The following is a 576,716-nucleotide window of genomic DNA, read 5'->3' as shown; positions in this document are numbered from 1 at the left end:
GACGCAGGTAAGGGAGAGGAGGGAGGGGGCCTTACCTGGCGCCACTCCACTCCACTGCAGAGCTCCGATTAGGAGCCGGAGCTCCGCTGCGAAGAGGAGCGGACTATGGGCGGAGGGGCGCACAGCGGAGCAAGCCGATCCAAAATTTTCGGATCGGCCCGCGGGGCGGATCGGGGGGGTCCATGCACACCCCTAGCTATTTGTATATATGCAGAACCTGATGAAATTCCACCTTCATCACAACAGTTAAAGGTGCAGGAGCCCTGTCCTCCTTTTCATATGGTTACCCTACATAACACCCAGCATTCCCCAACCTGAGACTGCTGAGAGTTGTAGGTCTTTTTTTCTGTCTAAACATGCATAGGATTGCACCCTTAAGCTTATATAGCAAAAACAATTTTCCTGGGCCATACTGATTATTAGACCGACTCCTAAAAAAAGTAAGTCAACTGAATTTAAAAGCCTTTGTCTCTTAAAGAATGAAACTCACTATTAAGGTATCATAAACCAGATCCCACTAAAACTTAGCTAATAAGTGATATATGTGATATTATTACATTACTGATACTTCTGTTTAAAATTTGCAATGTGGACTTCGCATCAAATATGTCATGGACTGTCAAAGCAGCCCCTTGAGAACGGGGCCATGTCTACATTCCCTGAGGCGTCTACGCATCGGACATGCATTCAAGCCCCATTGTCACAATGGCGACAATGTGCAAGCTGTTCCCCATGGTGTAAACCACATTGCTGTGGCATGATGCATATAAGGACCAAAACCACGTGGGTGAGGCCAGTCGTGTGATCATAAGAACATAAGAAGAGCCATGCTGGATCAGGCCAGAGGTTCATCAAGTCCAGCATTCTGTTGACACAGTGGCCAACCAGCTGTCCACCAGGGACCAACAAAGCAGGACACAGGTGCAACAGCACCCTGCCACCCATGTTCCCCAGCAACTGGGGTACCTACTGCCTCTGATACTGGAGGCTGCACTTAGCTAGTCACTTGATCATTTTAGTTGACCTTTTCTGAACTTTTTCCAGCTCTACAGTATGTGTGTGTGTGTGTGTGTACACAGTATTATAAGCGTATTTGCACCATAGATTTGTATAAAGGCAGTATGCTACTGACAATTTTATTCTCATGTGGGTTTTTCCCATTGAGCTCTCATGTAGGATGGGGAGCAATCAGGCAGGAAAAGGGGGCCACATAATTGATCCTGTCCACGTGATTCCAGAAGGCCACCACTTTGGCGATCTTTAAAGACGGACTGGACAAATTTCTGGAGAATGCTTATTAGTCCTGACAGCTATGTGCTACCTCCAGTATCAGAGGCAGTAAGCCTATATACACCAGTTGCTGGGGAACATGGGTGGGAGGGTGCTGTTTGCACTCATGTCTTGCTTATGGGTTTCCCATGGGCTGCTGACTGGCCACTGTGTGAACAGAATGCTGGGGGGGATCTACACTATTGCTTTTAAAGTGCTTTAAAGCACTTTGGAAACGTTTTGAAAACTGTATATGCAGTGTCCTGGGCTCAAACAGTTGTCAAAACTGTTATAAAGCGCTTTAAAGCTGTAGTGTAGATCTCCCCCTGGACTGGATGGACCCTTCGTCTGATCCAACAGAGCTCTTCTTGTGTTCCTATGTTCACGGCAGCATTAGGGTTCAATGCAGAAGTGGTTCACATCCCCCTCTGGGTGAGTGTGAGGGCAAAGGGTTTGTTGATGCATAGTCAAACCCAGCACCAGGTCCTGCTAAGCCAGAAACACTTGTGGATATAGCATCTTTATTTGCATAGTCAAATAACCAGACAAAGGGGGATGGGAGGTCTGCCCCTGTCCTGGTTAAAAAAAAAAATAGCACCCATATTACCACCCTTCCTCCTCCTGAATTTGGCCCATCAGAACCAAGAGAATGGACATGGGTCATCTCATTCCATCGTGCCAGAGAAACATGAATATCATTGCTCTGGGTTTTTTTTTCCTCCCCATATTCTTAAACTAGGGAAAGGAGGACAGAAAAGGGAATTTCAGCAGGTGTCATTTGTATGCATGCAGCACCTGATGAAATTCCCTCTTTATCACAACGGTTACAGCTGCAGGAGCCCTGCCCTCTTTTGTATCTAGTCACTCTAGCATAGCTCCAGCAGCTTTCACTGTTGTGATGAAGAGGGGATTTTACCAGGTGCTGCATGCCTACAAATGACACCTGCTGAAATTCCCTTTTCTATGCAACTGTTAAAAACACAGGAGCCCTGTCCTCCTTTTCTTAAACCAAGCCATTTCTCTTCCTGCATGAGATCATGTTGCTTTACCACCACCTCCCTCCCTCCCCACCCTCTCTCTCTCTCTCTCTCTCTCTCTCTCTCTCTCACACACACACACACACACACACACACACACACACACACACACGATAACCAGGTATCAGATTCCAGTGACCTCTGTTACACTCTAAGTTCAAAAACAACTGCTGTATATCCCTGTATACACTCTCCTAGCTACCAAGGACAGGTAAGGTGGCCATGTGTCCTACTTTACCGAGGACAGTCCTCTATTTAAAGGGCTGTATTTATTTATTTTATTTAATTAATTACATTTATATACCATCCCCACAGCCGAAGCTCTCTGGGCGGTTCACAAAGGCTAAAAACAGTAAACATTAAAAGTATACAAAAATTTAAAAATCATCAGAGCCATAAAAAACAGTATAAAAACAGCAGAATATGATGTAGGGAGTATGATGACCATATGAAAAGGAGGATAGGGCTTCTATATCTTTGACAGTTATATTGAAAAAGGAATTTCGTCAGGAATCATTTGTAGGCATGCAGCACCTGGTGAAATTCCCTCTTCATCACAACAGTTAAAGCTGCGGGAATAGTGCCAAGAGTGACCAGATACAAAAGAGGGTAGGACTCCTGTAACTTTAACTGTTGTGATGAAGGAGGGAATTTCACCAGGTGCTGCATGTCTACAAATGATACCTGCTGAAATTCCCTTTTCAATACAACAAGGATACAGGATCCATGTCCTCCTTTCCATAGGGTCACCCTAGTAGAGACTATGCGGAAAAGAAGAGGCTGGCTCTGGTGCTATAAGATATGAAAGGAGGGTTTCTTTATTTTCCTTATCCAAAATGAAAAAAAAATCCAAAATCTTTCAACTTAACTTGTACAAATGCTCAACGTTTCGGATCTGGAGATCCTTTGTCAGGAGCTGTACAACAAAATGAATTCCTCTTTGAAGCAATTATCAATTTAAAACCTTTTAGGTATTTTTTGAGGACCATATTTGTATTCGTTCTTCCTCCATTGGCAGTCAAGCAGCTTTTGGATATATATATATATATATATATATATATATATATATATATATATCATTTTTGTTAAGGAAAATAAAGAAAACTTCCTTTCATATCTTGTAGCACCGGAGCCAGCCTCTTCATTTCCTCTTAGCCTTTTCGTGGTGCTTTTTCCCTCTTCTTCCACACCCTAGAAAACCATACTCTTTTTGAAAGTGGCTTCTCTGTTTGAAGGACTGTGTGGTCCAAATCTATTTTAAAGATAAAAACACTGCAGGTAGCACATAGCCATCTGGACTAGCAGCCATTCATATCCTTCTCCTCTAGGAATTTACCCAACCCACTTTTAAAGCCATCAAAGATGGTGGCCATCACTACATCTCATGGTTGCAAATTCTATTGATTAACTCTGCGTTGTGTGAAGAAATGCGTGCCTTGAATCTCTCACCATTTAGCTTCATCACCCTGGATTCTAATAATATGAGAGTGGAAGAAAAACCTTCACCTCCTTAAAATTAATTTCATTTTTTGTTGAAGTTTACATAAGTGCTGCATGCTCAAGAACCATTCCTTTCCAGAAGAGAGGCAGTGTGGCCTAGTAGAGTGGTAAACCAAGAATGGGGAAATCTGTATTCAATATTCAGCCATGAAGCTCACTGGGTGAATGTGCACTCGTCGCTCAGCCTAACCTACCTCATAGGGTTGTTGTGAATATAAAATAAACAATGTCTTCCATTTTGAGCTGCTTTATTGATACAAACATACATCAGGGCCTTGGCATGCATTGGTCAGAACCCTGGCAGATATGGGGCAGGTGAGCAGTTGGGTCTGCTACACACACTATGCACATGTTCCATATTTAATACTGAAGCACCACTGAGTAGAACAGGGTTCGGATGTTTTGGACTACAGTTCTCACAATCCCCAATGGCTGAGATTGATGGGGATTGTAGTCCAAAGCCTGCGGAAGGCACAAGTTTGCCTTTTATAGTGCTTTTTATATTGTATTTTGTATTTGTATTTTTAACTTGTTGGTTGTTTTATGATGGTTTTAATTTTTGTGAACCGCCCAGAGAGCTTCGGCTATTGGGCGGTATAAAAATGTAATAAATAAATAAATAAATAAATAACCCTACAGTCGAAGCAATTCAGTGGTGGTAGTAGTCTAGGGCCATAGCTAGATGGGGCGAAATCCCTGGGATCATCCTTTGCCCCAGGATCTCACCCTCCCCTTTAGGCCCGTTTTTTCCATGGTCTTGGGCTGGTCCCAAGACCACAGAACGTGTGGCCGGGCGCCACAGTTTGTCCCAGCTCCTCGCGTGGGACCTGCACACAGGGTGCAGAGCTCCTCTAGAGCACTGCGCCCATCAGGGGTGGGGTGGGGTGGGGAACGGGGAAAGTAATTATTTTTTAAAAAAAAATCAGTTACCTTTTGCACACGAGCATTCGTGCCCTGCTGGTCCTTTAACCAGGGGGCGGGAAATGGCAGGCGCAACACCTCTCCGTCTGAGGTGGTCGCACGCCATGTGTGAACTGAGGGGGAGATCTCACAATGAAAAAATTACAAAATCTTCATCCCGCTAGACCGCGAGGTCTAGCTAAGGCCTTTGCCACAGGCCTATGCCACTGCCCCCCTCGAGCTGTACCTTTAAGCAGCCCCGTGCACAGGCATTAGCAGCTAATAAACATCTGACCTCCATGCTTGGAGGGAGGGGAGAACCCTTTGCCTGCTGATTTCTGCACACTGAGCTACTGGGAAAGGTGAAGGAGCATTGCCAGGCTGGTAGGGCTTCTTTGTTTTTTCCCCAACCACTGGCAAGGCAAACCAGCTTGCAAAGTTAAAAGGCACCCTTTATTTGTCCAGGGCAGTAAGAGGCTCCTGTGTGGATGTGGAACTGGAATTGGCAGTTCTGCGTTCGCCTGATTAAACCACACCTCAGCCGCCGATGCCCTCCAGGCAACCTGCGGTAGGGCAAGGACGGGGCCATTGATGTGAACCGTTTCTTCGCTCCACTTCGCCTGAGCTGTCACTGCATGCAAGTCAAAGCAGAACGCCTGTGCGTGCATTTCTAGGCATACTGCTTGGCAGACAAGGACTTGCCGAGCAATTCTTGAGCTGGCGGGGCTTTTTCTGAGCAAGAGCTCAGCGTTACGGCTCAGCCGCGGGTCTCGTTTTACATGCCGAGACCCAGCCCTGGAGACAGTGTGAAGGGGTTCCTTTAGATTAAGGGGAAATCCCATTGTCTTACCAGGGCTTTGCTTTCTGCTTCTCTTGCGCAACTGTAATGGGCTACATTACACAAGCGGAGAGGGGTGACCACGTGGTCTATAATTGAACATTTCCCCTCCTCTCGGTGCTCATAGCCTTGAATAGGGTAGCACCCTCTAGTAGGTGCTTTGTAGTGCAACTTCAGCTGCACACAGTAAAAAAATCCTGTGATATTTCAGAAGAATCTGGATATTATCCATGTTGTTGTTTCTAGAATGGGATAACAGGTGGAAGGTGTTGGAAACACACAGAAGATTGCTCTGGTCCCCATTGATTGGGGTCAACTTTTCCTAAACCAAACTCTTGTCCCCTTGACCTATGTGAGTCCCTTGGCTGTAGCATGCACAGTGTTGTGGGTTTTGAGTGCCCCCTGCTCCCTCGCCCATGCTGGATGGGATTGATGGGAGTTGTAGTCCAAAACACCTGGAGGACACCAAATTGCCACGGTTGTCCCTACTCTAGATATTTTTCTAAATTCTAATTGCATAGTGTCTCTCCGCTGAATAATCGTAACCAGCCTTAGCTCAGCCTGGGCTAAGACGAAATGGTTCCAGGCCAGAGGGCAATAGTTTCCAAACAGTTTGTATCCTGGTTCCTCCCATCTTTCAAATTAGATTCAGACAATTTTGAAGCGACCTAGAAAAGAAGCACAACCTACTCGGGCAGAATGCAGTATTTCTTCCATATTTGCTACAGCTTTTGTTTCTAGATTTCTAATATGGATCTTCTGCTCCATCTCTGAGACCCCTCCATTAGTGGTTAACCAGATGTCCGGCCTGCTCCCAGACTCTCATCCTTTCTCAGCCTCTGCTCTATGTCCCCTTCTCAGGAAGCGCAATATCATCTTTCTAGGTCACAGACCTGGAGACTGAAGAGTAAGAATAATGGAATCTCTAGACAAGCCTTCCCCAACCAAGTGCCTTTCCAGATATTTTGGACCACAACAACCAGCATTCCTGACCATTCACTGTGCTGGCTGGGGCTGATGGGAGTTGGAGTCCAAAACATGTGGTGGCCCCTAGACCCTGGAGTCCTAATACTGTTTTCCTGGCTAGATGGCAGCCCTGTCCACAGCTTGTATACTTGTATGGTGCCTTATTTACATCTCCACTGATCTTTCATCTGAAAGGAAACTTGAAGGGGAATCCTATGCAGTTTTTAATAATAATAATAATAATAATAATAATAATAATAATAATAATAATAATAATTTGATTAGATTTTCTCTTTTATACAATACAAATAGAATAGAGGGAGGGATTGGGACTAAGTCGGAACATCTTCAAAGACATATCTAAATCCCTGTGTAGGTTTACTCAGTCCCACTCAGTCCCATTGCATTCAAAGGGGCTTACTCTGGAATACAGGCATGAGGGACCTCTAGCCTGCAGGGGCATCTTCTTCCCCAGATCTGACCACTTCTGCCATGGATGGGAAAGCTCCAATCAGCAGCTGATCAGAGATAAGTGCTTTCCCTTGCTTAGAACTGAAAAAGGCTCCCTTTCTTATTGCTCAGCAGGGGAAAGCACATCTCTGATCTTTGGAGATAAGAGCTTAGCAGGGGTGCACATCTCTGATCTTTGGAGATAAGAGCTTAGCAGGGGCGCACATCTCTGATCTTTGGAGATAAGAGCTTAGCAGGGGGCGCACATCTCTGATCTTTGGAGATAAGAGCTTTCCCCCTGTGGGCCAAGGTCAGGAAGCTGCTGAAGGATTCAGTCCTCCTTCCTTCTGAGTAGGCATGCAAAGGCTTGTGCTGCTTATTTGTGAGTAGACATGCTGAACATGCTTACTTCTGAGTATATATGCTTCCTACTATAAAGGCACAATCCTATGCATGTTTAGATAGAAAAAAGTCCTACAAGACTGTGTTTCAGTGGTGGCTGGGGCATGCTGCAAGTTGTAGGACTTTTTCCCCTGTCTAAACGTGCATGGGATTGCATCTCAAATTGGTAACTAGAATTTTTTTTGGGGGGGTTGAATGATTTCTCAGCCCCATCCACTGCTGAAATATGACTCCTGTGAACTTCTCCAGAATGGGATGTTGCTATTGGGTTGCACCTTAAGCCTAGAACTCCACTTGGCTCAGGTAACTGGAGAACATATAATATCAATCTAAAGGAATATAGGGAAGAAATATGCTAGCAACGCAACCCATCCTGTCTATTCAGAAGTAAATCCTATTGAGTTCAATGGGGCTTACTCCCAGGTAAGTGGGTATAGGATTTCAGCTTAAGAAAATTTCAACAAGATCATTAATCTGCTTTGGGGGCTTTCTCTAGATCATATATAGTGGAATGATCGACCCAGCTCAGTCTAGATGGTGATGAAAAACCTAGTAGCCAGAATCCTGCAGCCACAGACTGGTTTATGACTGACTCAGAGTTGAAATGATACATCTGCCAGCATCCCAGTGTTCCTGGGAGCAGCCCAAGGCTGTCCTGACTTGACCCTAAGTGCACATGTGAGATCTGAAAGGACTGGCAAAGAGCAAGGAAGGAAGTCATAGGGGCAGAGAGCTGAAGCGTGAGAAGCAGTTTTGTAGTGTCTTGGAAATGCACTCTTCCATCAAGGATCCTCGGCTTTCAGCATGGAGGCACTTCATAAATAACCCATCTGAGGTTTTATTCATTTCAGCTGATCTCCACGGGCTGTGCAGGAAAGGGTGGCAGAACCCACAAAAGTGGTCCATGTCTCTCACTCAGGCTCAGCTATAATTAGAGCTGAAATGAGCTGACCTCATTGCAGTGACAGACAGAGCTTGGCTATATGGGTGCTTTGCTAAAACTCCAAAGATGCTTGACCAAGGTAATCATTCCAGAAATAGGTCCTTCAAAGATTGAGAGTTTGGCCATTCCACACACCCTTCAGCCCCTTCGCTCTCCATAACATCATAACCACTGGCATTTTGGAAAACGGGAGCATGGACGAATGATCCACCAACTCCCAACATTTCAAAAGGAGTGACTGAATATCCTAAACTTGCCCATAAAATCATAAAAGTGTTGTTTTATACTGTTGTTTTTTTATATTTTTGATGGTTTTAAATTTTGTATACTTTTTAATGTTCACTGTTTTTAACTTTTGTAAACCGCCCAGAGAGCTTCGGCTATGGGACGGTATATGAATTTAATAAATAAATAAATAAATAAATAAATAAATAAATCTGCTATCAGCCTTCCTCAACCTGGGGCGCTCCAGATGTATTGGACTACAACTCCCAGAATGCACCAGCCAGCTGGCTGGGGCATTCTGGAAGATGCAGTCCAACACATCTGGAGCGCCCCAGGTTGAGGAAGGCTGTGCTAGATTATTATGAAGGAGCCTTGCAATCACTGACCACCCCATGCAGATGGTGGTCCAAAGCTAGCAAAATGCTCATCAATATGAAAGTGTGTGTGTGTGAGCATGGAAGGCTTTTGTAAGGTGAGTGGACGGAAGGCAAATTGGGAGTTACTGTTAGACCGCTAGATAATTTGCAGAAGGTCAACAAGGTTTCTGACTCTGAACTGTTTAAGCATAGTGACAAACGGGTCCCATCCACACACACTTCTAAGGTAGGCTGTTAGTGATTACTGGTGTTGTGGAGCAGAATTGCAGCCCAATTTTGATTAATAGGGACACCGATGTCAACTACCACAACCACACCTCAGAATTCCCTAGTTCCTCCGAGCGTAATTGCAATCCTCACAGCATCAGGGGGGAAATGAATTTTCCCAACAACATTATATTGTTTCTTTTATAATGCAAAGTATTTTCCCACCGTGCACTACAAAGCTGCTCAGCCGGGAATAACCACATAATTTATTTTTAAGCCTGCGTTCCTGCACAGCTGCGAAGCTGCACAGGCAGTTATGAGACTTAAAGCAACTTGAAACGGCTGAATGATTTCCCATTTCTCCCATAATTGCAGGAGCATAGTGTGACTTGTGTCATGTGCTCATGCTACAAACATCAATAATAAAATGCATGTGATCTTTCAAACTCCTCCTACCTCTCCTGCAATTCCAGTGTGATACATTGAGGTGAGGCATTTGATTATGATATAAACGGTGTGGATACTGTGCTATATTCTAGGGGTGTGCACGGACCCCCCGCTCCGCTTCACTTGCAGATCCGCCATTTTCCGGAGCGGGTCGCTCCGCTCCGCCCCCGCTCCGCCCACTTCCGCTCCGCTCCGCTCGGAGCTCCGGATCCGGAGCTCCGTTTTTCCCCCCCCATAGGGTTGCATTGAAAGCTAAAAAAGTAAACAACTTTTTTTCCGTTGAAGTTAGAAACCTCATGTTTGGCACCATGACACCTCATGGGCGTATACACACACACGCCAAGTTTCAAGGCAATCCCATCATCCCCTGATTTTTGGCGAATTTTTGAAAATCGGGCACCCCATTCACACCCCTTGGGATAGCTCCGTCAATTTGCATGTTAGAAACCTCAAACTCGGCACCAGGGCAGCTTATCCATGTGTCCACATGCACGCCAAGTTGCAAGCAAATCCCATCATCCCCTGATTTTTGGCGCGGCTCTACCCTCTAACGCACCACCCATAACCCTAATTCACACCCCTTTAGATAGCTCCATCAATTTGCACGTTAGAAACCTCAAACTCAGCACCATGATAGCTTATCCACGTGTCCACATGCACGCCAAGTTTCAAGGCAATCCCATCATCCCCTGATTTTTGGCGAATTTTTGAAAATCGGGCACCCCATTCACACCCCTTGGGATAGCTCCGTCAATTTGCATGTTAGAAACCTCAAACTCGGCACCAGGGCAGCTTATCCATGTGTCCTCATGCACGCCAAGTTGCAAGCAAATCCCATCATCCCCTGATTTTTGGCATGGCTTAACTCACCCCAAATTGTCCCATTCTACAACTACGTCAATTTGCACGTTAGAAACCTCAAAGTCGGCACCATGATAGCTTATCCACGTGTCCACATGGACGCCAAGTTTCAAGGCAATCCCATCATCCCCTGATTTTTGGGGAATTTATGAAAATCGGGCACCCCATTCACACCCTTTGGGATAGCTCCGTCAATTTGCATGTTAGAAACCTCAAACTCGGCACCATGATAGCTTATCCATGTGTCCACATGCACGCCCAGACTCAAGGCAATCCCATCATCCCCTGATTTTTGGCGCGGCTTAAACTTTTTAACTCACCCCAAATCAAGTCCCATTCTACAACTACGTCAATTTGCACGTTAGAAACCTATCCTTTGGTCCCATGACAGCTTACCCATGTGTCCCCATGGACACCAAGTTTCAAGGCAATCCCATCATCCCCTGATGTTAGGGGAACTTTTGAAATTTGAACACTCCAGTATGTCAGGGATTTAAAGTTGCAATTGCAGACAGCTCAATGGGGCCAGTTCCAAGGCAATCCCAACATGCCACGAGATAACCCTAAATCTTCTGGCACATTTGAAAAAGGGATTATTGAACTTGATAAAGTCTAAGTGAGCGCAGGAAGGACTTCTCCCCTTAGTCAAAGCAAGACACATACACCATCGCTGCAAGGCGGGAAGGGGAGAAGGGAGGGAAAGCAGGCAGGCAGCATGCATTGTAGTGCCGCAAGGATGGCTTGAGCACTAACGCATAGCAAACCAACCCATAAGTGGGCGCAAAGTGAGGCAAAGATGGCTCGTTGTTTCTTTCTAAGCCAGCAGTTACGCCTTGAGGGGCACAGAGGAGGACGACTGGGAGCAAGCGTGCCGGAGGGTGCTGGGCACGAACCGCAAAGCCCATCTCCCAGGCACCAGGCGGGCAGAGCAGGCGAGGAGTCAGTCCTGGCAGATGCCCCACCACAGCAGCACCCCGGGGGAGGCGGGCAGACAGGCAGGCAGGCATGGGTTGGCGGGCCCAGAAAAGCTGGTACCTTGCACAAGTAAGCCATAGATCTGCGGGGGAGTCAGTCCCAGCAGATCCAGCTACCTCACAAGGACAGCTCCCAGGCAGGCGGGCAGGCGCCTCCACTGTAGTGGCTGTGCTCAACTCGGCGGGCGCACTACAAGACGAGTTGAAGTGAGAGCTCACTTCTCAGGAAACGTAGTGGCTGTGCTACGGGAGATCGGTGGACTGCTGGAGCTTAGCTTTTTCTCTGAGGGGAAGTCCATGAGTTGAAGTGACAGCTTGCTTCTCAAAGACAGGGTTACAGCGGAAGAGGGGTGGGACGAGACCGGGGAGAGAAGCTGGACCAGCTTCTGCTACTAATCCTCACCCACATCCTGGAGGACCACAGCATCCCACACAAAGTGGCTGTGGTGAAGTCAATGGCTGTCATGAGTTGAAGTGAGTGCTCACTTCTCAGAAAAATTAAACTGTCCGTACACACTAAGTGGCCGTGCTATGGGCGATCGGTGGACGCCTGGAGTACCACCCGCACATAGGGGAAGTCCATGAGTTGAAGTGACAGCTTGCTTCTCAAAGACAGGGTTACAGCAGAAGAGGGGTGGGACGAGACCGGGGAGAGAAGCTCGACCAGTGACTGCTACTAATCCCCACATCCTGGAGGACCACAGCATCCCACACAAAGTGGCTGTGGTGAAGTCAATGGCTGTCATGAGTTGAAGTGAGTGCTCACTTCTCAGGAGGAAACGTAAACTGTCCCTATGCAGACAGTGGTTGGGGAGAGAGGCACGGCCAGCTGCGCCTCGACCGTAGGGGCTGTGCTCAAGTGTCTGAACTTGGAGTCGAAGCGAGAGCTCACTTCTCAGATAACTTTAATTGCGAGACTGGGGAGAGACGCTCGACCAGCTGCTGCAACTAATCCTCCTCACCCACATCCTGGTGGAACAAAGCATCCACCAAGAAGTGGCTGTGGTGAAGTCAATGGCTGTCATGAGTCGAAGTGAAAGCTCACTTCTCAGGAGGAAACTTAAACTGTCCCTATGCAGTCAGTGGCTGTGCTATGGGCGATCGGTGGACTGTTGGAGTACCTCCCACACATAGGGGAAGTCCATGAGTTGAAGTGACAGCTTGCTTCTCAAAGACAGGGTTACAGCGGAAGAGGGGTGGGACAAGACCGGGGAGAGAAGCTCGACCAGTGACTGCTACTAATCCCCACATCCTGGAGGACCACAGCATCCCACACAAAGTGGCTGTGGTGAAGTCAATGGCTGTCATGAGTTGAAGTGAGTGCTCACTTCTCAGGAGGAAACGTAAACTGTCCCTATGCAGTCAGTGGCTGTGCTATGGGCGATCGGTCGACTGCTGGAGTACCTCCCACACATAGGGGAAGTCCATGAGTTGAAGTGACAGCTTGCTTCTCAAAATCAGCACACAGATCAAGTACTCCATTTGATCCCCGAGCTAACTAAAGGGCGACCCGTGGACTGCTGGAGTTTTCCTCCGGTTCCCGGTGGCTGGGATGGGTCTCGGCTTCTCAAAGCCATGGCACTGCTGCATATGCAGTGCAGCTTCTCGTAAGAGAGCTGTCCCACGGAAAAACGGTGCATTACTGGAGCTTAGCTTTTTCTCAAAGGGGAAGTCAATGAGTTGAAGTGAAAGGTTGCTTCGGAAGTCTATGGCTTTCATGAGTTTCAGTGACAGCTTGCTTCTCAAAGAGTGCGTTACAGCGGAAGAGGGGTGGGACGAGACCAGGGAGAGGAGCTGGACCAGCTTCTGCGACTAATCCTCACCCACATCCTGGAGGACCACAGCATCCGCAGTAGTGGCTGTGGTGAAGTCAATGGCTGTCATGAGTCGAAGTGAGTGCTCACTTCTCAGGAGGAAACGTAAACTGTCCCTATGCAGACAGTGGTTGGGGAGAGAGGCACGGCCAGCTGTGCCTCCACCGTAGGGGCTGTGCTCAAGTGTCTGAACTTGAAGTTGAAGGGAGAGCTCAAAATGTCTCCATATGAGACTGGGGAGAGAAGCTCGACCAGCAACTGCTACTAATCCCCACATCCTGGAGGACCACAGCATCCCACACAAAGTGGCTGGTAAAGTCAACAGCTGTCATGAGTCGAAGTGAGTGCTCACTTCTCAGGAGGAAACGTAAACTGTCCCTATGCAGACAGTGGTTGGGGAGAGAGGCACGGCCAGCTGCGCCTCGACCGTAGGGGCTGTGCTCAAGTGTCTGAACTTGGAGTCGAAGCGAGAGCTCACTTCTCAGATAACTTTAATTGCGAGACTGGGGAGAGACGCTCGACCAGCTGCTGCAACTAATCCTCCTCACCCACATCCTGGTGGAACAAAGCATCCACCGGAGTGGCTGTGCTCAACTCGGCGCACTACAAAACGAGAAGTGGCTGTGGTGAAGTCAATGGCTGTCATGAGTCGAAGTGAAAGCTCACTTCTCAGGAAACTTAAACTGTCCGTACGCACTAAGTGGCTGTGCTATGGGAGATCGGTGGACTACTGGAGTACCTCCCTCAATTGGGGAAGTCAATGGCTGTCATGAGTCGAAGTGAGAGCTCACTTCTCAGGAAACTTAAACTGTCCCTATGCAGTAAGTGGCTGTGCTATGGAAGTTCGGTGGATTGTTGGAGTACCAGCCGCAATTGGGGAAGTCCATGAGTTGAAGTGACAGCTTGCTTCTCCAAAAATCACCAGACTGGATCACGAATAGTGCATCTGATCCCTGAGCTTTCCAAAGGGCGACCCGTGGACTGCTGGAGTGTAACCTCCCTCACCCTCAATTGGGGAACTGAATGAGTTTAAGTGAAAGGTTGCTTCTCAAAGAGGGCGTTACAGCGGAAGAGGGGTGGGACGAGACCGGGGAGAGAAGCTGGACCAGCTTCTGCTACTAATCCTCACCCACATCCTGGAGGACCACAGCATCCCACACAAAGTGGCTGTGGTGAAGTCAATGGCTGTCATGAGTTGAAGTGAGTGCTCACTTCTCAGGAGGAAACTTAAACTGTCCCTATGCACTAAGTGGCTGTGCTATGGGAGTTCGGTGGACTGTTGGAGTACCAGCCGCAATTGGGGAAGTGAATGAGTTTCAGTGAAAGGTTGCTTCTCAAAATCAGCACACTGATCGGGTCACCCAGAGGACCACAGCCTGTACGTAGTGGCTGTGCTGAAGTCAATGACTTCCATGAGTTTAAGTGAAAGGTTGCTTCTCAAAGGCGAGGACTTGCCTGTTTCATTTTCGCAGCGAGACAGGCAGCTGCAGTAACAGTCAGAACCACACACACAATGACAGCTTTTGCACAGAGGCTCATGAGTTCAAGTGACAGCTTACTTCTCAAAACCATACTTCTGGATCAGGGAGTACGTCTTCCACTCCCAGGGCACTCCAAAGGGCGACCCGTGGACTGCTGGACTTTACCTCCCTCAGTTGGGGAAGTGAATGATGAGTTTAAGTGAAAGCTTGCTTCTCAAAGACGGGTTACAGCAGAAGGGGAAGAGGAAGAGGATGAGACTGAGGAGAGAGAGAGAAGAGAGCATCCACTGTAGTGGCTTTGCTAGTGGCTGTGCTACGGGCGATCGGTGGACTGCTGGAGTACCTCCCGCACATAGGGGAAGTGAATGAGTTTCAGTGAAAGGTTGCTTCTCAAAATCAGCACACAGATCAAGGACTCCATTTGATCCCCGAGCTTTCTAAAGGGCGATCCGTGGACTGCTGGAGTTTAACCTCCCTCACCCTCAATTGGGGAAGTGAATGAGTTTCAGTGAAAGGTTGCTTCTCAAAATCAGCACACTGATCGAGTCACTCAGATCCTGGAGGACCACAGCCTCTATGTAGTGGCTGTGCTGAAGTCAATGACTTCCATGAGTTCAAGTGAAAGGTTGCTTCTCAAAGGCGAGGACTCGCCTGTTTCATTTTCGCAGCGAGACAGGCAGCTGCAGTAACACTCACAACCACACACACAAGGACAGCTTTTGCACAGAGGCTCATGAGTTCAAGTGACAGCTTGCTTCTCAAAAAACCATACTTCTGGATCAGGGAGTACGTCTTCCACTCCCAGGGCACTCCAAAGGGCGACCCGTGGACTGCTGGAGAGAGGCAGCCTGGCTAGTGGTGGTGGTGCCAGGCATTGCCTTGCCCCCTGCTTGCACCTCACCTAAACACGTGCAGTCAATCATGGAGTCTTTTGGAACTGGGTGGAAAACTATCCGGATGAGTTGACTAAGCTGTACCGGACGCCACAGAAATGAAATGAACTCAAGTGCGGTGCTTTGCCCTCACAGTCAGTCACACACACGCACGGTGACAAACTCTGCCTAGTGCCTACAGAGACGAATGTAATGATTCAGAGTTGATGTTGTGAACTGTAACACAGCCACTAAATAATAAGAATAAGAATAAGAATAAGAATAAGAATAAGAAAAATATAATTAAAATAATAATAAAAAGAAAAAACCAGCCTGCCTGAACTGTAGTGTGCCTGCCAACCCAAGGAGGGGTGGAATTAAAGGGAGCCTGCCTGTCACTCCCACGAGGGCTTGAGGGTGGGGTATCCCAGCAGGGGGAGATTGCCCTTCAGAAAGACCAGCTGCTCCACCAAGTCCGGCTCCAAGCGAGAGCGGTGAGGGGTCACTATGTCGCCCGCCATAGAGAACACCCTCTCGCTTGGAACACTGGTGGGTGGGCAGCTGAGTCGATCCATGGCCACCCGCGCCAGGTCCGGCCAAATCTGAAAACGGGATGACCAGTAGGCCAGGGGGTCCATGGAGGAGTCCTCGATGGGCTCTGACAGGTAACGCTGCACGGTGGTTGCAGCGTCATCCTGGCTGGTGGCTGGGGAGGGTCTCTGCCCAAACACGGTGTGCAGAGCCTCTTCCCAATACCCCTCGCCTGTGCTGCTGCTGGGAGGGATGCACGTGAGGCTGCTGCTGGTGCTGCTGGTGCTGCTGCGGGGAGGGGTGGCCTGCTCCTCTGCCTCACTCTGCCCCACCCTCTTGGCCCATGCCGCCCGCACTTCGCCCACCAGCGTTTCCACCCAGTGCTGCCTGCTATTTGGCCCACAAAGCCCATCCTTCACACGAGGGTCGCACATGGCTGCCAACATGTGGACCCTGTCGGTTTGGATGGGCTCCAGCCTCCGCGTCACGCCGTCCCTCAGCCTAGTCACCGCTTCGCGGACCTCGGGCTCGAAGCGCCAGCCGGTGACGGGATCCCTGTACTCCAGAAAGTCGCCCATCTGTTTCTGGAGATGCCTGCATACAGGGATCACCTGGCTGAGGAGGGCAGAGCTTTTGCTCAGGGTCTCGGTGGCGTTCAGGAACGGCTTGAGGACCGCCACCAGCTGGGACATGGCGTCCCACTGCTGCTTGCCCAGGTGGTGGACGCCCATGTCCCTGACCCTGAACAAGTCGTGGATGGCACGCTGTTGCTCCACCATCCGCTCCAGCATCAGGTAGGTGGAGTTCCAGCGTGTCACCACATCCTGCACTATCCTGTGCTGCGGGAGATTCAACTCCTCCTGCTTCTCCCACAGCAAGCGACTGCCCTTGACGCTGTGGTGGAAATGGCCTGCCACCTTTCTGCAGCTCTCCAGGAGGTTACGGATCCCGGACAGGGGACCGAGGTTGGGCTTGCTGCTGCCCATCCCAAGGCCATCCCTCACCACCAGGTTCAAGACGTGCGCGATGCAGCGGACGCCCTCGAATCCGCCGTCGCGCACCGCCTTCACCATGTTGGCTCCCCCGTCCGTGACCATGTAATCGCGGGTGACCTTCTGCCCAGCTAGCCACCCATCCACCATGCGGTTCAAGGCCTCCGTAATCTCCGCTGCCGTGTGGGACTGGTCCATCACTTGCGTGTGGAGGAGGGCCCAGCAGTAGCCCTCCTTGCCAATCCCTGTAGTGCTGGATCCTTCCTGCCCCACGGCTGCCCACCAGTGTGCCGTCAGGGACAGGTAAGCGTGCACTCCGCCCTCGCTGGACCAAATGTCCGAGGTGAAGTGCACCATCCGTGCCTCTGCCTGGCACAGACGACCCAGCACTAACTCCCTGCAGGAACGGTACAGGGAAGGCACCACCCGCCTGCTCAGGGTGGTGCGACACGGCAGCTTATAGTATGGCACCACAAGCGCCATCAGCCTCTTGAAGCCTGCGTTGTCGACGAGGCTGAATGGCTGGTCGTCCAACGCCACCATCTCACCGATTGACGTGGTGATCTGGGAGGGCGTTGGAAAACGCCATCTTGTGGTTCCATACTTCCCCCACCCCATTTCCGGCAGGGTTGCCTGCCTAACCCTTGTGGGGATGGGAGATGGAGAGCTGAGACTGGAAGTGCCAGCAGCAGCAGCAGCAGCAGCAGCAGCAGCCTTCGGCTTTCCCCTGGAACCAGTCGCCTTGCCCGCCTCTTTCCCCAGCAAGACCGACTGGTGCTGCCTCTTAAGATGCATCTTCATGCTGCTGGTTCCATAATGCCCTGTCGATGAACCCCTGCTTAGGCTGAATTTGCAGTGGCGACAGACAGCAAAGCGGGGATCCGCTCCCAACTCAAAGTGGTCCCACACGATGCTTGTCTTTCGTTTCCGTGGTGACACCACCAATTGCCCGCCTGAGCTCTCTGGTGTTGCCACAGAAACAGGGGTGTGGGATGAGACTGGGGAGAGAGCCTCGGCCTGCTGCTGCTCCTCCTCAGCCCCCACATCCTGGAGGCCCACCGCCTCCTCCTCCTCCCCCCCCTCCACTGTGCTGAGGACCTCGTCTAGGTCCATCAGCGGGCTCGTGGGCTGAAAGGAGAATGAAGGAGTTGGGGATACTCCTCCTCCTCTAATGGCACTGCTGCCACGTGCCTCTTGCAAACGGGCACTTTTCCCATTCCCACCCTCAAAAAGAGAACGCCGGGCACAAGTTGCAGAAGAGAGTGGCTCTGCCTGCTGCTTGTCCTGCTTCTGTTTTGGAGCAGTCAGCCAAGGAGTTGCCCGTTTGAGTTTCACAGGAGGAGAGGCAGCCTGCTTACTGCTGGCAGCCTGAGCCTTGCTGCTTTCAGCACGCCTGCTTCCTCTTTTCATGATGACTAATAAAATATTAATACTACTAATACTATGTATAAGGTACTACTAAGAATATGTATAAGAAGAATATAATATGTTTAAATGTAGGGAAATGGGACAATAACAATAAAATATACTACTACTAATATGTATGAGAATATACTAATATATATATATACTACTAAGAATATCTAAAAGAATATAATAATATGTTTAAGAATATTACTAATAAATGTAGGGAAATGGGACAAGAAATGGGACAACCACTACTATAAGAAGAACAAAATATGAATACTACTAATAATATGTATGAGAATATATACTAATAGACTACTAAGACTATGTAAAAGAATATAATAACAATATGTTTAAGAATAGGGAAATGGTGTGCGTATGCTTTCCCCAAAATGCTCAATCTGTGGCTGCACAAAAGCAGCCCACTCCGTCCAAGTTACACAGAGAAGAAAAAGAGAATCAATTTTTTTTGGTATATTTTGGTATATAGAAGATAGAAGGAAACACAATCAGGATTTAAGAGAGGGGAGGGGGGAAAAGAACCAACCACTACTATAAGAAGAACAAAATATGAATACTACTAATAATATGTATGAGAATGTATACTAATAGACTACTAAGACTATGTAAAAGAATATAATAATAATAATATGTTTAAGAATAGGGAAATGGTGTGTGTATGCTTTCCCCAAAATGCTCAATCTGTGGCTGCACAAAAGCAGCCCACTCTGTCCAAGTTACACAGAGAAGAAAAAGAGAATCAATTTTTTTTGGTATATTTTGGTATATAGAAGATAGAAGGAAACACAATCAGGATTTAAGAGAGGGGAGGGGGGAAAAGAACCAACCACTACTATAAGAAGAACAAAATATGAATACTACTAATAATATGTATGAGAATGTATACTAATAGACTACTAAGACTATGTAAAAGAATATAATAATAATAATATGTTTAAGAATAGGGAAATGGTGTGCGTATGCTTTCCCCAAAATGCTCAATCTGTGGCTGCACAAAAGCAGCCCACTCCGTCCAAGTTACACAGAGAAGAAAAAGAGAATCAATTTTTTTTGGTATATTTTGGTATATAGAAGATAGAAGGAAACACAATCAGGATTTAAGAGAGGGGAGGGGGGAAAAGAACCAACCACTACTATAAGAAGAACAAAATATGAATACTACTAATATAATATGTATGAGAATATATACTAATAGACTGTGTAAAAGAATATAATAAAATATGTTTAAGAATATAAATGTAGGGAAATGGGACAAAAAGTGTGTGTATGCTTTCAAAAGAAAGCTTTCACAAAAGCAGAACAGTCAGGCTTTAATACAAGGAAGGGGGGGGCAACCAACCCAACCAACCCAAACACACACTCCAAAATTAAAAAATAAAGTTTATATTAAATCAAAGTAAGGGGAAAACACAGGGCAAACTAAGCTATAAGTCAGAAAGAAGCAAACAAACACACACACGCGCCAAACTAAACCTATATTAATCTATCTCCAAAGCAGGAGCACTAGCTAAGTAAGTGTTCCCTCCACGAACGCCAACCCACAAAGAGACACAAAACAGAAAGTTCTCAGGGTGGGTCTGCCTTAGTCCCCCCTCCAACGCTGGGATTGGAGGAGGATGCTTTCTGAGGAGATCAATTCTCATCAGGATTGGGAGTTGAATGTGCCTGTCATCGCTTCCAAAAAAATAAAAAAATAAATAAAAAAAAACCCCAAACCCCGATTTTTAACAAAATATTGCACGTGAACCACAGCACGCAGAAAGTTGAGAGTAGTCTCAAAATGACCCCCATCCACGACTCTCTGTGCACAAGAATTTTCAGAACGATAGCTTAACCCCCCCCCCCAGTTATCCCCGATTCTTTTCCGCAATGCAATCCTATGGGCGAAAAGCCGAAACGCCGTTTGAGCCGCGCGGTTGACCCGATTTTCAAAAAAATATAGCACGCGACACGGACAACGCAGAGAGGTGAGAGTGGTCTCAAAATGACCCCCATCCACGACTCTCTGAGCACAAGAATTTCCAGAACGATAGCTTCAAAAACAACCTAGTTATGCGCGATTATTTGCCGCAATGCAATCCTATGGCGAAATGTTTTCAAGATGGCGACCGGAGCGCTCCGCCTGAACTCGGAGCTCCGAAAAATGGTCGCTTCTCTTCGCCTTGCTTCTAGGGGTCCACGGTCCGCTCCTACTCCGCCTCTGGGTAAGGCGGAGCAGGCCAATCCGCTACTGCTTCTACGCTCCTAATCGGAGCGGAGCACATCCCTACTATATTCATTAACGTGTACCCACAGAGCAGTTTGGAAAACAATATTGTGCCAGCGTAGAAAAAAGGGGCTCCAATGCAGATCCTACTCTGATGTGAAGCTGCTTCCTATGTATCCTTAATGTGGCGGAACAGAGTTACCCTCTCTTACCATTGTGGGTTTGTTTGAGTCTTAAATTACTAAGACGGGGCAGTTAATATTATTTTTCATTCTTTAAAAGAGCACACAGAGAGAGAGAGAGAGGCTGGATCTACACTACTGCTTTAAAGCGCTTTATAACAGCTTTAAAGCACTTTAACTGCTTTAAAGTGCTATAAAACTGTTATAAAGTGCTTTAAAGCAATAGTGTAGATCCGGCCAGAGTCTCTGAATTAGCTCATTTCAAAAGTTACCAACATCATTACTTACAAGAGTGTCCTGCAACGAAATGTTGCAGTGCTAATGTTTCAGTAAGGCAGACAGTGGAGGCTGGTGGCTCCACTGTCAGTGGGGCCGTGAATCAGATCTAAGTTTCATTCAGAACGTGTCAGAACTCTAAAGGAGCTCTCCAAGGTGAGAAGCACCTTCGATAGCTCCTTTAGAATTCTGACTGGTTCTCACTGAAACCCGGAGTCAATTCACTGGCCCACTTGACAACAGAGTCGCCAGCCTCCACTGCTGGTAGCCATGCTGTCCTCCATGGTCCTCCATTCTATCTCCCATCTGCTTTCCACACACATACACACACACACATCAGTGAGCATTCCATACCCACCATTGGAGACTGGCAGTTCCAATTTCAGTGGGAGTGTAAATCCGAAATAGGTGCTGAACCTATTTTGAAGGTGGGGTTCAACACCTTGGATAGCTCTTTAGAGTTCTGGCTGGTTCTCACTGAAGTCCAGCATGGATTCACAGCCCCACCAAAATCAGAGCCACTCACCTCCACTAGTACCCACAGAGTATACCGAATCCACTTTGATCAATTTTGGGGGATTCCTCCCCACCCTTACATTTTTTTCCATACCTCTGCCAACCTTGAGGCTGTTTCAAGACTACTGCTACCACCTGGATAGTGCAAATCCATTTGGGCTACATAACTCTCCACAATCAACTCCGGAGGTGAGAAATAGAGGGAATGAAAATATTTTAAAATGATGATGATGATGAGTTCAGTTCTAAGAAAATATCTACATAGCCCAATCCCTTCATCTGCATAACTTCATGCTAGTTTCCTTTTCTACATCTGACTTGAGTGTGACAAAATGCTGGGACCCGGCATTGATCCTGTATCGAAAACAGCTACCACAATACTTTATTTTTATTTATTTATTTATTTCATTTCATTTCATTTCATTTCATTTCTATACCGCCCAATAGTCAAAGCTCTCTGCTGGTTCATAAAAATTAAAAGCACAAGGTACAACATACAATATAAACTATGGAAGCTTAAAACCACAATATAAAAATGCAACCAGAATAAAACCAAGCAGCAACACAGAGATTTAAAATACAGATTTAAAACTGCAGAGGTAAAAGGCTAGGATTCTAAAATGCAAAAATACTGGAGAAATTAAAAGGTCTTCATTGGGAAGGAGAATGTATGTGCCTGGCGAACCTCTCTAGGGAACTCACTCCGCAAGCAGGGTGCCACAGCAGAAAAGGCCCTCTTCCTGGTAGCCACCCGCCTCACTTCCTTTGGCAAGGGCTCACGGAGAAGGACCCCTGAAGATGATCTTAGGTTCCAGGCAGGTACATATGGGAGGAGGCGTTCCTTCAGATAAGCCATTTAGGGCTCTGGATGCTAATACCAGCACTTTAAAATTTGGCTCTTCTCATGGACTAGCAGCTTGTGCAGCAGGAAATATACTGGCATAAATATGGATTCAATGGCCAGTCCCTGTTAACAATCTTGCTGCCCTGTTTTGGACCAGCTGAAGTTTCTGATCTGTTTTGCTTTGCTTTGTTTCCTTGTAGGTACATGGGGTTGGTGCTGCATTTCTTTTAGAAAAGGTTTATTCTTTTATATTCTTGATTTGGAAAAGTCCCTTTAGGCTTAGATGACCAGGGAGAAAAAAGAACCTGCCTTTGTTTTTCTGAAGTAACGCATTGCACCCATCTGACACCTTTCTTATAAATAATGCTTAAGACAAAGGCCAACTCAATTAAGGACCTCATTATTTGCCTCGTACCCAGAACTCATAAATAAATTCTCTTTATTTGCATGATCATTATATAAAATGGAGGAGCATTGACCCATCATCAGTCAAGAAGGGTTGCAAGCATACGGTGATATCATCACTGAAATGCATTTCCAGAGATAATTTGTTTCGCGTCTGTTAAAATGGCCCGGTTACCCTGATTATTTTGCATTTGGCCAACTAGAACGGATGAATAGGATGAATAAAGGGAGCAGGCATTTTGGGATTTCTTGGTATCCCTAAATGAAACACTTCTCTGCCAGTTTGCCAACGTGCCCAAAAGCAGGAATCTGTCTCCACGCTCTTCTCCTGGCCCCAAGGAAGAGGATGGATTTAAACCAGGAAGTCACACCAATAGTCCATCTGCTTCACCATTGTCTACAACTGCTTTCCCCAACGTGGTGCCGTCCAGGTGTTTTGGACTACAATTCCCAGAACTCCAAACCATTGGCCATAGTGGAGGCTGGTGGCTTCAGTGCCAGTGGGGTGGTGAATCCATTCTGGGTTTCAGTCAGAACTCTCAAGGACTATCCAAGGGTAGCTCCTTCAGATTTCTGACTGAAACCTAGAGCGGATTCATTGCCCCACTGGCATCGGAGCCACCAACCTCCACTGATTGGCCATGCTGGTTGGGTCTAATGGAAATGGAAGTCCAAAACATCTGGAGGGCATCCAGCTAGGGATGGCTGCTCTACACTTCCTGACAGATGGTCTTCAACGTTTCAGTTGGAGGACTTTACCATTGCCTGTTAGCTGATCCTTTTAACTAGAGAAGCCAGCTTTAACTATAAACTAAAATACAATACATATCACTGGGGGGGGGGGGGGACGGTGTCCAATTGGACCTCCTGTGTGCTTTGCTCAGTCTACTGTCCAGATGCTGACTGTTGATGGGGAATTGCAAGGCCCATCTTCTTCCTTCGCGGGGCTCTTTATCTTTCAAATTAGTCTTGAGTTAGACAGCCCATCAGACAAGGGCGTCCAATAGAGGACTGTCCTCTATAAAGTAAGACAGATGGGCACCTTACTTCCGGTGTATGTGAAATGGTTGGCATGCTTGGAGATGGACCCACCTCTCATATCTTAGGGTGACCATAGGGAAAGGAGGAGGGGCTTCTCTATCTTTAACAGTTGCATAGAAAAGGGAATTTCAGCACGTGTCCTTTGTATGCATGCAGCATCTGGAGAAATACCCCTCTTCGTCACAACAGTTAATGCTGCAGGAGCCCTGCCCTCTTTTGTATCTGGTCACAAGGCAGGGCTCCTGCAGTTTTAACTGTTGCGATGAAGAGGGAATTTCACCAGGTGCTGCATGCATAGAAATGACACCTGCTGAAATTCCCTTTTCAATACAACTGTTAAAGATACAGGAGCCCTGTCCTCCTTTCCATATGGTCACCCTATCTTAAGGGGCCATTTGATAGAATTGGGTTCAAGGAGCCCCCAAAACCCATCACTGTCCAGTTCTCGTTCTCTCTCTCTCTCTCTCTCTCTCTCTCTCTCTCAAAACCACCTTGTTGGCTTAGCCCTCATATCCCACTGAAACCAAGGCTGCATTCACATAACCGCCTTGGTGTACATTCTTCCCTTATTCCCCTTGCTTCAACCTTTCCCTTACACACACACACACACACACATTCCCTCCTGGTGTCAACATATGGGTCTAAATCTAACCTTACATAACTGCTCACAAAATGGTGCTTTCCCTTCCTCTCCCCCCCCCCCGCACTCCCCCCCCCCGCACACACACCCAAAGCTGATCAAGAGGGGCACACCGGGAGCTGCAGGGGAAAGAGAAAAATTGATCTGGGGGCACTGTCTGTTCTGCTGGTGGAAGGATCCCATTGGATCGACTGTAATCTCCTCAGGGCATGGACCTGCCCATTAGTTTATGTTAAAACAAAAATAATGAGTACATGTAGCGTGCTAAGTGCGTTGATGCTACTATATAAACAATATTAATATCAAAGTTGGCTTCTCATAATATCTACAGTCTAGGTACATCATGCGTGTGGAGACAAAGCGAGGACAGAAAAGTCCGTGCCTCCACAGCTCAGCTCGTTCGTTGTCACTTTTTTCCCCTTTTTCTTCCTCTCTCTTTCTTTTCGCAAGAACGCTTCTCAGTTGACGAGAGAAAGTCGTTGTTCCTGTTTATCAACCAGGTATCAAATGACTTCTCTGTGTAATATTACACAGCAGTTTCATTGAGAAGTTCAAGGAACTCCGCTACAGCAGATCAGGAAAGATTTGACTAAAAGGTGGCAGGGAAATCGCAATCCCTTCGAGGTGTTGAACGCTGCTCTCGGTTTTGACAATTTCAGGTGCTTTGAAAATGTGAAAGGGTTTGAAAACAAAAATAACCAAACCGGAGATATGTTCTGAACCTACAGATGCACAGGGTGCCTTTAGAGAGCCAGAGGGTGTCGTGAGGGTGGAGTTCTAGCCACAGGTATTAATGCAATCTGAGCTTCCTGGAAAGATTTGCCCTCATGAAAGCCTTTCCCATCGAAGCCTGCCCTGAGTCTGAATGGAACTGGCAAGGTCTCAAATTAATGACACCTTTGTAATATCAGCCGGGAAATAAAACACCACTTAATAGTCATGATTAAGGCAGGTGTCTAAAGGACATCTGTGCAAACGTGGTAATTGCCCAGGACAAGTGAGTAGTTGAGAACATAATCCCTCTTCCTCTACTGGCCCCAGACATTCCATTTAGTTTGAGCTACCAAAGACCACTTTCCTGTTCGCCTATGGTGAATAAAAAACTTTCTCTAGGGAATCAGGCAATACATCCATCCTTCCTTCCTTTCTTTCTTTCTTTCTTTCTTTCTTTCTTTCTTTCCCCCCCCCTTTTTTTTTTTTGCAAGCTGGACACCAGTGGGTTGAATTTTTCCTGGCTTTCCTCTGCAGATGACTTTTAATTTTATCTACCGCTCTTGCCTGTTTTTAAATTGTTCAGCAGTGTATTAGATTAGATTTATTTCTTCGTTTTAAAACGTTTCTGTTGCTTTTTAATCTGGTTCTTAGCCACCTTGATTTTGTTAAAATATAAAGGTGGGATATAAATGCTCCTATAACTTAAGTTAGGGAACTGCGGCAGCTTAGCCGCTCATTCACCAAACACAATTAGGAATGCCTACATTGATTCTAGGCTGCCCCCTCCACCATGTCAAGAAGTATCCAATGCCAGTTCAGCTATTTTGGTACCTGAGGCCAAAAATTCCCCCAATGTCTTCTCCTCCTTGGCAAGAAAAATACAGAAGTGAAGCCAGTGTGGTGTAGTGGCTAGAGTGTTGGACTGGGAGTCAGGAGATCTGGGTTCTAGTCCCCACTTGGCCATGGAAACCCACTGGGTGACTTTGGGCCAGTCACAGACTCTCAGCCCAACCTACCTCACAGGACTGTTGTTGCGAGGATAAAATGGAGAGGAGGAGGATTATGTATGCCGCCTTGGGTTCCTTGGAGGAAAAAAGGCAGGATCTAAATGCAATAAATAAATAATAAATAAATAAAATAACTGACCATGTGTTGCCCTTTTGCGGCTGCCTGAGGTGGTTGCCTCAACTCTATCTAATGACAGGGCCGGCCCTCCATCCACCATATCAGCCAGTACCCAGCAGCACACGAACACAGAGAAAGGTTTTGCTGTTTGCTGGGTTACACACTGGCTGGACTGATGCATCTATAATTCTTTGGTTTTAGACTACAGACTGAACAAAGAGAAAACTGATCTGGGAAGCAACTGATTTCATTCGCTGGCCCACAGACTTGGACACACCCATGTGACAACACACAGAACATGGCTGCGGAAACGTTTGCTGAATTCTTGAACAAACTCAAGGAAGTACACGAGAAAGAAGTCCAAGGTGAGATTAAATTTCAAGAGCCGTGATTAAAAACCGGACTGCAGTATTTCATTATTATATGTTTAGATGAATAGACTTTTTCCCAGAGGAAGTGGACGTTTTCCCGGTGGTAATGGCCATTCTGAGACTGCCCAAGCTATCGAGGAAGGATATGCACATCCCAAAAGGCCACCAAATATTTGAAGGATGTGACTCTAAAGAAGTGGTGGGGTTGGTAGGTGTGCTCAGGTCAAGCAGTGGCGCTAGACACTGGGGTGATGGCAAAAAAAAGAGTGCTGAGTTGCTCCTGAGCATGCGCAAAAGGGCTGAGAGCAATGATGAGCTCAAGGCTCTGGACAATTGAGCGCATTCAGGTTAACAAAGCCCCGAAAATGCACTAGCAAACCTACAGAGCTCATGGTTGCATCAACCTCTATATGAGTTTTCCCTGACACACTGAGATGATTCTCACAGAGAAGGAACAGATTGTATCTAAGCCAGAAGAGGAAGTTGCTCAAAAGACTCTCAGCCCAACCTACCTCACAGGGTTGTTGTTGTGAGGATAAAATGGAGCGGAGGAAGAGGTTTATGTACACCGCCTTGGGTTCCTTGGAGGAAAAAAGGTGGGATATAAATGCAATAAATAAATAAATGAAACTAAAGAAGTAGAAACTGATGGCACAGGAATAAACATGCATTTGGTTCGCAAATCAACCAAAAATTTCAATTTGGAAGACTTAAAAAATAAGGACTAAAAGGACTGAGGCTTAATCCAGAAAGATTTATTTATTTTTATTATTTATTAAGACATTTGTATCCTGCCCTATATCACTAGGATCTCAGGGTGGCGTACAGATAAAATAATACAATATAAAACAATAAATATACACAGCTAAAACCAGTATAGAATTTAAAAGCCATAAAAACAATTAAAACAGTTAAAACAATGTGCGAGCTTGGTGAATTTAACCATGAAAGGCTTGGTTAAAAAGGCATGTTTTTACTTGGCGCTGGAATAAAGTCAGTGTCGGCACCAATTGGGTCTCCAAGGAGAGGGCATTCCACAGCCAGGTTGCCACCACAGAGAAAGCCCTCTGCCATGTCCTACCATAAGCGTATGTCTTATGTTGGTGGGTTGCAGAGGAGGGCTTCTGCAACAGATCTCAAGTATCGGGCAGGCATATGTAGGGAGAGGTGCTCCCTCAAGTATCGAGGTCCCAAGCCACTTAGGGCTTTAAACATCATTACTAACACCTTGAAATCCGACCGAAGCGAATAGGGTTGTAGATTGTTGTAGATTGTAGATTGTTGTAGATTGCAAGCTGAATATGAGCCAACAGTGTGATATGGCTGCAAGAAAGGCAAATGCTATTTTGGGCTGCATTAATAGAAGTATAGCTTCCAAATCACGTGAGGTCCTGGTTCCTCTCTCTTCGGCCCTGGTTAGGCCTCATCTAGAGTATTGCGTCCAGTTCTGGGCTCCACAATTCAAGAAGGACGCAGACAAGCTGGAGCGTGTCCAGAGGAGGGCAACCAGGATGATCAGGGGTCTGGAAACAAAGCCCTATGAAGAGAGACTGAAAGAACTGGGCATGTTTAGCCTGGAGAAGAGAAGATGGAGGGGAGACATGAGAGCACTCTTCAAATACTTAAAAGGCTGTCACACAGAGGAGGGCCAGCATCGCTTCTCGATCCTCCCAGAGTGCAGGACACGGAATAATGGACTCAAGTTAAAGGAAGCCAGATTCCAGCTGGACATCAGGAAAAACTTCCTGACTGTTAGAGCAGTGCGACAATGGAATCAGTTGCCTGGTGAGGTTGTGGGCTCTCCCACACTAGAGGCCTTCAAGAGGCAGCTGGACATGCATCTGTCGGGGATGCTTTAGGGTGGATTCCTGCATTGAGCAGGGGGTTGGACTCGATGGCCTTGTAGGCCCCTTCCAACTCTGCTATTCTATGATTCTATGATTCTAGGCAGTCAGATAGGCACATTCCTGGTCAAGGGAGCTCCAGATCAGGCAGCTCTGGAGTGAATCCGCTCTGGATTTCAGTAAGAACTCTAAAATTCTTGCATAGCTGCTTTAGACTTCCAACTTGTTCTGACTGAAACACAGAGCAGCCCCATTGACATCGGAGCCGCAAGCCTTAAGCACAAACAAGCCCCTGCTAGATCACACAGGCTACTTTTTCTGCTGCCAACTGCAACGTGGACCGTGACCACAGATGGCGTTTCTGGGTGTGACCATAGTTTGGCAAAAGGAGTTGCTTTAATAAGTCGTTTTGTTCCTGACGTGTACAAACGTGGATGCCATCTAGCCACACCAAGGTGCCCTCCATCTCGCAAATTTTTTTTTAATTGACAGATTTTCTTACGGTCAGCTGGAATTGCGGTGAAAGAGGGTTCTGTTGGTGCTGAAAACTGTGGTTTCAAAAGAGTTGTTTAGTGTGCAGGGGTCCAGACTCCCCCAACCTCTGCTTTATTCTTTGCCACACACCTCCCACGGCAGCCATTTTGTGGAGGTACCCAGGACAGTTTTTCCAATTACCAAATGTGCCTACGGCTGAGAAAAGGCTTGCCTCCCTCTGCTTTAGATGTGTCATTTATCATGTCGCGTGAGGTGAATTACAGATCTTGGATCCTATCTCTATTTTCTTTTACTCTTTCAGGCCTGCAAACAAAATTAAATGAGCTGACCAATGAGAGATGCCGGTGAGTGAAGTAGATCAGGGTTGTGTTTTGTATCCTAGAGTGGCTGGGGCTTACATTGTTTGAGAAAAGGGATGTTGAAGTCTTTGAGCCTGAGAGACGAATTCAGTTTCAGAGAAGCTCTTGGGAGGAAGCTGTCCAGTGGTGGGTGGAGCTAAAGGCAAAATGGGCGTGGCCAAAAATACCAGCATATGTTAGCTTAAAGCTCTTAGGGTCAGTATCTAAGCCTTAGGAGAAGCATTTCAACCTTTTCGACTGGGAAAGAAAAGATGCAAAAGCTACACAACAAAGTCGATGGTTGGGGGGGAATGGGGTGGAGCCAGTGGAAGGGGTGTGGCTATCAGGTGATTGGGACACCTGGAGGACCAGATTTGGCCCATATGCCTGAGGTTCAACACCCCTGATACAGAAAATTCAGGAGTGGTTCACACAAAAAGCCCTCAATACAATTGCCATAGGAGCATAGTGGTTGCCACCTAATTCACAGTCCTTTTTATTATTGTTGTTGTTGTTATTGTGAATTTAATAAAACAGAACAGAAAACAAATCATGGGGGCGGGGTAGTGGAGAACAAATATTACATGCATAGGATACACCATTCATTAAAAAAAGGGAGAGAATTATGCATAGGTTTCAAGAAAAGCAGACCAACTATCCTTGTATTTATCCACTCGCAAGTGGCGTCTATATACCACCCGTGCAAATGTTGATAACGTTGTGACGTCCTCAGTCCATTGCATTATGGGAGGTGAACATTTAACCTTCCAACGTAATAATATCAGTCTTTCAGCTGTCATGAGGGCTCGGAAAATCCTTTTGTGCTGCCTTTGCGTTAACTTCCAAGAAATCCAGTAGGTAGTTTCGGAGGATATGCATTGCACATCCTTCCGTATTAAAGACTGTTTTTCACAGTCCTGATGGAGTTCATGCGAAAGGGAAAGGATTCACTGCTGCCCTGTCTCCTTTGACAGTGGGACACACTTTTTCAGTGCCTACTTCCTCAGCATTTTCTCCAGCACGGATGTCCTGTAAGCCTTCACTTCTCTTAGTTGCCCGTGCACTTAATTGTTTATATGGCAAGCATGGGAAGTGGTGTGTGTGTGTGTGTGTGTGTGTGTGTGTGTGTGTGTGTGTGTGAAAATCCAACAGTCTTCTCATTTTGCTCCTTGTCGTCACCCTGAATTAGAGACGCCCAGCGAATCGAAGAGCTGTTTGCTAAAAACCACCAGCTGCGAGAACAGCAGAAAGTCTTGAAAGAAAACGTGAAAGTGCTGGAAAACAGGTAAACACATTCATGTCTGCTGCAAATTAGTCCCCATCAAGCCTTTTCGGGTTCCCTTCAGTGACCCTGAGTGGAAATGGACTGTTTCATCCATCCCTTATTTATTTATTTATTTATTTATTTATTTATTTATTTATTATATTTTTATTCCACCTTTTTACCTTCAAGGAACCCACGGTGGTGTAGATAATCCTCCTCCTCTCTATTTTATCCTCACAACAACAACCCTGTGAGGTAGGCTGGGCTAAGAGGCTGTGACTGGCCCAAAGTCACCCAGTGAGCTTCCATAGTTGCGTGGGGACTAGAACCCAGATCTTCTGACTCCCAGTCCAAAACTCATAGAACCGTAGAATCATAGGGCCTTCCTAGACGAGGCCTTAGCGCGCCTTCTGTCCCGGCTTCCCTGCTGTGCGTCCAGATGACGCACAGGGGAATCCGGAGAAAGGCCGCGCTGAGGCCTCCTCCAACGCGCCATAAGCGAATTCGCTTATGGCGCGCCTTTTCCCAAGCTCCGGCCTCAGGCTGGAGCTGGGGAACGTCTAGGGACTTCCGCAGCTTTTCGCGGCTCCTCGCTTAGTAGCGCTGTGCCCATCGGCGGGGGGGGGGGCGAAGGCTGGGAGGGTGGGTTCCAGGGTGGGTGGCACGGGGGGAGGGCGGGTGCGAGGCCCATAGAATAGCAGAGTTGGAAGGGGCCTGCAAGGCCATCGAGTCCAACCCCCTGCTCAATGCAGGAATCCACCCTAAAGCATCCCTGGCAGATGGTTGTCCAGCTGCCTCTTGAAGGCCTCTAGTGTGGGAGAGCCCACAACCTCCCTAGGTAACTGATTCCATTGTCGTACTGCTATACCACACTGGCCCATCATAGTTTTCCCATCAGGCTTCCCACCCTTACTCACAATGCAGCCCTCACCCGCGACGTAGGGGCCAGCTTATTCCTGACTTTACAACTGGATTGACAGCCATGCGTCAAAGACTGCAGTGACGGCCGTGCGACAAAGACGAGCTTAGCCATCAGTCTTGACTCTCCAGCCCCATCCCAGGCAGGCCACGAATACAGCCAGGATCAAGGGTAGGCATGGTTGAGCTGTTGCCAAGGGTCCTCACCTCAGCAGAAGCCCACTGAGAAAAGTTCCCTGGAGTCGATCCTCCTCTTCACTGTTTTAACCTGTTTGTTCGTCTGCCTCTCGCTCTGGCTCAGACGACAGTGTTGGGGAGAAGGAGGAGCAGTAGGTGCCATTGCATATTTACTCACTGGCTCTTTGGCTCTCAAGCAAGCAAGTAGTAGCAATCAGGAGGAGGAGGAGGAGGAGGAGGAGGAGGAGGAGGAGAAGCTGGTAACAATAGTGATGAAAAGGTAGACTCACCGGGGAGGGGGCCCATTGAGAGTGTTGCCCACGGGCCCTCAAAAACCTGAAGCCATGATGAGTCCCATAGGTGTGCACAAGGGGATCTCCTTGGTGAGATCATGGAAGGCAAACCAATCGGAACCCTGTGCAGGCAGCTTCCGCTTCAAACATGCAGAACCTGTTTCTTACCATTGAGTTAAAAAGCAGTGCCTGCAACAAAATGGTGCAGCGCAGAGAGTCGCTGTTCAGGATTCCAGTCACTCCATTCCGTTTCCCTTCCCCTCTCCTGTTTTCCCATTTCTCATTTCTTTCCCTAGCAGTCTGTAAGTATTCCTCAGACACTGAGCACCCTCAGTATTCAGTGGGCTGTGTTGGGGGTGGGGGGAGGTTTGGGAGGGTTTTTTGCCCTAAAGATGTTTTTGTACTCATATAAACTCAGGGTTCCCCCAAAATTGCCAGTACTTCCCTGTCATTTGTAGATTTTGCTGTTTTGGCTACATAAGCAAAGGCACTCACAACTTGGACACTACGTTCATCATCTAAGGTCCTTCTCTGGGTGCCTACTCCGAGGTAAGCTCGGAGGACGGCAACAAGGGAGAGGGCCTTTTCTGTGGTGGCCCCCCAATTCTGGAATGATCTCTACAACGAGCCCGCCTGGCGCCAACGTTGCTATCTTTTTGGTGCCATGTTAAAACTTTTCTCTTTTCCCAGGCATTTAGCAATATGTGATGAGCTTTACTGATCCTAGATGTGTTTTTAAAGCTGAGTTGTTTTAAAAGTATGTTTCTGTGTATGCTATGTTTTTCTAGTTTTATATTTTTTTATATTGTTTTTAAGTGATTTAATTTTACGTAAACAGCCCAGAGAGCTTCGGCTATGGGGCGGTATACAAATGTAAATAATAATAATAATAATAATAATAATAATAATAATAATAATAATAATAACAACAACAACAACAACAATAGTAATAAGAACAATAAATAAATAGAGGGAGTGATGCAGTGAAGGTGTGTCCAAGTGGCCTCCCTGTTCTAAGAATATCCCATCTCCCTTTATTACTCCTAAGATTGCGAGCCGGTCTCTGTGACAGATGCCAAGTCACCCAAGAACTGGCAAAGAAGAAGCAACAAGAGTTTGGAAAGGCCCATTTCCAGAGTCTTCAGCACATCTTCATTCTCAGTAAGTAAATGCAGCAGGAAAGTGGAGTCCTCTCAAGTTTGCTGTGCTCAGAGGATGGTGAGTGAGAGGACAGTAGTGGACACAGCCAGAAGAGACAGACTGGTTTCACACAACCCGCCAACCCACACTCAGTGGTTGACTGTGGGCTATTGTTGAAGCATGGGTTGTTTGTTGAACCATGGGTTCAACATGTTCTCTGATCCTACAACATTTTCTACAGGGTGATTTGTTTGCACAGCATAATTAACAAGCCATACAGGCTGGGGCAGGCTGGGAGATGCATTTTTCCCTGTCTAAACAGGCGTAGGATTGTGCCCTGAATTGTTTAAAATTTTGTATGTTAGAGATTTTTTATTATGTTTTTGTGCAGAGTGGGTTTCCTCCTCCCTGAAATTTGGAGCAGCGCTCCAATGAGGTGATTCCCCACCCTGATTTTCGAGGCGGCTCTGTCTCCACGCACCATCAGATTACCTGGTGGAAAACCACTCCATTTTTGGAGAGCCGCTCTATTAATGTCAATAGGAATTAACAAAAATGCATACATCTCCATCAGTTTTAAAGATAAAGAGATGAAACTTAGCACCCTGGTAGCTCTTAAGTAGGGCTTTAGCAATGCCAAGTTTAAAGCAGATCCCTTCATCCCTTAATTTTTAGGATTATTTTTTTAAAAAAATCCCCCGTCACCTCCCCCCTAAATACATACTTTGCTGACGCATGGTTGTGCATCTTCAGTTTATAAAAATAGAGATCTGCTTCAGTTTATAAAAATGGAGATCTCTTCCCTTACCATTTGCTCTAATGGGGTGAAATGGGGGGTGCTCTCCCTATGAGAGGTCAGACAAGAACAAACATAAATATAATACCTTCATTTTTAATATATTTTTCAAAGCATATAAACTTGATTCCTGCCTTCAAAACAGGAGATATACTAGTATTAGCAAACTTTTCTCTCATTACCCCTTCGTCTCTTGACTTTACGCCCAGCCAAGTTGTGTCCATACGTGCAGTGCACAGATCAGCCTTTGGCACAAGATCCTTTTCCGTATCCTAATATTGGCTTCTATGGATCTACACTGCCTGCCAGTCATCATCACTTCCTGGGACAACTCATTTACATGGAATGGTTTTCATTATTTTCATGATGTGAGCTATTTTTCCTCAATCCTTCCTTTCAGCCAACATCAATAGTATATATGGGCAGTGGAACTTGGACTCTTTCTTGTTCCATGAGCTAGCAAATGAATGAGTTCCAGGGCAGGGGAAATTGGGTTATATCATTTGCAATCCCTCCCTCTAAGCACTGTGATTGGATGGGGGGGACAGGGAGGAGACTGTGACTATTGGTTAGCCACAGATGTCAATCTCAAAAATCCCCTCCTTCACCCCTGAGCATCTTCCTAATATGGAAGTTCAATTAGCCATCCATCAACATGAAACATGCCCTCACGACACCTAAAAAACCTTTGGACCTACGGATCCATTCGGGGCTCCGAACAATCTTCTAACTGCACCATGGGTTTCCGACAGTTTTAAAACCACCCCCTAACCTCACCGCGAGTTTGGAGATTTGTCGGAGGTTCAGAAGATCCCCAGATTTTCGGTGCAAAGCGCACACAACCCATAGTATCTTGCATTACGATGGGTATTTTTGTGAAGCACCCACAGCGCTTTGGCTTTTGGGTGGAAATGAAATGAAACGACTAAATAAACCACATAAAATTGTGTGGGGACGTGGTCTTGAATGGCTTGCTGATTTATTTATTTATTTATTTGTTACATTTTTATACCGCCCAATAGCCGAAGCTCTCTGGGCGGTTCACAAAAATTAAAACCATGAAGAACATGATAAAACAAACAACCATTTAAAAACACGAACACAAAATACAATATAAAAAGCACAACCAGGATTAAAACCACACAGCAAAAATTGATGTAGGTTGCAATATGGAATTAAAACAGTGAAGTTTAAATTTAAGTTAAATTAAGTGTTAAAACACTGCGAAAATAAAAAGGTCTTTAGCAAAGTGAATTAAGACCATTTGCTTTGCTAAAGACCTTCTCCTGGTGGAGTTCACAATGGATAGAACTGGTTTGTTGAAGTGGCTGCATGCAGTTTTTTGGACTCTCCTTGAGGGTGTGGCTGATGGAGAGTGTCATGATGAGCACCTGCACCTGAAAACTGACCACTCCACCCCTTGGCAATGGCCTGGGCAAACGGATGCCATGGTGCACAGGCCTATAGGCTCATCTAGCAGCTGTGCTTGCAGGTGCAACGGTTTCTTCTTCATGCAGGGATGCTACTGTAACCAGGTATGCTGATGCCTCAGCATCACTAGAGGGCGCTAGACTAATGTTCTCCTTCTGTGCAGATAACGTTACGCAGGAAACGTGAACGTTTTCTGCACTGCTTAAGCGGAGCAGTTGGAAGATTATTTCAGGGGGCGGCTGTAGCAAGACCAGCTAAAATAGTGGGGGCTGGTGGTTCCGATGTCAATGGGGTGGCGATTCCTCTCCGGGTCTCAGTCAGAACCAGTCAGAACTCTTAAAAGAGCTAGATAGATGGTTTAAGAGTTCTCAATGGTTCTGGATGAAACCCAGAGTGGATCAGCCGCCCCACTGACATCGGAGCCACCAGCCTCCACTGAGCTGAAAGAGCAAGGGACTGGCTAGGACTCTTATAAGGGCAAGAAGGAGAAATGGTGAGAGAATCAGGAGCAAATATGAAAATATGTGAGCAGGTTATAATAATACTTGATGATGACGATGACAGTAAAGAAGAAGCACTTTTATAACACCACAGAACATCCTTCCCCAACCTGGTGCCCTTCAGACGTACTGGACTTTTAAGTCCCATCATTTCCAGCATGACCAACACGAAGCACCAGTTTGGGAGGAAACTGCCGAAGTGCTGTGCAGATTTTATCTCCGCGATCCTGGTAAACGATGCTTCCAGAAGCTCAGAGTCGCAAGCGTGGGGTGGGCCTTATTTTAGCTTCACAGCAACTCTCTGACGTACATTAGGCTGAGTCAAAAGGATTGTCTCTGTTGTTGTTGTTACATTTCTATACTGCCCCATAGCTGAAGCTCTCTGGGCAGTTTACAAGATTAAGGTCACCCAGTAAGGATAAAATGGAGAGGAGGAGGAGGATCATGTAAGCCACCTTTGATCCTTGCAAGAGGGGGGAAAGGCATGATATAAATGTAATAAATAAAAGTAGTTCTATGGCTGAATAGGAACGTTAAGCCAGCTGTCCCTGGTCCAGATCCTCCACCTTATCTCAGCCTTTCCCAACCTCCCCACCCCAATATTCTTGGACTAGAACTCCCATAAACCCTAGCCAGCATGGCCAATGGTCAGGGATGTGGGTTGTAGTCCAACAACATCTGCCGACCCAAGATTAGCAAAGGCTGCACTACAGCCTGGATCTCTGCCACAGATCCATTTTATGTCCTTGGGCTTATTGCTGCCTCTCAGCTTTCTTTCCCCTCAGTCAAACAGGAGCAGAAGTGACCCACCCTGCAGGGGTGTTGTGAAGGGGCGCAGTGCTGGGCCAGTTTAAAAAGATGCAATGTAAATTGCTGTGAGGAATATCCAGATGTGCCAGCTGGAACTCTTTTGAACTTGCTTTCCTCGAGGGATTGCCGGGTTCTGCTCTGGTTTGTGAAACATCCGATTCCTCTTATTGGTATCAGCCCCACCTAACCCAGAATTCTTTTTCGTATCTCCATTACAGCTAATGAAATGAATAAACTGAGGGAAGAGAACAAGAGCTTGAAAGAAGACCTGAAGAGGCTTTCGAGCACAGAGTAAGTTCTCCTCACTTTTGTTGATCGCTTGGCGTTTTGGATTCCCAGTGGTCAAATCCAATATGAAAACAGCCGGTTGGCCAGCATGGAGCACCTTCACCTGGGGGCTGTAGTGCTTCTCATGAGAAGCACAGGAAATCCCTCATCATAAGGCAGCTGATGCCCTTCAGAATCACCATATCATAGAATAGCAGGGTTGGAAGGGGCCTACAAGGCCTTCCAGTCCAACCCCCTGCTCAATGCAGGAATCCACCCTAAAGCATCCCTGACAGATGCTTGTCCAGCTGCCTCTTGAATGACTCTAGTGTGGGAGAGCCCACAACTTCCCTAGGTAACTGATTCCACCGTCGCACTGCTCTAACAGTCAGGAAGTTTTTCCTGATGTCCAGCTGGAATCCGACTTCCTTTAACTTGAGCCCGTTATTCCGTGTCCTGCACTCTGGGAGGATCGAGAAGAGATCCTGGCCCTCCTCTGTGTGACAACCTTTTAAGTATTTGAAGAGTGCTATCATGTCTCCCCTCAATCTTCTCTTCTCCAGGTTAAACATGCCCAGTTCTTTCAGTCTCTTTTCATAGGGCTTTGTTTCCAGACCCCTGATCATCCTGGTTGCCCTCCTCTGAACACGCTCCAGCTTGTCTTCATCCTTCTTGAATTGTGGAGCCCAGAACTGGACGCAATACTCTAGATGAGGCCTAACCAGGGCCGAATAGAGAGGAACCAGTACCTCATGTGATTTGGAAGCTATTGGACTGCAACTCCTATAATTTCCAGATAGCATAGCTTCTTTATACAGAATCATATCTAGAGACAACAGCCCCCCCCCCCTCAAATAACTACACTTCGGCATGGCCTTTATTAGGACCACCTGGAACTGCACAGAAAGGTGCAAGCTTTTGAGTCCTGCAGAACTCTTCATCAGGCTAGGAGGTCCAAAAAGCAGGGGATGGAGAAGAAACAGCCAAAATCTGCTCAGGTGTTGTAGCCATGGGTTCTACTGTACAGACAGGCCAGTCTCAAAATGGAGATTCATTTATTTATAGTATTTACAATATTTATATACCGCTCCCTGTTGAAGAATTTCGGAGTGGTGGACAAACAGAATAAAAGAATAAAACCAGAATAAAAATACATTAAAAGTACATTTTTAAAAGAAACCTACCACAGTTTAATTCATTCCCATGTGCAGCGGGAGTGAATTAGGCAGTGGTAAGTATTGAATGAACCAGGGAGTTCACAGCAAGATCAGTTGAGAGTTTTTGATTCTTCAGGATCGTATCTTGGCCTGTCTTGCGGATGTTTCTGCCTGGATGCTGCGACGCCGACTGAAACTTAACATGGCAAAAACAGAATTGCTAGTTTGTCCTCCTAAATCTCTTCCTTCTCCTTCATTCTCTATCACCATTAATAACGTTACGCTCCATCCTAGGATCATAGAATAGCAGAGTTGGAAGGGGCCTACATGGCCATCGAGTCCAACCCCCTGCTCAATGCAGGAATCCACCCTAAAGCATCCCTGATAAATGGTTGTCCAGCTGCCTCTTGAAGGCCTCTAGTGTGGGAGAGCCTTCCTGTTGAGGAAGCTCGTAGCCTTGGTTTTATTTTTAATTCTTCACTTTCCTTTTCGTCACATATCGAGGCTGTAGCTAAGTCTTGCCGTTTTTTTCTTGTACAACATCACTAGAATTCAACCGTTCTTATCAGTCTCTTCCGCCAAGACCCTTGTTCATGCTTTGGTTATTTGTAGCCTGGATTATTGTAATCTTTTGTTGACCGGTCTTCCTTCTTCTCATTTGTCTCCACTGGTCTGCATTCACCATTCGGCGGCTAGGATTATTTTCTTGGCTCGTCGTTTTGATCATGTCACCCCGCTTTTAAAATCCCTCCACTGGCTTCCTATCTCTTATAGAATCCATCACAAGCTTCTTCTTCTTACTTTTAAAGCCTGTCATGCTCTGGCTCCTCCCTACCTTTCGTGCCTTCTTTCACTTCATCGCCCTGCTCGTGCCCTCCGCTCCAATAACACCGTGTCTCTTACCTGCCCAAGAGTTTCCACATCTCTCGCTCGTCTTCGCCTGTTCTCGCTCGCTGCCCCCTATGCCTGGAATTCTCTTCCAGTGCATTTGCGGACCACGACGTCAATTTCTGTTTTTAAATCTCACTTGAAAACATTTCTTTTCTCGAAAGCTTTTTAACCGTAGCGTGGTCATACTAGTCTATATTTAGTTTTAATGTCCCCTACCCCTATTGGTTTTTCCCCTCCCTCCCCTGTCTGTTACGGTGATTTTAGATTGTAAGCCATATGGCAGATTGTCTTGTTTTGTTTTATTCTATACAGCGCCATGAAAACTGACGGCGCTTTATAAATAAATATTAATAATAATCATATTAATAACTTTCTGCACACATCATTTCAAGAGAAAGGCATTTCTGGCTCCCCTGAAAGAAATCGAGTTCTCAGGAAGGTAGCAAAGCCTATGACGGAGATGTACCACTTCATACTGATGATAGGAGCTCACATAACTGAGTGCTCCTACTTTAAAAAAAGGGGGGGAGAAAGAAATGACCGCCCATAGAAAACTAGCAGGTCAGGGAGTTTTCCATTGGAGGGATTTATTTATTTTTACTGTGGGTTTAATGTGAGCAAATGCAATTGCATGTACTTGGGTTGGAGATGAGGATCAAGGTGTTGTCCTACAGAACCATTAACTTACCACCAGGCAGTCTTCACAAAAGACTTCCGTCAAGTGCATTAGAGTTAATTGAGCAGCACTAAGGAGCACTGAAGTGCATTTTGTGGGGGATATCTACTGCTGACAGTAACTTTACTGCTAGTGGGTGGAGCTGTCACTTTACTTAAATGCATTAGAATAGCAACCCTAGGGGTGAGGAGACGAGTTGGCCAATGGCCCATGCTTGCTCTGTGGTTGATCTGATCACAGTCCTCTCTCAGGCCCATATGATGCTAGCGGAGAAGAAAATTGCCACTGTGGGGACTTTGGGCTGGTCCAGCACAACTCTTCTTATGTTTGTCACATGCCCATATATTAAGATCTTTAAGATCTTCCACTAAGGTCCTTCTCCGGGTGTCCCCACCATTGCGGAGAAATGGGCATCTACTAGAGATGGGGCCTCTTCAGTGATGGCACCCCAATTGTGGAAGACTCTTCTGGTGTCTTCATTACTCCCAAATAAATCAGGGCTGCAGAACTACTTTCAGCCCGAAGGCCAAATTCTATTTGGGAGAAACTCTCAGACGGCTGCATTCCAGACAGCTTGATGGGGACTCCTGGACAGCCAGATTTGACCCCAGGTCTGAGGTCCTAAACTAAACACTAGTTTACTTACCTGTAATTTGAGCAGCGTTTACTTTTCAGTGGTCTTCGTTCATGATTTACCTGCTGTTTTACTAACTGCTATTTCTGGTTTATTGTTGTTTTGCTGTAATTGAGAGGGTAGTTTTGTTTCTTTGTTTTAAATTATCTGTTGCAAGCTGCCGGTGAGGGGACAGGACGGGATGACAAGATGAATGGAAAAGTAGAATATACTTCCTAAATGGTAATAGGATTTCAGCCTTTGCAGCTCACTCAAAGGAGCATTCAAGGCTTCTCTAAATGAGTGATTTATTGCATGCTCATGATTGGCTACTTGCGGAAGTTTGAGGGTCCATTACACAACTGTCAACGTCCAGGACATCTCCCCGATAATCTCGCTTTTAAAAAGATAGGCGATAATGTAGTACTTAAAATTATCGCTGGGATATGGTGGGATCTCCCCGGTGTATAAAATCAGCACTCGTTACAATTCCACCACTAGAAGGCGATGTTTCATTAAAGCCAATGGAGCCTTGCCGAGACGGGAAGTTTTCAATTCAGAATTATGCAGTCGCGTGTAAAGCAGTGCATCGTAAACGTGGAAAGACTGTAGAAGACAAAAGACCCCAGTAAGGCTGGGGGATTTTTCCTACATGTAGAGAAGCTCTTTGGCAGTTGTTTACATTTTCTTCCCCCACCCCCCACCCCTAATTTCTTCCTTCCGTTCATTCATTTCCTTTGTGTTGCAACAGGGAAAGGCCAAAGTCTCTAAAAGGACTGCCTAGAGAAGGGAGCTCTACCCCTAACTCACCGCTGCCCTTGCTGTCCACGCGGAGCAGGAAACCCAGCACCGAGAAGCAGAAGCAGGAAGCAGAAGACGAGTATCGGGAATCTCTCGGTCGGTCGTTGGGAGGAGGCGAGTTCTTCTAGGGCTGAGCCCAGTTTGCTCTACAGTCATTTCGATATCAGGAGGACAATTCAGCCCATCAGAACCTCCATGCAGTGGAGGCTGGTGGGTCCCGTTGCCAGTGGGGCGGTGAATCCGTTCTGGGTTTCAGTCAGATCCAGTCAGGATTCCGAAGGAACTATCCAAGGTTGGATAGCTCCTTTGAAGTTCTGAGTGGTCCTGACTGAAACCCGGAACGGATTCACCGCCCCACAGGCATCAGAACCCACCAGCCTCCACTACCTCCATGTCCATGGGAAGACTCCCCCTTACCTATAACTCATGATGGCAGAGAAGTCAATTTGGTTTCTTTTTTTAATAAGAACTTACCCAGATTTTGCCAAGTTCTTTTTAAACAGGACAACTGTAATTAACTGAATGTGGGAAAAGCCGTTAACTGGTTTGTCCATCCAGGCCCAGGCTTTTGAGTCTGGCTTTGAATCCCTGTGTTTGTTCATGAGGCTGAATTTGGGTTGCCAGCTTTTTTTTCCTGGCCGGCTTCTCGTTTTTAACAGCGACATAGCAGGCAAGTACATCACGATCCTCTCCACGCCTATCAATTTTGGCTGGTGCCAATGGGTGCGAATTTAATTTTGGTTCGTTTTTATTTTGATACGAAGATATCAACATTCACAAATTTGTTCATAAAGGGCACGGAAATAATGTGAGATTTTTAAAAAATTGAATGTGGGAGACAACCAAATAAGTTTCTATCCCTTTCTATCCCTGTCTAATTCGAAATCCTCTTTAAGGTGTTTTCCACTAGGATCAATATGGGCTTCACCATGACAACTATTTCTTGAAGGGACCTAAGCAGGGTGGTCATGTGACCTACTCTGCAGAGGACAGTCCTCTATTTAAAGGATTGTCCAGAACACAATTTTGCTTTAAAACAAGGCTTTAACTAGAAAATCTGGGGAAAGGGGGGGGGGGGGTTGCCACCCCTACCCTGCCAAATGTTGACAGCAAATTCAGCAGAGATGGAAAAGTTGTAAAAAGAAGGCTGGGGGGTGGGGCTGTCTGTAGTCCACCCATGCCTTGGAGCATGACATTTAAAATATCTAAACATGCTTAACCTTTAGTAAGTGACAGGGGTGTCTATCTCTCCTTCTTCTAGATCAGTCTCCAGGACAGAGTAGTTCTCCGGGTACCAGGTTCTCCCCTACCATTATTTTCCAGAATGAACATGCTCTTGAGATGGTAAGCATTTCCATGGCTAGTCGATCCTGATCTACCCTTCCTCATCAAATCTGATGCTTAACCTTACGCTGAGAGCTCTTCTGATATATGCAATTACACTTAGGCCTTTTCTACACCAGCCCAAAAATCCGGGCTGGTCACAGCTGAGCCCCTGTGCTTTCAGATGACGCACAGGGACTCCCGGGTGAAAGGAGGGACTAGGGCCAGATCTACACTAGTCTTATAATGTTGCTAGTGTCCATTTCTAACATGGTTCTCTGTAGCGGTTCTCTGTATCACGGGGCACACTAGCGTTACTTACGTTTAGCTGCAACGGTACTTCAGGGCACACTGTTAAATCCTTTCCATTCTTCCTCTTTTCTGAAAGTAAGCAGAGCTGCTTGGTTTGCTCCGCCCACTTCCTGCCTCGTTCCTAGCCAGCAGTCCAGGGCAATAGTCATAAGCACACACAAATTTCCTCCCAAAACTTCTTAATATAAGTCCCAGGGAATAGCCTGAATGCATGGAAGCTAGCCATTTTGCTGAAGTTAACAAGGTCTGGGTCTGGTCAGGGTTTGGATGGGTGACCACGTTGAAAAGTTTTAGCAGCACAGAAGGGGAGGCCTGTTTTTGGCAGCCCCAGCTGTTGAGATTATTTCAAATACACCATTTAAGCCCCGCTGGTTAGAGTTTGGGACTGGGAGCAGAGACCCATGTTAATTTTCCTGCACGGAGCTACAGCGATCCTTTGCTTACCAGGAAGTGATTTGAGAGCTCCTCAGCTCCTTTGCAGAGGGGGGAAATGTTTAAAAAAAATCATAAAAAAATCAACGGATGACCCAATTCAATTCAAATTTGGTATGCTTAAAGCTCTCCCTAATATCTATTACTGTGCCGATTTTGGTGTCTTTATCTTTAAAGCTTACGCAGATGTAAGCATTTGTTTTAAATCCTGCTCCTGCGCCCACAGCAGCGGCTCGGAATTAGGGCGAATCTTTTGCAAAAGGAGCACAATTAAGGCAGGATGCATGGGAGTACTTCACAATAAAAGCAGATCCTAAGGTGGAAAACTTCTGAGTCCTTTGCATGCAATTGTCAGTGATTGCACAGTATAACGCTGGTGTGATAAAGCTCCAACTGCTGTAGCAGATAAGATAGCAAACGGGGCGAAGGAAGGAGAACAGGAAGTGGGCAGAGCAAACCCAGCAGCTCTGCTACTCTCAGAGAAGAGGAAGAGGAAAATTACCGGTAGAACGAGGCACATGCATCAGTAGCAGCGCTACAACTAAGCAACAAGCAAGGGGACAACGAAATAGAACCAGTAAGTACAACTCATTTACAACGTTAGAGATACAGGGTCATGTGACGCTGTGCGTCACAGTAACCCATTTAAAATGTTAGAATAACAACAGTGTAGATTCCCACTAGGACGGGTTTTCTCAGGGATAAGTATTCTAAGTGCCTGCTCAAAGAATTGGGGTGTAAGTGTGCAACAATAAGTAGGAGTGTACAACAATAAGTAGGAGTGTAATCCTGGACACAGTCCCTTGGGAAGTTGGAGCAACCTTCACCACTTCCCTCAGGCTGCTCTTTATTTTGTCCGCCCAGACAATGTAAACATGAAATAACCAAGCACTCCCCTCTTCCGGTCTCTCTTCTGTGGTTAGAGTTCTCAGAGGATAGCAAACCAGTTGCATGGAACAATCGCCTTAATGAGGCCTGGCTCAAGATCCTGCTCTCAGGAAAGAGAGGGCCCAGGAAATGCCACCCCACCCCCTGCAAGCAAAACTCCGCCATCCCCTCTGCCTGAGCGAAGCCCCGGCTTTGAAGCGTAAGTAAAAATTCAAAGACAGCCTTGCTGGCTTGCGCAATAGGCGCATCTGGAATTAGTCAAATGTAGGGTTCCATATTTTGGAAACCAAAAAGGAGGACAACATGGTCGCCCCCAAGGGGGCGTGTCCAGTACCAAGGGGGCGTGCCCACCTGAACATAGCCTTGGTCACATGTCTGATTTTACAGCACACATTTAAGACAAATCTGTTCTACATAACATCCTAATGTTAAAATCACTGAAATAAAGAACAAGTGAGAGATTCAATGTATCTGAAATTAACTTCACTCACTCCTACTTTTGTAGGTTTTGCTGTACTTTGAAGCTTTTGCTATACTCTGTGTGTTACATTCTCCCCTTCCCTCAAATATCTTTTCTGACTGTATCTTCACTCATTGCAAGCTGCTATTGTTGTTAACAGGGTTTGCTACTGGCCCCAGATCTGTTTCAAATTTGGTGTGGCTAAAGCGCTACCTAAATCCTATCATGGTACAAAGTTTCATCACTTTATCTTTAAAAATGATGATTTTAAAAATAATAATTTTAAAACCTCAATTTTTAAAAAAATCCTAAAAAATCAATGGATGAACAGATTTGTTTCAAATTTGGTGTGGCTAAAGCTCTACCTAAATCCTTTCATGGTGCAAAGTTTCATCTCTTTACCTTTAAAAATGACGATTTAAAAAATAATAATTTTAAAACCTCAATTTTTAAAAAATTCCAAAAAAATCAATGGATGAACGGATCTGTTTCAAATTTGGTATGACTAAAGCCCTTCCTAAGAGCTACCATTGTACCAAGTTTCATGTCTTTATCTTAAAAAATGACGGAGTTATAAGCATTTTTGTTAATTCCCATTAGAGCTGCTCTTTGAAAAAAATCCGGATTTCCCCTCCTCCACCCAGATTTGCCATCAAAACCCCGGACAAATCCAGACAAATCCTGTCATATGGTCACCCTAGTCAAATGAGACCGGTGGGAGGCTCATCTGACTGAACAGATGGAGAGGGTGGGCTGCAAAGGCCTGTCCCTCTAAGCATACTCCAGACCATCTCTAGGGATGTCACGAGCACTCGACTGTAGGGTGACCATATGGAAAGGAGGACAGGGTTCTTGTATCTTTAACAGAACAGGGGAAAGAGGTAAAACTGCAGGAGCCCTGCCCTCTTGAACAGATACAAAAGAGGGCAGGGCTCCTGCAGCTTGAACTGTTGTGATGAACGGGGAATTTCACCAGGTGGTGCATGCATACAAAGGACACCTGCTGAAATTCCCTTTTCTGTACGACTGTTAAAGATACAGGAGCCCTGTCCTCCTTTTCATAGGGTCACCCTACCCGACTGGGTCTGGGAGTCCAGACCCCAGTCACTGAACTGCAGAGCACTTGTGGACCTGCTCAACTGAGAAGCAGGTCTGGCAGTCATCTGTCCCCACAGTGAGCCGCTATGCTCCATTTATGCCTGTAACGTTGGGTAAATGGCTTCTTTATGGCTGCCATTTGCACAACATTATTTTTATGTAACTCCTTGAGCCTCCATTTCTACGCAAATGGCAGCTCACTGTGGGGCTGGGTGGCTGCTCGATGAGGGTGTCTAGGGGGAGGCAAGCAACAGTGGAGGTTTGGCGAGCGCTCGCACGGACCTGATGGAGCTCATCCATCTCTAGGCCTCTTCTCTGAATGTTCAGCTTTCATTTAAAAGGGAAGGGGCAAGTTTCTATCCCCTATGGTTATGGTGATACATAGAAAAAATGGAACCCCTATTCTCTGCCCAATTGCTCAGAAAATAAGCCATTACAGAGCACAGCATTGGAACAATTAACAAATACTTGGTACCTGAATGTTTAATTACATTTAAACTGAAAATGTAATAGATTCAGGAGGACTGATTATATGAACCAGCCTTTCATTGGTCCTAGATTTGAGTTTAGTATTTCACCACACATAGCTTTAGTAGTATGCTTATGTTCTGTTGAACTAGTGAATGCAGGCTCCACACAGGTGTGTGTAACTTTATTAACAGAAGCTATATACAGCTCTCTAGCAGGGCTCCTAAAATGGGCTTACAGTAGGATTTCTCCTACTCCCAGTGCAGTGAGTTCACTGTGTCTGAACACAACATGGTATGGAGGATTGGGATTGGACACTCTGGTGGAGAACTCAGGTAATAGCTTCTCCACGTCAGTAAACTGTTAGCCTGGATGGAAAGTAGGCACTCAAAATGGAACATGCCCTGAGCCATTTGAAACTGTGCTTCTTGGTCAATATTGGAGCAGTGTTGACAGTGATGTTTGTTTTAGTTTTTTAAGAGCCAGCAAATCGGATTGCCACGAATTTGCTTCATCTTACGAGACACTGAAGTTTGCCACCCGAAAGGAGCAACTCTGCCTCCTCAACCAACATTTTGCCCTGCGCCATCTTGGACTCCAGAGTAACTCCAGCAGCAGGGAGGGTGGCTTCCCTCACCACTTACAAATGGCCAAAGAGGCGGGAGACAGAACGAGGTCACAAGATGAGTGGGAAGACCCGGCGGCCATCTTGGAACTGCCTGGCACCATGGTGTACCTGAAGGACCATCAGTCGGAGAACAGGCTCCAGTTTCTTAATCACCAAGAGAAGCTCCACGATTTATTGAGGCAACATCAGCAAGGGTGTCGAGCCAGAATGGCGGACAGCTTAGATCGCAATGAATGTCGATCACCCCCATTGGCAAGGGCTACCAAAGAGTGCAAAAAAGAGAGGACCTGTTTAGAAAATTCTGCTGATGGAACTCTAGGGAAATTGCTCTTGATCCATAGGGAAGACCTGGAGCAAGGAGAGAAGGCCGAGGCCATGAGGGAGTACCTCACAGACGCACCTCTGGACCTATCGGATTATGGAAGAGGAAGAGAAAACTTGAAGCCGGACTGCTGGCAACAGCCCTCCACAGAGCACAAGCCTGGAAGTCCAGGTAGAGAAAAGAATGACGACACGGCTCTTCAGAAAGCTTGTTTGTCCAGCTGGCTCCATGTGGCTAAACATCTCCATGGGAGCAACGAGTCAGAGCAACTCGCCATCAGAGCCAAGGAGAACGTAGCAGCAGCATTTCCGGTAAAAAAGAGATGTTTTTGTCTTAGGTTGAGAATGTAAGAACACAAGAAGTGCCATGCTGGATCAGACAGAGGGTCCATCAAGTCCAGCACTCTGTTCACACAGTGGCCAACCAGCTTTCGACCAGGGACTTACAAAGGAGGACATGACACAACAGCACCCTCCCACCCATGTTCCCCAGCCGTGGTGCCCACAGGCTTACTGCCTCGGATACTGGAGGTAGCACAGTATCCCTGCACCTTCCCTGTATGAGCAGTTATTTCTCATTTACATTTTTACTCTGCTTAAATGTGTTTGCCCTCCTAGCAACCCTGTGAGGTAGGTCACAATGAAGTTAGGTCCATTTCACAGTTTACACAGCCACCATGGTTTGCCATTGAGAATACACTTGCCAGCCAATCCCGGCTCCTGTGTTTTGCATGGGCTGTATCAATGCTTGCACAAAAGGAAAGTGAGCTTGCACAACCAGTCTTCCCTTCCCCTCCCCCCCTCCCACAGCCCCTTGTACCCCTCCAAAAGTTTCTCCAGAGGGACGGGGACGACGACCCCTTGAACATTACGGCTGTGTTGTACGGAACTACAGTGGGAGAGCAGAATTGCCCGAAATCAAGCAGAGGGATCTTAGTCCAACGGTTAGAACGTTTGTTAGAGGCTTAATACAGTTGATATTTCCCACATTAAACAGATAGTGTAGATTACTTATTCACATCTTTAAACACCCGTGGACACCATAGTGCCATTTTGAATGCCATGTTTCTTGGTAGAAAGGCTGAGTACAAATCAAATCAGTACATTCATTTTTTATTTTATATATGTAGCATTTTTATCCCGCCTTCTTTCCTCCAAGGAACCCAAGGCGGCGTACATAATCTTCCTCCTCTCCATGTTATCCTCACAACAACAACCCTGTGAGATAGGTTGGGCAGAGAGTCTGTGACTGGTCCAAAGTCACCCAGTGAGTTTCCATGGCCGAGTGGGGACTAGAACCCAGATCTCCTGACTCCCAGTCCAACACTTTAACCACTACATCACATCAATCAGAACCAATCAAACTGGGAATCCACAATATGCTACCCCACCATGGGTTATTGTGTTGTCTGAACACAATGTGTTTTCCGCAGGTTGGCTTGTTAAGCATGCAGTGTGGTTTATTTTTTCTTGAACAAGCCACCTTGAGAACCCGTGGCTTGTTGTTGTGTTGTTCAGGGTGGCTAACAAGCCATACTACGTGGTTAATGAGCAACCCCATTGAAAACGTGCTGCGTTCAGATAACGCAATAACCCACCCTGCAGAAAAACAGCTGCATTCCGGCAACACACCCTGCAGAAAAAGTGTTGCGTTCAGACTATACAATAATCCACGATGCAACAACTCATACTGGGTGGACCCAGCCTTAGAGTCCCTAAATACGGATATGGGTGTTCAAAGATGTAGGTACACCTTCTACACTTCTGCAGGAAATGTCTGTCTGCTGCATTAATCATGTCACCTTTGATTGCATGGGGTCATTATCATCATCATCATCATCATCATTATTATTATTATTATTATTTGCATTTGTGTAACACCCTATAGCTGAAGCTCTATGGGCGGTTTACATTCAGCCCGTGAGGGTCTGTGGTGCTCAGTTACTGAATCTAGTAGGATTCTCCCCTGCATTGATGCTTGTGCTTTTGTTGACTTTCCATCCGCCTTCTTTTCCGCTCCTGTGTAGAGACCCATCTCAGCCCCTAGAGGTAGGACTTGAACCCAGGACTCATGAACACATGCAACTGTCTTATATTGGGTCAGACCATTGATCCTTTGATGAAATCTCTTCATTGGCTTCCGATCCCATATAGAATTCAGTATAAGCTTCTTCTGCTGACATTCAAAGCGTGTCATGGTCTTGCAACTTCTGATCTTTCTTCTCTCATTTCACTCTACCATCCCCCTCGTACCCTCCGTTCTTCAAATGTTATGTTGCTGTCCCGCCCAAGAGTTTCTATCTCTCTTGCCCGGCTTCGCCCATTCTCTCTGGCTGCCCCGTTTGCTTGGAATGCTCTTCCAGAGCAACTACGTACCACGAGTTCTATTGTAGATTTTAAAACGCGTTTGAAAACTCATTTGTTTTCAATAGCTTTTGGTATTTTAGCTTGATCTACTGTTCTTATTACTATGATTATTCTCTTATTTCGGCGTTGTGAACCCCTTCCCCCCCCCTTCATATGTTTTAATGTGATTTTAGATTGTAAGCCTCTAGGCAGGGTATCGCTGTTTTATTTGTATATTTTGTACAGCACTAAGTACATTGTTGGTGCTATATAAAATAATAATAATAATAATAATAATAATAATAATAATAATAATAATCATCATCATCATCATCATCATCATCTGGCTAGCCCAGGAATGTCTATTGTAGTTGGCTGTAGCTTTCCAACGATTCGGAGAGGGGTCTTTCCAGCACCACCACCTGAGATTCTTTTAAGTGGAAGCAGTGAAGGCTGGTGTCTGTGACATCAGTGGAACAGTGAATCTGCTCCGGGTTTCACTCTGAACCAGTCCGAACTCTAAAGGAGCTCTCCAACCTTGGATAGCTCCTTTAGAGTTCGGACTGGTTCGGACTGAAACCTGGAGCGGATTCACCGTTCCACTGACGTCAGAGCCACCACTGAGTAAAAGACGAACCCAGGAGTTGCTACATGCACAGCATGTGCTCCACCGCATAGCTAGGGCCCTTCCCCATCTCACAGGATGTCAAACAGGAATGGACTGGTAGTGCAAGATGTCCCACCAAGGCTGAGCATTACTGGGGCCTGTAGGCTGGGTGGCAACCTGCAGCCTCTCTGGCCTCAACCTCCGCTTGTGATCTCTGCAGATCTCTTTCCTGCAAGAACTTCCCGTTTCCAAGCCAGCCTCGGGTGACGACAATGCTGAATCAGACACAAAGATGTCTTTGGCAACAGAGAAGCAAGAAACGGACCAACCGGGTAAGCTGGAGTAATAACTTGAGCTTTCAGAACGACAGGCCGAAGGAGCAGCATTTAGCTTTGTGAGTTGTAGGGTTGCTTTAGGACACGGGAAATGAATGCTATTTTGGAGAAGTTTTCAGGGGTCACATCCCAGTAATGAGTGGGGAAAAGGCAAAGGGGGCAGGCCAAAAATATACCCAAAACAGGCATTTTAGCCTTTTAGAATGGGGAAGCAAACTGTGTAAACGCTGGGAACCCACCAATCAGCTTTTGGGGGAAAGGGGGCAGGGCTTGGGGAAAGAGGCGGGGCCATCTTGGGAATTCCAAGCGGTGGATTTGGACCCCAAGTGGACTGGATTTGGCACACAGGCCTGAAGATCAACGCCCCCTGCCTAAGGACAGCAATTCCCAGATGGGTAGATGGGGTTAAACCTTGCAGAAAAGGAATTGAGAATACAACTGCCAGTATCATACTGCCTTTATACAAATCCATGATGCGACCACACTTGGAATACTGTGTACAGTTTTGGTCACCACACCTGAAAGACAATATTGTAGGGCTGGAAAAAGGGCAGAAAAGGCCAGCTAAAATAATTAAGGGGCTGGAGCATCTGCCCTATGAGGGAAGGTTCAACAGCTGGGATTGTTATCTAGGAACAAAGGAGACTAAGGAGAGACATGATAGAGGTGTACAAAATTACACATGGTGTGGAAAAGGTGGATGGGGGGGGGTTCTCCATCTCCCATAATATTAGAACCCAATGAAGCTGATTGGTGGGAGGTTCCGGACAAATAAAGGGAAGGACTTCTTCACACAGCGTGTACTTAAACTATGGAATTAGCTACCACAAGATGTAGTGGTGGCCACCAATTTGGATGGCTTCAAAAGGGACTTAGATAAATTCCTGAGGAGAAGGCTATCAATGGCTGCTAGTCCTGATGGCTATCTGTTACCTCCAGTATCAGAGGCAGTAAGCCCATATACATGGATGAGGAACGTGGGTGGGAGGGTGCTGTTGCACCCATGTCTTGCTTGTGGGTTCCTGGTTGACAGCTGTTGGCCTGTGTGTGAATGCTGGACTAGGTGGACCCTTGATCTGATTCAGCAGGGCCCTTCTGTTCTTCTTGTGTTCTTAGGTCCCACATTAAGCATTTCAGCATTACAGATTAGGGCCAGACTAGATGTGATGCAAGAGATCTATGATATAGGCCTTTTGCGGGGTTTAAAACTATTAACACAGCTGCAGGGCAGGGGCTGGATCAGGCCGCCGCTCTGAGGGAGGGGAGTTTAATCCTTTCTGATCATCCATTGTTTTGCAATTAAATTGTGCTGTTCCCCTCAAAGCCGTCCTTTGCCTTGTGGGGAGAACCGTACTGGTATGTTACCCGTCCTTGTAAGTTTTCCTTTGCATTTGGTCAATGGGCGACATGTTGCTCACCCCTGCATAATCCTTTTGAACAAACTGGGGGGCTGTTTTCACGGTAGCGGTTTGGCACTGCCTCCCTCTTCAACCTTGCACTTTTGCTCTCCTGGCGCCGCGTTGGGTAATCCCGGAGCCGAAGAGAAAGCGTGGGGTTTCTGGGCAGCCATCCGGGTCCTGGAGCCGCCCCCGCTGGCTTCCTGGTGGAAAGCAACCAATCGCTGGTCGCCTTCCACCAGGCTCCGCTCCCAGTTTTGCTCCGGATTGGCATTACACATTGGAAGTGCCGTGCTGACGTCACTCCCTTTGAAACAGTTGGGGTAAATCCCAGACTTTTTCAAAACACAGCATCACGGGGAAGCCCTGTGATGGCTGCAAACCTACGCCTGCGTTGTCTACCTGACAAGGCGCAGGTCTACAGCCACCGCAGGGCTTTCCCCACATGGAGACAGCCCCTGGGTCTCCTTTTTAAACTCTGATTGTAGCAGACAGTAGGCCTTTGATGCTCAACCGAAACCACCAGCCTCCTGTGTCTTTCCACCAGCAAAATTAGGAATATTTGGCATTAGCCTGCTGCCAGACTGCCCTGAACAAGCCTCACCCTGCCAAACTATTTGATCATCCATTCAGCCTGGTATTGTTTACTTTGAGTGGCAGTAGCCCTCTGAGGTCTTCCGCATCACCTGCCACCTGATTCTTTAACAGATGATGCCAGAGATTTAACCTGGGACTTTCAAAGCTGATGCTCTACCAATAGAAAGAGTTGTGAATGATCCCAGAACCCTGACAACTTGAAAACCACCCGCTTCTCCAATTTCTATGCCTTTAAGAGAAAATCCTTCTGTGTTTTCAAATTTTCACTACTTCAATGATGACTGGAAACATTGGCCATGGCTAGACGAGGGAGGTAGTAAAGCGACGGTCTCGCAATTTTATGATTGCACAATCATCGCTGTGGTTTACATGCAGCGTGCAACATCGCAGCTGCCATTTTTGTTTTTTAAGGAGAAGGAGCGCCCTCCCCCCACCCCACCCCTGATGGGCACAGAGCTCCTCAGGAGCTCCGTGCCCGGCTCCTGGTGGTTACACACGAGGAGCCGGGACAACTCGCGATGCCTGCCCACAAGTTCCGCGGTCTCAGGATCAGCCTGAGACTGTGGAAAAAGTGGTCTAGAAGGCCATAGCTAGATGGGGCAATATCCCGGAGAACACTCCGGGATCGCCCCTGTGCATTCACAGGACGCACAGGGCATCCTGGGAGCAGGGAAGGATGATTCTTCCCTTGGCCCGGGGGATCACCCTACTCATTTTTCCCAGTTTTTCTGCGGTCTTGGGATGATCCCGAGACCACAGAACATGTAGCCCACCATCACTGGTATGTCCCAGCTCCTCGCGAGTAACACAAGGAGCTGGGAACCGGGCACAGAGCTCCCAGAACTCCCATCGGGGGTGACGGGAGCACAAGGGTTTTTTTAAAAAAAAACTTACAATTTCGGTGGAGCGCTCGTGCACTCTTTAAGAAAAATAACTCCAAAATGGCGGCCGCAATGTCACGCGCCATGTGTAAATGAGGGCGACGATCTCACGATCATAAATTCGCGAGATCGTCACCCTCTGACCCTCTTGTCTAGCCATGGCCAAAGTGTAGGGCGAGATCCTGGGGAAAGGGAGGGATCATCCCTCCCTGCTCCCGGGATCCCCTGTGCATCATGTGAACACACAGGGATGATCCCGGGGCGACCCCAGGGATATCGCCTTGTCTAGCTATGGCCGTTGTCTTTTTTCCTCCTTCTGAGTGTTTCAGCAAAATGTCTTCTGTTATGAGAAAAATATACCTTTTCTCCATAAACAGAAAAGCCACTTCAATACACCAGCTGTACTGGCTGAGCTGGAAGGTAGAGCTGGCCCAGTTGGCCTGGTTTTTGTAAATGTCAGAGTGTTTTGGGAACACCGAGTCTAGACCAGAGTATCAGGATATTTCACTAGTAGGAAAGATTATTATTTTTAAAAGTACCTATGTGTTGATTTACATATAAGGAGATTTAATCAACGCAGAAAGATCTCTCAGATGATAGAATTCTGGGTGTGGGAAAAACACAAAGGTTTTATCGGGTTGCCGGTTGCATATTGACACAAAGCTCCAAAAGCAGCTTCGTGTTTCCTGGTGTACCTTTGGCACTTCTTCTAGAAGATTCCATGTGTGGAAACCGGAAGGCCTGTAATGCAGGATAGACCCAGGTATACACGGCCCATATTGGCCCCTGCATCTGTAGTCGCAATGTTGTTGAGTGATGATGTGTTATGGGCAGAAGTAAGCCCAAAATCTTAGTCACACAGCCGTTTTCAGGCCTTCCCCTTACATAGGGTGACCATATTTTGGAAACCAAAAAGGAGGACAACATGGCCGCCCCCCAAGGGGGCGTGTCCAGTACCAAGAGGGCATGCCCACCCGAACATAGCCTTGGTCACATGTCTGATTTTACAGCACACATTTAAGACAAATCTGTTCTACATAACATCTTAATGTTAAAATCACTGAAATAAAGAACAAGTGAGAGATTCAATGTATCTGAAATTAACTTCACTCACTCCTACTTTTGTAGGTTTTGCTGTACTTTGAAGCTTTTGCTATACTCTGTGTGTTACATTCTCCCCTTCCCTCAAATATCCTTTCTGACTGTATCTTCACTTATTGCAAGCTGTTGTTGTTGTTAACAGGGTTTGCTACAGGCCCCAGATCTGTTTCAAATTTGGTATGGCTAAAGCTCTACCTAAAAGCTATCATGGTGCCAACTTTCAGCTCTTTATCTTTAAAAATGACAGTTTAAAAATAATATTTTTAAAACCTCAATTTTTAAAAATTTCCTTAAAAATCAATGGATGAACGGTTTCTGTTTCAAATTTGGTATGACAAAAGCCCTTCCTAAGAGCTACCATTATGCCAAGTTTCATGTCTTTATCTTAAAAAATGATGGAGTTATAAGCATTTTTGTTAATTCCCATTAGAGCTGCTCTTCGGAAAAAAAATCCGGATTTCCCCTCCCCCTCCCGGATTTGCCATCAAAAAACCAGACAGATCCGGGCAAATCCAGTCATATGGTCACCCTACCTTACAGAAAGTCCTATGCTGGAGGAACTGGTCTCAGCCTTTGCCTCGAGCTAGACAGGTCCCTCCCCAGTGCTAAGAAGTTCCAGGATCTGTGCCATTTCTTTTGCCAGTTCTCTTAGCTGAGGCCTGTCTTCAGCTTTGCTTCTGTCTTCCTGGATTAGCTCAAGTTCACCTTTTGTTCTCCGGTAAACATCTGCATGCGAATCTATTCTTTTTCTTCTTCTTTTTAATAATAGTCCACCTGGCTCAAACCAATTAGCCCTTTTGTGATGTAAGTTTACGGTCATTACAAAGGTGGGTCCAATCACCCCAGATCAAAGGCATTCAAGAGGCAGCTGGACAACCCTCTGTCAGGGATGCTTTAGGGTGGATTCCTGCATTGAGCAGGGGGTTGGACTCAGTGGCCTTGTAGGCCCCTTCCAACTCTACTATTCTATGATTCTATGATTCTATGAACTCTTTTTTAATATTTTGGCTGTATTATTTTAAAAAGGAATTTCTCACTAAACTTTCTCCACATGAAGGACTCCACAGCTGCGAAGCTACTGCTTGTGTTCTTAGGATTTTCACAAGTTTGTTTGTTTGTGAAGTTCTGTGTCTTCTTGCCTTGGGCAAGAAAATACAAGTCACCTTTTGTTTTTATTTTGTCCTAGAGCTGGACTAAAGTGAGCAGTCCTTGGCAGAAGGGCTTAGAACTCTCCAGCTGGACAGACTACCTAGGGTGTGTCAAGAAGTTCGTCCTAGCTGGTGGCAGCCCAAGAAATTTCTTGGGGTAGAACACTTGTAGAGAAGGGCTCCACCATTAGGGGAGCCATCCCTCCTTCCAAATCTGTAGCAGAGGCCTTCTGCTCAGTGCCACCATGGCCTCATCTACACCAAGCACTATGAAAGAGGTCTGAAAGGGGTATCTAAAAGGCAGGAGCCACGCTACTGCTTTTGGGCGGTATTGAAGTGCACTGACAACTGTTGGGGCCCACTGACACATACCATATACCGCTTTCATAGTGCTAAATCCGGCTTGGTGTAGAGTAGGCCCAAATGTCTGGAATGTACTCTAAGACATGGACCTTCTAAGATAACTGACGTTTCATTTGTTAAAGTGTTTGGCTTTGGTTTATGCACGGTCATTGACTGCTTGGTTCTCAAAGACAGTTCCTGCGATACTGACTAATGTTTCATTTAGATCTGATCATTCACCTACCTTTGTGTCCTTTAGATGATGGAGATTCCGATTCAGAGAAAGAAGAGTCTGATGAGCCCGGTTCATCCGACAGCGAGGTCTGCTTCCTTTTTCGTATCCATTCTTCGGCCCATCCTTGCACCCCCTACTTAACTTTTACCCCCTACTCCATCCTCCCAATAGTCAAAGCTCTCTGGGTGGTTCCCAACAGCTAAAACCCTAAAATGCAAGACCATCAAATACAGATGATAAAATACAATATATAAAAAAATTAAACTACAATACAAAAAGAAAAAAAATGACCAAACAGAAGCTAGCAGCAGTGCAAAATTTAAAATACAATACCAAATTTAAAACAGAAACTGAAAAACTAAAATGCCTGGGAAAATGAAAAGGATTTCTTCATCTAGTGCTGAAATGAACACAATGTAGATACCAGGCAAGTCTCTCCTGGAAGCTCATTCCACACCTGGGGTGCCACAGCAGGAAAGGCCCTGTTCTTAGTAGCCACCCATCTCACTTCCTTTGGCGGAGGCCCCGGGAGAAGGGCTGCTGAAGCTGGTTTTAGGAAGCAGATCTTTAGAATACCGTCCCCAAGTGCTTCTCCAAAATAGAATCCACCCCTCAGACTGAAAACAGTTCTGCACTACTGTTTCGAAACCAATAGGACTGGACTTTAACCCCAAATAAGCTATGACTTACTTGGGGTTAGGTTCGAAAGAAGCTTCTGTTTGGTGTTTGGGAAATACACAAAGAGGAAAATGAAGTTTTCTGATTATTTATTTATTTATTACATTTTTATACCGCCCAATAGCCGAAGCTCTCTGGGCGGTTCACAAAAATTAAAACCACAGTAAAACACCCAACAGGTTAAAACACAATTACGAAATACAGTATAAAAAGCGCAACCAGGATAAAACCACACAGCAAAGTTGATATAAGATTAAAATACAGAGTTAAAACAGTAAAATTTAAATTTAAGTTAAAATTAAGTGTTAAAATACTGAGTGAATAAAAAGGTCTTCAGCTGGCGACGAAAGCAGTACAGTGTAGGTGCCAGGCGGACCTCTCTGGGGAGCTCGTTCCACAACCGGGGTGCCACAGCAGAGAAGGCCCTCCTCCTGGTAAATGATTAGGCCTGATTTGCCCGGGTTTCTGCGTTTAAACCTGATGATTGTTTTTTACCGAAGATGGAGAGGGAATAATGTCACACCCAAACCTTAGGGACATTTATCTTGCATGCATCAAAAGCTTGCCTGAACCATTTCCCCCTCCTAATTTGCATAGATGGTCGGGGTTTGTGACAATGAAAACCTCCAGGAAGTTTCCATGAAAGAAACGTACTGCTGCATAACAGAGAACATCGGGAGATCACAAATGAAGAGGAAAAGAGGACAGGATTCACGGACGAAAGGTACACACAGGAGGCTCAGAAATCTACATGGCAAGTCACCCTGTCACCCTCCAAATTTTATCCCCAAAATAACCGATATGCAGGCGATGCGATGCACGTAGCCTGAAATAAATTAGGTAACTTTGCACCCGTTTACGTAATCTGGATTCCTGCAAGCCTTGATAAAACAACACAAAATAACTGCGCTTTTTTTTTAAAAAAAACACCTGAATATTTATGTAGGAGGTCTGTAGCACTCACTATGACTGTAGTTTAGGCCATGAGCTTCATCAAACCAGCGTTACACTGTGCATTCACTGCGAATTACATGCAAAGGATTCTGATGTTTTCTCCTTTATAATCTGCTTTTATTGTGAAGTACTCCGATGCATCCTGCTGTGATGGCGCTGCTTCCCTAAAAGAAGCGCCGAAAATAGAATGGCGGAAAGAGCGACTCTTCTTACTCCCCCACAATCTGAAGGCTAATTTTAACATACTTCCTTGTCCTTCTCCGAGCGGCCACAGGGGGTGCAGGAGGAGGATTTTTAAACTTCAAATTAAACAAATGCTTACATCTGTGTAAGTTTTAAAGATAAAGATATCAAAATAGGCACAGTGTTAGATATTAAGGAGGGCTTTCAGTATACCAAATTTGAATCAGATTGGTTCATCCATTGATTTTTAATGATTTTTTTTTACATCCCCCCCACCCTCCCCAAACCCTCTTCCTGGTATGCAAAGGATCTTAGGAGCGCTGCCTAGCTAACAACAATGACAGCTTTACGCTATGGGGATAATTCGAGGGAAATGGGTACGTGGGATGAAGCTCCATGTAACAGTTATTGCCTCATTCTTGCAGCCTCATAACAAACCCATCATGTTAAAAACAGAGGGGGGATGCAACTAAATGTCCGGCAGAAACCTCTGTCTTTGAGTCTCTGCCAAACATCTAAAAACAGCAGCGGGAGGGTGCAATTTGAAGGGGAGAAGCAGCAACAGGGGGAGATGGGTGCTTAACCCACCCACCCAGCGGCCCCATATGCCACTTCTGCTACTCCAATGGTTTTTCTCTGGCCAGTGTTCTAAGGACACAGCTGGGGGGAAATAACTGGGAGGGAGGAGCGAGAAGGAGGAGAATGGGCTAGTGAGAAGGACAATGCAATTATCCCCATTACTCTTTAGATGTTCAACAAAGCCGGTCTCCGCCAGACGTCTCATTTGGCCTTGTGACAGACAGGATTTCACATCCTGTCCGTCAGAGATGCTATGTATTCTTTCAGACGGACTTCCCCAACCTGGAACCTTTCAGATGTGTTGGACTATAACTCTCATCAGCCCTAGTCAGCACGGCCAGTGGTAAAGGGTGATGGGATTTGTAGTCAAAAACATCAGGAGGGCACCAGATTGTGGGTGGCTGATTTCACATGTTTTCTGTCCCACCTTTCAGTGGCTTACAAAGGTTTTAAGACCAACAATAAACATGTAGGAAGCTGCCTTATATCACTGGCCCAGCTGGTATTGTCTACTGCAGCTTTCCCCGAACGTGGTACCCTCCAGACGAGTTGGATTGCAATTCTCATCAATCCCAGCCAGCAGGCCCGTCTGTATATCTGGGGGTGGGGAATATTCAGTGGAGGCTGGTGGCTCCAAAGTTAGTGGGGTGGTGAATCCACTCCGGGTTCCAGTCAGAACCAGTCGCAATGCTAAAGGAGCTACACCTTGGGCAGCTCCTTTAGAGTTCTGACTGGTTCTAGCTGAAACCCGGAATGGATTCTCTGCCCCCACTGAAACCAGAGGCACAAGTCTTCACTGGATAGGATGACCATATAAAAAGAAGGACAGGGCTCCTGTATCTTTAACAGTTGTATTGAAAAGGGGATTTCAGCAGGTGTCATTTGTATGCCTGCAGCATCTGGTAAAATTCCTTCTTCATCACAACAGTGAAAGTTGCAAGAGCCCTGATCCTCCTTGGCATCTGGTAATGCTAGGCAGGGCTCCTGCAGCTTGAACTTTTGTGATGAAGAGGGAATTTCACCAGGTCCTGCAGGCATACAAATGACACCTGCTAGAATTCCCTTTTCTATGCAACTGTTAAAGATACAGGAGCCCTGTCCTCCTTTCCATATGGTCACCCTAGCGGAAATCTTTTACCTTGCTAAGCCTAACAATAGGCACAACTCCTGCCTGTGTGAATTCAGGTCACCCCAGGAGGCTGCCTTGCCTTTCTAGATGTCCCTTTGGCCAAGTGATCAGAAGCAATAGCTTTCAGTGCCTTTCCCCTTTGTATACCCTGTTTCCTGTCTGCTGAAGTTTGACAAATTGCTGGTGCATTGGTCCATTTGAAAAAGAAAGGATGAGTGAAGTTAGGCCTGTTTTCCACACCCAGATCAGACATCCTCGCTTCTGCTGACTGAATACCACGCTGCGTAAATGTTTGTCCAAAGTCATACAGTTGGGTCGCGATAAGACACGCAGCAAGGAGTCCTGGGTCTTGGGGCCCAGCAGGGCCGGCTGCAAATAGTTAGCCAAAGCCGAGCTGGGGATGGAGTGGGAGGGGGCAGCCTTCACAGCACTTAACGTGAATAGGTGTAGTAGGTACACAGATCGTTATTTGCTTAGCCTTTCCTAAGAAATGTTGATTGACAAAGTCGATCAAATACTCCCTGCTTCGAGCTGTTGACCTGCAGGGAGAGCGACTTTCACATAAGCGGTGTTTATTTTTAAGCCGGGCCCCGGAGAGGTGGCAATCCGCTAACAATGGAATGTGTTGTACTGGTATTTCCTACAGGTGTGACCAAGCAGGAAATTGATAAGGTTGGGCATGAAAGCACCCTTGCCTGTTAGCAGTTTAAACACTTCTCCCGCCCCGAACGCCACTACCCCTGGCTCTGTTTGTACAGTAAAAAAAAGTGGGGGGAGGCCACTGTTGACCAAGAGAGAGGGGGGGAGAGAGAGAGAGAGAGAGACTGTTGTCGCCAAGGCTTAAAAAAGAGGCCTTGTTTGACAAGTTTCTGTTCCTGTCCCCATGCCTTTCTGACATGCCTGATGAACCTGGACATAAAATGCTAAAAGCTCCTTTTTCTAGCTGTACCCAACAGCCTCAGCCTTCCCATTACAAGGTGTTAAATTGCCGGCACAAAGGAATTGATCGTGGCAGCCATTGGTAGACATAGATCTTTTGCATTGGCCTGAGCCAGGGTGGCCAGTTATCAAGGCCGGCACTACCATTAGGCCAACTAGGCAGCCGCCTAGGGCGCAGACCTCAGAGGGGCGCAGTACTGCCCTTTAAGGGTCACAGTTTTATACAAATTAGCCGTTTTAAGCAAAACCATAATACATTTAGCAGTTTCAAGTTTTGTGCTTTTTATTTTTTCTACAAAACATCTGTTCTTAAAAAGCGAAGTTGGCCATTTTTGGAGTGTGAGTGTGTGTGTGTGTGTGTGTGTGTGTGTGTGCAAGTAGCTCGCCTTGCTTAGGGCGCAAAATAGTCTGGCACTGGTCCTGCCAGTTATACATCTCCCCACCCCACCCCAAAAAGAGGACAAAAGAGGACAGTGATTTGCACAACACCTGCACATGGTAATGCAAAAGCATAGATGAAAAATTAGAAATAATCACTGTGGGTATACAGGAAGCTGTCTTATACTGAATCAGACCACTAGTCCATCCAGCCCAGCATTGTCAACACTGACTGGCAGCCATGGCTCTCCAGGGTTTCAGGCAGGATTCTTCCCTAGCCCTTCCTGGAGATGCCCTACCTGTGACCCATCCCTGTGAGCAGTGATCCCTTTCTATAGATTATATTGTCATGCAATACGTCTCACTCTAGTGGTGAAGACTGGGATCAAATGATCTGTGCGTTGCCTTTTCCACCTGCAGTCCATGGCCAGGTGCTACTGCCATGACACAGGCTCTGAACACCAGACCCGGCCGCGGCTACTCCCTGCTCAAGCCAAGCACCACCGCTTGATACGCCTGAGGCAAGGGATAAAAACCACCTTCCTCCAAACTATGTGGAGAAAGGGGTTAAAATGGAGAAGGGATTTTAATATATATAATAATGCGCTGTGAGTTATATCTGCTGAGGTGAATGATTGTCAGAGTGGGTGCTAAATGTGTAAACTTAAGATGATAAATGCCAAACAGACACGTGGGATTTTGGTGGTAATTTAAAAACAAAACAATCAAAAATTATTTTTAAAAGTTCACAAGCTTTGTTTCAACTAACAACATTTAAAAACCTTTTTGAAACCTTTCATCCAATCCTTTCACTCATTCACATTCGCGCTTTCCTTTTTCTCACGCAATCACTCTTGAACTTTCTTTATTATCAGTATTGATTGATATACATCCACTACGTGCACACCACACCCTAAAGACACCACTCACTACACTGACTCTCAAATTTCCCAGACCTTTACCATAAACACAGAGAGCACTACAGACTCTAAGAGTACCTAACAAAGTCTCCCCGAAAAGTTTTCTCAATCCCCTCAGTCATTCCCTTATATATCACTCCTCCCCCCTCCCAAGACATTCTAACTCCGCCCACTCAGGCCAACATTCTAAAATCCACAGACTTACAAACTGCAGACATACATTTGGAATTGACTTGTGGGGTGTAACGCCACAGCTACCTGTGGATGAGTAACTTCAACAGCCTTGCTGCTCTCACCTTCTTACATTTTCTTCGGATGCTTTATCTTTAAACGGACTTGCACTGGACAGCCCTTCCAATAGAGGACGTGTTCAAATCAAGGACTGCCCTCTGTAAAGTAGGACATGTGGCCACCCTAGCCTAGACCAAAGTGTTCGCTTGGAGCAATGAGCAATTTTAAGCCTGTCCTGTCAGTGGTCAACTGCACCTGGTCCTTCCTCCTGATGCCGCTGGACATAGGAAGCAGCCTTATACGGAGTCAGACCTTTGGTCCATTTAACTCAGTATTGTCAACAGATCTCTTCTTGATCATTTCCTCTTCATCACAACACCCTAGTATAGCTAGAGTGACCAGATACCGAAGAAGACAGGGCTTTAACTGTTGTGATGGAGAGGGAATTTCACCAGGTTCCCCATATATACAAATGACACCTGCTGAAATTCCCTTTTCTATACAGCTATTGAAGATTCAGGAGCCCTGTCCTCCTTTCCATATGGTCACCCTTTTCCAGTCTGCATTTAGTCTTTAAAAATCATTAGCTGCTGATTGTGTCTGTGTCTGTGTTTAATTGTAATAATACACAAAGTAAATTACATTATGCATTGTAATTACACATGAACATTACAGTTTTAATAGTGTAAAAGGAGAGTTTTCCATTCAGCTCTGTATGGGCTATTCAGTTGACAGGGTTGGTGAGCTTTTGATAAGAAACTACCTCATTCCAAAATCAGTGCACACTTACGCAGTTTCTGTGAAGAGATTACCTCATAGCTAATATTATCCACTGCCTCTTATATTAGGGCTCACCATCTTAATTATCTCATTGCTACTCGATATTCGTAATATTATTATTATTATTATTATTATTATTATTTTAAAAAAGGCTGAAACGTACACTTTTCAGGCTAAAACTAATTAATTTGGAATCATACCTTTGAGAAGACAACTCCTTAGTCAAAATTCACTCACTAAGTTTCACTCACTCAAAATTCACTTAGTTTGCTTTTTTTAAAATCTATTTTAAAGTGTTTTATTCCATTTTTATTTTATTTTATCTGGTACACCACTCTGAATTTTTCAATGGGGAGCGGTATATCAATATTGTAAATAAATAAGTTGACGTGAATATTTTTTCTAGGCATCTATATATTGAGTCTTTTGAAGCTGACATCTCATACAATGTTTCTTGCTCGTTAAATGATAAGCAAAAATGTGAAGTACGCTTTTGAACCCAAATTACTCTTTGATCCAAGCACTCTTCAAATACTTGAAAGGTTGTCACACAGAGGAGGGCCGGGATCTCTTCTCGATCCTCCCAGAGTGCAGGACACGGAATAACAGGCTCAAGTTAAAGGAAGCCAGATTCCAGCTGGACATCAGGAAAAACTGATGTCCAGCCGGAATCTGACTTCCTGTAACTTCAGCCCGTTATTCCGTGTCCTGCACTCTGGGGTGATCAAGAACAGATCCTGGCCCTCCTCTGTGTGCCAACCTTTTAAGTATTTGAAGACTAGATACAGAAGAGGGCAGGGCTCCTGCAGCTTTCACTTTTGATAAAGAGGGAATTTCACCAGTTGCTGCATGCATACAAAGGACACCTGCTGAAATTCCCTTTTTTATATACAGTTAAAGATACAGGAGCCCTGTCCTCCTTTTCATAGGGTCACCCTATTTTATTGTGCTGCATCTATTAACTTATATCAAAGGCAGTGAATGAGATTCGAGACTGAAATGGGACACACAGAGTGGTTTCCCAGAATGCACTGCTGTCTGGCTAATGCCTAGGTTTATTTTCCTCTTCACAGCCCATAAGAAGACATCACGAGGTAGACAGAATGGCAAAGCAACCCAGGTCCCAGCTGACTTACAAGAAGCTACAAATGAAAACACAAATCACAGCTCTGCTCACAGGGACAATGACAACGAGGAGACATAGCTCAGGTGTGCTTTCTCGCCCGGACAAATCCTACAGCTGGAACCGCTGTCAGATGTTTCTGCGTTTCATAAGAAGATCTGGCCACAAAATAACTCTAGTTAGTTCTCATTGATCTTAACAAGGATACACAACCGTCTGTATCCCCACATGACAGATGGGGACATCTCTGAAGCATCACTGAGGAATAAGAGCTCCTAGTTGCATGCCCAACGGAGGCTTTTCTTAGGCCGTGGCCACCCTGTAAGAGTCCCAGGGCCAGAAACAGCCCAGCGATCTCCTTGGCAACTTTTCCATCTTCCTCCCTGTGATTCGACAGTGGGAGTTTTCCTTGGCTGTGCTAGATGGGGGCAAGAACATTAGAACACTCCTATAGGTGGTGGGACCTGCTTATAGAGTAGCAATCGTTGGTTCCTTCCCAGACATACTTCGGGTCCTACCACCCACCCCACCTGGAGGGTAACAAAGGGAAAGGCATTAAAAACAGAATTCTGGGTTTCGGTAAGCTAAAAATGCTGTGGAACAAAGAACATCTATATATTGTTATATACTCAGTTTTATTGTACAGAAATGCTGCATTGATTAAATCTCTGCATAGTTTAATTGTGAATCGTTGAGAGAACTCTTTTTTTAAAAAAAAAAATCTTAAGAATTCAGTGCCCGGGAAGGGAGGTTAGAGCTGATCCACATATATCTTCCGTGTAGGACTAACACAAAGCCTGCCTTTAGATCAAGGATGCTGAGACAGAATTGAGGGGGGTGGAAAAGACCTGTCATCTCTTCACTGGCCCAACTGTCAGGTGGATCTTTTACCAGTGCTTGGGCCAGGAACCAAACTTCGCAGTACATGGGCTTTCCTGGTCAGGAAAGCCCAGCACAGGGAAATCCCTGTGGTTATCTGTGGTTGGAGAGAATAGTGGGGATCCCTTTCCAACGACAGGTAGTGGCGGGGCTTGCAACACAGAGGGGGTGGATTAAGCCCACAAGTGAGAGGTTTTGCACCTCTGTCCCAGATCTTGATGTGTAGGGCAACCAGGATGATCAGGGGGTCTGGAAACAAAGCCCTATGAGGAGAGACTAAAGGAACTGGGCATGTTTAGCCTGGAGAAGAGAAGGTTGAGGGGAGACATGATAGCACTCTTCAAATACTTAAAAGGTTGTCACACAGAGGAGGGCCAGGATCTCTTCTCAATCCTCCCAGAGTGCAGGACACGGAATAATGGGCTCAAGTTAAAGGAAGCCAGATTCCAGCTGGACATCAGGAAAAACTTCCTGTTAGAGCAGTATGACAATGGAATCTGTTACCTAGGGAGGTTGTGGCCTCTCCCACACTAGAGGCCTTCAAGAGGCAGCTGGACAACCATCTGTCAGGGATGCTTTAGGGTGGACTCCTGCATTGAGCAGGAGGTTGGACTCGATGGCCTTGTAGGCCCCTTCCGGATCTACTATTCTATGTGTAGCAATTGCCTACCCAGGTTTGTCAATCCATGGATGTGGATTTGGTCACCATGGATGACTATGAGCATCTCAGTTTAGCTGCCGTCTTCTGGACAGGAATTTTGTAACAAATGAAGCCCTCCTTAAATGGCAAGGCAGAGGAAGAGGGGGCAGTATTCGAGGAAAGGCATATTCTCCGGCAAGCTCTAGCCTACAGCAAGCAGTTCACACTAGCCTGGGGTGGGCCAAACCAGGCCTCCAACTTGATTGGTGAGGACACATTATCCTTTGGGACTGAGTGGGTTGAATTTTCCTTCTCAGTCTATCTACACTGTTAGGAGAACAGTTCAATGGTTCTGAGCCCTCCTTCCTCCTAGCACAGAAGGACGACAATATTTGGGTCCCATCTGTCTCTTGGGTCCGTTCCCTGAATACCTTAAGAGGGCTACAAACACAGTTATGGAGGGGACATTTGTACTGAGCAATCACTGGTGCATTTAGGTCCTTTCAGACTCAGGGTCAGGGACAGCCCTACACGAAGCAGGAGGGTGCGGGCACAGCAGGAGGCGGAATTTGGGAAGAGTGGCATTTTTCCCCTCCAATAGCTTTGTTGCTTTTTGGTCCTGCCAGCTGCCTGCATGGCTGGCCATGCAGGCAGCCAGAAGGACCAAGTATCAGCCACTTGCTCGCCCACGTGCCTCCCACCCGTTTCTTGGTGCATGTACACTTGCCTGCCTCACCAACGCAACGCCTGTAAAGTATTTCCACCTTCAGGAGCTGCACGGGAGGTCCTGGAACGTCCTGTCCTCACGGAGGCACCATGCATCTCCTGAAGATGGAAACACTTTATGGGCAGCTTACTGGCGAGGCAGGCACGTGTACACATACCAAAGATACTAAACTGGCAGGCGAGCAGATCGGGCAGGAGGGGCGGTAGGTCTGCTCAGGATGTAATGGTCTTAGTGTGGTTGCTTTTTAGAAGGTAATGCGAGTTACACCTCTTCCTTCAAAGTTTGGTTAGCATCTAGAGAAGCACAGATTTTGTGAAATCTGTTCTGTCTGTGTTTTGCAGATTGTCAAGTGTCTTTTATTCTGTTGTCCGCTCATTGTCAGAGTCCGATTTTTCTCCATTAACCAAACTTACATTTGCATTGGAAAGTGCACATCTGCCCAAATTTACACTTGCACAAATCCCCCGCAAAATGTGCAGATCCACACACACCCCAAAATGCATATTTCCACACTTTAACATGGGGGGTGCATTTTCAGACAGTCTTTTTAAAGAGGGTTCTTATTTTTTGTTCAACTACATTTGGGGGCAGTTCTAAAAAGCAATTTAAAAAATCATTCTGTAAGTCTTCACGACTCAGAAAATGCCAGTCTGCTGTGGAATCTGTGAGCTGGAATCACGGAAACCCAATCGTATTTGAATCTGTTGTGGATTTCTCCTGCATTCCTAAAGCCAACCTGGCTGCATTTGGCAGTGGGGACAGGACTCCTGCTCATTCTGCGGAAATGTTAATAGAGAGGCAAAATGGTTCCCTCTTTTGGTCTGTGGCTGCCACCTAGTGGACATACAGAAGCACTTCTAAGCCTTCTTTGCGCACTTGCATGGCCAGCAATAATTTTTAGCAGTCAAAACCATCTGAAAAAAATGTAGCAGTGGGATGACTACCATTAGCAGGTTTCTAAACGGCATTGGGAATGGATCCTCCTTCCTCTGGAGCATCAGAGATGGGGGAAAGTGGATATGGGGTGCCCAATGGGGTTGACTGAAATCAAAGCTACCAGCCCAATACAGAGGAAGCAAAGAAACCATCTGGGCACAGCCTTCCATCACTGCACTGGCTTTGGTCACCACCATAACTATTACATTACCACAACTATCTGCCCCATGCAAGTAATAATAGCAACCAAGCCAAAGATTCTTGATTCAGTATAACACTTACCTTGGAAGGAATCACATGCAACCCTTTATTTACAACAGGAAAGGGAGGGGGGAATAAAAGGCATACAAGAACCATAGTACATTTGGAAACAATACTGCCATAAGTAGGGTGACCATATGGAAAGGAGGACAGAGCTCCTGTATCTTTCACAGTAGTACAGAAAAGGGAATTTCAGCAGGTGTCCTTTGTATGCGTGCAGCACCTGGTGAAATTCCCTCTTCATCACAACAGTTAGAGCTGCAGGAGCCCTGCCTTCTTTTGTATCTGGTCAAGAGGGCAGGGCTCCTGTAGCTTGAACTGTTGTGATGAAGAGGGAATTTCACCAGGTGTTGCATACATACAAAGGACACCTGCTGAAATTCCCTCTTCTATACAACCGTTAAAGATACAGGAGCCCTGTGCTCCTTTCCCTATGGTCACCCTAGCCATCAGGAAATACCAAAAGCTACCTAGGCATGGGCCTTCCCATAGTTTAGGACAGAGTACTTGGAGTCCAAAGCAAAGTTTGAAGGTGAAAATGAAGACAAAGAGCTGCCATTTTATGCTCACAGCTCTGGCAACTCCAAGGAGATCCCAGTCAGCCAATCTCAGGCTAACTAAGACAGATTTCCCAGGCCCAGGAGGGGAGTGAGAGTTCCCGTAGAAAAGCCTATGGCCATACCACCCTGAACATACCTGATCTTGTCTGATCTCAGAAGCTAACCAGGGTCAGTCCTGGTTAGTACTTGGATGGAAGACCACCTGGTAAAACTGGGTGCTGTTCTGGGAGGGGGCACGGCTCAGTGATAGAGTATATGTGCTTTGCATGCATAAGGCCCCAAGTTCGAGCTCCGGCATCACCAACTAGGGCAGGAAAACCTTCCTGCCTCAGTCCTACCTTAGGGCATTTCTAGGTAACCCACACGCAGGTGGTGCGTCATTACACGTTACCAAATTAAAATGGAAACTGACATACTACTGAGACACAGAAAGAACGTGGAGTCCTTGACAACCCCTCTGAATGAGTGGGTGAGTGAATCAGTCAGTCCAAAGCAACTTTATAGATATCTGATATTGATTCACCCACACCAACAGTATCCCCGACACCCAGGGATTCATTTGACTCTGGGTGAAGCTGTGTAAAGTAATAAAGACAAGAGTGTCTCTGAGCATGTGCTACCTCAAAACTATGGGGGAAATAATTTGCAAGATCATAGATTAGAAACGAGATTTTTCTATTGTGACTGTTAGAAAAATGGAAATATTGAGTCACATATCCAGACTTCCCAGCTGAATCACATCGCAGAGGAGGAATTATGACTGAACCAGCCGGCTGCTACACACGCATTTACTTGCTTTTAAAAAGATTCCTGCACAATCTTTATAGCTTTGTTTCAAGGGAATCCAGACATCTTCACCTACTAATGATTGGGAACATAAAAATAAAAATGGCACACCACGTTTATTGGCCTCTGGACCCAGTGCCCAAAATCTGTGCGCATGCATGTATGTGTGTGTAAAAGCCCAAATTTGTGGCTAGTTCCTTGTATTATTTCAGTAAAACAGGATTTTTACAAATATAAAAATAAAAGAGTACTGTTTCCCCTTTGTGTGCATGATAATAATAATAATAATAATAATAATAATAATAATAATAATAATAATAAATTTATTTCTTATCCGCGTCTCCATTTTGATCGAGGCAGGGAACAACGGTATGTATAAAATACTGATTAAAAACATAGTATACATTGTTAAAACATCCTAAAAAAAATCCTAAAAGCATCCTAAAATTCCACTGGATAGGCCTGCAGGAAGAGATCAGTCTTTATACCTTGAATGATATACAGTGACTAAGGAGTCAATTTTTCAAAGCTCAGTTCTGAAACTTGCTCACTCACAACATTGTTATTCCCTGGCTATGTGGGGACGATATTGTGGAGCTTGTGTGAAGCATTGCTTAACAGGAATTGATCGGTTGTCTGGAAAAGTCTATAAGCCTTTCTACATGAGGCTTTTATTGTGCGCTCATGATTTGTCACTCACAGTACTTTGCAGGTTCCTTACATGATGTCATCGTCCTCCAGGGCCTCTCCCTTGCTTTGCAACCATTATCATGGGCGTGCGTGTGTGTCTTTTCCTAACAAGGAAAGTGTGATATTTTTCTCTAAATGGCCTCTACAATGCTATAGAAATCTCATTGCACAATTCTGCTATACCACAGCGCCACCTAGTGATTTTATAATGGAAAATAAAGAAAGGTGGAGCAAGAAACTCCATAGGGTGTGTGGGGTGTTGCAAATTTTAAACCTGCAAAGAATCTGGAAGCAGAAGCCTTGGTAAAGGTGTGGATTGAAAGCTTCACGTAGAAAATTCCAGAGACCTAGCAGAGGGGTTTTGAATGCAGATGGCCCCAGGTAGGCTGAGCATAAGGAAAGGAGGACAGGGCTCCTGTATCTTTAACAGCTGTATAGAAAAGGGAATTTCAGCAGGTGTCCTTTGTATGCGTGCAGCACCTGGTGACATTCCCTCTTCATCAAGAGGTCAAGAGGGCAGGGCTCCTGCAGCTTTAACTGTTGTGATGAAGAAGGAATTTCACCAGGTACTGCACACACACAAATGACACCTGCTGAAATCCCCTTTTCTATTCAACTGTTAAAGATACAGGAGCCCAGTCTTCCTTGCCATATGGTCACTCTAGCCCCAGGTTCACGTCCTGGCATCTCCCATTAAAAGAATCAGGTAGCCAGTGATTGGGAAAACACTTCTCTGCCTGCGATCTTGGAGCTGATACTAGTCAAGAGTGGGCCATGCTGGACTCCATGGACCTTGTGTAAGACAAATTCCTATGTTCCTCCATGCAAGGGTCCAGAACTGCAAGCCACTGGGCAAATCCAGCTGTTCTGGGATTACCATCTGGCCTCTGAGTTTTCCTAGGGGGCCTGGCCCACCCCCATTTCCCTGGCCCCTTTACTCTGACCAATCATCATTCGAGATCTTTGTGCAGTCCCACCACCCCATTCTAAAAAAACACCTGAATTGCCACTCTTTCGGCATAGTTACTGGCAGTAAGAACTTTAAGGTAAAATAAAAGAGCAGTGTGACAATGGAATCAGCTACCTAGGGAGGTTGTGGGCTCTCCCACACTTGAGGCCTTCAAGAGGCAGCTGGACAGCCATCTGTCAGGGATGCTTTAGGGTGGATTCCTGCATTGAGCAGGGGGTTGGACTCGATGGCCTTGTAGGCCCCTTCCAACTCTGCTATTATTATTATTATTATTATTATTATTATTATTATTATTATTTATTTATTTATTTATTTATTTATTTATTTATTTATATAGCACCATCAATGTACATGGTGCTGTACAGAGTAAAACAGTAAATAGCAAGACTCTGCCGCATAGGCTTACAATCTAATAAAATGCTATTCTATGGTTCTATGATTCTATATGCTGGGGCTTTGGACCCTTCTTCTTTTGCCCTCAGCACCACCCACCGCGGGAATGCGGCCCCTGAGAGCTTCTCTGAAAATCTGGGCTGACAGAGGCTCAACACTCCTGCTCTAAGGAAAGCAGCTTAGTAGAAGCTAGCAGAGGACGTCTCTAGCTCTGGTGAGACAACAAGGGCCTTTTCTGCAGTGGCACCATGGCTGCGGAATGAGCTCCCTAGAGAGGTTCGCCCAGCACCTACATTATACTCTTTTAGATGCCAGGTGAAGACCTTTTTATTTTCCCAGTTTATCATCTTAGTTTTTTTAACTTTGCTGTTTTAATTCTGTGTTTTAAACTGTATTAATTCCTGCGTTGCTGTTCGGTTTTATCCTGGAGGGAATCTACACATCGTACTGAAGGCGCTCGCGTGCGCCTCCAGTGCGCCCTCAAAATGATGGTGTAGACGGAGAAAGAAGAGATGGAGGAAGAGGCGGAGGAGGAGGCGGCTAGGGAACCGGCCGCGTCCTTGCCCCCACCGCCGCAGCCGCCTCCCCGCCGGCCTCCTGCTGCCGGGGTAAGAGCCACCCAGGTCGGAGAGCTCGGCCGCCGAGCTCTCCGACCTGGGTGGCTCTTACCCCGGTAGCAGGAGGCCGGCGGGGAGGCAGCGGCGGCGGCAAGGACACGGCCGGTTCCCCAGCTGCCGCCTCCTCCGCCTCTTCCTCTGTCTCTTCTTTCTCCGTCTACACCATCGTTTTGAGGGCGCACTGGAGGCACACGCGAGTGCCTTCAGTACGACGTGTAGATTCCCTCCAGGTTGTGCCTTTATAGTGTATTTTATACTATGTTTTTATTCTGTTGTTTGTTTTATATTTGGAATGGTTTTCGTGGTTTTAATTTTTCGTGAACCGCCCAGAGAGCTATTGGGCGATATAAAAATGCAATAAATAAATAAATATAATAAAACAACAACAACAACCCATAAATTAACAATCCAGCCCTCTCTCCCAAGGGAGAATCAAATTCTGTAAATCAGGGCATCAGCTGGCCGGCTGCCAACTTGGGAAAACAGATGCTGCTTTTTCATAGCCTGGAAACACCCAAGGATCATACGATTCCTGTATGGTTTCCCTCCGCAAAGGCAAATTGCAATGAGTCGGGGAGGGATGAATTTCAATTAGGAAAAATTGTGCAGGGGAAAAGTTTCATAAGTCAATTGTGATCCAGTTCAGTCCCCCTTCCTGCACCCTCTGCCCCTGCAGCTATTCACATTTTTAAAACCTGTAAGAGCTTCTAATCAGAGATCTCTGGCAGTGACTGGATCGGGGAACCACTAGGAGGTGCTCTATGTAAACTGTTCTAGGCTGGGTGATTGGCAGGGGATCCTTAAGGAGAGACAGCATGGTGTAGTGGTTAGAGTGTTGGACTGGGAGATCTGAGTTCTAATCCCCACTCAACCATGGAAGCTCACTGTGTGACTTTGGGCCAGTCACAGACTCTCAGTCCAACCTACCTCTCAGGGTTGTTGTTGTGAGGATAAAATGGAGAGGAGGAGGATTATGGTTCCTTGAAGGAAAAAAGGTGGGACATAAATGCAATAAATAAATAAATTTCTGACTCTCAATAAAAGCAATAAAATGACACACACACACACACACACACCCATACATACAAACACAACACACACAATTATACTTCTAAGTGCCAAAACAGCTATTACTTTAAATCCATAATTAGAAACTATATCCTTTTTCATGTTTACAGTAGGCAGGATCTTAAAAGCCCTCCACCCCATGCCTGGATCCTGACCAAGGTTCTAGAGTAAAAACCGAAGTGTTTAAGGGGAAAATGTAAAAAATCATTAAAAAATCAATGGATGACCCAATTCAATTCAAATTTGGTATTCTTAATGCTCTCCCTAACATCTATTACTGTGCCGATTTTGGTGTCTTTATCTTTAAAGCTTATGCTGATGTAAGCATTTCTTTAAAATCCTGCTCCTGCACCCCAGTGGCGGCTCAGAAGATACGCTCAAAAAGTAGGGGCTAAATACAGCGAATCGTTTTGCTTTATTGCACAATTAAGGCAGGATGCATGGGAGTACTTCACAATCAAAGCAGATTATAAGGTGGGAAACTTCTGAGTCCTTTGCATGCAATTCACAGTGATTACACAGTATAATGCTGGTGTGATTAAGCTCTTATATTCTTATCATTTTAGTTGCCCTTTCCTGCAGTTTCCCCACATTTCTACATTGCATTTCTAAATGTGGATTGCTATGCTTATTCGGAAGATTACTTTTCTAAGCCCCCTCTTTCTCCCCTATCTTCTACCCCTGCAAAACCCCTATGAAACAGCAACCCCACAGCTCCCTTGGTGATGAGTCACGTATAACAGCTTCTGCAGCATGTGGAGAAGGGAAATGTTTTCCGTTCACTCATTCATATAAGTGCCGCGTGACTGTTTCATTAAGAGGACGCATCGCCTTCCGCAGACTGGAGCGGCATGATTAAATCAATCCGCTCAGGCTTTCTTAAACACTTAATGTCATAATAAAAACTCTGAGTCATTTCCCAAGACATATAAGCTATCGGTACTACGCATGCTGCAGTGCACACTGGCAGTTTCCTTCTCCAAAGGTAGGTACGATGCCACCTGCTAGGATTTTAAAAGAAGACTTACTCTTTGCATTCATTGAGGGAGTTTCTTTTGTCTAGAGTTAGGAGGTGGAGATTAGGACAAGTCTAGGGGCATGTCTAGACCAGGCGATATCCCGGGAACATCCCTGTGTATCCACGTGATGCACAGGGGATCTCGGGAGCAGGGAGATATGATCCCTCCCTTTCCCCGGGATAGCAGGGACAGTTTTAATCCCAACTTTTCCCGCGGTCTTGGGATTGTGCCGGCTCCTCGCAAATAAACGCAAGGAAACCAGGCACCATCGGGGGTGGAGGGAAGAGCGGGATATTTTATTTATTTAATTTTTTAAAAAAACTTATGTTAGTGATGGAGCGCTCATGCAGTCATTTTCGATAAAAAACAACACCAAAATGGCGGGCATGACATCCTCTTCTTCCCGGAACGTTGCACACCACGTATAGACTGAGGGGGAGGATCTCACGATCACCATATCACGAGATCCTCCCCCTCCCCTCCCTACATCTAGACATGCCCTATCAATGACTATTTATTTATTTAATTAATTAATATCCCACCTTCTTTTCTCCAAGGAACCCAAGGTGGCGAACATAATCCTCCTCCTCTCCAATTTATCCTCACACCAACAAGCCCTATATGGCTCAGGTCCAGGTAATCTGAAAGACCGTATTCTCCCTTATTTATGAGCCTGCCCGTGCTTTGAGATCTTCTGGAGAAGCCCTTCTTTCAGTCTCACCATCTTCACAGGCGCGCTTGGTGGGAACATGGGAAAGGGCCTTCTCGGTGAACTCTCTTCCCAAGGAAGCTAGACTGGCTCCCTCTTTGATGGGCTTTCAGAGGCAGGCTAAAACTTGTTTGTTCCAACAGGCCTTTGGAGAATAATCTGGTCCTCCATCTATGTTAAAGACTTGTAAAATTGTCGTGTGTTTTAAACGTTTATTGTTTTAATATTGTAATTTTTAATTTTTTTGTACATTTCTTTTCCTAGGTTTAAAATGCATATGTTTTAAATTTTGTAAGGCTGACTTGAGGCCCAGTATTGGGCAAAAGGCAGGATACAAATTATTATTATTATTATTCTAATAACAACCCTGTGAGGTAGATTGGGCTGAGAGTCTGTGACTGGCCCAAAGTCACTGTTTCCATGGCCGAGTGGGGACTAGAACTTGGATCTCCCGACTCCCAGTCCAACACTGTAGCCACTACACCACACGGGCTCTCTATGTCACACTTAGAATCCAGGGGATGTTATTTGTCAGTCCCAGAATTGTCAGAGTGTATGTGAGTCTGTTCAGACATCATGCTAAGCCATGATAGTCAAGCATTTTGGGCTAACTATAGCAGCTTCGCATGTTGTGTGTGGGGGGGAGGTGGAATGTGACAACAGCGGTTACTGAACCACCCCAGGTAACCATCCCCCTGCAGCAGGGTAAAGGGCCCCAGAGTGGCTTACTGTTACATGTGATGGGCTCCCTGGACCCTCCTCTTCACAGCTTTAAGAATTCCTTCATTGAGCAGGGGGTTGGACTCGATGGCCTTATAGGCCCCTTCCAACTCTACTATTCTATGACTCTATGACAGCCAGTACGGAGGAAGCCACACGTGCCTCTCCGAGTTTGCAAAAGCAACCTTGGAGAGAGGGGAAGGGGGCGTTTTTTTAGGTGGGCAGGAAGGAGACTAGGGAGGTCAGCTTATGAAGAATCCTCCAGCCTTCCTAACCTCCTTTCCTTCCCCTCTGCAGAGCCTTGGCTAGACGGGCAAAAATGCCCATCTAGCAAAAGTGCAAAGTGGGAGAAGTTCAGAGATGAAGAAGATTGCCTCCATGCTCCTCCTACTCTGATTAGGATGCCCATCAGTCTCCAAGTTCAGAAGCTGGTGGGCATCTGGATAGGATTGTGCCATAAAACACCTAAAAACAGTTAACAATAAAATACCAAGACCTTATAACATAACGGAATTAAGAAGCCCGTCAAATGCTGACAAATGCCCTGGAGTAGGCATTTTAGGGATTTTCGTTAAGCTTTCTTTGTACTTCTGTGAATCCCAAGGTTGCCCCGAGCATGTTTCTCCCTGTTTCTCAGCAGCCTTGTGTTTATTGCAATCATGGGCACCCACCAGCTGAGCTCACCAGGGGTGGCCCAAGATCTTTTGCTGCCTGACATGTCTAACCCTACTGCTCCTGTTTTGGGAGAAGAAGTTTCAGGTAATCGATCAGAATCAGATTCAGAACTAGAAGATGCAGCGCAAGACACCAGCCAGCCTGTACCAGTGGGGCAGGAAGCTCTCACGGGCGATTCCCCAGCTGGGAGTCAGCCCACTCCAGAGCTTATCTCCTCAAGGCCAAATCCTACACACTCGGTGGGAAGTCAGCTTTCTTCCGGAGGAGAGCGCCCCAACAAGCTAGCTGATGTTAGGGTCCGCTGGAAGCTCAAACGCACGGAGCAGAAGGAAGGCGTGAGAAAGTCAGTTCGATTATGCCAGAACCTGCCTCCGCACCAGGCTATCTGAAATTACGTGAACTGGCTTCCTATTCTTCTTGAGTGGACAATTGTCTTGCTTAGTTTGCATAGTTTTGCCTAGGGGGACGTTTCCAAGAGGTTAGACTCTCTTCAGGTAGAAGAGACGTCTGTTGCTTAATAAAAGCTTTGTGGATTACTTAGCAAGCCTCGTCATTTGCCTCCCATCGAAAGCAGGAGTTTTCTGAGAAACACGACACTGCCTGAGATGAAAGACAAGATAGCGCTCCCCCCCCCCTGCCATTCCATGTATAAAAGCCAACTGAACTGGCGTATGGATCTGTCTTCAACACTGATAATGGGACAGTATCCGCCACTGTCCCTGAAGGCTGCAGGGTAACTTATAGCGTGAACAGCAGGCTGCATGGCCCACAGTTCTCTCCTCCAACATATTGCTGCCGCCTCCCAGCATCTGCTGACTGAGGTGACTGCTTCACTCTGGTTAATGGAAGGGCCGACCCTGGAGCTCACTATCTTGCGGGAGGGAGCTCCATTCAAATATTTATCTTGACCAGACTTCCTTAACTTTAGAGATAGTATTACAAGTGCTTTAGTTAATCATAACCCTTTTCTTGAGCCCAACAGCATTCTTGTTAATCAATCTGACAAAGGTTGCACTTTTAAAAAAATAAAATAAAATACACAAACATTATTATTAGATTCTAATGGACCTAAATGAAAGGTTATCAACAATTGTTTATCATGCACTCTAGAACATGCACACCAAGATAGAAATAAGCCAGACCACTTTGGCGCTGTCCTATCAATAGCAAGCAGAATATGTTGACATGGGGCAACTTGTCTTGTGTTTGTGTCAGCAACACTTCATGCTCAGTGGTACCAAATATCAGTGAAAGATCTAACAGGACTACGAGGGTACATTGACCCCTCACAAGACACGCTGCAACTGTCCGCCGAAACGTATTTTTATTTTATTAGAAACACCTATGCCTGAAGAAGAATTCTGTGAAATTCAAAGGCTTGTTTCCAGCAGGCCATTGAATGTAATAAAAGACATCATTTCACTGGCTTCATTAACGTTAAACAAGGAAGTTGTTTTTCCTTAAAGGCTAACAGGTTTAGGATGCAATCCTATGCATGTTTAGATTGGGGGGGGGGGAATCTTAAAACTCCCAGCATTCCTCAGCTGGGGAAGGCTGGAAGTTATAGGACTTTTATCTGATGGCTGGGAATGCTGGGAGTTGTAGGACTTTTTCTGCCTAAACATGCATAGGATTACACCCTGATAATGTCCCACATTTCTGTGGACTAGAACCCATTTCATCTGATGTGTCACCTCCAAACAAATGTGCAAGTTGTGAAGCCAAAGAGATATTTATTTATTATTGCATTTATATCTCGCCTTTTTCCTGCAAGGAACCCAAGGTGGCGTACATAATCCTCCTCCTCCTTATTATTATTATTATTATTATTATTTATTTATTTATTTATTTATTTATATAGCACCATCAATGTACATGGTGCTGTACAGATAACACAGTAAATAGCAAGACCCTGCCGCATAGGCTTACAATCTAATAAGTTGTAGTAAACCATAAAGAGGGAAGGAGAATGCAAACAGGCACAGGGAAGTGTAAACAGGCACCGGGTAGGGTGAAGCTAACTGTATAGAGTCAGAACAAACTCAATATTTGAAGGCTATAGGGAAAAGAAAAGTTTTTAGCTGAGTTTTAAAAGCAGTGATTGAGTTTGTAGTTCTCAAGTGTTCTGGAAGAGCGTTCCAGGCGTAAGGGGCAGCAGAAGAAAAAGGACGAAGCCGAGTAAGGGAAGTGGAGGTCCTTGGGCAGGCGAGAAGCTCTCCACTTTATCCTCACAACAACAACCCTGTGAGGTGGGTTGGGCTGAAAGTCTGTGACTGGCCCAAAGTCACCCAGTGGGCTTCCATGGCTGAGTGGGGACTAGAACCCGGATCTCCCGACTCCCAGTCTGACACTCTAGCCACTACACCACACTGGTGTAGTCACTCCCACTGCCATGAAGAAAAGCATGTGATACCCGTGGGCCACTGATATCTCTGTGCAGAGCCCAAACATATATAAGATCGGAACAGTGAACCATTTACAACAGATGGCACTATGATGATATTGTCGTCCTGGTTATTTATTTTATGCTAATTTAACATCCATAGTTGGGGTGCAGGGAGACAGAATCCTAATTCAGTCCATGGGTTGCCATTCTCTAGGACTGATGAAGTTACACAAACTCTGAGAAAGTTAACCAGCTGAGGGTTGAAGATAACACAGAGACAAAACTACACTTGGTTCAGTGGAGCGCTAAATGCGTCATGAATATAATACTCAGCCAAATGGAAGAGAATTTAATATTTGCAGTATAAGAACCATCTCTAATCTTCATTCAAGCCATAAGAAAAGAGAATGAAATGTTTGTCAATACATTCTTGCTGTACAGACTTTGGCTGTTAATTACTTTTAGAAGCTTTTTTTTCTGTATAGACTAAGGGCTCCATCACACCAGCGATTTATTACACACTCACCATGCCTGGCATGGCATGCGGTTTTGCAGCCCGGTACTCATATGGTGTCGTCCACATCCTGCGTTCATTTCGCCTCTTCCCCTCCATGTTTCATTTCTTTTTGGAGCGGGGAAAGTCTGGATTATTTTCCCTCCATGCAAAATAAATGCGCTCCTCCCTCCCATGTATTGGTGTCATTGCGTTCTATCAGATCATGCTTACCTTTGAGTAAATCCCATTGAATAGAGAGAGACTTACTTCTGAGTAAACACATATAGAACTGACTTTTAATAGTGTGGTCATTCAACTTTTTTAAAAAAGCAGCAAACTGGAAAGAAGTGCTCTGCAACCCTATGCTTACTTCTGTTTACTCAGAAGTAAGTCTCTCTCTGTTCACTGGGGTTTACTCAAAGGTAGGCATGCATGGGATTTTAGTATGACTTGGATGTAAATGCAGTTGAAATCAATGCAATTTACTCTTGAGTAAGGGAACGAGCAGATCTCTATTTTATGAACTTGGAGATGCACAGCTTCACATGATCAAAGGAAAGGAAAATTGATCCTTCGTACTGGTGGACTATCAGGAAAAGAGTTTAAGGGGGGAATTTTTTAAAAAAATCCTAAAAAATCAAGGGGACCGATCTGATTCAAATTTGGCATGGCTAAAGCCCTCCTTAAGAGGTATCACTGTGCCAAGTTTGATCTCTTTATCTTTAAAAATTATGCAGATGTAAGCATTTTTGTTAATTTCCATTAAAAAAATCCTAAAAATCAAGGGATGAACCGATCTGATTCAAATTTGGCATGGCTAAAGCTTTCCTTGAAGAAGCCTTGTGTGGCGCAGAGCAGTAAAGCAGCAGTTTCTACAGCTGAAACTCTCCCCACGGCCTGAGTTCGATCCCAGCGGAAGCTGGTTTCAGGCAGCTGGCTTGGGTCGACTCAGCCTTCCATCCTCCCGAGGTTGGTAAAATGAGTACCCAGTTAGCTGGGGGAAAGGTAATAATGGCCGGGGAAGGCAACGGCAAACCACCCCGCTATAAGACCTGCCAAGAAAACGTCAGCAAAAGCTGGCGTCCCTCCAAGAGTCAGTAATGACTCAGTGCTTGCACGAGAAGTTCCTTTCCTTTCCTTCCTAAAGCCCTCCTTAAGAGATATCACTGTGAGAAGTTTGATCTCTTTATCTTTAAAACATAAACAGATGTAAGCATTTTGGTTACCTTGGAGCAAAGGAGGGGACCTGACCACCTTTACAAAAGAAATTAGTTAAATGATTGTTCATCTGCCCACCCTTTGAAACTAGCAAAACAAACCTTTGCTCCTCTTCCCTGTAAACCTTTTCCAAGGGGTGGGGCGGGAGATCTCACCGGCATAGTAGCACCCCAAGAGAAAAAATACATGAGCTGAAAGAGCGCAAGAACGCAGAGACATGAAAGCGCCCAGCGCTCGGCTCACTAAGGAAATGGAGGGGAAAACCCCAGATGAAAACTGGATAAAAAAAGTAGGTGTGATGGAGCTAATGCTATTATTATTATTATTATTATTATTATTATTATTATTATTATTATTATTATTCACCTTTTTCCCAGTACTGGAACTCAAGGCGGTTTACAAGATTAAAACATGTACAATTAAAACATATAAATATAAATTACAAAAGTTAAAATAGAATTAAACCTACAGTAAAATTAAAAACACGTTAAAAAATCTTTAAAAACTGTAACAGGTTAAAAGGGAGGATCCAATACATTAACACAGGTCCAGTATAGTTCCAAAGGGCTGCTGGAAAAAAAACAGTTTTTGCCTGCCTCCGAAACTGTAGCACAGAGGGAGCCAGCTTAGCCTCCCTGAGAAGGGAGTTCCAGAGCCTTGGAGCAGCCACCGAGAAGGCCCTCTCCTGCATACCCATCAGGCGTGCCTGGGATGTTGGTGGGACTGAGAGAAAGGCCTCCGCAGAAGATCTCAAAGCACGGGCAGGCTCATATGGAAGAATACGGTCTTTCAGAAGGTTTTTTAAATTGAAGTGTTTCAATACACAGTATTCCCCACTGTACTGCTGAAATGGAACAACAGCTAAAATATCACATTTGGATTTACAATTCCAAAGAAGCCTTCAATTTTTAAGAATTCTTCAATGTTTCCCAGAGGGGGTTCCTGCTTAAAATGCCATGTAACCTAAGATTGCAATCCTATATATGCCTTCTTGGGAATAAGTTCAAAAGAGCTCAGTCTAGGAATTACTTCCTGATAAGTGTATTTTGGATTGCAGCCTTGATCTGGGGCTTGTCTTGACGAAGGCTTTGCCCCAGGGTGGATTCGGAGTGGCGGCAGGTCATCTGCATGACCCCGATTGGTCGCCATCAGCTGGGCTGGACAGGGAAGGAGGCTCACTGGGAGCTCCAAGTCTGGCACCGCATGTCCCTGTAAATAAATAAATAAATTTTAAAAATGCGGAGTGGGGAGGAGAGGAAAGGGGTAGTTGCGGGGGGGGGGGGCTGCCGCCAGGCCAAGCACAGAGGACGGGGTAGGAACAGGGCAACCAGCTTTCCTCCCTCTGACCTCCCTCTGGCTGCCCCATTGCTTCCCCCCTCCCAAGCTTTCCATTACAGCAGTATAATTTAGACTGAAAGGGGAGTTAAACAACTGAGAGTCAGCTTGTCAATGTACTGCAAATGACCCAGATATCTACCAGTAAGTAGATCCACGGCAGGATCTACACTACTGCTTTAAAACGGTTTATAACAGTTTTGACAACTGTTGGGGCTCAGGACACACTCCAGATGCATTTTTCAAAATGTTTTGGGAGTGTTTTATCCTGCTTGGTGTAGATCTGGCCCAGATGTACCTTCTGCCCATCCCTTCCTTACAGCTTTGTCCTGTGCACATTAACTTGGATGTAAGCAGTGCCAGCTCCAGGTGTTTTTGTAGGCCCTGGGCCAAGAAACCCTCAACGGGGGCCCTCCCACCGTGACTCTCGCTTCGCACCAGCTTTGTCAGAGTGGGGCTATTGCTTCTCCTCTTTCTCACCATCGCTCCCACTTGCTTACTTGACAGGCGGAGAGCCAGGGAGCAAGTAGGCCGGGGTATCTCCTGCTCCTCCTTCTCACCACCAGTGTTATTGGGACCAGAGAAGCTGAGCAAGCACGTTGCCATGGTGAAGAGGAGCACATCTAGAGAGATCCTGTCAGTGGTCCCCTGCTGGAGGGTGGGCCCTCAGCAGTTGCCCGACTATGCCTACCTCTGCCACCGGCTTTGGCCGCAAATCTCACAGAGTCCAGTGGAGCTGACTCCCGAGTAAGTGTGAACAAGAAGAGCCCTGCTGGATCAGACTAAAGCTCTATTTGGTCAAGCTTCCTTTGGCCAACAAGATGGGTCTGGGAAGCCCTCAAATAGGACTTGTCTTTTTTACTGTGGCAGGGCTCCTGTAATAGCTTTAATAGCTGCATGAGAGGCAGAAATTCAACATCAAATGTTGCTTTCCCCTAAGGCTGCACGTTGTCGCTTTCTTCAAAGGCAACAAGCCAGAAAATGGTGGCTCTCCAATGTGCTTCAGAGTGGAAATTCTAACGGATGTTCGTGATTGTGCATCTCTGAATGGGAGTTATACTGGATGTCTTAATGCAGCCTCAGGTGCTTCCAGATGAGGCTTTTATAGTGTCATCACCAGGCCTCATTTACAAAAAAAATTGTGTGTATGTCTTCAACTCATAATCCTCCTGTTTTCCCACCACTTCTCCCGTCTTTTTTTCCTACTCAAAAGAATGCATCCGAGCATGTACAGAATGTGTTTCCTTTACCGCTGAGTAACCACAGCCCACCCGTTTACATCTCAGATTATTATTATTCTATTTATTTGTATCCCGCCTTTTGCCCAATACTGGGCCTCAAGGCGGCCTTACAAAATTTAAAACCTTTGAAAAGAAATATACAAAAGTATATATATATTACAATATTAAAACATTAAACATTTATTTATTTATTAAATGTATATACTAGAATCATAGAATCATAGAATAGCAGAGTTGGAAGGGGCCTACAAGGCCATCCAGTCCAACCCCCTGCTCAATGCAGGAATCCACCCTAAAGCATCCCTGACAGATGGTTGTCCAGCTGCCTCTTGAATGCCTCTAGTGTGGAAGAGCCCACAACCTCCCTAGGTAACTGATTCCATTGTCACACTGCTCTAACAGTCAGGAAGTTTTGCCTGATGTCCAGCCGGAATCTGGCTTCCTTTAACTTGAGTCCATTATTCCATGTCCTGCACTCTGGGAGGATCGAGAAGAGATCCTGGCCCTCCTCTGTGTGACAACCTTTTAAGTATTTGAAGACTGCTATCATGTCTCCCCTCAATCTTCTCTTCTCCAGGCTAAACAGGCCCAGTTGTTTCAGTCTCTCTTCACAGGGCTTTGTTTCCAGACCCCTGATCATCCTGGTTGCCCTCTGAACACGCTCCAGCTTGTCTGCGTCCTCTTGAATTGTGTAGCCTAGAACTGGACGCAATACTCTAGATGAGGCCTAACCAGGGCCGAATAGAGAGGAACCAGGATCTCACATGATTTGGTACTGCCCAGTAGCTGAAGCTCTCTGGGCGGTTTACAAAATAAAATACAGGACAATTTTACAAGTCTTTAACATAGACCGAGGCCCGGATTATTCTCCAAAGGCCTGCCGGAACAAAAAAGTTTTTGCCTGCTTCTGAAAGCATATCAAGGAGGGAACCAGTCTAGCTTCCCAGGGAAGAGAGTTCCAGAGCACTGGAGCAGCCACCGAGAAGGCCCTCTCCCATGTTCCCACCAGGGACGCCTGTGAAGAAGATGGGACTGAAAGAAGGGCTTCCCCGGAAGATCTCAAAGCACGGGCAGGCTCATAAGGGAGAATACAGTCTTTCAGATAACCTGGACCTGAGCCATATAGACTAGCACCCAGACCTCTTAAAGTCAGAGGGTGTAGCCCCGGCATCTTTCTTTTCTTCTTCTTCTTTTTTAAAAAAACCTAACCTATGATCTTCCTGCAAAGGATTTTTTGTTTTAAGACTACTTATTTATTTATTTATTTATTTATTACACTTATATACCGCTCCCATAGCCAGGGCTCTCTGGGTGGTTTACAGAAATTCTAAAATTAAGATAAAAACGAGTATACAAAATTTAAAATTCTAAAACACAGAACATGCACACATAAAGCATTAAAAACCGTTAAAAAACTAAACATGTGGGTAAATTTTAAAAAAACGAAAGCCCATGATAAGGACCAGCCTCTCGTCTCCTCGCACTAAACCCAGTTTCCTTTGTGCGCCCGGAGACCTGAACCCGCGGCCTTTAGGACCCGGTTTTGCAATGTTAGAGAGAAAGAAAGAAAGAAAGAAAAAGGCCCTATTAAATGCAAACGCGCGGAGGTGGGAGGGGGGGAAGGAGAGAGAGTTGGAGGAGGAGTCAACAGGACGGCACTGACAATGGAAGCGGACGCGAGCCAATGAGAGCCGCCGCAGGGCGTTCTATATTTACATACCGCCGCGCCGCGCCCAATGGCTGGCGAGGCACTGCCTGAGCGTCCTCTCGCTCGCTGGGCCGAGGGAGGAAAAAAGTCAGCTCCACCCGGCCGAGCTGGTGGGCTGGACGGGCGGCCGTCCGTCCCATGGCTGCCCTGCCGCTGCGAGCAGTGGCGGCGGCCCATTGAGAGAATGGCTGCGGCTGCCTGCGGCTCCCCCACGAGCCGGCCGCCCAAGGAGCAGCCGGAGCTGGACGCGCCGCCGGGACCGGTGCAGCCGCCGGCTCCCGCCGCCAGGAAGCGGGGAGGCGACTCGCGGCGCCGGCAGGCCGCCCTTTTCTTCCTCAACAACATCTCCCTGGACGGGCGGCCGCCCTGCCTGGCCCCGGGCAAGCTGCAGCAATTGCACCAGCAGCCGCCTCCGCCTCGGCCGCCTTCCGCCTCTTCGTCGGCTCCGGGCGAGCAGCAGCTGCTGCGGCGGCAGGAGGAAGATGCCGCCGCCGAACCCGTCCCGCCGCCGCCGGCAGCGGCGGAGCCCGCCTCGCGCTTCCCGCTGCCCCCCAACGGGCCGCCGGCGCCTGGGCTGCTCCTGCCCCCCGTGGCCGCCGCCGTGGCCGCCGCCGCCGACTTGGACCCTTCCCGGGGGTTGGGCGCTGCCGCCGCCGCCGCCCTCCTGCCCCAGCTGCTGCTGGGCAGCCCGCTATGCCCGGTGCCCGCCGCGCCCGCCCTGGCAGGGATGTTGGTGGGAGCCGCCAAACCTGGCATCGCCCCGCAAGGGCTGCTCAGCCCCACCCAGAGCATCGCTGCCGGAGGAGGGCTCCCCTTGGAAGTCCAGAGGCAAAGGTGAGGGCCGGACGGGATGCCCGGACTCCTGGGTCCCTTTTTTAAGAAAGAGGCGGGGGAGGGGGGGCCTGACCTACTACTGCCAGTCGCTAGTATTCTTTGTTTACTGGAATAACAAGATAATCTATTCCTCTTCCACCTTATGATCACTCTTCCTCTTTCACACCCACTGCCCGTGCGTTTTATGGGATTACCGGACTAACAATCCAATCCTACCTTGCCTTCTCAAAATCTTTTTCTGTGTGTGTGTCTGTTTACTTTGGATTATTATTATTATTATTATTTTATTTTATTTTAAACTGTATGCCCTGCTTTATAAACAAATGCCCTCAAAAGTGGCTGTGGCATACAGGAGATGTGACAATGTAAACGCGCTCACACTAAAGAGTTAAAGTCCACCTCTGTGTTTGTATAGTCAACATTACGTAGCAGAAGCCTGTTTAAGACTGCAGTCCTGGGCTTGCTTACCTGGCTGGGAGTAAGCCCCATTGAATACAGTGGCATGTACTTCTGCGTCAACATCCATAGGGGTTGCACTGTAAAAGGGGCTTGCTACCCCATAAGTGTGCATAGGATTGCAGCCTTACTCCATCAATGGCAACCTTATTTATCTTTACTCCAGAAGGGATATAAAGGAGGAAGTCTCCATGGGAAGGTTGAGAGGCACCTAATGAGATGTTTCAACCATATAAACTTCCACTCTTGCTTGTATTTTAATCTGTTTCGGAGGCTCTTTCTGGAAAACCCCTTTCATTGCTGGGGGTTAAATTTAGGGTTTGGGGAAACCTGACACAGGTTACACAGCAACCCTGACAGCTTTGCATCTATGTATTTCTTGATGAAGGATGAGTTGCTTCCTTTTCGTTCTCTTCTTTCTCTGATGGGCCTCATTTCACCCCCGCCGCCTCCTTATTTTCCTTTTCAAATATTGTAAGAGGGACTCTCTCACTTCTACCCGTCTCGAGGGTCTTTAACTTAGCAGTGCTGTGAGGATGCTCCCAAAAATTCCATTAGTGGAAGAAATTCTGTGTTGTCGTATTGGTGCTTAACAGAAGCCGGCATGGGATGTGTTTTTTCCATTGCAGCTGGGCTACTGGTTAAGTTATTTAATTTGTTGTTGGCTTCTTGAAAGTCCCTAATATATATATATATATATATATATATATATATATATATTGTGTGTTAGGAGCAAAGCAGACTTTGCCAAAGGGCAAGATGTGTGTGTGTGTGCGCGTTCGCACACATACATGCATGTGGAAGGAATGGTTTGCCGTGGGGTCTTAACTGTTCTGTTGTGCACAGATTTAAGCTTTACCTATTTATTTATTCATTGAGGCCGTGTCATTTTTTTTCTGGACCTCTCTCCCACCTCAGACTTTCTCTACGTATCTTAACCTACAGGTGGCTGTTCATAGCTGCCTACAGTAGTCTCTGAAGAGGCTCAGGCAGCAGTGAATAAAGCTAGTAACAAGACGAAACACAAAGCGAGTGAATCAAGGAGATACACCCAGCGTGTAGGATCTGCGTTTCGTTTATAGCAGAAGCCGTTTATTTTTAGTATTTTTGCAAGGGAGGGGTGTACCTAACTTTGCATGCATGCAGCTAGTTGGCTGCCCTTAGGTTGTGCCTTACAGGGTTGTTGAGATAACCTTGTGTGCATTTCTGTAGGCCCTTGGAAGCAGAGCAGGATGGAGCAAATCAAACGGACATTTCTTTCCTCCTCCCAGACTTGCTCACGCTGTTGCTCTGTAGACCTGCAGGCCTATCCTGTCCTTCCGTACTTTATTGCTTGTGGTCCACCTGTCTCCTTCTGCTACCCAAACACCAGAGAATCAACTTGTGTTAAGCGGCTGTCTATTATGTGTTCATGGCTAAATACTGGCAGGTATTCCAGTGTGAAGAAAACATATATGTATTTTTTTTAAGTATTATGAGGTCATCTGATAACAATGTCACAAGAGCCCTTTGCTGAACACACCTCCCCTTCCCAAGCAGCCAAGCCCTGTAACTCTCAGCTGGGTGCCCCCTTCCCAATTTACATCTCATGGCCTTGTCTCTCTTAATGGCCAACTGGCCCATCCATGAACAGGGGCCCAGGTTTAGGAAGGAAGCGCAGAGCGAAAGGGTACAAGTGGCCAGCACTCAGGTCCTCCGGTTAGAGAGCATACAAGAGTTGGGCCTTAATTCTCCGTGAGCCCCTGCCAAAGGAAGTGAGGCAGGTGGCTACCAGGAGGAGGGCCTTCTCTGCTGTGGCACCCCGGCTGTGGAATGAGCTCCCTAAGGAGGTTCGCTTGGCACCTACATAAACGCCCTTTTTATTCTCCCAACATTTTAACAATCTATAAATTTTAAATAACATGGTTTTAAATTTGTAATTTTGCATTGCCGCTGTTTTTATCTGGTTGAGCTTTTATATTGTATTTTATATTATGGTTTTATACTGTTGTTTTATACTTGAATGGTTTTAATTTTTGTGAACCGCCCAGAGAGCTCCGGCTATTGGGCGGTATAGAAATGTAATAAATAAATAAAAGTCCAGTACATTTGCTGACTGGAAGAGGGACCTTCATGAGGTCTGGCGTGGTGTTTCATAGAACTGGATGAGGCTGTACTCTCAAGTCATTTAGAAGATAATCACTGTTATAATTAGCATGATTCTCTCTGGGTTCATTGTTTTTAATGAATTAGTGCTTTGACTACTTGACCAGGTGTGTGTGTACACGCGCGTGCTTTAATCTGCCAAATGCCAACTCTAGGAGAGAAGATACCCTCTTTTTTTGTATTTGGGCAGAAAGCCTTGCCAAGCAGGTATCGATAGCACTGTAACTTAACCTGTCCAGACAAAAACTACTTCCTTTGTATGTTTATTTATTTATTGCATTTTTGTTACTTGTCCTGTTTTGTTTTTCGCCCTGGCTCTTCAAGGGCCCTGGTATTAATAGGCTTCTTGCATGCAGTAGGACTTTGGTAGCTAAACCCCATAGAAAAGGAACATGATCTTTTTCAGGGAAGAAATAACAATTGCTGTTTTTAATAGAAGCCGGGCTGCTGTCTTCAGAAATTAGGAGCCTCAGATGTGAAAACACAATTATTCCTATTCTGCTTGCCGAAATGCTGTTACTGACGACTTTCTCCAGTGGCACCTTGATTGATTTTTTAAAATCATTTCATGCTGGTGCAAATGCCTTTAGTGCAGACATGAATTAATTAAGAGAGCTGTAGTTTCATGGACAGAGGGTATATTTTGATGGGTGAGGCTGGTAGATCGCGAAAATCAAAACGGTAGGGGGGGAACCCTCATTGCCTGTGATTATAGCTCTCTTCCCACAGTCCAGTCTAGGTTTTAAATCAATGCATGGAGAAGGGGTCGGATCACTTCTCTTGGGCCTAACCCTGATTTATGTACCACCTGTGGGCACCCATTCACCCCAACCGGACCTCTGTAACGTAAGAACAGTGTTTGTATATGCCTGGGGTCTCCGAAGTGGTACCCATGGACATCTCTCTTGGAGGCTGCCCGGCTCCTCACTCCACCAGATTTTTATTTTATTTTTTAGGACTTCAAAAAAATGTAATTCTGCTTTTAATTGGGAGGGTTTATTTTAGTCTCACCGGTTTACCTTCTGGAGAAGTGGGTGTGTTGTGACCAGCCATACGCATCACGGCAGAAAAGGCAAAAGTGGTGGTCGTTTTGTGAGAGTGTTTATGACATTCTACCAAAACTATCCAAATGTGCCCACTGACCTGAAAAGGTTGGAGATCCTGGGTCTATACCGCTGGGTGGTTGCTCTTGCTGGTGGACTCTATGGTTACCGCCATTTTTGTTCGCCTGAACAAGCAAAAATACCCACAGAGTTCCTGTCAGATGACATGGGAACCGCTGTGGATGCCCGCTAACCTCTTGCAGAGGGTGGGTAGCGAGTATAGGTACCTGACCCATTGTGTGTGTGGGCGGGGGGGGGGGGAGACACTTGCCACACAACATGCTAACCCACTATAGATTGTGTTTTTGAGTGGCCCACAGTGGGTCACTGTGTCTCATGAACAGGGCCATGGAGATCGCAGCTGCAGTCATGCTCCCCTCCACTTCTCTGAACCGTGTGGACTGAAGTGTGAGAAGGGGGGTTCCTGAGGAGCTGGCACTGAGAGGGTTGCGTGTGGTGGCAGCAGCGTAGATACTCCATATTGTTCTGAATTGTAGCAAGTTGCATCGCAGCTTTTAAAGCTCAGCTAAAAACTTTTCTTTTTCCTAAAGCTTTTAAAACTTGATTTTGTTCTGACTTTTATACTGTTAGTTTTACTCTACCCTGTGCCTGTTTGGTGCATTCTCTTCCCCTCCTTATTGTTTTATTATGATTTTATTAGAATGTAAGCCTATGCGGCAGGGTCTTGCTATTTTATTGTTTTACTCTGTACAGCACCATGTACATTGATGGCGCTATATAAATAAATAAATTAATAATAATAATAATAATAATAATAATAATAATGTTATGCGCTGCAATTCCATGGGAGCACTGAAAGCAGAAAATGTAGCATTGGGCGCAGAATTTGGCGGCTTCATTTTAAAAAGAGCAGTCTTCTCGTTCTTCTGGCTGCAATGACACACTTGAACGTATGTGGGCAGTAACTTTGGAAATCTCAGAGGCCAAAGAGATGGCTGAATAATTTTTTTAGGAGTTGAGAGTGGGTGTTTAGCACCCTGCATAGATTTCTACCCTTCCTCATGATGAGTAGAATAAATTAGGAAAACTAAAAAACTGCAAATGAATCAAAGTTGGGGAGGGGGTTGTAAGCCATCTAGACTCCTGCTCAGAACAGGAAATCCAGAACTTAGAGCATCTTCAACAGATAGTTCTCCAACCCCTGCTTAAAGACCTCCAGTAACAGAGAACCCCTCTTAGGTACTCAGTGGGCCTGTTCAGACAACACGCTAAGCTATGGTTAGGGTCACTAACCCTTTTGCAGCAAGTGGTTAGTGAGCATGGTTAAACCATAGTTATGTAGACACTGTGGTTAGGTAGCTACCATGGTTAAGAAAAACGCCATTCACACAACATGCTACGCCATCATGGTTAGCTCAAAATCCTTAACCATCATGGCTGAATGTGTTGTCTGAACAGGGCCATTGTCAAACTGCCCTTACCATTAAGGAGTTTGTCTTAATGTCTGACTGAAATCTACCTTCCTGTAACTTAAGCCCGTTAGATCTAGTGCAGCTGTGTTTGGCTTTTTGATGCATCTCCCATTTTTCTTTCTCAGTGGAATAGTTTGTGATCATGTCTTTTAACTCCTTTTTTCAAAACTCCTCTCTATCTCAGGCACTTTTCACCATTCGCGTACCTAGCTGTGGAACCCTACAAAGGAGAGGGCTTTCTCTGTTGTGGCACCCCGACTGTGGAATGCCCTCCCCTTGGAGGCCCGATTGGTGCCAACATTGATTTATTTTGACGCTAAGTCAAAACATGGCTTTTTAACAAAGCCTTTGATGGTTAAACTCACTGGCACATTGTTTTAACTGCTTTTATTGCCTTTAAATTATATATTGTTTTAACTTGGATCATGGTTTAATTTGTTTTTAACTGTGTATATTTATTGTTTTTTACTGTATGTTTTTATCTGTACGCCGCTCTGAGAATTTAATGATATAGGGCGGGATATAAATGTTTTAAATAAATAAGTATTTCTGGTAAATGGTTCAGCTTGCATAACGAATACAGAACTTTGGCCTGCCTGGGTACAAAACTTCAGTTTGTTTTCACACAGAGCGCTAAAGGCCTGAGTGTGTACGATGGAGATGTCATCTTGCACGTTGTGGCATTGCACCACTGGTGCACTTCATGTGTCGGTGCAGGTTTGTCACCTGTTTCCCTGTAGCTTTTGTTGTATGACCTCTATCCGCAATCGCCCTGCAATGTCCTGTCAGCATTGGCATAAACAGGATTAAAGTTCCTACCTTCCCATAACCACCATGTTTCAGTCCTCTCTGATTGCAAATGAGTGCAACTTCCTGGAGAAGAACCCTCAGCCCAGTTCACGTAAGCAAGCCAGACCCTTTGGTGACCTTTCTCTCTTTTTTGGAGGTCTAGAACAACCTCTTCCTTAACAGTACAGACTGTAACGCATACGCACTGTGCCTGCAACTTGTCAGTTACAATTAAACCCGCCTCCTCCTCCTTGTGCCAAGCCTCATTCAGAAGGAGCTGTCACAATAGAGTTGTGATGCAATCTCCTCCTTGTGACCTCCTCGACGGGCACACATCTTTGCTTGCCAAGTCTTTCCTCCTTGCAAGATGCAATTAACTGGTGCGCATGTTGAACTAGGTGCTTGTCAGGTAATGCAAGCACTTGTCTTCTGCTGGGTTGTGCCATGTGCTTCTCTGATGATGCTTAAGCAGCAAGATGGGAGGGTTAAACTGGAACACAGCTGCCTTGAGTGCCATTTTTCTTGGTAAAAGGGCTGGGTACAAATCAAATAAATAACTAAACAAACATGGGGAGCTGCTTTACACCAGGTCTGCTTGCCTTCTGTGATTGGCAGTGGGTCTCCGGCAGAACCTGTTACCTCATCCTTTTAGCTGGAGATGCTTTGGATTGAACCCGGGGTCTTCTGCGTTCAAGGCATGGACTTTACTGCTAAGCTGTGGTCCCATTCTACAATGTTGTCATTCACTGACCTATCCGTATTCCTACTCAGTTGAAATATGCTGTAATTAGGATTGGTCAACTTCAACTTCCCCACACCACTCCGGCCTCTTGCTTTTCTAAGGTCTGAGGCCTGTCTACTGTTCTGAACAAATGTATGCCTTGGTGGTAAATGGCTTTCCCCCCCGCCCCAGCCTAACTATTGTACCATAAACTTCGATATACCTAACCACTCTGAACTGTGGCCTTCTATAAAGAAGGGGAAAAGTGGAGCCCCACCACAAAATGGCTCCCATGGAGGATTTGGCTAGTCATATCATGTCTGCTGTGGAGGGCCGACTAGTCAAAAGTGAGTTTAAGAGATAGGGGGATGAAATAGTGAGGCTCAAGGCCAGGAGGGAGGGAGAAACAGGAAGGTGAAGAGGTAGAAGGGAGACAATGAGCAAAGTTAGAGGCTGGGAAGAGGAAAACTACTAGTAGTCCTGATGGCTCAGTGCAACCTCCAGTATCAGAGGCAGTAAGCCTGTAAACACACTAGTTGCTGGGGAACATGGCTGTTGCACCATGTCCTGCGTGTGGGTCCCTAGTCGACAGCTGGTTAGCCGCTGTCTGAACAGAGTGCTGGACTAGATAGACCCTTGGTCGGATCCAGCATGGCTCTCCTTATGTTCTCATGAGAAGCAGCATGGTAAAGAGTTGAGGAGAGAAATAGTGTGACTGGGAAAGGGGAAGAAATAAGGCAAAGGGATAGAGGGGAGAAAACGAGCAAAGACAGTAAGGGGAGAATCAGCAAGGTGAAGAGGTAGGGAGAGAAATCGCCATGCTGGAGGCTGGGAGGGAACGGGAAGCTGGAAGGCAAACAGGTAGAGAGATTGCAGAGCCAGAGGCAATGAGTGGGTGGTGGGTGGGGAGGGAACAGTGAGCTAAAAAGATGGGAGGATAGAAATAGCAAGGCTAGAAAGGGAGAGGAAGAAGACTGCCCTAGCATTTTCCAAGGCTCTTATTTTTAAAACAATATGGAAGGGGGCAAGAAGTGAAGAGCTTCATGGGCACCCTTGGAGGCCTTTGTGGGCACCATGTTGCCCTGCCCTCCTGCCGCTGTAAGCTTCTTTCCTACATGTTGTAACTATCACGGGATGGAAAATGAGCCTGGAAAGGAATCATAGGGGTGTACAGCACATTTCATTAGGATGATCATTTACTGAATACTCAAGTCATAAAGGAGATTATTTTTATTCATTTGTTTATTAAACACTGTAGACACTGATGCCCGACTCCGCATTTGGTTTGCCTGACTGTGGGAGGGCCGTTGCAGGTGACGGGGGGACACTCCTCAAGCCCCAGCATTGGTGGGGTTTTGTGGTGACGCTGGCCTTTTCATTCCTGCTGTCAAGAGCAATGAGGCTCTCTTGGAGGCAGTAGTTCTTCAGCACAGTGGCGAAGAAGCCGGAGGGCTCTCCCACTGTGTCTGGATACCCCTCTGGATCCCTACTTAATGCGCTCTTCAATTTGGCACTTATTGCTTGAAACGTTAGGGTGTGCCTGGACACACCTGGCACACCCCTTGCGCACACCTATAGAATGAATAAGAAATGTGGACGAAGGGGGAAGCCTGCCAGCTGCACTGTCTATGCTTGATCTGACCCTTGAAGCCTAGTTGCTGACTGCTTCCTTAAACTCCACTGTACAGGAAGCAAAAATTGTCCCCCACTCTGCCTAAAAAATAATCCATCTCGCTGATCCAGGTCAGAATTAGAGTGTAGATCTCTGGACTTCAGTGAGATGGATGGGAGGATGGTGGAGGTTAATGTGTACCTCATCAATGAGATGCTAATAGCAAGGATACTGGCAGCGATTACCCCCAAGCGATGCAATTTTTGGGACAGCTGAAGCTATGATGTAGCTTTGCCCCTCAAGGGCAAACCAGCTGAATTTAGATTGTAAACTCTGTGGGGCAGGTGATACCTTAACAGCAGCCTTCCACAGCCTGGTGTTGAACTGCAACTCTCATCCCAGCTGGGAAGGATGGGAATTGTAGTCCAACACTGCGGAGGGCACCAGGTTGAGGGAGGCTGTTCTTGACAGTGTTGTTGCTGACTTTGTGATGCTGATGAGTGTCCTTAGAATTGTAGGATGCCAGTAAAATGCATGATGGGAAAGGACTTCAAAAAGAGTGCATCATTTATATCTGAGACCCTTTGGGAGAGATGAGCACTAGCAGATATCCTTTGCTCAGCATCAAAAAAAGAATAGAAAAGGGAAAGCGCATTAAAATCTTGTCCCTGCAGGGTCTGGAATTAATGACTTGTAGGGTTGATGTGCTATTGACTCTGGCTGCTGTTACGTAAGAGGTCAGGAGAGCTTTATTTAGCATGTGCCGTTTGGGTTTGTTTTTTGTGTATGTGTGGTCTTTTGAGAGCAAATATTCAGGACCCAAATGGCATGTTGACATTTTTAAGAGAATCAATTACGCAATTGTAAAAAGGGCACAGCAGAGCCGTGGTTTGGGATTGCACTTCTGCAACAAATGATAAAAGCAGTTCTGCAAAGTTGAACAAATGATGGACTTCAAGAAACGGCTGTTGAGAAAGCATAGCAGAAACCAAAAAGAAGATGGAAGTAATTTTAGCCTTCTTGAGAGATGGAATACTTTTATCTGGCTAGAAAAGTTGAGCTCCTATATATTGGCAAACGAGGACAGAAGGAACAGGAAGTGAACAGATTGTAACTAGGATTGGGCGTCTGTCCTAAATGCTCAACTTGGAGAAACTTGCCTCGCACTTTTATTTAACATGTCTGAATCTATACTGTAAGCTTCTTGGGATGGGGATCCCAGGTCCTTTGTTGCTCTGTAGCAGGCGTAGGCAATCCAGTGCCCTCCAGATATTTTGGACTGCAATTCCCATCAGTCCCAGCCAACATAGCCTATGATCAAGGATTAGTGGAGCTATTCAAACATTTGGAGGTCCCCAGTTTGCTTACACCTACTCTGTAGGACACCATATACATCAGAGGTGGGGAACCTCAGGCCCCAGGGCCAAATTTGCTTTCCCAGGGTTCCCCCAAATAGCCACGCCCACTTCCACTGGCCCCACCCACATTTATTTATTGCATTTCTATACTGCCCAATAGCTAAAGCTCACTGGTTCACAAAAATTAAAACCATGAAGACAATTAAAACTATAAAACAAACAACAGTATAAAAGTGCAATATAAAAGTGCAACCAGGATAAACCCAAGCAGTAATGCAGAGATTAATACAGTTTTAAAATACAGATTTAAAACAGCAAAGTTTTTTTTAAAAAAACTTAAGATGATAACCTGTTAAAATACTGGGAAAATAAAAAAGGTGTTCACCTGGCGTTGAAAAGAGTATAAAGTAAGTGCCAAGGCGAACCTCTTTAGGGAGCTCATTCCACAGCCGGGGTGACACAGCAGAGAAGGCCCTCCTCCTAGTAACCACCTGCCTCACTTCCTTTGGCATGGGCTCACAGAGAAGGACCCCTGAGGATGATCTTTGGGTCTGGGCAGGTACTATGGGAAGAGGTGTTCCAAGCCATTTAGGCCAGGTTTCTCCAACCATTGATCATTTGGTGGCTTCCCAGCTTCTGTGTCATTTTCTCTCCATTCTAGAAACGTTGAAATGCCTTTCCTAAGTTACTGGCAGTAAAAGCTTTAAGCTCCAATTTGGTGTGGGTGGGTGAACTGTATTTTGTTTCCACTCTATTTACCTTTCGCCTGCCCATCCCTGAATTGAATTCAGCCCTTGGACTGAAATAGGTTCCCATGCCTCATGTACATTAACAGTGCTCTGTAAATGCTTTCCATATAGACCTTTAGGTATGTAAATTGTGGCTGGCTGGGGAATTATTTATTTATTTATTAAATTTATATACAGCCCCATAGCCGAAGCTCTCTGGGTGGTTTACAAAAGTTAAAAACAGTGAGCATTAAAAAATATACAAAATTTAAAACCATCAAAAACATAAAAACAACAGTATAAAAGAGTATCCATTTTAAACAACAACAGTTCTGGGAGTTATAGGACTTTTCGAAACATGCATTAGGGCGCAATCCTAAGCATATTATCCTGGAGGGACTGTGCAAGTCTGCCAAAGATCCAGAAGGTCATCTGCCTTCAGAAAGACACGTGTGGTCTAGGTCACCTTTCCTCAACCGCGTGTCCTCCAGATGTGTCAGACTACAACTCCCATTATCCTTGGCCAACATGTTGTAGGCATTGTTTGTCTTGAGCAGTAAGTGCAGGTCCATAAGTGCCCTTGTTTGTGTCTGAAAGCAATGATGGAGACAGCCTTTAGCCCCTGCGGTCATGAAGGCTAGAAGCTATGGTGGTGGATATTGGACTCTGCAAAGGTGTGTGGAGGCTCTTAAGATTGACTCTAGGTGATCCTGCCTTCAGAGGCTAGTGTGGTGGCAACCAGGTAGAGGGCCTTTTCAGTGATGGCTCCTTGATTATGGACAGATTCAGTTGTTGCCAACTCTTCTATCATTTAGAAGACTTTTTTTAATTTTGTCAAGGCTTTTAATGAGTTACTGCGTACTCACTACTTTTACTAGTCTGCTTTCTCTTTTTTAGATTGCTTCCTACTGTGGCTGTGTTAATTCTTTTAGAGTAAGAGAATATGTCTAGTTGTTCTAAAGTTGTAACTGGATGATATTAGCTGAAAGGAAAATTCTACCCCATTTCTATCAGGGTTTTTTTCCCATATAAATTTTACGTAACAATTGTTTAGATCCATAAAACTTTACAGCACAATCCCATACGAGCCAATTCAGAAGTAAGTCCCATTGGGTCCAATGGTGCTTACTCCCAGGTAAGAGGGTATAAGATGGCAACCTTAATCACACTTTGATCTCTTTGCAGTCAAAGGGATTTTTGTTAGTCGTGATTAAGTTGTCTTATTAATTTCACAACGGGACTATACTAGAGTGACCAGATACAAAAGAGGGCAGGGCTCCTGCAGCTTTAACTGTTGCAATAAAGAGGGAATCTCACCAGGTGCTGTATGCATACAAATGACACCTGCTGAAATTCTCTTTTCAATACAACTGTTAAAGATACAGGAGCCCTGTCTTCCCTGTCCCTCAGCTTAATTTTAGGTGGTCCTTAACTGAATTTCAAAAGCCTGCTTCAGGCAATAGGTTAGACTTCCGGGCATAGTGATCTGTTTCTCCTCCAGCAGCCCCTAGAAGGGACAGAAAACAAGAGTCCTGCCATCATGTGGCTCTGGCCATGCCTTCAACTGCCCCCAAGGGAACGCAGCCTGTACCAAAAAACGTTCCTACCCCTAAATTTCAATAAACAAACTTAAGTGCAAAAATGCAATATATCCATTGCGATCAACAAACTCTGTTTAGCCAAAATATCCTCCTCTCAACTTGGCTTGCTGCAAAATCTTAACCCTTTATACTCCTCATTTTGTTCAGTCAGTTTTCAGCCTGCAGCCCCTTCCACATTCCCCTGACCCCTTTTAATTGCCACCTCACCCCAGGCTGTAATAATTAGAGTCCTGGTTATCACGTGGGATTACTTTGTCAGTTTATCTCAGCAGAAATCCGGAAGGTGTTATGGGAGAGAGAAAAAATGGCGTGAAAAAATACCATTCGCAGCGTTCGCCTCCGTCCCCAGAATTTGCTCATTCATTCTGGCCTCTTAAATTCTTTGCGTAGGCTCTAATCTTGTGAACGCTGCCGGAAGTGTACAGGTGGTTTGAGATGCTTCTGCCAATAGGAGCATGGGATTTGCTTTTTGTGTATGGAATGGGAGCATGCGGGGTAGGTTTGAGCAAAACACGACTTTGGCACAGTTCAAGAGCTGAGGCCCTTCAGAATCAGATAATCCAAAACTGCCCTTGCACGGATTTTGTCACAGAGCCCTCTGCCTCTGTTCTTCTGTTCCTGTCTCATCCTTTTGTTCTCTCAAAGAGTAAGGCTAACGAAAGGAAAGGTGTGAAGGGATGGAGTGCCATTGCCAGGTTTTAATGAATTTCTGCACCTGGGCCAGAAATCGCACTGCAGGAATCACGGTGGCATCTCAAATAGCTGAAGGCTTTGAACAGTGGCGGGTTATGAAAGCATGAAAAATGTGAGGAAGGCAAAGGCGCCTGCCTGACTATGCAGCCCTGGATTCGTGTTCTTGTGAAGTCCCAGTACAGCACTCTCACAAGGGGAGAGGCCAGGCGAGGGACGTATATCTGTACAGTGTAAATATGCGGTCATTGGCAGATCAGATCCTCTTGTGAAAATGACCCTTATTTCAGTGGAGGGCATCCTGTTTGAAAAACATTGCCAGTTCTTCAGTATCCTCAAAATGGCTGGATTGCTTTTGGGTCTCTGCTGCCTGAGGTGGGATGTGGCGGGATGTGGGGGGACGGACTGTTCCTGATGGTAGGAGGGGACGAGGTGGGCTGAAGACAAATCAGGCTGTACACCGAACGTAGATTTGTGGGTGGATTGCAATAGATCTGCAAGGGTTTCCAGCTCCTAGTGGTTTAACAATAGCGATAACAAAAAGGGTTCTTCTCCCTCTAATTTACGGTGCTGAAATGATGTTTGTCTGAAAGGACTGTGAGCTCATTTCTGGTACTGAAAACAAAACGCATTCCAGGGGCTGAGTATGTGCTCAAAGGCACTATATTCTTCAGCCACTGTTTTGCGCCAGGCTGTGGTTGGTGGAGCGTGGCAGTTCCAGTAAAAAAGAAAAATAGATCTCACAACCCTGCCGTCAGCCTACCCCTGCTAGGGCATCCATCAAAATTGCATGCAAGGCCAGATTAAGACACTGCTGCCAGAGGTGTGCATCAAACTGACATTTCTCTTTTCTTCCTGAGGCACCTTCTTCCTCTTTTCTTCTCCTGAGGCAGTTAGCTCATCTGGACGCCCAGTGGCGTGAAGAAAATCCTGTGATAGTTGCTGCTGTGCCTCTCATTTTTCTGGTTTATGTGCAAGAAGTACTGGAGGATCCCTGAGTATCTAGGAAGGAGGCAATTTGCTGCCTGAGGCAAAGGTCTTGATGGTGCCTGCGACGTAACAAACCCTTATACTAGGCCCATCGCACAAACCTTTCTCAGGCCAAGCACCACCACTTGAAAACCTGAGGGAGGGTTAATTAAAACCTTTCCCCTAGTTGTGAGGGAAACAGGTTTTATACAGGATCTGCTCTAAATATACTACTGTGCGTATAATCTGGGGTGGGTGTTTAATAACTGTAAGGCAGGTAAATAATGCCAAGCAGACACGTGGTATTTGGTAGCTAACAAAATAATAAAAAGTTTATTGTTGTTTAAAAACTTTTAATAAAAATATAATACTTTCAATCCTGCCTAATCGAAACTCTCCACACACCAACCACCTCTCTCTCTTTACACCAATCCTAAAACCCTAGAATCTAAACTCTTCTTTCTTTACAAATAAAACACACACAAGAAAAACAAAACTGAAAAACACACACACAAACTCCAAACACACTCCTTATATACTCTTTATATACTCCTCTTCCCCACACACACCTATTACATCATAAACCACATCCACTCAGTTCTAACATTATTTACCAATCTAGACATATACAATCTAATCAATTGTGAGGTAACACCACAGTGCCCCCTTCCCATTCTATGCAGAAAAGCTGACCAGAACAGTCGCTGAATTGTACTTCCAACACTGACAATGGGGTGGTGGCTTTCACCGCACCTAAGGGCAGCAAACGAACTTAGAGGGTGCAGGGTAGGCTGTGTGGCGTGCACAGCTCACTGCAGCTCCTTGCCTCCCAGTATCTGCCGCCTGAGGCAGCCGCTTTGCTTTGCCTATTGATAAGGATAAATAGCAAAGTCTGAAAAGCTGTAGAGTAAGATATGCAACATTGTGCAAAATGTTCAGTTTGCAATGGGGCTGTTCAGAAGACACCTTAAACCATGGCTTTAACCATGGTGGTTAAGCCAGAAAGCCGGGTTGTGTTCACAAGATACCTTAACCATGGCTTTAACCACAGTGAAGAAGACTTTTTTGCTTTATTCACTGTGGTTAAAGCCATGGTTTAAGGTGTCTTCTGAACACAGCCTGGCTTTCTGGCTTAATCACTATGGTTAAAGCCATGGTTTAAGGTGTCTTCTGAACATAGCCTGGCTTTCTGGCTTAACCACCATGGTTAAAGCCATGGTTTAAGGTGTCTTCTGAATTGGGCCATTGTTAGGCAGGTTGCTGAGATCGGCTTTGCTCAGACAGCCGTCCTTTCTCTGTACCACCATCACCAGTTAATTAGTTAATGTTAATTGTTATATTGACTGTGTCATCTGTGTGCAAGTTTGAACAGTGAGGGTGTAAAGGGGCATTCTCTGTAGCTGCCTTCCTCTAAAGCAACCTTCCCCAATCTGTTGGCTAACACATCTGGAGAACACAAGGTTGGGGAAAGGTTGCATTGAGCAGGGGTTGGACTCAATGGCCTTATAGGCCCCTTCCAGCTCTACTATTCTATGATTCTGCTCTACAGGTCCGGCAGAATAATATTTTTAAAAACCTCACTGCCAGTGAACCAAGTAAATAATGCAGCCTCAGTTATTGTGCGCATTTTGTGTTTTTGTGATCTGCTCTTGAATCCTGGGAAAGGAGTGGTATAGAAATGCAATAAACAAATAAATAAAATGTCTCAGTGGAGTCTAGTGGCACTGATGTCAGTGGGGTGGTCAGTCTACCCCGGCTTTTATTCAGAACTCTAAAGTAGCTTGTGAAGCTTCTTTAAAGTTCTGGCTGAAACCTGGACCGGATTCACCACCCCACTGACATCAGAGCCACCAGCCTCCACTGAAATGTCTACGCCTACTTTGTTCTCAGTTAATCTTTTGATTGCTGCTCAACTGTTTGCTATGTGTCTTCTGTAAAAGGCCCAGTGATGGTTGGAACGTGAAGCTGATTACATATTTATTTATTTATTTATTACATTTTTATACCGCCCAATAGCTGAAGCTCTCTGGGCGGTTCACAAAAATTAAAACCATAATAAAACAACCAACAGGTTAAAAGCACAAATACAAAATACAGTATAAAAAGCACAACCAGGATAAAACCACGCAGCAAAATTGATATAAGATTAAAATACAGAGTTAGAACAGTAAAATTTAAATTTAAGTTAAAATTAAGTGTTAAAATACTGAGTGAATAAAAAGGTCTTCAGCTGGCGACAAAAGGAGTACAGTGTAGGCGCCAGGCGGACCTCTCTGGGGAGCTCATTCCACAACCGGGGTGCCACAGCGGAGAAAGCCCTCCTCCTAGTAGCCACCTGCCTCACTTCCTTTGGCAGGGGCTCACGGAGAAGGGCCCCTGTAGATGATCTTAAGGTCCGGGCAGGTACATATGGGAGGAGGCGTTCCTTCAAATACATTGCAGAGTTGCCTGTAATGTACAAATACAGTTGTTTCCCTTCTAAATTACTGTGGTACTTGGTTTGGTTGCTTCGCAGTGGTACACCGCATGTGGAAAACTCAGTCTTTTGTACTGATAATATGGTTTCCAAAATCACCACAATTGGAGCATGTGTGTCTTTGTGCTCTTAAATCAGGGGTAAAGTAACATTAATGCTTTATAGGCCATCCATATATTTTTGTTGCCTGTGGTCCACAAATCCCCTCTTTGCTTCTCTGAAGTGACCGGGAGTTGGATAAAGGATGGCTTTGAATGTGATTTTATTTCTCAGGCTAGAGGTGGCTAAAAATCCATCTCCTGGGGTTTTTTTTTGGGGGGGGGGCAGCCTGCTTATTAGAACACTGAGAAATACCACTTCCTTGATGTTTGCAATAAAATATAGCTGCTCCGCTTGTAAAGAAACACCTTAAAAACACAACAGCAATATTTGTTCAAACTAGAATAAAAAGAAACTCAATGTTTACTTTTTAAAGATCTTTTAGAATTAGTTTAAGCCAGCTCACAATTTTGGAGGGGCTGGTTTATGTAGTTTCCAGCTTTCTTACTCCTAATAGTTCCAGGGTAAGAGTGGAGGGTTGTTGTTTTTTTACAAAAATAGGTATATAGGTTGTAGTCTTGCCTTTTCACCAGCTCTCGCTAAATAGATGAGCTGCAAATAAGGAAGACCCTTCCAATTTTACCTGGTAAGGGACCATAGTGGTAGAGCAGTGGTAGAGCAACTGCTTGCATGCCAAAAGTCCTAGGTTCAATCCTTGGCATCTCCCATTGAAAAAAAAATCAGGTAGCACATTATGTAAAATGGGATGAGCAACTTACGACTCTCCAGATGTTTTCACCTACAACTGCCATCCTTGCCAATATAGCCCATGGTGAGGTTTGATGGGAGTTGTAGGCCAAAACATTTGAAGCTGCACAAGTCGCCCACCCCTAGACTACAACAGGGGTAGGCAGAAGGTAGATCTCCACATGTTTTGGACTTCAACTCTCAGGAAGCCCCTGGCAGCATGGCCGACAGTCAGGAATAACAGGAGCAGAACTCCCAAACTGGAGATCTTACTTTCTGCCCAGCCCTGGTATAAAAGACCCCCTGGGAAAGATGCTGTGGACCTGCTGCAACGGGTCGGCAGCTTGTGGCGCTCCAGGTATTTTGGACTACAACTCCCATCATCCTTGTGCATTGGCCTTGTTGGGTCTGATGGGATTCGTAGTCCATGGAGTAGGCAGTACTGGGCTAGAGGGGCCTATAGTTTGACCTGGCATAAGGCAGGCTCCTCTGCCATAAACTCACCAGTTGGCCTTACGTAAATCTCTCCCTTGGCCTCCAGTCCCTACTTGCTCTGTGATCATAGCCTAGTAGCCTAATTCACAGGGTTGTTGGAAATCCTTAACAAGAAGATCATGTGTGTGAAGCTCTCTGTACATTCTAAAGCATGATATAAATTATTATTATTATTATTATTATTATTAGAGTCAGGTGTTCAATTATAGTTATCATTCTCAGATCCAGGTATTAGTATTCTTGGGGCCAGGAGTTGGGAAGAGAGAAAACCAGCATTGCACTGCACTGGTCCAAGTGCCTTCGTGAGTCTCGGCAGCTCTTTGGATCCTCGCCAAGATCGCCAGCCTTAAATCATAGCGCTACAACCTTATGGTTGAATGCGGGGAGGAAATCTGCCAGTAATCTGTATAATAGGGCAGAACTGAGATAAAAATAACTTCTGTTTAATTGGGTGGTGTCATTGGTACGGTGACTCAGCTATCAAGGAAGTTTTGAGAAGAGAAACTACAATCAGCTGCAGCTACGTCAGTTGATCAGATCAAAAGCAGAAATGTTTAAAGCTCTCCAGTGATGTGAGCTGCTGATTGGTTCAAACTAGTTCACATCGTAGTTGTAGAAACCTATTATTTTTGTCTCTTGCTTATAAGATCTTGCAGGTGTGTTCCTGTGAGACTAGAGCCTGCCATCTTATACAGTATGCAGCATTTAAAAGGGGGTTGGATAAATTCCTGGAAGAGAAGGCTATCAATGGCTACTAGCCCTGATGGTTGTGTGCTACCTCCAGTATCCGAGGCAGTAAGCCTGTGTGCACCAGTTGCTGGGGAACATGGGTGGGAGGATGCTGTTGCAGCCATGTCCTGCTTGTGGTTCCCTGGTCGACAGCTGGTCAGCTACTGTGTGAACAGAGTACTGGAATAGTTGAACCCTTGATCTGATCCAGCACGGCTCTTCTTATATATGTACCATATAGCAAAGTTTTTATAGCAGGAGTAGGTGGAATTGGGTAGATCATGGTGGACAACTAGCTAACTTCTGATGGACCACACCTAGTACCTGCTGGGATCCTTGCAAAGAATGCTGAACTAGGTAGACCAAGGTCTGATCCTGCAAGACATTTTTCACACTCTTATTTATTTATTACATGTATCTATTACTTATTACATTTATATACCACCCCATAGCCAAAGCTCTCTGGGCGGTTTTCAAAGATTAAAAAGATTGGTTTAAAAAGACTGAACGTTAAAAATCAATATACAAAATTTAAAAACATTAAAAAAAAGTTAACATTTAAAACAAATTTTTAAAACACTCAAGCCAGGCCAAAGCTACTGGAGTCAGTTAAAACTCAGCATATCCTGTTGAATGCCTGGGAGAAAAGGAAAGTCTTAGCCTGGTGCCGAAAAGATAAGTGGGCTCCATTGGGGAGATCGTTTCATAATTGGAGGGCCACCACAGAAAAGGCCCTCTCCCTTGTTGCTATCCTTCGAGCTTCCCTCGAAGTAGGCACCCGGAGGAGTACCTTAGCTGTTAAGCAAGAGTGCATACTCTGTACCGCTCAACTGGAGGATTAGTTAAACTAAACTAAACAATCCCCCACTGCTAAGTTGAGCATATATTTCTGTTAAAACACATTGGTGGACTATAAGCCATGCAAGATTGACGTTCTCATTGCTTTATAGCAGGGATAGACAACGTTTTGCCCTCCAGATGTTTTGGCTTACAATTCCCATGACCCCTCACCATTAGCTATGCTTGCTAGTTCTAATGGAAGTTGTAGTCCTAAAGTTCTGGAGGGCCACAAGTTGCTCACCCCTGCTTTATTGCATAATTCTTCTGTAAAGTGTCAACAACCTTCATTTGATTTGATTAGTGTCTACCAGTTGCAGAGAGCAAGAAGAAATAAAATACTTGGTAGTAACAGTGCCTGCAAGAGAAGGTTTAATTCTTCAGCTGGAACAATCTGTTTAGCAAGGGTGGAGGATTGCCGAGACGAAAGGGTTTATGGCCTTGGGAAAAAACTGCCCGTTCCACTCTCTGAAGTCATACCCTTGTGTGCGATGTTGTCCTTATGGCCTCTTCTTCCTCCAGCAATCTAGCCAGAATGTTCCCATGACCCTGGGAAGGCCAGACTGTGGCAGTTTTAGTCCTCTGGATGAAATATTGAAAATGCTTGTTCTGAATATGGGCATGTGTGTATATTCATAGTCCTTTCCCACCCATCTCCCCTGGTTTTCTTGACTTGTCATCTAATCAGCACCCTGTATCCTGATGGGGTTTTGCCTTTAGGGCCAATCCAGATCAAGGGATTCATTTCTGCATATATCTCCCTGCCAGCCCATCTCAGCTTGGTAAAATCTAGTAAGGCAGAGGTGCACAACCTTTACAGCCCCAAGGGATGTGTGTGATGCTGGCTAGATAATCAGGGACAGTGTGTGCACAAAAGTCACATGCACAAGCATACACGGATCCCCCAGCAATCCTGATACAGATCTCTCTGCTGCTGCTTGCAATGAGGACAAAGGGATCTGAATCAGGATTGTTAGAGGTGGGCAGAGTGCCCTTGGGGCTGCAATTACAAGGTGAGCACCACTGTAGTAAAGGAAGACCCATCTGTCAGATATGCTTTAAGGTAGATTCCTGCAATGAGCAGGGGGTTGGACTCAGTGGACTTGTAGGCCCCTTCCGACTCTACAATTCTATGATACTATGACGCATTAAGTACTTGGAGTTTCCTGCCCCACTGCTAGTGGCAGCCAAGGAAATGGAGCAGCAAAAACCCGGAGTGCAATGATATCACATCAGGTATCTTCCATTGCTATATAGGTCAAACCTTCCCCACCCTGGTGCCTTCCAGATGTGCTGCACTACACTTCCCATCATCCCAGGCCATGTGGCCATCTGGAAGGCACCAGGTTGGGAAGGCTGATACAGGCCTTCAGCTGGAGGGGCAGGTCCCACTACTGGGTTGCAACCTGACCTAAAGTAGGTTGAAATAGCAGCAGCCCTACCACCATACAAATGTATGGCAAACAACACACACCAAAGTGGATCCCTGAGTGCAGGTTTGGTCTGAAGGTAGATCCCAGGTTTGGAAAGTCTGAAGATTACTTCTTTACCAGGTGTTACTGGGGAAACACAGCAGTGTAAGGAAATTTTGTTCTCTGCAGCTGTTGCATGGGCTCTCATTATGTCTAAGCACCTTCTTAAAGAAGCCTAATCTTTCTGTGATCAGTGAAGAGCAGTAATAGCCAAAGTCTGCCCCTAGCTACATGAGTAGCATCTGGTGCATGCTGCAGCATGTATGCAGTCCCCTTCACCCCCGCTTATTTGGGTTTTGCCTGTGGCCTCCTTAACTGAAGAACAACAAACAACATGGCACGAGCAAGACAGGCAAGCAGGCAGGGTTTGTTCATCATCCGTGTTCCTACTCTGAGTTCTCCTCCACCCCTTCTTAAAGTGAAACGTGTGGGCAGGGCCTCCTGCGTGGTAGCCTCCCCTTTGTGGAATGCCCTTCCCAGAAATGCTCATTTCGCACTTTCTCTGTTGTTGCATAAGTGCCAATTCTAATGGAACTCCCTCATTTTTACGGCTGGTGGTCATTGCACTCTGTATGTCCCTTAGCTTCATTTTTAATAGGATTTTATTGCAGGTCTCTCTTGCAAGCTGCATTGTGGCAGAAAGGTGGTGATATAAAGGTTTATCTGTCATTCAGCAGTGACGAGTGTGAGGAAGTGAGAGCCAAAAGCAGGGTGGATAAAAATCAATGTGTGTTTATTTCATTAAAAATTTTTAAAATTAATTAAATCGGATTTTTTTTAATAAAAAATCTATCTAAAGATAGTTTTCTATTTAAGATACATTATATTCCAAAGGTTATTCATCATGAAAGGTTGTCACACAGAGGAGGGCCAGGATCTCTTCTCGATCATCTCAGAGTGCAGGACACGGAATAACGGACTCAAGTTACAGGAAGCCAGATTCCGGCTGGATATCAGGAAAAACTTCCTGATTGTTAGAGCAGTACGACAATGGAATCAGTTACCTAGGGAGGTTGTGGGCTCTCCCACACTAGAGGCCTTCAAGAGGCTGCTGGACAAGCATCTGTCAGGGATGCTTTAAGGTGGATTCCTGCATTGAGCAGGGGGTTGGACTCAGTGGCCTTAGAGGCCCCTTCCAACTCTACTATTCTATGATTCTATGATTCTAAATAAGGATTAGTTTTTTAATTATGTAGCATGAGGCTGTGTATTCATGCAATGTTTAAATTTTTTGGTAAATGAATTCCATTAATCCATTCACAATGTCATGCTCTTCCAGAGGTTTCTGTAAGATTATTGGGCAATTTTTCTATCTAGAAGATATCACAGATGCTTGGTTTTACAGTTCTCAAAACTGTGAATTTGTGCCTGCAAAGATCACAATCCCATTGTTCCTTTGCACATCTATGTACACAGAATCAACCCCTTACCTCTTAAGTGCTAAGTTTCAAAAAATTCAATGAATAGAGTCCACTTTTTGAGGGGGGGAAGTCACATGATTAAATCGAGTCTTTCTGAATAGTGATTTAAATCGTGATTTAAATCAAATTTATTTAAATCAAATCCACCCTGGCCAAGAGTCCTTGGTTACATTGAAGAAAACTAACCTCTCTACAGCTGCTGGAGGTCTGACAGAGCAGGAGTCAAGGAACTGTGTGTTTCACCCTCAGACTACTAACCCTCATGGCAACATGGGCTTTACCCTGAGAGCTTGTGAACCGCCCAGAGAGCTTCGGCTATTGGGCGGTATAAAAATGTAATAAATAAATAAATAAATAAATAAATAGAAGAAAAAGAATAGTATACAATGGCTTGGATCCAGACTTCATCATATTTAGAGCATTTCAGGATCTCTTCTCCATCACCCCAGAGTGCAGGACACGGAATAACGGTCTCAAGTTACAGGAAGCTAGATTCCAGCTGGACATCAGGAAAAACTGTTAGAGCAGTACGACAGTGGAACCAGTTACCTAGGGAGGTTGTGGCCTCTCCCACACTAGAGGCCTTCAAGAGGCAGCTGGACAACCATCTGTCAGGGATGCTTTAGGGTGGATTCCTGCATTGAGCAAAGGGTTGGACTACGATGGCCTTATAGGCGCCTTCCAACTCTACTATTCCATGATTCTATGAAATCAATGGCACTTAAGTTCATCATGACTAAATTCCATTGTTTCTAATTGGTCTACTCTAATTGGTTGGGGGAGAACTATGCACATGCTGTCCTACACAGTTAAACCCAAGTTATATTTTGACCGTCAAAATTAAAGGTCACAGCCTCTTCCTAAAACCTCATGTGTTGTCAACCAACTTTTAAGTTTTTATTGTGTCTGCGAGCTTTGACACTTTAGCTATATAACTTTACTGCTGGGACTCTTGTGACACTCCAGTCTTCTGCCACCACTATTTTTTCCGCAGTTCATAAATTTGGACTAATAGACAGCATTCATCTTTTACCCTACCTGTTAACAGTTCCAACAATATAACCAAGGGCTTGAGCATAGATGACAGATCTTATTAAAAAGAAAGAAAAGCGCTGGAGCTGTCCTCTTTGATTATATAGGAGCTCGTATCCCAGCAAGCTCCTGCTGATATTCATCTGCTCCTAAAGTCTTATTCTTCATGAAGTCTGACATTTACATCTAATGTACAATATGCTGTTAAACTTGATGAGCAAAGGCTTCATTTACAGATATGGCTTTCCATGTCTTGAAATAAAAATCCCTGTTGCCTTTAATCCTTCACTCCCCAGAACTGCAGAGCTATAACCATGATATATTGGTACCGTTGCCTGGTATTTAATTAATCTCTCGCTCTCTCACTTTCTGTCCTTTCTTTTCTCTTCCCGCCCAAGCCCTCTTGTGTGCACTTGTAAAGACTATATAGGCTGTGTTATTGCTGTAAAAATACACTAGGTTTTCTTTCCTCTTGCAAATGGACTTGTCTGGTCCTTGCAAATGGCATCTTTTAGGATTACAGAATGTACCTTTTTGGAGAGTGGGAAGTTGTTTTTGCAGTATGTCTTAATTTCTGTGGAAAATAAAGACATTTCCATTTTCCTGAATACCACAGCTTCTAAACATTGGTTCTTTTTGAAAATGCCACTCACGGCCTTTTCCATTTCCTCTCTTCATTAGAGCTGAAACCATGAGCCAGTACGTCATTAATCACAGGAGTGTGTGGGATCTGCATCACAGTTGCCTGTGGTGCTCTAAATTACTGGTGTTTCAGCTTCTATGCTCAAGGAGCTCTTTTCACATCACTTTAGAATCATCGGAAGCCACCTTGTATTTATAGGGGCGGTTCAGACAACACGCTAAGCCATGGTTCAGCCACTAACCCTTTTGCAACAAATGGTTAGTGAGCGTGGTTATGTAGCCACCATGATTAGGAGTGGTTCCCATGACATGCTAAGCCATAATGTTTAGCTCAAAATGCTTAACCCACCATGGCTTAGTGTGTTGTCTGAACAGGGTCACTGACTCAGGCCTTAGCTAGACCTAAGGATTATCCCAGGCAAATGGAGGGGTCATCCCTGCCTGTTCCCAGTATCCCTGTGTGTCATTTGGATGTACAGGGAGGATCCCGGGAGGATCCCAGAATATAGGCCTGGTCTAGCCATGGCCTCAGACCCTTAGTCCATCTATCTCAGTATTATCTCCATTGACTGGCAACAATGGGTTTCCAGGGTTTCAGGCTGGATCCTTTCCTAGACCTACCTGAAGCTGCCAGGGATTGAACCTGGGACCTTCTGCATGCAAAGCCCGTGCTCTACCCCTGAGCTATGGCCGCTGAGCTACAACCCCTTCCTAGTCTATCTGCTGAGGATTCCTGTGTCCCTGCCATGGAACTCCCAAGGGTATCCTGTCCATTCACATGGGTCTCACAGACACTTGCTCCTGGGCTCATAGGCTTCACTTTGCTTCTAACATATGTGAACGAGGTAGACAGGCGAAATGTGAGGTTGCCTCGTGTGAGGATGGGGACAATGGCTTGTCTCGATCATCATGTTGAGCTTTGAAGGTGCTTAGAGTGCCTCCAAAGTACAGTATGCAAGTCAGGGCGAATTTCCCTTTCAAAATTAGGGGGAGAGGCCTATTTGACATCAATGAGGGTGACTCTCTTCCCCCAACCAGCTCCAAGCTCAGGAGAAGGCTACATGAGGGTGAATTTCCAGACTCCTGACTGGAAGGAGCATGCTGTCATGTTTAGCCCTGCTCCCAATGGGTTGGAAGAAGGTGTTTCAGGTGATCAATCAGAATCAGACTCTGAAGTAGAGGAATCGGTGCAGAAACAGGCCAGCCTGTACCAGTGGGGGAGAAAGCTCTTATGGGCTCTTCACCAGAGCTTATCTCATCAAGGGCAAATAATACAGTCAGTGGGAAGCCAACATTCTTCCAAGGGAGAGAGCACGAAGAGGTTAGCCGATCCTAAAGCATGCCGCAGACTAAAATGGGTGGAGCTAAAGGAAGGCGAGAGAAAGTCAGCCCAGCTCACATCCCGTCATAAGCCGCCTCAGAACTAGTCTCTCTGAAGTTAACGCGTCTTGGGAAAAGGTTTTCCATTCTTCTTGAAAGTACAATTGTCTCACTTAGTTTGCATAGTTTTGCCTAGGGGAAAGTTCCTAGAGATTAGACTCTCTTCAGGTGGGAAGAGATGTTTATTGCTTGAATAAAGCTTTGTGGAATACTTAGCAGGCCTTGTTATTGTCTCCCAAGAAGTTAGGAGGTTTTAAGAAACACGACACATGCCCTGCACATTACAGTGGAAGACAGGTGATGATGGCCAAGGTGCCTTCCAGGAGATCTTTGCCATTACCTAGATTACCAAAGAAGTCCAGAGTTCCTCAGAGTTCCACAGCTTGAATTCCACAATTCTGAATCATCAGTCTTCTTCAGCTGATGCAGCAGGGCAACTGAATCACACCCCCATCTGAGAGCAGCAGCAGCACAACTCTTACAAAAACATTTTGAGGGAAAGAGAGGAGAAAGATACAAGCCTGGTGAAGGGCCCATCCCTGCTGACCCCTAAGACCCTCCACTCGCTGGTTTCACCCGTCCTTTGGAGAGCTGCGTCAGCAGGAGAAAATGGCAGACATGGCTTTCTTACTTTTAGTCAGCCACACCCAAATCCCTGGCACTGATCTTCCCTCAGAGGCAGGCATTGTGCAGACTGGAGAAGTATCCCAGGAGACTGCTGATGCTGTGGGCAATTTCCTGGGGCACCTGTCCTCAGGAGCCGCCCCCTGTCCTCTAGAACAGCAGCCTGTCCTCTGTGTAAACATACCTAACAGAGGACAGGCAGCTGCTCCAGAGGAGAGGTATCCCGGGAGATCACCTGTGGCCCAGGTGATCTCCTGTAACATCTCTCTGGTCTCCTAAATGCCTGGCTCTGAGGAAAGACCTCATCAGAGCCAGGCATTTGGTCATGGATGCAACAGCAGCAAGTGGGGGGGGGCAGCAAAAGGGAGGAGGAGTTGGGCTTTGACAGGACCGCTCTCAAAGGTCCCCTGAAGTCTGGTGCTGACCCTGGAAAGATGTTTACAGAAGAAGGTTCCATGTTGGGTCATAATCTAAGACTTACAGTGCATGGTTAAACTATGGAATTCTCTACCGCACGATGTAGTGATGGCCACCAATTCGGATGGCTTTAAAAAGGGGTTGGATAAATTCCTGGAGGAGAAGGCGATCAAGGGCTACTAGCCCTGACGGCTATGTGCTACCTCCAGTATCCGAGGCAGTAAGCCTATATACACCAGTAGCTGGGGAACATGGATGGGAGGTTGTTGTTGCACCATGTCCTGCTTGTGGGTTCGTGGTTGACAGCTGGTTGGCCACTGTGTGAACTTGATGGACCCTTGGTCTGGTCCAGCATAGCCCTTCTTATGTATTATTCTGAATGATGATCACTTCAGAACACGTAAAATTTCAATGCTGTGTTTGTCAATAAAGCTCCACCTGCATTCTGTTTTTAAATAACTGGCATTAGTTACAAATGCACAATGTGGGAAGAAGCACAAAGCAAACCTTGCCACCCAGTGAGCTTCCATGGCTGTGTGGGGACTAGAATCAGGATCCCAGTCTAACACTCTAACCGCTACACCACACTGGCTCTCAATCCCTTTTTCATTCCCTATAACTGGCCATCCAGGCTCGTACTTATCGATGTTGACGTTCCAACCATCTGGAGGGCACCAGGTTGGGGAAGGTTGCTCTAGGTTCTCAGCATAAGCCCTGGCTTTCTTGTAAGGCTTCTAGCTATTGCTAGATCCTTGCCTTTCCTAGCTCAAGGCTCACTATGTGATCCATGTCTCCTTTTTGCCCCGGCTGCCTTGCTCCAATTCCTGCCAGATTTTTGATTATTTTGTTCAGAAGTCACCTTAAACCATAATAATAATAATAATAATTTTATTTCTTGCCCGCCTCTCCATTTTGAGCCAGGTGGGAACAACAATAAACAATAAAATACATAATACTCATTTAAAACATAATATACATGGTTAAAAACATCCTAAAAAACATCTTAAAATATATTTTTGCTTTGTTCACCATGGTTAAAGCTGTGGTTTAAGGTGTCTTCTGAACACAGCCTGGCTTTCTGGCTTAACCACCATGATTAAAGCCGTGGTTTAAGCTGTCTTCTGAATGGGGCCTTTGTCTTATGACCGATTCCCAGATTTGACTGCCCATATCTCAGACTGGCCTCTGAAGTCCCTTATTCAATAGCAACCTTGCCCCCAGATAAACCATGAGCACGCAGGAATCTCATGGCATCCCTGTGGCTGTTTCTGAAGTGTTGATCTTGGTACATTCCTGTATAATAAAGTTGGGTACTTGGCATAGCTCTAGAATAAGCAGCCACTTCTATAAAAGAAATGATTCACTCCTTGCTTTGTTTGCCTTTTTAAAATCTGTCAAGCAGGTAGCACTTAGGCTGATGTTTTTCTGCTTTTTGTCTTGTGTACTTCCAAAGACCGCTGGAACCTAATTTTAGCCACTTGTAGGCACTGGGGTCCGTGTGGGCGTGAATACAGTGGCATCCAACCCCCGTAGCCATAAGCGAGCAACGAAATGTCCCCTATGGATGCCAGTCAGTATCTTTTGATCCATCTGCCTGGAGGGGATTGATTGGCAGCTGGGCAGAATTCTGGGCTCTGAATGATCTCACTGCTGTTGCGTAGCAAAGGAATCAAGTTCCCACAAGCTTGTATCTACCTCCGGCAAGGCTGCCAGGACCAGCCACCTTTTAACTCTTGGTTTGCTTTGACCCTGCCTATTGGTGTGGCATTCAGAGCTGTGTGTATTACATGCAGAAGTTGGCAGCAGGTGAAAACATCTCGGCTTCCGTCTATAATACTAAAAAGACATTATTATTATTATTATATTTATTTGTATCCCGCCTTTTGCCCAATACTGACAATACGTGGGCAATAACACAGTTGGGTTGCTGAGCTATTTTGACCACAGCCTTCTATTTTCTCTAATATGTGGGCAATGCCTGGTGATGGGGAGTAACCCCACAAGTCAGTTCCCAAATGTATGTCTGCAGTTTGTAAGTGAGTTTAGAATGTTGGCCTGAGTGGGTGGAATTAGAATGTCTGGGGAGAGGGAGGAGTGATATATAAGGGAAGGACTGAGGGGATTGAAGGAGACTTTGGGGTACTCTTAGAGTCTTTAGTGCTCTCTGTGTTTAGGGTACTTAAGTTCTGGGAAATTTGAGGGTCAGTGTAAAGAGTGGTGTCTTTGGAGTGTGGTGTGCACGTAGTTGACGTATATTAATACTGATAATAAAGAAAGTTCAAGATTGATTGTGTGAGAAAAAGGAAAGTGTGTATGTGAATGAGTGAAAGGATTGGATGAAAGGTTTCGAAAAGGTTTTTTAATGTTTTATTTGAAACTAAGCTTGTGAACTTTTAAAAATAAATTTCAATTATTTTGTTTTTAGCTACCACAAAAACCCCACGTGTCTGTTTGGCATTTATCATTTGAAGTTTACACATTTAGCACCCACTCTGACAATCATTCACCTCAGCACATATAACTCACAGTGTTTTATTTTATATATTGAAATCCTTCTCCATTTAACCCCTTTCTCCACATAGTTTGGAGGGAGGTGGTTTTTGTCCCTTGCCTCAGGCGTATCAAGCGGTGGTGCTTGGCTTGAGCAGGGAGTAGCCGCGGCCGGGTCTGGTGTTCAGAGCCTGTGTCGTGGCAGACTGAGCCAGAGATCCGGCAGTTGTGAGGAGCAGCGCCCTGCAGTTTGTAGAAAAAGCGGTGCTGGGGGAGGCTGCATGAATAATTTGCATATCTGCAAATGATACAGGTCACAGATCAACATTTCTTGATGCAGAGCTCTCCTTTTTTCTTTTTTCAGTGCAGGGTATACCTACTCCTTGTATACTTTCTGGAACTGTTTGGTTTAGTAAAAAAATCAAGTAAGAGGAGACTTGGTTTTAAATTATGCATGGTGTGGAGGAAGTAGATAGGGAGATGTTTTTCTCCGTCTCCCATAATTCTAGAACCCAGTGGGGGTCATCCCATGAAGCTGATTGGTGGGACATTCAGGACAGATAAAAGGACCTCTTCACACAGCGCAGAATTAAACTATGAAATTCGCTACAAGATGTAGTGAAGGCCACCTATTTGGATGGCTTTAAAAGAAGGCTGGATACATTTCTGGAGGAGAAGGCTATCAAGGGCTGCTAGTCCTGATGGCTATGTGCTACGTCCAGTATCAGAGACAGTATGTACATCAGTTGCTGGGGAACATGGGTGGGAGGATGCTATTGTACTCATATCCTCCTTGTGGGTTTCCCACAGATGGCTGGTTAGCCACTGTGGCAGCTAAACTAGATGAACCCTTGGGTGATGCATCATGGCTGCTCTGATGTTTTCAGGAGACTTCTTTTTCTCCAACACAATTTCTTCTGTGCTGATGCTGAACAGAGAAGGAGTTTTAAGGCCTGCAGCAGGTTCACATTTGCACCTGGACGGCAGGTTTTGTTTTGTGGGGATAGTGGGGAGGTGGATCAGCTGAGCACATGCTAAGGCCTGCTGTTCCCATGCCCATGTGCACAATAGATGGTACCAGGCCTGGGCGTGTATGATGGGAGTCCTGCCATGCTTGCATACAAAAAGAGTACATGCTGTCTTCTGAAGGTACTATTTTTTCCTGCCAGTTTAATATGCTGCAGCCAACTAAGAGCAAAGGAAGCTGTGGCAGGATTATTCCAGAAGCATTCAGAATGGAAAATTACCACCATCTAGGAGTAATATACTGATCTCTTGCATTACAGGCAATGTTGGGAGAGACCCCGGTGTGTATATGTGTGTCATGATAGCACTGTTGCATAGCAGGGATGTTGAACCTCTTTCAGCCCAAGTAACAAATTCAGTTTCAGAGAACCTTCGGGGACCTCATTCCAGTGGTAGGCAAGCCAAAACCAAAGGGGGTGGGGCTAAAATACCTAAAATACCAGCATATTTTAGCTTAAAGCTCTTACTGCCTGTAGGTAAACTGTGGGGGAGGCATGTTGAACTTTTAGAATGGGTTGGGGCGGGGGGCAAACGTGAAAAAGCCAGAAAACCACCAAAATATCAGTGGTTGGGGAAAGGGGGTGCAGCCAGGGGAAGGTGATGATGCAGCTTTCAGAGGGCCAGTTTTGGCCCATAGGCTTGAGGGTTCTGCACCCCTACTGTATGGGCTGGTGAACTTGAAAGCTTGTCACACAGAGGAGGGCCAGGATCTCTTCTCGATCCTCCCAGAGTGCAGGACACGGAATAACGGGCTCAAGTTACAGGAAGCCAGATTCCGGCTGGACATCAGGAAAAACTTCCTGACTGTAAGAGCAGTACGACAATGGAACCAATGACCTAAGGAGGTTGTGGACTCCCCCACACTAGAGGCCTTCAAGAGGCAGCTGGACAACCATCTGTCAGAGATGCTTTAGGGTGGATTCCTGCATTGAGCAGGGCGTTGGACTCAATGGCCTCATAGGCCCCTTCCAACTCTACTATTCGATGATTCTATGAGCATTCCTCCCACTAGGAAAGCAATAGTAGTATTGGTACACATCTAAATTGAATAGCACTGGAATGAATTTCCAACATCCGTGTTCCAGCCTTGTTCAGATTTCCCGATAGGCCTCAGGTCTCCTCGTGCTACTGTTTGAGTGGATACAGTGATCAGAGGCTGAGCTTATATCCTCTTTGGTATTTGCTCTGCAACTTTTCATAGATTGATAACAATCGACAGAAATAAGCCGACCTGGTCTAATGAACTGTAAACCAGAAGCTAATCTGACACCACTGACCCAGTGTGACCTATTCCTGGGATAATTCCATTACTCCATAAAGTGAGGATTATGATTGCTACTCAGGGAAATAGGGTGATGGCGGATGAAACTGTGTTTTGCCGTCTAAGTAGAGATGTGAGAATCAGCAAAACCATGTTCCCCGAAGATCTCGAAATTCTACCTCGAAACTTGTACGGACTCCCATCAATATCAGATTGCAAGCTTTGGTTTTATTTACCTAAAAATGTGCGCATCTTCATGCATATTTTCCCAATTGTGTACACATCAGTTGTGCACATCTTTGAAAAGCACGCATATTTCTCCCGTTGATTAAAGTGTGCTTGTGCGCATTTTGTATATAATAGAATTCTGCAAACGGTACACTGCTGTTTAACTTCCTTCAAGATGTAAAGAAGAGAGATTCTGTTCTCTGGTAGTTGGTTATTTTCAGCTGGTCGCAAATAAAGTTTTAGAACACAGATGGGCACCTTCTGCCCCTCCAGATGATGTTGGACTACAATTCCCATCGTCCCTCATTGTTGGCTATTATTATTATTATTATTATTATTATTATTATTATTATTATTTATTTATTTATATAGCACCATCAATGTACATGGTGCTGTACAGAGTAAAACAGTAAATAGCAAGACCCTGCCGCATAGGCTTACATTCTAATATGTACATTCTAATGGCTATGCTGGCTAGAGCTAATGGGAGTTGCAGTCCAACAGCTGCAGTCCCATTTTAGGAGGTGTAGCTCATTTATTTGCAGTCTGTGGTAATTTGTTCTTTTTCAGAAATCTGGTTCATATAGTAGGGCGACAAGCCTTAGAACAAGGGTGCACAACCTTTTTGGCTCCAAGGACACGCATACAAGTAGCCTTGCCTGAAGTGGCTGCATTGGCATCCCCCATTTGGGGTTATCCTTTCAGCCACATCCCATCCTGCATCCCCTCAGATGCATGAAGCAGTCTGGCAGGACAGGGACCGCTCACTTCCTGGTCAATTCTCACCTTCCTAAGGAAAACTCCAGTGCTGATTGTCCTTTGGACATCTCCTGCCTACTGGACCTGGTGCTCATTGACCAATTTCGGTGGCTACTGTGAGAGCTGTGGGAAGCTTGCTTGCTTCAGTTTGGGTTAACGAGGAGCAGTGCTAGCTGAGAAGAGACTGAGCCAGAGACGGATGCCACTCGCCCAGGGAGCTACCCTGGAGGGGTGGCGTAGCTGATGGTCATTTGTGACAACCATTTTCAAAACTGCATTTTAAATCTCAACCTCCATAAGAGGCTATGCAAATCCACTATCTAGCATCAAAACTCCACGTTAGCTGAAGCGCTAACTTCTAATGGGCCAATTTCAGTTTGCATAAAAGTGTGCAAGCTTCTCCGTTTCACAGAACTCCGGAAGGCAGAATGAAAACCTAAGAAACTTCCCAGAAAGAACCAAGCTGTTCATATAATATTTATTACGGTCGCAGACCAGCAAAAAATAAATGGAAAATGTAATGATCTTGATTCTCAATAGGCTGCTCTGGATCTGTGGCTTTCAAACTGTGCTCTAGGGCACTCAGGAATGACTTGGAATTCCTCAGTGAGAAGGAATAGTGGTGGACAAGCGCCCCTGAAAGATGGCTTGCCATCTGTTACCAATCTTTCCCCACAGGAAAGTGATGAGTGCTATTGGGGTGCAGTCTTAGTTCTCATGAAGTCCAGCATTCCTGCCCAAAGCCCCAGATGAACTACTGGCACTCTACAAAGTTTCCCACAACACTTTACAGTGCACAAGACATCCATAACTGGCGCTTAGAATTCCTCAGCAGAGGCACGGCGCTGTGGAAGGTGTGTTCCTTGAACATAGAAAGTTCTAGAAGGCTTGTGGGAAGGACAAAACAGAAGCATAGAGGGGGGCTGTTGTGCTGACAGCTTGCTCAGTTTTGGAGGCCATGAACTAATATTGTCCGCTCTTCGTGGTGTTGTGCATTTTTGCAGAAGGCGTTTTATCTCCCAGCGCTGCTCTCTAGAGTTTTTAGAAGACATAGTGGAATGTGCCAGTGTCCGAAGGTACTTGTTCAAAAGCAGCATTAACCTTCTCCTGTTGCATGCTCTGCAAGTCCTTTCCCCCTTGCACCCTTTTCTGAGCTGAATACCTAAGGTCCTGCATGCGTGCTCGTTCTGATGTTAACGTCGGCATCCTTTTTAAATTATTATTATTATCCTTCGTTCTTTTGGTTTTCGCCCAGATCTCTGACTTGAATTCCCCTCCCTCCTTAAATTGTAGAACCAAGCACATATCTGGATCTCCAAGACACAAGGGCTTGAAGAAGATACACTTCATCAAGAACATGAGACAGTATGACACAAGGAACAGCAGGTAGCCTTTTTGTTAACTCCGCGACTAACTCCCTAGTAGCTTTTCAGTTAGTTAATGGCCTTATACTAGCAATGGTCTCAGTGTCCACCACTGAATATTTTTGGTGCAAAACCTATTGTGGAAAGGCCGAAAATGGTCCAAGGAGGGTGGGAAGGAAACTCTTGTCTATCTCCTCTGGCGCCATTTTCTTTACAGCTGCTGTACTCTCTTGCTGGCTCTCATAACCAAGCCAACTGGGAATCAGATAGCCAGTGTGATGACATCGTAGCCAGATTTGGCTAGGTGGTGACATCACTGAGGGCAAAAGAAGCACCCTAATGGCCCTTGCTCAGAATGGGGTTGGGGAGAAGGAGCATGCTTTTTTTCATTCACTGATTTATTTTTCTCCCTCTCTCCAAATACAAGAACTCAGTAGGGTCATCCCATGAAGCGGTGGGAGATTCAGGACAGATAAAAGGAAGGACTTCTTCACACAGCTCATAGTTAAACTATGGAATTCACTACCCCAAGATGTGGTGATGGCCATCAAATGGGATGGCTTTAGAAGGGGGTTGGATATATTCCTGGAGGAGAAGGCTATCAATGGCTACTAGTCCCAATGGCTACATGCCACCTCCAATATCAGAGGCAATAAGGCTATATTCACCAGTTGCTGGGGAACATGGATGGGAGGGTGCTGTTGCGCTCATATCCTGCTTATGGGTCCCTGGCTGACAGCTCGTTCGCCACTGTGTGAACAGAGTACTGGACTAGATGGACCCTTAGTCTGTTCCAACATGGCTCTTCTTATGTCCTTAGTCTTTAAAGGAGAGGTGCAGAATCTCCTGGGGTCCCAATCCATCCATCTGCCTTTCCCTGGATGGCCATGCCCCCTTTCCTCCAACCACCCATGGTTTGGTGGCTTGCTGTGAACAGAGTGCTGGACTAGATGGACCCTTGGTCTGATCCAGCATGGGTCTTCCTATGTTCTTAATAGTGAAGTGCTCCTCTTTCTTTTCCAATCCCTGCATGATAGGTGACTGGTTTTGTGCCCTATTGACGTAGATTCTCAACAGATGGATGAACAGTTGGGGAAAATATTACCTATGGCTCACTAGAAAGTTTGGCCATCACCACAACTCTCAGGATAGCTTCCCAGATTATTTTATTCATACACAGCAATCATCTCCATGTAGGGGCGGAATCCAATGTCCCTTCTGAGGGGGTTGTTTTGACACAACTATGCTGGCAACAAAAAACCTTGAAGGCGACGTTTCTAAAATAAGTCAGTAGTAGTCAACAGCAATTGAGGCTTCCAGGTTACTTGGAGTGGTTGTCAAGGCATATGAAACTATGGTGATTAAGGGTGCTATCCTATGCATGTTTAGACAGAAGAAGTCTTACAACTTAGCATTCCCAGTACTGGCTGGGAATTCTGGGAGTTGTAGGACATCTTCTGTCTAAACATGCATAGGATTGTGCTTTAAGTCAGAACGTTGGCCCATCTATCCTAGTATTGTCAACTTCAGAGAGTGCGAACCTTTTTTTCTGTCAGGGGCCACATTGCTTCAGCTGTCATCTACCGAGGTCCACATTCTGGTGGCACTGGGTGGCTATTCCTAGCATTCTTGACCATTGGCCATGCTGACTAGGGCTGCTGGATGTTGACGTCCAAAACATCTGAAGATGGGGAAAGCGGGTCTGATCCTAAACATCCAAAGCAAACACAAAATGGTTGAGTTCCTTCAAATTAAAAAGCTAAGGTTCCCCACTACCCACAGAAAGTCTTCCTGTGAGGGTCAAAACTACATGATACGTTAAGTACGTGGTGTGTGGCTCTAAGCATGCAGGGCCCTGATCCACCACTATGCGCAGGTAGGGGAAGGTTTAAGCATCCCCTGCTGCTGCTCTTGTTTTCCAAAATCCCCCACACGCAAGGGATGAAAAAGAGAGAGAAAGCGTCCTTTTTTTTTTTTAGCTTCTGCACGGGTGCAGGGTGGGGGGCATGCAAATTTCAGAAAACAATCAACTGTGGGAGAGTGGTTTAAACCTTCCCTAGTTATGCACGGTGGTCCTGATCCAGAATGCTTACTTTTGAGTAAAAAAAACAACAGCTGCATGCTACATATTTTACACATCGTCTGACTTCGGTTTTATAAAATGGTTACCAGGGAGGCTGGATGTAAACACATAATACTACTGATGATTCATAACATATTCTTTCTGTATCTCCTTTCAGGATAGTATTAATTTGCGCAAAGCGAACTTTATGTGTGGCTTTTTCTATCCTGCCGTACGGGGAGAGCTTACGGATCAGGTGAGTCGTTCCCATTTTTGTTAGACCGATAAATCCATTTAAACCTGTTCCAGCACTTGCACTCACAAAGCGGGACACCTTTCTGAGGGGAACAAATTGCAGGACTGACTCTGATCACTTGAGCACAGCTTGCATTTTTCCTGCTTTGAATTTAAGTTTCTAGTCCTGCTGATTGCACGGGAAAGCTTAGAAACCTGAGGGCAGTGTGTGAATAACGAACCAGTTAAAAGCTTGGCAAGGCTTCCAGTGGTCAGTGAGATTGGACTCTAAAGCCCTGTTGTACATATGTGTGTGCTTACATCTCATTCATAGAATCATAGAAGAGTAGAGTTGGAAGGGGCCTATAAGGCCATCGAGTCCAACCCCCTGCTTAATGTAGGAATCCACCTTAAAGCATCCCTGACGGATGGCTGTCCAGCTGTCTCTAGTGTGGGAGAGCCCACTACCTCCCTAGGAAACTGTTTACATTGTTGTACTGCTCTAACAGTCAGGACTCGAATTCCTGTGCATTGTGCACTGAAGAAGGCAATGGATATTTTCATACCAGAAACCCACATACAGATGTGCCTTCTATAAATAGACTATGGGAAAGTTCTTTCTAGCATGCTGGGAAAACTGCAGAGTCACTCAAATGACTTTGCTGAAAACTAAATGTAAAGGTGTACAAAATTAGGCACGGTGTGGAGAATGTGGATAGGGAGACATTTTTCTCCCTCTCTCAAAATACTAGAACCCGGGGTCATCCCATGAAGCTGATTGGTGGGAGATTCAGGACAGATCAAAGGAAGGACTTCTTCACACAGCGCATAGTTAAATTATGGAATTCACTGCCACAAGGTGTAGTGATGGCCACCAATTTGGATGGCTTTAAAACGGGGGTTGGATAAATTCCTGGAAGAGAAGGCTATCAATGGCTACTAGCCCTGATGGTTGTGTGCTATCTCCAGTATTCGAGGCAATAAGCCTATGTGCACCAGTTGCTGGGGAACATGGGTGGGAGGGTGCTGTTGCACCATGTCCTGCTTTGTTGGTCCCTGGTCCAACAGCCACTGTTTGAACAGAGTGCTGGACTAGATGGACCCTCGATCTGATCCAGTATGGCTCTACTTATGTTCTTATGAGAGAGAGAGAGTGTTGAGGGAGGCAGATTTCAACCAGGAGAGTTACTGCATGGTGCTGATATGAACAGTGACCTCTACTAGAATCCCAGGTGACTGTGTAAACATGTGTTCAGATCAACTTCTGGTTAACAATTGTGTGGGTAATGCATTTTTCTGCATATGTCATGTCTGCCTAATAAAACTTAGACACAGCCAAAGACTGTGTGTATTAAGATGCAAGCAATATTACTTTGTCATCCCTTCACATTTTGGGCTCACAACTTTGGATGGATCTTTCGGTCCTGAAATTGGCATCACTGGGATTTAGGCGTGGAACTAATGTTGCACAGCTGGGCTTCTCTGCAGCCCCTTGTGGGTTCCCTAGGTCTGCTCCAGAGGATCACTCAACCCTCCAGAGCAGATTTGTGGAGCGCGCAGGGTGGAGGGGACCCATTCCACCAGTGGTTTTCCTCCCGCTGGCGGAATAACACCATTAAAGACATCCCTTAATTCTAAAACATGTAACGTCTTCAACCCATACTGCTCTTAACAAACGTATAAGGATTGACAAGCACAAGAAAACCTCTTACTTTTGACCAGATGTATTTTTTAAAGGATCCAAGGACAGAGTACACAGATGTTGTTTCTTGCAAATGGATTCCCATAGCTGGATCCACATCTGTGTGTGTATTCTGTGGCGTTGGAGTTCACGGTCTTTTCCTTGAGAATCCCACATACCCCTAAATTGCAGTTCAGAGGTTGCATCCTACACAAACAGTGAACTCAGAAGTTGTTTCCTACTTTGGGAATTGCTTGCGGAATTGTGCCCTGCCTAACAAATACAAATGTATGAATTATCCGCAAGTTACATTATTTTTAAAATAGCAAGAACTCTGGCTGTTGCTAATGTCCTCATTGCCGGTTTAATCGGCTCCTTTTATTTCTTGAGCCTTTAAAAAAACACAAATGTTTTTTAACTGGGAGCAGAGGAGACGTGGGAATTGTCCTTGTAATCTCTCCATGGGGGTGGGTGGGTGTGTTTGTTTTGGTTTTGGCTAGGATGAGAAGAAAGAGCTTTAATTCTTGCCAATTCTGCCCTTCACAGTGAACTGAGAATAGAGGGGCAGAAACAGAGGCATCCTTCTGGCGGGATTTCAGTCTCTTCGGAGATGGTCCTAGGCATGGAAGGAGTCGAGCTTGGAGCGGACGGCAAGGTAAGGAGTCCGTAGATGAACTGCAGTTCTGTGTTTATATTTGCTAGTTGTGGGGCCCTGGTCAACTTCAATGTCCATCAGGAGGGCGTCTGGTTATTTAACTGCAGCAGTTGCATTGGTAGTGGACGGTTTATCCTGCCGTAGCTCAGTTCCCTTTGGGGTTCTAATAAGAGTTCGATCGATCGGTTAACCTCACTTTGTGCTCTCTGCCTCGGAGTGATGGGAAGCCTTTTACAGCATCAGTTTCCTTATGAGGATCAAACACAATATGCGCCTTAGGCACTGAGTGGCAGAGCGGGGACGGCAGGCTCCCCCTCCCATCATACTAGGACCCAATGGGGTCATCCCATGAAGCTGATTGGTGGGAGATTCAGGACAGATCAAAGGAAGGACTTCTTCACACAGCGCATAGTTAAACTATGGGATTTGCTACCACAAGATGTGGTGATGGCCACCAATTTGGATGGCTTTAAAAGGGGGTTGGATACCTTCCTGGAGGAGAAGGCTGTGAATGGCTACTAGCCCTGATGGCTATGTGCTACCTTCAGTATTAGAGGTAGTAAGCCTGTGTGCACTAGTTGCTGGGGAACCTGGGTGGGAGGGTGTTGTTTTACCATCTCCTGCCTGTGGGGTCCCTGTTTGACAGCTGGTTGGCCACTGTGTGAACAGAGTGCTGGACTAGATGGACTCTTGGTCTGGTCCAACATGGCGCTCCTTATGTTCTTAGTCTTTAAAGGAGAGGTGCAGAATTTCTTGGGATCTCAATCCATCCAGTTTGTGGAGTCCAGTTCTGGGCTCCACAATTCAAGAAGGATGCAGACAAGCTGGAGCGTGTTCAGAGGAGGGCAACCAGGATGATCAGGGGTCTAGAAACAAAGCCCTATGAAGAGAGACTGAAAGAACTGGACATGTTTAGCCTGGAGAAGAGAAGATTGAGGGGAGACATGATAGCAGTCTTCAAATACTTGAAAGGTGGTCACACAGAGGAGGGCCAGGATCTCTTCTCGATCCTCCCAGAGTGCAGGACACGGAATAACGGGCTCAAGTTAAAGGAAGCCAGATTCTGGCTGGACATCAGGAAAAACTTCCTGACTGTTAGAGCAGTACAACAATGGAATCAGTTACCTAGGGAGGTTGTGGGCTCTCCCACACTAGAGGCATTCAAGAGGCAGCTGGACAACCATCTGTCAGGGATGTTTTAGGGTGGATTCCTGCATTGAGCAGGGGGTTGGACTCGATGACCTTGTAGGCCCCTTCCAACTCTGCTATTCTATGATCCTATGATCCGTCTGAGCTCCCCCAGATGTACAGCTTCTAAGCTAAGATACGTTCGTATCTTTGGTATTTTGGCCCCTCCCCCTCTTGCTTTCAGCCCCGCCCACCACTGGAATGCGGCCTCCGAAAGCTTATCCAAAATGGAATCTGGCCCTCAAACTGAGGAGGTTCTGCACCCTTACTTGAAAGCAACGTCAGTTTCCCCCAAAGCAAACAGCATGCAGTTTGAACCACACAAGGCTTTTCCTTGCTATAAAATTCATACTCCTTCACTGGCTGTGTACAAAATGCCAAACTGTTTCTTGCTGCAGACTCTGTCCAAGGAGGTGTGTTGTGTTCATTAGCTAGCAGAGAGCACTTGTTAAATACTCATTTAACCAAACATCTTGTTGCCATCAGAAGCCATTGATGAAGCATCTCTGGCCACTGGTTAAACACGACTCAAAAGACGGTGTAACCTCCCTTGACCACCAGAGGAGTTTGCTCTTATAAAGTGAGGCTAATTTCTGCAACGTTTGTTCAGTGGAGGAATACTTCCTTGCATCAAGTTCTGAGAACCCTGTTTGAAGAGCAGTTTGAAACTCAGGGCTGTAAGGTGTTAAAACATCCCTTTAGATCATCCTAATATTCTGAAATAAACTGTGGAAGGGAGAACTGGAAAGGTTAAATTAATGCAATCCCTTTTTGTTTCTCCTCCCTTTTTTAAATTCTATACTAGAACCATAAAATTCTTTGCAGCAAATTCAGTTTCTCACAATGCATCTGATTTACCCTAGCTGTAAGCACAGGAGGTGATAAACCAACACTACCGCAACATCATTAGCCTAGTGAAAGGGAAAAAGTTTCATTTTGACACATAATTTTGATGGCAAACTCCTGCACCGAAATTCTGCGACAAATCACAGCTTTTCCCTTTTGCCTAGCAAGCGCTAATGACATTGCACTGGTGTTGGCTTGCATTAGTGCCACCCCTGTGACGGTGTTGGATACTACCTAGGAGTTGGGATACAGCTGGTGTCTAAGGAAATGGCAGCAGTAGAACTATTTCTTTGGGGAATAGCTCTTTGGTTCTCCTAAAACTACCAGCTGTGTGTTAAGGCAAGCAGTAAACCTGAGAAGTGGATTCTGTGTGTCTGCAGAATTGTTGCTAGTGACTTCCTGTTGCAAGAAAAGTTGGTTTGAACGTAGAGGCTAGAGCTTAGAAAATCCGTGGAGAAGTCGGCTTGGTTCTGACGGCATATTAGGCAACAGAGGGGTGGGGAGAATAGCACACTCACCATGCGTTATTTTGCTGGTACTCACCGCATGACATGTTGCCCCTCCCCTCATCATGTGGCTGAAAGTCCCAGCGTCCTTCTGGATGGCTCATGCTCCTCCCTCCCTCCTCCCAGCCCTATCCCATCAGCCATTGCGAGTTCTGCCAGCTGTAAAGGAGCAGGCAGGGTGTTTTTGGCCGCTCCTGCCAGAGAACTCTATCATCTATGGAATAGTGCACTCAACGGGGGGAGGGAGCCCTACCACACGACATTTTAATCAGTTATTTGATAAGCGACGGAGCAGCCCGTTGTTTTCCTGCATTGTTTAAATGAACAAAATAATGTACTGACAGTTGTGTGTCCGTTGTGTGTGTCTCCCACCACGACACAATAATCAACTCAACGGACAGTGGCCTTTTCCCCCACCCCCAATGATTATCGTGTCATCCAAACCAGGCCGCCATCTTGCTAATGTTATTATGACTGTCTTGCAGGTTGTGTCTTATGCAAAGTTCTTGTATCCAACCAATGCTCTCGTTGGCCGCAAAAATGACGCCTATGGTCCTGTCCCTGTGTGTCGAGCCACCATCCCACGGAGTGGTGGTGGAGCAAGATACAAGCCTGCCACAGCCAAATCGATATCTTCCGCAGCAGATATTGGTAAGCGCCATCTAACTGCATTCTGCCCTCGTATTGTCCTCCTGTGTTAACATTATTTTTAAATGGGCAAAAGGAAATGTTGTTGGGATGACATCTCAGCAAGGGAGATAATTGGAGTATTGTCAGCAGCAAAGTTTGCTGAAGAAGAGCTGGATTAAGGAGCAGGATTTACTCTCCATCTCTAGTATGAGGGGGATCTAAGTTGTTGAAAGGTTCAAGGGCTTTATATCATTAGTAGTATTTGCATTAGTAATAATGAAATAAAAACAGCATTCCTGGAACATGATGTACATGATGTGTTACAGAATAACAAGACAAAAAGGCAGGTCCCTGCCCCTAGGAATATACAGTCTAACCCTACACAGATAGAATCTCCCAGTGTGTGGCGCAATACATAAAATTAGTTAAAAGAGATATAAAACCAATACAATATTAAAATAATCACAGCATTTTAAAATTCTTAGGTTTAATATTCATCTGGGTAGATCTGCCGGAAGAGACTAGTCTTTAGGGCTGTCTTAAACTCAGTGACAGCATTACGCTGACCATTCCACAGTCTGGGGGCGGCAGAAGAAAAGGTCCTCTGGGTAACAGTTGTCGGCCTAGTTATGGCTGACTGGAGTAAACCCTTCCCAGAGGACCCGAGTGTGCGGGGCGCATTGTACTGGAGAAGGCGATCCCGCAGGTAACCTGGACCCAAACCATGTGGGGCTTTAAAGGTAATAACCAACACTTTATACTTCGCTCGGAAACTAAATGGCATGCTTTAAGCTGGTTGTGTGTAGCTGTAAGGAAAGACAGACAGCTGCAGTTTTGCTCCTTGACCAAAGGAACTTAAGTTCGTCTACATTTGGTAACGTATATGCAAATGAAACACATCTTCGTATACATGCTCTGTGCCATTTGTTCCACGTCCTTGGTTTCTGGTTTTGGAATTTGGGAAGTTGGCCAAGGCCTAGGGGAAAGGAAGAAAAGAAAGATAGTAAAACTGGAAATCTATGTATTTAGATTCTCATATCCTGCCTTTCAGGCCTTGGAGGTAGCTCTCAGCATCAGTTAAAGCCATATATAGACAGGCTCTAATGCAGCCTTCCCAAGCTGGCTGGAGGATTCTGGGAATCGTAGTCTAACACCTCTGGAGGGCTACACCAGTGTAGTTTCTGCCCGTCCCATCACAATTAAAGGCACAGGAACCCTCCTAAACAAGAGGTCAGGAGCCTTAATTGTGAAGCGCAAAGGAAGTTCTGCCCCTGTGCATAGCCATCCGACAAGATACGAGTCTTTGCTGAGGGATGGGAATTGTTGTCCAACAGAATTGAAGGGCACCAGGCTGGGGAAGGCTGTTCTGATTGAAAGAGCTGCACCAGTTTAGTTTCCACCTGTCCCACCACAAGTAAAGGCACAGGAACCCTCCTAAACAAGAGGTCCGGAGCCTTAATTGTGAAGAACAAAGTTGCCAGCACACTGAAACACCAATGCAGAGGGAAGCAATCGGGGCTCCTAGGACCCCATCCTGTGTCCCAGCTGTTGGCTCTCCTATGGCCATGGAACAAGAAGCAGGGCCTCTGATGAAGGCTATGGTGGGTGGACAGACTCATATGGGAGAAGGCAAATATCCTGATCTCAAACTCTTTAAGGCTTTATAGGCATTAACCAGCACTTTGAATTGTGCTTAGGAATGAACTGGAACCCAATGAAGGTTGAACAATATCAGGGTTATATACCCTGAAAATCAGGGTCCAGGCACAAACCTAGCTGCTGGATTTTGCTAGATAAATTGGGTGCCTGGGGTAGTAGCCATAGTGAAGTGACAGAGGGGTTGCAGTGCATTAATGCCAGACACCCATGGCCCTTCTTAAAACCCTCTTTGAGCCCCCTCTTCCGGCTTCTCAGACTTCTACCAAGAACTAGACACATGTCATATTATTCATTTAATACGTTGATATCCCACACGTTCAATTTCAAAGAGTTTCCAAGGCAGCAAGCTTTTTTTAAAGGACTAGAAACATGCTGTTTTATCATTAAAAGGAGAATATCTCGGGAGACAGAATTCTGCTCAGCTGCCATAAATCTCCACTAAAACTGCAGGCATGCAGAAGATGCAGGAACCGGTCTGAAATACTACCAGTGGAAGATTCCGTCCTATACAGTGCGTCAATACAGCCGTTGTGCACTGAAAGATTGGGACTGTCTAAATATAGAAAAGAATGCTTTTTGTGGGGGGCCTCATAACCATAATGAGGCAAAGGATAGAGGCAAGACATTTTCTGAAAATCTGAGCAAAGCCTTAAACAGCAACAATCTAAAGAACTTCTTATAAGTATCTGGGAAAAGTACCAAAACATTAAAGTCATGACACTGAGCTGTTTACTACTGATGTGTAATAAATAGCCTACCCAGCCAAAGTTTGGTTTTTGCAAACACTGCTCAACATCCCTTTTGAATCTTAACCCACCCACCCCTTTAAGATGTAAAGACAACCATGTAAAAACAAATGAGAACTGCAACAAAATGTTGTAGACTCTTTTCCTGTGTACTATATTGTATCCCACCTGGTTCTCCATTTTTTCCTCTTTGAATAGTCACCCAGTATTCCATGCTCAGTACTCATAGAGTTGTTTTCGGAGCCCCCACCCTGCTTTTAAGGGGTTTTTTCTCCCCTGGAGTTTTTTTTTTTTTTTACTTCTGCAAAGCTTGGAGTTCCCCTGAGCCTGCTGATACCTCTTTCTTTTGCATGGGTTGCGTCAGGATCCACACTTGGAGAATGAGTTTGCTATTAGTTAATAGGACAATAATATCAGATGGCGATGCACTTAACAGACCAGCTAGCATTACAAAACCAACAGCTGTTTCCTGGCGTTGCATTTTCTTAAAACTCTTGTTCAGTACACCAATGGATGACAACAAGGGAGAGGGCCTTTTCAGTGGTGGCCCCCCGACTGTGGAATGATCTCCCCGATGAGGCTCGCCTGGCACCAACATTGTTATCTTTCAGGCCCCAGGTCAAGACTTTTCTCTTCTCCCAGGCATTTAACGGCATTGAACAACGCTAAGTTTGTTTTTTAATGGACCCCAGAACTGTTGTTTTAAATGGATGCTGCGGTTTTTATACTGTTGCTTTTATGTCTCTGATGGCTTTTAACTTTTGTATACTTTTAATGTTTTCTGTTTTTAGCTTTTGTGAACCGCCCAGAGAGCTTCAGCTGTGGGGCGGTATATAAATGTAATAAATAAATAAATAAATAAAATAAACTAACACATCTAACTGCTGCTTCTTTTTTTAATTATTATTTCCAGGGAATGAAGTGGGTGAGTTAGTAGAGTACAATCCAAATCTCCTTGATGACCCTCAGTGGCCGTGCGGGAAGCACAAGCGTGTCCTCATCTTTGCATCGTACATGGTAAGACGTTGACATCGTGGGAATCCTTAGCCAATGCGGGACTGCAGCACTTGTGCGGTACAAATCATCCGTTTGGTTCTCTTTTCCTACCAACCCTTGCAATGGAATCGCAAGTGATAAGTAAGAGTAAGAAGAGGTGGCTACTGTGCCATTTACTAAAACAAGAGCGAGCGACTTCTACAAGTCCGGGGAGGGGGGGCAGTCCCACCCACCTACATGACACAAAAATATTGGCAGCACAGCAGCAAAATGGCAATTTTCTTTTAAGACAAGGTGCTTCCTGGAGTGTGGTTCTGCTTCCCAGATAGGCGTGGTTCACTTGCTTTGAAAGGAAAACCCGCAACTTTTTTTGCGGTCACTGCTGTAGCAAATTCAAGAGGTGCAAAAATGCCCAGGACAGCCAAGTACAACCCGTGGGCCACAGCCTTGTACTAAACATTCTTTTAGAAGCGCCATGCAGCTTCCAGGCCTTAACATCCCTCCCCAATAGCAGTTGTGGGAAGCGGTCTTTGTATTCCAGTTTTACATTTCAGGGACCTAAGGCTGTGCATTCTCTTATTAGCCTGGAGAAGAGGAGATTGAGGGGAGATATGATAGCACTCTTCAAATACTTGAAAGGTTGTCGCACAGAGGAGGGCCAGGGTCTCTTCACGATCCTCCCAGAGTGCAGGACACGGAATAACGGACTCACAGGAAGCCAGATTCCAGCTGGACATCAGGAAAAACTTCCTGACTGTTAGAGCAGTACGACAATGGAGCCAGTTACCTAGGGAGGTTGTGGGCTCTCCCACCCTAGAGGCCTTCAAGAGGCAGCTGGACAACCATCTGTCAGGGATGCTTTAGGGTGGATTCCTGCATTGAGCAGGGGGTTGGACTCGATGGCCTTGTAGGCCCCTTCCAACTCTACTGTTCAATGATTCTATGATTCTATGAGTTTATGGCTAAGTGCCAGGCCTAAGAAGATCTGTGGTCTCTCGAATGGCCTTTTTTTCCATTTGGATTGGGACTGCAGTACTTAAATTCCTGCCCACCTTCCCCTGGCAATGCTGCTATTAGCTGCAAAGAGGGAAAGGGAACAGGTACTAGTATTGTAGCTATATTTCCTCCCTGAACAGTTATCAACAGCATGGGGATGGCTGCTTTTAACCAAAGATGCCTAGTTTGGTCCTCAGGTGAGACTTCATGCAATGCACAACTAACTTACAAATGTCATTGTAGATGTGGTGATGGCAGCTAAACTGGATGGCTTTAAAAAGGATTACTCAGATTTATGGTGGATAGGTCAACCTATACCTATTAGCTATAACCGCTAAAGCTGCTTTCAGACATCAGTTCCTTTACTGTCTATCCAGTGCTATATTTTTAAAGCAAATCGATTCAGTTTTACAGACTTCAAGCCCTGCTCTGGGAATGGTGGGCCAGCCAAACAGCACTCTGCACTGCCAGGAAGGGAGGGGTGTGAGAAGGGTCTTGGGCTGTGCAGAGCCCGTTGTGACGCTGACAGTTTCTCATGGAAGTGGGAAGAACCGGTCCAAAGCTCCATTCAGTTTGGAAAGTGGCACGCCAGATCAAAAAGTGATTAATGTGAATCCAGAGTGCACACATCACTCAGGCTGTGTATCTCTGCATGCAGCCTTAAAATGGAGCTTTCCTATGCCAAAGCAATATACTGTTTATATGCTGCTGAAAGTTAGTGTTGTGGCCGAAACCGAGCGCTGAACCTGGAAGCCATATTAATAATAATAATAATCTACCACCACTGGCCATGGAAGCCTATGCAGCAGGGTCTTGCTATTTACTGTTTTACTCTGGTACAGAACCATGTACATTGATGGTGCTATATAAATAAATAAATAAATAAATAAATATAATAATAATAATAATAATAATAATAATAATAATAATAATAATAATAACTATAGCAACAGGAAAAGGTCGCAGTTATCCCGTTAGTCACATCACATTAAAAAAAACTATACAGAAAACCATCAGAAAATGGGCCTACCAAAATATGTCCATACCAACATCCAGAAAGCAGTCATACTTAAAACATCCTCAATTGTCAGGAAATTCCTGAATCAGTAAAAGAAACATGACCTGGCAAAGCCCGTCATGTCCATCTAGAACAGCCTTCCTCAACCTGGGGCGCTCCAGATGTGTTGGACTACAACTCCCAGAATGCCCCAGCCAGCTGGCTGGGGCATTCTGGGAGATGCAGTCCAACACATCTGGAGCGCCCCAGGTTGAGGAAGGCTGATCTAGAAAAACCGCCACGAGCAAGAAAAGAGACAATAATAATTTATATCGCGCTTTATTACAAAGCGCCATATGTAAAATAAGATAGATCAGCAGTTTACAAAAATACAATAATCCTGATAGAAAACCTTAACTGAATTAAAAGAATATAACAATAAAAGCTTAAAATAGAAACCCATACAAAATATATAGCGGCCACCACAAGGGCCATCAGCAGGCTCTACCTCAGGAACCACCAACCCACCCTATTCAAAAAGAAAGGTTTTCAAACCATTCTTGAACAGCTCCAAGCTCTCGGTTAACCACAGTGGCAGGGGGAGTGAAGTCCACAGCTGTAGGACAAGGTCTTGGAATGTCCAATACAGGGACACCACGGTCCGTGAGGTAGAATGGGTCAGGAGGGCCTGACCCCATGGATCTGGTGGCCCGGCCCAGGACATACCAGGACAAAAGGTTCCAGTCTCACCTCAGCCAGCCACCTTTTCTCAGGCCCTGATCACCACCTGCAATTTTGGCATTGATACTGACCTACCCTGCAGGCTGATTATTTGTGAGCTGCTTTGAACACTTTGAAGCTCACACAAATGCCAGGTATTTCCAGCTGCTAGGGCCAAATACTTTGGGGGGGGGGTGGACTGGGACTATGAATGCCTTGCTTATGAGCTTTCCAAAATCGTCCAACTGGGCCATTATTAAAAGATCAGAAGCAATGAAATCCTAATGACCTCAAGGTTGAAGTCCCACATTTCAATTAAGCTATTATATTGGCTCCCAGCAGACATTTTTTTTTGTCTCATCCAAAGGAAGGGGGGGCGAGGGCAGTGTTGCTATCTTCCTTTACCTCCCGCTTACCTCTAGCATTATACCTTCTAGGCACAGAATACCTTGGGGTATTGGCTGGTATATCCTAGGGCATTCTTCCCCAGCCTGGTGCCCTCCAGGTGTGTTGGTCATCCTGGCTGAGGGTTAATGGAGGGCATCCGGTTGGGGAAGGCTACCCTAGAGTGTGCAAAAAAACAAAAAGAAAGCGCGAACCTGCACAAGATCACAGTCTTGCACTGTACTTGAAGTGCCAAGTATTACAGGATTAAGAGATTACCAGAAAGCTTTGAAAACCTTCTGTCCTCAAAGAGATTAAACTTTTCTCATCTAGGATCCTACACTGATGGCCTAGATACAGGAGCAATTGACGGTAATCCTGTACAAGGGCAAATGATGGTTCATAGCAGAAACTTAGTATGATATGATACCAGCTAAGGCAAAATAAATCCTGCACAGGGCCAAGTAGTGGTGTAGTGGCTGAAGTGTTGGACTGGGAGTTGGGAGATCCGGGTTCTAGTCCCCACTCAGCCATGAAAACCCACCGGGTGACTTTGGGTCAGTTACAGACTCTCAGCCCAACCTACCTCACAGGGTTGTTGTTTTGAGGATAAAAATGGAGAAGAGGAGGAGGATTATGTGCACCACCTTGGGTTCCTTGGAGGAAGAAAGGCAGGATATATTTATTTATTTATTACATTTATATACTGCCCCATAGCTGAAGCTGTCTGGGCGGTTTACAAAAGTTAAAAACAATGAACATTAAAAACAGATATACAACATGTAAAATCACCATATAAATGCAATAATAAATAAATAAAGTGCAGATATTCTCAACTGTTCCACAATCTTTGCACGGACCACTAAATGGAGAGTGTGGACTACCACTGGTCCACACATCACAACTTTACACCCTTTGCCCAAGAAGCGGTGTACATTTTTGGTGAAAAGTGTCTGGTTTGTCCTTGGAAAGCAAGTAAAACCTTATGGGACTCAGTTTAAGAACTTGAGAAGCCAGCTGTGGAGTCAGATAAAAGCTTAGACCCCCAAGAGGGGATGGAATAAGAGATGTTGGGCCGGGATGGCTTGCTGCGTTTTCGAGTCAGCGTAGGACCAAACAGATGTGGCCAGAGATGTGTGGCTGCTGTGAAGAGCAGCAGCCTTGCGTCTTCTCTCCAGTAATGTCTGGTAAAAGAAGATATGTGACACGACCCCATTGTGCTCAGTCCTCCTTCACTGCCCCCCCCCCACTCCAGCTGCTACTTGCGATGGAACTCTGCAGTGATAATACATCCAGTTCCTTTCTTAGAAATGGTTACTGAGGAGGTGTGGGGCTACTGCTCTTGGCAGCTACACATACCTCATTACACCTCGTGTCACGTCATGTCTAGCCCTGCTCCTCCTGTTCTGGAAGAAGATGTTTCAAGTAATCAATCAGAATCAGACTCTGAAGTAGAGGAGTCGGTCCCAGACGCAGGCCAGCCTGTACCAGTGGGGGACAGAGCTCTCACGCTTTCTCCTCCAGCTGGTCGTGATGTCTCTCCAGACTTTATCTCGTCAAGGGCAAATCATACAGAGGCAGTGGGAAGCCAACATTCTTCCGAAGGAGAAGCCACTGACAGGTTAACTGATCCTAGGGTGCAGCGCAGGCTAAAATACAGGGAATGGAAGGAAGGCGAGAGAAAGTCAGCCCAGCTCGCATCGCGTCTGAAGCCCCCTCAGAACTAGCCTCTCTGAAGTTAATGCCTTGTGAGAAAAGGGTTTCCGTTCTCCTTGAAACGACAATTGTCTCGCTTAGTTTGCATAGTTTTGCCTAGGGAGAAGTTTCCAAGAGATAAGACCCTCTTCGGGTGGGAAGAGATGTTTATTGCTTAAATAAAGCTTTGTGGATTACTTAGCAGGCCTCGTTTTTTGTCTCCTAAGAAGGTAGGAGGTTTTCTAAGAAACACGACACCTTGTTTGCCACTTAATATGGATTAGCTCCTTATGGATGCATTTTTGCTCCAGGGGTGGGCACATTGTGGTCCTCCAGATGTTTTGCCTACTACTCCCACCAACCCTAGCTGGCGTAGCCAATGGTATGGGATGACTGGAGTTGTAAGCCAGAACATCTGGAGGGCCGAAAGTTGCCCAACCCTGATGAGCTCTCTTGGTCTCTCTAAAGGCAATTGAAAGTTCTGTAAATAATCCCTATTTCTTTTTATTTCAGACCACAGTAATAGAGTACGTGAAACCCTCAGACCTTAAGAAGGATATGAATGAAACTTTTAAAGACAAATTTCCTCACATCAAGCTGACCCTGAGCAAAATCAGAAGGTAAAAGAAAAAAAAGACTGAGGTGTGAAAAGAGGAGGGAGCATCAGTGTGATTCGAAGTCGCCTTGGAACAGGCCTCTTTCCTCCTAAATTTGTATGAAACAAGTCAATAGTAGACGATTAAAACTTGCAGCCCAGTCTTATGCATGTTTACTCAGGTACCTCCAAGTTCATTCAGTGGACTTCCCAAGTAAGTGTGCCTGGGATTGCAACCTTGACCTCTTTTAAACACTCGGGGTCCCTTCGTATATGTACAAGTCTTCCACTTGATGTCTTACACCAAAATGTGTCAAATCACCCCATTGGAAAACAACATAAGAGGCCAGAATGTGAGATATTAGTTCCATTGATGATAGTCGGTCACCCAGTCAAGTAATCACCTAATTAATTCCTTCACTAGTGCATGCTAGTTACTCTACGTGTAGAGGGAATACTTTGTAGAGGAGCTTACTGTTATGTGAGCCCCTACCTGCAGGGTGAAGTGGTGACCTCAGTAAAAACAAGGCCTTCAACACTTGGATTATTTCCAGGTTTAACTGAAGGCAACGCTGAGGGAAAATCTCTGTCCCCGTATCGTGCTTGCCTGCTAACATTTCCCTCTCCTCCTTGTTGCATGTGACAAAGTCTCACTCTCCTTTCTGTTGTTCTGCTTATCATGCTTCAAGACATTCGGCTTTTCTTCCTCTAAGCTCCGTCTCCACTGGAGAGTTGTCTCCTGATGTTCCTAGTTCTCCACAAGCTCTTTCTTAACCTAAGGACTTTCTTGTGCCTCGTAGCTCCTGCCACACAATTTTCTATGCCTGGGACAGGCCACCCTTTTCTCAAAGATTCGTCTTTCCCTAGTCTCTTTCCTCTTGATAGCTAGCAGACTGCAAACACTCTGAACCTTGACTGTGTAAACCGGGGCTAAGCGAAATGTCAAGGTACAACGGCACCCCCAGAAACTGACTAAAATGGCTGCCACGTGCTTCGTTCGCTTACCCACCTCCAAGAAGGTCGAGCGAAATGGCATGGCATCGGGATGTCCCATGTTTTCCCTGCCTCTCAACCCCGGCTGGTTGATGTTTTTCCCCATAAACAATACAGTAAAACTCTTGACGGCCTGGTGCAGAGCCATTGATAGAATCAGGATCTAGCCTCCAGTAGGGCACCCTTTCCCAACCTGCTGCTCTCCAGATGTTTTGGACTGCAGCTCCCAGCATTGACCATGCTGGCTGGGAATGCTTGGACCTGTAGTCCAACACATCTGCAAGGCACCAGGATGGGGAGGGTTGAACTAGCAGAAAGGAGGTTACAGAATGACCCTTTACTCCTCTTGTCCGAGCCCCTGGGGAATGCTCCTTAGCCACAGCCCCCTTCTCTGCTGAGAGAATCCTGTGCCTGCTCATTTCTCCCTCCCTGAAGTCCCAAAAGATTAGCCATCCTTCCAACAGCAGACGCCACACTGCCAGCAGTACTGAGTAGCTGCTCACTGCTGCAGCAACCGATCTACTGTATATCCTTCCCCACACCACCTTCCCCCGGGTCGTAGGAGAAGTCTCCTTTCCCCATGAGCAAAGAATCAGAGCTAGAGAACCCATTCAAATCAATGGAGTCATCTCTTGGGTCGCCCTGTAGTAGTAATAAAGCTTTATTGTTTCAACCAATGGTTACAGCGAGCATCATAAAAACAATGCTAAAACAAATCATACATGCAAGGTCAGAAATTTTGCTCTATACGTTTGGGCTGTAAGAGCGAATTCGGCCAGTGCCAATATGACAGTCTTGTTATTGCATGTAAACAAAAAGTATATTCTTTCTGAATCGGACCAGCTGGACTTATTCTCAAAAAAAAAAATCTGAATATTTAGAACGAATTTGAGAATAGATAGGGCAGTAGAACAAATAATGAGGCAGATCTATGATTCTATGATCCTCCACTTTGCCACTACGGCAAGGGCAGAGTTTCAAGGCATAAGGAATTTTATTAAAACGCCTTTCTAGCACTGAAGTTATCCGTTGGGTCGCCCTGTATTTTCGTGCCACGAACACCCCAACTCATGCCACGATGTTACTTTGGGACACGTGGCTCCTCATCCCAATAGAGTTGCATGAAGGTGCACCCTCTTCTTCCTCCTTGTCAGGAGGACTGTGGTGTCTTTGTAAGCTTACTGATGTCAACCAGCTAGAAAGGGAGCTTCTGTAGTACAGAGAAATAGAAATGAGAATCCAGAGGGGGGTTAAGTGCCTGTTTCCTGAACTGTGGCAGCCTGCCTGCCTGCCTGCCTTCCTTCCTTCCTTCCTTCCTTTTTTTCTTTCTAAAAAAGACTAAATATTGTCTGCTCTTTCTCCATTGCAGTTTAAAGAGAGAAATGCGGAACCTGAGCATGGAATGCAACCTGGAGCCGGTAACAGTGTCCATGGCTTATGTCTACTTTGAGAAACTTGTCCTTCAAGGCAAGCTCAACAAGCAGAACCGAAAACTGTGCGCTGGTGCCTGTGTGCTACTCGCAGCCAAGATTAGCAGTGATCTCAGGAAACATGAAGTCAAACACCTTATTGATGTAAGTACAGCCAGAACAGCTTCCAAGGGAGTCTAGAGCTGTGAAAATGTGGAACCCCTCATATGACATTGGGCCTGTTCAGACAACATGCTAAGCCATGGTTAGGCCACTAATCCCTTTTGCAGCAAATGGTTAGTGACTGACCCTGTTCAGAAGACACACTAAGCTATGGTGGTTAAGCGTTTTGAGCTAAACGTTATGGCTTAGCGTGTCGTATGAACTATGATTTAGCATGTTGTGTGAACCATTCCTAACCATGGTGGCTACATATCCACAGTTTAAACACATTAAGTGTTTGCTACAAAAGGGTTAGTGGCCTAACCATGGTTTAGTGTGTTGTCAGAACAGGCCCAATGTGTTTAAACTGTGGTTATGTAGCCACTATGGGTAGGAATGGTTCACATGACTCACTAAGATATAATGTTCAGCTCAAAATGCTTAACCAGCGTGGCTTAGCGTGTCGTCTGAACAGGGTCATTTCCCCCTTCGAGCCTGTGTGTAAACGTCTCTGCAGACTTGCATAGACCATTTGAAGGAAAACATGTAACAAGTTTCAAGATTGTGATTGCAGTTCAGATGTAGGGTTTGCAGTACTTTGACAAGCTTGCTCCACATTAAGAGAAATTTAGAAAGACCCACAGGAGAGAAGGGAAGGGACAGGACTGTAGCTCAGTGAGACGGCACCTGCTTTGCATTCAGGTGGGTGCCAGGTTCAGTCCCTGGCATCTCCAGGTAGGACTAGGGGGAAAAACCCTGCCTGAAACCTCGGAGAACCACAGTGACAACAATACTGTCCTAGATGGACCAATGGTCTGATTTAGTATAAGACACCTTCCTATGTACCTATGCATAGCCCTGAATCTCCAGTACCGAATTAAAAAGCTGCCATTTGGATGTCAAGGACATAATGGAGATGCGGGTGGGCAGAGACATTGTGCCGTCCCCGCAGCTCTGCAGGGCAAGTTCTAGTTGCCTGCTGTTAGCCAGCGACCAAATGACTGTGTTCAATTGGGAAGCAGAAATGACAGTGGCCACGTTCAGAAGACACCTTAAGCCATGGCTTTAACAGTGCATAAGCTTTTTGCCTTAGTCACCTTGGTTAAAGCCTTGGTTTAAGGTGTCTTCTGAACAAGGCCAGTAAAATTGTACTGGGACTCGATCCCTAGCCCAAAAGGAGTCCATCAGGAGATCTGTTTGTTCATACACATCCTTATTTTTAGCTACTATTATGTTGGCTATTCTCCTGATAGCTGCAAACAGGTTCCTTTTCTACTCTTTCTCTTGGAGGTGATGCTTGGAGTGGTCTTGAATAGCCCAATCCTATGCATGCTTACGCAGAAGTTAGTTCCACTGATTTCGACGGAAATTACTCCCAAATAAGTGTGCGTGGGATTGCAGCTCCAAATATCTGCGTCAATTTACTTCTACATTCCAAGGGTCTTAAATTAATTCTTATCTACTGATCAAGTACTAAAGCCCGTAGGCTGTTTGGCTCTTCCACAGAAGACAGCACAGAAATCTCTCTCCTCCTACTTTAGTAATGCAGTCAGTCCCGCTTTTACTTACAACAAACACATCACAAGCAATGCATTTGTAGTTTCCATCAACGTATAAGTTCTGCAGAGGAGCAAGCAAAGGTTGAATCTTCTCCTCCCAAAGCACGTAACACTGTGGTGTAATTCTCAGTTTGCTATTAAACCCGTGCTTGGGCTTAAGCTGTAGGACTTCAGAATGCAGATGTGGGTGTTTATGTTCTCAATACAATACATCCCTGCACATAAAACTAGCCCATCAGAAATATTAAGCTACAACCCTTCTACCTAAGAAGCTACTTGTCTACGTGCAAAGATTTGTTTTATTTTGGAGGAACATTCAAGCCTGTGAACCTCACCCCCATGCGAAACAGAGCCGCTTTACCACATATTCTCAGTGGGCCTGTTCAGAAGACAAGTTAAACCCTGCTGGTTAAGGGTTTAAGCTACCTTGTGCGATGCGTTTTGCTAAACCCTGCTCACTCAGTAACCACAGTCAGACTGTCTGCAGTAGGGTTAGCGGCTCTAACCGTGGCTTAAAGTGGTTTTTGAGACAGCACGGCTTGTGGTTAGTGTTAAACACAGAGAACCACAGTTCCACTAACCACCGAGCCTGAAATGTCATCTGAACAGGCCCAGTGAGAATTAAACTCTTGTTAGTACAGATTGGTTGAGAGCCACAGACTCAATCAGCTACAAATAACTCTTGTTGCTTAAGTAAATAAATCAGGAATAGCATCATTTTCTGCATATATTTTAAGGGGGTGCTCTCGTGGCCAAATTGCAGGGGAAATGGCTATGGCCAAAATGCAGTCGCTCTTATAAATCAAGCCATTTAAAAATCTGCAAATCATTTTAAACGCTGTTGCAATCTGTGTTAACATACTCCTGTTCTGTTTTTCTTTCCTTCCCTTGTAGAAGTTAGAAGAGCGATTCAGATTCAACAGACGAGATCTCATTGCATTTGAATTTACTGTACTCGTGGCTTTAGAACTAGCCCTTTACCTTCCGGACAACCAGGTGTTACCTCACTTCCGGCGTCTCACACAGCAGTCCTAGCCAAAACTACATTCTAACAAAGTGCCAGTATTTAGAAGCTGAATTTCAGTGTTGGCCACTGGCCTTTCGTGTGCCACAATATTGAACAATGTTGTGGATATACCTGATGTGAAGACTGCAGTGGGATTTTACGGAGCTACCTAGGTGGGGTGGACAGTACCGATTCCATGTGTGAGAAGTGGCAGAAGTGAGATGTTGAGCTTTGGACATTAAAGCACAAACAATTTGCAACCAGTTGTCAATAGAGCTGCTGGTCATACCTTATTAACTTTTTTTCCAGTTTCGTTTTTTTGTTAAACTTGGAAATGGTCTGTTCTTTCCTTAAAGTTTTTATCATTCTTTTCTCCCCCTCTTCCTTGAATCTAAAAGAACATCACTTCCATTCCAAAATGTTATATGCTTCAAATAGAATTACTGAGTATCGTACACTTTAAACGATGACAACTTGTACTACTTTTTGCGGGGGTGGGGGTGGGGGAAAAGGAGGACGTGCCTAGGGCTGGGCTGGGACCAGTCTGACTCTTTCTTTTATGCTGCTTAGTGGCAAATTCTGAACTTAAAACAGCAATTTATCCTTTTGCCTTTGCTTACCTTGAGCTATAAGGAAGACAATTCCATTGCAACTGCACTATCATTTCCAGAAGGGGATGTGTATTCAAGAACAATATTCTGCTCAGTTCATGAATAAAAGCTTTTCCTTTCTTTTTTTAACTGAAACATGTTTCTCAAACATTGCACTTGTTGAACAAGGCAGCTGTAGCAAAATAATTCCCATTTTAACTTGTCCTTCAGAAAGTTGCTGAAGGCTATTTGATTTATGGTGGTAATTTGGTCCTGTAGCTCCCTGAGCAGACATCTTTTTCTCAATGCTTACTGTAGCCTGAAACTGTTTTATTTATAACAATGTTTTCATGTATTGTCTTTCCTGTGTGCTCATGATACATAAACGTTGCCACCGGTACAGCTGTCGTTACCTAAATTAAGCCAATGGAACTCAGCCTGTCTGACTTCCTCTCTTTCTTTTTTTAAAAATTTGGTTCTTCCAAGCTTTTTGCCACTGTGATGTTCCTCAAAAACCTGGCTCTTAATGGCACATTCAAACCACACTCATAAAGGTTAATATCCAACACAATGGTTGTTATACAGTTGGTACAATTTCTACCACACTCAGCCAGAAATGTTGACTTCAGATGCTAAAGTATGGACTGTTTAACTTCTTGAACCAGTAGCAGAAGAGCCAGTGGCTTCCGGGTTTCTTTTCTAAGCAATATTGTGATACAAGTCAAGCTGTGTGTGTGCGTGTGTGTACATGTGTGATATTTGCCAGTGAACAAAATAACTTCTTGGGTGTTGTGATTGAGAGATTCATACTCTAATTATTATTTTTACTGTGACTTGGTCAATTTCTATACATCATGCAGAATGAGATGGGGAGATTAAGGTGTAGAATTGTGGACTGTACTGGTGCAGAAATGGGGGGTCCCATTTTGGAGCGCTCCACCCCATCGTCTAGTAAACCAAAAACACTGGGATGTTTTGGATGAACCATTCTCCCTGCTGTGGTGTTTTAACACATGCATAGTTTTTAACATATGGGATAATTCAAAAATATGCCCGCTGCAGTCTGAAGTGATAACCCACAGTTCTAATGCCTCAGTCTGTGTAAACCTGTAGATTGACTCTTAGGAACCCATCCTCTTGCTAAACTAAAGAGGGCTATAGAGTCCCTAGAATGCCATAAACTATCGAGTATCTTGAATGGCATAAATTCTAACTTGGGAATATGTATTAAGTAGCCATGAAATAAATGGGGAGGGAGAATTGCAAACAAGCGCTAGAAACACTTCAGAGTACATCCTCCAATGTGCTGCCCTAGATGGGATTATTCAACATGAGGAAGCCCTGATGTCTCTGATACCTATGCATGAATGAAAAGCTATTTGGATAAATCTTTTCAGATAAGACCAGTATGACATAACTGAAATTGCAGTTCAGCATAGTTAAGAATGCCTCTCTAATCAGGGTTTGAATGTTAATGCATCTAATTACAATAGTGCCAGTGAAGTCACCAATATAGCACTTTTTTATATAATGCAGTAAAGGGACGTGTGTGTATCTATATGCAGCTTAACTGTTGCTGTTCAGAATGTGAGACGTAATGTGTCTTATTTCTGAGCAGATTTTCACAATGCAGGATTGCATCCTAACTTTTCCCAAGATGCGTTTAGAAATGATTTCATGGGGAGTTAAAACATTTAATCCTCCACCTGAACTGAAAGAGGCTGCAAAATGTTTCATCTACCTGCCAATCTTGTATATAAAAGACCACAAAAGTCATTGACTTGTATTATGTTCTAGTTGAAATACTTGCCAATTTAACCTTTTCCAGTTGAAGCAGATTACTGTGTTCAAGCAAAAATGCTTCGATAGAAGGATGGGTTGATTCCTGCTTGGCTATTTGAGCTGCTGGAGGCTGTAAGAATTGAGGTGTATGGATTTTGTCTTTGGAAAGTGTATTATTTCAAATTAAAAACATTCAGGCAAAGGGGCAGGTAACACATTTAAGGCATAAACTTCAATCAAATATTTTCATTGTTTTGAATGCATAAGGGCAGTGATACCATCCTCTTTACTAACTGAGGATTTTAAATTCTTCACAGTAGGGCTAAAAAAAGCTGAAGAATTTATCCTCCAATCAAAAATTCTGACTCTTGCCCCTCCCCCCATTTGCTTTGAATAAGTGTACCTAAGTTTTGGGATGGTCCTTTTATGGACAAAAGAGGACTTCATGTGGTCATTTATGGTACGCAGGATATATTTTGCGTTATTAAAGATGTTCAACATCCTGTATAACATTACCCAAGATAACAGTGCTTCAGGAGACATGAAGATTAGGAATTGAGTATCGCTGACGTTTTTAACTCTGCAATTTGACTTGTATGTTGAATATCTTATTCCTGTGACTTAACCTGTACAGAAACAGCCATTGTTGAATACTGTAGTGAATACAAAGGGTGTGGCGTCTTGTTGGCTTTTTTTAACCGTACTTTTTGGTTTCTTTTCTCAAATCAGCTAAGCCTCATTGTATTCCTCGTTTATGCAAAACCTGCCACTGTGTGGTAAAAAAATATTATTACAACCAAACCTAGATCCGATGTAAAACCACGATTGCTTTCTGTAGAGATACTATAGTCTCTAAATGTTGAGAACTAAATTATGTAATCTTATGTAAATAATGGTACTTGTCTATTTTCAGCCCAAGAAAACACTCTGAATTGGAGTTTGTATATTTAATGTTAATAGTATGTTTGTGTTGTCCTAAATTTAAGTTTATATACTGTCCACTTCTGTTCTTCCAATGAAATGAATGAATTTGTTAATAAGGTGCTGTGTAATTGAATGTTTTGATACCTATTTTATAACCAAGCACATCTGAAGATATTTCAGGTTTGTGTCATAAATATTCATTTAAAAACACTTTAGCATGTTGTTATTTTCTCCTCCCCACCCCTGTCAATCAAAAACTTCTATGAAACACGACCAGATAGAGGAGGTGGAAGAGGGATCACTAGAATTCCAAGCAGCCAAATATGGATGGAGACGTTGAATAGATCATACGTATTTCTCAGCTTTTCGCAAGGATGAACAGATTTTTACAGATTAATACAATTTTGCAGTCAAAACATGGAAAAAAGCAAGAGACATAGGAGAAATTCACACATAGAGAGAGAAGGAGATCCTCTCTGCCTTCATAAGTGTCTGATATTTAGTGGAAACTGAAATTGGGTTCCTTCAAGTCCCTCTCCCAGTTCCTGGACTTGAGACTTTAGGAAGAGGCAAGCCAAGGAATCCAATCAGAAATACTGTGGTCCAAAGAAGTTGCCAACCCCTGCTAGAGGCAGATCCCAAAAATCCACCCTCTTTTTGCATGTAAGGTCTGGCCTTGCTGAGAAAGCAGCCACTGATGGGAAGGCCAAATAATAAGGATTGGATTGATGATTCCTAAGAGTAATATTAACCAAGCACCACCTGTCCAAGATTACACGGAAAGTGGTTGATTCAGCAACTTTATTTTGATTGTGCAACTCTAGTCTGGACACTTTGATATCATATATATTATAATCAACTGGCATTAAAAAAAAAGCAGGCACTAAAACAGATGACCTGTTTATACTTCTAATTGGAGTAGTCATAAGCAGTTTCTTCTGTTTTTCTCTTCTATTTATGCAACTGATCAGAAGGGTCAACTTGCTGCCAGCTCCAATGATGAGGGCAGGAATGTACAACAAATTAACAAATCTTACAAATTAAGAATTCTTCATGTGTTACGTAGTGGCCTGTTTTCTTCCAGCTCATCAAAACTGCATTTTGAGGAGTTTGTTTCAAAGTCATAGTAATGGCCCATCTCTAAGATTCAATTAACTGGTACAGCAGATCCTGTCAAAGAATGCACTCGTCAGACAATGGCTGGAAGCACAATGCCAGCGTAAGTGTTTAAGACTAGCGTGCCAGCTTCCAGCACTGCTAAAATGAGAATAAAGGTACTTGATTTGTACTGGTGGATTTTAAAATACCCAGTTTGCAAAATTGTGGAATGTGGGTCGGGGAAATCTATGTTCTACAAAATTAATTCAGAACTCATGGTAGGGTGTAACCAGCCGGCCAACCTCCATGGGCTGGAGGTTGCTCACCTATGCCTTACCTGAAGTCTCTGAACCCTACCACCACAACCCTTTAGCATGACCTTTTCCCATTCTTGTTTGCACATTAATACAATTACATTTCTTATTTATTTATTGCATTTATATACCGCCCCATAGCCGAAGCTCTGAGTGGTTTTCTTGAGTTCCAAAGTAGCAAAATAAGTTACATATGGTACCCTGATACCTAATTTACACATCTGCAGTTCATGTCATTTTAAAAAATGTGGTAGAAGGTGGCTATCAATGGGTACTGGTCCTACTATGTGCTACCTCCAGTATCGGGCAGTAAGCCTATATACACCTGTTGCTGGGGAACATGGGCAGGTGGTGCTGTTGCACCTGTGTCCTGCTTATGGGTTTCTGGTGGACAGCTGGTTGGCCACTGTGTGAACAGAGAGCTGGACTGGATGGACTCTTGGTGTAATCCAGCATGGCTCTTATGTTATGTGGTAGATGACTTTGCCCCCAATGTTCAAACTCAAGCTGAATCCAGACAAGACGGAAGTGCTTGCTGTCAAAGGTCATAACCTGGGTTTGGAGGTGTGTCAACTGGTTCTGGATGGGGTTACACTCCCCCTGAAGGACTGCGTTTGCAGCTTGGGGGTGCTTCTGGATCCGTTGCTCCAAATGACAGCCCAGATAGATGCGACAGCCAGGAGTGCCTATTATCAGCTTCGGTTGATATGCCAGCTGCACCCCTTCCTAGAGTCGGAAGACCTAAAGACGGTTGTGCATGCACTGGTAACTTCGAGGCTCGACTTCTGCAATGCGCTCTACATAGGGCTACCTTTGTGCCTAGTCCAGAAACTTCAACTAGTTCAAAATATGGCAGCCAGGTTGGTCACCAGTACATCTAGGGGTGACCACATCACACAAGTCTTAAAATCTCTTCACTGGCTGCCAGTTAGTTTCCGGGCAAAGTATAAAGTGTTGGTTATCACCTTTAAAGCCCTACATGGTTTGGGTCCAGGCTACCTGTTGGATCGCCTTCTCCTGTACAATCCGCCCCGCACACTCAGGTCCTCTGGAAAGAATTTACTCCAGCCAACAAAAACAAGGCCAACTATTACCCAGAGGACCTTTTCTTGTGCTGCTCCCAGTTTGTGGAATGGCTTGCCGGGAGAGATTCGTCAACTTAACAGTCTTCCAGAATTTAAGAAAGCCATAAAGACTGATCCTCTTCCAGCAGGCCTACCCAGTCGAATTTTAAGATGCCTTTTTTAATGGTGTGCTTTTAATGATGCACTGGTTTTAAATGTTTGAATTAGTTTTATGTATTTTATGGTGTTTTTATTTGTGTTGTACCCTGCCTCGATCCAGAGGGAGAGGCGGATAACAAATATATATATATATATATATAGATATATAGATATATATAGATATATATATTATTATCTGTACTACCACTGCCATTGATAGAATGACATCTACTATCAGAGTAACCCCCCATCTGCCCCAAAGAGTTGGGGGACCTTCCAGAGCAGATGGGGGGCAGGGAGCAGAGGACAGAAAAAAGTCTGTGATGCTAGCTGAAGTCCACTCCCAACACACTTAATATAGTTCTTGTTCCCTACCTTTGAATGAACGTATAAAGACAGCTCACCAAAAACATTTTTCTTCTTTGGAATATCTTCCTTCTGATCTACACTCAAGTCCTTCTCTTGTCCCTGTGTGTCACGCTGTCCCCAACCACCACCATCACCCCTCCGGTGCAGCCCAGCACAGAGTCCTAAGTAGTGTAGAGGATAAAATGAATTAAATCTCATTTCTTTTTGCCTTAAAGGCACAATGTCACCAGGACCATCTTCTCCACACAAAAGCTCCACAGAAAAACATGACAACCTCTGAGGCCTCCAAAAATTGGGCCAAAAAATAGATCACACTTCTTAATTCTGTGGTATTTTCTAGCCCTTTAAAAGTTTTGATTTATAACAACACATCAAAGGCAGAGCAAATACCATCTAGTCTCCATCGTACCCACATTCACCTAACTAGCATGTGCCCATTGAGCTAAATAGGGAACATCACAGACAGCTTGGCACTCACACCCAGAAAACACTCCTAACCCTCTACATTCTGTTCACATTTTGCAAAGTAAAGTCTGTTAGAATGTATGTCCAAGTTAGCCATTTCTGTTGTTCCTATCAAGTCAATAGACTTAGAAACTTAAAATCCTGGATCTTGAAAGAGTATTTTTCAGCTCCTTTAAAGTATGGATTATAGTTCACATCAAAAAGAGAACAAATTTCATCTAGTCTCATGATAAGGAATCTTAATATGTTAACTGGTGGTGACAAGTGCCTTAGGCAGGCGTTCCCTCATCAGGGCTCTACCACGGCCACTTAAAATGGGTGTACCGCAAAGGGCATGATTTGGTTAGGAAACTGGCAGAGGGTAAGAGATCAAATTCCAGGTCTCACACCTCTTCCTTGGCATACTGAAGGCCAGCCACTCCTGTACATGCTAAATGGGGATAACCAATATATATTATGACTCTGCTTTCTCCCATTTTCCCAGGCCTCCCCAGACAAAATAGATTTCTAGAGTCAAGGTGCTAGGCTATTCTTGAAATGGCAGAGAGGGTGACCTTCTTAGTAACAGCTTTAAAACAGCCTTCCCTGAAGTTTTGGACTACACCTCTCAGCATTCCTGACCACTTGCTATGCTGGCTGGAGCTGATGGGACTTGAAGTCCAAAATATCTGGAGGGCACCAGGTTTGTACCAAATCTTTAACTCATTAGAGTGCTTAGTTTTACAGAAAATTAAAGTAATGGAAGCCTTAATTGCAGTTAAATGGGGAAAAACTTTCTGATAGGATTCATATTCCTTCAGTTCACTTGCAAATTCTGCCCAGCACAGAAATGCAGTGATAGAAAGCTTTGCCCACTAAAATTCTACCTGGTAGTATTCTTAGAAGAAAACTTCAACCCAATTCCAATCACCCCTTCCCTTTTTTAAGGTAGCCTATTGTTATTAATTGGTGCAGCTTGACCACTAAGAAGACAGACTGGTGTCTTCTTGGTGGTCTTAGATAGTGGTCATCATTTCAGGAGTGTAAAATAAAAATGTGTAACCTGCTTTTCTGAGTTTGTAATGTCAAGTTAAGCCTATATTTGGCATCAGTCTTTTAGAGAAAGAGAAAGGAGAGGATGTTTATATGCTTCAAGTAACTTTTATTTTCAAAACTTCAAAATAACCAGACCAAAAACTGGCAAAACATTTTAAAGCTTAGGAACAATTGGCAACTGCTCCTGTGGCATTAACTGTATTCAGTCAGCAATGGCACTGACTGAATCAAGAAAACAGAACAAGTGGCAACTTCTCCTACGGCACTAACAGTATTCAGTCAGCAATGGCACTGATTGACTCATGAAAACAGAAGGACAACTGGCAACTGTCCCTGGCAGTTTAGTCCACTTCTTCAATGGTGGGTCCACCACCTGCAGCACCAGCACCTGCAGCTCCGGCACCTGCAGCTCCAGCACCCTGGTATAATTTGGCAATGATGGGGTTGCAAAACTTCTCCAGCTCCTTCTGCTTGTGCTCAAACTCCTCCTTCTCAGCCATCTGGTTGCAATCGAGCCATCTGATCACCTCCTGGCACTTTTCAAGCACCCTCTGCTTGTCCTGCTCTGCAATCTTGCCTTTCAGCTTGTCATCTTCCATAGTCTGTTTGATGTTGTATGCATAGGACTCCAGGGCATTCTTCGAGACCACCCGTTCCCGGTTGGATTCATCCTCTGCCTTGTAACGGTCGGCTTCCTGCACCATCCGGTCAATGTCATCCTTGCTGAGGCGGCCCTTGTCATTAGTAATCGTGATCTTGTTCTCTTTGCCTGTGCTCTTGTCCACTGCTGTGACGTTGAGGATGCCATTTGCATCAATGTCAAAGGTGACTTCAATTTGGGGCACACCACGGGGGGCCGGTGGGATACCTGTCAGGTCAAACTTGCCCAACAGATTGTTGTCCCTGGTCATGGCCCGCTCACCCTCGTACACCTGCACCAGCACACTGCTCTGATTGTCTGAATAAGTGGTGAAAGTCTGTGTCTGCTTAGTGGGAATAGTCGTGTTGCGCTTGATCAAGGTGGTCATGACGCCACCAGCTGTCTCAATACCCAGCGACAGCGGTGCGACATCGAGCAGTAGCAGATCCTGCACGTTCTCTGACTTGTCACCCATCAGGATAGCAGCCTGCACAGCAGCACCGTAGGCCACAGCTTCATCAGGATTGATGCTTTTGTTGAGCTCTTTGCCATTAAAAAAGTCCTGTAGCAGCTTCTGGATCTTGGGGATACGGGTGGAGCCACCAACCAGCACAATCTCATTGATTTGCCCTTTGTCCAGCTTGGCATCACGCAGGGCTTTCTCCACAGGCTCAAGTGTGCCACGGAAGAGGTCAGCATTGAGCTCCTCAAAACGGGCTCGGGTGATGGACGTGTAGAAGTCAATCCCATCAAACAAGGAGTCGATCTCAATAGAGGCCTGGGTGGAGGAGCTCAGGGTGCGTTTGGCCCGCTCACAGGCGGTGCGGAGGCGCCGGACGGCTCGCTTGTTGCCACCGGTGTCACGTTTATGCTTGCGCTTAAATTCCTCCACAAAGTGGCTCACCATGCGGTTGTCGAAGTCCTCCCCGCCCAGGTGAGTGTCGCCAGCTGTCGATTTCACCTCAAAGATGCCATCTTCAATGGTCAAGATGGAGACATCAAAGGTGCCGCCACCCAGGTCGAAGATCAGCACATTCTTCTCCCCACCTCCGCTGCCTTTTTTATCCAAGCCGTAGGCAATGGCAGCGGCCGTGGGCTCGTTGATGATGCGCAGGACGTTGAGGCCTGTGATGGTGCCCGCGTCCTTGGTGGCTTGGCGCTGGGAGTCGTTGAAGTAGGCCGGCACGGTGATGACAGCGCTCTGGACTTTGCGGCCCAAGTAAGCCTCGGCGATTTCCTTCATCTTGGTCAGCACCATGGAGGAGATCTCCTCAGGAAAGAAGGTCTTGAGCTCGCCCTTGTACTCGACCTGCACCTTGGGCTTCCCAGCTTCACTCACCACACGGAAAGGCCAGTGCTTCATATCCGACTGCACTGTGGAGTCCTCAAACTTGCGGCCGATGAGGCGTTTGGCGTCGAAGATGGTATTGTTGGGGTTCATGGCTACCTGATTCTTGGCTGCGTCCCCGATGAGGCGCTCGGTGTCGGTGAAGGCCACATAGCTGGGCGTGGTGCGGTTGCCTTGGTCGTTGGCAATGATCTCCACCTTCCCGTGCTGGAAAACTCCGACGCAGGAGTATGTGGTGCCCAGGTCAATGCCTATCGCAGGCGCTTTGCTCGACATGGTTAAAGCCACGCAGTCGGGATTACTCTCAGAAGCTAGGGAAAACGTCTCTCCCACCTGCGCAACGAGCACTAACGGCAGCTGCTGAAGACCGAGGCGCAATCTGTCGTTGCGTCGCCTTCTGCTACCTGATATATACGGTGTGTTTGCTTCTGGAACGTGCTGGAACCTGGCCGACCAATCACATCGCTCTTTGCGGACTTCTGACCAATCCCTTCGGTATGTGCTCGTTTCTTCTCCCCGGCTCAGTCAGAATCTTCCAGAGGAGGCGTGCTGGGACTAGAAAGGTTGATTATTATGATTACTATGATTATTATGTTTATTTGTATCCTGCCTTTTGCCCAATACTGGGCCGCAAGGCGGTCTTACAAAGTTTAAAACATACATTGTAAAACCTAGGAAAAGAAATGTTTTGAAAAAAACATTTAAAATACACAACAAAATTACAAGTCATTAACATAGATGGAGAACCAAATTCCTCTCCAAAGGCCTGCTGGAACAAACAAGTTTTAGCCTGCTTCCGAAAGCCCATCAAGGAGGGAGCCAACCTAACTTCCCCAGGAAGAGAGTTCCAAAGCACCGGAGCAGCCACCGAGAAGGCCCTCTCCCATGTTCCCACCAAGCGGGCCTGTGAAGATGGTGCGACTGAAAGAAGGGCTTCTCCAGAAGATCTTAAAGCACGGGCAGGCTCATAAGGGAGAATACGGTCTTTCAAATAACCTGGACCCGAGCCATATAAGGCTTTATAGGTCATAACCAGCACTTTGAATTGTGCCCGGAAACAGTCTGGAAGCCAGTGGAGCTGTTTTAACAGGAGAGTTGTATGCTGCTGGCAAAGAATGGGGATTATGCTGAAGTCTCTCCAGACGCCTTCTGGGCGGCCGTTATGCAAAACAGCTCATGCTGAGTGTTGGGGGCTCCAGCGCTGAGAGGGAGTGTGGGGGGGGGTGTTTTCTTGTGTTGACTTATTTATTATTTATTTATTTATTTAGAGTATTTTTATCCCGCACCTCAGCCAAAAGGCTCTCGAAAAGACTTATGTAACTGAACATTCATTATTGAATTAAAAGCAATTTTAAGTGCCCTCTATAGAAACATAGCATTGTGGAGTTGGAAGGGACCACAAGGATCATATAGTCCAACCCTCTGCAACATGCAGGGAAACTAATTAAACCACCCCTGAGAGGTGGCTGTCCGTCCAGCCTCATCTTAAAAACCTCCAGAGATGGAGAACCCACAACCTCCGCAGGTGGACTGTTCCACTGTTGTACAGATGTTAGTCAGGGAAGTTTTGAATTATATACTATATTGAATATAGGTTATAAAGGTTTTCACAAACCGTACGATGTTGTTTCTGGGCAAACCAAACCAAACCTTAGCACGGACATCTGTCTCTAGTGCTATTATTCATTTCTTGGAAGTGTGTAGTGTGGAAAGGGTACATCTGAGCATGTGCAGAGAGCAATTCTATAACCACATACTTGTCCCTCAGATTGAGAGTAACTGGTTTCTAAGGCATTTAAATCACCGCACCGTCGTGGCTACCGCTACTCTCGGGGTAATCACTTGATAGTTTACGGGACTGCAGGGCCCTGGACTTCACAACCCAAGGTCCAGTTCTTGCTGCGCCACTGCGAACAGAGTAGACCCCTTCCAACCCGCAGGCGGCGTTACCTTTCCCTTCCCTCAACGACAGCGCCTCCTTTTTCCCGCCTTTTCTGCAGGGAAACGAGTCCGCTCTGAGGCGAGGACAGAAAATGGGCGTGGCTAACGGTCGTCCTCCTCCTCCTTTTCCCCGCCCTTTGAGCCGACGCACCGCCCACTTCCCGACCCCGCCTTCTCTAATCCATTCAGGGTGACGTCACGGCGTCGGCCTTCAACAATCTCGCGCTGCGTATGTCTTGCGCGCCGCTCATTGGCCTCCCTCCTCCCTTCCGCCGCGCTCTTTCTCGTCGCTTCTGAGTGACGTAATCCTTCCTTTCCGGCCTGGGCTCGCGGCGTGTAAGGAGGTGAGGCGAGGCCTGGTCCGGGTCGCAGGGTGGTATTCTTCGTCGTTCTCCCCCCCCCGGGGGTGGTGGCTGAAATTGGGGAGGCGGAATAGTTGGTTAACTGAGCCCTTCCATGCACTGCAGTTGCCTCTGGATACTGGGCAGCGCCTTCCACCCCCCCCTCGTATTGGGCCTCCCTTTTGTCTCGGGGGTGGGGGTGGAAAGCGGAATTCGAGGGATTCCTTTCTAAAACGTGGCTTCTGTGCATGCATGTGCCGTAGTTTCCCTTCCTTTTCCCTCGCCCTATAACGTGTCTGTCCAATCTCGGTGCATGTGCTTAAAAAACTGCAGTGCTCCCATCGGGTTGGATCCAGTGTTAAACCTACTGGGAGTGTATCCATTAAAACTTAAGAGCCATACTGGATCAGACCCATTAAGACATAAGACCTGTGCTGGATCAGACCAAGAGTTCATTTAGGCCATTGCTAGACCTAAGGTTTATCACTGGATCGTCCAGGAGTCAAACCTGTTCATCTAGGTGATACACAGGGGATCCAGTGCTCAGGCAGGGGCGAACCCTGGATGGTCCCAGGATAAACCTTAGGTCTAGCTGTGGCCCAAGTCGAACATGAACATTCACATCACATCGTAGCTGTCCAGGGGACACCCACAAGCAAGACATGAGTGCAGCAGCACCCTCCTGCCCAAATCCCCCAGCAATGCTGCATGCTGCCTTTGATACTGGCATAGCAGTCATTGACAGCCTTCTCTTTAAAAGAAGCAAACAAAATATACTAATTACAAATACACTATGGTCAGTTTTAATGCATATTGTAAATGACAGGCAGAGCTTTTAGCTGTATGGAATAGTGGAGTTTGGGGGGGTGGAGGTGCTCATGCAATGGCTTTCAGTGACAACAGAAGTATTGTATTTCTTCGATTGTAAGATGCACACTAACATCAGTACCACCAACAGGGAAAAAAACCCTAAGACACACCCGTGATTCTAAGATGCACCCCATTTTTAGAGATGTTTATATGTTTTTATTCTTAGAATCGAAGAAATAGGGTATAAGAAATATGCACCTGTAATCCTGTTTTCTTCTGTGAGGTTTTGTAGTGGAGTGGAATGAGGTAAACCCGTTCCTTAAGATTTTAGGAAGGACACAGTTACAGTGATTCATGGGAAATAATATAGATGAATCGAGGTTGCTATATTGTATGGAATGAACATATAATATTGAAACTTTATTTTGGCTATATTAAAAAATCTTGGCTACATTAAATTATGTGCCATGTTTCTAGTGAGATTCTTTATTTTGAAAACTCTTTTTTGACAAGCCTGGCTGAGAGCTTATTATTATTATTATTTATTTATTTATATAGCACCATCAATGTACATAGTGAGAAATTACATTTGTTACCACTTAACATTTGAGAAGGTATGAGCCGCTTTGTGTAAAGGATGTGACCAGTCAGAGATGTATTTGGACTCCACTAGCAGGCAGAAACCAAGTTCTGGACATTACTTGAATCATATCTTGCTGTAAATTGTTCTGATTCCAATTCTGCCACTTCCACTGTACCAAATGTTTCTTGAAAGTGTGAAGGTTTGGAGACACAGGGTTGAATCCAGTGTTAGTTTCCCCATTCCTTTTTGATTGGAGATAAAAGTACATAATAGTCCCACACAGTAAAAAGACACAAAGTCCTCGTCAAATACACACATTGCTCCATTTGCATGTGGTGAGAATTGCTGCTGAGAAAACAATGGGAAGTGATGGAAAGGAGCTAGAACATTGTCATGAGAAGGAAGTTAGCTCATAAAAACTGCTGGGGGTGGAGGTCTTCTCTACTTTTGAGTGACTTTAGCATCTGCTAGATACTGATCTTCTAACATGTCTTTTCAGGATTTTTTTGTTACACGTCACTTCTGGCAAGTGCTCTAGAAACACAAGATGCAGAACGACGCTGGGGAATTTGTGGACCTCTACGTGCCTCGTAAATGGTGAGTATTTACGGAAATTACGTACTAGAGGGGGCAAATTGAGGATTGTTGTGGCTTTTTGTAACACTAAACTATGGTTTAGCATTATGTTCAATTCATCCCCATGTCTCTCACTGGCTGATCTTTTTGTGTAACTGCTCATTTGACTCCTGTCAATAGAAAGGAATATGTAAGTTACTGCAGCAAATTTGATTTTTATGAATGAAGGAAGTTACCTTTTCTGTTAAAGAATCTCTTTTATAGAGCAGAACTTTATAAGAAGTACTGATCCTACAAGATGTATTTGTTTTATGTTTTTTCTGTTCTGTCAAGGAATTTTAACGTTCAGTGGGAGAATGTTAAAATGTTAATTATCTGCTAGGACAACCTCAGCATAATGTTGAAGCTATTGGTTAATTTGTCATCACTTCAAAAAAGCAATCAAAGTTATATGGTGGGAGAAATACCAATCCTGTGCAGCGTTTGACTACAGTTCCCAAAAGTTTTTATGTCCTGGTTGAGGTTCCATAGCAACAAGAAATTCATCACAAAGTTATTGAGATTTTTATCTTTTGTCATTGACTAGTGTATAGAAAAGGTCAAGTTGTTAAAAGTGGGATTAAAGATACAGAAAGGCTATGAATTCTGGCCAGAACTACACCCAAGGCTTTATCTCCAAGTTTTACATTGTGATTGGAGTTTATGCCAACAGTATTTGTGGGCAGGGGATTGCAGAGGCATGCCATGAAGTGTGGGTAGAGTTGGTGCCACGTGGTGTGAGACATAGCAATCATCCATGCAAGAGACAGAGGCATTTCTTTCCCATCCCTCTACCTTGTTTTATACATATTTAACCTCTTTTTTCTCTTCCCTTCAGCTCTGCTAGCAACCGGATAATTGGTGCTAAAGACCATGCTTCCACCCAAATGAATATTTCCGAGGTGAGTAAAGTATCAGAATTAATTAGAATGTACAAGTTGGAAGATGTAAATATTTCAAAGTGTGTGTTCCTTTGAGCTACTGAATTTCAGTTAACAAGGCTTGTAATTTGCTGCTTGCTGACTTGAGCAGCAGTCTCTCCTGAACAGCAAATTCAGTATTCATGTACAGCAGGAGTAGGCAACCTGTAGGCCTCCATAGGTTTTGAACTATAACTCCCATAATTCCTGACCAATGGCAGTGCTGTCGGGTGATAATGGGAGTTGTGGTGCCACGTTTTGCATAAGGTGCAGTAGTATTTCCCCATTTTTGCTTTTAGGGCAGGGGTAGGCAACTGCGAGAGGTCCTGGGGAATTTTTTTCCCTCGACCACAAGCTCCCCACCCCCCTTGCGAGTTGTGCTGATCGCTGGAGCCCACCACTGCTTTAAGAGTACTGGCCCTGGCTATTACAAATTACAGCAGCAGCAGCAGCATGAAAGCAACCTGTTGCTGCTTCTCTTGGTCTCCTGGTTCTAGAGGATGTGTGGATGAAGAATTATTCCTTGTGCTAGACTTCCTGCTTCGGGAGACCAAGAGCATCCAAAGTTGAAAAGAAGCACTTAGTGGAGAAGAGGGCAAAGGGTGGGTAAGCAGTTTGTTGTTACCGTAATTAATACAGGGCAGCCTGTAATCTTGTTGCATGCTTCTCTTATTTGGTTTTTCTCTCCAAAGTAGTGCCCACATAGAGACTCCAAATGGCACCCGTTAAGCTATTTCTCTCTGCCCCCTTTAAAGGTTTATTTTACGTAAAAACTTGAAAAACATCAGGTTGCCTATTTCCTGAACCTGCTGCTGATCTGCTGTTCAGCGGGCAGGAAGAGAAGGAAAGAGTTGCTTCCTGGCCCCACCCAGTCTTCTTCTGTCCACACGGTCTTTCCCCCTTTGTTCTGTCTCTTCACTCCCGGCCTCTAGCCTTCCTATTTCTCACCATCCAGTTTCTTTCCTCGCTGTTTCTCTGCCTTCCCTGTCACTAGCTGCCTTTTTCTCTCTTCCTAGCCCCTAGCCTTGCTCTTTCTGTCCCATTTATCTTGTGCTTTCTCTCCATTCCCAGCCTCTAACCTTGCTCTTTCTCTCCCTTCTACCCCATTTGCCTGGCTCTTTCCCCCTCCCTCCCAGCCTCTAGCCTCTCCTCCACACCCCTCTCTTTTGACTAGCCAGGCACCCATTCAGTGACTAGCCACATCCTCTGTGGTAGCCATTTTGTGTTGGTGCCCACAGCATTTTCTCAAATTCCCAAATGTGCCCATGGGTCCAAAAAGGCTGAGGAACCCTGCTCTGTAGGTTAGGATAAGTGCCTATTCTGTTGCTTTCCAGCATCAACCTTTGCATGGATGTGATGTGGATTAGAAGAAATGAAAAGTAAATCCTTTTCTGTACAAAAGATATGACTGACATTTGCCCCAGATTTCACTTCTCTAGTGAATCTGCTGGGCAAATGCATTTTTGCATTCGGGCATCTAAATGGGTGAGAGGGTGCTGTTGCACCATGTCCTGCTTTGTTGGTCCCTGGTTGACAGCTGGTTGGCCACTGTGTGAACAAAGTGCTGGACTAGTTGGACCCTTGGTCTGAACCAGTATGGCTGTTCTTATGTTCTTAAATTCATTTATTTCTGTAATCTTGCTGTTTGGATTTGTAGAATCCGAAGGATACTGGTATCTTCTATGCATTCTGTGTTTTCCAAGTTCTAAGTACAAAAAGTTAAATTTTGATATGTAATAATTCCAATTTCAGGTTGATAAAGGAACAGGTAGAGTCAATGGCCAATTCAAAACATACGCCATTTGTGGAGCAATTCGTAGGATGGTAAGTACTTAAATATTTTTCTACAGTTTGGATTTTGTTGCCTGTATTTTGCAGCCATGTGCAGGGGGTCTACTTCATGTCGGGTTCTTACATTTCTGTAAATTCCGGTTTGCCATTTAAAGGGAAAGTTTCTCATTGAAAGATCCTGTTTTGAGCAAGGAATATAACTTGCCATTTTCCTAAAACCCAAAGTGCGACATATGGGAAATGTGACGTTTAAACATATCCACATACGAATTTTCACTGTTTTTCTCTCCTGGGCTGCAATTCTAGGTGCACTTACTTGAGAGAAACTCACATTGAAATCAGTAAAGTTTATGACTGGGTAGTTAGTTTTCCTCCTTTAACTCATAAGGCCAAGTATGAGACATAAAGTATTGTTCTTTTGTACGGAGAACAGATTTGAAAGGAAGTCTCACGTTCTATAAACTTACACTGCATTATTATAAACAGAAAATGAGTAGAGTTGAATATCACTGTGGAGATTATGAAATGCCTTCTGCCTGAACCTCAGATTTACCAAATGATGGTTCATAGTTTGAAAAGTCACAGTGGCATTGAAGAGTCATCTGCTCTGTATGCTGTAGTAATGGGCCTGTTCAGACGACACGTTAAGCCACTAACCCTTTTGCAGCAAATGGCTAATGAGCGTGTTTAAACTGTGGTTATGTAGCCACAATGGTTAGAAATGGTTCACATGGCACACGCTTCATCCTAGTTCACATGACATGCTAAGCCATAATGTTTAGCTCAAAACGCTTAACCATCATGGCTTAGCATGTTGACTAAACAGGGTCTGTGTGTTGAGCCCTTAATTGTTGGACTTCGTCCATGCACAGGAAGCAACTGCCATAAATAGTTGCTTCTGAAAGTGGAAGTAGTCACTCTATAGTACACTCAGTCATTCTGGAGCAAGCCTCACAGAATACAGCGAACCTCGTTTTCATATCCTCACAATGGTCAAAATTTCAGGAGAAGTGGTAAGGGTCGAATTCCCTGGTGTGCTGGAACCACCAGGAGGTGAATGATAGGTTTGACTGCACCATTTCATGGCACGAACTGATATTTACAAGCTTAGTGTGAAGAGTAGAGACTGAAACACATAAAGCAACATGAAAATATGGTTTGACTCGCTATTAACAATTTGTTAATTATACTGGTTTTGTGAACATAACAGCGCAGTCCTATGTATGTTTAATCTGAGTCCCACTGTATTCCACAAGGCTTGCTGTCACATGAGTGGGCACAGGATTGCAGCTGAAGTCAATCTTGCAAAGAATTACTAAAGGGGCTGGTTGTTTCCCATTTCTCCTCATCCTGAGGCAAAAATAAGAGTAGATCAGTCCTGGTTTATGCGCTCCTAAAATTGGCCGTTCGAGGAAAAAAATCAATATCTCCTTGTTGCTGTAATCGGATGTTACAGAGATGATAATATGTGGAGCGTTTTGACCACACTAAAATGCTATTAGATGCTAGGAATGCCATTTTTATGTACTTTTCTGATTTTTGGATCACCTTAATATTACGTTCGATCCCGACTTAGTCATACTTTGAAGAGACATATTAAAATCAATGGGGTTCAAGTTGGTCATGACTAATTTAACTCCTGTCGATTTCAAAGGGTCTACTCAAAGTATAACTAAATCTGGGTCCAGTGCATTTTATATTTATATTAGTGCTGTGCCAAAAAAAATCCTCTCGCATTTTTTTTTTACCATTCTCATTCAATTTCATAGAAAAGAAATTGCTTTTGAAAAGAAGTTCAATGGTGAAGATCACTTTGTAAAAATTCTCACGGCTATGAGTTTCTTCCGCTTGCCTTACTTAGGAGGCTGCTAAGGAGTGTGTGCAAACGTCCTGTTTGTACTATCATCTTTCCAGCAGCCTGTCGCTCACTGTCATTCCCACACTTCCAATTAAAGCCCAGGGGATGGCATCATGAGTTAATTCCTCCCATGGGACTTTTTTAGGTCAGGAAGCACAGGCAGCCTGGCAGGCTGCAGAGTAATCAAGAGATGTCTAGTAGAAAGAAACCACACACACAGGACCCTTAGCTGATTTGCAATGATTAGGTATGCTCAAAAACATCGCAAAAAATAAACTATAAAACACCCTGAGAATGAGGCAGGACAATGGAAGCCTCTTTCATAGGGGAAGAAAAATTTCAGGGAACTCGAGGACAGATTTTGGCACAGCACTAGTTCCACCTCTTCCTTGGAGCTAGACACAACACTGCATTCCTCACAGCTGCATTGTGTGGATATTAAGAAGCTGTGCTGCAACTAGAACTGTGCCAGTTGGGGAGCCCTACCTATGAGGAACTGTTGGAGAATTTTTTCTCCCCCTGGAGAAATGCCATTAAATCTACACACACACACACACACACACACACACACACACACACACACACACACACCACTCGCAATTTCTCTGCCCACAAAAGGGATGGAGATCCCTGAGAAGCCACCTGTGCACAGCTCTAATTTATATGGCCAATTCATTACATTTTTTATTGTTGATGTTAATAATAGTTATTAATATTTCTTACCCGGCTCTCCCTTTCAATCGAGGCAGGGAACAACATTACTACAATACAATATAAAACAAACACATAAAATTAATTAAAAGAGCATATATAAACCCAATACAATATCAGAATAACAATCAAGACGTCTTAAAATTATTGGTTTAACATTCATCTTAATAATAATAATAATAATAATAATAATAATAATAGTCACCCGCCTCTCCCTCTGGATCGAGGCGGGGTACAACACAAATACAAACACTATAAAATGCATATAACTAATTAAAACATTTTAAACTAATACATTATTAAAAGCAGCAAATTATTAAAAGGTGTCTTAAAATTCAACTGGGTAGACCTGCCGGAAGAGATCAGTCTTTATGGCTTTCTTAAATTCCGGAAGACTGTTAAGTTGACGAATCTCTCCCGGCAAGCCATTCCACAAACTGGGAGCGGCAGAAGAAAAGGTCCTCTGGGTAATAGTTGTCAGCCTTGTTTTTGTTGGCTGGAGTAAATTCTTCCCAGAGGACCTGAGTGTGCGGGGCAGATTGTACGGGAGAAGGCAATCCCGCAGGTAGCTTGGACCCAAACCATGTAGGGTTTTAAAGGTAATGATCCAACACTTCGTACTTCACCCAGAAACTAATTGGCAGCCAGTGAAGTGATTTTAATGTTGGGGTAATATGCTCACCTCTAGATGTACCGGTGACCAACCTGGCTGCCCTCTTTTGAACTAATTGAAGTTTCTGAACTAGGTACAATGGTAGCCCTATGTACAGTGCATTGCAGAACTGTTACTGTTAGCCATCTTGGTTACAAGCTATTTTAGAAGGATATTCAATATGTGACATGCTGTTCCTAACTAATTTCACTATCGAATTTATATTTGTTCTAGGGGGAATCGGATGACTCTATTCTGCGCCTGGCAAAAAATGATGGCATTGTTTCCAAGTAAGTAGTGTATGTGAGACTGTGGAAGCCAAGTTCTTCCTTGCAGTGGAAACTTATCTCTCTTTCTCGGGTGCGATGCAGCTGTACATTCTAGATTTACCAACTGCTTGTGTTGTTTTGGGTAACTCCTTAAGTTAGAAAGCTATACATGTGTGACTGTGTTTTCTTTTCTGTTTCCAGGAATTTCTAACTGAAGAAGCACCATGATTTGGAATCTCTTATAAAATAAAACAAGTTGTAAACATCTGATGTACGGTGTGTCATTTCAGCTCATAATAGACAAAATGCTTAAAAGAGGGTTAATTCTGAAGATTACATATGATATGGATCATATAGGAAAGTTTAACAGGGCAATTCTGTACATGACTACTCAGAAGTAAGTCCCGTTGAGTTCAGTGGGACTTACTCCACGGTAAGTGAGTGTAGGAGTGCATGACCTGCCCCATTCTGGCAATGAGCATTTCTGCTCACTTCCATGATTACTTTGGGAACTGCTAGTTCCTATTGTGCTAGTAAAACAGCTAGCGGAAGCACGGTGCCAGTATAACAGGATACTACCCTTAAACTTTACATCATTCTCGCCACGAGCTGCTCAGATATTCACAAACGTATACAATTTGTATTTGCTGTGCAGAGAGTCCCTACTGACTAACTATAAAGATGCAGAGATGATTTGATTAATTTTACATTTGGATTAATCCAATTACTTTGTCCCTAATATTCTCATTCTTGTTATTGTCTCATGTCATATAAAACCGCTTGTATGTTTTGGCTTACTTCCCTTATATTAACTGTTGCAAGAAACCCATTGTTAAAGAGCTTCCCTTTGCTTACTAAGATCTCAAGCAGAAAAAATGCAGGATGTTGATACGCTCTAATAAATATCATTATTCCGAACTATGTAAAGATATTTTTCTAAGTAGTTCAACCGTTAATTCTGCAGGTCCTGTAATGGCCTATTAATTGGCAGCAGGTAAAGAGGTTTACCTTCAGTTAGCTGCTTAGCAGATCCCAGAGGGACCACAGCTGAGTAGACTGAGAAGACACATGTTGGCACTGCCTTTGTCACTCCCCTGACTCTGGCTAATAACCAGAATGCTGCACTTTTGACCTGATGTGCGCAGCTGTTCTTTTAGGTTTGAAAAAGGCTTATTTTAAAAACTTCCAGATAGCAGCAGCCAGGTACGTTATGGCAAATCTAAGGTAGTAGTAAAATTTTGATATAGGGTGACATTTTTTTCAGTTTAAACACAGCTGTATTCCGGAAGCTTACGTTGGTGTACAATGAATCTTCAAATAAAAGATTTACAACAATACAAGGTCACATACATGGCAGTCTTGAGTAATTGCATTAGAACTACTTCGCTGTAGTTGGTAGGGTGTGTCGCTGAATACATACACAGTAGCTTTTCCAGACAGGATCTTATTTGAGAGGCTAGGCAGAGCTTGGCAGAAATTACCTGGTTTGATGTAACTGCCAGTATGGATGAAAGTTGTTTTAGAAGACATCTGATGGCCAAGGTTCAAGAAATGCAACACGGTTGAAATACCATCCTTCCCTTACATTGATACCATATCACAAGTAAAAATTGATGCATATCTTTTCAACTGGATGACTTTCTAGGCTATTGCTTATCTCTCGGCTTTTTGGGCAACTATTCTAAGATTTGTGTTTGGCAAGTGGTTTGAACAACTCTAGGGACAATAAACAAAAGGTAGCTCTTTAAGAAAATGTGCAAAACAGCATTCCGTTACTCTAGATTTCGCAATAGGTGTTCAGTGCCTACATTATTGCACAGACCTAAGAGCCAAGTGTCCATGGATTTGTCTTATGGTGTTTATTCCCTTTTTCCCTTTGGGTAGAGGTAGCTTCTGCCCCCCACACCAATCCCCTCTGCCCATTGCACCTGTGTCAGTCAGTTGTGGCAATTTTCTGATTACTTTGAGTCACAACTACCTGGCAAGGGATGGAGTTTTTGAAATGGTTGATGAGCATTGTTTTTTGGGAGGAATGGGAGCCCTTTGGAACCCTCAGATACAAGATTTTCCCCCAATATGCCCGACACACCCCTTTTCACCCCCTACTACTATCAGGAGGAGTAATGGTTGTAGAGTTTGCCACCATAATTGGGGGCCTACAGAACTCCTTTTCTGGATCTGACAGCCCCTTAGCCATCCCCTCTGGGAGCTTAGGATTGTCCCCGAAAATAGTCTAAAAACATCACAGACCAGCACAACTCTCATATAAAACTAAATAATTAAGAAAGCCACATTAAACCAGCATTATAAGATAATAGTCAATCAAAAATTCAGCTTAACATCTCCCTAATAAATTTTCTTTCCCCATGTACTGTTGATCTATTCTTGGAAAGTCCTGTAAAATAGTTTCTGGAATTTTTCCCCCTGCATGTACTGGATTAATGGTAATACATTCCAAGCTGGATATATATATTTTTCAGCAGTAATAGTATTGATTCCACCAGGCTCTGAAAAATCCTGTTTTCTTACACAGCTAAAATAGTATTGCTAGTCCGTAGAGCTTTTTGAAAATGTATTTTTAAGACTCTTTTCAGAGAGCAGTAAAATGGCCTATGCTGTTCTCAGACGAGAATAGGTCAGATCTCAAAAGAGCCATGAAAGGGAATGAACTAAAGTTGGATTGTATAAGTAGTGCCCTGTTGCCCTTACATGGTTACATTACAGCAACTTGAGAAATTCTCTTCTGTTACTTACAGAGACTTGGCATTCGAGGGATGTCTGTATTGATTTGGGGTATTTCAACTAAAACTTTGTTGCGTGGTGAAACACGTAGACAGGCTAGGATTCATTCCTGTTGCTTAATGGGGCTGTTGTGTGGAGCTGTTTGACTGTATGGGATGGAGGGGGAGACTGAATAGTAGTTCATAAAGATTGTGTTTTAAGTTCGCATTTCCTGCTAAAGTACAAGGTAGCATTGGAGCATAAGTACCCACTTGTTCCTTTGTTTGCAGAATTATTACTGGCTTTACCACGCCAACTGCATCATATATCGCATAGTTAAATTTGGAATTCGATATCACAAGATGTACTAATGGCCACCAATCTGGATGGCTTTAAAAGGGGGTTGGATACATTCCTGCAGGAGAAGGCTATCAATGGCTACTAGTCCTGAAAGTCCAGTATCAGAGGCAGTTTTAGTTAGTTAATTAGTTATAACATTTGTATCATGCCCTATATCATTAAGATCTCAGGACGACGTACAGATAAAAGCATACAGTATAAAACAATAAATATACACAGCTAAAAAATTAAACCATGAACCAAGTTAAAACAATATATAATTTAGAAGCAGTAAAAGCAATTAAAACAGTTAAAGACTATATACACCGTTTGCTGGGATAATGTGGGCAGTAGGGTGTCTTGCTTGCGGGTTCCCTGGTCAACAGCTGGTTGGCCACTGTGTGAACAGAGTGATGGACTAGATTGACACTTGGGCTGATTCAGCATGGCTCTTCTTATTTTAACAGACGATTAATCCATCTAGGTCACTCACTAGCAGTAGCTTGCTAGCATTTGAGACAGCAACTTTTCCCAGCCTTATGCGGAGATGCCTGAGTTTGAACTTCAGACTTTCTGCGGTCAGACTGACCTAGAACTCCCACCCTATTTTGGTGGGAGGGTTGGCAGGCGTAGTGTTTCAATAGTCCTTTTCAACTAGAGGCAATATTGGGATATGTGTCTACGCAAGGGACATGAAACACATCCATTTTTATTAAACAATTGTCCGTGTCTTGCTTCATCTGTGGGTTACTGGCACACGAGGAGGGTACTCTAACGGTGGGAGATTCAGGACAGATAAAAGGAAGGACTTCTTCACACAGCACATAGTTAAACTATGGAATCCGCTGCCACAAGTTGTAGGCCTCTGATTTAGATAGCTTTAAAAGAGGGTTAGGCAAAATCCTAGAGGAGTATCAATGGCTACTAGTCCTGATGGCTATATATTACCTCCAGTATCAGAGGCAGTATGCCTATGTATGCCGGTTGCTGGGGAACATGGGCGGGAGGGTGATGTTGCACTCATGTCCTGCGTGTGGGTTTCCCTTGGGCAGCTGGTTGACCACTGTGGGAACAGGATGCTGGGCTAGATGGACCCTTGGTCTAATCCAGTATGGCTTTTTATGCTATGTTTAGGTAGGTGCCATCCAGAACATAGAAATGGCACAGTCCTTCTCCAGAAGTTCCAGTATACATTTGCAAGACAACTGGATGTGAGGGGACGGGAGAGAGTTTTTGAACAGAGAATAGTGAATTATGGGGAAGTTGGAGTCGCTACAAAAGACGACATAAAGCATAGACAAAAAAAATGGTCTAGCGGACTCGACTGGACGGGACTGTTTCAGACTGCATTTGAATGATCCCTTCATGCCAAAATACCTCTGCCCACAGAAAGCTAGAATATTTTATCCCACGCTCAGCCAAACAGGCTCATGGAGTGGCTTACATTCAATCACTAAAACAAAGCAATCCTTACCCGCAGGATTACAATCTAGAAAGACAAAATGAATGGGAAGGAAAGAAAGAAATGAAGCCGGGTGGAATGGCCCTGCTTTTCCTCAGTACAGCCTGCTGGAATGGCTGGTGGTGATAACCGTTGAGGGAGGAGAAGACGTCATGGGGAGTACAATTCTTGGAGTACATTTTTCCCTTTGCGGATGGCTCTGATGCCCGTGCCCTTGGTGTGCCTAGGCCCTTCCTGAAAAGCTGTACTCTTATGTGGTTGGTAATGACAAAGGCACAGGTTCCTTAGGTGGTTAAGAAACCAGCTGAGCTCCCTTAATCTTGGGAGAGTGCAGTTCCTCCCAGGACCTCTTGCATGAAAACATTTGAGCAAAAATACTGCCAACAGCATAGGACCTGACTAGGCTATCGCACGCTGCATGAGTTTGCCTGCAAAAGGTGGGATGGGTAACAGCTAAGAGGAATTTAAGTGAAGTGCACAGTATAATTATCATGTCTAGTTACAATAGCTGGGTTCACCCAACATGCTAGCCCACACACAGTGGTTAACTGGAAACAAAGCCCTATGAAGAGAGACTGAAAGAACTGGGCATGTTTAGCCTGGAGAAGAGAAGATTGAGGGGAGATGATAGCATTCTTCAAATACTTAAAAGGTTGTCACACAGAGGAGGGCCAGGATCTCTTCTCGATCCTCCCAGAGTGCAGGACACGGAATAACAGGCTCAAGTTAAAGGAAGCCAGATTCCAGCTGGACATCAGGAAAAACTTCCTGACTGTTAGAGCAGTACAACAATGGAATCAGTTACCTAGGGAGGTTGTGGGCTCTCCCACACTAGAGGCATTCATGAGGCAGCTGGACTACCATCTGTCAGGGATGCTTTAGGGTGGATTCCTGCATTGAGCAGGGGGTTAGACTTGATGGCCTTGTAGGCCCCTTCCAACTCTGCTATTCTATGATTCTATGAAGTATGGGTTATCAGGGTGGATAAAAATCAATTATTTTTTTATTAAAAAAATAAAAAAACAGATTTTTTAAAATTTAAATCGGATTTTTTAATAAAATGCTTTTTAGGGAAAATCTATCTAAAGGTAGTTTTCTATTTAAGATACACTGTAGTCCAAAGGTTATTCATCATGAAATAAGGATTAGTTTTTAATTATGTAGCATTTTTCTATCTATAATATATTACCACAGATGCTTGGTTTTACAGTTCTCAAAACTGTGAATTTGAGTCTGCAGAGATCACAATCCCATTGTTCCTTTGCAAATCTATGTACACAGAATCAACCCTTTACCTCTTAAGTGCTAAGTTTAAAAAAAAATCAATGAATAGAGTGCACTGGGGGGGGGAGTCACATGATTAAATCGAGTCTTTCTGAGTAGTGATTTAAATCATGATTTAAATCAAATCCACCCTGGTTGTTATTGAACTCTGGGTTATCATGTTGTTTGAATGCAGCATGTTTTCCACCAGGTGGTTTGTTAACCATGAAGTGTGGCTTGTTAACAACCTAATAAACCATGGATTCACCAAGTGGCTTGTTCAGGAAACATATGCCACACTGTAGAGAACGCGTTGTGTTGAGACGATTCAACAACAACCCACAGTTCAGCCACAACCCACTCCCAACCACTGAGTGTGGGTTAGCATGTTGCATGAACCCAGTGTGTGTTGCAATTTTTATCTTGTCTGTGTAGAAGGTGAGTGTTACTTTTTAATCCACTGTGTGCATCTTTCATAATTTAGGTTGCAGGAGTTAGGTTTCAGAATTTGGAACTTGTGACGAAAACTGTGCATTTAACAATTCTCCGCTTCCGTCATTTTCTGTGGGACTAATCAGCCTGAAGTAAACAAAGGAAAGTCAATTAAACTCTGTTTCCAATGAGGAAGTGTGTTATTGTTCAACCGCAGGCTATAGTTCCTCTTGATTAAATCCCTAAATTGGAACCTAGTCTATGCTACTAGATTAAGTAAACTGTAAGCAAATTTCTATCAGATTATAGCAAAAGGGCTGCTTTTTCTATTTTAAATCAGCACCCATGGGAAATAGTTACAACAACTCAAAAGACCAGGCAGGCTGAGGACAGAAACTCATATTTTCAGTACTTTTCTAGCTGTTTCTAATTCATTTCACAAATACTTTGGCAAGAAAAGCTGCACCATGCAAATTGACAGAAAAGCCATGAAATAGGCATCTAATATTTACTTATTTACTCATTACATTATCTCTTCAGTCTTCCGAAAAGCCCATAGTTAAATAATGTAATGAAACCAAGCTGTTTTTAAGTTAGATAACTTACAATTGGCAGTAATAAAGCAATAATAAACCCACTATAAATGCTGTACAAAGAAAGAAAGAAAGAAAGAAAGAAAGAAAGAAAGAAAGAAAGAAAGAAAAGCTTTTATACATATAGAGGTCTTAACCATCCAGCAGAGAGCACATATCAGTGGTGGATTCCTACAACGGGCTTTTCTGTAGGATGGATATCAGTACAAAAAAGACCATGCTTGTTGACAGATTTTAATCTTATGTCAAAAGCAAAAATTGGGTGAAGCAGAGCCGTGGACCTAGCTCAAGAAACGTTTACGGTTCATGAAGGGAACAGCATTACCTGATAGGTAAGCTCACCCTGTGAGGTAGGTTAGGCTAACAGAAAGTGACTGGACCAAGATGAATTTCATGACTGAGGCAGGATCTACACTACTGCTTTTCAGTGCTTTATAACAGTAGTGACAACTCTTGTGGCCCAGGACACACGCCAAGTTCAATACAACTGTTAAAGTTACAGGAGCCCTGTCCTCTTTTTCATATGGTCACCCTAATATACAGTTTCAAATCATTTTCAAATTATCATATTCTGCTTGGTGTAGATCTGACCTAAGTGGGGATTTGAACCCACTACACCAATCTGACACTGAGCTGAAGCAACACATTTGCTGGCACTACCAACTTAAGCACCTGTTTGCTGAATTTAGCATCAGCTGAAGTTTTCCAATGGTTTCCATAGATCACTTTTCAGAATTCAAATTTCAAGCTTGCTGACTTGTGGGAAATCATGGCCAAATCTTGCTGGAACCAATAAAAGGTATAAATTACCCCAAGCAGGAAAGCAGTAGTAATTTTGTTGCTGTTATTGTTAAACTATTGGGAATCATAATTCCTGATCTACTGCAAATCGCCCAGAGGTAGATCTCTGGGTGATTTGCAGTAGATCAACAAGGAACTCAGACTCCCAACAATAGCAGCAACAAAATTACTGCTTTCCTGCTTGGGGGTAAACAGTGGATTTTTGTGTGGAAGGACCTTTGTTCATCTCTGTTAATCAAAACAAATCCCTGAGCTCAGAATTCCTTACGTCTAAACACATGTCTTTTGCACTTCAATCCAGGTGATGGCTCTCAGGGTTCTAGTAAAGAACAAAGATCCTGAAATCAGCCCACACCTGCCGTACCTAACTAATGAGAGACCTCAGTATACTAAATAGAACCAAGGAAGTCAGACGAAAGTGTAGGCTTGATGTGTCACTTAGCCTTGCATTACTTCTCTTGGCCACTGTGTGGTTCCAGAGAACTGTCTTCATTCCACCTGTAAAGCAGGTGAAGCCCCTGTGAGTATACCTATGTTTCTGTTTTTGCAAAGAGCCTACAAAATGCACTGAACAGAGTTGCAACTGTGGCCAGGCCTATGGGAAAAACTAGGCCTTGCGATAGGATGAGTTGACCCTGATTGAAAATGAATGTTTTGGGGTGACTTTCTGAATATTTTAATTAGTTTGGGGGTGGGGGGAGTGTTCTCCAGGCAAGATATATGGAAAAGCATATTTATGTATGTGTGTAAATGCTGCAAAGCCAAGACAGCTATGTAAGTGCTGTAAAATGAGCTTTCAGACTAACTTATCTCCCAAGCCTGTTGTAAGAATAATAAGATGGGGATATCATATATGTATCTAAGACAGAATCATAGAATAGCAGAGTTGGAAGGGGCCTACAAGGCCACCGAGTCCAACCCCCTGCTCAATGCAGGAATCCACCTAAAGCATCCCTGACAGATGGTAGTCCAGCTGCCTCATGAATGCCTCTAGTGTGGGAGAGCCCACAACCTCCCTAGGGAACTGATTCCATTGTCGTACTGCTCTAGCAGTCAGGAAGTTTTTCCTGATGTCCAGCTGGAATCTGGCTTCCTTTAACTTGAGCCCGTTATTCCGTGTCCTGCACTCTGGGAGGATCGAGAAGAGATCCTGGCCCTCCTCTGTGTGACAACCTTTTAAGTATTTGAAGAGTGCTATCATGTCTCCCCTCAATCTTCTCTTCTCCAGGCTAAACAGGCCCAGTTCTTTCAGTCTCTCTTCATGGGGCTGTTTCCAGACCCCTGATCATCCTGGTTGCCCTCCTGTGAACACGCTACAGCTTGTCTGCGTCCTTCTTGAATTGTGGAGCCCAGACCTGGACGCAATACTCTAGATGAGGCCTAACCAGGGCCGAATAGAGAGGAACCAGTACCTCATGAATCGTAGAATTGGAAGGGGCCTATAAGGCCATTGCGTTGGAAGAATACAAAATAAAGTGATCTCATAAGGTGGTCATGTGTCCTTTACAGAAGACAGTCCTCCAAGTCCCATTTAAAGATCATAGACCATAAGAATCAGGTTCTTGATCAGGGACCTTGGGCGTGCATGCCAATGGCACATGGTCAGTAGACTGAGCAGGCACACAGGGCAACTTGTCACTATGGACAGATGTATTGTGTATTTAAATTGCAGTCATTATTTCTGAACATATACATTTGATTGACCAAATTTTGTGACATCTTTTTAGGCGATTGCGTAAGTAGCCACCCTAATGAATTGTGATGTAAAGAGAAACTCAGGCTGCAGCTCTGCAGATTTCTAAGTCTACTGATTTGGAAGGAAGCCCCACGAAATTAATAGGGCTTATTTCTAAATAAGTCTAGTTAGGATTATGGTATGTTTACCATAAATGTGCCCCCTTAAAAAAAAAAAGAAATCACTGTGCAAATATGCACAGACGGGAGAAATCATACCAGTACTATTTTGGGGGTCCTGAATTGGATTAAACTTTAGTAAGGGAATCTGTGTTTTGTTGTTGTACATATTTTCCATTCTCCCTTTTAAAGTAAGCAGGTGGGATTTGGAAGACAGAGAATGATAAAAGGAACTGATATGCACACTCAGATCTGCTTCAGAGGGCCTCCTCCTCATGTGCCTGCAAGTAGAACCAATTAGGCTGGCAAGCAGGGCCTTCTCAATGCTGGCCCCATAGTTACTCCCTTCCAGTCAATTTATGCACAGCGCCTTCAGCAGATCTGGCTCAATGCATTTTACCGTCTGAGGTGGAGCAGCAAATGCCCATTCCCAGTCAAGGTGCCTTGTACTCAAAGTCAAACACATCAAAGTCAAATCCCTCAAGCATTTGCCCCTGTCCAAGTAGTAAAATAATAATCATACAGTAATAATGTAAATCACAATTTGGTGCCTTTTCAAAAGACCCAAAACCTGTTGTCTGAAGTATCTGCCACATTCTGCCTAATGAATGGTAGGGCCGGCCCCACCTTTCAGAAGTCGTTGGTTGGAAAACTATCTCTTCACTGCATCCTTTCCTTAAGTAGGTGAATGGCTTGTGTGATTCGCAGCACTTTTCTTCTTCGTAACTATACTCCTGTTTGATCTGCCTAATTGTATCTTGCAATATTCTTCTTCTTATGTCACTTTGTGAGGGCTTGCGCCTAAAAGGCGCCTTATAAATACCTTGAACAAACAATACTTTAAATAAATCTGATTGACCACTGTGAGAAACCAAGTGCTGGGTTATTTGTATAGCCAGTTTGACCTTTGGTCTAATCCATTGATCTTCAACTAGTCCATTGCTGAGACCCACCTCGGACTCCCAAATTGCAACATGGAACCTTTCACTATTTTCTCCACGCCCAATATGGCAGCAACAGCTTTGCCGTGACCCATCTGGACTGATCTTGCAACCCACTTTCGGGTTACGACCCACCGATTGAAGACCACTGGTAATCCAACAGAGCCCTTGCATTCTTAGAAGGCTGTTCAAATAACCATAAATGATGTCAAATTGGAATGAATTTAATACTGGTAACACTGGCGTTGTGGAGACGCTTGTGTTTTTACAAGTGATTCTAAGAACCCCTTTTAGATTTGAGTGCCTCACTTTTGAATAGTGATAATGAGGGCTAGAAAGCAAGAGAGCCCGTTTTGAAATCAACTAATTCTAGTCGCTCTAGGTTTTACATTTGAATTGCTGAGAGAGGAAAACGTCAACCTAGCATCTCTTGGGGGTTGGGGGAGGAGTTTTTTTTTTTTTTTTATAAAATACAGAAATAATAAACAAATAGAAATAAAAATACAGTCATAATTATCCCATCCCTCCTCCCCTCATAGGAAATGTAATAGATATATATTGTAATACCCGTATTTCTTCGATTCTAAGACGCCATCGATTGTAAGACACACACTCATTTCAATACCACCAGCAGAAAAAAAGCTTTGATTCTAAGAAATAATAAATGACCCGCGATTCTAAGACGCACCCCGTTTTTAGAGATGTTTATATGGGGAAAAAGTGTGTCTTAGAATCGAAGAAATACAGTAGATATAATAGTATCGTTGATTTCCTATGAGGGGAGGAGGGGTAGAATAATTATGACTGTGTTTTTATTTCTATTTCTGTTTATTATTATATATGCCTATATAAATGTACAAGCACATATGTATCATTCTTCATCTCTTAAACGTTTTCTTCTTTTTGTCAGGCAAAAAAATAAAAAAAGATAAGTTAACATTACAAAAGTTGTATCTTTCATTATGTGAACCAAAATGATTCGAATTCTTTTGGAATTTTATTCTCCCATTCCGACGAGGTTGTGTATACTATGAAGCATCTCTTGTGAAAGGGAGTTGAGGTTTGTATTCTGGCTGGTCTTCGTACCCCAGTTCAATGGACTCTGGAATGTAAATGGGGAAGATAACAGTTGAAACCCTTCGAGATTTCCATCTTCCCCCGGCTTTGCAAAACACCACAACAAAAGCTTTCCCCTCCAGTAAAGTTATCCAGAAGCAAAATGTTCTGGGAACTATGAATAAACCCAAGGGAAATTCAGGCCCTCCGAGAGGGTGGAAAGTACTGATTGGTGATAAAATGTTTATCAGAGAATTCCCCATAAATCTGCACACATTTTAAACAAAATGTCACGCAGCAGCATCCATCCGGGCCTGGGTCGGATTTAGCTGCTGAACCCATGGGGGAACTGACACAGCTGCATCCGTGAAGATAGCATTTCCTGGACTGTGTTGTTGTGAAGTAACTGGTTGATGAGTTTTGCATACACGGCCACTTTTGATAGTGCTTTTAACAGTGGCGGTCCTCTCCCCCCCACCCGCAACCTCCCTTATGTTGTCGGGTACGATTGGGAATGTTTACATGATGAAGTGACTCAGTTTCCTTGCTAGATAAGGCCACAAGGTCCATCGAGTCCACGCCAGAGCTCCTGGGAAGCTAGCGGTACATGCATTCAACCGCCTTTCCTGTATCTCAGCATCTGGTATTCAGAAACAAACCGTGTCTAAACACCCTTTCCCTACCAAGTCTCATAGCCAATAGATCAATATATTTTTTTCTAAACCCTTCTGAAAGCCATCTCCTAAGTTAATAATCACGGCTGTATCTTGGGGTAATGCATTCCCAATGTGAGTGTTGCAGTTCTTTGAGGCCCTTCTTCCTATGGAGGCTGTTGGCACGACACGACAACCCATGGTGGGAGGCTGTGTTGTGTGCGACCGCCATTTTGAATATGCAACCCCTGCTCCCATGGCCGCTGAGATGCGTACACAAGGGCCATAGGTTTGCTCCGTTGGCTACATAAAAGAGAGCTAAAACCAACCCACTAAAGATAAAAACCCAGCCATTGACCATAATCAGCAGATTGATAATAAAATTATGTTAACATGGCGTTCTAAAGGCCTGGAAAAATAAAAATGGCCTAGCCTGGTGCTGAAAAGACGTTAGAATGGGCACTAGGCAAGGTCCTTTTGCCCATGGCCACCCTCTGGACTGCAAACTGAGGGTGGGGGGCACTCAGGCAAAATTTATTTATTTATCATACTTATACCCCGCTCCTCAGCCAAAAAAGGCTCTCGGAGCGGCTTACACTTAACAAAAAAGACAGTCCCTGCCCTCAGGCTTACAATCTAATAAAGACATGACACACAAGGAAAAGGAATCAAGGAGGGAGGGAGGGAGGAGAGAGAGAGAGAGAGAGTCCAGCAGGAGCAGGCCCCGATGTTACTTCTGCCTGCTCCTGTCCCCTTGGTCCTTCTTCTTCCCCACAGGGCCAAGATGGCAGTTTGCCCTGTGTGTGGGGGGGGAAGAGTCCAGCAGGAGCAGGCCCCGATGTTACTTCTGCCTGCTCCTGTCCCCTCGGTCCTTCTTCTTCCCCACAGGGCCAAGATGGCAGTTTATTTGAGCCTTTGCTCATTATTTTAGGGCTCAGCTAAATGCATTTGGAAAGGGGTGCTCTTTTAGGATTGCATTTCTCTTGCACTATTCACCTGCTGCAGGCACAACATGGTCTTCCTCCCCTCCCCAACCTGCCCCTTGGGCAAAATACTCTTTTCTTTCTGGATTATCGACGCTCAATTCTACTCGCACCTCACGATTCAAATGATATTTCAAGATGGCGATGCCGTTTTATTACCCAGACGGCAAGTCTGCAATAAATTATGTGTACTTCCATTTTAGGACACACATAGAGCAAATCTATCAACTAGAAAGAAAAAAACCCTTTAATCAGTGAAATCCAGGATTAGAAAAGAAAGCCACATCCTGGGGGTGGAGAGGAGGGGACAAGACCAGGAAGGTGGTGGGGAATTGCTCTCTCCTTTCTGGCCAACAGCCAAGAAGCCTATAGCTAAATCTGAATGAACCTGCATTTAGGTTTTTAGAGGGAGAAGCTGCTACCTTGGTCTCTTACTTAATGAACAAAAAGTTATTCATGGGGTTTTGTACAGAGGCCTTGTGAATCCTTCACCAAGCTGTCTCCGATGCTGTATGAGAAGCCAGAAAAAAATATGTGAACTGAAATGTCAAGGTCTACAAATCAAAGAGGGTTGCCATGTGTTGCAACCTGGAGATTTGATCTTTCCCTTTAAAATGGCTGATTAAGCAGGAGATACAGCCGACTCTGCTTCTACCATGGAGTCCTTCCCCAGGCTTTTTGTCCACCCCTCCCTTTACCTACTGAAGAAGAAGTCTGGATTCCTGTTCACTATAGCAGATGGAGAAGATGAGAGGACTGAAAAGAGTGGTTGAGAGAGAAAGCCGTACATGGCTGCTATGCCTCCCACTTTATCGGTACTTTCAAAGGGACAGAGCAAATCTCCGGATTGCAATCTGGCAACCATAGCCACGAGTAATCCAAATTCTGCAAATTCCCATCCTAACCCAAGGTAAACCGTACTGATTTCATGTGAAGTTGCTTCTAAGCACCACAATTTTAAATGTTGCGTTTTTATTAATTTATTACATTTCTATATAGCTCTCTGGGCAGTTCACAAAAAGTGAAAACCATTAAAACACATTATAAAAAGGGCAAAAAGAAATATGTTTACATAAAACCATATAAATGGATAACACACAGAGAGAGAACAAATATGTAAAATCAATTTGTTAAACCATCAGCTAAAGATGATCCAAGACCTAATTTAAAACTGATTGTATGCTGCCAGATGCCTGGCAGTTTTAAAGTGGTGCCAAAAAGATAACAATGTTGGTACTACGTGGGCCTCATCAGGGAGATTATTCCATGGGTGGGGGTTTGTGACGTTACAACTATACCAGGCCCACCGCATAAACCCTTCTCAGGCCAAGCACCACCACCTGAAAACCTGAGGAAGTGTTAAATAAAACCTTTCCCCTATCTATGAGGGAAACAAGTTTGATATAGAATCAGTTTTTAAATGTACTGTGGGTATATTGTGGTGAGGGTGTTTGATAACTGTGAGGCAGATAAATAATGCCAAGCTGACACGTGGTAATTGGTAGATAACAAAATAATAATTTTATTGTCATGTTAAAAGCTTTAAATGAAAATATGCTTCCAATCCTGTCCAATCCAAACTCCACACACACACCAACCACCTCTCTCTCTCTCTACACCAATCCCAAATCCCTAGCAATTAATCTCCTCTCAGTCCACAAACAATTCCAATCTCTACTCCCAACAACAGAACACACTCTAACATCCCATAACACCCTGCGCCTCCCCTCAGTCAGTCCTTATATACTCCTTCCCCCACCCTACCTATTACATCACAAACCACACCCACTCAGTTCTAATATTCCATACTCACCAGACATACTTAGCCAGACTCATCCAGGATACTCAATTATGGGGTAACCACTTAGAAGCCCCTCTCTCTTGTTGTTACCCTTTGAGCTTCCCACAGAGGGTCTTAGATGCTGAGTGTGGTATATGGGTTGATTTGTACCAGGAGAGGCACCCCATCAGGTATTGTGGTCCCAAGCCGTGTAAGGCTTTATAGGTCAAAACCAGCACTTTGAATTCAACTCAGTAACATATAGACAGCCAGTGCAAATGGGCCAGAATCAGTCATATGTTCGGACCTTCTGGTTCCTGATATCAATCCGGTGGCTGCATTTTGCACAAGCTGCAGCTTCTGAACAGTCTTCAAAGGCAGCCCCACGTACAGCTCATTGCAGTAATCTAACTTGGATGTTACCAGAGCATAGACAACTGAAGCTAGTAGGCTATCCTTGTCCAGATAGGGGCATAGCTAGGCCATCAACCAAAGTAGGTAGGTAAATTTGGCACATTCACAGCCTCCCCTGAACAAGATAAAAAGGAGAAATAGAACTACGTGTCAGCATACTGATGATGCCAATGTACTCCAAAACTCTGGATGACCCTACTCAATGGTTTCATGTAGATGTTGAATAATATGGGGGATAAGAGTGACCCCTGTGGACCCCGATACTGGAGAATCCACGGGGCTGAGCAATATTTCCCTCATACCACCTTCTGGAACCAACCATCCAAATATGAGTGAAACTACCAAAATGCCATGACTCGCATCCAAACTCAATCATCCCAGAAGGACACCGTGGTTGATGGTATTGAAAGCTGCTGAGAGATCAAGGAGTGTCAGTAAGGTCACACTCCCCCTGTCCCTCTCCCAATGTAGGTCATCATACAGTGTGACCAAGGCTGTTTCCATTCCAAAACCCAGCCTGAACCCAGACTGAAATAGATCAAGATAATCAGTCTCATCCAAGAGTGTCTGGAGCTGGTTGGCCACCACCAGCTCAAGAACTTTACCCAGGAATGGAACATTCTATTGAGCCCCCAAAGTCCTGCTGTGATGGCACCACTGATCTTAAGTAATTATCTGTAGATTCCACATGCCCAAGAGTGTGTGAGCTGGAACAACTCCCAGGGATGTATATAGACACCAATAAATTGTCAGTGTCAAACTTTGGGATATTTTCCAAATCTGCATCCTGGTTGTAATTGTAACACTGTAGAGGATAGTTTTTTCATGTCTTCTAAAAGATCTCTAGATGTTTTGGAATTGAACTCCCAGCATTCGTGATGACTGACCATGTTGACAGAAGCTTCTGGGAGTTAAAGTCCAAAACATCTGGAGGCCTACCTTCTGGCCTACAGCAACTCTTACACTGCAGCCAAAATTGAGAATTAATTGGGAATGGAGTAGTTAGACCGCATCCTCTAAAGGTTTTAAGTCTTAAATAGATGAGATTGTTTACCCATCCAGTGACTGTTTCAAGTCATCCACCCACTTCATTCCCATTCAGATGGCCTCTGTGTTTTTACTGGACTGGCTGGCGCACACTCAGGCCCCTAGACATAGCTTAAAGTCTGCCAATAATATCATTTTAACCATATCTCCAGCCATCTCTCTTGTTCCTTGGGAAAGACTAAGATAAGAGGCACAATATGACGGTAGGTATGGGCTACTGATTAGCCATCTGGATTCCATCCCATTCTTTGTTGCTAAGTTCCCTTGTCTACGTCCAATTCACTCATATTTTTCAGAGTTGTTTGTGTAAATATTCCCCATGTCCAGATTATTGTGAAAATTAACATCAGAATTTCTTCATGATCAACCCATGGTCAACAGGCCCGACGTAAGAAGAGCCATACTAGATCAGTCCAAAGAACCATTTAATTCAGCATTCTGTTCACACAGTGGCCAACCAGCTTCCTGTGAGAAACCAACAAGTAGTGATGAGTGCAACTACGGTAGTGTACGTAAGCAACCGGCTGCCTCTGATACTGGAGGTAGCGTATAGCCATCAAGACCAGTAGACATTGATAGCTTTCTCTTCCATGAATTTGGTGGCCATTGTTACATCTTGCGGTAGCGAATTCCATAGTTTAACTATGTGCTGTATGAAGAAGTACTTCTTTCTAACTGTTCTGAATCTCCCACCAAGCAGCTTCATGGGATGACCCCATTGGGTTCTAGTACTATGAGAGAGGGAGTAAAACATCTCCCTAACTACTTTCTCCACACAATTCTGAAACAGCCGACGGCTGATTCACCTTCAGGTCATCTCTGTAGTTTGGATCCATCAAAAGCTGCCTTTGGAAGGGCTCCTGTCTTCAGTAATCTTTTGATGAAGAGGGGATTTTCTACTTCTCTCTGGCCTTCCTTCTTCTCACATCAGTCCGTTGGTTTCTGTTCACCACTCTGCCGCAAAGATCATCTTCTTGGCTCGCCGCTCTGACCATGTTACTCCGCTTCTGAAATCTCTTCATTGGCTTCCAATTCACTTCAGAATCCAATATAAACTTCTCCTGTTAACCTTCAAAGCTTTTCACGGTCTAGCTCCTTCCTATCTCTCCTCTCTCATCTCACACTATTGCCCCGCTTGTGCTCTTCGCTCCTCTGATGCCATGTTTCTCGCCTGCCCAAGGGCCTCTACTTCCCTTGCTCGGCTTCGTCCATTTTCTTCTGCTGCCCCTTACGCCTGGAACGCTCTTCCAGAACATTTGAGAACTACAACTTCAATCGCAGCTTTTAAAGCTCAACTAAAAACTTTTCTTTTTCCTAAAGCTTTTAAAACTTGATGTTGTGCAGACTTTATACTGTTAGTTTTACCCTACCCTGTGCCTGCTTACCCTACCCTGTGCCTGTTTGCATTCTCTTCCCCTCCTTATTGTTTTACTATGATTTTATTAGATTGTAAGCCTATGCGGCAGTGTCTTGCTATTTACTGTTTTACTCTGTACAGCACCATGTACATTGATGGTGCTATATAAATAAATAATAATAATAATAATAATAATAATAATAATAATACTGGTTAAATAGCGGAAGAAGCCATCTTCACCAGTTCCTCCTTCCCTTTCGCAGTCCACCAGCGCGCCCCCCCCCCAAAAAAAAAACCTGCTTTGGAGGTTTTGGAGGCCCTCTCAAACAACAGTGGAGGTGGCGTTGGGGCTACAGGGGAAATGGAGAAAATTGCCTCCCCTCCGCTCCCACTGGCAGGAACCTCATGTAGAAAAACTCAAAGACAGCTTGCCTCAACATCTTCAGGGATCAATATTGTTGTTGCCCTGACAAGTCAGTTGTCTGAGTTGAAGCCATTTTGACAGCTTTCTGCCTAATTGTTACCCATCCTTAAAAATGCACATAACCTAATCTTCAAACATAGCCCCAAGGCTTAGGCAACTAATCAGACTGTTGGTTAAATGGATCAAAGCAGTCTGCTCAGAGGAGAGCGTCAAACATTTCCTTCACAAGCCTGGAAGGAGATTCCTCCATGCAACACCCCACAACGTCCAAAACAGGTCTGGTTGGTTATTGTGTTCTGTGACCTTTTGGGCTCCAGAATAGCCATATTTTGTTCTTTTATCTATACTATGTTTTAATGTAGGGGGGTTGTGGCAGCACTGAAGCCTTTGGCTGAGCAGTGATGATGTCACAGAAGTTGAACAGCGATGAGGTCACAAAGAGAAGGCTGATGTCACTCAGGTTGTCACAGACCGAGGGAGCAGCAGCAGAGGGAGCTGAGTTAGGGGCAGGATACCCAGAAACAAACCTGTGGAAATAAGGAAACAAAGGTGTGGAGTGGACCAGGGAATGGTATCCCAAGGGAAAGCATAGGTGGAGTGGAGGCCGATGACGCCTGAGGGAAAGTTAGGGTGAGCAGGAAAAGCAAGTGTCCTAGAAAAAGAATACGCAGCAGGTCCAGAGAAGCAGGGGACCCAGGGAGAGGTGGGGTGAAGAAAAGAGTGGAGCACAGCAGAATAAATGAATGAAATAATACATTATTATTTTAATGAATAATTAAGCCACCTTCAGAGTTCACAGGGCTCCTCTGCACAATGTGGGAGAGCTGTGTGTGGAACATGACAGCTCTGTGTCCAGTGGGGCTACTTCTATTCTATACTGTGTGGAATGGGAGAAGGTTCCTTGAAATTCAAGGCCATACATGTACCCTTGAACCCTCAAATCCAGGTGCCAGACTTCTCTCTGTGTGTGTCTGTCTCTCCCTACCCTTCTCCCTCTGTCCTTTTCTTGTCTTTCTTCCTCTCCCTGGTTCCTCCTTCTCCTTTAGCTTGGAAGATGAAGGGTCCCCAGATCTCTGCAATTTTGGCCTAGTGTTTGAATGTTAATGTGACTAGTCATTGGTTGAATTTATTGGTGTCTTTCTACTGGAGATTTAAAGTCAGGCATGAACACAATAAAGAATTATAAAATAAGAGAGAGAGAGAGAGAGAGAGAGAGAGAGAGAGATGTCTGAAGGACAATGCAGCCAGTAGACCTGGTGTTTTGCAGTGTAAATGCCCCCATCCCAAAGTCAGGACCTTGCCTCAAAGAACATACAACCTAAAGTTTGACAGTGACTCTATTCCAAAGTAGGTGGGCAAGCAGTAAGTTGGGGCCTCTAATTAGGTGAATCTCATCAGCCAGTGTGTATTTAAACATGCTTTTGTTTTGTCACTTCCTCTCAGTTAACAGATCTCCTCCTTGGTTGCCATCAAAGTCCTGAGGACTGCTTTGAGGGAGTTGCCCAGGCTCTAGGAGGTAGAAGTTACAGAGCAGCTCATTCAGTCCCATTCAGGCATTCAACCTGAACAGGGTGCACAAAGATGATTGACAGGGCAGTGGTGCAGCTAGGTAACTCTAGACCCTGGATTTCATGCTCTCTAGGGTGACCATATGAAAAGGAGGACAGGGCTCCTGTATCTTTAAAAGTAATGTAGAAAAGGGAATAGCAACACGTGTCAATTGAAGTGGGTGAAATTCCCTCTTCATCACAACAGTTAAAGCTACACTAGCTATAGTAGAGTGGCCAGATACAAAAGAGGGCAGGGTTCTGCAGCTTTAACTGTGTTGATGAAGAGAGAATTTCACCATCTTCAATTGACACCTGCCGAAATTCCCTTTTCTACATTACAGTTAAAGATACAGGAGCCCTGTCCTCCTTTTCATATGGTCACCCTATGCTCTTATGCCCCCCCCTCTTCACATGGCCATGCGTACTACTTCAGTTGTGATGCACACAACTCTTTTCCCCATCACCATTCCATGGTTTACAACTGCTTCTATATTCTTTATATTCTACAACAACAACAACAACATATTCAGTTTTGCATTTCAAACTTTTGTATTTTAAACTTCCGTAAATCATAGCACCGTCATAAATACGGGAACAAAATGGAGTTTGCTTCTGCTGCCTTCATCACCTGCTGCTCTTTGGGTGGTCAGTTCCCCTCCCCCCGCACACACACATGGGCTGCTTCAGTAGAATTTGCCCACTGATCCAAAAGTTGCCTGCTAACTGCCAGTGTTTAGAGAAGCTTTTGATTAAACAGGCCCTGCATGGAGGAATTCCAGTGGTAAGTTTACTCCTACACAGGAATTCCCGGCGTCCTCTTTATCTGTCCCGTCCACCCCACGCCCGTCACCTTGCCATCCTGTAAAAAGAACGAGAGGCAACATAGCTGCGAAACCTGAAATTCCATAGCATCCCACCCCCATCTTATCTAAGACGTTTCGTAGGTTGGGCAGAGGGGAAAACCTGAACCAGGAGAGCTGAGCATGGCAGGGCAGACTCAGGGGAATGATTTCAGAGGAGAAAAATGTGCCTTTGCCTCCAAGGCAAAGAATTTGCCATTCCTGACAAGGCATGTCATTTATCAGTTCATCCTCCTGAAGGAGCCCAGAGGAGCTCCTTTGACTGACATCGGCTTTCTACCTTGGAGGGGGCCAGAGAGAGGGGGGAGTGATTACTGCCCATCTATAACCTGTGCAGCAGCCTCTCCCAACTGGGTGCCCTCCAGGTATGTCGGACTGCAACACCCATAGCTGGGAATAATAGCAGTTGAAGCCTTACACAGCTTGTGACCACAATAAACTAACGGAACGCCTCTCCCGACATGAAACTACCCCAACGCTACGCTCAACATCCAAGGTCCTCCTCCGAGTGCCTACTCCAAGGGAAGCTCAGAGGATGGCCTTTTCAGTGGTGGCCCCCCAATTATGGGATGATCTCCCCAATGAGGTTCGTCTGGCACCAACACTGTTATTTTTCTGGCGCCAGGTCAAGACTTTTCTCTTCTCCCAGGCAAACAACGTATGCTGAGCTTTTAACTGACCCTCAAATAGCTTGTTTTAAATGGATATTGTTGTTTTTATGCTTTTGATGGTTTTAAATTTTTATATTTGTTTTTAATGTTCACTGTTTTGAACGGTTGTAACCCGCCCCAGAGAGCTTCAGCTATGGGGCGGTATATAAATGTAATAAATAAATAAATAAGTCTGACACATCTGGGGGTGACTAAGTTGAGGTAGGCCGCTGCACAGCAATGCATTGTGGGCAGATGAGAAAGTGGAGCTTCCTTACCAGTTTTTTTTTTTTTTTTTTTTTTATCACAACCACTTATGCCTGCAAGGCAGAGTCAGGAAAGGAAATAAACTGGACATCAAGAAGAGCAAGCTATGCTAGCAAAATGGTGGCAGCTCTTCCCCCACTCTGCCCCGCCCCGCCTGAGTTGCCTTTCATATTCAAAGAGGAACTGTGAAACCAAAGAACTGTTTTTCTGGTACAGTGGTTTGAGAAGGGTCCAGGGTGGGGGCAGACACAGGGGAGTCCGTCAGTCTGCCGGATTCAGGCGGATGCTCGCCACATCTCTATGCATGCTAGACTCAGAAGACTTCCATGGAGTCCACATGGGTGCCTGTGCCCAGGTCCCAGCTGAATCCTCTTCTGCTGCAGCTAAAAATTGCCCCCTTCCCTGTGCACCAGCCTCCCCAAGGTTATCACATCGCCTGGGCAACCTGTGTTCCTTGGCAGGCTGCAGGAGTGTGATGGTGATAGGAAGCAGGGTGCCTGCTTTCTATCCTCCCCATCACAGTCATGCTCCTACAGCCCCCCCCCAGCCAGCTGTTTGGGGAGGATGGGGCACAAGAAGGGTAATCCTTGAATGCCCTTGTGACACCACCCCCTCACACACAAGGCTTTGACACGCACATCTCCCTAAGGCTAAGCACCACCACGTAAATACCTGAGGAAGGGGGTAAAAAGAAAAGTATAACCTTTCCCTTATAGCAGAGGGAAAAGGTAAGGAGATTTGGAAAAGGCTTTTTTGTGAATATAGCAGGTTGAAGGTTTACTGCAATGCGTTTATTTAAGAACCAACAGAGCAGGAGACACAGCCAAACTGACACGTGGTTTTACGGTAGCAAAATAAAGAAAATGTTTATTGTTGTTTACAGTTCTTAGGTCCTTCAAATTCTATTCAAATCCTGCCTCTTCTTAAGAATACTGGTAGTAATAAATCTAATAATAACGATCCTTAGTCCCTATGATCTTATTTTCACTCAATCCTCACACAACTCCTGACAAGAAATCACACAGCTAAACACATCTACCCTCCAAACCCAGTCACCAACCAAACCCCTCAGACCACTCAGCTCCCCCATATATAAATATATACTACTCCCCCCCTTTCCACAGCATCACCAGCCACACCCACTCAGTACGTGCTGAGGTTTTCCAGGGTCTCCAAGGCAAGGAGATGTAGACTGTTTCAGACACATTTTGGATATAAAGCAAGGCTTTGTGAGACGTTCGCCTGTAAACCGGGAGCGATGGAGTTGGCCAAAAAGAGTGCCTCATCCAGCAGCGATAAGATATGTGTGCATTTGACTCCAATTAGCTGTAGTCCACATCCATTCCATTCAGCAACACCGCTAACAACCTAGTATTTCTGACTTTTAGAGTTAGAGTTCTAACTGTCATAGACGTATTTATTCATCCTTCCTCTTTTGATGGTTCTACTCAAGGTGACCCAGCTTGGAAATGCACAAAAGTCATAGTCAGCTCCTCTGCTGCCCCCCCACCCCCCCACCCAAAAGGCCTGAGATCAGGACTTGCACCCTGAATGCATGCGAAACAGTGATAAGGAATTTATGCGGATCCGGCAGAAGAGCCGCTCTGTTGGTAGTAAAGATAAAGCAGAGCCTTTGTGCGCATAACTCGCAGGACTCCTGGTTCTAATCCCCCTTCCTGAAGCCTGGTTATAAATGTGATGGATGGAATGTAAACTCCATAAAGATTAGCAAGAGACAAAGAGAGTGGAAAAATTGGGTCCATCTCCAGGCTGGGTGGCTTTACTGCATTCCTGAGGAAAGTTCCATCAATTCTTCTCCCTTCAGTATCCCCAGTGGTTTTCCAGTCCCAATTTAAAGGGCTGATTTAAACCTTTAAAGGTAAAGCCTATGTGCTACCTCCACCATCTGAGGTGTTAAGCCAGTTGCTGGGGTACATGGGTGGGAGGGTGCTGTTGCATCGTGTCCTGCTTGTGGGGCCCCTAGACGACATCTGGTTGGCCACTGTGTGAACAGAGCGGTGGACTAGATGGACGCTTGCTCCGGTGAAATTCCCTCTTCATCCCAACAGTTAAAACTGCAGGAGCCTTGCCCTCTTTTGTATCTGGTCACTCTAGTATAGCTCCTGCAGCTTTAACTGTTGGGATGAAGAGGGAATTTCACCAAGTGCAGCATGCCTTCAAATGATGACATCTGCTAAAGATACAGGAGCCCTGTCCTCCTTTCCATATGGTCTCCCTAAAATATATATTAGGCATCAGAATAAACAAATGCTTCTCTTGAACTTAATAGGGTAGTAGAAAATAGGATGTTATAGTTCTCCTGCTGCTCTCTTGTTTTAATAGAGATCCCATTGCCAGGATCTCTTCTTGATCATCCCAGAGTGCAGGACACGGAATAATGGAATCAAGTTACAGGAACCCAGATTCCAGATGGACTAGGGAGGTTCTGGGCTCTCCCACACTAGAGGCATTCAAGAGGCAGCTGGACAACCATATTATTATTATTATTATTATTATTATTATTATTATTATTATTATTATTATTTATTTATTTATTTATATAGCACCATCAATGTACATGGTGCTGTACAGAGTAAAACAGTTAATAGCAAGACCCTGCCGCATAGGCTTACATTCTAATAAAATCATAATAAAACAATAAGGAGGGGAAGAGAATGCAAACAGGCACAGGGTAGGGTAAACAGGCACTGGGCAGGGCAAAACCAACAGCACAAAGTCAGAACAAAATCAAGACTCAAAAGCCCCAGGAAAAAGAAAAGCCTTCAGCCGAGCTTTAAAAGCTGCGGTCGAAAACTCTTCCCCCTCCCAAAGCCTCCAAATCTTGACCCTGCTCTGATTCCACACTGCTAGTTCTACCCTACCCAGTGCCTGTTCACCCCACCCTATCAAAGTGTCTCACGGACTTCCATGCAACTACTTTTGTATGGAGCCAACCCTTTGCTTTTGGAGCAGGGGTGAGCAACATATGGCCCTCCAGATGTCCTCCCATCAGCCCCAGCAGGTTAGCCAACAGGAAGAGCTGTCAGGGATGCTTTCGGGTGGATTCCTGCATTGAGCAGGGGGTTGGACTCGATGGCCTTATAGGCCCCTTCCAACTCTGTTATTCTATGATTCTGTGATCAGGAAAAACTTCCTGACAGTTAGAGCAGTATGACAATGGATTCAATTACTCAGGGAAGTGGTGGGCTCTCTCACACTAGAGGCATTCAAGAGGCAGCTGGGCAGCCATCTGTCAAGGATGCTTTAAGGTGTATTCCGGCATTGAGCAGGGGGTTGGACTCGATGGCCTTATAGGCCCCTTCCAACTCTGCTATTCTATGATTCTGTGATCAGGAAAAACTTCCTGACAGTTAGAGCAGTATGACAATGGATTCAATTACCCAGGGAAGTGGTGGGCTCTCTCACACTAGAGGCATTCAAGAGGCAGCTGGGAAGCCATCTGTCAAGGATGCTTTAAGGTGGATTCCTGCATTGAGCAGGGGGTTGGACTCGATGGCCTTATAGGCCCCTTCCAACTCTACTATTCTATGATTCTTTGAGTAATAAACAACTGCAGAGCATGTCTTAGGTTATTGGTGGTTCTTGTGACGCAAAGGCAGACAATCTTTGTGGTCCAGCTAGACACTAAAATGACAGCTGACCATTCATAGGCACTGGTCAGTCTTTCGAAACAGTCACGGCAGGCTGAATGTAGTGTTTCAAACCACCACCACATTGGATTTAAAAAATAAATATGGATGCTACCAAGGATCAAAACCTAATTTTATTGTTTCCTCCATGTAACATCCGTGCTGCGCTCTCTGTAATCTTATCAGCCGACCACCCAAAGCCCTTCGGTTCCCATCTGAGCACTATGCAAGAATGTAAACTGTACATCCTAAATCCTGCTGAAGCGACTACTTTAAAAGGCAGTCAGCACATGGGGGGAATTTCAAAATTTTGTAAGTCCAGACCTTTCTCCTCTTGCATGTTTTGTTTATTGTAGGTGGGGAAATACAGAGGTTTTTTTGGCAAATTCCTTAGCATGATGGAATACAAAGGATATATTTATAACTAACAAAGTATTAACTTACTTTGAATTAGAATACTAAACATATTTTCAGATGTTGCTGCTTTCAGCTGAGGTATATGGTCAGAGAGAAAAGATAAGAGAGCAAACCAAGATTGATGTAAGGCTCCATCACACCAGCGTTTTATCGCACTCTCATCTTGCCTGGTTTGTGCTCTTGCAACACGGCACTCGCATGATGTTGTCACTGTCCTGCACACGTCTTGCCTCTTCCTCTCCCTTTTCCGTCTTATTTTGGAGCAGGGAAAGTCTAGTTTACTTCCTCCATGTGGGATTAAAGCACCCTTCTACCCCTGTGTATTTCCATCTTCCCGCTTTTTCTTTTGTTGGGGGCGGGCATCTGCTTTGAACATGTGCTTGCTGATGAAAGAGGAGGGTGGGGCAGTTCTCCTCGAGTACAACGGGTCCAATGAACTGAGCCAGTCAAATGGGCTTTTGCTGCTCCAAAAGGCTTACAACTCCCCCATTTGTAAAGATAGAGATTAAACTTGGCAGCATGATGGCTCTTAGGTAGGGCTTTAGGCGTGCCAAGTTAGATGCAGATCCCTTCATCTGTTGATTTGTAAAGGAATTTTTTTAAAAAATTCTCTCTCAAACCATTCCTCCTTCCCACAAAGACACACACACAAACAGAGCTCTCTGATTCTCCGTTAATCCACCCCTGTGCATTTACGGAAGGAGGTTTTATCCTTTACTTTGCTGATGGGCATATCCCTTTAATGAACTCTTTATTTTGGATCTCTGGATCCAGAAGCAAAGTCACGGAACAATTCTCAGGTACAGTGAGAAAATAAAAAGAAAAGGCTCTCATTAAAGCCAATTTGGCAAGCATCTGTGTTGCATATTCCTGCACCTTCACACACCCCTCAAAAAGAAAAGAAATAAAACCATTATATAGTCCCATACAGCTCTGTATTTATGGAGGGACGTTTTATCCTTTACTTTGCTGATGCATTTTGGTTAATTCCAATAGGCTATAATGAAGCGGTTATCCAAAAATGAAATGAAACCGGCCACGCCATGTCTGTCACAACATCCATCAAGGACAAGAACCAATGAACTGGAGAGGGAAGGAGAAGGGGCGGGGCGGGGCGGGGCAGGGCACAGTGGACTGGTGAACCACTAGAACCACTTGGAGCATCTCTTTGGGGAGTAAAATATTCCTGAACTTACTTCACTTACCTGGGCTGGCGGAAAGGATTCCAAAAGACTTTGTATTGAGGCTGAGACTTTGCTTGAGCAGCGACAGTCTTCCTGGCTATGGTGTGTTCTGGGTTGTTGACTCAGGGCTCATCTACACTAACCAGGATATTCCACTATGAAAGTGGTATATAAAATGTAAGAGCTACACAGCTGCTTTATAGCAGTATTGAAGTACACTGACAACTGTTGGGGCCCATTGACACATACCATATGCCACTTTCATACCACTTTCATAGTGTTATATTCTGCTTGGTGTAGATGTGTCATGGGCCCCAGCAGTTGTCAGTGCACTTCAATACCGTTATAAAGCAGTTGTGTGTCTCCTGCCTTTTATATACCACTTTCATACCACTTTTATAGTGGAATATCCTGCTTGGTATAGATGAGCCCTATGACTCAGGCCTTTACAAGTTGACTTTTGGCACATTTTGTCCTTTTGCCCCCAAATTTTGGAATTTTAGCTTAAGAGACTTCAAACTATTAAGATTATATAACTGGCTGTAGTTCATTCTTTATTTTTCCTTGGCTGCTTCAAAGATTGTGGGTTGAAACTCAACAGATCCAACTTGACTATGGTGGTGGCTGCGGCCTTAGAATAGAAATCTTCAGGAGATCAAATTAAATGGTGGATTAATCAACTGCGAAACATTGCCAAATTGGTTAAAGTCACAGTATCTATCTACTCAGAAAAATCCATTGAGAACGGAGAATAGTTATCAATCATTGTTTTTATCTCTGCTGATGAACCTGGAAAAGTCTGAGAGTTCTGTTAAAAATCCCCTCACCCAGATCCAAGATTGCTATTCGCAAAGAACTGGAAAGACCCAACAATACCAACAATGGAGGAATGGATATTGAAGATGTTGGAACTTGCAGAGATGGCAAAACTTACAGCAATAATGAGAGAAAGGTCAACAGTCACATTTATGTTGGAATGGAAACCTTTGATAGAATATTTGAAAGAGACAGAGAAAAATGATGTATTTGTTTGTGGATTTTAGATTAAGAGATGGAAAGTGGGGAAAGAAGTATAGAGTCCATCGTAAATAAATTAAGAAATGAAGGGGCATTTCTGGCATGAAGAGGGAAAAGGAAAAATATACCCTAACCTTACTCTTAAATGTTTCTTAGTGTAATTGTAGTTATTATATGTATTTTTGTTGGTATGTATTATGTGTGTATGTATTATGTGTGATGTTTGTGTAGATCAGTGGTTCCCAAAGTGGGCGGTACTGCCCCCTTGGGGTGGGTGGGATTGCATAGGGGGGCGTTAAGGGGGCAGCAGGGGGGCGCTAAGAGGCAAAGGGGCGGCAGGGGGGCGCTCGAGGTGGTCTTTTCCGAGAAGGGCCTCTCCAGAAATTCTTAAAACCCAGGGACATTTTTATGGGAGAAGGTAGTTTGGTCCCAAGCCATATAGGGGAAGAATCTACACATGTATTACTACTGTTTAAGAAGAGTCCTTTTAACGGTGAATTGAAATGTTTCAAAAACACCAAAACGCTAATGAAGAGGCATAACCTGCTTGGTGTGCCCCGCCACGCCGGCTGCAAAACAGAGGCGTTCACTCTCTTTTCCCTCCCTCCCTTGGCAAGCCTGCGGCAGGTGCTTCCCATTTAAAGGGGCCAACTGAGCTACAAAATGACATTAATCTGAATGTACCAGGAGTTTTGGTTACAGAAGGAAATTTCTGATCGCTATCCTGCACTATGGAGAGTGGTTCAGAAGCTCCTGGTGGCATTTCCAACATCATATTTGGTGGAACGTGGTTTTAGTGTGGTCTGCCTACTTCTCTGCAAGCAAAGAAATCGACTCCAGATTACTAAACATGGTGATTTAAGACTCATGTAAAGTGACTTTAAAACAGACATTGGGAAACTGGCATCACTTCATCAAGCCCATCCATCACATTAAGAATTTACAGAATAGTGAGGTACTCTACCCTAGTTACTAAATTTGATATCTAATATACTTACTATATGACTATCAGACTTTGAAAAGATGATATCACTGGATCAAGTTCACCAATTATGTTTAATTGAATAAACTAAAAAAAGTAATTAGATTTTGAATAAATATTCAATTAATTGTTACTGTTTTGAATTTTATTGTTATTATCTTCCTTAGTGGGTCGTTGAAAACCGCTATTCTGAATAATGATTTTTATAGTGTAGGGCAGGGGGCACTGGACATGAGTTTGTGGAACCAAGGGGGCGGTGACCTGAAAAAGTTTGGGAACCACTGGTGTAGATTGTATTGGAAAAATAAAAATGATGTTAAAATAATAATAATAATAATAATAATAATAATAATAATAATAATAATAATAATAATAAATCCCTGCACCCAGATCAATCAAGGTGGTAACCAGTTTTTAAAAACCTTGCTAAACTTGCAGATGCTGGTGGGTAGTAAGGATGAGTTTGTGTGTTAATGTTTTGGATCGCGTTCAGGCTTGTTGAAAGGGAAAGAGGTCTGCAAGGCCTTATGAACATCCAAATATTGGAGCTCACCTTGCTGTAAATCGGTCTCCAGATCCAAAGGATTTACTATCAGCAAACTGGAGCTGATGAAATTCCTTTATGTGTACTTCATGCTTGCATTGAAGCGCAAGGTACAAGTGCCAGTTGGCAAACACTCCCACTCATCCCCTCTTCAATGCCAGCATGTCAACCCTTCACCTCATTAGAGAAGAAATAAATCCTCAGTTCAGAGACGTCAGGCCCTTGAAAAATATATCAAATGGCACTTGGAGCTTTGGAAACAAATTCTCATCTTCAACACCCTGAGAAGAACCTACTTTTAAATCATAAAATCAAAGAAAATAGGGAGACTTTAAAAAAAAACAAATGTCCCAAACATTTCTAGAGGAATAGCAGTGTTTGTCTGTCATAGCGAAACGACAATGCAGATGGCCTCTACCTTTGTGCACGGCTGCCTAGTGCTAGATCAGGGCATGGATAGGGTGCTGCTGAGAACTCTATGCTCACCACATTGAGCCTGTTCAGGACACCTTAAACCATGGCTTTAACTACGGTGACTAAGGCCTTAGCTAGACGAGGGGGGTTGGAGGGAGGCTATCTCGCAATTTTTTGATCATGAGATCGTCGCCCTGGTTCACACGCAGTGTGCGACGTCGTGCCCGCCATTTTGTTTTTTCTGTTAAAGGGGACAGAGCGCATGAACGTTCGTGCACAAATTGTATTTTTTTAAAAAACTAATTCCCCCCGCTCCCCCCCACCCTACCCCTGATGGGCACTAAGCTCCTGAGGAGCTCTGTGCCCCGTGCCCGGCTCCTCACAGTCACGAGGAGCAGGGACAAACCGCGACACTGGGCTACACATTCCATGGTCTCGGGATCAGCCCGACACCGTGGAAAAAGCGGGCTACAACTATAGGGCGATATCCCACGCCAAGGGAGGGATCATCCTTCCCTGCTCCCGGGATGCCCTGTGCGTCATGTGAACACACAGGGACGATCCTGGGGTGAACACCGAGATATCTCCCCGTCTAGCTATGGCCTAAGGCAAAAAGCCTTATTCACCGTGGTTAAAGCCATGGTTTAAGGTGTCTTCTGAACGGGGCCATTGAGTTCCATTATGGAAAAAAGTCAAGTGTGTATAACATATAATAAATAAAATTGACTGCATCCTGCAGGGTCCCGAAATGTTGGAATGACATTCCTACTAATGTGGGTCCCAAACCTTTCCTTATGATCTATTCACAATAGTAGTAAAACCTACTTATTTGGAAGGCATTTGGCTGCTGAAGCTCTTTGTGAGTTATTGAGTTTATTATTATTATTATTATTATTATTATTATTATTTATTTATTTATTTATTTATATAGCACCATCAGTGTACATGGTGCTGTACAGAGTAAAACAGTAAATAGCAAGACCCTGCCGCATAGGCTTACAATCTAATAAAATCATAGTAAAACAATAAAGAGGGGAAGAGAATGCAAACAGGTACAGGGTAGGGTAAGCAGGCACAGGGTAGGGTAAAACTAACAGTAGAAAGTAACAGTAGAAGTCTGCACAACATCAAGTTTTAAAAGCTTTAGGAAAAAGAAAAGTTTTTAGTTGAGCTTTAAAAGCTGCGGTTGAACTTGTAGTTCTCAAATGTTCTGGAAGAGCGTTCCAGGCGTAAGGGGCAGCAGAAGAGAATGGACGAAGCCGAGCAAGGGAAGTAGAGGCCCTTGGGCAGGCGAGAAACATGGCATCAGAGGAGCGAAGAGCACGAGCGGGGCAATAGTGTGAGATGAGAGAGGAGAGATAGGAAGGAGCTAGACCGTGAAAAGCTTTGACGGTTAACAGGAGAAGTTTATATTGGATTCTGAAGTGAATTGGAAGCCAATGAAGAGATTTCAGAAGCGGAGTAACATGGTCGGAGCGGCGAGCCAAGAAGATGATCTTTGTGGCAGAGTGGTGAACAGAAACCAACGGACTGATGTGAGAAGAAGGAAGGCCAGAGGGAAGAAGGTTGCAGTAGTCCAACCGTGAAATAACCAGTGCATGAACAAGCGTTTTGGCAGAAGAGACAGACAAAAATGATCGAATCCTGGCAATATTATACAGGAAAAATCGACAAGATTTAGCTACTGCCTCAATATGAGGAATAAAGGAGAGCGAGGAGTCGAATATAAAGCCAAGGCTACGAGCTTCCTTGACCGGAGTAAGCGTAACATCATTGACAGTAAGAGAGAATGAGAGATGAGGAGAAGGTTTAGGAGGAAAAACAAGCAATTCAGTCTTTGCCATGTTAAGTTTCAAGCGACAATGAAGCAGCCAAGCTGAGATATCTGAAAGACATGCCGAGATACGATCGTGAACATCAGGAGAAAGTTCCGGAGATGACAGATATAGTTGTGTATCATCGGCATACAGATGATATTGGAGGCCATGAGATTGAATAAGCTTGCCCAAGGGCAACATGTATAAGGAAAACAACAACGGGCCAAGCACCGAGCCTTGCGGAACCCCTACTGAAAGGGGAAAGGAGGAAGACGAGCTGCCATTAGTCAACACGCTGAAAGAGCGACCCGCTAGATAGGAGGCAAACCAGTTATAGACAGAGCCACAAAATCCAAGGTCATGAAGGGAATCTAAGAGAAGATCATGATCAACCGTGTCAAAGGCTGCAGTTAGATCAAGGAGAATAAGAACGGAATAATGGCCTTTAGACTTGGCAGTAAGGAGATCATTGGTGATCTTAGTAATCTGAAAGCCACCGAGTTTTTACAAGTTTGAGGCCTTTGACGTTTTATATTTGATTACTGATTTAATTTCATTACGTTTTGAGCATGGGGAAAGAATCTTAATACTTGAAGTACATAAATATAACACGGTCAAGTGAACCAATCGTGCTCTTGATGCTTCCGGGGTGTATCCAATACTCACCCTGTCTTGGAAGGGAAGGGAAAACACACAGCTTAGAAAATCCCAAACTGAAATGAGAAAAATAACAGATGTGTCTACAGTAGGGTGACCTTATGACCGGATTTGCCCGGATTTGCCTGGGTTTTTGATGCCAAATCCGGGAGGGGAGGGGAATTCCGGATTTTCCCCCAAGAGCAGCTCTAATGGGAATTAACAAAAATGCTTATAACTCCATCATTTTTTAAGATAAAGACATGAAACGTGGCACAATGGTAGCTCTTAGGAAGGGCTTTAGCCACACCAAATTTGAAACAGATCCGTTCATCCATTGATTTTTTAGGAATTTTTTAAAAATTGAGGTTTTAAAATTATTATTTTTAAAAAAGTCATTTTTAAAGTTAAAGAGATGAAACTTTGTACCATGATAGGATTTAGGTAGAGTTTTAGCCACACCAAATTTGAAACAGATCCGTTCATCCATTGATATTTTAGGAATTTTTAAAAAAATGAGATTTTAAAATTATTATTTTTAAAACTGTCATTTTTAAAGATAAAGAGCTGAAAGTTGGCACCATGATAGCTTTTAGGTAGAGCTTTAGCCATACCAAATTTGAAACAGTTCTGGGGCCAGTAGCAAACCCTGTTAACAACAACAGCAGCTTGCAATGAGTGAAGATACAGTCAGAAAAGATATTTGAGTGAAGGGGAGAATGTAACACACAGAGTATAGCAAAAGCTTCAACGTACAGCAAAACCTACAAAAGCAGGAGTGAGTGAAGTTAATTTCAGATACATTGAATCTCTTATTTGTTCTTTATTTCAGTGATTTTAACGTTAAGATGTTATGTAGAACAGATTTGTCTTAAATGTGTGCTGTAAAATCAGACATGTGACCAAGGCTATGTTCAGGTGGGCACGCCCCCTTGGGGGGCGACCATGTTGTCCTCCTTTGTTTCCAAAATATGGTCACCCTAGTCTACAGTGTACCTGGAAACACTACCAACGCCCCCATCCCCATACATTAGAGGAGAAAGCAGTGACACCCAAATGCCATGCAGACAACAAGGGAGCTGATCCATGCAGGAAAATCAGAAATACAAATTAATTACACTTTGGGGCTGTCTCATGGAACCAGGTTGGCGCCATCTCACTCTTCAACCCTGTGCTTTCCCTCTCCTGGGGCAGCACTGGGTAACCCTCACAATGAGGAGGGAGCGCGGGGGTTTCTGGGTAGCCATCCAGGCCCCAGAGCCGCTCCCCCCTCTTCCTGGAAGAAGGTGACCAATCGCTGCTCACCATCCACCAGGCTCTGCCTCCCCCCTCCCCAGATTGACCCTGGAAAGGCCCCAGAGTGACATCACACAGCGGAAGCCCCATGTTGACGCTTCATTTGAAAAGGTTGGGGGAAATCCCTGACTTTTTCCAAACGCAGCATCGCAGAGAATCCCCGCTTTAGCTGCGAACCTGCGCTTGCGTTGTCTAACCTATGCGGCACAGATCCTCAGCCACCGCAAGGCTTTCCCCGTGTATAGACAGCCCCTGTATGATTTACAATGCTTAACCTTAGAAGTCAGGTATTCCCTTCCTACTACTCCTTTCTTTTACATTGAAAATACCCTTTTAACTCAGGGGTAGGGGTCTTGTGGCCAAACTGAGTCCCACAAGTTGTTGGATTCCCAACTCCCATCAAGCCCAGCCAGCATGGCCAATGGTCATGGATGATGGAAGTTGGAATCCAGCAACACCTGGAGAACAAGAGATTGCCAACTTCTACTTAACTCAAATACATGCTCACAATTTGATTTTAGGAGGGGGCATCTAATTGTTTGTCTTAAGAACATAAGAAGAGTTATGCTGGATCAGACCAAGGGTCCATCTAGACCAGCATTCTTTTCACACAAACAGGACATGAGTGCAACAGTACCCTCCCGCCCATGTTCCACAGCAACTGGTATACATACTGTAGGCATACTGCTTCTGCTACTGGAAGTAGCATATAGCCATCAGGACTAATAGACATTGATAGCCTTCTCCTCCAGAAATTTGTCAAAACACCCCTTTAAAGCCATCCAAATTGGTGGCCTTCACTACGTATTGTAAAAGTCAATTCCATAATTTAACTATGCACTGTGTGAAGAACTACTTCCTTTTATTTGCCTGGATCTCCCACCAATCAGCTTCATGGGTTGACCCCGGGTTCTAGTATTTTGAGAGCGGGAGAAAAATGTCTCCCTATCCACCTTCTTCACACCATGCCTAATTTTGTACACCTCTATCATGTCTCCCCATTTTTTCTAATCTAAATCTGAACTGTCATAGAGGAGATGCTCCAGCCCTTTGATCGTTTAGTTGCCCTTTTCTGCACTTCTTCCAAATTTACAAGATCTGTTTTAGGTGCGATGACCAGAACAGTACACAGGATTTTAAGTGTGGTCGTACCATAGATTTGTATAAAGCCAATATGATCTTGGCAGTTCTATTTTTGATCCTTTTCCTAATTATGCCTAACATGGAATTTGCCTTTTTCGCAGCAGCCCATACACACGCTGATTATTATCCACCACATAAATAAATTTCGACTTGCATCAGTTCTTGCCTGTTCCTATTCTGAAGAATTTATTGATAGCCCCTTTGCAAAGGAAGGCTCACATTCCTCCGGCTTAAGGAATGGGAGAGAAGCTAATGGTTGCAGGCGATGATTGCCCACATCATGTCAGGAAGTTCATCAGGCATTCCTTAGATGAACACTGTAACTGGAGATGAGGGCAAAGGATCTCTCCAAAATACCCTTCCCCTTAGATTGACTTTTGGACAAGGAGAGTGGGCCAAGATGAAATGTTGTCTTGATTTAAGCGTCTGCCTTTCAGGCATCCAGGCAATGCAATTGCCACGCACTCCTATTCCTGCCTGGGTCGTGTCAGGTAACGAGGTGGAGGCGGCTTGCTACGTGTGCAGAATTCTAGAACAGCACAGTGACACTGATGGGATCGTCCTAATTAGGACACGAGGATGGGGGAAGGTTCTACAGAAATGCATCCTGGCAGGAAATGTTGGTCCCATAGCATGCTGGGGCACCAAGGTGCTAATGAAGAAGAAGCCGCCCCCATGCTTTTCCTCAGATTGTATCACTGGCCTCTCTGGCCCACCTATTTTAGATGCTCCAAGGGGTGGGGGGTGGCAAGAGATGAGGCCAAGTAAGTGAAGCAGTTCTCATTTTGAATGGTGTCAGTTGCAGGTTCACATGTTTGTTTGCTCATTTGGAAAGCTTAGGAGTGAGCCAGATACTCTGGGAGCCAGCTTCGACTAAGTGCACCAGGGAGGGCAAGGGTCTTCCTTTCATTGACCTCTCTTTCTTCTCTCCACCCACCCGGTCCTCCACTTCCATAATCGAGAGGGGCCAGAGTTCAAGGCTAATATATGCAACTTATAGGCCCTGATTTGGGACCCTGTCCTCGACTCAACAGCTGCCAGTTGCAACTACCCTGTGATAACAGAGAGGCCCTCTGTCGTCTTCTCCTCTTTTGCGACCCAGTCACAAGCCCCAATTTTTGGCACAAATGGTTCTTTGGGTAGGGTGACCATATGAAAAGGAGGACAGGGCTCCTGTATTTTTAACAGTTGTATTGAAAAGGGAATTTCAGCAGGTGTCATTTGTATATATGGGGAACCTGGTGAAATTCCCTTTTCATCACAGCAGTTAAAGCTGCAGGAGCTATACTAGAGTGACCAGATTTAAAAGAGGGCAGGGCACCTGCAGCTTTAACTGTTGTGATGAAGAGGGAATGTCACCAGGTTCTCCATATATACAAATGACACTTGCTGAAATTCCCTTTTCTATGCAACAGTTAAAGATACAGGAGCCCTGTCCTCCTTTTCATATGGTCACCCTATCTTTGGGCACCCAGGTTTTTGCACCCCTGATGTCCATTAATTTGGCACAACATTGGTCCAGACTAGAACCTGACATGAGCATGATCAAAGGTTGACAAAGAAAACTTTAGCCCTATGTCCAGTTCGCTCTCCTTTCCCCTGTAATGAATAGTTATGTAGGGTGACCATATGAAAAGGAGGACAGGGCTCCTTTATCTTTAACAAATGCATAGAAAAGGGAATTTCAGCAGGTGTCGTTTGTATATATGGAGAACCTGGTGAAATTCCCTCTTCATCACCGCAGTTAAAGCTGCAGGAGCTATACTAGAGTGACCAGATTTAAAAGAGGGCAGGGCACCTGCAGCTTTAACTGTGGTGATGAAGAGGAAATTTCACCAGGTTCTCCAAATATACAAATGACAGCTGCTGAAATTCCCTTTTCAAAACAACTGTTAAAGATACAGGAGCCCTGTCCTCCTTTTCATATGGTCAGCCTACAGTTATGGAAACCAGATGTGAGGTCATCACATTCTGTGTTTATTTGCATCTGCCTTACTTTATTGGCTACCAATGGCGATGGAGAAATGCAAAACTTTATGTCTTCACATCTTGCATTTCCATATTATACCTACACATTTGGGGGGGGGCAGGAGGGGGAATACAACACGGCGTTGACATTTTTCACTGGCAGCCTTGTGCATCATTACATCTGTTAGCTATATTTCCATGCAGCTAGGCTGACCCCACCTGTAGTTTTCTATGTTGGACACACTTTGAAAGTAAATGAATTGAGAAGCATGTGATTGCATATCTACTCTTCTGTAAACATGGGGGGGGGGGGAAGTCCTGATATTTGTTTCAGAAAAATAGGGTGTGTGTGGAAACAACACACAGGTACACAGCAAGAACTGCAATTATGACTGTTATTTAACAGCTAAGCAATTCTTACAATGTGTACAGTTAGATAACTCAGTATAAAATGTGTATAATTTAGATATAATTTGCAGAATGTGCCCATCTTTTGTTGTTGCTATTGTTGAGAGTTCGCTCCTCTTGCTGAATAATTGGAGATTGGGGTGGGGGGTGGGGTTAGACATAGCATAAGCTTCCTCACCACTGAGAGATAGTATTGTGTAGTGGCTAAAGTGTTGGACTGGGAGTTGGGAGATCCAGATTCTAGTCCCCACTTGGCCATGGAAACCCACCAGGTGACTTTGGGCCAGTCACAGACTCTCTGCGCAACCTACATCACAGGATTGTTTTAAGAGTTAAACAATCCAGAGTTTACCTAACATTTACCCATGGTTATTGGACATCGCAATAACAACCCAGGAATGGGGCATTCTTGGTTTATTGACTGAAAGCAGATGGGCTTTTAAGACGATCTAATGAGGGTGCATTGGAAGGAAGGAGCCTTGGGGGGCTCAGGATAACTCATATCCTGGTCTCTCCAGTCTCCTTCCCTCCCCTCCAACTGAAACACCTCCTTTCCTCCTTCTCTGAGGTCGCTTCCATGACCTTGGAAGTCTGACGGAGCAGTTCTTTCCGTGCTGGCTGTGAGGAGATGGAGGTCAGATCGCTGATTCCCCCTTCCAAGGTCGGGCCACTGTCTCTGAGTTCAGAAGGGGAATCCAAGCCATCCTATGGTCCCTGGGACAGTTGCCCGGGGACCATAGGATTGCACTCCCTGTGGAGCTTCTAATGGAGAATTCCAGGATGCTAAGTTTGCAGGTCAATTTGCATCTGTGTGTCTTAATTGAGATGTTTTTATCTTTGGCGGCCTTTATTGTATACCAACCACTTTGTGCCACTTGGAAATCCAACCTGGATCTTGTGGCAAGAAGGGCCTGCCTTTCAGAGTGTCATGCTTTCAATGACATGATGGCCTTCCGCTTTCTCCGCCTGTTACTGTAACTGGTGTGGTTAACAAATCAAAGAAAATGTAGCCAGATGCATTTTTACAGATGACCGCTTTTTGCCTTCAGCTGTTGCACCAGACTTCCACCACAATTCTTTACTGATGTGACTGGGAAATTAAGAATGGCAAATATTTGCCTGAATTGCTGAGAAACTCTCTGAAAATAAAAGTAGTAGCAAACTTGCAAAGTCTGCAAGATTTGCCTTCATTTCAAAAGCCTGTGAGTTAATCAGATTAACCGTAACAACAAGGAGCGTTTCAATGTACTGAAGGGGTCAGATATGTAACTACATTTGGAGCAGTTTTTCTACAACCCAGGGAAGTATACGAAAGTCCCATTTATACTTCCCTGGAGCTACTCAGCATGGATTCCATGGTTAATGCTTGCTTAAGGTAACCATATGGGAAGGATGACAGGGCTCCTGCATCTTTAACAGTTGTATTGAAAAGGATATTTCAGCAGGTGTCATTTTTATGCGTGCAGCACCTGGTAAAATTCCCTCTTCATCACAACAGTTAAAGTTGCAGGAGCCCTGCCTAGAGTGACTAGATACAAAAGAGGGCAGCTTTAACTGTTGTGATGAAGAGGGGATTTCACCAGGTGCTGCACGCATATGAATGACACCTGCTGAAATTCCCTTTTCAATACAACTGTTAAAGATACAGGAGCCCTGTCCTCCTTTCTATATGGTCACCCTAATTCAGCCCTCAGACTGGAAGGGGTTCAACACCCCTGTGCTATAGGATACAAACTTCAATGTTTGGGGAAGCAATAGTAATCCTGTGTTGCCATCACATAACTGGTAACAGTGACTCTCTGCCCTGTGGCGTTGAATTAAATTAAAATTAGCTAATGCGTTCATCTCTTGCCCCATTCTTCTCCAAAGGCTCTGAGCAAGTTACAACATTCTGAGCAATAAAAACGTTGGCTGGAATGATAATGCGGGAAGGATCAGCGTCACAGAGCTAATGCCCTGTATTATCCTGTTGATGTATTCTTTGCATTTTAGGGAATTGCCAAGGAATTCGTTCCCCCTTACCCCCACCTCCCATCCCATTATTCCTAACACTAATTACCAAAAACTCAGCTGTCTGAATTTCCCTGTGTGGTCTTCATAACACCGTATTGGCATGATCCCTATCCTTCCCACCCCAATTAATTTAAATGTGATAGTTATCCAAGCATTTACTGTACTGCCAAGATGGTTGAGATAGATTAACCTGTACAGTGTGCCAGAAAGTCATTACAGGTTACTGATGTATGTAACTTCGGGTAAGTGTACGTAGACCCCTAAGAACATAAAAAGTGCCATACTGGATCAGACCAAGGGTCCATCTAGTCTAGCACCCCTCTTGATGATTATTGGAACTTTCTACCAGGATATCCCTAACGTGCCACCTTTCTGGGCCAAACCTGTAGTATGTTGAACATATCTTAAAGGGTTTGTGATGGAACAGTCCATTTACCCCTCTTGATACTCACCTGGTGCGCTTCAGTCCTTCTGGGTGTGGTGCTGGTTTTGAGCCGTTGCTGTGTACCACCTCTGTCACTTGAGGCTCAGGTGACCTTGGTGGCCTGGAGTGCCTTCTACCAACTTTGGTTGGTGACCCAGCTATGCCCCTATCTTGACAGGAATAACCTGGCTTCAGTTGTTTATGCTCTGGTAGCTCCAAGTTAGATTACTGCAATGCACTCAGTGGTCCTGTTCAGACAACACACTAAACCATGCTGTTTAACCACAAAATGGTTAATGGAATGCATTAAGGTTAATATATGTGGGTTTGCCTTTGAAGATAGTTCAGAAGCTGCAGCTTGTGCAAAATGCAGCAGCCAGATTGATCATGGGGACCAGGAGGTTCAAACATATAAGACCAACTCTGGCTTACTTGCATTGGCTGCCTGTATGTTTCTGAGATGCTGGTTCTAACCTATAAAGGTCGGGTGACTGTATGGAAAAATGGACAAGGCTCCTGTATCTTTAACAGTTGTATTGAAATGGGAATTCCAGCAGGTTTCATTTGTATGTATGCAGGACCCGGTGAAATTCCCTCTTCATCACAACAGTTAAAGCTGCAGGAGCCCTGCCCTCTTTTGTAATAACCAGGTGCCTGCCCCTCCACTGCTCCTGTCAGGATCCTGCCCAGCATCGGCCGGTAACTCCTCCTCCTCCCCAGGACATAGTTACCTGGCAGGTACTGCTCCTGCTTTGGAGCTAACCCATCACTCAACTCTGATCCAGAATGGACAGCCATCATCTTAGGAATCTAAGATGGCAGCCACCCACCATGGATCAAAGCTGGGTAGAGCCTCAGTTCCCTCCAAAATACTGCAGCTACCCACCAAGGGGTAAGGGATCAACTCAGTGCAATCAAATACATCTCTACTCAGAAGTAACGCCCATTATACTCAGTGGGGGGTTACTCCTGAATAGCGAGGTATAAGATTGCACCGTAAATCAGCCGCATTTGGTTACACTCCCAGGTAAGTGTGTATGGTATGCGCTGTATAAGAGTGCAACGTAAAGCTTTTAGGCCTAGAATAAATGTAAGTGTAAATACTACTGCCGTTAGTTTGAATTTGGGAGAGCCAAGTGTTTCACAGGACCCCTATGGCCATTTGGAGGAAAGCTGCACTGTAAATGGTAATAATTCATCCCAGGGTTTATGATGTGCCCATTGTGATGTCGTATTATTTGCTTTTCATTTGATTTATAAAATACATAAACTATAAATGGAACAGGAAAGTGTGTGACACGTGGGGAGAGGTCATCATTCTGGACATTTTTAAAGCGTTTAGTCAAACCTTTCCTTTAAACAGCTGGTGCACTTCAGAAATCCAGTTGTTCTTATTTCATCTGGGAAAACATATGCAGGGAGAGAGAAATGCAGGTGGACAAACAGCACAGTGTAATCCAGGCTCCCACCCCACCCCCGTCCTCCATTTGCAGTACACCAGGGCTTTCCCTAACCCCTCCTTATCCCCTGAAATGTCTCTTTGCCTTCACTCTCATTTTTACCCTTGCCTTACCTTGCTCATTATTATTAGCTTAGGAGCTCAATATTTAACCTTTTATTTATGTTAACAGAAAACTTATGTATGCATTGTGCATTTGTAGTACTTATGTGAACCGCCCAGAGAGCTTCGGATATTGGGCGGTATAAAAATGTAATAAATAAATAAATAAATTATCTACTGTATTTATTCAATGCATGAAGATCTCACATTTTTTCCTCAAGGCGGCGTACATAATCCTCCTCCTCTCCATTTTATCCTCACAACAACCCTGTGAGGTGGGTTGGGCTGAGAGTCTGTGACTGGGCCAAAGTCACCCAGTGGGTTTCCATGGCCGAGTGGGGATTAGAACCTGGATCCCCCGACTCCCAGTCCAGCACTCTAGCCACTACACCACACTGCTTAATAAAATCTCTAAAGGGGTTCATGTATAAATATTTTTTAAATGCATTTAATATACACCATTAAAAACAGTTACAATTACAATACAAATCAATAAAAGGAGCAGTAGGATGGAGCAGCTTATGATTAATTGCAATTAATTACAAGCCAAAGAATGTCTGGGTGAACAAATGCATTTGCAGGAGGCGTTTGAAACATACCACATTTACTGCATCTGGAACTGCACCGTGTGTGTGTGTGTGTGTTGTGTTTTCAGGGAGATGGGGTTGTCCTGAGAAGGCCCACCACCGAAATATTAAATGATGACATTCTCTTGGTCACAGAACGACCAGTAAGACCTCTTCTGAAGATCTTAAAGATTTGCTGAGTATATATAGGGGAAGACGGTAGGGGCCACATATCATGTGCTTTTCTTTTGGGGTTAAAATTCTGCCCCTGCCTCAAGCAAGCCACTGTTGTCTCAACTTCAGTCCACCATTTGCAATATGGAGATAATTGGTAGTATACAGTCGAACAATAGCGCAAACAAAAAATAGCTGGTGAAATGGGTTTTCTGGAGAATCCTATTCTGCCAGCTAACACTACAGGTGTTGCGCTAAATGTTACTTAGACTAGTGCAACATAATTTACGTTAGCGCTAGTGTCTGACTGGATACTGCCCAATATTACTTACCCACCTTGCAGGGCTGTTGTAAGATAGGGTGACCATATGAAAAGGAGGACAGGGCTCCTGTATCTTTAACGGTTGTATTGAAAAGGGAATTTCAGCAGGTGTCATTTGTATATATGGGGAATCTGGTGAAATTTCCTCTTCATCACAACAGTTAAAGGTGCAGGAGCTATACTAGAGTGACCAGATTTAAAAGAGGCCAGGGCTCCTGCAGCTTCAACTGTTGTGATGAAGAGGGAATTTCACCATGTTCTCCATATATACCCTGCTGAAATTCCCTTTTCAATGCAACTGTTAAAGATACAGGAGCTCTGTCCTCCTTTTCTTATGGTCACCCTATGTAAGAATTATTTCAAACACATGAAATTAGGGTGACCATATGAAAAGGAGGACAGGGCTCTTGTATCTTTAACAGTAATGTAGAAAAGAGATTTTCAGCAGGTGTCAATTGAAGAGGGTGAAATTCCCTCTTCATCACAACAGTTAAAGCTGCAGAAGCCCTGCCCTCTTTTGTATCTGGTCACTCTACTATAGCTAGTGTAGCTTTAACTGTTGTGATGAAGAGGGAAGTTCACCCTCTTCAATTGACACCTGCTGCAATTCCCTTTTCTACATTACTGTTAAAGATACAGGAGCCCTGTCCTCCTTTTCATATGGTCACCCTAAAATGTGCAACATAAACGCTGAAATTCTTACCAGCAGCGTCGTCCGTCTGGTTGGGGAGAGCACTGTGGCATAAACGCAGATGATGTCTTGGCAAAGAATTAGAAAACAGCTGTCTGCACGGGGTTCAAGGGAAACCAAACAAAAACATGTGCGGCTCCGTAATGAGCTGGCTTTGGGACTGCCTTGAGAGAGGCATGCATGTGTGGTTCGTGCACAGTATAAGCTTAAAAGAAAAAAAAATATTTGGGCATTTGCCAGGTCGACCGACAGCATGAATGAAAGAAACACCTGTTCTGGCTTTGTACAAAGTTTGAAACCATTTGATTACAGGGGAAGGTACAGTCTGACCTTAAAAGTTAATTGCATTTTCTAGTGTGGAGTAATTGGATCTTCTCCCATTGGTCTGGATTATGTTTATGTTGATTCTGGAAAAGATGTCCTGAGGACAAGGAAGCGGGGTGGGGGTGGGAGTGGGAGTATAAAGGGGAGGGGAGGCTTTCAATAGAAGAAACAAGGATTGCCGAACAATTCAAATACACAGAGGTTGGCTTGTTATTTAGTTTTTAATCTGTGTATGCAATCAAAAGGCTGAAGTTTCCCTACCTGAACTAAAGGAGATATCTTTCAAGGCTATCTTGAAGAAAGAAAAAAACTGACTTGACTATTTCCCCCCCCCCCCCCCAGAAAACGAAGCATTACATTTGAGGGTAAAAAAACAGGACACCAAACTAGCTCCTCCAGTTTCGTAGGACTTGAAAAGTGGCACGTAGTTTATATCATGATGGACTTGGATCCTAGAAACCTGGGTTCAAGACCCATAAAGCTCACTGGGTAGCCCACAGTTTCTGTCTCCCAGTCCAACCTACCTCACAGGGTTGTAGTAAGGATAAAATAGCATATCTCCAAAGATGCTGCTCCAGATTGGCCCTATTAGGATCTTAAAAACCTCCCCCCTCCCCCGGACAGGATCCCAGTCCATATTGGGGCTCCTGCAGCTACTCTCAAGTAAAAATGAAGAGGGGAAAAGACTTGGCTGCTAGGTACGGATTTAAAGTAATGTCTGTTGTTACCTTTACTTGAGCTCGTTGGAGAAAGGGTGGAATGCAAATTGGATAAATAAATATATAGGTACAGCGGCTCTGATGTACACACACACACAGAGAGAGAGATCTGGCTTCACAAGTACTTTGTTTGTTACTTTGTATGAGCCAGGGAATCCTCTATATCAGCGGTTCTCAACCTGTGGGTTGGGACCCCTTTGGGGGTCGAATGACCCTTTCACAGGGGTCGCCTAAGACCATCGGAAAACACATCTTTCCGATGGTCTTAGGAAACTGTATTGACTGAACTATGTCATGTATCATCTTTTGTATTATTAAAGCTATTGTTATGTATTATTTTCATTAGCAAACCATCCCATGACAATGGATCGTGTAGAGAAGAACGAAAATAATTTTATGGTTGGGGGTCACCTAACATGAGGAACTGTATTAAAGGGTCGCGGCATTAGGAAGGTTGAGAACCACTGCTCTATATGAACAACGGAGAGGATCACTGCACTCCCGTTATTGGACTTTACCTGTGCACTGATGCTAAGCATGGTTAACTCTAACCATGCTTCCTTGTCAGCATGGCTTGCAAACCCCGCTTCAAACCATGACTTCAAATTCTGGTTTATAGGGGAGTCGAAGAACTGGTTCGCACGTAATGAGAAGCCACCCTGGCTGAGTTTGAACAACATGTTGATCAATGTGGGGGGGAGGGTAATAGGAACAAAATGGAAATCAACTGTTGATTAGCGTGTTGTCCGAACTCTGCCCCTGAGTAAATTTCCCTGCAGGGCTTCCCGTTGTGGTGCAGGCCACCATTTTGAAAATTCAAGCCACAGTGAGGAGTGGGGCGTTCTGCAGGTTGTTGTTACGTGTGAACCCGGTGAGGGTAGGTTGTCAGGGTGGTTAATAAGCCACCCCCAACCCTAAAATAGGCCATGGTTGTTAACCACCCCACCAACCCATACTTGCCAGGTGACAAACTGTGGTGCCTCCCTCTTTGCGGCTTAAAATGCAAAATGGCAAACTCTGCACGGAAATTGACCTACATTGTCCTGCCCTTACGTGTAAACCAGATTCCTTAGTGTTAACCAGGGTGTAGTAATGAATTTTGAATTGCAGGTGCCCATTCTAATAGGGTGACCATATGGAAAGGGGGACAAGGCTCGTGTATCTTTAAGTTGTATTGAAAAGGGAACCTCTGCGGGTGTCAGTTGTATGCAGCACCTGATGAAATTCCCTCTTCATCACAACAGGGAAAGCTGCAGGAGCCCTGCCCTCTTTTGTATCTGGTCACTCTAGTAGAGCTGTTGCAGCTTTAATGGTGGTGATGAAGAGGGAATTTCACCAGGTGCTGCATGCATACAAATAACACCTGATGAATTTCCCTTTTCAATGCAACTGTTAAAGATACAAGAGCCCTGTCCTCTTTTCCATATGGTCAGCCTAGCCATATAGAAAAGTAATAAATAAATAAATAAAGGGGTGGGACAAGGGAAAGGGGGAGGGTCCTTCTAGGGACCCATTCTGGGAAGGATTTGGGCCTGGGCCCTGTATTTCTGCACCCCTGTTCTCAAACCATGATTACTTCTGACAAGGAAAAGGAGGGGCGATTTAACGGAAGTTGGGGAGGGCTGTGAATGTCAATATATAAAATGTTTGTAAACCGCTCTGGAGAACTGCATTGTTGAAGATGTGCTATATACATTTATAAAAAATTAAAAATACATATTACAATATAAAATTAACACCTGTGATTTTAGAGCAGATTCCGAGGAATTTTAAAAGGAGAAACTAGATTCATCAGGAGAGCTCACGCAAGCCATTTTTAAAAAGAAAACGTCCCCAATTCTATTTCCTTCATACTTGGGGGCATTGTGCATATATGGCTGACTACGTTCCACCCCCCACCCCCTTCTCATCCCTGCCAGGTCTGCAAAAGCAATTCGGACCTGGGAGAGTTAATGATTTATCTTCTGCTTTCTCAAACCATCAATAATACATCAACTCATTTCCTTCAACAGGAAACAACCTTGGTCACCAAGAGCCCATTCATGGCAATGAGACGGACTTGCTCAGGGAGACCATGTTTATCCTAGTGCTGAGTTGGCTGGACCCCGTTGTAACAGGTGCTGTGTGAAGGCATCCAGACAGTGCTGTCAAATACAGACACACGGGAGGGGGGGATCTGTGTGCATTGCACAGATGTCACTACTAAAAAGATCCAATGTGACTTGAGGAATCATTAATATGCTGGCCAAGAATTAGAAGTTACAAAAAACAGCTCCGCTCTGCCTAATGGTAGGGAAACCATCAAGGAATTGGTGATCAGGGAAATGGGGGGGGGACCAGATTGGGACCCCAAGTGTGCCAGTTTTGGCTTGAGGGCCAAAGGTTCTGACTCCTGAGTTGAAATGTTCTTAGTAATAAGTCCAGGTCCGGGCCCAATTCAAAGTGCTTGTATTGACATTTAAATCCCTAAACGGTTTGGGGCCAGGTTATTTGAAGGAACGCCTCCTCCAATATGTACCTACCAGGACCTTAAGATCATCTACAGGGGCCCTTCTCCGTGAGCCCCTGCCAAAGGAAGTGAGGCAGGTGTCTACTAGGAGGAGGGCTTTCTCCGCTGTGGCACCCCGGTTGTGGAACGAGCTCCCCAGAGAGGTCCGTCTGGCGCCTACACTGTACTTCTTTCGTCGCCAGCTGAAGACCTTTTTATTCACTCAGTATTTTAACACTTAATTTTAACTTAAATTTAAATTTTACTGTTTTAACTCTGTATTTTAATCTTATATCAATTTTGCTGTGTGGTTTTATCCTGGTTGCGCTTTTTATACTGTATTTCGTAATTGTGTTTTTAACCTGTTGGTTGTTTTATTGTGGTTTTAATTTTTGTGAACCGCCCAGAGAGCTTCGGCTATTGGGCGGTATAAAAATCTAATAAATAAATAAATAAATAAATAAAATTAGGTAACTGGGCCAGGGAAGACTTCCACTTAAGATCTTGGAGATCTACCACCTGCCATAAAAGACAATCCTGGGCTAAATGGACCAATGGTCTCACTCACTATATGGCAGCTTCATAGAATCATAGAATAGCAGAGTTGGAAGGTGCCTACAAGGCCATCGAGTCCAACCCCCTGTTCAATGCAGGAATCCACCCTAAAGCATCCCTGACAAGTGGTTGTCCTGCTGCCTCTTGAACGCCTCTAGTGTGGGAGAGCCCACAACTTCCCCAGGTAACTGATTGTCGTACTGCTCTAACAGTCAGGAAGTTTTTCCTGATGTCCAGCTGGAATCTGGCTTCCTTTAACTTGAGCCCGTTATTCCGTGTCCTGCACTCTGGGAGGATCGAGAAGAGATCCTGGCCCTCCTCTGTGTGACAACCTTTCAAGTATTTGAAGAGTGCTATCATGTGCGGCTCAGCTGAACATGAGCCAGCAGTGTGATGCAGCTGCTAAAAAGGTGAATGCAATCTTAGGTTGCATTAATGGAAGCATCATGTCCAGATCTCGAGAAATAATGGTTGCACTGCTCAGGACATAGCTGGGGTTTTGTGTCCAGTTCTGGGTGCCCCATTTTAAAGACATTCTCAAATAACCCAGCGCTCCGGATTCACACTTCACACTTACAACCTATGAATGGGGAAATCAAAGTTTGTTTATAGGAAGTGGGAGTGTGCCGGAGGCAGTGTGCTCATTCACTCCTGCTTGTTCCTGGTTAATTAATTCAGGATTTGAACTACATGCAAACTGGGTCTATATGTTTGTTGTACTGTGGATTTTAGATAGGGTGACCATATTTGGGAAACCGAAAAAGAGGACACCTAGTGTGTGTGTGGGGAAGCAGCTTTCTGAGTCCTGCAGAAAGTACGTTATTCCCCCACCACCTTAAAGAACCCGATTGGAGTGGAGGAGGGGAAAGGATTTCATTCTGCACCACCACCATCCACTCCAATTGGGGCCTTTTCTATAATGTCCACGAATGACCCACTTTCCCCTTTAAGACCTCAATTGGAGCTCGGGATGGGGGGAATGATGTACCTCAAGAAAGCATGTCATTCCCTCCTGCCATGCTAATGGCAGCCTTAAAGGGGAAGGTGTGTCATTCCAGGACATTATTGAAAATTATAGAAAATCCCCCCTGACACCAATGAAAGAACAAAACCCAGGACAAATCCGGGGAAATCCTGACAGTTGGTCACCCTAGTTTTAGAATATATAGAGACTGAACACCCATCGACTGCTGGTAATATTGTTAGAACAACTTGGGACCAGGATACCTAAGAGAGCGCCTTCTCCATTACCAACCTGCCTGATCACTGAGGTCATTGCAGAGCGTCATGCTCCTGGTGGTTCCACATGGGCCTATGGCCTGATTGGAATCCACCAGGAGAAGAGCCTTTAGTGTTGTGGCCCCTTCTCTGTGGAACTCCCTGCCCCTGGAGGTCAGGCAGGCGCCAACAACTCTATTTCGAGACGCCTTCCCCAATGGACCAGCCACTGTTTTTCTGACTAATTTTTTTCTAAATTGAACAATTTTAATTTGCTGTTTAAATTGTCTTTCTTTTACTGTTTATATCTATGTTCACTGCTCTGGAATCTGTGTTAGATAACTGAGCGGCATATAAATGTTGTAAATAAACACACAATGTAATGAACCTTCTCTGAGAGCCAGTGTGGTGTAGTGGCTAAGGTGTTGGGCTGTGAGTCGGGAGATCCGGGTTCTAGTCCCCACTCGGCCATGAAAACCCACTGGGTGACTTTGGGCCAGTCAGACTCACAGCCCAACCTACCTCACAGGGTTGTTGTTGTGAGGATAACATGGAGAGGAGGAAGATTATGTACGCCGCCTTGGGTTCCTTGGAGGAAAAAAGGCGGGATATACATGTAATAAATAAATAAAACATTAATTCTCTGCACAGAGGTGGCCCAAGACATTTTGCTGACAAGAAGAAGGTGCCCTCTTCCCTACTCCAGGAACAGAAGCTGACTGGGCTTCCAGTCAAAGGTATCACAACTGAGGCAGCAGGTTAATGGCATCTGGGGACATTTGGGGAGCTCAGAAGGAACAGCCCAGAGGCTGCTGCCATTGCCTCCCAGCATCTGCCACCTGAGGCAGTTGCCTCACTCTGCCTAATGGTAGGGCCGGTCCTGCCAATGCAGTACCTCTAAAGGCAGATTTATTAATTTATTATTTATTTATTTACAATATTTATATACCGCTCCCCATTCAAAATTTCAGAGCGGTGTACAAGATGAAATACGATAAAAACAGAATAAAACACCTTAAAATAGATTTTTAACAGCAAAATGAAAGGTGAAGTGTGAACCGTGGGTGTTCATGAAGGAAAGGCTTCCTGGAACAACGATGTTTTCAGGAGGCGCCGAAAGGAATACAAAGTTGGCGCCTGCCTGACCTCCAGAGGAAGGGAATTCCATAGGAGAGGGGGCCACCACACTGAAGGCTCTTCCCCCCTTGTGGATGCTATGTGGCTACCTGGATCTCATTGATTCCTTGTGCTGACAATAGGGTCTTTATGCTGGATTTCCTGTCTGCAGTTCAAATCCAGAAGTTCAGAGATGATCAGCCAGGAAGACCGCTTGCTGAACTGCAGCCCTGCTGACTGGCTGGAGGATGATTTTAATACATTGAATCTAGATGCTATGATTTCTTGCATTAAGCACAGAGACTGCAAGAAGATGTTTCAGTAGCATATGAAGGAATCAATCAACATTTGGGGATGTTTTAAAATATCACTAATATCTTTAAATTTTTAAAAAATATCACTAATATACCCTGTCAATATACCCTGGATCCAGACTTCGCCTTAGCTAGTCGGGACTTTATCCCGAGGCGAACCCCAGGATCATCCCTGTGCATCCACATGACGCACAGGGGATCTTGGGATCAGGGAGGGATCATCCCTCTCTTGCCCCGGGATATAGGCCTCCCCTTTGGCCTCAGTTTTTCCACAGTCCTGGGCTGAGCCCGAGACCGCAGAACATGTGGCCGTGTTGACCCGGCTCCATGCTATTCCTCGCGAGGAGCTGGGAGCCACGCAGGGGGACAGCGCTCCTCAGGAGCGCTGCGCCCATCGGGGGTAGGGTGGGGGGAGCGGGGAAAATAATTAAATTTTTTAATAGGACTTACCTTTAGCGCATGAGCGTTCGTGCGCTGCTGGTCCTTTAAAAAAAATGGCGGACGCGACGCCTCTCCTGCTGAGGTCGTCACGTGTCACATGTAGACAGAGGAGGGATCTCGCATGAAACACAATGCGAGATCTTCCCTCCTCCGTTGCAGGATAGCAGGTAGGTCTAGCTAAGGCCTCAGAGTCGAACTATTAAAATTAACGAGAGTTTAGCTATGACTAAACTGAAATCCCACTGATTTCAATGGATCTATTCCACAAATAAGTATGGATCCAGCCAATTAAGTGCACTGAAATGCCACTGGAACAGTAAAACCACAAGATTTTAATAGATTTAGATTTACTTTTATTTGCATTTTAATTAACTTAATTAATTAATTTTGTTTGCATTTGATTTTCGTAATTTTGTTTGTGTATGTGTGTTCACATACGTAAGGAAAAGGGGGTGAACTGTCAGGTAATAGGAAATGAAACGTGCCAGGCTTTGATCAACCCAATGTTCAAATGCTGAAAATAGAGAATTACGCAACTAATTGTAGAAGATGTTCTTCATTAAGTAGAGTAATTTTGATTGATTGATTTTTTAATCACCTAGTTTAACTGAGTACAATTGGGATACTTCATGAAATGCTTTGAATTCCTCTGGAGGAAGTGAAATTTTGTCTGGTTTCTATATTTTTGCTTTACAGGTACTGTTCTTCCCCCTCAACCCTCAGTTCTACACCTGGTGCATTAATCTTGATATTCACCTGCCAGGATTATTATTATTATTATTATTATTATTATTATTATTATTATTATTATTATTATTATTATTATGCATGTATTTTATGGTGTTTTTATTTGTGTTGTAACCCACCTTGATCCAGAGGGAGAGGCGGGTAACAAATAAATTATTATTATTATTATTATTATTATTATTATTATTACTACTACTACTACTACTACTATTTATATCCCGCCTTTTTCCCAGTACTGGGACTCAAGGCAGTTTACAAAATTAAAACATGTACAATTAAAACATATAAATATCAATTTACAAATGTTAAAATAGAATTAAACCTACAGTAAAATTCAAAACATGTTAAAAAATGTAAAAACAGTGACAGATCAAAAAGGTGGAGGGAATCCAATATATTAACACAGGTCCAGAGTAGCTTCAAAAGCCTGCTGAAACAAAAAAGTGTTTGCCTGCCTTCGAAAGTGTAGCACAGAGGGAGCCAGCCCAGCCTCCCTGGGAAGGGAGTTCCAGAGCCTTTGAGTAGCCACCGAGAAGGCCCTCTCCCACATACCCATCAAGCTTGCCTGGGATGTTCGTGGGATTAAGAGAAAGGCCTCCCTAGAAGATCTAAACTTCTGGGCAAAGTACTAAGTGTTGGTCATTACCTTTAAAGCCCTAAATGCTTTGGGTCCAGGTTACCTGAGGGATCGTCTTCTCCCATCCAGTCCGCCCCACACACTCAGGTCCTCTGGGGTGAACTTACTTCAGTCAGCTAAAACTAGGATGACATCAGTTTCCCAGAGGACCTTTTCTTCTGTTGCCTGAATGGCCTGCAGGAGGAGATTCGTAAAATTAACTCTGTGTGATTTTAAGGCAGCTTTAAAGACTAGCCTTTTCCGGCAGGCCTATCTAGATCAACGTTAAATCAAGAATTTTTAAAATGTATTGATTCTGTACTAATGTTGTGTACAGTGGTAATAAATATATGATTATTATTATTATTATTATTATTATTATTATTATTATTATTAGCTCAGAACACGGGCAGGCTCATATGGCAGAATACGATTTGGCTGGAATATCATTTTTATGGAGAAGAGAGAAATATTTTGTGATGCCAACTAACCATTGCTCAGTGGTAGAGCACATAGGATGTCCCTGTTCAATCCCACAGCAACTTCAGGGGAAAAGATCAGGTGGCAGGTGATGGACAAGATACTTTGCAAGCCAATTCGCACAACACTGCTGGCTCATCGTGGATTATTTAACCCATGATGAATGACAGCATGTGCCAGGCACATGCAGTGGCCATTTGAATACACAACCCCTGATCGGGGCATTTGGGGGTTGTGCGTTGTCCATCTCATCGGGGTTGGGGAAGGTGGCTTTAGCCCATCTCTTCCCATGAACCTTATGGGGGGTAAAGGAGTTCACAACGTTCAATTTCATTAATAACGGCTTACTCCGGATCTAGATTTTGGAGAGATCATTAATTATGTGTCACTGGGCTACCACCAAGGGGAATTAAAGCAATTTGAGTGCCTCTGCTGTTTGCAGTCCTTGTTCCTTTGGGAGTTATTAACTAATCCATTTCCTGCTTTTAATGTTATGTTTAGATGGAATTGTTTATCCTAAGTAACAAGCTCTTCAATAAAATCTAAGGGGGTCTGTTCTCATTTTTTAATTTTGTAATCACTGCATACCATGCATTTATTAACTATTACCTTACGTGTTGCAGCAAGGGCTTAACAGGCAAAAGGTGTTCGTATGTCTTAGGTAGATGCAAACGTAAGAAGTGCCATGCTGGATCAGACCAAGGGCCCATCTAGTCCAGCACTGTATTCACACAGTGGCTAACCAGCCGTTGACTCACAAGCAGGACACGATGCATCAGCACCCTCCCACCCATGTTCCCCAGCGACTGGTGTATATAGGCTTACTGCCTCTGATTCTGGAGGTAGCCTATAGCCATCAGGACTAGTAGCCATTGATAGCCTTCTCCTCCTCCAGGAATTTACCCAACCCCCTTTTAAAGCCATCCAAAGTCAAATTGTCATTCTCCTGGAATATTTTACACCACTGATACAGGGACAGGCAGTATCTGAACTGGAGTCTGTAACTCAGTCCCTGATTTATGATCCAAAGTACAAAACAAAAAGAGGGGGCAGTTTTCTGCCCCTACCCCCACCCCAGGATGTTATTCACTCTCTCTGCACCAGAAATTGTGTAGCTGCAGAAATTGTAACCAGAAATTGTGTAGCTGCAGCATCCATGGGCCAAACGAGTCAGGACAAGAAGTTTTCCCTTCACTGGCAACAGGTCTTATAGAATCATAGAATAGTAGAGTTAGAAGGGGCCTATAAGGCCATCAAGTCCAACCCCCTGTTCAATGCAGGAATCCACACTAAAGCATCCCTGACAGATGCTTGTCCAGCTGCCTCTTGAAGGCCTCTAGTGTGGGAGAGCCCACCACCTCCCTAGGTAACTGGTTCCATTGTCGTACTGCTCTAACAGTCAGGAAGTTTTTCCTGATGTCCATCCGGAATCTGGCTTCCTGTAACTTGAGCCCGTTATTCCATGTCCTGCACTCTGGGAGTATTGAGAAGAGATCCTGGCCTTCCTCTGTGTGACAACCTTTTAAGTATTTTAAGGGTGCTATCATGTCTCCCCTCTGTCTTCTCTTCTCCAGGCTAAACCTGCCCAGTTCTTTCAGTCTCTCCTCATAGAGCTTTGTTTCCAGACCCCTGATTATCCTCATTGCCCTCCTCTGAACACGCTCCAGCTTGTCTGCATCCTTCTTGAAGTGTGGAGCCCAGAACTGGACACAATACTCAAGATGTTCATTTTGTTCTGAAAAACGGCCTTGGAGAGTGCAATCAAGAGGGGAGGTGTGATGGAGTATATAGGGGAGGAGAAGGGCTACTTACCCCTTTTCTCTTCCTGCCATTTTTGCACTAAAATGTGCACTGTCTCCTAAGCTGTTTTCCCACCTGCCAGGAAAATAAGAGAGACAAGGTACCCAGCATCTTTCCCCTATGGGAAGAAAGGTGGCGTTGGGAATGTGATTTTAAGCTGAAAAATGGCAGGAGGGGAAACCTACCACTCTTTGTCCCGTCGGCCTGCTTTTGGTTTTGTTAAAATGAGGAGGAAAAAGACATGGTACTCCCATAGGCGTGCGCAGCTCATTTCATTAGGGTGTGCACCTTAAAGGCCCCGATTGGAGCAGTAGGAGTGAGAAAGTGTGCTTTTCAGGGCCTCCAGAAAGTGCATAATTCCCCCCTGCCACGCTGATGGCAGCCACTATTAGCATGGCAGGGGGGAATTACATACTTTCTTGAAGCCCTGGAAAACACTCTTTCCCCACCTTGGAGCAGGGGGGAACAGGACTGCACACTTTCCGGGGCCTCCAGAAAGTGCGTAGTTCCCCCCAGGATGCTAATGGCATGCCCGGTGTAATTGCACACTTTCTGAAGGCTCAGGAAAGATCTTTTCTGTCCTCCTTAAAAGCCCCGATTCGAGCGGGGCGGGGGGGCGGGAAAGTGAGGGCGGACCCAGGAAATTAGGGTGTGCCTGGACACACGCGGCACAGCCCGTGCGCACGCCTATGAGTACTCTGTGCTTTTGGCAGCAAGAGAACACTTTTTTGTAAGTCAGTAGGAAATGGGAAACAATGAAATGCAAGCAGTCCAGCAGATTTTAAAGTGCATTGAATACAAAATAACAACAACAACCCAGTATGGATCAGGAACTCTTTACACACATTGGCACAACATCTGCTCTGACTTGTGCTGGTTGTCACTCAATCGATGGTGGACATCTTACCGATGGGGCAATGTGCATAATAAATGAAATTATAAGGATTTATCACTGGTGCTGCCACAGGCAGAAACAATACCTCCCTCTCGGCAGGGCCATGAAGACAAGCAGTAGGACATGAGTGCTTTTCATGTCCTCAAAGCCCCCAAATGTGACATCATATCCGGCCTGAATGGCTGGCCTAGCTAGCTATGCATGAGTTAATGAATGATGCTGGCTAACAGCAGCCTCTTGTCTGCTTATTTTGCATACCCAAAAACCTATTGAGCTTCAGCTAGCCAATGTGGGAAGGACAAGGAGCCGTGAAGAGTCATGAAGACCCAACCTCTGACTGCTGCATCACCTGCTGAACATCCCTATAGCTCCTGCTTGTTCACCATGCACTGCCCATATATTTTCCCCCTTACCTTCACAGCAATGAAGTCTAGAAACTGGCTTTAAGAAACATAGGAAATTATGGCCAGAGCTAGATGATGCACATGATGCACAGGGGATCCCAGGAGCAGGGAGGGATATCAACCTACCCTTTCAGCCTGCTTTTTCCGCAGTCTCGGGATGATCCTGATATTGCGGAACATATGGGCGGGCGTCGCGGTTGGGGGAGTGGGGAAATTATTGATTTTTTTTTTAAAAAAAACCCTACCTTTGAGCACACGAGCATTCATGCACTGCTTCTGTTTTCTTTCAAAAAAACAAAATGGCGGGTGCAACGTCCTATCCCTCCGAGGTTGTTGCGTGCCGCGTGTAAACAGAGGGGGAGATCTTGCAGTAACAATATCGTGAGATCCTCACCCCTCCATCATGCTGGACCCGTAGGTCTAGCTGAGGCCTTTGATCCTCATAATTCTGAATTCCACACTAGATGCTAGTCTGGTTTGTACAGTGTGATCACAAATATAGATATAAACATCCTTGGACACACAATATGGGACAGAGGAAAATGCCTATACTTGTTTTATGATAAGGAAATAAGGGCACGATCAGCATGTTTAGACAGAATAAAAGTCCTACAACTCTAAGCATTCCCCAGCCAGCATGGGTCAGAATTATAGGACTTTTTTCTGTCTAAACATGCACCGTATTTATAATACGACAGCCAGCACATCCCTCTCTTCAGTGATCAAGCTTCTCTTTCAAAATACACAAGTAATATCCAGAAATACCCTTCTTTGTGAAACAAAGGCTAACTGTTTGAAAGTAAATCACATTCCATTTGTTGAGCAATGCAATCTTGCTGCTCCTAATTACCACAAGGTAATTAAAGATAGTTACTATATCCTATTGTGCTTGTTTAACAAAAGCCATTAGTTCTCCACTATGCATCACATTCAGAAAACCACCCAGTCTACCTAAATGGTTAGTTAAAGATGCACTTAAATAAAACATCTGCAACCCAGAATAAGATCATTGTAAATTAACACATTGCATTACCTGTGGTTACTTCCAAGAAACCATTTCTTTCAAGGGCACAGTTACCAACAAAACTTATTGCATTACACATTCATTAACATGCATTTCTACTATTTTTTGTGAACTGCTCAGAGACCTTTGGCTATTGGGCAGTATAGAAATCTCTACCTATAAAGCTGATAGTATGTGTGTGGGACATATGTCTGGAAAAGTTTACCCACTTCCAGATGAGTTAGACACTTGAAATTTGGCACACTAATAGGTCTGGCTCTACAATGTATGAGAAAATTTTTAAAACCAAAATTTGGGGTTTTAAGTATTTTTAAAGAATTTAATAAAAAGCCTAGGCTTACGCCTATAACTCCCAGCATGCCTTGGGCAGAACTTTCAGCATGCCTTTGGTGAGAGGCCAGATTTACTGGTCTTTGGTGGCCATTGTGAGTGCATGGGCGGGGGGCCACTGCGTACCTTTCACAACCCAGACTCAAACTATACGTTTTAATACTCTGTTGTTAGTCTTTCTATCTCAGCCTAACCTACATCACAGGGTTGTTGTAAGGATAAAATGGAGAGGAAGAAGACTGTGTAAGCCATCTTGGGTTCCTCACAAGAGGAAAAATGGCGGGATGTAAATGTAAAGAATATATACGGTTTTTTTCAGAATCTACATTTCCATGAAAGCACACTTTGAAAACACATGAACTGAAAGCACGTCTTCATAGAAGCTATTACGTCTGGGTATTTTGTAAATGCTCCCATATACGGATATCTCCTTTCAAATGCTAAAATGTACAGAATTTCAAAATGTTGTATGCACTAGCAAAATTGGGTTTCTCAAATGAAACACATGGCATCCTGCTAGCTCAACAGAAGCCATGTGTAGATAAACTCAAGTAGTAACAGCAACCTCATGTGCACAAAAGCATAATTGCTGTACCTATTAAATATGTCCAGCTGGAAGGCATGAGATGAGGAGTATCTATTATATGTGGGAAGACCCAAAAGCTTGCCTGAAGGTGGCAGATTACGTCACATTTTTAGAACTTGGCTTTAGCGCATGGATTGGATTTAAGCAGAACCAACCACATTTAGTACAGCCGAAATCCTTACATTGAGAAACTGGCTCCAAGCGCAGCAATTGCGTTTTAAGATTTCCAAGTTTGGAACGCTCTCTAAAGCGGAAGGAGTTAGAATAAGGTTTTGAAAGCGTTCCAGGAAGTCACTCCTAATTGAATAGGCTTGGCTGCTCTGGTCGAATGCTTCTTTGCCATGTGAAACCGGGGGCCGAGCCACCTTGAAGCTGCATTAAAAAACTTCACATGAAAGTCACAGTGACGTCATGTCAATACAGTCTCCAGCGGCTTGGTGCCAGGCGAGGAACAGCTGGAGGCTGGAGGCTGCAACGGTTCAGGCAAGTGTTGGCATGCCAGTCAGAATCTCTCAATGACCCAGAGATTGTTCAAGCAGCCTCCCAGCTCATCCAAGTAGCCAGTGTTTCTTATATCCTCCTGCTTTGCAGGTATAGACACATGCTCTTATTTCTTATTATTACTGGAGGCTGACATCATGGTGCCAAGTTTATTTATTTATTTATTGCATTTTTATACCGCCCAATAGCCGAAGCTCTCTGGGTAGTTTACACCACAATGTAATCTTCCCTGCCCCAAGGCATGCCACTGCCAGTTGGTGGGGAAACTCAGGGCTCATCTACACCAAGCAGGACATCCCACTATGAAAGCGATATATAAAAGGCAGGAGCCACACCAAGCAGCATATAGCAGTATGAGAGCGGTATACAGTATAGTATGTCTCAGAGGTCAGTGCACTTCAGTACCGCTATAAAGCAGTAGCGTGGCTCCTGCCTTTTATATACTGCTTCCATAGTGGAATATCCTTCTTGGTGTAGATGAGCCCTCAGTGTTTTAACAATGCATCACATGGCAAATCGTCCAGTATGTCACCGCAAGGATGGGAGAAGAATTTGCATAGGAATGCAGGTTTTGATGGCTTTTCTGTGGTTGGTGTAACACGCAGCCTTGGCCTCGGCATAGAAGGATTCATCCACCTCATTTTGGATGTTCAAGGGTTGGCAAAGAAGTAAAAAAAAAGAAAAGAAAAAAGACTCTGGGTGGCACAAAAATAGCCAGCTGGAAATATCCATCTCCAGTCCTGAATGGGGAACAGAAGCTCAATTGTTCTTTCAGCAGCATATCTTGCAAAGTTAAAAAGCAGGTACGTTCTACTATTTTTTAAAAAAGGAGGAGGAGGAGGAGGAGGAGGAGAAGAAGAAGAAGAAGAAGAAGAAGAAACAGCATGCAGTACAGAATCAGAAAGCCTTCACAATCACTGTCCAAAAGTGACTATGGTCATCGCTTGCCCTTTTACTATAATGGAAAAATTGTATTCAAGCAGGCTCCTATAGTAAAGCCTCAAGATGGCGCTGCCTTCCCTCCAAGCCCCGCAGTTTCCCTTACCCGGGGTGGCGTTGGGTAATCCTGATGCCAAGGAGGGAGTGTGGGGTTTCCGGCGGTCGTCCAGGTACTGGAGCCGTCCCCAGCCTTCTTCCTGGTTTCCAGCGACCAATCGCTGGTCGCCTTCCGCCAGGACTGTCCCCCAGATTAGTCACGGAGCGAGGTCAGATGACAGAAGAGCTGGGGTGACCTTGCTCCCACCGAAAAAGTGGGGATAAGTCCCCAGCTTTTCTTCTGCACAGCTTTCCACAGGAGCTGTGAACTTACAGCTGCGTCATATGACTGACGCAGCGCAGATTTGCAGCAACCATGGGGCTTTGGGTGTGTATAGACAGTCCCATGGCTAGTTACTGGCCATTCTTTTGCAGCCTGTGCCTCTCCCAAGTGGCTTACAATTAAAAAAAAACAGAAATACAATAGAAGATACAACACCGCATAAAAAGGCAGTTAGAAATCCCTCATAAGAATTATTATTATTATTATATTTATTTATTTATATAGCACCATCAATGTACATGGTGCTGTACAGATTACACAGTAAATAGCAAGACCCTGCTGCATAAGCTTACAATCTAATAAAGTTGTAGTAAACAATAAGGAGGGAAAGAGAATGCAAACAGGCACAGGGTAGGGTAAACAGGCACCGGGTAGGGTGCTGACATAGTATCAGAAACACCACTTAAAAACTTTGGCAAATAAAAAGATGGGGTGCAGCCACACAAAAAGCCCTGTTTCTGATTTTCTAGTCAGCATCCACCTTACTTTGGATGGTACGGGGAATACAGAACAGTATCTCTGAAGCCAATCTTAATAGGTGGGCAGGTCCATGCAGGAGCAGGTGATCCTTGAAATAACCATGGACCTAATCCGTTTAGGCTAAAACCAGATACATTGTACAGATACGGCATATCCACATGTGCAGTGCAATCCTTTGCATGTTTGCCTAGAAAGAAATGCCACTGAATTCAATGGGACCCATAGTGCAACATACTATGGCTTTATTTGGAAGTAAATTCTGAATCAAGTGGGGCTTGCTTCCAAATAAACACTAATACGACTGAGCCCTAAGAATATTTTTATACACATGGCTGATGCTTATTTTGGCCAGAACGTCTGTTCAATTTTTATTCTGCATCAAAAACATTTAGATGTGTGCAGAAATTGTATGCCAGGAAACCGTTATGTAGCCGGATCCCTATGCATGTTTACTCAGCAGTAAGTCCCTTGAGTTCAATAGGGCTCGTTACCAAGACTGTCAATGACAAGCCAGAAGAAGTCCTACTGTATTCAGTGAGAAATCTCACTGAATACAGTAGGACTTCTGGACGTCAGGAAAAACTTCCTTACTATTAGAGCAGTACAACAATGGAACCAATGACCTAGGGAGGTCGTGGGCTCTCCCACACTAGAGGCCTTCAAGATGCAACTGGACTGGACAGCCATCTGTCAGGGATGCTTTAGGGTTGATTCCTGCATTGAGCAGGGGGTTGGACTGGATGGCCTTACTAGGACCCTTCCAACTCTACTGTTCTGATTCTATGAAGTAAGAACCTGCGCCTAGACTCACACTCCTCACCTGATCGCATGCATGGCACTATGGTTAGCATCCAATGCCAGTGCTATGTAGAGCAGCCCCATTGAAATGAATGGGGCTTAAGTTTGCCATAAGTAACGCACGCTGCATTCATTTCAACGGATCTACTCCACGTAGGACTCACATCGGGTGCTGCCCTAGGCATGCCATGTTCATCGCAACGACTCCGACGAGGCTTCCGTGTGCTTCGGGGGCGCTTTTTCCTCATTCCTCCCGGAGGCTTGGGTGTGGAGCTTCGGCGGGGGTGGGGTGGGGGTCCCTCTCTCCCCCATCGCTCCTCCTCCCGCCCTCCCTGGCGGCGCTGCGCGAACGGGTTAACAACCCGGGGCCGGGAGCGGCCACAACAATGGGCAGAATCAGAGCATGAATAATCCCACGCGGCCCCTCCTACCCGCCGACCTCCCTCCCTCCCTCCCTCTCTGGGGGCCGGAGGAAAATCGCGCACCACCACCAGCACCACCAGCACCACTTTGCACAGCGGCCGCAGGCAGGCAGGAGCAGCTTGGGGGGCGCGATCCAGCCGCAGGTTGATGTCTCCCCCGCTGACTGGGCAGCCTTGCGCCTCGCCCGGGCTGAAACTTTCCCCTCGCCGCTTGGAGTCCTCCTTCTGCCCTTTGATCCTCAGCCATGAGTCCTCCGGGGACGCGCTAAACTAGCTGCCGGGGCCCATTGATTCCCCCTCCTTCCGCCCACCGACCCCGCCCGCTCCCCACCCCCCGGGTCCCCTCTTCGGTTCTTGGGACTCTTCGGATCCTTTGGCGAGAAGCGTCGGTGAAGATGGCGAGCGACGAGGGGGCTCCGCGGACGCCTTCCCGGCTGGCGGCGGCGCTGCTGCTGGCGGCGGCGGCGGTGGCGGCGCTCGTGCCCCCTGGCTCGGAGGGGCAGCCGGTCTCCTTCCACGCGGACGTGAACGGACACAGCTTGCACCCGCCTTACTTCAACCTGGCCGAAGGCACCAAGATCTCGGCCAGCGCGACCTGCGGCGAGGAAGAGCCCGGCGCCAAGACCCCCAGAGCGGTGGAGGATTTGTATTGCAAACTCGTGGGCGGGCCGGTCGCAGGCGGGGAGCCCAACCAGACCATCCAGGTATTTTTTCCTCGCAGGGGGCTCGAGAGGGGGTGAGGTGGGGGAAAGCCTGCCTTTCACTTCTACGGGGGAAACGCCTGCCTTTCACTTTTACACGGTCTTGTGTATCCTGTTTTGCCACGCGCTCGTGCAACGCGCAAAAGCGTGCGATGCGTTTGCGCCGTTGCTCGGTGCCGTGCAGCGGTTGCTAGGACCGAGTCTGCAATCCTATGCATTCTTTCCTGGGAATAACTGATTCCCCCACCTCCCCACACCCTTGATCGCAGTGAGGACTCACTTCCGAGTCCGTATGCATAGGACTGGGCTGCTAAAGGACGAAGGAGAAGGTGGGGGAGAATAGCTTGCCTTAGAAATGATCTCTCCAAACCTGAGATCAGATCTTTGTCCCCTTCTAGCAGTGTGGGCAAGAAGCCTTGAATTCTCCAACCCCTTTCCCGTCTTTTGTTAGACACCTCTCAACTTGCCCCCCCCTCCCCGCATTATCTCTAAGTTTACTTGCGGCTGGTAGATTGATTCTCAGCTAATAGGACAGATACACAAAAGCTCTTCTGAGGAAGTGTCTTGCGAATGTGTGTTTGTGCCTGTTTGCACACTCAGGCGAATGTTTGCTCTGGGCTTTATAAAGTAGGCATTTGATGGGACCATTGAATTTACCACACTTTTTTTTTAAGCAACTCCATTGAATGGCAGCGGCACCTTCCTCTTTTAAAGAGGGGTGCGGTTACACATCTCTGCCCACCCACCCCATGCATATTGGATGTACACAGATAAACCTCTTGTTAAGCTGGATATCTGAACTTGACTGCCAAATGGGAGGAAGAAAATCTGATCACACTAGAAATCAGAAATCTAGAGAAATGAAGAGAGCGATAAGATTTTCCTCAGACTTGGCAGGACAGAAAACCGGCTTTAGGAAGTGCTTACTGCTGTTAGACACAACACACTCAAATTTATCAGCAGTACTACATTCTGTGTTTCACCAAATATGCTTGACTGCAATGCACGCTTGTTGCTTCCAGGTCCTAAATAAAGGTCTATCCAGCCAGAGTTAAGCATTTTTGTGGTATTAAGACTCATTGGTTTTAGTGGGGAAAAGTTAACTTACCTGCTGTAATCTATGAAATTTATATTTACTTAACTTCGCTGGAGTGTAGTTAATAACACTTTTGATGGGCATATGAAAGAATCCCAATGGAGTATAATAGAAAAAAAAATCTGGGTTGGTAAAAATGAATTGACCACTTCCATACCGATAGATTATCATAGGGCTCATCTACACCAAGCAGATATTCCACTATGAAAGTGGTACGAAAGTGGTATATAAAATGTAGGAGCCACACTGCTGCTTTATAGTGGTATTGAAGTGCACTGACAACTGTTGGGGCCCATTGATACATACCATATACTGCTTTCATACCGCTATATCCTGCTTGGTGTGGTTCCTGCCTTTTATATACTGCTTTCATACCACTTTCATAGTGGAATATCCTGCTTGGTGTAGATGAGCCCATAGTATTCATGTACTGCTTTCCTACTTCATGTTCACCTCCTTACAGTGACACTGTAAAATAGCTCAGTGCTGTTATACCTGTATTACCTGTGGGAGCTGAGGCACACTGGTTTGGCTCAAGGAGTTCATGGATCAAACTACAAATATCCCAGTTCATTTTCTTAACCATTACATGGTGCCGCTTACGTGGATGCTCTGAAAACAGATCAGGATTTGCTCGGTACAAGAGTTGGATGGTTTAGGCAGCAGTCTAACAACTGACATTTAAAGAAAATAGTTACTTCATCTGTTAGAAGTAGCTGTCTATAACACGTGCATAAAGGAAATTCTTTGTGTCCGTTTCCAAAACTCCTAGGACAGCATTAAACAGGAAGTGTGCAGAAAGAATCCCTAAAAGAAGGGGATTTCTCCCACTTTGGGCATGTCTTCACCAGCCCTATATCCCAGGATCACCCCAGGATTGTTCCTGTGCATCCAAATGCCACACAGGGGATCCCAGGATCAGGCAGGGATGATCCCTCCATTTTCCTGGGATAACCCTTAGGTGTGGAAAGGGCCTTTGATAGCACAAGCATATTTGGCCTTATTCTTGGCTGATTCCCTTGTGTGATGTCCAGGAGAAGACGTCCATCGCCCCCCTGCAAACATCTCCTTCCACATATAGTGCAAGGTTTGGATTCATTATATCCCCAAACCATTTGGAAAGCTTCGCTATTGGTTGGTATAGAAATGCAATAAACAAAATTTCCAAACTTATGTACAAATGTACACTATTTTGGAGACAGACAACACAGTGATTGAATGATCCCAGCATTGTTGCTTGTAGCATATACACTAATGTTATTTGTCCGGGTTAAACAAGTTGGGTGGTTTTTTTTTGAAGTTCAGTAAATTCAATAGTAGGTTGAGTGTACACACCATGCTCAGCAATGTCTCTTGTCATACCATATTCAGCAGTTTAGAGGAAAAGTGTCTCAGTTTCCCAACCAAAGTGGAGTGTGCTGAATTTTGAGCATATAGGTGTGAAGAAGTCCTCAAATTGTTGGAAGGAATGTGGGTGGGAGAGAAGGGTGTGTTAAGGATAAACAATTATTACAGGCTTATGTTAAACTAAATGCAGCCTGCTTAAACTGGGACCTGACAGAGAAGCCGCAGGCACTCCAGGCCAAGAATTTCCTAGGAATGCGGATGGCAAAAGTGTACCGCTGTTCAAAGGGACTTGTGCTTGGCAAAGTGCTTAACAACCGTGGAGATCTGGGATGGAGACCAGTTGCAAGAGAGGATTTGTTAAGGGGTGGGGAGAGCGAGAGAGCGAGCAAGGGAGGTTTTATTTCCCTGTGTCCTGGGCCTGTTATAAATCCCGCGAGGGCAACCGGAGTAGTTGAGAAACAAATGGAATCTGAAACCAGCCCCCCTCCCCCTGTGAGAAGAAAGCCTAAGACAAACCTAAGCAGCAGGGACTACTGTGGTTTCTGCTGGGCTAGGAGAAATGATGAGATGCCAGTTCACTTGGAGTCCTTCCTCCGCGGAAGGTTAGGAAGGATTGTATTATACTCATCCATTCACAATCAAAGATGCTTGACACCCACAAATGAAAAGTTAACCATGGCAAAAAGCAGGTTAGGTTTTGTGTCTGTTGTTTTATGCTTAGATTTGGATGTAGGCTCACATATTCTGAATTGCCAGAGTTTTAGCTGCTTGGAATCTTCAGTTAACAATTAACTCACCCATGTGTTGTTTTGGAAATTTATGAAGAACATATTCTGTTGGTGAATGTTCGCTTGCTAAATAGTAAGATGCTGTTTAGGCTGCGATTATCTGAAAGCATGTTCACATGAACAGTTGCTTTGGTATAACGAGCAGTTCAAATCCTGTTTTGTTCTTGCTGAGGAGCAGTGTACAGATTACCTTTTAAAGGTATTCAGTGAAAAATGTAATAAGCAAGTATTTGTACACACCTGAATTGTACAGATACATTCTGCAGGGAGCTAGGAGTGGTTATGGCTTCTTGTTAACTGTATGCTTATTGGCAAACTCGGGTTTGTTGATGTGTAATGTGTAAAAGACCCAGAGAATTAAAGGCTGTACTTGGACATCAGGCTAAAACATAGCTTAGCATGACAGTAATGAGCCGCATGGAGCCTTGGGCTTCTGTTCTCCCCCTCCCCTTTCCACATTCAGATCTGCTGCAAGGAGGAGATTAGGAAACTTCCGTTTTAGGTTAAACCCAGTTTAGTTTATATCTGAACCCTAAACTAGGGTTAGTGTTAACTATGATTAGTGGAAACAAGCCAGCTTTGTAAAACTGGCTTGAAGTTGGTTTGTTTCCACTAACCATAGTTAAGGTTAACCAAAGACAACAGACAACATAGCAAGCTGAGGGTTTTGTCAAACTGAAGCAAAAGTTTCTGAACGGATCCTCATGACTAAGGACAAACGGGGAAGGAGACTGCGGCCATAGCTAGACGGGGCGATATCCCAGGGATCGTCCCAGGATCATCCCTGTGTGTTCACATGATGCACAGGGGATCTGTTTCCCCAGGATGATCCCTCCCTTTCCCCGGTTCTTGCCTGTGTGTGCTCATGCTACAATAAATTTGGTAATCTTTAAGGTGTAACACAAGACTTGTTTAGCTTTATTGACTGATGCATTAAAGGCTTCAGGTGTACCTTGATTGGTGGTTTTAGTGGCTTCCTTTCTGCTAGCTTTGGAGTCGTGATAACCTCTGTTGAGACAGCCCTCATCCATGAGTAAAACCTTGCACGATTGAGAATAAAATTCCACTTTGTGCTCTGGTGTTAGGCACTAAGCCTTTCCATTATGAGTGATGGTGGCACAGTGACAGGGTCCTGTTGGCTGCCCTATCCCGCACCCATTTTTTTGCTGAATTGTGATTTGAGGCAGATTGGTGCCAGATCTGAATACTTCAGTGGGATTCTATGAGATGAGTGTTGCTTATCGCCAGTGCTCTTCAGTAAAAGTAACGAGCAATATGTGGACAAAAGCAAGAAGCATTTGACATTGTCAGCAATTTTACAAACTCGGTGTTTGAAACTGAGGATGAAAAGCATTCTAGGTGCCTGAAAAGTTGATCCTGACTCCTTATTCAGATGACCTTGTTAGTGGCTGGCAAAGTGCAGCTCAAATTGTGTATGCAAGCGGGGAAGTATCAGATCTCACATAGATCTCACACACGCTCTGTGAACTGGCCCACATTCCAAGCATTATATTAGCACAATCATGGTTTCCAGAAGTATCAGCTAATACCTTTGAGGCTGATTTTTCAAAAGAGTTTCTGTCCCTGTTGTCTTAGTGTGTTGAATGTTTCTACGAGTCCATCCTTGGATGAAATGTGGGATCTGCTATGAGGTCAGAACCCCTGAAAATTGGTTTTCTTTGGGGATGGGGTGTGTGTATGTCTAAATAGGGGCTGATCATCCTTGAAAGGGTTGCTTTGGATGTCATCTTTGAAACTTGGGAAAGGCCATGCTTTTGCTAGCCTAATGCTTTAGAGCAGGGGTGGGCAACTTGAGACCCTCCAGATGTTTTGTCCTAAAACTCCCATCAGCTCTAGCCTGCATTGCCAATGGTGAAGAATGCTGGGAGTTGTAGGCCAAAACATCTGGAGGGCCAGAAGTTGCTCATTTCTCCTTTAGAGTAAAGACAGATAATCTGTTTCTTTTATTTCAATCCAAGGCCTTAGCTAGACCTAGCAGTCTAGCGGGACTGAGGGGTGAAGATCTCCCAATATTTTTATCGCGAGATCTCCCCCTCTGTTCACAAGCGGCGTGCGACGACCTCAGAGGGAGAGGCGTTGCACCTGCCATTTTGTTTTTCTTAAAGGGGAAGATGTGCACGAGCGCTCGTGCGCAAAAAGTAAGTTTTTTTTTTAAAAAAAAATATTTTCCCTGCTCACCCCACCCCACCCCTGAGGAGCTCTGCGCCCCGTGCGTGGGTCCGTGCGTGGCTCCTTGTGAGGAACCGCGAAGAACCGGGACAAACCGTGACGCCCAGCCACACATTCCGTGGTCTCGGGCTCAGCCTAGGACCATGGAAAAACCGGGCTTAAAGGGTAGGGCGAGATCCCGGGGCAAGGAAGGGATTATCCCTCCCTGATCCTGGGATCCTTGTGCATCATGTGAACGCACAGGGATGATCCCAGGGATCACTCCGGGATTTCGCCCCGTCTAGCTAAGGCCCAAGTTGAATATACCCAATAAGTAAATTAATCCAGTGTATCACTTTTTCTTTTGAACTGGTACAACCTGATACATGTGTACGTTAAAGGAGCGAAAGATAGCTAAAGAGAGATGATTACATTCATGTGTCTGACAGGCAACAATTGTTTAACAATGGTGCCACCATGTCATATTATCTGATTTATAGCCACTACTTAAAACCTGCTCAAAGGGCTTAAGTAAAGTATCTAGAGTCTCCTAACAACTCTTTCTGTCTCTCTTGTGAAGTCTGATTCATGTCCTTCCAAATGCAGCCTTGTCCCGTTTATGTGGCCTTTCTAGGATCCTACCAATTACTAACAATTAATGGCTTCATAGATTCATGCGTTGAATTGTGGTTGTGATTCCCCCTTCCTGTTCTTGTGTATAGCTTTGATACCAAAGCCTCTTTGATCTAAACCTTACTTTGTAGGCTGGCTTGCCTCTGCGCAATCTGAAAGCTTTAGTACAATCCTTTTGTGGTCGGCTTCTTCTTCCCATAGCGCAGCATCTAAAAGAAAAAAGGGAAGCAAAAGGAGAGAAGCTGGTATTTGCAAAGGTCACAGTTCTTAGTTCATTGTCTTTAGGGATTTCAACACTCCTTAGTGACTAAATCAGTGATGGAGGTGTGTAGCCAAGGGGGTGGAGGATGTTCAGTTTCAACAGCAATAATAATGATGAACTCTTGAGTCTATGTTTCTAGAATTCTTCATGTTTTGCCAATTGCACTTGCCCTAACCCTTTCACCTGCTCGATCTCATATATCATTCCCCAACAAAACACAGCTTTAGTCCGGAAGACTTTAGTCTCTACCTAAGAGAACAGGCAGTTAAAACAGCAGCTTTCATAGGAGTGTCAAAATAGCAAGGGATCAGTGAGTTTCATATCGATCGTAGCTGCTGCAACGTTTTCCTTTTCCCCCATCTTCAGACCAGTGAGTTTGGTTAAAGCAGTGGTTTCCAATTAGCTAAGTACTGCGGACCCCTTGTTTTTCAAATGCCAAGCCATGGCCCCCCTACTTTTGAAAAAATTGTTATCTCTATGGTAGTTACTTGTGCGAAGCAATTTTTGGGAGAAAATAAGGGGTAGCCCCTAATAAGCAAAGGATTTTAGGTATACTAAAAACAGTCCATAAAATCTGTGATATTTGTGATATTATCACGCAAAAATAACAATGCTTTAGTTAGGAATATAAAGACAAATTTAATTTTACTAATGTCTAGTTTACAATTGAACAAATTATGACATGTCTAGCAGCTACTAAACGTAAATGTGATGGGAGAAATCATCCCTCTTTTTGTCCTGAACAGTCCCTTCCACATCCGGTTCAATATTTCCTACTTTTAATCACAAATCTGGATCAATATCAAGCCGATTTCTATGCTTGTTCTTCATATAACAAAACGTCAAAAATGCTTGTTCACAAAGATATGTGGAACAAAAGGGAACTCGATGTTTCAAAGCTTTTTCACCTAACTTCTTATAATCAGGAAAAACCTTCACCCAGAATTGGTCCAGTCTTTATTCTTTGAAAAATGATTTCAATGAACCATCACAAGTCACGTCAACAAGTGCATCTTGCTCTTCCGCAGATAGAGTTGTTAGTTGTACATCACCACATTCAAAAGGATTCCTTATCCATGAGTTTTCAAGATTAGGTGCAGGGAAGTAATCTCTGAAGCTAGTCGCAGGTGCTCAGTGATGTTATATTTTACTTCTGGTAGGAATTCGTTGTCAGTGGACTCCAGAAATGAATGGTGAATATGTGGATGGTGCCACGGACCCCCTGGGTGGGTTACGTGGACCCCCTGGGGTCTGCAAACCACCAATTGGGAACCACTGAGTTAAAGCATTCAGTTCTTATGTAGATCATTTTAAGATCACTAGACACTGAAGCTCTTTATGACCATTAATCTTGCAACATCCATTTCTTAAACTTAGTAAATAGAAATTTGAGATCAGGTTTTAAAAAAAGCTTCTTCTTTTTTACTGGCATTTTGTAACTCACTGAATATTTACTTTTTTCTTGTACTTCTGTTATGATTCTATCGAAATCCAAATTGTAAGCCATATTTTTATGGGGATACTGCATTACATTATGGTCTCAAGATGCAGCATATGCTCTTTACCACTTTCTCATCACCCACAGAAGGTGAGGAAGTGTGTTTGTATGTTTTGGTTTGCATGATCACTGCAGCCCACCATGGCTATTGTGAGTATTCAAGCCGTGGTGAATGGTTGCTTTATGAACCTGGTACAGGGTGGGTTGTTGCCGTGGTTAACATACCACTCACAAATAGCCCATGGGTTGTGGATGGTTTGTTAACCACAGCAACAACCCACCCTTGCTGGGTTCACATCTCACGATGAGCCATAGGTTGAATATTCACAATCACTGCTGGCACATACTGCAACCCACTGTGGCTACGGTGATTGTGCGAATGAGGCCTATGTGTGAGGGCTAGCTAAGAACATAAGAGCCATGCTGGATGACACCAGGGGTCCATCTAGTCCAGCATCTAGTCTGTATGTCATTCAGGGGAAGACTGAGTGCACTATCCGTCAAAAGTAAACACTTCCAAATTATTTATTTATATAATCCGCTTATATACAAAGTTGATTTTAATGTATTATTATTGTTATTATTTATTACATTTCTATATCGCCCCACAGCTGAAGTTCTCTGAGCGGTTTACGAAGATTAAAACATTAAAAGACAATATATAAAATTTAAAAGCCATTTACATAAAACACACAGACATTATACATGGGAGACAACATATAACTAAACACAACTTTGAACAATCAGCCATAACCAAAGACAGATCCAGGCCTAATTAAAAACTTATCAAGGGCTGCCAAATGCCTGAGAGAAGAGACACTGTAAGTCTTAATGCCGAAAAGAGAACAATGCTAGCACCAGGTGGGCCTCATTGGGGAGATCATTCGACAGATTGGGGCCCATCACTAAGAAGGCCCTCTTATTGTTGCCACCTTCCTAGCTTCCCTTGAAGGAGACACCTGGAGAAAGACCTCAGACGTTGAGTATAGAGTATGGGTAGGTTCATGTTTGGAAGAGATGTTCTATCATGTATTGCAGTCTGAAGCTGTGTGAGCTTTATAGCTTAAAACCAGTGCCTTGAATCGAGCTCAGAAGCGTATAGGCAGCCAGTACAACCGGGCCAGAGTCAATCTTTTATGTTTGGACCTTTTAGTCCCTTCTGGCCACCGCATTTTACACAAGCTGCAGTTTCTAAATCATCTTCAAAGGGAGCTCCACGTAGAGCACATTGCAGTAATCTAACATGGAGGTCTAGGAAAAATGCAGTTTGATATGGTCAAAACTGTAACAGAAGCAACTGATAGGAGAGTTAAGCAGAATTCTGACAGAAGCCATAAGGAGTTAGCATACATTGATTACTTTTGAGACTCACACAGGTTTAACTCTGATTGGAAGGTTTCCAAAAGCTTCTCACATTGACAGATACATTCCCACTATTGCATGCTGATCATGCCAAAAGTTAGCTGCGATCAGCCCAGTTGACACCCAGCTAGTGTCTGGGATGCTGGCTTGCCATTATGGTAGCAAGCTGATCACCCGTAGAAGCAGTGTGGGGACTGGAGAAAACAGGCATTTGGAAGTGCACAAGCATTGAAACACTTTGTGTATTCAGAGTGCAATAGTAGCAGTATACTGTACAGTTCGGCATGGGGGATTTCCAGTGTTGATTTTAATTGGAGTTTCCAGACAACCTCGCTTACTGACGTTGGAGTCAATCATGTTTATTCTCTACTGTCTCATTGCCACTATCATTAGCAGCATGGTGCATCCTTTCTAAGGGATGCATGTCCTTCTAGAGCTTGTTTCACTATTTCAGAATGCCTTTGTCCTAGTCCATGATGTGTTTATAAAACAGAGCTGTGAGGCCAGTAGCTTTTGTGGAGAAGAATATATTAAGGCAAGAAATGCTAGAATTTTGTCCACCAGTGTCCTTGGTCTACCCTACTTCCTCGCAAGGTTTATATTACAATTTGCAAAGACTGCAACAATCCCTTTGATTTAAATGGGAGAAAGGATTAGATTTGTAATTCCTTGAGAGGAAGCTCCCCCATTCAAACCTGATCCAGTTATCTCAGTTTGTTCTGATAGCAAAGGTATTAAATTCCTTAATCCTTTTTGTAACTTCCTCGTCTTCCCTTACCATTTCAATGGTTCTTTCAGGTCTCCTTCCTGGAAACCCCCCCCCCCCCTCTTATAGTCATATATCCTACTGTTGTACTTTTTGCAATTTGTTTAAATCTACAAGATTGACTGATTTGTTTCCTTGGGGCTTTTATAAACAAGATTTATTTATTTATGTATTTATCTGTCTGTAAGATTGTTCAGCTTTGCCATGCCACCAACCACCATGCCTTAAAATGCCCTAGCATGTATTTATTTCCTTGTTGGGAGATATCATGTAGAATGTATATTTTCTCATATGGGAGAGAAGTGTATTCTCAACAGTAATAAGCAAGAGCAAGAATTAACTTCTGCTCATCTGCAGGGCTGCTCATTTTCCCAAGGAAAATAGACACTGTTGCTTTTCATACGCTATCATATTTAAATAGATGGATGCTATTTAAATTGCTCTTTGCCTATCATTTAGGTTGTGTGGAAGAGAGAAAAATGCCCCCAATATAAATTCAATTTGTAGGGATATCCATGTTGATTTGGGATCCCATTTTATATAACCCAGTGATACCATGGAAACTACTTATTCTTTATGACTCTGTGATGACTGTGGCTTTCATATGCTGCAAAAGAATTAATGAGTCTGTTTTGCTCTGACCAATATTGGAAGGTACACGGGCATTTGATCTTATTAAAACAGTAGGCAGCAACGTTCACACGCTAGAGCTCATCTTTACCTATTCAGATTGAGATTTGTCATAATATCAGTGAAGGCATCAGGTATGACATAAGTTCATCACCATTGACATAACGTCTAAGCTTTGAGCCCAGAAGGACCCCAATATCGTATTTCACACATTGGTGTGTGAAGATGTTTTCAGACCCACCCCCCAAAATTGGGAACGTTTACCCTCCACTTTAGGTTTTTTTTATGGTAATAACTATGGGATCTAGTTAAGTGATGGGTAGTGGTGGGCTTCTCTGCATAGGAAAGCGGTTGGCACTAGATTTCATCTCGCTCAAGAACATAAAAAGAAGCCCCCTGGATCACAGCAAAGGCCTATCTAATCCAGCACCATGCTTCCCACAGTGGCCAATCAGATGCCTCTTAGAAGCCCACAAGCAGGGCACAAGGGCATTAGCAACTCTACCAGCACCTGTTATTCACAGGTAGACTTCCTCTGATCATGGAGATTCCATATAACCATCATGACTGACAGGCCTCTTCTCCATCTCTGCCCCACTTCTCACAATTTGACAGCTGTCATATAGCGTGAGGCCTTTTCCAGGAAAAAGCAAGGTAGGGAACTAGAGAAAACATGTAAGTGGGTGCTTTGCATTGTTTTTGGTAGTGATAGCAACCAGGTAGACATCACACATTCATTGGTGGCAGCAGCCCATTCACTGTTAACCACTGACATAGATATTGTCAGAGAAAGAGTAGGTTCTGGGCTTCATGTTATCCTGGAATGCAGTTGCTTTTCTCTTTTTTTAAACAACCCTTGTGCGGCATCTTATCACACAGACAGAAAATAGCCATTCTAACCAGTTCCAGCCCTTCTTTGTACATCTCTGACATACTTCTGTCTTTAGTCAAGTTAATTAGAAGGTGGGCTTGTTCGGGACATTGAACATCGCATATTTGCTTGCACACGTCTTTGTCCTGTAAGGCTGGGAAGAACGGATTCAGGGGATTCTCTGTTTCCTTTCTGCTAGGAATCTAGTCTGGTTCACCTAAATGTGTGCAGATGTTGATGTCAGTATTGCTTTCTTTGGTGATTTTCTTTTTGAACAATTTCCAGGGAGGTAGCTGCGTTAGTCTGTTGCAGACAACAAAGACTAACAAAGAATCTTGTGTTCCCTTAAAGACTAACGAATTTAATTATTCTGGCATAAGCTTTCATGTAAACCGTCCACTTCCTCAGATGCATTAAGTGCTAATCTCAAATTGATAGATTTATGTACACATGCTGGAGGGGGATGCAGAAGACCTGTGTGGTCAGAGGGAATTGAAATTCAAAAAGTACAGACAGTGATAATTATCTCAGCAATTGCCATTCACAAAATATTTGTTGGATGATATCATTGCAATGGTAAGCAGATAAGCAGAGGCAGTATTATTAAAAACCAAACAAATGTTTGCACGTTTTCAGACCGCAAGAAACACAGATGTTTCTCTTGATGAATTGTACTTCAACGATTTTTGTGTTGGTATTTGGATTTGAAAATGTTTGTTCGAGCTTGGTCACCTTAATGTCGTTGACAGAGTGTTCTGGGAGATTGAAATGTTTCCCTACAGCAGGGGTAGAAAGTCAAGCGTGGTTCAGGATAGGGATGGACTCCATTTTTTCTTGCATAGCTCTGCCCATTTCAGCTTCCCTCCATTTTCCGCCCACTCCTCTCTCTCTGTGCTACCATTCCACCTGCATGAAACTGGGCTGAGGGCCACAGGTTGTACACCCCTGGTTAGGAGAGTCCCCTCAGTACATCAGGACTGGATCCTATGCTTGGAGAAATGAATGTAATCCGTGTTAGTGATCATGGGTGTGGAATGAGGATATGGGTCCATATTTCTCATGAATAAAAGGGGTATGGTCTTGTCTATGGCCTGTAACTTTTTCTGTTTGTGCTTTTTCATCCCAGGGGCAGTACTGTGACATCTGTTCATCTGCAAACAGCAACAAAGCCCATCCCATTACCAATGCTATTGACGGCACGGAACGCTGGTGGCAGAGCCCACCCCTTTCTCGTAGGCTGGAATTCAACGAGGTCAACGTCACCTTGGATCTTGGACAGGTAACTGCAGGGGAAAAAAGGGCTTCAGGCTCATACTCCTTGATCAAGGGACTCTTTCAGTTTTAGAAAGGTGTGGAGAGACAATAAACTAAACAAGGCTTTAGGGAACTATTCATAAATGACTATCCTACATATATTTCATGTATTTAATTGGCATACATCAGTGTTAATGGGTGGCAAATTACCCTTTAGGATGGTTGATATGATCTTGAAGAGTGGAAGACACAAAGTCAATATTGGCCCAGCTTTTGTGGGTGAGGTTGTAGGGACATTTGAGCTTTCGGGATCTTTTCTACAGTCAGAGTGAAGAATCTGAAAGGTGACACTCCACTTCAATACAAAAGAAAGCAAATAACTGCAGTTTGAGTAGTCACTTCAGGGATTTTAAAAAGAGTTGCTGATATCCTGTTGTTGAATGTTAGCTCAATCCTTTTGGGATCAGAGTTCATGATGGCTTGTCAAGACCAAGTGTAATAATACTAAGGTGCAAAGTATCTGGTGTGCAGGAACCTTTCTTCTCTTTTGATAAGCTGTATTGGGTCACTGTGCATAACTTGAGAAGCAGCAGTTTGTTCAGACCTTTTGTATGATATAGATTAAAAATGTTTTATATTTTTAAAGAAGTGTGCTTTATTTCTGAAGTACAATATATGATGGGTAAGCTGGGGAGAAATTACCAAGGAAATGCAGTTAAAATGACTACATATATCAATAAACTATACCAGATTAATCAGAGAGCTTATTCAGTATACTCCCTGGATTTAGAGAAAGCGTGTTCGTTTTCTAAGAACTGTGCTTGTATAAAACTACAAACCAACAAAAATAAAATAAAGCATAAAGTAGCTGGATTGGTCCATGAGAAATAAATCCAAAATCCACGGTTGCACAATACATTTATTAGGACCAACCAAAACCCCACAAAATGTGCAAGCTTTTGAGTTCTCCAGAACTCTTCATCAGGCTAGATGGTAGAAAAAGCCGTGGGTAGGGATTGAGATGGGGAAAAGGCTGTTTTCCTGGTTTTCCCCCCCATAGGACTGTTTTTGTTTTGTTTTTCAAAAAGTTGGAAAAATAGAACAGCTTCGGATTCTGAAATAGTTTTATTTTAGAATTTTAGAGAAATTATTTTTGTATTCTTACCCAGTCTTTACTCACCCTAAAATGATTTCTAAAAACTATGTAATAAGAACACTTTTGTAGAAAGACTAGAGATGTAAATTGTCTGGAAATAATGAAGTCATAGGGGGAATGAATCATAGAATCATAGAATAGCAGAGTTGGAAGGGGCCTACAAGGCCATCGAGTCCAACCCCCTGCTCAATGCAGGAATCCACCCTAAAGCATCCCTGACAGATGGTTGTCCAGCTGCCTCTTGAAGGCCTCTAGTGTGGGAGAGCCCACAACCTCCCTAAGTAACTGATTCCATTGTCGTACTGCTCTAACAGTCAGGAAGTTTTTCCTGATGTCCAGCTGGAATCTGGCTTCCTTTAATTTGAGCCCATTATTCCGTGTCCTGCACTCTGGGAGGATCGAGAAGAGATCCTGGCCCTCCTCTGTGTGACAACCTTTTAAGTACTTGAAGAGTATTATCATGTCTCCCCTCAATCTTCTCTTCTCCAGGCTAAACATGCCCAGTTCTTTCAGTCTCTCTTCATAGGGCTTTGTTTCCAGACCCCTGATCATCCTGGTTGCCTTTTGACTACCTTCTGTTTCACTGCTACATGACTTTAAAGAAATAAGACATACATTGAGCAAGCTGTACCTTTTATAGATAGAAATGTTATCAATGTATATGAAAATACCACTCCCTTACTGTCTGGTTTGCCTGTAAAGTCTATAATGAAATTTCAACACAATAAAACACATATTAAAACAACTCTGAACATGTTAGTATAGCTTTTTTTTTATGCTGGCAGAGTGAATGCACTGTAATGATGCTAATTTAGCAGCTTTTGCTGCCTGCTCTATCTGAGGCTCTTATTATGGCTGTTTGTTAAATTTTAGCCTAGGGGAGAGAATTCCAAGAAAGGCAGTATTTCTCACCAGCAGACAACAAGTAAAGTAATGTTGCAAATTATGCATAATGAATCTGTTATTTTATGCTGATTACCACAACACTAAGTGGCTTTGGGCTAGGTGTTTTGGCGATCCTTTTCTGTCGGAAATCTCCCCAAAGGGATCGTGCTTTCTTTTTGGGAACCAGTAAGAAAAATAATCCCCCCTGTCTGATGCAATTCTGTGATCAAGGACGATGGGCATCTGACTCCAATCAGGGACGTGGCCTGTTTGGGGACCACGTCTGCATGTCAAAGCAGGCAGTTTCATTTTGAAACTCTCTAGTTAAATATTTAAACAGAGCTCCAGTACAAGAGGGGATGTGGGCAGAAATCTTGAATGGGGGGCCTGGGGAGAGGGGCAGATTGCCTCTCCTTGGAGAGAGCTTTTCCATTGCTGAAAGGTCTGACAGTAACTTATGCGGTAGCCTTTCCTTTCAAGCGCATACTGAATCTGACAGGAGGGGAAGATGCTGGCAAGAACTGGCTCCCAGTTGCTTGCTGAATAGAACAGGCTGAGGAGGGAGTCTGTGCTGTAAACACTTTCCTCTCTGGTATTCATTGTGTTGGGCATTCAGCTCAGGGGTGCGATTTTGATGATGTAGCATTTAAAGGGCGTTACTGTCTCAGCAGGTTCTCACTGTGCCATCTTGGCTTCTGAAAGGATCCGGTACAGTTCCCTTTAAAATGCTACATGCAAAGACACACATGTGAAATTGTTTTTCAAGCAGCTTGGGCTATGAATGTGCCCTTGGAAACTCCTTATTTGTGCATCCTTATGTTCTTTTTCTCTTGTGGAATTGGCATGCTAGAATTCTATTTGGTTTTGTGAGCTTTTGTTCAGACAACACGCTAAACCACGCTGCTTAACCACAAAATGGTTAACGGAATGCATTAAGGTCAATGCATTCCCTTAACTATTTTGTGGTTAAGCAGCGTGGTTTAGCGTGTTGTCTGAATGGAGCCACACTAAACCATGCTGCTTAACCCCAAAATGGTTAATGGAATGCATTAACCTTGATGCATTCCCTTAACTATTTTGTGGTTAAGCAGCGTGGTTTAGCGTGTTGTCTGAACGGGGCCAATAAGTTATGCAATGTAAACTGGATTTCAAGGGTTTGAGCGGAAAGCAAGATTTGTTTTATTGCCCACAAGAACTGCACAGCAAAAGGTAGCTCTCTGGAAAAGTTTGGCTGCCTCTGAATGCTACTTCTGTCATGTAGTGCTTTGGGAATAATTTGTTTTGTTTATTTTTTCCTATGAACATAAAGTATGTGGAAAGGTGGGAAGGCCTTGCAGGATTTCTCCCTTTGGGTCAAGCTTGCCCAGTGGAAAGGAATTACTTTCGCAATTTAAAGGAATTAGTTGGGATTCGGGAATATGAGGCCTTATGTGAAAACTGTGACTAAGGGGAAAACATTTCCACTGTGACCTAATGATTCCTAGCTTGATTGGTGATTCTGAAGCATACTTCCTATGGAGCTACGACTGGACCCTACTCTGTCTGCATTCAGGAACGGGGTCCAGACACATCTTTTTAATTTGGCTTTTAAAATTGGTTTTTAAGGTTGCTTTTAACATTTTACTATATTTTTATTTGTTTCTGGTTTGTGTTTTCTGAATTTATTATTAACTATCTTGATTGGGTTTTCCAGAAAGGCAGTATAGAAATGTTTTAAATAAATAAATTAGTAGTTGCGATCAAAGTAATTGCTGATGGGCTTGCCACTGTGATATCACCACTCGTACTTTGGGCAAATCTCTTCATTGGCTTCCAATTCACTTCAGAATCCAATATAAACTTCTCCTGTTGACCTACAAAGCTTTTCACGGTCTAGCTCCTTCCTATCTTTCCTCTCTCATCTCACACTATTGCCCCGCTCGTGCTCTTTGCTCCTCTGATGCCATGTTTCTCACCTGCCCAAGGGCCTCTACTTCCCTTGCTGGGCTTCGTCCATTTTCTTCTGCTGCCCCTTACGCCTGGAACGCTCTTCCAGAACATTTGAGAACTACAAGTTCAATCGCAGCTTTTAAAGCTCAGCTAAAAACTTTTCTTTTTCCTAAAGCTTTTAAAACTTGATGTTGTTCTCACTTTTATACTGCCTGTTTGGTGCATTCTCTTCCCCTCCTTATTGTTTTATTATGACTTTATTAGAATGTAAGCCTATGCGGCAGGGTCCTGCTATTTATTGTTTTACTCTGTACAGCACCATGTACATTGATGGTGCTATATAAATAAATAAATAATAATAATAATAATAATAATAATAATAATAATAATACATAGAGGTGTGCCATTGAATTGGATGATGATAATGTGGCCGGGGGAACCAGATGAGGTTGCCCGTTGTTGTTGTAAATGTTCTACTTTAATTTTGCAGTTTCTTGCTTGCTGCAGAATATTTCAGTTAGTAAAGTTAAGACGATGGTGATGAGGATGATTTCTTTCTGTAGCAATTTTCAGCGCACTGAGTGCTTGGCAACTCTTGCCTCATTCACTCTCACAACAACCCTGTGAATGAGACTGCTATTATTCCCATTTTAAAAACTGTCCTTTCATTCATGCCCTTTCGTCTTGCCTGCCTATCTGTCTTGAGTAGCGTTAAAACCACAAATAAAGAAGCCAGGAGGAGTATTGAAATCCTCAGCCAGTGAATGACAACTTTAAAAACACAAAAGGGAGGGAAAAATAAAAAAACTGAGATGGCAGGCCACCCAGCTTGAGTAATTAATATAATAGACTCACATCATGTAGCGAATGCCCATGGTGGTTTAAAGTTTGCAGTTCTCCGGGAAGGGAGGTCAAGAAGGCCCTTTCGTAAAATAGGAAGGGACACTGATTTGATTAACTGTTGGGATGGGGCAGAATGTAATTGCTCCAGCTCAGCTGCAGCCCTCTTGGTATCATGAGCAAAAGCATAGCCCTGACTTCAGAATTGTTGATGCTGAAAGAGCAATAGGGAATGTCCTACCACATTATTAGAAAAACACAGAGCTCCGGGCACTCGCGGATTTCCGCGGGTCCCTCTCACGATGTTGTCTGCCTCCCACCCCTTCTAGCCTTCGTCGCACTATAAAAAAGCCCACCCCAGTAATTCCCCAGTAATTCCAACTTATTTTTAAAGATGGAAGTTGCCGCTGTCTCCTGCTGTGTTCGGGAGAAGCAGTGGGATCAAAACGGCCCACTGAATGGGCCACGTGCATGTTTGCCATGGAAAGCAAACACGATTTTCCCTTGTGTGATGATGCTCACAATAGCCTGGCAACTTGGAACAATACACATCGTATGAACACTGGTTGTAAAGCAAACAAATTGATTAGGAAATAATAAATGGAGTATACAGATGCAGAAGATGTATTCCCAAGAGAACAATATGTCATTTAAGCCTACATTGACTTTTAACATCACTCTGTTTATAGGGCAAGTGGGGTTTGTCATCTATGTTAGTGATCCTGAGGGTGGAATTAGGAGATACTACAAGATTTGTAGGCATCAGGGAATTGTGACACTCAGGCCGTTGCTAGACGAGGGCTTAGCCCGGTGTGAGGCCCGGGCTCCCTGCTGTGCATGCAGACGACGCACAGGGGATCCCGGGGTCAGGCCGGGCTAAGTCCTCCCTTGACCCGGGATAACCGGATCCGCTTATGGCCCGGCTTTTCCGCAGCCCCGGGCTAAGGCTTCCATGGCTTTTCCCAGCTGCTCGCTTACTCGCAAGTAGCGGGGGGAAGCCGCGCAATGGGCACAGCATTCCATAGGAGCGCTGTGCCCATCGGGCGGGGGGGAATCACGGGGGGGGGGAGATGGGGGCCGGGGGAAAGAACGGACCCGGCAGGAGAGATGGTGGGAGGAAGAGCGGAGCCAGGGTAGGGAGATCACGGACGGGGGGGGGCGCAGAGGGGGCATTGGACATGGCAGGCGGGTGATCGGGTGGGCATGGCGAGTGGGCTGGTGAGCGGGCAGGGGGCCATCAGACATGGCAGACGGGGGGGGGGGGAAGAAGAACGGGGCCAGAGCATGGCAAGCGGGGATGGGCATGGCGAGTGGGGGCGGGCATGGCGAGTGAGGGCGGGCATGGCAAGCGGGGGGGAGGACGGGCGAGCGAGCAGGCGGGGGGCATCAGACATTGTGGAGGGGAAATCAGGGGCAGGGGGAGCGGAGAACCCTTTTTTTAAAAAAAACTACTTACTTTTTCATTGGTGCGCTCCTGCGCATATGGCCCCTTTAAGATAAAAAAAAATGGAGGACGCGACGGGGCTTTCCCTTACCCCGTCACGTGTTACGTCTAGCTAGGGGTGACGGCCCACGCTAGCTGCAGTGCGGTCTCGCCCTGACTCCCACCAGATTATCAGGTAGGTCTAGCAAGGCCCTCAGTTAGAGTAGAGATGAATGCGTTTTAAGGCATATTCAATAGCTGGCATCTTTCCAAATCCCTGACATCGTCTCAAATGAAGGTGAATCCAGGCCAAGGCACCATAGAAATGTTCATATGATGTCAGCATTTCATGGTAAGCTGCACGAAAAGAAATGCTCGAGGGTCTTAGAAAGCAGCAACAAAAGGATTTTCATGCCATCACTTGCTCAGAACTGTGTTGTTGACTGTGGAGAAGACAGACTATTGCAGTCTTCCTTACAAGGAGGAATTACTGGGTGTGGATTATGTTGGAGATATAGAGACATTTGAATGTCCATACATATAAAGACGGGGAGCTTATTTGGGCCACAGACTAGACCCTTGTTGGTGTCAAGGGCTGCATGATAAAAATGGTCCGAATCACCAAATGAGTTCATACACTCCTTTGTACTACGAAGTTTAGTGTGTGTGCTACCCTTTGAAGGAAAGCAGAAATCCCGCAGAATGTGGTATTGGAGAAGTGTGGAGATTCGCTTCCCAAGAATCTCAGCTTTCGGTTTAAAACAAAGAACATGATTCTAGCCCTTACCGTTGTAAAGATATCCATGAAAGTATGTGGGCAAAGTCTGCAGAAATGTCATAAATCAGAGGGGTGGGGGGGCTGAATAAGTGATTAGGGGTGGAGCTTCAGAGCTTTGCATACCCCTCCCCCAATTGAGCAAAACCAAAATAAATTATGCAAAGGAGTATAAATGACAGAATAAATTATGCAAAATATCCAAAATGTTGCAGAATTGAGCTTTTCTTGGCAAGAATGTTAATTTTTTTAGCTCTGAGTATACATAGCCCTGAGTTGTGATTTTATTCCTACTTTTGATTACCTGTTTGCCGTTTGCTTACCTTCCTCTTCTCAGATTAAAATGCTGCTGCAGTACTTGCTTCTCCAGCCCATGCAGAATTGGTACAGTTGAGTTTAGAGGAAATAAAAGTGGCGTTTGTTAGCAGCTTTCAGAAGAAGAGAGAGAAAGAAGCTAGTTTTCTTTCTCCAGGGTCAGTTTAATGTCGTTTCCCTTAGTGATTGTAATAAACCTGTGTCCTCTATAGAAAAGGATCATTTGTCTTGTTCTTTACAGAGCCCCTTTGGTTCTTGCACAGTTGAGATCTTTCAGGAAAAGCTGTTTCATGGAGGCCATTGTGGCCTAACCTGTTAATGACTTTTCTGGGTCCCCCTTGCTTTTAAGAACAATTGCCAGACCCCAGGACTGTTCCTTTGCTCTTCTGTCAATAGAGAAAATATTCGCCCGGGGCAAAACTCTTTCCAGAAAGGCTTAGCTTTCCTAGATGCTCTTATTTCAATTATCGCATGGGATGATATTGTACACTAGACCTTAAAAGAGTATGAGGTACAGAGGCAAGCATACCATATATATTAAGATTCCTCTGTCGGGGCAAAATGCTTGTGAACATGCCATTTACTAATAAAATCAAACGTCCCTAAATTATATTAGCAGGTACCGCACATTTCATTGTAATGCTTTTTACAGGTAACGTGAGCTGTCACATTTTGAACATAATTAGAGTTTGCTGCCTTTCTGTGTAGTTATTGTCTCTGTTTCCAGTTGGGGTGACCATATGAAAAGGAGGACAGGGCTCCTGTATCTTTAACAGTTGTATAGAAAAGGGAACTTCAGCAAGTGTCATTTGTATGCATGCAGCACCTGGTGAAATTCCCTCTTGATCATGACAGTTGAAGCAGCAGGAGCTATACTAGAGTGACGAGATACAAAAGAGGGCAGGACTCCTGCAGCTTTAACTGTTGTGATGAAGAGGGAATTTTACCAGGTGCTGCATGCATACAAATAACACCTGCTGAAATTCCCTTTTCTATGCAACTGTTAAAGATAAGAGAGCCCTGTCTTCCTTTCCATATGGTCACCCTATGTTTCCTGCCCTTTTCTCTCAGCATTGCAAAAACACAAAGTTGTTATTTTCCTTAGACGGCTTTGTTCTAAGCTCTTTGGTGCATCACAACCCCATCTTGTCACAACAGAAACCCATCCAATCTCCGTCCTTGTCAAAGTTGTCAAACCTTTCCCTTAGAATCTCCGGGTATATGAGCACAAACATTGGCTTTCATTATTTCAGATCCAAATACGGCTTCCCCCACTTTCAAATGCAAAGGTAAATAAAAAACAAAGCAAATGGTCCAATTTATCCCAGTGTGGAGTTTTAGGCCTAAGTTTTCCACCTTCCCTCTTTCAGTTTTCATTGCAATTTCATGTTGTGTATGTATATGTGTAATACATATTTATATAGATATTTATTTTAATCGGATATTCCTGAGGGAACATGCCCATTCTTCCCTGACCTCTTCCTCTAAAACAGGGGTGCAAAACCTCAAGCCCTGGTGCCCAGTCCAGCCCTCATGAGGTCCTAATCCAGTTTTCTGGAGTTCTCCAGATGGGAATGCTCCCTTCCTCTGGACCTGCCCCATTTCCCCTGACCACGGATTGTTTGACAGCTTCCTGGCTTTGGAGCATTTTTCCTCCATTCTAAAAGGTTGACATGATACTTCTAAGACTTAGTTGGTGGCTGTAAAACCTTTAAGCTAAAATGTGCTGGTGTTTTGACACCACCTCCTTTTCCGTTGGCCATGGTCACTTTTGCCTTTGGCCTCACCCACCATTGGAATATGATCCCCGAGAGCTTCTCCAACATTGAATTTGAACCTTGGGCTAAAATAGGTTGAACAAACATTCTCTAAAATAAGGTTAAAGGGGGAATTTTAAGATTGTATCCAAAGGATGATAACTTGATAAGGAAAACAAAGGCTGTGTTTGGACAGCATAGAGGTCAATGGTGGATTAATAGGACATAAAACAAAGTCAGAGAGGATAATTCTGTCAGTAGCAACTTGCCATGACTTCTGTGCTCAGATATAGCATGGCTCTAAATACTAGTTGCTCCGGAACAAAAGCAAGAGAGGGCTATTATCTTCGAGCATCATCACATCGGGGGACGGGACGGGACACCATGTTTCTTTACCGTCGCTTCTCCGCCCCCACTTTTGTCCTTCATTACTTCTTCATTCTTCCTGGAGGGGAAAGAGGAAATAAACAAAGATCATGTGGCCCATTCAGAAGCAGGAGATCGCGGCATATTCCGTGGTTGTTGTTTTTTTAAGTCGGCTTAAAAGGGGTCTATTTTGCTACGGAAAAATGAGCCGAAGGAGCAGGAGGCACACAAGAGATGGACGTCGTTGTCTAAAGGATATGCACACATCTGTAAGTGGGCAGTAGCGAGCATGCGATAAAACGTTCCTCTGATGAACCTCTTCATGCCCTGCTGACGGACTTCCCAGAAGCATCTAGTTGACTGTGGCGAGAGAGAGCATGCTCGGCTGATGGACCTTTGGTCTGATCCAGGGTGAATTTAAATCACGATTTAAATCACTACTCAGAAAGACTTGATTTAATCATGTGACTCCCCCCCCCCCAATGCTATATTTTACACAACTCAGATTTACCAAAGACTCATTCTTGCTGGTATAATCTTAATATTTACAACCAGACGAAGGTTTCATTTTTAGAATAGCAACTTTTCAGATTAGTTTTACAATTATATAAAAAAACTACTGATTTGGTTATACCATTAGAAAAAACATCATAGATAGATAATTATGAAATTATCATGAGATGAACTATCTCCAGTTTAATAGGTTAATCATTCATATTTGGACCACTTCTCTGCTGTACTTTATTGGAAGGAGAAAAATAATCTTACAGAAACCTCTGGAAGGGGATGACATTGTCAATGGATTAATGGAATTCATTTACCAAAAAATGTAAACCGCCTCATACTACATAATTAAAAACTAATCCTTATTTCATGATGAATAACCTTTGGACTATAATGTATCTTAAATAGAAAACAATCTTTAGATAGATTTTTCCTCAAAAAGCATTTTATTAAAAAAAAATCCGATTTAAATTTTAAAAAATCCGTTTTTTAATTTTTTTTTCAAAATAATAATAATAATATATTTTTATCCACCCTGGTCTGATCCAGCAGGGCTCTTCTTAGGTTATAAATATTTTTTAAAAATAATAATAATACATCTTCTTCACAAAAACAGCTCAAAACATTTTGCTTCCTTTAAAAAAACCCAAATCAGTCAGTGACGGGTGAATAGACTCCAAACTGCACCTGGGAGTTCTTGCTAAGCAGGACTTCCGTCTTACTCCTCCCTCAGGCCAGCCACTTTTGTTATGCGCACTTGGATTTTTCAAAGATTAGGATAAAGACCCCTGAGGTGAACTCTGTCCAGAGCAAGGCCAGACATGCCAGAGAAGTTGGGAATCTCAATTATTAATGTAATTAATAGTAAGATGTAAGTCACATGATTCCCCCCCCCCCCCGCTGTTCTTCTGTGACTTGTCTGGTTGGTGCTGAGGGGCAGCAGGTAAGCTAGGGTGACCCTATGGAAAGGAGGACAGGGCTCCTGTATCTTCAACAGTTGTATTGAAAAGGGAATTTCAGCAAGTGTCATTTGTATATATGGGGAACCTGGGGAAATTCCCTCTTCATCACAACAGTTAAAGCTGCCCTCTTTTAAATCTGGTCACTCTAGTGTACCTCCTGCAGCTTTAACTGTGTCGATGAAGAGGGAATTTCACCAGGTTCTCCATATATACAAATGACACCTGCTGAAATTCCCCTTTCAATACAACTGTTACTGTCAATGATGTTACGCTTACTCCGGTCAAGGAAGCTCGTAGCCTTGGCTTTATCTTCGACTCCTCGCTCTCCTTTATTCCTCATATTGAGGCAGTAGCTAAATCTTGTCGATTTTTCCTGTATAATATTGCCAGGATTCGTTCATTTTTGTCTGTCTCTTCTGCCAAGACGCTTGTTCATGCACTGGTTATTTCTCGGTTGGACTACTGCAACCTTCTTCTCTCTGGCCTTCCTTCTTCTCACATCAGTCCGTTGGTTTCTGTTCACCACTCTGCCGCAAAGATCATCTTCTTGGCTCGCCGCTCCGACCATGTTACTCCGCTTCTGAAATCTCTTCATTGGCTTCCAATTCACTTCAGAATCCAATATAAACTTCTCCTGTTAACCTTCAAAGCTTTTCACGGTCTAGCTCCTTCCTATCTCTCCTCTCTCATCTCACACTATTGCCCCGCTCGTGCTCTTCGCTCCTCTGATGCCATGTTTCTCGCCTGCCCAAGGGCCTCTACTTCCCTTGCTCAGCTTCGTCCATTTTCGTCTGCTGCCCCTTACGCCTGGAACGCTCTTCCAGAACATTTGAGAACTACAAGTTCAACCGCAGCTTTTAAAGCTCAACTAAAAACTTTTCTTTTTCCTAAAGCTTTTAAAACTTGATGTTGTGCAGACTTCTACTGTTACTTTCTACTGTTAGTTTTACCCTACCCTGTGCCTGCTTACCCTACCCTGTACCTGTTTGCATTCTCTTCCCCTCCTTATTGTTTTACTATGATTTTATTACATTGTAAGCCTATGCGGCAGGGTCTTGCTATTTACTGTTTTACTCTGTACAGCACCATGTACATTGATGGTGCTATATAAATAAATAAATAATAATAATAATAATAATAATAATAATAATAATAATAGATGCAGGAGCCCTGTCCTCCTTTCCATATGGTTGTTCTAAGCAAGGTGTTGAAGCGAGCTGTAACCAGTTGCTTTTGGTTGGTTTGTAAAGGGCTAAAACTAACCTGCAATTCCCCTGCTGGCCATTGCTACAGTTAACCAAGGATGTGTAAACTTCAAAAGCTGGAGGGAGAATTCTATAGTAGGGTTAAGCCCAAAAGGAGGTGGTGGTGGGGATACGCTTTGTGAATAGTTTTGCAAGTCTCTTCTCCCCCACAAGTTAAACAGTCAGTTTTCCACATCACAGTGTGAAAAAGGTTGCAAAAGGAATGGGTGGCGGGGCGGGACGGGGTGGGGAGAGAGAAAATGTATTCCTGTTGCTGAGACAACCAGGCTTCTGCTTCGCTGCATTGGGATGCATATCTCATTGAAAGTAACGCGATGCAAATGTAGAGGAACAAGATCTAGCCCTGTATTACTTTCAGTGGGATGCACATTTGGATAGGTATCACAGTGTGATGAACCTCGTGTGGCACAGAGCAGTAAAGCAGCAGTTTCTGCAGCTGAAACTCTCCCCCACGGCTTGAGTTCGATCCCAGCGGAAGCTGGTTTCAGGCAGCCGGCTCTGGTCGACTCAGCCTTCCATCCTCCTGAGGTCGGTAAAATGAGTACCCAGTTACCTGGGGGAAAGGTAATACCGGCCGGGGAAGGCAACGGCAAACCACCCCGTTGTAAGGCCTGTCAAGAAAACGTCAACGAAAGCTAGCGTCCCGCCAAGAGTCTGTAATGACTTAGGGCTTGCACGACGATCACAGTGTGAGGGAGCAGAGCTGCAAGTTGAGAAACCATGTTTGCAGACGGGGAAAAAACATGCTAGAGAGAATAGAATGGTTCCCCCCCGCCCCCCCCCGGTCATTTTATGCCTCTTGATTAGCAACTTTCAGAGCAAAAAAATAAGCCTCATGAAAATTCAGTATAGTATTCGTTAGCAGTAATATACAATATTGCTAAAAATATATTCTGACGGTATAGGGGAGAAATTAGGCTTGCGAAAAAGTGTTTCCTTCTCTGTGATCCTGCTTTTTGCATTGCCTGCCTTTTGGAAGTCTGCATGAATTTTAATTCACCCAATAACAAGCAATGTCTGGGCAGATTAAAAACAGTTAAAATAATAAAATAGAATACAAGTGGTTAAAAGAATAAAATATACACGTATTTAAAAGAATAAGATACAGTGCACAGTGGCAAGCAGCACAGGAATAGATGATATATAAGAGCAGCCTTAAATAGGGTGACCATATGAAAAGGAGGACAGGGCTCCTGTATCTTTAACAGCTGTATTGAAAAGGGAATTTCAGCAGGTGTCATTTGTATATAAGGAGAACCTGGTGAAATTTCCTCTTCATCACCACAGTTAAAGCTGCAGGTGCCCTGCCCTCTTTTAAATCTGGTCACTCTAGTATGGCTCCTGCAGCTTTAACTGTTGTGATGAAGAGGGAATTTCATCAGGTGCTGCATGCATACAAACGACACCTGCTGAAATTCCCTTTTCTATGCAACTGTTAAAGATACAGGAGCCCTGTCCTCCTTTTCATATGGTCATCCTACCTTCAAAATCTAAAACCCAAGTCTCTAAAATGCCTGGGAGGAAAGAAAGGTCTTTGCATTGTGCCCAAATGTAGGCACCAGGCGAGCCTCCTTGGGGAGGGTATTCTATAAACATAACATGTTCATACCTTGTTACATGCTACGTAATATATTCAGCATACAGAACTGGGATTTCCTTGGACACTCATTGTGGTTTGGTTTTGGCACTCCGTTCACCCAGGGCTGCCAAAATGGATAGGTTTGTGCCAGGTATTTTCTTCTTCAGCAGAATATGCAACAATATTGAATTTTCCTGGTAAGGAGGAAGAGCTTGTTCTTTGAAAGTCGTCGTACATTGTCTCCAATTGTAAATGCAAATTCAAGACAATGCAAATACAAATGTTGTCGCTGTAAACTGTTTGCTGAAGCTGCAACTTAATCCTCCTTCAGTCCCTTACAAAGGCTGCACCCACCCAAGCTCAGTGCAAACTCAGGCTCTGGCCAGACTCCAGCTTGGCTTTTCAAGCCTTTGTATAACTGGAGGCCTTGCCAGCCAACCTGGGTTTGAAATTCTTTTGAAAACACACTACAAACATTTGTTTGCCTTCATCCCTAGTTCAGACTCTTGTGTAGTAGTCGAAGCAGTAGGCTTAATGGTGATTTGTAGCTCATGTGCTTTTGGCATCTTGAAGAGGCTGATATTTTGAACAGATTGGAATCATAAAGTGCTTCAGCTTCTCCCAGATTGCTACTATGGCCATAGCTAGACCTAAGGTTTATTCCTGGATCGTCCAGGGGTCAAACCTGTTCAACTAGGTGACACAGAGGGGATCCAGTGCTCAGGCAGGGGCGAACCCTCGATGATCCCAGGATAAACCTTAGGTCTAGCTGTGGCCTATGGCTCTGTGGCAATCAGAGAGAAAGTCTTTTCAGTGGTTCTTCTCCTAGGCATGGGCAGGCAGAAGGAAGATGGAGATCTGTTGGTAGATCGCCAGGTGATTCTATAGTAGATGGACAAAGGTTTCAGACTCCTAGTAGTTTAACATTAGGAAGCAAAAAAAAAAAAGGTTCTGTCATGCTGCCTTGTGTTATTCTCAGCCTTAGAGTTCTTCACCTGTAAAATAATAATATTTATTGGTTGCATTTTATTAGTTCTTTGTTCAACCCTGCTAGCCGGTTTTGAAGCTCAAATCCCTGATCTGTAGTAACTCAGATGTAGATTTGTATTTGTACATGCAGTTTGCCCCAAGTTGGCTCATGCCTCCAAGCTGTTCTCTGGGGTTCTAGTTTGTATCAGAGTGCTCAAGGTGGCTAACATTATAGATTTAGAATAGATCAAATCCTATTAATATAACCACTTAAACAGCAGCAGCGACAACGAGACATTACAGTCATCTTCCATTTCTACAGTAAAAATTCCCGAATACTTTAGCCTCTTTTAGGTGGGAAGGGGAGGGTAGTGGGTCCTGGCCCACCAGTTGAAGACCTCTGCTCTATTCGTGTCTAGTGTACCTTGATAAACCTTTGTGAAGTGTAGATGTACACCCAAGTTTTCTGAACACAGGAATAAGTCAGTCTTCTTCAGAACTCTTGTTAAAAATGATCCAAAATTTGTAAAAGAAATTTGCTTTAGGTTCACTGTAGAAAATGCCCCAAATGCATAAGCTGTTTGTGTCCCTTCAGTAATGAAAGAAATTAATAGATACAGGCCATGGCTAGACCAGGCCTACCGTATTTCTTCGATTCTAAGAAGCATTTCCCCCCCATATAAACATCTCTAAAAATGGGGTGCGTCTTAGAATCGAAGAAATACGGTATATCCCGGGATTGTCCTGGGATCATCCCTGTGCATCCAAATGACACACAGGGGATCCCAGGAGCAGGCAGGGACGACCCCTACGTTTGCCTAGGATAATCCTTAGGTCTAGCTAAGGCCTGACTTGAAGAGAGAGCTTTAAGCCTAGAGCATAGGGCATAGCTAATACAAGAATTAGATTTTATTGGCTTAACTTCTTACCATGGTAGCAGCTGAAATGCCTCAGTAGTTACAGTGAATACAACTTCACAGCTGCTTTAGCAAAATCCTGTCAATTTGGAGTCAAGGAAAATTGATTCACCATAATAGGGTTGCCTCTTAATTAATTTTAAATCAGTGGCTAATTTTTCATTTGCAAATTATGATGTGGTCATGTGGATAGCTGACTGGAGCAATATCACGTGATTTGACGGGGTCAGCTGACCTGTAGAAGTATTGTGGGTTTGCTTTGGATGTGGATAGTCAAACATGGTGGGCTGTGTTTTATCAATGGAAGGGCACGATAGAATTTAGTCCAGTTAGAACAGATGAAGTGGACTCCATGAAAGTTTATGACAGAATAAATTTGTTAGTCTTTAAGGTGCCATAAGACTCTTTGTAGTTAATTCTAGCTTAAGTTGCTGTAAGTGCACTCCTATTCTGAAGCCCTTGACTACATAGCTGCCTAGGAAATTTTCCAAATCAAATTTCAAACATATTTTAAATGAACATCTGCATGTAAGAGCTAGATTTTTAAAAGTACTGTAAGTACAGCACACCAAAATGGGAACATGGACAAATTCTGTGAGTAATAGGACCATGCAGCAGCTCATTAGGATAAATTGTATCTCATTCAGTCCTCCATTCTCACTAGTGCCTCATGTGTCTCCTTCCCTCCATCAGTATTTTAGCTGCTGGAACTTTTCCACAAACACATCCAGTGACACATATACAATGGGGACCCTCTGCCTCCCCCACCCTCCCCCCCATCTTCCCTGGAGCTAATCAGCTCACAAAGAGGCACTTCCATTGTTTGTTCAACAAGCAGCTTTTGAAATTCCACCTAGTTTATCACCACCTAGTTTATCAGATTAGAGGGCGATAAGGAAATGAACTCAGCCATTGCTTCCCCTCCCCACACATCCCCCTCTCTATTAAATGACACATTTCCCTCCCCCCTCTTCCTTCCAGAAGCCGCACCTTTCCTCCAAGACCTGGCTTTGTTCTTTCTGGAGGAATCTTGTTATCTGGGTTCAATCCAAGGGGGTGGGGGTGACACAGGCCGGAGCCGGTCTAACAGCTTGGTTCAAACATCAGTTGTGGTAGATGTCAGCTACACATCTGCTCGTTTTTAGCAAAAGCAACAATTCCTTTGTGCTATGATATTGTATCATGGCAAGCATAATTGGCTAGAATTAGGCTGATCGCACCTTCCTCACCCCTCTAAAAAGAAAACAAAGTGAATGTACAGCTAGACCCGTGTCTCTCCTGCAGTGAGTGCTTGCGCATGAGGGTTAGGGAGACAATAATTCCTTTGATTTTAATTCTTGAGCATTGTGACTGTTTACTTATGGGATGATGAAAGCCTGTTGCTTCACAACTCTTCGTGGGCAGCTGTCAATTGATAAATAATGTTAACTTGAAGCCACGCTTTGGCTTCTTTGGAGCCCAAATGTTTAGGTTGCAATCCTGCTACCTCAGGCTGTGTGTAGGCTGAGAGAGCAGTTTCTAAGTAGATCCTAATAGTAACCCAGCAGTTCACCCCCCCTTCCCTGCTGCCCCTGTGCTAGGCAAGGTAACTGCCATGCCCAGGCTGCTGTGTTGCAGCCAGGCAACATACATCAAGCAGAAGCTTTTCAGTGTCTTACATGGTACCCTGTTCATTCCCAAACCCTCCAATAGCTCAGTTCCTCCTCATTAATGTAGCCTGAATGCCTGGAACTTGGAGAGGAGTGGGCTACTGATCATTGTATATAAAGTGTCTGAGAGCCTCTTCAATATACTTGTGCAGTATATTCGATATACAGTATATTGAACTCTTCAAAATATAGTCTTGCAGTATATGGGCTAGCCAAACTGGAGAACTCTAGCACAGCAACAGCTCATTGGCACAGTGACAATATGAAGGGAGGGGTGGCAGGGTAGGGGGCGATGTCCTTTTCCCCAAAGACCCTCATTCTCTGTGGCAGCACAGGAGCTATTACTCTGGGCGTGGGATGCCAAAGGTCTCATCCACCAGCCTCAGCTTCTCCAGGCCATCTTGACTTCAAGGGATCAAACTTGTTCCCTGACAACCAGAAGCTTGTTGCACTGAATGCACACCTACAACTTCTGACCAACAGGTAGATAGACATACATGTGACACTCTGTGAAATGCATTTGATACCCCCCACCCCACCTCTACTGGCTTTCTACTTTCATAGTTGGTTTTCTTTATTGGGTTTGTTTACCTGGAAAGCTTATTTAGTATCATTCAGGGTGGCAGACTGGGGGAAGGATAAACTGCCCTGGCCTTGTTCTGTTGCTAAATTTGCATGGATGCTTAATTCACCTTTCTGCTTAACTTCTTAATACCACGATGGTTTGTCATTGGGGTGTGATGCTTCGTCTGCTGTAGCCCCTTGTCTCTGTGCTCCTTTGCAGACCTGTCCTATCTGCATAGACCTGCCTTAGCTTCCCATAACTGCCGCTGTAGCAAATTAGATTAGAAAGGCCTTGTTTAAAAACAAGGGAATGTAACTCAACAAATGGGCTGCACCCTGTATTTTTGGTTCAGAAACACTGACAGCCTATATATTACCCCCATTCTATAGAAAGCAGCCAATATGTAACTTCACCTGTCTTGGGCGAAAGAAAGAGTTCCCTTACTATTTCATGCTCCAAACCTTGCTGGTAGGAAGCGTAAAGGTTTTGCACAGCGTAGTCATACTCTGTGTGCCTTTGACTGATGGGCAGGTAAGCCCTGGGATGGTATCACATGTACTCGGTTTATGAAGGCATTTGACCTTCCTTTTGCCGAAGCTTTCAACAAACCAATTAAAACTCAACAAGCGACCACCCAGTGCCTGCATCTAGAGCTTTCTCTTCAAAGAGATGAGGGGGGGCCAATGCTATTACCCCCAGGTAGCCTATTGATTTCATGTGCTGTGATGGAAAGGCAGTTCTGAAGCTGCTTTCTGCTTTATTTGGCTCAAAGCTTAGCAGAACCTGAGCCGTTGTCCTCCTTGACAGCAGAGGCACAGAGGTGCTGTAATTTTTCCAAGTAGATCTGGTTGCTTGAAGTGACATACTCAGGAAGTGTAAGTTGAGTAGTTGGAGGTAAAGCAGGGAGGCTTTGGATGCCACACTTGGGCAGAGCTGCGCTTCAAAACATTCAGAGAAAATTACTCACCCACTCTCATTACTCCACCTGCTCTGTTAATGGTCAGGCTGGAATGAGGGAGTTGCCATTGGCTTCATACAATTTACCTGGTTACCAGGTGATTTTTTCTAACTTTTAGGAAAAGGAGATGTACAATCTGGCACAGAACCTTTGTAGTCAAAGTATTATATACCCCACTTTTCTCTTCCAAAGAGACCCAAAGTAAATAAAATAACATAAGCAGAATTGGTCAATTTCACAATATCGAAACAGTAATCAAAACCAGTCCATACTCCAGGAAATAAAGCCAGACTGCTCACTTGAGGGAATGGTATTAAAGGCAAAACTGAAGTACTTTGGCCACATAATGAGAAGACAGGATACCCTGGAGAAGAGGCTGATGCTAGGGAAAGTGGAAGGCAAAAGGAAGAGGGGCCGACCAAGGGCAAGATGGATGGATGATATTCTGGAGGTGACAGACTTGACCTTGGGGGAGCTAGGGGTGGCGACAGCCGACAGAAAGCTCTGGCGTGGGCTGGTCCATGAAGTCACGAAGAGTCGGAAGCGACTGAACAAATAAACAACAATATTTATGACAGAGAATTTTGCTGATAAATTCTGAAGTATTTTTTTTAACATAAGGTATTTGATTTGATCTGCTTCCTGCCTCCACCTGTTCAGCCATAAACCTACTGAGTAGCTTTCAGCAAGATGCTAATCCCTTAGCTTCAACCCTTCCATCTATAAAAAAGGAATATTGATGATCTGCCTTACAGGATTGGTACAGTTGATGGATGGAACGTAAAGCACCTTATATTATTATTGTTATTATTATTATTATTATTATTATTATTATTATTATTATTTATTTATATAGCACCATTAATGTATCATTTGTAGATGATACAAAATGATTCCTAGTGGAATCATATGGAAAGGAGGTTCTCATAGCGTTGATATGCATCCACAAGCAGGAATGTGCCAGGCAGGCCAATATAAGACACCCACCCCTCTTTTAGTTTTGCAGCATTCAGTGGTCCTGTCTCCCCCAGGCCCTGTGTGCTGGGGAGCATACAAAAATATATATTATGAAACTATTGGGATATTTCCAAAGGACTGGGGCGGGGGGAGGCCACAAATGAAGTAAGTGCCGTGAAAAGGGGTAGTGATTGAAGCAGTGAGGGGGACCGGGAAAGTTTCCCACAGTAGGGATGATATAAAAGGGGTTGCCACTTAAAGGAATACATGCAGGGAGCAGGCTGGAGAACTGAGGGGGAAAGAAGCCACACCTAAGCCAGGATGCGCTCGATTGTCTATCGGAAGTGATGTGGGTTGTTTAGTGAGCAACAAACTCACCCTGGCTTATTCTCAGGGTGGCATTGCATGACGTGCAAACCCGCCTATTGTATGTAATTCTGTGATTCTCTTCAGGGACTTTTCTCCTCTTTTAAATTAACAGAATGCAGTTGTTGAGGCTGACAGCATCATGGCAGAAAAGGACTTCCCTTTGTGGCACATTTCTGATGAAACTACTCTCCCAACTGCCTTTATCCCAGCTGGGCAAAAGATTCAAGTCCTGTACAGATTTTCCTAGTGGTGGTTAAAAGCAGCTCGGGGGTGAATGGGGACACACACACAGTGATTTTTGACAGAAAAGTAGCTCAAGGTGAATGGCTCAGAAGAGCCTTCTCCTCCCTTCACCATTCTTCCCTTCAAATTACAGCCTCAGCAGGTACATTTTATTTTAAAAAATGACAGCAATAGTGGTAGGAGTTACTTGCCTGCAAGGGACTAGGAAGGAGAAGGTCACTGGATGGTCCAAAGAGAGAAATGGAGGGTATTGCACAGCTGCGGCATAATGGCTTGGCAGGGCTGTGTGTCTTTGGGAAGCCTTTCTGTAAAAAAGGCATGGCCCAGTAATATATCTATTTCTTTATAAATGCGTTAAGTACATAATCGAGAGAAAATTCTACTGCATCCATTGCAACTTTGAGGGCTAGAAACTTGCCCTCAAAGTTGTTGTAGTAGCTGCCCTTGAAGACGACTCAGAAGTTGCAGCTAGTGCAAAATGCAACAGCTAAACTGCTGGCAGGCACATCCTACAGAGACCACATAACACCGGTCTTAAAGGAATTGCACTGGCTGCCTATCCGCTTCCGGTCGGAATTCAAGGTGTTGGTAATGACGTTTAAAGCCCTAAATGGCTTGGGATCTTGATACTTGAGGGAGCGCCTCTCCTTATATATGCCTGCCCGAGACTTGAGATCAGTTGGAGGAGCCCTTCTCCACATCCCACCAGCGCAACCGTACGCTGTGTTGGGACAAGGGAGAGGGCTTCCTCTGTTGTGGCACCCGACTGTGGAATGCCCTCCCCTTGGAGGCCCGACTAGCGCCAACGCTGATTTTGTTCCGGCGCCAAGTGAAAACATGGCTTTTTAACAAAGCCTTTAATGGTTAAATTCACTAAGATGGCACATGGTTTTAACTGTTTTAATTGTTTTTACTGCTTTTAAATTATATCTTGTTTTAACTTGGTTCATGGTTTAATTTGGTTTTAGCTGTGTATATTTATTGTTTTGTATTGCATGCTTTTATCTGTATGCCGCCCTGAGATCGTAATGATATAGGGCAGGAGACAAATGTTTTAAATAAAATAAAATAAATAAATACTTAAATATTCTAAAGGATATCACTTCTGAGGCTAGGAATACCTCGCATGCTTGCAGATGCCAGTTAGCGTCATGAACAGGAGAGAGGACTCTTTTAAAGTGTGAAGTGGCCTCTCCAGTGGATGCTTTAATGATGGAGTTAAAGCTCTGGAATGCTTAGCAGTTGGGCTTGCCAGTGCAGGTCACGAGGTGAGGTTCGCCTTGCAGTGCTGGTGGTCGCAGGTTTCTCGGTGGTGGACCCGGGCCAGCTGTTCATGGCGTGCTGTGTTTTCTAATCCACAAAGCACACACTGTATATCCATAACAAGCTTTTGAATTGCTGTCCATTTGTCTTATGTGAAGAGGTAATAAATCCCCTTGCAGCGGGAGGGACCAGGGCAGGTTGTTGGACGTTTCAGGTCAAATGGATCGGTTTGAATGTTAACTGCCTTGCTGCTACAAAGGGCAAGGGGAAGTTGTTGTTTTTAAACTCTTTCTACCCGCCCTCCAATACTTGTAAAAAAAAAAACTTTTGGAGATCTTCTCCCCACCCCCTTATCCCGAGTGATTGGCATACTCAATGCACGGTCTGTGGCGCTTCTGCGTTGCTCAGCACAGCCTGTACCGCTGGACAGGATGTGAGTGGAATAACTGTTACATATAAGGTTACTGAACGGACAAGGGATGACAGCTGCGTAGGCACCATAGTAGACGCTCCAGTCTCTGTGCATCTGAGATTAGAGTAACTCTGTGAATAGAAGTCTCCCAGTTTCAAAGTGAGTCAGGTGCTTGACCTTAAAGTATATATGTTCTGCCTAAATGTTGGGGCTGGACACAACTTTAAAACTGCTAGGGAGGGGGAGGTGATTACACTAAAATGGGGCTTTTGGTGCTTTAAGCCGCTGCTTTGACGGCCTCATGCCATTGTTGCCTAGAGGTTGGAGTGGGAAGAGGGATGTGTGTTCTTGTGTCATAGATCCTGCTGGAGCTCATTTAATTCTTTGGGTTCTAGTGTCAATGACGGGAATGAGAATAGTGGTCATGGAGCAAGAGGGGAACAACAACAGGGACACAAGAGGCTACCTTATACCAGGTCAAACATTGCATACTGACGGAACGCCTCTCCTGACATAAACCTACCCGTACACTGCGCTCAACATCTAATGTCCTCCTCTGGGTGTCTACCCCAAGGGAAGCTCGGAGAATGGCAACAAGGGAGAGGGCCTTTTCGGTGGTGGCCCCCTAATTATGGAATGATCACCCCGATGAGGCTCACCAGGTGCCAACATTGTTATCTTTTCGGCGCCAGGTCAAGACTTTTCTCTTCTCCCAGGCATTTAACAACATTTAACAGCATATGCCGAGTTTTTAACTGACCCCAGAATAGTTGTTTTAAATGGATATTGTCTGGTTTTGTTTGTATTTTATGCTTTTTTATGATTTTAAATTTTGTGTGTGTATATATATATATATATATATATATATATATATATATATATAATTTTTTGAGTCTTTTATTGTGAATATCAACAAACAAAACAAAAATACATCATGAAAAACAGCAGTCAGCGCAGATGGATCTTCAGAGCCCTTATGACAGCCAAAAGTCTTATATTATCACATTGGAAGGACAAATTTACACCTCCTATAACGCAATGGATCGGGGACCTAATAACATTATCAACTTTTGAACGAGTGTTATATAGACGCAATTTGCAAGAGGATAAATATATGGATATTTGGTTTGCTTTTCTTGAAACCTTTGTATAACTCTCTCCCTTTTTTCTCCTCCTTCAGTTTTTATGATGGAAATGATGATAACTCTATATACACAATCTATAGTGTTTTTATATTTGTTTTTAATGTTCACTGTTTTTAACTAGAGTGACCCTATGAAAAGGAGGACAGGGCTCCTGTATCTTTAACAGTTGCATAGAAAAGGGGATTTCAGCAGGTATCATTTGTATATATGGAGAACCTGGTGAAATCCCCTCTTCATCACAACAGTTAAAGCTGCAGGAGCTATACTAAAGTGACCAGATTTAAAAGAGGGCAGCTTTCACTGTTGTGATGAAGAGGAAATTTCACCAGGTTCCCCATATACACAAATGACACCTGCTGAACTTCCCTTTTCAATACAACTGTTAGAGATACAGGAGCCCTGTCCTCCTTTTCATAGGGTCACCCTATTTTAACTTTTGTAAACCGCCCAGAGAGCTTTGGCTATGGGGTGGTATATAAATGTAATAAATAATATTAATATTAATAATACTAATACTGAATCCCCCACAAAGTATCTTTGGATACCTCCAGCAATAAAAATTAGCACTGCTTTGCAGGCCTCTCCCAGCAGTGATAATTTATATTGCTATACATTTTATATATTCATGATCAGGTTAGGTATTGATGATATACTATGTTGTAATGATTTTCCTTAAGATTCAGACAAGGAAATAGGCATTCCCATGTAGGGAAACTGAACATAAGTGTCTATCAGGAAAATATACTTTAGATCAATAATTTTAATAAGGAATGCAAGAAATAACTAAGCTGGAAATCTTACAGAGAGGATTAATTCCCCCCGCCCCCTGGCCGGGCTTCATTGGGGTGCACAATAGCTCTCTGGATGCAAAAATAATGTTAGGTTATTTAAAAGAATCAGTATATATCGAGCACATTATGAATTAATTTGGGACTTATTAGTAACAGCCAAAGTTCTCATAGCCACTAAATGGTGAGAACATAAAATATCTTCCATAAAATAAAGCTTGAGTAAAATATGGCACATTGCTGAAATGATGAAAGTAACATAATACAGGTATCTGAGAGATGGGGGTAAAAGAGTCAGAAAACTTTTGACAAAAAGTAATTATCATTTATTAATTTCATGAGTGAAAGATATAAGAACATAAGAAGAGCCATGCTGGATCAGTCCAAGGGTCCATCTAGTCCAGCATAGTGGCCAATCAGCTGTCCATCAGGAACCCACAAGCAAGACACAGGTGCAACAGCCCCTTCCCACCCATGTTCCCCAGCAACTGGTGTATATACCGAAGAAATACGGTAGGCTTACTGTCTCTGGTACCAGAGGTAGCATATAGCCACCAGAACTAGCAGCCATACAACTGTAACTTTAATCATTATAATTCATTCAGTTTAATATAAGTATGTGAGAGACAATAGTTAGCTACTATTATTTTTTTAATATTTATTTAGCAATTTTATAAAAATATTATATAAGGTAATGATTCTCCAAAATTGAACTAAACTAGTTGTTCCTCAAGTTTATCTTATTGTACTCTTTTAAATGGCATCAGCTTATATTTATTTCTTATGTTTATAAATTGTATTTAAATTTGTACTATATTATTTAGCCTCACCAGTGCTATAGAATTAAGGATCCCTAGTCCATTTTTCACTATCTGATTCTTATTTCTTGTCTGCAAAGTTCTTTCGGGTCATGAGATGAAAAGAACTGAAAAAGGTGAAATTAGTCTCCAGGGAAATCAGGATCTTACAGGTTTAGGGAGAAAGCAGAAACGAGAGGAAGAGAATGCAGGAATCCCAGCGGTCTGTCTCTGTGATAAGCCACTAGTGCCTTCCAGATGTTTTGGAGTGCAACTCCCATGAGCCCATGTCACAAAGTATGAATGTAACGTGTATTGCTGATAAGAATTGTATTTCATAGGGCTGCTATTCATAATCATCTGTGTGCTAACTGTAAGTTTGGAGTGATTAACTACATATGCTATAAACTAGTTTTAGAGCAAAATGTGTCTTTGGAACCAGCCAAAGAAGCTTGCCACAAATGGGTTGGTTAATTCTTGGAAGTAAAAAGCTCATTTTGTGGTACCACTTTATGTTAAATAGCTTTATGTTAAATAGCTTCAGGGACCACAGCCCATAAATTAAGTTTTGAAGCCCAGACCACTCAGGTGGGATTTATAAATCTGTGGCTGAGTGGGGCTTGTCCATACAGACGCTGTTTTTCCCTTGATCAGGGGAGTCACAGACGTACCTGTGCAGGTAAGAGAAACAAGCTAGTTGAATGGAATGGGAATGGTTCTCCCATTTCAGCTCCAGCCAACACGGCAAATGGTGGGGAATTATGGGAGTTGTAGTATAAAATTTTATTTATTTATTTATTTATTTATTTATTTATTACGTTTTTATACCACCCAATAGCCGAAGCTCCCTGGGCGGTTCACAAATATCTAGAGGGCACCAGTTTGCCTAGCTTTGCAGTTGCTTGCTTAGCACTGAGTTTGGAAGATTGTATACTTTGGGGCAGCCAGTAGGAAAAGGCTTGTCTCTTTTAATTTTTGTGAACCGCCCAGAGAGCTTCGGCTATTGGGCGGTATAAAAATGTAATAAATAAATAAAAATAAATAAAATTAGGGCCAAATTAGAGGCCACATTTGCCGTGTGAGTTGGCCTTGCTTTTTCTGACTTTTTTTAAAAAATCAAATAGTTGATGCTGGTGTCCGTGAGCCAAATCAGATTCATGGGAGGGAGCTTTTAACCCTTTGTCATCTCTGTGGCTGTTTGAATTGGAATCACAGGAGTGGGACGAGGCACGGCCATATTCACAATGGGAGAAAAGCTTCAGTTGCTTGTGAAAATAATCACTATTTTAATTTTTCAAGTTTTGGGATTAAAGTCAGAGTTAGGTTAACAGCTGTCAGCACAACTTCTCCTGCAGAGCCTGGTCTTTCCCTGGCCTCTTGCTGAGACATTTCCTGTTATTAGTTAAAACAACACGCAGCGCCTTAAAAGCAATCTCTCCCTAATTCTCTCTATAATGAATGCAGTGCTGTCTCTGAATTTAAAAAGAGATCTTGTTTTTAAAGCGGAAATGTTCCTGGTACTGTAAGAGGATGGGATTTCCAGCAATGCCAAGCCTTGTGTTTATAAAACGAGATGTGTTGTGAACGTCTGTGAATGTGTTGCTGGCTGCCCTGTGGAGCCTTAATCAAATGAGAGCTGGAAGAACTTCCTACTAGAAGGTTAATAGCTTTCTTTAAATGTCAGACAGTAAGGCAGTTGCCATTTGATGTAGTTACTGCATTGGCCCAATCTAGGAGAGGGGGAGTTTTAAATGATGTAATAGTAATAATAAAACAGCATAGGTTAATCTGTCAGGGCTGAATTAACAACATCTTTAATGTGCAACAGGTGGAATGTAGATTTATTTTAAATTATTTCTAGGTCGCCTTTAAGGGTGAGGCTTTCACAAGGCGGTGTACAAAATTAAAACAACGAAGAAACCCAGAACAGATGCAGTAACAATTCAATAAATATGTATTTAATAATAGTTCCAAGAAATCAGTGACTGCCAATAGAAATAGATAGAATTATAGAATCATAGAATAGTAGAGTTGGAAGGGGCCTAAAAGGCCATCGAGTCCAACCCCCTGCTCAATGCAGGAATCCACCCTACAGTATCATTACTGATAATAACCAGCAGCCTGCAGACATACAAAGAAGAGCCTGATGAAACTGGTTCCCAGATGTGAGGTCACCATGCTTAATGCCCTCTCTCTTTTACTCCTCAGCATAATGAGCTGTTGAGGCAGGCAAGTAAAAAGGGCCTCTGTTGATGATCTCAAATTGTTGACACAGGATAAGGTCCTTCTTACAAAACTTGGGCCCAACACATTTAAGCCTGTAAAAGTGAGAATCACCCACATGTTTAGTTTTAACGGTTTTTAATTCTTTATGTGTGTATGTTCTGTGTTTTAGAGTTTAAAATTTTGTATACTTGTTTTTATCTCAATTTTAGAATTTCTGTAAACCGCCCAGAGAGCCCTGGCTATGGGAGCGGTATATAAGTGTAATAAATAAACAAATAAATAAATATAAATAAATAAAAGTGAAAAACAACATTTTAAATTGGTTTCAGAAATGCACTGGTACAAGTACAGCTGGCGCAATATCAGTGTCACATGAGCCAACTCCCCAGCCCCGACCAATATCTGGTACATTCTGCACCAGTTGAAGTTTCTGGACCATCTTCAGAGCTAGCCCCACATACAATGAATTAGTTTAGCGTTGGATTCTTGATCTTTAATAAAGCATATGTAGGTTTAAGAACATAAGTGCCCTGCTGGATCAGACCAAATAACAACAACAACAACCCGCCTCTCCCTCTGGATCGAGGTGGGGTACCAAGGGTCCATCTAGTCCAGCACTCTGTTCACACAGGGGCCAACCAGCCATCGGCCAGGGACCCACAAGGCAGGACATGGTGCAACAGCACCCTCCCACCCATGTTCCCCAGCAACTGGTGCATGCAGGCTTACTACCTCAAATACTGGAGATAGCACACAACCATCAGAGCTAGTAGCCATTGATAGCCTTCGCCTCCAGGAATTTATCCAACCCCCTTTTAAAGCCATCCAGATTGGTGGCCATCACTACGTCTTGTAGTAGTGAGTTCCATAATTTAACTATGTGTTGTGTGAAGAAGTACTTCCTTTTATTTGTCCTAGATCTCCCACCAATTAGCTTCATGGGATCATCCCAGGTTCTAGTATTTTGAGAGAGGGAGAAAAATGTCTCCCTATCCGCATTCTCCACACCATGCATAATTTTGTACATCTCTATCATGTCTCCCCTTAGCTTCCTTTTTTCCAAGCGAAACAATCCCAGTTGATGTAACCTTCCCTCATAGGGCAGATGCTCCAGGCAGTTTTCTTCTCAATTCCTTTTCTTATAATGCCTAACGTGGAATTTGCCTTCTTTACAGCAGCTGCACAGTGGGTGGACATTTTCATCGAGCTGTCCACCGCAATCCTAAGATCTCTTAAATGTTTGGTCACCACCAGCTCAGATCCCGTTAGGTTATACTTGAAGTTGTTGTTGTTTTTGCCCCAACATGCATCACCTTACACTTACGTACATTGAACCGCAGCTGCCATTTGGATGCCCGCTCTCCCAACTTGGAGAGATCCCTTTGAAGCGCTTCGCTTCAAAGTTTGTACTTGTGCAGTTAATGTATGCACCCATGTTGAATAAATTAGGGAACAATCTGTTCTTTTTGCTTAATGTATTCCTATTGAAGAAGGAATACATTTTCTGCAGCAGCCTTTGCTATTCCTTTTGTTTAAATTAAGGTTCCTGCATCCTAAGCATGACAACAACGTGATGCTGTTGCAGAAAAGGCAGATGTCTTTTGGATTGCAAAGACCTGAATAGGAATGAAACGGTACTTTGATTCAGAGGAATCACATTTCTAAGGGAATATGTGTTATTGTTTTGGAAGACAGAATGTTAGCTTCAGCTGCAGATGGTTGCTATAAAGGACAAGGAATGACCACTGAAGTAACATATTGAGATCACAGGCAGTCCACTATCGGCTGAATATTGGGAAATACTTCCCAGCTGTGGTTCTGCAATCTCTTTTGCGTGATGTTGTAAAGATTTAGGAAGAGTTTCAGTCTAGTTAGACCAATCTTCTCCAACAAGGTATATTGGGCTACAACTGTCATCATCCCCAAACAGAATGACCAATGGCCCTTCTGGCTGGGGATGATATCAGCTGTAGTCCAGCAAGACCGGAGGGCACCAGGTTGGGGAAGGTGGATCTAGAATAACCTTCCATAGTAGCATCCAGATCTGCAGGAATCAGTGGACATGACTTGCTATCTGTAGCTCATTCGTTCATATATTCTTGCTTATTGTGTCCCGCTGTCATGCCTGTGAGGATCCTATTGATTTTTAAACAGCAAATCCTCTTCAGCAATGGAAGAGCCTGGATTTTAACAGCTAGAAATGGACAAGACTCAGGGCATTTATTCTCCGGTCTAAGTGTAGCCTGCGGTTCTGCAAGAGTGCAAAAGCATGGAATTTGTGGGACTGTGCAGAAATCAGCTTGAGAATCTAATCTTCCAATTTTAATGGATTTCTATTCTTGATGACTCTGAAGGTTTGTGTGGCCAATGGCTGACGAGTTCTCCGAAGCAGAGGGGGTGTCTGAACAAGATTTCCAGTCGCTGTAAGTTTTGCTCAATTTGCTTAATTTATAGAGGTTGCAAAATTGAGCTCTTGGCATGGACATTGGATTGCTAGGGTGGAGAATTTTTAATTTTCTTTTAGGTGGAGTCGATGTAGCTCTGTTTCTGCTGGTTATAAGTATGTTGGTAGTAATTCATTGGGCTCTACTCCAGTTCTTGTGCTTCATCTTTGCAAGAGCAGACAGAATTCTTCTCTCTGTTTCTGGCAATGAACCTAGCTTGCGTACTCCACCCAGTAAGCCAGAGAGATTCTATTTGTACCCCAAGTGCTTTGCTTGAACCCAGGTTCCCATTTGCTTCGACATACACCGTTGTCTGGACAGTGCTTGCACAAATGTTGCAAATACCTTTACACAAATATATGTACAGTGGTGGCCAAAATTGTGGACTCTTCTTGAAATTTTCATGTTTTGCAACTTTGCATGCTTATAGAAAATGTTCTGTTTCACAAAATGCAAATGTTTATATAGCAATTGAAAGACCTGCTTCACGTAATACAACAATCCTGCTTTTTTTCCTGGGTGTCCAATCAACTCTTTTCTTTGGTACCATTGCTCTGTTTACGATGTATGTACGTACACTTTTAATTTGAGAAATACTTCAAATATTCACACGATCTCCAATTGCGCTTCAGTTACAGAACAAACAGCAAAACTGACTTTCCCCAACTTGAAACATGATGTATCGCAGCTACTGCCATGTGATTGGTCCCCAGAACAAGGACTGTGATTGGCCAGTAGGGCAATCCAATGCATTTCCAATTCGCTTCTTCACTCAATCACACCTGTGTTTGTTTTTAGACTAAAGTAAGCATAACCTTATTTTTGTACTGCAGATATTTTCATTCTGTTTTTTGTATTGAATTCAGCATTAAATTCTCTTTCAATTGATATATGAACATTTGAATTTCGTGAAACAGAACATTTTCTATAAGTATGCAAAGTTGCAAAACATGACAATTTCAAAAAGTGTCCATAATTCTGGCCACCACTGTATGCGCTTAATTTGATGTCATTCAAACGGGGTGGGATTGATCTTGCTATTCAGTAGATTCAGGAGTGAAACATGTTGAGTTATAGAAATGTTCAACCCATTTCTTTATTTTTGTTTCTTTACTTTGGAGAAAGGTGGTGGCTCAATGTACATGCTTCATGTGCAGAAAGTCCCAGGTTTGGTCTCTGTCATCTGTCAGTTACCTAGGGAGGTTGTGGGCTCTCCCACACTAGAGGCCTTCAAGAGGCAGGTGGACAACCATCTGTCAGGGATGCTTTAGGGTGGATTCCTGCATTGAGCAGGGGGTTGGACTTGATGGCCTTGTAGGCCCCTTCGAACTCTGCTATTCTATGATTCTACGATTTCCAGGTACGGTTGGGAAACCATGGAGAGATGCTGTCTGTCAGATTAGACAATACTGAGCTAGATGGACCCGTGGTCTGACTTAATAGAAGTCAGCTTTATATTTTGCACATGTCTTCAATCCTGGAGGAACTTGACACTTGAAGCATTGACATGACTTGTCATAGCTAACAAAACTATAATTTTGGCCTGAGAATAGTATATAAAACAGAGGAAAACCAACATTGTTGTGCAGCTTCAAAAAATAATAAAGTTTTAATGAAGCTGGGAAATGAGTGCTTTTTACTGCTTTCCCAAGAACTGTGGGCAAGTCGCAGTGTATATCCTTATATTTTATCTTCACAATAACTCTGAGGAAGTAGTTTAGGATAAGAGATATGTTGTTGAAGATGTGAATAGCAAGTAGGGCTTGGCCTGATTGACCATGTTTGACTTTATTAGATCTCCATCAGCTAACGGGGTTTTGCCTTTCCTGGAGAAACTTCTATGAGCTGCAGGGTTTTGAGGTGGAATGTGTTCCTTTGACAGCCTGCCATGTGAGATGGCTGTTCTTTCGCCTGGTAGCTCACGCTTTATAATTGGCAACCAACTTCCTGTTTCCTATTCAATGTGAAAGATGGGCTGAGAGCCAAGTCTAAAGAACCTTTTGCACTCTGGGGGAGCTTAAGTCACAAAGCTCGTAGCAGCTTGGTGCCCAGTGCTTTGCAAGATTGAACAAATGAACACTTAAAGGGGAGGAAAAAAGAGTCCATTGTTCATCTCTCTCCACCCTTGCCAACTCCTTTGCTCACCTGTTTCAACAATAGCAAATGAACTGCTCTCAGGGGCGGTTTGCACATCTCTGTGAGGGGTAGGATATGACGCATCTCCCTTCTTGTCCCCATGCCATGGCCCAGAAACTCTGTGCTTTCTGCTGCAGCCACCAGTTCTTTTGAAGTAAAGCACAGAGTTCCAGTGTTTTTTTAAAGCAAATTTTCCAACTGCACAAATGCCCTGTCAGTCACCCCCCTCCTGCCCCCAAGCCAAACACATTATTTCTCTTTCACCACTGGACAGATGATCACCAACACTAGTAGCACCTTAAACTTAAAGACAGATTGATAGGGCCATACCGATACCCAAGAAGGCTGACAGACCAAGAGAAGTACACCACTCGTTGTAACCTACAGCCCCCAAATAGAAACCACTACAACAGATCATCAGTGAACTCCAACCCATCACTGGCACAGACGCTTCTCTCACACACACCTTAGGAGGCAGACCAGTCTTGGCCTACAGACAACCTCCCAACCTGAAGCAGGTGCTAACCAGCAATAGTACACAGGGCAGAGACCTGTGTACCATGCAATAGACCCAAGTGCCAGCTCTGCCCCCACATCTATTCAGGCAACACTGTCACAGGACCCAGCAACATCAGTCATGCCATCAAGAGCTCTTTCACCTGCATCCTTATATCATTTGTCTGTCATGCCATCCCTGACTTTGTCTATTGTTAAGTTCTTAATAAACACATACACATAACACATGTCTTATTTTTTTCCACCACTTTTTTTCAACTGCACATGATCAGATTTCCAACTGCACATTTTGTGTACAACTATACACTAATCCACCCACCCTGCTGAGTTCAAGAACCATTATGGGGGGTGGGAAGACAAAGGAGCCAGGACACACGGCAAGGAGAGCCACAACCACACACTGTCAGCAATAACCTGCAGTAGCTCATTGCAGAGGGCATTGGGTTAGGAACATGGAATGTAAGTTAGATCCCCTCTAGAGGAATGCGACACATTCACCTTTTGTATGCCTGGCCAGCAACAGCATGGCAGAGGCAAAAGAAAGGGAACTCCCTGGACTCGAACCCACACCGCAAACATCACAGATAAGCTCCCTACCTACTGCAACAGACAGGGATTAGACACATCATGGGCCATTTCTCTCCCCACCCCCAGCCTCAACACCCGGTCACAGATGCCAGGATTACATGGGGTGCAAGAAGCAGAACAGCTCAGGTCTCTCAGGCAGAGGGTCCCAGAGTCCAGGCCAGGATACGACTCTGTACTAGGAAAAGTGTAGATGGACCTCCCATACACAGACACAGCTGAGCCAGTCAGAAGGAGTGCTTCATGGGCCAATAGCCTGGCTCCTGCATGAGCCAACTAGCCCTTTTGGACCACTCCTCCCTCTGAAAATACATGTGCCCCTCCCCCCTTCACCACCTGGGTAGCATCCCCACCTTCATTATCCTTTTCTCTTATTCCCAAATCGATTGCTTCATATATCACAGCTTCACTATCCATCCCACCAGTGTGCTCTGCCCTCACATGTTACAGGGTACCTACCTAAGAGGAGAGTGAAGGGGTCACTGTCCCAAACCCTGGTAGCATCTATCTTCCTGCCAGTTCACCTCAGGAGGCCCACCTTGAGGATAGCTGAAGGGCGCTGGATAGTTCCATACCTTTCAGTCTCTACAATAAAGAATACATGTGGCCAAGTCCTAGCCTTTGTTGAACAGCATCTGGAATGGGGTGGATCTTGAAAGGAAAATATAATATCTTGGGTTGGCAACCAGTGATCCCATCAGGGCTCCTGTGTCTTGGACAGATGTAGACCTGATTTGCACATAATGCTAACACATGGGTTTATTTAGCCCATGGTTTGTTGCCCTACCAAGTTTTTCTGGCAGATGATCAAACAGTGATTTGTTTTCCCAATCCCTGGGTTGTTTGTTTCCCTTCTCCTTCACCCAGTTCTTCCCTGAATCCCAAATGCTACAGTATTGGCATGTAAGAGGATGTTTTTTTCACCACTCTTGCCTGCCACCTCTATGGCCTGGTAAAACAACCCATGAATAACCCAGAGTTCTGGGTTCACACGATCAGTGGGGGAAAAGAAGCCACATGGCTTCTTCCCCCATGTGTGCCACCTACTCGCTTGTCATTGCCTAATTTCCTGTGACATGGTGCAAGTATTCACGTTGTTCAAACCCAGTGCGGTGCATGGTGGGGGTGGCTTGTAAACCACCCCACAACCCCTGCAACAAGCCAAGGGTCCTCTTTCTGTGTTGTTTGTGGTGTTAACAAACCATAGTTTGTTAGTGCAGCCGGGTTCGCACAACATAACAACCCAGAATTGAAAACCTAGGTTAGTGTTACGTGCAAACCCAGCCTTTGTGTCCCTTAAGGCTCAAGCGCCATTTTGGGAACATCTTCGCCTGTTGCTTCTGTTGTGGAGCTTGCAAGGGTGCAGACCCTGCCTGGATCAAGTCAGTTTGCAACTCCGCAGCCGGGCACATCCTTATCACAGGAGCCTGTATCTGTGAGGGAGTGGCCTGTGGAGAGCAAGGTAGACGTAGAGTTCAGCAAGCGATAATCCACATCTGAGAGAGGACAGTGCGTGGTGCCATCAGAGTGCTCTGAGAGTGCTCATGCCTCAGCCTTTCCCCTATGGGGTAGGGAGGCTGCAGTGACTGAGGCCATGCCTCCCTAGCCCTGGTGGCTACAATGGAATTCCACGTGTGCGAGGATCACTTGTTCTGCTCCCGCAAGGCGGAAGTACTGAGAAGTGTTTGGCCAGCAGTGATGATGGTTGCAGTGGAAGGCCTGGCCTCAGCCAGCAGAGAGTTTACGCAAGTATGGGGATGAATACCTGCCCTGTGTGGGAGTCCCTTCTCCCAGCAGTTGTGGGGTGGAGTTACAGCAATACAGTTTAAGTAAGATGCACAATTCGTGTATGTATGGCCAAAAGTGTGATGGGGGGACATTTGCAGCAGTTATACCTTGTAACATGGTAACCCCCGTCCTTGCTTACCAGCTGTGGGAGTGGAGTGTATGTTTACACCTTTCAGGTTACCAACTCTGGTGTTGATGTAATGTTGTGCAATTGACGGGTGTGGTCATGGTCTGGAGGGGTCGAGGATACAGCATAATATGATACTCTCCTGACTCCATCTTGTTTTAGCTGTTTTGCTAACATAGGTACCTGTGGTGTGTTCCATCAGCGTATGCAGGGAGATGTTGTGCTGGCATAGTGGGGATTCTACCATATCCTATAGTGTTCCAATCGGTTAGTAAAGGATTGCATTCTAAACGGATCATTAAAATGACTCACAGTTTTCTTGTCTTCTCTCTGTTTGGTTATTGTGACAGGCACCCTTTGTGTTCCTCACTCTAAGTTTTTTTTGTAAAATAATGAAAGTCTAGCACATTTCCCTGAACATGCTACCATCATTTTCTTCAACGTAGACCTTTGCTAGACGTACCTGGAAATCCGGGCGGGAGGAGGGGCGAGCCCGCGATACAACTATCGCGGGCTGTTGCCCTAGTCTTTACGTCAGACGCTTCGGGCTAAAGGAAAGCCCTGTCACATCTGCCATTTTTAAAAAATTTAAAGGGCCAGGTGCGCAGGAGCACACGAACGAGAAAAGGTAAGTTAAAAAAAAAAGATTTCCCCATTCCCCCCACCCTGCCCCCGATGGGCGCAGTGCTCCTGGGGAGCGCTGCGGACCATGCGCGGCTTCTCCCGGCTCCTTGCGAGTAATCACCGAAGCCGAGAGAAGCCGTGGAACGGGCCACACGCTCTCGGGCTGAGCCCGAGACCGCGGGAAATATCGGGCTACAAGTGTTGCCCATTATCCCAGGGCAAGGGAGGGTTCATCCCTGCCTGAGTCCGGGATCCCCTGTGCATCATCTGGACGCACAGGGACGATCCCGGGTATCAGCCCGCGATAACCCCTCGTCTAATTAAGGCTCGTGTGTGCTGTGAATAGCTCATTATGGGGTGTGTTTGTCAGCTCCTCCCACCCTGACTCTTCCCCCATGCCAGCTGAATCCATGCCATAACATTCCCAGAACAATATAGATATTTACAGTTTTTAAACTTCACATATATTCACGTCGATGATAGCCGGAGTAGGAACAATTCAATTCAAATGAGTGTGTTCTATTTAAGTACATGTGTGCCTGCCTCCCAAAGATTTAAAATTGTTTATTTGCTATCCTAAGCTGAGCTAGCACATAACAAAAATAAAGATGTAGACAACATCCCACAGGATGGGAAATTGTGCTGAGGCCACCATTCCTATGGTGGGCAAGACGATTGCAATGAATGAATTGTTGGGAGCTTGGTCATTCTGACTTCCATAGGTGCCTATTTGTCTGGTATCTCTTGAGTCTTATAGCAGAAGGGCCACATTTGGGTCACTCACTCTCCACCTTCTATTGACCTCTTTCAGGAGGGATGTTGGGGAGGAGAGCAACCAAGTGGATAATAACTTGAATGCTTCCCTGCTCACAGGCTATACCTGAAAGTAAGACTCACAAAGAACGTACACAATAGGGATGTGCAAGAATTTTGTTTCTGTTTGCAAATCATGCAAACATGTCCTGTTCACCATGCCCTGCACGTGAATGTCAGCAGAAACGGTTTGTTTCCCCCCTGAAAACTGCCTGCAAATTCCTGAATTTGCAATCACGTTAGAATAATGTGTATTTATTATTTTCAAAAAAGTACACATATTTTTAAAATGACAACACATTTTTACATTTTAGTCAATGGGGTAAAAGTGTATACTTAAAAAAAGTCCAGAAATGCACACTTTTCCCATTCAGAAAGAACACTTTTACTGCTTGACTGAGTCAAAATTAAGGGAGAAAGCAAAAATGAGAGCGAGCCAAAATGATCTTCGAAGTGATTTTCGGTGAATTTAGGTGAGCTTGAGAACCACTGGTTAGGGTGACCATATGAAAAGGAGGACAGGGCTCCTGTATCTTTAACAGTTGCATAGAAAAGGGAATTTCAGCAGGTGTCATTTGTATATATGGAGGACCTGGTGAAATTTCCTCTTCATCACCACAGTTAAAGCTGCAGGTGCCCTGCCCTCTTTTAAATCTGGTCACTCTAGTATAGCTCCTGCAACTTTAACTGTAGTGATAAAGAATAATTAAAGATAAACTTCACCTGGTGAAGTTCCCTCTTTATCACTACAGTTAAAGCTGCAGGAGCTATACTAGAGTGACCAGATTTAAAAGAGGGCAGGGCACCTGCAGCTTTAACTGTGGTGATGAAGAGGAAATTTCACCAGGTCCTCCATATATACAAATGACACCTGCTGAAATTCCCTTTTCAATACAACTGTTAAAGATACAGGAGCCCTGTCCTCCTTTTCATAGGGTCACCCTACCGCTGGTTCCCCCATCCCTAATACTCAATCCTGATGAGTAGAATAGAAGTTCAGCTTACCTCATAGTCTGTGACCTGTGTGGGAGAAGGAGGCTCTGTGAATTTGCTGGAGTTGTAGCAGGGACCGAGGGGAGAAGGTCACTGGCCATCCTACGAGTGCTGGAATGCACAGGGAAGAGCTCTATATGTCTCTACTGCCGAGCGAGAGGTAGGGCTGATATTAGCAGAGGCCCCATTACTTAAATACCTGACAGAAAAAGCAATAAAAGATGCCGTCTGTAGGAGTTGCGGGTGTTATTAAATCAAAACAGCCTTTTCTTTTCTTCTTAAAACTTGAACTGCCAGAGCCAGATGGAAAATATACTGTGTGATCTTATGGGCCCTTGCTTGCTAATAGTGACAAGGCATCATTGCATTTTTCTGTCTTGTCTCCTCTCCCTGCCCCAAACAGGCTTCCTCAGATGTTTGAACCATTTAACTTTGAGGAGTTCTCTTTGGCCAGGTTTTCGGCATCCAGCTATTAATTATCCAAAATGTGGTTTACATTATGTCGATGAGATATACATTTTGTTTATCAGATCAAATTGCTTCAAGTTTTTTTTAAAAAAAATGTAGAGAAGTGTGTCTGTATTATTTGTTATCTCCCTAAAAGTAATGTGATGTGACAAAGGTGCTTTATGGGTTAGAGGGGCCCTTCCTGTACATTCCTGCCAGACGTTTTGCAAGTCCTAACCAAAGCTGTCTGTATTTCATGATTTTGTGACGGCGCCTTGCGTGCAAGTGCAAAAACCAGCATCAGGTGCAGAATTCAGTGTCTGGAGAACCTTGGCTTTCTTTTTTTAAAAAGGAAATGATCCAGTGACTAGCAGTATTGGAAAATGCCATGTGAAGAGAAAAGATCCTTGGTATAATGTTCACATTGTGAACATAAGGCAGCCTTCCCCAGCCCAGTACTCTCCAGATGTTTTGGACTTCAACTCTCAGTAGCCCAATCCAGGATGGCTAATCATCAAGAATGTTGGGCGCTGTCACCTCAAACATCTGGAGGGTACCAGGTTGAGAAGGCTAACATAAGATGAGCTGTGTTTGACCAGCCCAAAGGTGTATCTAGTCCAGCGTTCTGTTCCCACAGATACCCTGGTATGAAGCCCACGACCTGGACATGAGCACAATGGAACCTTCCCATTCATGTTCCCCAGGAACTGGTATTGGAAGACATATGGCCTCTGATTCTGGAGGGAATACATAGCCATCGTGACTAGTAGCCATTGCTAGCCTTATCAATGTGTGTGTGTGTGTGTGCGCGTGTGTAGGCTGTATATGAAGTGAAAAAAAATCTCCCAAGAACATTTCATCTTCACGGCCTCTGTGTAGTCCTCTCTATGGGTTCTGTGACTTCATAGAGCCCACGCCAGGTACGTTCAAAAGCCAGATCGCTGGCATTCCTGCTCTTCCCTCAGAGAAGAGATTTTCTTTTGATTTTACTATCTATGCAGTGGGTGAAACACCTTGTCAACGCCATGACAGCAGCAGCTCAGAGAATTTGCTCAGTGGGGTTTCCCTTCACAGCAAGCCATCATTTCCCCCTTCTATTGTTTAATGATTATATAGTGGTAATGGTCATATTTTTACTTGTTATATGTTTACTCTTCTGTTCGATCCATTAGGACCCTTATAAATTGTGTGTTTTTTTTAGAAAATACCATAGTTAATATTTTTCTTCATCATTCCTCTTTTTTAAAATTATTATTTACTTTAAAGGAAGAAGCCCAGCTAAGAACACAAGATACTTACAAGATATAATGGGTTAACTACAGTCTGTTTTGTTTTTGCGAATAATTTTATCTTGAGCACGGTGGGAATTGGATTTCCCTTGGAAAGCTTTCCTAGATAGCCCTTCAACATTTGGAGTACTAAAAAGCAAAAACAAAAAAATTCAAACATGCCCTGTAAAAAATGTCCAATGGCTTTTGGTGACATTGGAGTTGCTTTGTGTGGTATTCTAAAGGAGCCCGAGTGGGTGAATAGCCCACAGTGCGTTCTGTTCTCCCAGTTCCCAGACTGAAACCTTTTGGAGTAGCTTATTAGCTAATGGCTTTCCTTAGCGCTGAGCTTTGGTGAGGATTCCAGCCTCACCCTTTCTCTTACTCAAGTGTACTTCTTTCTGTAATAAGTAAATAGTCGTAGAGTACAGTAGCCCTTTAGTGGAAATTTTAAACTTCTATTGGGGCCTATTAATTTGGTCTGAAGGAAAGCTTATATCCAGAACAGACCTCAAAATTTTCTTTAGTAAGTTGTATTTGGCTGGCTGCCCTAAGAAATAATTTATTCCTGGTCTCTGTTCTCAAACCAGCCTTACACAGAGTCTTACGAGAAGAGATCCAGAGTACACGGAGATCCTTATAGTGGAGAATGTTTGAAACAAATCATTTAATTGTTCCTCTCCCCATATTTCCCAATATCCTAAAACTTTATAGATTATGTGTTGCAATAGAATCTGTGGTGTCGCACATGTGTTCTCTACTTGTCGTACCAGAGGTCTCTGGAGACAGGCTCATAGCTGGAGACTGAATCACCAGCTGTGACTCATCCTTTATGGATTCCCTGTGTCTGGTGGATAAGCTCTAAGACCCCAGGAAAAGCTCATTAGTCTCTATGGCTTTGTTTGCACAGAGCGGAATATTAATAAGGGGCATTGCATATGGAAATATCGAGCCAACTGTTGAGTTCCAGGGTCTCAGCTTAGACGTGTCTGGACTTTCATTATGCTGGACTTTGTGTGGCTCAGTTCAAATATCATAGTTTGGATGTTTGGGCCGTGCCTTGGGGCTTGCATGCTCCCTCCTCCTCCTGTGCACTCTGATTTTCTCTCTCGCTTCCTGGTTGGTGCCATGACCTTATTTTGCCATGATACTGATTCAGGCAAATCATGGTTACTGTAAACAATTTGCTTCTGTGAGGGGAGGCATCACTCTACAATCTCCTAGGTATTCCTTGTTGCTTAGCAAGCAGTAGCCGGCCACAGTTAGAGCTGGTTAAACAGAAGAAAAGGGAATCGGGGCATGGAGATGGATTAAGGAGGGTTAGGAAGAGTAGCTGAAAAGAACCCCTGGAAGGGACCTAAAGCAGAGGAGTAGATGCTAGCAAACACTGGAGTGACCTACCTGTATGGTCAGAAGCTCATAGGTTGATGAGAAAAGACTGGCTTATAGGGTGACTATATGGAAAGGAGGGCAGGGCTCCTATATCTTTAACAGTTGTGTAGAAAAGGGACTTTCAGCAGGTGTCATTTGTATGCATGCAGCACCTGGTGAAATCCCTTCATCATCATAACAGTTAAAGCTACAGGAGCTATACTAGAGTGACCAGATACAAAAGAGGCCTGGGCTCCTGCAGCTTTAACTATTGTGGTGAAGAGGGGATTTCACCAGGTGCTACATGCATTCAACTGACACCTGCTGAACTTCCCTTTTCTACACAACTGTTAAAGATATAGGAGCCCTGTCCTCCTTTCCATAGGGTCACCCGACTGGCTTAGCATTTCAGGAATAGTTCATTGTGACTCTGAAACTACTCATTAACCTCAAACGTCATTATGTAGGCAGTCCTTCAGATCCTACAACTACTCCTCTATGGTTATGCACTCTAAACCCACAGCTACCTGCACTACAGATCTTCAACCTGGGCTAGCAGATACTTACGCATTTTGCCTCATCCCAGTCCTGCAGATCCTTACCTTAATCTTTTATCCAGGACCCTACAGACACTTACTGTTATTACTCCAGATCCTGGAACTACTTTGTACAGTTGCTGTGAAATCTTCATCCTGCAGCTACTGATTTGACTGATCCTGTGCTGTAACTCAGGGATTAATTAGGGTGACCATATGAAAAGGAGGACAGGTCTCCTGTATCTTTAACAGTTGTATTGAAAAGGGAATTTCAGCAGGTGTCATTTGTATATGTGGAGAACCTGGTGAAATTCCCTCTTCATCACAACAGTTAAAGGTGCAGGTGCCCTGCCCTCTTTTAAATCTGGCCACTCTAGTATAGCTCTGCAGCTTTAACTGTTGTGATGAAGAAGGAATTCCACCAGGTTCTCCATATATACAAATGACACCTGCTGAAATTCCCTTTTCTATGCAACTGTTAAAGATACAGGAGCCCTATCCTCCTTTTCATATGGTCACCCTAGATTTAAAAAGTCTAAAATTGCTGCATTTACATGGTCCTTGTGATAATTTGAGATGGAAGGAGCACAAAGGGACATGTTTCCCCTTGGCAGAGGGGGCACTCTTTGTGACAGCCTCTCAACCAGAACTGAGGCCTGGCATTAGCGGTTGGCACAGGCAGGCAGGGGCTTAGGGGCCAAAGGTTCAGAAGAGCCCCTCTCTGCCCCTTCCTCAGGTGCCACCATCCTCCTTGCCCTCCTGGCTGGCCCCACTGATGAAAGGAAGCATCATGGCCTGAACTTGCAGGTTTCACAATGCCCATTTTAAAATAAAAATATTTTCTCTTACCTTTTGAGTTCCAGCGATCGGAATCAATCAACACAGCCTTCGGGTGGAACACGACCACTGAGGGAACAGGGCAGTCTCCAAAGGCAGCGTCTGATTCGTTCTGATTGCTGCTCACCTCGGGCTCCTCGGAGGAATTGTGGGATAAAAATATAATAAATGCAATCAAGGAAATGATAGTGGAAGGAGAAGAGAGAGGGATAGATGAGGGATGGGAGACCTTGACTGTAGACTTTGAGGAAAACAGAATACTTTGCCCAGAAATCTGGACCTTCTGATGACACTTCCTGCATGGTTTGAAAATGATTGTCTAAAGCCGACACAATTGTAAACTTCTGAATTCTTTTTCTAGATGGAGATAAGTGAGGGATCCATCAAGATTTCATGGATATTAAAGTCTCCCAGGAACTATCATTTTGGTGGTGAAGATGGGGGGTGAAAGGAGCTTTGGGGGTGAGCAAGAAGGAATTGAGTGTTGTGGTGTACATCCTCGGCATCTAGTCCTTGATTTCTTTTAGCAGTGAAGGTGGACTCAGCCCCCTCTCATATCCACTCCCAAATAGTTATTTGGGGGTGGGGGAATTGGTCTCTGAAGATATGTACCCTGAAAGTCTGATATCTTCCCTCTTGGGGTAAAAGGGAAGTGAGCCCCCATCCCTGCTACCAAAAGGTTCTTTACAGGGAAGAGAATTTGAGCTGTAAGGATATGTGCTCTCTGAGGTCGGGGTGGCGTACTGGTAAGAGCAGTCTTCCCGAACCTGGGGGCCTCCCCTCAGGCATTTTGGACTGCAGTTGCTTCTCCTAGCATTCCTGACTATTGGCTGTGCTGAATGGGGCTTATGGGATTTGAAGTCCAAAACATCTGGAGGGCATCAGGTTGGGGAGGCCTAGGTTAGAATCACTGAGTAGGACTGGGGAGATTCAGGTTCAAATCCTCATACAATTATGAAGCTCAGTAGGTCACTACAAGCTAGTTACTACCTCATAGGGTTGTTGCAAAGATAATTTTTTGCCTTGGTGACAACGACAACAACAACAACAATAATGGTCACAGACAAAAAAGAAAAACACACTTACCTCATTGACATAACAATACCTAATGACCAAAATGTGGAAAAAAGAGAAAAATATACACCACTGGCCATGGAAGTCAGAGAACTATGGCAACAGGAAAAGGTCACAATTATTCTGTTAGTCACATCAGTCACTGGCATCACATCGAAAAAAACTGGGCTTACCAAAATACATCCATACCAACATCCAGAAAGCAGTCATACTTAAAACATACTCAATTTTCGGGAAATTCCTGAATCTGTAAAAGACAGCATGACTCCGCAAAGCCCATCATGTCCATCTAGAAAAACCACCACAAGTGAGAAAAGAGATACTACTATTTCTACTAATAAATAATTTCCTTTCCACCCTTGGACCCTTTTAGCAGTGAAGGTAGGTAAAACCTCCTGTCATTGTTGAAAGGATTTAGTTCTTTCCAAATTGGCTTCTTATGCCCAATTTGTCTTTGGCATTTCCACTCCAGAGCTAATAAATGTTGGATTTAGCAATTGTAACTGTTCCCTCTGTGGGATATTATCTGCCACAAAAAAATGACTGATTGGGGGGGTCCCATTCCCTGATATGCATGGGGGTGGGGAAGAGATCTCAGTATCTCCCTCTGGCAGGCTGGGAATGATGTGAGTTGCAGTCTTAAACACATCTGAAGGGCACCAGGTTGAGGAAGGGAATTGTTCATTCTAGTCTTCTAGGGTGGGGAAAATGCTTAATAACCATACATTTCTTTTTAAATGTTCAGGAGAACCTGCCCTCACCTCCTGCATGAGCAATGAACAGTAAACTCTCTATCTTATTCCACCTCCATCCCCCCTTACCCCCGAGCAAATGTGTAAATGCTTGAGTGGCCATCTGCAAGGATTGAGACAGGAAGGCTGTGGAGATAAGGGAATGTAACAGGAGTCACTCTCAAGTTGTGGGAGCAATACAGGTTGTGCTATTCCATGTTTTCTGAAGTGTACAAGCTGCCAGCTTTCGAAGTTCAAGGAAAGTCCATTTGTCCCTGATAACACTGGCTTCCTCTCTAAATCTCTGTGTGCTGCACAACACTGTGCTTGCTATGCAAGTCAGCAATACGATGCTTTTATTCACAAAAAGGTTGTGTGTGCTCTTTTGGACTGCATCATTTACAAAACACAACAGCTAATCAGATTGCTCTGTTAGTTGTCGCAGGTTAGATTGCAGTTAGAATACAGCGTTACAGCATTTTTTAAAAAAGGGGCAAAGTGAAGTTCCAGAACACATGAAGTTGTCTTTTGCTTGGCCAATGTAGCCTTCCCTAACTTGGGTCCCTCCTGATGTTTTGCACTACAGCCCCCATCATCCTTGACCACTGGCCATGTTGGCTCAGTCCAAAACATCTGGAGGGACCCAGGTTAGGGAAGACTGATCTATTGGCTCTGGAGCTTTTCCCTTTGCATGGTACCTGATCCTTTTGACTGGAGATTCTAGAGATTGGATTTGGGATCTTCTGCAAGCGAAGCATGTACTGTACTATGGTATAAAGAATAGCTGAAGAACTGGCTTATTAATTTAAAAAGTAATTTGCAAACTGTGTGCCTTAAGAACATAAGAAGTGCCATGCTGGATCAGACCAAGTGTCCATCTAGTCCAGCACTCTGTTCATAGAATCATAGAATAGTAGAGTTGGAAGGGGCCTATAAGGCCATTGAGTCCACCCCCCTGCTCAATGCAGGAATCCACCCTAAAGCATACTTGACCAGCCATCGGCCAGGGATGAACAAACAGGACATGATGCAACAGCACCCTCCCACCCATGTTCTCCAGCAACTGGTGCACACAGGCTTATTGCCTCGAATACTGGAGATAGCTCGCAACCATCAGGGATAGTAGCCGTTGATAGCCTTTGCCTCCAGGAATTTATCCAACCCCCTTTTAAAGCAACCCAGATTGGTGGCCATCACTACATCTTGTGGTAGTGAGTTCCATAATTTAACTGTGCGCTGTGTGAAGAAGTCCTTCCTTTTATCTGTCCTGGATCTCCCAGCAGTTTCATTGGATGACTTTGAGAGGGGCTGAATCATGTCTTGAAAAATTAAGACATCACATAGCCATCTTTCTATGCCCCTCAGAGCAGGGAGGCCCTGTATACCATTGATCACCCCCACTGCCTCCTAGTAACATAATCCCAAGAAGGAAAGATACGTTAGGACTTCTTCATGCAACCTACAGTACAGTTGAGGAGATATCTCAGAAGCTACACTGTGTCCCAGAAAATATAACCTGAGCCCTGGCCGACCGGGCAAGGGGAACAGCAGGCGGCAATATGAATGGGGCTATCCCATAGTTACATCTTTTTGAGTATAAGAATGAAGTGTGCCTCCCATTTTTTTAATCTAGAAAAGTCTTGAGAAATGCTCTCTGGAGCAGTGGGCATTAAGCATTGGGCCTGTGCAATTCCTATTGAAACAATTGAGACTTGCTGGAATACATTTATGCTTTTGCCATTGGCTTCTATTTATGCTATTGACATCTATGGAGCTCATGGAGCACACATTCCTAGTTGACTGTTCCCAATGAGATCAAATTACAACGAAGTAGAATCCAGGTAAGACGTCGAAAAACATTTTCTAATGATACGAACAGCTGTTGGATGACCTGGTATAGTTGTAGGTTTCCCCTTTCCTTTGGCCAGTCTTCTCTAACCTTGTGCTCTCCAGATGTTTTGGATTTATAACTCCCAGCATTTCTGACCATTGGCCATGCTGGATGGAGATGATGGGAGTTGTAGTCAAGCACATCCAGAGGGTTCTCGGTTGGGGAAGGATGATTTAAGGGAATATGGTATACAGCAAATATCAGATGTGGTTTAAATCTAAGGTTTTATGCAATGGCAGGCAGTTGGCCTCAGTGAACCAGGAGAATTTTTGTTTTTTCCTTACTAAATGTTGGTGCATTTAAGTGAATCCCTCTGCATTTTTCCACTAAACCTTTCCATTAGTCACAAGGTCTCTTTCTTAAACCTCTTTTGCCTCTGCATTCCCATTCTGCTAATCTGTCTTGTGATGTCTAACATCCATTTCTTCAAAGGGAAAGGAGCCATCTGTCTTCTGCTGTGCACTTCAGTTTAACTTTACCTTAATTTGTTAGGACAAGCTTCACATCCTGAAAGAGGAATGGCAGGAATGGCTTAACCTGTGAAATGAGTTTTCATGTACCTAATCAAGTGACTGGCTGTAACCCTACGACTTCTAGGTAATATACATTGAACATGCTGAAATGGGATTGATGCTGCTTAGTATATTTTTCAAACTAATCTCCAGCTTAGCTAATGCAGTGACTCTGCTACTCTGTATATTGCTTGAACTCCTCTGCCTGATGTAACTAAGCTGGGGGTTGGAAAGTTTGCAGCCCTTCAGTATATTATTACTCAACACAAGCTTTGCATGTTTCCGCGGAAGTAAGTCCCACTGAATTCATTCCGATGTAGTCCCAAGGAAATGTGCATAGGATTGCAGTTTTAGTTGCTGAGCTATAGCACAATGGCTGAACTATCAATCGGGAAGGCTCTGGTTTGAATCTTGTGTTGTCATGAACTCAATTTTTGTGAACACCCCAGAGAGTTTCGGCTATGGGGTGGTATAGAAATATAATGAATGAATAAAAGAACTCATAAGGTGACCTAGGGCAAGGCACGCTCTTTCAGCCTCAAACCACCACCACCTCACTTCAATATGGGGGATAATGCTGACTCACCTTACAGGATTGTTGTAAGGATTGCAAATACTTTCAACTCTTGAAAGTGCTATATAAATGTTAAATGTTGTTATTGAAGCCAGATCCAAGCCTCCTCTAAGAGGGTAGGCATAAGCTGGTTCTACTGCCTGTTTTGTGAGTTGTTTTGGGAATAAAAGCAGGGAGATTGGGGGGAAGGTTTCCATGGTAGAGTGTGACTCCTCTTTATGCTTGGCCTTCTGTCCCCATCCAAATGGAATGGGTTGTTAGGCCCCGCCCCGGCATTGACTCATTGATCAGCCTCCCTCTGCCCCCCTGTTCTTATTATTTATTTATTAAGACATTTCTCCAGCAAAGGAGATCGTTACTTTGTCGTGGTGATGGGCCTTGGACTGCAAGAAGATCAAACCAGTCGATACTCCAGGAAATAAAGCCAGACTGCTCACTTGAGGGAATGGTATTAAAGGCAAAACTGAAGGACTTTGGCCACATAATGAGAAGACAGGATACCCTGGAGAAGAGGCTGATGCTAGGGAAAGTGGAAGGCAAAAGGAAGAGGGGCCGACCAAGGGCAAGATGGATGGATGATATTCTGGAGGTGACAGACTTGACCTTGGGGGAGCTAGGGGTGGCAACGGCCGACAGAAAGCTCTGGCGTGGGCTGGTCCTTGACCTTGGGGAAGCTAGGGGTGGCGACAGCCGACAGAAAGCTCTAGCGTGGGCTGGTCCATGAAGTCACGAAGAGTCGGAAACGACTGAACGAATAAACAACAACAACATTAAGACATTTGTATCCCACCCTATATCACAAGGATCTCAGGGCAGTGTGCTGATAAAATCATACAACCGATATAAAACAATAAATATACACAGCTAAAAACAAATTAAACCATTACTAAGCTAACTCCAGTACAGAATTTAAAACAGTAAAACCAATTAAAACAATTAAAACTATGTGCAGGCTTGAGCCTCTTACCAAATGAGCATCTTGGAATGAAGTGACACACAGGGCTATATGAGTTCTAGGGTCTGGGAGGGATCTGGAGTGGGTAGCGAATTTGTCTGTTTGACAAAAACGATAACCACTATTCTTCTAACTTTTCCACTCCCTCCACCACTTTGCCACTAGTATGCTGACCTTTCACATATCTCTAGGCATAGCCAGGACGCTGGCATGCAAAGGGAGCAAGGAAGGCCCAAAGTGGTTTTGGAATGTTTCTTAACAAGCTGTGTTTGGATATAAAGAAATTCGTGCAAGTTTCCTAGACAAACAGCACTGCTGTGCTTTGATCTCGAAACCACAGCATTTTGTCTCTGAAGTATAAGTAGACCCAGGCAAACTGATGCAAATTCTAGGCTAGCAACAAAATCCTAAACCAACAGTAGTTTCTGCAGTTCTTTATCTCTATGCACGGCGTTTCCATCGACCAGTATAGACAGCTGCTTCTTTAAGGCAAGTAGTTTGTGCAGGCTAAATCAGGGCCGGCATCAAGGGTAGGCATGATTGGGCACCTGTTGAGGGCCCACACCTCAGCATAGGCCCACTGGTGATCCTGCTGGAGTTGCTCCTATACCTTACTGTTGCTTGCTCACCTACTTCTCGCTCTGGCCCAGACAATGGTGTAGGTGAGAAGAAGGAGCAGTAGATGCCACGGCCTACTTGCTCTCTGCCCGTCAAGCAAGCCAGTGGTAGTGATGATGAGAAAAAGGATAAGGAACAATAGCTGCTGGTGACAAAACTAAACGGAGGCACCTCGCACCTCGGAAGCTCCCAGACTTGGAGGTTTCCGAGATTCCTATGCCCTGCCGGGCTGAAGCCAGCAGTACGTGAGGAGCTGCAGAGATGCTAGTTGCTTCCCTGTCCTCCAGTCTTTGTTTTTTTTCACTACTGCGCTTTTCAGTCCATCTTGCTAAAGGTGCTTCAGAGGAGTGAAGGAGGCTGGAGGAGGCTCAGGATAGACCATATCCTGACCTCTCCAAGGTCAATTTAATGAGAGGCAGCAGGCTCAGTTCTTTTGGTTGCGAGGGGTCAGGGTGGGGTGGGGGTGGATCTCTGACTCCCCCTACCAAGGGGACAATTCAGGCCCCCTTGTTCTCCAAAGGCTGGCTACCAGTTGTATGTGCAATCAGTTGTATGTGCACAAAAATGCCCACTGTTTGATTTGTGTCCAGTGATGTGGGGTGGAAACTTTTCCAAAATGGAAGATTTTATGGGACATTTTCCCATACTTATTTTTTCCCTGTTGAAAATTATCCATTTCATAAGTTCATTTGCAAAAGTGAATATACGGCAGTTGCAAATACCGTATTAGGCAAGCTTAGCAGTTTCAAAGTTGTACTTACTGTTTTTCAGGTGATTATCCCTAGCAAGTGTGACAAAATACATATATGTCATTGAAATACATATATGTCTAAGAGTGAAATGGAAACTAAAATAAGAGTGACAGTGAAACTAAAAGTGCCTCACAACCTTAGTGGAAGAGAGTTACATTTGGATGAAATACATGAGTGGTTGTCAGCATTTCATGCTATGGGCTATTGAAATCAATTAGTGTGTCAAATGTTTTCAGTATGTTTCAGTTTTCCCCCTTTTAAATTAAACAATGTAAGGAAAGCAAATGCTTTTTAGGGATAGGAGAGTCAGAGAAGCTTGAACTTGCTGAAATTCTCTGAGCGTTACTAAAAGCTCAATTTGGCTTTCCCCAGTTCTTCTTTGCAACCTATTTTTTCAAACAGGAAAAATGTGATTTTATTTTAGATGCACAATTTAAACGTGTACATTTTTAAAAGTATTTTCTTTTTTTTAGAAATGTGCATTCCCCCTCCTTAAAACTGAAAATGTGCATTTTAAAAGTTTAAAGTTGTGCATTTTTTTAAAATGTGAATTTTTAGTTGCATATTTTGGGAATGCAAATACGTGAAAAGTTTTGGAGAACATGTTTGTGTTTGGGGTTGTCAATAGGGCATTTTCAAGTGATTTGAGAATTGAAACTAAGGCCGTCACTAGATGAGGCGTAGCGCGGTATGAGGCCTGGTCAGGCCGGGCTAAAACCTCCCTTAACCCGGGATAAGCGGATTCGCTTATGGCCCAGCTGTTCCGCAGCCCCGGCCTGAGGCCGGGGCTGCGGAAAGTCTAGCAACTTCCATGGCTTTTCCTGGCTGCTCGCTTACTCGTGAGTAGCCGGGAGAAGCCATCGGGCTGGGGGGGGAATCACCGGGGGGGGGAGATTGGGACAGGGGAAAGACCGACCCGGCAGGAGATGGGGGGGGAGAAGAACGGGCACGGGCATCGGGGATGGGGGACGGGGGGCAGGGGGAGAAGTATGGGCACGGGGCGGGGGAAGAAGAATGGGCATCGGGGACAGGGGGCAGGGGAAGAAGAACGGTCACGGGCATCAGGGACGGGGGGCGGGGGAAGAAGAACGGGCACGGGGACAGCCATGGCAGACGGGGGCGGGGAAGAAGGACGGAGACAGGCCTGGCGGACGGGGGGAGGACAGGCGAGAGAGCGGGCAGGGGGGGCATCAGACATTGTGGGGGGGAAATCAGGGGCAGGGGGAGCGGGGGACCTTTTTTTTTTTTTAAAAAAAAAACCCTACCTTTTCCGACGGTGCGCTCCTGCGCACATGGCCCTTTAAGGGTGAAAACCCAGAGCACGCGACGGGGCTTTCCCTTGCCCCGTCGTGTGTTTACATCTGGAAAAGGGCTGTAGCGCGCTGTCGCCCCTCCTCCCAGACGGACTTTCTGGTAGGTCTAGCAAGGCCCTCAGTTCTGGTACATCCCTAATGCTGTTGTCTTTTAATTTTTTACAAGTATTCTAATTTAAAAAATCTACATGAGATAAAATTTAAATTACATTAAATGTGCTTTAATTTTTTGTCAAATATTGCAGGTCAAATACTTGTATTGGGATGAAAAATTAATATTAGTTACTTTTTTAGTTTTGTTTACTAAATACAAGTAAAATAAACATGCTAAATTAGATCTCTCTAGAGCAGGATGGGCAGTTTGTGGCCCTCTAGATACTTTGCCCTTTGGCTTCTATCACCTCTAGCTAGCATAGAAAACGGTGAAGGATGATGGAGGTTGTAGGCCAAATCTTTCCAATATAAATGGTAATTTTCCCCATGCAAATTATCCTAATTCAAAAATTTCTAGAAAACCCACACTACTGCTTGGGTCAGTGTGTTTCTCTCCCCTATCCCCCCAATATGGCATGATTTCAGTCTTTTGGTGTGCCATAGCTCAGTGATTAAGTGCATAGGGTGACCATATGAAAAGGAGGACCGGGCTCCTGTATCTTTAACAGTTGTATTGAAAAGGGAATTTCAGCAGGTGTCGTTTGTATATATGGAGAACCTGGTGAAATTCCCTCTTCATCACAACAGTCAAAGGTGCAGGATCCCTGCCCTCTTTTGTATCTAGCCACAGTATAGCTGCAGTATAGCTCCTGCAGCTTTACCTGTTGTGATGAAGAGGGAATTTCACCAGGTGCGACATGCATACAAATGACACCTGCTGAAATTCCCTTTTGTATGCAACTGTTAAAGATACAGGAGCCCTGTCCTCTTTTTCATAGGGTCACCCTACTTGGAGTGCATGATCTGCTGTAATGAGGCTTGGGAAGACCTCTACTTCAGACCTTGGAGGGTCACTGCCGGTTGGAATGGACAATACTGAGCCAAATGGACTAATCGTCAGACTCGGTATAAGGCCGCATCATATGTTCATGTGTTGGTTGCATGCAGCATTTGGCCACATGGAGATGCAAGTGCTACCAAGCCCTCATCATGCTCATTTTCATTTTGTTGTGGGGATGCAGCAATTATCACCCTTCCACTTTGGTTGGATGCTACAAATGACTTGTGTTCTCCGTATGGTTGCAGCTGCCCTAAGGTAAATTTATAAAATCACCATCATGCTGTATGGTGCTTAGTATCCTGAATCTACACTGTGATTTGAGTTGCCTAGACTTTGGGGAAGCTTATTGAAACCCAGGGCTTACTCCTAGTGCAACCCAGTCCCTTTTGAGCATGCAATAGTGCTTTTCAGGGCAGAGTCCAAACTCTGGTGATTGTGAATGAACAGCTACCATAGATCTGGGCACCACATTTCCAGAATCACATGGACAGGTTAGAACAGGTTCAGAGGAGGGCAACAAAGATGATAAAGGGACTTGAGGACTTGTCCTATGGGGACGGGCTGAAGGAACTTGGGATGTTCAGTCTGGAGAAAAGAAGACTGAGGGGAGACACATTAACAGTGTTCAGGTACATAAAAGGTTGCCACAGGGAAGATGGTCAAGAACTATTTTCCATTGCCACAGAAATTAGGACATTAAATAATGTGTGTAAGTTACAGCTACCTAGATTTCAATTAAATGTAAGGAAAAACTTCCTGACAGTGAGATCTGTGCAACAGTGGAACTGTCTATACCTATGGAGGTTGTGGGTTCTCCATCTCTGGAGGTTTTTAAGAAGAGGCTGGACAGCCTTCTCTCATGGATGGTTTAACTGTTTTTCCTGCACATTGCAGAGGGTTGGACTAGATAATCCTTGTGGTCCCTTCCAATTGTATGCTCACATGGCTTTCTTTTTGTATCTTGCTTTTCCTGCATGCATCCTCCCAACGTCCCTTTTGGGGCTGTTAAAATATGCTGGTGAGCAACATGCGCAAGTGAGCAGTTTCTGCCTTCATGATGAGGATGGGACTCTTCACCTCTCTATTCCTTAGTCAGTGTACAAACTATAGATGCAAGGCACATAGGATTGCTGCCCGTGCCCTTTGGGTTGGTTCTGGAGTCAAGAGTCACGGCCATGGACTGCGCCTGCCAAAAGTGTAGACACGGAATCAGGCACGTCAAAGCATAATTCCTTCTTTGCTAAGTTTCATTCCTTCCCAAGTACATTCCAAAGATGACCAAAAATGATACCGCCAGCGGCGGAATCCTCAGCAGGAAAGTGTCCTGGGATACATTAACTGCAAACAGACCTCTTGATTCCTTGGAGCCCTTTTTTTAAAAAAAGAGGGGTTGAAGGAATATGACATCTCTCGGTGAAAGGTCAGAGAGTTTGAAATTCCTCATGCAGTTGCAGCACAGTTATCGTAGCAAGTCATTATCGTTGGCTTTTAATTATGTTCTGGGGAAGAAGGGTCGCTGCAGCTGCTGTTCTGGACCTGGAAGCGGTTTGCAATAGGCTTAAAGCAGCTGTTATGTGTCTGTGAAGCGGTTGTACGAAGGAAGAGAGGTAGGGTCATGCACTTTCAGAAAGACTGGAGGGGGACCTCTTTGTTGGCCTGGAACCTACGTTATATTCTTTTTGACGCCAGGTGAAGACCTCCTTATTCTCCCAGTATTTTAACAGTTTATCATAGCCTTTTAACCTTGCTGTTTTAAATCTGTATACATCTCTGCATTGCTGCTTGGTTTTACCCTGGTTGTGCTTTTATATAGTATTATTATATTGTGTTTTTGTACTGTTGTTGTTTTATACTTTGATTCGCATCTGATGATTTTAATTTTTCTGAACGGCCCAGGGAGCTTTGGCTATTGGGTAGTATAGAAATGCAATAAATAAATAAAGGTGAACGCTGACTTTTGGGGTGACCATTAAGAAGTTAAAAGTACTATTTAGATTACAGGCTTCTCCAAAGAGGGTGGTGCAGAGAGATGCCATGCCTGGCCTTCCTGGGTTTGTAAAATGAAATCATTCCCCTATTCAGATACACGTAAAGGGCCAATTTGTATACTATGTTTACTTCTTGTGTGCGCTCCCCCAAGGAGCTCACCAATCACTACTCCCAAGTAAGTGTGCATAGAATTGCAGCTGAGGGGCACAATCCTATCCAGATAGTCAACAGCCTCCAAAATCGGAGACTGCTAACTATCCTATGCAGGACGGCTAGTGCACGGAGGGAATCCTCTCCTCTGTGTTTCGGCTGCCCTGCATTTTTGCCTAGATGGGGGATTTTGCCTGTCTAGGCACAGCTTAGGGAAGTGGAAGGGAAGGGGCCTGGAAATCTGAAAGGAAGCTGCGTGAAACAGATTCCACGGTCTCCTCACCTCTCCCAGAACTGTCCCCTTTTCACCTTCTCTGCACTCAGTTTCCAAATGAGGAGACATAGCAAGAGCAGTGAGAACCCCATTGGCTACGAGGGGGAAGGGTGGGGAGATGGGTTTCTGGGCTCCAAGGTCGGAGCCCTGGTTCCAACCTTTGTTCCCAGGAACCGAAGAATCCTGTGGCCCTCTAGGCAGTGTCTAGTGGCCATAGGATTGCTCCCTAAGTATTTGTTTCTTGCAGGCAGGCTGACGGTCTTAATCTAAAGCTGACTGGGGCCATTTAGAAGCAATTAAAAACCTCTACTACACACCTAGATTTCAATCATTGCCTCCTTTATTAATGTGCAAGGCTTAGCAAATTTGTTAAGGACGCAGCAACCGAGATTTATGCACTGACATATGCCTTTATTTGTTCTGCCTGCCAAACATTGCACACTGCCCGTGGCATGGCATGCTTATGAAGGGATAGGCGGGCGCAGAGGTGTGCTACAACATTTGTAAAGCCTCCCTTCTGTTCCTCCTTGCTGCTGAGAAACATCACAGCCTCCCGTTCAGTCCAGCTCCTGAAGTTTGGTGTGTGTTTTAGGTCTCGCTCTATCCACACTAATCTGTGCTGTCTCCTCCTCCTGACCCAATCCCAGATGCAGCAAAATGCCTGTTTTGAAAGGGCTTCATCAATCAGAATGTTACCTCTCCACCCCACCGCAGGCAGGCTCTTACCTCGTTTTAATACCTGCATAGCAGACAGAAATCTGTCCAATGAAACTTTCCCCATCACTGCATCTCTATGCCACAACTGCAACTATAGAAATTTTGCTTCTATGGTTTAATATGGCTGCAGTTTTTCTTTGGCAGATGTGGGCAGATGCAGGTAAAATTAGTAGTAGTAGTAGATAGGCAGTGGGAAAGGTTTGTGCAAAAGCATATATAGGACCCTAAAGAACAGGTCGTTGAAAGCACTATTTGTACCTGTTCTGCTTTGGGAGCCTTTAGCAAATATTAGGAATTTTTTTTTCTTTTGTAGTTTTAAATGAGAAAAGAGATTCTCAGAGTGCCAAATTCTGAACTCGCTCATGCTGTGAACCCAGATTAATAATACAGCCCTGCCTGCAGCCATGTTTCAGAGGACTCTTTTATCAACAAAGCACACCTAACCAGCCACTTGCTGCAGCATATTGGCAGGAATCATTAGCTCATTTCTAGCAGGATGCGCACCTGCTAGAACGGATGTCAGGAGCAGGGTGACAACTGGAAATATAAGGCTTTGTGGCAGATTTCTCTGCTTTGTGATTTAGAGGTGCGAAATACCGCTGTTAACTTTATCCTGTTAAACGCGGTGAAAAGCAATGTTTTGTAAAATTTCCCCTCCCTTATTCATTAGGGGGTGGTGGTGGGGAATTGAGGAGGATGGCCATACAAAATGAGGGGAATAAATTAAGATTTCTTTTAAAAGATTAGGACATTAGTGGAAAAGCGATAAAGCTTGTGTTGCTTTTGGTTAACATGAATTTGGTGAAGGTGAAGAAGGCTGCCTGGTTTTGTATTCTCGCCAAGACAATCATCCATATCACGCTCCAGGCCAGTGGGTTCTAAGAATCAGGAAAGCTTGATGTCTATCTGAGGCCTTAGCTAGACCTACCGAATAGTCCGCGACGGAGGAGGGAAGATCTCGCGTTGTGATTAACGCGAGATCCCTCCTCCATTTACACGTGAGGCGCAACGACCTCAGGAGGAGAGGCATCATGTCCGCCATTTTTGTTTAAAGACACAGGAGTGCTCGAACGCTCGTGCATTAAAAGTAAGGTTTTTTTTTAAAAAAAATTACTTTCCTCACTCCCCCCGCCCTACCCTCGATGGGTGCAGTTCCCGGCTCCACGCGAGGAATCGCGCGGAGCCGGGTCAAACCGCGGTAACGGGCCACACGTTGCTGCAGGCCCAAAGGGGAGGGCGAGATCCCGGGGCCCAAAGTGGGCCCAAAGGGGAGGGCGAGATCCCGGGGCCCAAAGTGGGCCCAAAGGGGAGGGCGAGATCCTGGGGCCCAAAGTGGGCCCAAAGGGGAGGGCGAGATCCCGGGGCCCAAAGTGGGCCCAAAGGGGAGGGCGAGATCCTCCCTTCCTGATCTCGGGATCCCATGTGCGTCATGTGGACGCACAGGGACGATCCCTGGGTTTGCCCCGGGATTTCGCCTGGTCTAGTTAAGGCCTAAGTGGCCAGAACCTGGTATAGGTTCAGAGCAGGCAGGAGTTGAATACAAGCAAACAAGGGTCAAAGATAGGTGCATCATCAAAATCTCAAAGTGGTTTAGGTGGGGCTTCTAGAGGTTTCCCATCTAGGAACTGATCGATTTAATTTACTTAATTAAAATATTTTTGTACTGCCTTTGAGAGGCTAAGCCTCGTCAAAGCAGTTTCGGTGAAAGTTGAAAATAAAAATAAAATCCACTTAGCTGAAACACCACTATAAAACAATTTTTAAAAAGCAATAGTAAAAACTCCCATTTCATAAAAGAGAAATGGGCATGCGTTCATTTACAAGCAGACTGCAGCGTCCAAGTCTTTAAGGTCCATACGTCCTTAGCTTCACCAGGTGGTTCCTGCTCATTCACTGGGTTGAAGTGGGGATTCTTTCCTCAATCAAATGTCTGTAGTAGTTCAGAAAAACTGCTGCATTCTAACTTCGGCCAGTGTTTGGGCCCTGTGTACATAACATATATGCATAACTAAAGGAAATGGTGGCTTTCATGGTTTTGTGCACTGCCAACGAACCTAACTGTCTTAGCAGCAAGGTCCTTCATTTGGAAGTGGCGAGCCTGAATTGAGGTCTGCAACAGGCTGTTTTATGCAGGACAGCTCTCTTTTCAATGGTCCGCTGACTGAATAGCTAAACATCAAACACTTCACTAAGTAACCTAGGAGACAGGACTTCCTACTTGCATGGAACGTCTTAATGCCCGACCAGACTCTGCTGGTTGAGCGTAGATGGCACCAATCTGCCCCTGCTGAGCAGCGTGCTTTTTTTTTTTTTTTAAGAAAAAAACACACCCTCAAGTAAGCTAAGCAGACAGTGCTGGTTTGTATCATCCTCCAAAAGGTTTTGCTGGGCTCAGTGATTGCTGCTGTCCGGAACTGATGTGAACCGATGAGTACAGGGCCTGTCTATATCTGGGGAAAGCCCTGCGATGACTGCGGATCTGCGCTGCGTCAGTTATATGATGCAGACACAGCTTTGCAGCCACCACACGGGCCTTTCCCACGAAGCTGTGCATTGAAGAAGTCGGGGGCTTACCCTGCCTTTTTCTATGGGAGTGAGATCAGTATGGATCTTCTGCCACCTGACGTCAGTCCAGGGCCAATCCGGGTGTGGTCCCTGGTGGAAAGTGACTGGCGATTGGTCGACTTCCACCAGGAAGGGGTGGGGGACGGCTTCAGTACCCAGATGGCTGCCAGAAACCCCGTGCTCTCTCCTTGGCGTCGGAATTATCCAATGCCACCGCAGGGAGGAAAACCACGGGGTTTCTGAGGGAGGCAGCGCCAACACAGCGCCGTGAAGACAGCCCCCAGAAATCTTGAGATTTTGTTTCATAGGTCACGCAGTGTTTTTCTACCTCATTCCTCTTTGGATTATTATCCTGTCTTGTCTAACCAGGCTGTAGGTCTTCTAAAATAAACAGATTATGGTTTTTGGAAAGTCCATTAAATATTATTGATGATTTCATATGCTTTATGCTACCCATCTGTAGCAAAATGCCTTCCCTCTTTCATGAGCACTCCCTCAGTGCCCCAAATGCCCAGCTCTCAGGGATGTAGTAAAGTTGGAGTGTGACAAGGATATCAACTCAGCTGCAAGCAGGAGTAATATCCCCTTATTTTCAGAAATCACATATTCTCCCCAGCTCTTCTGTATGCCTCAGTTTAAGTCCTCTTGTGATTGCCCCCTTATCCTTTTAGGAATTCACCCTTCCCGATACACATGGCCTTGATTCTCAACAGTACAGATCCTCTCCCACTGGTCTCAGTGGCTGGGTTCACATGCAATGCTAAGCCACTGTGGGTCATGTTTGAGAGCGACCCACGGTGGCTTAGCGTATCATGTGTGTGTGTGGTAAAATCTCTGCTCATGATTGGTAAGTTACCCACGCTCTGCAATGGGGGTAATGCATGTCAGAACATAGGAAACTGCCTTACACCGAGTCAGACCATTGGTCCATCTAGCCCAGTATTGTTAACACTGACTGGCAGTGGCTCGCTAGAGTTTCAGGTGGGATTCTTTTCCTTGCCCTATCTGTAGAAGCTGGGAATCAAACCTGGGACCTTCTGCACACAAAGCATGTGCTGTACCACATTGAGCTCCCTCCGTATCTGTTGTGCCGAAGGTACAGAGTCCCTAATACTCTAACACATGGGTTGGCTTACTGTGTCGTGTGGCGGGTGCTCCATGGGTATTGGCAGCTGCGCCATTGTTAAAACTGTGAAAAATGGTGGCAATCATAGAGATGGTTGGCTAGAGCATCGGCGACATTTGGTGCCGCTCTATCCAGTGTGTGCAATTTCTATGGTTGTGTAGCCCTTTGGATGACTGGGGTTGTTGCTGCAGTGTCTGCTGGGATATGCAGGAAGGCAGCAAAGGGTAAGTAAACTACAGTGCTCTGTGGGGATATTGATCGTGTGACAGGCATCCGTATCATCATTTTCCTTCCCATCCCCACTCCCTAGATAATTTAGCCACCCTTTCGCCCCGCGCCCCCTCGATTGTGTGAATAGGGCCAGTGGCTAGTAGCAAATTTCACCTCAGTAGGATCAGTATCCAGGAGACAATGTGCCCATCGTTATAGCTATTTTTGCAGGGAATGTAGGCAAAGGATAAAGTGCACCCAGTGAATAGTTGTTTTGCAAGGATTATGTTCAGAAATTCAGGCTTAAATTCAACTGCATGTTAAATGTTACACTGGAAATCACCTTTTGTCTTAAGTACTTGTGGGGAGGTCTTAGCATTTCACCCTTAACATATGGAAGTTCATGTGACATAGGCCTTAGCGAGACCTACTTTTTATCCCATGACGGAGGAGGGAATCACGTTGTGATTAACGTGAGATCCCTCCTCCGTTTACACATAAAGCGCGATGACCTCAGGAGGAGAGGTGTTGCGCCCACCATTTTTTATTGTTCAAAGAAGACTGAGCGCACGAACGGTCGTGCGCAAAGGTAAGGTTGTTTTTTTTAAAAAAATTAACTTAATTTCCCCGCTCCCCCCACCCTACCCCCAATGGGTGCAGCGCTCCTGAGTGCTGCGCCCCGTGCACGGCTCCGTGGCAACGGGACACACGTTCTGCGGTCTCAGGCTCAGCCCGGGACCGCGGAAAAAGCTGGTTCAAAGTGGAGGGTGAGATCCCGGGGCAAGGGAGAGATGATCCCTCCCTGATCCCGGGATCCCCTGTGCATCATGTGGACGCACAGGGACGATCCCGGGGTTTGGCCCGTGATAAAGCCCGGTCTAGCTAAGGCCTCAGTTTAAGAGCCATTTTGTACTTTACATTTCATATTGATTACAGAGTACAGAATGCATGAGTATGGCATTATTTATTAAGGTCGCATGTATATAAATCAAGGCTTTTGCTACAAAGTACTTTTTTGTTTTAGGCTAAGACGAATATGTTTGTTGCAGCAGGTCCTGCCTATCCCTTTACCTTCAATCATGGTTTAAAATCCTGGCTTGTTTCTGTCCTCCCCCTGAAGTTGCAGCTGTAATATATAGTCCAGTGAGTATCCCTCTTGGAAATGAAAAGGGAGAGGTTTGATTTGTATTCCTTTCCAGCTAGATTCCTCCATAATTAACCTACTGTAGAAAGATAAGAACTAGTTCACCTTCTCAGGAATGTAGGCCTGGTTTTGTTTTATTTTTCGGTGGTTGGGGGAATGAGGCACCTAGAAAGGTATTATATGCACACACATCTTTTTGGATTGCTCCTGCACCACATTTGAGTATTGAAAATGCATGTACACATGCTTTAGAAAGGTAAATTTACTCAGGAATTGTAAATTGTATTTAACATGAAGGATAGCTGAAATGTTTTTAACCTTTATGAACTGCCGTTCAGGGAACTGATATGTAATCTGTTTTTTTGTTTTTTTGTTTTGGGGGTAAGGGCATAATGTGTTTCAGAGAAACGCTACCTTAATTATACCCATAAACATTTTCAAAATACCATGTTTTGGGGCGACTGTAAGCCTTATTTTAATCTGTTAATTAATGAACAAGTAAAAGGAAAACAGTCAATGCAAGGAAGAGGTGGAGGGGCTCTGAGATGAGCTAGCAAGTTCCTGGATCAAATTTCAACTCAGAGATTATCTAAGGTACTAATTCTGACATTGAGGATAAGAAGGCTTCTGCATAAATATGTGCGTGAGTAGGGTTTAGATTTTCTGTAAAAGCATGTAAGCAAGAAATGAGTATAGAAATAACAAAGCTGCTATTGAACAAAAGAATCAACAAAACCTTTTGATTATGAAGCTCTGTGTAAGTTGTTTTATGTTTGTAATGAAACAGTAATCCCCCATACAGTTATAAGCACCGCCAACAGCGATAAAATAAAAATGTAAAAACTGACTCCATCATTGTTATAGAACTAAATAAGGACAAGAGATTTAACCACCCTGATTTTTTTTTTTTTGCTTTTGAATTGCAGCGTATAAATATTACAATTTAAATTTAAATAAATAGAGTGAGCTATTGTTATATTACATACAAGTAAACCACAGGATTTATGAAGCTGGAAAATATAAAGGGTCACATCCATGAATGGAACCCTTTCCAAATCACTGTGGTTGTTCGGGATGGGATCATTTCGCTGTATTTTTGCCCCACTAGGCAGGCAAATCTCTCCCCAACCCCCGGGAGCAAATGGTTCCTCCCCACTATTCAATAACTGGCAGGGCCAAAAATGCAGTTGCTTCTGTCCCTTGCAAACTAACTAACATTTCATTTCATTTCATTTATTTCTCAGGACTCATCTACACTAAGCAGGATATTCCACTGTGAAAATGGTATGAAAGCAGTATATAAAATGTAGGAGCCACACTGCTGCTTTATAGCGGTATTGAAGTGCACTGACAACTGTTGGGGCCCAGGACAACTGTTGGGGCCCATGTTGCTAGATGAGGGTTGCGAGGCCTGGGCTCCCTGCTGTGCGTGCAGATGACGCACAGGGGATCCCAGGGTCAGGCCGGGCTAAACCCTCCCATGGCCCGGGTTAACCAGATCCACTTTTGGGATGGTTTTTCTGCAGCCCCGGGCTGAGAACGGGGCTGTGGAAAGTCTAGCAGGTTCTGCGGCTTTTCCCGGCTGCTCACTTACTTATGAATAGCCGGGAGAAGCTGCGCCCATCGGGCCGGGGGCGAGGGAATCACGGTCCGGAGAGATGGGGGCCAGGGGGGCGAGTGGATGGGGGGGGCGAGCGAGCGGGGCGAGTGGGGGGGGCAAGCAGGGGGTGAGTGGATGGGCGAGCGGGGGGGGCCAGTAAGTGGGCGAGTGGGGGGGCAAGCAAGCGGGCGAGCAGGGGGGCAGCAAGCGGGCGAGTGGACAGGCGGGCGAGCGGGGGGCATATTGGGGGCAGGGAGGAGCGGGGAACCCTTTATTTTTTTTTTTTAAAAAAAAGCCTTACCTTCTCGTTGGTGCGCTCCTGTGCACATGGCCCTTTAAATTAAAAAAAAAAATGGCTGATGCGACGGGGCTTTCCCTTACCCTGTTGTGTGTTACGTCTAGCTAGGGGCAACGGCCCGCGCTAGCTGCAGCACGGCCTCGCCCCGACTCCCCACCAGATTACCAGGTAGGTCTAGCAAGTCCCACATACATACCATATACTGCTTTCATAGTTCTATATCCTGCTTGGTGTAGATCCTGCTTGGCCCCAACAGTTGTCAGTGCACTTCAGTACCACTATAAATCAGTAGTGTGGCTCCTGCCTTATGTATACCGCTTTCATACCACTTTCATAGTGGAATATCCTGCTTGTTGTAGATGAGCCCTATGGATTCTACTTCACATATCTTTCTGTTAAGATGGCTTTGAGCCATCCGTTATTTCTTAGGATCTCATTAGTGTTCTAGGTGCTCTTTGGTCTTCTTCTGTGATTGCTGTTGCCATGTGGCAAATTTGCATGCCTTGGATTATTGGGAATCTCCATTAATGCCCAGTTTATATCATTCTGTGTAAGAGTAGTCCGGGAACAGCTTGTCAGGTACTGGTTTCCAAGACTTTATGAGGATGTTTTTAATAATGTAGAACACAATTACAATGAAATCTACAAGCCACAGATAAGAAATTGACATAATGATTACAGAAATCACAAAGAACAGTGTGTGCAAAAATGAATACCCAGAAAACCCTTGTTCTAATAGTTTCAAAGCAACAACTTTTTGCTACTTCAGATAAAAGAGAGTTCACAGAATCATATTAGAGTAGAGTTGGAAGGGGCCTATAAAGCCATCGAGTCCAAGCCCCTGCTCAATGCAGGAATTCACCTTAAAGCATACCAGACAGATGGTTGTCCAGCTGCCTCTTGAAGGCCTCTAGTGTGGGAGAGACCACAACCTCCCTAGGTCATTAGTTCCGTTGTCATACTGCTCTAACTGTCAGGAAGTTGTTCCTGATGTCCAGCTGGAATCTGGCTTCCTGTAACTTGAGCCTATAATCCGTGTCCTGCACTCTGGCATGATCGAGAAGAGATCCTGTCCCTCCTCTGTGTGACAACCTTTCAAGTATTTGAAGAGTACTATCATGTTTCCTCTGAGTCTTCTCTTCTCCAGGTTAAACCCGCCCAGTTCTTTCAGTCTCTCCTCATAGGGCTTTGTTTCCAGACCCCGATCATCCTCATTGCCCTCCTCTGAATATGCTCCAACTTGTCTGCATCCTTCTTGAAGTGTGGTGCCCAGAACTGGATGCCATACTCAAGATGAGGCCTAACCAGTGCCGAATAGAGGGGAACCAGTACCTCTATTGAGTCTTTAACTTTAAGCCCCTTTACTGGTGTACATTTCTCCAAATTATGCAATTTCTCCTCATGGGTTGACATTACTACTCCAGGGTTTTTTAAAAATGTGCAGTCGGACACAAAATGTACAGTTGGGGAAAAATGTGCAGTTGGAAATCTGATAAAGTTGAAAAAAGTGGTGAAAAAATAAGATATGTGTTATGTGTATGTGCTTATTAAGAACTTAACAATAGACAAAGTCAGGGGTGGCATGTAACACAAATTATAAAAGGATGCAGGTGAAAGAGTCCTTGATGGTGTGACTGATGTTGTTGGGTTGCCTGAATAGATGTGGGGACAGAGTTGGCACATGGGACTATTGCATGGTCTGGTCCCTCTTTCTTTGTCTCTGTCTTGTGTACTGTTGCTGGTTAGCATCTGCTTCAGGTTGGGAGGTTGTCTGTAGGCCAGGACTGGTCTGCCTTCCAAGGCTCATGTGAGAGAAGTGTCTGTGCTGATGATGGGTTGGAGTTCACTGATGATCCGTTGCAGTGGTTTCAGTTGGGAGCTGTACATGACAACCAGTGGTGTACTGCTCTTGGTCTGTCGTCCTTCCTGGGTATCTGTCTGGCCCTGTCAATCTGTTTTTAAGTTTAAGGCACTACTAGTGTTGGTGATAATCTGTCCAGCCATGAAAGAGAAATAATGTGTTTGGCTTGTGTGTGTGTGTCTGACACAGCATTTGTGCAGTAGGAAAATTAGCTTTAACACCCCACCCCCCATACTACTCATGTTTGAATATGAATAGATGCAAATGAACAAATAATGATTTTGGAAATTACCTAAGTAGAGAGTCACACTTTTATACGTTCAAAGGGATTTTAGAAAAAACTGTAATACAGAACAAAATAAAAGGAAGTAATGATAACTGTGATTCTAATGAACCTTCTTGAGATCTAGTGGCTTAGAAAATAGCAGAGGATCCTAAGGAGCTGTGGGCAGAGGAAGGAATTCATGCCACAGGAACCACTTCCATTGCCCCTGTTGCCGGGGTAGAAGGAGAAGTGGAGCGGCTTTTCCTTCTGCCCTCTTTCTTTTTATATGTTTTGTTTTTTGTTAAAATGTCCCTGTCATTGCCTCTACTCCCGTTTAGGAGGAGAGAAACAAGGGGGCCTTGTGTCCGGCAGATCCATAGCCCCTTATGATCTGTCCCAGCAAGTCTCAGACTTGCCCCGGCCTCTTCCTCTACTGTCGTCAGAGCACCCATGGTGGAAGAGTGATGGTGGTGGAGAATTCCACTGTTGCGATTAGGAGGCCTCCGGCAACGGACTCCTCCATTCACAGACTTCTCTTTCTGAGAACTCTGATTTGCCTTGCATGGTCTATAAACTGAAATGTTCTTCTAATTATTGTCCATCTTGCCTTCACATATTTCCTGATATTCTTCATTCTCGTCATCATCATCATCATCATTATCATCAACAACAACAACAATAACATTTATAATTTGTAAAGCACTTTGTGATGACCACAAGCGAAAAACCACACTTGTCCTTAACAGAAAACACGAATGACTGCAACAGAGTTAAGGAAAACAACATAAATGGCACCAGCAGTTACAACTTGATTGCTATGTCAACAAATATGTGTACAAAAATATTTATTACATTAAAAGAATTAAAAACAAATCACAAGGAGGCCAAACGAAATTTGATAATTTTGTCTTCCTCAGTGTCCTATGCAGGTAGACACAATGAAAAGATAAAGAAAAAATAAATAGAAATAGTGACACAATCTCTGTATATCTTTTCTTATGTTCTCATAGCTGTTTTGACCAAATTAAAACTTACCCTTTTTGTTTAAGCCATGATTTAAATGGAGGATGGATATTGTAATTTTTTTGCTTAGTAAACTAGCAAAGAAAAAAAAGTCTTTTCTTTTTTTAAAAAAAGAATCTATATCTAATAATTAAATTTGCAATTTTCATGCTGACCGTTTTTTTAAAAAATATTATTCATAACTTTCTGAAATAGATTAAGGATACCCACGTTGGGAAATTACTCCCACAATGAATAGCAGATACTACTACCAAAGTTTGGTAAAAAAAAAAAAAAGAGTTTGGAGGAATGCTGGCAAATGGACTACTTAACCCTTTCCCCTCCTGCGATCTTTCTGCTCAGTATAGCACACCTGGCTGCTTTCCCCCAGAGGGGGAGGACTGTTTAAAATGGAAGATTGACCAGAGGGGAAAGAGTTAAGCAGCTGCACAATTCCTGTTCAAAATCCAGTTGACTCTCATTTGGTATTTTGAGGTTGGATCCAAATATGTTGATGAATTCTGCACGGACAATCATCTATCTTTCCCCCTCTCTGTTGGGAAAATGTTTGGCTGAATCTCTAGGGATATAGAGGATTTCATTTATTTGAATGAAAATATGAGCTAAATAAAGTTTCCGGGGGGAAAACAAAATAAAGAAGTCAGCTTAGTTCTTGCTATATTAGTGGTTGGGCAGAAAAGCAGAAATAGACTAAATTTGGCATGTCAGAGCTCATTTTTCTTGCCAATTCTCTCTATTTTTAGAACTACTGCACAAAATCATTGTAACCCTGTGAATTTTCTCAACATAAGCTCACTTGATAACAGGCATCCTGGCTTTTTTCCCCCCTCTGTGTCATCTGCAGGATGTGAAGGAAACACAGAGTTCATTCCACATAGTACAACGTTCTCTCTCCATTCTCCCCTGGTTGCCATTGGATGCAGCAGGAGGCCAATCAGATTGTAAATACTAATGGATTTCTGCACATTTTTTACATTTAGTGAGAATGGCCCATGTGGACACAGCAGAAGGGGAGGGGGTGACGAGGAAGAGGTGGATGAAGAAGAACAGATGCTCTTCTTCATCCACCTCTTCTGACGAGAAAGATATGCACCTTTCTCTTCAGTAGGTGCAAACGCTACTTACTCAACATCAAATTAGGAACAGGAAGATTGCAAAGTGAGATTCGCAAAGATCCCACCTAGCAAGGGGCAACTTGCTGCTTACAATAAAAAGAAGAGGGTGCAACAGTGCAATGGTGGCGGTGTCATGACTGCGTTTCCTTCCATCCTGCATATTTCCATTAGAATACAGGCTACTCATTTGAAAGATATTTTGCTGCTGCCTCTTGAGAGAAGCTTCCGTCCCGCCCCATCCAATAAGCAGCCCACATCTAATATCCCCCCTCCTTTTTCTACTTCTTGAAATGACACTTGAGCATCATAGATTCATAGAATCATAGAATAGCAGAGTTGGAAGGGGGCTACAAGGCCATCGAGTCCAACCCCCTGCTCAAGGCAGGAATCCACCCTAAAGCATCCCTGACAGATGGTTGTCCAGGTGCCTCTTGAAGGCCTCTAGTGTGGGAGAGCCCACAACCTCCCTAGGTAACTGGTTCCATTGTCGTACTGCTCTAACAATCAGGAAGTTTTTCCTGATGTCCAGCTGGAATCTGACTTCCTTTAACTTGAGCCCATTATTCCGTGTCCTGCACTCTGGGAGGATCGAGAAGAGATCCTGGCCCTCCTCTGTGTGACAACCTTTTAAGTATTTGAAGAGTGCTATCATGTCTCCCCTCAATCTTCTCTTCTCCAGGCTAAACAGGCCCAGTTCTTTCAGTCTCTCTTCATAGGGCTTTGTTTCCAGACCCCTGATCATCCTGGTTGCCCTCCTCTGAACACGCTACAGCTTGTCTGCGTCCTCCTTGAATTGTGGAGCTCAGAACTGGACGCAATACTCTAGATGAGGCCTAATCAGGGCTTTTATATTGTATTTTATATTATGGTTTTATACTGTTGTTTTATACTTTGAATGGTTTTAATTTTTGTGAACTGCCCAGAGAGCTCCGGCTATTGGGCGGTATAGAAATGTAATAAATAAATAAATACAATCCTTACTGAATCAGACCATTAGTTTGTCTAACCCAGTATTATCTACGCTTGACGGGATGTAGGACCTCAGGTCCTCAGGCTGAGATCTTTCCATTACCTGCTATTGATCCTTTGTGCTGGAGATGGACAGGAACTGAACCTAGGATCTTCTGCATGCAAACCTCTGAGCTATGGTTTCTCCCCAAACAGGGGGGATGACAGTAAGAAACAAGAACTGTTGAAACATCTTCCAGTGTGGCATTTTAAAATATTGCTTTAACTGCATTTTACTCCTCAAAATGATTTCTAATAACTATGAAAACCATTTACACTATTAAGTATTGACGTTACCTGTATACTGTAGACCAGCTTTCACCAACCCATAAGAACATAAAAAGAGCCATGCTGGATCAGACCAAGGATCCGTCTAGTCCAGCACTCTGTTCACACAGTGGCCAACCAGCTGTCGACCAGGGGCCCACTGGGAGGACATGGTGCAACAGCACCCTCCCGCCTTCCCCAGCACATAGTGTATACAGGCTTAGTGCCTCTGATACTGGATATGTGTTGGACTCCCAGCTTCTCCAGCCAGTATGGTCAATTGCAGGGTTCTTTTGTACCATTTTGTTTATTTCTGGATAATGCCAATTGCAGATGAGGCTATTTCTAAGCCCAAAAAATGAAGAAGACGAAGAAGAAGAAGAAGAAGAAGAAGAAGAAGAAGAAGAAGAAGAAGAAGAAGAAGACGACACCATTTGTTTACTACAATATTAGAATCATAGAATCATAGAATAGCAGAGTTGGAAGGGGCCCACAAGGCCATCGAGTCCAACCCCCTGCTCAATGCAGGAATCCACCCTAAAGCATCCCTGACACATGGTTGTCCAGCTGCCTCTTGAAGGCCTCTAGTGTGGGAGAGCCCACAACTTCACCAGGCAACTGATTCCATTGTCGTACTGCTCTAACAGTCAGGAAGTTTTTCCTGATGTCCAGCTGGAATCTGGCTTCCTTTAACTTTAGCCCATTATTCTGCACTTTGGGAGGATCGAGAAGAGATCCTGGCCCTCCTCTGTGTGACAACCTTTTAAGTATTTGAAGAGTGCTATCATGTCTCCCCTCAAAAACTATCAAAAACTATATTGATAGTTTCTGCTTTAAACTTTGTTTATTTCCTTGTTTTCCCAACTTGCAAAACCCAAGATGTGTTTGGTCCTTCAGGGTGCAGCAGCTTGCTCCTTCATCCCTAACACTGGATATATTTCTAGATAGGAAGCCTGCCTTTTACCAAGTCAGGTAATTGTTTCATCATTCTCCGTATTGCTTACATCAGGGGATAGGCAACCTGGTGCCTTCAGATATTTTGGTCTACAAGTCTCATGAGCCCTGGCTTGGAATGATGGCAGTTGCAGTTATCTGGCGGGCACCATGTTGCCTATCCCTAACCTACAATGACTGGCAATGACCTTCCAGATTTCCCACAGGTCCTTTCCCAGCCATACCCTGCTGGGTATTGAGCCTTTGGCCTTAGCTAGACCTACTGGTTAGCCCGCGACGGAGGAGGGAAGATCTCACAATGTGTTTATCGCGAGATCCCTCCTCTGTTTACATGCGACGCGCGACGACTTCAGAAGGAGAGGAGTCTTGCCCGCCATTTTTTAAAACTTAAATGGGCAACAGCGCACGAACGCTCGTGCGCAAACGGTAAGTAATTTTTTAAATTTAAATTGCTTTCCCTGCTCCCCCCACCCTACCCCTGAGGAGCACTGCGCCCCGTGCGTGGCTCCTCGTGAGGAATCACGCGGAGCCGGGTCAACCTGCAGCACCTGGCCACACGGGGCTAAAGTGGAGGGCGAGATCCTGGGCTCAAGGGAGGGATCATCCCTCCTTGATCCCGGGATCCCCTGTGCATCTCATCACAATCTCACAAATATTTGAATAAAACTAAGGCATTTTATACTTTTCAACTTGATAAATATAGCAAATAGTATATATACCTTGCCTTTTATGTCCTTAAAATATGTTTAGGACTGATAAGAGTATAAATATTACATATATTTTAGATTCCGGGGGGGCAGAGCTGGCCGCCTGAGCAATGGCGGGTTTCTTCTGAGGCTCTAAGCGGCGTTTGCCGGAAAAAGCAATTATCTCTCTTCTAATGGGCATAAATCTTTGAGCAAACGACAGAAAATGATTATAAAAGTCACAGGAGCTGGAAAAGCTGAGAGATTTGAAGAAGGGAGGTGAGATGATTGATATTTAATACAATGTCTGTGTAAACGGCAACACTATCGAAACCGAAAGTAACACTGACGCAGTTTAAAAAGAAGGAATTTATGCTTGCTGGACATTGATTTGTGTTATAACCTTTCATTCTTATCTCACATGGGAAAGATTGAAATGCTGGCTTTGTAAGGTGGAAGTTGTTGATTGGATTTATTGGCGTGGTGAGAAGGGGGGGAGAGAAGGTGGAAGAAGCTGCATTCGGCATTCGGTGAGGGAGATGTGGGAAGCTGAGAGGCTGCGAATGATTAAACTGATCCCCTCTAGTGAATGCTGTTGTGAACTGGATATTCCCCCCCCCCTCATGAAGAAGGAAAAAGTGTTTGATATATAATAGAGAAGCCAGCATAAGTTGCTAAGGAAGTGAGTTACACTCTAAGATTTATGCCCTACCCAGAAGAGTCCCATGCCTAACGTTAAAAGAAAGATCAAAAGTTGGGCAAAGCTCAATATACAAAAAAAGAAAAAGAAAAAAAAAAAGAAAAAAAAGAAGAAAAAAAAATAAGAAACCTTCAAATCATAAAAAAAGGAACTTTCAAATCATAATTTGGCATACCTCTCCCTCCTGGAAAGGACAGCCCCTGGAGTTGAGCAAGAGGAGGAAGATAAAGACCCAGTCCCTTTGGATACAATACCAAATAAAGAAAAAAATATGACTGAAGGAGGAGAAAGTGGTAGTAACCCTCCCTCGTTGATGGAGATCAGGCCCATTATAGCTGAAAATAACATTGTTATATTTTAAAAAAATGGATCAGCATATGAGTGAATTTAGACATCAATTGTGTATTTAGCGGATAAAAAGGCGGAAAATTCGGATAAGATCAAAAAGATAGAGGCTAAAGCGGATTTGGACCAGAAGAAATAAGAGGCTTTTGAGAAATCAACTAATATACAATTTAAAGAATGGGTACTGTGATCGATTGCCTTGGAAGATTAATCTAGTAGATCTACTTTTTGAATAAAGCAGCTAAAGGAGTCGCAGGGAGAAGATCTTAGAGAAATCATCGTGAACTGGTTCAAGGAGCTGATGCCTGATATATCAATAGACGGATTGGATCCGGATCGAGTCCATCGTGTGGGGGGGCAAAACCACAAAGGGGCAAGAGACATTTTGGTGAAATTTGGTAATTATTATAAAAAAGAGCAAATTATGAAAGAATTGAGATTTAAGAATCAGATATAATATAAAGGCAAACCAGTGTAAATTTACAATGATCTTTCTCAACGTACATTAAATTGGAGACGTAGTCTTAAACCAATAACGGAAACATTAATGAAGAATAAAATTCCTTATGCATGGGGTTACCCGGTTTTTTTAAGATTTACATATGGGAGGAGGGAACATAGAGTAACCTCATTGGATCAAGGTAAAGATTTGCTGAAGAGGCTGGGTCTGGATGGGGAAGCAGATGGGGCTGGAGTGGGTGGGGGAGGGAATGAGGCTGGGACATCTGGAGAGTAAGAGAATTGTTAATTATGTTTGGAGATAATTGCAAATAAAAATGCTAATATAGAAACCTGCCGGCCAGGCACAGCACTGCCTCCCCCCTCCCCCTTTAAAGTAGATGGCTGGAGTACTAGACTCACGGGGATATGGGGGGGGATTAGAGTGGGGGGGTGGGGAGGGGGGGAAGGTAGGGGAGGAGGGATTGGGGTAGGAGGGGGGGGGGTTTATGTATGGAGTTTGTGTTTTTATGTAAGCAAGTTTGAACTGCTGAGCACAAGGGATCGGAAGAGATTTCAAAAGGGTGATTATGGATAAAAAGATAAAGGTATCAACACTCAATGTTAAAGGTTTAGGGGCAGTCGTGAAAAGGAAGAGAATAGAACAAATGCTTAATAAAGAGGGATCAGATATTATAATGATCCAAGAGACACACCAAGGCTCCGAGAATTCGAATATGATAAAATTAAAGTGGCTAGCCTATTATGAAAAGTCATTAGGGACATCAAAAAAAAATGGAGTGGCCACTTTGATTTCAAAAAAAAGTGGGTTTACATTAGAAGAGGTAAAAAAGGATGATAAGGGTAGATATCTTATGTTAAAAGGTAAAATTGAGGGAAAGGTCTATACTTTGATTAATGTTTATGCCCCAAATGAGAGGCATAGAGAGTTTTTTATAAAGTTGTTTAAAGAAATAGAAGAATTTAAGGAGGGGTATGCTATATTAGCTGGGGATTTTAATATGGTTATGGATAATAAAAGAGACAGGTCAAATCCCACTAATGCTGAAAAGAGGAACAATATGACTATATTGAATAAATTAGTAAAAGAAAATGATTATTTAGATTCGTGGCGCTTACTTAACGGGAATAGGCCTGGATTCTCATTCTTTTCCCCAGTTCATCATACATACTCCAGGATAGATCATATATTTGTTTCAAAAGACTTTGCAACGAGGATTTGTAAAATGGAAATGGGGGTAATAAAAGTAACTGATCATGCCTTGTTAAGTTTAGAATTTACAGTTAAGAAAGATTATAAAGAGGCATATAGATGGAAGTTGAACACAAAGATATTGAAATACAATAAAATAGTAGATAAAATTCGGAAGGAACTGTCGGAGTCATGGGAAATTAATGAAAAAGGAGGAACAGCTGGGTCAGTCATTTGGGACACCATGAAGGCTGTAGCAAGAGGAATCTGTATTAGAGAAACATGTAGTTTAAAAAGACAACAACGTGCAGAACAGGAAAAGTTAGAGATAGAAATTAAAAACTTGGAGGAAAGATATTGGCGAAGTAAAGATAAATATAAATTAGTGGAAATACAAGCTAAGAAGAAACAATTAGAAAATTTAAATATAGAAGAGATTCAAAAGAATTTAATGTATATGAAAAGGGAATATTTTGAAAACAGTGATAAGAACTCGAGGTTGCTTGCCAAGCTCACACAAAAAGAAAAAGGGAGGAATGGGATAGAAATGTTGAAAGATAGCCGAGGGAATTATTGTCATGCAATGAAAACTAAAATAAAAATTTTTCAGGAATTTTATCAGGAATTGTACAAGGGTAAAGAAATTCAACAAGAAAAGGTGGAGGAGTATATTGGAAGGTTTATAAAGAAGGAAATAAAATCAGAATATAAGGAGTTAATGGAGTCAGTAATAACTCAAAGAGAAGTTGAAGAGGTTATTGATAAGTTAAAAGTGGGTAAATCACCAGGAGCAGATGGTTTGGGTCCAGAATATTATAAGGTCTTCAAAGATTGTTTAGTTCCAAAATTAATGGAACTTTATAATAGGATATTATCAGGAGAGAAGATACCCGAATCATGGGAACATTCAGTGATAATTCTGATCCCAAAACCAGATAAAGATTTGACTAATCCCGATTCTTATAGACCTATTTCTTTAATAAATCAGGATGCTAAAATTTTTACATCTATTATGGCCAAACGACTAAATAAATTTTTGGCAGAATATATAGGAGCAGATCAATGTGGGTTTGTGGTAGGAAGACATATGCATAATTTAGTGGGTAGAGTTTTAAATGTAATAAATGTAATAAAAAAAGCAAATATTAAGGCAGGTATTATGGCATTAGATATTTTTAAAGCTTTTGATTGTGTGAGCTGGCAGGCACTAAAGAGTATTATAGATAAATTGGGATTTGGAAATAAATTTAAAAATGTAATAGAACAGCTATATTCCCAAAATACGGCGGTAGTGGTGGTAAATGACGGACTTACTGAAAAGATACGACTAGCCAGAGGAACAAGACAAGGATGTCCGCTCTCGCCGGTCCTTTTTGTAATGGTTATGGAAGTTTTGGCGAAGGCACTAAGGGAGGATAAAGAATTAGAAGGAATTGGAGAGGTAAGGGAAATAAAGCTAAACATGTTTGCGGATGATACTTTATTGACCATTAAGAATCCATTAAGAAAATTAGAAAGAATTAAATATCAGTTGAGGGAATTTGAGGAAATTACAGGGTTAAAAATAAATTGGTCTAAATCAGAGATGATGTTGTTTAACTATACTAAGAAGGAAGAAAAGGATTGGGAATTTAAGGGAATGGAATTGAAAGTTAAGAACGAGATTAAATATTTGGGAATTAAAATTACAAAAAATCTAGAGAATTTAGAAAGGGAAAATTTAACGAGGTTAAAGAAGGAGGTACTAGAGAAATTGGAAAAATATAAAAGATTAAATTTATCTTGGTTTGGGAGAATAGCTTTGATAAAAATGAAGATATTAGCTAAAATTAATTTTGTATTTAGGATGTTACCTATAAAAATATCAGAAACCGAGATAAAAAGTTGGCAAAATATTATTAATAAATATTGTAATGGAGAAAAGAGAGCAAGAGTGAATAAAAATAATTGGTACCTAAGCCAAAAAAAGGGGGGAATGGGTCTCCCAAACATAAAATTATACTACGTAGCAAATAGATTAAGACATGTTGTAGAAGCAATTATGGGAGTAGGAGATTTATATTGGATGGAAGAAAAAATCATAAGTAAGGTAGAGATGAATCTGGAGAATGTTTTTTTTAAAGATGGAGGAAGAAAGTGGGTTGGAAGTATAGATAATCCACTCCTGAGGACTCAATGGGAAATTTGGAGTAAATTTAAAGGGAAGCTGCTTCCGAGCAACTCTCCCTTAGCACCGATAATAATGTTAAAGAATTTCCCAGAGGATCTAAAGGGTAGATTATGTAAAATATTAAAAGAGAAAAATAAAATAAAATTAAAGGATTGGGTAAGAGATATTAAAACAAGAGAAGATATGGAAAATTTGTTAAAGGAGAAGAAGCTATCTTGGCTAGAATATGGTCAATTAGAACAATGGAATAAAAAGTGGATTAAAGATAATAGAATGTGCAGAAAGATGACGAGGTTTGAAGAATTAGTAGTAAGTAAGGAGAAAGGAAAAGGAAGTAGTATAGTTTCAAAAGGATTAATGAGTGAAATATATAAAATATTGTTAGAGAAGGAGTTTAGAGAGAATACAGAGAAAATGATTTGGGAATCAGATTTGAAGATACAAATAGGGCGACAGAGCTGGAAGGGACTATGGAAACAAAGAGTGTTGAGAAGTTTATCAGTAAGAATAAAGGAGAATTATTTTAAAATTTTATGGAGGTGGTACCTAACCCCGGTTAGATTGAATAAGATAAGTGATCAACATTCAGCAAATTGTTGGAGAGGATGTGGGGAAAAAGGAACGTATTTACATATGTGGTGGCAATGCAAATATGTACAAAGATTATGGAAGATGGTGTTTTCAGAAATTGAAGAAATAGTGGGAATGAAAATAGAACAAACACCAAAAATAGCATTGCTGTCACTATTTGAAGATATAAAGTGTGGAAAAGGAACTATAGAGCTGATATCGAGTTTGTTGGTTGCAGCACGATTGATGATAGCTAGGAACTGGAAGATCCAAGGGGAATATTCTATTGAGGAATGGTATAAAGTAGTATGGGACATAGCCATTAATGATAAACTGACATGCAATATTAAGTGGAGAAAAGGCGTAACTAAAATAAATGAGTTCGAAGGAATCTGGAAACAGTTCCTAGTGTTCGTGTTTACTAAGGGAAGTGGGAAACCACCAGCAGAAGAAATGATTAGATTTTGGACTCAAGAATGATCCCGAGGTGGGGGGTGCACATTTATGTTAAGAATGAAGATGTTGTAGTGTGATAAGGCATATGTAATAGTTTTTGATATTTGTACTCAACAATTATTCAATATGTATGCAGCAGATATTTGATGCATTTTTTTTCTTATTGTGTTAGTTTCAGTTATATTTTGGAAATGTTTATCTATGTTTATATAGTGTTGAAAATGAATAAAAATTATTATAAAAAAAAAAAAAACATATATTTTAGATTCCTTCCCCATAACATTATTTTTATTATTAAAAAAAACTGTTCCCCCCCCCCTCTGCATGGCTTAAAAATTCCCAGAAATCTACATCTTCACTGGGGAGAATTACAGCTAAACTGCTACTAAAGTTGTATTCCTTAGACCCTTGGTCTGATCTAGCATGACTCTTCTTTTGTTCTTATCGCACGCTGTATCCACTCCCCCCCCCCCCACAAAACAGACTGACGCAGACATGGTAAAGGGATGACTCTTTCGCTGAATGTTTATAAAAAATACTGTCACACTGCTGCATAACTACTTGCTTGCATTTCATTATTTTTAGTGGTAGCCACAATAGTTGTTATGTTTACTGGGTAACAACAGCAATAAATATTCTGCTTATGATATTGCAGTACTAATTAGAATCAGCATTCAAGCCTTTAATAAACACTGTTGGGAAAGCAGGAAAAATTCCACCTTTTTTATCACTCTTTATAACACTCTGATTATATGGACTAAACTTTGGTCACTAAAGGGTGGTTGAAACACGTTGAAGGATAACTAATCTGTATTAAATGAATTTGAGAAAATGTCTTTGTCTTTTGACACAGCCTTGCCATGTAATTGTCACCCAAGAAGTATCACCCTGATCAAAGCCTCGGATACTACCAAGTGCCAAGTTGCATATAATTTTCTCTTAGCTCAGTAGATTTTGTGGGAAACTGAAAAGGAATGGTGAATCCCATCACACCAGAAGCCATGCAAAGTTTTGGCAGGGATATGCCTGTTCCCCAAAGAGTGAAGCATTTATAATGCAAGAGAATGCATAACTTAGTGGGCTGGTATTTAGCAATGATTCCATTGCCAATAAACAGCTGTTAACCAGTGAGAACTGAGTCCTAAGGGAAAGCAGCTGACCATAGAATCTGGCCTGGGAGGTTCAACTAATAAGAAGACAGATGAAACTAAATAGGGCTGATGGCCCCCGTCTGTATCCATAAGACAATGGATTTACAGCAGTCCTGTGGGTTATCTCTGTGATGTGCTGCAAAATCATGCAGTGATTTCGAGGTTTGAAGTTGAATTTCTAAGTCCCCTGAGAACCTAAGTGCTCAGTGGCTGACTTGCTGGCCATGGCTAGACCTACTGGGTCTTGCGCGACGGAGGGGGAGGATCTTGTGATATGGTTATCGCAAGATCTCCCCCTCTATCTACATGCGACGTCCCAGGAGGAAGAGGATGTCGCACCCGCCATTTTGTTGGTTTTTTTTAAAGGAGAAGGCGCGCACGAGCGCTCAAACGCAAAACAAGTTTTTTTTAAAAAAAATTCCCTGCTCCTCCCCCCCCCCTCGATGGGCACAGGAGTCCTGTGCCCCGTGCCCAGGTCCCGGCTCCTCATGGTTACTTGCGAGGAGCCGGGACAACACGTGACTCCCGGACACACGTTCCACAGTCTCATCCTGAGACTGCGGAAAAAGCAGGCTAAAAGGGTAGGGCAGTATCCCAGGCCAAGGGAGGGATCATCCCTCCCTGCTCCCGGGATCCCCTGGGCATCATGTGAATGCACAAGGATGATCCTGGGGCGATGCCTGGGATATTGCCCCATCTAGCTATGCCAGTTGTAAGAATGTTTTAGGCCCCGTTCTGAAGACACCTTAAACTACAGCTTTAACCATGGTGGTTAAGCCAGAAAGCCAGGCCGTGTTCAGAAGACACTTTAAACCATGGCTTTAACCACTATGAATAAGACTTTTTGCTGTAGTCACCGTGGTTAAAGCCGTGGTTTAAGGTGTCTTCAGAACGGGGTCTTAAGCTTTGAAGGGGGCAGATGAACTTTTAAATTTAAGTTTCTATTTTGTGGATCTCTCCAGAGAATACTAATTTCTGTATGGAACATTCTGGGCTGGGGAGTGTCCATCACCACATCAACATGACTAAATGTATAACTGCATGTTGCGGGGGGTGCTAGCTGTTGTGTACAGCTTCATTTGGAAACGAGTAAATGGTGGCCCTCATTTTGGTTGATTCATGTAGGGGTGGTGTGCATCCTGCACTTTAAAAAGTGTGTGTGTGTGTGTTACAATAACTGTGCCAAAATAATACAAATTGCAACCCATATAAACAAAGCAAATCAGCTCCATTTACACAACTTGTTTCTGTTAAACTATTGGAGTGGCACAATGATTTCCAGAGCACTGAGGTCCCACACCTCTGACAATTGGAAATCCCATTGATACCACCCCTTCTCAGCTTTTCTGGATATTTCAGCATTGCTCACACACTTTCAAATCTAGTACATGATCATATGTGTTAAAAAAAAAGTACTTAAAAAAGTAAAAATTGAAGCTGAGATTCTCACCTGTTTTGCAGCCAATACAATTTTTGGGGTGTGTGTGATGGTGGTGACGATGCATGTTCAGAAGTGGCATAGATACAAGTTTGGAGACATGCAGCAAGTGCCTGTGAAAACGTCAGTGTTTAGCTTCCAGAATTGTACATCTGATACCAACAAAGCTATTTGTTTCTCCCTAATGGGGAGGGGCTATAGCTCAGTGGTAGATCACATGCTCTGCATGCAGAAGGTCACAGGTTCAATCCCTGGCATCTCCAAAGTGACCCATTAGAAGTGATGGGAAAGACCTCCGCTTGAGATCTGGGAGAGCTGCTGCTTGTCAGAGTAGCCAGTACTGGGTTGGATGGGACAAATGATCTAACGTGTGGTATACAGTAACTTCCTAATGATCTCATGTCATATTGCTTTATTCATAGAAATAATTGTAATTGTATTTGCTTAGTCTTATTCATATTTTTTAAATTTTTTATCACGCCTCTCTAACAAACGTATAAAGCAGACCTAAACCACCTTGATTTCCTAACCATGGCTCGAAGGTTGGAAGGTTGTCTTGTGGGCTTGTGCATTCCTCTCCTTTTTGTGCAGATTTCCCCCCTTGCTTTGATTTTTGGAGGTAAACATGGTTACCATTACAACTGCATTGGTATTTTGCTTACCATGGTTGTTTCATGCAATCTTGCAAAACCTTTTCTATCAGACATAACGTTATCCATGGCTAGCTCACCAAAGAAGGAATTCACACACGAGAGAGGAAAACTTGAGCCGAGAAACCAGTCCCCGATTTCTAAACTATGGCTGGAGTTTGAGCAGTGTTACGTCTACTTTGGTCATAGCTGAGCTTCTCTGTGCATTTACCCCAGAAATAAAGAAGAATGTAAATTAAAAATAGAGCATAAATACTGTACTGGGAACGTCTCTTGGCTTGGGGTCAAAAAACCCAGGATTGTATGGCATGGAAAAATTGTTTCTTCTAACCGTGCGGGTCACAAACAGCTTAGTTCGCTGTCTTGAAGACTTTAAAACATGCACTTCTGCAAGCACTAAATTTCCTGCGTGTCTGTTGATCTTTAAGCATTCTTACTGATAAAATATTTTTTCCTGCCTTCAAATATCAGTTTTTGACAGGATGATAAAGTGAGGATTTTTGGAGAGAACTGGTGCCAGCTCGTGAAGGGAAATTCTGTTGCTGAGTTTGTTTTTTCCGAGTGCTGACATTTTTAAGCTGTACATTTATTTCAGTCTTGGCAAGGACGTGGTTGCATAAATCAGCGTTTGAACTAATTGGGAGCAGCTCAAGTTTGAATGCTAAGAAGTTCTTATCAGAAGCTACTTGTCACAGTCTATGACTGTGACTGGCTGTGTATTTTATATCGTAGACTCTTTAACTGCGCTAGAGAATGGTTTGTTTTAAGAGCCGTTCTCTCAGTGTGCAAATCTAGCTGTGTAGGGAATTTCTCACTCCAGTTGCAAGTGGAGGGAAGGTCTCCTGAGATGGGGTTTCTGCCTGTTCCCTCACCTCAGTATAATGAAATCCACTCTAGGAATGCTTTCATACTAGTCTCTTTCGCTAGAATTGGTTTCTTTTATTCAATCACTTTTTGTGGAGCACCTATTCAATACAGTTATTAGTTCTTTGCATTCCAGTATTTTTAAAATAATCCTTCTGTGCCTTGTCAGAGCTGGTCCATGGCAAAAATATTGTTTTTTAAAAAATTGCTGCGAAATAAAACTGCAGCATCAACCTTCCTGTGTGGACAAGCAAAGGGCTGTTTAGGATTTTCAAGTCTCCTTTTCCTTTAAATTGAAAACGTCCTCTTTGCAAGTTCAGTGCGTTTTATTTCTTCCTGATTAGTAATTAATAGCATCTCTAAATTGCCCCAGTGCCAGTTTCTCTTCCCACAGGGAAGGCTTTAATGAATTTGATTCATTCTTCCCATGATTTATTTTCTTTTGTTATGTTAAAATAGAGGCTGTGCTTGGATGTAATGCTAAACCATGGTTTAGCAGTATGAGAATGTGCTAAGCCTGCCCCTAGGCTCTTGAGTGCCTCTACTTCTGTTTTAAATTAACTGCGCTTTAGTGTCGTTAATCCACATTAAATCTGTGCTAATTCTGAACCGTAAACTGGTTGGACACCGGTACACCTAGGGGTGTACCAGTGACCAAAGCCAGGTCGGTACACCAAAGCCAGGTCGGTTACCGGTACACCTAGGTGTACACCAAAGCCAGGTTGGTCACCGGTACACCTACGGGTGACCATATTACACCAACTTTAAAATCTCTTCACTGGCTGCCAGTTAGTTTCCAGGCGGAGTATAAAGTGTTGGTTATTACCTTTAAAGCCCTACATGGTTGGGTCCAGGTTACCTGCAGGATTGCCTTCTCCCGTACAATCTGCCCCGCACACTCAGGTCCTCTGGGAAGGGTTTACTCCAGTCAGCCTAATGCTCTCTCTGAGTTTAAGACAGCCCTAAAAATGAGTCTCTTCCAGCAGGTCTACCCAAATGAATTTTAAACCTAAGAATTTTAAGATGTTGTGATTGTTATTTTAATACTGAATTGGTTTTATATGCTCTTTTAACTAATTTTATGTATTATATCGTATTTAGTGTTGTTCCCCGCCTTGATCCAGAGGGAGAGGCGGGTAATAAATAAATGTATTATTATTATTATTATTATTATTATTATTATTATTATTATTATTATTCTGTGATTTGTCTTCACTAGTTTTATGAAAACAAGCCAGCTTTATACTTTATTATTTGAAGTAGTCTTGTCTCTCCACTAATCATGTTAAAATGGGTTACAGTTTCTCCAGGTTTGGATGACCCAGTAAACTGTGGTTCATCAAAAATGGAAGCCAAAGCTTTCAAACTACTGAGCTGGAGGAAGAGGGGGAGTGAATAACTCTTATGTGGAAGGTTAGGCTCATTCTTGTAATTCTAAAAGATGATCCAAACCAGCCTAGCACTTTTAAAATTAGAAAAAAATGGGGGAATTAGTAATTAAGGGTGCCATCCTATGGGTTACATCCTGGATACTCCCGCAAACTCAGGGTCTTACGAGTATCCAATACAGCGCGGATGGAAGTCGGGGAGAGATCCTCTCCCCTGTGCACCATCTTCCCTGCAGTTGTTGCTAGATGTTCGATTTTGAGCTTCTACCCAGAGAGCTTCAGAATGAGAGGGGGGAGACCATGGCCATAGCTAGACAGGGCAAAATCCCGTGGCGATCCCCAGGCTCGTCCTTGTGCGTCCACATGACGCACAGGGGATCCTGGGATCAGGGAGGGATGATCCCTCCCTTGCCCCAGGATCTCACCCTCCCCTTTTGGCCCGGTTTTTCCGCGGTCTCGGGTTGAGCCAAGACCACGGAATGTGTGGCCAGGCGCCACAGTTTGTCCTGGCTCCTCGTGGTTCCTCACAAGGAGCCAGGACCCGCGCACGGGGCACAGAGCTCTTCAGGAGCACTGCTCCCATCGGGGTGGGTGGAATGGGGATTTTTTTTTTTAAAGTTACCTTTTGTGCACGAGCGCTCGTGCGCATTTTCCCTTTTAAGAATTTTTTTAAAATGGCGGGCGCAACACCTCTCCCTCTGAGGTCGTCACGCGCCGTGTGTAAACAGGGGGGGATCTTGCGATAAAACCATCGCGAGATCTTCACCCCTCCATCGCGGACTAACAGGTAGGCCTAGCTAAGGCATGTGTGTTATATAGAAAGCTGTCAGCAGTCTCCTCTCCACCCCTGAGAACACCCCCTTTTCTTCCTCTCCGCACTTGGTTTTACGAGCACTTAGAGGCAGCTGCCATGGTTCACTCCTCGCTGGCTGTGAAGGGGTGGAAAGCACAGTTTCCTGGCTCTAAGCGCTGACTCTGAGCTTGGAGCCAGAAAATTAAAAAATCCTATGTCCCCGCAGATGCTGTCTAGGGGTCATAGGATTGTTCTCTAAGGCTCTCTCCCTTTTCCTCATCAGGAAGAGAAACTGACACTGGGACAATTTAGAGAGAATATTCAAAGGCAAATCAGAATCATGACTGTCCTACGGTACTTCTCGACAGGAAGAAATAAACAGGAGATGAATCTACTAACAGCAGGCTTTCAATTAGCATTGGAAAGAACCTGCGCTGAACAGAAATTACCCGTGGAAAGACACTACAGAAGGGTCTTTGCCATTGGGCAAGGTATTACTGGGTAATATAGCAGTATATTAAGTGCTGTGTGCAGCTTCATTTTAACACCCCCCCCCCCAGCTTCATGTAATGAAAATTCAAACAAATCTCGCAAAATGTCTGAGAAACAGGGCATGGCAGGGGAAGGAAGGGAAAACTATGGTCCATACAATCTAGTTTTGATTTCTTATTAGTATTAGAATAAAACTTTACAAGAGTGTCTCCACATATCCAAAGTGCTGCCCTGTGTTTCTATAACTGCCTTCCCCAACTGGGCAATCTCCAGATGTTTTGGCCTACAGAACCCATCATCCCCAAGCAGCACGCTGTGTGGAGGATGATGGGAGCGGTAGTCCAATGCACCTGGAGGGCGCTAGTTTGGAGAAGGCTGGTCTATAACATAATTACTGCAGGAGGCTTTTGCTTTGCAATTTGCATGTAGCCTTTTAGCTGTGGCCTGCGTTAATCTTTTTCTCTCTCTCTCTCTCTCTTCCTCTCACAGCTGTTCCACGTGGCCTATGTTCTGATCAAGTTTGCAAATTCTCCTCGTCCAGACTTGTGGGTACTTGAGCGGTCAACTGATTTTGGACTTACCTATGAGCCTTGGCAGTACTTTGCCTGTGAGTATGAGAGAAAAACAGAACCGGGAGTTTCGGCTATTTGGCGGTTTAAAAAATGCAATAAATAAAATAAAAATAAATAAATAGATAAATGCAACAATGGAACTTGCACATGCAAAGACCGTTCCCCCAAAAGTTTCTAGAATGAAGAACATCCAGAGGTTTTGCATGTTGGTAAATCTCCATCAATTGGCTTAGTTATTAATCATACCGGATGGCCATTGTTGGAAGCAGATGTGGGTGGACTTTTGGTGTAATCAAGCAGGGCCCATAGGGTGACCCTATGAAAAGGAGGACAGGTCTCCTGTATCTTTAACAGTTGTATTGAAAAGGGAATTTCAGCAGGTGTCATTTGTATATATGGGGAACCTGGTGAAATTTCCTCTTCGTCACAACAGTTAAAGCTGCAGGTGTCCTGCCCTCTTTTAAATCTGGTCATTCTACTATAGCTCCTGCAGCTTTAACTGTGGTGATGAAGAGGGAATCTCACCAGGTGAGCTATGGCGACTCCCTCCATATCTGTTGTGCAGAAGGTACAGAGTCCCTAATGTTGTAAGAATGGGTGTTCTTGACTTAACGTAAGTTAATCTCACTGTGTCATGGGCTTCCTTGGGAGTGTGGACGGGTTTGGGAGGATGAACAGATTCTATACTGATCTCTCTCAATGTGGATTTTGATTGGGTTGGGAGGCACACTATCAATATCATTTACCCTCTTCCAGCTAGAAAAATAAAACGGTGTATCTATTGATTATTTCATTTTCCCAAGATGAGGTGACCTGTAGATAGTTGATGAAAGGGTTTAACTTGGACCAGTCCTTGATTTTTACAAAAGTCTCCTTCCAAGCTGCCATAGGACCAGGCTTTCCAAAGACATTGGTAGAGTTGCCAACGACTTTCTCCAGTGACTCCTGGGATTTTAAGTACTGCATGACAGAAATGTTGCATTCAGAGCTTTTTCTGGCCTGTAGATACAGTAATAGGAAAAAATGTTGCTTGCTGAATTTCCCTCATTATGCGCTTGTAAAAACACAGAAAGCCAGAAAGAACATAAGAACATAAAAACATAAGAAGAGCCATGCTGGATCAGACCAAGGGTCCATCTAGTCCACCACTGAGGACACGGTGCAACAGCACCCTCCCACCCATGTTCCCCAGCACCTAGTGTTTACAGGCTTACTGCTTCTGATACTGGAGGTTGCACTTAGCCATCAGGACTAATTTTTGTGAACCACCCAGGGTGCTTCAGCTATTGGGTGGTATAAAAAATGCAATCAGTAAATAAATAGTAGCCATTGATAGCCTTCTCCAGGAATTTATCCAACACCCTTTTAAAGCCACCCAAATTCACCTAGAAGAAAACTGACATCCCTATAAGTGCCTTCTGGAACCCTGGGATTTCTGCAGTTTCGGAGGAAAGGAAATCTGCAGCAATTAGTAGGTGATCATGTTGATCAAACCACTGTAAATCGTTCATCTCTAGGGGTCAGTTTAAAAGATGGCAACCCTACGTTGAACTTGTTCTTGGCTTGTATCATACTGTTCCAACACCAAGAACTTAGCAAGCCTTATTTTGTAGAACTATATTGTGGTGGGACACTTGGGTGCTTAGTGAAAAACAAGTTTCATGCTCATCAATTATCATAAGGCTACTACCCCAAATGGCAAATGTTGCAATTGACTTTGTTGACTCCTGTTGATTTGGCAGTGTCTGCGGCCTCAGCTAGACCTATGGGTCTAGCACAACAGAGGGGTGAGGATCTCGCGATATTGTTAGGGCGAGATCTCCCCCTCTGTTAGCGTGCGACAGCCTTGGAAGAACAGGATGTCGCGCCCGCTATTATTATTTCTGTTGTTGTTAAAGGAGCAGAGCACACGAACGCTCATGCGCAAAAGGTCAGGTTTTTTTAATCTCTTGAGTAATCACGAGGAGCTTGGACAAACTGCGACGCCCGCCCACACGTTCTGCGGTCTCGGGAACAGCCCGAGACCGCAGAAAAAGCGGGCTGAAAGGGTAAGGCAATATCCTGGGGCAAGGGAGGGATCATCCCTCCCTGCTCCCGGGATCCCCTGTGCGTCATGTGGACGCACAGTGACGATCCTGGTGTTCGCCCCCGGGATATTGCCCCGTCTAGCTATGGCCTGTGATCCTGCCTTCCTTCTTCCATCTCTCCCTCCGTCTCTCTGTATGCTAGCTTGTTATAAGTATGATGTTCTCGTAACAAGCAGAAACCATCGTAATGCAAGTTCTTACCCCTCTTACACTGAGCACATGGACTCTAAGAGTTCTTTATGGAACTTCATAGGAATGTGCCACACGCACACACAAATCTCAATATTACAAATACATTTGTTACATTTCAGAAACAGGTAATATGTTACTGTTCATATTTCGGAATGTTTTTGGAGCCTGGTGGTGTTCTTTCTAAATACCCTACTCACCCCTCCTACTCAGAAGCTGCTTTCTCACTTAGCACAGCATGCTCACGTATTTGCACAAGTTATGTGGCCCAGCTAGTAGCTTCCTGGCACCATCTTCCATTGTATATCTGCCATCGTCTAGCCTTTGTGTGTTTCTCGTCTTTCCCATTTACAGCTTTCACACCGACAGAGCTGCTAGTTGGGAAACTCACCCATCATTGGCTTGTGTGGCACTAAGCCTAGTTGTGTGGCTTCTTGGCAGGAACTTTTATCTAATTATTTGGCAAGGCCAATTTGGCAGGAGCCTTGCTATATCAACATATTACGGAACGCGGGAAGAAGAGGTGAATGTTCTGTGAAGTCTTATTCCGTCATTGTTTGCGGAGCCCTCTTGCCTTGTGAAAGGACACAAGTTACGGTTTCCTGCAGCCTAGACAGAAGGCACTGCTGACCAGACATTTAGGGCTGTCTGTTCTTCCTCTGGTAGTTTCCTGGGAAAGGAGAATTAAGGAAATTGGGCAAGAGGATGTATTTCTCAGTTTGAAGCTGCCTACTGGTTTCCAGAGCAGAATCTGATACTTAGGTTACCAAAAAGCACCAGCTTGTTCTGTAAATATATCATTATGAAGCACGCAGAGGGTAGCCAAGTTACTCTGAACATATTAAGCACCGGCTCCTCTGGGGAGTAAAAGCCGTAATTGGTAGAAGATGTGAGTTAAGCTTTACGATGATCTTTTAAACAGAAAAACCTGGTCAAAGAGTATCTGGAAAGACGATACATTAAATTTCCCCCTTGGGTGTGCTACTAGCCCTCCTTTCTTTGACAATGTGTATCTGTGAGCTCATTAGGTTCCCTCTGTGTATGGAAGAATAAGAAGCATCTTTCCCCCAAAGAGTTCTTTGAATAATAAGAGAAGATTTTAAAAGATGGCTCGCATTTTCTTTCTATTTCAAAAATACTTACTTTGAGAGATGCATGAGAGCTGCCAGTAGCAGCCAAGGTGCATCTGCTACTTAATGTTTCCTTCCTTCTTTGTGGTCTCCATGCGGGCGAACATATGGGATTCTGAGCCTGTTCAGAGCATAAATCGGAACCTTCTACAATTTAAGCGGATGGTTTTTTGGCAGCAGAGTTTAGCATGTGTGTCCAAAGTTGCAACCTGCTGCCCCTTTCTCTTGGGCCTAATCTACACCAAGCAGGATACGGCACTATGAAAGCGGTATGAAAGCGGGTGAGGCAGTGGCTGTTCTGAACCAGTGCCTGGGCATGGTAATGGACTGGATGAGGGCTAACAAACTGAGACTCAATCCAGACAAGATGGAGGTACTGTTAGAGGGTGGTTCATCTGTCCAGTGAGGTGATGTTTGCCCAGTCCTGGACGGGGTTGCACTCTCCCTAAAAGATCGGGTCCGTAGTTTGGGGGTGCTCTTGGATCCAGAACTGTCACTTGAGGCACAGGTGAACTCACTTGCAAAGAGCACCTTTTATCAGCTTAGGCTGATATACCAACTGCGCCCTTATCTGGACAGAGATAGCCTAGCTACAGTGATCCATGCTCTGATAACCTCTCGTTTGGATTACTGCAATGCGTTATACGTGGGGCTGCCTTTGAAAACGGTCCGGAAACTTCAACTGGTACAAAACAGGGCAGCACGGTTACTAACAGGGACTGGCCAATGAGACCACATCATGCCAGTCCTTTTCCAGCTTCATTGGTTGCCAGTCCAGGTCCGGGCCCGATTCAAAGTGCTGGTATTAACATTTAAAGCCCTAAACGGCTTGAGGCCAGGCTATCTGAAGGAACGCCTCCTCCCATATGTACCTGTCCGGACCCTAAGGTCATCCTCGGGGCCCTTCTCCATGAGCCCCTGCCAAAGGAAGTGAGGCAGGTGGCTACCAGGAGGAGGGCCTTTTCTGCTGTGGCACCCCGGCTGTGGAATGAGCTCCCTAAGGAGGTTCGCTTGGCACCTACATTATATTCTTTTAGATGCCAGGTGAAGACCTTTTATTCTCCCAGTATTTTAACAGTCTATAAATTAATTTGAACTTCCTGTTTTAAATTTGTATTTTAAATTTGTATTTTTGCATTGCTGCTGTTTTTATCTTGGTTGTGCTTTTATAGTGCTATATCCTGCTTGGTGTGGCTCCTGCCTTTTATATACCACTTTCATCCCACTTTCATAGTGCAATATTCTGCTTGGTGTAGATTAGGCCTTAGTTTACTGACCAAGCAAGCTAAGCCCATATTCTCTCTTTCCCCTTCATTCTTTCCCTTTGGTTTTATTTTGTGTTCCGCTTTCTGTCAGTTTTGCATTTTGATTTCACCCCACGTACAGCATGTTTGCATTTCTTTGTGTTGGCGGCTGGCACAGGAGGCCTCCTTCAAGAAGTCAAAGAGTGTGGCGTTTTTCTTTTAGAGATCATTTGATTTGCACATATTCTTCATAACATCCCTTGAAAAAGAAAATGTCCTTAAAATGCAGATTTGAACGAGGGTCTTCCTGGTTTGTAACTTGGGCCTTAGCTAGACCTACCTGATAGTCCGCGACGGAGGAGGGAAGATCTCGCGTTGCGATTAATGCGACATCCCTCCTCCGTTTACACGTGAGGCGTGACAACCTCAGGAAGAGAGGCGTCGCGCCCACCATTTTTTTATTTTTAAAGAAGACGGAGCGCACAAACGTTTGTGCGCTAAAGGTAGGTGTCTTTTAAAAAATAATTTAATCTCTCCGCTTCCCCCACCCTACCACCGATGGGCGCAGCTCCCAGTCCCAAGACCGTGGAAAAAGTGGGCCCAAAGTGGAGGGCTCTATCCTGGAGCAAGGGAGGGATCATTCCTCCCTATTCCGGGATCCCCTGTGTGTCATGTGAACGCACAGGGATGATCCCGGGGATCGCTCTGAGATTTCCCTCCGTCTAGCTGAGGCCCAAGACTAGCACGTGGCACAATACGATCCGAATGTATGTAACATACACTTCAATAAAGCTACCATAGGGCAAAGGTGTCACAGATGCATCCAACATACTTCTCTGCAATGATGCATTCTGTCAAAACGTGATTGGAGGTTTGATTGTTAGAGAGACAAATGTTACTCAGCTACCGAAAATGAACATAAAGGGCAGGCTGGGCTCTCTAGCACTGACTCAAAGGAAGCCAAAGCAAAATAGTTTCTTTTCCTCATCCGTGATGGAAGTTTGACAAATGCCTTTTTATCCTGGAACACCCAAGGAGTGAAAATAATAATAATAGGGAAATGTTTGAAACCACATGAAGGCTTCCTCCATCTGCTTTCTTGGAGTTGCACAAGAATGGCAGATCAAAATGAACGGTCACTACGTTGTTGTGTTGGATGTTAATCCAGAAACATTTTGCGCTGCTGCCCTTACCAGTTAAGCATGTTATATGCAACATAACATTTCTGACAGCTGAAAACCAGCCTTTGACTTGGACCGTGACGAGCCATTTCTTACGACTTTTGAGTAGGGGACAGGATGGATTTTAAAAAAGCCCTATTCAATTTCTCTCCATTTAAATTAGATTTTAACAAGTTGTTATTGTTTTAAATTAAATGATAATGAAGGTCCCCTTTAAAATATAACATAGTTTAAAATTAAATCCAGATTTAATACAAAGCAATATGTTAAACTCCTTCCCTTATAATCTTTTTAAACTGAATCATGACCTTCTATCAACACAATGGTTCTATGCCAGCGGTCCCCAACCTTTTTGGCACCAGGGACCGGTTTCGTGGAAGACAATTTTTCCACGGACCGGGGGGGGGGGTTGAGGGGATGGTTTTGGGAAACCCCCCCCCCCACTCCAGCGTCCTGGCTTCATTTCAGCTGGGTGGGCGCCCAGCTGAAGCAAAGCCAGGACGCTGGGGCTGGCGGGCGGCTTTGGAACGGTGAGCCTGGAAGTTGCTCTCCCAGAGCGGCTTCCAGCCGGGCACACCATTCCGAAGCCACCCCACCCCAGTGTCCTGGCTTTGCTTCGGCTGGGCAGGCGAGATGGCGCCCAGGTACGCTGGGGTGGGGTGGGGTGTGTGTGAAAGCAGCTCACCTGCGCGGCCCGGTTCCTAACAGGCCATGGACCGGTATCGGTCTATGGCCCGGGGGTTGGGGACTCCTGTTCTATGCTACACAAGCTGCAGTCAGGGTTGCCATGTGTCTGTAAACACACTGAAGTGTTAAGAGAATTCAGAAGTCATTTTCCCAATAATAATCTGCTCCATTGAGAGAAGCACTGTGAAAGTCCAGGGATGGGCAACCTGGTGCCCTCCAGATGTCCTGGCCTACAAATCCCATCTGCCCTAGTCAGCATAGCTAATAGTGAGGGATGATGGGAGTTGTAGGCCAAAACATCTAAGGGGCCACAAGTTGTCCATCCCTGTGGTAGGCCTCAGCTAGACAAGGTGGGTGGGTGGAGGGCGACAATCTCACAATTTTATGATCGCAAGATTGTCTCCCTGGTTTACACGCGGTGCGCGATATCGTGGCCGCAATTTTTTTTGTTAAAGGGGACGGGCACATGAGCGCTCGTGCGCAGAAGGTTTACCCGCTCCCTCCACCCCGCCCCCGATGGGCACAGAGCTCCTGATGAGCTCTGGTCCCCGTGCCCAGCTCCTTGCGTTTACTCTCAAGGAGCCTGGACAAACCGCAACAGTGGGCCATACTTTCCGTGGTCTTGGGATCATGCCAAGACTGCGGAAAAACTGAGAAAAAAGGGTAGGGTGATATCCCAGAGAAAGAGAGGGATCATCCCTCCCTGCTCCCGGGATCCCCTGTGTGTCATGTGGACGCAAGGGACGATCTCGGAATGATCCCCGAGATATCACCATGTCTAGCTATGGCCGTAGTCAAATCCAGCATTGGGAGGTGAAGAATGGGCGGAGTTCCAGGTGCACTGCAGCCATTTGTTTTCCCTTAAGCTTAGCCAGTTAGCTTAGACGTTCTTGGCAAGAATCAAAGTGAAGTTTCTTCTGCAGCTGCTTGTCTACTCAGGTCCATAGAGGATGTGTTGGGATAGTGTGGTTTCCAGCAATAGCTCTCTGTGTGCCCTACATTCTTCAAGTTGCAGGGTTAAGGAAAATACGACTGGTCCAAGTTCCTCTCTTTCAGGACTTGCAGGCACACTGTTTTTTCTGAGTCCCAGCTGATGGCTATTTTCCAAGTAGCCATCCTTGCACTTTGTATGAAAATTCAAAAAAGAACACTCTCCCCAAAAGTCCCAAGTGGCCTATCTCCATTCTCTGGATTTGTGTTTGCTAATTCCATTTCTGGCACTTATACACGGTATGTATAAATGCCAGAAATGATGCATGGTATGGTATGGAAAACGTGGATAGGGAGACATTTTTCTCCCTCTCTCAAAATACTAGAAACCAGGGTCATCCCATGAAGATGATTGGTGGGAGATCCAGGACAGATAAAAGGAAGGACTTCGTCACACAGTGCATAGTTAAATTATGGAACTCACTAGCACAAGATGTAGTGATGGCCACCAATTTCGATGGCTTTAAATGGGGGATGGATAAATTCCTGGAGGGGAAGGCTATCAACGGCTACTAGCCCTGATGGTTGTGTGCTATCTCCAGTTTTCGAGGCAGTAAGCGTGGGTGCTCCAGTTGCTGGGGAACATGGGTGGGAGGGTACTGTTGCACCATGTTCTGCTTTGTTGGTCCCTGGCCGATGGCTAGTTGGCCACTGTGTGAACAGAGTGCTGGACTAGATGGACCCTTGGTCTGATCCAGCAGGGCTCTTCTTACGTTTTTATACTTGAGAGATAATATAGGCTTTAGCTAGACCTAAGGTTTATCCCGGGATCGTCCCAGGGTCATCCCTGTTCACACAGGATATCCCGGGAGCAGGCAGGGACAAACCCCGGGACGATCCCGGGATAAACCTTAGGTCTAGCTAAGGCCATAGTTTAAGGCTGAGCTAGAAATCCAGAACTTCTTTTGATTCTTGCCTCTGCCATGAACTCAATGGTTGGCCTTAGCGAGGCCACTTTCTCTCAGCCTCAGCCCACACCTGCAGTATCAGGAAGATAATATTGACCTACCTTACAGAGATGCTGCAAAGACCACACTGATAATGTATGTGTAGCACTTGAAATAATACAAATTATTAATCGAATTATTTCATGTGGAGCAAAATCCACACTTCCAAAATGCGGATCTTTATCTCTTGACTTCTGTGTTTAATAGCGTCCAAGAGAGATTGTATAGAGAAATTTGGTCTGAAGACTGTGGAACGCATTGCCAAAGATGATGACGCCATCTGCACCACTGAGTACTCCCGCATTGTGCCCTTGGAGAATGGAGAGGTGAGCTCTTTTTTGTTTTTTGCTTGGCTGTGCATCATGGAAGTTTTAAGTTTTGTATTTAAAATGAAGTGTTTAGATGACACAGATTTGCATTATGATGTCCTTAGGCTGGGAATGAAACTGGTGTCCTCCAAATGTATTGGAATACAACGTCTATCATTCCCAGCCACCATGGCCCATTCAGGTATTCATTGTCGTCATCTCCCGATCTTGTTTCTGAGTGCAGTATGAGCTTGCAGATGGAGTACTGAATTTGGGGCTGGCTTCAAATCCTGTGGGGTCACTTGGTAACCTTGGGCAAGCCGTGCCCTGTCTATAAAATGGGAATTATAAAATGGGAATCAAAATGACCTTCCCGACTGGGTTGTTTTGAGTATTAATGGGATGGAGACTGAAAAACAATTGATTATGAGGATGAGAAGAGAAAGGAGGTGAGAGAGGGCAATATAGAGCAGTACAGAGCATTGAAATAGCATCTATAAACCACTGGAAGTTCTTTCCACCCTTTGCTTTCAGAGCCTTCTTTCTTCAAATACATGCCATGCCTTTCCAAACGATAGTCTGCAGCCTTAAGAGGTAGAAACTATTTTTTTTTTAAATGGAAGATAAGTTTCTTGGGCTTTCAAACTCCATATCATACATCGATTTCCATTCTTGCATGGAAGAATCATGGAAACAGAAGATATCATGGAAACAGAAGATTTAGGCCTTAGCTAGACCTAAGGATTATCCCAGGCAAATGGAGGGGTCGTCCCTGCCTGCTCCCGGGATCCCCTGTGTGTCATTTGGATGCACAGGGATGATCCCGGGACGATCTTGGGATATAGGCCTGGTCTAGCCATGGCCATACTCTACAGTGAAACTCCTTTTTCTTCACTGATACTCCTTTTTCTTAGAAGTTAAGTGAGTTCTTGCTCTTTCCAGCCCCTTTCCAGTGATTGTTACATTTCTTGCACTACCCAAAGCTGATAATAGACCATGGGATGTTGCGCCTGGGAAAATTGGGAGCATCCCGTTGCTAAATCCTGTTGTAATCTTGAGTCATGCTGGCGTAACTGTTCCAGCTGTGAAGATACTGTGTTCCAGCCCGCAAACTCTGCTGGGATTGGTAATGGGTTGAGGGGGCGGGGGTTAAAAGAGTTAATTCAACCACCGACATGCTTGTTCACAAAGCAAAATGTTCTGTTGAGGCGGGGAGGGGAGGAGGAGGAGGGGCTTTTACGGAGACGGGCAAAGTTCAAAAACTGAAGAAAATGCAGAATTCCTTTGATTAATTTCTTACGAAGAGGAATAAAACAAAAAGGTAACTTTAAGAAAGATTGGCAAAAATATATAGAATATATGAAGAAAGAAATGAACAGAACAACTCTGGCAGAGGCCTATAGGATGCTCTGGGACTCTTGAAAAGAAGTAATGTTAGAAAATAACTATAAATAAAATAAAGGAAGAGATAAACAGAAATGATATAACATCATAGAAAAAGAAATGGGACAATCTTTGTGAAATGTACCAGGCTGCGGGGAGGGACCTGGATAAAAGGGATAAAAGATGAAACCTGAATGGAAAGTAATTATGCTTATAAGTTTGGGTGGTAAAAAAGGTTACTGTACAATGAACATTTGTATATAATATATGAAAAATTAATAAAATTATTATCCCCCCCAAAAAAATGTACCCAAAAAATGAATATGCATATTTTATTGAAATACCAATGCTTAGCAAAGTGCTAAAGAGATTAAAGTTGCAATCCTATACATGCTTACCTGGGAGAATAGGCCAGTGGGGCTTCCTTCTGAGTAGACACACATAGGATTGCTATGTATCAGGACAGCTGCTCAGATTAGAACAGAATATTCATAAATTTAGTGCACTTTACTTGCAACAGATACATTTATCTGGTTGATCTTTTATATTGTATTTTATATTATGGTTTTATACTGTTGTTTTACACTTTGAATGGTTTTAATTTTTGTGAACTGCCCAGAGAGCTCCTGCTATTGGGCGGTATAGAAATGTAATAAATAAATAAATAAATAAATAAAATATGGCATTTTGTGCAGTCCAGTTAAGGCAGCCTTCCTCAACCTGGGGTGCTCCAGATGTGTTGGACTGCATCTCCCAGAATGCCCCAGGCTGGGGCATTCTGGGAGTTGTAGTCCAACACATCTGCAGCGCCCCAGGTTGAGGAAGGCTGAGTTAAGGTCTTTAATAATTAGGGTTCACTCACAGCTGGCTTCTACTTACAGTTTCTTTATCCCTAAGGGCTCATCTTTCCCTAACTCTCCAAGACACTATGCTTTTTTAAAAAAAGAGGGGGATGGTCACATGAAGAAGCCCAGTATTGTACTTAAATTGGATATGACTTACGCTAAACCTACTGGACTGAAAATTGAAGTGGAGGTAAATCGAACACGGAATAATGGGCTCAAGTTACTGGAAGCTGGATTCTGGCTGGACATCAGGAAAAACTTCCTGACTGTTAGAGCATTGTGACAATGGAACCAATTACCTAGGGAGGTCATGGGTTCTCCCAGACCTGAGCGTAGATGTAGAGTGGACTTTAAATAAGAAGATGAGAATTGAATTGATCCACTGCTATGAAGAAGCGCATTTCCAGATTGAGAAACACATGAATTTTTCACCCACTTGAAATCTTCCCTCTTTCATTCTCCTCCTGCAGATTGTAGTCTCTTTGGTGAATGGGCGACCAGGAGCTATGAACTTCTCTTACTCCCCTCTCCTGAGGAATTTCACCAAAGCCACCAACATTCGATTACGTTTCCTGCGGACCAACACCCTGCTTGGGCATCTGATGGGAAAGGCCTTACGAGACCCTACTGTGACCAGAAGGGTGAGACAGTTTTCGGTTTCTCTTGACTATCAATCTAACCATTGTCATGGATGACTATGGCCTTAGCTAGACCTAAGGTTTATCCCGGGATTGTCCCGGGGTCATCCCTGTTCATGTAAATGACACACAGGATATCCCGGGAGCAGGCAGGGACGATCCCGGGATAAAACTTAGGTCTAGCTAAGGCCATAAAGCTTCTGGGAACATTTGAGAGTGGAATAAACTTTTAGGACCATTTGCCTTGGAAGGATGCCATGCATGCTGAACAAGGCAGGAAACATTGAATGCCTCGAATTCATTGAATTCCTGATCAGGTGAAGTGGGAAACAATTTGTCACTGCTATTATCAAACTAGATTTATTAATGTTCTTTTAAAACAAATATGAAGCCCTTAAAAAAAGATATCTCGGGATTAAAGGAGAAATTAGAGCATTAATAGCCATAGTGGTCCAAAGAACATGTTCCGGGATAATCTGGGGCCCTTTTTACACCTAAGGATTATCCGAAGAAAATGGAGGGATTGTCTCTTACTGCTCCCAGGATCTCCTGTGTGTCATTTGCATGCACAGGGATGATCCCGGGACAGGGAGGTTTGAGCATATAACACCGATTCTGGCCTGCTTACATTGGCTGCCTATATGTTTCCGAGCCTAATTCAAGGTGCTGGTCTTAACCTATAAAGCCCTACATGGCTTAGGACCGCAATACCTGATGGAACGCCTCTCCCGACATGAACCTACCCGTACACTGCGCTCAACATCTAAGGTCCTCCTCCGAGTGCCTACTCCGAGGGAAGCTCGGAGGATGGCAACAAGGGAGAGGGCCTTCTCAGTGGTTGCCCCCCGACTGTGGAATGATCTTCCCGATGAGGCTCGCCTGGCGCCAACGTTGTTATCTTTTCGGCGCCAGGTCAAGACTTTTCTCTTCTCCCAGGCATTTTAACAGCATTTAACAACATTAAGTTTGTTTTTAATGGACCCCAGAATTGTTGTTTTTAAATGGATACTGTTGTTTTTATACTGTTTTTATGTTTTTTAAATTTTTGTATACTTTTAATGTTTTCTATTTTTAATTGTTGTAAACCGCCCAGAGAGCTTTGGCTGTGGGGCGGTATATAAATGTAATAAATAAATAAATAAATAAATAAATAAATAAATAAATCAATCCCTGGAAAAAAGGCAGGTGTAGAAACGGCCTGGATTTATATAATATATTAGAAATGAATGTAGGTTGTAATATATAGCAATCATATGCACATATAGAGTGCTGCATGTATATTTAAACTCTGCTTTTTTATATCATGTCATCAGTTTACAACAATCAATCAAAACAGTTTAATGAAAACAAATAAAAATAATATCCAAGTAATCCATGTGGATTTACAATTGATCCTTTCATGGGTTGGATATTGGTTAGGAAGTGATATACCGGTAGATCATTATAAACTGAGTTTAAGCCTATTCTGATAGTATATTCGGCTTATAAAAAGGGTATTGATGGGAGGGAAAACCTAACCCTTTATATGTACAGTATATGTGACACTTGCTTAAGGGATATTCCCACTCAACTTCTATCCAAGTGCATGCCAACGGAAGAGCTTCAGGTTCCAATCCCAGTCAACAGCCCTGGATTTTTCTCAAGATTTATTTTACCCCCGCAGTATAAGAAGAGCTCTGTTGGATCAGGCCAAAAGCCCATCTAGTCCAACATCCTGTTTGCCACAGGGGCCCACTACGGTTCTGGGAGTGGCTTTCCATTGATAGGCATGAAAAACATTTAATGCAGTTCTTTTTTTTCTTCAAGAAAGGTATTTTTTGTGGATCTTCTTTTTTTTTTGCAGCAGCAGCAGCAGATACAAAATTCTCCAGGTGCATGTAGGTGGAAAGTGTGTGCTTCACACCATTGTGTCTAATAGCTATTGGGAGGCCAATCCTCCATGAATGTGTCTGATCCATTTAGGCTAATGACCATTAACCACATCTTGTAGCAGCGAGTTCAATAAACTAAGGCCACAGCTAGACCTAAGGTTTATCCTGGGATCATCCAGGGTTCGCCCCTGCCTGAGCACTGGATCCCCTGTGTGTCACCTAGGTGAACAGGTTTGACCCCTGGACGATCCAGGGATAAACCTTAGGTCTAGCTATGGCCTAATTATACGTTGTGTGAAGAAGTGCTTCATTTTGTCTGCCCCAAATCCACTGCAACTCAATTGCATCGGATGACCCCACATTCTAGTATTGAGAATGAGAAGGCCTCCCCTTTGCCCCCATGCTCCTTCCTGTACTGTCTCCCACACCACTGAAGTAACATCGGAAATGTCTGTTGATGGTGGCGAGGGAGGGCAGCTAGCAGGCACATTGATTGAGATAATCATAATAATGATAAATTTGTTACCCACCTCTCCCTCCGGATCGAGGCGGGGTACAACACAAATGCAAACACCATAAAATACATATAATCAAAACATTCAAAACTAATACATCATTAAAAGCAGCACATTATTAAAATCTGCTTAAAATCTGGTAGGGTGGAAAAAGAGGGAACGAAAGTGCAGTGACACCGTGCTGCCCTTAATTAATCACTATGGGCTCATCTACACCAAGCAGGATATTCCACTATGAAAGCGGCATATAAAAGGCAGGAGCCACACTACTGCTTTATAGCGGTATTGAAGTGCACTGACAACTGTTGGGGCCCATTAACACATACCATTGACCGCTTTCATACCACTTTCGTAGTGTTATATATCCTGCTTGGTGTAGCTGTGTCAATGGGCCCCAACAGTTGTCAGTGCACTTCAGTACCACTACAAAGCAGTAGTGTAGATCCTGCAGTGTACTTCAATACAGCTATAAAGCAGTAGTGTGGCACCTGCCTTTTATATACTGCTTTCATTGTAGAATATCTTGCTTGGTGTAGATGGGCCCTATGTTTCCCATAAGAAAGTTTGATTGCAATGACACAGGACTTCCAAGCAGTATTTACAGGGGAAAAGAACAGGTATTTGATGTCTGGTTCCCTGTAATCTGTTTGTCATATCTTTTTCTGCTCACTCTCCATTTTATGCTTGTCTCTCCCCTCAGTATCTGTCAATGACAATGCTGTGATTTCATCACAAAGTTGCATTGTGATAAAGGGGGTGCCATGACTACTGTTGCCATGTCATTGTAATCCTTTGGACTTACCCCACACCTTTGTATAACAGCTAGTCTTGGCAATTACCTGGCTGCTTATGCTACCCTGTTTTGCCTGTAAGAGATTCTTCCTGGACTGGCCTATCCCTCAAGAACAATTTTGTAGAGGATGAGTCAGATGGGTCCTATTGCCTGTAAACTTGGGAGTTCTTTCTCTTGAAGTAGTTGACTACTTGTGCCACCTTATTTTGTAAAGAGGAGAATAGCCTGGCATTTTCTGCAAGGTGATAAAAACAAACCATCCTGTAATCTTCCAGTATTACTACAGCATCAAAGATATTAGCATCGGAGGACGATGTGTATGCCACGGTCATGCTGACGTCTGCGATGCCAAGGACCCTTCAGATCCTTACAGGTAAGACTTCAGTTGAAAAACAGCACGACTATATTTAAATTATTAAGCTAAGGGAAGTAGTTGCTGAAAGAAAAACAAGCTTCATAAAGTAATAAAAGGATCTGAAAACCTATATAATGATAAGTCACCTTGAGGGCCACTGTGGCAAAAGGCAAGGCATGACTTTCTGTAAACAAGTCAAAAAATAAAATAGTCACATTCAAAAGCAAGATTCTTAACATCTTCACTCGTAGTGTGCTCCATCGTTATTACAACTGCCCCATTTGCATTGGGGGTGGGGGGGTTCGCAACAATTCTGATCACTGTTTCCCTGCTGATAATAGCAGCAGGGAAACAGCAGTTTGGATCAAACTTGCTACTGGTGGTGGTGATGGTGGGGAAACGTTAAAACTCCCCAGCAATCCCATCCCCTGTTCTCAGTGGTTAGGAAGGTTAGGTTTAAGCCTTCCCCATCTGTGAGCACTGAAATGTGGGTCAGCAGTGGGGGAAGTATGTAGGTATGTCTGCATGCATGTGTGGCTCTTGACTCACAACCCAGCATGGCATGTGACCCTTGGGGTCATAATGGGTGTCCACCCTTCATCTACATGAGCCTTCTCCAGCCTGATGCTTTCTAGATGTGTCGGACTACAATTATTTCTAGGCCGCCTTTAAGGGTGGAACCATCCCTATGTTGGCTGGAGACACATTTGGCACAAGGTTGGGCAAGTTTGATTTAGATTATAGTTTGCCACAGAGCATCGAACTGAACACGGTGGCTCATGTACCATTCAAGTATGTTTCAAGTTGAGTTACGTCATGCTGTTTGCTATGCAGAAGCCAATCAGAGTGGTGGTCAGTTAAATTTGCATTGCAAAATCAGAGCCGCTTTTGAACTGCCATAAGAAAAACATTTTCTTAGCCTTTCAGCTCAGGTTAACATCTTTGGTTGACAGCTGAAGAGAAAGAAGACAACATTCCAACTACAATTCAGTTCAGTAGTTAAACTAGCCTCGTATTAATCCTAGTTCTGACGCTGACAGGATTGGATGAATGTTGTGTAAAAACAGTGATTTCAAGGCAGTTGTTTGGTCACATCGACTGTCCAAAGTAACTGTTTGCCACATGGTCGCCATCTTGGATATTGGTAACTGTGTTTAGCCTTATAAGTTCTCTATTGGGTTGATCTGTGGTCTAATAGCATTTGAAAATTCAATGCCTGCAGGTCTTTCGATATGCTATTGAGAAATAAATCTTGCTTTGCAAGTATCTATAATTTCACAATTTTACATTACTATCTAGAGCTACTATACCAGGAGCTTTTACATCTTTGACCCCTTTGATTGCTCTGGTCTTCCATCTGCATTTGAATGTTTCATTAAACTCAAGAGGCTTAGTCATAGGTATTGTTAGACTAATTTATTTGGTTTATAGCAGACTAAACATTTCATCTTTTTGATGATGTGTTTTCTCTACCTATTTCCATGTTTTGCTCTCTAAACATTTCAGCTTTATGCTTCAGTAGCGCACACATTTACCTGGAAGTAAAACCCATTGAACTCAGTTGGGCTGACTTCTGAGTAGATAGCCATTGTACTGTTAAGTACCTAGAACTTTGCAAAGATTGGCGAGACATTTACCGAGAGCAATAGAAACCGTTTTCCATGGATATTTTTAACTTTCATAATACCTCATCTCAGAAAAGATTTAGAGCTTCTGATTAAGCTGAATCAGAGCCAGGACTTTCCTCTTGAGGGCACAGGAGAGCAACTTGGTTCCAATCCCGGGCGCTTGTCATGTCTGGATTTTTAGACACTCTCATAAGAACGATAAGAGACCACTCATATCTCTGATCCCCTAAATTTGGGAGATAAAAAGGCTGGAAAATGTTGCCTGCTTCCTCACATTTGGAAAATGTGATGGGGTGGTGATGGGGATTGTATTGAGTCTGCTGCAGAGTAATCTGCTTTTTTAGGCGCTGTTGATTTGTTCTCACACACACACACACACACACACACACTTATCCCCCAACACACACAAAAACACTCAAAAACAGTTTTTCTCTCCTTTCTGCTTACTGTGTGCACACAGCTGTCTGATATCTACTTAGTTAAGAACATAAAAAGTGCCCTGCTGGATCAGACCAAGGGTCCATCTAGTCCAGCACTCTGTTCTCACAGGAGCCAACCAGCCATCGGCCAGGGATGAACAAGCAGGACATGGTGCAATACCACCCTCCCACCCATGTTCCCCAGAAACTGGTGCACACAGGCTTATTGCTTTGAATACTGGAGATAGCACACAACCATCAGGGTTAGTAGCCATTGATAGCCTTTGCCTCCAGGAATTTATCCAACCCCCCTTTAAAGCCATCCAGATTGGTGGCCATCACTACATCTTGTGGTAGTGAGTTCCATAATTTAACTATGTGCTGTGTGAAGAAGTACTTCCTTTTATTTGTTCTGCATCTCCCACCAATCAGTTTCATGGGATGACCCCAGTGGGTTCTAGTATTTTGAGAGAGGGAGAAAAATGTTATTTCATTAACTTCATGTGCGCAGATTGTGATCAAAAGCCAAGGGTTAATATTGGACACATCATTTGCCGTTTCCTTACATGTAGAAAGCTGTACTTGCAACCCTTCAAAACTCAAGAGGTTTAGTCATAGGTATTGTAGACTAATTTATTTGTTTTTTAGCAGACTAAACATCATTTAGAAAAAAAGAGACTGGACCGTGATTTTTTTTGGCTGGGTGGGTGGGGGAAGAATATTCCTGTGTCAGGAGCTTTAATTTTAAAAAATTCTTTAAAATGCAACACTTCTTCTTAGGGTCCAGTATTTCCGTAGTAAGCCTGTCTCAAGGCAAGTGTTTGAGCCCTGAAGGTCTGTGAACCTTCATGTGAAATTGGCACAGTGTCTGGCTGTTGAGGTGGAATCTTCTCTGTAAGTGAGAGAGGATGCAGATGTAACGTTTCCAAACTCGTAAAAGAGGAGTAGGCTGTGGAATTGCAACATCCTTCTTCCTAAACCCTTCCCTGTCCAGCATGAATCCTCCCCGCCCCCCGAAACACACCTTAAACACATTTTCAGGGCATTCCTATGGCCCCTGGGAGAGCGTCCCAGGACCATAGATTATGAAAGATTCCCCCTTTGCTACAAGAGGGGAAATCCAAGATCTTGTTGTTCCCCTACTCCCTCACAGCCACCGTGGTAGATGCTCTTCTGAGGTCACAACGGTGACATTTGTAGAAGGTGGGGAGGCCAGGAAGAGGGTGTGACCGTGGGCAAGGAGGGAAGAGCCATGGATCCGCCATCTCCACCCACTGCCAGTAAGTTAGCTAGACAGGCTCAGAGGCCTGTCTAGCTGAAATTTTGCTTTTTAGGAGGAATGGGAGGCGAAATGGCCCCTGTCGTTTCTCCTGCTCTGCCAGGCTCTTTCTAGCGGGATTTTGGACAGATGGAGGGCTCTGATCTCCATAAGATTCTGCTCTTAACAATGTCATTATCATAGGCAGATTTATTATATATAACCATAGGTTCTTACAATTTTACGAAGGGTTTTTGTTGTTGTTGAACATGCTGATTAAATTATTATTATTATTATTATTATTATTATTATTATTATTATTTATATAGCACCATCAATGTACATGGTGCTATACAGAGTAAAACAGTAAATAGCAAGACCCTGCCGCATAGGCTTACAATCTAATAAAATCATAGTAAAACAATAAGGAGGGGAAGAGAATGCCAACAGGTACAGGGTAGGGTAAGCAGGCACAGGGTAGGGTAAAACTAACAGTAGAAAGTAACAGTAGAAGTCTGCACAACGTCAAGTTTTAAAAGCTTCGTACAGCAGCTTTTAAAACCTTTGTTCTAATATCTTTGGCAGTCCTAGCAAATAAGGCTACTTGATCAGTTATGTAAGGATCTGTGTCTGCAAGACATTTATACATTTGCTCAGGCAGGGTTCTGTCCGACCCTTATCATCATAGGCGTTAACTGCAGTTATTACAACTGTCCAGGGATCCCTTTTAATCAGCATTTGAAAACTGGGTTTAAGTAAGGGCAACTGTGTGTGATCAGTATCTCTAGAAGTACACAACCTATTTTGGGGAGGTGGGCATGGATCCTGCCTTTCCCCATGACTGAGAATAGCAAAGACACAGAAGTCAAGTGTGTGAAGTGCAGAAATCTGATGTTTGTTTCTGACTTGCTGGTGCATAGAAAACCCAAGCACCCTGGAGAGGTGGCAAGGGTGATTTCTTGCACCTCTGCTACCAGAGGCAAAATTTTACAATTTATTATTTTATTTTTATTTACAACATTTATATATCGCTCCCCATCCAAACATTCTGGAGCGAAGAACAACAAATAGAATAAAAACAGAATAAAAACACCATATTAAAATTTGCATTTTTAAAAAAAACTTTCTGATAAAACTTACATTAAAAATTACATATTTAAAAGAAATTAATTGCTTATTTAAAAGCTCATTATACTAGCACACTAAACTGTATGAGAAACAGGCTTCATTTCTTCTTGGCTTTTGATGTGGTGGTCCTCTAAAAGGCAGTAATGGGAGTATATAACACGTCTTTTTACAGAGTAGTGGGTCAGAGATTCCTTGCCTCTCCATAAAATGTACCCCAGGAAGGCAGAGAACCTCAACTTCTGGACTGTGTGCGGTAAAAGCATATGGTCAGGTGAATGCTTTGGCAAGTTGGGGATTTGTCAGTCTTTGGCTTCCCCAATAAGCATTTTCCAGAGATGACTGACCTAGAGAGCTACTTGTTGAACAGCAACTCATTATGCAAGTAGGCTCCACTGTCAGTAGGATTTCAGCCCATTTGAAGCATCTGCAAGAGCCATTGATGCAGTCTTTATGCTTTTGATAGTGAATGGGATTTCCATCAGTGATGAGAACAATCTGACTTTGACCTACCTGGTCTAGCTCGACGGAGGGGTGCAGATCGCACAATATTTTTATCGCGAGACCTCCCCCTCTGTTTACATGCGGCGCCCGATGGAGGGAGGGGGAGGATGTTGCGACCGCCATTTTTTCGTTTTTTTTAAAGAACAACGCACGAACGGTCGTGCGCAAAAAGTGACTTTTTAAAATATTAAATTACTTTCCCCGCTCCTACCCCCCACCCCCGATGGGCGCAGAGCTCCTGAAGAGCTCTGTGCCCCGTGTGTGGGTCCCGGCTCCTCGCAAGTAACTGTGAGGAACTGGGACAAACCGGGACACCCGCACACACATTCCATGGTCTCAGGATCATCCCAAGACCGTAGAAAAAGCAGGCTTGAAGGGGAGGGCGAGATCCCGGGGCAAGGGGGGGGATCATCCCTCCCTGCTCCCGGGATCCCTTGTGCATCATGTGGATGCACAGGGATGATCCCAGGGTTCGCACCGGAATTTCACCCCGTCTAGCTATGGCATTTGTAAGGGAGGTCTGTTTACCCCCATTTCAGGAACCCATATGATGCATTAGCATCACACCTGAGTTCATGAGGATGAATGTATTAGGCCGCCAAAGGATTGCTGTGAGATTTTGAAGATCGGAGTCTTTTGCAAAAAAACCGCTAAAATCCTGGGCTAGGTTTTGTGACTTCTTGTTTCCTTAGTGCCAGACTAACGCTGAGCCTGGTTAAAAAAAGCTATTCATTCCTATTTTTTTTTACTGTGTTTTGTCCTGAGGGATCAAGATGGATAAAAAATACCAAATACAAAACATAGCCTATAATCTTACTAAAGAAGGAAATGGACACAATGCTATGTAGGCCCCCATGTGAATGTTCGCACTGAACATGTAACATGCACAATATTGAAGTATTTACAATGATGTAGCAAAAAGTTGTTTCAAAATAATGTTAGAAATGTCAAAATTGGTACCTTTCTTTCTTTGGAAGCTGTTTCTGACTAGATTTCATATTCTAGCCAAGCAACTGTTGTGTTTTCCAGACGTTTCTGTCATTGATTTTGAAGATGTCCATGACCTTATTATTTTAAAAGCTTGGGGTAGATTAGCTAGTCAGCTGTCTGGGGTCTTGACAGTTGAGGAACTGAAAAGCCCTCATATATTGAGCAAGGCTCAAAAGAATGGAACATTTCTTCCTATGAACAATGCCTCTTTTTTCTAGCCATCTTCTACTACACAACTTTGGCGGCTTCCAGCCAATAACAAATTGTTTTAAAAATGAAGATAAAGAGCGTTCTTGTAGGCTTGTCCTTTTCCCAAAGAATATTTTTTGTTTGTCTTTAAAAAAAAATGAATTGATTTGCCCTTGTATTCTTGCACTGCCTGCATGTGTTTTGTATCAATATTGTACAATGAAGCAGCTACACCAGACAGAAACATTTCTTGACAGCAAGAGACCCCATTTTACCTGAGGTATGAAAAACATTTAGGGGGAAATTCCAGGCCCAGCATAACTTGGCAAGAAGTCCATTAATGACTTCAATGGGTCCCGGATATTACTGACCATGTATTTTATCTCCATGGGTGTGTCTGATTATAGTGTGAAGACTGACATTCCTTTGCACTGTATTCACACAGATAGTGGCAGGGAAGATACAGGGACAACCAGTTTCCTATGTAAACTACTTGGAAATATGAAAAGGAAAGGAAGCAAGTCATTGCTAAGCACAAAGATGGGCTTAGCTATTTTTTGTATGATTTCACCCCATCCTCTCGCAGCTCTGGAATTCAGTGTAGCCTAGTCTTTTGCAATCCTATATGCTTTATCTGATGATGATGATGATGATGATGATGATAATAATACATTTACTTCTTGCCTGCCTCTCCATTTTGATCAAAGCAGGGAACAACAATAAACGATAAAATACATAATACTCAATTAAAACATAATATACGTTGTTAAAAACATCCTAAAAAACATCCTAAAAACATTTTAAAAACATCTTAAAATTTCACTGGATAGGCCTGCCGGAAGAGATCAGTCTTTATAGCTTTCTTGAATGCTAGCCTTGTGTGGTGCAGAGTCGTAAGCGGCAGCTACTGCAGCTGAAACTCTCCCCATGGCCTGAGTTCGATCCCAGCGGAAGCTGGTTCTCAGGCGGCCGGCTCAGGTGGACTCAGCCTTCCATCCTTCTGAGGTCGGTAAAATGAGTACCCAGCTAGCTGGGGGAAAGGTAACTGCGACTGGGGAAGGCAATGGCAAACTACCCCGCTACAAAGTCTGCCAAGAAAACGTCAGCGAAAGCAGGCGTCCCTCTAGGAATCAGCAATGACTCAAGTGCTTGCACAAGAGCTTCCTTCCCTGAATGCTAGTAGACTGTTAAGTTGACGAGTCTCCTCCGGCAGGCCATTCCACAGTCTGGGAGCAGCAGAAGAGAAGGTCCTCTGGGTAACATCATTTTAATTTATTATAATTAACTACCTCTCAGTTTGATAACTTTAATTCGTCCGAACACATTAATTGAAACTCTCAAGAATCCATTCATGTCACAATAACCCAGCTAGTCTTTAAGTATATTGACTTCCTGAAAGCCAGTTGGATTTAGTTATAAAATATTTCTAGTTAAAATAGTTATAAAATATTTCTAGGCAAAATAGGAAAACTAATGAAGCTGTGAAAAATCACATAAAGCGTTTGTGCCTATCTCTCTGCTAAGATCTCAGTCCCAGAACCATCTGTGGATCCTCAAAGTCAACAAAGTGCTTTGTGGCTGTAACAGGTCTGGTCTCATTTAACAGTTTGTCTGAATGGATGATGGAATTCAGAAGTTTTGTGCTGCACCTTCAGCCTTTGAAAGCATTTCCCTTAGTAGCGTCCACATTGCAGAACTTTCCTGAGTCATATCCTGCCAAGGGAGCAGTAAAAAATTGCATGCCTGCTTTAGCCCAGCACAGTGTATATATTTCACCAACAAAATATGTAAACACCGTAACACGCACACTGGTGTGTCATTCATTACACTGATCACTTGACATATGAGGTGGTGCGTAGCTGCAGTGATGGATGGACATCCTTGACATATTGGCTATCTAATCCAGCAGAATAAACTAACAGAACATCTGCTTCTGAATTTTTAGACTAGTGGGAAGATCTCTGTGCTAAAGAAACCAATGTTTGGACTGAAAGGCAGGAAGGGTATGGCGATTTCATGGAATCATAGAATAGTAGAGTTGGAAGGGGCCTATAAGGCTATCGAGTCCAACCCCCTAAATGCAGGAATCCACCTTAAAGCATCCCTGACAGATGGCTGTCCAGCTGCCTCCTGAATGCCTCTAGTGCGGGAGAGCCCACGACCGCCCTAGATAACTGGTTCCATTGTCGTACTGCTCTAACAGTCAGGAAGTTTTTCCTGATGTCCAGCTGGAATCTGGCTTCCTGTAACTTGAGCCCATTATTCCGTGTCCTGCATTCTGGGATGATTGAGAAGAGATCTTGGCCCTCCTCTCTGTGACAACCTTTCAAGTATTTGAAGAGTGCTATCATGTCTCCCCTCAATCTTCTCTTCTCCAGGCTAAACATGCCCAGTTCTTTCAGTCTCTCCTCACATAGGGCTTTGTTTCCAGACCCCTGATCATCCTTGTTGCCCTTCCCTGAACTCCCTCCAGCTTGTCTGCATCCTTCTTGAAGTGTGGTGCCCAGAACTGGATGCAGTACTCAAGATGAGGCCTAACCAGTGTCGAATAAATGGGAACCAGTACCTTCTGCAATTTGGAAGCTATACTTCTATTAATGAAACCCAACATAGCATTTGCTTTTTTTGCAGCCACATCACACTGTTGGCTCATATTCAGCTTGTGATCTACAACAACTCCAAGATCCTTCTAGTTTGTAACATTGCTGAGCCAATTATCCCCCATCTTTTAACTGTGCATTTGGTTTCTTTTTTTCTAGGTATAGATTTGTTATAGGTACATCAGAAGCTGTCTTATACCAGGTCAAATTATTTGTCCATCTAGGCAAGGAGGGGTGCAAAACATCAGACCCAGGAGCAAAATCAGGCTCACATGAGATTACAGTATGGCCCTCTGGTGGCCCTATCCATCTTTCTCCAACCATCTAGCTTTTGGTGGTTTTCCACCTTTTATGAAATCCCCCCTTCCATTCCTTACCACAGCAAGGAGGTTCTATCATTTACCCTGCTTCAATAGATGATGCCATTGTTTCTGCTCTGAAAAAAGTCCCAGAGCTGCATTCCCCCTTTACTACGCCACTGCTGAAGGTGAAACGGCACCTGCAACATTTCTCCATGAGTATCCTACTTAAAGGGGTGCTGTGCAAATCTCATATAAATGAAGTCTATGTATCCATGAAACTGATTCTGTAAAAGACTTACCGTATTTCTTCGATTCTAAGACACACTTTCCCCCCCATATAAACATCTCTAAAAACGGGGTGCGTCTTAGAATCGCAGGGTTTTTTCGAATTTTTCCGCGCTTTGCAGATGGCACCATCCGTCTGCCACAGATCAGCACCGCCACCACAATAAGCCACAACTAACGAATCGATGCCTTTTGATGCCTGGTGGGCGTTTTCTTGTCGCCTCCCCCCCTTCATCGCTTCTACCGATCACAGCAAGAGAATGAAGAAGCGGCCCCTTTTGAATGGCTTTCCCACTCTTGTCTGTAGGTACAAGCTGCAGTTTCCTGCTCAGCTCTAGAGCCTTTGCTGGTGTGTGTGTGTGTGTGTGTATGCATGTCCCAAATTCTTTCCAAACCTTCCCTAGCTGTACCCCATTCTCTTTAGCTACATTCCTTTAAAGGTTCCTTTAGCTTTCCCCTCACCTCCAGTTCCTAAGCAGACACACACTCACGGAAGGGCATCTCTCCCTCCACCAGCGGTTTGTTTTGGGGGGTTCGAGCCCTGAATTCCAGGAATGGAGGGATTCCGTGGGCCGTGCCTTCCTCCCATGTCCAAAAGCAGGCCAGGCCTTGAAGCCGGCTATAGGCCCCGCGTCCGCGCGGGTGGACCAGCCGGCCGTCTCAAACCTCTCACGCTGCTCCCCAAGCGCGGGATCCTTTGGGGTGGCTCCGGAATGGCCAGCAGGGACTCGATGTAGGCCACGCAGGGGGGGGGGGGGCGGGTTCCAGAGGGAAATTCTACTCATAAAAGATATTATAAGAAAATTGCTTTTTCTTGGAATCAAAGCTTTTTTTTCTGTTGGCGGTACTGAAATTAGTGTGCGTCTTACAATCAATGGCGTCTTACAATCGAAGAAATACGGGTATTACCTTCTGTGTTATTTAGAAACCAGGCAGGAAGCGTTAGCTCAGAATTCTACTCTGGTTTATTCCACCCTTTAGTAAAAGGTGAAAGATTTATATGATCTAAGAGAAACCAGACTCTGGCTTATTAGCAGGGCCGGGGATGGGGGAAGTTAGTTGGTTTCCAGATTTCATAACTCTTACTTACAGGGTTATAAAATATATGCTATTGGCTGCTAAAATCAGTTAATTTTGCTCGCACAAATCCTCTGTGTTATCAACAACATATGGTTTAATGGGTTTTGTGTTGTAACAAGAGCACAGTTGATTGTTATGATGCTGTAGCTCTTTATACGACTGTTTTTGATGGGTGTGTTACAGCTTTGGCTAAAACAATAAATACGCCATGCAATGCAGTTCCTAAAAGTGCATTTCCAGTCTTCAAAGATAGACATTCAAAGCCAAATTCAGCAGAGTGCATGCCCTCCACACTTCAGCCCTCTCCCTGTTTCAACATGCGGAAACTCCAGCCTTTCATTTTATGTTCTATTAGTTACGATGGAAAACCATTAGCGTGACCTTTGCATCCTGTTTGAGAGATTCAGAAGCATCTGGTTTGCTGCTGTTAGAAACCAAATGCTGCACCGTGGCCTAATCCAGCAAGACAGTGCGGCTGGTCTTATATTTTTTCTCTTACAAGGCTCAAGGGCGTTTTTCTTTTGCTCATCTCCTTTGCTCACCGCTCAGTGCTTCTTGGGCCTGTTCATATCCACAGACAGCCTAGAGTCTCTCTTCAACTGAGCTGCTGGCTCCTGTTCTAAGGGCCCGCTCTCTCCAGCCACCACCATGAGCTCATGCAGCACTCCTTGACTTAGAACATGTGCTGACGGGGCTGTGTTTTTATTCTCTTCTAACTTGTTACTAATGGGTAAGCATGTTCCAGCACATCCTCATTAATATATTCAATATTTCTTCAGGTTTTGTAATTAATGTTGCTTGCAGCTTCTGTCTGGCCAAAGAAGATGCAGGGTATTCAGCTACATTAATGGAAAACTTTATACTAGGCCATAGCTAGACGCGGCAATATCCCAGGGCGATCCCTGGGATCGTCCATGTGCGTTCACATGACGCACAGGGGATCCTGGGATCTCCCCCTTGCCTTTGAGCCCCCCTTTTTCCTCGGTCTCGGGCTGATCCCGAGACCGCGGAACCTGTGTGCAGGCATCGTGGTATGTCCTGGCTCCTCGCGAGGAGCTGGGATCTGCGCAAGGGGCGCAGAGCTCCTCAGTAGCTTTGCGCCCATCAGGTGGGGTGGGGGGAGTGGGGAAAGTAATTTTTTTTTTAAAAAAAAAATCACTTACCTTTTGCGCATGAGCGTTCGTGCGCTGCTGTCCCTTTAACAAACAAACAAAAAATGGCGGGCATGTTCTCTCTCCATCTGAGGTCGTCACTCGCCGTGTGTGAACAGAGGGGGAGATCTTGCGATAAAAAAATCACGAGATCTTCACCCCTCCGTCCCTCTAGACCGCTAGGTCTAGCTAAGGCCTTGGACTTCAAATCACAGAATTGCAGCCCTAGTTTCTGTGTTTCGCTCTCACAAATGATGCAAACCACTCAGAGAGTGGTTAATCCCCCCATCGTACAACCAAGATGGCAGCTGGAGAGTCCATATTACTTTCTTTCTTTTTAACAAAGGAGCCAGTCAGGTCTCTTAGAGAGGATGAGAACATGGGTTATTTATTTATTAAAACATTTGTATCCCGCCCTAGTATCACTGGGAACTCAGGGTGGGGCATAGATAAAATCAGAACAATCTAAACATAAATAACTTACGCAGCTGAAAATGTATTAAATCATTAACAAATTAAAACCGGTAGACAATTTTTAAAAGCAATACAAGAATTATGCATTTCTCATACATCCCTACTGCAGATGATGACGGGGGGACCATCTTAGATGTTAGACCATTGCTTTCATCCCCATGGACCGACTACCAGCTCTGCAGGCACACCCAGGTGCTCACTGGAAAAATATGGGTGTGTCTGTAAAGCCGACGGTATATCACTGCTCCCTTTCTATTTCTGAAAATGTATCTATTTTTAAGCCCTGTGTTTTGAAGGAGAGAATAGTGCAGGCGTATGCCATAGGAGGGAGAGGCATGCCTGGAGGGGGGAAATGAGTAATTGCACAGATAAAAGCTGGAACAGAAAACGATCTTATCCATCAGTCTGACAAAACAAATAGCATTTGTGTTGGGTGGGTACGATGGTACTTTGGAGTGCAAGTTTCTTGCATGATGTCACCTTTCCTAATAAATCCGCAGTCAGGGCAAGATTCTACTTCTTCCCTGGCACCTCCAGAACTGCCTGTTTATTCGGTGCAAATCTCAGTGGAGCTGATGAAAACACAGGGAAGGTGTTATTTCCACAGAATTTCCCCTGCAGGTCTCCCATTGAAATGAATGGGATCTATGCAGTGGTGTTTCCCTCTTGTGAAGCTTCCACATTTCAGTGGGGATTGTACAGTAGGGGTGGAATGCTTTATGGATTGTACCTGGTAAACTTTTCAGAACAAATGGTCACATTCTGTTAAATGTAGACCTGAAGCCCAGGGATAAAACAGTTTCTTTTTAAAGGGAAGGAAATGCAAAACGTTCAACTAGAGGTAGTGAAAGGACCAGAATTCCCTTGCGCTAGTCCCAGAAACGGTAGTCAGTGGCCTAAAAGTCATGGTATAAAAATCACAGAATCATAGAATAGCAGAGTTGGAAGGGGCCTACAAGGCCATCGAGTCCAACCCCCTGCTCAGTGTGGGAATCCACCCTAAAGCATCCCTGACAGATGGTTGTCCAGCTGCCTCTTGAATGCCTCTATAGAAATATATGATTAGTCTTCAGATTTTCACTGACAAAAAATTAATTACACGTCTTCATCAATAAATAATCACTAAATAAATACTACATTTCTGTAATATTGGTGAGAAGCCGGGTGTTATATTTGTAGGGATCATTCTCATGACTAAAAATGGTCAAGTTGAAGGCCTAGTGGTGAAGGCTCACACTTCTTTTTCTCCTAAAGCTATAGTTGGGGAAGGGATTTATTTTAATATTGTATTAGTTTTATATGTTTTAATCAGTTTTATGTGTTTTATAGTATTTGTATCTAATGTTGTTTCCTGCCTCGATCCAGAGGAAGAGGCGGCTAATAAATTATTATTATTATTAATAATAACAATAATAATAATAATTGATTATTATTATTTGAATTTTATTATTATTATTTGATCAGGAGGGGAGTATAGTGAGGGCAGCCCCCGACCTGAGTGATACAATATAAGGTTGGGGTGGTAATAGGGTGACCATATGAAAAGGAGGACAGGGCTCCTGTATCTTTAACAGTTGTATTGAAAAGGAAATTTCAGCACATGTCATTTGTAAATATGGGGAATCTGGGGAACTTTCCTCTTCATCACTACAGTTAAAGCTGCAGATGCCCTGCCCTCTTTTAAATCTGGTCACTATAGCTCCTGCACCTTTAAGTGTTGTGATGAAGAGGGAATTTCACCAGGTTCTCCATATATACAAATGACACCTGCTGAAATTCCCTTTTCCATGCAACTGTTAAAAATACAGGAGCCCTGTCCTTTTCATATGGTCACCCTAGGTGGTAAGTTGTTTTGTCAGCAATAAACCCAAGTACTTTAGAAGTGGGAGGTTTGGGGGCTGGCCCTATACTTGGTTAGGAGAGTTCCTTTTATTCTTACTTGGAAATTTTCATCCCCACTTTTGTCAGTGTCAGGGCTTTTGACTCTTTCTAATGTAGTGCTCCCGTGTTCAGGCTTTGCACATGCACAACCCTTGTTGGAGACTGAAGTTGGTTTAATTTTGCTCTAGCTTCCTTCCAGATACCTATGGAATATACCTGACTATGCAGAGACCCCCTACTTTGTCCCTGAATGTCATCATTTCATTACCCCACTGGCTGGCATGGCACTACCAAGTTTGTTCAGAGAGTGGATAATCTGTTGTGTTTTCAAAGAGAGAAAAAATGCTTTCTTAGATGCTTGCATATTACTCCAGTATTAGGGGCAATGTGAGAGCCATTGGTAAGATATGTGCAAAAACTACTTCTGAACCAGCGGCCTCTTGAATTGTTCCCTTACATCACTGTTTCTTCCCTGGCCTAATCTACACCAAGTACTATGAAAGCGGTGTATAAAAGGCAGGAGCCACACTTCTCCTTTATAGTGGTATTGAAGTGCACTGACAACTGTTGGGGCCCATTGACACAGACCATAAACCACTTTCATACTGCTTTCATAGTGCTATATCCTGCTTGGTGCGGCTCCTGCCTTTTATATACCACTTTCATAGTGCAATATTCTACTTGGTGTAGATTAGGCCCCTTTGTTTGACCATTGAGTAATCTACTCCTAGGAGTAACTCACCTCACTCATCATTTACTTAACAGGCTACAGTGTGACTGTCAGCACAACACCTGTGGAGGGTCATGTGATCGTTGCTGTCCAGGCTTCAACCAGTTACCATGGAAACCAGCCACTAGTGACGATGCTAATGAATGCGAACGTAAGTTTCATAGTATCAAAAATTTGTACTGGTTGATTCCTGCCTGCTTTTCTTCTTTTTCAGCCATTCATGTCACAGGTGGCTGCAAAACTAGAAATGGAAAAGACTTGATGTGCCTGATGGCCTGTGCTAGTTGATGTTTCACTCACATGCAGGGCGCAAAGAAGACAGAAACCTGACACACTCATTGCTTTATTTGCCTCAGCTGGAAGTGGGAGAAGCATTCAAAGCATGGATTTAAACCTAACTTCTTGCTTACTAACTAGTGGTGTGTCTGGTTCAACCAGCAAATGCCCCTTTTTCATTCCATACTAGACTATTAAATAAAATCTCCTTGGACTGAAGAAAGGAGGTTATTTGATGAATTGCTAATTAGCTAGAGAAAAGGAAGCAGAGAATGGCCCTATTCAGCCAATATGCTAAGCCATGGTGGTTAGTAGGGTGACCATATGAAAAGGAGGACAGGGCTCCTGTATCTTTAACTGTTGTATTGAAAAGGGGATTTCAGCAGGTGTCGTTTGTATACATGCAGCACCTGGTGAAATTCCCTCTTCATCACAACAGTTAAAGCTGCAGGAGCCCTGTCCTCTTGACCAGATACAAAAGAGGGCAGATCTCCTGCAGCTTTAACTGTTGTGATGAAGAGGGAATTTCACTAGTTGCTGCATGCCTACAAATGACACCTGCTGAAAGTCCCTTTTCTATACAACTGTTAAAGATACAGGAGCCCTGTCCTCCTTTCCATATGGTCACCCTACATTATGGCTTAGCGTGTTGTCTGAACCATTACTTAATGTGTTGTGTGAACCATTCCTAACCACAGTTTAAACACACTGTGGCCATAGCTAGACCTAAGGTTTATCCCTGGATCGTCCAGGGGTCAAACCTGTTCATCTAGGTGACACACAGGGGATCCAGTGCTCAGGCAGGGGCGAACCCTGGATGATCCCAGGATAAACCTTAGGTCTAGCTGTGGCCTCACTAACCACTTGCTGCGGAAGAGTTAGCGGCCTAACCATGGCTTCCATGTTGTCGCAACAGGCCCAATGGGAATAAACAGAGTTTTCACAGTGTAGGAGAATAAAGTGGTATGTGTCCCTAAAGGACCTCTATTGGTCCCAGTGCTGTTTGGACTCTTTTTGCTCCAAAGATTTCTTGTTCCTGTCATTTTGTGTTTCTAGATGCAATAGGATAATCCACAAAGCGCTGCTGGAATACTCCAGATATCCAGTCTTATTTTAGTACTGGAAACCTTGAGTCATTTTTTATGAATGAACTCTCACATTCTTCAATCCAGAGTTACCCCACTGTTAGATCAATGTTCTTTTCACCAGACCATTGCAATGGATGCATAGGGTGTCGTTCAAAATGCAGCAGTTAATTCTACTGCTGCAAAAGGGAAAATGTGTAAATCAGCGGTTGCACCCAGCCTAGTTCACTTTCTCTTGTAATTTCAGCCTGCAATTGTAATGGCCATGCCTATGATTGCTATTACGACCCGGAGGTTGACCGTCACAGGGCCAGCGAAAATCGTAATGGCCAATTTAAAGGAGGAGGTGTGTGCATTGATTGCCAGGTAAGACTTGTCTGGAAGCGCTGCAAAACAAAGAGCGTTTAAGTTGGGTTGTTAATTTGCATGGCCAGCGTGAAGTTCTGCAGTGTTGACACTAGGAAAATTGAGGGCTCTTAAAAAGAACTGCGGCCATAGCTAGATGGGGCGAAATCCCAAGGTGATCCCCGGGATCCTCCCTGTGCGTCCACATGACGCACAGGGGATCCCGGGATCAGGGAGGGATGATCCCTCTCTTGACCCGGGATCTCGCCCTCCCCTTTAGGCCCGGTTTTTCCATGGTCTCAGGCTGTGGAACATGTGGCGAGGCGCCGCAGTTTGTCCCGGCTCCTCGCGATTCCTCGTGAGGAGCCGGGACCCGGGCACAAGGTGCAGCGCTCCTCAGGAGCACTGCGCCCATCGGGGGTGGGATGGGGGAGCGGGAAAAGTAAATATTTTTTAAAAACTCCCCTTTTGCGCACGAGTGTTCATGCGCTGCTGTCCCTTTAAGAAAAAAAATAGTGGGCGCGACGCCTCTCCTTCTGAGGTCGTCGCGTGCCGTGTGTAGTGACAGGGAGATCTCGCCATAAAAATATCACGGGATCTTCACCTTTCCACCCCGCTACACCGCTAGGTCTAGCTAAGGCCCGTTTGAACTCTTAATATTGCCAGATTACATCCCAAAGCAGCCTCCCCCAATCTGGGCCCCTCCAGATGTTTTAAACTACAATTCCCATCAGCTGCAGCCAGCATAGCCACTGGGCAGGGATGATTCGAGTTGTAGTATAATCGGGATAATCGGGAGTGATAGGCCATACCCAACCCGCAAGTCCGTATGGCCTATCACTCCAGATTATTCAGATTGTAACGAATCTCTAGGGTTGCACCTTCTGCAATTCATGGGTAAATTTTCACCCACTGTGTGGACTCTCAGTGGACCCCACAAGCAGGGGTCCCCAGTAGGGACATTCAACAGTACCCATGAAGTTCTCCACTCCCTGTCGCCTTCAAAAAAATATTTTTAATAGCAAAAACCTTGAAAAACTTTAGGGTGCCAGTTTCTCCTTCCTGTTCCTGGACTTGCTGCAAAGCAGTTCGCAGGCAGGCAGAGAAGGAAAGAGTTGCTTTCTGGACCTGCCCAAACTTCGGCCCACCCAGACCTTCCCCTTTATGCTCTTTCTCCCCCCCCCCCCCCGGTCTCCCCCTCACTATTGCTCTCGCTTTCCTGTTCCTTCTTTTTCTCCATTTCTCTCCCCATGCTGGCTAGGAAATGCTAGGAGTTGTAGGGCTTTTTTCTGTCTAAACAAGCATAGGATTGTGCCGTTATTGTCTTAAGACATAATACACAAATGGAGACTGACCGTGTTTAAGCTTATACCGTTAACTATGAAGGGTTTTTTTGAAGAAAGGACAAGAACTAACTGCAAATCCCATAGATACTTGCTTCCGTGGCAAATATCCGTGGGCTAAGCAGTTGGTTCTTGTTCTTGCTTCTATGGCATAACTGTGGCATGCTGTTTCAAACTTACAGCAAAACCTTCTGCATGCCCACTCAGAAGTAAACCCCACTTGAGTTCACTGGGACTCACAGGTAAGTGGCTGTAGGATTGCAGCCATAATGTAGTTTGTCTCTTACATTTCTTGTCTGTCTAAATCCCAATGCCTGAAATTAATTATAGCTAATAGACAAATTATGTTGCAGCACCATACAGCAGGCATCAACTGTGAGAGCTGCAGCCCTGGATACTATAAATCCCCAGATCATCCAATAGATTCACCGTACATTTGCTATCGTGAGTATGCTCTCTCGTATGCATGGTAGATATAGTCCAGAACACAGTGTCGTGCACAGCGTTCTGGGCACACAGGGGCTCTTCGGCTTCCCCTTCCATGGTCAGCCGTCAAAAACCCACAAAGGTTTGGAGCTCTGTAGAGCAGTGTCACATCAGACCTGACGGGTGCCACCAGAAGGAAAAATTAGCCATGCCTCGTTTGTGTGTCTCTAGAAGCGTTCCTCTAGATCAGCCTTCCTCAACATGGGGCGCTCCAGATGTGTTGGACTGCATCTCCCAGAATGCCCCAGCCAGCATTCTGGGAGATGCAGTCCAACACATCTGGAGCGCCCCAGGTTGAGGAAGGCTGCTCTAGATCTTTTCCTTCTGGATCTTACTCTAAATTGATGAAGTCTATTTACTCCCATGATGATGATGATGATGTTTTGATTTTTCTAAAGCTGTAATGCGAAGCATCTGTTGATGTATTGCAGTTTAATCAGAGTGGGAAGAAGCGAAAGGGACTTGGCCGCTTCTGCTTCGCTGTCCTACCTCCTGCCCCCACTGCGGGAAGAAGGTGAGGTGTGCAAAGCCGTCAAAGTCCCTTCGCTCCTCCATCGGAGAAGTGAAGGGGACCTGACTGCTTTGGCTTCATCTGCCTCAGCTCCCTCCTCTCACTGCAGTAAGCAGGCGGGGTGAGTGAAAATGGGGCTAAGCTGCTGGGGGAGCAATGGGGTGATGGGGAATTGGCCGGCTTGGCTCCGCTGCATCTGGGACTCCCCTAACTGGGAAACCCCATGAGCAGCGAAGTCTGAGTCTTGGCCCAAGCGCCAGGCGGAAGATCCATTTGGTGCTTGGGCCGGAAGTCAGTGATGTCAGGTGGGCGTGGCCATGCCCACCTGACATCATGCAGCCCACAGAGAGCTGGATGGGGGCTCACCCAGCCCCCCACTCAAAACAGGTTCTACACTGCAAACCATCTAGGAAGATGGTTTGGGTCCAGGCTACCTGAGGGATCGCCTTCTCCCGTACAATCCGCCCTGCACACTCAGGTCCTCTGGGAAGAATCTGCTTCAGCTAGCAAAAACTAGATTGACAACTGTTACCCAGAGGACCTTTTCTTCTGCCGCTCTCAGTTTGTGGAATGGCTTGCCGGGAGAGATTTGTCAACTTAACAGTCTTCCAGAATTTAAGAAAGCCATAAAGACTGATCTCTTCCGGCAGGCCTACCCAGCTGAATTTTAAGATGCCTTTTTTAGTGGTGTGCTGCTTTTAATGATGCACTGGTTTTAAATGTTTGAATTAGTTTTATGTATTCTATGTTGTTTTTAATTGTGTTGTACTCTGCCTCGATCCAGAGGGAGAGGTGGGTAACAAATAAATAAATAAATATATTATTATTATTATTATTATTATTATTATTATTATTATTATTATGAGCAGGCGAGAAATCTTGGAGTTCTGGTAGTACCAGCATTTCTGACACCTTAGCCAGTAGTGCATAAGGAACACCCAGCTAAAGAGAGGCCTCACCAACCCTGCTGTGGTCAAATGCTCCCTGCTCCCATAGTTGCTTTGCCCTTGACTTGGTCTGGCACAGGCGATTCTTAATGCCGGTCTTTCCTTCTAGGCTGCAATTGTGACTCGGACTTTATGGATGGCACCTGCGAGGACCTAACTGGCCGCTGTTACTGCAAGCCAAATTACTCAGGGGAGGACTGTGATGGTTGTGCGGATGGTTACGTGGACTTCCCACATTGCTATCGTATGTATTGCTAACACAGACATGGGGTGCGTTCAGAGGACCTTTTCTTCTGCCGCTCCCAGTTTGTGGAATGGCCTGCCGGGAGAGATTCGTCAACTTAACAGTCTTCCGGAATTTAAGAAAGCCATAAAGACTGATCTCTTCCGGCAGGCTTACCCAGCTGAATTTTAAGATGCCTTTTTAATAATGTGCTGCTTTTAATAATGTATTAGTTTAAAATGTTTTAATTAGTTACATGTATTTTATGGTGTTTGCATTTGTGTTGTACCCCACCTCGATCCAGAGGGAGAGGCGGGTAACTATTATTATTATTATTATTATTATTATTATTATTATTATTATTATTATTTAGTCCACAGAGTGGGAATAATAATAATAATAGTCCACTCCATGGATGACTATTTGCATGGCACCCTTGGGCACCACGGAAGTGCTGCTCTGTGGAGTGGACTATCGCCGCTCTGTTGAGTTGTCGTCTCTCTCCCCCACTTACCTTATCGGGGTGCCGCCATTCCGTGGGGAGGAGGGGAGGGGGAGGAGAGATGCGCCATGCAGAGACGCATCACAGCCGTTGCCGGAGCGACGGTGGCGGATGAATCCCACCTCCTGTCATGAGGAGAGAGGGCTCCGCCACCACTTCTTTTTCCGGCGACCCTAAAACACGTCACGGATTTGGAAGAAAAAGATGGATCTGAAAGTCTTACATTTTGAATTGACGTTTTGCGATCCAGAAGGGTCCATTCGTAGAGAGTTCGGTTTCGTTTGGGCTGGTGCTTACTGATGAATGGCTTTTTCTTGACCATAGAATTAATGTTCGCATTGTCTTTCCCCTCGTTTAGCGGTGCCAGTTTTCTCTTACAATGATACCGGAGAGCAAGTCCTTCCAGCTGGGCAGATAATAAGTAAGCTTTTGGTTTTATTTGCCCTTTTTGAAATTATTATGCTTCCTGTTATTATAGTTGACAATTTATGATCATTACAGCGGTACCTCACTGGAGATCAGGATGTGCCAGTTGCACATGCAACGGAATGACTTTTTCTCTCCTCCGCTTCTCTCCTTAAATTTTCCAGACTGTGACTGCAATGTTGCTGGCACCAGAGGGAACGCCTGCCGGAAAGATGCTCAAATTGGGTTGTGCTTGTGTAAACCCAACTTCCAGGGGACCCAGTGTGATCAGTGTGTGCCCGGGTATTATGGACCAAGTTGTCAGCGTGAGTAAATGAAGCTCAAGCAAGCGCTGCTAAACCCATGTGCAATTTCCCTCTCTTGAGAGCCGAGAGAGTAGAGTTGCCTCGTGGAAAAACTGAGTTTTGACGATTGAAGAGACAGAGGCTGTAGCTAGACCTAAAGTTTATCCCAGGATTGTCCTGGGGTCAAAGCTGTTCATCTAAGTGCCGCACAGGGCATCCAGCGCTCAGGCAGGGACGAACCCGGGATGATCCTGGGATAAACCTTAGGTCTAGCTATGGCCAGAGTAGCAGCTTCATGCATATGTCCAGAAAGTCATTAGGTCTGGCCCACTTCACTAAGGCAGGCACCTCCGTTGAACAACCACTTACAGATGAATGTATTCTGAACAAGGTGTGCCTTGCCAAGTTGCCCTGTTTATCAAGCATTTTGATATATAGGGCATATCAAAATGCTTGAAGCTTTTCCATAGGAAGTCAAGAAAATAACTGAGAGATCCTCCCAGTGCAATCCTGTTGCAAAAATAGCTCGTTCCCTGGTGTACCAAGTCCAATTCAGCACACAAGGAGGAGAGGAGATGAAGTATGGGTCAAACAACGTTTATTCTGCAGAATAAAGAGACACAAGAGCTAATTGCTGCGAAGCATGTGCCTACCTTGCAAGGGAGGTAGCTAGGTATTTATGCACCATCTTCTCTGGTGCTATATACATAGGCAGGCACGGATTGAGAGACTAGCTCTGGTGCGGATAAAAAATGATTAAATTCTTTAATAGTTCTTGTCTGAGTCTGGAATGCTTGACGTTTCGGATTAGAAATAATCCTTCAGGAGCTGACGCTGAAAACCTTATTCTTATTTATTTATTTATTACATTTTTATACCGCCCAATAGCCGAAGCTCTCTGGGCGGTTCACAAAAATTAAAACCATAATAAAACTACCAACAGGTTAAAAACACAAATACAAAATACAGTATTTAAAATGTTTTCTGGAGCCTTTTTCCTTTCTGAGCGTTCTGCTGAACTGCCTCTAATCAAAGAGTTCCAGACTTGCAGCTACGAGCCAGAACTCTTTATTATTATTATTATTATTATTATTATTATTATTATTATTATTATTAATTTATTTATATATATAGCACCATCAATGTACATGGTGCTGTACAGAGTAAAACAATAAATAACAAGACCCTGCCGCATAGGCTTACATTCTAATAAAATCATAATAAAACAATAAGGAGGGGAGGAGAATGCACCAAACAGGCAGTATAAAAGTCAGAACAAAACTGCCTTTGATTAGAGGCAGTTCAGCAGAACGCTCAGAAAGGAAAAAGGCTCCAGAAAATACTTAAAATATAAGAATAAGGTTTTCAGCGTCAGCTCCTGTAGAAGGATTATTTCTAATCCGAAACGTCGAGGATTCCAGACGCAGACAAGAACTATTAAAGATTTTAATCATTTTATTTGAGCTAGTCTCTCAATCTGCGCTTGCACAGTGGTACCTTCTTACCCTGCCAACTACACGCTATATACATAGGCACCATCTAACAGGGAATTTCTAGCTGAAAAGAGAATACATGGCCTGTTCTTTTGGCAAGCATCCATCCATGTCTGTTCAGAATTAAGTCCGATGGAGCTCAAAGTAAATGAATATAGGATTGCAATCTTAAACTCAAATTAGACATGGCTGATAAATGGGACAGGTACCTATGGAATTATAGGGGCATGTACAGCACGTTGCTCTGGACTAGCCATGTATTTATTTTCCCTCCTTGCCCCCGCCCCCCTCCCCACAGCCTGCCAATGTTCGGGCCCTGGCTTCTATGAAGGCACATGCGACAGCGAGACTGGCCAGTGTCTATGTCGAACCGGATTTGAAGGATATACTTGTAATCAGTGTGCTCCTGGCTATTTCAGCTATCCACTTTGTCAATGTGAGTTCTCAGATAGAGAATGATAGCTGTGGGGTTGGGCACATATATATTTTCTACAAATACCTACATTTTTGCAGTGCTCTTGAGTTTCTAGATCTCATGGCTGCAAAGGGAAATTTGGACCTGTGCAGGCAGCGTATAGTGAAATCTCAGAATCCTGGGAGGACTTTTAACGGTCATGGGGGGGTGTTTGATAGTTACACCTTTCCCGGTACTTTCTCACTGGGCTCTCAGCCCTTACAATTAACTCCATTCTAAGATCTCGTCTTTCCCCGTCCTCTTTGTCTGCCCGTGTTAGCCAATATGAGTTGAAAAGCTCAACATTATTTGAAAAACGCAAACTGGAAGCCCAGCAAATTATGCCCAGCGTACAAATTATATGGACAGGTTTTTCATTACCTATGTCAGCAAGAGGGCAGATTTTAATTTCTTTAACATAAAAGTTTATTTGTTTTTCTTATTTCTATTTTTACACAGTATTGGTGTGTGGGAGCAGAAGTAAATTTTGTTAGACCAGTTGTTTTGTCCTTTGCACGCTGCCCAGGACTCCCAATAACCCGCCCTGTGTGCCACTTTTTGACATCCCTCCCTGGGGAGTGCTTGTTTACCTGGGCTTGAGAGTGAGCTTCGCAGTCATGCTGAATCCCCTTCTTGAGATAACAAAGCTATGAACCTCGGCTCTTCTTTCCATTATAGTTTGTGGCTGCAGCGCTGTCGGCACATTGCCGGAAGGATGTGATAACTCCGGGGGATGCTACTGTAGGCCTGAATACGACGGGCCTCATTGTGACCAGTGTAGAATTGGATATCATTCCTACCCTCATTGCCAAGGTATGCTGGTTCATGAAAGGGCTGGTAGAGACGAAGCAACTTTTGTACTTCTTTGTTAACAAATGAAGGTATCTAAGGAAGACGTATCTCCTTGCAAATCAAGTTCTTCCTGCCACCATTTTCCCCCTGGAAAGATTCAGTCAATAGACATTGTCAAGCATCTACCACTTGGGGTCTATTTCCCCCACACTCTCATTCATACTGATTATTATTATTATTATTATTATTATTATTATTATTATTATTAATTTGTATCCCGCCTTTTGCCCAATACTGGGCCTCAAGTATTTTGTAAGCGGCCCTACAACATTTAAAACATATACATTTTAAACCTAGGAAAAGAAATGTACAAAAATAAAATAAAATTTAAAAAAATATAATAAAAAAATTACAATATTTAAACATAAACGTTTAAACTATATGACAATTTTACAAGTCTTTAACATAGATGGAGGACCAGATTATTCTCCAAAGGCCTGCTGGAACAAACTAGTTTTTGCCTGCTTCTGAAAGCCCATCAAAGGGGGAGCCAGTCTAGCTTCCCTGGGAAGAGCCAAAGCACTGGAGCAGCCACCGAGAAGGCCCTCTCCCATGTTCCCACCAAGTGCACCTGTGAAGATGGTGGGACTGAAAGAAGGGCTTCTCCAGAAGATCTCAAAGCACGGGCAGGCTCATAAGGGAGAATACGGTCTTTCGGTTAACCCGGACCCGAGCCATATGGGGTGTTTTCCAGTGAAACTCTTTCTCAGGCCATAACCTATTATTATTATTATTATTATTATTATTATTATTATTATTATTATTATTATTATTCTAGCACTGATTTCTAAGGAAATCCCTTATTTCCATCAACCTTACTCCTTCAGTGTAGTTTGTTGTTGTTTATTCGTTCAGTTGCTTCCGACTCTTCGTGACTTCATGGACCAGCCCACCCCAGAGCTTTCTGTCGGCTGTCGCCACCCCTAGCTCCCCCAAGGTCAAGTCTGTCACCTCCAGAATATCATTGTAGCCAAAACGAGGCTGCTGAAAATCAAGATGGAAGTGAAGGAAAGCTTGGAAATGGGTGCACTGCACTGAGTAGAGTTTCTTGTACCCCTGCCCTTCTAGTCCCCATCAATCCCTAATACTACATGTAACTCCTTGTTGAATCAGAAGTAGCACCCTTCTATTCAACTGCAAGAATGCTACAAAGAGCGTTTGGGAAACTATTATCAGCATATTGCCTGAATTTATTTATTTATTTTTAAAAAGTGTGTGTTTGGATACATTTAAGCTCCTAAAAGTATTTCTTGCCTAGGATTTAATGCCAGGTATTATCTGACTCTGCTATACCAGAAGGAACAAACATTGATAAATGTTAGTCAGCTGTGTTCCTGGACATGGCTGTAGGAACTTGTTTGTTCTAGAAGGAAGGATAGGTTCCTTTGGGAGGAAACGTTCAGCCGCCAGTTAGCGGTATGTGACATATGGTTTCCGTAGAATCCGTCTGGATTGAAAGAATCCCTTTTCTAGGCATATAAAGAGGATTCTTGTGCCCTCACTGTCTCCTTCTCCAACCTCTTTGTGTGCCTTCCATTTGCAGCTTGCTCCTGTGACCCCCGAGGCTCAGTGGACAATGACTGCAGCCCCATTGGTCAGTGCCATTGCCACTCAAATTACATAGGCCACACATGCAACCAGTGTGCCCCAGGCTTCTATGGATATCCTAGCTGTACAGGTGAGTCACTTACCAGACGCTGCCTGTTGTTCCATGACTCAAAACTGTGCTGCACTACATTTGCAGTGCTTTGTATTCGCCTGGATCCCACCACTTTATTCCCTACTGGAATTTGGTCAGAATTACAAGAATCCGCTTTGTGGTTTGAGCTTTTAAAGAGGTTACCCAGCAAAACATCAAAAAGGGCTTAAGGTTTAGGATGCAGTACATATAGGAAGCATTTGAGGGTTGGGGAGTTTAACCCCCCCCCCCGGAAAACTCTGGCCTAAATAAATAATAATAATAATTGAAGAATCTGGAATATCTATTTGGTGCAACCTTTACAGCAGAGATGGGGAACCTCTGAACCGCAGGCCGAATTTGGTGTGCGAAGCCTCCTTATCTGGCCTGCAGAGGCCCCTCCTCTTCCTCCTCCTCCACCACCTCAGAAAAGGAAAGTGGCAGGAGAGCAGGTGCCTTGGGCTCCTTGAGGTGATGGTACGGCCAGCTTTGCTCCACCCTCTCGCCTTTCCTGTCAAGCCCAGAGGGAGCATGGTGAGAATGTCAGTGTGGGAGGTGCATTACCGGCAGTGGCCCCAGCACTGCTGGCATGTAGTCCACCGACATCCCCGCCTGAGGTCAATTTGGCCCCTGGACCAAAAAAGGTTTCCCATCCTTACTTTACACAGAACTGATTACATGAGAATATTGGTCCTTGATTTCGTATGTCAATGTTTTAAAGAGACCGTGGGTGCAGAGTTTTGCTATTTTGTTGTTTTACTCTGTACAGCACCATGTACACTGATGGTGCTATATAAATAAATAATAATAAAAATAATAATAAACGCACACCTTCACTCTTATCAAGAATTACCAACAGTTTCATAGAATCATAGAATAGTAGTGCTGGAAGGGGCCTACAAGGCCATCGAGTCCAACCCCCTGCTCAATGCAGGAATCCACCCTAAAGCGTCCCAGATAGATGGTTGTCCTGCTGCCTCCAGTTTAATTGTGAAGAGCCTCTTCAAAGTGCCACCCACCACTCACTCTTGCTAAACTCTATTTCTGCAATAATCTGCCCACCATCACCAAAAAACTGCATTGTTCTTCTGGCATATTAATAAAGTCTTAGGAGAAAAGGAGAACATGTATCAATGTTTGAAACAAAAGAACAAATGAAATAGTACTGAAAAGATGTGTTGACTTATGGCTGGGCAGAGGGAGGAGGGAGAGGCCTAAAGAAGCGCTCGTGAGAGTTTCATGCCCACAGGAGTGGTTTTGTTTTCAAGCCATTCTTCCCTCGCATCTCTTTAGCCAAGTGGGCCACAAGGACAGTGCGATGGAACAAACTAGGATTAAACCAAGGTACTGAGTTTGGATAGAGTGACACACCACAGTTAATGGAAGCAAAGATTCGCCAAACAACTTCAGAGCATGGATTATGATCCTGGTTTGTTGGCCTCAAAACTGTGGTTAATGAGTCAGATGTACAAACAAACCAGAGTTAAGTTAAAACAAATCATTGTTTAGCACTATGTCTAAACTGTGCAGATGTTTTTACAGTGAAGTCAGTTACATATGCAGCATTCAGTCATCAAGGGTACAGCAACTAAGGCCTTAGCTAGACCTACCTGATAGTCTGCGACAGAGGAGGGAAGATCTCGGGTTGCGATTAACGCGAGATCCCTCCTCCGTTTACACGCGAGGCGCGACAACCTCAGGAAAGTGTTGCGCCTGCCATTTTTTTAATTTTTAAAGGAAGAGCAGCTAAAGATAGGTGCTTTTTAAAAAAATAATTTCATTTCCCCGCTGCCCTCACCCTACCCCCGATGGGCGCAGCGGCTCGAGTCAAACCACGGCAACAGGCCACACATTCCATGGTCTAGGGCTCAGCCCATGGAAAAACTGGGCCCAAAGGGGAGGGCTCTATCCCTGGGCAAGGGAGGGATGATCCCTCCCTGATCCCGGGATCCCCTGTGCGTCATATGGACGCACAGGGATGATTCCGGGGTTCACCCCATGTTAAAGCCTGGTCTAGCTAAGGCCTAAGTGATAGATATGCATATATGAACTGAAGACTCAATTCTACTTGCATTATTAGCCATCTTCATTGCATTCAAGGTGTCATGCAAGACTAGGGCGACCATATGAAAAGGAGAACAGGGCTCCTGCATCTTTAACAGTTGCATAGAAAAGGGAATTTCAGTAGGTGTTATTTGTATATATGAAGAACCTGGTGAAATTCCCTCTTCATCACAGCAATTAAAGCTGCAGAAGCTATACTAGAGTGACCAGATTTAAACGAGGGCAGGGCACCTGCAGCTTTTACTGTGGTGATGAAGAGGAAATTTCACCAGGTTCTCCTTATGTACAAATGACACCTGCTGAAATTTCCTTTTCAATACAACTGTTAAAGATACAGGAGCCCTGTCCTCCTTTTCATATGGTCACCCTATGCAAGGCTGAAGAGTAGTATTCATTTATATTTCCTGGTTAACTCTCATTGCTCATTACCAGAAAATTGCTGCAGGATGCAATGTCCCTGAGTCACCCAAGTGATAGCTCCCAATACCTTTCCATTCTTTCCCACTCCTAAATGTGGCAAAACTGGGTCATGGCCAACTGGCTTAGCATTAGCTTCCCGTAAAAATGTTGGCAGTGTCCTTTTGAACAATTTTTAGATCAAATTGTCTTGGTAGGAGAAGGCTGCAAGGCCATTTTTTTGGGTTCCTCATTGATTAACATCTCAAAAATTCATAGTATAATCGATAAAAAGTATTGAGGCAGGAGAATAGGCATAAAGTAGTGCAGAGTTTTAAAGATCACAAATTGCACCTGGAATAATAAATCAATCAAACATTTCGTTTTCTTAGGCAGCAACGGTTAAGTAAAATTGTTGCTAGTTTAAAGCCCTTGTTAGCTTGCCAGCAGAACCTAGCAAAACACACACGCCACGCACACACACATACACACACACACACTACTTTTTGTTATAATAGGTAATGGTTTAATTGTGTTCAGACCTAAGAGGCTTTTCATCAGACATGGGTGTTAAAGGTACAATGAACATTTAAAAGAAGATAAATGTTCTTACATGTCCCATTTAGGCTATCATTCACTCAAGCCATACTCAGAAAAATGGGAGTATCTAGGCTGCTGGTTTATTTGAAATCCTACCCAGATGAGTAGTTCTTAGATTACAAGCTGAAATGAACTGGACTGACAAAAATATATCAACATTTTGTGTTTGTTTATGATATTATTATGCTTCCCTTCCTCCAAGGAGCTCAGGCTGGGATATCCTGAAACCCATTTTATTTGTTGAATTAAGTTTTATTTGCTTTATATCCCACCTTTGAACTGGTTATCAGGGAAGCTTGTAAAGACTTTCAAACAAAAACATTAAACATTATTAAACAAGAACATTAAAACACGATGATATAAAGGAATGGTGTAAAAGTAGTCATTGGTATTAAAAACAACACACAAAGCTATGTACGGAGGATTTAAAAACTTGTGAAAACAAAAAGGTCTTTGCCTGGGACCAGAACGACATCAAGGTGAGTCTCCCTAAAGCATTCCACAGTCGAAGTATTGCCACTGAGAAGTCCCTTTCCCTGATAGCCACCTGTCGTACCTCAGAGTCAAGTGTCATCTGCCTATTAATGTCACCTCACCCCAAACCTCCAGATGACCTCACTCAGCACTTTCATGTTGATGCTAAAGAAGTATTGGGGACCCCATAGCATAAATGCCAGGGAATACCCCAGAACCAACCCCCAGCATCCCTGTGAGGTAGGTAAAGTTGAGGAATGATGAATGTCTCATCATCTGGTGAGCTTCATGGTTAAGTGGAGATTTGAACATGAATGGTCCTGGTCCAACATAACTCATACGGCACACCGGCGTCTCTGAATAGCTTGATTCAGGCATCATTTTCAAATCATGATTTGGCAGATGAGGCATGCACTGTGTGCTTGTGTGCGCCCTCTTTCCCTCCCCTCCTCACAATGGATTTCATTCTCCTTTTCCTGGTTCGTGATAACCATAGGGCTCATCTACACCAAGCAGGATATTCCACTATGAAAGCGGCATATAAAAGGCAGGAGCCACACAACTGCTTTATAGCAGTATTGAAGTGCACTGCAGGATCTACACTACTGCTTTATAGTGGTACTGAAGTGCACCGACAACTGTTGGGGCCCATGACACATCTACACCAAGCAGGGTATAACACTATGAAAGTGGTATAAAAGTGGTATATGGTATGTGTCAGTGGGCCCCAACAGTTGTCAGTGCACTTCAATACCACTATAAAGCAGTAGTGTGGCTCCTGCCTTTTATATACCACTTTCATAGTGGAATATCTGCTAGGTGTAGATGAACCCATAGTTTACTATTATCCACAACAGGCAGAAGTGGATCGCAAGCACATAGCTACACACAGCTAGGCATGCATACCCTCTATGACCATAGCGCCATCAGTCCTCATCCAACAAAGTGAATCCTCATTCAACAATGCAGTTAATTTAAAGATCTCTGATCTCTTCATTCAAGCAAACTACCACTTTTACTGTTATTTTGTATTCTTATTAAGTCATCACTTTAAACATAAAATAGTTAATTATCCACAAAATGTCAATGGATTCACTGCTGCAACGCTGTAAGTACAGTCCTGCTGGTAAATTAGCAAGTTAGCACGTGGTATATCACACTGACTTCAGCGTACATTTCCTAGGTTTGATGTGGTACATGGATTGTATCCAATGTTTGTTCTACTTAAAGTAGTCCCATTGAAATGAATGGGACTTAAGTTAGACTGACATTAGATTGTAAGTATTCAAGGGCTGTCACTCAATCAGAAAATAATAATCTTAGTACCAGTTTTTGTCGACCTATCAAACAGGGTGGATTTGATTTAAATCAATTTGATTAAATCATGATTAAAATCACAATTTAAATCACTACTCAGAAAGACTCGATTTAATCATGTGAGTCCCCCCCCCAAAAAAGTGCACTCCATTCATTGAATTTTTTGAAACTTCGCACTTAAGAGGTAAGGGGTTGATTTTGTGTACATAGATTTGCAAAGGAACAACGGGATTGTGATCTCTGCAGACACAAATTCACAGTTTTGAGAACTGTAAAACCAAGCAGCTGTGATAATATCTTCTAGATAGAAAAAATTGCCCAATCATCTTACAGAAACCTCTGGAAGAGCATGACATTGTGAATGGATTAATGGCATTCATTTACCCAAAAATTTAAACATTGCATGAATATACAGCCTCATGCTACATAATTAAAAACTAATCCTTATTTCATGATGAATAACCTTTGGACTGTAATGTATCTTAAATAGAAAACTATCTTTAGATAGATTTTTCCTCAAAAAGCATTTTATATATATATAAAAAATCCGATTTAAATCAAAATAATCCGATTTAAATTTTTAAAAATTCCGATTCTTTTTCATGATTTTTTTAAAAAAAATCATTGATTTTTATCCACCCTGCTATCAACTGAATGTGATACAGTAATGCTTCAGAAGAAGAAGGCGTACGTCCCTTGCATGTGTTGCAGCGGGCACCATCTTAGAAAAGGCTTTTCCTTGTGTGGGATGGGGCTGCCTCTTCTCGATGCCGCCTGCTACCGAAGTTCTTGCTTGAACAATAATTAAGACCTTTAATAACGCTTTCTGACCTGTCCTTCCCTCCTCCCCTCTCCAGCTTGTCACTGTTCCACAGAAGGTTCTCTCTATGGCACCTGTGATCAAGAGACTGGGCAGTGTAGCTGTCGTCCCAGAGTAACCGGACCGCGCTGCGATACCTGCATACCCGGGGCTTATGGATTCCCACATTGTGAAGGTAGCTCAGCCTATTCCACGTGTGTGGCTTACTGCATCGCACAAGCCTGAACCCTTGCTGTGTAGGTCAATTTCAGTATCTAGTGCAGCAGGCAGCATTGCTGAAATGAAAAAAAAAATCACAAAAAGTATTGAATTTGAACACAGAGCTCGCCATCAGATGTCTTTAGGGCGCAGCTAAATACGCTGTTCGCTCTTAGTGTTGGTTTATAATAGTTTTCCAAGGTCTACCATTAGCCACTCTACCAGATCCACACAACAGTGCACGGTTGATGAGTTTCCCCCTTAATGCCTGCTCTTATCTGTGTGTTTTTCTGTTTCAGTGGGCTCTTGTAATCCTGCGGGGCTTGTGAATGAAGACACTTCTTTGCCACCAGTGGTATGTTCCATGGCTGTTGATCATAGTCTTGATTCTTCCTGTACTGAATATTTTTTATTTTACACCACATTAAGTATTATGAGCACGAGCAGTTCCGCATCATGTAAAGGAGTGGATAGTAGGGGAGGGATCATTGCTCTGGGGTTGAGCATATGTTTTGCATGCAGAAAATCAGAGGTTCAGTCCCTGGTATTTCCATTTAAAAAGATCAGGTAGCAGGTCATTGGAAAAACCCAAGACCCTGGAGAGATGCTGCCAGCCAGAACACACAATACTGGACTAGAAGGGCAAATCAGACCTGGGCCTAATCTACACTAAGCAGGGTATTGCATTATGAAAGCGAGCTGCACCAAACAGGATATAGCAGCAGTCCCCAACCTTTTTGGCACTAGGGACCGGTTTCGTGGAAGACAGTTTTTCCATGGACCGGGTGGGGTGGGGTTGAGGGGATGGTTTTGGGAAGACCCCCCCGCCCCGCCCCCCACTCCAGCGTCCTGGCTTTGCTTCGGCTGGGTGGGCCCAGCCGAAGTGAAGCCAGGACGCTGGGGTGGGCAGCTTCAGAACAGCGCCCGGAAGTCGCTCTCCCAGAGTGGCTTCCGGTCGGGTGTGCCATTCCGAAGCCGCCCCCACCCCACCCTAGCGTCCTGGCTTCACTTTGGCTGGGCAGGCGAGATGGCGCCCCGCGCCCAGGTACACGGGGGTGGGGGGTGAAAGCAGCTCACCTGCGTGACCCGGTTCCTAACAGGCTATGGACCGGTACCAGTCCGTGGCCCGGGGGTTGGGGACCCCTGGGATATAGCACTATGAAAGTAGTATGAAAGCAATATACGGTATGTATCAATGGGCCCCAAAAGTTCTCATTTCACTTCAATACCGCTACAAAGCAGTAGTGTGGTTCCTGCCTTTTATATATCGCTTCCATACCGCTTTCATAGTGCAATATCCCGCTTCGTGGAGATTAGGCCCTGGTGTAAGTCAGCTTCCTGTGTTTCTATTCTGCATTGCCTTTGATTCTGCTTGATTCTTTGGTGTTTATTTTCAAATCTTCCCACCATCACACCATCATCCTTTTCCTCCCCAGGGTTCCTGTGAGTGTCGGGCCTATGTGGAAGGTGAAGCTTGTGACAGGTGCAAGCCGCTCTACTGGAACTTGACTCCTGATAACCCGTTTGGATGCATGAGTAAGAAACTTACTTTGTTGTTCCTCCAAGATGCTTTCCATCCAAATTACGAGGTACTTAAGCTCCTGAATATTACCCTGGTGATTTGAATACATTGCAGAAAAGGAGCAGCCACAGGGGAGACCTTTGGATGCATAAAGCACAACTTTCAATCTAGTTGAAGCTCTCAAATTGCAGGTCTGGGTACAACCTCTTTCTCAGTCTTTGGGAAGCCCCCAGCTGTCCTGGGTTAGATGGACAGATGGTCTTTTGTCCATTTTGGTCAGCTCCTTGTGTCTTAAAGCTTATGTCTGGGATGTAGAGCCTCAGGCCTGGGGCCCATATCTGCCCTTCCTGGGTTTCCCAGGGGGCCGCACACCCTTTCCCCCAACTACCAATCACTGGGGTGGTTTCCCAACTTTTGTGCAGTTTTCCCTCTGATTCTATAAGACTAAAATTTATTTATTTATTTATTTATTTATTTACAATATTTATATACCACTTCCCATCCAAGAGTTTTGGAGCAGTGAACAAATGGAATAAAAGAATAAAGCACATTAAAATACGTTTTTTTAAAAAAGAAACAAAGTGCAAATAAAACCGCAGTTGGTCATTCAGAGAAAGCTTCCTAGAACAACAACGTTTTCAGGAGGCGCGGGAAGGAATACAACGTTAGCACCTGCCTAACCTCCAAAGGCAGGGAATTCCATAGGAAGGGGGCCACCACATTGAAGGCCCTTCCCCTGGTGGGCTCCAGTTGGACCATAGGTCCATGTGGGACCACCAGGAGCATGCCCTCAGATGACCTCAGTGACCAGGCAGGAAGATAGGGGAAGGCACTCTCTTGGGTATTCTGGTCCCAAGTTGTTGAGGGCTTCGTACGCTAATCCTAGAACCTTAAACCTGGCCTGGTAGCTAATACTAAATGCCTCCCTTAAGGCTCAGTTACTGGCAGTAATAGCTTTAAGCTAAAACATGCCAGTATTTTTTGTATGTTTCATTCAGTCCCCTTTTCCTTTGGCCCTGCATGCCAATGGAATGTGGCCCCCAAAAACTTTTCCAAACTAGAATTGGCCCTCAGAGTGAAAGAGCTTCTGCATCCATGGCTTATGCAGTAAGGACAACTGCACCAGACTGCCCTCTTTGCCCTTGCAGAGCAGGAATTTGAAACCACGACAAGGCTCCTCTTTCGGGCTCCCACTGTATTGCTGGTTTCTGCCAGCCTGACATGCCAGAGCAACCTTCCTCAACCTGGTGTCCTCCAGCTGTGTAGGACTACAAGTCCCAGCATCTCCCAGCCAGCAACTAAAGTGATCACGTGATCAAGCATCTCTCCCCTAGGAGGGAAGGTTACAACAGCTGGGATTGTTTAGCCTGGGGAAAAGGAGGTGAATTTATTTTATTTTATTTTATTTTATTTATTACATTTTTATACCGCCCAATAGCCGAAGCTCTCTGGGCGGTTCACAAAAATTAAAACCATAATAAAACAACCAACAGCTTAAAAACACAAATACAAAATACAGTATAAAAAGCACAACCAGGATAAAACCACGCAGCAAAAATTGATATAAGATTAAAATACAGAGTTAGAACAGTAAAATTTAAATTTAAGTTAAAATTAAGTGTTAAAAGACTGAGAGAATAAAAAGGTCTTCAGCTGGTGACGGAAGGAGTACAGTGTAGGCGCCAGGCGGACCTCTCTGGGGAGCTCATTCCACAGCCGGGGTGCCACAGCAGAGAAGGCCCTCCTCCTAGTAGCCACCTAGGGGAGACATGATAGAGGTGTATAGAATTATGCATGGTATGGAGAATGTGGATAGGGAGACATTTTTCTCTCTCTCCCAAAATACTAGAACCCACTGGGGTCATCAGCCCATGAAGCTGATTAGTGGGAGTTTCAGGACAGATAAAAGGAAGCATAGTGAAACTATGAAATTCACTACCACAAGATGTAGTGACGACCAGCAATTTGGATGGCTTTAAAAGGGGGTTGGATAAATTCCTGGAGGAGGAGGCGATCACTGGCTAACTAGTCCTGATGGCTATGTGCTACCTCCAGTATCAGAGGTAGTAAGCCTATATGCACCAGATGCTGGGGAACATGGGTGGGAGGGTGCTGATGCACTCATGTCCTGCTTGTGGGTTCTTTGTCGACAGTTGGCTCCTCATTGTGTGAACAGAGTGCTGGACTAGATGGACCCTTGGTTTGATCTAGCACGGCTCTTCTTAATATTCTTATATTGGAAATTGTAGTCCCACACAACAGCAGGGCACCAGGTTGGGGAAGGTTGTGCCAGAGGATGGGTTTGCTTATTTGTTGCACACATATATGTACTGCTTTCTGATAAACTTTCAACATGGTTTACAGGAATAATAATAATACAGCTATAAAAACACAAACAAAATAATCGTCGTTTGGTTGTTTGGTTTGCATCGGGCTAACTTAGAACTTTCCATTTTTGGCTGGAGCCCTCAGATTGTCGCTTTCTGTTTCTTCCAGGCTGCCAGTGTGACACCATGGGCACCATTGCAGGCGTTGCGGAATGTCAGCAAGTAAGTTTCCGGCCATGTGATGAAATCCACTGCAAGGTTCTGGCTAGGCCTTCATTCCTATTTACTGTGAACTGTAGCATCCTGAGTGGAACAGGCTATTCTAACTAGGGGTGTGCACGGACCCCCCGCTCCGCCCCGCGGGCCGATCCGAAAATTTCGGATTGGCCCACTCCGCTCCACTCATACTCCGCTCCTCTTTGCCGTGGAGCTCCGGCTCCGAATCGGAGCTCCGCAGTGGAGGGGAATGGTGCCAGGTAAGGCTGGGAGGGGAGGGCGGGGGGGTTACCGGGCACTGCTGCCGTCGCAGCCCGGTAAGGGACCAAGGGGGAGGGGGGCCTTACCTGCCTCCGTCTGCGGTCCGTCGGCTTCTTCAATTGAGCCCGCGGTTCAACCAGGAAGTCTGGGCCGCAAGTGCGGCCCAGACTTCCTGGTTGAACCGCGGGCACAATTGAAGAAGCCGACGGACCGCAGATGGACGCAGGTAAGGGAGAGGAGGGTTTTTTTACCAGGCCCTGCCGCTGTCGCCGCATGGACAACAGCGACAGCAGCAGGGCCCGGTAAACCCCACTTACCTTTCCGGCGGAGCTCCGGATCGAGGCGAAGGATCCGCCTTCACCTCGATCCTCTTCGCCACGCTCTGCCGGCCCCCCAATCCTCTTCGCCTCCGCCTTAAGGGCAGGCGAAGCCCCCCGCTCCGCTTCTAATTCGCCGGTCCGATTAGAAGCGGAGCACATCCCTAATTCTAACTCAAGTCTAACTAGTGCTCCACAAAGTGGTCCCTCTTGCTTCTAACTCTTTGTCAGGCCCCTTTACGAATATGCGTCAGATGTCAAGCCACTTTTTAGAGACATTGTGCTTAGTGTTGTTATTCGGGATGTGTTCAAATGCTACACAGCAGCAAAATGGGCGTAATTTAAATTCCCTCTGATTTTTCAAGGTTGTATCAAATAATACGGTGTTTTTTTAAGCTGGGCAGAGATTTTTAGAGGGCTAGATGTTTTTGTCGGACAAAAGAACAGCTGCTCTTGTAATTCTGAGCCCCTCTCCTCTTCCTCATTCTTCTTGCACTTTAATCATTTTTATTTGTCCAAGAAATACAGTCAGTCAATCAAGAAATGCCAGTTGCTGGGTTTAAATATTGAGGAGTTGCCGCTAGTTGATTTTGTTATGTGGTCGGTGTTTTCTAGGGTGATGGGCACTGTTTTTGCAAGCCCAACATCTGCGGCCAGTTCTGCTCAGCATGCAAAGAAGGATACTATAATCTGGAGAGCGGGAATTACTTTGGTTGTCAAGGTAGGTCATTTCCTCCCAAATGCATTGTCAGTTCGTCACTGCGTGGCGATATAAAGTTATAGAGACCATCAGCTGGACCTGAAGAACAATGTTATTTTCAGGGGTGGAGTCTAGATGGAAAAATGAGGATTTTGGAATTTCAGCTTTGTGTGAGTAAGAAGCGTAGGGTTGATTCCTCGCATTACGGAGAAAAAAATGAATCCAAGGCTATGTCTGTGCGAGTCCATCTCTGTTAGAAGTCTTAATTATTTGATTAAGAATTATAATATAATGAATCTTGCTCTCTCTATGCTTCTTGAGTTTTGTGCATTGTGACTGACGGACAGTACATACTATATTGGTCTTCCTTCCATGAATTTTGAGATGGGGCTTAGAAATCTTTGCTTTTCCCTTTCCAGGACCTGGTTTTGCCCCTGGTGGGTCAGGTGGTTGCTGGGACCAGAGGAGCAAATTCAGAAGGCAAATCTGGCCACAGTGATCCATGACTTAATCACCTTCCATAGATTACTGCAACACACTCTTCCTGGGGCTGCCCTTGAAGAGTGTTTCAACACCGCAGCTAGTACAAAATGCAATGGCCTGATTGCTTTCTGCCATGTACTTTGTTGATTGTATTATATAGGGTGACCATATGAAAAGGAGGACAGGGATCCTGTATCTTTAACAGTTGCATAGAAATGGGAATTTCAGCAGGTGTCATTTGTATATATGGAGAACCTGGTGAAATTCTCTCTTCATCACAACAGTTAAAGCTGCAGGAACTGTACTAGAATGACCAGATACTAAAGAGGGCAAGGCACCTGCAGCTTTAACTGTGGTGATGAAGAGGAAATTTCCCCAGGTTCTCCATATATACAAATGACACCTGCTGAAATTTCCTTTTCAATACAACTGTTAAAGATACAGGAGCCCATTCCTCCTTTCCCATATGGTCACCCTAGTGTTATACCAGTTTTGCAGCAGCTGAACAGGTTTCCAGTTTATTTTCAGGCACCACTCAAAGTGCTGGTTCTTATTTTTCCCCTGCTCTTAATTTTGCTATGCGCGTGATGCTCTAAAGTTTATTAAATTGATTTAAAGTTATAAAATTATAAGTTGTCCTGGGGGCTCTTATGGGCCAAAAGGCGGCTAAGAAATAATTTTATAAATAAAGAAAATACATTGTTGCCAAATTTGTATTCCTCTTTTTTTATAACTTGTTAAAACCTTGTTAGAGTATGCAAAATTTGAAGAAAAGGAAAAAAAAGAGAGAGAGAGAAGGTGACCTTTGGAAGGACCTCTTTTAAGAGAATGATGAAATAAGGAAGTCAGGTGTAGTATCAGATCAAAGAAAAGGAAGTGGAAAAGAAATCTCTGGGAAGGATGAGGAATAAACAGTCACTCAGATTTAAACAGCAATTTTTTAAAAAAAGATGAAAAGGAAGAAGGAAAAAAGCCCAGATTAAAGGAGTTGGATTATTATTATTATTATTATTATTTATTTATTTATTTATTTATATAGCACCATCAATGTACATGGTGCTGTATAGAGTAAAACAGTAAATAGCAAGACCCTGCCGCATAGGCTTACAATCTAATAAAATCATAGTAAAACAATAAGGAGGGGAAGAGAAAGATAAGATTTGTTTACACAACCATTGCTAATAGACATAGTAAACTCGATACCTACTTCGTCAGATGCTTCATTTTAGACCTCAAGGAGAGTCCAGATCACAATAGGGCACTGTATCAGAGGTGCAAGTTGCACAACTGTTCTGGATATATAATAGACCAAAGCGTTCTAAAATTGGTTGGACACAGCCCTCGTTGTCGGTTGTTGTCCTTCATCTCTAACAGAAACGTATACATCCCTGGCCCTGAAAAGACCAGGAGTGTCCGTTCCTATCTATTTTTATTAACTATACAAGGCTATATCCTTGAATGGTGGAGGGGGGTGGTTAGCAAGCAGCGCTAGGAGGCTTTGTTTAGGAGCTCAGTGGGAGACAGCAGGCAGAGTTTCAGTTCAAAAACGGGAGGCAATGGCAACGGATCCAGGTAGGGCCAGAAGCCAACATGAAAGTGAAGACAATGGAATAAAAATAGAGTGCCAAGCTGCTGGCACTGCCTTGGGTACTCGGCTTTGATGAATGCTATTTGGGGCCCATTAGCAACTGTGGAATGTAAACATGTGCTTCCTGTCTGCAGGATGCCACTGTGACATCGGTGGATCCGTCGGGCCTGTGTGCGAGGAGGAGACGGGATCCTGTCGCTGCAGACTGAATACCCAAGGCCCCACGTGCACCCAGTAAGAATTAGCAGGCTACGGCTGGGATACGGCAGGGCATCCGATGGCGTTAGCTTTCTCGCTCTTGGCTTTCAAGCCCCACTCAGGCCTGTTGTGTTTTAAGAATGGAGTGGAGAGTGTGAATGGGTCATTTGACAAGAGGCTGTGCTTGATGCTGCAGACGGGTTGTGTCGGTCTTTGCGCATCATCAGACGAGCATTTCATCGTGTGCTCGTTACTGTTCATTCACAGCTTTTCACAGGTCCTTTTGACGACAACATCCGCCTCCCGCGCTTCTCCTGACCCTTCTGCTCGTTTTCCCGTTGCAAAAAAAAAAGCCGGAAAATCTGACGTTTTCGGCTGTATGAAACGTCCTGCTATTTCCTTCTGAGAGCAGGAGAAATAGTGGGAGAAAAACGCCCACTGGATGGGCCACATGGACATCGTTTACTTCCTCTTTCTTCCCCTTGTAAAGAAAGAGGAAGTATTGTGGGACAGGAGTGGGGGGGGGAGTGACAATAAGGAAATGCGACCCCCCCCCACCCCCGGTCTGATGATGCTCTTTGTATGTAAATCTGCATGTATGGATTTTTAATTTAGAAAAGAAAAAAATAACTGAAGAGGGGCAGGTTAAAGTTTATTCTAATATGAAGAGATGAAGAGACATTCTCTTCTCATTGCCTCTCCCAGTGAAGTTGATTGACATAGGTTCAGGATAGATGTAAGGGAAAGGCCCTGTTCAGAAGACACCTTAAACCACAGCTTTAACCACGATGGGTGAGGCTTTTTGCCTTCGCCGCCATGGTTAAAGCCATGGTTTAAGGTGCCTTCTGAACAGGGCCAATGTTTCCTGTCACATTCCTGTCATATAACTGAGAAAGTGAACTCAGAACAGAGCTGGGCAGACAGAAGCAGGATTCCTTCTGTGGCTGAGTGCAGCCTTTTACTTTCCCCCATATGAATGAATGGTCACCACCCATTCCTTTGGAGATACGTGCAATGATGGAGTGAACTCCCTTTCACCCCTGAGTGTGAACGGCCCAGGATTATACTCTGTTTGTGTGTGTGTGTGAGAGAGAGCGAGAGAGAGAGCATGTGTGTGCAATCACACAATATGGCTCTGTGCAAAGGGGACCCTAGGGTTCTTGTAGTGTACAAACTCTCCACACAGACCCCATTTGTTGACTGAGCCCTCAGCTAGACCTACCGGGCCTAGCACGACGGAGGGGGTGAGGATCTCGCGATATTGTTATCGCGGGATCTCTCCCTCTGTTTACACGTGGCGCGCGACGTCCTCGGAGGAACAGGACGTCACACCTGCCATTTTGTTTGTTTTTTTCTTAAAGGAGAGGTGCACAGGAGTGCTTGTACGCAAATTGTTAGGTTTTTTTTAATGTAAAACCATTTTTTCCGCTCCCCCACCCCCACCCCCCACCCCCGATGGGCGCAGAGCTCCTGAGGAGCTCTGTGCCCCGTGTGTGGTTCCCAGCTCCTCGCGAATAACTGCGAAGAGCTGGGACAAACCGTGACGCCTGCCCCCACATTTCGCGGTCTCGGGATCAGCCCAAGACCGCGGAAAAAGCGGGCTCAAAGGGTAGGGCGATATCCCAGGGAAAGGGAGGGATCATCCCTCCCTGCTCCCGGGATCCCCTGTGCATCATGTGGACGCACAGGGACGATCCTGGGGCGATCCCCAGGATATCGCCCTGTCTAGCTATGGCCTTAGTTGATGCTAAATATAATCAAGCTGAGTCTTTACTACTTTGTGGTGCAGATGGAAACTGAGCTGTTAAGCGTGTGCCTGGTGTTTTATCCACAGACCAACAAAAGACCATTATATCCCTGATCTTCACCACCTGAAATACGAGCTCGAAGAGGGGACTACGCTGGATGGGAGGCCTGTTCGCTTTGGCTACAATCCCCTGGAATTTGAGAACTTCAGCTGGAGAGGATACACACAGATGTCTTCCATCCAGGTAAACCTCAGTCCTCCATCTCTTTCTTTGGGCAGGTGGCTAAAGGCAGCTTTGAACGTTACCAATTCCATGCAAGCAAAGCGCGTCTGTGCAGCAAAAGGGATAAAAGTCGTGTGTAGATCATCTCACGTAAAGGTTCGCTCATTACTATTTTGCTGCACGCATCTATACCTGGGACATTGCAGTCGGCTGCAGCTATTCATCATATGTACGCTGTATGTTCTTGCAGTGAAACAGAGGCATGATCTATACATGATTTTCATGGACATGGAAGTGCTTTTCCTGATGGAACGTCGTAACATTTGAAGAGGCTTTGAAAGGGAAGGGCTCAGCTACGTGTTGTACCCGAAAGGGCTTCCCAAAAGTATGAGGCCAAACATCCCGATGCAAATGGTTTCTCCACACTTGTGTGTATATATGTCTACAGTGAAAGCCAATTTGCCTATCAGGAATAGAACAGCTGGATGATAGGTGAGGTCCCAAATCTGGAATCATTATGACCCCGTTCAGACAACACGCTAAACCATGCTGCTTATCCGCAAAATGGTTAATGGAATGCTTAACCATGGTTTACGGTGTCGTCTGACACACGTTTTCCCTAACCATCTGCCCCGTTTACCACAGTGGGGGCCTGTTCAGACAACATGCTAAACCGTGCTGCCTAACCACAACATGGTTAATGGAATGTATTAAGGTTAATACATTCTGTTAACCATTTTGTGGTTAAGCATCTTGGTTTAGCGTGTTGTCTGAACGGGGCCACTGTGGTTAGGCTCACTAAGGAAAACCTAACCACAAAAGGGTTAAAAGTGTTGCCTGCAAGCATTCCGCATGTGGTTAGCGTTAACCACAGCTGAACATGGTTAAGCCTAGAGTGTCGTCTGAACCAGGCCTTTTGTCAGCCTGAGGAGAAAGTGGTTAGGTAGGAACTACCTAAGGGATTGCCAGTGAACAAACACAAGCAGGTCTCCTAAGGGGATATTCGCCCTCTTCCTCTCTCCCTGTTGCAACTCTGCTCCTCAACGGAAAGGAAAACCCTCGTAGCCTTTGTTTGTTTTCATTGTTTTCTTTCACGGTGCAGCGTGTGCGTCAGTTGCTCTGTTGTCTGTTGATGAGGGTAGCTGGTTTCTTGCATGACCTGGTATGATTGAATGGCTTCGGGACTTGAGTCAGTAACCTCTGCTGTGTGGGCTCTCTGGAGATACGCTCCCAATCGGAAGCCTGAAGTGACCACAGAAATATGTGTGCACATGTGTGTTCGATGTGGTTGTTTGGAAATTCTGCTGTATGGCTTCTGAGAGTAAAGGCCCTCTTTGCTTGATTTTTGTCCCCCAAGGCAAAAACTTTGTAGGACTGTCAAAGCCCTACTCTCCTTGTTCTCTTTAGATTTTGACGGGACACGCTCACAGTTTCGTAAGCTATTGCTATAACCCCACTCTTAATGTTTAAGAGGCCGAGCCTTGCAGTAGTGCTCATTCCACAGTTTAACTGTAGTTTTTAAGATGCAATTGAGCTTTGGAAGGTAGACTATTCTGTTTCTCTGTGGTAGAAACCTCTACCCTTCTAGGATATAGGCAGGTACCTTGTTCAGTCGTCTTGGAAATGTAGCTTGGGCTGGAGCATCGTGGCTAATTCGAATATTCTGTTTGCATGTGGTTAACCTGATTTGCATGGATTTTGAATGTCAACCCATTGGTGTGGACAATTCCCAGTCTTTCCATCTGAATTTTACAGTCAGCTAAGGGATCCAATCAATGTGCCAAATATTCAGTCTCTCTAAATCAAGCCATGAACATAAAAGTCAGGAAATATAAAAGAAAACTCCATTTTTGACTCATCCTGTCCATTAATGTATAATTTCTTTGAGATATTTGAAAGTTTACATACAAACTTAACATCACTGTGAGTTTTACTGTTATAAAAAAAGACAGCTGCTTTCCACGTTATGGATTTAGGAATGGGAGTGATGATACCACGACCAAGCAGGATATAACACTATGAAAGCAGTATGAAAGCGGTATATAAAAGGCAGGAGCCACACTACTGCTTTATAGCAGTATTGAAGTGCACTGACAACTGTTGGGGCCCATTGACACGTACCATATACCGCTTTCATAGGGCTATATCCTGCTTGCTGTGGCTCCTGCCTTTTATATGGTATGGCGAATGTGGATAGGGAGACATTTTCCTCCCTCTCCCATAATACTAGAACCAGCGGACATTCCATGAAGCTGATTGGTGGGAGATCCAGGAAAAATAAAAGGAAGTACTTCTTCACATAGTGCATAGTTAAATTATGGAACTCACTACCACAAGATGTAGTGATGGCCACCAATTTGGATGGCTTTAAATTCCTGGAGGCGAAGACTATCAGTGGCTGATAGACCTGATAACTGTGTGCTATCACCAATATTCAAGGCAGTAAGCCTGCGTGCACCAGTTGCTGGGGAACATGGGTGGGAGGGTGCTGTTGCACCATGTCCTGCTTGTTGGTCCCTGGCCGATGGCTGGTTGGCCACTGTGTGAACAGAGTGCTAGACTAGATGATCCAGCATGGCACTTCTGATGTTCTTATATACCTCTGTCATAGTGCTTTCATACTGCAATATTCTGCTTTTTGTTGATTAGGACCACAAGTCACTCCTGTGTTGTGAAAACTGTAAATCTTTGTATGCACATCTGCTTTCAAGAAAGGAATCAGTATAGCAAGCCAGTCCTTGGCTCATTGTACTCATGTTTTATTCACACTCAGGTTCTTGTATGCACTTTTCATGTATTAGTTCTAGGAATTATTTGCTGGAGCATCCCTGTTGTTATTTTTATTTATTTATTTATTTATTTATTTATTTATTTATTTATTTATATAGCACCATCAATGTACATGGTGCTGTACAGAGTAAAACAATAAAATAGCAAGACCCTGCCACATAGGCTTACATTCTAATAAAATCATAATAAAACAATAAGAAGGGGAAGAGAATGCACCAAACAGGCACAGGGTAGAGTAAAACTAACAGTATAAAAGTGGGATCAAAATCATGTTTTAAAAGCTTTAGAAAAAAGAAAAGTTTTTAGCTGAGCTTTAAAAGCTGCGGTTGAACTTGTAGTTCTCAAATGTTCTGGAAGAGAGTTCCAGGCGTAAGGGGCAGCAGAAGAAAATGGACGAAGCCAAGCAAGGGAAGTAGAGACCCTTGGGCAGGTGCGAAACATGGCATCAGAGGAGCGAAGAGCACGAGCGGGGCAACAGTGTGAGATGAGAGCATGCAAACTGGGAAGCACCCTTTGTAAGAACATCAGAAGAGCCTTGCTGCATGAGGACAAAGGCCTGTCTAGTCCAGCATTCTGTCCCGCAGAGTGGCCATCCAGGAGCCCACAAGTAGGACATGAGTGGAATACCACCCTTCGACTCATGCTCCCAAGCAACTGCTGTTCTTGCTGCCTCTGATCCTAGTAGCCACTTACAGATTTTTCCTCCATGAATCTGCCTAAATCCCCTTTTAAAGACATCTAAACTAGCAGTCATCAACGCATCTTGTGGCAGCAAAGCGTAGATTTTAGCCAGGTGCTGTGTGCCTCTCTTAAGAAGTCGCCTACTCTCAAGTCTCTTCCCGATCCTCCCAGAGTGCAGGACACGGAACAACGGGTTCAAGTTAAAGGAAGCCAGATTCCAGCTGAACATCAGGAAAAACTTCCTGACTGTTAGAGCAGTACGACAATGGAATCAGTTACCTAGGGAGGTTGTGGGCTCTCCCACACTAGAGGCCTTCAAGAGGCAGCTGGACAACCCTCTGTCAGGGATGCTTTAGGGTGGATTCCTGCATTGAGCAGGGGGTTGGACTCGATGGCCTTGGAGGCCCCTTCCAGCTCTGCTATTCTATGATTCTATGATTCTATAAGTCCTCCCTGCTCTCCTTTTCTCTCCCCTTGGCTCTTGACTGTGGAGTATGTTTCTCTGGCAAGGCGTGTTAGGTGACCTAAGTGGAAAGTGCCACGGAATGATGGTTTTGGAGGCATGCTTCCAGGCCAATCAGCCATTCTGCAACAGCAGGATGGGTCCAGCTTGATTCCGTACCTGCTTTGGCATGCTGCTTTTGGGAGCAGGAATCCGGGAGTTCTGTGCTTGAGCTGGTGGCTGGTGGCAGGCGACGGTGGAGGTTATTTAAGGTGTGCTCTGCTTCTCTCCCCTTTCTCTCCCACCAGCCCAAGGTAGTGGTGACCCTCAGTGTGACCTCCCCTGACCTGTTCCGCCTCGTCTTCCGCTACATCAACCGGGGGCCTGCAAATGTGGAAGGGAGGGTCTCAGTCCTTGAGGAAGGAAAGTTTAATGTTTGTGGCAACTGTAAGTGCATTTTTCACTTCTAGACTAACCCCCTACCAAAATCAACAACGGAGGAGCTGACCTTTGCTTTTTCTGCAAAGCAGCGTTCCGGTCTCCCTCCCCCCAAAGCCACTGCCGCCCCGTGACATAGATTCTGGCTCTCCTCAAGCAGTTCACTTCTAGGAACATTGACAATTGCAAAGGGGAGGGTATCTAGAGAGGCAGACAGGTAGAAAGGCAGGACAGGCAAGGAACTCAGAGGCCGCCTCGCAGGGATATGTGGCCCAATGTGCTTTTTGCCTTCTTGCAGAACAAAGTCAAAGTCACCATGCATGTGAGAGAAGGCGAGCTCTATCTCTTCCATGTCATCCTGAGATACGTGAATGCAGGGGGTGGCACCGTGTATGGCAAAATCACAGCTTCTCAGCCACGAAGAAGAGGTAAGGATCCCAGATGTCCCCCCCCATCCCAATTGCATTGTTGTTTCCTGAAGACACTTTGCTGTGTCCTCATCCCACCCTGCAGTTTCCATTCTTAGGTTGCTTTTCTTCTGCTAATGAAATGGATGTCTTCTGAGGCTGCAACCCTATACACACTTACTAGGGAGTAAGCCTCTTCGAAGTCAGTGGGACGTCTTTGTAAACATGGATAGGATTGTGCTGTTCTCATCAGTTATGCTGGGGTTGTCAAAATGTCAGGATCTCTTCTCGATCCTCCCAGAGTGCAGGACACGGACTGAATTTGGGCTCCTCAGTTTCCAGTCGAAGCCCGATGGTAGTAAAAGGATTTGCACTCCAGAAACAGTCGACTTGAAGAATGGTGTGTTCGTGTTCAGAGGAGGGCAACCAGGATGATCAGGGGTCTGGAAACAAAGCCCTATGAAGAGGGACTGAAATAACTGGGCATGTTTAGCCTGGAGAAGAGAAGATTGAGGGGAGACATGATAGCACTCTTCAAATACTTGAAATGTTGTCACACAGAGGAGAGCCAGGATCTCTTCTTGATCCTCCCAGAGTGCAGGACACGGAATTACAGGCTCAAGTTAAAAGAAGCCAGATTCCAGCTGGACATCAGGAAAAACTTCCTGACTGTTAGAGCAGTACGACAATGGAATCAGTTACCTAGGGAGGTTGTGGGCTCTTCCACACTAGAGGCATTCAGGAGGCAGCTGGACAACCACCTGTCAAGTATGCTTTAGGGTGGATTCCTGCCTTGAGCAGGGGCTTGGACTCGATGGCCTTTTAGGCCCCTTCCAACTCTACTATTCTATGATTCTATGATTCTGTGCCAATTATTGCTGTGTTCCTTGTATTCGTACCTCTCCTATGACTTCAGGGTGTTGTTGTAGTTTTTAATAAAGTCTGCCTGCAAACCAGTCAGTATCTGGTCACCAGCAATTACTTTGTATACATCTCAGGTATGTAAAATTGGAATAATTCTTTACTACTGTGTGACAGAGGAATGGAACGGATTGGTAATACTTTAAGTTGCAGGTTGGGCACCACTTTTGAGACTACTGAGCAGAAGATGTGAAAGTTAATTTGTTTCTGTTTGGTATGAACAAGGAAAAACCAAGATTTTCTTCCAAACAAAATAACATTTTCTTCTAACAGAATAAAATTATTAACAGAGAAATGCATTCTCAAGAGCGAAAGTATCAAGATAATGCTTTTTTAAAAATATATAAGTTGTTCAAAATAGCACACTAGATAATGGTATCCAATGTAGCTTTATGCCTGAAAGATAAGAAAATGCTCATTTTAATCCCATGCTTTGATCTTATGAAGAGTCAGGAAGGATTCCCTTTCCTGCCTCCACAACTTGTACAAGTGGAATGTAGTTTTAATTTTTTGCTGGTTTAACACACAACTGGTTATTTGCAAATGCAGAATGTATGACCATCAGCCAATATTGTGTCTAGCATAGAGTATGGTAACTCCTACACTTCCTCCAATCACTTTAAGATGCTGATTCATGCTGACAGCAGAACAGACTACAAATCCTACTTGAATGCTAGCCTTGAATACTATGTTTGGGCAACAGGAGGCTTTTTTCGAAGGAAGACACATAATTTTTGTTAATGGAATCCACTTTAGGTTTTGGCAGTATAATTGCTGCCTTCGGGGATTCAGATTTCCAGTTTTATTGATTCAGTAGGGAAGTTGTTACGGCCTTTGGAAAATTTACCCTTCAATGCCTATCAGTAGAAAATGCTACTTTTATACACACACTTTTCTAATAGCAGTCTAAGGCCTCAGCTAGACCTACCGGGTCTAGCGCGACTGAGGGGTGAGGATCTCGCAATATTTTTGTGAGATCTCCCCCTTTGTTTACACGCGGCGTGTGATGGCCTCGGACAAACAGGATGTAGCACCCGCCATTTTGTTTTTTAAAAAACAACAGAAGCGCGCTCATGCGCTCAAAGGCATTTTTTTTTAAAAAAAATCCCCGCTCCCCCGCCCCACCCCTGATGGGCGCAGAGCTCCTGAGGAGCTCTGCACCCCGTGCGTGGTTCCCAGCTCCTCGCGAGGAGCCGGGACAAACCACGATGCCCTCCCACACGTTCCGCAGTGTCAGGATCATCCCGAGGCCGCGGAGAAAATTCAGGATAGACGTGTAGGGCCATATCCTGGGGAAAGGGAGGGATCATCCCTCCCTGCTCCCGGGATCCCCTGTGCATCATGTGGACACACAGATCGCCCCGGGATATCGCCCCGTCTAGCTATGGCCTTGCATGCAGTGTCTGAGGACTGAATCATGAGTCCTTTTTCTGATTTCATGGTTCAGATTGATAGGGCTAACCAACTACATGTAATTGCTAATTGCGTTGCCTAGAGCCACTGAAGCCAAAGCGCTTGCCCTGCCAGTGTATTGCCATGGGTCACTGAAGTGCTCCTGCAAGTAGCCCATTGAAGCTTCAGGTAGTTGAAAACATCTTTTTTAGAATGCTTAACCTAAGTTACTCACCTTTGCAAATAAGTCCACAAAACGTCCAAACCCACGTAATTTTTTCATAGTCTGCCTGCCCAAATGTACCTAAGTTCATTATTTGTGGACAACAACAAAAAATCTGCATGTGCAGAGGGAACGAACTTCTGTAATGCCTCCTTGCCATCACCTGGATAATGTCCCTTACCACGGATGACCAGGCTAGTGGCTATTTACAAAGAACAAGTAATTTGCTATGGGTTTGATGTTTGTTGTATAAAATCCTAAAAGGAACTTCAATAGTTCTTAAAGTGGGCTTTGACATTCACCTTGCTGCCTGTAGCTCTGCAACATCACCGAATTGGAAATGGTAGATCTGTAGGCACCTAGCATGGAGAGAGCTTGCCCATCTTCTGTGTGTGGGACATGCAGACTTTGTTTTTGGATAGGACATTGGCCCCATTCAGAAGTCACCTTAAACCATTGCTTTAACCACGGTGGTTAAGCCAGAAAGCCAGGCCGTGTTCAGAAGACACCTTAAACCACGACTTTAACCATGGTGAATAAGGCTTTTTGCCTTATTTGTCTTCTGAACAGGGCCATTGTGGGATAGGAAACATGGGGAGCATGTTCAACAGCAGTGCTTCAGGTGCTGCTCTGAGCTAGTTGCATGTGCTGAGTACTCCGACAAGGTATTTGAGACATGGCAATCAAGACTGAATAACCTCCAGGGATAATGTGATATGCCCCTCTATTTTAGTTAAGATATGATGGGATAGTCTCCGGCCATGTCTTACAATGGTAAAACAAAAATATGCTTTAATAATAATAATAACAACAACAACGACATATAATTTAGCACTATCCTAGCTGACTTGATTTGCCACTGTACATCCAGGTTACTGATGCCTCTGCTCTCATGTGCAAGATCCACCACCCCAAAGATCCAATTTGAATGATTAATGTTTCGTTTCCTGGAAATAAATAGCTCTCTTCTAAAGGCGACCTGGTTTAAGTCATTATCATTTTTGCCAGATACTAGGCCTTGAGCTAATCACATATATTTTATTAGTTTATTTGTTTGATGAGTTTAATACTCTGTCCTTTACGGTGTCAACCTGCACAGGGCAGCTTACACTAAACACGTTGTGTTATAATTGTTAATGGAGTCACTTATTCTAATCCCTCCTCCCTTAAATTTCCTTGAACATGTTTTCATTGTTGACTCTTCCTGTGTTATAGCTCTTTTAATATTCAGATTGCTCTATATAGATCTTTTTGCCTTCTATGCCAGTCCTGAGTGACTTGTAGCCCTTCAGACGTTGTTGCACTGCAACAACCATCATTCCTCACTGTTGGCTATGCTGACTATGGCTGATGGGTGTTGCCGTCCAACAACATCTGGAGAACCACAAGTCGTGCCCCTTATCCTATGCCCTTATAAGAAGCACCGTCTTGACAACAATCCCTGGCTTCCATTTCATTGACTGTAGCCTCAAGGGCTTCAATCACTGAAGGATGTCTTTGACCCTGTTCAGAAGACACACTAAGCCACGGTGGTTAACCATGTTGAGCTAAAGATTATGGCTTAGCGTGTCATGTGAACCATGACTTAGTGTGTCGTGTGAATCATTTTTAACCATGGTGGCTACAGAACCACAGATTAAACACACTCACTAACCATTTCCTGTAATAGGGTTAGTGGCCTAACCATGGCTTAGCGTGTTGTCTGAACCGGCCCAATATCCCTTACTTTCTCTCCCCATTTCCAAATGGATGAATGAGTACGATCACTTAAGGTCCCCTACACAAATAGAAGGAGAGATGAAGGCAGATAGAGACTGTAACTGCTTCTACGTAATGGTGTCTCATGTGGTTATTGTGTATTTCTGTGCAAATGTATATTATTTATTTATTTTGTTTAGACCTTATCATCTTCATCATAAATGCTCTCAAGGCAGCTAACAGTGGATAAAATCAATACAGTGAATCAGTTAAAAATTAACATAAATGGCCCAGAGAGCTTTGGCTATGGGGCGGTATATAAATTTAATAAATAAATAAATAAATAAAATAGCCAAATACAGGCAGGCCAACTATGTGGGACTTTCCTACCCCATTGGGGAGGGTAAAGCCCACCCAATCAGCTCTATGTAGGCGTGAAGCTGGGGGTTGGGGGGGGCACCGATAACCCCCCCCTTCCCGATAAAAGAGAATACCTCCAATGTGCATTGGAACTACATTGGAAATTAGACCCAATGTTTTGAGTGAAAGTTCTTCTTCAGGGACACTGTGTTCTATATTCCTTGCTGCAAGGTAATTCTGTTTGCAATGAAGAATACAGAACACAGTGCCTCTGATGAAAGGGGTCTTCATTCAAACCACATTGACTTTTGGTTGGAGGCTTCCTCCTTTCATTCGTTTTTTTTGAAGCTAGCAGAACTAGCTGGACATAGAGGCTCTATCCTGAAGGGCATCTGGGATTTGAATAAATAAATAAATAAATAAATAAAAATGGAAGTTGGCACCATGACTTGCTGATGGAACCCTGAGGGTGTGAAAGTGGGAACGGGCAGCCCAAGAACTAGATAGATGCACGTGGAACATGATGAAGTCGCCCACCACACACACGTGGCCTCTTTCCGTGGGAATGATGAAACTACGGAGAATTGCAGGGTAACCGGCCCTCAATTTTGTAACGTTGGTCTCTTCCGGCAGGCCTATCCAGTGGAATTTTAAGATGTTTTTAAAATGTTTCTAGGGTGTTTTTTTTAGGATGTTTTTAACAATGTATATTATGTTTTAATTGAGTATTATGTCTTTTATTGTTTATTGTTGTTTACCGCCTCGATCAAAGTGGAGAGGCGGGTAAGAAATTTATTATTATTATTATTATTATTATTATTATTATTATTATTATTATTATTATTCTCTGCTCCAGGCCTGAAATCTCGTACACCTTTCAAACCTGACTTGAAAGTCCATTGCTCTTTCCTCCATTACAGGTACTGAGCAAACGAAGCAGATTGTGTTTGCACCCACCAGAGAGCCGGCTTTTGCAACTGTCCCTCAGAACAGCTTTGGGGAACCCTTTGTGCTGAGCCCTCATGTGTGGTCTCTGGTCATTGAAGCCGAGGACATCCTGCTGGTAAGGACGGCCCTTCCCTTTTCCTTGGGACAGAGGCGAGAGGGTCTGCTAAGTCTCATACTCCCGTCCTTCATTGCAGGATTACCTGGTCTTGCTGCCCAGCTCCTACTATGAGGCGCCTATATTGCAGCTGAAAGTCTGGGATCCTTGTACCTACAACCCAGCTCCTGAACAAGCAGGTCAAAAGTAAGGCTTCCATTCTCATCTTGGTCATAGGGTTTGAACTGCATTCGGTCTCGAGCAATAAAACACACCTACGTAGGGATGGATCCAGATATATGCTGGATACTGGCGGGAGTTGAGTTGTACTCAGAAGGTTTTCAAAGCTTCTCTTTGGACTATGAGTGTTTATGAGATGGAAATGGTACACATAATGGCTGCAGTCTTTCACACTGGCTACTTAAATCCTATGACTTCAGTAAGATTCAAGAAGCCTAGCCATGTCCAAGATTGCAAACTAAATGTTTAACGTATCAGTTTCTGTGGTGTGACAGGTGAAGCCTCTCAAAATTTTCCAAGTAGCCCTGAGCCCTTCAGGAAGGGGGGGAAAGGCAACATGGCCACAGTCTCCTTTCGTGGCTGTACCATCACTGTTTTTTGCTTCTGCCCCATTTCCAGACTAACTTTGAGGAACGTGTCGTGTTTTGCCACTTTCCCCTCCAGATCAGGGGTGACCAACATGTGGCCGTTGGCCTAATTTCAAAAGCCCTCTGAAAGCGATCAGTTCAACCATTGGCAAGAATGATTTGCCCTGCTCCTAGAGGCTAGGGTAATCACAGGACAGGGCTCCAGTTGTATTGCAAAGGGGATTCCAGCAGATGCCATTTGTAGGCATGCAGCACCTGGTGAAATTCCATCCATCACTACAGTTCAGGCTGCAGGAGCCCTGCCCTCTTGACCAGATTGAAAAGAGAGCAGGGCTCCTTCAACTGTTGTGAAGAGGGAATTTCGCCAGGTGCTGCGTGCATACAAATGACACTTGTATCTTTAACAGTTGCATAGAAAAGGGAATTTCGGCAGGTGTCATTTGTATATATGGAGAACTTGGTGAAATTCCCTCTTCATCACAACAGTTAAAGCTGCAGGAGCTCTACTAGAGTGAGCAGATTTAAAAGAGGGCAGGGCACCTGCAGTTTTAACTGTTGTGATGTAGAGGAAGTTTCACCAGGTTCACCATATATACAAATGACACCTGCTGAAATTCCCTTTTCTATGCAACTGTTAAAGATACAGGAGCCCTGTCCTCCTTTCCTTATGGTCACCCTACTAGTGGCATCATTGGGCAGGGAGTGAAAGGAAGGGAGGGGAAGAGAGAGAAAGAGAGAAGTGAGGGGCCCCCATCCAACTTTGCATTTGGCCATGTCCACTGCTGGCTTTGGCCCTGCACATTGCTGGCATATGGTCCCCAACAGGTTACCCCCATGGGAATGTAACTTTCTGAGAATATTCAGTCCTTTATTCTAGCAGATACCTTGATATAGGGGTAAAAGTTCTTTCTTGTCCTTTCTAGCTGCCTCCTGTACAAGTATGTGCCTGCGGAGCAGTTCCCCTTTGGGTTAGGCGAAGATGCGGTGTGCAAGTTGGACAACAGCTTACCGAGACCCTGTGCTAAGGAGCAGATCTCCCCTACGTACCCTGAGATGGTGGTATGCAGTGGCAGCGATGTAAGTGGTTCTATTCATGCGAATTTATCAGTTAAAGGTTGCAGCTCTAGTATTGCCCTCACAGCACCGTCCCCCAGGTTGAACAAATTACTTTCTTCCTATTTAACACCTCCCCATTGGTTCAAGTGCTGCCCCTGTTGCCTTTTAGAGAAGTACTTTATTTGGACATGTCTATCAATGGCTGTGAGACATGATGGGGAGAGGCGGAAGGGGGAAACACCACGAAAGCTGGGCGAGGAAAAAGAGGCGAGGTTCTGGTGCTAGGGTCAAAAGTAAAAATGGCTTTAATATAGTTTTTAAAAAAGCTTTTCTTGACAATTTATCAAGGATGCACTCAACGTTTTGGATTACTGAGAATCCTATTTCAGGAGCTAAAATAGATTGAAATAATATACTGTTATTAAAAGCGTACCTTAAATTTTTCAACTTAGCTATATCAAATGACATGGACAGACCCTAAGCATATAGAACATCTTGATGGCATTTTTATTAACTCTTACCATGATCGTTAAAACTCTAGTTTTTATAACATAGTTTTTACCTAAATTGTGCTCACATCAGTACCTACAAATCTTCACGCCGCACATTCACTTTTTAAGAGAAAAAACCCTACGTGGAGTCGCTTTTACCATCCAGTCCACTTAAGACCAAATGACAAAATCTCAGTTCCAGAGTGAGTCTCAGAATAATGTAGTTAAGCAATGCTACTCATTATCGATCTTGTACAGTATACAGGAGGGGGGGAAACCAACCTGTAACACGAAATGTTTGTCAGAAAATTGATCTCCAGCTGATTGGGACTTCAACTCCCAGAATTCCTGACTATTGGCTAAACTGGCAGGGTCTTCTGGGAATTGAAGTCCAAAACGTCTGGAGATCTGTGTTCTGCTCACCCCTGTCCTAGAGGCATCCGTTTGGTCACTGGGAAGCAAGTTCTTGGACTAGATGGAGCAAATTCACCGTGATCCAGCAGGGTTCATCTTAGGTTCTTGAGATGGAGGTGGGGTAAGCAATGCCTTTGGTTTGAGCTTCACAACTCTATCCTATACACATACCTGAGTTTGAGTCTAGGCCCATTTTACAGTAGGCCCATTTCTGTTTACAGTAAACGAGTAAAAAAAATTCACAGGTTTTCCTGGCTTGTAGTTTGAGATGGAGGGAGTTTGCTTGCAGTCCTGTACATACTTACTATGGAGTAGGGCCTGTTGTACACAGTTGGATTTAACTTCCAGCTAAATGTGGATAGGTTTGCTCTATGTGACTGATGCCAATACAGCTGTTTCTTCCGCAAGAGAGCTTTTGGAATTATTCCAATAGAATAATTCACACAGAAAACTTAAATGTTGGAGTTGAAATTTGAAAAACCTTCTGAGCTAGATAAATAGCTTTTCATCCTGCTTCCTTCAAACCTTTTATTTTTTTTACTGGAAAAGATAAACACATTTCAGCTTTGGTTTCATGTCTCCTGTGTGTCCTCCACCATGATTTTCCCAGGAACATTTCCTTGAAGGAAAACATCAGGCCAAGAACAGTATAAGATCTCATGCAGAACCTATTGCGAAGTAGAGATTCTGACCAGGACCTCCTGAGACACAGCCTAATGTGCTTTTCTCCTTAACTCCACTTTTTCTGGTATGTAGGTGGAAGTGCAGATATCGGTTGCTATACCCCAGCCAGGGAGGTATGCACTTCTGGTGGAATATGCCAATGAGGATACGCCACAAACAATCAGCGTAGAAGTGAGATCATCACAGCTTGTCATTCAGCAAGGCATTCTTGCCTTACATACTTGCAAGTACAGGTATGCTCCCCGATTCAAGGACGTGGACCTAATACAGGAATATGCATTTCTGTTATATATTTGTGAAAATGGATTTTCTGCTGTTTCCTTGTACTTTAGGGCCATAGCTAGACGGGGCGATCTCCAGGATCGTCCCTGCCGTCCACATGATGCACAGGGGACCCCGGGATCAGGGAGGGATGATCCCCCTCTTGCCCCGGGATCTTGCCCTACCCTTTAGTCCCGGTTTTTCCACAGTCTCGGGCTGAGCCCAAGACCGTGGGACGTGTGGCCAGGCGCTGTGGTTTGTCCCGGCTCCTCGCTGTTCCTCGCAAGGAGCCGGGACCCGCAGACAGGGCGCAGAGCTCCTCAGGAGCACTGTGCCCATCAGGGGTGGGGTGGGGGGAGCGGGGAAAGTAATTAATTTTTTTAAAAAAAACACCTACCTTTTGCACACAAGCGTTTGTGCACTGCTGCCTCTTTAAAAATTAAAAAAAGTGGCAGGTGCGATGCTTCTCCCTCTGAGGTTGTCGCACACCGTGTGTGAACATGTGTGTGTGTGTATGTCTTGCGATAAAAACATTGCGAGATCTTTACCCCTCCGTCATGCAATAACAGGTAGGTCTAGCTAAGGCCTAAGATTGTAGGAGCAATTCTCAGAATTTGCAGTACGCGTGCCTGAGTTGTGAATAATTATTCAGTCTTCCTCAGTGATTAACTTGGCCAAAACAGAGATCTGCTAGACAGCATCAACTTCTGTTACCTCCTTGAAAACAAGCAGATCAAAGGAAGAGTGGAAGATATCAGGGCCTTGTGCATCTACCGCATACTTATGAGGTGTCCGCAAGAGGGAAATTAACAGGATTGTGATGCAGAAGCTGCAGCACTCTGCAGCACTGGCAATGACCACCACGGGCAAGAAACATATCCTATGCTGTCATTTGGATGGGGTGGAGAGGCCGTGGGTTGATACTCCGCTTGTTCTGTTTTATACTTGTGCGTGCACTCCATGCTTTGGCGATCTAATGGTAAGAACGACATTATTGTTTACTGGAGTTGGGTAAAAGGTGTGTTCTGTTTAGATTCTCATTACTGTACATGCCTGTGCCAGAAATCCAGGCCAAGTGTCTACATCCTCAGAGCAGCGCATGGCTGAGATGAAAATAGCTTGAGCATCCTGAACCCTTATGCCCTATTTAAACAACTAGGCAGTGTGTATATAGATGACGGATTGAGTGCATTGTCTGTGAACTCCTTTTTTCAAGTCTGTATTCAGACAGTGGCCTTAACAATAGGAAATGACGGCCAGGGATATCCTTAGGAAGCAACCCCTTCCAGAACTCAAAGAAAGCAATCCAAAGAGTTACAAGGGCTCTATTAAAACCATCAAAAGGAAAACAAATGCATTTGGCAGGATAAGGCACCATTCTTGATCTTGGCATCTACTTTTGTCTTGCAGTTTCCTTTGCCGTGGGATAACGTTAGATCCGCTAAATCGCTTGGCAGCTTTTGAATTGCCCACAACGGCTTTAATTCAATTCACTGCAGATCATGCTCGTTTCTTCCTGGTAAGGCTAACGTTTGATGCTGATTATGTCCAGCTATGGCAAAAATTTACTGTAAAGCTGGGAATTCTACGGAGGGAATTTCAAGGTGTTAGCGGTGGGCAAGCGGCGGGACTGAATTTGGGCTCCTCAGTTTCCAGTCGAAGCCCGATGGTAGTGAAAGGATTTGCACTCCAGAAACAGTCGACTTGAAGAATGGTGTGTTCATGTTCAGAGGAGGGCAACCAGGATGATCAGGGGTCTGGAAACAAAGCCCTATGAAGAGAGACTGAAAGAACTGGGCATGTTTAGCCTGGAGAAGAGAAGATTGAGGGGAGACATGATAGCAAATACTTAAAAGGTTGTCACACAGAGGAGGGCCAGGATCTCTTCTCGATCCTCCCAGACTGCAGGACACGGAATAACGGGCTCAAGTTAAAGGAAGCCAGATTCCGGCTGGACATCAGGAAAAACTTCCTGACTGTTAGAGCAGTACGACAATGGAATCAGTTGCCTGGGGAGGTTGTGGGCTCTCCCACACTAGAGGCATTCAAGAGGCAGCTGGACAACCATCTGTCAGGGATGCTTTAGGGTGGATTCCTGCATTGAGCAGGGGGTTGGACTCGATGGCCTTGTAGGCCCCTTCCAACTCCGCTATTCTATGATTCTGTGAAAGACTCATAACTCCCACTCTTCCTACTTTGCCTTCCCATCCCCCTTTACCTGGAAAGGACTCTGTTTCTTCCTTCTGTTCTCCACCCTAGGCTGTCCCTTTTAGCCTTTTATTCCAGTTTGCATCATTTGTAGAATTATGTACATCCAGTTTCTGAGAAATCAGTAAATGTTGATTTTAATAAAAAAGCCACCTCTGTGCCAATGAAACCTTTACTGGAATTATGCAGCCAGAGATTTTCTAGTGCAACAAGCCTGGATTCCATCTTGCCTGATAGAGTAATTGAATAAGCCGATGCAAAAATCACAACAGCTGACCGATATGCACCATTAACTGTTTCTGCTTGTGGGAGCAGTGCAACATCTCTTGCAGGTGCACTGGCTAGATTGCAGCTCATGCTTCTGCGATAGAAAAAAAAAAAGTGAAGTGCATTTTAGGTAATCACAGAAGTAGACCCTGCAGTTTTTGCCATATCTCTGCTTCAGACATTTTGTATGTGAGCAGCAAATGGCTCAGTTCAGACACGTTTCTCAACAGTGATTTTAGAACTCCACAGTGGAGTTTTTACACCACCATTGAGAAATGTGTTGTCTGGTGGGAAAACTCCACACAATGGTGGAGGTTTTTTTTGGGAAAACACTTCATGCAGAATACCCACGCTATGCAGAGGAGAGTTCCTGCATAATGGTTGTGTTGTGTGTTGTGTGGTGAGCTTCGTGGAGTTTTCTGTTGCATTGAGTTGACTTTTCCTACTGGCTACAGAGTTCCCTGGCAAAAGCAGCAAAAGAAGTGAGTACCACTCTAGGAGACCTGCCAGGATTGGTTTTTTGCAGCAATGGCTGATGGGATGCTATCAGGAGGACCGGGGAAGGAGAGAGGGCGGAGGAACTGTCAATCAAACATTGCGATGGATTTTACTCAACTCCATGGTAGCCCACAGTCACACAACAGTGGAGTTAGAACATGTTGTGTGGGGAGTACCTCCTAAAAACTCAAACCGTTGAGTGGAGTTTTCACACTGCGTTGACTAACGTGTTGTCTGAACTGAGCCAATGTTTAAATTTTAAGTGGCCCAACAGAAAATACTTTTTTGAAGGTAATATCCGCACTGACACTTTAGATTTTATTTCTAGGGATTAAAACACCAACGATTGTCTCTCACCCACCCTAAACAACAATAACAACAACACTTTTCCTTCCTCCCTGCTTTTAGTACAAAGTGTATCTGGTCCCATATGAACAATTCACTTTGGAGTTTTTGGAGCCAAAGGTCCATTGCATCAGCGTCCATGGAACATTATCACCAAATAGGTAAATGGTTTTTAAACAATTTATTATGCTTACAATCAGTTGCATGAAGCTTCTAGTTGTCTCCCATTCAGGGAACTAATCAGGTCTACACGTGCTTAGTTTCAACAATGTTGCAACTAGGGGTGGGAGAGAAATTTGTTCAGTTTGAACTTGCCTACCATCAAACTTTCCAACTGCTGCGGCAACCAAAAGACAGTTATCCTTCAAAATTCCCACTTTTCTGAAGTTTGCAGTGAAGTTGTCCTATAGGAAAATGCATTCAAAATGCATATATTAAGGGAAAACAGCATTCAAATGCATTATATTAAGAAAATTGCTTGCACAAAAAAAAAAAAAAGGTTTAGGACAAATTGAACTGAAGACTAGAGAAATTCTCAAAGTTTAAGACAAACCAAACTTAAGACTGGAAAAAATGCGGAAATTGAGAGAAATCCAGATTGACAGGCTTGTCTATCCTTAGCTGCAGGGGCAGGTGCTCTCTAACTATTGACTCGACCTTGTAAATAGTTGTAAGTTTTCCCAAATGGCTGTAGAAGACAAACCTGCCCCAAGTATGAATGTCAAAGAACATTGTGTTTGGGGATATATGCTGCCTTTTTAGTTTGGTGGGAAGATGCAGAGCGATCTATTTATTTAATTAGCACCATCAACATATACAGTGCTTTACAGAGTAACATAAATAAAAGACAGGGCTTTGCCCTGAGATGCTTAGAATCTAAATACCAGCAGGGTAAAAGAGATAATGGAGGGTAGTGAGAAGAGAATGAATGAGAAACAACTAAAAGTAGGGTGACCATATGGAAAGGAGGACAGGGCTCCTGTATCTTTAACGGTTGTATTGAAAAGGGAATTTCAGCAGGTGTCATTTGTATATATGGGCAACCTGGGGAAATTCCCTCTTCATCACAACAGTTAAAGCTGCAGGAGCCCTGCCCCTCCTTTAAATCTGATCTCTCTAGTATAGCTCCTGCAGCTTTAACTGCTGTGATGAAGAGGGAATTTCACCAGGTTCCCCATAAATACAAATGACACCTGCTGAAATTCCCTTTTCTATACAACTGTTAAAGATACAGGAGCCCTGTCCTCCTTTTTATATGGTCACCCTAACTAAAAGTTTTGTGGCGCCTTAAAGGCCAACACATTAATTTTGGTATGAGCTTTCATGGATACTGTCCACGTCATTCGATACACACTGGAGAATGTCCACGAAAGCTTATGCCAGGCCAAAAAAACTCTTTGTTTTTGCTGCAACAGACTAACATGGCTACCCCTTGGGAAATGAATGAGAATAAATGCCATTAAATGATCCTTCATTTCACTTGCAAATAACATCTTGCAAGGCTATGCACAGAGTGCTTGAAAACAGGTGTAATTACTAAAAACAGGGCTTTTTACTAATAGGGTAGGTGTGTCTAGAGTTCTGCACAAGTAATTATCAAATCCTTAAAACACATATTTCCACGTGCGCGCGCACACACGCATGCACAAATACTATTTTGCTTTTGGAATTGTAGTTATTTATTTATTTAATTTGATTCCCACCTTTCTTCCAAGAAAAAATGGCATTCAAGGTGCTTATAATCACAAATAAAACTTGATTAAACCAATAATAATAAAAATCAATGCATTAAAACGTAAAACAGTTTTGGAAGGCAGGCTCACGTAGAACGAATTACAGTCGTCCAAACGGGATGTAACGAAGGCATGCGTGGCTGTGGCCAGGTTAGACATCTTTTGGAATGATGAAGTTGGTGCACTAGCCTGAGCTGGACAAATGCTCTCCTGGCCATCAATGAAACCTGGGCATTCAAGTTCAAGGCTGGGTCCTGGAGTACACCCAAAGTGTGAGCCTGAATCTTCAGGGGGGTATAACCCCATACAGCACAGGTTGACTCTCTATTCCCTGATCTGCCTTTTGACTAACCAGGAACACCTCTTTCTTGTCTGGATTAGGCCTCTGTTAGTTTGCTCTCATCCAGTCCATTACTGACATCAGACACCGGTTTAGAACTAGAATCATTTCCTTGGATTTGGATGGAAAGGAGCGACAGAATTGGGTGTCGTCAGCATACTGCTGGCACCGGACCCCAAAACTCCAGAGAGTCTCTCCCAGCTGTTTCATGTATATATTCAATAGCATGAGGGATAAGATGGTTCCCTGAGGGATACCACATACCAACACCCATGATGTCAAACAGGAATTCTGCATCACCAGTTTCTGAGATCACCCCTCAAAGAAGGACTGTAGCTACCATATAACTGTGCCTCCTAGTTCCATCTCAGACAGATGCCCCAGGAGGATACCATGATTGATGGTACTGAAAACCTCCAAGCAGTCCAACAGAACCAACAGGGACACACTCCCACTGTCCAGTTCCCAGTGTAGATTGTCCACCTTTGTCCCAGAACCAGGCCTGAAGCCAGATTGAAATGGATCTAGAGAGTCTTCATAATCCAGAAATTTCTGGAGCTGAGAAGCCACCACACACTTCAGCACCTTGGCCATGAATGGAATATTAGAGACCAAACAGAAATTAACCCATACAAGGGATTCAGGACATGATTATTTTTTTAAAAAAGGTCTTACCTTGCCTCCCATTAGTAAGACAAAATCACACCTTGCCGTAAAGAGGCATTCACCACTACTACTACTACTAATAATAATAACAACTTTTGTAAACCACCCAGAGAGCTTCAGCTATGGGGCGGTATATAAATGTAACGAATAAATACATAAAATAATAATAAATTTATTTCTTACCCACCTCTCCATTTTGATCGAGGCGGGGAACGACGATAAGCGATAAAATACATAAAACTGAATTAAAACATAATATACATTGTTAAAAACATCCTAAAAAGCATCCCAAAACATTCTAAAAACATCTTAAAATGTTTCAGGATGTAACACTACCCTTACTCAACAACAACAACAGTTTATTGCAGTCAGTAGACCATTCCAACAAAATTACGTACAAAAGGACTGAGCATACAATTAGCTATTAAAAAGACAAGTAATCATAGAGGATCTAATAGAAATGGCCAGGTTCAAAAACTTGGCCACTTGCTCGGTGATTGATTTGTCTGAGTTCCGAAGTAAAAGGGACATTAAGAATTCAGTTGGGTGACCAGGAAAAGATTGTAAAATGGGGTTCAGAAGATCATTCCTAGCCCCTTGGTAAAATCTACAGAACAGTAACACGTGTGATACGGTTTCCACCTCAGTATTGTTACAGGGACAGCATCTGTTGAGCAGAGGGATTTTGTTGTATAAAAACTACCCTTACTCATTCAGCCAGTTCCTCCCTGGCTGCTTTTATAAGCCAGGAAGCGCAGGAGACCAGCACACACGTAGTAGGCCTCACTTCTCCAATGGATGATTTATGGAACCTGATCTATATGAAATGCTTTGTTCTATCTGAATGCAGGGGTTTCTCCATAGATAAATGGACTTACTTTGCATTAGAACCAGGCTAGAGAGTCTGTCTCCTCAATGATTATAAAGCCATCCCATAATCTGTTATATGACATGCTTGCATTATGGGCATTCTGAATTCTCCCACCCTTGCTCCGTTCCGAAGGGAATGCTATTTTTTTTTATTTTATATTATTTGGCTTGGCTGCAAAGCTCTTATAGTATTCCTTCTGTTTTCCACAGTAGCTCCTGTGTCCCATCGAGGTATCAGAAGATTTCGCAGTCAGTTGTTCTGGAGGAAGGGCAGTTACTCCCAGTCGCTCCAGGCTTCCCCCTGATTCATGCCTTTAGCATCCCCCCAGTGCCTATCCCACCGGTATCTTCCCTTCAGCCCCCAACTCTGATAGACTCCTCTGCAGAGCTCATCCTGCTAAAGGCTCCCCAGGTAGGTATGATAAACAATAATGTCGAAAATAAAATGTGTTGGTGCTAGAAGTTATCTCTGGGGGGGGAAGGACTGTTGTCTCAGAAATGTCAAAGGAAATTGGGGCCATGTGCGGGTAAGGAAGGAATTCATATTTTAGTTGCAGTTTTGGTTTTAGATTTAGGGCTTTTACAATGTAGCTTTCATTTTCTCTATGGAAATCACCACCACCACTTTTCAAGTTGGCTCCCTGATGCTTTCTCATCCTTAAAAGAGTGACTGCTGACATGTCAGCGGGGTGCGTCCCATTCATTGGAGAAGTGGCTGGCAGGCAGAGATGGCATGGAGAAATGCTATCACTGGCAGCCAGCAGGAGTTAGAGGGTGGGCAGCCATCCTGGGTCCTAAATCGCACTGGTAGATAGTGGTGTCCATCTGAGGAGAGGGGAGGCTTTTGTTTGAGAGGATGGGAGGGTAAGGAAGAAAGTAAACAATGACATCCCAGTACACTCTGGTCTGGGGTGCAGTGGGCACCTATTTCATGAAAGTGACTGGCTATATGTGGCCATGGGAATCTATCTATCCTCTTGTGAACCGCCCAGAGAGCTCCGGCTATTGGGCGGTATAGAAATGAAATGAATAAATAAATAAATAAATATCTGCTTCAACTGATCAGCATAAGGGCACTTAGGTCAAACAGTCTTCAGGGAGGTGGCATCAACAGGGGATCACAATGGCCAGTCCCTCTCCTTCAGGCAAACAGCACTGAGCCTGAGGTTTCATTGGTCAGCCTCTCACTGAAGCAGGCGAAGCACGAGCAGCAACGTGTGGGCACAGTCCCTCTTCTTGAAGTAGGCAATAGAGTCTGCGGCCACAGCAGTGCCTAGTGTCTCTCTGACTGAAATATGCAGCAGCATGTGGGCAGAGGAGCATGAGGCAAAGACAGGAGGAGAGTTTGTAAGCAAGGAACCCCAGCTATGACGGAGCTACTTCTTCCAGTGAGTGCCCCAGGGTAGATTGGCACCAAACGAGGTGAAGATTTTGGAGATGGGCATAGGAATACAACAGAGTAGCAGTTTGCCCCAAGCAGCTGGCTCAGCAGTCTTCTATTTCATGGACGTGTAATAAATACTGTACCAACAGCAGCTGCCCCAATCTGTTCCTTTGTAAGAGCTGGTTCTGGCATGAATGGGAACAGAAGCCCCATCCTGAGCCAAAGGGATACTTTGAATTAGGAATCGATGGCACAGATAACATAAAGTAAACTGTAATGTTTAGGGATATTTCCCTTGTGCTTTGTTGTAGACAGCCATTGTGTTAAGTGGTCGCATACAGAGTCTGGGACGCTACGCTTTCATTCTGCACTGTTACCAGCCCAGTCACTCAACATTCCCTGTGGAAGTGTTGATCAATGGTGGACGGATTTGGCAGGGTAAGTGCCCCCCTCCCCCCAGTTTCTGGTGGGGCTCATTATAAGGGGTGGGGAAGTAGCTTTTAAGTGTAAACGAAGAGTCTTTTCCATCTAAACCAGCCAGACCCAAGAAAAATGCTTCCTTACAACATCAACAGGATAGGAAGTCACTTGGCATCTTAAAGGCCAAACACATTTATTGTGAAGTAGGACTTCATAGACTGGAACCCTCTACATACGTGCTGTCCTGAAGTAGATGGCATCAACTCAACTATTTTTTCTTTAGCTTCCTGTAGAACGTAAAACGTATGTGAAGGGATGGCAGAATACTACCAGTGACAGAAAAGCAAAATGAGATAAGCTTATGCTGTCCGGATGACATATACTTTCTGGATTTTCAGGACAAGCTAATGCAACTTTCTGCCCACATGGATACGGTTGCCGAAGTCTGGTGGTTTCAGAGAACCAAATTGTCCTGGATGTTACGGATAATGACCTGAGTGTGATCATTCGCGTGCCAGAGGACCGGCACTTTTGGTTGGTACGTTCCTAGCTTTAAAAACTTCTGGTCCCATATGCAAGAGTTAACTGGAGCAATTAATGAGAGAAGTTACAATATGTACTCCCCAACGTATACATTGACTTACGCTGTAAGGCAATGCACAAACATTTCAAACTGTATCCCATCCCCATAGATACCAAGCCTTGGAAAGTGCTCTGCACAGTGAAGGCAGCTGGCGAGGGCCTGATTCATGCACTCACTGAATTAGCACTGTGCTTTGCAAGATCGTGCAACCGCCATGGCCCCTTCCCTTCCACCTTCATGTCTGATCTGGGTGTTCCATGGAGATACCTGATTCACAGTCTTCTCCCCTTTGTCCATGGACTAGAGCATTTGTGCAATTAGAAATTCATATGGAGTGCTGGTGTCGTATGTATCATTATCTGAATAGTAGAGGGGAGGGGAACACCTGCTTCACTACCTTGCAAAGGGTTGTTTGTTTGCTAAATTTACATCCCTGTTCAGAAAAATGGAAAAACTCCGTTCTCAGGATGCATCCAGGCCAGGTCAGAAAAAGGAGAAACTCAGTTCTCAGGATGCATCCTGACAGCCCGTTTCTCCTTTTTCTGACCTGGCTTGGATGCTCTCTACCTTTTGTTTTTTGTTTTAAATTTATATCCCACCTTTTTCTCCAAGGAGCCCAAGGCAGCGTACATGATCCTCCTCCACTTAATTTTACCCTCACAACAACCCTGCGAAATAGATTAGGCTGAGAGGCAGTGACTGGCCCAAAGTCACCCAGTGAGCTTCCAAGCTGAGTGGGAACTTGAACCTGGGTCTCCCCAGTTCCAGTCCAACACTCTAACCATCACACCAGCCTGGAGAGTTTATGAACTGAGACTTATACTTGAGAATCCATACATTTAAGTGATCCAATTCGTTATTTACCATTTCAACTTGTTTCTCTTATTATAGGATTATATCCTTGTGGTTCCAGAAGACAGTTATGGCTCGAGCTACCTTTCAGAAGAACCCCTGGACAAATCTTACGATTTCATCAGCAACTGTGGAGTCAACGGCTTTTATATCAAGTGAGATACAAAATGGACCACACTTCGCAACCGCATAAACAATAGAACTGAAATCCACCTCGCGTTCTCCGGATAGCTTGTTGAATTCATTTGGAACTTTATCTAACTAAACTTTAGCACCGATTCCCAGTGTTGATCTGGAACTACTCATCTAACAGGCTCAATGCTGTGTCCTTCAACCAACTTTTCAGCCACTGCTTGTGTTAATCCGTACATGTGCAACTTCACTGCCCAAATGTGCATGTTATCAGGGCAAACCAGTGTAGAGGGAGGGAGAGTGGGCGATCCCGGACTTAACTGCTTCCGGGATCGTTCCGGGGTGTCTAAATGGAAGCGCAATGTCCCGGATGGGAGGAGGGACATTGTGCGTGTCATGCCCACCATTTTTTTTTTAAAGGAAAAGGAGCGCACTTGCGCTCAGCAAAAGGTAAGGTGTTTTTTTAAAAAAAGCCCCGATCTCGCTCCCCACTCCACCCCCGATGTCCCTGGACTGCCCCCAGCCCGGCTCCTTCCTTCTGCTGACCACTGCTACTTGCAGGGAGGAAGGAAGAAGCCGGGACGGGCGCCCTCCCAAGACCGTGGGAAGAATCAGGTTTTCCCAGGGTTTTTTTTATCCCTGCAAAAACCTGTGCCTGTCCACCCCTGCCCCCGGGAGTTCCTGTGCGTCATTTAGACGCACAGGGACTCAGCCGTGACCAGCCTGGACTACTGGGCTGGTGTAGACACGGCCTTAGTTTCCTCCGCCTCTCATCTTTCATGCTTCTAGCCTCATGTTTGCAAAACAAAGCCACAGAATGGGGCGGGCTACACATTTGAATTAAGGAATGAAATATGTAGACTGTGTTCTGTTGTGAGACCCGGTGCAAACACGTCTCCCTCTCTCTGCAGCCCTGTAACGTCATCCAAGTTCTGCCAGGACTCTGCTACTTCGATCTCGCTTTTTTACAACAACGGGGCCCAGCCTTGCCACTGCCACGAGGCAGGTGCCGTTCGAAGCCAGTGCGAGCCGTTCGGTGGCCAGTGCGTTTGCAAGTCGAACGTCATTGGCCGAGAATGTTCCCGGTGCACCACTGGTTACTGGGGTTTCCCCAACTGCAGACGTGAGTCTCTCCATCTCTGGGGTGGGAGGGAAGCTATGCCATTCAGGATTGATTCCCATGACATGACACACCTGGTTTGCATGTCATTTAGGGAAGATCTCCAGACTTACTTAGCCATAAGTAAGCATATTATGCAAGTGGGTTGGAGGCAGAATACTGGGCTCTGGATTTGCTTACATGCTTGTGCTTCAGTAGCAATTATGAAGCCACACTGGGAAATCAATGTGAAATTTGCAGGAAGGATGCAGGAATGGGACATGGCTGAAATTAGTATCCAGCTCACAAATACTCCAAGCAAATTCTACATAGCTTTTGAATAGTTCCTTATATATACATTGAGATAAACTCTTAACTGGAAGAACAACATTACAATAAAATCTGCAATGATTCAGTTGCCCCTTTTATGCGTTGCGCTTCTGAGAATTCCAAAACTTGGAATCGGAACCATTAATAGATTGGTCATCAGTGGTCAAACTAGGTACATAGAAAGAAAAATCAATCTCTCCATATTCATCCTTTTGCTGAGCTGTGTCCCAGGCCATTGTTTTCTGTCCGCTATTGCATTGGGCATCCTACTTCTCTTGCAGGAAAATTAAATGCTTCTTGCCCTTAGCAGCCCCAGAAGAGATATCCTGTTAATCTGTTCTTGGCCGAGGCGGCCTTTTATACAATGAGGAAAGGAATTCAGCACAGCAGCTGTTGTTTCCTCAGCCTTTACTTGTTCCTTAAATATACTGGCTGAAAAAAGCACACACGCCCTTCTAATTGATTTGCTACAAAAGCGCCTGTCTAAAATTTATGAACTAAGCATGGGGTGGACAAGTTGAATCTATTGTGGTAGGTGCGATTAACCAGTTTTTGAAAGATCATTGGACGCGCTTTGAAGATCCAAATACACTCCTGAATCTAGTAGACAGTGTTTGGAGCTGATTACGTGTGTGTATATGTTTATGATGTACATCTGCCTGCTTTCACTTGCAGCCTGTGACTGTGGAACTCGCCTGTGTGATGAGCTGACAGGACAGTGCATCTGTCCACCACACACCATTAAACCAGAGTGTACGGTCTGTGAGCCTCAGACCTTTGGCTGTCACCCACTCGTAGGCTGTGAGGACTGCAATTGTTCGAGCCCTGGAATCCAAGATCAGACAGAGCCAGGATGTAACATAGACAGTGGACAGTGCAGGTGGGTTATGATGGCTACTACGTCCGTGAATAATAGGGTACTGGCTGCCACAGCATCTGGATACTTTTCTGCTGTACCCTGTGCCACGACACAGGCTCTGAACACCAAGCCTGGCCGCGGCTACTCCCTGCTCAAGCCAAGCACCACCGCTTGATACGCCTGAGGCAAGGGATAAAAACTACCTTCCTCTAAACTATGTGGAGAAAGGGGTTTAAGTGGAGAAGGATTTCAATATATAAAATAAAACACTGTGAGTTATATGTGCTGAGGTGAATTATTGTCAGAGTGGGTGCTAAATGTGTAAACGTCAGATGATAAATGCCAAACAGACACGTGGGATTTTTGTGGTAGTTAAAAACAAAATAATTAAAATTTATTTTTAAAAGTTCACAAGCTTTGTTTCAAATAAAACATTTAAAACCTTTTTGAAACCTTTCATCCAATCCTTTCACTCATTCACATATGCACTTTTCTTTCTCTCACTCAATCACTCTTGAGCTTTCTTTATTATCTGTATTGATTAATATACGTCAACTATGTGCACACCACACTCCAAAGACACCACTCTCTACACTGACCCTCAAATTTCCCAGAACTTAAGTACCCGAAACACAGAGAGCACTAAAGACTCTTAGAATACCTAACAAGTCCCCTCACAATCCCCTCAGTCCTTCCCTTATATATCACTCCTCCCCCTCCCCAGACATTCTAACTCCCCCCACTCAGGCCAACATTCTAAAACCCACAGACTTACAATCTGCTGACATACATTTGGGAACTGACTTGTGGGGTGTAACGCCACACCCTGCTTTATAAATGAAACCCATTCAGACACTGAGCACTCCCCCACCCCCAAGTTATAAACAACCAACATTTGGGGAAACCTAGTGAATCACCATCAAATTTGGGCTTGATGACAATGTCAAGTGAAGAAGGCAACATTTTTTTGCCCTATGTCTGATCTCTAAAGGGCTTCGTGTTTGTAATGTCATCAGTTGGTATACTACGTCACTGTGGCTTTTTGCCTTCCGAACACAGCGGTGATGGTGGCCCATTGAATAGGAATGTCTCGCTTTAGTAGTTATGCTCTGATGTCTCTGAGCCCCCGACTTGACAGACCCTTGAGTGTCCTTCAGGTATTTCATTTTGGAAAGGTATATTCATTTAGATAATTCCTTGTCCCTTTGTCCTGTTAGTCTAAAAGGACCAGAGTCAGCGTTGTCCCTGGCCTCCCAAGTGTGTCTTCAGCACCCCCTTGTATTGATTGGCTGCAGGATTTGTTCACTTTATTTTTCTCCGTCTCTTCTGGAGCAAAATAGACATTTGCTTGCTGGAGATTCATTACATTAGCAAGATCGGTTTGTGTTTCTCCCAGAACGTCATTAACTCTTGGCAGGCTTCTGGCTGATCTGAAGACAATGAAAAAAGAAAAGCTATTGAAAACAACAACCCTCATTCTGAATCTTTGTGAAAGTTTGCAACGTTCACCATAAACGCGGCACTAGTAAGGTGCTTTGAACAACAGTCAAATAGGAAATATATGAAGGCTTTGCTTTCTTGTTTGCTTCGTATTCATAAATCCTCTTCACACAACACACTAAACCCTGGTTAGTCTGCTAACCCTTTTGCAGCACATGGTTAGTGAGTGTGTTTAAACCATGATTATGTAGGCACCATGGTTAGGGTGGTTCAAACAACGCGCCTTTTAAAGGCTCATCTACACCAAGCAGGATATTGCACTATGAAAGCAGTATATAAAAGGCAGGAGCCACACGACTGCTTTATAGTGGTATTGAAGTGCACTGACAACTGTTGGGGCCCATGACACATGCCATATACCGCTTTCATAGTGGAATATCCTGCTTGGCGTAGATGTGTCATGGGCCCCAACAGTTGTCAGTGCACTTCAGTGCCACTATAAAGCAGTAGTGTAGATCCTGCAGTGCACTTCAATATCGCTATAAAGCAGTAGTGTGGCTCCTGCCTTTTACCGTATTTCTTCGATTCTAAGACGCACTTTTTTCCCTAAAGCAACAGCTCTAGAAATGGGGTGCGCCTTAGAATCGACGGCGTCTTAGAATCGAAGAAATACGGTATCTACCCCTTCTTCCCACCCCTTCAGCGCCAACCAGCTTCCACTACCAACAGAAAACCTAAGAAAGGCTCTCTCAAAAGCCTCACCAAAAAACAGCCAAGCGTTTTGTTGCCAGGACGATGCCTCCGCGTCTCCTTCTTCCCCACCTCACCGCCCCCCCGGCCGCCCCCGCTTTGCCAGGCCGGACCGCTTACTCCTCCTTTCTCCGCCTGCCCTCCGGGAAACACCCCAGTTCCGTACCTCACGCTTCCAACCCTCACGCTCCTGTGCCTTCTTCACCTTCAGCCAGGCTCTCCTAGCGCCGCTTCAGAAAGCGCCTCCCTTGGCTCACAAGGGAGAGGCAGAGCGCGAGAAGGAAGCGCCGCCTCAAACTACAGAGCCGCGGCGAAAGCTAGAACAGGGTGGGAGGATGTGAGGACAAGGCATAGAGAGGACAAGGGACAGAAGGGCGCACGGGGGAGCATAGAGAGCGCAGCACAAGTTTGAGGCCTCTTCGGAAAGTGTGTGTGGCGGGGGGGGGCGTGCGATGTCGTCCAAGCGCGTGCGATCTTGCTCATGACGAGAGTTTTATGCTTTTTTCCCTGTTGGTGGCACTGAAATTAGTGTGCGCCTTAGAATCGATGGCGTCTTACAATCGAAGAAATACGGTATATACCACTTTCATAGTGGAATATCCTGCTTGGTGTAGATGAGCCCTGAGTCATGGTTCACACGACATGCTAAGCCATTATGTTTAGCCCATCTGAACAGGGTCTATTAGTATAGTAGCTAAATGGAACATCCATCTTTAGGGGCATTGTACCTCCGAGTAATAGTTGTCGGAGACAAACAGCAAGGGATTGCAGTTGCCTTCATACTCTGCTTTTGAGCTTCCTAAAGACATCTGGTTGCCCTTTATTAGAAACAAAATGCTGAATTAGATGGATTCTTAACCTCAGTCCCATACAGCAGTTCTTATATTTTCATATGCATAGTAGTGATGGACAAATCTGTCTGTTTTGCTTTCTATACCATTCAGTGCTGCTACTTTAATTTGTGAATTTTTAAAAATTCTGAACAAAAATTTACATGCATGTTGATGTGCACAAAGATTTGTAAAAAGGTTTGTGCGCAACTTCCCCCACTTTTTGTGCAAGCACTTTTCCCTAATATATGCCATTTGTATTCAAATTTCCTGCATATACGTTTTTAATGCATTTTTGATTGGAGAATTGCATCACAAAATTCAAAGGGATCTGAAAACCAAAGGATAATTGTGTTCCAGTTCAAGAAGGGTCAATTTGTATTAAAGCACGATCCAAATTAATTTCGCTCCCATCCTTTTTGTATAATGCTTCTTGTTTCAAAGTGCAGGAGTTATTCGTGGAAATCAAAAGTTGCATTAAACTAGTTTGTCACTAGAAGTGTCATAGTTATTGTTGCTTTGTTACAAAGTTGGGAAAGAGCAGGGCAGGAGATGGATAAACCCTACAGATAGAATCATAGAATAGTAGTGTTGGAAGGGGCCTAAAGGCCATCGAGTCCAAACCCCTGCTCAATGCAGGACTAAAGCATACTTGATATAGGACTTTGAATCAGTTGTTCAACATGAGTTCGAAGTCAGAAGGAAATCAACCAACCAACCAGAAACTTGTCTCTTCCAGGTGCAAGCCCAACGTAGTAGGACGTCAGTGTGATCTCTGTGCCCCAGGCTACTATGGGTACCCAAACTGCAGGAGCTGTGACTGCCACCTCGCAGGGACAAAAGCAAGTGTGTGTGATCCAGTCACTGGGCAGTGCCACTGTAAGGTTAGTCTGATACACAGGCTCTTTCGTCCTACCTGAACTGGGCTACTGGGTAAAATGGCCTTTAAGGGACTTATAAAGAAGTTTAAGAGAAAGTGTGTTGGTGCTTTCAATGCTCAGGCGTTAGCTAGACGGGGCGAAATCCCGGGGTGATCCACATGACCCACAGGGGATCCTGGGATCAAGGAGGGATGATCCTTCCCTTGCCCCGGGATATCGCCCTCGCCTTTGAGCCCGCTTTTTCCGTGGTTTTGGAAAGTGTGGGCGGGCATCGCGGGTTTTCACGGTTCCTCACGAGGACCTGGGACCCGCGCACGGGGCACAGAGCTCTTCAGGAGCTTTGCACCCATCTGGGGTGGGGTGGGGGGAGGGGGGAAATTAAGTTTAAATTTTAAAAAACCCTACCTTAATGCGCACGAGCATTCGTGTGCTCTTTGTCTTTAGGAAAAAATTTAAAATGGCGGCCGTGACATCCTCTCCCTCTGAGGTCATTGCGTGCCACAGAGGGGGAGATCTTGCGATAAAAATATTGCGAGATCTTCACCCCTCCGTTGCATTAGACCGGTACGTCTAGCTGAGACCTCAGTAGTATCCAACGGCATCAAATTCACTTCATTGTTAATGTCCTGTCACCATTCAACCATTCTCTGAGCGCACAATAGGGCGTTCCATCAAGTGGTGGAGCTCATGTCTTACTGACTGGTGTTAATGAGTGGGTGCTGCTGACCACTGCAACTGAGTTGAAGCAGTTAGTGCTAGAAAGTCGCTCTCTCATTTTTGGAACCAAAACGTTACTGAAGCAAAATGCTTTGTCATGGAATGTGATTTTTCCTTGAGCTCAAACTCTTGAGTGTTGATTCAGTTCATGGTGGGATAAAAATTCATGCTGAGACAGGCCCTCTAAGCCATGGCAAGTCTGCTAGGACTACTTTTCAGATAGGGAAATCCATGCGCGCCTCCACTTGGGGGCAACATTGGACAAACAAGAACGCAATCTTTTTTTTTTGTTATGGGATAATGCATCACTCTGTAAAGACAGGTTTTGCTTTTACTTTAGCAGCAGTTGATAGATCAGGCAGACTGACGCAAAGGTTGTGAAAACCTTCCTGACCAGTACTGTCCAAATTGTAGAACACTGCAGGGCAAGAAAGCCCTTAAAAAGCAAACACAGTGTTTTACATTTGTGTAGAGTGATTGCCATAAGTTCCTTGCCTATGCAACCTTGCTGGAACAATACGATATGTTAGACAAGGTGATGCCAAAACAAAGTATATGTGTAAAACCCTTAATGCCTGAGCTTCTCCTTTAACCATGCATTGCAGTAGAGTACAACTTTTGCCTATATGCTTTTGATGACTTATGAACAGCCATTTTGAGCTCTTTGGTTTGAACACACTCAAAGGCTCAGTTCAGACAACATGTTTCTCCACCGTGGTTTTAGAACTCCATGGTGGAGTTTTTAATACCACCGTTGAGAAATGTGTTGTCTGGCGGGAAAACTCCATGCAACGGTGGAGTTTTTTGGAAAACACTCCATGCAGAATACCCACGCTGTGCAGAGGAGAGTTCCTGCACAACCGTTGTGTTGCGTGTTGTGTGGCAGGCTCCGTGGAGTTCTCCATTGCGTTGAATTGACTTTTCCCACTGGCAAGAGCGGCGAAAGAAAGAAGTGCCGCTCTAGGAGAGCCACCAGGATTGGTTTTTTGCAGCAATGGCTGATGGGATACCATTGGGGGGGTCAGAGGAGGAGTGAGAACAGAGGAATTGTCATTCAAATGTAACAATAGATTTTACTCAACTCCACAGTAGCCTACAGACTCAATGACATTGGAGTTAGAATATATTGTGTGGGGAGCAACCCCTAAAAACTCAACCCTTGAGTGGAGTTTTCACACTGCGATGACTAATGTGTTGTCCAAACTGAGCCAAAGAATCCCCTCTTCTATTTTCCCCTTAACTCCCTTTTCTGTTCAGAAAGCAAGTGAACAGTTCCTTTTCTCTGTTTTAAAACCTTTATAGGAGAATGTGGAAGGTCCAAGGTGCGACCAGTGCCACCTGGGGACCTTCTCTTTGGATGGCAGCAATCCCAAAGGTTGCACCAGGTGTTTCTGCTTTGGGGCGACAGACCGCTGTCACAGTGCAGAGAAGTACCGTGTGGAGGTGAGTGTGTGGTTGAGGCTTTGGGGCTGGATGGCAGTTGCAACAGATACTTCATATTACATTCTGAGGGAGATAGTGGAATGGTGACCTGCCTTTACCCTCTGGACATCCACCATTCCCCATCTAAGCCAGTGGCCGTCACCATGTCTTGTTGCAGTGAAGTCTAAAAAATGATTGTGCATAGTGCAAAGACTCTTTTGACTGTCCTAACCCTACTGCAACCTTCTTCTCACTGGCCTTCCTTCTTCTCACATCAGTCCGTTGGTTTCTGTTCACCACTCTGCTGCTAAGATCATCTTCTTGGCTCGCCGCTCTGACCTTGTAACTCCACTTCTGAAATCTCTTCATTGGCTTCCAATTCACTTCCGAATCCAATATAAACTTCTCCTGTTGACCTACAAAGCTGTTCACTGTCTAGCTCCTTCCTATCTCTCCTCTCTCATCTCACACTATTGCCCCGCTCGTGCTCTTCGCTCCTCTGATGCCATGTTTCTCGCCTGCCCAAGGGTCTCTACTTCCCTTGCTCGGCTTCGTCCATTTTCTTCTGCTGCCCCTTATACCTGGAATGCTCTTCCAGAACATTTGAGAACTACAAGTTCAATAGCAGCTTTTAAAGCTCAGCTAAAAACTTTTCTTTTTCCTAAAGCTTTTAAAACTTGATTTTGTTCTGACTTTATACTGTTGGTTTTACCCTACCCAGTGCCTGTTTGCATTCTCTTCCCCTCCTTATTGTTTCATTATGATTTTATTAGAATGTAAGCCTATGCGGCAGGGTCTTGCTATTTACTGTTCTACTCTGTACAGCACCATGTACATTGATGGTGCTATATAAATAAATAAATAAATAATAATAATAATAATAATACTGGTATTCAGTATTGAAGAGAATAGTATTACCTAGTGTATCTGAAGGCATCGGCTTAGCTTGACACCCACCACAAGAACATAAGAAGAGCTCTGCTGGATTAGACCAAACATATATTTAGTTCAGCATCCTGTTCTCAACAGTGGCCAGCAAGAAGCTCCTGGGAAGCCCACCAGCAAGACCCAAAGGCAACAACTTCCCATGCTTTTGCCTCACAGCAGCTGGTATTACTCCTGTGCTCAGACTCCGAGCCTATGTTCCATACAAATTTATAAAATTGTGAAACCGGAAGGGAATGGAAAGATCTGAGATCTAAACAGGGACACATCTTCCCCTACCTTAATATCATTCTCAGTTGGATCTGTTTCCCCAGATGCTTTCGGGGAGTAATATTTCGGATGTAGCCCATATTTATGTATTTATTATATTTTTATACCGCCCAATAGCCGAAGCTCTCTGGGCGGTTCACAAAAATTAAAACCATAATAAAACAACCAACATGTTAAAAGCACAATTACAAAATACAGTATCAAAAGCACAACCAGGATAAAACCACGCAGCAAAATTGATATAAGATTAAAATACAGAGTTCGAACAGTAAAATTTAAATTTAAGTTAAAATTAAGTGTTAAAATGCTGAGAGAATAAAAAGCTCTTCAGCTGGTGACGAAAGGAGTACAGTGTAGGCGCCAGGCGGACCTCTCCGGGGAGCTCGTTCCACAGCCGGGGTGCCACAGCGGAGAAAGCCAAGAACCCACAAGCAGGACATGAGTGCATCAGCACCCTACCACCCATGTTCCCCAGCATCTGGTGCATATAGGCTTACTACCTCTGATACTGGAGGTAGCACATAGCCATCAGGACTAGTAGCCAGTGATCGCCTCCTCCTCCAGGAATTTATCCAACCCCCTTTTAAAGCCATCCAAATTGCTGGTCGTCACTACATCTTGTGGTAGTGAATTTCATAGTTTCACTATGCTTCCTTTTATCTGTCCTGAAACTCCCACTAATCAGCTTTCTTTCTTTCTTTCTTTCTTTCTTTCTTTATTACATTTTTATACCGCCCAATAGCCGAAGCTCTCTGGGCGGTTCACAAAAATTAAAACCATCATAAAACAACCAACAAGTTAAAAACACAAATACAAGGGGGCGGAGCTTGGCAGCCATGGCGGTGGCAGGTTTCTTCTGAGGCTCTGAGCGGCGTTGCCGGAAAAAGCAATTATCTATTTTTTAATGGGCATAAATCTTTGAGCAAACGACAGGAAATGATTATAAAAGCTATCGGAGCTGGAAAGTGTTGAGAAGAGCCGATGGGATGAGGTGAGCTTGACGGAATGTCTTTATAAACTGCAGAGGCAAAACCGAAAGTAAAGTAACATGATTGATGTCGCAGTTTGAAAAGAAAGAACTTATGCTTGTTAGACGTTGATCTGATTTACAGCGATCCTCACTTCTCATCCTTTATCTTAAGTTGGAAAGATTGAAATACTGGCTTTGAAGTTGTTTGCTGTAATCTTTGTAAAGTGGAAAGTGGAAGCTGTTTGCGGTGTGCCGAGAAGGGGGGGGGTGAAGGGGAAGAAACAGCATTCTGTGAGGGAGATGTGGGATTTTGAGAAACTGTGAATGATTGGATCTGATCCCCTCTAGTGAATGCTGTTGTGAACTGAATATATTTCCTCCCCCTCGGGAAGAAGGTGGTGTGTTTGGCACATAGAAGAGAAGCCAGTAAAAGTTGCTAAGGAAGTGGGGGCTCTAAGATTTATGCCCTACTCAGAAGGGTCCTATGTCCAACATTAAAAAAAAGATTAAGAAGTGGGAAAAGTTGAATATACAAAAAAAGAAACCTTCAAATCATAATTTAACCCACCTCTCCCACCTGGAAGATACAGCCCCTGGAACAGACCAGGAAGACGAAGTTATAGACCCAGTTTCTTTGGATACAGTACCAAATAAAGAAAAGAATATGGCTGAAGGGGGAAAAGCAATGGACAGCAACTTTCCCTCCCTAGCAGAAATTAAGGCAGTTATTGTAGAGAATAATATCATCATTTTTAAAAAAATGGATCTGCAAATGAATGAATTTAGACAACAAATGCGTGTTCTTTCGGATAAGACCGCAGAAAACTCGGATAAGATCAAAGAGATAGAGGCAAAAGCGGAATTGGACCAGAAGAAGCAAGAGGCTTTTGAAAAATCAACAAATATTCAATTTAAGGAATGGGAATTACGTCTGATCGCCTTGGAAGACCAATCTCGTAGATCTTCAATTCGAGTAAAGCAGCTGAAGCAGATACAAGGAGAAGATCTTAGAGAAATCATTCTGAACTGGTTCAAAGAGCTGATGCCTGACATACCAATAGATGGATCGGATCTGGACCGAGTCCACCGCGTGGGGGGGCAAAACTACAAAGGGACTAGAGATATTTTGGTGAAATTTGGTAACTATTATAAAAAAGAGCAAATCATGAAAGAATTGAGATCTTTGACCCAGTTACAATATAAAGGCAAAGCAGTGCAAATTTATAATGATCTTTCTCAACATACATTAAATTGGAGACGGAGTATTAAACCAATAACTGGAATGTTAATGCAGAACAAAATTCCATACGCATGGGGTTACCCGGTTTTCTTAAGATTTACATATGGGAGGAGGGAACACAGAGTAACCTCATTGGATCAAGGTAAAGAATTGCTGAAGAGGCTGGGTCTGGATGGGGAAGCAAATGGGGCTGGAGTGGGTGGGGGAGGGAATGAGGCTGGGACATCTGGAGAGTAAGAGAATTGTTAATTATGTTTGGAGATAATTGCAAATAGAAATGCTAATATAGAAACCTGCCGGCCAGGCACAGCACTGCCTCCCCCCCCCCTTTAAAGTAGATGGCTGGAGTACTAGACTCACGGGGATATGGGGGGGGGATTAGAGTGGGGGGGTGGGGAGGGGGGGAAGGTAGGAGAGGAGGGATTGGGGTAGGAAGGTGGGGGTTTTATGTATGGAGTTTGTTTTTTTATGTAAGCAAGTTTGAACTGCTGAGCACAAGGGATCGGAAGAGATTTCAAAAGGGTGATTATGGATAAAAAGATAAAGGTATCAACACTCAATGTTAAAGGTTTGGGGGCAGTCGTGAAAAGGAAGAGAATAGAACAAATGTTTAATAAAGAGGGATCAGATATTATAATGGTCCAAGAGACACACCAAGGCTCCGAGAATTCGAATATGATAAAATTAAAGTGGTTAGCCTATTATGAAAAGTCATTAGGGACATCGAAAAAAAATGGAGTGGCCACTTTGATTTCAAAAAAAAGTGGGTTTATATTAGAAGAAGTAAAAAAGGATGATAAGGGCAGATATCTTATGTTAAAAGGTAAAATTGAGGGAAAGGTCTATACTTTGATTAATGTTTATGCCCCAAATGAGAGGCATAGAGAGTTTTTTATAAAGTTGTTTAAAGAAATAGAAGAATTTAAGGAGGGGTATGCTATATTAGCTGGGGATTTTAATATGGTTATGGATAATAAACGGGACAGGTCAAATCCCACTAATGCTGAAAAGAGGAACAATATGACTATATTGAATAAATTAGTAAAAGAAAATGATTATTTAGATTCGTGGCGTTTACTTAACGGGAATAGGCCTGGATTTTCATACTTTTCCCCAGTTCATCATACATACTCCAGGATAGATTATATATTTGTTTCAAAAGATTTTGCAACGAGGATTTGTAAAATGGAAATGGGGGTAATAAAAGTAACTGATCATGCCTTGTTAAGTCTAGAATTTACAGTTAAGAAAGATTATAAAGAGGCATATAGATGGAAGCTGAATACAAAGATATTGAAATATAATAAAATAGTAGATAAAATTCGGAAGGAACTGTTGGAGTCATGGGAAATTAATGAAAAAGGAGGAACAGCTGGGTCAGTCATTTGGGACACCATGAAGGCTGTAGCAAGAGGAATCTGTATTAGAGAAACATGTAGTTTAAAAAGACAACAACGTGCAGAACAGGAAAAGTTAGAGATAGAAATTAAAAACTTGGAGGAAAGATATTGGCGAGTTAAAGATAAATATAAATTAGTGGAAATACAAGCTAAGAAGAAACAATTAGAAAATTTAAATATAGAAGAGATTCAAAAGAATTTAATGTATATGAAAAGGGAATATTTTGAAAACAGTGATAAGAACTCGAGGTTGCTTGCCAAGCTCACACAAAAAGAAAAAGGGAGGAATGGGATAGAAACGTTGAAAGATAGCCGAGGGAATTATTGTCATGCAATGAAAGCTAAAATAAAAATTTTTCAGGAATTCTATCAGGAATTGTATAAGGGTAAAGAAAGTCAACAAGAAAAGGTGGAGGAGTATATTGGAAGGTTTATAAAGAAGGGAATAAAATTAGAATATAAGGAGTTAATGGAATCAGTAATAACTCAAAGAGAAGTTGAAGAGGTTATTGATAAGTTAAAAGTTGGTAAATCACCGGGAGCAGATGGTTTGGGTCCAGAATATTATAAGGTCTTCAAAGACTGTTTAGTTCCAAAATTAATGGAACTTTATAATAGGATATTATCAGGAGAGAAGATACCTGAATCATGGGAACATTCAGTGATAATTCTGATCCCAAAACCAGATAAAGATTTGACTAATCCCGATTCTTATAGACCTATTTCTTTAATAAATCAGGATGCTAAAATTTTTACATCTATTATGGCCAAACGGCTAAATAAATTTTTGGCAGAATATATAGGAGCAGATCAATGTGGGTTTGTGGTAGGAAGGCATATGCATAATTTAGTGGGTAGAGTTTTAAATGTAATAAATGTAATAAAAAAAGCAAATATTAAGGCAGGTATTATGGCATTAGATATTTTTAAAGCTTTTGATTGTGTGAGCTGGCAGGCACTAAAGAGTATTATAGATAAATTGGGATTTGGAAATAAATTTAAAAATGTAATAGAACAGCTATATTCCCAAAATACGGCGGTAGTGGTGGTAAATGACGGACTTACTGAAAAGATACGACTAGCCAGAGGAACAAGACAAGGATGTCCGCTCTCGCCGGTCCTGTTTGTAATGGTTATGGAAGTTTTGGCGAAGGCACTAAGGGAGGATGAAGAGTTAGAAGGAATTGGAGAGGTAAGGGAAATAAAGTTAAACATGTTTGCGGATGACACTTTATTGACCATTAAGAATCCATTAAGAAAGTTAGAAAGAATTAAATATCAGTTGAGGGAATTTGAGGAAATTACAGGGTTAAAAATAAATTGGTCTAAATCAGAGATGATGTTGTTTAACTATACCAAGAAGGAAGAAAAGGATTGGGAATTTAAGGGAATGGAATTGAAAGTTAAGAATGAGATTAAATATTTGGGAATTAAAATTACAAAAAATTTAGAGAATCTTGAAAAGGAAAATTTAACGAGGTTAAAGAAAGAGGTATTAGAGAAATTGGAGAAATATAAAAGATTAAATTTATCTTGGTTCGGAAGAATAGCCTTAATAAAAATGAAGATATTAGCTAAAATTAATTTTGTATTTAGAATGTTACCTATAAAAATATCAGAAACCGAGATAAAAAGTTGGCAAAATATTATTAATAAATATTGTAATGGAGAAAAGAGAGCAAGAGTGAATAAAAATAATTGGTACCTAAGCCAAAAAAAGGGGGGAATGGGTCTCCCAAACATAAAATTATACTACGTAGCAAATAGATTAAGACATGTTGTAGAAGCAATTATGGGAGTAGGAGATTTATATTGGATGGAAGAAAAAACCATAAATAAGGTAGAGATGAATTTGGAGAATGTTTTTTTTAAAGACGGAGGAAGAAAGTGGGTTGGAAGTATAGATAATCCACTCCTGAGGACTCAATGGGAAATTTGGAGTAAATTTAAAGGGAAGCTGCTTCCGAGCAACTCTCCCTTAGCACCGATAATAATGTTAAAGAATTTCCCAGAGGATCTAAAGGGTAGATTATGTAAAATATTAAAAGAGAAAAATAAAATAAGATTAAAGGATTGGGTAAGAGATATTAAAACAAGAGAGGATATGGAAAATTTGTTAAAGGAGAAGAAGCTATCTTGGCTAGAATATGGTCAATTAGAGCAATGGAATAAAGAGTGGATTAAAGATAATAGAATGTGCAGAAAGATGACGAGGTTTGAAGAATTAGTAGTAAGTAAGGAGGAAGGGAAAGGAGGGAGTATAGTTTCAAAAGGATTAATGAGTGAAATATATAAAATATTGTTAGAGAAGGAGTTTAGAGAGAATACAGAGAAAATGGTTTGGGAATCAGATTTGAAGATACAAATAGGGCGACAGAGCTGGGAGGGACTATGGAAACAAAGAGTGTTGAGAAGTTTATCAGTAAGAATAAAGGAGAATTATTTTAAAATCCTATGGAGGTGGTACCTAACCCCGGTTAGATTGAATAAGATAAGTGATCAACATTCAGCAAATTGTTGGAGAGGTTGTGGGGAAAAAGGAACGTATTTACATATGTGGTGGCAATGCAAATATGTACAAAGATTATGGAAGATGGTGTTCTCAGAAATTGAAGAAATAGTGGGAATGAAAATAGAACAAACACCAAAAATAGCATTGCTGTCACTATTTGAAGATATAAAGTGTGGAAAAGGAACTATAGAGCTGATATCGAATTTGTTGGTTGCAGCACGACTGATGGTAGCTAGGAACTGGAAGGTCCAAGGGGAATATACTATTGAGGAATGGTACAAAGAAGTATGGGACATAGCCATTAATGATAAACTGACATGTAATATTAAGTGGAGAAAAGGCGTAACTAAAATAAATGAGTTCGAAGGAATTTGGAAACAGTTCCTAGTGTTTGTGTTTACTAAGGGAAGTGGGAAACCACCAGCAGAAGAAACGATTAGATTTTGGACTCAAGAATGATCCCGAGGTGGGGGGTGCACTTTTATGTTAAGAACGAAGATGTTGTAGTATGATAAGGTATATGTAATAGTTTTTGATATTTGTACTCAACAATCATTCAATATGTATGCAGCAGATATTTGATGTTTTTTTTTTCTTATTGTGTTTTGTTTCAGTTATATTTTGGTAATGTTTATCTATGTTTATATAGTGTTGAAAATGAATAAAAATTTAATAAAAAAAAAAAAAAAAAAAACACAAATACAAAATACAATATAAAAAGCACAACCAGGATAAAACCACGCAGCAAAATTGATATAAGGTTAAAATACAGAGTTAAAACAGTATAATTTAAATTTAAGTTAAAATTAAGTGTTAAAATACTGAGTGAATAAAAAGGTCTTCACCTGGCGACGAAAGGAGTACAGTGTAGGCGCCAGGCGGACCTCTCTGGGGAGCTCATTCCACAACCGGGGTGCCACAGCGGAGAAAGCCCTCCTCCTAGTAGCCACCTGCCTCACTTCCTTTGGCAGGGGCTCACGGAGAAGGGCCCCTGTAGATGATCTTAAGGTCCGGGTAGGTACATATGGGAGGAGGCGTTCCTTCAAATAACCTGGCCCCAAACCGTTTAGGGCTTTAAATGTCAATACCAGCACTTTGAATCGGGCCCGGACCTGGACTGGCAGCCAATGAAGTTGTAAAAGGACTGGCGTAATGTGAACTCGCCGTCCAGTTTATTATATTTATCAAGAAAAGAGGGATAAAGAAGCCTCAGGTTGAGAGAAACAAGGTTAATAATGCAAACCGCCCAGAGAGCTTCAGCTGTGGGGCGGTATATAAATGTAATAAAATAAATAAATAAATAAATACATAAATAAATCCAGAGAGATCAAGAAAGCAAGCTTCCAGACAATCTGGGAAAGAGCAAGATGGTTTGCAGGCACCTAAAGTGCCATTGGTCAATACCTTGAATATTTTATTGCAAAATCCACTGAGGCGCTCAAATCGAATACTTTTCCAACTCTTTACCACCACTATATTACGCATCATAACAGACCTTTGCCATCCTACTTCACATCAATAAGTGGGCACAGTATTAATGTGGGGGAAGAGATAAACTGCAGGGCCGTGATTTTAGGCTGATCTTCTGAAAAGCTTTAAAAGCTTTAAGATGCCTTTTTTAATTATGTGCTGCTTTTAATAATGTATTATTTTTAAATGTTTTAGTTAGTTATATGTATTTTATGGTGTTTGTATTTGTGTTGTACCCCGCCTCGATCCAGAGGGAGAGGCGGGTAACAAATAAAGTTGTTGTTGTTGTTGTTGTTGTTGTTGTTGTTATTATTATTATTATTATTATTATTATTATTTTAAAGCATTTGGGCATAATTCACGTCTGGATTTTCTGACCCAGACCATTCTGGAGTATTTCCGAGACATTTCTTCTCCTGTCTCCTAGCTTATTGACATGAGTGGGTGGATTTTGCTGAGTGGAGATCGCCAGGAAATCCCCACCTTGGTCAGCCTGGAAGATGAGATTGTTCGTGCTGATCTCCGAAATTTTGCCGAGGCCTTCCAGGATCTTTACTGGCATGCTCCCAGCTCCTATCTTGGAGACCAGGTAAATGACCCTGACTGGTTGCATTATCTGCTGGGGCCTTTTAGAATATGTTGGCATGTTTCTAAGTGCCCCACTGCCCTAAGGTTCAGAGGCCAAATTCTGAAAAAGAATTAGACCTGGTTTGGACATCATGACAGCCCATGGGTTATTTAACCCATGGACTGTTGGGGATGAGTAGGAGGGATCAAGTGTGCTTCCTCCAGTATGCTCATCACTTCCGCTCTCAATTAAAAACCTACAGTTATCCTGTACATAAGTTGTTAGTGTGATGTCTGAACCAGGGCACTCTGGGTTGGTTTGGGGTTAAACAACCCAGTGTTAACCTATGGTTTGTTATTGGTTTAACTCTGGGTTGTTTAACCAAGAGTGTCCAGGTTTGGACATTACACTAATTAACTATGAAAAGGGTGATTGTAGGTTGCTAATTGAAAACAGAATCAATGAGCATGCAGGAGACTGTGTACTAGCAATGCATGGTTGTTGTGACTTGCAAGCCACATCTTAGGCTCCTGGGTATCCAAAATGTTAGCTGCTTTTTTTCTTCCATATGTGTCACATGATGATAATAAACTCCAACCATCTGCCAACCAATCTGGTGATATTAAATTGGACTTCTATATGTTGTCGACAGGTTGGTGATTTGAAACATCTGAAAATTTCAAAATGTTTAATTCTCAAGCATTTTAATTCTGAAGCATTTTAACTCTGAAATGTAAAGTCCCATGTCTCAGAACATTGTTGAATTTCAGCGTATTTTCACTGAATTTTACCTTTAAGAGTTTTCAGCTTGAATTGAATATTAATCTGGAAGTCTATTCAAGCCTCCTGTGGTTTCTAACAGCCGAAAGATATGTACCTTTATTTGCTCCAGCGATGCAGGCAAAGTTTGTTGAGCTCAGATCCAAGTTTTGATTGCACCATTCAAATAATAAAATAAAACCCTGTAGCAGAACCTACCTACACATTTTAAGTTTTCTATGTAAGCCCTCGAGGGCTAGAAAAGTGTTTTCAAAGAAGGTTATAAGACTGTAACTCTCATGGTACTAACAGAGATTTGTCATCATTTATTTTTTTGTTACACAGATATCCTGCCCTTTCCTCATCTGCTTCTCATCCAGATTGTTCCTCATTTCATTGAATTCCCACGTTTCCCATGTCATTACTGCATTTGCATTAGGAGTCCTATTCAGTGTAATCGTAGCCTGGTTTCTGCTAGCAATCGCAAAAAGCTGTTGTAGTCTGGCACCATCCACTATGTGGTTGTCAATCAGTTGCCTTCCAGCTCTTTGCCTCTCCACAGACAGTGTGGGGCACCCCTCCAGGGAGACTGAACCAGCAAAACCTGCCATGCTTTCCTTCCAAAAATGTCCCCCCACCTCTCTCTCTCAATAGTGAGACTAGCACCTTTTTAGAAAAGTCATAGAATCATAGAATAGTAGAGTTGGAAGGGGCCTAGAAAGCCATCGAGTCCAACCCCCTGCTCAATGCAGGAATCCGCCCTAAAGCATTCCTGACAGATGGTTGTCCAGCTGCCTCTTGAAGGCCTCTAGTGTGGGAGAGCCCGCGACCTCCCTAGGTAACTGGTTCCATTGTCGTACTGCTCTAACAGCCAGGAATTTTTTCCTGATGTCCAGCCGGAATCTGGCTTTCTGTAACTTGAGCCCATTATTCCGTGTCCTGCAGTCTGGGAGGATCGAGAAGAGATCCTGGCCCTCCTCTGTGTGACAACCTTTCAAGTATTTGAAGAGTGCTATCATGTCTCCCCTCCATCTTCTTTTCTCAAGGCTAAACATGCCGAGCTACTTTTCATTTCCATATGGCCTTCTCTTCCTCTACTCATCCAACCATCCCACTATTGCCGCCCTGTTTTAAAAAGCCCATCCAAATCTAAAAAAACAGAAAATGTCATATTTAAACCACATCATGTAAACTACCCCAAACAGGCAAATTTGCACTTTTTCTTCTTCTTTTTAGAAACCCTGAATTTAACTCATGGTTGTGGTTTGCCTCCAATTGCAGGTTTCCTCCTATGGTGGGTACCTGCGTTATGAATTGCACTCAGACACCCGAAGGGGTGACGTGTTCATACCAAAGGAATCCCGGCCTGATGTTATTCTCAAGGTATATATAGTGCAGGTTGCTTTTCTTCATTGGTTTAAATGGCATTCCCAAACAGCGCTTCCATTTAACAATGTACGTGCCTCTTGTTCTCTCCTAGGGAAACCAAATGAGCGTTATGTTTCGTGAAAGCAACTATCCTGTTCCTGGTGAAATCTATGAAGGGCAGCTCCAACTGTTGGAGGTTAGTTAAGATTCATAATACCATCCAGGAGTGCTGAGCCCTCCTAAAAATTAGACTCTAGTTACTATAGGCTCCTTCTTTCAATGCTGTCCTGCATTTTGTTGATCATGTATTTGCCTTTGAATCTTTAAGATTCAAGAGCCTCGTGTGGCACAGAGTGGTAAAGCAGCAGTTTCTGCAGCTGAAACTCTCCCCACGGCCTGAGTTCGATCCCAGCAGAAGCTGGTTTCAAGCAGCCAGCTTGGGTCGACTCAGCCTTCCATCCTCCCGAGGTCGGTAAAATGAATACTCAGTTAGCTGGGGGAAAGGTAATCATGGCCAGGGAAGGCAACAGCAAACCACCCCACTATAAAGCCTGCCAAGAAAATGTCAGCGAAATCTGGCGTCCCTCCAAGAGTCAGTAATGACTCAGTGCTTGCACAAAAGGTTCCTTTCCTTTCCCTTTAAATGTGAGCTTCATCCCACGTACCTGTTTCCCTCAAATTATCCCCTACAGCGCTAAGCTGTCGCCGTTGTTGTTGCTACCGAGAGGCTAGATCCTTTGCATACCAGGAAATGGGTTTAAGGGGGGAAATGTAAAAAAATAATTAAAAAATCAACGGATGACCTTATCCAATTCAAATTTGGTATGCTTAAAGCTCTCCTTAATATCTATTACTGTGCCAATTTTGGTGTCTTTATCTTTAAAGCTTACGCATATGTAAGCATTTGTTTAATTTTTCTTCAAATCCTGCTCCTGTTCCCCAGTGGCCGCTCGGAAAACAACAAATGATACGCTTGAAAACTAGTAGCAAAATATTGCACCTTTTGGTTAAGAAGCGCAATTAAAGCAGGATGCATTGGAATACTTCATAATAAAAGCAGATTATAAATTGGGAAACTTAGGAATTCTTTGCATGCAATTCGCAGTGATTGCACAGTATAACGCTGGTGTGATAAAGCTTTGTGTTAGTGTTATAACTGACAGTATCTTGTAACCATGGGAATAAGGTAGTCCTTTTTGGACAAGATTTTAAAGAACTAATTTTCAGGTGTGGTTTGGGGGAGAAGTAAGAAAGGTGCTCTATGGACTTGTTGCTATTTGGTAATCCATGGCGAGGAGCTAGCTGAGTGGGTCCCCCCCCCCCCCCCGCCGCGAAGGTCGTTTATTACAGCTCTTTCATGTGCTGGTCAGCCAAGTGTTGAGCTTTGCATCATCGGCAAACTTGATCATTTGAATGGTTTGCATGTGCCTCAGTTGTCAGCCCACCCATGAAAAATTGAGTAAATATATATTGTCCTGAGCTGAGCAGAAATTCTGGTGTCAGATGACTCTTACAGTGTAGATTTTGTGCTTAATATGTGCCTAGCAATCCTCATGACACCACATTAAAAGAGTTGCATGAATTGTTCCACACGGGGGGCAGTCTGTAGACCTTTCCAAGCAATCACTTCATCGCTCAGCAAGTTTGAAGATGCTCATTCTTACCTGCAACCCAGGTGTCTTCCCTCAAGGAAGTGTTTCTGTTCCAACAATATCACATTTTTTTCACCATGAAATATATTTGCCTTGTTGGAGGAAAACCTTCTCCTGCTAATGGAGCCATTGCAGTTTAGACAGTGCTGCATTGGACATAGCTGTGCCAGTGATGCAGTTACCTATTGGATATTGCCAGTGACATCATAAATGGCAGGTGATGCTCAGATCTCCACTCATATCCAGGCTATGTTGCCTGGATATGAGTGCTCAGCCTGGGAGGCCTCTGCTTCCTCCAGCAGCACTGAGCATTTAGAAAACACGTGGGCAGCCCACTTCCCGCATCTGACCCTCAGTGGGCTAGGTATCACACTGTTGTCTTTGAACTAGAACTTTCATCCCTCGAAAGATGAACATTGGCAGTGAAATACTTCAAACTAATTGTCTGAATAAGCTTTTTGGCCTTCCCTAAGAAGTGAAGAAAAAATGAATATGTTTACAAATTAGCACAGTTGCGACCTGCGGTCTGTTAAAGACTAGAACAAACAAATGAAGCTGAGTTTTACTGGAGGGATTGTTTCCCCGAGACAGAAACAGCTCTAATGAGGGTATTATCTGATATGGCGTTGAGTCCGAAGAAGCTGGAACAGCGAAAACGGGAAGTTTAATTGCAAATTCCTGTCATTCAATGCATTGACAACGCAGATAAGAATAGAAAATGAGAAGAAACCCTATTTCTGTACATATATTATTCTGATGGTATTGTCTCAGGTGCTAAATGTTATAAAAGTCTGTAATATTGTTGGACTGTATTAGATTTGTATTCTTGCACGTATGATATATATTATTGGTTATTATAGTATCCAACATTATGATTGTTAACCACTTTGAGACACATCAGTTGGTTTTATATATCCTTATAAATTGTAAATAAATGGGTTATTTGATAATTATCACCTTTTATTGGTGTTTGGAGTAGTTGTGTGCCTTTTTGGCACTTTATATACTACTACAAATTTTGAAACATCGCAATGGCCCCATTCAGAAGACACCTTAAACCACGGATTTAACCATGGCTTTTTGCTTTATTCACCATGGTTAAAGCCATGGTTTAAGGTGTCTTCTGAACACAGCCCGGCTTTCTGGCTTAACCACCATGGTTAAAGCCATGGTTTAAGGTGTCTTCTGAATGGGGCCAATATTAGACAAGAGGAATATTTTTATCTCGGTTGTTCTGTGAAGTTTTGTGGCTCAGGACCAATCAAGCGCACGCATTGCAGTTTGGGGGTTCCGTGAAAAATCTCCTTGGTGAAGTCCGCGAAGGGAGCCATGATTCTGCTGATGTTACAGTGCAGCTGTCCCCTCTTCCGTAGGACAACTTCAGGCACACTGAGACACACAACCCTGTCTCCAGGGAAGAGCTGATGATGGTCTTGGCTAAGCTGGAGCAGCTGCAGATCCGGGCACTTTTCTCCCAGATCTCCTCCACTGTGTCCCTGCACCGAGTAACACTGGAGAGAGCAACAGAGGCTGGCGGAGGCATCCAAGCCAGCAATGTGGAGCTCTGCATGTGCCCAGCCAATTACAGAGGAGATTCCTGCCAGGTACGGAAAAATGTGCATACCTGGATGTTTGCACAGTGCAATCAGAGCTGGGCGTTGGCCCTCCAGATTGGATTCCTTTAGCAAGTGAAAAGATCATGTCTGCTTCATAATACCGTTGTCAAAAGGGCTCATGTTGTTTATGGAGGAAGAGTCTATCAGAATGGTATGGCCATATGGAACCTCCAGCTCACACCACTTGCGCAACAGTGATTTAGCTTTTCCGGGGCCACCAGAAATGAGTGGAAATGCTCATTTCTGGAAGGAGGCAGGTCGGTCGCGTTCACGTCTGCCTTCTTCCAAAAACGAGCATTTCTGCTCATTCCCAGGCTTCCCATAGGAAGCGCTAACCCTCTCGCTTTTATGTGGAATTCGTGGGACCCACCGCTTGCAGAAGGGATTAGGCAGGGCAGAAAGGAATCGGTGGGGGCATAAGTGCCTGTTGGATTCCACCCTGGGGCTCCCATAATTGCAGCCTTGGGGTGGTTCTGCATATAATAGTGGAAGCTCATACTACCTGCGGCCTTGTCAACCTGTGAAAGCAAGCAGGCTTTCTCTTGGATTTGCAGCTTTTTTTAGCGGGCTTCAAAACGCAACAAGCAAATTGTACTGAGGTTGATTGTGCAAACATTTACAGCCTGGTCTTGTCTATGCTTACTAGAAAGTAAGTCTGAGTTCCACAGGGTTGGCCTTAGTTACTCCTGATTGTACCGACAGCTACTTTCTCTTGCACAGGTATCATATTGTGCACCTTTTGCACAAACTGCATAGTTTGCATTAATAGGAAAAAAATGCATTCATTATGATTAATTATCACAGCAAAGCTTCCCAGAGTTTTTCAATGACACACGAAAGCAAAGATGGCAAGCACAGTTTGTCAAAATCTCTTTCCACACCTGAGCAGTATGACACAATAAATCAAATAGGGAGGTTTTGAATAAACATTTCTGGATCAGCAAGGAGCTGAGGAATTCTTAACTGTGCCTTCCAGGAATCCTTGCTACAGCTGTTTGCCCACTGATGAAGCTGTAAAACGTATTATCTCTTTCTTTGCCACTAGGAATGTGCTCCAGGCTATTACAGGGACACCAAGGGTCTTTTCCTGGGGAAATGTGTTCCATGTAATTGCAATGGTCATTCGGATCAGTGCCTCCCTGGATCTGGAATATGTATCGTAAGTAAACAGAATGCTTGTCAAGGTCTATTTGCTTAAAAGATTCCTCCTCAGATAGATAGATATAGATATATAGAAGTATGGGTTTGCTTACAGGCTCAGAGATACTGGAGACAGAGGCCTTAGCTAGATGGGGTGAAATCCCGGGGTGATCCCTGGGATCATCCCTATGTGTTCGCATGACGCACAGGGGATCCTGGGATCAGGGAAGGATGACCCCTCCCTTGCCCCAGGATAGAACCATCCCCTTTGGGCCCACTTTTTCCGCGGACTGCGGAACGTGTGTGCAGGAGTCGCGGTTTGTCCCGGTTCTTCGAGGTTCCTCACAAGGTTCTTCTGCATCCCATGCAAGGGCGCAGAGCTCTTCAGGAGCTCTGCGCCCATCAGGGGTAGGGTGGGGGAAGCGGGGGCATTTTTTTTTAAACTTACCTTTTGCGCACAAGCGCTCGTGCGCATCTTCTGTTTCTTTAAAAACAAAATGGCGGGCGCGATGTCCTCTCCTTCCGAGGCCGCCGTGCGCCGCGTGTAAAGAGAGGGGGGATCTTGCGATAAAACCATCGCGAGATCTTAACCCCTCCGTCGCGCAATAACAGGTAGGTCTAGCTAAGGCCTGAGATGCTGTTTCAGCCCTGGTATCCTGAATCAGCAATCCTTAGCAAGCAGGAAAGTTCCATCCATACCCCTTTGCTTATTATTTTGAGTCACTTTAAGCTTAGACTGCATGACCTCTGCCTGCTTTTGTGCATCTGCAGTAATGACCATGGCATTGTGTCATGCTTCTTCATGCCTGAATGCAGCAAGCTAGCTGCGCTCCTAATTATCATGGGGGTAATTCTTGTTCCCCACATACAATGCACTTTCACTAACTACCTTCTTCCTCCCTGTCACCATCCAGTGATCGAGACACTGTGGTTCTCTCCCTCTCCCTCCATGAGTAGGCAGGATCTTTTGGGGAAAGAGTTGGCTGTTTTTCACCAAAGGGACTAGTAACATGGAGGGAAAGGAAGGAAAAGGAGGGGAAGAGAAAGGGAAACTCTAAAAATACTGAACAGAGTGCCAGGTACAAGTTTCCTTGTTTATGCAACAACCCCCATGGATATTGGGAATCTATGTGCTTATTGACATCGATGAAGAATGCAGTGAAAGACCCAAGATTTAGAAAGCTGTTTTGTCATCAAGACTTAAACGTCACATATGATCCTCTTTAGTCGCACTCTTGGAGAAGGAAGGAGAATATTAGGCTGTGTGCATTGCTAGAATTCTTCTATATGTGCGGGTGATTATGGTCCAACTAGGTATTTTGTTTTCTTACCAATTGGATTGATGACTAAGAACTTCTTGGTGTTTTTGAGATACAGTAGTGTTCTGTGTTGCTGTTCAGCTAATTAAGAGCGCTGTCTTAGACAGAAACAAGTCCTGGGGAATGTTGGGAGTTATAGGACTTTCTGTTTAAACAGAAAGAGTGCAGGACACAGAATAACGGGCTCAAGTTAAAGGAAGCCAGATTCCAGCTGGACATCAGGAAAAACTTCCTGACTGTTAGAGCAGTATGACAATGGAATCAGTTACCTAGGGAGGTTGTGGGCTCTCCCACACTAGAGGCCTTCAAGAGGCAGCTGGACAAGCATCTGTCAGGGATGCTTTAGGGTGGATTCCTGCATTGAGCAGGGGGTTGGACTCGATGGCCTTGTAGGCTCCTTCCAATTCTGCTATTCTACGATTCTATGCATAGGATTGTGCTAACTTCTCTCCACGTTCTAAATAGTTGACATTTCTCCGTCTTTCCTATCTGCAGAAAAGAAAGGCAAGTGTCTCTCTATTGCCAGATATTTTCCAGGTAGATGATTCAGGTGAATTGTAAAGCCACAGCCAGATATGCTCAAGGTGCAAAATGTAATTGCTGAATATGCTAAATCAGTTCCATTTCATCTCTGTTTAGAACTGCCAGCACAACACAGAAGGCGATCGCTGTGAAAGGTGTAAGGATAGTTTTGTTGGAAACTCTTCACTCGATGGACCTCTGCAATGCATTGGGTGCCCCTGTCCTCTTTCAGTTTCATCTAACAAGTGAGTGACTTCTACTAAGCTATTTGCCCTGATTTTTGGGGGTGGGTGGGTGGACTCATAATGATTCAGCTTCTTCTGTCTTCTGGTAAGATTGTATTGGCTACTCATATTTATGGGCTCAGTCCTGGGCCCAGTGCTATTCACATTTTTATTAATGCTTTGGACGAGGAGGAGCAGGGAACGCTGATCAAATTTGCAGATGACACCAAATTGGGTGGGATAGCTAATACCCTGGAAGACAGAAACAAACCTCAAAGTGATCTTGATAGGCTGGAGTGCTGGGCTGAAAACAACAGAATGAAATTTAATAGGGATAAATGCCAAGTTCTACATTTAGGAAATAGAAACAAAGGCACAGTTACAAGATACTTCGCTTAGCAATACTACAAACGAGAAGGATCTTGGAATTTTTGTAGATCACAAGCTGAATATGAGCCAACAGTGCGATATGGCTGCAAGAAAGGCAAATGCTATTTTGGGCTGCATTAATAGAAGTATAGCTTCCAAATCACGTGAGGTACTGGTTCCTCTCTATTCGGCCCTGGTTAGGCCTCATTTAGAGTGTTGCGTCCAGTTCTGGGCTCCACAATTCAAGAAGGACGCAGACAAGCTGGAGCGTGTTCAGAGGAGGGCAACCAGGATGATCAGGGGTCTGGAAACAAAGCCCTGTGAAGAGAGACTGAAAGAACTGGGCATGTTTAACCTGGAGAAGAGGAGATTGAAGGGAGGCATGATAGCACTCTTCAAATACTTAAAAGGTTGTCACACAGAGGAGGGCCAGGATCTCTTCTCGATCATCCCAGAGTGCAGGACACGAAATAACGGGCTCGAGATAAAGGAATCCAGATTCCAGCTGGACATCAGGAAAAACTTCCTGACTGTTAGAGCAGTACGACAATGGAATCAGTTCCCTAGGGAGGTTGTGGGCTCTCCCACACTAGAGGCTTTCAAGAGGCAGCTGGACAACCATCTGTCAGGGATGCTTTAGGGTGGATTCCTGCATTGAGCAGGGGGTTGGACTCAATGGCCTTATAGGCCCCTTCCAGCTCTGCTATTCTATGATTCTATGATCACAGCTAATTAATTCTTTGAAGGTATTTCATAGGAATTCAGATTTCCCCCCTTCATTTATCAGGTAGTAAAAGCAGGAAAAATACAGACCAGTTTGGGGCTCATTTCACATCCTGTGTACATTCTCTGGGTATGGATCTTTATGTAACTAAAACAGCTCCATCTGTGAACAACAGGAAGGTAGCAGGTTTGGGGAAACCAGAAAGTTTGCAGAAGTACATTAAAAAAAAAACCTTTAGGGAAAAAATTAAGGGGTGAGGAGACTCAAAACAGCCCAGTGAAGAATGTGCATGATCAGTAGCCACGGAATGCTGGTTGACTGTTGGGAGGCCTTCAAGAGGCAGCTGGCAAACCATCTGTCAGGGATGCTTTAGGGTGGATTCCTGCACTGAGTGGGGGGCTGGACTTGATGGCCTTATAGGCCCCTTCCAACTCTACTATTCTATGATTCTATGAGTGCCAGGGCGGGGTGGAATGGAATACAGAATTGCTGTGTTGCTGGAACCCTGAACAAGAGCATTCCATATTGCAACATTTTATTTATTTATATAAGCTCTCTGGGCAGTTCACAAAAATTAAAACCATAATAAAACAACCAACAGGTTAAAAACACAAATACAAAATACAGTATAAAAAGCACAACCAGGATAAAACCACGCAGCAAAAATCGATATATGATTAAAATACAGAGTTAGAACAGTAAAATTTAAATTCAAGTTAAAATTAAGTGTTAAAATACTGAGAGAATAAAAAGGTCTTCAGCTGGCGACAAAAGGAGTACAGTGTAGGCGCCAGGCGGACCTCTCTGGGGAGCCCATTCCACAACCGGGGTGCCACAGCGGAGGTCCCACTTGTATTATATAAAAATAGCAAGTATATGTCATATAGCAGCTGTGCCTGCCATGCATGAAAGCTGCAACTGTTTTTTTTTCTAAAAAGACCATTCCACAAGGTGTCACAGTTGACCCTGAGCTCTTGAGTGTGCACACTGAATACAGATGTGTGACTGCTAGTTTATATGTGTGATTTGGTTTTTGGAGAAGTTTACAAAAGCAACACCTATCTTTTCAAGCCGTAGTAATTTACACTTATTAACTCCAGCAGTAAAATACCTAATGTACCTTTTCAAGCAATAGTAATTTACTCTCATTAACTCCAGCCGTAAAATACTTTGCTTAGCTCCTGTTTCTACAGTCACTTCATGGAGATTAAACTGCCGCTTTTCTCTTTTTATATTTATTCTTTATTTGTAAATATTAGAAGGAGCAGAAAAAGATCAGATGAAAACAAAGCCTGGTCCACATGCTTTGAATCCACTGAGTATGCTGGGAAGAACTAGTGGCTATACAATATTCCTGCAAACTGAGTAATGTTGAAATCTCAGCTTAGCCATGGAATAACTGAGTGGCTCTGGATGGTTCTGGGATGAACAAAGGAAGTAACTTGTCAATGATCACTATTTGTTCGTTACATTTCTATACTGCCCGGTAACCAAAGCTCTCTGGGCAGTTCACAAAACAGAGCTTAAACCATAAAGTATAACAAAACATAGGCTGGGTTCACATAACACACTCGCCCACCATGACTTACCGTGTTGTCTGAACACAGCCCATTTTCTACAGGGTAGCCTGTTAACCATGCAGTATGGTTTATTTTTCTCGAACAAGCCACCTTGAGAATCCATGACTTGTTGTTGGGTTGTTCAGGGTGATTAACAAGCCACACTGCATAGTCAACAAGCAACCCTGCAGAAAACGCACTGCATTCAGACAACACGATAACCCATCCTGCGGGAAATGTGCTGCTTTCAGACAACACAATAGCCCATGGTTCAACAACGAGCCACACTGGGTGGGTTAGCGTGTTGTGTGAACCCAGCCATAGTGTTCTGAAGGTATCCTTTTTGAAGAACGTTAGACTTAACCTGTGCTTCCTGACGTCTCATTTCGTTTTGTAATAATACTGATCAGTATTATCACTGATCAGATGCGCCTTGCTCTCGGCCTTATCTTTCTCAGTAAATGTTAACAGCTTTTCCCTCTCTCTGCCTGCCATTTTCACCTCAGCTTTGCCATCGGATGTGTCCACAAAGGCTCCACCACTCAGTGTCTCTGCAAGCCTGGTTACGCTGGAGTTTCATGTGAACGGTAAAAAAACAATTTGGCTCATAGATCGCCCACCTTGTTTTGCCTGAGATGTAATCAGGGTTACGCAGGGAATGAGAAGGGACCCTTATTTGCCTCTCAGCCGTTTAGTGCTTCACTGAGCACCTGATGGAAGTCGGAAGGGAGGCGGGAAGCCGCAGTGCAAACTCATCTACGGCATCCCACTAAGGCCTGCCTTTTTCCTTCCAAAGGTGCGCTCCAGGTTACTATGGAAACCCTCTAGTGATTGGCAGTTCCTGCCAGCCTTGTGACTGCAGCGGGAACGCCGATCCCAACATGCTCTTCAGTGACTGTGACCCACTGACAGGATTCTGCACGGGATGCATGTACAACACGGCAGGCCCTCGGTGCGAAGTCTGCGCCCCTGGGTTTTACGGCGATGCTGTGCTGGCAAAGAACTGCACTGGTAAGGGTGCCCTAGATCTATTACAGTTTCAGAAATGGGCGATCAATCATTGCTCGTTTGTTTCTTTGTTTGGGAAGTCCTTGGGAACAACCTGGAACCATCTCTGCACCTGATGGAGCCGAGTTTGAATGTCCGCAACCTCTTCCCACTTTCCATCTTAAGACTGTAACCAAATGCAGAGTCCATGGTTTGAAACTTGGCCACTTCTTTCCTCCCTCCCTCCTCTCTAACCGTCGACATTGTGGATGGTGGGGGTGGGTTAGAATTGCGCTCTAAAATGTATTTCATTGTGTGACAGACCCTATTCGAGATACATCGTTGCTTGCTCTGATCTTTTAATTTAGGGTAAGATGCAAATCAAAATAACTATCCATAATTTTATTTCTTAATATTTATACTATTGTTTCTCTGTTATAAATGTTCTTATGTCTGTTTTATCTTCACTGCAAGAATTTATAAAAGCCTTTTTAAACAAACGTATTCCTTTCCCACCCTTGTAGAATGCAACTGTCTGTCCTGCGGGACTGACTCATGTGATCCCAGAACTGGCCAATGTCGCTGTAAACCTGGAGTCACAGGTCAGCACTGCGACCGCTGTCAGGTAAAATGAATTGGGCATTCCTCGATCCCTAAATGCCCTTCCTTTACACATACACACCATAAACATCGGCTCAGTTCAGACAACACGTTTCTCAATGGTGGTTTTAGGACCCCACGGTGGAGTTTTTACATCACTGTTGAGAAATGTGTTGTCTGGCGGGAAAACTCCACACAACGGTAGAGATTTTTTGGAAAACACTCTATGCGGAATATCCACGCTGTGCAGAGGACAGTTCCTGCACAACCGTTGTGTGGTGCATTGTGTGACGGGTTCTGTGGAGTTTTCTGTAGCGTTGAGTTGATTTTTCTCAATGGCTACAGAGTTTCCTGACAAGAGTGGCGAAAGGAGCGAGTACCACTCTAGGAGAGTTCCCGTGATTGGCTTTTTGCAGCAATGGCTGATGGGATACCATTGGGAGGACCAGGGAAGGAGAGAGGGTGGAGGAACTGTCAATCAAATGTCGCAATGGATTTTACTCAACTCCACAGTAGCCCACAGTCACACAATGGTGGAGTAAGAACATGTTGTGTCGGGAGTACCCCCTAAAAACTCAACCTAAAAACTCAACCCCCTAAAAACTCAACGCATTTTCACACTGTGTTGACTAACATGCTGTCTGAACTGCGCTATCATGTGACGTTTTCATGTTCCAGATTGTAGCATTCATGCAAATTGCAGAGATGTAGCTACAGTATGAATTCACCAGTAAATTGCTTTTGAACTCTCCCTAGATCATCCTGGTGGAAGTCTAAATATGTGCATAGTTTTCCAAGGATTGTGGCCATTAATACCGTTCAGCAGCTTGGGTCTGGTGTAAACTCTTCTTTTTCCCTACACCTGAGCTTTCCCACCTGTCCTCAAGCAAACATTCAGTGGAGCACTGTAATGTATTGAGTGGTGGCATATGGGTGCGTAAGGAATGTCCAACACATATTGGTTTCTATGGTGCAGGCATTTAATCTAAGTGTTTATATATAACTAGCAGTAAATGTGGGGATGACCCTAATCCATAACCTGGTCTACCACCTGGGATAAGCACATAGTGGTCTAATTCCCTGCACCAATATTTATCGAAATATCTCTATGCTCATATGCAGCATCCCTATTAATCCACCCCTTGTGTCAGAAAGTGTGTCCCTTTAGAACAGGGCATGTTGGGAAATCCATGAGCCATTTTTGCTTCCAGACGCTCCCCCACAGCTCGGGGGGGGGGGGGGAAGGTTCTGAAGCAGCTATGGAGCACCAAAATGGTCAAATTAGCACTAAAAGGGTAAAAAAAAAAACTTCAAAATTGCCACTCCAGATGCCATAATCAGATAGATGCTGCCCCTGTAACAACGAGGAGGTGGAATCTATCTCCCATGTACTATTCAACTGCAACTTCTTTCAGGAGGCAAGAAAAGCCCTTATCCATCCTTTCATGCAACGATTACCTGGACGATCGTCCGTGACCCTTATGTCGGTCCTTTTACAGGGTCAAGATAAGCATACCACTGAACAAGTTGCTAAATTTCTTAATCACGCAATCCTTACCAGATCAGTTATGGTGGCAGGATTTTCCTTTGCTTCTAGCACAGAACTTTAAGGAGGCTCATGTAATCATACCCTGTTTTAATTTCATGTATTTTAAATATTTATTATGTGTTTTTATATGTTTTTATATGTTTTATTGGTCTGTTGACTGTAATAAAAGGAATTGAAGATGCCATTTTGGATTTTGTTTTTACAATTTTATGGAGGGGTACCAAGGGCCTCAGTGTGGGGCACCGTGGGGCACATATTGCTCACTCCTGCGTGAGAATGATTTTGGATCGGGCAAAGAGGATTGTGACAAAAGTGAAGCAGAACCTGTAGATGGGAACACAGCTGTGTCTACATTTTACAAGTTCAAAGCTAAGTGTGCGTCTTTCCCCCTTTTAGGAAGGACACTACGGCTATGAAGTGTGCTCGGGCTGCCAGAGGTGCGACTGCGACGTTGGGTCTGTGAGCACAGATTGCCATCCCCAGAACGGCCAGTGTAATTGCAATCCGGGTGTAAGTGGGCCCCGTTGCCAGCAGTGCACCCCTGGCTACTGGGGGCTCGGCGTGAATGGCTGCTCGAGTAAGTCCCCTTTTGACCACGGTTAAACCTCTCTAGTGGAAAACTCAGCCTTTTCTTCCTGAGGCTAGAAAGGAGGGAGGGACCGTAGCTCAGTGTGATAGAGCACCTGCTTTGCATGCAGGAGGTCTCGGGTTCGATCCCCGGCTTCTCCAGGGAGGGCGAGGAAAGAATCCTGCCTGAAACCGTGGAGGGCTGCTGCCAGTCAGTGTTGACAACGCTGGGCTAGATGGACCCATGATCTGACTCAGTATAAAGCAGCTTCCTATGTTCCTAGGGTATAGATTTTAAAAAATAGGATTGCCCTTGCTCCGTCCAGAATATGCCCCCCTTTAAAAACTAGTTGCTGGCTAGGGTATTATAAGGGCATTTCCCAACTGGCGTTGTCTAGATGAGCCTGTGGGTGACTTGCACATGGGTTACAGCAGTCTTTCCATACATATACACAGGAAAAGGAAAGGAACCTCTCGTGCAAGCACTGAGTCGTGCAAGCACTGACTCTTGGAGGGACGCCAGTTTTCGTTGACGTTTTCTTGGCAGGCCTTACAACGGGGTGGTTTGCCGTTGCCTTCCCCAGCCGTTATTCCCTTTCCCCCAGCTAACTGAGTACTCATTTTACCGACCTCGGGAGGATGGAAGGCTGAGTTGACCCGAGCCGGCTGCCTGAAACCAGCTTCCGCTGGGATCGAACTCAGGCCGTGGGGAGAGTTTCAGCTGCAGAAACTGCTGCTTTACCGCTCTGCGCCGCACAAGCTGCATTCATATAAACCCACCAAGCCACGGTTTGGAGAATCAAGAACGAAGCCTGGACTCATGCGCTACCACCTCCCCATTGGCAAGAGACCATAGCTCAATGGTAGAGCAAATGCGGTCCATGCTCCCCTAGGTTCAATCTCCAGCTTCTTCAGGTGGGGGTAGGAAAGAATCCTTCCTGAAATTGGGGAGAGCTGCTGCCGATCAGTGTTGGCAATAGCAGGCTACATGATCCAGTGGTCTGACTCAGTATAAGGCAGCTTCATATGTTTCTATGTCTCCGTTCCTCTCCCCCTGATGTGTACACAGAGTTTAATTAAAGGCTTCCTGCTTTAATCAAACCATATTTTACCATCCCAAGCAAATGCAGCAAACAATGATTTCACCAAACTATAATTTGCCTGCAGAACAATCAGCACAGAGAAGAATTTGATCCTGGTGTGCAGGGAAGCAGTGATTTGATCAAACCCGGAAGTAGTTAAGTAAGCTGTGTACATAAGTGAAGTAGGGAACACCTGAGAACAGGGTTTGTTCTCTCTGAATGCATCACCTATGGCTGTTTCTACACCAGCCTGAAAATCTGGGCTGGTCAAAGCTAAGTCGCTGTGCGTCCAAATGATGCACAGGGACTTCCGGGGACGGGCACGGGTTTTCCCAGAGATAAAAAAAACCCTGGGAAAACCCAATTCTTCCCGCAGTCTTGGGATTGTCCCAAGACCGTGGAAGGTGTGGGTGCCCGTCCTGGCTTCTTCCCTCCTACCCACAAGTAGTGGGGGTCATCAGAGGGAAGGAGCCGGGCTGGGGGCAGTCCAGGGACATCAGAGGTGGGGTGGGGAGCGGGGTCAGGCCTTTTTCTCTCTCTTACATTTCGCTGGAGCGCAAGTGCGCTCCGGCTCCTATTCCTTAAAAAAAAAATGGCGGCCGCAACAGGCGCGACGTCCCTCTTCACTTCTGGGACTTCACACGGCCATCTGACTACAGGGCGACGATCCCGTGAGCCGGAAATCCCGTGATCGTCTCCTCTGCCCCTGTCGGTGTAGAAAGGGCCTAGATCTCAGCAGTGGTGGAAGATTGAGGAATTCGTTCTTTCGTTTAAAGAGGATAAGAGCCTCACTATCTAAAAGCTCCACTATGTGAGTGAGTCCTTGGAATAGTTTAAGAGTGGGAAAGGGATTGGGCTGATCTGGTTTTGTATTCTGCGCTCTTTCTATCCATGTGCAGGGTGTGATTCGAGCCTATGATAATGTCATGTATAGCCCTACTGCTCCTGTATTGGGAGCAGGTGATGCAGGTAATCAATCAGAAACAGATTCAGACTCAGAAGATGCCGAGCCAGACACCAGGCAGTTAGAGCCAGTGGGGGAGGAGGTTCACATGGGAGAGGCTTCAGCTGGAAATATGCCCCCTCCAGAGTCTGTCTCTTCAAGGCCAAATTCTATGCCTTCAGGGGACAGGGAGTCAACTTCCGGGGGTGAGCATTCAGAAACCTTACTAGATGCTAGGAATCACCGAAAACTAAAACGTTCAGCGAGGTTAGCGGCAAAGAGACAGGTGGACACATTGCATGAGAAATCGCCCACGCATCAACCACCTTGAAATTATGGATATTTGAAAAGCCTTTTCTTTTCTTTGAACGGACAATTGTCTTGCTTTGTTTGCATAGTTTTTGCCTAAGGGAGAGTTTCACAGAAGGTGCCTAGTTTGTGTTACAGAAGTGTTTATTGCTTGCAATAAAGCTTTGTAAATTGCCTAGCACTTTGCCTCATTCGTCTCCCAGAGAAAGCTGGAGACGCTATAGTACACGACAAATGATGTGTGGAGAAGGTAGTTATTCCACACGGATTCATAAGGGAATGTAAACGGATGTGATCTCGTGAAAGTGTGGGTCGAGTCAGGCCACTTGATCTTTTTTCATGGTTCCCGTGACAGAATGCCAGTGCAAAGGAGGATCCTGTAACCCCCGGACTGGGGAATGCACGTGCTCCAATGGTCTGACAGGGAAGCAGTGCGACACCTGCATAAAGAAGCACGAGATCCCTGTGGTGGACGGCCCAGACAACATGAGATGTGAAGGCGAGTCTTTCGATTTGTTCTGCTCCCAGGTCCCTTGGTCCCAGTCATACCTGTCAAGCAGGACTGTTCCGTTTTCCAACAGTCTCTGCAGTGGTTGGCATTTATACCATGAAACTTATAATATTTACACCCTTTGAGCAAATTGGAAGGTTACTGGGAAATCCTACGTGCGTCTTCTGCATGTGGTGCTGCTTGTATGTTTTGGAAGCGTTTTACAGAGGTGCAGGGTCAGACGGGACTCAAAAAGGAGAGACTCCAACCTGCCTGTCCCAGGCCAGAGCCACCCACAGGTCAGCTCGTACGATCCAGACCAAAGCATACCACTACTAAAGAACAGAAACACCGAGATACACTGCAGCGAACCACCTCAAAGGAATCAACTGTTTGGGGATCATACAAATGAACCCAGCTGTATGTTATAGACAACAAAAGTGGATACCAGAGCCATTCGTTTGAGCCTAGAGTATTTTCACTAATTCTCTTACTTATTCCATTAACGCTATCTCATCCCATTCATGTACCACACTCACTCTCACATTCACACACACTCACAATTAAGAGTTGACTACCATTGCGATCATTCTGTCCCGTCCCTTCTCACTCTTTCCCATCAATGGTTCCACCTGCTTCTTAGGCCTAGAGTGCTGAGTTTTCAGCTTCCCCTTTAGTTTGGATATTCATAAAGATTCTATAACACCTCATCAGTTGAGCCAATGGCAAAGGAAGGCTCTTTGCTATCAGCCAAGCCAGAGCTCTCTCATTCGAAAGCTATTGAGGTTTTAGAGAGCAGCCTGTCTTTTCCTCAAGGTTTCTTCCGTCCTCCCGGGGAATGTGTGTCTCCTTCTCGTTCTTTTAGGGTGAACTAGCAAAAACATCTCTGTGTTTAGAACCATCATAATGCTTCATTTCTCCTTCTGTGACTCTATTAAGTGCCAATTCAAAGCCAGCTTATACTTTGAAAGTAGGTAAAGAAATATCCATTTAATAACATCTAATAAACTGTAAACTTAGCACCTATTGCTGATAGGTGAAGGCCCGGGAAAACCCCGAAAAAACTGGGGGGACGGGGGACGACCCATTTTTCCCGGTTTTTTGGCGAAGCCTTTTTTGTTTTTTCTGAAAAATTGAAAAAGAATAAGAAAAATGGATTATGGAATGTTTTATTTTAGCATGATGAATGAAATGTTTAAGACGTGTTCATACAGTTACTTCTCCAAATGATTTCTAAAAACTGTACAGTATCAGAGTATTACAATTTCTGTGCACCGAGGACAAGCAAGTGCTAATATTGCATTTTTTTTCATTATTCCCCCCAAAATCTGTTTTTTTCTGGAAAAAAACAGAAAAAGAACAGGGCTTTTCCATGGCTTCAAAATTTCCGGAAATTTTACATCTCTTGTTTAGACCACACACATCGTCATCATGATGATCTTGGTCCAGTTTTTGAGCTGTACCATATGTGTGGAGGTGTGTGTTAAAGCCCACAACTAATTATTCTAAATAGGTTGAGCAAAGTGGATATTTGACCAACCTTTAGGACTGTCTGCTGCATGAATGTGAGAAGATTTTCAATTGGCTTATAAAAATGATAGACCCAAAGTATGTACGATTCTTAACCTGCATGGTCCGATAATGTCTTGTTTTCATTGCTGTTCTGGTGCTGCCGAAACTTTGGTCTACCTTGGTTAGTCACTTATGTGGTTTCTTTATGGATGTTATCTCAGAGCTGCACACTTACTGTCCTCTCTCACTAACAGCTTGTGACAGTTGTGTGTCGCTCCTGCTGGATGATCTCCAGAAGATTGGAAGCTCCTTCCCTGCCCTCAGGCACCAGTTGACTAGCCTCAACGCCACCTCCATAGCATGGGCCCGTCTGCATAGCATCAATGGCTCAATGCAAGCCATCACTGTACGTGGAACTATCAAGCTAACTTTTCTGATAGTGTCTTTTCCCTGTTTCTTATAGGGTTTAGGATTCCAGTTTCACTTCTGTTTTTTCTCCTCTTTTCAGAACCAACTGCGTGAGTATCAGAGATCCATAAACAGGGCCAGGCAACAGACAGATGAGCTGGAAGAAGAGAACACGGACTTTGTTCAGGATTTGAACGCTCTTCAACACAAGGTGTGATGGTTCTCCTTTCCCTACTACTACCACAAATGTAGTACAAATGTGCTCGGTGGTCTGTTGAACTCAGGTGCAATGGACACTGTCTGGACGGGTTTGGCTGTGCCCACTCCAATGCCCCATGTTACTTTTTTCTCCGTTGTTTGTTATCCCGGTCGCATATTTATTTATTTATTTATTTATTTATTTATTACATTTTTATACCGCCCAATAGCCGAAGCTCTCTGGGTGGTTCACAAAAATTAAAACCATGAAAAGCATAAAAACAACCAACCATTTAAAAACACGAATACAAAATACAATATAAAAAAACACAACCAGGATTAAAACCACACAGCAAAAATTGATATAGGTTAAAATATGGAATTAAAACACCAAAGTTTAAATGTAAGTTAAATTAAGTGTTAAAATTCTGAGAAAATAAAAAGGTCTTCAGCTGGCGATGAAAGGTGTACACTGTAGGCGCCAAGCGAACCTCTCTGGGGAGCTCGTTCCACAACCGGGGTGCCACAGCGGAGAAAGCCCTCCTCCTAGTAGCCACCTGCCTCACTTCCTTTGGCAGGGGCTCACGGAGAAGGGCCCCTGTAGATGATCTTAAGGTCCAGGCAGGCACATACTTCTTTGTGTTTGCAGTCTACATGCACAAAGAGCAGAACAGTATATACATGGGAGTAAGTCCCCAAACCTGATGTTTCACTCAAGTGAGAAGCTGATTTCACAGTAAGGAAGCTCTCATGTGTAGCCGTGATTTAGTGAGTCTTCCACTGATGTGGTATGGACTGCAGCAGATGTGGGCACAGCCTTAAAGAGCTTCATCCCACGTACCTGTTTCCCTCGAATTATCCCCATAGCATTAAGCTGTTGTTGTTGTTAGCTAAATTACACCCCGGGCGGCGGCACTCCTAAGATCCTTTGCATACCAGGAAAAGGGTTTAAGGGAGGGAAATGTAAAAAAATCATTACAAAAATCAACGGATGACCCAATCCGATTCAAATTTGGTATACTGAAGGCCCTCCTTAATATCTATTACTGTGCCAATTTTGATGACTTTAGCTTTAAAACTTACGCAGGTGTAAGCATTTGTTTAATTTGTAGTTTAAAAATACCAAACCATCCTCCTGCGCTCCCAGTGGTCGCTTGGAGAACAACAAAATATTCGTTCTTAAAGGAGTCCAAAATACATCGGTTCTTTTGGCTAAGAAGCACAATTCTTAGCACAATGGTGTGATGAAGCTAAAAGACTGCATTTGACTGACAAGGCAGTGATAAAGGAAATGTCCAGAATTGACAAATGACTGGAGGCGGGTTGAGAACTCCATTTATCAGTGGAATTTGAGAGAAAGAGAGATTCTTACAATAATTTTGATGGGGTCTTTGCCTTTTCATTTGCAAAGAGTCAAAGATGTCGGTTAAAGTTAGTCCTTCGCTTCAAAACCTATGGGTTGTATCCAGTCCTTCTGCCAACTCAGGGCGGCAGTACATGGCATTCATAGGCAGTCTCCAGTCCAGGTACTACCTAGATTCTTTAGCTTTGGAGATTAAAAAAACACCTTCATACCGTTATTTGGGCCCAGACCAATTCATAATAATACTATGGCATTTGTAAAAGACACATCTCAAACGCACAAATTTGAGTTGCTTTTCAGCAAAAGACCGCAAAAGCTACAATCCTGCTATCCTACTACCCAGCGTATCCGATCTTTTTGGACCTCATCTAAATCAGCCATTTTGTATTTTTAGGCAACAATGACTCACAGAAAAGCAAAGCAAGTAACGGACAGTACAGAAGAGAGCTACCAGCAAGCGGAGGGCCTTGTTCTGGATATCAGTAAAATTCGGAACAAAATTGATGGTGAGGCAACTGTCTGTAGCTTTGGGTTCTATATCTTCTGGTTTGAAAAGGCATCATGTGGGAAAACCCCAAGCCTGGGGTTGAGCTAACGTGAGGTAACAACCTTTCAACATGGTGAGAGAGTTTAGTAAAGGTTATCCTAGCCATGTGGGGGAGGTACTTTCCATGTGCCTGGAATAACATTGAAATGACCCATTTGTGTGGAAGGGTGAGAGAGATTGTGTGGTTCAAATCACAGGACAGGCATAATGCTGACTCCATGGGACAAACCACATGCTTCACACTCACCCACACACACCCCGTTGCTGGGTTGGGTCATATCAATGCTACCTCTGCTGCACAGTAGCTATTCATGGGGAAGCCACCCTTGAGGCTAGGGTACCATGTCCTGCTTTGTTGGTCCCTGGCGGATGGCTGGTTGGCCACTGTGTGAACAGAGTGCTGGACTAGATGGACCCTTGGTCTGATCCAGCATGGCACTTCTGATGTTCTTACCATTTAGAAGTCTCCTCTAGTCAAGGCATGGGAAATGCTTCCAAATCACGTGAGGTACTGGTTCCTCTCTATTCGGCCCTGGTTAGGCCTCATCTAGAATATTGCATGACAAGCTGAAGCGTGCTCAGAGGAGGGCAACCAGGATGATCAGGGGTCTGGAAACAAATCCCCATGAAGAGAGACTGAAAGAACTGGGCGTGTTTAGCCTAGAGAAGAGAAGACGGAGGGGAGACATGATGGCACTCTTCAAGTGCTTGAAAGGTTGTCACACAGAGGAGGGCCAGGATCTCTTCTCGATCCTCCCAGAGTGCAGGACACAGAATAATGGGCTCAAGTTAAAGGAAGCCAGATTCCAGCTGGACATCAGGAAAAACTTCCTTACTGTTAGAGCAGTACAACAATGGAATCAGTTACCTAGGGAGGTTGTGGGCTCTCCCACACTAGAGGTATTCAAGAGGCAGCTGGACAATCATCTTTCAGGGATGCTTTAAGGTGGATTCCTGCATTGAGCAGGGGGTTGGACTCGATGGCCTTGTAGGCCCCTTCCAACTCTGCTATTCTATGATTCTATGTTTTGTGTAGAGTAGAAGCAGATGAACAAATAATTGTATACTGTTTAGAGAAATGTCATGAGTGATAAGGAATAACTATGTGGTTGTTTATTTTAGCTCGTATGGGACTTTACAATACAGAGCGTTCAACTTCTCAATAAACACAGATCATGTCAAATGTATCTTTCAAATGAATCCCTCCTTTAATAATTCTTTTATTGTGGCTGGGAGTGTAGGAGTCTAGAACAGGGATGCAGAGCACTAGAAACTGTTGAGACACATGAAGAAGATGATCAAGATCCAAACATTGTAACATGGAAAACATGTCTAAGCCTAGCCCTGAGTGAAGCCCTGAGTATGTTGAGTTCCTCCTAGATTTGGGCCATGTCTAACTTGGGTGTTGTAAGCCTTTTCCACATTGTGATGCTTGTCCCAGGAGTGGCAGGCAGGTACATTCCTGTGAATGAAAACTGTGGTATAGTAGGCTGCCCCAAGTAGCTCGCTTGCAAGCCTATTGCCAAAAGAAATCATCGAGCAGAGTAAATGGGCTGCAGATTCTTGGGAAATAGAGCAACTGAGTTGGAATCACAAAATTATCAGTTTTCCTTTAGGGGAAAAACAAGTTGCTTGCTATCACGTATGTAGAGATATGTTTGAAATCGTACCGGTTATCCACAGTGTGATGTAGCCACTATAGCGTTGATTTTGGACGTGGCAAACCCAGGGTCAGGTCCCTGTAGTGCTCAGCCATAAAGATTGTCAGGTGGCCTTGGGCAAGTCTCTCTCAGCCCACTCCACAGGGTTGTCGTGAAGGTCAAATGAGAGAAAGCCATTTTTGTCCTCAGTCATCCTGACCTTCTTGGAGAAACGGCGGGAAAGAAATGTTCCAAAACAATAAAAAATAGAAGTGCTTTTCATTTCCTGGACACAAGGAAATGATATTTACATTATAGTTACATTTTTTTAAAAAATGATGTGGCTTTTTTTATATAGATCTTGTGTGCCAGATGAACACCATTGCCACTGCAAATGCCAGCACCACTTCCACCGAGGAGTTCCGGCAGAAGATGGCTGAGGTCGATGCGATGCTGAGGCATATGAAGGCCGTGGACTTCAGTTTCCAAAGAGCCACAGCTGTTGAGGAACACGAAGAAGCTCAGAAATGTGAGTATAGTGTGTCTGTGTGGGGTGGAGGCGGGGTGGGATGGAGGCTTGCCTATCCCAAGGACTCTTTCCTTTAGATTATTTGATCAGGAGTCTTGCTGCAAACTGGTATGTGAATCTTCTGGTTGAAGGCCTGGGGAGGTTATATAACATTAATCACATCAGGCTAATTTCACAAACGGCAATTTCAGCATCCTTACCTTGAGCTAATGATGACCTAAAGCTGCCCTCCCCAACCTGGCACCCTCTAGATGTGTTGGACTACAATACCCACCATCCCCAGTTTAGCCTGTTGAACTGGCTGGGGAATGATGGGAGTTGTCGTCCACATCTGGAGGGCACCAGAGTGAGAAAAGCTAACCTAAACCTTCCAGAATATAAAGATGTATGTGGTCATCTCACCTGTTAAGATTTCTATCCTGTCTGTGCAAAGGGCTCAAGTCTAGTGACAAAACCACGCACAAAAACAATTTATTAACCTTCTAAGTTACTCAGAACTTCTTTTCTGCTAATCACCCATTGCTTTGTGCTGAAGTAGGATTTGCCAGGCCTTAAATCAGTTCTACTGATGTTGAGAGTCTAGGCTTTGGCTAGAGGCAGACTAAATTCCTAGAAGGTGTGAGTTCCAACCTCGGAATTTTGTTTTTTCTTGGCACTCCTCCGAATTCCGGACTTGTGACCAAGTTGAGAAAAGGACAATAACAATGTTGGGGAGGTGGGAGCTGGCATTCTGGTTGCTTCGGGGCATGCCCAGTATTGGGGGCGCCATTGTGTAAATGTTTGTATATGCGTGCAGAATCTGAACCTGCAACACTCACGTCTGTTGAGGCTTTTGTCACACCTTGGCTCAGTAAGTTGGTGTTAGAGGAAGAGAAGGAAGTTCCTAGGGGGTGGTTAGACCCAGGGGGGTGGAGGGGGAGGATCTCGCGATATGGTGATTGCGCTATCCTCCCCCTCAGTCTACATGCGGCATGCGACATCCCGTGAGGAAGAGGACGTCGCGGCCTCCATTTTGATTTTTTTTTAACGGAAAAGAGCGTACGAGCGCTCCAGTGAAAGAGGTAATTTTTAAAAAAAATCCCACTCCCCCAATGGACATGGAGCTCCTGAGGAACCCTGTGCCCGGTTCCCAGCTCCTCGCATTTACTCGTGAGGAGCTGGGACAATCCGGGACGGCTGCCCACACGTCCCAGGACCGCAGGAAAACCCAGGATTAAAGCCTTCCCGGCTGTCCCGGGGCAAGGGAGGGATCATCCCTCCCTGCCCCCAGGATCCCCTGTGCATCATTTGGACGCACAGGGATGATCCCAGGGTGATCCCCGTGATATCGCCCCATTTAGCCATGCCTCTAGTCTTGAAAAGATCGGTGTGATCACTCATAAGCATGGCCCATCTTCCTTCATTGACAGGAAGAGCAAATATAATAGTGAGCAGTGTGATTAAGCTGCATAGCCCACCGAGAACAATGTCTCCCCTCTTTCTGTGCTGGGGCCAGCATAACCCTGGGGGAGACGGCACCTGCAGGCCCAGAACTGCCTGTGTGTATCAGTAGCTATTTTGAGCTCTCGTTCCGCCAGTGCTGGATCGTGTGAAGAGTGAGCTTTTCAGCAAGTTGGAATCCAACCAAGAACTGGTGGATCGCATCAACGGCCAGTTGGATCAGTACAGCTCAGAGGTGATGGACCTGCGAGATGCCCTGAATGAAGCTGTTAATAAAACCCGCCAGACGGAGGACCTCAACAGCCTGAATCGGAATCACCTGGAGGAAACCCAGGTAGAAGAAGGGGGGGGGCAGCGCTGCTGGATGACCTGCTGCGCCTGAGGGAATTTTATGTTATTATACAGCCATTAAAATTGCCTGATGTTTCGATGGTGGGTAAAGCATGTCTGCGACATAGACCTGCATCCAACACATGCTGCCGGGCCTGCTTAAACGGTGGGCCTTTTCACACGTAAGGCTAAGCCATTGTGGTTAGCGTTGGGAAGCGAACCACGGCGGTTTAGTGTGTCCTGGGGGTTGGGAGAAAACCCCGACGGCGATGGCTAATAAACCACTCCGGGTAACTATCCCCCTTCAGCGGGGTTAAGGGCCCCTGGCGGGGTGGCTTACTGTGTGGTCTGTTGGGATCATCAGTAGTTAAAATGGCTGTTTTGTGAAAAAAGCACGGTGACCAAAGAGTCGGCTGCCTAGAGCGGTTGCAACTTCCAGCGATGCTCTAGCCGGCACGGACTTTCTCGATGGTCGAGATGGTTGCATGCCAGTTACAGCATCCAGTGTGACCTGATTCCCATTGAGGTGATCGCTGGGGTATGCGGCCTCAGCGGCGGGAGGACAACTGAGGAACCACAGAGCGGAGAGCGGTATGTAAACCATGGGGCACCACGTGGTTCCCGGTTGCGTGATGGTTACGCGCATCATGGTTTCGCTAACTCCCCACTCCATAGTTACCCTAACCACTCTTCCCCCAGTCATGTGTGAATAGGCCATGGATCTATCATGTCTTTAGTGCCTGTCAAGCCAGCCCCTCAAGCCAAATCTACCAGATCAACTAGAGGCCTCCAGTTGATGTTGCAGTTCCAAAACCAATTGGGCTAGAAACTGCAGCTGCCGCCTGAGGCCTCTTTGAGATGGGGAGGAGTTAGGACTGTAGAAAAGACATGTGTAGCTGCTATGAAGCCACCCCTTGTTTTACTATAATTTCTGGATTATCTTTCATTTTTCCTTCTGTTTCCTTCCTCCCTTAATCAGAAGATGACATCTATCCCGTAGCCACAAGCTCGCCACAACTCAATACGTAGAATTTCTCCTCCTCTCCTCCCTAAAATGGCTAAATTTATTTCCCTTTTGCCCTGCCCACCCCCAGTCTTTGAAGCAAAAGTTCCAAAATGGAATTTCGGCTCAGATCTATTTTAAAACCTAAATAAATAAATGAGACTGCAGGGTTGTTGTTTTTTCATGCGATCCTACAGCGATCCTACCGCTGTATTTCTAAGTAACTCTCTAACTTTCATAGAGGCATGGATAAGCCTGAAGAGGCAAAGGCACTGATTTTGTACAGAATAGAAACCTAATGCCACTCACATTGCTGGGGTTCAGTTAACGTCTAATAATCACAGCTGCAGGGTTGACAAATCCAGAGGAATAGCTTCGTTAGTATATTGTAGTCAAACATAATAAAGGGTCCTTTGGTACCCTAAAGCCTAACAAAATACGTCATGGCTTAGACATTTTTTGGGTCAGATGCATCTACATCTACTAATAATAGCAATAAAAGCAGAAACCCGAGTGCAAACGACATAGACAAAAGAATCCAACATTAACATGTATTTTAAAAGTTGTGATTTCTTTAGTGCAATCCAGTCTCTCTCCTCCTGTTCCTATATAAATTTTGCAGACCACACTCCTCCCCCTAGTTCGAAGCGAAGGTACCTGCAGCTTAACTATTAGTCAACATTGAACAATGTGTTTTGAGAATAAGAACATAAGACGTTCCATGCTGGATCAGACCAAAGGTCCATTTTATCCAGCACTCTGTTCACACAGTGGCCAACCAGCCATCGGCCAGGGAGGAACAAGCAGGACATGGTGCAACAGCACCCTCCCACCCATGTTCCCCAGCACCTGGTGCACACAGGCTTATTGCCTCGAATACTGGAGATAGCACACAACCATCAGGGCTAGTAGCCACTGATAGCCTTTGCCTCCAGGAACTTATCCAACCCCCTTTTAAAGCCATCCAGATTGTTGGCCATCACCACATCCTGTGGCAGTGAGTTCCATTTTCATCACCTGCTGCAGGTGGAAGCTAAGTGGCTCCCACATGGAAGCATCCCTGCCCTGCATTGGATGAGGATGTCCAAGGGCAGCTGTGGGGGGAGAGCAAGAATTGCACAGGTAGTGTGGCCTGACACCACACTGGGAACCGCGATCAGATTATGCATCAGTTCGTTATATGGACTCGGGATGAAAGAGGTTTGGGTGCTGGGCTCATCCTGCTGCCACAACCAAAGGGGTGAAAATTCATAGGAAGACTGTGCATTATAGAGGCCATACCATCTATACCAGTGGTTCCCAAACTTTTTCAGGTCACCGCCCCCTTGGTTCCACAAACTCATGCCCAGTGCCCCCTACCGTACACTATAAAAATCATTACTCAGAATAGCGGTTTTCAACGATTCACTGAGGAAGATAATAACAATAAAATTCAAAACAGTAACAATTCATTGAATATTTATTCAAAATCCGAAGCACCTGCCGCAGGCCTGCGGAGGGAGGGAGGGAGGGAAAAGAGAGCGAACACCTCTGTTTTGCAGGTGGGGCACACCAAGCAGGGTATGTCTCTTCATTAGCATTTTGGTGCTTTTGAAACATTTCAATTCACCGTTAAAAGGACTCTTCTTAAATGGTATTAATACATGTGTGGATTCTTCCCCTATATGGCTTGGGACCAAACTGCCTTCTCCCATAAAAATGTCCCTGGGCTTTAAGACCTTCTGGAGAGGCGCTTCTCGGAAAAGACCACCTCGAGCGCCCCCCTGCCGCCCCACCCCTTTGCCTCTTAACGCCCCCCTGTGCGATCCCACTGCCCCCAAGGGGACAGTACCGCCCACTTTGGGAACCACTGATCTATACCATATGATGATGGCCTTTGAGTAGTATAAGATGCTGGATTTTTATGTTGGGCTGCAGTACTGAATGGGTTTCTCATGGGTATCTCAACAGCAAAAGAGCAAAGAGCTGCAGGAGCAGTATGGCGTGGTCCAGAACACCTTGCGCATGGCTGAAGACTCTCTGGCCCAGGTCTCGGATTTCCTACAAATAATAGAAAATGCCAAGGAGGTAAGTGGTGCAAAGCTCAGGCTTCCCAGGAAGTCTGAAGATGGGAGGAGGGCGGAATGACCTGTGTGACTCGAGGAACTGCTGCTTGTGAAGAGGGGAAGAGGTGGCAAACATGAAAGGATAGGTGGTTAGCAAGAGGATGCGGGGTAGAAAAATGAAGCACATCTAATGCAGATAACGCCTAGCCCCAAGATGTTTGTCTGCATTCTGAAGAATTCTAGGACAAAAGTTGGGGGCAATCCTAGACACCTATTGTTATCTGCCCCTCCTGTTTCCTTGAGGTGTGACTAGGAACATAAGAAGAGCCATGTTGGATCAGACCGATGGTCCATCTAATCCAGCACTTTGTTCATACAGTGGCCAAACAGCTGTCAAGTAGGGACCCACAAGCAGGACACCCGCCTGCCCATGTTCCCCAACAAATGGTGTATAGGCTCACTGCCTCTGATACTAGAGGTGGAACATATCTAATAGCTATTGATAGCCTTCGTTTCCAGGAATTTATCCAACCCCCTTTTAAAGCCATCCAGATTGGTGGCCATCACTACATCTTGTGACAGTGAATTCCATAGTTTAACTATGCGCTGTGTGAAGAAATCCTTCCTTTGATCTTTCCTGAATCTCCCACCAATCAGCTTCATGGGATGAGCCATTTCTAGTATTATGAGAGAGGGAGAAAAATGTCTAACACACACACCACAGGTAGATAAAATTCTCCACGTTTGACTCGCATTTATCGCCTCCCACCCAGTTCCAGTAAGCTGAAGAATTGGGCTTTTCAGACACAAAACAGATGGGTGCTCTGTGTGTGTGTGTGTGTGTGTGTGTGTGTGTGTGTGTGTATATATATATATATATATATGTATGTTTTGACGTAAGTATAGTAATGCACTTTTTAGAGCTAGTGCAGAATGCAACTCACACTAGCAGAGTTTTTCAGAAGGTCCAGCGTCAAGACAAAGAAGCTGATCTCAAGATGAAAGACCACAGGCAAAGATCAGTGGTGCTCATCTAAGTTCTTTATTGTGCAGGATCATACAGCATGGTAGCAATTTACATCAATATACACAATGACTTTTCACTCTAAACCTAAACCTTCTTCTCCACACTATCCATAGTCCAGATTCTTCTTTATCGTCATTTGAGCCAACCAGTTAGTGGCATTCTTACCATGTGGTATTATTACATCAGCTTTCCCACACTCTTCGTGAGTCAGCAAACCATTCCAGCTGCTCCTAATTAGTCACCTGGCTGTAGGTGCAATAATCACTTCAGCCTTGAAAATACCACCAGCTAATCTGGATTTCTCCTTGTGTGTCATAATGGTAGAAAAACCTCTAGTCACTTTCTTGGTTCACTCACCCAGAAACCTGACATGTTTACCGATGTTTTGTATGAGTATGTTTGTGTGTGTTCTTTGAACAAATTTTAGATACCTTTTAGAAAGCAGTTCGAAAAGATAAAATGGAGCTACATCTTCAGTTCACCCCATGAAGCTATTTCCAGATAGTTCCGGAGGGTGGGAAGCACTGAGAAAACAAATAGAATTATTTTTTGAGACCACCCTCATGTTTGATACTTTGGGGAGAGGGGGCAGGTCCCATCCGTCTGAATCATTATTGCAGTAGGCCTCAGATGTCTGGACGATTTTCATGTCACTGAGAGGCGTCTACAGCCCGAGAGAAGGAATGGAGAAGTAAGGCTAATAAATTCTGGCAAATGCTTGCTGCCGTGTTGCAGGAATCGGAGAAGTTAGCAGCCCAGCTGGATGGAGCCAGATATCCTCTGTCAGAGAAAGCAAAGGAGTACTCCCTTGCGAGCACCAAAATCCCCATCGTTGAGGAGGCTGAAAACCATGCGAAACTTCTAGATGAATTGGCACAAAACCTGTCCAGGTAACAGTTCTTGTTTTGTTGCAATGCCCTGAGCATTCCTTTGTCCTGGGATTTTCTTCTTTATTTGGGTTCAAAACAGTGGGTTTAGGTTTTGGCACTCAGGTTCTTGGGCAAGGTTTTTTCCCAGAAGACACCAGTTTGTCTTCTGGGTAACGAATATTTTGTAAAAATGGAAAGGCTCAATATTACCTACAATGGATGAATGGCTATTGAAGATGGTTGAGTTGGCGGAGATGGCAAAACTTATGTCAATAATTAGAGAAAAGTCTTCTATGTTTATAACTGAATGGAAACCTCTCATAGACTTTTTGCAGGGACTAGAAAAAAGGTGATTTGTTTATCTGGATTCAATGATTAAGAAGAAAACCTTAAGATAAAAGAAGGAGGGTTTTTATTTTTGTAATTATAGAGCAAGAGGAAATATGGTTACATATTTTTGCTGTGGAAAAAATCAGAAGTCCATCTTAATTTTGTATGTTTATTTTTCCTTTTTTCCTTTTTTACTGTGTGTTTGTAAGTTTGTTGTGTTTTGAAATAATAAAAATAAAAAACAGATTAGTGGAAATGAATACTTTGTGACTGGGCACACCCACGATGGCAGCCATGTTATGAATGGGAAAGCCCTCCGGACAGGCATTTTGTGAGAGTGCCCGTGGCACTCTCAAAATTCCAAATGTGCCCATTGATACAAAAAGTTGCCGACCCCTATGTACTTACATTGCCAAGATTTGCTTGAATTTTATTAGAAAGAGGTACCTTTCCTGATGGCACTTGTGTAAAAACGGTTGAGCTTTAAATAATGGCTGCGTTCAGACAACACGATAGTCAATGGTTAGATAATAATCAACTCAACAGTTATTTATCTAGGGGGTGCTCTTCACACAACAAGATAATAATCAACCGTGGTGTGGGTTAGGATCAGCGTTGGGTTGACTATTAGTCCACACTGAGTTGACTCACTCATCCCCCACCCTCTCTCTCCCGTCAGTCCTCCCGCTAGTATTTCCCATCAGCCATTGCTGCCAACAATCTATCCTGCCAGCTGGACTAGAGCGGCAGCCGCCAATTTGACAGCTCTTGCCTTGTGACTCTGTGGCTGACAAAATAGCCAGTGGTGGCCAAGGAAATAGCCAACGGTACCCTCCACACAGCACGTTAACCAATGGTGGTTCAAATAGCCAACTTTGCACAGCATTGGTTATTTGAGCCAAATAGCCAACCGTTGGTTAAAAGATTCCCTCCACACAGCACGATAACCTATGGTATGTTAAATAACCAACCGTTGACTATTTAAACTACCACTGGTTATTGTGCTGTGTGAACCCAGCCTTTGTGTGCATTTTTTTTAAAAAAAGGTTAATTTATTTATTTATTTATTTATTTATTACATTTTTATACTGCCCAATAGCCGAAGCTAATAGCCGAAGTAATTTGTAGAAAGAGTTTGCATTTTCTGGGCTTTTGAACAGTTTTCAATTTCGAAAACCGTATGATGGGATGCAATCAGTTTCTCTTGTCAACCCATTTCCTTTCCTTTTTTAATTTTAAAAGCAATGGGGAAGTGAAGTAAATCGCTTCCTGTGGTCCTTTTTGGGAAGAACTCCACGTTTTGATACTAGTGCCTCTCTGAATCTGTTTCGCCCCTTCAATTTCGGAGAACAAAGTACCTTATACCATTTATATCTGCTTTACCCTTACAAGAGCAATGCAAGTAACGTGGGGAGGAGGGAGAAAAGATGATGATGATGTGTCAGTCATGAGTATCAAGTCCACATTGGGGCGCGTGATCCTCGCTGCATGCAGAGAAGGTCTTCAGGAAGCTGCCTCTGAAAGGGATGCAAAGTACAGTGCCTTTGAAATGCCCCTCTACCCATCCCTAATTTGGCATCTGGACTACAATGAGACGCCTGGCAAATGTTCCTCTGTTTATTTATTTGTCTTCCACAAACAGCATCATCCACGGCACGAACCAAGACGGATTTATTCAGCGAGCCATCAACGCCTCCAACGCCTACGCCAGCATCATTGAGGCTGTCAAGAATGCAGAGCGTGCCGCCAACGAAGCTAATCATGCCGCTGGCGAAGCCTTGACGGTACGGGTCAAGCCAATCGCAGCTGTGGCTACAACTAGTACAGTTGTTAAAACCCTTGTCATAGGATGCAGTGCAAGTTCACTCACCTGTCCTGTGTATACCTGCTTAGCCAAGGTTGTGCCTTGTCACCTGGTGCAGCAGCAATGGCAGTCAGGGAGAACTGGGTTCCTTTCGTGTGATTATACCCCCTTCCCCAGATATCTTGCAGACAGATGGCTCTATTTGCAGAGCTTGTTGGAAGAGAACTAGCCTGGCAGGCAACGGGAGAAGGAACCTGGCAAATTGATAGTCTCTTGGCGGCGGCAGGTGGCAGTGGTGGCTGTATCTCGCTCGTTCTGAGCCCTACAGTTGCATATGGGCCAAGCTGGAAAGCCATATCATGCAAGCAGATTGCCCATACTTCTTCAAATTGTATTTACTGAATCTAAGTGAGTCAATTGAATTTGGATCATGAGGCACAGATTCAGTTCAGCATTAGCAAAATTGGCAAGAGCTTATTTGGAAGTAATGCCACCCACTCAAGGATGGGGACGCTGTTCGCATTGGGGAAAAGAGTGTGAAAGAAGAGGATTGGAAATCATGGGATGGTGGACTGGCATCCAGGAGGGGCTAGCCAAGGGGATTTAGATCCCCCTTAGAAGCCCAAGGGCTTTGAGAAGTTCTGTGTGGGTTACCCGGTAGTGAAAAGAATCTGAGGCCATAACTAGATGGGATGATATCCTGGTGTTCGCCCCGGGATTGTCCCTGTGCATCCACACAATGCACAGGGGTTCCCAGTAGCCGGGAGGTATGATCTCTCCCTTTCACCAGGATATCACCCTACAGTTGTAACCCGCTTTTTCCGCATTCTCGGGCTGATCCCGAGACCGTGGAATATGTGGGTGGGCGTCCCGGTTTGTCCCGGTTCTTCGCAGTTACTCATGAGGAGCTGGGAACTGTGCACGGGATGCAGAGCTCCTCAGGGGTGGTGGGGTGGGGGAGCGGAAAAAATAGTTTTTAATACTAATAAAAAAAACCTAACCTTTTGCGCACGAGCGCTTGTGTGCTCTTCTCCTTTAAGAAAACAAAAAACAAAATGGCGGGCGCGACATCCTGTTCCTCAGAGGCCATCACGCGCCAGGTGTAAACAGAGGGGGAGATCTCACGATAACAATATTGCAAGATCCTCACCCCTCTGTCACGCTAGACCAGGTAGGTCTAGCTGAGGCCATAGAATAGCAGAGTTGGAAGGGGCCTCCAAGGCCATCGAGGCCAACCCCCTGCTCAGTGCAGGAATCCAGCTCAAAGCATCCCTGACAGATGGCGGTCCAGCTGCCTCTTGAATAGTTGTCCTCTATGTCGACAGAATGTTATCTTGGATAATCTTGGGGCCCAGTCAAAAGAAACGAAGAAGAAAAGCAATGCCTTAGAAGAAGCTGTGAAGAAGGAGCAGAGGAAGCTCAGTGAAGGTAAGAGAGGAACTAACAGCACCATCTACTGACCAACCTAAATCCTGCAAGGACGGTCATTTTAAGGCTTCCACCGCCTTGATCTTTGCCCCTACTGTGCTCCTGGGGTCCCCAGCTGATATCTCTTATTCTATTACCCCAAAATTCACAGCACCAGTTCTCTTCCACAGCGGCAGTGATGGAGACTTTGCTCCAGCAATCCTGACTTGTAGATCGTTAACCCTGTGCTTTATTTCAATCCAAGACATCAAGGGAGCCCTGCAGGCAGCAAAGGACAGATTGGCCGGCCTCCGGACAAAGAAAGAACAACTTCTGAAGCAGCTGCAGTCAGTGAAGACCACATTGGACATGGTCCAAGGTTTGTCCTGGTTACAATTCCTTCACCGACTCCCCAAAGAAACATTCCTGTGGGATCTCCTTTTAACATTCTGGAGACTAGCCCACTATAGCATCTTCCAGTGTTAGCTTTGATAGTTGCACACATATCAGCAAATCCATGGGTGCATCCAGACAAATGGATTGTAGCACTTCCAATCAACAGTCATTCTAGAGATACTGGCCCCGTTCAGAAGACACCTTAAACCATGGTTTTAACCACGATGGTTAAGCCAGGAAGCCTGGCTGTGTTCAGAAGACACCTTAAACCATGGCTTTAATCATGATGGTTAAGCCAGAAAGCCTGGCTGTGTTCAGAAGACACCTTAAACCATGGTTTTAACCACGATGGTTAAGCCAGGAAGCCTGGCTGTGTTCAGAAGACACCTTAAACCATGGCTTTAATCATGATGGTTAAGCCAGAAAGCCTGGCTGTGTTAAGAAGACACCTTAAACCATGGCTTTAACCATGGTGGTTAAGCCAGGAAGCCTGGCTGTGTTCAGAAGACACCGTAAACCATGGCTTTAACCATGATGGTTAAGCCAGGAAGCCTGGCTGTGTTCAGAAGACACCGTAAACCATGGCTTTAATCATGATGGTTAAGCCAGGAAGCCTGGCTGTGTTCAGAAGACACCTTAAACCATGGCTTTAACCATGATGGTTAAGCCAGAAAGCCTGGCTGTGTTCAGAAGACACCTTAAACCATGGCTTTAACCACAGTGAATAAAGCAAAAAAGTCTTCTTCACCATGATTAAAGCCGTGGTTAAAGGTGTCTTCTGAACATGGTCTGACTTTCTGGCTTAATCACCATCGTTAAAACCATGGTTTAAGGTGTCTTCTGAATGGGCCCGTTCTGTCTTTTCCTTCTTAATGGATTTTCTGTGGTAAGAAAAAAAGATGGAATTAATGGTGGGAAGACACGGGAGGGTTGCTAATGGAAGACGTTGATGCTTGGGCCATCCATAGAAGTCTATGAACAAGGCAGGGTTATTGCACTATAAAACCCTCATCTGGAAGCACCTTGTGTCACTTAGCGTAAAGGAAATGTATGTTAATGTTTAGTTTCACCACCAAAAGCCAAGTCGTGCTTCCTCCAAGGCCCTTTGCCTTTGTCCTTATGGCACAAATTCGAATGCATGGAATTAACTGGATCTGACATTTGTGTGGTGACTTCCTCCTGCAACACGAGTCCGGCTGCGTGCGAGGAGCTTTGCTTCTCCCATTTCACTCTTGCTAGTTTGTCTTGCGTGTTTCTGTTTACAACCTGCCCCCTTTCCTTTGCCAGGTGGCACAACAGAGGCGATCCAGAATGCCAAAGATGCTGCTACGAGGGCCAACGAGACGGTGGCCAGGATGGAAGGGAAGCTGAGTGACATGAAAGGCAATCTGGATGAGTGGAAGGAACAATACGGAGACCTCAAAAGCGAAGATTTAAGTGAAGCTGTTCGTGAAGCCAAAAGCACTGGTATGTAATTCCCATGCTCAAGTATGGCTGTTCTTCTAAGGAAAGGTGGAGGCTGCCTTGAAGATGACCCTTGTGTTGGTACATAGACCCTCTTCTATGGAATGCAGTGCTTTGAAACCCTGATATTTAAAAAGAAGATGAATACATTTCTAGTATTATTTTTATCGCATTTATATGCCACCTTTTTTCCTCCAATGAACCCAAGGCGGAGTACATAATCCTCCTTCTCTCCATTTTATCCTCACAACAACCCTGTGGGGTAGGTTGGGCTGAGAGTCTGTGACTGGCCCAGAGTCACCCAGAGGGTTTCTGTGGCTGAGTGGGGACTAGAACCCGGATCTCCCGACTCCCAGTCCAACACTCTAACCACTACACCACACTGGCTCGTTTTCACTTGTTTTCACTTTTTATTCAACGTCAAATAAGAATGGCCCATTTGCTTCCTTTCATTTCTTACCTGTTGTACATTTTTTCATGTTAATAACCCAGCGATGGTTTGTTCGTGTTGATTTTATGGAATTATTTTTTGTGACAAAATGCTAAATTGAAAAAGATAGGAACTGCTCCCTTCTTTGCCTTCTGGGCTTTCTTCATAAGCTAGCTAGGGAAGGAGTCAGTTGCCACAGAAACAATTTCTTCTTTGATGCCCAGTTCTATTAGGTGTTGATTACCACGGTGATAGGCAATCAGATCATCAGAGCTCATAATTAATTTGAGCTTGATTCGCAGCAGAGAATAAAATCAGCAACTACAGTGGCCTCTCTCATCAAAAAACTTGACAGCCGGCCTTCAGTTTAAGAGAGGCTTCAAACAAAAGTTTTGCATGCAAAGCAATAACAGAGCTGTGCAAATGAGGTAGCCCTATTACGTGAGGTTGCAACTGCCTTTATGGGATGGCACTGTTGTCTTTAAGAGCAACATCCAAATGGACAGGAGGTGGCTGCAGTTGTGTCTGGTATCTCTCATTGAGCTTGAGATTTTGGCAGTCAACATATCAACAGAGGCACTTTCAGTTTCTGAATATAAGAACTTAAGACTGGGTCAGACCAAGGGTCCATCTAATCCAACATTCTGTTCATGCAGCTGTTGATGGGGAACCTAGAAGGAGAATAGGAGCACAGCAGCTCTCTATAGTATAAGTCAGGCATACACAGCTTTTGACCCATGAAGCTGAGTATGGTAGCCCATGTGGACATCAGTAAGCCCGGTTTTGCTGCCTTCTGGGACGACAAAATAGATTGGGAGAGGCTCAGTCAAGCATCTGCCCAGCCACAATACATAGTTGGTGGGTGACAAGTTGTCAAGACATTTGAGTGACACCTGAAGCTTAATGGTCCTACCTTGTCATGGTTGATACCTGGTTTTCTAGGGGTTTGCCTAGTCCATCTTTGAACTCAAGCGACACGCTGTCTGTCGTTAGTAACTTCCCTGACCTGTAACTCTTATGTTTCCATGGGCTTGGCTTCTTTTACTTCCCCGTGGACGGATTCCTGCCCTCCAGTCTCAAGCCTTGAGAGCACCCTCCCGCTGCTTCTGGGAAAACTGAGCAGCCTGGAGAACAGACGGAGCCACAACGCCACCGTTTTGGACAACATCCTGCGTGTGCGGCAGCTGATATCCTTGGCTCGGAACGCTGTCAGTAAGGTATGGAGGCAAACGACCGAGAGCTCTCTTTTTCTCCCCGACACTGCAAGCCTCAAAAGGAAGGCTCTTCGTCATGTTCCGTGGCCCCTGGGGGAATCTTTAGAAGACCCTCCTAAAATGTGGCTCGGACCTTGCTTGTGCTCAGGTAGATGACAAAGTACTTAGATATTTTAAAACAACCATACCTGAGAGAGCACCTTCTTCGTGTTCAGAGGAGGGCAACCAGGATGATCAGGGGTCTGGAAACAAAGCCCTATGAAGAGAGACTGAAAGAACTGGGCATGTTTAGCCTGGAGAAGAGAAGATTGAGGGGAGACATGATAGCACTCTTCAAATACTTGAAAGGTTGTCACACAGAGGAGGGCCAGGATCTCTTCTCGATCCTCCCAGAGTGCAGGACACGGAATAACGGGCTCAAGTTAAAGGAAGCCAGATTCCAGTTGGACATCAGGAAAAACTTCCTGACTGTTAGAGCAGTATGACAATGGGATCAGTTACCTAGGGAGGTTGTGGGCTCTCCCACACTAGAGGCCTTCAAGAGGCAGCTGGACAACCATCTGTCAGTGATGCTTTAGGGTGGATTTCCTGCATTGAGCAGGGGGTTGGACTCAATGGCCTTGTAGGCCCCTTCCAACTCTGCTATTCCATGATTCTATGATTCCCTGTCAACCTGCCCAGTCACTGAGGGCATCCGAGGGCATGCTCCTGGTGGTTCCACGTAGACCCATCCCCCGATTGGAGTCCACCAGGGGAAGAGCCTTCAGCGTGGTGGCCCCCTTCCTATGGAATTCCCTGCCTCTGGAGGTCAGGCAGGTGCCAACTTTGTATTCCTTTTGGCGCCTCCTGAAAATGTCATTGTTCCAGGAAGCCTTTCCTTCATGACCAGTTCACTTTTCATTTTGCTTCTTTTAAAAAACTATTTTCAGGTTTTTTGTTCTGTTTTTATTTTATTTTATCTTGTACACCGCTCCGAAATTTTGAACGGGGAGCGGTATAGATATATATATTGTAAATAAATAAATAAAGTAAATAAAATACAGAAATGATAGCACATCTGTTTATGAGGCCAGAGAAGGGGCTTGCAGGAAACAGCTTTGACACTGACTACTGGGAGAAGATTCACACCTGTCAGAATGGCATTAAGAAAAAGTTTCCTGAGGAGCAGGTCGCTGAAAGTTTTTCAGGGGAGGCTAGACAGTGCAAGTGTGGGGATAGTGGATTACTGCAATGCGTTATACCTGGGGCTGCCTTTGGAAACGGTCCAGAAACTTCAACTGGCACAAAACAGGGCAGCACGCTTACTAGCAGGGACTGGCCGACGAGACCACATCACGCCAGTCCTTTTCCAGCTTCATTGGCTGCCAGTCCAGGTCCGGGCCCGATTCAGAGTGCTGGTATTGACATTTAAAGCCCTAAACGGCTTGAGGCCAGGCTATCTGAAGGAACGCCTCCTCCCATATGTACCTGCCCGGACCCTAAGGTCATCCTCAGGGATCCTTCTCCACAAGCCCCTGTCAGAGGAAGTGAGGCAGGTGGCTACCAGGAGGAGGGCCTTCTTTGCTGTGGCACCCCAGCTGTGGAATGAGCTCCCTAAGGAGGTTCGCTTGGCACCTACATTATACGCTTTTTTAGACGCCAGGTGAAGACCTTTTAATTCTCCCAGCATTTTAACAGTCTATAAATACATTTTAACTTGGTGTTTTAAATTTGTAATTTTGCATTGCTGCTGTTTGTATCTGGTTGAGTTTTTATATCGTATTTTATATTATGGTTTTATACTTTGAATGGTTTTAATTTTTGTGAGCCACCCAGAGAGTTCCTGCTATTGGGCGGTATAGAAATGTAATAAATAAATAAATAAATAAATAAATCCTGCCAGTACAGCAGAACCTACCTTTCTGTGCTTTCCCCCTGAAGTCGAGTGAAAAAAGAGCCAGTAGTGATGTATCCATTTCTGTTGGTTTGATCTCTTGGCTTCTAGATCAAAGTCCCGGTGAAGTTCAATGGAACTTCAGGTGTGCAAGTCCGGACTCCCGGCGACATTCAAGACTTGGCAGCATACACCTCCCTCAAATTCTATATCCAGAACCCAGAGCCCAAGCTGAGACAGAAGCGGCAAAATGGAGATGACCTGGGGCGCTTCGTGTTGTATCTGGGATCCAAAGACGTAAGTCCATTTGCCCGCTTGACAGGGGTCAAGGGGGAAGCTGGGAAATCCTCACCGCTGTGATGGCAAGTGCAGGCAGGGGGAGCAATTTAACCACATCGGTTTTAACAGGCTGCTGTTGCTACTCAGTCTAGCCTTGATGGTGCATCAGTGTTCCATGTTAGAAAGACGTTGTGTCATAATTTGTTGTTTATTCGTTCAGTCGTTTCCGACTCTTCGTCGGCTCTGTGAATTGCTGGAGTCTACCTTGCAGGATCTTGAGCATTACCTTGCTGGCATGTGAAATAAGTGCCACTGTCCGATAGTTTGAACATTCTTTAGTGTTTCCCTTATTTGGTAAGGGGATATAAGTTGATTTTTTCCAGTTTGATGGCCATTCTTGTGTTTTCCAAATTTGCTGGCATATGGCATGCATCACCTTGACAGCATCATCTTGCAATATTTTAAACAGTTCAGCTGGGATACCGTCGTCTCCTGCTGCCTTGTTATTAGCAATGCTTCTTAAGGCCCATTCAACCTCACTCTTCAGGATGTCTGGCTCTAACTCCAGGCAGCTTTTGGCACCGGAAATACGACTGTCCTGATTGCTGTATGTAGGTAAAATTAAGGCAAGACACCGTGCTGGGCCGGCTCAGTGCTTGCAATTCCCCTCACTGGTTTTGCAATCCGTCATCAGCACAAAGCAGTCAAGCCAGGACAGGGAGCCTTCAAATCGGCCCAATCATTTGCCCTTGTTCTGTGTTTATCCAGGCCACCGGCGACTACATGGGCATCATCCTGAAAGATCGCAAGGTGCAGTGGATCTATAAGCTGGGGGACGAGGAACCGACGCATTTAACGGTCGATGAAGAAATCGGAGAACAATTCGCTGCGGTCAGCATCAACAGGTACGGAAGGGAGAAGCAGGAGAAAAGAATAAGACAGAACCTTCACATATTATTTTAAGTGTGGGAGGTGGTTTGTGGGAGAAGGATGCTGTGGTCAGTTATTTCTGTTTGAGAGAACAGAAGAAATTGCTCTGAAAAGTGGACGGTTTGCTCCGCTGCTTCAGCCTAGAAGTGCTCGGTGGGAGACCCTGTGCACCTGGCAAGCTGTAAGGAAGGAATCTCCCATGGGGGCGGACGGGCGGGCATATTTTTATTTATTTATTTATTTTAGCATTTTTATCTCACCCTTTAGCCAAAAAGGCTCTCAAGGCGGCTTACAAAAATATTTCTTAAAACAGTCCCTGCCCACAGGCTTACAATCTAAAAAACACGACACAAAAGGAAAAGGGATTCGGAGGGAGGAGGGGGCGGGAAAGAAGCCAATTCAGGCACTTGATTCTTAGTAGCCAAATTCTTATTTTGTCCTCCCCTCCTTGACACCGTGTGATCGATCGATCCCCTTCTTTCCCTGCTTGTAGGATCTTGCAGTACGGACACATGTCTGTGACGGTGGAGAAGCACATCTTGCATGAAACAAAAGGGGACAGCGTTGCCAAAGGAGAGCAGGGACTGTTCAACTTCAAGCCCAGCAACGTGGTTTTGTACGTGGGCGGCTACCCCTCCAGCTTCACGGTGAGATGGGCTGGGAAGACTCGTTCTGGAAGGCAGGGGGTGGGGGCATCTTCCAGATCATAGAATCATAGAATAGCAGAGTTGGAAGGGGCCTACAAGGCCATCGAGCCCAACCCCTTGCTCAATGCAGGAATCCACCCTAAAGCATCCCCGACAGATGCTCATCCAGCTGCCTCTTGAAGGCCTCTACTGTGGGAGAGCCCACAACCTCCCTAGGTAACTGATTCCATTGTCGCACTGCTCTAACGGTCAGGAAGTTTTTCTTGATGTCCAGCTGGAATCTGGCTTCCTTTAACTTGAGCCCGTTGATCTTGTAAGGCCAAATCGCCAGCACCCGTAGCAGCGAGCTGTGGTTTGGGTCAGACAGGCCAGTCCCCCAACTCTTAACCTTCCTTGATATTAATGAGGTATGCTTCACACAGAGCATTTATAGCACCTACCTGCATCATCCATGCAAAAATCATAGCCGTTTGTGTTTCAAAACCCCGATTTAAAAGTCTGTGAAGTGGGTGCATGCTGCTGCAGCAAACTTTCAGTTGGGGTTTACCTAGATGGGAAAATCCACGTTTTCCTAACATGATGCATGAAGTGGCCCTAACCTCTACTGCTTAATGAAGAAACGATGCAAAGCTTGTGTGGGTGGCTTCCAAGGGAAATTCATATTTCCCGGAGAAAACAGGTATGAAGTGCTGCAACCGGAACGGCATTCTTCCGAGCAGCTGGACAAGGCTGGATGGAAGAGCAGCCTGGAACTGGAGAGCCAGGGAGGGTTAGGAACTGGAGCACAGAGCAAGATCATATAGACACAGATCCAGCCATCTTGCAGCGGGAATATCCAGGTTTGACGGGGTGGTAGCCTCGCCTGAGGACTTGAAATATTGGGCCCTTCAAACTCTGAATCTCAATGCTGCTTTCCTCTGTCTGCAGCCTCCAACACCCCTGCACTACCCTAACTACCGGGGCTGCATAGAGATGGATTCCCTCAACGAAGAGGTAATGAGTCTGTACAACTTCCAGCGCACCTTCCACCTGGACACGGCTGCCGAGAGGCCTTGCACAAGGTGAGTTGACTGGTCACGTACACGTTAAGCTATTGTTCCTTTTTATTTTTCCAGAGGCACTAGAGAAAAATGGGGTGGGGTTTATAGATGATGATGAAGTTGATGAAGATGATACATTTATATATTGCCTTAACTGCTAAAAAGCCATCAAGGTGTGTACAACTGTTTAAATCAATAACACTTTAGAAGAGAAGTCTTCATTTTGGGGGGGCCTGTGAGGACATTTGGCATTTTGAAAAAATCCATGGGCACCACCACAAATTAGCTGCTGTAGGGAGATGGAGGGCCAATCACCAAAATTTTGGAGTGCCCCCTTCTCTGTATTTGTGGGTGTGCATGAATATGTGCCCTGTGTGCGACCTGCGCACTTTGGCTTCTCTCTCTCTCTGGTTCATCTTTCATAGAATCATAGAATCATAGAATAGCAGAGTTGGAAGGGGCCTACAAGGCCATCGAGTCCAACCCCCTGCTCAATGCAGGAATCCACCCTAAAGCATCCCTGACAGATGGTTGTCCAGCTGCCTCTTGAAGGCCTCTAGTGTGGGAGAGCCCACCACCTCCCTAGGTAGCTGATTCCACCGTCGCACTGGTCTAACAATCAGGAAGTTTTTCCTGATCTCCAGCCGGAATCTGGCTTCCTTTAACTTGAGCCCGTTATTCCGTGTCCTGCACTCTGGGAGGATCGAGAAGAGATCCTGGCCCTCCTCTGTGTGACAAACTTTTAAGTATTTGAAGAGTGCTATCATATCTCCCCTCAATCTTCTCTTCTCCAGGCTAAACATGCCCAGTTCTTTCTTTCCTTCTTTCCATCCATCCTTCTTTTCTTTCTTTTTTTCTTTCCATCCATCCATCCATCTCACTAGTCTTTCTTTCTTTCTTTCTTTCTTTCTTTCTTTCTTTCTTTCTTTCTTTCTTTCCTTCCTCCCTCCCTTCCCTTCCCTTCCCTTCCCTTCCCTTCCCTTCCCTTCGTTCCATTCATCCATCTATCCATCTCTTCTTTCTTTCTTTCATCCTTCCTTCCTTCCTTTTCCTCCCTTTATTCCATCCATCCGAATGTCCGTCCATCCATCTCTTTGGCTTCTCCCTCTCTCTCCCCCCCTCTCTCTTTGTCTTTGTCTCTGTCTCTCTTTTCACTCCACATTAAGCCAGTGGAGCAATTTGTCTGTTGGTTTTAATAGAGAAACGAAAAACCTCCCTGCCAAAAATCGGCTGGAGGGAGGGCAGATACCACCTCGCATTAGGACCTAGCCCTTGTTGGGGTGAGGACTTGTGCCTGACGTGTGCCCAACTAACAGGCCTCTGCAGGCAACAGAACCCTTAAAAGGGTCTCTCTTGCAGGTCTTAATGCCCAGGCAGGGCTCTTAGTGAGACACGTGGCCCCTTAGATATCCCTCCCAGTCGTAAGCCGTTTACAGCTTTAATATGTAGCAAAGCTTGTTGCCATGAAAAGGGCAGAGGCAAGGAGATGCCCTTCAAGCCTCCTGTGCTTTCTAACAGCCTAAAGATACGTACCTTTATTTGCTCCAGCGATGCAGGCAAAGTTTGTTGAGCTCAGATCCAAGTTTTGATTGCACCATTCAAATAAATTTTAAAAAATAAAACCTTGTAGCAGAACCTACACATTTTTAGTTTTCTCTGTAAGCCCTGGAGGGCTAGAAAAGTGTTTTCAAAGAAGGTTCTAAGACTGTAACTCTCATGGTACTAACAGAGATGCAGAGATTTGTCATCATTTATTTGTTTGTTACACAGATATCCTGCCCTTTCCTCTTCTGCTGCTCATCCAGATTGTTCCTCATTTCATTGTATTCCCACGTTTCCCATGTCATTATTGCATTTGCATTAGGAGTCCTATTCAGTGTAATCGTAGCCTGGTTTCTGCTAGCAATCGCAAAGAGCTGCTGTAGTCTGGCACCATCCACTATATGGTTGTCAATCGGCTGTCTTCCAGCTCTTTGCCTCTCTACAGAAAGTGTGGGGCACCCCTCCTGGGAGACTGAACCAGCAAAACCTGCCATGCTTTCCTTCCAAAAATGTCCCCCCCTCTTGCAATAGTGAGACTAGCACCTTTTAAAAAAGAGTCATAGAATCATAGAATAGTAGAGTTGTTAGAGGCCTACAAGGCCATCGAGTCCAACCCCCTGCTCAATGCAGGAATCCACCTTAAAGCATCCCTGACAGATGGTTGTCCAGCTGCCTCTTGAAGGCCTCTAATGTGGGAGAGCCCACGACCTCCCTAAGTAATTGGTTCCATTGTCGTACTGCTCTAATCATCAGGAAGTTTTTCCTGATGTCTGGCTTCCTGTCACTTGAGCCCATTATTCCGTGTCCTGCTCTCTAGGATGATCGAGAAGAGAGTCTAATTTCTAAAGTCTGGTTGAGTAGATCCGATGTCAACTTTTTAAATTCTCCTTTCTTTTAGGTCTAAATCGACGGGTGATCCCTGGCTGACAGACGGCTCCTATTTTGATGGCACTGGTTACGCAGAAATCACGTTTGAGAGCCAGACGGGTCACGTCAAGCGTTTTGAGCAAGAGATGCGGCTGGTGTCCTACAATGGGATCCTTTTCTTCCTGAAACATCAGGCAAGTTGGTGGCCTGGTAAACTGGTGGCCTGTAGACCCCTTTTACTGTGTCTGGCGCTTCCCAGCCCAAGTCCTGTTCTTGTTAGGCGTGCTGTTCGAAGTAAGTGAGGGCCGAAGTGGCCACAGCTCTTGAAAACATGGCATGGGGCAAGGATAGAGGAAGCAACCGAAGAATATAATAATACAACTGTATATCATGCTCTATACCAGGGCACATTCCAGTTAACCAATACATACAAAACACAACATAAACAAAACTCAAGAGATACAAATTAAATAAACTACTAACAGAAATTTATTTATTTATTATTATTTATTACATATTTATACTGCCCAACAGCCTCGGCTCTCTGGGCAGTTTACAACTAAAACCATAAAATCGAATTTAAAACTTTAAAATCACATAAAACCACAATAAGTTACAGACCAGGGAAGGCTTGTTTAAAAAGATATGTTTTTAGCAGCCGTTTAAAAGTTGTTATGTTTTCCACCTCCCGAACCGCACGAGGGAGGGTTTTCCAGAGGGTGGGTGCTGCTACAGAGAAGGCCCCGCCGTCGAGGTTCTTCATGGCGACATTCGCTTCGTGTCGGGATGACGAGCAGGGCGGAAATGAATTTAAACTCATTCATAACCAATCAGTTGAATCAACCAAACGTTTAAAACCTGAAAACAAACCGACTGTTCCTTCCCCCCATGCACCAACGCCTATGGCTCCTATTGAATACATAGGTTGTCAGGCCTCGTCTAAATTTCTCCATACGAAAGTGGGGAGAGGGAGAGAGAGAGAGAGTCCTGCAATCATGGGGCAAGATGGGAAAATGCCTGGAGCCTAGAATTTGGGAGCAAACTTTTGCTTGGGAACTTTTGAGATGATTGCATCATGGCTGGAACCCCAGTTTAAAAGGGTGGGGGGGGGGTTGCTCTACAGCTTCACTTAATGAATTTGGATCTCACTGAAACCCTAGGAATATAGATATTGCCTGGCTCCTGCTGGGATCTCTTTTCTCTTTCCTCTCCCTCTCTTTCTCTTCTGGAAACTTGAAGCCTCCCCCCTCTTCCAGGGTAAGAATTATACCCATGGGCAAAGCGAATCCCAATATTCAGGACCCATAGATTGGAAGGGCCTTGTCCTTTTCCTCCCACAGAGTCAACTGCTGTGTCTGGCTGTTCAAGACGGAAAGCTGGTGCTCTACTACGACTTCACTGGAGACCTTAAGGTGGCCCTTCCATCCAAGGATCCCGCCTCACTCATCTTCAGCAGCAACACAAATAAAGCGGTAAAAGAGTCCTCTGTCCTTTGATTGCTTGCCTGAGCGCCGGGTCAATTTCTGATCTGTGGCGAAGACCCGTGGGCTGAAAGATGTTGAACAGTCCTGCCCTGGAACTATCCTCTTCCAGCTTGCTTAGGCTGGTCACAGTCCTGGTTGATCACTTCCAGACAGTTTAATGGAGGAAACCTTTGGGTGAAGAGGGCCCTGCAGTGCAGGCTCAGAGGCACATCCTCTAGGCGTTGGGCAACCGCTTTGGGGATAATGTTGGCCGTGTCCCCCATGTTTTTTGAATTCTAACCTCCCTTGGTTGACAAATCCTCCCCCCCACCCACACACACACAATTCCCTACTTCCAGGGACAGCATCCATCTTTATTTGTTTGTTTTGTCTGATTCCAGATGCAAATTTTCTTCTACAAAATGGGTTCCAAGGATCGTGTTCTGGTGCGTCTGGAACAAGTGACCATCTTCACCGTGGAGCAGGAAAACGACTTACAAAGTGCCACCTCATATTACCTGGGCGGTGTGCCCATGTCCGTTCTCCCTGAAAGGTAAACTGTTCTGCCTGGGGGGGGGGGGGCAGGCAGGATCTGTTTTTAACTGAAGAAGGGTAGCAGAATAGCAGCACCAAGTAGAACATAGAATTTTCCTTACTTCCTACTAGGCAGAGCAGGGAGCACCCCAGCATCTAGGACACTGGATGGTGGACAAGTAGAAGGAGAACGTATAGATTAGGGATGTGCTCCGCTTCTAATCGGACTGGCGAATTAGAAGCGGAGCGGGGGGCTTCGCCTGCCCTTAAGGCGGAGGCGAAGAGGATTGGGGGGCCGGTGGAGCGTGGCAAAGAGGATCGAGGTGAAGGTGGATCCTTCGCCTCGATCCGGAGCTCCGCCGGAAAGGTAAGTGGGGTTTACCGGGCCCTGCCGCTGTCGCTGTCGCCCATGCGGCGACAGCGGCAGGGCCCAGTAACACACACACACACCCTCCCTCCTCTCCCTTACGTGCCTCCGTCCGCGGTCCGTCGGCGTCTTCAATTGAGCCCGCGGTTCAACCAGGAAGTTGAAGACGCCGACGGACCGCGGACGGAGGCAGGTAAGGCCCCCCTCCCCCTTGGTCCCTTACCGGGCTTTGCCGCCGTCGCCGCACGGGCGGCGATGGTGGCAGGGCCCGGTAAACCTCCCGCCCTCCTCTCCTGGCCTTACCTGGCGCCACTCCCCTTCACTGCGGAGCTCCGATTCGGAGCCGGAGCTCCGCGGCGAAGAGGAGCGGAGTATGGGCGGAGCGGAGCGGGCCGATCCGAAATTTTCGGATCAGCCCGCGGGGTGGAGCGGGGGGGGGGGGGGTCCGTGCACACCCCTAGTATAGATAAGGGAAGTTCTCCGGTCCGTGTCCTCAGGGTTACAATCTAAAAAAAGAGATGACACAAAAAGCAGGGGAAAGGGGGGATGAAGAGCGGAAGAGAAAGCAAGGAAACGCAGCCGCCAGTTCTGAATGTTGTGCAGTTCTTGTAGTGACCGTTTGTGACGCAAACAAGCTACTCCCACTGCAAAAGCAGGCCCTCAGCAGGCCACCAAGGAACGGAGAGGTGACACGACTTCCCTCAAAATGGCTGCAATGCAGCTGGGCTTACCGGCTGGAGGCTGAGCCTTCTGGGCTAGTTAGAATCTGCTGGTTCTGCCAGTGCTCCAGGAGCCCAGACGGTATCCCACTCCCCGAGATCACAGCTCAGTCGGTTCCAGCGGCTTCTGGGGGATTCTCGGAGTTGTAGTTTGATACATCTGGAGGGGACGAGGTTGGGGAAGGCTGATCTGGCGGCATAGCCGCTTCCTCCAGTACCAGCCCTTGTGCGATCGGTGTGAAGAGGAATCAGGTTAAGGAGCTTTCTTCACAACTCTTGTCCCCTCCAAATCCCCTCTGGAAGTGGCCTTCCGATAGAATCCCATTCAAGCTCTTCAGGAACCCGACCCCACTCCCCTCCACGTCCCGCTTTTTCACGACGATGTCGTGCTTTTCAGCCTGAAGAAAATATTCCCCAAAGGCGGATCCATCAGGGGCTGCATGAAAGGCTTGAAGGCTCTCGGCAAATACATTGACTTGAAACGCATGAACACCACCGGAGTGAGTTACGGGTGTACCTTGGACCTGCTGGTGAGTAGGATGCATTTGGGGGCTCTCTTTTGTGCGCTGCTCATAAGGACAACCAAGCTGATCATCCCAGTGGTCAGCCAAATGGTCCTGAGAAGCTCACAGGCAGGTCATGACGAGAAGGGCTCTTCATTTTTATGGCCAAGTTGCTCTAGAATTTCGTAGGATCATAGAACGCTAGAGTTGGAAGGGGCCTATAAGGCCATTGTGTCCAACCCCCTGCTCAATGCAGGAATAAAGCATCCCTGACAGATGGTTGTCCAGCTGCCCTTTGAATGCCTCTAATGTGGGAGAGCCCACGACCTCCCTAGGTCACTGGTTCCATTGTCGTACTGCTCTTACAATCAGGAAGTTTTTCCTGATGTCCAGCCGGAATCTGGCTTCCTGTAACTTGAGCCCCTTATTCCATGTCTTGCACTCTGCGAGGAACAGATCCTGGCCCTCCTCTGTGTGACAACCTTTCCAGTATTTGAAGAGTGCTATCTTGTCTCCCTTCAATCTTCTCTTCTCCAGGCTGAACATGCCCAGTTCTTCCAGTTTCTCCTCATAGGGCTTTGTTTCCATTTCGATACTGCTACTGCAGGGGTGTTGACTGGCTTTCAATCGAAGAATTGATTGGAGAATTCTTGGGTGGGGTGGGGCGGGAGCAGGATTCCAGTGATGGGTTTGGTTCACAGGTGAAAGGGTCAGGGGCAAAATATCTGCTTGTTTTAGCTGAAAGTTCTTACTGCCAGGAGAGCCATAGAAGAGGCATTCCAACCTTTTAGAATGGGGGATAAAAGCCCACAAATAGCTGTTAGACATCCAAACAATTGGTGGAGAGGGTAGGGCCAGGGCCATGTGGGGAACTCCGGAGGGGCGGGTATGACCCCCGGGCCCAGGGTTCTGCACCCCTGTGCTACTGGGACATGGCACCCAAGGGGCAGGAAGGAGCGCGTAGGAGAGGAGAAGGGAAAACGTGGTTCTGTCAGTATGAAGGGAAGAAGACCAACTTTGTTATCACCCTCCATACAGGATATCTTGGGGACCAGGGGTGGAGGATGATTCTTTAGATGTCAGAGAAGTTGCAAGGGTTGTGCTTTGCAGCCCCTGGATATACTAGAAGATATACTCTCTCAGCCGTCCGTCCGTCCTTTTTCTCTTCATGCCATCAGTTAGTGTTCGAGCTGCCACAGGGCCCTTTTTTTGGTTTTATTGCAACCGACCAACACAGCTGCCGCTCTCGAAGTGGTAAGGAAATGTAACCATGCCAATGGGTCGGGGATCCCTTGATGCCTTTTCCAGCCAAGGTCCCCACTGAAGTGAATGGGGTTTCCTGAAAAGCGCAGTTTGCTTTCACGGGAGAAACCTTCGGTGGAACGGGGCCATGAAGCAGCTGAAGGAGCACCTGTCCTCGTTGCAATATTATTAATGTAACGTTTGCCCATATTGAACTGTGGTATCCAGTGGGCAAGGGCATTTGACCGGCAGGGTTTGATGGGGATCATAAAAAGTTGTGTATGATAAGCACAGCACTCAGTAACAGCTTGGGACAGACCTGTGAAATCAGTGTTGCCAAAACTACAATTGGGAACCCTCAGTTATTGTGGCTGGTGTGTCACTACTGCTATTAACTTTATCAAGGGGACAGGTCCATGAGAGCACCCTTTACTATCACTGGATAGTTAAGTACAGGTGAAGCTGGTTTACCTGTGACCAGTGAAGCCTAAAAGACCCTTGGTGCTTTTACCATACGTATTGTTTCATTCTTTATAAAGTCTTTAATGGATCAGACTAGTTTATGGGCCTGTTCAGACAACATGCTAATCCGTGGTTCGGCCGCTAACCCTTTTGCAGCAAATTGTGAGCATGTTCAAACCGTGGTTATGTAGCCACCATGGCTAGGAAAGGTTCACATGACCGGCTAAACCATTATGTTTAGCTCAAAATGCTTAACCACCGTGGCTTAGTCTGTCTTCTGAACAGGGTCTATGACTTGACGTCTCTGTGCTTCACACAAATGAGGCATAAACTCTCATTTGTCTAATCTTATTCCATGTCTTCGGGGCACCTCTGGCATCGTGGTTCTTCCTGCTCTTTGCCTCTAGCCCACTGCAGCCAGGACAGTAATATATGACTCCTAACACCAGGCGGGCAGCAGTTCTCCTAGATAACATTCAACCCTCATTTAGCCTTATGATTCTGCAAGTCTAGGAACATCGTACCATCCTGAGTGTTGCAATCACTGTCACTTTGCAGGTGGCTCGCTCGGTTAAGTTCCACGGCCACGGCTTCTTGACCCTGCCGCTGAGGAATGTGCCTTCTTTGCAAGATTTCTACACTGGCTTCAGCTTCCGCACCAGCCAGAGCCGTGGCTTAATGTACCGCCATGCTACAGAGGTATGCCGTTCTTCAATCGAAGGGGTTCGCATCCCCCAATAACCCCCACAGACTCCCTTGAATGGCTCGTTAGCAGGGCGGAGAGAAATCATTACCAGCCGTTCCTCCATCCCATAGGGAAGTGCAAGATAAGAGAGTATTAAATGTCGTGGAAGAGACACGTCCCACCTTTTCCCTGTGTGGACAATCTGCCAAGGTGATTTGTGCCTTCTCTGGACATCAGGCAAACCCAAGGAGCTTGGCTGACACCTGCAGCCCAAGGGGAACAGCCATTCCTTTCATCCCCCGCCCTCGCACCCCAATTTGCCTCCTCTCAGGCTCTGGCTATGACTTCCTCAAGCCTTGTCTGTTGTGAAGGATTTTAATTTCCCCGCCTTGGTGTTCTCTGTCCTCCAGTTTAGAGAGATCGTGGCTCGTGCTTCTCCTCTTAGGGACCGCTGCCATTTTAGATGTGGTAGAATCAAGTGGCTCTCAAGGAGCTTAGGGCCTGTGGCATGCAAAACGTATAATCTGCCTGTCTATTTGTCTCTCTCTCCAGGATGGCACCTGCCAAGTGGCCTTGCAGGAGGGCAGGGTGGCGGTCAGTGTCCTGTCAACAGAACTCACCACCATGAAGGCCTATGCGGACGGTGCCAGCCACTACGTTGCCATCTACAGCGACGCTGCAGGGTACCTTTCAGAGACATTCTTTGCCTTGCTGGGTAGCCCCAGGTGGGCCCTTCTGTCCAGGCACGGGGAAAGCAGCAGCCCAAAGGAGCCTGTCGCCTGGAAATGAAACGCTTTTCCCTTGCAGGGTCCGGCTTTACATCGACGACGAACTTCAGGAAGCCAAACACGGGCCCAGTGGCCACAGGAGGCAAAAGCGGCAAGACGAGGCGGCCCTCTTTCACCTGGGGGGCCTGCCCAGGGCCAGTGAAATGGGCAACCTCACGGGCTGCATCGGGAACGTCTTCGTCAGGAGGTGCGTGTGGGCAAGGCTAAAAACAGGCTCCCTCTTGTCCCAGGAGGAGGGATGGACCTTCTGAGTTTCCCCTTTCCTCCTTCGCACTCTCTACCTGGTAGGCTCACTTAGAAAGTGTCCCACTGCACTGCTGTTTTCTTCTATACCTTTAGAACAGCCTTCCTCAACCTGGGGTGCTCCAGATGTGTTGGACTGCATCTCCCAGAATGCCCCAGCCTGGGGCATTCTGGGAGTTGTAGTCCAACACATCTGGAGCGCCCCAGGTTGAGGAAGGCTGCTTTAGAAGGTGGCTGTCCAAACTTTCCAAACTGAATTCGTGACAGCAGATAATGAGGCCGTTTCACATATTCTGAAGAGACAACTGAGCTTTCCTCTCACCCTGGTTTGCTCCTAAGGACCTGAACAGAGCTGCAGCTCTGCCCTGGCTCCCTGACAAACGTACCTGAATAATGCATACCTTCGTGGCATTCACACATGTTGCATTTTAGATGTACAGTTAACATTAAAAAATGTATGAAGGCTCTGAGACACAAAGATACTTGGAACAATAGATTTAAAGAAACCTGATCATCTAATTCCACTTCCATTTTAAAGCAGTTTTTTGTTCTTGTGGGTACTTTAGGGTCAGAGTGGGAAATGCTTTTCAGTCCAAGGGATGAATTCCAATCTGGAAAAGGTCTCCGGGGGTCGGCTGGGGGGAGCACTATGTCTGTGGTCATGGTCATGGTCAAAGAGGGCAGGAACAAAATGTGATTATTTTAAGAGTGCTCAGGAGTGACCTGGACAATGCTTTTCGACACGTTTACTCAGAAGTAAGTAGGACTGAATCACTCAGCAGTACTTTCAAATAGCATCTAAATAACAAGACGTGAACCTGGTTGTGGCCCAGCTGTGCAATTATGCAAATCTTGGATCCTCTATGCAGATTGTGTGTTGTTGTTATTGTTGTTGTTAAAAGCAACATTCCAGAAAACATTTGGGGTTTCAGTTATCATTTTTTTAATGTCTTTTTAATCTGCCCGATAACCAATGTTCTCTGTTCACGGCAGAGGATGGAGCTCAGAATTCAATGAAGCTGTATAGACCATTGAACACTGTAGCACCAAAGATGGAACCATTCAGGAATAGGTTTTAACAGCAGAGGATGGCATAGCTCTCGATGTGTTTCTTGAGCTGGAGGCCGACACAATATGGTGGGCTAATGAAGTAATAAGTAGAGTTTGGTTGTTGTCCAGCCATTACAAGGGCAAATTATCCATGAGGATTTGAGAATTACTATCCTTCCAGGATTGGCTCATATAGTCAAAAAGGCTTCTGCCAGCATCCTAACAGCTGCCATCTGGCTGTGGTCCTGGTTGAACAGCTGTTGAATTCCTTTCCCTTTCCGCCATAGGACAGCAGATCCACAGATGGTCGTGGACCTACAGCAGAGCACCGAGAGTTTCAATGTGACCATGAACTGTCCCAGGGATCGGCAGCCCCAGCAGATGAGGGCATCGGAGAAGAAGGGCAGGTGGAAACCAAAGGTAATGGAAACAAAGCCCTATGAAGAGAGACTGAAAGGACCGGGCAGGTCTAGCCTGGAGAAGAGAAGACGGAGGGGAGACATGATGGCACACTTCAAGTGCTTGAAAGGTTGTCACACAGAGGAGGGCCAGGATCTCTTCTCGATCCTCCCAGAGTGCAGGACATGGAATCATGGGCTCAAGTGACAGGAAGCCAGATTCCGGCTGGACACCAGAAAAAACTTCCTGACTGTTAGAGCAGTATGACAATGGAACCAATTCCCTAGGGAGGGTGTGGGCTTTCCCACCCTAGAGGCCTTCAAGATGCAGCTGGACAACCATCTGTCAGGATTGATTTAAGGTGGATTCCTGCCTTGAGCATGGGGTTGGATTCGATGCCCTTATAGGCCCCTTCCAAGTCTACTATTCTATGATCTTGGCAGCCAGTTTTTAATTCCCATGGCAGCATTTGGTGTGGCCTTCAGATGGGATGGCCATATCTATTGAGAGAAGGGTGACGGAATGCAGAGGTCTAGTCTGTAGCCCACGCTGCCTTTTAGCATTGAAATTTTGTGCAGAAGTATCCCAGTGTGCAGAGCAGTTCTTCTACATTGCCTCTTGGGCCTTATCGCAGCCCTTTGTCCAAGCGATGACTGACACATGGATCTCCCCTATTCCTTCAGTTCTACAAAAACGTGTTCCATCTCACCCATCAAAGATGGTTCAATATAGGACGTGTTGGTTGGGCATAGAGTTTCTTTCTAAATTAGCCTTCCTCAACCTGGAGCGCTCCAGATGTGTTAGACTGCACCTCCCAGAATTGTAGTTGTAGTCCAACACATAGTTGTAGTCCAACACATCTGGAGCGCCCCAGGTTGAGGAAGGCTGCTCTAAATGCTGCCACTGTGTGCACAGATGGGAGTCCTTTCACAATCCTGGCCCCAGGCCTGACCAGGGTGTGGAATTCAAGGGAACAGTCCTGGCTCCTTGTGAAAAATCTCTGATCTCTGGAACGCAGTGCAGAAGTGTGAGTGCCACAGGTTGGCGGTAACGCTGACATCTCTGCTGCTGGGTGAGGAGTGTTTTTTACAGACACTCATGATGCCGGTCACACAAGTATTTCTTTTTGAGTTTTGAATCTAAGGCGTTGTTCCTCCAGGATGCAGAAATCGAAAGTCTTAAGGGGCAAGTTGTACGTTCTTACCGTTCAGCTAAGGTAGTTTTCTTCAGTTTAAAACAAAGGCAGATAGTGAAGAGAGGTTTCTTAATTATTTCCCCACAGACAGCAAGCAAGACAATGCTGAAAGACATGAATTGCCACTTGCCCAAATACCCTAAAGCCGTTAAGGATGCCTTCCAATTCGGCGGATCCTCAGTGAGCCGTTGGGAATTTGATGATGTTCCAGCGACGTTCCAAGAAAGGTAAAAAAAAAAACCCACAAAAGTGCAGCCTTTCCACTCCTGTTTGGGAAGTCCGTCCTTAAATTTCAATGCAGAAATAGACAGGGGCATCTGCGATTTGTCTCTGGCTTCACAGATCCAGTTACCACACAATGCTGCTGGGATTCTGAAAGGGGAGAAAAACTTGACTTACTAGCTGCGCGCTTGTTTTTGCTTCATGCTCTGTTTCTAAGATTCTCTGCTTGTTCTTAATTTTGCAGTGGGTGATGTTTTAAAGTTTTTAAATTGTTTTAAATTGTTTTTTTTAAGCTTTTAAGTGGCTGTTAGTTTTCATTGTAAGTCACGTTGGAGGGGCCCTATTGGGATGAAAGGCAACTTATAAATTTATAAATAAATAAAATAAACTTCTTTTTTACCATGAGCCGAGGGATTATACAACTTGGAAATCCCTTAACATAGCAATGACTGCAGCACAGGATGTAGTGATGGGCACCAATTTGGATGGCTTTAAAAGGGGGTTGGATAAATTCCTGGAGGTGAAGGCTATCAATGGCTTCGAGCCCTGATGGTTGTGTGCTATCTCCAGTATTCAAGGCAATAAGCCTGTGTGCACCAGTTGCTGGGGAACATGGGCGGGAGGCTGCTGTTGCACCATGGCCTGCTTGTTCATCCCCGGCCAATGGCTGGTTGGCCGCTGTGTGAACAGAGTGCTGGACTAGGTGGACCCTTGGTCTGATCCAGCACAACGCTTCTTAGGTTCTTATGGAGGAAACCCATCCTGCATAGTATAAAATGACTCAAAAGCTCTGTAGCCTGTTGAAAGCAGTGTTTTAACCTTTGCCGCCTCCTCCAGAGTGTCATAAAGCCCCGATATGGATCCCTGGAGAACCCTTCCTTTCTGTAGCCCCGCTCCTTTGTCAGCTCCAGTCCGGAACTCAGGCCGCATTAAAGGCTCCCTATTCTTCTCTTGCAGATTCCATTTCTCCATGGAGGTCAGACTGAACTCATCCAGCGGCTTGCTATTCTACATGGCTGATGAATCCCTGGGCTCCTTCTTCTCCCTTTTTGTGTCCAGTGGCCGCTTGGTGCTTTCTGCCGATATTAACAGACATAAACTGAGACTCAGGACCAAAGACAAGTATCACGATGGAAGGTGGCACACAGTAAGGAAGTGGGACTGGGAAGTGGAGGGCGGTGGACAGGGGCAGTCTATCTGGCTTGGACTAGGCGCTTTCATTTTGTTTGAATTTTCTGGGAGTGTGAAAAAACATAGAAGATCAATTTCTCCTTGCTAACCTGTCCCACAGTGGCCCATATTTTCACTAGATCAGCTCCAGGTAGCCCAGTAATTCTGCAGGAATGATTCCTTCTATAAAGGAGTATAAAATAGAAAGCATTATTTATTGCACCCACTCCTAGGGTGCGATACACTCACTCCTGGGTTCAGTCTGTTAAGATTGTACACCCTAAGATTGCAGAGACGTTCAGAATGATTAGGTGATGCCTTATTACCTATGTCCTATCCTTCTTAGTCGTGCACAGCCTTAGAAAGATCACAAAGGCCTAATGGAAGTGTAGGCTGTGTGCAAGAAAGAACACTCCATATACCTGCAGGTCAGGGTTGGGGCCAGCAGCTGCTGTGTTAACCAAACTCCCAACTGCAAACATTTGGATATGACTTTTTATCAACATGAATTGAACGTTTTAGTATTTGGGTTGGTTTCACTCCTAAAACACTCCCATATCCGAAAAACCTGGGAGCCCATCCCAACAGACCTTTGTAGATGAAACATGCCATGAATTTTACACATAGGGCTCATCTACACCAAGAAGGATATTGCACTATGAAAGCGGTATAGAAAAGGCAGGAGCCACACTACTGCTTTATAGCGGTATTGAAGTGTACTGACAACTTTTGGGGCCCATGGCACATACCATATACCACTTTCATAGTGGAATATCCTGCTTGGTGTAGACGTGTCATGGGCCCCAACAGTTGTCAGTGCACTTCAGTACCACTATAAAGCAGTAGTGTAGAGCCTGCAGTGCACTTCAATACCGCTATAAAGCAGCAGCGTGGCTCCTGCCTTTTATATACTGCTTTCGTACAACTTTCATAGTGGAATATCCTGCTTAGTATAGATCAGCCCATATTCTACCGCTAAGAACATGCACAAGACCTTAAGAGGTCTCAAGAGTCCTGAGAATGAGAAGTAATTTGAGAAGCACAATTTATACGTCACAGATTTGGCTACAGCAACTTGAGACTGATCTTGTGCAACCTCTTGTGTTTCGCTATTTTAGGACCATTTCACAGAGATATTTTAAAGTGTGCCAATCGCGATATATTGGCTGCATCTCCTGTTGAGTGTACAATCAGTGGTAACCCATTAGCAGCCACGTAATTGTGAGATGGGCCTTATTTGGCAAAAGCAGAGGAGACCCATGAAGTCTTAGGCCGTAGCTAGACCTAAGGTTTATCCCAGGATCATCCCGGGTTCATTCCTGCCTGAGCGCTGGATGCCCTGTGTGGCACCTAGATGAACAGGTTTGACCCCAGGACAATCCTGGGATAAACCTTAGGTCTAGCTACAGCCTTAGTGAAGGGAGATGAAATAGTAAATTTGAAACTAGAAAAATACAAGAAGGTGGGGATAAATTAAACATATAAACCAAAGGCCATCTCCTAAGAGACCATGTGATTTCACTGTTGTGCTAGAAACTATTGGTCAAACTCTAAAGCCCTGAAGGGTTCCTTGTAATTGTAAACCAATGTGGCCCAGTAGGTGCAGTGATGGTCTGAGGCCTAGATGATAACAGGTTATATTTCTGCTCTGTCAGAGACTTACTGATTAACTTTGGGGGAGGTTATTGTTTCTTGACTCCCCACCCCCCATACATTTCTCACCTGTAAAATGGGAATGATCATCAAACTACTCTGACAGGGCGGTTGTGGGAGTAGAAGTGCTTAGTGTATAGATCCTGAATGGATGCCAATAGCAGTACCTCTATCAGTTTGTACTGATGACTGAAGCGTGAAGTGAAGAATCCCTTGGTGTAATAGGGCAGGGAGAGGGCTAAGAACCGCACGACTCTCATGTGCTTCTCTTGCAATTTGCAGGTCTTCTTCAGCAGAGACAGAAACAGAGTCCACCTTGTCATTGACGGGCTGAAAGCCCAGGAGAAGTCGCTGCCAGCTGCTGGAGACTTTTGGATCTCTGTCCCTTTTTATGTGGGTGGAGCCCCTGCGGAGAAAGCCAAGGCTCATATACCTGTAAGGATCATAGAATCGTACCATAGAATAGTAGAGCTGGAAGGGGCCTATCAGGCCATTGAATCCAACTCCCTGCTCAATGCAAGAATCCACATTGAAGCATCCCTGACAGATGGCTGTCCAGCTGCTTCTTGAATGCGCAGGAGACTTATTTGCTAATTGCCCATTTAGCCAGGCTTGTCTACTGTCACTGACAGCCACGGTCCAGGATCTCAGGCAGAGGGATCTTGTCTTTCGCCTCACCTGCTGCCTCCTCCTTTTAGCTAAAGCTGCCTGGAATTGAACATGGCGTGGCGGTGCTCTCCTTGACAGCACTGGCATATGGGGAGGAGCCTTTTGTAGGCATTTCCTCCGTGGTCGACACTGACTCAGCAAGGCTCCGGAGGGCAGGGCTGGAGGATCAGTTCCAAGAACACGTCTTCTAGAAAGGGCAGGGGACATTTTTTGGCTTCAGGCTCTGGGCAAGCATGTCAGGGGTGAGCAAAAAAAAAAAAAAGCCAAAAGGCAAGGGGTGGAACCAGGAGTTGTGTGTCTGAAAGGATTTATTACTGTCGATGCGTTTCAGACTAAATCAAGTCCTTCATCAAGGCAATGCTTATAACCCGCATCACACATTATGTCATATGTGCAGGTGGAGGGCCCACACCCCCACAGTCTCACCACACATACAGCCTCCCCAGTTTGCTATGGATGTGTCTGGCTTTGAAATGCCGCCAGTGAAAATCGTGTTATTTCAGAGGCATTCCAGGGTTACGTCTCACCTCGCTGAATGTAAGCAGTCGAAGAAATCCGGTCTCTAAAACAAGAACACACAATGTATGCAGACTAGAGCAGCAGAAACACTCTTGCTAGGTTCATAAATGTGCGTAGCAAGACAGTTACTAGCGCAGGAATGAAATCCAGGAGCACAGCCTTGTAGCCCAACAGCAAAACCATTCAAGTATTCACACTCTGATGCCTGCTCCAAAAGATCTGCTTCTTCTTTCTGCAGGATGCTTCTGCTACCAGCTTCAAGGGCTGCATCAGACATTTGAAACTAGACAGGAAGCCTCTCGTCTCACCATCCGTGTTTGGTGTGACCCCTTGCTATGTGGGCTCTTTGGAAAGCGGCATCTTTTTCTCCGCTGATGGAGGATACGTGACCCTAGGTAATGTAATGATCATCTTTTCTGAGCCTCCTCCACCCCCTGCATTATTTCCCAGAATCCCTCGCTTCTCCCAGTTTCATCATCACACCCTGTTCTCTTTCCCAAGGCACGAATATGTTCTACTGCTCTGACAGTCCTGCTTTTTGCCCCACAGACAGGTCCGTGGCTATTGGACAGGACTTTGAGTTGATGCTGGAAATTCGTCCACGGCGCGCCTTTGGCTTGATATTTCACATAGGCACAAGGCAAACAAACTACCTCAGGCTGCATACAGACAACCAAAAGGTAAACTGATAGCCCAGGGAGGCTTCTGGATGCACTTTGCACATGCTGAAAGTAAGAGATGCAAATATCCTATACAACCTCTACAGGAAACCAAGAGAGAAGGTATAAATGTCACACCTGCCCACTGCTTTATCTGACCCTGCGATAAGCTAGGGTAATAGGCCATGTACAAAAGTGTACCATCCACCACCAGGGCAAAATGTAAATGTATCATTGGTCAGGAGTTGGGACTAGGACAGACAAGCATTGGAGATTTAGAACAAGGTTGAGCAAGGCAGGATGGCATGAAATGGACAACCACGAGGAGGCATTGGTGCTGGATCACTCAAAGCCTTTTGCAAGAACATCAAGTTTTCTCATGCATCCCAGCTAGAAACCTTAAAAACCTCCAGTTGAAAATACTCAGGGGACTGAAGTCCCCCTTTCGTGCAGTCGGAAAGACATGTGCTCAGATGCTTATTCTGCATCAGTTATTGTGAATGCAGGAATGAGAAGATTAAAAGATGTTTCATGTGCTATTTTTCTTCTGCATGGAGATAATCTGTGTGCGTGTTGGGCAGAAGGGGGAGAACTTGCATATTATCAACGGAGCAACGTGCATGTATATTGCCACAAATGCATGAGGAAGGCTGTTGCACCCATCATGTGCGAAGTACTCTGAGAGAAACAACCCAGTTTCCTGGGGGCAAGTCAGTAGAGCCCCATGTAACTATGCATCTCCTGGAAGCTCAGGTGTTTGCTTCTGGCCCATTCCACTAAATGTATCGGTCTCACCAGTTTCATGCCCACGTTCTTTGGCAAAGGAGTCTGGAGAGAAACTGTACAGCTCGTTGATCTGATCCAGTTGATTTCAAACTTCCTACCCTCAAGAGAACCAAAAGCTCTGTGCACCTGCTACAGAATCCCTGCATTGTGTGCACTTGCCCATGTACCATTTCCTTGGGAGTGCTGGCCAGGCCTGTTGGGTCTCAGAACTGCCTGGCACGCATCTCCAGCAGTGAACAGGAACAGATCAGCACTGGCAGAAAGCACCAGCAATCTGCCCACTGAGGAACATCACGGTATGTTCAGGGCTATCTTTCCCTTGCTTCACTAGGTCACTGTGATTGCAAACACTGGTGCTGGGGAGTTCTCCACTTCTGTGGCTCAACCTTCACTCTGTGATGGCCAGTGGCATACAATAGCAGGTAAGCTACTTTTCAGCAGACGGGGTTGAACTTCTATATATGCTGCCTTCTTTTGGAAGGAATTACATGTCTTGAGATCTTTCCAGCCAAATCCTACATCCTTTCCATGGATTATATCCAGCTTTACTGACCATCATCTTAAGGTATTTTTTAGAGACTGCAAAGTTAAGCCACCTTGAGGGCCCAGCATTAGGCAAAAGGCAGGATACAAAAAAAGATGATTTTATACTAAAGGCGTAATCCTATGCAAGTTTAGACAAAAAAAAGGTCTGCCTCTCCCAGCCAGCCATGCTATAGGCATATTTTTATGTCTAAACACACTGCAATCCTATAGCCATTTACCTGGGAGTAAGCCCTATTGACCTCAGTGGGACTTCTGCATAGACATGTGTAGGATTGCACTATTTGGCTGTAATTCTATAGTTACCTAGGAGGTCCTATTGAACTTAGTAGGATTTACTTTTGAGTAGACTGCTCGGCAAAGTTGAGGCACAGTATCTTGATATCCTACCTATGCAACATAGAAATATGCTATCAGTGAAAGCGCAAGAACTAGAATACTTGCAGATTCTGCTCTTGAATCTGTACCATTGCTAAGACAAGACAAGAGATACAATTTCTTTCTCTGTGATTGGGTAGGGTGACCATATGAAGAGGATAGGGCTCCTGTAACTTTAACAGTTGCAATGAAGAGGTAATTTCACCAGGTGCTGCAGGCATACAAATGAGACCTGCTGAAATTCCCTTTTCTATGCAACTGTTAAAGATACAGGAGCCCTGTCTGTTGGGGATATTTTTATCCACAGAAGAAAGAAAAGGACTTTAAGGAGTTAAATGTGTGCTTGGCAAAATTGTCTCGGCCAGCAGGAGTCCAAACCGGAGCATGGCAGTTTTCTGGTCTACGTGCAAGACTTGTAAAAGAGACAATTGGTTAATTGAGCCAAGGGGAAAATGTATTTAAGATGTCCATGTTTAAAGACATCTTGTTGTCATGTTTTATTGTCAGGTTTTTGTTAGGTTGCTGTCAGGTTGTTACCGTTATTATTTTGTTTGGTGAAGAAGCTGTAAATACTCTATGACCATTTTGTAAAGAAATTATCTCTTGTCAGTAAAAGTTTCTTAATGATAAAGCAGACGTGAGTACTTGATTTATTCCTCAAGTAAGACTTAAAAGCTAGCAACCAGTGTGCTTCCAGTACTTCGTAGTCAGCACGCACTCTGGAAAATCAATCAATACCCTTTCCATAGGAACACCTAGATAGGCTTCACATGGGTTACTAGTACTAGCAATGTCTAGTCAGAATGTGTATTACACTTCTGGATCAAGCCTTCCAGCCAGGTACACATAATGCTTAGTTCAACTTAACATGGCACATTAATAAAATAGTTGTGCTTGACACTGCTTAGCTGCGAGTTGGTTAATTTTTGTTTTCTCTTTCCAAGTCATGAAAGGCAGCAACGTAATCCAGTTAGATGTGGACACAGAGGGAAATTATACAGTAGGACCCAACGAAGCTCATGTTGCTGCCGTCAAAGAGAACTTCTACCTGGGCGGCATGCCAGGTGAGTAGCTCAGACAACAGGAGCATTTGGGGGGAATCCTGGCTGTAAAAACTAGATGATTCGTGTGCCTCCTTCCATAGGTCATTTAATGCCAAGCTAGGCTTTTCCCTTGCCTGGCACAAGAGTTTTCAATTTTTCTATGTTTGTTTTGCTGATGAAAGACTTCTGTGCGTGTGCTATACCATTTCCCCCTATTCTGGATCGGTCTGTCTGTGTGTGTTTTCCCCCATTTCTGGGTTTGTGTGTACATCTCTTTGGAGAAAGATGGGCAGGTTTGAGTTGGCTTGTGGGGGAGAGAGTGGTTTTATGTGATTGGGCATACCTGCCCCCATGGCAGCCATTTTATGGTACCCACAAGAATCTGTCACAATTCGAAAGGGGATGGAGATCTCTTCAACCTATATAATCTAGTCTTCATCACCAATAGCAAAAAAGGGAGCATATTGCATCAAGGTGTATTATTCAATAGCCGTTTTAGAATGATGGCCTCAAGTAAATTAACCAAGATGCTTCTTCTGTGGCACAAGGAAAACTCCCACGCAATTGGGCGTAAATAGAAATGCAATCAATAAAAAATAAATAAGCATTAGCAAAGCCCAACTGTTCTGCAGTGCTGTGTGTACTTTCTAGATGCATTTAAACAAAAATTAAGGTGGGAGTCGTCTCACTTGGGCAACTTTGCCCTACTCCAGCAAGTTGTATTTCAATCACACAACTCACTTAAGGTCCGTTGGTTTAGGATCAGAACCCCCATTAGAATTGTGACTAACTGCTGGGTTCCAGGAAGGGGCAAAAGGAAATAAATTGTAATTTTTAAAAATGATACTTTTGTTTCTCCTTTTGCAGAACCTACCAACGTTGGCCTCGCTTCACCACTGCATTTCTCCTCTTACGCCGGCTGCATGAAGAACTTGGTGATAAACCGGAACCAAATCAACTTGCAGCAAGCGGGTAGAGTCAGGGGTTCAGTAGGCTTTAAAGGGTGCCCATTAATGTAAACACACTTTCTATACAAGTGTTAAGTCAGATCGACAGAAATCTGCCACACCCTCCATGAGGCCAGTGGTCTTCCTGTTTGGCATATGTGCCTAGGTTTTCCTTTCAAACTGAGACGTTGGCAGATTCCCACGCCCACAGCTGTTGGTACTGAACAATGTTCCATACCAACAGGAGGCATATTTCAGAGTGGGGACTCAGCCTTCTTTTTAATTAATTTGTAATGCATTTGCACATTTCCCCTTGTATGGCAGCAATAAGGTATTTTGAACAGGGCAAGGAATGTGCAGAGTGTAAAAGTATTTATGAAGAATGTCAAAGGATACGGTGCTCTCTCACCTATGTGATTATAGTCAATATCCATCAATGTGCCTTAAAGAACGGCTTCGCCAAACTAAAATGCCCAAGGGATAGGAACAAATTATTTAAGTGTTATCTGCATATGATGCTTTCTTGCTGGCATTATTTCATCGTTTCCGAGCAGAAGAACAATGAGGTTTGGGCAGTGTTTATATGCTGAAATATTTTTTTAAAAAAAACCCTCTGTAGTGTAACACCACTGAGCTTCAGAACTATTTGTGTCTTGCCGTTCCCAGAGGCATCAATTACATTTGAGGAATAAGATCTTTTATAAGTGTTGGGTGCTTCCCATTAAATACTCCTCCCACCACCACCCCACCCTATAATGAAAAAAACTTTAGGCATTGCTTAATGTATAAGTAAAGGATGCAGCATAAGACAGTTGTGCTTCCCTTTCCCCATTATATACCATTATGGCAGCTTCAGTGCCTCAAATCCAATGGAATTTCTCTTTCCAAGTTGGATATGAAGTGTAATACATTCCCTAATAAACTGCCAGGCTGCTTACTCATCACCCAAGAGCAGGAAGTGTGTGCAGTACAAAGCTGCCTCATTCCAGGAACAAACGGGGGTGACTGACTCCTGGACCACTATTCCCATTTCTTCTTGGGTTTAACATCTCCAACTCCCTTGCAGTCACTAACTTCACAAACACAACAGTATACACGTCTCATTTGTGCACTTACAGAACCCTTATATATATTTGAGTGTATATATATATATATATATATCTCACATGGGACACGATATGGGTCTAGAAATGACTCTATAACTTATCAGTATATTGGTTGTTTTAATGCTGGGGTAAATATTGTAAAATGGGTTTAACAAGATTCTGTTTCTCTTTCAACAAATGTAATTATGTGTTTTGAAGCTGTACTATCAAGGCATGTTCTTTGTAAATCACTGGTACATACTTTTAATTCAAATAAAATTTTATGGTCTATACTTTGTAAAATCGTGAGTCGTTTAAATGCAAAAGATGGGAGAGCATACATGAGTTACTAAATTCTTAGGATACCATGCTTGGACACTATAATATAAATAGGAATTCTAAAGTCTGCAAAATCTATGATCACGTCATCTATTCAACTCATGTTGGACAACAGCTTTAAGCCACATACAGTTTTCCATCTGCTTTCCTTTACTGCAGAAATGGGTTTGGAAACCCAAATTGTACCTAAATGCCTACGACATACTCAATGGCTTGGTAGTGTGTGTTCAAGCCTGTAGCTTTCCCAAAACTTGGTCATCCCCATAATTCTACTACTGTAACTTTATACCTGCCAGCCTACAAGGCCAAGACTATTCTCGCTGAACAGCCAAGCACCTCACTTTGTCCCAGGCCTAAGAATCAGCCCTCCCAGCATATGCAAGATGTGGATTACCTGTTTGTGTTAGTTAAGATTTTATGGAAAGAGAGATAATTCCTCAGCCCATTTCAACATGCAAGGAGTGCAGCGTGCTTGGGACACTGTAAACGAAAGGATGTCAGGGAAGCAAGGTTATGAATGTCAAAGCTAGACATTTTTTAGTTTATTGCCGTAGAGCTTAAGACCAACATGTGGAGATAGACTTGCAAAAGAGGGTCTTCCCGTGCCTGACCCTCTCCATAAAACCAGCACAAATGGTCAGCTCCCCCCTCAAACGTTTAATGAATCGTGACAGATGGGACTTGGTAGAAATAAGACACACAGCCTTAGGTGTGAATAGTTCTCACAATGAGACTGCTAAATCCAAGCAATTTCTCACATAGATAAGTTTTAAGAAGTCAAAACATTCTGCTGCATACAGACAAGGCCTTTTATGACTGTCCACTAACTCTGGATGTGAGCTGTACAAATAACAAAATATAAAATTTATGAACTATGTTGCCAGTGTGATGCATGTGAGTTAACCCCAACCTTCGAGCTAGCAACTACAGTGGATGCAAGATTTCAATTAGGTAAGCCAAATCATTTCCAAGGGCAAGTGTATTTTACGGCCAAAGAAAAACATCTGTTTAACAGTGCGGGGTGGGGGGGACCCAATATACCCAGAATAATTTTGGCAGAGAGATCCTTTACTTGTAGATTCAATACATGACATTAGCTAGTGATCCTACTTATCTTAAAAGTTATTATCTAGGAGTACCCATGAGACACAGTTAAGAAACCTAATCTAAACTCATGTCTTCCTCTTCGTCCTTCTTTTCTTTTGAGTCTTCTTCCTTTTGGTCGGATTTGACATTGTTCTGCATTGCTTTTGCAAAGGCCTCTACATCTAAAAACAAATCACATTAAATCGGTAATTCAGCAGCAGAAAGGAGCAGGCTGCTATGTCTGAAGTAAACAAATTGTGGTATTTGTCTTAACTCTGCCAAAGCATGAAAGGGTTGTACTTAAGCCAATTAAGATTTGTCAGATCCTATCTTAAAGGAACTTTCACATCACAGATGTTTACTTGCTATTATCAATTTCTAATAAGCTATCTTCCAGAAAGCTGAACACTTTTTATTTCCATTTATTTCATACACCTATGGCAAAACCAAACTTAACTGGTCTCCAAGACAAATTAAACTCTCTACCCATTGGCCTGTAATACAAAAATCTTTCCCAACTTCGTAACAGGACATTCAGCAAGCTGATGCGTGGCTTACCCCTACAAGCTTTCTAAATAACAGATTACTTATAACTAAAGAACCTACAGAATCACATTCCATTCAATATTTGCAGCTGGACAAGAGCAAAGTAACAGGAGTGATGCATCACTACCCACAGCAATCTTTACTTTGTTGAGACATGGAGAGCTGTACCAAAGTTGCAAGCGTTTACTGCAATCCCTACTTCAGGCACCTTCAAATCAAGAAGGGATGGGGGGGCCCTCTATTTATTTATTTAATTACATTTATATACCGCCCCATAGGCAAAGCTCTCTGGGCGGTTTACTAAATTTCTAGAAAAACTCAATTTAAATACCTCTAAGCTAGTTGCAATCCAGTTATTTTAAGATCAGCTACCCAACAGCTCTGGTCCTACCGACAAAAAGAACTTACCACCTTTGTTTGCTGCCTCTACTGCCTCAGCTGGTAAGCCAAATTGACTCATCAGAGGCCCCAGCTGCCCTGAAGCCAAGGCAGCACTGAACATGCTCAGTGCCTGCAAAGAAAAGAAAAAGAGCCATATCACACTCTAAAAGGATTTACCCTCTGTTTAGAGGGATACCAGATCCTAGAACATCAAGCTTGCTACACCTTCCAAACGTGTATCATAACAGGCAGATGGGAAATGATCTGGCTCCAAAGAGTACTTCAAGCCAGGGGTAGGTCACCTTTTACGGCCCTTGGGGACATTTGCCAATTTGAGAAACTGTCCTGGGAACCACCCCAAAATGGCCACCCCAGGAGGTGTGGCAAAGGACAAGTAACCTGCCCAAAAGACTAAGGTGCAAGGCAGAGGTGAGATCTGAGCCCCAACACACGAAACCACTCGTTTGGACCCACAGTTTTCAGCACCAACAGAATTCTCTCATAGCAATTCCAGCTGTCAATAAGTAGTGTGTTGTTGCTGTTGATGATGATGTGGCACCTTGGTGAGCACCAACAAAGGTGCCCAGGGAAACATTGGCCCACTGGCCCAGTCCAATGTGATCCCAACCAGACTGACTTTTCTCCAAAACTTCAGCTTAGCCTACATATTTATACTCCAAATTCAGAACACAACCTTCCCCAGGTACTAGCAACTGGCACTAAAGAACTGAGCTCACTGCCACCGGGTTCATATAAATTCAGCAGAGCATTAGGGACAAGTGGGATCACAGCTCAGCAGTGCTGGATCAGCCCTTTTAAGGCAGGCCTGTAAACAATTTGCTTGGACTGCCTGTAACAAGGAAGAAGGTGCATCCAGGAGCATTCTGTAGGCCGGAGGGTTTGGGGCACAATGCCTTGAAGGCAGAAAAGACAGCCCAATGGCAGATACAGGCTGGCCAGTAGTTCCATGGGCTCACAAAACACATGGACTTATTTGCACAAGGTTTTCTCCAACTGCAGAGATGGGAAATGTTGACATTACTTGCACCTACACTGTGCATCCATACAGGGATTGTACAGGCCATGACCAAGATCCACTCATCCACATACAGCCATTTTCAAACCTCCAGGGACTTGGAATTGGAGCTACAAAGGGAATGCCACTGCCTCATAGGAAGACCTTTCTCTGCATGTAGCCTTCCTGAGTATGCTGGGGGTTACGGATGTTCCTTCCTGGCCCTGCATCAGTCAGTATAAGCCAGCTCAAAAGCTGTTCTTTCTCCAGACAGGTAAACTCCCTCAAAGTTCTATTTTCCCAGTGATATCAAGAGCTTTTACCTGCTGGAACTGTGGAGAGGTCAGTGTGTTCTGGATCTCCTCTGCTGTCTGGGGCAGAGATTCCCCTGAAGGAAGGTAAGGCAGCAAGCGCTCTTGAACCTCTGTGTTTGCCAGAATGGGCGCCATTATTTCAGGGGTCAGTACGCTGGACAGGTCAACTGGTAAAGAAAGCAATTAAGAAGGTTTTTCTGTGGAATCAGCAAACCTGCTACAGACAGCTCTACAAGTTTCTTATGTAACATGAGAAGACTCAACTTATAAAAAAAATCAGAACTTATTACAGCCAAATCATAAGTAGTTTATTTCTTGGTAAATAGTTATCCTTTGGCTCCTAGTGCCTCAAATAGAATGAAGAAAGAATTTCAGATTCTGACACTCATACGATACAGGTAGAATAGAACTATTTGCTTAGCTTCTCTCTCTCTCTCTCTCTCACACACACACACACACACACACACACACAACACAACCTGCAAATACTGAGGGAAAAAGAGAAGGATCCTGTACAAAACAGATGTTGGAGGTGTTCTAGTGGGAAAGGGGCTGCAGCACTTAAGGACGGATGCACCACACAGGGCGCTTCTTCAGGGAGATCTAACCTACTGCTTGTTGAAAGGCGCAACACTCCTCCTTTTACCTTGCTGTCCTCCTGCGCCAGCAGGCACATTCATGGTTGCTAAGATGGTCTGGAGGTCACTTAGTTGGATGGGCTGGGTCGGGCTTGTCGCTGTGCTGGTTCCATTTCCTGAGCTTGGGGCAGGACTGGGGCTGGTGGCTGCAGCAGTAGTGGCGGCAGCGGCTGGAGCAGTAGGAGCGGGCGTCACCCGTGTGGAGGAAGTACTGGAAGATGGTGTCACAGCGGCTGACTGGCTGCGAGAGCTAAAAGGCAATTCATGTCATTCATCTCTGCAAACAGGATCCTCCGTCCAGATTACCAACTGGTCTTCTCCCCCAACCCCCCAACAGAAATTCTGAGCTCATTCAACACACCCTTGCGTAACGGTCTTCATTAGTACAGCTCAGCAAAAAGTATGACAACACACTGCACCCAAATTCAGGTAGCGTTTGCTCTCAAGTCCTGAAGGGTCCACAGGACAGACTATGGCACAAGATGCAGGCCATCTTTCTCTGGAAGGTTTTAGGCCTCTTTAAGCCTCAGCTTCCGAATCTACAATAGGCCTACTTCACCACACCATTGCAAGGATTACCAAAATAAAGTATGAAGCATTTCAATATAAGCAGCATTCATTAGCAAGCTTGGTATCAGGTTCATACATAAACGAACATCAGAATGGGCCCTAAAATTACTACAGTAGTCGAATAATTATACTTGTGCTTACACTGTTATCCTTTATCTCCCTGCTCTCCCTTTTATCTTCTCAAGGCAACCTCAGTAAAAGAGGTCTCACCCCCAAATCAAGTTAGATCCAGGTCCTCTTTAAACGTTACGCTGGTACTGAAGAGCTGCTTTTCTGTGGGTTCATCCCACAGCACTGCTGGAGTGTTTAAAGGTGCCATGACTACAGAAAGGACTGATCAAGCCCCAACCCACACAACTGGCCCCAGCACAAGACTGTGGACCTTAAAACATTACAGCAGCACTTAACGAGAGGTATCTCTGGGAAAACGCTTCCCACTGCCCTATTGATTAAACAAGGCTTAAAGCACTAAAGAAGTACTCAATTTGATAAAGGCAGTCGTCAGCCAAGGAGCCTCTTACCTTGAAGAAGAGCTGCTCGTCGGAGGCCCCCCACTTCCCAGAAGACTTGCCAGGCCCGGACCTGTCAGAGCACCAAGCCCACCTTTCACAAAAGAAAAAGCAGCATCTGCTGAGAGACTTTTCTGGGGAAAGGATTTATGAACACACTGCCATCTGGACTTCATCACATTATAGTTTTCCCCCACACAGAGAGACAGATGTGCAATCTTAAGCAAGAAACCCGGGGGACTTTCTGGTCCTTTTGCAACAACTCACTGGTAAGTGGTCCACCTCAAGGGAAGTAGCTCCCTGAACCTAATGGAAACAGACAGGAGACTGGCAAGACTTTGTTTCTCCTCTCTCTTTTCTACCATCTTAGGTGAATTTCCTCCACTTTAGAATACGCATTTAAAGATGCACATAGGTATTCTCTGTGAAGAGGTTTGTTTTTATAAACTTTGGTCAGACTTTAAGTGGGGAGGGGGCCTAATTGGCAAAGCTGGTCTGGCCATTATTGGTTTCGATTTTCATTGGTGGGCAACACCTCTTGGGCCCCAAGGGTGTCAGCTATGGAGCTTGGGGCTGCACATGCGGCCCCCACCCTCAGCCTGATCTAGATCGCTGAAAGAGGAGAGAAAGAGGCTTTAACCACACCCTCCTCCCAGCAATCCTGAGAAGTGGCAGGGCAGGGAGGTTAAAAGCCCCCACTCCCTACCCTGGCCAGCTTGCTGGGAAAGACAGTCCATGGGAATGACTTCCCTTGTGTATCCTCTTTCCTAGTCATCCCTGTAGGTGGGCTGGGGATGTGTGTGTGGAAGAGAGGCAGTGCCCTCGGGCAGCTATAGTTATACAATGAGAGGATTTACTACACCAGCCCCTGGGTTGGCACGGGGACTTGCCACTTCCTAGGCCCAGATATATTCCGGGAACTCTCATCCCAGTGCACATTCCCCAGCCCCGCCGACACAAGTGGAACTTCCCACAGGCAGACACGACTTCTGGCAGCATACACGTCATCCCACCAGTGAAGTGTCACTTATGCTCAACCTGCAGCTGAGATTCGACCTAACCCAGGCAAATACTACTTTGGCATAAAGATATGAAAGCATAATTACCAAGTCCCCCTAAGCCTGTTGGTCCAATCAGTTGCATGAGCTGGTTATGGCTCATGTTTCCTAAAAGGCTTTGCAAACCACCTTCACCTACACAAAAAAGAAGCAGTATATTATTCACAAATGTTTACAGCCCTTCATCTGTTAAAGCTTTTAGCAAAGTTCCATTTTTTGTTTGTTTTAATTTGCAGTTATCAGCCTTCTTGAAAGATATGCTTTTTATATTGTATTTTGTATTTGCGCTTTTAACCTGTTGGTTGTTTTATTATGGTTTTAATTTTTGTGAACCACCCAGAGAGCTTCGGCTATTGGGCGGTATAAAAATGTAATAAATAAATAAATAAATGAATGCTGAAAAGCAGGATATAAAACAAAAAACCCGAAGTACCAGGATTAGCTCTTTCCCAGAAATGAGAAAAGGTGTATACCTCCAAGAGCAGAAAGTTCATGGCCTCCACTTCCGCTACCACCCAGAGCCCCAGGCATTGGTGGATTGTTGAGATACTCGTTCACCTTACGACAGTGCTCCTCATCTTTCTCGGTTTTGGGTTCCTGGAAAGAAAAAAAAAGTATTTCAGCCAAGAAGAGATACCTAATCCATAGTATCTCAATATGCCAAGCTTCAAATCTATGTATCTTATGTGCTAATAGAAAAGAATAGGCCAGTGAGATCACAAACCTGCATCCAGAAGAAGAGTCGCTTGGACCCAGCTTTGAATTTCAACACATATACACGGCCAGTAGTACACTGAGGCACCCTCTTAAATTCACAGTCATCAGGAAAAATAATCAAGTCCTGAAATACAAGGGAAGAAGCATAGTAGTACTTCTAGTTCGATCAACAGCTACCCTCTTGATCACGTTACAGTCAAAAGTCTCTCATCATGGGTTTCTAGGAGGCGCTTCACAAGTTAAGGAGTTAAGCAGGTGCGCAAGTTATGCATGTTCAAGGGAACCTGCACATCTTCCTCCAGCAAAATGCACAAATTGCATGTTCATTTGGTGTCTTTCCAGTGGAGGGGGAGAAATGAGTGTGTGTTTCCACAAACCATGAATTTCAATCTCTTACACACACACAACTTTAAACCTTCTCTCAATACGCATGTCGGATTTAAATCTATGTACATACAACTTAAAACTGATGCACTGTACTTACATCCTCCACATTCCCAGAAGTCCTGTCTTTCCAACAGAAGTGAATGAGGGAATCATCTGTTTGCTGGATGTATACAAGACCTTTCCTCTTGTCTGGTGTAACAGTGCTGCCTTTCAAAGACATCTTTCCTGCACGGAACTCTACCAAGTATTTGCTAGATGAGCCCCTGGAGCCTGGCACCAGGCTTGGAAATAAAGCACCAGAAGACATCCTGTAAAGAGACACGGTTTCATAATGAGCATTTACTCACACGCATACACTGTGTTCTATTGACACCTGAAGCCAGTTATCACAAAGGCATTTCTAAGAGGGGCAAGGCATTTGTAGAACTCGGCATTAAAAGACAGCTTAAGAGAGCTTTAAGCGAGCTAGAATTCCTGTAGACCTGAACTTCTTCTCAAGGAGATCCCACAGTTGGGTTGAACTAGTCACAGGCTCACAGCGTCACTTCCAATTGAGGATGGGCTATCCATTGTAGGTATGGACAATAGAGACAAACAGACTGAGTATCTCAGTAGCAACAACCATCTTCATTCATTCTCGCAAATCCTGCAGATACTTCTTCACTTTTCAATGCTTTGAAAGCTGATAAAACTGACTCTCCACGTCGGTTTATAGTACCAAACCTCCAACTTCCCTATAGTCTTTGGTAAGCTCTTCACAGGTTTTACAAAGTGTAGTCAAGATAGCATCTGGTATCAAAGTCTTTGTGTGATGTGGATGAGCAACGGCTGAAGGGAGCCTCTAGGGTCAGGATGATGCACGAGAGGTATTTAAGCAGACTCTGCAAACCAAAGAGTTAGAAAGCCGTTACTTTGGCACAACAACTGTCTCAAAAATAACGACCCAACCACCACACAGGACATAGCAAAAACAGCAGCCCCCTGCAACTACAGAGCTGTGTGTAAGTATTCACCCTCCTTTTTTTGACTTGTTCACATTTTGTTTTGTTACAATCTGGAATGAAAATTGAATTAATTAGGATTTCTTCTCACCATAATGTTTAAGTAGGGAAAGAACCTACATGTTTTACCAAATGGTTTACAAATACAAAATCAAGAGGCCTTGACTGCATAAATATTCAGGCCTATGCTGTGACACTCCCCTAAGTAAGCTCTGGTGCAACCAACTGCCTTCAGAAGTCAAATGATTAATTGAATGAAGTCCACCTGTGTGCAAAGTCATGTGATATCAGATTAAATACACCTGTTTCTGGAAGGCCTCAGTATTTGTCAGAGAGTGTATCTAAACAAACAGCATCACAAAGACCCAAGGAGCTATCGAAACAAGTCCAGGATAAAGTTCTGGAGAAGCCCCAATCAGGATTGGGTTATAAAAAAATATCCCAGACTATGAACATGTCCCAGAGCTTCATTAAATCCATTACTGCAAAATCGAAAGAATATGGCACAACTGCGTCTCTGCTTAGAAAAGGTTGTCCACCAAAACTCAGTGACTGGGTAAGAAGGGAATTAGTCAGAAGAGCAACCAAGAGGCCAATGGTAACCCTGAAGGAGCTGGAGAGATCCACAGCTGAGATGGGAGAAAAAGTGCATGGGACAACTATTGCCCAGACACTCCACAAAGCTGGGCTGAGTGGCGAGAGAAAGCCATTGCTGATTAAAAAAACAACATATCAAATCCCATTTGGATTTTGCTAGAAGACATGTGGGTGAAACAGCAAACATGTGGAAAAAGATTCTTTGATCTGATGAGATCAAAATAGAGGTTTTGGTCTTAGCAAAAAATGCTATGTGTGGTGCACAAAGCCAACAGTGCTCATCACCCTGAGAACACCATTCCCATGTTGAAGCCTAAGTGGAGGCAGCATCATGTTGCAGGGATGCTTTTCATCGGCAGGGACTGAAAAGCTGGTCAGGACTGAGGGCAAGATGGATGGAGCTAAATACAAGGCAATTCTAGAGGAAAACATGTTCCAGACTGCAAGGGACCTGGGACTGCAGTGGAGGTTCGGCTTCTAGCAGGACAATGACCCTAAACACACAGCCAAAGTTACACTGGACTGGTTTAAAAACAAGAACCTGAATGTCTTAGAATGGCCCAGTCAAAGCCCAGACCTCAATCCAATTGAGAATCCATGACAAGACTTGCAAATTGTTGTTCACCAATGGTCCTCATCCAATGTGACAGAGGTTGAGCAATTTCGCAAAGAAGAACGGGCAAATATTGCAGGATCCAGATGCGCAAAGCTGGTAGAGACTTACCCCCAAAGATTCACAATTGTAATTGCTGCCAAAGGTGCTTCTATCAAGTATTGACTGAGGGGGGTGAATACTTATGCAATCAACCAATGCCAGTTCGTTTCTGTTTAACTTTTGCGCGCCAATAAAAATATTTTGCACCTTCAAAATGTTAGTATGTTATGAAAATAAAATGGTAAACAAGCCAATTAAGTCCATTTTAATTCCAGGTTGTAACACAACAAAATCAGACAAGCCAAAGGGGGGCAAATACTTATGAAAGTCATTGTAGATCCAAGAATACTTGCTGTGGGTCATCCTGGAATGCAGAAGCAAAACTAAGGAGTTGGACTAACTTTAGAAAGATTATTCCTGCTACTGAAAGAACAGCTTACATCATATCATAAACCTGTGATAGGAAGGAGCCCATATCAAAAGAAAGCATGGGGCCTATCTCAGGAAGGGATCAACAAGCTTTGCTTCTATTTTTTTTAGTGTATAAACCACTTCCAAAATAAAGTCTCTAAAAAATCTAAAAATAATAATCTACAAATTTCAATAAAATAGCAGCAGCTTTAAAAGCTAGGTCAAAGCCCCCTGCAAAATAAGAATGTCATTACTGAAAATAGATTCTTTAGGGAATTAGCCTGCCATTATAATTAGTCTGTTGAACATGTATGACATACTAGGGTTGTGACATTGCAAATATATAAGATGTTTACACAATAGTGACTAAAGTAATACTCACCAATATAGCACTTCAATGCTCAGAGCATCAAGAAATCCTGAGGTCCTCTAGCACCATTTTCCACTTCAAACCAGGAAAAGCATTAGCATCTTAGCTGTGGCTTTCCTGCAAGTCACAATCCTGATCACTCTTATAAAGAGCTATGGGGAACTGGAGTCCATACAAAATGAATAGTAACTAAAGGATTCTGAAAGCAGAAATCTGCATTGTAGGCAACAGGCAACCTCTTCTTGCATTCAGGGCTTGTTTCCCAACAGCTTCTCCAGCTCTTAACTTATTGCTGCATCAAGCTCTCAAATGACTGTTTGCTGTCTACTGCTGAACTCCTTCAAACACCATCTTCTGCCGAAAGCCAAGCACTCCCCAGACCTCTTGGGGGCTCAGACCATGACACAAAAGGTTTTAGTTTTTATTGTAAGTAGGTGACAACTACACAACAATCTAGAAGTTAGAAACAACGAAATTTAACACATTATCTTCTAGCTATATAAAAATGTTCTGCTCAATTAATACGACCATAATAAAACCTATTCACAGTGACCCAATTTTAACTAACAATACTGTGAGGTAAACTAGTCTGAAAAAGATTGTCACAAATGTTTATCCTGCATGTTTTTTCCAAGGAATTTGAATAGGAATTCATCACCTGGCCAAAAGGAGAAGACTCAGTAAACAAACATGTTAGGATGGAGGCTGAGAATAGGAAGAACAGAGAAAATGAGGAGGGGTATAATTCCAGAAGTATGCAGGCTGGAGGGATAAACAACATCATCTCTCACACTAGAGGCCTTCAAGAGGTAGCTGGACAACCATCTGTCAGGGATCCTTTAAGGTGGATTCCTGCATTAAGCAGGGAGTTGGGCTCAATGGCCTTATAGGCCCCTTCCAACTCTACTATTCAATGATATTAATCTTGAAATTCTCTAAAAGCCTTATATAGCTAAAATGGCCCAAACGCTTGGGAGACTAAAAAAGTTTACAGAAGTACAAGGTTTATGGGTTATTATATACCTGCGGGATGGCCTTCTCCCATACAGTCCACCCTGCACACTCAGGTCCTCTGGGATGAACTTACTTCAGTCATCTAAAACTAGGCTGACATCAGTTTCCCAGAGGACCTTTACGTCTGTTGCCTCCAGATGGTGGAATGGCCTGCCGGAGGAGATTCGTAAAATTAACTCTCTGTGCGATTTTAAGGCAGGTTTAAAGACTAGCCTTTTCCAGCAGGCCTATCCAGATCAATGTTAAATCATGAATTTTTAAGATGTATTGATTCCTGTTCTAGTGTTGTTCCTCGCCTCGATCCAAAGGGAGAGGCGGGTAAAAAATAAATATGTCTTACCTTAAATATTTAGGGTGGATTCTTGCATTGACCGGGGGGTTGGACTTGATGGCCTTGTAGGCCCCTTCCAACTCTGCTATTCTATGATTCTATATTATTATTATTATTATTATTATTATTATTATTATTATATCGTTGCATTTTATGGCTAAGTTTTGTGATCCCCCCACCAAACTTGGGCAGTACAGAAATGTAACAAACAACAACTAGCACTAACGGGGTTGGATAAGCCGGTTAACAACTGTCCGATGAGGACTGAGTATTTAACTCCCCAAGTTCTTCATGGGGAGAGAGAGAAAAAGGACATGGGGAGGGGGAATGGAATGAGGTACCACAGAAAAGGGCAAGACTGTGGTAAGCGGACACCCTAAACGGCAACACTCCACATTGCAACATTTTGCTGCAGGTCCCGCTTCTTAGGCAGTAATTTAAAACAACAACTCCCTGCAAGTAGAAAGTTAGCTTAGCAGGAAGTTCTAGCCCAAGCCTCTTTCTCCCTGTATGCTCATAATCTTACCCTCTTCTTTCAGGGAGGTTTTAAAATGGTTATTGTTGTTTTCAGAGGAGGTGGAACGGGGGAGAAGGGGACAGGATTAATTAAAAACACACACACACACAATTTCCCCTACTAGAGCCTGACGTAGCCCAACCCACTCTTCCCCCCTTGGCCCTATTCTAACTACCGTCGGGCTATTTTGCTAGCAGCTCCCTCAGCCTGGCACCGTCCCTTCCCCCACAGGTGAAATCCCTCCCAGTCCATCACCTAATTAAACCCTCCAGGCCTCCTGCCTCAGCCGACTCAGCCGCCCCCTCAGACACCCCCATAGCAGAGGCCTAGAATTACCTGCCGCCTCAATTTGCCCCACTGCCACCCCCGCTTCTTTCCCCTCAGACGCTCCCGCGCTTCCTTCCGGCTCCCTGCGAGGGCTTCTCCTTGTCACGCCGGAAGCCCGCCCTTCCCCTCCTCGTTCCGAAGATGCCTAATGGTCGGCAAGCACCCAGCCGCCGCGCCCGTACTGGTCGAGTGTGTCTGCCACTCAAAAACGGCTCAACAACTCCCACCCCAGCATGCACCGCGGCCACCAGGCGCTTTGGCCCCGCCTCTATAGTTTTCCGGCTATTGTGCTGTGTCATGTCGTCCGCGCGGAAGGGGGAAGGAAAAGGAAGCGCGCCCTCTAGCGGCACCCGTGGGAACTGCACGCGGTTTGCACCATTTATGATAAAGGGGAAGAATGATTGCACATCCCAGACTGAGGAAGAGCTCTATGCAACCCGGAAGCTGGCGTACTAATTTGTGGACACTGGTTGGCTGTAATAAAGAATCCAAGTTCTAATCAGTTACCTTCTAGTATTATTTCCCCCACCCCCAATTAGGGAATTAGAAAGCCTAAAATTTTAATTACCATTAATTATATATTTATCCCAGTTTTTCCAAGGAGCTCAGGATGTTATACATGGATTCTTACTCACTCCACCCCATCTATTTTATCTTCACAACCCTAGATGGAACGTAAAGATGAGAGGGTGACTGGCTGAGACCATCCAGGCTAGCCCAGTTAAGAAGCCCTTCTCGGTCAGATGAGCTGCCAAGCAAGTCCACCATTTCTGGTATCAGTAGCTACTAGGCAGATAGCTGTTACCTCCAGTATCAGAGGCAGTAGAATGCCAGTCAATGCCAGTTGCTGAGAAACACAAGCTAGAGAGGTGGAGGTGCTATTGCATTGATGTCTTGTTGTGGGCTTCCCATTTGGGCATCTAATTAGCCACTGTGGTCTTGAGTAAAATGGTCTGGAGCCAGTTATCTGTCAACTTGCCATCCATTGGGGTTGAGGATAAAACAGAAGTGGGGTAAATACGAGCTCATGTGTATTACCCTGTGTTACAAGTTAGCTTCTGTGAGCAGTACTGACTCCATTTTGAAGCGACCCAAAACCCCACCTACAGACTGAGAGCGTTCACAGAAGGCCTAGGTCAAGTAACCATTTCCTGATAGACTTCTTCAAATGCATTCCCCAGAGACAAAAGTAGGGGTAAAACTAAGCAGAATATGAATGCTGGATGGCAAGAGTTTTACCTTGTCATACACATGCTAATATAGCCCTGTTGCTGAACTCCAGGCTGCATCAAGTACAGCCATCATCCCAAATCACCCTCTTTTGTTCCCATAGCAAGTAGATCTTTAGATAAGATCATACAAAAACCCCTCAAGTTAGAGGGAAGGAGGAGGCTAGCTCTCTCTCTCTCTCAAGAACCAGAAACACAGGGCATTCTACAGATGCCAGCTTGTGAGAGCAAGCCGCCATGAGTGAGTGCTTTGCCTGGCTGTATTCTTTTCATCTTCACCTAAGACCAAGAGTTGCAACTCTCCCCAGTTCTGGTCTACAGGAAAGGGCTGCAGCCCAAAGAAAGGTATACTGCCTTTAAAGATTCCCTCTACTCTTTCCCCTGTTGTCGCTGTGTGTGTATGCTCTTAAGTCTCAAAAAGTCTATTTTTCAGTCTTGAAACTGCTTCTAAGCCTCTACATGCTCAGCTAATTTCCCCAAAACTAGCTTGTACCTTTGTATTTGTTTCAACCTCAATAAATGTGCCATTGTGGCATTATCCCCTTCAACGCTGTAAGTTTCTTAAGTAAGAATCGCCTTACTTAGCCACAGACGCTCTATTGCCAATGTCAAAAGATTCCTTATAAGCAGGTGTAAGTCTCATTAGAACGTGTGCAAGTTTGTACACGGGTCTAATGAGAGCACATCACGTAACACCTGAGCTCTTTTCAGATATTCAAGCAATACTGACATTTGGGCCTAAAGCTTTCTATACCTTTTAACAGGTTAAAATAAGAGCTCCCAGAGCTGCATATCACCCCCAAAACTAAGATATGTGTGAATTGGTTGCTGGGTGAGGCAGGGAGCTTACTGTGTATATGAGGTTCACAAAAATAAAGTTTCCAAGGCTGAACTCCAGCACCATACCAGCTGTATGAAAGAGGAACTCAACAGCTGTTTTTTTTTTCCTTTCATGATGCTGTAAAATGGGAAGAAGCTGCGTACAAGTCTTCCCATTGTCATTCAAAGGGCAAAAGCACTAAAGGCTCAGAAAATCTCAAGTTAGCAATTTGATTGCAGCAGTGGTTTGGTCAACAACAGGTGCATGGGGAAGTCATTTTTCCTTTGTCATTTTCACGGGTGTCACATATGACCCCGAGACTGGATCCTTGGCTAAAGCATTGCAATACACTTTCCTAACTACATTTTCCTGAGGGCAGATCCCTGGACTCAGTTTACTGAGTGATGTCCTTATTTTAAAAGCTGAACCAGGCCCAGCCCTGCCAGGCTGCAGGGTGAAGCAAGCTGATGCGTATGGGGGGAGGGGGCAGAAAGATGAAGGCAGGAATTGGTGTCTGAATAGGGCAGCAAAATGTTTTAAAATGTTGACCCCTCGTATGGTGTGGAAAGATGCTCCATTTGGGCTCCGCTTCAGGCAACAAAATGTCTTCAGCAGGCATTGAACAGAACTCTCCAACTGGGACAAACTTTCAGTTTGACACACACAAAAACACGTTATAGGCTCTTTTATTTTAAAATAACTCAAGCAAAATCTTTCCAATGAATCCATTTGTTGAAAAAGGAAGTAACAGAGAAAAAGTCAACTGACAAAGTAAAGCCCAGAAACAACATGTCTTCTCCAAAACAACCTTTATTTGCATTTACATTTTTAACATTTATGTCCACAAACCTGTACAGACTTCTCTAAAAAGGTAAATATGTTTTTGTATAGTTAATATAGATGGGTATTGACAGTTATTAAATATTATAAAAATAAATCCATTTCACTAAAGCATTTTTTTTATTATTATTATTATTATTAATATCCTCCAACATGTTCATGCAACATGGATAAGGCAAAAAAAAACCCACAGTGGGCACAGTCTGCCAAGAACTGTTTCTCTAGCACAAGCCACATTCAAGTAACCTGGAGATGCACAAGCGTACAGCCCGCACGGCTGGGGCGGTGTGATACTCGTGTGCAAGCCCCTGTTCGTTCCAAATGAGGTTTGCACCACAGAAATTCCGGGTGGATTGTGCTGTGTATGTAAATCATTACTAACAGGGATATAGCAAACTAAGTAAGGCAAAATAGAACAGCAATAGCAGCAGCAGAGAGTGGGACTGGGAAACTGTAGGAGGGATGTGTGTGTGTGTGTGTGTGTAATTTTTCCATGCTATAAAAATCATACTAAAAATCAATTTCTGTGTTAGAACTATTAGCTTTACATAAAGTTAAATATTGCTTTATTTTACAATTAACCCCAAACCACATATTTATTTTGAAAGGCAACATTACCGTACATTATCAAATTAATGTAAGAATTAAAACACTACATAAACAAGAACATCTACATTTTATTTGCAACATTAAATTACACAGATTACAGTGAACAGGAGAAAGACCATACTAGGCACCTGAACGTTTTGGATGTTTATAACACAAAGTATTTGTTTGTTTGTTTCAGAATCACAAGCTATCTGAATGTTACAGTTAGTGATCTGAAGCCTCTTGCAACCTTCCTAGATTTGGGCAGGAACTCTGGGAAGAAGAAAATATATTTCAGAATGCTAATGATGTTTGTTATTCACTTATGTTTGATGTTTAATTTCTGATCAGACACTTCAAAAATATATAAAACGTGATTTAAGAATTCTAATTATGCAGACATTTTAATCTAACCAAGGTTCATTTCTTAATTTGGGAGCCAACCACTGGCAAGGGTGCCATAGCAAAGCAGCTCTACACTGTATGATCCATCCCAAATTGTAGGCAAGATGCAATAGCAACAAACCTCATTATACTTCTATATCTTAGTGAAAATAAAGTTTTACCAAACTCAATAAAAACAGGAAGGTGCAATCTCCACAGTTCTCCTTTTAACTTTAAAAAGTACTAAGGTAAAGTGAATAGTTACTTAACGGGATCTCATTATTATTATTTACTTGAAGAGAAATAATTACACCTTCCAGTTAATACAATCCCTGCCAGAGGTCTCAATATATTAGTAGTGTTATGCAAATCTGACATCCTGTCAAATCAGTGTAAGAATAATGTAGCCGACTCTACTACTGGCATGTAGAAATGGGAAAGAAATTGGATGGAGTCTATCAAAGGTTTGCAAACGCATTCCATTTCTGCTGAATTTATCACTGGGTAGTTAGTTTTATCCCAGGATAACAACCTGCTGCTGTCACGCTCCGCCAGAGGTAGACTAGTGTTACCCTTTCTTGCTTAGTTCTAGCCATTGCTTAGTGATATAGTTGCATCGATCTCAAAGTTACCTATTGGCACACGTGGAGCCTCGTGCCCTCCCATTGACGCCAGTTCCACGAAGTCACTGGGGATGCACATGTGGAATTCTACCCAACACTGAAGTGGGATGGGTGGAGGGGAGCCCCTCTTCATGCAGCTATATGCACATCAAAGCTTTAGGGTCCCAACCAACCCCCCTGGATTCAGGCCAATGTGTGCACAAGCCTTAATTCAAACCAATGTATCAAGGCAGATACAACGGAAAGTGAGCAGCGAAGAAAATAAGTATCCTCCACATAAAAATAGTCGCATTAAGTTAACATCTACCTTAATATTTAACATGATTAATTTTAAAAGTGCTTTTCTCATGGAGACGTCAAATTGCCAACTTTGTAAGGCAGTGCTTAAATTATGAAGGTGGCACTGTTAAGTGCAGGCAAAATGTAAACGGAATAGGTGAGTATCCTTTCCTTTTTTTAAAAAAACAACTATTTAACATTATAGTTATAGTTTTTAAGGGCCTCAGACTTAATCTGAATCTATTTTGATGTGTTATATTTACATAGAAATTTGTTCGAGCAATGAGAGAGGTTAGAAGTTAACAACAAAATGTAGGAAAACTTGTTTGCAATTTTATAAGAAGCATTTTTAGCACAATTCATCATTTGCAGAGAAGTGATTGCTAAACTAAACCTGAATGAACTAGAACTAAACCTAAACCTATTTCCACCAGGCTAGGTGGCAGCTACAGGAGTCTTCCAATTGGAACCCAGTGGCTTTTACCTGTCATGTTTTAAATGGACCTGTGCAAGAAACAGCCAGGCATTCAAGACATTAACATGGTGCATGTTTTGGAAAGAAGGATACGAGACGTAACACGCAGACACGATTTAAATTATTTCAAAAACAAACTGATAAGTAAGGGGCATGACTCAAATCGCTCTTCCTTTAAAATCAAATTGAGCATAAAGGATTTTTTTTTAAAAAAAGTTCAAAACATACAATTCATCTCATGGTGCAATTTGGATGAAACATCCCTTGTAAACTTTTTTTAAAAAAGGCTGTCTTTCTTTTGCAATTAAAAATTAAAACAATCCCTTCCAAGTATTAATGGAACATGCCTCCGTGTATGGACAAGGCAGGACTAGCTGTAATACTATTAATAAAGATTCTGGCTGAAAGCTTAAAACAGTTTCCAAACTTTTATTAATAAGGGGACACAATGGCCTTGATCCAGGGAGGGAAGCGAGTTTCAGCACTTTTCTGTTGCTGCTGCTGGTAGGCCTTGAAAAATTCCATGTCCAAAAGGTGGCTTTATATGACACTTGGTATCCTGATTCTGAAATTTATAGATATAGCGTCAGGCAGGCTTTGCCTTCAATGCTGCACTCCACAGCTGAGACGGGCTGAACTATGGAACAACTACTTCAATGGGGAGAGAGAAGCACTCATTGTGAACATCCTACTCCCTACTTCTGCCAATGAACTGTTTGGCAAGGAGAAGGGAGGGAGAACAGAAAACCTGCTGTACGGATCGGGATACGTATTGGGTACAATATGAGAAACCTATTAATTGTTTACACACTTGACTTATGGTATTAGGAAACCGTGGCATTTATTCACTGAAAGGGGAAATATATAAAATACAGTGAGGCTAGTTGTGTGGTTGACGTGACCTGAAGGAAAGCTTTCATCAAGCACTTTGAAGCCCCAGTGAATGGAGAATATGAAGCTGTGATACTTGGTAGATTACATTCAAGGATAACATCAAGTTAAGTGCTAACAACAAGGTACACTACTCAAAGACAGTTCTCTTAGTAGTGCTTTTTATTGCCTCAAATGTGTTCACGGTAACTTCTTTGCTGGAAAATTAAATGAAATGTGACTAAATACGTTACAGTCAAGTTTCCTATAGGCACTGCCTAAAATGCCTATGTAATCCCAAAACTATTATTCTATAAATACCTCTGAAGCTTTTCTGCTTTATATGCTCTTCAAACATCAATTCTTAAATTGAGGTTTGCAAGTGTGAAGCTTCAAATCAATGTGAAAATTATCAGCCAGACTGGACATTTTAAATATATGAGGAGTGAATTAAGAATATCCACATTGGTGTTAGCCCACAAAATATAACAAGAATATATAGTTATTGACTTAGTTATAAGTCAATAACTAAGTTGCTTGAACAACTCACATTCTCTTTCTCAGTTACAGTAAATTTAAGAGCAAAGTACCTATTCTCCCATTTGGGTAGATTGCACAAAATCTAACTTTTTTTTTTTAAAAAAAAAAAGGTCTGGTGAATTGCCAACCAATATTTTTTTTTAAAGACCATACATATTGTCAGTAATATTCAGTTTACTTCTAGAAATGTATAAAAAGAAAAATAATTTTCTCACACAATTCAAACAGCTCAAGGATTATATGGCTTTGACAAATTTAAATCTGAAAAAAAAAATCAATTCAGAAGGAAATTATACCAATTGGAAGTTCCACAAACACTTCTATTATATTACTTAGCTTTAGCTAAAAGCTAGTAGGGGGAGAATTGCTTTTCAAGAATGTACTATTAGTTGTGATGCAGTAAGTGCTTCAGAACGTGCATTAGAAAATCCCAAACAAACATGGATGTTTTGCAGATATATTCCAAGTAAATCCAGAGAGGAAGGGTGTGCATGTTTGTGAATAAGCCGAGAAATCCTGAATAATGTCAGCCTGCAAAACATCTCTGAACTAAAACAAAAAGGTGTATTTTCTTACATGATATATACGTGACACCCAGGTTATCTCCAAAGCCTTCTGTGTTTTAAAAACAAAACATTCTGAAACTTCAGACATGCCGGTGTTTTGTTATGAACACCTACAAACCATGCCCAACATTCAAATGTTATAGTTTGTTTAAATATCACAGGTACTTCATTTAATTGATAATCACAGTGTCCAAACATTGAAGCAAAATAAAGTAACAACTTCTGAAACTACAAATTAAGCCTAATGCTTTCTGCTACAGTGGCCAAGAATTTAAAATCAGAGACTATTCAGGAGACACCCAACAATACCAGTCACTCTAATTCTCAGTTAGATACCTCTCCAGTGACCACAACTATATTAGTATCGTACCGATTCATCACTGTTACTCCAAGTTATGAATACTTAAAAGGTATCCTTGACTGCTGAAATCTAAGAAATGATATGTCTACCATCTCACATTTAATAAAATGCTGTGCCCCTCCCCCCCACTGGCTACAGCATGTTAATTTTGGCCAAAAATAAAATATAAAAGAATAACTAGGAGGAAGCAAACAAAAACATGCAAGCCCCTTTTCTCTGAAACATGATTATTTCAGGTTGTAGCTTCAGGGAAAGAAATAACAGCACTTAAATATTTTGGCAATCAAAATTAAATGACAAGTGCTTGATCAGTGACTGATAATTTTCACTGAAATTCTGCTTCAGAAAAGGGTGTTTTCTGGTCATAACAAAGCCAGAGAGTCACCGGATTCATTGAAGTCTACCGTTCCTGGGGAAAGGAGCAACTGTGTTCAAGATTTCAGTATATATCCGGACAATCAAAGAAGTTTCTATCAAAGTACCCTCCCGAATATAACCAGTCAGACGTCCCAATATATGGATTCGTGCCTTGATAAAACCATCTGTAAAAAAGGAAAAGAAACACAGTTAAGGGTAGCAGAAAATTAAAACCCAAAAAGGTAGTACAAATGAATTTCGATATTGGTATATGTGGAATGAGGACTTGTAGTCCTATGCCAAGGCTCTATGCCATTTAGCATCATCAGTCACTTTCAGATCACTTCTGTGTGGGCCAGGGCTCTTAGAATCTTCTGGGGCAGGTACGCTTCCTGGATTCAGGTGCCTCCCTGGAGGACATAATTCCTGGCTATGTGACAGCACCTTTGAGCAGTAGAGTTCCCACAACAGGTTCTGCTTTACCACTACCACTTGCCTTGCAGTAAAGTAATTCGCTATCATAGGAACATAGGAAGCTGCCTGTGGTCTGTCTATTTCAGTACTAGACTGGCAGAGATCTCCAGGGTTTCAGATGGATCTTTCCCAGCCTGCCTTACCTGGAAATGCCTGGGATTGAACCTAAAACATTTTGCATAAAAGCATGCATTCTTATCACTGAGATACTGCCTTTTCTTAATAGCCCTGTCCACGCCCAACACCTGCCAGCAACGTGACCGTGAGTTGCCAGCTCTATCAATATTAACATTATTTAGCACTTACTTAGCACGCTGTTATCGTAACAGAAAAGGTAATCTCCTGCTCATATTGTTAATTAAAACGGCACATGTGCCTCTGAGAGAAAAAGGCCCCACAGTTTGATTTTACTCTACTTTGACCCATGTCAAACTCTTCCAACCTCTGTGTTTACAAACAGAGTGCATTCCTCCTAAAGATCAAGTGCATTAACATGAAGCAACTAAGCAAGTGCCCTTGATAACTTGGTAATTTAAGATCACAACTTGATGAGACTCCCTACAGCCAACACTGCATAGGCACTAAATCTAGCCAGCCAATTTCCTTCCCCACCCACATTAGTTACCTTGTCCTCCATTCGGTTTCGTCTTTTGCCCGTTCCTTACGAGCCGCTCTCTGCTTTTCTTCTAGCCTCTCTTTTTCTTTGCTGGCCAGATCTAACAGATATTTCAATAGGGATTGATTACTTCATAAAATAAGGAGAAAAAGTACAAAAGGAATGGAAGGTAGAGAAACAAAATCCAGCACACGTTTAAAACAAGTTCAACAACATGTACATGACTCAGAGCAATTTTGACGCACTTCAATCTGAACATTTTAAAAGCCAACACGTAAAACCAAACAATAGATTTAAAGAAGCAGACCAAGAATACAATTCCATCCCCTCATCTTCCCTCACAGACTACCTTCTTGCCCTTGGCCACTGAAAGATGCTCAGGTTCAGTTTCTGGCAAATAACTGCAAATTTTATAAAGATGGGAAACGCCTTATATGCACCCAATGGAAGGTACATCGCAATGATCCGCAGCAACTGCACCTTCCTATTCATCGACGTAGCTCCTCCAAACTGCACCACAGTAGCCTGGCCCCAGTATTACTAAGGCAAATCTGATGAATCTGAATCAGATGGGAATCAATGGAGCCAAATTGGCTGAAGTAAGCAGGCACAAGGCCTACCTTTTAATATATATTTTAATTGTAATTCAGAGTATTTGACACTTGAAGCTTTTAAAAAAATACCGTAGGGTTAGTATGCATGAGACTACGTTTTGTTTTTTCAAATTTCTAATATCCACCCCTCAATAAGTTTCCTTTCAAGTAGAAGCAATCAAGATGGCCTCAGAACATGTTGAAGGTTTGGTATAAATCCCTGAAATAAATTAATACAAATAAATAAAAGAAGAGGTATGCAGAATAACAGAATAAAATTACTTTTCCCTACCTATCTCTCCATTCTCCATGTGTCTGATATCTGGCCGTAATCGACAGTCCGTAGGAGCCAATGCGTCTTCCATTCCCTTTTCTAGTTCATTGAGACTGACAGCAAAACTGGTGAAATTGTACATCTTAAGTAAAAACAAACAAACATGAATATGTTGTCAGCAGCCTAGTGACATTTGCCTCCCACTATAAAGGTATACTATTACCCACTACCATGCAGAACAGTGATCGGCGATTCCTTCTTCTAAGTGAGGTTAACGGTGGGTGTGTTGGTAGAGAGACACCACACACTCATATTTGGCCACATCATCTGCTCCCCAAAAGACCCCATGAAGTGATCATTGAAATATTCCAATCTGAGGCTCTGCGTATGAACCAGGGAGTCCCCTATTAAAATCTTGTCTCTGCCCCATCATTTTTAATAGGGAGATTGTGCGGAGAAACGATCACTAGAGGGGTTATTCAAAAGATGAAATGATCCCTTTCCTTTTGGCATTTTTATCATCAAATCAAGACCTTCCTGTTCTAGCAGGGCTATGACTGATACTTTCTGTGCTTATTATTCCTTTTATTTTTATCTGCTGCCCCTTGTCTGTTTGTATGCTCATGTTTTACATTCGTTTTTAAACTTTTGATATGCGTCGCCTTGGGCACCTCAATCTGAAATGCAATCACAGGTATCATTTGGACTTAAGCTCGGTAATTCCTATTTCCATTAGGCCAATCAAGAAGATGGCTCCTCGCCTACTGGCACTTCTAATAGTCAAACAAGTTGGTTCAGATGCCATGATAATCCATGATTTATTGGACGGAAACAAGGCACTGTTCCTGGGTCACGTACTCCTCATCTTCAAATCTGGCATGACTGCAAGGAGGAGATTGGAAGCCTAGATTTCCATTTTTGATGAACTAGAGTTTAGCATCACATCTGAACCCTAAACTGTGGTTAAACTTAATTAAGCTTTGTTGTGAAGTTGGCTACTAATCAAACTATTGTTAATTAAAATTAACTACAGTTTGTCAGATTCAGACAAAATGACAAACTGAGATTAAATCCAAAACGGAAGTGAAAGCTTCTGATTTCCTCATCAGAAATCATCAGAAATCAGAAATCAGAAATGAAGGAGGACTAGGGAGCATGTGAGGCTTACAGCAGTTTGTTTCTGTCATGACAAATCATGGTTTAATGTGATGGCCAGCCAACCTTATGTAGCACAATAAATCTGTGATCAACATTTTCCACTCATTAAGCACCATGTACATTGATGGTGCTATATAAATAAATAACAATAATAAATAACAATAAGATTGAGAAAGCAGTGTTTGGGGAAAGGGCATTTACCTAACACATGCAACTCCCCACTCATCCCCAGAAACTGCTATTTCAGCCTTTCTCAACCTGGGGCGCTCCAGATGCGTTGGACTACAACTCCCAGAATGCCCCAGCCAGCTCGGCTGGCTGGGGCATTCTGGGAGGTGCAGTCCAACACATCTGGAGCGCTCCAGGTTGAGGAAGGCTGTGCTATTTAGTTCCACAGAGGAAATATACTGGAACCTTCCATGAGAAGTGTCAGGTCAGGTTTTAAGACCACAGACCCCAAGCAGAACAAGGTAAATAGCAGGGTTTCCTGTACCAGAAGACTTTAGTTTTAATACTTTCTGCAGCTTGGTCTGAATGGAAAGAGGTTTACTTGCTTTTGTGGAGCCATAAAATTCCACGTGGAAAAAATGGAATTGTCCAAGTAAGTTCACTCCTTTATGCTATCAACGTATAAGCCAACAATGCTTGGTTCTGGCCAAATCTGGTATACGCTTTGTCACAAAATGTAATGTGCTTCTTGAAAGGGCCTACTTTTATTGAAAAGCTAAGATGTCTGGAGAACTACTGAATCATTTGAGATATTTTGAATTTTCTGTTTTTAAATATTCTAACTGTGGATGTTTTGTATTGTAATTTTTGTGTTGCAAACTGCTTCAAGATGTCTTTTGAGATAAAAGCTTCAGCTATGGAGTGGTACAGAGATGATGATAATGATGATAATAATGTCAAACTGTCTATAAATTCATTAAATAAATAAAACATCTACAGCTGGCTGTACCATTAGTTGCAGTTTGGATTGAGCTAGGAGTTTCCTTTTGCTCCATGATTCCTAATCCTTTAAGGCAATAAAGAATATGGCTTCCATCTTATCTGGTGTTAAGAACATCAGAAGTGCCATGCTGGATCAGACGGAAGATCCATCTAGTCCAGCACTCTGTTCACAGAGTGGCCAACCAGCTGTGGACCTGGTTCCTTAAACTTTCCATAACAGGGATAATGAAATTGATCTAATAACATCAATCATTATCGCTGTTACCCAGAGGGCCTTCTCTTCTGCTGCTCCCAGACTCTGGAATGGCCTGCTGGAGGAGACTCGTCAACTTATAGCATTCAAGAAAGCTATAAAGACGTGAATGGAAAAGCTTGTGGCAATCAGCACCGTATAAAACAATATCAGCAAAAGTTAAAGAGCTCACTCTGAAAATCACTCACAGGTGGTATATCACCCCTGTTAGACTGCACCATATTAGTGGTAATATATCCCCGCTCTGTTGGCGTGGTTGCTCAGTTCCTGGCACTTATATTCATCTTTGGTGGGAATGTCAACAGGTCAAAACTTTTTGGTCAAGGGTTTTCCAAACCATTACAAACATTATTCATGCTGAAGTAGAAACTGACCCAGCACTGGCTCTACTTTCTATTTTTAGGAATGCCAATAGAAACATTATTCCCAAAGCCTTGGTCACCCATTTGCTGGTTGCAGCCAGGTGGGAAATGGCCCAATTCTGGAACAGCGACAAAGCTTTTGACCATCAACGCTGGTTTGATAAGATTTGGAAACTAGCTTTAAATGATAAATTGACACAACATAGCAGGTTAGCAAAAGGGGAAACAACATCAGACACATTTTTGGGAAACTGGTTGGACTTTTTCACATTTATTAATGTGAATCCTAGCGAAACTAGACCCCCAATGACTCAGGAATCCTTTTGGTCAGAGGTTCTAACCTAACCTGCATCTTTTTCTGTACCAAGTGCTTATTGAAGGAATGAACACCCATGCTTTTTTATAGTGGTGCTGTGGGAACATTTATATTGTTGCTGAGTGTTTTCTTTTACTCTCTGTGTGTTTATTGTATTTGTCCTTACTTGAAAATCAATAAAAATAGTATTAAAAAAAAAAGAAAGCTATAAAGACTGATCTCTTCCGGCAGCCCTATCCAGGGGAATTTTAGGATGTTTTTAGAATGTTTTTAGGAAGTTTTTTAGGATGTTTTTAACAAGGTATATTATGTTTTAATTCCGTTTTATGTATTTTATCGTTTATTGTTGTTCCCCGCCTTGATCAGAATGGAGAGGCGAGTAAGAAATAAAGATGATGATGATGATGATAATAATAATAATAATAATAATAATATAGAGTTTGGGGCTTGTCAGCTTCTCTCTTTAAGATGCTGCAGAGCTCCAGAACAGTAAAAGGGCTTGGTAAGACACACACACAGAAATATTTTCAATTTCGAAGAGCATTATTATTATTATTATTATTATTATTATTATTATTATTATCTATATAGCACCATCAATGTACATGGTGCTGTACAGAGTAAAACAGTAAATAGCAAGACCCTGCCGCATAGGCTTACAATCTAATAAAATCATAATAAAACAATAAGGAGGGGAAGAGAATGCAAACAGGCATAGGGTAGGGTGAGCAGGCACAGGGTAGGGAAAAACTAACAGTATAAAGTCCGCACAACATCAAGTTTTAAAAGCTTTAGGAAAAAGAAAAGTTTTTAGTTGAGCTTTAAAAGTGCTTGAGGTTCTCTTCTAGTTGTCCATTCTTACTTATACACTTAAATTGGCTCCATTATGCAACTCTGCTCCCAGTATGCCAATTACCAAGCAACTTACCTGAGATGAATTTGCTGGTCTAGAACTTATCCTCCAAAGTAGCTTACTGCCAGGTATGACCTGCACAGTCTCTTGGATCTCTGGCATATCATCAGCTTCGTCGTTTTCAGGATCAACGCTCTTAAAACAAAAGGCACAACAATTCATGGTAACTAAGAAGAAGGTCAAGTTCAGAATCCTCAGTCCCCCTTTCAGATCTCTACACAGGCCCTATTCAGACATAACAGAGCTGCTTCAATAAACCAGTTCAAGGCAGTGTGGTCAAGTGATGAGCTGAAGTGGTCCTTTCTCCCACTCTTATTTTCTCCTCCTTTCACACATCCAGCTATAGATAAGACTTTCTAGTTTGGAGTACCTCTTCCCAATAGTCCTATGCAAGCCCTGAAATCATCGTGAAAGGCCCTGCTCTGAGTGGCCTTGCATGCCGACGTACATTGGGTGATGTTTCCAGTAGTAGCCATACGCACACCAGCTACGGAGCACCCTCCCCGGAGAGGTCATCCTGGCATATATATTGTTATCGTTTCAGCACCAGGTAAATATCTTTTTTATTCTCTCAGGCCTTTTAATGCTCCATATTTCTGCTGCTCTGCTGAGTTTAAGTAGCTTTCTCTTTGATATTTTAGTCGTACTAATATCTATTGTAGCCTCTGCTACTTCATCGTTGTTTTTAATTGATGGTTTTATTGTGCTGTTGCTGTTTTTATGTAGATTTTACTTGTGTTTTTATTGTATGTTGCCCTGAAAGTAATAAGTTATGTCAACTAATACATTTTAGAAATGTATAAAATGAATAAATGTAAGGCAGAATCCGACAAGGCACTTTCGCTGCTGCTGATTCTGTTGTGCAAGTGGTGGGTCCCGCTGATTCTGTTGCACGAGCGGAACAGAGTTTTAATGCATCCAGAGGAAGCCCTGAAATGAACATAAATGCTTGTTTCTCGATTGGGTCAGGTCAGCGGAGATCCCTTATGCGAGGTCCACTGACCTGACCTGCTCCAGAAACGAGTCTTTGCGTTCCTTTCCGGTTGCCCCAGAAGTGCTAAATCTTCATTCCGCAAACAGTAGGCACCACTTGCGGACAGAAATTGGTGGGGTGTACGAGAACCGGCAAAGGCGCAAGGAGCCTTCTGCCCAAAGTTTCCAATGACATCCAACCTGGGAGACTACGGTTTAAGGGCTCCCTACAAAGTAGAATTGTATATCAGGATAAGAATCATGGTTCCCCGGTTCGGACATAAGGGAGAACTGTGGTGTAAGAAACGAAGAAATCTCCTCTGCAGCTGGGCATGCAAAAGGAAGAGGGAGGGATGGAATGCTGTAACAAATAGAGTTTTGTTGGAGTAGCCCCAATGCATCTGAATCAGACCACAGTCTCACTCCCACTCACAGCACTACTGTTATTCTTTTATAGACATCTCCTAGTCTTGCCTTAATTGTCACTTTTGTTCTGTTCATACAATTAGTAAATATATTTTTTCCTCCAAGAGGGAAAGCCGGGGGCGAAGAATTCCTTCCCTCTCAAATATACCCTTTGGCTCACTTGGATCCCTCGGTATTTGCACGAGAAGCTCCTCTCTCCCTTCACACTGCTGCTGCTGACTGCAGTGGCTGGAAGACCATGTTGCTATGGGAGCTATTTTAGACAGCAGATGGATCTAGTTAGTGAAACCATCAGCAGTAATCCATATGTTGCATCAAGCATATAGAGTAACAAATGCTTCCCATTATGTTCTGAGCATTTAAATATACAAACTTTGAGTATTTTGAAAAAATATATGTAAATGATCCCCCCCACCTTCTTTCCCTGCAGAAATTCCTCATAGAAATACTCTGATTACAGCTACAGATAAGTAGATAATATATTCTTAAGAAACATCAGATTAACAGTTGGCAACTCCCAAAAAACAAACTCATCAAGAAAGGAGAGTTGATTTTTTTTTGGGGGGGTATTAAAAGCTAGCTCTCGATGCTTGGAGATTTGTGATCAGCAGAGTTCATAACAAGTGGGAGGCAAAATGAAAACTTTTGATTGTTCCACAAAGGAACTCCATTAAAGGCTTTATCAAACGTTTGAACAGGAAATACACGTTTAACAGCATAGGAACAATTTACAGCTTTAGAACGCAAAACACAGTACCTCTGACCATTCTCATCTTATAAATTTAAAGACAATAAGATGTGATTCAATCTCAAACAACAGCTTTGCCCAGTGATAATTTCAGAAAGATACTGAATTTCTACACCTCCCACTGAAGTCAGTGGGTGTTGTATCCAATGCTGTCCTTTCATTCATGGAAGACTCTTTTGAACCAGCAGAAGTTTCTATGAATGAAAGGAGGTGGTGATTTTTGCAAATTCTGCCTTTCTCTTGCAGCCTCCCACATTGTTTCAAAGGGTTCCCAAACTCCTCTGGAGAAGATTGTGGAGGAGAGGTAGCACAGGGGTATGCCGAGGGAATGGGAAATCAGCAAAAAAACTCTCTCCCCCCCCCACCCCCCGCATTCATAGAAACCTCTGCTGGATCAAAGACCCACCCGTGAGTGGAAGGACAGCATTCAATACAACTCTGAGAGCTCATACAACATTTGGGAGATGTTGAGCCATGTCACAAAGGTAATCAACAATGCTGGTAGTTTCAAACTGTCCAGCCTGCACTACAGCAGTTTGGTTCCTCCTAATGTTTCTTTTTCAGAGCATTTCTTGGTTAACGGCAGCCTGTACAATGTAAACATTACCGGCTTTGGTTTCTTCTGGTCACCACCTTTCCTCTCGTTCTTCTTGTAGTTTTCGTAAGTTGAAGGATCGACACACCATAAACATTCCGTCCATTTGCCATAGATCACTGAGAGTTTCTTCTTACTGTTTATTTTTTTAAAAAAATCAACAAATTTTTTAAAAATCAGGTTCTCCATATTTCTAAACTTAACTAAAGCTGAGACTGGATTTAGTTCTGAACAAATAGTAAGTGGTTTGCACAATTACAGGGTGGTTAACAAGCCCCCTGTGTGAGCTGTCTGAATTTGCTTAGTTACCCTTCCCAGTGCAGATTCTTGTGTCATGGGAACCTGGTGAGGCTGAGCTGTTGGGGTGAGTAACAAACCGCCCAGAACCCCTGGGCTGTTATAGGGTAGGTTCTTATCCACCCCATCTGAATTTGCACAATACAAGAAGCTGCGATGATGAGGATAATTATGCAAATCTGACCAGCATGCGATTAGCATGCACAGAGTGATTAATAAGCCCAGTGGCTCGGAACATAAATATACGAAGTGAAATACAGACAATTTTCAATTTATTCCTGAAATCCATCTATTCAACATTTCCCCACCAAAATCCTGGTTTAAAAATAAAGGCCTGGAAATTAAATGCTACATGCTGTTAGGCTTGTTGGTTCCTGATGTTCACTGTCAATACTTCAAAATAGTAACATGAAAGCCGGGGGTGGGACAGGGTGGGGCGGGGACTGCAGCTTTGTTAGGCGACCTTATATTTACTTTATATGCAGGATTTCAGTAACAAATACTAAGATCAAGCTTTAAGCTACTGGTCAGAGAAATATCTATTCACAAGTCCATTAACAGAATGCTTACACTAAGCATGCAATCGAATGAAGGAAGAGAGTAAAAGCCTGACACAGATAGCTGCTGGGACTCAGCATGTGTTCAGAGAAACACAATTTGAGTGGTAAGCATGCTGTCAATCCAATGTGAGCCCTTTTTCATAGAATCATAGAATCATAGAATAGCAGAGTTGGAAGGGGCCTACAAGGCCATCGAGTCCAACCCCCTGCTCAATGCAGGAATCCACCCTAAAGCATCCCTGACAGATGGTTGTCCAGCTGCCTCTTGAATGCCTCTAGTGTGGGAGAGCCCACAACCTCCCTAGGTAGCTGATTCCATTGTCGCACTGCTCTAACAGTCAGGAAGTTTTTCCTGATGTCCAGCCGGAATCTGGCTTCCTTTAACTTGAGCCCGTTATTCCGTGTCCTGCACTCTGGGAGGATCGAGAAGAGATCCTGGCCCTCCTCTGGGTGACAACCTTTTAAGTATTTGAAGAGTGCTATCATGTCTCCCCTCAATCTTCTCTTCTCCAGGCTAAACATGCCCAGTTCTTTCAGTCTCTCTTCATAGGGCTTTGTTTCCAGACCCCTGATCATCCTGGTTGATCATTTTGGTCATTTTGGTCAGATGTACAACGTTCCTGAGAGAAATCAAACCCTAGTGACAATCATGAACCCAGCTCCCATCAGCCTGGAGCAATGCCTCTTGTAATATATGTGTGTGCGCTGAACAAGCATTTTATTTTTGATACAGGGCCTGTTCAGACAACACGCTAAGCCATGGTTAAGCCACTAACTCTTTTGAACGAAATGGTTAGTGAGTGTGTTTAAACCGTGGTTATGTAAGTCACCATGATTAGGAATGGTTTCACGTGAAATATTATTTATTTATTTTAGTTAGAGTATTTATATACCGCTCCCCATTGAAAAATTTCGGAGCGGTGTACAAGATAAAATGAAAATAAAAACAGAATAAAACAGTTAAAACAAAATTTAAAAGAAGCAAAAACAGAGATTCAAGGCTGCATATTAAGGAAAGGCTTCTTGGAATAAAGATGTTTTCAGGAGGCGCCGAAAGGAGTACAAGGTTGGCGCCTGCCTGACCTCCAGAGGCAGGGAATTCCACAGGAGGGGAGCCATCACGCTGAAGGCTCTTCCCCTGGTGGATTCCAATCAGAGGACGGATTTCTGTGGAACCACCAGGAGCAGGCCCTCGGATGACCTCAGTGACCGGGCAGGTTGGTAAGGGAGAAGGCGCTCTCTCAGGTATCCTGGTCCCAAGTTGTTTAGGGCTTTGTACACAAGTACAAGAACCTTAAACCTGGCCCGGTAGCGAATAGGCAGCCAGTGCAGTTCCCTCAGCAGAGGAGTTACATGCTGGAAAGGGGCAGCTCCAGACAACAGCCGAGCTGCAGCATTCTGCACTAGCTCCAGCTTCTGGAGCAGCTTCAAGGGCAGTCCCACATAGAGCGTGTTGTGGTAATCCAGTCTTGAGGTTACCAATGCCTGTACCACCATGGCCAAGCTATCCCTGTCCAGGAGAGGCCGTAGCTGGCGAACCAACCAAAGATGGTAAAAGGCACTCCGAGCCGTGGCGGCTACTTGAGCCTCCAACGACAGAAATGGGTCTAAGAGTATCCCCAAACTACGAACCTGATCTTTCAGAGGCAGTTCAACCCCATCCAGAACAGGCAATGAGCCTGTCTCCCGGACTTGGGAACCACTAACCCACAGGGCTTCCGTCTTGCCAGGATTCAGTCTCAGTTTATTGGCCCTCATCCAGCCCATTACTGAGTCTAGGCACTGGTCCAGGACCTGCATAGCCTCACCTGATTCAGTTGTCACAGGGAGATAGAGCTGCGTGTCATCAGCGTATTGATGGCATTTAGCTCCAAATCCCCTAATGACCGCTCCCAATGGCTTCATATAGATGTTAAATAACATTGGGGACAAGATGGTGCCCTGCGGAACTCCATAGCTCAATTCCCAAGGGGCCGCGGACTGGTCACCCAATGCTACTCTCTGAAAACGACCCCGTAGGTAGGACCGGAACCACTGTAAAACAGTGCCTCCGATGCCCATCCCACGGAGTCGATCCAGGAGGATACCATGGTCGATGGTATCAGAAGCCGATGAGAGATCGAGCAGGATTAACAGGGTTGCATTCCCCCTGTCCCTCTCTCGATAAAGGTCATCCATCAGGGCGACCAAGGCTGATTCAGTCCCATAACCAGATCGGAACCCAGATTGGAAAGGATCTAGATAATTAGTATCCTCCAAGAGTGCCTGTAGTTGCTCCGCCACAACCCTCTCAAGTACCTTCCCTAAAAAAGGTGTGTTTGCAACTGGGCGATAGTTGCCTAATACCATCGGGTCCAGGTTGGGCTTCTTCAGGAGTGGTCGCACTACTGCCTCCTTAAGGACAGCAGGGACCACCCCTTCCTGGAGGGAAGCATTTATCACCCCCTGGACCCACCCAGTCAGACCCCCTCGGCTTGCTTTTATAAGCCAGGAGGGACAGGGATCGAGAGGGCAAGTGGTCGGTCGCACTGCTGCAAGCACCTTGTCCACATCATCAGGCCGCAATAACTGGAACTGATCCCACAAAATCGGGCAGATGGTGGCAGAGGACACCTCAACTGGAGCTGCACTATCAACAACGTCAAGCTCGCTGAGAGAAGTGATCTTGTCCTCAAAGTGTGATGCAAAAAGGTCACAGCGAGTCCTCGACGGGGCCAGGGCCCCATTTGCTGGGGAGGATGTTAGCAGCCCCCAGACCCAGAAGAGCTCCGCTGGACGGCTATTCGTGGACACAATGGAGGCAGCAAAATAAGCCTTCTTTGCTGCCCGCACTGCCATGCAATAGGCACGATTATGCGCTCTACAGCATGCTCGGTCATCTTCGCTTCAAGTTTTGTGCCATTTGCGCTCTAGCCAATGTCCAGCCTGTTTCATTGGCCGCAACTCCTTAGTATATATACCAAGGAGCAGAGCAGGCTCTACAGGACTGAAGAGGGCACTCAGGTGCGATCAAGTCGATGGCCCTCCGCATTTCACCGTTCCACGGTGAGGCTAGGGCCTCGGCTGGATCACCAGCTCTCTCCACTGGAAAATCCCCAAGAGCATTCAGAAATCCATTGGATTCCTTCAGTCTCCTGGGGCGGACCATCCGAATGGGTCTGTCACCCTTGCAGGAGGGTAGTAACTCAGTGAGTTCAAATCTCACCAGGAAATGGTCCAACCATGCCAATGGGGTTACTTGGACACCCCCCCCCCCAATCTTCAGACTATCCATCTCACAGCTTGGAGCAAAAACCAAATCAAGGGTATGCCCTGCTTCATGTGTTGGCCAATGACAAACTGAGACAGCCCCATGGTTGTCATGGAGGCCATAAAGTCCCGAGCCAGAGCTCCAGAGACAGCCTCAGCATGAAAGTTGAAGTCGCCCAGAACCACCGTCCTGGGTTCCTCCAACACCACACTCGAGACTGCCTCTGCCAGCTTGGCTAAAGAGGATGCCGGGCAGCAGGGTGGTTGGTATACCAGCAGCATCCCCAATCTGTCTCGCTGGCCCAACACCAGGTGCAAACCCTCAAGGCCTGCTCCAAGATGGAGTGGTTTCCTGGTGATAAAGATGGAAGATCTATGAATCACGGCGACTCCCCCGCCCCATCCCTCCAATCTATGTTGGTGCTGCACTGAGTACCCAGATGGGCAGAGCTGAGTCAGATCAACTCCACCCAGCCCACCCACCCAAGTCTCAGTAATGCACGCCAGGTCAGCCCTCTCATCCAGGATTAAATCATGAATACGAGAGGTCTTATTGAGGACTGACCTGGCATTAAAGAGTAGCACCACAAGGAAGGAGGGCTCAGTGGATGAGCTACCAGGTACATGAGAGCTAGAGGAGGAGGGTAGAAGGGGAACAGTGTGAAGACACCTTAAACCTGTTCTACGCTGATGTTGCAACCCCTTCCTCCTGCCATATCTCCTTCTGCCCCAAATCACTGGAATAGTGGCTCCCCCTCCATGTGTCCCTACATCATGGCTTCCCAAGAACATCTTTACTTACACCACCTATGCGCTCACTCACCATTCAAACCCACACTCAGCCATACAAACAACACAGTCACATTTCTCACTTGTGGTAACCAGCCACTAGTCACAGATGGACATCAGGCTACTACCAACTAAGCGATAAAGTGCTTTCCCACACACACACACAATCTCCCTCCCTAAGTAACTGCTAATTCTACTACTACCTGATGTGTGGCCACACTCCTCCCCCTGGCTCTCACACAGGGGAGCCTCCTGCTTCAAGTACCACAGCCTCTCACTCTGGGCAGACGAAGCAACTATAATAGGTGAAGCCTCCAACCTCTGTCTCTCACTCAGGGTGGGGAGGACACAAGAAGTAATTATATCAATTCCCATGAGATCCCTGCTCTCACTCAGGGAAACTCTTCTCACACAGCCGAGGTAATGGTTAAACAAGCAGCGAGTTGACAGCCCAGGGAGGAGAGAGAAACAGAGAATCATCCTCACTCTCAGGGCAACCCAAAGGGGCGCACCCCCTTCAGGAACACCCTGACCAGGGCGGCCCGCCACCTCATGGCAGGGCAGTTCTTATGCTCTGCAAGCCTCACTGCCAACTGGCTGGAGAGAACCTTGGCAGTTGGCTCCACTCTGCAATCAATGAAACTGGGAGGTGGGCGGAGCAGTGGCACAAGCAGCAGGCCGCTGTGGATGGTAGAGCAGTCCTCTCCCCAAGTTCTCTTCTCTCACCGGTCCTGAAGACTTCCCAGCCTCGTGGCAGGGCAGTTCTTATGCTCTTCAAGCCTTAAGGTCTCAACAGGCTTGAAGACAGCACTCTTCTGCCAATCGGCTGGAGAGAACCTTGGCAGTTGGCTATTATATTAAACCATAATGTTTAGTTCAAAATGCATAAATAATGTGTCTTAGCGGGTCATCTGAACAGGGTCACACCCTGATTGGCTGGCTTATTAACCACCCTCACAATTGCCCTTGCTGGGCTCAGCTTGTCATTATGTGCTTACCAAATCACCCAGCAACCCTACAACAGAGCCTGGATGGCCTATTAATCACCACCACAACTTATTCACCACCCTTGTGTTGTGTGAACTGGGCCACTGTAAGATTCCTGATTTATTTTTAGTGTTAAAAAAAAAAAAAAAGCTGAAAGCTTACTTGGTAGTGGGGAGAAGAAGTTGCTCCATAACAGACCCTCCCCACCCCACACACCATATCCTGTGGGTAAGTATGTCTGTACAGCCCACCCTAGCTCAAACTAGAGCTCAACTACTGAATAAGTAAACACACACAACACTTACTTTTTGTCTTGAACGTAGCCCTCTATTCTGTGAAGCTCTTTACCAAACAGCCCACATGGTTTAAAGTGAAGGATACATTTATCTCCAGTACTATAAAAGGGGGCGAAAGTAAGTTAACAGGTTAAACAGCACAGTTTTCCTGTACAAATCCACTCCCCTTCCCGACATGTGATCTCTGAACGTTACTGTGTTCTGATCACCATAATCACTCGCTGAAAGTTTTAAAAACTATTTGAGATACTCTGTGCTGCTATTTGGGACAGGGTGTGAGAGGGGAGGCAGGATGGAAGAACATGCAGGCACAAGACCACCCAGACATAAAGAAGTGTTTTTTGGGCTGTAGCCTCTGAACTGGTTCCCACGTCACACTAAGCCCCAGTGGGTCACTATCATGGGTGGCTGGCTTTGCATGACAGGTGAACGAGAGTGGTTTTTCCATTGTGCATTGTTTTAACTAACGAGTCACCCTGGGTACCCATGGTTTAAAATACGATTGTTTAGCTTGGCTTATTGTGACGTTCGAATCTGAAAGGGCTATTTTATTGTGGGTTGTCAGGAATGACTAGAGAGCCGGACGGCAAGTTCAGCAAAAAAACCTTCTGCTCCCTTGGCATCTCACTACTGCCACTGCCATTCTGCCTCCTCCCTTCTCAGCGTCCTCTGCCTTGGGGTGGAACTTTTAATTCCCCACCCCAATTCAAATCTTGGGGTGTCCTGAATGCATCCAGAAGAGCGTCCTGAATGCATTCGCAATTTTTTTTCCTTTTCTTTTTGGTCTTAAGTACGTGTGCTGCTAGGAAATTGAATAATTTCCCCCTCAGTTTTACTCCTCTGCCTTGACGTCTGCAAAACTTTCCCCTTCTGTTTTCCTGCTCTGCCGTAACATTTGTGCAATTTTCTCCTTAGTTTTACTGCTCTACCTTGAAATTTGTATAAGCTTAGCAATCCTGCTCACTACTTTGTAACCTCTATGTATATGTGACAACTATGGAGACCAGTGGAGGGAAGTGACAAACACGAAGTGGGCAGGGGAGCTGAAAGCAGCTGACAGCTGCAGGGGTTTTAGGGGTGGTGTTCTTAGTTCAGCAGAAGGAGAAGCAGCCTTTGGGAACAAGCAAAGGAAACACTGAAGTGCGGGATGAAACTGACAAGGTCATTGACAAGAGGGGATATTGGCTTGCTTGGCTAAATGGCCAACAGGCAGTCTGATGCCAGTTTTTAAAAAATTGTGGATGCATTCTTGCATTAGGGCTCAAGAACTTAAATGCCTTCGGCGATCTGATACTGGGCAGAGCAGGGGGAGTTTCTCTTGTGAGCCAGCAACCCCCAGGAGACCAATTGCAGAAAGGGTGCTGATATAGGGAATGAGGAAATTAGGATTTCTGCTGCCAGCTACATACAGCTAGCAACCAGAAGGATTGAGAGGCTCTAAGGGAGAAACCCCCATACAGTTTTTTGAAATAGAGAAATCTTTACAGTTTTTACTGTACCAAGGAACATGTCAAGAGAGACGCTCTCAACAGGCACTCTCCCAGAAATAGAAGATCTCTTAAACAAGCACACCTCCACCCACCCAAGATTTACACCCACTCAAACAAATCATTATCACCGAACTATTCCCCCAATGACCACTATCAAACTGATTAGACCATCCAGTGAGATGGATTTAAAATATATATATACACAATGGCGCTTTTAAACTTTTTTAGAAGGTACAATTTGGTATAAATTCTAATTACCTGTGATTTATAATTTCTACTGTTCCATATTGTTCTATCCAGAGCTTGCCAATAATTACATTATGTACACAGCAGGTAGGGTTAGTCCATGTGTAAGCTTCTTTATTTCTGTGGGGAACAGAGAAGAGTCAGATCAAATGCCAGGGAAATAAAACTGAGAACCAACTCAAAATAAGAGGAGCTGAAATGGGTCTAACTGTTCCAAATCATCTTCTAAGGAACAATTCCACTTTATGTTGCACTCTGTGATACCCATCTTAGCTTTTGAAAATGTGCAATGTTCTGAACTGATGGGAGGCTAATAAGCAACTGAATAAAGGAAAGGAGGTTTGAGAATGGGATCTGATGGGAGACATGATAGAGGTGTACAAAATTATGCATGGTATGGAGAATGTGGGTGGGGAGACATTTTTCTCCCTCTCTCAAAATTCTAGAACCCGGGGTCATGTCATGAAGCTGATTGGTGGGAGATCCAGGACAAATAAAAGAAAGGACTTCTTCACACAGCGCATAGTTAAATTATGGAACTCACTACCACATGATGTAGTGATGGCCACCAATTTGGATGGCTTTAAAAGGGGGTTGGATAAATTCCTGGAGGAGAAGGCGATCAATGGCTACAAGCCCTGATGGTTGTGTGTGCTATCTCCAGTATTCGAGGCAATAAGCCTATGTGTACCAGTTCCTGGGGCACATGGGTGGGAAAGTGGTGTTGCACCATGTCCTGCCTTGTTGGTCCCTGGCCGATGGCTGGTTGACCACTGTGTGAACAGAGTGCTGGACTAGATGGACCTTTAGTCTGATCCAGCAGGGCTCTTCTTATGTTCGTAATGTGGGTTGAGCCTGCTAAGGGGTCACACTGAAGGATGGTTGGGGTAGATCGGTAGATAGGCATGTGTAGGGATGTACAGATTTTGTAAAAGACGTCCTGTCTGTGTTTTCTGGATTGTCAGGTATCTTTTGTTTCATCATCTGCTCACTGGTGGAACTGATTCCCCCCACCACCACCAATTTCCCAAATGTGCAAATCTCACCACCCAAAATGTGTATTTGCATGCTTTAGCTTATGAGGGAAACGTGCATTTTTGGACAGCACGTTTTTTTATTTGACATTTATTTCTATGACTACATTTTTATTAAATTCCAGAAAGTAACACACACACACACACACACACACACACAAAAGCAGTCCACAAGTCCACAGAATCCGTGCGACTCAGAAAAAACTGGTCCACTGCGGAATCCATGAATCAGATTCATAGAAATCCAAACTCATTTGATTTCTGATTTCTCCAACACCTTTAGGCATGTGTACTTCTACTAGGTTCTTTCTCTCCATAGTCCTACATTCCCCATGTACATTGATGGTGCTATATAAATAAATAATAATAATAATAATAATAATAATAATAATAATAATAATTCCTGCCACCACACCAGCACTGAAGTCCTTGATACATTTTAAACTTCATCAACGTATGATTTCACCTCTAACCATACCATCTAGAACTGAAAATCTCTACCATTTTATCCCAAAATATACTGGCTTTGCCCACAGCATAACATTAGCTAAATGAACCCAAAGCCAAACTGCTTATTATATGCAAATATACATAACAGGAGCCCAATATACACAGCAGGAAGCAACTTTCAGTGGAGGCAATCAGCAGTAGAGAGGCAGATGAATCCAGGTCCTCAATATTCAAACTTAATCCTTCACAGTATGTCTGTTCCTGTAATCGTTACCCCACCCAAATTCATTGGTCTTTTTTCATATTTGGTGTAACGCTAGCAGGGCAAGGAGCTTACAAGAGGGCGTAGCTACTAATTATTTTCTGAATTCTGCCGTGGCTGTCTTGGCTTTGATAGCTCCCACTTCTGTTCTTTGAAGAGCTTCTGATGTATTTTCTGGCATGTTCCTCAATAAGTTAATGACTTTTGATTCATTGGCCAAGATATTATATTCAGCAACATTATTAGTGCTGAATATTTCAAGAGCTAGAGTGCTCTGTTTGTCCCAGATGAATGGAAAAATTGAATTTAAGAAACCCTTGTGCTGACCTGTAGACTCATAAGGCTACAAAGAGAGGTTAACGTGCCCAAGTCCTTTTAATTCAGAAGGAAGGTGATTCAACGGGGGTGGGGAACACACATATAAAATTGTCCATGATGTGGAGAAAATGGAAAGAGGACTTTTCTCTTTGGAACTCAGGGTCATCCTGTGAAACTAACTGGCAGTAGATGCAGAACAAAGAACTACTTCACATAACACATAATTTTACCTTATGAATTTTCCTACGACAATATGTGGCCGTGGTCATTGGCTTGGATTGCCTTAAAAGCCAGCTAGATAACTTCATGGTGGATAGATCCCTCAGTAGCCACATTCAGAAGCCGAAGGCTTCTCAATACCAGATACAGGAGCCAAGGGCTATCGCCCTGTTTGTGGACTTCCAGAAGCATCTGATTCCACTGTTAGATATAGGATGCTGAACTAGTTGGGCACTTAGGTTCTGAACTCTAGATACAGCTGGGCTTTGCACACATAGAATGTAAGCCTATGCGGCAGGGTTTTGCTATTTTATTGTTTTACTCTGTACAGCACCATGTACACTGATGGTGCTATATGAGTAAATAAATAAATAAAAATAATAATACAGCTCCAGCATGCATACTAGGAAAGGAAAGGAACCTCTCGTGCAAGCACTGAGTCATTACTGACTCTTGGAGGGACGCCAGCTTTCGCTGACGTTTTCTTGGCAGGCCTTATAGCGGGGTGGTTTGCCGTTGCCTTCCCCGGCCGTTATTACCTTTCCCCCAGCTAACTGGGTACTCATTTTACCGACCTCGGGAGGATGGAAGGCTGAGTCGACCCGAGCCAGCTGCCTGAAACTAGCTTCCGCTGGGATCGAACTTAGGCCGTGGGGAGAGTTTCGGCTGCAGAAACTGCTGCTTTACTACCCTGCGCCACACGAAGCTCATGCTAGAGCAGAATATAAATGTTCAAAATTCTATCTGAAACAGTATTACAGTGTAATCCTATACATGTCTCCTCAGAAATGAATCCGATTGAGTTCAGTAAGCCTTGATGAGTTAGATCAGACATACTCCCAGGTAATATACAGAACATAGAGCCTTAAAGGATTGAAAGTCTGTTCTCTTACATCAGAAGTGTCTGAGGTCACTAAAAAAGGTGACATATAGCAGATAAAGTGGAATTAATTTTTCTTGAGAACTACAGAGTTTCTGTATCAAACAGATCTCACCAAAAACATTCTCTTTTGGACTGTTCTATTCCCTTGAATTAATTATGGTTTTATGTCTCTTCTAGTTATGGGGCGGCTTTAAGCAGGAAAGATTTCTGCAAGATGTGCCAGTATTAGTAATGCAGTGTGATATGCACAACACTTCACTTGCTGGCTCCATTCTGTCCAGTGAGTGATTGTATGTCTGAGGATGTATGTGTGTATGTTCAGAATCAGAACCACCAGTGACAAAGTAATAATGCTTACTTTAACACGTGTCTTATAGCACTATATCAAGATGTTATTTGTTTAAAGACTAAGTGCACTAACATATGACACTGGCCTAATCAGTAAAAAAAGGAGTGAAATTATTATTGATTAGCACTTTGACTACTGGAGTGATTTGCAGTTTGACTGATTTAGAAGCAAGGGTACACTTTACCAGAGCCCAAAGAGCAGCGCTGCACCTCAGCCAGGTTACAACTCCAATATGATGCAAGAGAGGGGGATTATGTCTATAATAGTTTATGCTTGAGGATATTTATGGAAACTTATTAACCGCATCTATGTACCCAGTCCCAGAGTTCCATGCACATAAACAGCTGGTGGGATGGACAAAACACCATAAACATCTGGGATATTGATTTCACGGGCAGAGCCCAATTTTTTTTGTGAGTAAGCATGTAGTTCACATCCACGCTTTAGTGCTAAATCTGACTATAAATACAAATCAAGCAGCCAGAAACACAAGGAGATTATATAAAGAGAACTAAAAGAAGCAAACTCCACCTAACTTTCTTGTCTGTCAAGTGTGAACTTGCAAGAAAAAGAAAAACATTATTTTGCAATAAAAAGCCCAGAAAATGGGGGGGGGGTTAATTTCAATAATGCACAAATGTTACAGCAGAACTATAATAGAAACTTTTATTTCATGGCAGGACTGCGGTATGCTTCTGATATGGAGCCCAGATTACAAGTTTGGTCTGGTTCTCAAAATGCTACGTTTGGGCCTCAGGTGCAATTGGAGCAGTGAAGGGAATTTAATCCTTTCTTCCCTCCATGTTGTTCCTTCAAGTGGCATTTCCCCTGTGGGGTTTTAAATACCCATGCATTTCAAACCCAGGTAAGGAAAATCCGGGTGGGGGGGATTTTGAATGGAGGAATGGTAGCCAAGGAAAGGATTAAGCATTATATCTCGTGCTCTGGCTACACATATCTCTCAGTGGAATTTTTCTTGCTGCCAGGCTCGTAAGCTACTTCATGTTTTTTTATCTTAGGTTAAAGCTTTTTTTATTCTAGCAATGCTAGTTTGTCCATTCTGTTATTGGTATTCAACAAGGCAAATTACCAAACTGTTGAATCAATTGATACCTATTTTGAATTCCTTTATTATCAAGAGTCCAAAACAGTAATAACTGTGTAATATTTCAGAGTTGTTAAACACACACCTCACAACAGTTTGCCAGGCAGAAAAAAAAATCACTTTTTTGTTTTATTAAATGTCAGCTGCCTAAACGGGGAAAATGAGGCCCAAAGTTGCAGACATATGATCATGGGATCCCTCCAAAACACTTCAACATATTCATATGCGATAATGTGTGTATATGTGCTTAATACCTCATCTTTTGGTCCACTGGGAAAAAACCACCTTGAATTATATAAACTCATGTGCTCATGAGCACACACACAATCCAGGTAAGATAATTAAACACCATTTTTTTTTTAAAAAAAATGGGATCGTTTTAAAGCAATACATAGCTAGCAGAAGAAAAGTTAAAACATACTTCAAGAGCTCCAACGTTATTGTTCCCCGGGGCTCCGCTTCCACGCTTTTTCCCCAGAACTTTAGTTTAGGGTAAATCGAACCATGAAAAATGAAGTCCTGGTTTAAGCCTTCTGAATAAAATGCACTGATAGGTGGATGATGGCTGACCTGTTCAGAAATAAACCTAAAACCTAAATCCTCCCTAGAAATAAGAAAAAGTGATGATCAGTATAAATGAAAGTCATACCAAATGACAGAAAACCAAATGTGAATGGCTGCTACTCTAGTCCACTTGCTCTCTTCCTCCAGTAGTGGAAAAAGAACAATCCCCTGACCCCACATTGGCCTGGTTCAGACAACACGCTAAACCATGCTGCTTAACCACAAAATGGTTAACGGAATGCATTCCATTAACCATTTTGTGGTTAAGCAGCATGGTTTAGTGTGTTGCCTGAACCAGGCCACTATCTGTTAGTAGCTAGGACCTCTGAGCACCAACACTGCAAGTTTCAATCACACCAGCAGTTAAGCCTAGACCAAGCCATGTGTAGACATATGCTTTATGGAGACTGGGAATGCAAAATCCCCCAACTCCCAGAACCCATACAGAAATGCCCTAAAAGACAGCAAAGATTCCACTGGTTGGAGAATTATAGTTCAATTCATTCATCAGCCCTGATAGGCCTTGGGCTTCATAAGCATCGCATTGTGCCTCAGGATGAGACATTTCTAAACATTTAAGCAGCTGGTCCAACATCATAACAGAAATTCATCACAGAGAGGTTTGGCTAATACTTAAAAGTAGTATACATTAACAAAGGCCAAATTGAATGTATGCACCTAGATAAACTTGTTTTGCTGAAGTGAGTAAAGACTAAGAGTATCCCAAAGCAAAAAACAATGTTCCATAAAAGCTGTATTCTTACCTGAATAATTCATATGTTTCTCCAAGGAGAGGGTTAAATGGTTTACCAGTTCTCTCCCACTGAGAGGCTACAGCAGAAACAGCAAAAGCAGCAACAGCCTGCAAGATTCATAGGGATAAGGAGTCTTCATGCAAAATAGAGGACAATCCAGAATTGGAAATTACTTTATTACTGATTTTCATGTGCTGCTATCACTTTCCCTTTAGGCTACAATTCTCAAAGTACGAGGAAAGCGTCCCTAAGCAGGCATAAACAGTTGCTAGTGGAAATGCAATCTTTCGTTTAACCCCTTTGAGTGCTGTATTTGCATATGTTTTAGCGCTGTGTGGATGGCCATGTCTGACCCCTACATTATGTTGACTAACGTTGTTGGGGTTAATAAGACAGCAATATTCTACCCAAGAATTTCAAATTATATATGGCTACTTCTGGTATATTGTTACAAAGTTAGGTTCAAGGTAAGACTTCCAGAGATATACCAGGATTTACACAGATTTTGAAAAGCCGTTACAGCTACTCTCCCTGAGCCTCCTCTGAACAGGATGCCTCCTCATAATACTACTTCAGAATCTTGCATCGATCGTTGAACACTGGCAATGAATAATCAACTGGGAGATATACCTATCAGGATACTCATATAAGCTCCCTTTTGCTTTCACAGCTCCATACAGAGAGGTAGTTCTCTTAATGCGCACAATTTGAGGGAGAAGAGGAGATAGCCATCAGGCAGATACAGAAAAGACATTACCTGCATTCTTTCTAGAGGGTTTGAATGACAGCATGCTTTATTAATGAGGTATGTGTGTTCCATATATTCTGTTATTCGTTGGAGGAAGCTCAGGGGTTCATTGAAGGCAATGGGCATGGTAATTTTAGACAACTCCTAAACAATAAAAGAGGAAAAAAAAACATTAAAAATATGAATATCTAATTATGAAAAATATGTAGAAGTGTGGTAGAAAATCAAATAAGCAGGATTAGATAAAAATCAACGTAGAGGGGCTGCTAACTAAGTAGCAGACAAATGGGCAGGCAGAACAATTAAAATAAAAGGTGACACCTTTGCATTATCACAACAAAGCCTCATGCTGTTGAAACTCTAAACAGTTAATAGCTGCATTCGGACGTCACTTTAAGCAGTGATGGGTTAATACAGTGGTTCTCAACCTTCCTAATGCCGCGACCCTTTAATACAGTTCCCCATGTTGTGGTGACCCCCAACCACAAAATTATTTTCATTCTTCTCTACACGATCCATTGTCTTGGGATGGTTTGCTAATGAAAATAATACATAACAATAGCTTTAATAATACAAAAGATGATACATGACATAGTTCAGTCAATACAGTTTCCTAAGACCATCGGAAATATGTGTTTTCTGATGGTCTTAGGCGACCCCTGTGAAAGGGTCATTCGACCCCCAAAGGGGTCCCGACCCACAGGTTGAGAACCGCTGGGTTAATAAGTTACTAACCGTAGCTTATTTTGAAAACAAGCTACTATTATTCCCCACTTGATCAGACAAGTAAGCTACTGTGACTAGTTTATTAAGCTGCTGTGTGCAATTTGACTCCCCTGGTCAGGAGGCACCTGATCCACCATCAAACCGCTGCTCATTTACTCCAGAGGAGCAAAATTCTCAAGTCCTCCAAAAGGAGGAGGTGGTAGAAAACCTTGGGGCTTTGCAGGGTTGGGAACTAACCTCATAGCCAGCCTCCTCCACTAAGGAGGCACTTGATGCACTATGAAAATGCCGTGCCCTAACTTTGAAGGCAGTGGAAATCCCAAGTGCACCAAAAAGAGGAGATGCCTATAACACCTTGGGAGGTTGTAGGATCGGGACCAAACTTCATACCATGCCTCCTCTACGAAGGAGGCACCCAATACATTATGAAAACCTAGCACTAAATGTGAAAGCAGTGAAAATCCGAGGCGCACCAAAATGTGGAAGAAGCCTATAATGCCTTGGGGGGTTGCAGGATCATTTATTATTATTATTATTATTATTATTATTATTATTATTATTATTATTATTATTTAATCAGGACCAAAGCTCACAGCCTGCCTCCTCTACACTGCTAACTTGGTCCCTTTACCATGTCCCTAATCATTAAGCCAGTGAACAGCACAGCAGCAGCTGTTTGATGGCTCTCGCTGCACAGCTATGTATCCAGCCAAAATAATCCACATGACACAATGACCCATGGTTACCAGAGTGGGTTATTTTGGCTAAATAAACCATTGTGGGTTAAAAAAAAAACCATTATGGCTTAATTTACCCATTATGAGTTATGTTGTCCAAACCCAATCAATGTTTTTCTTAAGAATGTGAAACTAAAAATAATGTAATGCTTTATGTGAGCAGCAGTTAGGCCTTCTCTTCAGTCAATTATATCAGCAAAAAAATATGCTTTTGTTTGTTTGTTTAAACCCGATATATAGCAAGAGAAAATCTCCACAGAGTCCCTGTTTTCTAGTTTGCAACGTATGCCCCAAATGTTCCAAGGGCCAAATTTGTATCATATTAGCTCTGTAAACAGTAGGGAAAGTAATAAAGTAGTGGATGATTGGTTAATTTCAGTTCTTAATCAATTTGATTGTTCAGATCAGATCAGCATATGCACCACAAGATGGATGATGATGATGATGAAGCGATGGTCAGCAAGTTTGGTGGCTATAAAAGTGGGTTAGACAAATTCATGAGGATAAAGCTGTCAGTGGCTACTAATCCTGATCAAAGAATCATAGAATAGCAGAGTTGGAAGGGGCCTACAAGGCCATCGAGTCCAACCCCCTGCTCAATGCAGGAATCCACCCTAAAGCATCCCTGACAGATAGTTGTCCAGCTGCCTCTTGAATACTTCTAGTGTGGGAGAGCCCACAACCTCCCTAGGTAACTGATTCCATTGTAGTACTCCTCTAACAGTCAGGAAGTTTTTCCTGATGTCCAGCTGGAATCTGGCTTCCTTTAACTTGAGCCCTTATTCCGTGTCCTGCACTCTGGGAGGATCGAGAAGAGATCCTGGCCCTCCTCTGTGTGACAACCTTTTAAGTATTTGAAGAGTGCTATCATGTCTCCCCTCAATCTTCTCTTCTCCAGGCTAAACATGCCCAGTTCTTTCAGTCTCTCTTCATAGGGCTTTGTTTCCAGACCCCTGATCATCCTGGTTGCCCCCCTCTGAACACGCTCCAGCTGGTCTGCGTCCTTCTTGAATTGTGGAGCCCAGAACTGGACGCAATATGCTACCTTCAGTATCAGAGGTAGTATGCCTGTGTACACCAGTTGCTGGGGAGCATGAGCGAGAGTGTGCCATTGCACTCCTGTTCTCCTTCTTTTGGGCTTCCTGCCTGCAGCTGGCCACTGTACAAACAAAATGCTGGACTAGGAAGGCAGCGTGGGTGTTCTGGTTGAGTTTCTCAGCATCAAACCAGCCAACTTCACTCATACATTTCCTCTATCTGTTGATCTGCAGCAATGATCACAATGTTCCAGTATTTCCAATTTGCATATGAAAACCTGACTTTTCCCACATCACGATGTAACTTTTTACAAGAACCATCAGGCAAGCCGGTATGCAACAGTAACTTACCAGTCCAATGCATTTTTTTAAGATACTCCAGACACTGAAATCACTCCTAGTAAACATTGGGGCAGGTAATGATGTTCTGTAGGAAGAATAAACCAACAGATTAATACCACTGATGAAAACCTTTTTATAAAAGCATCACGTGCAATGCTCCCTACCAAATCCAGCTGGGCATTTCTTTACTATAGCAGACAAGTAGCTGCATAGCTTTGCAAGGACAGATGCAAATATGAGAGCCACCTATTGCAAACCTTCCAATAACTTCTCCAAGATTCTTCCAGCACCTTGTACTTACATCTGAACTTTGCAAAATTATGAGGTCGTGTTACTTTGATTATCACCTGGCCACTTACCTACTTTGATTATCACCTGGCCCCTCAAATTGTTAAAAACACCCAGAAGGAACTACATGGAAAGTGATTCTAAGATTGTGAATGTGGCTATTTATTGGATATTAAAGATACATTCCAAGTAATAAGACTTATTTCCAAGAAAAATATATGTATGGTTGCAGTGCTAGTACTAACAATGCAGAACGCAAGATGAAGTCTCGACAATGAAGTTAGGCTAGACAAGAACACTATTATTCCCCTTTTTGAACTGAAGCTAACAGCCAGCAATGTAAGCAAGGCCTCTCTGAGCCTGTTCATATGGCATGGCAGCCTTGAAACTCATGTGATTGTCTATAGCAAGTAATGATTGCCTCCACAAAACCAGGTGATGGTTCTCCAATTTATTTATTAAGTAAGATTAAGTATATAAGACTTTTTTTTTGCTGTTTAGCACTATAATTCCCCACCTCCATTTATCTTTAGGGCCCACTAAGAATTGTCATTTGGGGGGGGGGGAGAATTGCACAATCTACAGCTGCTGCTGGGTTGTCAGACTGTTCTTATCAGAAGTCCCCGCAAAAACATGATCTGGATATGAATTATTAACTCAGCCTGCTCTGGAGAATACCTGTGTTTCTTGATTCCATTCTCTTGTACCGGCCCATCTCCATTGTGTTTTCCAGTCCTATTGCTCTGGTCAGCATCCACATCATCTTTATGAATTGCTTCTGAAAATTCCCCAGAAGAATTGTCAGAATCGAAGCCTACATAAATAAAGTACACAGTTGATCTTAAGACACCAAGGGGACTCAGTTATTTTGGCAGACAATTAGTAACAGAACTAGAAAAGACAGTCTAAAGGCAGCATCAATTTGAAATAGGTAATAAGAAGTACATGCCTCTCTTCAAAAGGCCGACACATTGTTTTACTAGGAAATGTAACAGCACCCAGTTGATTTGTATTAGATAGCTTAATCACTAATGCAATTAGGCTGTCTGAAATGACTAACTGTTCATGTTACCCCAATATGAAGGAGCATCCTTTTAAAATACCTTGAGTTTTTGTGTGCCTATTACTTTCCCATCCATGTGACTGCTTATGCCAACCATCTACAATGGCATGTGGAAGAGCTTAGCTATTCAAGACATATGAAAACAGTACTGAAGCAAGAGAGTGCATGAGCAGTATCACACTTTTCTGTTATGGAGTTAATCCACTGATTTTCCCCCCATTGCCTAGCAGCTAAGGGCTAACTCAGTTGTCATGTTTAGACACTTCCTTCTCCCAAAGGGACCATCACCGTAACAGGAGTAATGCAATGTATGAGGGTGGAGAGTTCACGAATCTTAGCTGTAGCAACTTACATTATCTCAAAGGAATATCTTGAGTTTTGGAGTCTGCATAGGTACTATGGCTGGGACAGGCACAAAAGCTTCCTGTTCATATTTTACAAGTACATTGTTGGTGTTATATAAATAATAAATAATAATAATAATTTTCCAGTTCTATCCACGAATGACTAAAGAAATGTAACCCAAACTAAGAGAAAGGATAAGAACAATAATCGGAATGGGAACTTTTTGATCACAGACAACACCTGCTTACTTGCTCTTGGACCATCTAGTACCTCCATTGTTTTAGAGTCCCTCTATAGTTCCTGCATTGAAAGATACCCACAACTCCATTTTCAAAACCCTTCCTGGAACACCCCAAGAAGAATGTCACAAGAGCTGCATGTTGAATGCATTACACAAAGTGAGGGCAGTCACTGCAAACTAGTTCCAGCCCACGCATAAGGTAATCACTAATACTCAAAACACAGGACAACACTTTCACAAAAGATGGGTGTGTATGAAATAATTCCTCCCTAATGCATTCAGAGTGAGCTACAAGTATGGATCCAAGAACTCAAAGTGAACAGTTGTTTTAAAATAGGATTGTAGCTAGAAAGATCAGACCATACTACAGAACAGGATAATCTACAAATGGTAATTTAAATATGCAAGTCTTTAAGAATAACCCTCCTTAGCTAATCTTTTAAACTCTACATGGATACTGGGGAACAGCGTAATTTCAAGAAAAATAAATGTTAGTTATTTATTAAATTTATATCCCATCTTTTCCCCTCTTGCAAGAAACCCAAGGTGGCTTACATGGTCCTCCTCCTCTCCAATTTATCCTCATAACCACTCTGTGAGGCAGGTGAGGCTGAGAGCTGGTGACTGGTCCAAAGTCCCCCATTGAGCTTCATGGATGTGTTAGGACTAGAACCCAGAACACTCAAGTCCCAGTCCAACACTCTAACCACTACACCACACTGGCTGTCATTCCAATGTGGAAATAATCACAGGTGGCCTTGGAAGAAAACAAAAACAAACCTGAATACACTTCATGCCGGCATATATATTATGGATAATTTGAAAGTTTTAAGAATACAATTGCCTGAAATCATATAAACCATATTACATTTCTTGGTATCGTTTCAGAATAAAAGCGTTCTCCCTACTAAGAGCTGGGAAAGCTGCTAATCTGGACAGAGGCTTAGAATGGGCTCTGGATGGGGGTCACACTCCTTCTTAAAGGACTCAGCACTGCCTATGGAGATACAGCTGACGAGCAGCCAGGAGTGCTTTTTACCAGCGTGGGTTGATTCAACCATCTGTCAGGGATGCTTTAGGGTGGATTCCTGCATTGAGCAGGGGATTGGACTCGATGGCCTTGTAGGCTCCAACTCTGCTATTCTATGATTCTATGAACAGCTGTGGCCCTATGTTGAAAAAGCTGACCAAGGTATGTCCAAGTTAGATTACTGTAACATTCACTACGCAGGATTGCCCTTGAAGATGGTTTAGAAACTGTAACTGGTTCAGAATATGACAGCTACAAGGTAGCAACTTGCGGGGAGCTATCTGCTCACATCTTATTATACTACCCTGAGATCCTAGTGATATAGGGCAGAATACAAATGTTTTAAATACAAAAATAAAAAATATATTCAGTAGTGTTTACAATGGATGCCTACTCATTTCTAGGCTCAATTCAGGGTGCTGCTTTGGGCTTTTAAAAGCCCAAAATAGTTTTATACCATGTTATCTGAAGAACCACCTACACCTATGTAAGTGTAGCATTAAGATCAGCATCAGAGGCCCTGCTCTCTGACCCACCAACAAGTACCATTAGGCTGGGATAGACCAGGGACAGGGATACTCAGTAGAGGCCCAACAACTTTGTAACTACTGCTGCATGGCCTCATCCCTGTTGGCTTTAAAAATAAAACCAACCTCTGAAGATACATATATTCCAGTCTGTGCTTGGCTGAATTGTGCTGCACTTGAAAAAAAATCTTTAGGTGCTGCTGTATTGTTTTGTTTGTAATTGTAATTGCATTTTGTGTGTGTATTTTGGAGTTTTGTAAAGCACCTTGTGAGGACAGTACACTCCAGAAGGTGGATTAAATTTTCTTAAATAAATAATATTATGGCACTCTAGAGGACCCAAAGCTATTCTGGGTACATCTTTACCCTCTTGAATTGTATCTGATGTTTTTAAAGAGTGCTTCGGCTATTGGGCGGAACAGAAATGTAATAAATAAATAAATAAACTCGCAATGCTCTGTGACTTCCAGCACTTTAAATTGACCAGGTTCGCAGGATCATGGAGGGGGAAATAAACCACAGTGGCTTATTCCCCCCTCCCCGCACATTTATTTATTACATTTCTATACCGCCCAGTAGCCGGAGCTCTCTGGGCGGTTCACAAAAATTAAAAACATGTGACTGTCATGGGTTCTGGGTGGCTCGTTACCAACGCCAACAAGCCACCCTGGCCGGGTTCACATGGCACAACAAGCTGTGATGCCAAGAGTAATTATGCAAATCCCTCTGGCACACAACTAGTATATGCAAAGGAGCGGGGGATAAGCCACCGTGGTTTAGTTCCCCCTGTGATAGTACAAACTGGCTCATTAGCTCTGAGTTAAATGTCTGAGAGGCTAGTATGTAGGATATAGTAGACTAGGAGAAGGCAACTTGTGTCCGTCCCAATGTTTTAGCCTACAGCTCCCATCATCCCTCATCAGTAACTATGCTGGCTAAGGCTGATGGGAGTTGTGTCCCTCCAGATGTTTTGGCCTACAAGTTGCCCACCTTTGTAATAACATTGCGTGTCCTATAGTTATGGTTCACAAAGGTGGAAAATATATCCACTGGGGTAACCGTCTCCTTCCCCATTGATTTTATATTTCAAGTTAGGTATTCTTTTCAACAAAGAATAATAAACATTTTAATAACACAAGGTATATCTATTAGACTGCAAGCCATTTGACATTGGTGGAGGGATAAAGTCACATAAACCCACAGAAAGAATTTGGCAAAACCTGTTAAGTGTCTTATGAAATCTGAACTGAATATGAAAAGATGCCTTGTAATTAATGATCTAAGGGCGCAATCCTATGAAGATAGTCAGCATCCTCTGAACTTGGAGGCTACCGAGCATCCAAAGCAGGACAGCCACAGCATAGAGATGATCGTCGCCTCCGTGCTCCAGCTGCCCTGCATTTTCACTAGATGGGCAATTTCGCTGGTCTAGCTGCTGCGCTTCCGAGCAAGAGGGAAAGAGACCGGGCCAAGCTTAGGAAGCTGCATAATGCAACTTCCTCAGTCTCCTCCCCTTCCTGGCACTGCCCCCTTTCCCCCATCTTGGCACTCCATTCCCGAGTGCAGAGATGTAGCTAGAACTCTGCTGGCTACTGGGGCCGGGGGGGAGTGCAGTTTCTAGGCTCCGAGGTCAGAGCTCTCTTTCTGACCTTGGATCTCAGAAAATGCAGGTTGCTTACCTGTAACTGTAGTTCTTCGAGTGGTCATCTATGCATTCACACATATGGGCTTTGCGCCTGTGCAGAGACCAGACCGGAACCTACTATAGCTGAGTGGAACGTTTTTGGCGGGAACCCCTCCCCCACGCTACCGCGCATGTCCATGGGGTTCCCGCCCTTACCTCAGTTTACAGGAGTCCGACATTGTGCCCCCATAAACATGAGTATAAATAATAAAGTACATTCCACAATATAACTGTGTCATTTATAAGTCTCACACCACCAAGAGGGGATGGTGGGTGGGTTGTGTGAATGCATAGATGACCACTCGAAGAACTACAGTTACAGGTAAGCAACCTGCATTTCTTCTTCGTGGTCTCTATGCATCACACATATGGGCGAGTAGCAAGCTGACATACCTTTGGAGGTGGGTTGGTACATCATCTGAAAATCTCCGAGAGCACTGTCCTCCCAAACGAGCAGTCCTGCCTTGCACGGGTGTCCAAACTGTAGTGCTTGACAAACGTGGATGGAGTGGACCACGTTGCGGCTCTACAGACTTCAGTCAGTGGAACACCTCTGGTGAAGGCCACCGAAGTTGAAACAGCTCTAGTGGAATGAGCTGTCACAGGTTTCACTAACTCTATTTTAGAAATAGAGTAGGCCAATTCAATTGTCTCCACTATCCAGCGTGACAACCGCTGGCAGGAGACAGGGAGTCCCTTAGAAGGCTCCCCATAACAAATAAACAATTGTTTTGTTCTTCTAAAAGTCTCTGTCCTGTCTTTGTAAAAAGCAAGAGCCCTTCTTACATCGAGAGTATGCAAGGAAGACTCAAGAGGTGTAGTTGGATTAGGGAAGAAAGCAGGCAAAGTAATATGCTGGGACAGATGAAAAGTTGACACTACCTTAGGTAGGAAGGCTGGGTCTGTGCGTAGCACAACCTTATCCTTATGGAAGATAGTGTATGGAACATCTATCCTAAGAGCTTTAAGCTCACTTGCACGTCTTGCCGATGTGATGGCTATTAAAAAGACAGTCTTTAAAGTAAGAAGCCTAAGGTCTGTCGAAGCCATGGGCTCGAAGGGTTTACGTGTCAGTGCTTGCAGCACAACTGACAGGCTCCATGGCGGCACGATACTTTTCACAGATGGTATCGTGTTCTTCAGACCTTTTAAAAATTTCTTGGTTGTTGGATGGGTGAAAGGTGTAAAACCATCTATACCTCGATGGAATGACGTAATCGCAGCTAGGTGAACTCTGATGGATGTGAGCTTAAGTCCTTGCTGGAAAAGCGTCAATAAATAATTGAGGATAAGGGCTAAGTGGCAAGATTCTGGTATTTGACTACCATCTTTTGATGCAAAGTTCTGAAATCTCTGCCACTTTGCTGCATAAGATCTTCTTGTGGAAGGCTTTAGTGCTGCCAATATAATGTGGTCCACAGTCAAAACTCTGGTTCCAGAGGAGGAGTGGTTGTTATCCTCCATGCAGTCATCTTGAGGGTCGACAGATCTGAGTGTCGAACCCTGCCCTGGTGTCGAGACAGGAGCTTCGGTATCGACGGGAGCCTGATGTAATCCCCTCTCGATAACCGAAGGGCGTGAGAGAACCACGTCTGTCGAGGCCACCACGGTGTGATCAGGATGCAATTGGAGTTGTCCATCTGGATCTTGGCTATCACTCTTGTCAAAAGTGGAAAGGGAGGAAACATGTACAAACCTCTCCAAATCCTGGTGAAAGCGTCTCCTAGAGAGCGCTTTCCTTTTCCTGCCCTGCTGCAAAACTTGGTACAGACTGCGTTGTCCTCGGTAGCGAAGACATCGACAGCAGGGCGGCCCCAGTACCGAAAAAGACTTTCTCGGACTTCGACATCGAGCTCCCACTCGTGGTCGACATGGAAGGACCTGCTGAGAGAGTCCGCAATGATGTTCTCCTTGCCGGCTACATGGATTGCAGTCAGGTAAGTCCTTCTCTTTATGCACCAGTTCCATATCCTGAGTGCAGAACGGTTCAGGGGGTGTGATCTTGTTCCACCCTGCCTGTTGATGTATGCCACTACGGTAGTATTGTCCGTCGCGATCAAGACATTCTGGACCTCGATCAACTGTGCAAATGCTTTTATTGCATTTTCTACTGCCAGGAGTTCGAGGTGATTGATGTGCTGTTCTCTCTGTGATCGAGGCCAACGACCTTGAGCGGTAAGGGAGTTGCAATGAGCTCCCCATCCTTCTAAGGATGCATCCGTTGTGATCGTTACCGAAGGTGCCTGTTGTTGGAATGGAACGCCTTCGAGAAGAGTCGACATCAAGAACCACCATTTCAGAGACGGCGTCACTTGCTTCGGTATCGAAAGGTAAGTTCGTCGAGCATTGTGCCTGAGATCAAAAGTCCTCAAAAACCAGGCCTGCAATACCCTCATTCTGAGTCTTGCAAATCTGATGACTGCCGTAGTAGCTGCCATCAGACCTAACAGTCTCTGAACTGTCCATGCCGAAACCTTTCGGCGGCTCTCGGCATCGATGGCTAACTGCTGTAAGGTGTTCACCCTGGTTGACGGTAAGTATGCCCTCCCGTCTCGAGAGGATAGGGTTACCCCTATGAAGTCCAATCTCTGCTGCGGAGTCAAAATGGACTTTTCGTGGTTGACCCACAGCCCCAACGAGTCCAACAGGTTGAGGGTGGTTAGTATATCCGACTGGAGCGCCTCGCTGCTGTCCGCTACGAGGAGCCAATCGTCCAGGTATGGATAAACGTAAATGCCTTTCTGCCTTAGGTGGGCGCATACCACCGCCATGACCTTCGTGAAGACTCTCGGTGCCGTGGCCAACCCGAACGGAAGAACGGTGAACTGGTACTGGGATGTACCGATCGAAAACCGAAGGTAAGCTTGATGCGACTTCCTGATGGAGATATGGAAGTACGCATCCTTCAGATCCACTACTGCGAACCAAACTCCTTTCTGTAGAAGTTGCAGAATTGAAGTAACCGTTGTCATACAGAACTTCCTCGGGGTGATGAACTTGTTCAATTGTCTTAAGTCCATGATCGGTCGAAGACCTCCATCTTTCTTCGGGACCGTGAAGTAACGGGAGAAAAATCCCTGGTTGATTTCCTCTGCGGGTACGGGAGAAATGGCTCCCTTCGACAGCAAGGTCTGTACCTCGAGCAGCAGAGGAGGGGATGGAGTCGTTACTTTCATGCCGGAAAAAGGAGGAAGGGCATCGAGCTCGATGGCATAGCCCGAATTGATGATAGTGAGCACCCAGGAGTCTGTTGTTATTGACTCCCATTGATGGTAATGGGGTGCTAGGCGGTTCGCAAAAGGGAGTGGATCTGGGGCCGAAGAGTCAAACACGCTGCTTCTTAGAGAAGTCGGGTTGCCTCTTGTCTTGCTGGTATCTGCCCTGGTAAGGCCTCTTCCTCTGCAGCTGTTGTTGTTGCTGCCGAGGTTGAGGCTGGTATTGGGGCCGATGCTGTTGCTGTTGCATCGGAGGTCTCCATTTTCTCGAACGGTATTGAGGCTGAGAGGGAAGAGTAAACCCCATCTTCTTGGCTGTTGTTCTAGCCTTGTAGATGGAGTCCAGCGTCTCATCAGTCTTACTGTTAAATAGACCTTCCCCATCAAATGGCATATTTTCTATCCTGGACTTAGTCTCGTTAGTTAAATTTGAAGATCTGAGCCAGGCGTGTCTTCTTAACGATATGGCGCCCATCATTGATTTTGAATGACAGTCCACCTGGTGTCGAGCAGTGGACAATTGTTGTCGAGCGATGCCAGTAGCTTCATTCTGAAGAACTCTTGCTACCTCTCTTTTATCCTCTGGGAGGTGATCACACAAGTTACCTATCTTCTCCCAAAGGAAAAGTTGATAACGGGCCATAGTCGCCTCATATGCTGATGCTCTGATACCTAAGGAGGATGAAGAGTAGACTCTTCTACCAGTAATGTCCAGCTTTCTGCCTTCTCTGTCAACCGAAGCAGAATGTGCCTTCTGGGACTGGCCCTGTGCTGACTCAACTACTATTGAGTTCGGCTTAGGGTGCTGAACTAAAAATTGTGCACTGTCCTCTTGGACTTTATACAGGGTTTCCAGGCGTTTTGATGTTGCCTGCATCGACGTCGGCGTCTTCCAAGTTAATTGCGCTGCCTGCTTTAGCGCATGCGGGAGAGGGATAGCTATCCTCTGGTTCGTGGTAGTCTGGAACACATCGTAGATACGATCTACCACAGCCTCATTAGTTTCCTGGGTCTCTATCCCCAATGCTCTGGACATTCGCAGGATATGGTCTGAGGGGGAGGAAGGGTCTCTATCTTGGACCTCATCCTCCGGTGACGGAAATGAAGGAGCGGCCGACACACCCGATTCCGAGTCCGAAGGATAATGTTCCTCGGGTGACGATACGGTGACTAAATGTAAATCATCCGTCGATACCGCAGGAATCGCCACAGTCGACGCTGACGGTTGTCGACGAGGCGTCGATACCGTTGATCTTTGAGGCGCTGGTGATGGAGGCAAAGGGAAGCGGCACACCCTAGTTGTAGGCGGGGGAAGAGCATAGTAATCCTCCCGCGGATACTGCTGTTCCTGAAAGTACCTTTGGGGGTGGTATCCCTCCCATTGGTATTCGTCATCCCTCGCCTGAGGTTCAGAGTAGCGAGAGGCTGCCTCCCAATCACGGCGTGGTGTTAGCCTTGGAGATGGCAACAATGGAAGTTCTCGCGGTCGAGGGGGCTGGTGAGAAGACGCTGCCGACATCAAATCCCTCAGTTCGCCCTCTGAAAGGCTAGGCGGACGAGTCGGTACCGCTGGTAACGAATGTGGCCTCGATACCGAGGGTGGTCTCGACATCGAAGCGGCAGATACCGAGGGCGGTTTCGATACCGAGGCAGTGGGAGCAGCGGGTGGAGTGGATTGACTCCTGACCGGCTCTACTGGGCGAGGCGACGCTAAGGAGGTTCTCTCCGCATCCCTCTTTCTCTTCTTTTTCTTCTTCTTCTCAGTCTCAGAAGAAGGAATCGGAGTTCTGGCTTTTTTAGAGTCCTTTTTAGCCTTTGAACTCAAGAAAGACCGACCAGGCGTGAGGGGTATCTCAGCCCTATGAGCTCTGGTCTGCACTTCAGTGCTTTGGTCTGATGATTTGACCGGTGCGGTCTTAGTAAGTGCCGTTTTGTGAGTTACGGACTTATGAGCCGCAGTCTTCTCCATTGCCGAGGCCTCAGCGGCCTTAAGAGCCTTTTCCCAAAGAACCGAACGGAGTCGGTCTGCTCGATGTTTTCTCGTCTGCTTTGTAAAGGCCATACAATGGTGGCAAGTCTCGACAACGTGTCCTTCACCTAAGCACAATATGCAAAGGGAGTGTCCGTCCGATGGAGGGAGCTTAGCCCCGCACTTTACGCACTTTCTAAACGGTGCTTTTAGTGCCATACAGGCCCCAAGCAACAAAGTCGCTGAGGAAAAATCTAAACTAACAAAAACTTTTTTTTTTTATAGGATAGACAAGGGAGAAAAGAACGCCGAAGCGAGAAAAGACGAGAAAGAAGAGAAAGAATTAGAGTAAAGAAGATATTTTAAGACACAAACGCTAAGAGGTTGGTTCTATGGTCTATGCACAATGGCGGACGACGAAGAACTGAGGTAAGGGCGGGAACCCCATGGACATGCGCGGTAGTGTGGGGGAGGGGTTCCCGCCAAAAACATTCCACTCAGCTATAGTAGGTTCCGGTGTGGTCTCTGCGCAGGCGCAAAGCCCATATGTGTGATGCATAGAGACCACGAAGAAGAACTGAACAATCCTCTGTCCGACTAGGCACTATCTAGGGGGCATAGGATTGGTCTCCCAAATTTTCTTGTTTATTAATATATATTTTCCTTTTCAATCCATCAATTCCAGATGTAATTGGAATTTTAATCCAGTCCAGTTCATAATCTGACTGAACACAGAAGTAACACACACTTTCCCTGTATTTTCTTCCTGTTCTGTGGGACTAACGCAGGACCTGTGGGCCATTCTATCCATTACACAACAGAAAACTTAATCAAACTCACTGAAACAAAAGCTGCAGCCAATTGTGACTCCCCAATGTGTGTGCCTATATAATATGCATGATAACCAACATTATCTGTCACATCTATGCCTTATTTTCAGAAGTACATAATTACATATAACATGTAAAGCTTCCCAAATATTAAGAAAGATTACCATAAATTTGATTGAAAGAAAAAAATAGTTGCTGTCCCCCAACTGTCAACAGCTAAAAGCTTGGAAATTGTATATTAACTGTTCCATCAGAAAACAACACAGCCTTACAGAAATGCTATACTGATAATATAGACATATAAATATGAATGTTAAGGTTCACTGTATAGACCATTACCTAAGCACTGAAAATGTAGCATTATCTTTTGTTAATGAACTATTATAACAAGTGAATTTGGGTTAAAACCAAAAGCCATGTATTGCAAAGGAGAGTGCAAACATATGGTAAAAGTTATTACAAATAACACAGCTTGTTTTTCTTCACATCCCTGTGCTACCATTACAGAGAGAGAAAGTGAGACAGACAGTGGCCTGTTGTATTATGTGAACTTGGTTCACATAATACAACAGGCCACTGTGGCTTGCTTTAGGGTTGAGGGCTGCCTAACCCTTAAACAAACCCTGCAGCCTGGGTTCACATGACATGCAAGCCACTGCAAGCTGGGCACCCATGGACTCCATGCCAAAATGGTGTCCACAGGTGCCCAGCACAACCCATACTGGGTTGTTGTGTCATGCAAATCAGATTTTAGGTTGTGAATATACAAAACAAGAAGCTGTAATAATAGGAAAACTCATACAAAAGCCAACAGTGATTGTTGTTATGCTAAAAGTCGACAGGGACTCCCATTTGCCTCACAATTATTTTCTAGGGCAAAAAACACAATTTTGTAAAATCTACTTTTTTTCATGGTAGGAAGGGATAAGGTGTCTAAGAAGAAAAACACAAGTGAGTTGTTATGGATTCTCTCAAGCAGCCTTGCCCCTCCTGACAGAAAAATCTACCAGGACTGGGCTTACAAAATGGATATCGGAAGAGTTCAATGCCTCTTTAAGGGATGAGGTAGTTCCAGCAGTCCTGAAGGGGGCAATAGTAAAATCACTGTTGAAGCAGCCAAGTCTAGATTTCTTGGCAATGGAGAATTATCACCCAATTCCAAATCTACCATTTCTGAGGAAGGTCCTGGAGTGGGTTATATTATAACAGCTTCATGCAGTTTGTGATGGCACTAATTATTTAGATCCTGGCTTCAGGACGGAAACTGCCTTGATCACCCTGGTGGATGGCTTATGTGGGGGAATGGATAGTGGGAGGGTGACCCTATTGGTTTTCCTGGACCTCGCAGTTGGTTTTTGATACCACTGTCCATTGTATTCTGCTGAACAATCTCTCTGGGATGGGATTTGGGGGCATGGTGTTGCAATGGCTCCAGTGATTCCCGAGATGGATGGTCTCAGAGAGTGATGCTACAGACTTGTTCTATTTCTTGGCCATTGACATTTGGGCTGTCTCAAGGTTCTCTCTTGTCGCCAATGCTTTTCAATGTCGACATGAAACTGCTGGCAAAAGCCATGTGGAGATTTGGACTGAAGCATCATCATTATGCAGATGACATGCAACTTTACCTCTTTTCTCCATCATGTAATTCCAGGGAGGCAGATTAATCTCTGGATGGGTGTCTAGGGATATTACTGAAATGAATGAGGGCTAACAAACTGAAATTTAATTCAAATAAGATGGAAGTATGGTGGGCTGGAAAATCTGCTTATCTAGATAGAGGTTTAGATCTGACTCTGGATGGGATTTACACTCCCCCTGAAGGACCAGGTATGCAGACTGGGAGTGCTCCTGGACTCAGCGCTCTTTAAGGAGGCGCAGGTGGCATCAGCTGCCAGGAATGCTTTTTACCAGCTTAGGCTGGTTCAGCAGCTGCGGCCCTATATAGAGAAAGCTGACCTAGCTGCAATGACACAAGATTTGGCTTTTTAAAAACCCTGAAGAGTCATTTATTCATGTCTGCATTTGATGGTTAAAAAAATCATGCTGCTACTGCTCTATATGTATATGTATTTAATATTTATTTACTTATGGCATTTTTATACCATCCAATAGTCAAAGCTCTTGTATGTTCCTATTTTTGTAGTATTGTAAGTTTCCTTGTGAAGGCAGTGCACCTTGAATGGCAGATTAAACATCTCTTAAATAAATAATAAATATTACTGTGATGAAATGGTCCAGGTCCTTATTGCTGTTAGCAACATAACTGTGTCCTGACCCTAAATTAGGAGCAGCCTAATAAAATGTTCAGCATCTACTAGACTAGAGATCGAAAGGCCAAAAGAACCTGTAAATGAAGTGGCTAGTAGCCAAATTTTCTAAGCCAGTTAAGCAGGATCAGGTGGGAAGGAAAGAGGGGAGCCTGTCGGTAATAAACAAAGTAATGGGTAATTCGTCTATGATTAATAGGTAATGAATTATAGTATGATGCTTCCAACATACAAGATGTTACGGGGAGGAAAACAACAGCTGGTTGATATTAATAATCTATTTCTATAAAAAGTACTTTGCATTCTCTAAAAGCAGAAGAAAAAAGCAACACATCCAAACGCAGTATCTGGTTAACTTTGGCCTAATTTTCACTTTGCCTATTGTACTTTGGTATGCCTACCTAACAGCGGCATCATTTAAAAGGAAAGGAGGCACCTGCTCATACACTACACTGTATTTTGGACTGATCAGAAGTTCCACGCACTGATTCTACACACTAAGTGACTGGTGTCATAAAATAAGTGGTTTTCAAGCGTTTTTCCTTAAGAGCATCCTTTTCATGCAGAGCTGTTTGCCAAGAACTCTGAGCACCACAGAGGAGTATGGGGCATGTTTAAGTGTGCATTGTGAGTTCACAACAAGTACTGTTCTGAGGCCATTGGATCTCACTGCTATCCCCATGTGAGCTAAGTGTGCATCGTACAATATATCCAGCACTCCTCTGAGTCTTAACATTGTGGGGGGAGATTGCTGTCTTTTAGGAAAGCTTATTCATGATTACTGACCTTTTCACTGAAGGACCTGAATAAACTTCTGAGGAAATCCAGAGTTCCTGGAACTCAGTTTGAATTTAAAAAAAGCTAAGTACAAGATGGCATGTGCCAGTCTTATAGAGTACAGTAACACATAAATGCTTAGTACCGATTTTAACATTACCTACACCAATGCAATCTACAAAACATTGTAAACAGGCAAAAGTAGTATAAGCCTCAGATGACTGTGGTTGACAATTTTAAGGATAAAGATTTTATTTATTTATTTATTACATTTCTATACCGCCCAATAGCCGGAGCTCTCTGGGCGGAGAGCTTTATGAACAAGATGAGATAAACCACCAAAATAATATTGCCGTAATAGTGGGAAATTTGATTTTTATTATTTGTCTTATTCCCCTTCTAAACCTAGACTGAAATCATAGCTTAAGAAACCTATTTTACAAAAACAGCAAATACTGAAATTGTAACAAAAGGTGCCTTTAGAGAGGTGTTGCAAATATCGTTTCCCTATCATGCCACCATGCTCCACTCAGCTCTTACCAGAAATTGCACAAGTATATCACACACCTTATACAACTGAAGATTTATAATCTCTGCAAAGGACTAATGGGTGCTTTGGCTGCTCATTAGAAAATTTGTCCAGTTCAACAGTTATGCAATGTTGGAAAAAACACTTACAATATCTGGATTTAAAAGAAAATGACCAGCAACACCCACTAAGGATTTCTGCACACATGTATTTTTGCTATATGATATTCTGAAGAAAATTAGTCCCCTCCTCAAATTGCGCATTTTCCAAATGAGTGCCTATACAAATTCCAGGCTATGTGTAGACCACACAAGCTAAATTTATGTTACACATGGTTCACATTTAAATAGATACAAAGTTAAAAGCAAACCACAGCACCGAGACACAACAACCTAAACAAAACAACTGCTGGAAAAAATACAACATATCCATTTGGCATTTCCTTTTTAACAGATAGTGCTGCCCTAAGCCGTTGGGAGCGGTCATTAGGGGATTTGGAGCTAAATGCTATCAATACGCTGATGACACGCAGGTCTATCTCCCTGAGCCAACTGAATCAGGTGAGGCTGTGCAGGTCCTGGACCAGTGCCTAGACTCAGTAATGGGCTGGATGAGGGCCAATAAACTGAGACTGAATCCTGGCAAGACGGAAGCCCTGTGGGTGAGTGGTTCCTGAGTCCGGGAGACAGGCTCATTGCCTGTTCCGGATGGGGTTGCTCTGCCTCTGAAAAAACAGGTTCGTAGTTTCAGGGTGCTCTTAGACCCATTTCTGTCGTTGGAGGCTCAAGTAGCCGCCATGGCTTGGAGTGCCTTTTACCATCTTCGGTTGGTTCGCCAACTACGGCCTCTCCTGGACAGGGATAGCTTGGCCATGGTGGTACAGGCATTGGTAACCTCAAGACTGGATTACTGCAACGTGCTCTATGTGGGGCTGCCCTTGAAGCTGCTCTGGAAGCTGGAGCTAGTGCAGAATGCTGCAGCTCGGCTGTTGTCTGGAGCTGCCCCTTTCCAGCATGGAACTCCTCTGCTGAGGGAACTGCACTGGCTGTCTATTCGCTACCGGGCCAGGTTTAAGGTTCTTGTACTTGTGTACAAAGCCCTAAACAACTTGGGACCAGAATACCTGAGAGAACGCCTTCTCCCTTACCAACCTGCCCGGTCACTGAGGTCATCCGAGGGCCTGCTCCTGGTGGTTCCACAGAAATCCGTCCTCTGATTGGAATCCACCAGGGGAAGGGCCTTCAGCGTGGTGGCTCCCCTCCTGTGGAATTCCCTGCCTCTGGAGGTCAGGCAGGCGCCAACCTTGTACTCCTTTCGGCGCCTCCTGAAAACATTTTTATTCCAAGAAGCCTTTCTTTAATATGCAGCCTTGGATTTCTGTTTTTGCTTCTTTTAAATTTTGTTTTAACTGTTTTATTCTGTTTTTATTTTCATTTTATCTTGTACACCGCTCTGAAATTTTTCAATGGGGAGCGGTATATAAATATTGTAAATAAATAAATAAATAAATAAACAAACTCTCTCAATAAGGTAGGATACAAAACTGGAAAGTCAATACAGAGTAGAGGACGGACTAGGTTGTACAGACCTGGTTCAAGTGGTGGCTCAAACCATGAAGCTTACTTTGGGCAAGTCACACACACAAATCTGCTTCCTTACACACACACTTTGGGCTAGTCACACACATACAAATCTACCTCACAGCATTGTTGTGGGTATAAATAGGATAACTGCTATGGCGAAAGAGTCAGATACAATGCAAGAACTTTAAAATTACAAACAGGTAGGCTATTAAGTTAGGCAATCCATTGGTTTAATCCAGTAAATTTGACCTTAACAAGATGAGAAATCTATTTTAATATTACAATGGTCAATTTATTCTTTTGCTACATTTTTATCTAATCCTTCTTTCAAGAAGCTCAGAGCAGTGCAGTTCCTTGTAACTCTCCTAACCCTCTTTACCCTGTTAATGACTTTCGTGACTAAGGCCTTAGCTAGACCAGGCTATATCCTGGAGTAAACCCCGTGATCGTCCCTGTGTATCCACATGATGCACAGGGGATCCCGGGATCAGGGAGGGATCATCCCTCCCTTGCCTCAGGATAGAGCCCTCCCCTTTGGGCCCACTTATTCCGCGGTCCCGGGCTGAGCCCGAGACTGCAGAACATGTGGCCCTTCTACTGTAAGTAAGTAACTGTAAGTAACTGTAAGTTACTGTAAGTAAGTACTGTAAGTAACTTCTACTGTTACTTTCTACTGTTAGTTTTTCCCTACCCAGTGCCTGCTTACCCTACCCTGTACCTGTTTGCATTCTCTTCCCCTCCTTATTGTTTTACTATGATTTTATTAGATTGTAAGCCTATGCGGCAGGGTCTTGCTATTTACTGTTTTACTCTGTACAGCACCATGTACATTGATGGTGCTATATAAATAAATAATAATAATAATTCCACGGCTTGGCCCCGCTCCACATGATTACTCACGCAGAGCCAGGACCTGCGCCCATCGGGGTGAGGGGAGCAGGGAAATTAATTTAAATTTAAAAAAACACTTACCTTTGCGCACAACCATGTGTGCTGCCATCACTTTAAGAAAAAAAATGGCAGGCGAGACACCTCCCTTCTTGAGGTCATCCACCTTACATGAAAACGGGGGAGAGATCTTGCATTAATCCCAATGCGAGATCTCCCCATCTCTGTCCCGGAACAAAAGGTAGGTCTAGCTAAGGCCTAGGTAAAATGTGAGCCTTAATCTTTCTGGTCCAAGTCCAATACATCATCCATTACATATTGCACTAAAATCCCACTATGCTTTTCTCTCCATAACCCCATCAAATGCAACTTTTTCATTTTTGTGCCAGCCAAAATTTTCTCTTTTAACTATCAATGAAAGAAGGAGGGTAAGAATCCACTACAGGAAAGATGTGGTGTGATCCTGGTTTAGTAATATTTCTTTGGGCAAGCAAAAATGGTGATGTCACTAATTACTCCACACACCTGCATCAGAACGTTCTCGCAAGTATAATTAACCCAACGATAATCAAATCCCGTGGTGTCACAACACCTAATTTGGGAAAAATAATAGTTGCATTCATGGGGAGCCTTGGTGATTAAACTGAAGAGCTGTTTTTAGCACATGTGTCAAACACATGAGAAGCACTCTGAAGTGTCACCATTATGCTGTACACAACAGCAGCAAGTCTTTAACAGCTAATTCAAATAACATACAAACACATCTAAGAAGAAATGTGAAGTATTATAAAAGCAGGGTCTGCCCACAGAGATAAGGATACATGATAGCTCTTGGTCTAGAGAAGAAGCATTTTGCAGCTCCTTTTCAGAGCAGTTACTGCATTAACCGCAGCAGTAACTGCTCCATTTGTCATATTTTTGGGGGGTGCGTATGTGTTAATTTCTTATTGTCACTCTTGCAACTGACAGCTGCTGGGGACATAGTGCTTAATTTCCCCCATATTCTACTACTCTGCCATGATTGTTGCCTAATTTCCCCATTCTGTCAGTGTCCTCGTCTATGCCGTCCTCCTTCACTTTCGGCTCCCCACACCCCCTTTCTCTATCCCACGAAAAGAAGGGGAGTCAACATTTCCCCTTTCTGGACTTGCTGGAGACATGGGGAAGTGTTGAATGAAAGGACACTGATGACTGTCAGTTCAACACTTAAAAGCAAGAGAATTGCATTGCCTTACTGGTCTCACATTTTCCCCTTTTTTGGTGCTTCTCAACTGCACAAATGTTTTCCTTCTCTCCTTTAGTATTATTCCCCCCACAGTCCTTGTCAACTGTGCACAAATTAGCCTATCCGCACTCTCATCTTATCAATTTCCTTGTATGTTACCTACTCCCACTTTAGCACTCCTGTTGACAGCTGCAGCATACAAGTATGTTGTGACAACGCAGGTACACATATTAGACAGGCGAAAGTGTGTTCTTGCGCACTTGCAAAAGACCAGGAAAAATAATAGTAATAGTAAAAAATTCTGAACACATTTGTGTAATCCTGAAGCACTGGGGGTGGGGGGAGGTGGCAAATGAAAAGAGCGATCAGAGCAAGGGGGGGCAGGATGAGGCAAGACAGGTTCTGCTGCAAAGATTCCTGGGATATGTACCAGAGGCGGCTGGTGGCCTGAAGGAGAAGGAGGGGGAGAACAATTTATAGCAAGCCCGATCATCTATGGGCATACAACCAATCCTCTGTGGCTTATTCACAGGGTGGCTTAGTGTGACATGTGAGTCCCCCCCCCCCACACAAAAACCTCCAGTTACTCAGACAACGCAGCATATTCAACTAACTTTAAAAAGTTAATCTAACATATTACAAATTGTTCAAGGAAGTATTCTACTTTATTGGAGGTTTTTATTTCTAAACTGAAATATATTGAATGGTTAAACAAAAAGCCAGGCAAGACTGTGAGCATAATGGGAAAATCAGCAGGATATTTTATAACTAGAATGTGTAGCAGAAATAAATAGCACTAGTCCAAGAACTGGAATTGGAAAATGCTGATCAATGCTCACAATTCTCAAAGTACAATATGACTTACTTGGGAAAGAACAAGTATTGCTTGGAGAGGGATAAGTAGAAGTACGGAAGAAAGGCAAAACAAAATTAACCTATGAGGCTCTAATCAAAAGATGTAAAAAGAGGAATCTTTTTTGTTTCACTGGGAGCAGTTGTGGGGAGAGTAGAAATCACTTATTTTTTGAAAGGTTTATCAACCATAACTAGGAGGACATTACTTTTAACTCCTTAACAACACTTTATAAACTCATAGTGCAATCCTATAAATGTCTATTTAGAAATAAGCCCCATGAAGTTCAATGAAGCTTACTCCCAGGTAAATGAGCATAGGATTGCAGCCTTAGTCTAAGATGCAAACCCCAATGGTTTTGATGGCTTTTAAGGATGTCTAGACTTCACTGTAAGAAAAGAAAGAGAAATAGCAACTTACTAGCAAGTTTGTTTTTAGACGTCTTCTTTCTCTTCCACATCCTGCAAAGTAAAATCAGTCCTCATTGACTGATCTCCACTTCCTTGAAATCCACGAGAGCAAGTATAGCATGAGTCAGAGTACAGAAGGAATGAGACCGCCCCTTTTAAATGTAGTCATGTATAATTTAAATGCCAGGTAACAACCAGTGGAAAGGACACTTCATCGTAGAAAATCAAATTAATCAAGAATCTTGAGAACAAGGCAACTGAGAAGGAAGCCATATAAAACAATCACTTAAGTGGGAGGTGAATCCCTTCACAGCCTAAGTTTATCTCATTCCCCACTGGAAGCTAATATTTTTCCAAAGACAACATCTTAAGGTTCCACAAAAAAGAGGCAACCTGCTAATTATAATGCAATAAAGCTGGAATGCAAATCCTATGAATAAGCAAGTGCACAAGTGAACAACAGAGGCCTCCATCTGTCGTATGAGGAAAAAAATGTAATATAACAAACATTAACAGTAAACAAAGGAAGAGAGTGTTAGTCATAAACAGAGTAAGGCAGCTCAGCTATACTGGCATCAAAAGAGGACAATGTACATTGCAAAGAGATAATGTAAGATTTACAACTTTAGACGGGAGCAACCAACCAACCAACCAAACGTCATTCTCCAAGAACATCTATTCTACAAACAAGGCCTATAGTTTATCTATGCTAACATCAGAGGGGAAAGATAACCAAACATAATTTAATCCAGCCTCTATTTTGCTGATACAAAATATGAAATACCTTTTAAATGTTAAAATTAAAAACACTGCTGAACTGTCCAGCTTCTCTACAAAAATCATCCAGGACACAAGATTCCATGAGCTCCCAAGGCAACGTTGTCCAGCTTAGACTGAGTGATCTTTTATTCTTAACATGCAAGCTAAACCAGTTTTCCTTTAAAATCACTTCTGTTTGTGCTAGAACACTTTTCTTGCATCATTTCAAACTACAGATACAAGATCTTCAAGTCATGCTCATTAATTTAAGTAAGCCAAACCAGCCCAGTTTATTCAACTTTTTCATATCACTCTGGCTTTCTAGACTTCAACCCCTAGTTGTTCTTATATCGTCAAATCCTTATTCAATTTGTCAAAGTCCTTCTTCAAACACAGCACTCAAGTGAACTCAGAATCTCATATGTTGTACAGAATAATATTACTACTTTCTCAACATACAGCACCACATCTATGACTGCAACATGGAATGGCAGTGGCCTTCAACAGAATAATGCCACATTGCCAACTGATTCAGCTTGTTATCCAGTACAATACCACAAAACACGGTCACAGTACAATCTAGTCTGACGAATCATCATCTTCCAAATTTTGCATGGGTTTCCTCCACTACCCCCCACCCCAATGCTTTACCTTTTCCCTGTTTAATGCCATTTTATTCCTAAATGGGAAGCAAGTATTAAATAGTGGAACTCATCAGGCTGTTGGAGGGAAGGCACCACCCATAGTCATTAGGGAGCCAGCCATTAGGTAGGTGGTTGCGGAACAAGATACTATAAAGTTAACAGTGGCATTGTAGTTTCAAGTCCATAGATCTTAGACACATGGACCACCTTAAGTGTGCGGGGTGGGGGAATGTGGTAGAAAAGTAATTTATCAGTTTATATCAGAGTTCTCAAAGTAAAGCCTGGGCTTAACTAAACTAACGTAACTTGCAATTACAAAGACTTATGAACAGAGCTATGCACAAAAGCGAAAGGGAGATACCAAAACAAATGAAAGCACATAGCATCTCTCAAAGGTCTCACCAAAGCTGCTTCCCACTGTGAGCCACACCTTGAACTGCAAGAACTGTTTAGATGATTCCCATGGATTATAGTTAGCAAGAAAAGTTCTACTGAAGCTTTAAGTAGAGATAAGAAGAAGTTAGCACACAAGAGAAGACTCTTGACCTGCAATGTTTAGTGAGTCAACATCAGACAAAGATTCCAGGCAGATTTCTGAGCAATAGCTCCAAGCAGCTAGTAAACAGATGTCCATTTTCAGGTCAACAACCTGAACAAGGAGAAACCAGTCTCCACCTAGAAACTCAAGCACATGTCATGTTCCATAAGCAAGCCTTCTTGCCTGCTTTTACACCACCCAATAGGTGGTGTAAAAGGATGCTTTATAGTGAAAGGATGCTTTATAGTGTGTCAAATGAACAAAGAATATGCCTTTCCCTTACAGGCACTTCCAAGAAAGTCTTGTAATCTACACAGGGGGCTGCATATAGTCTGGGAGGGGGTTGCAAACATGAACAGCATGTGGCCTGTTCTTACCTCTTTCTCACCTCCTAATTCAAAGATTTTGAGGATTTAAACATGTCAGTAGTTGAAAACAAGTTCTTCAGCTTTCATCTGGTTAGCATACACAATGTCTGCATACATGCTTATATGTCTGCATACACAACTTATTTCTATGCATGTTCCCATTTCAAGATTATCACATCACAGAAGCAGTCAACTGAATGGGTGCATATCCCAAATAAGCAAGATTTTACTTTCGCAGTTCTTTATAACGTTGTTGTTGTTGTTGTTGTTGTTGTAATATTCTATGGGCAATTTTACTTTTCGTTCAGTATTAATGTCAGGACTTCGTTAAGTTGATCAGATCCAAACAAATCTGGAAATGCACTTGGATATCAAGACCGCTGATCCTCCATATGATCGTTTCAGTAGCAGAAATGGCCTTTCTTAAGGTTGCCCTTCCTGGCCAATTGAAGTGCAATTGATAAAATGACATATTTTAGAAATTAAGCCCTAAAATATAGAAGTGAATATGAAGCAGTGTACTCTTGTGAAGGCTGATTTGCTATTATGAGTGGGTTCAAGTTCCATCCCTCCCATAGGCCTACTGGCAGTTTTGAACAATTTGCACTCTCTCAGCTTCCATACCCCTTCTGTAAATTGGAAATAATAGGTGACTAGTACCTGAAAGTTGTTAGAAAAGGTAAGTACAATAGACATTTAAGGAATCAGCATCTATGATTGGTGGTGCTCCTTTATGGATCAAGGAGTGCTGGCAAAGTCTACCTGCAACTAATTTTGCATATTTTATGTATAATGTTTGGGATTATAATGTAAGAGAACAACCGTCAACACATGCTTAGAGGTAATCTACATCACAATAATCAATTGTCTAGACTGGGTGCCAACCTTCAGAGCTCTTGCCTTACTACATACTAGAAGACATCACTAAGTGGACCTTTATAAAACACTGGTATTTATTTATTTATGTAAGGATTTTTATGCCGCCATTCAGCCAAAAAAGGCTCTCACGGTGGCTTACAAAAGTATTTCTTGACAGTCCTTGCCCACAGGCTTACAATCTAAAAGACATGACACAAAAGGAAAGGGGATTGGGAGGGAGGAGGAGGAGGGGGAAAAGGAAAGCAAATTCAGGCACTATAATCTTCGTTGCAAAGATGGTATGGTTATTTCCCCCTGTGACTTTCCTGACGTATACTTCAATACACTTTAATAATGATGTTTTTGGAAATAGTCCAGGCACTTGCACAGACAGGTATAGCTAGGTATAGGAACAGTCAATGAAATTTGGGGGAAAGAAAGCAGAGGGCTAAGATAGGCCTTGACGATCACCACTTTTGACAGGTGCCACCTACCCCAGCTTTGTGGTTTAAATTCTGTATTCTAAAAATGTATAAGGCAGCCCAAAACTCTTTGCAACTAGGAGCCTTTTTTTCTAGCCATCAACATGCAAATTTGCCCTAAGCTAAGGCACTTCTTAGACAGCAATTTCGTAGTTCCTCAATTCCACGTCTTCCCTCTATTTCAAACTAGTTTTGGAAACTTCAGCCACCTGTTTTTCAAGTTCCTCCTTTCCTCTTACCTCTAACCACAATAGCCCAAGCCCTGTTATCTCATACCAAAAGAGCACTATGCCTTATTCTTTTTATGAATCACCACCTTCCTCAGCAATGCAATTTGCCTTGCAACCCATTTTTCCATTTTGGTAGAAAGGAAACATCAGAAAAATAGTCAAATTGCTTAAGCAGGTTTTATTATAATGGTTGAACATATTTCTGTTAGTCTTTATACATGGGGCCTGCAACAAAAAGTTGCAAAATATTCTCCTAGCCTGAGAGGCTTCAGCCAACTATAGCCTCCTGCAGCTGTAAGGGTCTCAAGAAAGCCAACTCACTCTAGTCATTCCTTCCTTGCTTTTCCATTTTGCTTGTCAAACAAACACAACATTCCATGGCTCCTGGTATAGCATGCTCAATCCGCATTGGTTCTGGGGGAACCAATCTTGGGAATTTAACAAAAAATCACAAAGTATTGAAAAAAGCTAGCTTTTGACTGCCTCTCCTATTTCCCTGATTCAAAACAAAAATTGATTTCTTTCTGAAAACAATGTATTTCCGCATGCATAAGCCATGATTTCCTAAGAGGAGGTTGGATCCAATGGTGTCATTCTACTGACGGAACTGCTTCCAGCAGGGGAACTAAAAAGGGAGCAATGACCATTTCCCACACACCCTCAAAAGCTTCTCCAGAAAGCTGAGAAACCTTTTAGAGCAAATATTTTGGTAATGTGGAGGTCCACAAGGGGGAGAAGAGAGAGAGAAAGTCCCATTGTTAGTGTAATCCATAAACAGAAGTACATAATTCTGGTCTGCCAACATTTGATTTTACACATTCACTACTCACCTGTGACGGCATCATAGAATTCCTCTTCATTATTCATCCTCTTAAGCTGTAATATTTTTCTGCACCAGCAGAATACTTTCCTTTAATGCATAGTTGCTTTTGATGCTCTGGATGTTTTTCACAAGTAGCAAAATCTTTCCAGATGACCTGTTTAGAGAAGAAGATAGCTGTTTTACCTTTCTTTAAAAGTCTCGGATAGTTCAAAGACATAATGGATACTGCTGCTTTTCTGACAAGTGAATTTTAAGAACCTGAATTCTTACATTTAGGTGCATATAACAAAATAAAATAAACTGCATTCTAAGTCATTTTAAAGTTGCAATACAGTATAGCAATTCTTTCAATTTACACCTCCTTTATAGTATTTTGTTCATTTAAAATATGCATATCCCTCACACCATATCAATATTCAAAGACATTTGTGAGAAATATTTGCTCCAGAAACCTCTACGTCTCTTGCAAGATTCTTGCACCAACCTGCATAATAGTCTACCTTGCAAATATTTATGCCAAATAAATTATTGGTCTTCCACATTTCTCTCATAAGCAGCAAAGCTCTCCTAAGCTACAACTTTTATCAGTGGCAAAACCTACGGTGATTCATAAGCCATTCATGGTTGAACTGAACTCACAAAAGCAGGTTTCCCCCCCACCAAGGCATTAGGCCAGCCCCCTTTCAAACCTCAATGCACCAGGGCAAAGGGACCAGCACATGTGTGGCAAGTGATGAAGGGCAGGAGCCCATTGGGATGCACAAAGACTGTAGAATCACAGGGTTCTGGTACCTATCAGTCAACAGCTTGAGTTGCTCAGACTTGTGAGATATTATGCATGCCAATCAGCCCAGTTAGGATAAACACTTCATGCATCTGATGAAGTGGACTCTTTAGTCCAAGGAAGCTAATGGCATAATCAGTTAGTCTTTAGATGTGTTAAACATGCCACAAGTGTGTGTTTTTTCAACTTGGGAAGAGCACACATTCCTGATTAAAACCATGAAGATAAGGCAGCCTTATCTCTATGTTTTTTAATTCTGGTTTACAGACAATTGATGGTTTGCACAGTTCAGAACAGGTTGCAAACTACTGTTTGATCAAACTAAAAGTCAGAGAGATAACAGGCACACAGGATCACACACAGAGAGCCAAACTATGATTTGGCTATTACATGTGAGTATAATAGCCAAATGTTTAATGGGCTACTGTTACTGAACTGCACAGAGGCAAAACCAGAAGTCTTAAACAGATGATTACATATTCTGAGAGCTGTACAATTAATTTCTTACTGGATCCATTTCCCTAACGTAACATGTTTTTGCACTGTCTTCCTTCCTTCTGCTCAAAGACTGGCTTCTTGAACCAATAACAGAGGTTTCACACCCCTTTTGTCTTTCAGAAAGGAAACCATTATCAGCCTGGTACTTACTGAGCTTTTCTGCACTTGATACAAAGTCTTGCAGAAATGGACATCAGGAAAATTCAACAAACTCCTTGTTCACATGTCCATCAAAGTGGAGGAGTTTTCTTCAACTTCATTTTTCTAATCATGTCCTACTAGCTAACATTCCCATGTTTAAATAAAGGATTCTAAGATGGTATTGCATACTACAAGGCACACTCCTGGCTGCAATTCTTGCATTATGACTGATGAAAAAAGTTATTTGCTGATGTTTAATCCAATTTTAAAACCATAATCATCTTTTCAAAAAGTGTTTCAGTGCCGACTATAAGGACTTCTTCAAAGATTCTCAAAAATGTGTCACGTTAAGTTTCCCTACTTAAAACACAAAAGACATAGATGCGCTACAGAGGCTCAAAAGAAAGAACAAGCAGCTCAGCTGGAAATGTTCATTCTGCTTCTGGATTCAGGAGCAGCAACTGAACACAACACTTCCCTGTGCCTGTTTGCATTCTCCTTCCCTCTTTATTGTTTACTACAACTTTATTAGATTGTAAGCCTATGCGGCAGGGTCTTGCTATTTACTGTGTTATCTGTACAGCACCATGTACATTGATGGTGCTATATAAATAAATAAATAAATAAATAAATAATAATAATAATAATAATAATAATAATAATAAAAAGAGATACGAAGTGTTACTTAATAAACTAGAAATGTCCACCAGCACTGACAATCAACACCAGGACACTATGGAGCCACATTTCTGTACATCTTCATGTGCCCAGGAATTTTCTGAGTATTTCCTCTTAGCAGTTGACCTTATACAACTCCAGAACAGCTTTTTAATCTCCCCTGAATTTGAAAAAAAACAGTTAGGGGCAAGAATTGCTGGAAACGATATTTAGATATTTAGACAAATAGCACAAATGGTCAGTGGCTGCAGATTCCTTTTAAGCTACCCTTGATCAGAGGGGCTTAAAGTGGAATTCTGGCTGTACAGGAATCTTTCCTATAAATCATTTTAGCGGTCAGCTTTTTTTTTTGCAAGCTGAACTAATGACATATGCCCACTTGTCTTTGCCTACTTCAAGTGCTCCATAAACTAATGGGATGTCTAGCAACAAAATAGCAGAAGAGGCGTGAGAGTTGAACTGATTCTACTGGCTAACCTGCTATTCCACATGTCCTTATGGCCATTGACAGGGCAGCTGTCAAAAATCAGTAGAATAGTTGTCCTAAACACTACTGAAATAATAACGACTGACAACCACAGTTGTGCTTAGTAGTTGCTCATCTTCTTTTAGATCCTACTGGTGGAGTATTACAAACAAGCATCATATCTACTATGTAAATAAGGCTAGGATCCAAACTTTGTGTGTATGTGAATGGAAAGTGCTACACTCACAGGTGGAGGGTGATATGCCTCATACGGTGTCACACACACCCCTCAAACTCATGTGGACTTTTTGGGAAACACATAGGGCTGCTGTAAGGAGGGAGGAACGAAAAAGCAGTCATAGACATGGGGTATTGCACATGTTGTGCAGACTTCTACTGTTACTTTCTACTGTTAGTTTTTCCCTACCCTGTGCCTGCTTACCCTACCCTGTACCTGTTTGCATTCTCTTCCCCTCCTTATTGTTTTACTATGATTTTATTAGATTGTAAGCCTATGCGGCAGGGTCTTGCTATTTACTGTTTTACTCTGTACAGCACCATGTACATTGGTGTACCATGTACATTGATGGTGCTATATAAATAAATAATAATAAATAATAATGATGACCATTTCCTTTTCTTTCAAAACTGAAGTATGAGGCTCTCTAGCTGACACAGGCAAGAGCCATCAGAAAACCCTCCAACTTTAAAACCAAACGAAGTCCATAAATACTTTCCAAACCATGTCCTTACAAAACATCAACTTCTGTATTATGAAACTTTAAAGAGTGGAAGACACATGTAGCAGACTATGCTGCATTTATTTGTCCACAGAGGACAGTCTGATACTGTGCTAATGACTGACAGTGGAACCTGAATTAGCAGAGCTGTGCCTACAGGATAATGACCCATCTTCCACAAAGCATGATATTTGCTCAGCCTTTTGAAATGACATAAAATGTAACAAAGTTGGCAGAGGGCACTTCATCATAACTAAGCAGTATTGCTCCTACTACTTTTAGCAAAGTCTAGTTGCTGCTTTTCATGTTTAAGGGTTATCATCTGATTTTGAAATGCAAACAACTGCTTATGTAATATAAGCAAATGTTTTAAACATAGTACAATCTTTCCCTGGCATCTGTATAGAAATATTCAATCTTCTCTCCCCTGTTCTGGAATTTGCACATAGACAACTTACAGTATTCTACTATAAAATCACCAAGGCTTGTACTTAATTTTCGTCTCGCTACTATAGTGAAATTCTAAGAGACTCCATCAGTTTTTTACCTTATGCAGTTAAATGCAGGATAAGAAACCATTAAATATGGTTATTTTCAGGCTCCAGTGTACAGATTCTTATATACAACAAATTATTCTACAATTTCTTTTAAAAAAGAATGGTATCTCCTCAATTTCTTCACCAACTTGTAGATTTTCATGATGCTCATCAAACAAAAAACACTTTTAATTTACATCGTATTCCTATATACTTTGTAAAAAATCTGCATAGTGTCAACATCTCCAGGTTAAGCTCTTGCCAGTGTTCTCTCCTTATTCAAGTATGCTGCAGTGATTAAACTTTAGAGAGTAGATCTTGCTTGATTTGCATTAGTGATGCTTTTAAAATATTTTACTTATAGGCTTGGTTCATGTCACAGTAACCCAAGAGTTTTTTAAACACTGGGTCAACGTGAACAAGCCAGCATGCTAGTGCATGCAGCTCAATCACTCCAGTTTGTTTAATCTTGCCAGCTGGAGCAGTTAGGGACTCTCCGCCCCTATCTTTGTTAGCATGATGTTCAAACCAGAAACTCTCACTTGCCTCCCCTGAAAAGTCAGAGTTGTAATCCAAGAACAAACTCTGGGTGTTCAGTACTGCAAAAAAATCCACCTCAATCTAGGAGGAGGAGGAGATGAAGACAAAGAAGAAGACTCCTCTGGATTGCCATGACATTTGAATCCTGCCATAGCAGAAGCTAAACTTCAGATCACATTTTCTGCAAAGGTTGCAGAAAGATCTGAGATACATTGTAGTTTGTAGTTCATAGCCATCTACTATAGTTTCCCACATTTCTGCATAAGTTGTTATACTTCTGGACTACATTTTCAAACCAGAAACTTTGAGAACTCTTAGGGCATTGTTTCAATTTTTGAAGTGATAACGTGATCTTCAACTATGAGATAGTCTTGACAGAGTTCTCTGATGGCTTTTTAAGAATTCTATTGAGGAAAACCCCAAATAATATGTTGAGCAAAAATGCATTGGATTTTTTAAATAATAAAAGTATTTTTTTAGAGAGTAGTAAATTAGAGCAAAGATGGGCAGAAGATAAATCTCCATTTGTTTTGGACCTCAACTTCTAGAAGCGCTTGCAATATGGCCAATGGTCAGGAATGCTGGGAGTTGAACACCAAAACATCTGGAGATCTACTTTGTGCCCATGCCTGGATTAGATGCCCCAAATGAAGTGTTGACGGGGTTGGCTTGAAAGTTACTGAAAGAGTTAACCCTCTCTCTCTGCAAAATTCAGTACTCATTTCGCTCATCCCTAATGAGTCAGATTTCTCAAAGCAGCATAGAACTAATCTAATGCTTGTGTGATCTCAAAGCCCTTTCACTTCCATTGATAATTCTGTGTGTGCAAACAAAGAGATAGAGTAAGCAAGACTATCAGACCTGCATCCAAATGTGCTGCTACCCTCCCAATCAAACCTCTGAAAACCATGCCTTATAAGCAAACATGGGAGCAGAAATTTATCACAAGTGCATTTGAAATTCCATCTCACAGCTGATTCACATGACCTGAAAAGAGTAATTTGCTTACTTTCATTCTTCAGAACAGCTGCAGAAATAATTTGCAAAATACACATAGAATCATAGAATAGCAGAGTTGGAAGGGGCCTACATGGCCATCGAGTCCAACCCCCTGCTCAATCCAGGAATCCACCCTAAAGCATCCCTGACAGATGGTAGTCCAGCTGCCTCTTGAAGGCCTCTAGTGTGGGAGAGCCCACAACCTCCCTAGGTAACTGATTCCATTGTCGTACTGCTCTAACAGTCAGGAATTTTTTCCTGATGTCCAGCTGAGGAATGTGGTAGGTAACTAAGTCTTTGGTTTGGTACATTCAAGATCATGGTTGTACCCACCCCCACCCCCACCCCACCCCATTGCAATATATGTCTAAGGCAGACATTAACATTACCTTATACATCCTACATGGCCATTTCCCCTCCCAGCCTATACCAATTCTTACATTGCACTGCCCACATGAAACTCTTGTTTTGCGAGAGGATCCAACATGTGTCCTTGTTTCTGCCTATCACACAAACTCCTCCAATAAAGAAAAGGGTGAGCCAAGGCTTGACATTCCATGGCTTATGGAGACAAATGCATGTTGGATTCTTTTCCAGCAATGGCCCATGATTTCACCAGGAGGCAAATGAAAAACAATAATCAATTTGCCAGAGAATCACTGGAACTTGATTAGTGTTGGCTGGATCACAACTACAAAAACTCAGGGCAGATAGAGAGCAAACCAATAAGATTCAGAGCAGACAAGAAGCACAAGAGAAGCAGTTAACGAAAGCCCAAGAGCAGAGTAAGGAGGAGAAGAAAACAAGAACAAAATGAGCAGGTTCAGGGTCACAGGCACAGCTAAGGAGTTCCAAGTACGAGCTGCTGACCAGACTGCCAACAGCTTCTAATGTGGGTACTTTCAAAAAGAAACCAAATAAGAATCAATAAGCTTTCCTGTTTTTAGATTACAGTTATCTGGTTTTCCAATTTTTTGTTTATTGTTTCTTCTATTTGTTGTACAGCTCATATGTAAAACTAAAAGGACTTAAATATTTTTTTAAAATCTTCTGGATATCACTTCATTCCCAATCATAAACTTGATGGTCAGCAAGCACTGATATCTGCAACTGCCTTTCACATTTTGCAGATCAGATTAAATTTTCTGCTGAGCAAAACAAAAAGGAAATAGCAAAAAGATACAGCAAAGCAAACCATTTAACTGTTAAAAAGACATCCTGATCGAGACTCTGAACCTAATGTGTGGGGTGGGGGAGGGAGGGAAGCGAGGGAAGGAGGATGATATAGAAAAATAGTCAGGCAGCTCCAGTCATGATCAGCTCTCTTATTTACACATTGTTTTAAGACTCAGTCAAACACTAAGGAAAACTAGAAGGGCTTATGTGGCCCTGACAGTACATAGCAATCTTTCCTCTCCTCCTTGAATAATTCCTGAAGTTTCATGAGTGTAATAAAGCCAAACAGGTTGACCAAGTTTTTATAAATAACAAGATGCCCTAGAAAGCTGAGCAATGCAAACACCCACACCGTAATAAGAATTCTTAAGTTGGCTGCAACAAGGTAATTAGATATTCAAATTTAAGCTGCTGGAAGTGTGTATCAGCATCCTTGAATTAAAAATAGTTCTAAAATGGTGTCAGGCAGATACGATCTGGACTTAATGACAGATATGACAAAGCACAAACACTACTTTCCTCTGAGGGAATAAGATGTTAAGGGTACAATCCTATGCACCACTAATGTTTCAGATAGGCCACCATGTAGGATGGACAGATGCTATGGTTGCTATCCATGCCAACACCATCAGTCCCCAGAGAGATGTTGGAAAGGTATCCCATGCCCCACATTGTTTCTCTATTTCCAGTTTTACTCATGGAGTATGGGATCAAATCATGCCTTAAAAGTGACATAAAAGTCAGCCCTGAATTAATGGATAACGTAGTGTTTTGCAATGAGATCTAAACTCCTGTCTAGAATCACTGAACTAAGGACAGATGTTCATACAAAGCAGATTTGCACAATGGAGGGCTCTTGTCATTTCTCCAAAGACATGAATTTCAAAATGCTGTCCAAAATTACATCACCTTCTACCCCCTTATCCCTTCACTCAAAAGAAAAGGTTATACTTGAAATCAGGTTACATCGTACAATATATGAATTCTTGAAATAGAAAACGTATCATATCCTTTTTACGAACAAGAGCACTTGCTGTTGCAAAAACGTTGTTGCTATACAGTGGTGAGAAAATGTTTGTGAACCCTAATGATAATCACAGAAATTACCATGATAGCCTTCGTGAATCAAAACCAGGTAAGACTTAAATGAAAAGGCAAGTCTCTCAACTCTTCAGCATAGCTACAAGCTATAACAAACAACAAACACTGCTTCCCTATAGAATACTGGTATCAAAACGCTGCAAAGTCCTTCTTGCAGTCTTTTGGATTTTGAAAATAAATATGAAAAGGTTTTCAATCCTGACCATTTCCTCAGTTTTAGACAAGCACTTTTACCCTTTACTGACACATTTGGTCTACTGACTACAACACCTGCGGAGTGGCATTTATGCTTCCAAATGAATGGTTGCCATAACATTCTATTAGATGCTGGGCAAATGAGCAATACTAGATACAAGTTCATTAGTTTAATAGCAAAACAGTGCAAGTATTTTGGCATGAAACAATCAGTAGCCAGCCATTATTTTTGGTCACCATTGATCCTGCATCTCCTCCAAGTGCTCCAGCAAGTACAGAGGGCACCTGCTTTGTGTCCCCCTAACAGTCAGCCACCGTTGATGCCTATCCCCCTCTTTTGATCTTCCTTACTAACTTGGTATAAAATAATTATCTGCCTTTACACGAAGAATTTGAAAGCAGAACCCTAAAAGAGACTCACATAACTTCTTTCTCCACAGTACAAAACAAGAGATGAGACCTTGTTCTTTTTTAGAGTTTCATTCAAAAAATGTGTCCCAAACAGGCTCTTGCATGCATTCCAGGGAACATAAAAATGGCAGGGGGGGCAATCTTTGCTTACCTCTCATAAACCTCTCATAAACCAAGACCAACTTGCTTCACCTTCAGAATCTCTTTGCATGAGTACAACCTTAATGGGCTGGTTCAACAGGATTTTTTTTTCTTTTTTAAAAAAAGGTCTCTCACTTTACTGCTGGTATTCATCTTTGTGGACTTCTGATCTTATATGCTACACACATTGTCCAGTCCCCCACCACCACCAGCAATTAATCCAGAAAAAAATGGTATTAATGGGAAATGTTTCAGGAAAAACATCCAGAACACAAACTGGACCGGCAACAAACTGTATATCCTCATCTCCTAGCAGGAGTGCTCCTGTTCAAGATTCCAGACAACCAGGCAATCATGTCCCCTCCAGATTATTATACTGTACTATTAGAGACTCAAGCAGGGCACTCCACCGCTTGCCCCAGCTTCCTGTTTTTTTCCCCTTCTTCCAGCTGAGAGTCAACATTCTGTGACTAATGAGCTTGCACAGTCCTTATTGGGCTGTTCTGAGTTTTATGTGTGTGTGAGTGGGAGGCTCCTGTAGTTTTCTCAAAACATTTTAGTACTTCTGCACACTTTGGAGTTCCCCCAAGAATGCAGACACCTCCCTCTTGTTTCTCACTGGTCCCAATCCGCTTGGCACTCACTACTCGGGTTCACTATTAGAGGGAGCGATTTTTCTCATTATTGCAGAAAGTGTGCTTGCACTCAGTAACCAATCTACACTATTCAAATATTAGGATGATGGCCTATTTTGAAACTCAGAGAAAAATGCAGCAGAGATCTCACAACTATCATTTTCCTAGTAGATGTTCATCGGATGTTGCAATCATATGTACTCTTACTTGGAAGTAAGTCTCAATGAACTCAAAAGGAACTAACTTCTGAGTGAACATGTTCAGGAACCAAGTGTAAACATTCAAAACCTAAGTTTACGGTCACTCCCATTCTCTTTGGCCATTCCTTTTCCTTATGGTGGAATATGAGGGGTGAATGAGGAGTTCATGCCTCTCACAGGAATCATACTGGCTTCCTCAAGAAAGGTGCAGCTTTCCATTTAGAACTTTGGATGCCATTCCACCTTTTCCCACTGGGAAGACATAATACACATATGTCATTCTTGCTGTGTCATATAATATTCAACAAAATGTATGCAGCGTAGATTGTACATTCTGATAAGTCTATACATCTTGCAAACTGACATCACTACTTCTGATTACCCTGATCACCCATCTTTTGCCAGACAGCAAGTTTACATAATTATACGTCCCCTTCATTTCCCTTATCAACCAGACTCATCAATGAAATGCAAACAAACCAGAGGGCAACTACTATCACTTATGTCAGCAAACCATCCAAGTGAGCCCATTTGTGTCTCCAGACTTAGCAACAGAGTGATGCAAAGGGAGCTCTTGCATCATACTCCATTGCCAACACCTTTGAAAAACATTCGCAGTGCAATCCTCCCTGTACATGTCTAGTGAGAAGTAAGCCTCACTGGGGCCAGATCTACACCAGGCAGGATATAACACTTTGAAAATGATTTGAAAACTGTATATGAAGTGTGTCATGGGCCCCAACAGTTGTCAATACTGTTATAACCCGTTTTGAAGCAGTAGTGTCGATCCTAGTTCAATGGGACATACTCCCTGAATACAGACTTGCAGCTTTAGAGGCAGTGCATACAACAGTATTTTTCACTCCTAAAAGCCCTCACAGACACTCCGTCTTTGGGTTCACACAAGCAGCCATACGTCAGACCCAGATGAGGAGTTCACCAGAGCAACGTCGCTGTGTTCAATAGACGGAAAACATTTCTCCATGGTCATGAACTTGCAACAACACAAACTCCCGGCTCATGTGTTAGGGTTGCTTTTATGCATCCTGTGCACCTAGCAACTCACTAATAAAAATTTTACTTTATTTACTTTTTTATTGCATTTTTATACCACCCAATAGCCAAAGCTCCTTGGGCAGTTCATTTTGTGACAAAGCACGACATGCCTCAATGAAAACACGTACAGCAGAGCAGATGAAAGCCTCTGTCCAAGACATCATTTTGTGTCAGTGGAAACATAAAACTGACACCAATTGCTGAAGCTAATTTGAACAGAATGCAGCTTGTCAAGAAAAGTAGCTTTTGAAGACAAATTGACTGAGTAAATTTGTACTACCCTTTGTCCCTGAAGTTAAACTACAAATGGAAGTTTCAAAGTATGTTGGTCTACCATTGACAAAGCACTTTTCTAGTCAAAGCTAAGTAGTTAAGTCCTCTTCACCGTAATATGGGGGAGGGGGGAGAGAGGGTTAACTTTCCACCATTAAAATGAATCTGTTTAAAAGTGCTTATCTCTGGCTAGCTTCTGCCCAAAATGTATAGCCCAACTTTTAAGACTTCAGTGTTTATTTCCATCGTCAGATACTCCAACTTTCAAAAATTATGCTTAAGGATGGCTAGTAGCCACAATATTAAACATTTGTGCAAATGTTTTTTTTCAGGCAGCACCATTAATATACACAGAGGTTTGAGTTCCATCACTTTAAAAACAAATAAACCTAGGTCTCTATTCCAAGGCGCTTAAAATTTGAATTCTGACAATTAGGCAGACTTGTGAACAGAGCTGCTGCAGTCCTATTGATATTTACCTAGGAATAAGTGCTAGTGAACTTACTTCTGAGTAAACCTACTTAGGATTTTCCTGCAGATAGATTTCTTTGGCAATACTTCTTAGAAGTCCAGTTAGTCTCAGCAATCAGCAATGTGACAGTAGGATAAAGAATAATTAATGGCCAACTAATAATCCAAAGAAGAATGCTTGCATACTGAAGACCAAGTAGGGATATGGAGTGGGGGAAAGGAAAAGAGCCAGACTGCTTTCATTTTCGTAATTGCATTTTCTAGGATACAAAAAGGAATGGAAACATTTTCAAATTTTGAGAAATGGTGTTTTAATTGCTTTTCTATGGCACCACAGCCAGTTTTAAAATGTTTGTGAAGATCATCTGAAAGAAATGCTCTGAATGTTAATAACTGAAATAATCAGCATTTATTAAATTTTAAAGCATTTCTTTTGCATGCTAATGTAACAAAGTTCTACCAAAGTGACAGAGCAACACAAAACAGAGTTTGATCAGACTTCAAAAGTTACAGATGAACAATGCATAAGTATTTTAAAAAGTTCTTGGGCTTACATGCTCTCTCCCCTGCTTCTCCAACTATGGGGAAAAGTGAATGAATGAACCTCATTTATCTGAAACGTGTATCTCCCCAACCCTGTGAAATAAGTCCTGCCTTTCACTTCTCCCTGCAACAATGGGAACAGGAGAAAGGCAAAACAGAAGTGTTGAGCCTCAGGCCCTCTCCTAATTTTTTCATAAGCTTGAACCAGCTGAACATACCATGACCCACATCAGTATTCTTGGAAAGCCAACATTTATTTGAAAATCTTAAGTTACCAATGATATTTCAACTGTTTGAACTAAGTAATGCATATATTCATGAGAGTTTTCCTTACAGTTCTCTCAGGGGGGAAAAACCAAAATGAAAGCTTCAGTTCTTCTAATAATTGATTTATGGAATTACGTTACTGACTACATTCATCTAACATGAACATGCAGGTGCGCGCCCGCACACACGTACTCTCTCAGTGAACACTGGTTCACACAACACAGCAGCTACCATGGCTACATTTATCTATGGGGGCTGTTGTGTTGTGCCAAGAACCCATGGACACCATTTATCCACGGCACTCACAGGTGTCTGGCTTACTGTGGCATGTAATCCCAGGTGGCAGGGGTTGTTTGAGGGTTAGACAATCATCAAATAACCCTGAAACAAGCGATGGCTTATTTGAGGATTATCTAACCCTCAAACAACCCCTCCTGCCTAGGTTCTCACAAAACAACAAGCCATGGCAAACCAGGTGCCTTCAAGTGCCATGCAAAAATGGTAGCCGGCACAACACAAATGGCACCAGGCAAAACACATCTTTGAAACTGAAAACATATATAATCTGATTATATTTTAAACATATGTAATCTTTTTTCCTAATTTTTTTAAGCCATTTTTATCCACTCTGCTATATTGTTTTTCTGTCAACAGACTCGTTTGCCTTGTGTGGCTCCACCACCACAAATGTACAGAACAGCATATCCAGCTGGTATTTTTGCAAATGAGATTTCAGTCAGAGAAAAAGAAACCAAACGCCCAGATTAGGCTGGACAGAGCCAATATCAATGAGATGAAAAACTGAAATGCTTGACTGAATTTCCTTCCAAAGTATGTGAGTGTAACAGAGGCATGAATTCATTTTTATGACACGTTAAGTATAGATTTATCATGTTTATCAAGAAACTTAAATGCAACTATGTTGTCTTTTATATGAGAGAGAAATTTAGTATTTTTTAAAAAATCTGAATTCAAAAACATTTAAAATTCAAAATCTGATTTTAAGAAAGTATTTCATCCGCCCTGTCGATCAAGCAACTAAGGCCTTTGCTAGACCTACCTGAAAATCCAGGACTGACGAGGGGAGAGCCCGCGATGCAACTATCGCGGGCTCTCATCGTAGTCTACACCTCAGGCGCAACAAGGTCAAGACCCGTCGCGTCCGCCGTTTTTGTTTCTTTTGAATAGGGCTGGATGCGCACAAACGCTCGTGCACGGAGGTGAGTTTTTTGGTTTTTTTAAAAAAAATATTTCCCTGCTGCCCCCACCCTGCCCCCAATCTCCCCACCCTGCCCCCGATGGGCACAGCACTCCTGGGGAGTGCTGCACCCCGTGCGAGGCTCCCAGCTACACGCGAGTAATCATGCGCAGCAGGGAGAAGCCGCTTCAACGGGCCACACACTCGCGGTCTCGGGCACAGCCCAAGATCACGAGAAACATCGGGCCAAAAGTGATGTCCATTATCCCGGCGCAAGGGAGGGTTGATCCCTGCCTGAGCCCGGGATCCCCTGTGCATCATCTGGACACACAGGGGCGATCCTGGGTATCAGTCCGGGATAACCCTTCGTCTAGCTAAGGCCTAAATGTTGTAACCCTACTTATTTTGCTTCAATAAACCTTTCACACAATATCTACTCGTCTTGACATCAGTTTGTACTTAACCTTTGTGCTCACAATTCAAGAATCCTGTACTGAACCTGTTTTGTATTAACTGGCCTTTGAAATTTTCTAACAGAAACAGCAGGGGGAAAGAAAGGAAATCACATCCTTAAAAGCAACAACTCCAAACCCTCTTCTTTCATTCCTCTCACTTTACAAATACTACTTAATTATTTACTAGGAAATTGATCGTTTAAAAGTAGTCTGCCCAGCTTAGTATTTCAATGGCTGAAAGCACAACAGCAAAATGTTTTTAGTTCTGAAAAGTAGAAGTATTAGCTGGTGAGGCTACACACCTTTCTGAGAAAGCCAGATACAATAAATATACTCATCTATATGAAAAGATAAATTCAACAGCGTATGAAAAATTTCCTCTTCCCACCATAACCTCAGAAGCACAATCAAACTGTCTGCATAACTAACAAGCTTTCCTGTTGTGTGAACACTGGTGCAAACTGTCACTCCCACTTCTTTGAAATAATTTTAAGTGTTTTATAAACAGTCTCTTGGGCCCCAAAGCAGAGACACAACAGCCTGGTTCAGATTGTCATTCCAGGCTTCATAAGCCATGACATATGAAGCCAGGAACGAGCATCATGTTCCTCTACTCGTGAGCTCGCTTTGGTGTGAAGATCCTGGATTATAATAACACACAGTTCCCACTGCATTTGAACCATGGAAGTCCGGTTTAAAATTGGTTAACAAGCCAGGAAAATAAGCTGGGATTTATGCAATGAGGAACCCTTGCTTAATGTAAGCCAGGTATTTCACTCAAGGAAAAGCACACTCAGCCATAACACTTGTCCTAGACTATACGGAAGCTTGCATTAAACCATTTAAAATCAACTATTTAATCACTAAAAACATCTATTCTGCAATACCACCTCTTATCCACTTGTGCACTATGCAGCTATAGCTGTATTTGCTTTTTAATTGCCTTATATGATGAAGATTGTGTCCTATTTTTTAATTCTATATATTGAATTGTATATTTGTATTCGTACAATCCCACATATCTAGACAGAAATGTGTTGAGTTCAATGGGGATTACTCCCAGGCAAATGGGTAGAGGCTTAAAGCCATAAGCATTTAAATAAGCGTGTTTCTTTGGAATAAATATGGAAGTGGTGATCAGAGATTGCTCCCCCACCCCAAATATTCTCATATTTATGTTTCTTGTAGAAAAACCCTCACATTTAAACTAGCCGTATAATTTACTACTAGCTAAATCATGTGGAAACATTTCATTGAAAGGAGAGGTGGAATTGAAGACAGAGAAGGGCACAGCATATAACTCATAGGTGTTCTTCACTGCTCCAAGCCATTCTGAGAATTCTACAGGTATCTAACAAATTAATCAATGCCTACTCACATTCGCAGTACAATTCTATGCATGTTTACTGAGAATTACTATGTTCAATATGGCTCACTCCAAAAGATAACGCTGATCTTACCTGTGAAATTAAATATAACTATAACATTGATTATACAATGCCCTTGTAGACAGATGTATTTAAATACTTCGTACCTTTTGTTCAGGCCTGGGATTTGTTATCTAAAAAGAAAAACAGGTACAATTTTAAACTTAGTTAAGACACGGCACCTTTAGTTTTGACAAAGCCAAACGTATTCGAGAACATTCGCCTGCTCCTGAGATGGTAATGGCAATTTACAAAGTTGCAGAAGTGGGCAAGGAGACCATTTCAGCATTTTCCCCTTCCAATGAGTTCTAACCATTAGATTGTCTCATCCCATATATATCTGCCCAGACCCTAAGATATTCTTCAGCAGTCTCTCTCCAGGAGCTACCATCAAAGAAAGTGAGATAGGTGGCTACTAAGAAGGGTTTTCTGTGTTGTGCCACTCTAGTTATGGAATGAACACCCCAGGGTGGCTTGCCTGGCACCTGCGTTGTGGTCTTTTCAACACCTTCTTGTTTTCCTAGGCATTTTGGTCTTTCAATTTCTGTTGTTTCAAATCTGTTACTATACTTTAAATCTTTGCACTGCTGCTTTTATTTCATTTTTTATTCTTTTTACACTGCAGTTTTAATATTTTAAATTCTATTTTATCACATTAGATTTTATGGCTTTGGCTATTGGGCCATATAGAAATGTAATAAATAAAAATTTAAAAATAAATAAAAATAATCATGAATGGTTCTGTAGCCCAAACATGGTTGCTCCTTAGTACTACCAGTCAAGAAACTGCACACACACACACACACACACAGAGTGTGGTGCCTTCTTACCTCTGGAACTATAATCCCACTGGGTACCTGCATGCCCCCATTTTTTTCCTTTTCAATTGATCTGCCTATTTCTGAAATGAGGATAGGAAAACACTGCCTATTGAACCTCCCCCAGTGTGTTTTCTTGACCTAGAAAGGCTTTAGAAACCGAACTTCACTTTGCTTATACGAATGGTTGCATGCTGTTGAATCGGGCAATATTTTTAACTGAGCACATAAATCTGACACTAAGTCAGATATGCTCTAGTTGTTTAGTGTCTTAATATGATTATTATTTATTTTAAAAATGCAACCCAAGGATAAAGCCAGTCCTCTTATAACATCTAGTCTGTTTCAATGGTGATAAATTTTCCTGTTAGCAAATTAGACTAAATAATTGTCCAAGTATATTTTTAGACTGAAGTAATGAGGTGAGGAAAGTGGAGACAGCCAACAGAATGGCTATTGAGGATTAGAAATTAAAGATTACATGCCAAAGAATACTTCCAAATAATATTTACCATAGAATCTATGCTGAAAGCAATGCTTACATCCTGAATATTTATATACCTAACACCGTCATGTTGATCCCACATCTTTTACTAAGCTTTTTCAGCAAACACATGTGCCTTTAACAGTTCTCCCACTATTCAAATTTACTTAAGAAATTTGGAGTAATCCAGACAACTAATACAGAAAAGGATCTTTAAAAAATCAAGTCATGAATGAACAAGAAATTCTTAAATAAATTATCTGCAGTAAAATAAATGCTAACTATATTTAAAAACCATTTCGTAAAGACAATGTTAAAGAGTCAAATTTAACTTGAACGTTAGACAACCTGAATGTCCAGCATATTAATTTATTTCCTGGGTTGTACTGGCCTCAGATGCCTTCTAAAGCTGATTGAAAGATAAAAGAACGCTAGTGTGGAAAAGGTTGCAGTAACAAGGTTGTGGTTTTGTTGTTTTATGTAACTCAAATGTTCAAGGGCAGCTTGCCATAAATTACAGCCTCAGCCACATGATTTGCCAGCACAGAGAGACCTGGAGCAAATGCTAATCTGCTTGCAACTAGCAAAGCTTGAGCCTGATCGACTGCCTTCTACCACTTGATCCGTTCAAGCAACTAAGCCCTGGGGAGGGAAACTACTGTAGGTTAGACATGGAGTAACCTTAGATCAATGGAAATGGACAATGCTATATTGGACTGGACTGGCTCGTTTTAAATATACCAACTGTGAAGCGGCCAAGATTATTAAATTGCCCATTTGGAGCATCACGACTGCAAGTAAATATTTGTATCAGACTTTGGCTCCTTTTGATATGAAGTCAGATTCAAAGTCTTTCCTATGAAAAGTGTCACTTCAGAAAAGTGTCTAGCCTTCAACAGGTTTCTGGAATAAACCATTTTATCACATATGTACCCTGACGTTTTCCCAAAGAAGTCAAGAGCAGCATACATGGAGTTATACCATTTGATCTTCCCAACTATTCTATAAGGTAAATCAGGCTGAGAGATTGAGTGATTTCTGAAAGAGCATCCAGTCAGCTTAATTGCTAGGAGCAGCCAGGTTCCCCTTATTCAAGGGTGCTTCTAAAACAGAGGGCTCCTACCACCACCAATGATCAGGCATTGTGTAGCTATTCCATCTTTTCCCTCCTTAATGGTAAGACATAGCGGGAAAACAAAGGAGAGAAGACAGTGACATCTGGACCCTTCTCAAAAATTCTTTTTTGAGGCAGGGCGGTTGCAGGATAAAAACCTAAAGGTATTCCATGTCCAAAATCCTATCCATTTTACCACAATGGTGACTCACAATCCGTTGAATCAATATTCCTAAAATTTTATGTATCAACCCTACTTTCCAGCTTACTAGATCTTCCATGCGTTCTGTCCCAAGTATAGCTGCCTAACCTTAGAACAACAGGCATTTCCAACCGTCACTTCCAACGAGGTAACTGAGGCCCATAGCAAAGATGGACTCACAGGACACACCTCCCCTTCAGCAATCCCAGTGGGACTGTAAGCTATTAATCGCAGGCCTGGTAATGATCCCGTTAGCCAAAAAAAAAAAAAAAAAAAGCATGGCTACCTCCCAGTTCCTTAAACACGCTCTTCAGTTTGAGGAAATAATGAGCTTAAATTTTTTTTCTGACTTCACTTTCATGATCTTGTTTATGAAAGTTCATTCATGTACACACTTTCAGAGAAAAAATACATATATCCTGCCTCATTCATTCTTGCCAAATTAAAAATGGTAGATGTGAAGAAAAACATTTCATCATCCAATTGCTATTTGAGGTTACTGAATCAAGCAGACACAAGTTTCCCAGAAGTTTTAATCAGAAGTCGGGAATGTATCCCTGGAACTCCAGCTGTAAAAGTAGGAGGTCAAACTAGACACTATGGCAGCAGTGATATTAATCACATTTTTACTTTATTCAGTGTCCGATGTTTACCTAAGGGGAGAGAGAGGGGAGAGAATCGACCCCATCTTCCACCTATCCTTACCTCCTTGTACTCCCTAAATTCAGGTACTTTTCTACTCAGTGGAGTCGTGCTGGAGGGGGCTGGAGGGGGGTTATACAACAAACTAAGGAGAGGGAAAGTGCATTTGTTTTGCAACGACAGCAATACACAGGAGGAAGGAGTGCATTTGTTTTGCATGGAGGGAAAATAATCCAGACTTTCCCTGCTCTGAAAAGAAACAAAGCATGGAGGGGAAGAGGCGAAATGAGTGCAAGACATGGATGACGTCATGTGAGTACTGGGCTGCAAAACCACATACCAGGAATGGTGAGTGTGCGATAAATCACTGGTGTGATGGAGCCCCAAGACATTCTCCAAATGCAGCCATGCTTATAAAATCCATATGATGCAAACTCCAATCCTTATTTCTCTCTCGCTCCAGCCCTTAAGGGCAGCTTACTCACATAATTTGTTGTTGTTTATTCGTTCAGTCGTTTCCGACTCTTCGTGACTTCATGGACCAGCCCACGCCAGAGCTTTCTGTCGGCTGTCGCCACCCCTAGCTCCCCCAACATCAAGTCTGTCCCCTCCAGAATATCATCCCTCCATCTTTCCCTTGGTCGGCCCCTCTTCCTTTTGCCTTCTACTTTCCCTAGCATCAGCCTCTTCTCCAGGGTATCCTGTCTTCTCATTATGTGGCCAAAGAACTTCAGTTTTGCCTTTAATACCATTCCCTCAAGTGAGCAGTCTGGCTTTATTTCCTGGAGTATGGATTGGTTTGATCTCCTTGCAGTCCAATACATTCAGATAATTAGTTTGTTGTGGGCTCTGTCTTGAGCCAGACTGAAATAACAGAGATCCTAGGTGCCCCAAGATCCACCAAACCAAGACTTTTCGAAGCCTGATCTTTGGTCAAGATTACTTCCCACTCCAAAATGCACTGTCTCTTATTTTGAAGTCACAAATGCCTTATATCCCCACCTAGCATTAGTTCTAAATAACTGGCAATATTGTGAAATGTTATAAAAGAAGCCCTTGAGAATAGTCTTACATGCAGATGTGTTAGTGTCCTTGCAGAGATAATTTATCACTGCATACAAGCACCATTCCTGAAACAAATTTCAAAATATCTTAGTGCAGAAAGGCCCGAAGGGTGTAAGTGAGCCAGTGCATGAAAATTTAAGAGTGAAGCACTGAACAGCAATGTTATATTCATTATCTATATTAGGGCGCAATCCTATGTCCCCTAGACAATGTCTGGAGACATAGGATTTTTCAGGTTTTGGGATCCAAGGTCAGAACCCAGGCTCTGACCTCAGGGCCCAGAAACAGCACTCCTCGCAACCTCTGTCTTGTAACCAAAAATACAGGATTGCCTCTGTGCTCTGGCCACCCTGCATTGGATAGTCACCAACCTAAAAATTCAGAGGCTAACAACTATCTCCATAGGATTAAGCCTTTAATTGCAGGCATATAGCCAGTGCCATAAGGCACACATAATTTTCATAATCTGGCTGCAGGCCTATACATCCTCTGGGTATAAAGTTCATATGAAGATTCGAAATATGCAACAATCCAATTACTGTGATCACTAACCTTTCTGCTGCATTAAAATGCTTTCTTTTCTAAATAACTTGCCTGCTTTTTGTAATCTCAGGCTGATTAGTTGTGGGGGAAGGGAGGAGGGGGAGAAATACATAATAATCCACAGATGTCAGGGAGCCATTTTTTATAGTAGTGTAGATCTGTGCATTGCTAATGATCTGGAACCCTGTTGTTCTAAGCCATACAGCTTTTTTAAAGCACACAATTTTTAAAATAAAAAACACTACTCCAAAAGTACTCAGAAATCCCCTACCAATCAGTGCAGTGCAGAACCAGTTTCATCCCAAACACAGGGACAAAATGCAGACAATGCACTTCCACAGCAGCTCTATGTATGTATGTTTGGACATATCCTTAAAGAAACTTCATGAAGTTCACACATCAGCCAAAGTAGTAGCCAAGGAGAATGATTAGGGGGACCAGGAAAACCCCGGAGATCTCCGGAAAATTAGGGATCTCCAGGGCAACTGGGGCTGGACCTCAATTTATCGGGCATGGAGGGAGGGCACACACGTCTTCTCTGTCTTCTGGAGGAGCTCAATTCAGCTACGCCATTGGCGTAGCTGATCTGAGCACTTCCTGGAGACATATAACGCCTTCCCCACCTCGCACAAATTGAAAGGGCCATGCTTGCTCTCCAAGAAGAATAATGCCTGGCCAGCTGCCATGGCAGCTCAGAAGAGGACCAGCAGCAGCTGGAGCAGCCACCCACCTGCGGCGCCCCAGCACAGAGCCTAGACCCACACTTGGCTGCATGGGTGAACTGGTTGCTTCTTGGGTGGGTGGGGGGGGAAGAAAAGGAGGACACAGGGGGGAGGAAAAGACAGTTTTTGCTTGCATTTAAAACAATGTTTTAAAGAGAGCCACTCTTTCTTGCTTAATATTAAATCACACTGAATGGTCCTGAGAAAAGATTGCTACAGTGACCCAATCATTCTCTCTTCTTTCTCCACCCTTACTTGGGATTAAGTCCTATTAAACACAGTGAGGCTTGTTTCTGGTTAGGGAACAATCCTGTGCATGCTCGCTGTGGAATGCTGGGGTTTGTAGGACTTTTTTTGGCTAGAGGATTGCACCTTTTGCCTCCCTTTCTAATCTTTCTTTACTGCATACTTCCCTTTTTCTGTTTGGTCTAACACTGGTGTACCCCCTCCTAACTACAGTGTTCTTTAGCTGTTTTTTCCCCTAATTTGGAAAAAAAGGAAAATAACAGATTTTCTTTTCTATTGATCTTGTATGAGGACAGCAAAAAGAACTACCACAAAGAAATTTGTACAGCAACTAAAAATACATGTTAACTTCAGATAGGTGTTCTTTATTTCAGCAATTTTAACATTAACATATTATGTAGAACAGGTTTGTCTCAATTGTGAACTGTAAAATCAGACATGTGACCAAGGTGACGCCCCCTTGGGGTGGTTATGTCAGGATGGGCACGCCTCCTCAGGGGCTGGGCATGTTGGGGTGGGCACGCCCCCTTAAGGCTGGCCATGTTGGCCTCCTTTTTTTGTTTCCCAAATATAGTCACCCTAAGAATGATCCCTCTCAATAAGAAACAGGCAGAAAGATGGAGCTACCAGAGTTAAGTTCCTTTTAAGGGTCTTTGAAGGGAATGAGGCTTAAAGGGATATAAAACTTTGAGACTACACTTCCAAATGATTTGCTCAAGGAAGTACTGATTATGAAATTCTTTCCAAAAGTAGTTTAATTGTTGGATTATCCTTCCTTTTCAGTGCCCTTGATACCATCGTTTATGCATAGAAAGGAACTGTCCCAATTATCTACATTTTAATTGCATGTTATTGTTTGTATGTAATACTAGTTAAATATAATAATTTATTCATTTATTAATTTTATGAGCAGCCTGAAGTGATTTGCTGGGAGGTGCATGCAGGAGGCAGGTACAGATACTTGAAAAAAAATGCTGTGCAGAGTTGCTAAATTACAAAGCTCCCCAAAGGTATATCAAATTCTTTTTGGTCCCTGCTTCAAACGGTAGAGTATTCAAAGAACTAACTTTGCTTACAATTGCAACGAAATATTTTACAATTGCAAAAATCTGTTAAATATTTTGGGAAGAAAGATTTGGCAATGAAATTTAAGGCTAGCATGTTAACTGTACAACTTCCTCTCATCTTATACTAATACCCAAGTAAGACCTCCATGCACTCTGTATTGCCCAGGAAAACCACCGCAGTAGTATTTATATTATCGCCACTGAAATCCTACTTACCAAAGTGAGAAGCACTTTAGCAATATTAACTTTCAACAGAACCTAGAATGCTTAACTCCTGTCTGAGATAACTGTTTGGCAACTGATACTGTATTACAAAATCCTTTGCATTTTCTACATGGGTAAACTACTCCACAATTCTATCACCAAACCTAACTCTGCAACTGCATAGAATGTTTTATATGGTAGTTTCATTCATCCTCGCAAACACAGTGGCCCAGTTCACACATCATGCTGAACCACAGATTAGCATGACATGAACAAGCACAAACAAGCTGCTGCGAGACTCAAACCAGAATTATGAAGCTTCCACTTTTTGTTAACCATGGTTTGTTGTATTGACCAGACTAACAACCTGTACATTCACCATATTAGTTTGAAAACAAACAAGTTGAGCTGCAGTTAATCAAAACCAGTAGCAAAACCTTCCAAAATCCTCCTCCTGGCCACACAGGAGAGGGCGGGGGAGCGTATGAGCCTGAGGCTTGCTGTGCTTCATTCCTAGCTGCACTAAACAATGGTTTAGAGCAGGGTTGATTTGATTTAAATCACTTCTCTGGAAGATTCAATTTTAATGATTTAAATCACAGTTTAAGTCACCAGTGAAGATTCTATTTAATCATCATTTTAGTAGAAGTATATTACTGTTTACTATAACCTTAATACATATTCAGAGATGTAAATTTCATTATTCTGAATTGTTTTCAGATTAATTTTCATTAAAAAAAATGGGATGATAATTTGTTCAGAATGAATTTGTGAAGTCATTAGGGAGATGTACTAGCTCCAACTGTTCACTTAATCATGATATTTTTGTCATATTGTGCCAGATTCACCACCAGCAAACAGGCTTATAAATTGTACTAATAAGACTGTTGAAGAAGAATACAAACCAGAAGAATAAACAAACAACAACATTAACAAAACGCATACATGGATTTTTGAATAAATTTTAGGCAATTTCAACCACAGTAGGTACAGAAAAAAATAAACAGGGTCTCTTTTATGGCCTGCAGCTGCCATGCTAGGTATTTCCTTTCTACAGTGAAGGATACAGGCAGCAAATGTTTCCTCAGGAGGACTACATGAATATGTTCACTTTCTTTTTCACTTTGAATTACCCTCCCCTCTCCATTGCATTTACATGGGATCGTCCTCCAGATCTACACAGACTCCCCAAATTCTCTATTCAATTACCTTCTCTATTCTTTGCATTTAGAGAGAGACCCCATGCTCTTATGCACGCCAGCTGCTGTCCCATCCCCATATACTGCTGTTAACATATTCAATTAGAACTTCTAATTGGTTTTCATGATGATGACTTTCACCCAAGCTCTCGTTTAACTAATTGTTTTAAGGAAATTTCAACATCTGATTTCAGTTTTTAAAATTCAATTCTGATTTTAAAAAATCATTGATTTTTATCAACCCTGGTTTAGAGTGACTTGCAAACTGGGCCACTGGTTGTGTTCAGTTGTAATGTTAAACTATGGTTTAATGTTGTGTGAATGAGCCACAGACATGAGATCAAGAGCTTTTAGTTGGACGAAGGTGGAAAAACTGATTAATTTTAACTATGGTTTACTGAAACAAGCCAACTTCAAACCATAGTTTATGAAGACTTTCAGTAAACCATAGTTAACTTCCTGGCTGTTAGAGCAGTACAACAATGGAACCAGTTACCTAGGAAGGCCGTGGGCTCTCCCACACTAGAGGCATTCAAGAGGCAGCTAGACAGCCAACTGCCAGTGATGCTTTAAGGTGGTTTCCTGCATTGAGCTGGGGGTCGGACTCGATGGCCTTACAGGCCCCTTCCAACTCTGCTATTCTATGACTAATCACAATTTAGGATTCAGACATAAAGCTAAACCTGCAGTTGATAACACAAGCAAAAGCAGAGAAAAGAGTTTATGAGCCTGGGGTTCATTTATGTAACACAAAATCAGCATTTAGCATTATGTCCAAACCAGCCTAATGTAAATTAGTAGCAGGGCATACCCTTGATTTGGTTTTTGCTCCAAGTGGTGAGCTAAGTAATCTGAAAATAGTTTCCCCCCCACCCACTAACCCCACTGTTATAGTCAGATCACTTCCTGGTGAGATTCAAAATCACAGTGTAACTTACTTACTTCAGGTGTGTGGAACCCATTCAGATTGACCGCCCCAAGAGGCTGATGGAATCTGATGGATTTCTGAATGCTCTTGGGGACTTTTCAGTGGAGAGAGCTGGTGATGCAGCACGAGACCTTAGCATCACTATAGAACAGTGAGATATAGAGGGGCTGTCAACTTGATTGCTTCGGAGTGCCCTCTCTAGCGCTGTGGAGCCCTCTCTGCTCCCTGGTATACGACTATGTTCATAACAGTCTATACAGGGCCACTAAAGGGAAATTATGGCTAATCTAGGATTTGAACATTGGCCCTCATTCAACAGTATCTACAGGGCTACCTTATCTCTCATGCGATCATGTCACACACTGTAAGGCCATGTTTAACTGTTATATACATGTTTGTTCTTACATAGGTGTAGCTTCTGAAAACTTCTATGTGGCAAAAGAAGTGAACATAAAAGTGCACAAAAGTTACACACCGTGGAGTCCATACCGTTCATATTTATCCTTACTTCACATCTTCAGGGGATTTATTACTTGGGCTCATACTTTTCAACAGAAGTGTTCCATATACAGCCTGCTAGGCCTCTTTAGTAGGACTGACAAGTCACAGTATTTCACATCTCTCTGACAGTTCCCCACTCATCTCATTATAATGTTATATTGATGTTACAGCCTGGTTCACATGTAACACCAATTCATGGGTTGTTTAATCCATGAACTGGCAGGGCTGTGTTGGAGTGAGCAAGTGCACTGCCTCTTACATGCTCAGTGCTTCCGCTTTGCAATCGCTTTTATCAACAATCCAGTAACGACCTGTTCCTGGGTTGTTTGATGTGACATGCTCACTCTGGGTTATCGAGAGACAAAGCCCAGAGTTTTAAACTAAAAATAAACCATGGATTCAACATCTGGGTTGTTTATCCCTCAACAATCCATGAGGGGTTAATATGTTGTGTGTGGGGGAGCTACCCACCCATGTTACTCACCCTCTGCAGAGTGGGTATGGGGAGCTTACTCAGGTGCCTTGTGGATAAATCCAGGCGATCATAGAGATGGCTACCTAGAGTGCCCGGAAGTGCCAGTGATGCTCTAGCCCGCACGGCCAATCTCTATTATCATGATTGCCGAGTGGTGGCTGCATCAGCTGACATGACCTCATTCCTGCCACAGTGGCGCTGGGATCTGCAGATACCACGGTGAGAGAATAGCCATGGGACCGTGAGTAGAGGAGGGGTAAGGAAGCAAGCTGCCTGGAATGGTTCCACAATCATGCGGAACCACTTGTCATGGTTTCCCTACTCCTCCCCAATCCTTCGTTCTGTTATCCCCTTACGTCCCACCCCGTGATTGTCTGAACAGGCCCAAAGTGAAAACCCAAGCTCTCAGTTAGGCAAACAGCAACTACTTCAAGAAGGAACAAAAGCAATCCAAACATTCAAGTCAATTCAAGATAACCGCCTTTCCCTTTGCTCTTAACCATCTTATTTATTTATTGCATTTCTATTCGACCCAATAGCCAATGCTCTTACCAATTTCTACACTGATGACTTTAAAGAGTACCACTACCTCTTGTTATCTCATATGCATGCCTTTAGTTACAATTCACAATGGAAGTATGAGCAAAAGGCTCCACATCCTAATTTCACTACCTCTACAAAGAGCAACACCCTCAGCTGTCAGTGTTGTGGTTTCAAGTCTTCACTTACCAAAAGGTGTAGAAAGAAAATGCTTCCCTATGTTCCAGCTAGCCTCACAATTTGCTGCAGGGGTAGGCAGCTATAGAAAAAGGGTAGCAAGCCTCGCAATAAGTGACACTTCTACCCCTAGGCAAGACAGTCTCATCACTAGGACCATACAGTGTCCAAGCTAAAAGGGACAGGAGACTTCCCCCCACCAAGGCACAAGGAAGTAACTAGTTTAGTGTATTTCCACTGTTAGGTGAAACAGACCAAGGGAAAAAGCAGCAAATGTTATGCAAAGAATTAGAAGGTCTATTTCCCACTACAAGGTTATAGGTTATTCCTCAGGCAAAATTCTCTCTTCACAGGAAGGAATTTATTTCTGTTGACACTGGCACATCAAGTTATATTCTGGAATCGATTAAGAGGAGTGGTCAGCCATGGAATGAGAGCAACAGACCTCAAAGCAGGGATCACTCCTGTTACCAGGCAAAATAATCTCACTACTGGAGCCTATCTGCACAGCACTGGTAGCACATAAGGCCCCACACTTATGGAAAGGAACTGCTCTGGAATGAGCTATCCCCAGTCCCAAGGTGGCTTTGGGGCTGCAAGATGCAGAAAATCTTGTTATTCTCCTTCCCCTGCCCTCTTCATCAAACTGTGCAGGGTAGACTCTCTCCTCTAAACAAAAAGTGACACGTTGTGTCACCTCCAGGTTTGAAATTTCAGATTTGAGGACAAAGAGAATACAACGCCACCACAGAAATAAGGCCACAATTTCACCGAGGGGTTGCCCCATCCCTGGAAGACAGAGATGAACAGCAGAGAGCATTCAGGCCTGTAGTGTAACATCTGATCCAAATACCATGAATATCATAAGCTGGTCTCCCTGTGCAACCCTGGGGAACTAATGAGAGGCGGAAAATGGGGCAAAAGGACTATGCCTTCTACGGGAGGGATCAGCAACTTGAGGCCCCAGGGCAAAATCCTACCTTACCAGAGTTACCAACTGACTGGGAGAAAGACTAAAAACAAAAGCGTATCAGCCTAGCCTTCTGTCCTGTGATCTGAACATCTTGAACCGCAAAAACCAGCAAGTGAAGCTTTTCAACATGCAGAAATCAGTGTATCATCATGACTATCTGCAAGGCAAGGTGCTGATAAGAGCAGGAACAGGGGCCAGAGAGAGAGAGAAGCAAAAACAACATAAAGATAAAGGAAGTTGGCAACTCTACAGTTACCGGCAACTGAGAGGCAAGACGGGCGTGCAAAGGGAGCTGTGGTAATGGGAGTTGAGGGAGGGCTGAGGGGGGACTCTGTAAGCCTGCGTCCTTAAGGGCTTCCCCTACTCTCACCTACCCTCCTCCGCCCACAGGAACCTGCTCCTGGAAGGAACTACTTAGGGCAAGAGTCTGCGTGGAACATAAGATTAACTGCCTTGTACAGAATCAGCCCATTGACCCAGCTTTCTGGGGCTGCAGTCTGGAGAGTGGGTTTTTCTCTCCCCACCCACACACCTACACCTGGCACCCTCCAGGTGGTCTTGGACTACACCTCCCGTCAGCCCCAGGCGGCACGGCCAATGTCAGGGACGCTGTGGTCCAAAACATGATCAGAACTGGGGAAAGGCTGTTCCAGCGGGACCCCCGGGGATCCTCAGCACCGGGCGAGGGGATCCTTTTCGCAGGCAAAGCATGTGCTTGGGCTACGGGGGGGGGGGGGGGGAGGAAAACAGTCCCTTCGGCCCGCCATCTCTCCTCACACGGAGCCCTCGGTGCGGGTCTTCCTTCCCCCCCCCTCACGATGGGGAAGGGGGAGCGGAGGCCACTTCCCCCCCAGCCCCACTTCCAGGGCGCTCTCGTGAGGGGGCAAAGCCGCCAACCTCCCCAACAACCCTCCCTTAGGCAGGCCGGGCTCCCAGCTGCTTCCCTCCTCCCCTCAGTGCCAGGCGCTGCGAGCGGCTGAGGGAGCGGGGAGGACGGCGGATAAGCCCCGCGGGGCGGAGAGGGGGGGTCGGTTACCTGGCACCCGGCTCGCTCGGTCCCGCGGCGCGCCTGCGCGCGCTGCAAGCCCCCCGCGACGAGCCCCGTTGACACCAAGGCGGAAGTGAGACCCCTCGTCGCCGTCTTCTCAATCCCACCCCTCGTCTCCCTCCGCCTCCCCTTTGACAGGCGGGCCGCAGCTCCTAATCGGGAGGCCCGGGGCGACGTGACGAAAGGAGCGCCCGCCTCCCTCGAACGGGCCAATGGGCTCGGCGTATGCTAATGACAGGACGGGGTTGCCGGAAGAGCGCGCGCCCGACCGCCCCGCCCCTGCACCGTCGCGGGTGAGGCGGCTTGGCCAATGGCGTG

The 576,716-nt window shown here is 44.1% G+C and overlaps 7 protein-coding genes and 1 pseudogene across 9 annotated transcripts; 5 read left to right on the top strand and 3 right to left on the bottom strand.

The window, feature by feature from the left end:
* The first annotated feature begins 26,672 nt into the window (after nt 1-26,672).
* On the top strand, nt 26,673-64,213 carry RBBP8NL (RBBP8 N-terminal like). Its single transcript, XM_063120777.1, has 13 exons — nt 26,673-26,828; nt 29,475-29,517; nt 30,701-30,796; nt 33,212-33,324; nt 37,059-37,131; nt 41,196-41,341; nt 42,519-42,589; nt 44,236-44,399; nt 46,698-47,487; nt 50,349-50,460; nt 56,189-56,250; nt 57,440-57,566; nt 64,009-64,213. Exons 1-13 carry the CDS (start codon nt 26,762-26,764, stop codon nt 64,137-64,139), a joined length of 1,995 nt encoding a protein of 664 aa, XP_062976847.1. The 5' UTR covers nt 26,673-26,761; the 3' UTR covers nt 64,140-64,213.
* On the top strand, nt 26,993-27,497 carry LOC134413375 (large ribosomal subunit protein uL22-like; annotated as a pseudogene).
* Nucleotides 64,214-84,266: 20,053 nt separating the features above from the next.
* On the top strand, nt 84,267-143,185 carry CABLES2 (Cdk5 and Abl enzyme substrate 2). The gene is made up of 10 exons (XM_063146909.1): nt 84,267-84,926; nt 117,611-117,682; nt 117,900-117,992; nt 120,211-120,288; nt 122,494-122,602; nt 125,628-125,793; nt 129,091-129,194; nt 134,479-134,585; nt 136,923-137,127; nt 139,578-143,185. The coding sequence occupies exons 1-10, from the start codon at nt 84,277-84,279 to the stop codon at nt 139,716-139,718; spliced, it is 1,725 nt and encodes a 574-aa protein (XP_063002979.1). The 5' UTR covers nt 84,267-84,276; the 3' UTR covers nt 139,719-143,185.
* Nucleotides 143,186-147,680: 4,495 nt separating this feature from the next.
* Nucleotides 147,681-149,753, bottom strand: LOC134412921 (heat shock-related 70 kDa protein 2). Its single transcript, XM_063146896.1, has 2 exons — nt 147,893-149,753; nt 147,681-147,862 (listed from the first exon to the last, which is right to left on the bottom strand). The coding sequence occupies exons 1-2, from the start codon at nt 149,751-149,753 to the stop codon at nt 147,831-147,833; spliced, it is 1,893 nt and encodes a 630-aa protein (XP_063002966.1). The 3' UTR covers nt 147,681-147,830.
* Nucleotides 149,754-151,661: 1,908 nt separating this feature from the next.
* RPS21 (ribosomal protein S21) lies at nt 151,662-160,238 on the top strand. The gene is made up of 6 exons (XM_063120803.1): nt 151,662-151,762; nt 153,652-153,749; nt 154,606-154,669; nt 156,440-156,511; nt 159,934-159,989; nt 160,170-160,238. Exons 2-6 carry the CDS (start codon nt 153,700-153,702, stop codon nt 160,177-160,179), a joined length of 252 nt encoding a protein of 83 aa, XP_062976873.1. The 5' UTR covers nt 151,662-151,762; nt 153,652-153,699; the 3' UTR covers nt 160,180-160,238.
* A 60,375-nt stretch (nt 160,239-220,613) lies between these two features.
* On the top strand, nt 220,614-477,560 carry LAMA5 (laminin subunit alpha 5). Its single transcript, XM_063142632.1, has 80 exons — nt 220,614-220,922; nt 233,468-233,620; nt 314,918-315,035; nt 323,663-323,781; nt 326,462-326,632; nt 330,084-330,181; nt 344,815-344,930; nt 346,388-346,506; nt 348,182-348,272; nt 349,882-350,016; nt 350,856-350,918; nt 351,088-351,228; nt 352,999-353,136; nt 353,833-353,967; nt 355,550-355,684; nt 361,393-361,530; nt 361,853-361,908; nt 362,990-363,089; nt 365,572-365,624; nt 366,812-366,917; nt 369,102-369,201; nt 371,000-371,156; nt 375,785-375,914; nt 381,408-381,550; nt 381,630-381,736; nt 383,061-383,214; nt 384,855-385,015; nt 386,454-386,562; nt 388,425-388,522; nt 392,181-392,382; nt 393,666-393,792; nt 394,173-394,312; nt 395,249-395,364; nt 396,253-396,464; nt 397,446-397,650; nt 401,389-401,533; nt 403,550-403,690; nt 412,904-413,065; nt 415,085-415,186; nt 415,284-415,367; nt 418,197-418,427; nt 419,485-419,598; nt 421,538-421,665; nt 424,803-424,883; nt 425,093-425,307; nt 425,808-425,908; nt 427,829-428,009; nt 430,689-430,832; nt 432,590-432,741; nt 432,844-432,954; nt 434,699-434,810; nt 436,850-437,020; nt 438,598-438,794; nt 441,744-441,860; nt 443,601-443,755; nt 445,707-445,848; nt 447,194-447,296; nt 447,541-447,654; nt 448,959-449,138; nt 450,640-450,782; nt 452,764-452,949; nt 453,700-453,836; nt 454,355-454,508; nt 455,436-455,569; nt 457,989-458,151; nt 459,298-459,429; nt 459,822-459,973; nt 461,438-461,570; nt 463,806-463,946; nt 464,485-464,615; nt 464,740-464,907; nt 466,301-466,433; nt 467,695-467,834; nt 468,787-468,976; nt 470,935-471,087; nt 472,079-472,235; nt 472,390-472,520; nt 473,617-473,707; nt 475,151-475,270; nt 476,117-477,560. Exons 1-80 carry the CDS (start codon nt 220,614-220,616, stop codon nt 476,266-476,268), a joined length of 11,079 nt encoding a protein of 3,692 aa, XP_062998702.1. The 3' UTR covers nt 476,269-477,560.
* A 571-nt stretch (nt 477,561-478,131) lies between these two features.
* ADRM1 (ADRM1 26S proteasome ubiquitin receptor) lies at nt 478,132-490,095 on the bottom strand. Its single transcript, XM_063146884.1, has 10 exons — nt 490,074-490,095; nt 484,939-485,149; nt 484,462-484,578; nt 484,211-484,334; nt 483,786-483,872; nt 482,692-482,773; nt 481,609-481,850; nt 480,972-481,129; nt 479,661-479,763; nt 478,132-478,888 (listed from the first exon to the last, which is right to left on the bottom strand). Exons 2-10 carry the CDS (start codon nt 485,146-485,148, stop codon nt 478,782-478,784), a joined length of 1,230 nt encoding a protein of 409 aa, XP_063002954.1. The 5' UTR covers nt 485,149; nt 490,074-490,095; the 3' UTR covers nt 478,132-478,781.
* Nucleotides 490,096-496,915: 6,820 nt separating this feature from the next.
* On the bottom strand, nt 496,916-576,499 carry OSBPL2 (oxysterol binding protein like 2). Of its 3 annotated transcripts, XM_063146855.1 has the most exons (15): nt 576,387-576,499; nt 563,558-563,584; nt 548,527-548,673; nt 525,057-525,192; nt 524,100-524,175; nt 521,258-521,392; nt 520,510-520,607; nt 519,603-519,785; nt 514,574-514,681; nt 512,835-512,924; nt 506,660-506,783; nt 503,922-504,041; nt 499,972-500,095; nt 499,096-499,186; nt 496,916-498,181 (listed from the first exon to the last, which is right to left on the bottom strand). In XM_063146855.1, the coding sequence occupies exons 3-15, from the start codon at nt 548,561-548,563 to the stop codon at nt 498,079-498,081; spliced, it is 1,425 nt and encodes a 474-aa protein (XP_063002925.1). In that variant the 5' UTR covers nt 548,564-548,673; nt 563,558-563,584; nt 576,387-576,499; the 3' UTR covers nt 496,916-498,078. The 3 variants fall into 3 exon arrangements, with proteins under 3 accessions (XP_063002925.1, XP_063002934.1, XP_063002942.1); XM_063146864.1 differs by lacking the exon at nt 563,558-563,584; XM_063146872.1 differs by lacking the exons at nt 563,558-563,584; nt 576,387-576,499 and adding an exon at nt 563,484-563,520.
* Nucleotides 576,500-576,716: the final 217 nt, after the last annotated feature.

The sequence above is a fragment of the Elgaria multicarinata genome, chromosome 1 (genome assembly GCF_023053635.1).
Source record: "Elgaria multicarinata webbii isolate HBS135686 ecotype San Diego chromosome 1, rElgMul1.1.pri, whole genome shotgun sequence".
NCBI lineage: Eukaryota > Metazoa > Chordata > Lepidosauria > Squamata > Anguidae > Elgaria > Elgaria multicarinata.
This window is presented reverse-complemented; position numbering and strand designations above follow the sequence as displayed.

Excerpts from the sequence above, each read along its gene's own strand:
- LOC134412921 (XM_063146896.1), bottom strand. The coding sequence starts at position 149,753 with ATGTCGAGCAAAGCGCCTGCGATAGGCATTGACCTGGGCACCACATAC. Across the intron at positions 147,863-147,892 it reads CCAGGGTGCTGGAGCTGCAG|GTGGTGGACCCACCATTGAA; the intron begins GTGCCGGAGCTG and ends CTGGTGCTGCAG.
- CABLES2 (XM_063146909.1), top strand. The coding sequence starts at position 84,277 with ATGGCTGCGGCTGCCTGCGGCTCCCCCACGAGCCGGCCGCCCAAGGAG. Across the intron at positions 84,927-117,610 it reads TTGGAAGTCCAGAGGCAAAG|AAGGCGTTTTATCTCCCAGC; the intron begins GTGAGGGCCGGA and ends GCATTTTTGCAG. Across the intron at positions 117,993-120,210 it reads TATGACACAAGGAACAGCAG|GATAGTATTAATTTGCGCAA; the intron begins GTAGCCTTTTTG and ends ATCTCCTTTCAG.
- RBBP8NL (XM_063120777.1), top strand. The coding sequence starts at position 26,762 with ATGGCTGCGGAAACGTTTGCTGAATTCTTGAACAAACTCAAGGAAGTA. Across the intron at positions 26,829-29,474 it reads ACACGAGAAAGAAGTCCAAG|GCCTGCAAACAAAATTAAAT; the intron begins GTGAGATTAAAT and ends TTACTCTTTCAG. Across the intron at positions 29,518-30,700 it reads CTGACCAATGAGAGATGCCG|AGACGCCCAGCGAATCGAAG; the intron begins GTGAGTGAAGTA and ends ACCCTGAATTAG.
- ADRM1 (XM_063146884.1), bottom strand. The coding sequence starts at position 485,148 with ATGTCTTCTGGTGCTTTATTTCCAAGCCTGGTGCCAGGCTCCAGGGGC. Across the intron at positions 483,873-484,210 it reads TGAACTTTCTGCTCTTGGAG|GTGAAGGTGGTTTGCAAAGC; the intron begins GTATACACCTTT and ends TTTTTTGTGTAG. Across the intron at positions 481,851-482,691 it reads ACGAGCAGCTCTTCTTCAAG|CTCTCGCAGCCAGTCAGCCG; the intron begins GTAAGAGGCTCC and ends ATTGCCTTTTAG.
- LAMA5 (XM_063142632.1), top strand. The coding sequence starts at position 220,614 with ATGGCGAGCGACGAGGGGGCTCCGCGGACGCCTTCCCGGCTGGCGGCG. Across the intron at positions 432,955-434,698 it reads TGAACGCTCTTCAACACAAG|GCAACAATGACTCACAGAAA; the intron begins GTGTGATGGTTC and ends TTGTATTTTTAG. Across the intron at positions 471,088-472,078 it reads AAGCCAAGGCTCATATACCT|GATGCTTCTGCTACCAGCTT; the intron begins GTAAGGATCATA and ends TTCTTTCTGCAG.
- RPS21 (XM_063120803.1), top strand. The coding sequence starts at position 153,700 with ATGCAGAACGACGCTGGGGAATTTGTGGACCTCTACGTGCCTCGTAAA. Across the intron at positions 154,670-156,439 it reads CCCAAATGAATATTTCCGAG|GTTGATAAAGGAACAGGTAG; the intron begins GTGAGTAAAGTA and ends TTCCAATTTCAG. Across the intron at positions 156,512-159,933 it reads GTGGAGCAATTCGTAGGATG|GGGGAATCGGATGACTCTAT; the intron begins GTAAGTACTTAA and ends TATTTGTTCTAG.
- OSBPL2 (XM_063146855.1), bottom strand. The coding sequence starts at position 548,563 with ATGAATAATGAAGAGGAATTCTATGATGCCGTCACAG. Across the intron at positions 520,608-521,257 it reads ACCCTCTAGAAAGAATGCAG|GCTGTTGCTGCTTTTGCTGT; the intron begins GTAATGTCTTTT and ends TGAATCTTGCAG. Across the intron at positions 498,182-499,095 it reads GAAACCGAATGGAGGACAAG|ATGGTTTTATCAAGGCACGA; the intron begins GTAACTAATGTG and ends CCTTTTTTACAG.